Genomic DNA, 576,716 nt, shown 5'->3' with positions numbered 1-576,716 from the left:
ACCAACTACTGGACGAGGTATGAAGTATGCCCTTGTGGTAATAGATAGCTTTAGTAGATGGGTGGAGGTCTATCCCACTCGCAATAACACCGCTGTAACTACAGCTAAAAAGTTATTAAATGAGGCATTTTCACGATATGGTTTACCACAGCAAATCGATTCTGATCAGGGTCCCCATTTCATCGGGGAAACCATTAAACATCTTAGTGTAGCTCGGGGCATTAATTGGAGGTTGCATATTGCAGGCCATCCCCAGTCCTCTGGGTTGGTCGAAAGAACTAATAGAACCCTGAAAGCCTCTTTGAGGAAGGTGGTGTGTAACTCAGGTAAAAATTGGGACGTTCAATTACCCCTGATACTAATGGCTTTTCGATCAACGGTGGGAGCTCATGGGTTCACGCCCCATGAGGTTTTTACCAGATGGAAAATGCGAATCCCTGAGTTATGGTGGGTACAAGGAGGGGTACCATCCAATGAATTTCAGCCAAATATAAAAATGGGGGACTGGGTCCAAAAGGTGCTAAATAAAATCTACGAGGTGCAAATAAGAGTCGCGCACCAACTGGGTAAAAATATTCAGGTAATGGACCGTAGACTGGGCTCCAAATTGAAATGTATTGAATGGCAAGTTGGAGATAGAGTGGTGTATCGATGGTTTTCTGAACTGGGTCACGGATTAGCCCTAGGTGGGTTGGGCCTGTAAAAATCATCAACAAGGCCAGTCCCACGGTCTATCAGTTAAGAATCATAGACCATAAGGGAAGGCCATGGGACAAATGGTTCCATTCGAGTAAATTAAAAGAATGGAAAGGGGACAATAACCCTAAAAATAAAGGGGTGAATGAACAATGACTTTGGTGTATTTCAGGGTGATGTATAATTGGTTAAGTTTGTGTTAAAAGTTTAATTTTCCACAATTTGCAAGTAGTTACTCTACATAATCGGAAACAGAAATATACACATTATATGCGTTATTTATTTATTTTATATATTTCTGTTTCCAGGAGGGGATACATGACTAACGAAACCCTCAAACAAGGGCCCTTTGACTGGAATTTAATTGACAACTATTATAGTCTTGATACAATTCAGGGACAAACGGTGTTTCTTGTGGCAGTATGTCTTATCTTGCTGTTAATTGCAGTATGGCGGCCAAAATTGTAATGGCAATGGTAGCATGTATAAGTGTATATAAGGCAAATGGGTTCCAACTTGGGGTTGGAGAAGTGGCATCATGCTACAAAATAAGTAGGGACGAGAGCGCAAAGGCAATAGCGGCCAGAACAATTGAACTTTCAGTTAAATATATCAAAAATTGGGAATGCAAGCTATTTTGGACTTCTACAGAAGGGAATGCACCGGCAGGCAACACCTCTGGATTGGCACAGGTGTTGGGACAAAGGCTGGACTTAAGAAAAGATCAGCCATGTGTTTGGTACGCCCTCGAAATAATCAAATTCCATAATCACGTTGTGTGTAAACTAGTTAATCCACAACGAAACAAGCGTGGAAAAATAGGAGCCATTATCCCTGATGAAATCCCAGAAGGACCCTTTGAGATTCCTGTGTCAGTATCTCTGGTAGCTAGTAACAATCCCATATTGGTGACATTATATACTTACAAACAAACAATAAGGAAAGTTCTCCCATGCACACAGAGCCCTAATGCAGGCATGGGTGCAGGAATGAAAAACGGTTATTGTCAGGGAGAGGAGGAAGCATACCGGTGGAAGTGTGAAGGCGTTATACGTGTAAATGCAACTCCAGCAGAGACTGGTGTGTGGTCAGTATATGATTTATTGGGACTTCGGTGGTACCAAGATGTAGAAGTTATGGGAAAACCTCGCGTCCATGATGCAGGCCCAATAACTTTAGGGCGCCAACTAAGAAGGAAGTTATTAATTAAGCCCAGGTATTCTCTGGTACATTTGGACATGGATTTTCATATCGTTGTTCATCAAATGGTGCCAATATGTATACCCTATACGAAAACCCTTATTTTTGGATGGGGGGCTTGGATAAAATCAATTACAATGGGAGAAAAAAAGATCAAAAAGAAACGTTATTGAGGGGATACTAGGAGGGGTCAGTACGGGATTAGGAGTGCTTAACGCCATCGATCAAGAAATTATAGGAGGAAAGGTGGGACAGCTGGGAAGTGAATTGGGAAATCTCAACCATCCCTTAGGAGAATCCCTAAACAAGATGTCAACTTACAATATCGAGTGACTAATATGCTCCCCAAATGGTGGGATACGACACATAAGGATTTTCTGACCCTAATAAAAGCTGTGGGAACTCTCCAGGGCAATGTATCTATGGCCATGGCGTGCCAACAAGCCCAAATATGGTCTCAGACCACAGCTCAATCTATAATCCAACTGGGTTTTAGTGGAATAATAGCTCCAGAAATAAGAGACATTTTAATACAAAGAGGTATGAGTGCCTTTGAGAGAGCCCATCAGGAATAGTGGAAACTGGTCCATTTTAAGATACATCCCTTTGGAACCCAAATAGAAATGTTCATTTTGACCATTAAAGAAGCCACAGAAAGGTGGATCTATCCAGTTATTCCTATGGGACTTCTAATAAATAACTCACTTGTATGGCCTGTAGACCTACCACGTTGGGTAACGTTACACCAAGACCAATGGCAAGCTATCAATCTTCAAGCTTGCACTGGTGAAAAGGGATTAGGCTACACTTGTGAGGAAGAGTATAAAGATCCAGAATACCTGTGTTTTAATCCAAAAATGGGAAAATGTCATCACAAAGTTATGAAAGCGCCTAATGTATCCCTAATTGTTCCAGTAAATGTTTCATGTATATGCATTCGAACACATTGTAACACTCTGACTGTAAATAGTTTATCTTCTGTAAATGTAAAAAAAGGTCATAATTTATGTATTTTCAATGTACATATGGTAAAAGGATGTGATATTGATTACAGGGTACCACGTGTAGAACAGACACACATTCATGCACATTATCAGCTGTACTCGGAATTGAAACCGGTGCAGTTGGGGTTAAATGTTACATTACTAGAACAATTAGTATCCCATCCCGAATTAAGAGCCCATTTGGAGGTCTTAAGGAAGGAGGGGAAAGAAGTGGATGTAGCTGTACACCATCCTACGGCTCAAATCGAGCAAATTTTGGAAAGGGTAAAAACAATCACGTCACACTCCTGGTGGACTAAATTCATCGCCCCTAATCCAGACAATTCATCTGTTTGGCAAATGGTTTTCCATCCTGTTATCATTTTGTGTCTTGTGCAAATTATAGTTATGTTGTTTTTGTTTAACTTGTATGTTAAAGTAAGAAAGTTAAGAGGCCTTGTGTGGAATCAGGCCCCCCGTATACTGTATAGGAATAGGGATGATGGGGAAGTGTCCCTTTGGGCCTCTCCCCATCAAGGAGGGGAACAGTAGGCCTATAACCACCCTAGGCACATGTATGGTTATGTATATAGTTAGGTATAGTTAATAGAGATCCATTAACAAGATGGAGTCTCAGTAAGATCTCTGTCCCCTGCAGTGGCCACTGTCAGCAGCAGCCACTTGGCACAAAGCCAAGTCTCCTATTCTGCCTAGTGACAGCTAGAAAAGAGCGGGAAACCCCTTTCTTAGTAGGTCCCTGTCCATCAAGGGGACCTAGGTCAAAAGGTCAGCCTAGACAGTTGGTCTAGTCTGCCCAGTAACACCTATCTAACCAATCGGAGACCAAGGTTGGCTATGAAGTGCCGTGTGCACAAGCCTATAGTGCCGAGTGCAGAGGGTGGTGCCGTGTGCACACCCTCTCAGGCCGGGAAAATCCCAGCCATGGGATTGGATCCCTGACATTAATCTGAGCCTATATAAGATCATGGCACCAAGCAGCCAGTATAGTCCATTCTAGTGGCAGTGCGTGGGGTTACTCGTTGTGGCTGTTGTGGGTAGGACTCTTCGGACCTGGAATTGAAGCAGACGACATCGGACCTGGGACTGAAGCAGACAAGACCAGATCGTATAATCAACGCCAGGAGGGGCGAAGAGATACCATGAGCGTATAACATCAAGCCATAAGAGACTCTTGGGGCGGGGTTAAATTGCCTTTGGGTTGTGTTTAGGGTACTTGGGTCCGGGGTTCAACCCCTTTGTATAGACCCTCGTGCTTTTGTTAATTTGTCATCCAATAAATTACCCCATTCTGTTTTGAAAGGACTATCTGCGTCTGTCGTTTATACGTATGCCGTTGATAGATGCGTCCAGAACAAAGATCCCTCACCCTAGATTAACTGTTAAAGGGTTAACATTTGCAGTCGCTAACACCTGGGGCTATACACACCACAGGCCTCAAGGCGCCAGGCTTGACCTCAACCCCAGCGCCAGACCCAGCTGGCCCCCCAGCCGCCACCTAGGCCCTCACAACCCCAGAGGGGCCGTGACAGATATAGGGGCTTGAACCACCGCGACCGATCGGGGTCATCTGCGGCCTCCCAACAGGGTCCAGCCAACAATAACAAAAGACAATTTTGATCGTGCGCCTGAGAGTGGCACCCATAACTTTTGCCTGGTTCTGCCCCTGCCATTTTCAGAAAGGTTCAGGCCTTACTACACCGAGTGGCGAAAGATTTCTTCAGACCGTTGGGTCCTCGGTGTAGTTCTCAAGGGCTACGCCCTTCAGCTTACAGCCTTCCCCCCAGACTCCCCCTCCACCCCGTCCCTCTTCAGAGACCCCTCTCACGAGCAACACCAGCTGCAGGAGGTGAATTACCTCCTCCTCCTCGGGGCTGTGGAAACAGTCCCTCCACAGGAAATAGGGAGGGGATTCTACTCAAGGTATTTCCTCATCCCCAAGGCAAAGGGGGGCCTGAGACCTATATTAGATCTCCACCGTCTGAACAAGTTCATCAGATGTCTCAGGTTCCGTATGGTTCCCCTAGCCTCCATCATTCCCGCACTGGGATCCAGGGGACTGGTACACTGCCCTCGACCTAAAGGATGTGTATTTTCACATTTCCATCCTTCCCAGACACAGACGCTTCCTCCAATTTACGGTAGTTGGCTGCCACTACCAGTTTTCAGCCCTACCCTTTGGCCTCTCGTCTGCCCCCAGGTTTTTCACAAAGTGTATGGCAGTGGTGGCGGCCCATCTCCGCCACAGAGGGGTCCAGATCTTCCCCTACCTGGATGACTGGCTGATCCGGGGCAGGTCCAGGGCCCACGTGAGGAACAGCCTGGAACTCACCTGCGCAACATGCACCAGACTGGGGCTGCTCATCAACAAGCAGAAGTCCACTCTCACCCCGGTGCAGCGCTTAGACTTTATCGGGGCCACCCTGGATGCCACCCAGGCCAGAGCCTTCCTTCCACAGCCTCGCTTCGAGGTGATGGCCGCCATTATCGACTATCTCCACAGGTCCCCCACAATGATAGCCAGGCACTGCCTGCAGCTGTTGGGACACATGGCGGCCTGTACGTATGTGGTGAGGCTGGCTCGCCTCAAGCTCAGGCCTCTCTAGGCGTGGCTAGCCTCAGTATACGCTCCAGCAAGGCACTCCTTGAACAGGGTGGTCACGTTTCCCACACGGGTCCTGACCTCCCTGAACTGGTGGAAGATTCCCAGAGAAATTCTGAGGGGGGTCCCATTCCGAGACTTGGCCCCATTGGTCACCCTCATCACGGATGCCTCGGATGTGGGATGGGGGGCCCACATCAGCAGCGACCTGAGCACCCAGGGGCTCTGGTCAGCAGACAAAAGGAGTCTCCACATCAACGTCCGGGAGCTCAGAGCAGTCTGCCTGGCCTGCAAGGTGTTCCTCAGATTCCTGAGGGGCAGGATGGTGCAGGTCCTCACAGACAACACGGCGGCCATGTTCTACATGAACAGGCAACGGGGAGCGCGCTCCTCAGCCCTTTGCCAGGAGGCCATTTCACTTTGGGACTTTGCGGTGAGGCACGACTTCCATATATCTGCCTCTCACCTCCCGAGGGTCAGGAACGACGAGGCAGACCGCCTCAGAAGGTCGTTTTTACCCCAACACGACTGGTCGCTACACCAGGAGGTGATGTTTTATCTTCTGCAAGTGGGATGTTCCCCAAATGGACCTGTTCGTGTCATCCTGGAACAGGAAGTGCCCGAGGTTCTGCTCGCTCCGGGGTCGCGAGCCGGGCTCCATCTCCAACGCGTTCCTTATAGAATGGACAGGGAGTCTGATGTATGCATTTCCCCCCATTCTGCTGCTGCCCAAAGTCCTCTTGAAGATCGAGAGGGACAAAACGGAAGTCATTCTGATCGCCCCAGCATGGCCGAGACAGCACTGGTTCAGCATGTTGCTGGACCTGTCCATTGCCCCGCCAGTGCCACTCCTGAGGCATTATGACCTGCTCTCCCAGGACCAGGGTCGCCTGCTGCTCCCGCACCTGGACTCCCTCCACCTGATGGCATGGAGACTCTGTGGCTGACGGAGGGAGAGAGAGCCTGCTTGGCGCAGGTTCAAAAGGTTCTGCTGGGCAGCAAAAAACCTTCCATCAGGCCAAGTGGAAGCGGTTTACCTGTTGGGCGGAGTCCCGGGATATCCCACCAAGCTGCTCACCCATACAGGGGATTTTGGAGTACCTGCTCCACTTGACGCTCCAGGGTTTAGCGCTGGCCTCTCTAAAGATGCACCTGGCGGCCATCTTGGACTTCCACCAGCTGATGGAAGGGAGGTCATTATTCTCACACCCCATGTCAGTCAGGTTCCTTAAAGGGGTAGAGAGGCTATACCCACATGTCCGTGACCTGGTGCCTCCCTGGGACTTGAACCTGGTCCTTGCCACACCGATAGGACCCCCTCCCCCACTTTGAGCCCATGGCTACGTGTCTACTGCTCATCCTATCGTGGAAGATAGCCTTCCTGGTGGCAATTACATTGGCTAGGAGGGTCTCCGAGATAAGAGCTTTAATCTCGGAACCCGTCTACACCGTCTTTTATAAGGACAAGGTGCAGCTGAGACCCCACCCGGCTTTCCTACCTAAGGTAGTGTCCCAGTTTCATTATAACCAGGATATCTTCCTCCCCGTGTTTTTTCCTAAACCGCACGGTTCGGAGGAGGAGCGGAGATGGCACTCGCTGGACGTGAGACAAGCCTGGCCTACTACATCGAGCGGACATGGTAATTCCGGAAGTCGACGCAGCTGTTCGTGGCCATGGCGGACCGGATGAAGGTCTCACCTGTCTCCATCCAACGCATCTCCGCCTGGATCACCGCCTGCATCAGGACCTGCTACGAGCAGGCGAAGGTGCCGCTTCCAGGAGCTGTTTCAGTGCACTCAACCAGATCCCAGGCCTCGGCGGCGGCCTTCCTGGAGAGAATGCCCCTGCAGGACATCTGCAAGGCAGCGACCTGGTCGTCGGTCCACACCTTCAGGTCCCACTACGCCATCGTGCAGCAGGCGAGAGAGGATGTGGGCTTCGGCAGGGTCGTACTGATGAGAGCAGCTCGCTAATGACTCCTACCCACCTCCAAGGTATGGCTATTTAATCACCTATATTGGAATGGATATAAGCAATCACTCGAAGTAGAAAACAGGGTTACTTACCAGTAACTGTTGTTCTTTGAGATGTGTTGCTCATGTCCATTCCACAACCCACCCTCCGTCCCTACTGTCGGAGTCAGCAGAAAGAAGGGACTGAGGGCCCACAGGGCCGGCGACGCCTCATATACCGCGGCATGAGCGCGGCACTCCAGGGGGCGCCTAAGCCTGCCCTACAGGGCTTGCTAAGGGGAAAAAAGTTCCGGGAACCAGTGCATGGGGCGTGCACTCACCTATATTGGAATGGATATGAGCAACACAACTCGAAGAACAACAGTTACTGGTAAGTAACCCTATTTTTCTACAGATGTTACCAACAAGAGAAAGATTAGGGAAAGTGTGAGCCCCTCACAGAATGGGAGAGGCAACCTAGTGACAGAGGATGTGGAGAAAGCTGAGGTCCTCAATGCCTTTTTTGCCTCTGTCTTCACAGCCAAGGTCAGCTCCCAGACTACTGCGCAAGGCAGCACAGAATGGGGAGGAGGTGAACATCCCTCAGTGCTGAAGGAACAGGTTCAGGACTATTTAGAAAGACTGGACATACACAAGTCCATGGTGCCAGCTTTAATGCATCCGAGGGTGCTGAGGGAGTTGGCTGATGTGATTTCGGAGCCATTGGCTATTATCTTTGAAAGCTTATGGCAATTGGGGGAGGTCCCTGATGATTGGAAAGAGGCAAATATAGTGCCCATCTTCAAGAAAGGGAAGAAAGAGGATCCAGGGAACTACAGACCAGTCAGCCTCACCTCAATCCCTGGAAAAATCATGGAGCAGGTCCTCAAGGAATCCATTTTGAAGCACTTGGAAGAGAGGAAGGTGATCAGGAACAGTCAACATGGATTCACCAAGGGCAAGTCATGCTTGACCAACCTGATTGCCTTCTATGAAGAAGTGACTGGCTCTGTGGATGTGGGGAAAGCAGTGGGCGTGATATACCTTGACTTTAGCAAAGCTTTTGATACAGTCTCCCACAGTATTCTTATCAGCAAGTTAAAGAAGTACGGTTGGAGGAATGGACTATAAAATGGATAGAGAGCTGGCTAGATCTTCGGGCTCAATGGGTAGTGATCAATGGCTAGCTGGCAGCCAGTAACAAGCGGAGTGCCTCTGGTCCTGGGGCCGGGTTTGTTCAACATCTTCATTAATGATCTGGAGGATGGGGTAGATTGCACCCTCAGCAAGTTTGCAGATGACACTAAGCTAGGGGGAGTGGTAGATATCCTGGAAGGTAGGGATAGGATACAGAGTGACCTAGACAAATTGGAGGATTGGGCCAAAAGAAATCTGATGAGGTTCAACAAGGACAAGTGCAGAGTCCTGCACTTAGGATGGAAGCATCCCATGCACAGCTACAGACTGGGAACAGACGGGCTAGGCAGCAGTTCTACAGAAAAGGACCTGGGGGTTACAGTGGATGAGAAGCTGGATATGAGTCAGCAGTGTGCCCTGGTTGCCAAAAAGGCTTAATAGCACGTTGGGCTGCATTAGTAGGAGCATTGCCAACAGATCGAGGGAAGTGATTATTCCCCTCTATTCGGCATTGGTGAGGCTGCATTTGGAGTATTGTGTCCAGTTTTGGGTCCCCCACTATAAAAAGGATGTGGACAAGTTGGAGAGAGTCCAGTGGAGGGCAACAAAAAATAATTAGGGGGCTAGAGCATAAGACTCATGAGGAGAGGCTGAGGGAACGAGGGTTGTTTATTCTGCAAAAGAGAAGAATACGGGGGATTTGATAGCTGCCTTTAACTACCTGAAAGGGGGTTCCACGGAGGATGGAGCTAGGCTGTTCTCAATGGTAGAAGATGACAGAACAAGGAGCAATGGTCTCAAGTTGCAGTGGGGGAGGTCTAGGTTGGATATTAGGAAAAAGTTTTTCACTAGGAGAATGGTGAAGCACTGGAATGGGTTACCGAGGGAGATGGTGGAATCTCCATCCTTAGAGGTTTTTAAGCTGCGGCTTGACAAAGCTCTGGCTGGGATGATTCAGCTGAGGTTAGTCCTGTTTTGAGCAGGGGCTTGGACTCGATGACCTCCTGAGGTCCCTTTCAACTTTAATCTTCTATGATTCTGTGATTATTTATTAAATACTATCCATATTAATATATTAAATAACAAACTTATCTTAACATATAGTATTATTTGAACTCTCAAGATTTCATCCTTGTCTCTCTTGAACTGATTTTTAAGAAACTGGTAACCAGTGCATTTTAGTGATAGACATTCCGTGAATTCTGAGCATGCCCTGTGAACAATGAATAGAGCAAGGAGACTACACTTCAAGTCCAGCAAAAAGCCTCAGTTCTCAAACAGTGTGTGAAAATTTTAATCAGTAGTATTTCTTCTAGAAGGTTTCTTTAAATTGATAAACAATATGGCAACTGTCTGTTGAAACAATACCGTCCTTCATTGCCAAGAGGGAGAGGATTCTGGGTTTTTTTTAATGTCCTAAAATGAATCTCTATACAATTGTTGTGTCCTAAAATGAATCCTCCCAATAATTCACTTTTTAGGAGAGAGAGCCTCTATTTTTCTTAAAGCAAAATAGCTTTAATTTTTCCATTCTGTCCCAGTGAAAAGCTGTTTTATCTCAATCAACAGGGTTAAATGGTTTATCACTATTTATCTCCACAATGTTACTATTACTGATTTCATATGTGTATAACATAATAAAAGTTAGGAATGGAAAAGATGAATTACAGTCTGAACCATCTCATGACTGTTTCCTATTATACATTTCCTTGACTTTTTTATTTGGAAATCTCCCAACCTATAGTACTTCCGCACTCTTCTTGAAAAACAATTCAAGTAACAATTATTCTAGAAAATCTCAGTGTCAGGAAGTTTTTCTTCATTCTCAGCATAAATTTCTCATCATGCCCCATTATTACTAGTGGTTTCCCAATTGTAACCCTAAACAATCCCTCTCCTTCCTTAGTGTTCATGGCATTCAAATATTTATATACTGTTATGCATCACATTCCCTCTTCCTCTGCTTAGTCATTGCTCAACCAGCATATTTAGTATGTTTACTCTTTCGGTTTTTAGTGTCTCTTAACACTCTTTCACCTTTTAGTAATTCTGCTGGCATTGCTGTCAACAGGAGTGGGATCTGGCTGTCAAATTGGGGCAAGGCCTATTCTCATTTTAAGTATTGTACAGCCCAAGCATGTGATAAGATCATAATTATATAAACTGCAAATTAGGTGAATGATGGTAAAACTTCTAATGCAGGAACTGGTAACTGGACACCCCAGCAACCAGCAGATTAGCATGTCATAGAGAGATGTGGAAAGGGGCTGTGTCAACTCTCTCCTCCTGCCATCGACCATGGCAAGACCCAGCTAAGTTGGGGCAGAGTCACAGAGAGGGGCGGGGGCCTGTCTCTGCTGGGCGAGGGGGGGAAGCTTGTGGCATAAACAGACCCCGCCTGTGCTTCCAGACGTGCTGCTACCTAGGGCACCCATGTTTGGTAACAAGCCCTGACCACTTTTTGGCCCCTAGGTCTGTGCCCCAGCCGCCTGAGGCACGGGCTGACGATTCCCTCCCCCCCGCCGTCCTCCATTTTATTCTCCACCCCGTCCCCGGAGCGCGCCCCTTTCAGCTCCCGCCAGTAAGTCTCTGTCTCGGGGACACACCAGCCCCGGCCCGCCCCGCGCGCACTCTGTGCCCGCGCGCACGGTGTGTGTGTGTGTGTGTGTGTGTGTGTAAAAGCAGGTAACGCCCGGCAGAGAGACCCAGCGAGATAGCGAGCGCGCGCGCGCGCGAGGGCGGCGGTTGCGCCGGGAAAGAGAGAGCCCCGCCCGCACCTGCACGCGCGCGCGCGCGCCCGCGCCGCTCCGTGACCCATTTCAGTGAACAAAGGATTTTGCTGGAATCTCGCTCTACCTAAAATGGCGCCCAGCGCGCTCACCCCCGGGCACCATAGAGAGGAGGCGGGGCGCGGCGGCTAGAACGGCTCCGCTGGCGCTTTTCTCTCCTACTTTGCGGGCCCGGCTCGATCTCGCTGGTACCGTGTGTGGGGGAGGGGAGGGAGAGCGCGCTGGGAGTGGCGCCATGGCAGACGGGGACGAGCACGACCCTGGCTCGGGGAAGGTAAAGGGGGGGGCGAGGCAGAGCGGCGCCTTCTCCGTATGGGCCCGGGGCGGGTGAGACTGGTCCGCGTCCCGGCCGTGTCCGACAGGCGGCGGCGGGGGAGGGCCCGCCCGCACCGCCAGTGCCGGGGCTAATTTTAGGTCTGCTGCCAGGGGCTGCCTCAAGGTTACAAAGGCAGCGACGTGCCCAGAGCCCGGCTGGCCTCGGGCCGACCCGACCCGCCTCTCCGCGGCTGCAGCCATCGCCCGGTAACGCTGCGGGGGGCGGCCGGGCTTGGAGTTGGCTGCCTTGTAACCGGGACCGAGGAGGTCGCTGGGCGGTTTTCAGCATTGAAAGAAAAGAAAAGAAAGGTGTCTCTGGGAAGGTGCGCAGCGGCAGGAAGTTGCGGGCGGGCCGGATAGTAGCGGCTTAATCCGGCTCCGTGCCGAGGTTTGAGCAGCTGGAGCTGTGGAGCTGTTCGAGGAGAGCTGCTCCAGGCCGCGTGTCCCCGTGTGCAGAGGCGATGTCCTGAAATCCAGCGGCGGTTCTCGGGCAGCATCCTTCATACTCCGCCTGTCTGTCCGTGTTCCTATTGTCTGTCTGCCTGTCTGTCTGTCTGTGTGTGTGCACGGTGAATTCAGCGTTTACTGGCACACACCAATAAAGAGTTAATCCTTCCGTGTGTGCCTATAATGCATACATACAGCTCAGCTGTGACTGTTTTAAAATAACCAATACTACTAACCAGCTACAGCAGGCCCATGATGGTAAATGTACATGCCGTGTGCTCTCCTGGACCTGACCATCTGTTCCCCTAGGTCTGGGCATGGGTCTTTGGGTCCTAATAAACTAACCAGAAGAAAGGGTGGAGAGTGGGCCAGCCAGGAGGATGAGTGATTGAATGAGGCTACCTGCGAATAATTCCCCCGTCTGGTGCAGTAGAGATTTCATAGGGCATATTTAGAGATGGTGGTCTCCACTGTATTAATTATCTTTCTGATGAACATGCCCTGGGGACATTTCTTGTAAGGTAAGAGGTCTTGGTACCAAGGCTCCAATGGAGCTGCCCTACCTGGAAGATGTTGATGTGGTGGCAGAGAGCGTTCCAAAGAGCCCCTGGAATCTGCCAGGTCTGAGTCAAGCCCCATCTTGTCCTTTATTGGGAGTGGTAAGCTATCCAAAGGACAGTTGGGTAGGGGGGATATACTAATGAAGATGTCCAGATCCCCTTCCCTACAAGTTTTTCATCTCCTTTTCAGTGGATGGCACCATTTTGTGCACATATGCAGCATATTGTTTACCAAAAATATTTTTGTAATAAAATACATTAAATTTTAATTAAATGAAGCCTCTTGCATGATCTTAAAATTTTATTTCCAGTTAATTTTGACTGAATTTAAGTATTTTAGGACAGCGTTATCAAATCTGTAGTCTGCTGAAGTACTTCTTGGCCCTGCTGATCTACAGAGGGTTGTTAGGTCATATGGTGCTGGCTGTCATCCTTATTTCCAGCTGGTGAAGATACTAAAAATTGCATCTACTGTATTTTTAGCTTTCCTAATATCTCTTTTCCACATATCAAGTGATTTAGTTGTCACAGGAATGTTATGCAATCACAGTTGGGAAGAGACTGGGAGAGGCAGTCAATACAATTGAATGGGATGGGAGATGGTACATGAAACTTAATGTGTGGGCCATAACTATGGAAAAACTTGAGAATCCCTGTTCTCTGCTTTAGGACTAGTTTCAGACAATGGTTACTTTATCCTGAGTTGCAGACATCTTTTAAGTGTACAATTTATAGATGCAGTGGACTCTGAAAATTGGTGTTTTCAGCTAAGGCCCTGATCTTGCAAGCTGCTCTGAAGTCAGTGAGACTCTATGTAGTCACAGGCAGCAAGTTGTGCAGATCAGCTTGCAAAATTAAAGCCTAAGTGAGCATTCATTAAGAGGTGTCTACACTTAAGAATAATTGGTATGGGGACCTTTTAAGTACAAGTCTTTTGAAAGTTTGTTTTTGGTTTCTTTTTTTCCCCCTGCACTGTGGTAACTCTATATAAAGTTTGCTACCCAAGTCAGCTATTCACATATATCCAGATACACATATTTAACAAGATAAAATCACCTTCTCCTTTCTTAATTATTTTAATTTTGTTTTAACTAAAGAAATGGTAATCTTACCTTTTTCTCCCAGAATTTGAAGACCAGTATTTTTCATGTTGATATTTTGAGAATTCCATAGGTTTTCAATTCTGTAAGGCTTTACAAGGTATGTCTATGTTGATAGCAGTACTGTTAGCGCCACTGGATCGATTGAGCGGCAGTGGAGACCCACTCAATTGATCTGGAAGTCGATGCCTTTAATCCACCCGTGCAAAAAGAGTAATGCTGTATCAATGGGAGGGCATTTCCTGTCGATGCGATGTAGTGGGGATGCTGCGATAGGTAGAAGTTAGGAAGTTGACGGGCGATACGCAAGCTACTATACATAGCTTGCGTATCTCATGTCGACTGCCGCTAAATATCGCCAGCATTGTAGACCAGGCCACAGTCATGTACAGTGACAGGAAAAGTAACATGTTAAAAATGTGATTACTTTCTTCCTTTACTCTTTTTTGCCCTTTTCATCTGTGTCTAGTACTGCTAGACAGTCTATTTCAGACTGTGTTAAAAAATCTTGACACTAGAAAGTTAATCTATTAAATTAAAATGCTTTCTCTTTACCAACAGAAACATCTGCTAAAACAAATAAAGCCTCTTAGACTAATTCTTTACTTCTCTTACATACAGACCTATGTAAAGCAATAACTTTTATATAAGAAGTTTGTGTATTTGAAAAGTATTTACTTTGTTTCTGTAGCATGTCCCCATGACTGAAAATCTTAATGGAAATTGAATGTCTTGATCCTGTGACATGTGAAGTGCTGACCAGCTCCCTGTGACATCAGTGGAAATTCAGGATGCTCAGTACCTTACAGAATGAAGCCCTGTAGGGACAGTTCTGCTACCCTTACTGAAACTATTCTAGCAGGCCTACTGATTTTGAACTGCTTGGGGAATAAGGTTCTAAACATAACTAGGGATGACATGAATAATCACATGATAAAATGTTCTATGGAAAATCTTAAACATTATGTGTGGGCTTGTCTCTTTTCATATCTTTTTGGACAAATGGATCAACTTTCATAACATCCATACTTTCTAGTGTTATGTTTAGAGTTGTAAGCAAATTATTTCAGTATAATAGCAGTTGAAATACATCATGCAGTATATACAAAGTGTGGATGCCTTCTTTGTGAACAACAGCAACTCAAATGATTTTTTTTTCCACATATGAGCTGTTGAAATTATTTATGAGAATACAGGACTATGTGCCAAGTCCTTTTTATCGATGTTGTGCAAGTAGATTTGGTCCTAAATCAACTGACACTTATGTATTTAAATTTTCTGCAAAAGATTTTGATAGGGCTTCTATACTTGTGTACAAATTCTAATCTCAGATGTACACAGGCTCTAATACTACAGTCAAAAGCATTGCATAAGAACCTAAATTAAGTCTCACAAAAGTAATACAAGACAGACATTTCAGAATGGAGCCATTTTAAATCAATCTCAAAAAATACTTCTTCAATCTGAACATATTTTAGTTATCATGGAAGCAACACTGAAAATCTGAAAGATGCCGTGTGTGTGTTTGTGTGTGTACACATGCACACTTACATGCACGCACTAAAGGGAGACCAAGTCAGATGTATAATCAATGAATTAGTCCCAATCTGGTTTTAGACTGTATGGATGCTTGTAATGGATGAGTATTGCTAGTAAAATGGTCAGAGTTTTACTTCATTTCACTGAATTATACAGTGGACCAAATTCATCCCTGATGCAATTCAGTAGCAGTCAGTGCAATAATAGATTTGAGATGGATTTGGCCCAGTGTCTACTTTCACAATCTTATGTTTTATATGATAGTGCATTGTTTGCATAAAAACAAATATAGCTGAAAATAATTAGTCTTAGAGTATTAAAATAAAACCAACAAACTGGTTTGTACTAATGACTGAATCTGCTTTGTTTCTGTTTGAAAATCGGAAAGAGGGATGGAGAGTGCAACTCTAATGTATTGACTTTTTAAAAAAAAATTACCCGAATTAAAATATTATTATTAAACTTTTTTTTTTTATCTAGTCATTTAAGCTACCAGGAATCGCTGATATCCAAAATATCCCCTGTGCACGAGAGTCAATACTCTATGGGTCACTGGGTTCTCTAGTTGTGGGCCTTGGACATTTTTTAGCAACCAGTGAGTATTTTTTTCTTTTGTTGTCCTGTTTTTGGTTTTTGTTTTTTTACCGCGAGAGAATAATTTTATCTGCTTGATTTTCTTCTGCTAGTTGAGAGAAATAAAAGCAGTTTGCACAATTATGTTTTCATTATCTGTTTTGTTTTTTTCCTTTCAGGTAGAATTAAAAGATCTTTTGACGTTGGAATAGGAGGATTTGTTTTGACATGCTTAGGATGCTGGTAAGAAAGATGTTCCTTGAATTTTGAAAGATCAGTGCTGCAAGTTTGTACATATATTCCTGTGCCATCTTCTGTGACCTTTCATACTGTTCTTGCAAGTCTCTTCATTACTGCATTAGCAATGCCTCCTTTCTCTCCTTTAAATCCATTCCCAAAACTTATTTCTGGAGGGATGTTCATAAACCTTAATCTCTTAGACTTAATATCTTTTAATTACAATTAAATTTTAAAAAGCATTTTACAACATGTGGCTTAGTCTCCCTAGAGACCATGGAATCCTCGTTCTCTTCTTCCTTCGTGTCACCTTTTCCTCCCTCTATTGTTGAGTATTCCAATTAAAATTTTAACATAAGCCATGATCTTGTAAACACTTAAAAATGTGCTTATCTTTACATACATAAATAGTCCCATTGAAATCAATGAGGACTATTTACATGTTTAAAATTATGCATGTGTGTAAGTATTGGCAGGATCAGGACCAAATTCAGATCTTTTAAAAATAACAAAGGCTTATATGTTTAGGGACTAATTCTGCACATGGGAATTCCTTGTGCAAAGTGGTTGTAAAACCATGCCTTAAAGAATTAGCAGCTGTGCTACTATTTTACATAAATGCTTGTAAAATGTCCAGTTATGATGTGTATAATTTACAGCTGCTACATTTTAACTAGTTGAACAACTGTAACTTGATATCCTCAAATGTGCTTTGTTTTTTTCCACCTTAAGGATGTATTGCAGATACAATAATGCAAAACTAAGGATCCAGCAAAGAATTATTCAAGAAAGCATAAGAAACAAGATTTTATTTGAAGGCAGTGATCTTGATCCAGAAAAGAAAAAAAACAGCAATCAAGGAATTAGCAATTCCTAGCTTATCCAATGGTCAAATGCAGCCTGTGGGATCTTAAAATTGAAGTCCACAGACACTCTCTCCTGTAATTATAGGATGAGAACAAAATAGATAACCCACACATTATTTTTCCTACTAAACTCAAACAAACTACTCGCTCTATTTAAAGAAGGCCCTAACCAATGTTATGGTTGTATATAGATTTAAAAATCATGCTGATTTATATACAATCGGGTGGCCTTCCAGTTTCTGACCCATTGTCTTTGAAAAATGATTAATTTTGTTGCTGAGGATTAATAATGTTTCAGAATTGTTTAGAACAGTAGTGTTTAGCTCTGCTGAAATGATCAGAGTTTTGGCATTGTTGTTTTACAAGAAAAGAAAAATGGTATCTTTCCCATATCTGAACAAGACCTTTGTTGAGATTTATTTAAAAATAAATAATTTATATCTGTTTCATGTTCTTTAATGTGAAATTCTTAATTATTTTAATAAAAGGAATATTAATCTAGTTCACTGAAAGAAAATGAGTAATGTAAAGATATCTCTGAAACATGATATACAGCCTTAGAGTGCATATACAGACTTAATAGGCAATTTCTACTAGTGCTGTTGGCTAGTTAAGACAGTAGACACTCTGAAATTGAGGCTAGATAAAGATGGGATGTTCATTACTATTTGAAACTAAAAATGAAATTTACTAAAGTTTTCAAGAGGGCTCTTTTGTACCTTATGCTGGGATACTCATAAATCCTGGTCTTCTAATTAGAGCACTTCTTTGCACTAGCATGTACTAATTACATTTAATAATTGGTAGAGAGGTACCTGCTTGCCTTGTGTAGTCACATAATAAGATACATGAACCATTGCTGAGTCAGTATTTTATTTTGAAATATGCACAATATATTGTAAAATAGGCATTTTGAAACTATACCCTGAATTTATCGTTTCAATGTTTGCCATAAAAAAAATCTCAATAAAGTTACTTTTTTTAAAAACTTGTCACTCTGAATTGTTCTGTGTTACAGAACCCTGGATATGGTATTGTATTGCTTAGCCGTAGTATATTGTTGAAACCCTGGATCATAGCATAGTTTCCCTTTGTCTGTATGCTGCCTGTCTGTATTGGGCCATTGATGTCAGTGGTGAACATACTTAGTACCTCACAGAATCAAGTCCTTTATTGTTCTTTTTAAAGTGCATTACCCCATAGACTGCTTTTGGTCCAAAGTAGTTAATCCTGTCTAGTGAGTAAAATACTTTTTTTTTATTACCCTGAAAACTGAAAGGATTTTGGATTCACTTGCATTTCAGGGCTATAATAACTATATATATAAATATATAAATATATAAGTGGCTTGATCCTGAGGGAGGTTTATGCACAAACCTTCTGAATGTCAACCACTGCACCATTTTCTTTAACGCATTCTAATTTAGAAACACTTGTCTGTGCCAAAGAACTTTTTTCTTTAAAATTATTACCTGAGATCACTGACCGGCTTATAGCCTCTCTTACTAAATATTTTTTTTAATTTTAAGTGCACATGAATTAGGATTGTTTGGTCTATCAGGAAACTATTTTTCCTCTCCATTCTTCTCTTTTTTTCCCCCCCCTTCCTGTGTGGTTGAGTCCTCCTGTTCTGAACTTGTATAGGAAATGTAACAGTAAAATGGACTTTATTCAAGAAGAGAGCCTTTGAGTTTAATGATTTTTTGTATAAAGTACAAAATTAATCTCCGCAGGCCTCCAATAATCTTAGTAAATACTTGCCTTCCTTACTTAAATGTTCCATTGACCAAAGCATCTGTACAAACTTGTAGGTCAGCAGCCACATAAAACTAATCCCAGTTCAGAAGGGAAAGTATTTCCTCTCTTGTTTTATGGTTTTCTCCTAGGTTTCTGTCCCACCCAATTACCATATAAGGCAATAGGGAGTGACACTGGGGAACTGACAGTAGTGAACAATGCTTAGCAAACTCCTCTTTTGATACATGGCTGAGATCTTCCCCATCTGACATAAGAATTGTGATGGAATTATAGCCTAATTAAGGGTTTGAGCATTCCTGCTGTCTGAGACGTCATAAATGAGAGAAAGGAAGACAATTGTCCAACTTACAATTTACTCCTTCGCAAAGAAAGATGGAATACCACCCAGGACTAGTAGGGGAAAGAGTTAGCATACACATACATAATGGCAATCAGGAGTGAAGAGATTGTTCAACAAAAAAAATAGCATCTGGAAGAGGAAACTAGCAAAAACTTTTAACAGTAAACAAGTTAAGATTCAAATCAAGGAAACTCCAAGTTTAAATTGATGTGCTGTCTTGTCTTATGCTATGGCAGTTTAGGGATGTTAGACCCCCCATGCTACACTGTAGGGGAAAAGAGTATTTACACAAGACTGGAGCATCAGTTTATCTGCCTGTGTAATGCAGAATTGTATCATTTTCTAGACAGGTGTGTATTAGGTAATTGGTTCATATGCAGGTGAGCAGCCTTTCACCTGAGAAGTATATCAATAGCCTACAAACATTCATACTAAGGTGATGTATTGTTGCTGTTAGTAGTTAGTTCCTTTTTATATTGGGTTTTAAATCAAAATGATTTGTGGGGTTGGGTTTTGCAAACTACTCCACTAAACTGAAAATATGTTCTAGTACAGTGATTCTCTACCCCAGGGGTACATCAGCTCATCTAGATATTTGCCTAGTTTTATAACAGGCTACATAAAAAGCACTAGCAAAATCAGTACAAACTAAAATTTCATACAGTGACATGTTTATACCTACTGCTGTATATACTAGGAACTGAAATGTAAGTATATTTATATTACAATTGATTTATTTTGTAATTATATGGTAAAAATGAGAGAGTAAACTATTTTCAGTAACAGTGTATTGTGACACTTTTGTATTTTGTAAACAAGTAGTTTAAGAAACTTGGTATGCAAGACAGGTCAGACTCCTGAAAGGGGTACAGGTGTCTGGAAAAGTTGAGAACTACTGTTCTCGTAGATTAACAGAAAATAGTAGGGAAAAGATTGAAAACATCAATAGGGTTGGGGTTATTTTTTACTATATGTATTTATTTATATTGTTCAGATTGTGTGTGGAAGGTGGGTATTGCCCTGTCAGCAATGGTGTGAGTTTTAAACTGCTCATTCTTCTAACCCAAACCCCCCCCCCACGGGCCAAATTGCCAAGTAGCTTTTCAGCAGCTGTCTATAGTCCTCCAGCCATTTTTTTATTACTAGCTGTTGTAAAAACAAAATTGCAAACTGTTCAATGATCTAAAATGTTCATACCTGAATCATCCCATTGAACTCAGTGGGACAACGGAGCTGCAAAATCTTTGCAGGGTTGACACCTTAGTTTTTATGATGGTTTATTTGTATTACAGTAGTGCTTTGGAGCCTTATTGTGCTAATTGCCTTGAAGAGTTTACAACCTCCATGAGACAAAAAAACAGTGGGGGCAAAGGGGCTGTATATACCATACAGGCACAATGATGATCTGAGTGCTATTTAAAAAAAATCTCACAAGGAGGGGTTTTGCTGGCAGAGTGTTAGCTAAATGGAATCACAAAAGGGAGAGGGGACACGGTGAAGAGGGAATTAAGTGATAAAGGGGAAGAAAGATGAGGGAGGGAAGGAAGAAAAGGAGCATAGAGGCATCAAGAAGAGAGACTAGAACCTTAAACAAGTGTTATGCAGTCAAAATACATGATAAGAGTTCTTTGTAAGGTACCTATTATATCCTACAAGGAACTATTTTTCATAGTGGAAATTAACTTTATTTTAAAAAAATTTAAAATTAATAATCCATAGTCTTAATAGCTAGTACTAGTGATTTCAGAATACGCATGGGTGCATCAGCTGCTTTTCCCAACCCTATTCTGCCTATCTATTTAAAACTACATTTACAGATGGAACTAGGGAGTGTCTGTGATATCTTTATGCAAGCTGGGGAATCAAGACTCCTAGCTCTAAATGTAACCCTAGGGTTGTACTGTAGAACCTCAGAGTTACAACCTCCTTGGGAACGGAGGTTGTAACTCTGAAATGTTTAACTCTGGACAAACAGAGTGGTGGTTTCAAAATTTGCAACTGAACATTGACTTAATACAGCTTTGAAACTTCACTATGCAGAAGAAAAATACTGTTTTCCCTGTACTTTAGTATTTTAACATTTTTTTATTTGGTTTTTTTTGTTTGTTTGTTTGGTTTTTTTTTTTTTTTTTTTTTTTTTTTTTTAAGTGTCTGCTGCTGCCTAATTGCATACTTCTGGTTCCAAATGAGATGTGCCTGGTTGACCGGTCAGTTTGTAACTGAGGCTCTATTGTATTTGAGATGTGTTTGAAGTGTCAATTGTGGCAGTGTTAAAGCTATGACAATTGTCATGATTATCATTCTAGAAAATCATTTGCTTCAGGTTTCAGTGACATTTTGTACGACATTGGTGTCAAGTGTTGAGATTTTAGCCTAAGTGACTTCTACATCAAACATGAGAGCTTACTTAGTACTGTCAACGACAGCTTTGAATCAAGTGTGCCACTAGTTTGTGTATATTTGTAAATCATGGCTTTAAAAAAGTCACTATCTAGTTAGTATTTGGCTAATAATTGATAACTAACCATCTGTTTAATTGCCAGAGACCTAAACTGCTCTGACTATCTTCCTGTAACCCGCCTGTAACACTTCTGCTGTGTGAATGGGTGCCTCTAGCTATAACTCTGCAGCTCATTTCTTCAGTTTTCCTTCCTCACCGCTCTCTGGAACATCCTACTCTACAGAAAGCATTGCCCCATGTGACTGTGCATGTCCTTTGGGAATTCTAATCCCCGCGGAGGCTGCACAGGATAGCTGCCTGGATTTTTCCAGAACACACAGATACAAACACAGGCAGCATGATAGGCCTGGATGCACAAGTTCAGAGCAGACATGATTGTGAAAAAGCTGTTATGTGGACCTCAACTCAGTTTGTTGTAAACATGTCAGATGAATGACAAAAACTGCTTACAAAAATACACTTGGGTGTGTGCACCTTAAGCCTTTCCTGGTAATTTCTATAGATAATTTGCTTCACCCTGTTCCTTCATGCATTCCAGAGTTATGATCTTCATCATGAAATTATGACATTGTATTCTTCTGTATGACCCTGAAGTGGTTGAGTTTAAGACTAAACCCTTCAGGTCAGGAAACCTGTTTGACATAGCTCTACCACCATATAGTGCAGCATAGTGTTCTCCATTGCTTCCATCTCTGGTGGTCATAATCTGTCAGGGCTACTCCTGTTCAGCTTTGATAACAAGAAAAAGGGGATAATCCAGCCCAAATAGCATGTTTCTCACACAGTTCCCTCTGATTGTGATTGTTGGTTATAGAGATTTATGTAGGGTAAGTTTTACTTCAGTGCAGAACATTCCTCATCTTTAACTCTACTCCTCCTCCCTTTCCAATAAACTTTTCAGTCCTTCAATAAAACAACATATCTGGGTAACTTTGAAAACATTTGTTTTCCTGCTCTCCAATAAACTTTTTTTTTTAAATTAACAGTAGTTGAATGTGACACCTCACTTTAAAATCCAAGACATTAAAAACTTACTTAACTAGGTAGGGTGGCGCTCCTTACCATTCCTCAACAATAACCGATACTTTTATAATCCATGAATTCCTGTAATTAAAACCTCCCTTACATTTAAAGCAATCTAAAACACCACCAAATCCTGCTACTGCAGGAATCTACAGCAGCTGTCAAGAGCCTGCTACCTCTTTCTCTCCCCATTACCTCTCAGTATCAGGATTCTTTTAGAGGGCTGCACACAGGTCAATCCATCTTTAATTAAAGTATATTTATGGCTCCCTAGAGCAGTAGGGATATATAGGTGAAAATCATCTCCATGTAGAATCAATACAGAAAGGAGGGTCTTACTGTTAAAGCATTTGACTAAGATGCCAGAGATTTGAGTTTAATTCCTGGTTCTATGCCAGACTTCTTGTATGATTGTAGGCTTGCTCATTTGTAAAATGGAAATAATACTTCCCTACCAGGTTACATGCATCAGTAATTGTGAGATGCACAAATGCTATTGTGATGCAGGGCAAGAAGAACCTCATACCACAAACTCTACCATCATCAACCCCAGTTGACAATGGATGCCATCCTACCATCCAAGGCAACCCACATACTACATCAAGAGAAGACTGAGGTACAGCAGAGGACCCTAGCCTTTCTCCTCCATGGCAATGCACACCACTCCTACAACACAAGTGAATTTGTCAGAACTGTTGGGAGCCATATTAGATTCAGTCCAGAGAGAATGACTTTTGGAAGCTACTTTGTGCCATTCCAACAGATTGGTCTGCCATGACATCAGACAAATGGGGGCTAGAACTCATGACTACCCCATCCAATTTCACTCTTCCCACTAACCACCTCCCCTTCCCCATCCCTGATCAGGGATTCTTCTCACAAGAGCCTATTACAAACAGAAGTGGCCTTGTTGCTTCATTTAGGAGCCCTAGAGGAGGTTCCATCAGAGGTTAGGGGAAGAGGTTTCTACTCACAGTATTTCCTCCTTTCAAAGAAAAGGGTCTTCATCCTATCCTAAACCTGAACAGATTCAGCAAATACATACCTATCTAAGGTTCAGGATGATAACACGTCTGTTATTCCATCTCTCCAAGCTCAAGACTGGTTCATGGCTCTCAACTTACCAGATGTGTATTTCCATATAGCTATCCATTCCACAGGAAGTACCCAAGATTCACAGAGGATCCTAATTTTTATCAACATAGGGTTCTGCCCTTCGGACTCTCCACAACACAGAGTATTCACAGAATGCCCGGCAGTGCATTTAAGAAGACAGGGAATCCACGTCTCCATGTAACTGGACAACTGGCTTATCAGAGGCAGGTCCAAACAGAAGTCTGCAGCAGCCTTGGAATAAGTCTTTTCCCTCTTCTCTTAATTTGGAATCCCGGTGATTACAAGAAATTGTCCCTTGTACACACATCAGAGGCAATAAGAGTGCATAGGAGAGGAGCTGTGACCACCTCCTGCTTGACAAGAGCTTACTTCCCAGAGGACACTCTAGTTGATGGCAAACAACCAAAAATCAAATCCAACAACTGCGCATGCATGTGTATCTACGATTCTTAGGCCACACGTCAGCATATGTGTACACCACATCACTTGACAGACTTCACCTACAGCCTTTACAACTCTGGCTGAGGTCTATGGACTCCACCTCCAGACATCACATGATCAAGACAGTCACAGACCTATCAAGTCCTGCAAGAGCTCCTTGGTGGCTAGACCCAGTGAACATACAAAAAGGGGTACCATTCTCTACCCCCTCCCTGACAATGGCACTTATCACAGACGCTTCAGGAACAGCCTGGAATGTCCACCTGAATCATGGTGCATGGAACAGGGTCTCAGGACAACTTAAAACCATATATGAACATCCTGAAGCTAAGAGTCATCCAGTGACCTGCACAGCATTCATGCCTGTGCTGTGGAACACTACACTGCAAGGCCCAACGTCCACAAAGCACTGGCAAGGAGGTTGCTTGATCTTCCCCTCTCTGCCAAGAAGCCATCAGGCTCTGGCTGTGATGTCATCAACACAGAATAACCTCTTAGGGGTCAACAACGGCCCAGCAGGCTTTTTTGAGCAGAATGGATGGTTGTTGCGTAAGTCCATCATTATTCCATCAAAGGACTCCCGTATTAGACATGTTTACCAGAAGACAACACCAAATGCCTAATTTTTGCCCCAGATGGGGTGTGAACCTGGCCTCATTACCGGATGCCTTTCTCCTTTGGTGATCTCAAGGACTAACTTTCTTCCAATTTCCCTCATCCAAGATCAGATGGGACAAAGCTAGACCACCCCCTACCCCCCTCCTCTTACTGGCCAAGGCAGTTCTCACTATCACACCTACTGCTAATGTCCAGGAGGACTCCACTCACCTCCCAAGCTGCTTAGACAGAATATCTCTGAATTAAGGTCAGAGACTGCACCTAGACCTATAGTCATTGCACTTGACAACTTGAATAGCTGATTGAATGCTATTGACACAGACTGGTCCCCACAGATTCAGAGAGTTCTCATACAAAGCAGGAAACGTTCCACCAGGAAGACTTACTCCTTGAAGTGGAAAAGATTTTCCACATGGGCACCTCAAAACAATCAAGTACAAGTAGCAGCATCCATACTGAAGATACTCAACATTTAACTCTCTCAAAGTTCACTTTGCAGCAATATCAGTGTGTCATGTTCTGGTACAATCATATTCAGTCTTTGACCCAATAGTATCTAAATTTCTTAAGGGCCTTCTTCATACTTACCCTTGGGCTAGAGATCCAACTCCTACCTGGGATTTCAATTCATCTTCCTAAAACTCATGGAGTTGCTCTTTGAACCATTATTGGACTGCTCGATACACGACTTGACCATCAAGATGATTTTTCTGATGGCCATTGTCATAGTTCTTGAGTTAACTTCACCTTTGACTCTTGCATGGCCTCCTTGAGAGCACCCTAAACAGGCTTCATGTCTCTAGCCATCCCCTTTCTCAGAGCGAGAATTCACATTCCTCTCCTTCCAGATCAGGGATTTAGGCTGCAATTCCTCATGCCCTCCAATGTAATCACCTTAGCAAATCTGAATTTAGATCAGCACTTGCTGTCAATGTTCTCTCTCAGGGGAAATGACATGGTTAACCAGTGACTTGGCCAGCCTTCATAAAACACAACAAAAACCATTACAGAGAACACACATCTTGAAAACAATGAACAGCTTACACACATACCTGTCTTACCAGGTGCCACTCATCTTCCACATGAAAACTCTGGTTGGTTTCCAACTCTTTCTGCAAGGTCTATCCTTCTTGGTCACAGTATCATATCAGTTCTTGGATTATGTGAGAGTGTCTTCACTAAATCAGGCTGCCCATTTCATATTGTTCTAAGTTCTTTATTTGCTGGACCTCTTGAACCTGATCAAAACCAGTATATGCAATTTCCCCCCAGCCCATGGTACTTGTACAGACTTGTTTAACCGTCTAAGGATTTGCATTAAGCATCCCCCAATGATTTAGTTGCTGATAGTTCATTCATACTAGGTGACTTCTGTGCAGTCACTACATTGCTTGCCATGTCAAGAAAAGGTATTAATTAAGCTGCATACCTTGGACACTTCCAGAGCCTCCCCATCTCTTTGTAGCTGTATCTGGCCTATCAAAAGGCCAAAGCATTTCATCTGAGACTCTCTAAGTGGTCCTCACAGTGCATTTTCACCTGCTATCAGATGGCTAGCTAGCCTCTCCCTCTGAACGTAAAGGCACCCTCCGCCAGGACACAGGCAGCATCTTCTGCCTGCTGCAGGAACTTTCCAATCTCAGAGCTGCAGGGCTTGCAAAATGGAAAACTCCACTGACATTTGTTAAACATTATGCACTTGACATGGCAGCCAGATCAGATGCCAAGTTTGGGAGAGCAATACTTTAATCACTGCATGACTGGTACAGCTGAGATTCCTCACCATCCCAGGAGGTTATTGCTTGCGTCACCTACAGTGGGATCTACACTAGCATATATACAAAGAACCAGAGTTACTGAAGTTTAAGTAACTGTTTTTTCCTGATTGGAGTTTTTAAATTAGTTGCAGTACTGTGATTTTTGCTGTATTATAGGGGAAGCTGGTAGTGATCCCTGTATTATTTAGGTTTATTCTTGGGACCTTTTTCTGAGGCTTTGTTGACATCTAAAACTTAAGTCCACCCAACTACGTTGCTTAGGGCTTGAAAAATTTTACACCCTAAGAACTGTAGTTAGGTTGAGCTAACCCTAGTGTGGAGGTGGTTGAGTCAACAGAAGGATTCTTCCATTGATGTAGCTACTACTTCTTAGAGAGGTGAATTATCTATGATGGAAAAAACCCTTCCATTGAGGTAGGAAGTGTCTATACTATAGCGCTACAGCAGCACAGTTGCAGCACAGCAGCTGTACCACTGTTGCAGTACTAGTGTAAACATAGTGAGAAGCTCCAACATCTTCATTGTTTACAACAGGCCTTTAAAATTCACCAAGGCAAAATCCTCCAGAGCTAAAGTGGATTTTCTGTATCCCAAGATTTTGCTGAGATGTAAATTGCTGGAAATTGCCGTTTTCTTTTTCTCACTTTACATAGCTCAGATGTTAGCAAACTGCCAAAATAACAACGAAACATTAACATTACAAAGCTAGGCTTATGACACCACTAAAGCAGCAGAAGACACTACACTGAAAATGCCTGGGAGCTGCCAGAACAGTGGGGGAGGGAAGGGGGAGAACCACAGTGGCTTTCCTGCAGATGCAGCACGTGGCCCCAGCTGCCTTTCTTCCATTGTTGGAAGCACCACATGGGGCAAGATCTCCCTCAACTCTGATATTGGAGAAGAGAATCAGGCTGTGTCAGGCTCAAGCCAACCGCCCACTAGCCACAACTGATTTCCCCCACTTTACTCCCAGAATAACAGCCTTGTGACGCTGCCTGTTAATGTTATTAGCCCTGCAGCTCAGGTATGCTAAGTCTGTGGTGTAATGCTGACTGTTTAAGATTTAAACCCTGCTGAGGATGCACAATTTATTTTTTTTCCTTTAAAAAAGACATTGGAAATCTCATACAAGAAACTACATTAAAATGATATTTTAAAGTGGTAAAGTCAAGGCCTTAAAACTTAGGAAATGCCAGTATTACAGCCTCCTTGGGCATTATAATAGTCATTACATGATCACATGCAATTTTTCCTGTAGGACCCTTGCCTCATTCATTGCAAAGGACGAAGCTGCAAGTGGCAGAATTAAAGTCTGGCATTTCCTATCTTTCAAGTGCTTGACTTGGCAACCTAGATACTTCTAAAAATAGGGAGGGTTTTTTTTGTACATACAAGCACAGGAGGCTTGATGCTACACAGATTTGCACATGTGAAGCCAATGAGACTATTCACATAAGCATAATTCCATTCCTAATTTTTTTTTACAGGATCAGGTCCAACTTCTGGAAATAAAAGTTTGCCAGTTTAAGGAAGCTTCTACTTTTGCCTTAGAAAAATACTAAAAACAAATTCAGTAGTGCCTACATCCAGGAGTTTTTCTTGAGCAAAAGTTGACCACTAAAGAGCTACTGCTTCTGCATGTCTCCTGCCTCTTGTCATAAAAGAGAAGTCTTTAAGTGTAGGGTCTCATGTATTTTACCAACTTATCCAAGAAACAATCCTGTGAAGTTTAAGATGAACAACAAAGCCTTTTCTCTAAAAATAAAATGGTCTACAATCCCAAATCTTGAACAGAATATGTACAGACTTCTTATAAAGAAGTCCATTTGAAAATAATTTCTGTTTTAGGTCCTGATCTTGTGAAGACTTACACAGATGCTTAACTTTAAGCATGTGAGTAATCACAGTGAATCTCTCTGGGGTATTTTGACCAGGTTTACTTTAAATTATTCTCTCAGATGGACATGTCCTTTTCAGAATATTTAAAACAGGCCTCTCACTTCAGCTTTGGTCTCACACCTGTCCCTGCATGCATTTCCATAGGAACCTGTGAAAGTTTGTGTGAAAGGGCCCATGAAGAATTAATGTAGTTTAAAGCTACATAAATTCTAATGCCACTTTATACTACAAAAAAAAAAAAAAAAAAGTATTTTTACACCAGGGTAGCTAACATGTAAAGTCCTATTGTAGATGGGCCAAAGCATAGTTTTACCTTAATGTAATTGGGTGAGGTAACCCTAGACTCCCTGTTATGGTTCACCTTGACCAGCTACATCAAGGGAAAACTATAAATAGCCCCATCAACACTAGGATTTTACAATATATTAGGTGTCATTATAAACCTCACCCGTTTTTCCTGAACAGGACTTCATTTAGTGACACTCACCATGTGGAGACCCCCACCAAGCACATGGAAATAGCTCTAGGAGACCTGGGGTAAGGGGCATTGTGCCACTAAAGTGATAACCATATTCTCAATCCCCATTTACTGTCCAGACTATAAAGGCCCAGAGTAATTCTTTTTAATCTGCAATTGCTCATCTTTACCATCACCATGTAAAAAGTTGTTTTTAAAGGTATTCTTTTTAAGAGAAAGTTGACTGAGCTCTTTTATCTCACACAATTTTAATACTACTGCGTTTTTCAAATTGGTTCAACTGTTTTTCCCCTCTCCAAAAAAAAGAACAATTTTGATCCTAGTGCTGTTTGCTTAACCGGAAACAAATACAAAATGCTTTTTAAAATACTAATATTGTGACAAGGAGTGATAAGTAGTTTACTGGGACACACCTGTTGAAATGAAAAAGGGTTTGTTCCGTGTGTTTCACTTTCAAAAGGGAAACTAAAAGATGAAGAAAGAATTTGACTACAGTCATTTCATTAAATGGAATAGTGTTCAACCTGCTGCTTGGTGTTTATTCCAATGGCCTCCTGCCACTCCCAGTATTTGTGAAATGGAAGACTAAAGGCAGGAGCCAAATGAAGATTCATTACTGTCCACATCATTATTCCAGTTGGCTGATTTTATACGACTGTTACAGCCCTCAAAAAACCCAAAGTGCCACTGAATGGTCAGCTGGTGCCTCAATCTCTGAGTGAAGAGGGAGAAGATATATATATAACTGGGAAGCACCATGGCTTAACCTAGCTTGCAATAAAAACCACCTCCCCTCCTCCCAACCAACCACATGCAGCCACTTGTCTAGGATTAAGTGAACTTTGCATCACAAATAAAATGGGGAGTGCTGAAGAGCAAGCATGATTCTTTTAACTGTACCATGGCTAGTTTGATAATACCTATTATATTGCAAAGCAACCCTCTTGAATTTCTACTTTTTTTCAACAAACTTTTTCTGGCATCTTCTTATTACCCCTCTCCCCCCAACTACCATTAATGGTCTACATTACCTTTTGTCATTCTTAAAATGTACTCCATTGTCACTAACCCAAATTAGGTTATGAGTGCACATCTCAGGTGGTGGTGGGCACTCCAACTTCAGGCTGCTACACACACTATAGTAATATCAAACTAATGGGTCTCTCATGACTTAATTTGATTTTCCCTGACCATGTTTGAAGTTGTGCCATTAGAAAACATTAACCAAGAGATTCCTAAAGAGCTGTGATTTTTAGAAGTATGAAAGAGGACTCACATCCCTTTGAGAGTGATTGTTACAATAAGTATAGATTTAATTAAGATAGCAGAATTGGACACTCCCCCTCCCCCACCAGCCGTTGAAGCAAGTGGGAAACAACAGACTTACATAAAACATGCTGCTTGCTCAAAAGCAGTATCAGGAACTAACTTTTATACCAGAATAAAAACTAAGTACTACATGAATTCCCACAACAATCAGCTTAAGAGAAAAGAAAAAGGAGAAAGAAAGTATCTTCTGGCGTTAGCTATGCTAGCAAGCTTAGTCCTCATCTAAACAAGAAAACAGAACTATAACTGAACACTTAACCTGTAAGCATAGGCTAGGACAAACTCTGTTCAGTAAACCATGTGTGTTCAGCTCCAAGTCACCTCACTTGTTTGCTGACAACTCTGTATCAGTAATGGACAAATGGTTCTATTTTATAGTGCATACAAGGCCACAATATGATAGATGAGAGAAATCAGTCTGCGTTGGGAGCAACAGACTGGTCCCAAAATCTAGTTTCTATTTACCAGGCTTTTCAGAGCTCAGTTAAAAAGTGGAAAAAAAATCAAACAACAAAATACACACATACTCTCTCTCTCAATTCCAAGTCAGGATTTTAAACAGAATTCCAAAAAAGCTTCTTTCACACTAACGTCTAACAGACTTGTTATAAAATACATAATAGTACCTAGCATCTTCCCAGCACATTCGAGAGGTTGTAGTTTCTTACAGCCACCTATTCTGAAATCCCCAGGGCCCAGGGTGCCAAAAGCATTTTGGGAAGTCTCCTGCAGTTGCTTTCCCACTATGGCTGCATCAGATGATGCTGATGGCTATCCAAATCTTGTCTATATTAGAAATCCCAGTTTCTACCACAAATGGAACTCCACTGATGGTACGGAAGACAAGACCTCAGGGCAAACTGAAACCAGAAAAACAAATGCCCATATTACAGCGGAAGTTCTAGTGCAGAGAGGACTCAAGCAAATTTTACCAGACCAGTCATTAAAGCCTGAGTACTATGTACGGTACCAGCACTGCTAACTGGTGTACAAGGAAGTCTTGTCTACACTACACATTAAGTCTACCAGTTATATCATCACTGCAGTTCCAGTACTTTTCATGACATGGAGGTAAAACAGGGGCCCATTTTATTATGAGCACTCTCAGCATAGCTCACAGCAGTGCAACTGCTATAATATGGGCAGTTTTTTCTAGTGTATAACATGCAAGTGGTTACTTAATATGCCAGATGACCAAGCCATTTGGTGACAGCATGCAGCTGTGGTTTATACTCTACCAAAGCAGCAGCTATTAGTTTTTTCTGTCAACTCCATGAGAATTTTTTATTGCTTTTCTTTAGCACTGGGCAGGCTGCAAGTGCAGGTTTTTGGCAAAAGTCATTTTGGAAGTAAAAATAAATCACATTTTTGTAACGCAGAAGACCAATAATGGGGGGGGGCGGGGGGGAGAAGCCATGTACTTTATCCCTTTAATTTCTATACTCATACTAAAAATTTAAGCGCAGAAATAAGTTTGTTAATGGTCATATTCTCTGACTGGATAGGTTTAAACCCAATTTAGTTTACATTCGCCCTCCCTCTGCATTTAACATTCCAGCTTCGTACACTACCTTAACCAGCCCAATAAATTTACAAACTCATATTTTAAACTTCTTAACAAGATGCACTAAAATGATAGAAAAGGCCTCTTCTGTGTTAGCTAACAAAAAACACAAACACACCCCAAAACCCACATCTATTTAAGATTGGAACTTTGTAGTCAAAGTAAAGAATTAATTTCTAAGTTTTAACTAAACTTTGGTTTTTTTGATTGAGATTCCTAAAACCTAGATTTTAAACAGTGCAAATGACACAGCTGTAAGAATCAGAGTAGATGTCAAGAGTCAACTCCTTACACCTGTGCACAAGTCTTAAGATAGAGATGTTTGTTCTTACAGCTGTTTTGCAAGAGAATGTTTAAAGAAAGCAATTTTGCTGCATTTGTAAAGTCTTCAATACTACTGAAATTGCAGTGTGCTCAGTCATACCTTACATAATCAGACTTCAGTTTTCTAAATAAAAACAATCCATACATCCACTATAAAATAAATGCATGCTATGTTTGGTATTTAAAGACTAATGGAAGGAAAATCATGTATAGCAAAACATGGAGACAGAACGAAAAGCTAAACAGTACTAGAGAAAAAACAGTGGTTTCTCACACGGAGTACTCAGAATACTTGATTCCTATTCACAGAGCGGTACTATGGTTAGAGCTCTCACTTTGTTTCAGTGACTAGTGTCTTGGTGGGAGCCCCTGGAAAAGAAGATTGGTTAATGATTCATGTCTCCCACAGCACTCATGAATTTGTTTTCCCTCAAAGCAATTTTTGTATTACTACCTAACACCTCCCTCACAGAAGTGTATGGGGAGTTTAATATTAAGTACCTAATTACCAGCTGCTACTATAACTAGAAGTTCTTAACAGTAAGACAACTGAAGTATTTTTAAACACTACACAGGACTTTTACTAGCCAAATGACATTTTAAAGAAAAACAGTGTTTTGTTTAAGTGCACCACACTGCCTATACATCAGGGCCGAGGATATCAATTTCTCCTATTCTATAGTTGTTCTTAGTTTTAAAACCTAAACCTAGTGATCCAAGTCCCTATCTCGTTGTACTAGTGGTAAAGTGTATTCACACCTGTCAATTCTAGCTTTAGGTCAATAATATCCATTCAGCCTATGTATAATGTGACCCATGCAGGCCAAGAATTAGCTAGCAACGACATTACATCTCATGTATATTCTTATAGTTGAACAGAGTTTCTACAGATAAAGTGGTTTTTTAAGATGTTATAGGGTTATCCTTTGGTCCCTGATTATTTTCTATTTCATAGCAAGAACTGGATTTTTTAAACTGATTTACAGCGTTCAGTACAATTCACATGAAAGGCTGAATCTTTACATAGAAGTAGTGTAGTAGACTGTGGGATTATATATGGGATGCATATTCTCTGTATTAGGTCTCCTCAGCGTACAGAAGGTTCAAATATTTGATTAAAGACTAGTTAAGAGCTAATCTTTTTTTTAAAAAAAGACACTCTTCCTTCAAGATATGTGGAGGGTTTAAGGATCATATGCAGTGATAAGGTTAGCTTGAAACAATTTACTGTAATTTGGAAGTTTAATGAAAGATCTCTCTCTCTCAGCTAGGTTAACATTTGTCTCATGAGACTGATCAATGTAGTTCCTTTGCAAGCAAGTTTTCCACAGCAACAAAATCTCACTGATATTTTTACAACAGCCACCAGTTTTCACTTAATTGTTTTAGAGTGTAAGGAGTCTGAGCTGTCCAACAGAATATTGTTTGTTACATTCTCCTCTTCTTGTGAAGAGTTTTAAAAGGGATTTTAGACCTTGATGGCGAGAATCCCAAAACAAGAGTAAAATGAATTTATTTTATTGCAAACAAACGTCTAAAGTTAAATTTCTCCACCTACTTTTTTAAAGAGAAAAAGGAATCAGCAGGCTAAGGAGATACACCCATTTGAGAATTGACATGATTAAAAATTAGATATAAAATGGGTGACTCACAGTTTCATTAGCTTACAAAATGGTGGAGTAACTACTACAAGCACACTAGGTATACAGTATTTTAGGGGGAAAAGGGTTATACAGACACACAGCTAACTTCATATAGATCCCATTAGACAACTGGATTTACAACAAGTTTTGTTTAATAAGAAATGGGCAAAGCCAGCTTCTTTTCAGAATCAAAATGCAGAACAAATGGAAAATAATTCATGGTGTTGTACCTTCACAAGTTTGAGCCTTCACAATTAATGCAACCAAGTTTTACACTTTAAGAGCTCTTCTACATGCACTCCACCTTCACTATTTAGCTCCCGGTTTCCTCTTTGCCCCCCGTTTTGCTGAACTCCAATGTTCTAGAACCTTTCTAGTTATTGCCAGACACTCGTTCTCCCACTCCCCCCACCCAGAAACTGCATAGAGAGGATGGAGTGTAATATGAGCATTACATAGTCTCATAATATTCATGAGGGCCACTATGAGCCTCTACATGAATCTGGTTGCTAACATTTCTATTAAATTGTGACAATGACTCACGACTGTTTCCTAGAAATTGGGGGAGGAGAGAAAAAGGAGAAATTCTTTAATAAAAAGACACCAGGTACAAAGCAACGTTTTACTTTTGTTGTGGTTTAAAAAAAAAAAAAAAAAAAAAAATAATCACATTTTACAGATAAAATGTAGAACCCTGAAATACTGACACATTCTCTTATCGTGCACAATGCTGAGGTTCTCTTACGAATCACTTTAAAACTGCAATTAAAAATGTACAAAAAAAGAAAAGAAAAAAATCAACCCACAAAGCTTCTAAAAAAGGAACCCGCAGGCACTTCCTCTTGTGGAATGTTTAAAAAGTTAGCCTACTAAAGAAAAACAGTCGACTTCTTGTGAAGGTTTTGGAGAAATATGTATCAGTTCGTTTATTTGGGTATTCAATAATATCCTTGGTGATAATGCTGACTCCATGGCTTCTGACCCCAGAATTGCTGCAACAGATGGATAAATAATTAATTTTGAACTGTAACCAGACATTACTCACAGCTCACTTTCCTACATTAAATGTATTTACGTGGAAATTAGATGACAGCTAACTAACCAGAGATGGTTTAAAACAAATATTCAGCTGGCAGTAATATATGAAATGTAGGAGAAACAAGAGTCTTCATGTTCCCTCTTAAGTGAACCTGCCAGTATTGAGACTCAACTTTGGACAGCTTTTTCACACGGACTTCAAATAAAAGTCTCTGAGATTACTTACACCCTGCTGCCACTGGTTGTAGCCCTGAGATTGGTTTTTGTAGCCACGATTATTTCCCCTTCCTCTGAAATTCTGTAACAAGAAGGTATTTTAGAACACTACTGCATCTGTTGTAGGCCACATTACAGAAGGGTATGCATTAGAATCCAAGACCTACCAGTGCACCTGTCATGCTATAAACCATGCAGACACACTGAAAAGCTTTTAAATGCTTACGTTTCTCTCCATTGTTTCAGAGACTTTGGTGAGGCTTTTGGATTCACTTGATAGGTTTCATAAGCCAGTAGCTCTTCGGACCACCAGCAACAACAGCTTGAGAACTGGCTAATCCAGTTCTAACTCATTTCCAGCTGGCTAATACCTCTGAGACAACTATAAATACAAACACATTCCTATCCTTTCATGTAAGCAACTGTAGTAGTCGCCACAAGGATGTTACGTGATCAGACAAATATATGGTTAATTTAACTATGAATGAGAGAAAAGGTGATGCCCAAAGTTTGGGATGCAAACCACACTACAGAAATGTACTTGAGAATCTTCATACTGGAAGAAATGCAGCATTCTGGCTTAACATCAGTGTTTGGGAAGTTTGTCAACTATGTCTACTAGCTGGGGCTCCATCTGCCGGCTCTTCTGTAGTCCAAGATAATCAAACATAACTTTGGTATGTTTCCACTGAAGTCTGTCCATCAGGAAGAATAGCAATTAAGTCCCTGGTGTTGTTCAGACCACAAACAACTATTATGAGATCCTCACAAGTTTATGGAACATGACTATTTCTAGAAGAGGAAGTCACCTTAAACAGCTGCTCTTTTGCTTTCAAGTTAACACTTCATTAATACACTACAAGAACATCTGGACCACTTATTACAGTCACACAATGGATATGCTATTTGATATTTGGAATAGCAAGGAGCTAATACTTATTACTTATCCTCATTATCTTGCCTAAAATGAATGCACTGTGCTTAACTGGTGTATCATGCATTAAATCAGCCCCCAAATTGTGATGCCCATGTCCTCACACAACTGACATGGCTGGTCATAAGCAGCTTCCGTGGCTGCTCCTTAACCATAAGCAATGCACATTTTGGATTGCAGTGCCTGAAGCAGTTAAAATTCATATTTCCTGTTTGCACCCTTTTGTTACTAAACTTATTCCTTCAGTTACATTTTACCTTATTTGCAATGGAGAACCTTGTGCATCTGTACATCTTGGGAGGCAAGGTCTGTGTTCCATGTACACAGTCCCTATTGTTATTTTTCAAGTCTTGGGAGTCTGAATATGGTAGCTCCAAGACTTTTGAGTCTACATACACCTGCACATATTCCACAGAACAAGTACATTCATTTACTGGGTTACTGCTATTAAATTTGTGAAAATACTTTCTTAGTTATGCATTTTTCAGAAGCATTCTTCCAAGGTGCTGTCCCTTTCGCTCACCAACAAATCTAGTCAACATTTTTATTAAATCAGTTAACTGTTAAAGAGAAACTTGTGCTTCCTACATTCCTCCTCATGTGGCAGGGGCAGAAATGAACTACCTTAACTGCTCTTGGGCACCAAACAGCTAGTGGTGGAGGGTCTGATGGTGAGGTGCTTAGATCAGTGATCACAGCTTTCACAAACACATGAAAAATATTTTGTGGGAATGTACTGAGAAATTCTACCATAGTGTGCTTAGACAACAAAACAAGAGCTCTAAATTTCTTCTGATTTAACAGGAGAATGGCAAGATTTTATGCTTTTGCTATTATACAAGATTCACCAGCTCTAAGCAGGTCTAATAAAGGTTTGGTACTATTTGTGTAAGCAAGCATTCCAAATACTTGCACCAGTATTAAAAAGCCAGAATTATCTAAAGCAGACAGACCTTTTAACACAAACTCACCATAACACTACCTAGTATCACAGAATTGTTTTATAAGCTATGAATCAAGATGCTTCAACCTGCAAATCTGTAACTCATTACCACTGCAGTCTTTCATATAAGAAATTGCCTTAAATACCTGGTAGTTCAGCATTAGCACACATACAGAATGAATTACCTGGTTGTAGTTCCCCCTGTTGGGCATTCCACCTCTGTTATAGTTTCCTCTGTTTGAGTAACCACCTCTGCTTGGAAAGACAGGACCACGAGGGTATGGATAGCCAATTGCGCCACCGCCGCCACCACCGCCACCACCTCCTCCTCCTCTCTGAGGCATATTGCCACCTCTCCTGTTGTATCCACCACGGTTCCCAGGGACTGTGGGAAGGGGAGGGGGAAAGAAAAAAAAAAAAAAAGAGCATTTGTTTGACAACTCTTTCTTATATGAAAACTACTGTTTAATTTGAGATGTGGCAGCTATGTTTTACACCTACTACATTTTAGAGGAAGATGCCTTTTGCCTAATGGATTTGGATGCCAAGCCCACTGGCTTCAAATGAAACAAAGAGTTTAAGCAACTTCTGATACATATCTTACTGATTAAAATTTCCACACACACCAATGTAGTACAAAACCAAATACCAAACCTAAATGAGAAAATTCGGTGGCAGCACCCTAGACAAGCCATATGAATATGGTACAGGATCTCTAAATTCCATCTAAATTAGTGACTAATTTAAGTTAGTTAGCAAACTATTTTGACTTTCTATTCAAGTTTACTTGGAGTTGAAGTCAAGCTTTCCCCAGCATTAGGATAATGAAAACAGCTATAGTCAAAAGTTTAACACCAAAGCCATCTTACAGAAATGCCTATTAAGTTACAGGTCTGTTTCTAGGCTTACCTCCTCCTCTGAAGTTGCCACGCATGTTGAATCCTCCACGTCCTCTCTGGCCACCTCTGTTAAACTGATTTTTACCACTTTTTTTGTTACTCTTCTTTGAGCCAGTGTTCTGTTTCTTTTCCGGAGGAAGAGATTTTTTACTTTCTTCTTTATATTGTTCCAAGAGCTTCTGAGCCTCCTCTTTTTGTAATTCTACATAGGTTATTTCATCAAAACATTCTGCTACCTCCGGCAGCGTGAAGTTTCCTATAAAGGAGAAAACACTCGATGTTCAGAATATTCATTCAGATACAATTAAACCCATAAATCACTCCTCCTACAAGAGCAGGGACAAAATCCATAAACTGAATCACTCAATATGAAGAAAGACTTAGGAGTGGTAAGTGAAGCAAACAATTCACCAAGAAGTTGCTAATACTATTCAAAGCTAGAATATTGTCTACTAATTTTTGAAACCTGCACTCAGAGCAAATATCAGTGTCTGCCAAGCACATTTTTTTTTTTTTTTTTAAATATAGGGCACTTTATGCCAAGACAGCTTTGTGCATCTGCATGAAGCATATCAGCATGACTGAGTAGTGTTAAGGACTGCAGCAGAGGGAACACACAATGTAGTGTTGTCTTACAAAGCTATGATAGTCTTCCAGTTTCTAGGTTTTAGTGTAACTGTTTTAAGGTAAGCAAATTTGAAGTCTAAAAATTTACATTATCCCTTTAAACAGATACTCAACATCCTAAAACACAGTATAGGATTATATTCCATGCCTTTCATTTTGAGAACTGCATGCTCTGGAAGATCTTTTCCCTCCACCTCTGCCTTCTTTTGTGTTCTTTGCTTGTAGTCTTCATCTTTTGGGCAAACAACAACTGCTTTGCGCTGGAAGCCTGCAAACAGGCACATTTTTCTCCTCTGCGCAGCTGCAGACACATTTGTCTGAAAAAAATGCAGTTACTTACTACACGTAGCTGTCATTGTCAGAACTTAAGGAAGTTAAGCTTATGGTGTATAAATTTCACCTCTACAAGAACTTGCAATGAAGTTTACATGTAAGTGGAAGGAAAGATGTAGCATGGTGCAACTTTACAAAATCTTACACTCTTTGGATGTAAACACTATTTTCCTCAACACCCCACAATTTCAGAGACAACTTAAATATGACATATGAAGCAATTAAAAATGCTTTTTAGTACAGTCCAACTTTTTGCCTCCTCAATGAGGTAAGCAGGGAAAGTTGCAAAGTGCAACTAAGACCAGCTGCTAAATTCTAAACCTGAATCCCATTAAGTTATTTCATTCTAATTTAAAATCAATTTCATAGTAATTTCATACTGTAATTTATACCTGATCCAAAATGAAGTTCCGCTTCTTACGAGCGGCAATCTCAATGAACTTGCCAAGACACTGTGGAGCTCTCTGCAACAGTGTGTTAAGTTTTCCAGTGTCAGCCATCTGCCGCTTAAAACCTGCAACCTACAGAAATATATTTTCCAAAGTTATAGTAGCACTGATCCTGTTGCTGACCTATTTCTTTGTTAGATGCTTTTATCTGGCACTGAAAGCTTAAATTTTTTTAAGCAAACTCATCTGAATTGATGTTCTTAACAATACTTCACAAAAGAAACAGTAATTCTTTAAAATGTCTGCTATGGCAAGAGGGCAATCGCTCTTTATAACCACCACAGACACCATGCAAAAGCAATCACTACAACATTACAATCTCCATGTCAGAATTTAGAGGCATACCTCGTTCTCAAATAGCAATACAGGACTAAAATACTTAGACATCTAAGAACTAACAAGTCTACCAAAGAAATTTGATTTCTACTAAGAACATATACCACGTAAGATTCAGAAGCCCGCTGTAATTCATGCTATATTTACTTTGTTTAGCCAAAATTCCTCAAGTCATCCAATACCCCAAGGAACTATTCAATACTTTGTGATCTTAAGTATTAAAAAAAAGTATGGGGGGAGGAAAAAACCAAACCACACCCAAGTAAACTTTCAGAAGCTTTAAGTACCTTTATTAATCTACTGACAGACCTCCATCCTGCCACTACTTACCATCATTTTGTCCATAATAGTGTTTGTTCCAAGTATGTTGTATTTTCCAGGGTTTTCTGCTGCATGTTTGGTAACCCATGTAGTCTTCCCAGCTCCAGGCAAGCCAATCATCATTACCACCTATTATGACACAGTTTAGATGTTATAGTTTAAGTGGAATGCCAAATATAGAAGCTGTGCTAATTGGCAGCTTCTCAAAAAGTGTTGCCATAATTATGCCAATTATTGCTTTAACTGGTTCTTTTTTTTTTTTCCTTTAAATTAAGACAGTGGAGAAACACCGGGAACAGGTACAAACATAAGCTGGTAAACTTTATAAAATGGCTAATCTCAAAAATTTAACCACTTTAACATCATAAGATACCTGTTTCAAGAAGTAACATCCACACAGGATGCCAAAATGACTTGTGTAAGAAGGTTTTCAATAGAATTACTGCAGTTGGGTTTTTTTAAAAGCATATTAATCTAAAACATTGGTTCTTCAAAAAACCATCACACTTACTTCACAGTCTTTCTTCTGATCAGGTCCCGTTGGTCCTCTAACTCGATCTTCTAACGGAACCTTCTGGATGAAGCTATACTCTTCAGGTATGGCAAAGTAGGGTTCATCCTTTTGACCAAAGTTGAATTCAATTGCACAGTTATGGCAGAGAACATGTGGGAAGAGTGGTCGCCCATCAAGAACTTCCTTACTGATCTTGAATGCAACACCAAGATCCTGGCCGTTCTTGGAATATGAGAGTTCCACTTCATCGCCTTCAAAATTCTGTTAATACATGAAATTAAGTTTATTTTGCACTAGTATAAAGACCAAATTAGAAGGAATCCAATTATGCAGTATATAATCACTTCAAGTTTCTTTTTATAAAGATTTCATGATGGACTTTGTTGCCATTTTTTTGTTTGCAATACAAGTAATCCAACATAACCTATTTTAAAATTTGCTAGAAATAAGGAAAATGCAGACCTTACAATAAACATAGATAAAAGTTATAAAACTTTGTATATTTTAAATTTCTTCCAAACATAGAAAATGGCTTAAACTCAGTTAAACAGCATTAAGTAATGTACCAACACTAAGAAAATTAACCAGAATGTTTAAGATAAGTATCTTGGCTCCAGTTTTTTGGAATCGGGTTAGCCCTTCCCACATAACTGAGACAGAAAATTCAAAGTTTCAAAAATATGGAAATAGTGGAAAACTTACAGCAAAACACCCAATCACATCATTTTCATCAAACTTCTCACCGAAGTCTTCAGTCTCACAATTGCATGTCTTTATTCCTTTTAGAGAATATCCATAAGAAAATTCTTCTTCACCTGGTGAAAAAAAGGGACAATTTAAAGGAAAGCTACAGTGACTAGCTACAGTCTTGTGTTATAGATGTATTTTTTAGAATATTGACAAGTACTTTTAAAGATCGTTTATATTCATTCCATTGAACTGTGCAGTGCCTCATTTTGCAGACGCTTCAGCTTAGGTTGCTATCTATGAGGAGTTTCAAGATACAGAAAATGCAACTAGACATCAAAAAGAAATCAGATACCCCAAAATCCTCTACGGCAGCCTGTTTTTCAACATTTTGTTGTTTTAATCATTTCTAGTTTTAAAAGAATTCACACTATAGGTTTTGTTACATCCCTGAACTTCTCTACTCACTCCAGTGATGATCTACAATTCCAGAATTCTACCTTACAAACTGTCAAAATGACCACACTCTTACTTTTATAAAACATTTGACTTTTAATTAAACTAATTAGATGGCATCTAAGACCTGTTTTTAAAGGAGCCTATACCAGCACCAGATGCTGCCCCAGTTTACTATTTGTATAAATTTGTATAAATAGTAAACTTTTTAACAAGTACAATAGACAGGAATAAAACTGGATCTTAAATTCTGAAGAGTTGTTTGTGAAGCAGCACACCTCTAAAAATATTAGTTTACAACTACTGCAGCAGAAACAAATGGGAACCTCACATATCTTCAAAGATGGCAACTCACCAACAGTGGTGGGTGTTTATTCCTCCTAATATTCTGCAGTCTAAATACTTAATTTCCTTTCATCCAGTAGAGAACTCTTCCCTCCTGCCCACTTTCAAAAGTGAAGGAAGTGGGGATATTTTGATAGAAACATCACATCATTCTTTATTTTTCTATTAATAATTCTGAGAGTAACATCCTTGTTTCTTTCTCTGGACTTACGCCAACATACTTGTTTTCGCAACCTGCTCTTCAAGTCAGTCTTGTGCCGATGGCATATATTATATGCAGAGCAGAGATCATTATACAGAATTATTCTACATAGTTGATGCTTATCATCAAGAGGGAAGCACCATTCTTGCAAAGTCAACTAGCCCATACCCCTATAATATTTAAAAACAACTTGTTTTGGCCCAAGAAGTGTACCCTTCTTTCAAAGCCACTGTTTTCACAGAATCCTTTGATACAATGCCTATGTTAGTGTGTTTAAGGGGCATCACCAACAGTAAAAAAAAGCCTATACCAATTTAATTACTTTATAAGAAGTGAGGTGGTCATCAAAAACAGGCTGAATGACTTTTAGGTAATTTTAAGTAATACTGACAGACATTTTGAAATCTTACCAAGCAACATTCCACTTGTACTCAGTGACCAGCCAACCCGCACTTCATGTATGTCAATGTCTTTTGTATACAGATGTTTAACAGGAATCTTCTCTGTAACCTGTTTTTGAACAAAAAGGTATGTCTGCCTTCAAGAGTCTTGTTTATGGAGTGGTTGGGGCATCTGAAGTACAAGGAGCCCCTCTAACTTAAAAATTAGTATTATGTTGAACAAAAAATTCACTGTGGACTCTTCTGTATGGGGATATGTCAGTACTTTGAGCGTATATGAGAGTGAACATTATTCTAGTCAATAAGGTACAGATTAAAGTGCAGTATTACATGAAGAAAAGAAGACAGCAGTTTTGGCTGTAGTGACAGACGTTTAAAGCTTAACAATATCTCTTTTATAGCAAAGGATTGAAAGACTCCTAGCAAAACAGCTCTTTCGGCAAATGTTATCAACTTTCGCAGAACCTATGCTTTGTTTAAAGAAGTGTTACTCTATGGTTGCAAAGAACACGTGAACACCCTTATGTCCCCATAAGTATGCAGACAGCTAGCTGTCAAGTTTGTTGCTGCTCAGAGCTTTGCCAAGCTTTATCAAGTGAAAACTGACCAGAATCCTATATGCTCTTCAAAGTCATAAGCAGAATGAAACTGACTTGAAGCCAAGACAATTGGGGCAATCACTGGTGGGTTGCTTGAGTTGAGTAGTTATGATAATGGCAGAAGGCACCAAGAATTCATCAAGGAAGCCTGGGAAAAGGAGATACCCACCTACCAACCCTTACCGAAGGCAGAAAGCCTGAGGGCACTGGATGAAAGGGGAACAAAAAGCAACTACGTTTGCGCATGGGGTGCGTGAAAAGAAAAGGCTGAAAAATTTAAGATATAAGCTGGAGGCAGATAAAAAAAAAAAGTTAGCCAGGACAAGGACATGCTCCTGGTAGTAATTTCTGCACCCACCCCTTTCCCAACAGATGGGAGAAGGCATTAACTTCCTACATGGCTGTGGACCATCTACAGCACTGCTTCTTTCCCTGTCCCACCCTGATTAACGTTGAGCTTCAGCTAGGAGACAGAGTCCTGACTATTAGTTGTCTAGAAAAGTTACCAACTCCTATGTAGGAGCAGAGGATTGGGTATGGCCAGGAATAAGACTGCTGGGTTAAATTACAATTAAATACAATACCATTTTATTTCTTTAGAATGTAAGTGACATGAAGGGCAATCCTTTTGTCTTGACTAGTTGGTGTCAGCTATGTTTTTCAAGCCTTGTTTATAGCTACATGATTCAAATGCAAATCTCTGTGTTTTGTAGAGTCTTTGTATAAAACAAAGCAATTTTGCCAATAAAGTTGTCACTTTTCATGTTTTAAATAAAGTTGTTCCTCTGGTCCATGCAGAAAATTATGGTAAACCCCTATGATCTGTATTTATCCCATCTAATCTAGCTACAATTGAATGTAATTATATTTTTGTAAAATTCCAGGTATACCTAGATAAGCAATAATAATTAAAAGATGTCTTACACATGCTTGAGATTATTCCTCACCAAAACAGTAATAATCTGATTTACCTTCATCTCAAAGCAGACTTTGCCTTTAGAAACTCCATAGGAGGCTCTCCCTCCAGCCCAGAGAAAGGCAAAACTTTCCATGGTCAGCGACGAAGCACTAAAACGGTCTCTTGAGATTTTAAAATGTAAGTCGCAGTTATCTGTTAATATAATAAAAATCACGCTGTTTACTGCTTTTCATATTAATGTCTGAAATTTAAAAAAAGACTAGTTTATAACAAATATTGTTAGTATGGGTATTCAATTTTAGGCACTCAAATAGGTGGTTTGACTTTCAAAAGTCCCAAGCACCAAGAGGAGCTGTTGAAGTCAACATGTATTGCAAGTGGGCTCAGCACTCATGAAAGTAAGCCAATTATTCAGATGCCCATATATGGCTTTAGATGTAACCTTAGGCACTCACACTAAAAAGCCCAGAGGAAGCCTGATGAGTGTGTTCTCAATCAGTTCTACACATTTATTGACGTTTCCCCAGTTTCCTATAAAACCTGTAGCGAATGAGTCTTAAACAGTGACGTAAAATTTATTTCTAATTTCTACTTACCATGTGGTATAGAAGGTAAAACTGTTTACAGACAGATATAAAAAATAGCACTTATCAGTGTTTAAGATTAACAGTGTATACAACAGTTTCTAAAGAACAGTGTTAACAAGATATATATATATATATATACACACACATAGCTTTGATACTTGTTTGTGATAAGTCTATGTTGCTGACAAGCAACCATATTAAATTCAAGCCAACTAAAATAAAAGATACTGCAAATCAGATGTAGGTAGCTTATGCTGGAAGAGCATGGCAGGAGACAATCCTTCAAATGAGAAAGAAGTGCCACATGCTAGAAACTATCCTACCCCCCAAAAAACAAAGCAGCACTGGAGCACGGTTGGAACCTTAGTCCTGAAGAGCATGTAACACCATGGAAGCCTCTAGAGAGCAAAAATGGCAGATCTAAAGCTGTAACAAGCCAATGTAACAGAGGGACATGAGGTGTGGGATGCAAGTCCCAAAGAATATACTACAAGCCACAGCCAGGCTGAAATTTGGCAAATATATATATCCTGCCCGAGTATTAGACTTGCTTACCATTTGCATTTTGTATTTAGAACACATATAAGCTTTAAAAGTTAACAGTAACCAATCTATACACAAGGGAACTGTACTGTTTTATATGCTGCATCTTCTGATATTCTTAAACTAAAAAGTCTTAACAGGACATATACTGTAAATCTGGGATTTATGGAACCTGGTATTTCCATATAAACAAAATGAGAATTCTGGTATCATCCCTTTCTACTACCACAATGTTTGCATTTCCAAATGTATTTCCCACTAATAAAAAACTTTTCATCCATAGCTCTCAGAGCATTTTTGGTACCCTCCACACATTATTGTATACAAATCAGAAAGAGAAACTGATTAAAGATAAACAACCTACATAAAAGTGTTTTGCTTACCTGTTTTATAAAAACATTTTAAAATTAACACCTCTTTGTATGCAAGTGTCAGGAGTATATAATCTGGATCAATGTTGCCCAGAAGCTGACCTGAGTAGAAATATAATCTAAAAACTGTGGTGGACTGAAATACAGCACACCAATACACATGGAGTGTTTTCTCATGCCACTTCTCATACTAAGCTGGTATCTCTCTAAGAGTGACAGCACTTCAATGGCATAACTACTACTTTGTGATTTAAAAAACTAGATCACTAGTAGTGGTACAATAAAACCACAGCTACGATCCAGGCACTATGAAAGATCCATCATTAAAAGACAGTTGCTGCCAACAAGTAGTTTTCAAATAAGAATGAAATCTAGTCTGTCAAGAAACACTATCAAACTGAATGAATGGCTAGTCACTTTCCAAAAAAAAAATTGTACGTTTGAGAGACTACAGCTAATCTCACATTGTCCATTGATGTGACTGTGAATCCACATTTTCCCAGTTTTAAAGTTTCTCCACAAACAGTGGAAATAGATGCCAAAATATGTAAAGCAAACTAACTGGAATATGAAATATTTATATTTTTTCAGCTCTAGTAATCTTAGTGTTACTTGCAGCACTACTAATATGCATGTGACTTTTAAACAAGTGTGATCTAAACTGTTGTCTCTTTATTGAACATGAAGGATATAATTTGCAGCTGTCAGACTGGATAAGGTTTCTTTTTAAATTGACACGGTAACTGTCCATTTGTGTCAAGGCATTGCTTTATATGGAGACCATTCAACACTAGTGATGTCACATCTCCCAAAAAACTAGTTCTCCTGCCACTCCTGATTTATCCTTAATGGCAGCTCCAAGTGCTCACAAGGTGGTCAGTCTCTCCCCTTTATAAATTTACTATTCTGAAGAAATTAATCACATAATACATAGTTAGAATTAGTTCAGCACTCATATGTCAAGTTCAGAGACTAATGTACAGTTGACATTACAAGTGAACTATAGCTAAGATTTTACAGCTGTAAAAAGATTTATACACAAGTGGTTAGAATTCTCCATTCACACCAATACATCACTGCTTCACATTAATGACAGACAACAAATTAGATGTGAACTAATGGTTTTGTTCTAACTTATTAATTCCAATGGAAAGACTGCTTGTTGCAAAATAGGGCGTAAGTGAACTAAAAAGCAGGATTACTTCATTACAATAAGTACTTTATCTTATCACTATACTGTTTAATCTTTGAAATTGAAGTAAGCTGCCCCTTCCCTCCCAAGTTAGAAAAGTTACACTGTACAATAGAGCCTGTACATACCATTTCATAATTAAGTTCTCAATCTAAACCAGCCAGTTGAGTTTCTTCCCACTGTGGTTTATGGCCTTACTGTACCCCATCCTCCCCACTTTAAATCTCATTTGTTAACACCTGCTTCAGTAACTGTTTAATATTTTGGAAAGGTCTTCGTTATAGATCTGACATCCCTTTGCAATATACATCCTGAAACCTCTTCCCCACCCCTAGTTCTCCAACAAAACCAGGGCTGTTATTTTTTAATTTTAAACAACATACAGGGAATAAAACAAAGTAAAGTCTCTCAAGACTTTCTTCATACATCATAAAAAGCAGAAAAGGGGCACAAGCCCATTATGAAGTCCTTTACAAGACACTTTTAATGGTGAAAGTCAACCAACATGTTCCTACTACAGTTCAACAAGCTAGTTTTAAAAAAACCAGAAATATGCCCCTTGTCACCAGAACTAAAAAAACTGATTTACTTACAAGTATCAAGACAAACCACTGTGTCATCAAACTGTTCATCTTCTTCTTCAACAGGTGGTTGAGGAGATTTGGCCCTGAAAAGCAAAAGCATAAAATTTGTAAAAATTGTTATTAAAGAAAATGTATCAAAGTATAATTAATACCTAGTTTTTAGTGCTTTTCATCAGTAGACCTCTAATAATATTTAGTGCTTTAAAGTTTTTCTACCTGCTGTACTTGTTTTCTTCAATGTACTCAAAATATCCACGGCCATGGTCTTCACGTGGTCTCTTTACACCTCTCTTTTTATCACCAGCTTTTTGTTCTGTTTTAGCATCCCCTACAAAAGTGACAAAATGAAAAAATGTTTAAAGGTAGGTCGTATTGAGAAATGTGTTTTAATTTCTGAAAGTTAGTCTTTACCTAAATATTAAGTTTCAAATTAAAATGGAAGGAACACACAAGCTAACAGCCAGAAAATTATAACAGCTACCCTGCATAGAGATCTCTTAAAATTAGAGGAAAAACTATAAAAATGCAGTGTTGCCCAATCTGCAGCGCTAAAAGTCTGACAATGACTTAGTCTGAAAATTACTGAAACTTACTTCATAAATTGTCAGATCTGTGAGAAATGTGGCAAGAATAATATGAGCTCATTTATACTGTCCCTGCAGAGAAGACACCTGCTGTGCTCAGGGCACAGGAAGGTTAAGCAGAAGGGACTCCAGTAACTCACTGTATTAAATAGATCATTTACAGCCTCCTTCCCCTCCCCCCCGTAGGACACACTGGGGCTGCGCACACGAGAGCGCTACAGAACTGCAGCGCCTCCCTCTCCGCCTGGCCAGGCGCAGCTTGGTGGCGGGGGCAGCTCAGCACGGGGCCTGGCGGCAGGGAAGGGGATTCCGCCTCCATTGTAGCGAGCGTTCCAAACGCGATCCCGAGCGAGGGAGCAGCCAGGCCGGAAACGACGTCACGCCGCGAAGCGCTCGTTTGCACAATACAGCGCGCCCCAGCGGCCCCTCCGCAGCCGCCCCTCCCCCAAGGCGCAGCCGCCCCTTCCCCCCTCGACCTCCCGCCGGCCGCGCTCGGGGACTAGCGCAACGGTCCCGCCCTCCCTCGTCGGCCTCGCGCCGCAACCCCACCTGCCCGAGACCCCACCTCCCCTCCCCCCCCCACCCGCCGCGCTGCAAGGGGACATGCGGCGGGGGCGGCGGGGGCAGAGGGCGCGAATCCCGTCAGCCCCCTCCCCCCACAGGGCCGGGGGGGACGGGGGGGGGGGGGGGCTCCGAGATGGATCTCGTGCTAAAGTACAAACCCCTCCGCCGGGAAACCGGCCCCGGGGGCCCCTCAGCCCCGGGGAGGCCGCCGCGCCCAGACCCACGCACTCACCGCCGGCGGCCTGGGGCCCGGGGCGGCCGCCTCCGCCGCCGCCTTCCGCTTTCTTCTTGTCCTGCTGCTGCGCTTGGTGCTTGGCGGGGCCCGCCGCGGCGGGGGCGGGGGCCGCTGGCGGGGATCCGGAGGCGCCGCCAGCGCTTTTGCCGGGCACCTCCTTGGCGGGCCCCCGCTGCTGGGGCTGCAGGAGCGGCGGCGGCGGCTGCTGCTGCTGGGGCGGCTGTTGCGGGGGCTGCTGCTCCCTGTGCCCGTTGGCGTCGCCGGCCGCGGCCTCCTCCTCGTCGGCGAGCTCGTCCTCCCCCTCCTGGAAGCCCTGGTCATCTCCGTTCTCATCCTCCTCTTCCTCCTCCTCCTCTTCCTCCTCCGAGCCGCCCGCCTCCTCCTCCATCGGGCCGCCGCCGGCCCCCGCTCGCTCGCCGTTCTCCTCGCCCAGCTCCATGGCGTCGCCATCGGCGGCCTCCATCCCTTCCTCGTCGTCGTCGTCGTCGTCCTCGGCGGTGGAGGCCGCGGCCTGGTCGGGGCCTCCCCCCTGGCCGCTCTCGCCCCCCTCCCCCTCCACGCTGCCGTTGCCGGGCTCGGCGACGCTGCTGGCGGGGCCTCCCCCGCCGACCTCCTCCTGGTCCAGCGCGGTCTGGAGCCGCTCCATGAGCTCGGCCTTGAGGCCCTTGTCGGAGAGGCGCCGCTTTTTCAGCTCCTCCTTCAGCTCCGACACCTTCAGCTTCTTCACGTTGACGGGCGAGCAGCTCATGGCGGCGGCGCGGTGCCTGGCGGCGCTGGGCTCGGTCGGGCGGCGGCGGCGCTGGGTCGAGGCCCCGGTGGCACGCGGGTGGGTGGGTGGCGCGGCTGGTTCGTGCGGCTGCGGCAGCTGCAGAGCGGACCCCGCCTGGCGCCAAATCCTTTCACCGAGCTCGCGAGGGAGAGACGCGCCTCGCGGGGCCGAGCACGCAGCTCTGCCCGCCGCGCCCCACCCGCGCACGCAATATACTCCCCCCTCCCTTCTCCCCGTGTACCGTAAATAGCGCCACGCGCCACAATAATCCCACTACCGTAAATATGCTCCCCAGCGCATACAATCTTGCCTACCCTCAGCTTTCCAGCGCGACAAAGGGGCAGGAGGAACATGACTAGTGCTCTTAGCAAAGGGCTACTGATGCTAGTTTTGCTTGTGCCATTGGCTGGGTATCACTTTGGACAGGTCCCTTCCCTGCTCTGTGCCTTGGCCCCCCTCTGTAAAATAGGGATGCCGATATCTACCCATCTTGTAAAGCACCCAGGTCCTTGGCCCAGAGTGCTATATAAATAGTAGTTGTCAGCACTGATTGATAAGGATTACAGATAGGAGGAGTGGAAGTGGGGCTGACTAGCTAGTAAACTGCAGCCTACAATCCTGCACAGTGTCCATTTAAACCTGACATGTTGCCTCATGGGGACGAGAGGCTGTAGTCTCCCCTTCCAGAAGGATGAGTTGGAGTATTGTCTCCCTGCCCCATGTGGCTGGTTGGTCCATATCTGCATCATCCATTAGAGAAAAGAAGAACATTTAGAGTTAGTCTGTAGAACTGAAGGGCTCCAATCCTGTGAGCTGATCCATGTGCATGAACCTCTAGGCCTGCGTGGATGACAGTTAGGTTCCCTACAGAATCTGCTTGCACAGATTGGTTTACAGGATCAGAACCCAAGTGAGGAGGACTCCACAGACGACACCTATTCAGTCTGCAGAGTTCACAAGCATGCTAGGAGCCAAGCTCCTGGATCTAAGACCTGAACTACCCACAAAAGTTGTAGTGTGGGCAGTTATACCAATAAGAAGGTCTTAGACCAATATGGTTTAGGCCTTGTCTACATTTAAAAAGTTATACTGGTACAACTAAGTCAGTTATGGGTGTGACTGTTTACTGATCTAGTTATGATAGTATAACTCCTAATATGGACACAGTTATACTAGCATAAAAGTGCCTTATACTGGTATAGTGGATTTTTCTTCCTGAACTAGAATAAGCTATATTGGTATTTACACTTTTATACCAGTGTTAAGTACATACGCACTAAGGGTATTGTATCATTAGCTATATGCATATAGTTAAAGCAGTACAATTTGTGTGTTTATAAAAGCCCTCAGATTACGGCTCTGTGTGCAGATAGATTGAGTCTATCCTGGTGGAGAGAGGACTCTACCCAGCGACAGGAGGCCCTTGACCTCACCCCCGCCCGCCCGCCCGAGCCACGCTGAGGTGGCAGCAGCAAGGGCTGGCTTCTTCACACAGAGTTCGTAAAGATTTGCAAAGATCAGGGCTACCACAACCTTTTCCATAGTGTAGATGAAGGTTAATATCTTTCACATCAATTTAAGTCAACCCTAAAATGGGGAGCATCGTGTCAACCTGGACCAGCTAAAGAAAGGTAAAAGGTGTTAGCCTGCATCTATACTAGAGAAAAGGATATTGTTTGGTCAGGGTTAGCCAACAAAGCCAAAAAATTAACTTAAATCTTTTCATCTAGACAAACCCAGAGTACTTTGCTGGGGTAATATTAGTGTGACGCTGTTCTGGGCAAGGCGGAGGGGTGAGAGTTCAGTATTAACCTATTAAAATGAAAGGGCAGTTCAGACCTTACAGGCTATGTCTACACTACAAATTTGGTTTCATTTACATCACTCACAGGGTGTGAATAATCCACATCCCTGAGGGATGTAAATTAAACCAACCTAAGCACTGGTATAGACAATATTATGTCAGCGGAAGAGTAGTAGCTACATCTTCTCCCACCTCTCATGGAGGCAGGAGTTACTAAGCAGACAGGAGAACTTTCCCATCGATTTAAAGCATCTTCACCAGAAATGCTACAGTGGTGCAGCTGCATCAGTGCAGCTGTGTTGCTGTAAGTGATGTAATGAAGACACAGCCAAAGTTATTTCAAGATGCCTTCCTGAAGTTTGCAGACAACACTGCATCAGTTTACAAGCCATTTTCAGTGTTCTCTTTGTAACCAAGGGTAGAAACATTTAAAAATGAATTAGGTCTGATATCACAAGACTCCATTAGCCAGGGCCCTACACACTAAAGGCATGTCCTAATCTGGCTACCCATTGACCACACAAATCATAGCTTCCACAAGGGCTTTTACTTTATAGTCTGCCAATGCCCTCATTGATCCTAAGATCCAAGCTTTACAGACTGATGGGCTCCTTTTAGCCTAGGCCCTAGATGCTGCCTTAATCCACCCATCAGCACATACATCTATATTTAAAGGGTACCCGCATTTTGACTTTAGGGGTATAGTCTGACACTGAAGAGGACTACAAAAATGCACCTTCTTATTCAAGAGATCTGCTCCCTGTATGCATTCATTTGCATCTGCCAACTTTAGTAACACATTTTTATTGCTCTGCAGTCCTTTAACCCTGGAGAATCAAAATAGATAAGAGCTTTCATGCACATCAAAACATTTATTTACCTCCAAAACATTCAAACCTAGGTGTCTAAAGTTAGGATCCTAAAGTAATATTTAGGCACCTAAATAGAAGGTCTAATTTTACAAAGACACTTAACGCATGCAGCACCTATTGGATTTTAATCGGAGGTGGGTTGCTCAGCCCCTCTGATTGTTGACTACTTTCACTTTGACCTAAGTTTTAGGTGTAGACCAGGGCTATGTAGCTATAGGTTGATGTAGCTACATGGCTCAGGGTTGTGAAAAATTCTGACCTAAATCCTGGTATATCTCCACTATTTCCTGCCTCTTGGAGCGCTGGATTAACTATAGTGGTGGAAAAACCCCTTCTGACACTGTAGCAAGCATCCAAAATATGGCACTGTAGCAACACAGCTGCAGCACTGCAGTTACAGTGCAGACAAGACCTAAGTTTGGACCACAGTAATAAATGCAGAGACAAATTATTCCTTCAATTACAAATGCAAAACAATGTGCAATGGACTTTTACAGGTGTAGCTGAGGACAGGTTTTGGTCTACATCTTTATTACTGGTGATTATGTCAGAGGAGAGAACCCAGTTTAATTTTCAAATGCCAGGTGATTTTGTGGTGTTGGCAATTAGCAAAGCTTTTTGCCTGTAAAAACAGAGAAATTTGATATGGAAATGATTGAGAGACATAGAATCCCGTATAGCTTTTTTTTGTACGAACAGTCACTTTTCAGAGTAGAACCACACTGATGCTAGATACACTATTGCCATACAGTCACTTTATTAAAGCAAGACAATGGTTTTCCAAACCAAGAGACTCACTAGTCCTGAGTCCTATAAATGTTTCAGAACTTCAGCTTTTTTTGCTATAGTCTAAAAAACAAAAAGTGTAGTTAATGGGGAATATGCTTTCCTCATCCTTCTCCCCTCCTGTAGCTCAGGCAGCTAAAAGGACTTTACTCAAGTTTTCACCACCCCAAGTTTCTGACTGGCCAAGCATAGAGGTTTTCCTTATCCAAAACATTCACCTTTGGAAGATTATGAACCTCTGAAAATAGGGAGTTTAGTAGAAACTGTTTTGCAACCATAAAACTACTGTGCCTTCCTTATGTTTATTCATCCATCATACCCCAATTTCTTTTATCTATTTCCCCCTCTGCTTATTCTGTACTCATTTTTAAAGTTCTTTTTTTCTTCCCAGACACCCTCCAAAAGGTACTTTTCAAGTCTATATTTCTAAAGCTTATTTCACTCCCTCCTACAGGTTAATTGCTGTCTCCCATTTGATATTGCCATTTACACATTTATTCCTTTAGTCTGGTTTTCTTCATTATTTCATTTGTCAAACTTCACTTCTCATCTCCTTTCCACTAAACTTCTTCGGTCTCTTCAAATTCCTTTCCCTCATTGACCATGATCCTCAATTTCCATTGCTGTCTGCCCTCCACGTTCCTGGAAGGTCTCTTCCCCCCCACCCAACAGGAAACATGGAAATGGAAGGAGTAGCAGGATAGACCCAATGCCTCCCACACCCTCATGTACTATTTGTTAAGCAGTTCTTGCTCAGAGAGCCAAATCAATCATTCAATAGACTTTAATACATTTTAGACTAGTTTTAGAAGTGAGTGGAAGCTATGCTATCTGAAAGGTACCCCTGTTCCAAGCACAGCCTGGATCAGACAGATCCACATTTATTTATGTCACTCTGCCTGGCACATTGCAGGAGTCCCCTGGGTGGTAGCAATTCAAACCCTTCTTACATCTTCTATACAGCCAGACAACAGGGGCACTTATCTGTTTGGATGGCTACTGTTTCTTAGTTTGCTCATCTACCCCTCCCCTGACACTGATCTCACCCTTCACCTTGCTTCCCACTGAAGCATTCAGTGATCACTTAGCCATGGAGTCAGACACCAGTCCACTTCTTTCAGTGTCTGAGTTCTAACTGATCAGTATTGTTATAACATGTGCCTCTGCAGAACAGAACAATTGGTTCCAACTTGCTCTTGCCGGAACCTTTTAAGGGTATAGTTTCCCACACCTATTACCCTAGTTTCCTATTCTATCATTGTATACTTCAGGTCTCATCTCTGTACCCTTCCTTCTCTCCCTCCCCCATGTCCCAAATTGTCTAATTCCAAATTTTGATGGCAACATTCCATGCAGTGAAGAGGAAAAATAATATTGTCCACAAAACATCCCACTTACTTTTAGAGTAGCAGGACAGACAACATGGAAAGAATCTCCTCCCTTCCACATTATATGTTCCCCTTACTAGAATTGTGTGTTCTCGGTTATGGGTATAACCTTCTTTCCCTGTATTTAAATACAGGCCACATTTTTCCAGTCACTCAGAGCCTCTGACATGAGACAGGTCAAATTATGATCTAGAAATGTTTGTCAGTACCAAATTCAGATTACTTGAAGAAAAACTATCTGGAGAATGAAGTCCAAATCCACAAGTCAGGGTGACCCAAATTTCCCCTATTCCCTTGATGCAGGAGGGCTTTGCTCTTCCCAAATCTGTAGCTTTTCAGGACTTAAGTACTTCAAAGTCCTCAGTTGTCCGTGCTCCTGCCAGCCACCACACTGTGCTTTTAGCATTTCCTGTATGGGCAGCATCAGACAGCATTATGTAGCACTCCACCTCCAGGCAGCCACAAGAGGCACAGTAATGCTATATAGGAAAGCACTTTATTTCTTAAAAAAGGCATGTTCCTTCAGGAATGCTCCTGACAGTGGCCGGTGCAGGGTGCTGAACTAGCTGGAACCATCAGTAGGACTGCAGGACAGATGAATCCTGTTAGAAGCCAGGAAAATACAGAAGCCCCATGCAGCATTAGGGCCTATATATTTGTTCAGAGGACCTGGGGCCAGATTTTCACTGGTGCCAAGTAACAGCAACTCCCATTGATTTCAAGTGGAGCTGAGGTGGCTTAGTAACAGTGAAAATCAGGCCCCTGGCTTTAATTTGGTCTTCCTATTGCCATCGCCTCCCATTTTGTACTTCAACATAACCGTTTCCAGTAGGGTTCAAGACGCATCAATCCCTTCTAAGGGCCCAATGTCACTTTGCTTTTGCTACAGTAGACTAAACTGAGGCTCTGGATCTGATGGTTGATTTTTCAGCTATTCCACTTAACCCATTTTCGATAGATTCGTGTGTGAAAGGGATGCTATCAATATCTCTCTGCAGTCCTTCCACATATGCTGGATTACCCCAACTCCCAGAGCAAACAAAACAATCAATAAAAGTTAGCAAAGGCCAAAGACCAGAAGGAAGAGAAAAGGGGACAGAAGAGAGGAAAATGTGAGAACAAGGGGCATAGTTGGAACCAGTTTCAAGCACTACTAGTACCGGGGGAATGCTTCATGTTGGGAGAACCATCACTTATGACGTCCTTTCAGAAGGCCATCAGAGCACCACCACCACTATAGAGACAAGAATGCTTCCATTGTGAAATAATCAGTTTGGCTCAACAATCCTTCATGCTCTGAAAATAGGCAGAAGACTGACAGAGACTGTTTTGGGATTTAGAGCATTCTGCAAGGTTCAAGGACTCCAACAGCTTGCAAGGCCGGCCTTGGACAAACATATGCCCCCTCCAATTGTTTAACCATAATGGGTTTCTTGTGACTTTACTCAAAGCCATGGTACAGTAGCTTTAGCTGACAACTGCAAATTATCCTAAGAGGTATCACATAAGAATTAATGTGAAGGTACTCAACTCAGTGGAAACAGACACTAAGTTTCTTTAGGTCTTCCTGAAGTGATATTTCTACATGCTAACTGGGGTAGGGAGCAGGATTCAGAAGAATTATGTAGAATAACCTTGATGCTTCCTAACTGTAGGATCCCTTGGTAAAACCCTTGAATGGAATGGTGGTCTGGCGAGATAAGGCGGAGACAGAAGAATACACAGTGGGTCAGCTTCTAAAATATAGAAGTGCCTTCCTGAGATCACAGACAGCATGAAACAGTGGAGAAGTATTAATTATTTTATCCATTAGAAAGGGTGTTAAATAATCATAATTAGGCTTTAGAGTCAAGTGTCAGCTATGTTGTGTGTCACTACTCATGATTTAGAAGAAACATCGGACTGCTATGATTAACTAGTATGGCTGGATTTCCCAGAAGTTAAAGATGTAATGCAAGATCTATTAGGTCATCTAGTCTAGCCCCTTCCTAATACAGGAACAGAATTGTTCCCTGAAGTGTATTATGCAGTGCTTTTTCTTGTCTCTTAAAAAAAAAAAAGAAGCTGTAAAGTACTTAGCATGCTGTTAACACTACCACTAACTAATAAAATTGCCTTACCCCAAACCTAAACTGTGGGATGGTCTACACTGAGACAGTAAGAAGTGTTTTAAAAATGTGTGCAATAATACATGTTAGCCAATGGGTTTTAAAAGTGGCCATTTTCCTAGTTTACATGTGCTCACTAACTCAAGCAATAGGATTCTCACAGCTTCACATACTTCAACAGAAGAAAATTGATTTTTTTCTTGCTAAGTTTCTTTTCCTTAATTTCCCCAAGCTCCAAAGATGAATAGGGCTGATGTAGGCAGCTTTACATTACTCTCCTGCACAGTCACTGGTATAGGGGGAAACATTACAGTGAGAAGAAAAGTAGCTAGAGCACAAAAGTATTCTGAGTATTCTGGGCCGTGCAACTCATAGGCAACTGTGCAAGGTAGCTATAAAGTAGAGCAGCTCACAGGGGCTATAATGCCATGGGACAGCACAACCCAAAGCAGCCAAGAATTAGGGAGGAGTGAAGCCATTCCCTGCTTTCCTTGCCTGAGTCATCTGTGCTGCACTTTTTGATAACAGCAGCACATTAATCCTAGTTACACCCCACAACAGGTGTTAGAAGAAAGAGAGACCTGACAGGATAGAAGTGATTCACACACCTTCCCCGCCCCACTCCCCAATGCACACACACATACAGGTTTCTAGTGGTGATAAAAGCATGGATGAATCAATAGATAACACTACAATAATCTATTTGATACCATCATCTTTACATCAAGAAGTCATCTGTGTTAGTATAACTAAACAAAATGCTCAAAATCAGAATTTCCAGATTTTAGGCAACTACACTTTACATAGTGAAGTTTGTCCTTACTACAGGATATTACTATAAGAGGGAATAAATATTTTGCACCATATAGATTAACCAGCAAACTCCACTATACTTGATATAGCTTTTACAGCCCCTATTTATTTTGGAGGTGGAGAGAAGAGAAAGAGAAAGAGAAAACAACATAACCCCACACTACAGATTTATCGACAGAAATACTTCTGTCAACACATAACTACCAATGAGTAGGTACAATGGACTCATTAGAAAAAATAAGATCAGAAGACTACCAAAACAAACAAGAGAAAACCCCTACTAATTTTATTCTTTGTCAAAACAAAGAATGCTTTCACACAGAGCAGCAAATATCACAACAAAAGAACTTTCACTTAACCTTGCTGTTCCAACTCCATAGTCTAAGGATACTTCTGGGAGTGCAGTCTTAACAGAGGAAAGATAGCCTATTAGAGCAGGTTTTTAAAACCTGAGTCAGGTATCCCATCAGGTCATGCTACTTTAAAGAAACAGTAAAACAAACAAACCTCACAGCATCTCAGAAAAACTCAACTCATCATACATTTTTCTGATGTATTTCCCTGAAAAGTAGTACTAGTGTTTCTAAATCCATTAATTATCAATTGCCCAAGCCAATTAAAATATTTTCAGGCCCAAATTTATAGGAAATGACCCTTTCAAATAACATCAGGACAAAAGGTTTCCTCCAAAACCATCAGCTCCCATTATTTACTCTTTAAAGCTCCATTATTTACTGTCTCAAATCACAGTGCTTGTGCTGAGCTCATTGCAGGTTCAGCACCTAAAAGAGATTCCTGATTTTGTGAGTCCTCCTCCATACAAAATAACACTTTGGCAAGTTGTCCTTGCATGTGACAGACTAACTGAATGTTGCTTCCTGGAATCTTTTCCAACTTCGCAGGAAGGTAAGAGAGAGCCAGCTATGAAATAAATAAATAGAAAGCAAGACTAGAGCTTCATGTTACTCCCATAAGAGCAGTGAACTTACCTGTTCTGTTATCAAGTACAGTATAGCATGACAGAAATAAAATAAAAAACTGGTTAAGGTTGCTAAGTGACAACAATGCACATACACATCACAACAAACCCAAGTGCTTACTTGAAAGCAAGGAAGTTAAGAATTAAAGAAAACTTTACCCCAAAAAGGAAGAGAAGACAGAGATTTCATGAAGTCCACTATGGACCTTGCTGTTGCCAATATATTTTATGTAGAAGGTGATCAGATATTCTGTTGATGGGAAACACTTTGAAACCCTAAATACAGAGAGACAGATAACTAAGGACCCAACTAATCTCCAAATACAAATGAGACACAAAAGACTTCTGAAAAAGAAATATAATGTAAATGATTACACTGATCAGCCTCAAATGCAATGGTGAGTGCACACTCAGAGAGCAGTTCTTTAATATTCTGGAAAATAAATGATTCTCCTTAATCCTTTAGTACTTTTATATAGCTCTGAGGCAAGGATGGACCCTTCACAATGTCTAATGCTTTTTCATTCTGTAGGGCCAGCTCCCAAAGGTATTTAGGCACCTAGCTCTTGGAGTTAGGTGCCTAAATACCTTTGAGAATCTGGGCCATGGAAACTAGCTTGACAAAAGGAGAGTTTGTACTTAATGCCAGACCTTAGCAACTGCTGGTCAATCAGAAATCAGGGTTAGTGAATCTGGTCTATTGTTTATTTGAAGAACCCGTATTATGATTAGATGTTTTTGTTAGTTTCTCATTCATTTGTTTTTTCTCTTTTAGTATCCCCTTGTACTTCTTTCTTGTGTTTATAACTTTCCCTATAATATTCCTTCTTCCTAGTTTCTTTGCATTTTTTAAATTCCTTTATATTCCTTACGTCTCTAATTAGTTTAATTGGTTTGTTACCCTTATAGTTACTCCAACTATATCATAATTATACATAATTCCCCTTTTCCTTGCACAGTTAGGTGCTGGATTTAACTGAGGATCAGAATGACAGTGATCCTAAATTATTAGCATTTAATGGTTGTTTAGTGGCCTATATGAAATGAGTTGGAGGCCTCAGTCCATGTCCCAGTGAACAAGTATCCACTTCACAAGAAAACACCATCACAAATAACACCGGTGTTGGGAGTCTCAACAGAGAGATTTTAATAGGCCTGATCCTCCTTTTACTTACACTAGTGTAAATCAGGAGTAATTCCATTGAAGTCACTTGAGATACACAATGGTAAACGTGGTATAAAGTCAGAGAAGAATCAGGCCCCTGTCCTGCAATCTGTCCCATATGAGCAGCCCCTTTAGCCTGAAAGAAGCTGATTCCAGGATCAGGGCCTTAATTACCCCCTCACCTTCAGGTCAGTGTTGAAACACAATGATGTGATGGAGACAGCACGAGGCAGCTTGCATTTCAGATGTAGTGGATAAACAGTATTTCAGTTTCCAGGGCCATCAATCAAGACCTTTCACGAGCCCTAAAATCACTTAAAAATATGTTAAATAGATACTCCTCCACACCCACACTTTTCCACACTTGACTTGCCAGCATTACTGAATGTCTACCAGTTTTCTTGAACTCATTTTGCATTCCTTCAGTCTGCATTTTTAAACTAAAACCTTTATGTTTCTGCCTTTTTTCCAGGGCCTTCTCATTAAAGCTCGTTGTTTGTCACAACAAAAAGGGAAAAGTCTTAATTTTAGTTTAAAAAAGGAAAAGTCACGGCACATGATATTTTAATTTATATTGAGCTGCTTGTCATGGGAAATAATGAGAAAAGTCACATAAAGTCCTGTATGTATCATGATCAGCAGAACTGGGGTCAGAAAGCCCACATCCCCTGAAGGGAGTACTATTGAAGGGGCAGGAGTGGCAACAGGAAATGGAGTGAGTTAGGCTGCAAGCAACTCAGGCACATGGAACAGTTCACAGGGTTTAATAAAGTTGTACTTGTTCAACTTAACCTGCATTCAGTATCACTCTTTGTGAATGAGACACTGTATCTGTAACAAAATTGTTTTAAACCCTCTGATAATACTTTATGAATAGTTTAAAACAGTGGTTCCCAACCTTTCTTGCTTGAGGGCCACATATATAATTTTTATAACCCTGAAGGGCCACCAGTCTCCGCCAGCAGCCCCCCACAGCAGCCAAAGGGAAGGAGTTCCATGAGGAAGCTGCTTCCCTCCTCGCTGATCTCCCTTCCCCCTGGCTGCAGCAGGGAAACCGTATCTGTCCTATAGCCCCATGCGCTCCACCTGGGTCCCTAGGCAGTGGCTCCCTTCTGCAGCCAGGAGGATGGGAGATCAGTGCTCCCCTCCCCAGCACTTAGGGACCCAAGCGGAGCACTTTGCCATGCTCCTTGCTATAACCAGAGGGAGGGCAGTGCTGATCTCCCATCCCCTTGGCTGTAGCAAGGAGCCTGCACCAGTCTTGTAGCCCAGCGGCAACATGCTCCGCCTGGGTTCTTAGGCAATGACTCCCTGCAGCCAGCGGGAGGGGAGCAGCGGACCACTTTGAAAGCCCCCATGGGCCAAAAGTTGGGAACCACTGGTTTAAAACCATTAAAAAAACCTTCTATTCTGTTACTCTAGGAATATGAAGCTGAATTTGTAAAAAATCATGGTGAAGTCTTTCTCAATAAATAGGCTGGTCATGATGACAAAAACCCTGATTTTTTAATGAAAAGTTGAGTTTCTGTCATGGAAGTCGTGACTATGACTAACATGCAGCTTAAGGCCTTCTCCACTTGGGGATTTGACACTGATTTCAGCCACCAGTGTAGCTGCAGCAGTACAGATTGTTGGTGTAGGCAAGGAAAGCTCTGATTTGCACTGGTGGAGTTATCCCTTGAACTAAAATGGACTACTCACATGAGTAAAGTTAAGCACTTGGTTAACAGTTTGCAGGACTGGGACCTATCCATCAGCATTTCAGACCTGATATTATGATTGCTAGATCCTTCACTTTCTTCCTTATCACTTTTTCAAGGCTCAAAATAAGTTTTTCACATTATGATACTGACAGGATAAAAGTTGATCTTTTCTATCTTCTATCCCATATCCAGCTCTTCTCTCTTTTATCCAATTTATTTTCTCTAGTTTCTGTTCTTCTTTTCAAGTTTTCTCTCATTTTGTCCAACTTTCCTTCTCTGTTTTGATTTCATTCTGTTTTATTCTCTATTCTTATCTTAGGTTTTGCTTCCCTACCAGTGTGCAGTTATCTGATCTATCTCTTTCTTGCTAGACACTGAACTTGCTCTGTCTCTCCCAGTCCCAGAGATCACCTTTTGTACATTTGCTCTGGATTTCTGAAGCTCTAGATCATAGACATACGGATATGTAGATGGTTTTATTATTTATTGTTTAGTATTTATTTATACATATAATTGCAGCTCCTTCCAGAACCAGCTTTTGTATATTGGGCAAACTTTTGAACTGCTCACCTCCACTGGATAATCAATTCCTATCAGTTATGATTAGGATTGCAGGTTTGTCACAGTGGTAAAAAATACACAGATCCTGTGATTTTTCTGTTTGTCCAGGACTTTTCTTTGTGTCTGTGATTTTAATAAATTCACCCCACAGCGGTGGTTCTTTAGCTCCTGTCACCTGGGGCTGGGGCTGAGCCTGGCTCCCTGCTCTGGGAATTGCAACATAGCACACAGGGTTGCAGCACTGCTCATGTTTGGCCCAGCTGCCCTTCCGTCATGACAGGGGGATGGCAGGGTCAAATATGAGTGAGTGACATGGCTATCTGACCGATGGCCCTCTGCTCCCCACTTTAAATCCACTCCCATGACTTTACACACTATTTCTCCCTAAGCCTGTAACTTTTAATATATTTACTGTGGCTGCGTCTTCATTTTTGATTAAACAAATCTGTAACTCTAACTATGATCACACCACTATGCAAAGGCTAGATAGATTTTGGGGATGGTACTCTAAATGTAACAGAAGATACAGCTAGACAAAAAAATAAAAGGTGTTAGTAAACAGATTTACTTTACATAGGAAAATGCATGTACATGTGAGTAGGTCCATCCTAATTCCTGCTATGAAATGGAGCCCAGATGCATGCACCAGGGTCTGTCATAGCTGGTAACATTTTTAAAAGTTTTGTAATGGATAATTGTATAGTGGCTCCAATCACTGGAGGATTTTGTGTGTACTCTTATGAATTTAAGAATGTGTATAGTGCTTTATAAACAATTATTTATTTATCCCTTCTCCATGAGTCAGCTAAATACTGTCATCCTCATTGTACAGAGAGGGGAGATCAAAGTGACTTGACCAAGGCCACAGAAGGGAGAAAGAGTCAGAACAAGGATTAGAATGCAGGAGTCCCTTATCATCAGGCCTGCATCTAGTACACTATACTATGCTATCCGCCATGATGTTGAGCTGCCCTTTGTTATGGTCACAAGTTTCATTGGCTGCCCAGCAGGAGCTGGCTCAACTGCAGGTGAGAGGGAATCTGTGGCAACCGTAGTGTCATCAGTAGCAGTCTGGGTGGAATTACACCATATAGCCATAAATCGGAATGGCATCTTCCCCAAAATCAAGAGACACCCTGACTGCTTGCTGATAGCACTGGCGCAGTCACAAATATGGCCATAGTTTTCACACACCCAAAGGCCAATCTTGGGGGAGGGCTCTGAATAATCTGTGAATTTTAGAGGTCAATAACCAATTTTCACTCTACTGCTCTACTTTTCAAGACTGTCTTTATAAAGAAAAGAGATGGAAATTGACTTTTAAAAAATTAAATCTGAGGTTGTTCTTTGCATTTCTAGGTCTCTTAGGACAGTGCGGAGGCTAACAGCTACAGGCTGATAAATGTTCTCAGATACTATGGTAACGAGCATCAGTGAATAGATAGAAAGATAGACAGTTTTTTAAAAGTCAGCTCTGTTTCCTCTCTATATAGCAATCTGTTCCCCCCCTGAAATCATGTCAGGGTCTGGGTCAATTGGGCATAGTGACTCATCTTTGCTGGTGACGGCTCCAAACACTCTGCTAACTGGACCTCTGAAATTATTATGGGGATTGTGGCTGCCAGAATTATTCAGGAGAATATAGCTTCTGATGGTAAGAAAATGGGAGATAGTTCTCAGAACCACCGAAGATCAGGAAAGTCACATGTATTATCTCCATAGCTACCAGATCTATTCAACAGCAACTTGGCAGATCTGTGTTAGCCATTTTAAATCTTTTCCAGATATACTGCTCAGTGTAAAAACAATTAGCAATCATGCAGATTGCTCTCTGGGCACTTGAAACAGGAATATGTATTTGACCTTTATTCAAAAGGAAGAACATGTTATAGCAGTACTTTACTGCATTAGCAGGTTGCAGTATGTTGTAAAAGTTTTGAATGAGTGAGTGTCAGGACCAGGATGCGGCTGGTCTAACTTACTAGTCAGAGCCAGAATCAGGAACCAAGCCCGGGGACAGAGGCAGAATCAGGGTCCAGGAACCAAGTCAAGGGTCAGAGCCAGAATCAGGGTCAGAGAACCAGGCATCAAACAAGAGTCCAGCCCAATCAGAAAGTCTCTTGGTTGCTCAAATAACTTCCTCTGCTTCTTTCTGTCTTAAATAGTATGGTCAGCCAATCAGTGGGCTGGTCATTGTCCCCATTCAAGATTCCTGTGGTATCAGAGTGTTGCTAGCCCCTTGCTTCCAGTAGTTCTGGGTGAGCTGCTTGGTGGTGGCCAAGGTGTGTGAGAGCTGCCTAGGAAGCTGTAGGCCTGAGTTTGAGATCTGTGGGACCCTTACACCAGACTAGAAATTAGCTTATTAACCCACTGGTCTTTTCACATGATTTGGAGGGTGTAGAAGGTTTGTTCACATCTTTGTAGAGGCAACCCCTTCATAATGAAATTCAGAAGTCACTATTTCACCTGCTTTCAGGTCTCATCGTGAACTTGGGAAGGAGAGGGTTGCAGCCCCCCAAACATCTGTTTTAACAATAATCCTGCCAGAACAGGGTAGGATGGTTCCATGTGGTCAGCCACAATATGCTGGCAGATGAAAAGGACTAGTATGGTTCCCCAGCTAGAATGTGCTACAGATTGCATTCCATGCCTAGTTGATTATGTGGGGCACAGTCCCTGGTTAGTAAGCCATGTTTTTTAGGGCCATGCTGTATTGGTTGGCATGGTAGCAAGATTCCCTTGTGGTATCCTCCTGGGTGCTAGGTAGAGGTCTTGCTTTTCTGCTTGCATGATGGAAGAAGCCCTTTGTGCCTAGCATACCCTTGAAGCAGAAGTCAGGATCCACCCTGCGCTATAGGTTTACAGTACCTGAATGATGCCTGTTTTTAGAAGACTTCTCCCATTGAAATGTGCACACAGGTAACCATGGGAAAGCTGAACAAATATTAAGTTACACTTTCCAGCATGGCAATTTCCATAAAGATGTGTTAGTCATTGGTTAAGGAATAGTCTTTTGTATCACAACGATAAAAACATAGACCTACTTTGTTTTATGGATATGCAGGCCCAGTATCTGCAGCTGCTTCACCTTTGGATGGCTGCAGTAATATTAAAGAGATGTAAAGCAATGTCATATCCCATTTCAGTGGGCTCAATTCTCAGGTGTGCCATCTTTCTTAGCTGCCACATTGTTCTATCAATACTGACTCCCTGTGATGGGGTCTATCAGGCCTTTCTCCGCCCCTGCTGGAGGCATCTGTGCTCCAACACTCCCCACTCAAGGAAAATCCACCCAGACCAGGTGACCAACAAGACAGTCCTCCACAGGCCTAGAAGGGCCAAGAGGAAATAGTGACCAGTCAAGAACCAGCAGGCCAGTTAAGAAGGTTTGCCTGCATTTGCTTGGGGGCAGATTGCTGGCTGAGAATGGGAAGTATGCCTCAGAACAGGGCGCTGCCCTAAGTGCTTGCATTTTGAAGAGTTTTTTCCCCTGTCTTTGTTTAAAGGCACAGGCAGCTGAATCCTGAATAGCTGTTTTTGTTTAGACATTGATGCCAAGCTTACGGCACTGGCTACCCTACCCTAAGTGGATGGCCAAACTTTGCGATGTGAGGCCTGGTTTACACTACAAAGTTAGGTCGATACAAGGCATCTTATATTGACCTAAGTGTGTAAGCGTCTACACTACAGTGTTGCTCCTGCCGATATAACTCGCCCACTACACTGACTTAATAACTCCACCTCCAGAAGAGACATAATGCTTAGTTGGACATAGTTAGGTTGACACAGTGTCAGTGTATACACTGTGTTACTTATGTCGACTTTGGTGGCCTCTAGGGAGCTGTCCCATAATGCCCCACCATGACCGCTCTGGTCACTGTTTTGAAATCTGTTGCCTGACAGCCAGGTACACAGGAACACACCCCACCCCTTTAAAGCCCCGCAAGTTTTAAATTCCATTTCCTGCTTGTTTAGGATGGTGAGCTCACATAGCAGCTGACCATGCCAACTCCACGCTGCAAATGTGCTCCTCCCTGGGGTATACAGGAGGTGGAGGATCTCCTGAATCTGTGGGGAGAGAGGCTGTGGAGGCACAGCTCTGATCCAGCCGTAGAAATGTCGACATCTATGAGCAGATTGTTTGGGGCGTGGGAGAGAAGGACTACAACAGGGACAGGCAGCAGTCTTGCATGAAAATCAAGGAGCTGCGTCAGGCTTAACAGAAGGCAAGGGAGGCAAACAGTTGCTCTGGTGCGGAGCCGCAGACCATCCTTAGTGGCATCCCTCCACCCCCCTCAAGGGCCCTGTGGATACTTCAGGGGAGCTGAAGTCACAGGTCACCATAGTGAACCCTGAGTATGAGGTGTTGGACGAGGAGGAGAATGGGGAATAGGCTACCAGGGAATCCAATGGCATTGTGAGATGGGACCTCTTTTTGACTCCTGAGCAGTCGAGTCACTCCTAGCAGTCCTGCTTGGGCAAGCCTGATGCAAGGAAAGGAACCTCTGGTAAATATGCAGTTTGCTTTGAAATAGCAAGGCCGCATCTGTTCATTTACTCTTTTTAAATAATGCTGCAAGAGGTAATGAAATAATCAGTAGAGGTAGAGTTGATATCTGCTTCTCAACCGTTAGGCAGAGGGGGCCCTGCAGGACAGTTTGTTTATGTGCACCAGGATGGCCCATGAATCCTCCATAGAGATCTCGAGGAAGCTTTCCTGGAGGTAGTCTGCAGTTCTCTGCCAAAGGTTTCTGGGGAGGGCAGCTTTATTTCTTCAGCAGAATTAGGACACTTTCCCACACCACTCAGCAAATACTTCAGCAGTGTAGGAAGCCACTGTGGCCTCCCACGGAGCCTGGGGAAGGACCCAAGAGCTCTGATTGGCCCAACTCACACCCGGCCCCAGAGTCTGCCCGGCAACAGGAGACCCGGGCCGTGATAGGGCCACCCGGCCAGGCCAATTGGCAGCCGCGGGGCGGAGCCCCAACAGGAAGGGGAAGGATAAAAGCCTGGCCCCTGAGCTCAGTAGGGTCCAGAGTGCTGCTAGAGGCAGACGTGCTGCCCCGCCAGCAGAGGCCTAGGCCAGAGCCTAACCGCCGCCGCCGACAAACCCCGGCCCCACCTGGGCCCGGGGATTGGATAGGGCCCTCAAGGAGCTGGACTAGGCAACCCGGCCAGGACGACTGGGCTGAGTTACCCCGACCTTGAGCCCGGGGCCGTGCTCGGGAATTACCAGACTGGGCCGAGACCCCAGAGCCGCCCGAGTGGCGGGCACCCCCGGAGGCGGGACCGGATTTGGAGGAACTGCCGGCCGCCGAGCCCCTCCCCACAGCGGGGCAGGACTTGGAGGAGCTGCCCGAGGCCGAGCCGCTTGCTCCAACCTACAACGACCTGGAGGAGCTGCCCCCTGAAGAGGAGTTCCCTGCCTTACCCCCGGTCGACGAGGAAGGACTAGCAGTGCTAACAAAGGTGGACTATCCTTGGGACACGGAGGCAACAGGTACTAGGGTCAGTGGGGAGGAAGTAGCCCAGGGACAGCCACGACCTGTGGCTGAAGCCGCCATATTGCCGGTGTGTTGCGGCGGGAGCCCCGCCGGCACAGTGGCAGCCGCTTCTGCCACTGCTAGGGCCCTGGGCTGGGACGCAGTGGAGACGGGTGGGCCTGCGTCCCCCTCCCCTTCCCCCATTCCCTAGCCACCCCAGGAGAATTGCTCTCCTGACCCCGCCTGAAGCTGTTATCTGCCTCTGCTCACCCTGCCTAGGGGTTGGAGCAATAGACTCCTGGTTCGCTCGCCCTGCCTGAGGGCCTGAGCGATCTGCCTCTGCTCACCCTGCTAGGGGTTGGAGCAATAGACTCTTGCTCACTCGCCCGGCCTGAGGGTGAATTACCAAGACTGATCTCTCGCCAAGAGCGAGCTATTCCCCATGTAGGAAGCCACCGTGGCCTCCCACGGAACCCGAATCGCTTACAAGCAGGCATGATTGCAGCACACAGGCTAGCAGCATACGGACCCTTTTTGCAGGCGGACACATGCAGGAGTTGTTTCCTTTCAGCCTCTATTACCCTCAGGAGTGAGATATCAGCTAAAGTCAACACTGCCTGTCGAAAACGGTGCCAGTATTCAGTTCAATTTCCCTATCCTCGTATACTCATGTTCGTGAGTTCCACCCCCTTTATTGTCTCAGCTTCCCTCCCCACTCTGGGCCATACTCGCTATGGCTAAGAATGCCACTGTGCTCTATGAATCTCAAGCAGAAGTGAGAATGTAGAACTTGTAACTTATGTGGATCAAGGGAAGTGAATGCACTCACAATAGTACTTCTGTCCATTGTTTCTTTTGCATCTGCAAATGTGGCCTTGACGGTCACTCCATCCACACTGGCAGAGCAGCTCAGCCAGATAAGGAGGAGAAAAAAGGAGAGAAGGGAAGACATGTTCCAGGAGATCCTGTAAGCCTCTGGTGCTTTGTGGACCGAGCAGAGGGTTTGGAGGATGATGCTTAAGGACTGAATGGACAGGGATAATGAGGACAGGAGAAACAGCAGCAAGAAATGATAGTGCTTCTCAGGAAGCAAACAGACATGCTGTGGTCTCTGATTGACCTTCAAGCTCAAAAGATCCATGCTCGCCTCCCCTTGCAGCCCATAGAGAATTGCATTCCATCGCCTCTTTACATGCACCCCCCATACCACATGGCATCTGGGACCAGTGCAATACCCCTACCACTCCACCCCGGGGGAGAGTACAGATAATCACAGATGCACATACATTGACCTGTGATAGACATGGTTGGTGCATGTGTTTGTGAAATAGAAATGACTGTTCTTTCCCCTTCAAAGGTACTTCACCTGTTTTTATAAAGTTTTGTTCAGTTTTAAATATGTCTGTTTGCATGGGTTCGGAATAAAAGTCTATTTATGCAAACTTAATTCATCTTTATTAGTTCACAAGATATGGTGGCTGGGGCTGACATCATTCACAGATAATAGCAATAGGTTCATTTGCAATGTTATATTACCACACACACAGTACTCATTAAAGCTTCAAACCAGGTTGTGTGTTTAAAAAAAAAAAAAAAAAAAAAAAAAAAATGTCAGGCATAGCACACTACAGCAACACACATTACTGTGGCTCATTGTTAAAATGGTCCTTCAAAGCCTTCCTGAGCCGTATAGCCCTCTATTTAACTCTTTTTATAGCCTCTTTTTATAGCCCTGGTATCTGGCTACTCAAAATCAGCAGTCAGTCGTTCCACCTCCACCCTTGACCCCGGTGGAAACCTCTCTCCTTTTGTCTCACAGATATTATGAAGCACGCAGGAGTCAGCTATGACCATGGGGATGTTTTTTTCACTGAGGTCCAATCTCTTGAATAGACAGCGCCAGCAGCCTTTCAAATGGCCAAAGGCACATTCAACTGTCATTCTGCACCTGCTGAGCCTGTTGTCGAAGTGCCCCTTGCTGCTGTCAAAGTGGTCGGTGTACAGCTTCATGAGCCAAAGGAGTAACAGGTAGGCTGGACCTATTTGATACCCTATGTCTGAAAACAACACCCCAAAAGCCCGATCTTCACCAATATCATATAATTATGACATGTTCTGTACACAGTATGCCTTGTTTGGTATTATTTTAAAAGTCTTGATCTGCTAAACAATAATATCCTGTTGCATTGTATGTGAAGTTATGAAACGTTGAACATACTATTAGAACATGTTGCAAGGTGGGAAATTCTCACAAACAGCCTTTCAAGCACAACAATGGAGTGGCCATACAGTATTAATGGCCCTCTCGCACCCGTTTAAGAACAGATTCCACTACCAGGAATGGTTTACAGGGGAGGCTTCATTGTAAGATGCACATTCGGAATGGGGTTGCTTGACCAATGGGAAGCAGCCGTCATGTCACATGCATGGACTGTTCCAGCAAGTTGAAACAGACTATAAAAGGAGGAGCATGACATCATCATGGGGCTCAACTCCCATTCAACTGAACACTTGAAAGGTCATCTGGAAGACAAAAGGACTTTGATAGGGAGTCCCAGGCAGGGAAGGTTGTCCAGCCTGCATTTAAGAAACTGCTTGTATCAACTAACAAGGGTCAGATATTGCTAATTCAAGAGCTTGTTAGTGTGTTGAACTTAGATTGTGACTTTATGTTTATTTAATTTGGTAATTTCTTTTAATCTCTTTACATTTGCCACTTACAATGACTTAAAATCTATTTTTCTGTAGTTAATACATTTGTTTAATATTTTACCATAACCAGTGTGTCTTTGAGTGAAGTGTTTACAAGGGACATTTTCTTGTAGATCACCAGGATTCCAAATTAAGAGAACAGGGAAAGGATTTATTCCAAGGCTGCTGCAGACTCATAGAGTGATAGGATGGAGAAAACTGCATCATGGGACATTGAACTCATGTTCCTAGTCATCCCCGTGTGACTTGTTTGCCCCCATGAGGCATTGCAAACCCTTCCCAAAATACCCTGCACTAGATGGTAGCGAGTTGCACAGTGGGATAACTACACACGGTGCACTGCTCATTGCATTAATGCAAGCACAGTAGTGAGGATGTGCACTCCTCACAAGAGAGTAGTGTGGACATGCAAAAGCAATTTTATTACTGTGTCGACTGTACATTGACATACTTAGTCAACTTAATTTTGTTGTATAGACATGACCTAAGGCAGGGAGTGGTTGCAACACCTAGTGTGGCTCTGAAGAAGGCACTGTAGAGCAGCCCTGCTTACCACAACTTAGTACCAGAAGTGGAGTTGACTCCCCCTTTTTCTGCAAAGGGGAACCATGGAAGAGATCATATAACTCCTAGCTCAGCAGCAGCAGGCCCAGGCACAGTGGCTTTTCATGGAAGGGCAGCAGCAGCAGGAATCTCAGCAAGCCACTCAGCAGCAGCAAGCTGTGCTCCCTGAACTACTGCAGTAGCAGCAGCAGTTTCAGGAGACAATGCTGGAACAGATCTGTGGCTACCCTCACTCTGAAGTGATTTTATCAGCCCCAGATATTGCCCTTTCCAAATTGGGACCCTCTGATGACCCTGAGGTGTATCTTGTTATGTTCGTGCAGGTAACCCTATGCTACTCAAAGGGAGAAGACCATGTGGGCCACGTGAGTAGCCACTTTTATGACTGGGGAAGCCCAGATGGTCTACCGAGACTCACATGATGAAGTTGCAAATAACTATGGTACCCTGAAAGCCATTGTCCTTGATCGACTAATGGTATTGCCTGAGACACAGCAGCATCAATTTTGGACAGAACCAGGGGCACGAGCTCAGGCTGTGGCTCAATGCCTAAAGGACTGGGCCACCCACTGGGTCATGCCAGCATCCTATTCTCCAACTGAGATTCTGGAGTCAGTGTTACTCGAACAATATCTAGATATTTTGCCAACCACCATTCAAACCTGGGCATGTCAACAGAACCACAGCACAGTGATAGCTGCTGTCCAGCTCACTGAGGATTTTATGGCAGCAGGATGGTCCAGCCAGAATGAATATCCCAGATTTGGTGAAGCCCAGCCCCAGCCTCCTGAGGGATCAACCTGAAGTACCAGAAAAAGGCTAAGGGGTTCCCACAGAAGACCTGAAATGAAGAATACCCTTCCAATGGAACCCCAGAGGCACCACACAACTCTGCTGCAAGACCTATGAGATGGGAAGTGCATAAAGACTCACCCAGAAACAGGGCAAGGAACTGGCCACAGGCCTTTCCGATCATTTCCTTCCTCTGTGGGAAGCTGGGGTATGTCAGCCCCTCGTACTCTATCATGGAGTTCCACATAGTGTGATTTTGTAGATTGGTGGGATCTCTCTGGCCAAATAGATGAAAGCTGTTGCTGGGAATTTATAGCTCCAGTAGTACTTGGGGGGGCCAAAATGTGACAGGACTAATAGACTCTGGCGCTCTCAGACCTTGGTCAGAGAAACATTACTGGATCTGGAAGAGTTGTCAGAAGATGACCCAGTGCAAGTGACCATTGTCCACAGGGACACTCATAGATACCTCACAGCCTGGGTGCATTTGAATATAGGAAACAACGTCAGAACACTTTGTGCTGGTGTAACTCCCAACTTGCCATGGGAAGTGGTAATTGGAAGGGACTAGCAACATTTTTTTCTCACTTCTGCGGCATCACCCAGAGAATCCAGATGCTGCTCCAGCCTGATCATCTGACATCTTTCCATTTGTCATGTATAAACTTTGATGACCCTTCGCGACTAAAGAAGACTTGGAAAGAGTGACCATTAGCTGAGAAGGCCTGAAGGCTGATGAACCAGAGGGCAGTTCTAATGCAGTAGAACTCCTTTATCCGGGCCTCCATTATCCAGCTCTCCGTATTAACCGAACCACCAGTGCACACACAGGAATAAGGGAAATTGATGTCAACTCCATGGTAGTGTTGCCATGCCATGTTTTCAGCCTTGTAAAATGAGCGTGACTAAGCAAAAATGCATAGTACTGTCATTGAATACTAAAATAGAGGTTATTAATAAAATAGCCCAAAATTATAACATTGGAAAAAGCACAGTATTGGACATCAAACACAATGCTGAGCAAATTCTTAAATACAGTATGAATAACTCTGCATCCCAGAAGATCATGAAACAACCAAAGGACTCTGGCCTAGATGGAGCCCTTTATCGGTGGTTTATACAGGCAAAAGCAGAAGGCATTCCTATTGTATTCATTTACTATGCAAGATGGCTAAGAGCTTTAATCAAGCTTTAGGAGGGGGCACAAGTTTCCCTGCTAGTCGGGGATGGCTGAGTTGGTTAAAAAGCATCACAATGTCTGACAACTAACAGTCACTGGTTAAAGCTTTCTGCCAATTTGGGCAGAAACCTGACTATCCAAAAAAATTGCAAGCCCTCTTTGCTGAGTACAATTTGTCACTGGAACAAGTTTACAACTGTGAAAAGACTATTTTCTCTTGCTGTGGTTCTCCCAGTTTTCATAAACCCAGCTATATATGTCTAATATTTCATTTGGCTTGGTTAACAGAACCATCTCGCAGGAGACTCAGACTTTTCAATTTACCCACTTTGAACTACAAAATGATTTATTTTACCGTGTGGAGAAGAACTCAGACAGGTGAAATATGTCACTAGCTTCTGGTGCTCCAAAGCATGCAAAAAGAAGTATTACAACTAGCATGCTCCATCCTCTTTGCCAGTCAGTAGGGCAGAGAGAGAACCCTACAAAGGCGTTAGCCAGATTCTATTTGGCCAGGGGTCCAGAAGAAAGTGATGAACTTTTGTGCATCCTGCCTTGAGTGCCAACAAGTATCATCTAAGGGACACCTCCAGGCTCCCTTGGTCCCCTTACCACTCCTAAGTACTCCCTTTGAGCAGAAAGGAATGGACATAGGGGGATCATTAGAAAAAGGTGCTAATGGAATACTAATATATCTTGGTAGTGATGGATTATGCAGCCTGCTACCTGGAAGCAGTTTCATGCCACTGTGGAAGAAACAACTCAATAACAGCTAAAGCAATAGCCAAGGAGTTGGTACTGCTTTTTCACATACACAGGCTTATCTATCAAAATCTTCACAGATCAATGGAGCATCTTCACTTCCTGCCCAATACAAGGAATACAGCATCTTCTTAAGATTAGACTCTTCCAAACATCAGTATACCATCCCCAGGCACTGGCCTGGTGGAAAGGTTTAACCAGACTCTCAAGCAAATGTTGAAAAAATTTATGATGATGGATTCCAAGGACTGGGATCAGCTATTTCCCTATCTCCTTTTTGCCATATGAGAGGTGCCTCAGGCCTCAATAGGCTTCTCACACTTTTAATGGTTATATGACCAACAGCCTCCAGAGTTCCTGGACCTCATTAAGGAGGCCTGGGAAGAGCAGCAATCAATCATGCTCTCAATGTGTTACACACGTGCTATGGATGTACAAGTGGCTCAAATGAGTAGGACAATTTGTGATGGAGATTCTCCTTTGGGCCCAACAAACATGCACCCAACATTATAATAAAGGAGCATGGGAGAGAGCTTTTCAGCCAGAGGAGCATGTGCTTGCCACTCCTCCCCAGCTCAGAAAGCAAGCTCTTGGCCAAATGGCAAGGACCCTATTGTGAGGCAAACTCGCAGCCAAACCAGGGCTGCTTGCTCAACTGCACTAACTTACCCTTCCCACAGAGCCTGCAGTGACTCCGCCTGCAGGTATGTGGCAGCAGCCTATCCCTGAAGATAGCCTGGATCAGATGTCCTCCAGGCTCAGGTATTTCTACAACCTCACCAGAGCTGCAGACCAGCCAGTGTAACAGAACTACCTGGCCAGGAACCCTCCTGCTGTCTCACAGTGTATCAACTCACTCGACTCCCAGTCTGCTCCTGATCCAGTTCCTGGCCCAGCCCTTGTCTGAATCCCTGCTCCAGTCTTGTCCTTTGCCCTATTTTGATATTACTCCAGCCCTGCTACTGATCCGCTCCAGCCTTGCCTCTGCCTCCTGTCCCTCTTGGACTCTGACCACCCAGCTCTGACCTTTGGCCTGTATCCAGACTCCAGTTACTGTACTGACCTGGGTTGTTCATGGACTCTGACCATCCGGCATCAAACCCTGGCTTGCACCTGGATTCCAGCTCTGGTACTAATTCTGGCTTGTCTACAGACTCTGATCTCTGTTCTGACCCCAGCCTGTCCTCAGATCTTGATTCCAGTGCTACCTTTGACCCAGTCCCTACCCTATGTCTGGCTTCGACCTCCACTTCAGCCATTAGGCTTAACTACCAGGAGGCAGTGCCTGACAGCTATGAGGTTGTCCAGTGAGATGGAAATATTTATTATGAGATTCAGTGTCCAGACAAAAACAAGAAACACCAAATCTTCCATAAAAATATGTTAAAACTGTGGTGAGCTTAAGAAAGCTTATTAATAGATTCCCAGGAATCTCCCTGAGGATCTGGGCCTCCAAATACAAGAAAATGTGACAATAGCAGAAAGTCTTCCTCCTCTCTTATACTGGCAAGGAAGGAACTGACTGACTTACTATGACACTGTGTTCTCCACTCAGTCAGGTAAACATATCTTATAGAATATCAAATCCAAATCATCCTGGAAGAACAGCCAGAACATGAAACTTATCGTGTTCTTGAGTAGCTACACGAAACCATGGAACAGCAGGTACAGGCCATGTTAGACCTTGGCAACATTGTGGAGTCCAAGAGCCCCTGGTGTTGGCTTGTGGTTCTGGGTTCCAAACTTGGTGGGGCACTCGATTTTTATGGAGGTTTAACTCAGTATCACAATTTGATGCCTACCCAGTGCTATGTATTGATGAACTCCTCAACTACCTAGAGAAGGCACAAAAGGGCAAATACTTCTGGACTCAGATTCCAAAGGAAAGACAGCACTTGCCATGCATCTTGGGCTTTTACAATTTTCAACTGTGCCCTTTGTACTGCACAGGGCCCCAGCCACATTCCATATGCTTACGGACTAAGTCCTGAGCTGCCACAGCCAGTTTGCAGCAGCCTATTGGATGATATTTTTGTACAATTTGGCAGTTGTATCTGCTACACCTGGCCTCTGTGTTGCAATCACTGAGACTGCTAATCCAAAAAAGGTATGTTTGGGATGCAGGAAACCCAGTGTCTTGTAGAGAATGGCCAGGTTCAACCCCTGCAAGATTAGACAGGAAGGGAGACCCCAGTTCCCACCACCAGGAAATAGGTACAGGCTTTCCTGGGTCTAGCCAATTACCAAAGGGTCGTGTCCCACTTCATGACACTTGCAGCACCATTGACAGAACTATTAAAGGCCAATGTACACCAAGAAGTCCAGTGGACAACTGAGCATAACAAGGCCTTTACCTAATAAAGAATATCCTTGGTCAGTAAACTGTGCTACGGTGTCCAGACTTTACGCTCCTGTTTTATATTACAAATGGATGCCTCCACAGTTGGACTGAGAGCAGTGCTGTCACAAAACTTTCAGAGGTTGGAACAGTCAATACTGTCCCGAAGCTGGAAGCTGCATCCATGAGAGACCTGATATCACTGAGAGAGAGAGAGTGCTGGCCATCAGATAAGGTGTGGGGACAGGAGGCTACCTGTTAGGGGCTTCTTTGATCTGGTAATAGACCATGCACCCCTTAAATGGTTGCAGATGATGAAGGACATTAACCCTCATGTGGTTTTGCAACCCTATGCCTTTTGTGTACAACACCAGCTGGGTTCATGGCAGCAGAATATGGACTTCTTTTCCCGGGATGGTGGTGTTACTGTAGAGTGGGGAGATCAGGCCCCTGGGCCTATTCTATGGGGGAAGATGGGTCATGGGGTGCATCACCCTGACACTCCCTGCCCAAGGAATGCACACCCATATCTGGTGACAGCAAGACACTTCTCCAGAGGCCTAGAAAGGCCAGGAGGAAATAATGACCAATGGAGAAACCATCAGGCCACTTTAAGAAGGCTTGTCTGCTTTTGCTTGGGCAGAGTGGGGTAAGACTGGGACAGAAGAGGAACTTCTCAGGTCTAACCGAGACCCAGGGTAGGGCTTTGCCCTAAGCACTTCAACTAAGCGCCTGCATTTTGAAGGGTGTTTTTTTCCCCTTTCCTTTGTTTTAAAAATGCAGGTAGTTGAATCCTGAGTTGTTACTTTTGTTTAGAGACTGATACCAAGCTTATGGTACAGGCTACCCTGCTCTAATCAGGTACCTGAATTTTGCAAACTAAGAAAGGGAATGGCTGCAATACCATGTGTTGCCCTAAAGGGGGCACTGCAGAGCAGCCTTGCCTGCCACATGCCCCTCTTCTATTTTTGCTGTAAGTGCTTCCAAGGCCAGTTGATCCAAACTGTACACCTTAGCTACATGACCATCCTTCCTCTAAATTATGCTTTCAGTTTCTTTGGTTTATTTAGTGGAAACTACCAATAATTGTAAATGAGTCTTTAGAGACTGAGATGAAACAAACACCAATGCCAGCTGATACTTTGGAATTACTGGATCATTTATAAAGCAGTCAAAATAAAGTGTTGATTTCATTATATAGTTTAATAACCAGCCACACACAGTTAAACAAATGGCACACCCTGATCATTAAGAAAAAAATTAAAATGTCTATCACATTTTGTATACAATACCATTTTTAGGAATATTTATATAGACATCCTATCAGTGATAGTAAATCACAGTGCACTTAGACTAAAACTGGGAAAAGTGTTTAATCTTTGTGGATTGCCAACCTTTAATCTAAAATGGATTATTGGATTTGTATTTCAACATTGCAAAAGCTTAACTATGATTTTAAAATGTGAATGTACATTGTTTACTCGTCTGCCCGCTGCCTGTGTAATACACATGATCACAATATTCCTGTATATCTAGTTCTGTAAATATATGCAAACAGGAGTAATCTTGATCATTCACGTAGTCCCACTGAAGTCAATAGAACTGCTCATGTGTTTGCAGGCTTGAGCCCAATTTAATCACCAGAGACAGTAAAAGTCCGTGACAAAGTCCCTGACCCACTCCAATTTCATGGAATTGTTGTATAATTTCTCCAGAGATTTTGTTTTTATTTCCTATTCTGTTTGGCCATATTCACATATTTTACTAAGATACAATTATGAGACACAAAAGGTGACTAATTCATATAGCCTTTATTAGGATATTAAAGTGAACTATTTTAGTGAGGCCAATTTTTATAATATATCTGGAGTGTCCATTAGCAGCAGTGTTTGCTTCATCTCCGTCTCTAAGGCCACTCCTACACTATGGGTGCTACAGTGGCACAACTGTGGTGCAATAGCTATGCCACTGTAGTGCCATGTTGTCGATGATAGGGACGGAAGTGGTTTTTCCTTCACTGTAGGAACTCCACCTTCCTGAGTGATGGTAGCTAGGTTGATGGAAGTACTCTTTCATTGACCTAGCTGCATCTACACTGGAGGTTAGGATGGCATAGCTACAACACTCAGGGATGTGAATTTTTCATAACCCTGAGTAACATTGCTATGTTGACCTAACTTTTAAATGTAGACCAGGTTTAAGGCTTAGTCTACATTATAATAGCTATACTGGCAAACCTTTTCTCTAAAGTGATTGACTTTTAGTCCAGAATAGCATGTCAACACATGGAGCTATTCTGGAATAGCTACTGCAGAATAGTTTATTTTGCAATAGCTATTCTGGTCAATTTCCTCATGTAGGCAAGCCTTAAAATTATTTGACTATGTAAAAGAATATCAGATAGAACAGTCTACCCTTTGCATATTTAATTGTTATTCCTGCACACTGCTCTGCCAAATGAAAAAACTGTCAGGAAACTGGAAAAGCAAGTTAATTTATTAATTTTTAATAAGAGGATTCATCCTAAAACGGGTTACAGTTTTAACCTTTAAATGGAAGTGGTAAAAATAAGCCTTCTAAAAACCCCATTGAAATGAATGAGGAAGTTCACACTTCACTTAGGACTTAATCCTGCACCATTCAAGTCAGTGGGAGTTTTTCCACTGATTTTAATGGAAACAATAATGAGCCCTCGGAGCCTGTCCCAAATCCTATTGGAATACTTTCATTGATTTCAATAGGCATTGGATCAGACCCTCAAACCCAAATCCTGTACCATTAAAGTCAATAGGTTTTACAAATTCACTTCAGTGGAACCAGAAATTGTCTCTTTGTATTATTATTTCAGTCTGTCTGCAGAATCAAAAGGACATTGCTGCATAAAATTATATTCTGGAAAAATATCTTGTGAAAACAGATGGTCTAGCATTTTTTTTTTTAAATAAATGAAAACCTAACTTCTGGGGGAAACAATAAAATCCATGGGAAGAGCTTAAATCTATGGGTTTTTTCATGCCCAGATCCGTTGTGTTCCTAATGATCACCAATATAGTGAGTGCAGCAATATAGTCTAAGAACGTGTTAATAAAAGGCCTAATAAAGAACAAAATAATCCTCCTTCCATATGCCATGAGAATGATTCTTAAAAATTGTATGGTATGTTTTGAATTTCATTCATGTTATGTAAGTCTGACTCATTTTTTACTATTTGCCTTAAAATACCTACCTTCTAAAGTGAGATAAGAATTTTCACTGTCACTAACAAGAATTAGCTGCACCTCTGACCCCTTCATTGGTCTCTCTTTAACTGCACGCCTTTCCAGGCTTCAAGCTTTTATCTCCTTGGTATGGAAACTTGTATTTCTCCTATTTGCAGATTGGGTGTTGGGATGCAGCCCCTTGTATTCCAACTGTGATTGCTCAGCAGGCCTGACTGAGTTCAAGTCCTGCAAATCTTCCCTTTAGGAAGTGTGACCAGTGTGTGAATACAGTGACCTAAAAGAGTCTTTTCTGAATACAATATTGTTTAATCTTCACAGTAAGAAGAAAGCATAATAAGAACAAGGGGTTTAAAACAACAAACAGTTTTACACATGGATCTGACTTCCTAAAGCTGTCCTGGATAACCCCATCTCTGGGACTGGAGGACAGTCTGCACCCCTGCAGTCTCTGCCTCTCTCTCTCTCTCTCTCTCTCTCTCTCTCTCTCTCATTCTTTAACGGCTCTTGAACTTGGTGACATCAGTTTATGTGCTCCCCTCCGTCTCCCCCCAGGGGTGAAAGATAGATTTAAAAGCAGTTGGTTCTTTGCTTTATCCTTTAATTATCAGTAAGTGGGGCAGCTATCAGAAGGTTTTGTTCACTTACCTTTCTACGTGCAGCCTAACCTATGCCTGATTTAATCCCTTGTGATCATGTAGTAAATAACAGAATCAAACAAACAGATGAGCATGTAATATTAATGAAATATTACAAACATATTCCAAGTTCTTTATAGTCCCATCCCATTATGGTTGCTTATTTGACAATCTGAAGTCAATTAGTTTGGCTATCTATCTTTCTTTCTTTTTCTTTCTGTATCTAACTATTTGTATTCTTATATGGCTCCCATCATTGTAGTATCTGAGAGCCTCCCAAGTATTAAAAAACTCCACATTCAATAACAGTATATCTTTATCGGTCTCTGTCTCTTCCTTCCTTCCTTCCAAGTCTGTACGAATATTAGTTTGATTAGTTTATAAGATTTGTTTTCTTTTGTTTGTTTGCTTGTCTAAGTTGGATTATGTTGTGTGTCTGGTGTGAGTGTGAAGAACTTATTGAAGGAAAACTATGCTGAAGGAATGAGTTTTGCATTTAGTTATGAATCCCTTGTAAAAGTAAGCTCCATTGTTTAAGTCCAGCTCCTGTGAAAGTTCTGTCTGCGTCAGTCATGAGCTTCCTTCTATTGGCTGACAGTTTCATTGTTTTGGTAGAACAGAGATGTTCTAGGAGGTCAAAGTCCTAGAAGAAGAGGTAATCATTCAGATAGTTAGGCTTTGATTATTAGTACAGGAAACTTGAACTTGACTCTATATACAGTGGAGAGCCAATGCAGAGAGTGGAGCACTGGTGAAGTGCTCATAACAACCTATGTTGCTAAGCAGATGGGCTATTGCATTTTGTTCCAGTTGGAGTGTTCTCAAGGGCTCTGGCTTTGTTTCTAGATATAATGAACTATAATAATCAAGCCTGGTGGTTACCAACACATGGATCACTGTGTCTTAAAGGATGGGGCACAGTCATCTGGACAGTTGCAGGTGGAAGTAGATATTTTTGTTGGAATAGAGTCCAAAAGGATCCCAAGGCTCAGGAACCTCAGTAGTGGCCCTTAACAGTGATAGATGTTAGTGAGGGTGCAAGTTCTTCTAAATGCTTCCCTCTGCCTATTACTATGACCTCTGTTTGTCTAGCTTCAGCTTTAGTCAGCTGAGCTACTTTTATTCAGGTGCTGATTTTGATAGTTGTGGAGAAATCTGGGAGATAATGGTGTTTATGTTTGATGTAAAGGAGAGGTAATGGTGTCCTCTGCATACTGCTGACACTTCAGCCTATGTTGTCTCAACAACTCTCCCAATGTCTTCATGTAGATAACGAATAATATTGGGGAGAGGATTGAGTCTTGTGGAACTCACAGATGCCCTTTGAAGGTAGAGGAACACTTACTCATAATAACCCTCTGGGTTCAATCTGAAGTGAAGAATCTGAGCCACTTCTTTGTGGAAGTGGGAGAGAAGTATTTGGAAATCAAAAGGCTCAAGTGCTGCTGAAAGGTCCAGCAGGATTAGTATGGATATATATTTAATTTGTCAATGGGTGGGAGGAAGTTATCCGTAGGGGCTGTTTCTGTACCACACCCTCACCAGAAGCCCGACTAAGAGGGAACTGGGATCCTGACACCTTACAGGTGACACTGTAAATTTTTTTTCTAGCTTCTAGTTAACTTGCTTAGAAAAAGGAGATTAGCTATTGGTCAGTAGATTGGAAGGTTTCTAGTGTCAAATAATAATTTATTTAATATTGCTTGTATAAAGAATGAGGGAGGTATCTCTCTTTTTTTATGAATACAATATGCACCACAGTTTATCTGCTTGATATTATTCTGCAAGTATGCAAAAAGTTACATCAAAGTAGGCTATTGGGGGAAACAAACAGGAAACGAAACAATGACAGTAAGAATATCAAAGGTCGTTAAGGACATGATGGGGGATCTATTAATTGGGAAAAGTCCACCTGCCTGACTTTTGCCAGGCTAGCAGGTTTATTTTTCTCAGGTCTTTTCCTAGAATCAAATGGACACTAAACCATTAAAGACCCCTGCATCAAGAGGAACAAGGAGTGAGCGGACAGCAGTGGCTGGAGGTGAATCTTTGACAGAGAAACATTCATAGTATGATGCTGTTTGTCTCTCTCAGGCCGGGAGTAGGGATGTCTGGTCCGAGTGGAACTTACCCAAAACTTGTAAGGAAAAAAAACAAGTTTGGGTAAGACTCAGGCATATAGGCCATTTGTTGTTTTATCACTTTTCTCTGCTTTCTATGCACTTTTGGGTGAATAAATAATACATTATTTTGAAGAAGCTGTTTTAAGTCATTTTAATCAGTTGCTAATCAAAGGGTCATAGAGAAAAAGGTTTACAGATGCCAAACACAGTTGGGCCTTTTGTGTTATTAAAATTGGTAAAGAGAGGAGGTGCAACTCAGAGATCTAGTCCAAGTGTGTAGGGCTGTGTGGTTCCACCCAGAGCAGGTAAGGTTGGAGCACCTGTCATCGGAGTGGGGCATTTGAGAGGGACTAAAAAAGATCTAACACTCAGCTCACCCTACACCCGTGACAAATTGTTTGGGGGTAAATGGTAAATTCTCCATCAAAGGAGGTATTGACAGTCTGCTAGTAGAGGTCCCAGGTGTTCATTCTTTTACCATCCAGGAATTGCAGGGGTCAGTCAAAAGTGGTGGCCCTGATTGCTGTCATTGCTTCCATAACTATTTGTTTAAATGGGATAACTCCTTAAAAAGAGGGTATTCTTGGTGGCCTAAAAGGTGATCTCCATGAAATAAGATGCCGCTCATACTCTGCTGTGTCTTATTCTTCCCTGCATTTGTACATCGAGAATGAAAAAAACAAGCTTATCTAGATCTAGATTCTTCCATGTTGGGTTAAGACTAAATACTGAGCCAGTTGTGAATGCCTAAAGTAAAACAGCAATGAGCAACATGTGGTTCTGGAGCTATTAAGGGCTTGTTCTGAGAGTCCAGTGGAAAGCAAAGCTTCTCCCACATCCCAAGATCACTGTTATGATGCACAGATGGGGAAGGAGGGAATTTATTCCCATCCCAAATTTGACAATCAGTTCAGCCCTGAGCATGTAAGCAAAAATCCTATTGTTATAAAAGTCCCAACTCAGGAAAGCATCTGTGTGGCTCTCCTCAGGGCACCCAAAACTATAAGCCACTGTTCCTTTCTGCCTCGGCAAAAGTGAGCTTTGCTGGAGCTTAAACTATGTGTACTATTTTTGACCAGCATGTCACCAGTTCTTATACCTTATAAGACACTGTTTGACTAAATATTCTGACAACAGTGTGTTCAGTGTGCCCTTTGCCAGCTGGCATAAAGGGACTCTTAGGGTTACAGCATCCCAGGATAGGAAATAAATATGTGTTTAAGGCCTAATTGGGCGTAAGCATGTACTTAAAGTTAAGCACATGCTTAAGTATTTCCCAGTATGGAACTCAGAGTAGAGAAAGGCTGTTTGGTAAGTTTAGTGGCTCCTTTTTATGCTTTTCTAGAATTTGTATATTCATATAAAGGTAAGGTGTCTATGCTCATTGCAATATTCCTAGTGAGCATTCACCATGACTTTGTACAATTATATAATTTCCTTTGACTTGTTTATAATAATGATTTTGATGCAGGAACCCTATCATACTATCATTGGCCTTTGCTGCAACTGAACAATGTGTTCCCTCCTTTCATGTTACTGCTAATCAGAATCTGTAAATCCATTTAATAGTTAGTAGTTTCTAATATTTTACCCAGCAATGTATAGGTTGCCTTATTATTTTTAGATGCAGAATAAATACATTTGTTCATATTAAAATTAATCATCCATTTCATAGATCATCCTAAAGCTTTATGTCAACTAAGGTATAAATATATTTCCAATTTATATGCCGTTAACAACTTTCTCCATACTGTGGTCACAACATAATTAATGGAGAGGAGAAGTATAAGGACAATGGAAAGAGCATGATGAAGGGTGCCAGGAATTCAGTGACTGAACTAAGTCAGTGGTAGTTACACTTGCGTTCATTTCTGCTGCTGAGATATTCCCTGTTTGGGTGGGTTATTGTGCAGGGTAGCAATAAACCTCTCATCATAGTTTGAAAAAACATAGTCTTATTTTATAATCTCATTTTGTGCATTTTCATCTCACAAGGCCAGCCCTTCCCAATGGACCTCGATTCACAAGCTGATGCTCTCCTCTCCCTTCAAATATTTGAGACTCAGGTCGTTTCCCTGCCAAATTTCCTCTCCCATGGTTTGTTTTGTTTTTTAAGGGGTAGAGTGTAGGGGTAAATTATAACATTTAAATAAAACACACATCATTAAAAACACACATCAGCTTGCTTATATTAGCAGTGACAGCAAACAAATAGAGGGAGGTTCCATATTCAATGTCTTCTATGACAATTATTCAGCATGAAGTTTTTGTGCTTAAATACAGTAGCCATTCTATTTTGTGTTATAGAGGTTTTTATGCTATGCTTCTTCCCATTGCATCTGAGTGCCTTCCAGTAGGGCATTAAGCGATGTGAATAACATCTATCACATGTTGTTTGTTCTCTCATCCTCTTCCTAGGGGAAAGAAAGTGTGCAGTGGACTGTCTTATTTTAGTAGAGTGGCTTTTGTGTGTATGTGTGGTTTTTTTTAAATATACATGTTGTTATGTATTTATATTAGAGAAGGCAAGGTCAAAGAAATGTACTTTGCACTTGGGGTGGAAGGTGATGAAGTTTGTGATGGTCCTTAGTTCTTCAGGGAGATCATTCTACAGTCTTGGACAGGCCACCAAGAAAGTTCTGTCTTCCACACAGACAAGTTTTAACCTTATTGTGGAGCATTCCATTGTGCCAGAGGAGCAAAGCTGTCAACCATGATCTTCATCTCAGACCTTTTAGACAGTATTCTATATATCTCAGGCCCATGCCATGGAGCATTTTGAATATTAGGGCCAAGACCTTGAACTTGATAGTCTATGGGAAGTCAATGTAGAGAGCAGAAGACAAGGTTGATGTGCTTGTGGTAGCCTGTATTGCTGAGAAGGACCTCTGCAGCATTCTGTACTACGTGAAGTGCTGAGGGCTTCATGCCCAGACATATCAAATGGTGGAAGTTCATTTGACAGGTGATGAAGGCATGAATAACCCAGGGCAGGTCATTGGCCACTAGAATGAGACAGACTCTCTTAGTCAAACCAGAAATTATATAAAATGCTACTCATGGAAGCTGCTATGTGGAAGCTTAGCATCAGTGAGGAATCCACAAGGCCACAGAAGGTCTGTGTACACCGCAATAAAAGACATATGGCAAAGCTGCGGCTGGTCTGTGTCAGCTGGGTTGGGCTATAGGGCTATAAAATTACAGTGTAGATGTTCTGGCTTGGGCTGGAGCCCAGACTCTGGGACCCTCTCCCCTCACAGAGTCTCAGAGTCCAGGCTCCAGCCCTTAGCATGAACATCTCCACTGCAGTTTTATAGCTCCACAGCTGAAGGCCTGTGAGCTCAAGTCAGCAGACCTGGGCCAGCTGCAGGTCTTATATTGAAGTGTAAACCTATCCAGAAAGTCTGTACTTCAGAGAACAATACTGCATACTACTGGAAACATATTTGCTTGATATTCAAAATACAGTACTAGAGTCTTTATGGAAAGTACCATGCAGGGTATGTGTAACAGGACCTGGCATGTGGGAACCTCTCACAGAGGGTTGTTTATGATGCTATCTTTTGGGCACAAATGGATAGAGTTAAGGGTGTAACTAATACACTTTAGTGGATTCAGTTCTTATATCAATAATGTAAGCTTTTTCAAAAGCTTTCCCTTCCATCATTTCCCTAAGATAATTTCTGACACTGTATTTTTTCTTTTAAAAAAAAAAAGCTTAAAAGGGTACATTCTTTTCAGAACTCTTTTAAAGATCTTGTGTGTAGCAGCTGACATTCCAAGCTGTTCAATTAGTTGCTCTGGGTTTCCTTTTGTATTTGTCTGTGCCAAAACATGATTAGTAATTTCAACCCACTCATACTCTTGGTTGAGATATTTGTGCATTAAGTTAAAAAGGACATAGTCATATAGTTTAGGCCCAACACTTGATCATCACTATAATGGTTACAATTTTTTACATGGCATTTTTCAAGGCATATTGTCAGGAAACTACAAAAAGAAAAGTCACTGTTTTTAAGACACATCCAACATTGTGTTCTGCTTTTGCAGTTAGCCAAGAGATTGAAGCCTTGAACATTTGGGAGAAAAATAGGTACTGACATTGGGCCACAAGTTACTCATAAGGAGAAGGAAACTCTAGGTTGGAACAGGAAATACAGGCAAAAGAGATCTCAGTTTTACCATACCTTTCACCCAAGCGGTTGAGATTCCATTCACAGAATGGGACTAAAGACTGTTGCTAAGCTAAACAGAGCTGTAAGTGACAAAAGAATCTGCAGCCATATTAAAGGAAGCAGAGCCAATGCCTGTGAAAACAAAGGATTGAACAAAGGATCTTTTAGATCTTCAGTGTAATGCTCTCCTGAATGAGTTATTCTGGCTGTTAGTGAAGTCTTCTCTTGGGCATTATGCATTGGAACGCTGACATGTTTGGAACATGAAGGGGCGTCAGGAATTCCTTTGTTTGATTTACTTTTACATATCTTGCTTGCATCCCTTATGCTTGGGAGAAATGAAAACAGGCCTGGGAGAAAGAGCTAACCTCAAAGGCCTAGTCTGCTGAGGAGGCTAAGGAACAAGCCTCTGGGAAATCACTGACTTGCTGGGATATCAAGGCACAGGTCTGAGTGAAGTCATTGCCTCACCTCCTCATTCCTGCAAGGACTTATTCTAAGTTATAGGCTATTGTAAGAAATAGGAGATCCTTGATGGGGAGCATAATGTTTCTTCCCAGTTTCAAACAGGATTTCACACACTGTGGTGGTGGGTTGAGTATAAGAATCTAAATAAAAGAGAGTAGAATAGGATTTTAAAAAGGCATGTGTTAAGTGAATGTGATAAGCACTCAATAATAGATGCTGTGCTGAACTCAGAAGCTCCAGTGAGTCTTTTACTGAATTAGGCAACCAGAGGAAAATAAAACAAGAAAGCCAATGCCAGGGAAAGAAGAGTAATAGAAAACATGAAATTGCAGAGCTGGGATTGGGGAAAGGATGCAATGGGAAAGTCCCTGTGTTAGTTTTGAAACAATATATTTCTCACCATTCCTTAGTTTCAAGCATAATCTTTCCACTGCAGAAACCCACCTAGTCATTTCCCCAGTGAGAGTTCTATTTTGGTTGGGAGGAGGGACCACTAACAGTTAAGGTGGAGGCAAGCTTTGATTGATGTAAGAATGCAATGTTTGTTTGGGATTCTTCCTCCTTCTCCTGTCCCTCAGATCCCTTTTTTCCTCTCTCTGCCACCCTTCCCAAACCACCTGCCCCAAAACTTCCATCAACATCAGCTGGAATGAGGTCAAGTATTTCTTTTTATGTAATATTTAATATTTCTGTGCACAGGTAGCATAGATCAGACAGACCACAATCTCCTGCTGCATTATAAAGGCTGTGGATGAACTCCTAAGGAAACAGATCCTCAAGACAAAACCTTGGATCTCATTATGATGCTGGCAGACCAGGTGCCAGCTCATGCCAAGGTCCCAGGCCTCACTGAACACTGACAAATGCATACGTGGAAACCACTTCGGCTCACCTCTGTGTTTAGTATAGCTAAAATAGGCATTAGATTTGTAACAATGGGTTTAATGTTTAGACTTTATGAAATGCTTGTAAATTGCTGCAAGCATTAATCTCACTTATAATATCTGTAACCCATGCTATAAAATAATACTTAAGAGTCTGTTTTGTAACTGTAAAAATGTTTGCTCTGAAACTATAAATCCAGTCAGGAAAGAAACATCACCAAGTGTGAAATACTGATTTGCACCCATGAAAAGAGGTTACCTCCGGCCCATCAGGAAGGCCTATTGAATCCAAATTGGCCATCGTAAGCCATCAAAGAACAAGGGCTTTGTTGTTTGCTCCCAGCACACCCATGAAGAGGAATGTGCAGAAGTGTTCATCCCATCATCTTGGACTCTAGGGAGATGGGGATAAAAATCCCTGACCAGAAGAAATTAATGTCTTTTTATGCTGTTTGGACTCTACGGGCAAAGATTCCTAAACATAAGCAACAGAGGGGTAGCCATGTTAGTCTGTATACAGCAAAAACAACGAGAGTCCTGTAGCACCTTAAAGACTAACAAATTTCTGCGGGCATAAGCTTTTGCATCTGACGAAGAGGGTTGCAGCCCACAAAAGCTTATGCCTGCAGAAATTTGTTTGTCTTTAAGGTGCTACAGGGCTCTGGTTGTTTTTGTTTAAACATAAGCAAGAGATCCCCAGGATTAACTTGGGTTAGCCCTAACGGCTTTATAGAGCTGACTTATTTCAGCAACTCAGTGCCATCTGAAATCTAAGACTGCAGCTCATTTGTGTATATTTACCTGTTTTAACCTTGTAAATAACTCTCGTTTCTTTTTTTTAGTTAATAAATCCTTAGTTAGTTTACTATAAGATTGGCTACAAGCATTGTCTTTGGTGTGAGATCTAAGGTGCAAATTGACCAGGATCTGGTGACTGATCCTTTGGAATTGGAAGTAACCTGAATATTTTATGATCTTTGGTGTAAAGTCACCATCTATCATAGAGTTAAGCTTGCCTGGATGGCAAGATGGATCAGAATGCCCAAGGGGACTGTCTCTGACTACATGTTAAGGTTATATTGTGCCTTAGGAGTTTGCACTTGTTATTGGGTTGGTGAACTCTATGTATAGATCTCATAAGAAGCAGGGCACAAACCCCAAACTTAACAGTCTGCCCTGAGACATTCCAGACAGCGAGACACATTGAGAATATTATCAAGTTTTCTGATCAGTGAAGAAAGCTAAGAGAGAGCAAAGGAAGATGGATGAAACTGCAAGACAGTAACATTAGATATAGGTGCACTGATTAAAGTGGCAAAAGAAGATTGGCTTGAGCAATACTGAATTGATATCCTTTGCAGCACATGCCACTAGGAAAGCCTACCAAACCATCAAGACTCTTTTGAAAGGTTTCCTGGCAGGAAAAATACCATTTCACCTGACACTGTGGGTAAGCATTGCTGATAACTGTATGATATGAGCAAAATGAATCCTAAGTTGGAAATGAAAGAGGCAGTGGGATCTACCTGGGATCTACAAAGTTGAAGATGCAATGTGGACACTGAAAGCAATAAGGTCCTGAAGTGGATAACATGCAAGCAAAACCAATTAAAAGTGTTTGAAGAGGCACTCATCTGGGCATACCATAAGTTTCTCAATGTGATTTGGGAGTCTGGAAGATGGTCCAACTCTTGGACAAAATCCCTGATCGTTCCTATTCTTAAGAAGGGGGACCCAGCTAATTGTGAAAATTACCACACAATCTCATTGACACATCTGAGCAAAATATTGCTGCATATCATCCTGAAGAGAATTGTGCCCAAGATAAAGAGCTTTCTGGCTGAGGAACAAGCTGGGTTTAGATCCAAAAGAGGTACAGTAGAGCAATATTCAATCTGTATGTGCTATATGAGAAAGTGATGGTCCATGACTTTGTAGATTTTGCTAAGACATTTGACAGTATATGACACAAACCTCTTCAGGCAATCCTATGGCTGGTTGGAGTGGGTGAAAATGTAATAAGGCTGATATAATATCTCTATGGGAATGCAACAGCTTCGGTATTTATGGTAAAGTAATTGGTTTGACTTGAGGATAGGTGTCAGAAAGGATTGCATACTATTAATGACCCTCTTCAACTATTATCTTGAAGAAATTTTAATAAGATCCCCTGATAGAAACTACAGGAGGGTGTACCTGTTGGTGGATGAAAAATTAGTAATCTGTGCTTCACTGATGACATCTACCTGATTGGATCATCACAAGAAGAGGTGCAAAAATTGCTAAAAAGAGAAGTGGTGGAAGGAGAGAAGTTAGATCTAAAGATATCACACAAAAAGACAAAGACAATGGTGTCATCTAAGTCTGTCAAAAAGGCAAAGATATTCCTATCCAAGTTTGAGGAGGCCCTGAAGTGCATTGAGCACTTCAAACATGTAGGTAGTATGACTACAATGGATGCTAAACATCACTTAGAATTAGAGATGGATCTGACATAGATCTGGAATCAATCTGTTGCTCTAGCGACACTCAACCACATTTGGAGAAGCAAAAGAATTACCATGAAGGGTAAAATGAAATTTCTGCAGTCTCTTTTCTTCAGTATCTTGCTTTATATTTTTGAGATATGGATGCTTAGGAAACAGGACACTGAAGGCAAAAAACCTTTTAAATTGAAATGCTACAGCTAATGCTGCACATTAGCTATACCTTGTATCTGACTAACGACGAGGTAATTCCCCAAATTTACAACAGAACTGTTGTGATACCTGATACCATCAAGATGATCAGAGAAGGAAATTTGAGTTTGCAGGACATATAGGTGGGATGAGCAAAGAAAGATTGCTGAAGCAAGTTTGCAGGGACTGGTAGCAGGTGCCAGAGGCAGGAGGATGCTCATGGCGAACATGGTTTGACAATGTGGCTATCAGGATGGGATGTGGTATGGTGTACTTCTCAGGGCTGTGCAAAGACTATGAAATGTGGAGGAAGATTGCTGTCCAAAGAGTCTGTTGTGTTTACTGTTCATTTTGATATGGCTGTGGTGCTTTGCACTAAGAGAGACTGTATGTATGTAATATTTAGAGTAGCTTGCCCAAATGGTTCCAATCCACTCAAAACCATTCAAAAGGATCTACTTTGCTCAGAGAACATAATAAGATGTTGTCCCAGTAGGCTAATTGTATGTTCTCTTAGTGCTGTTATCATGCCCATTTTTTTATTCTACATTATGGTTGAGTAAAAGAAAAAGACAAAAATAACTGGTGCAAGGGGTATCATGGTGTGTTCCTTTCAGCAAGTAACACATTACAGTGTTACCAAAAAAAAAAAAAGTAATTTCTTTTATCAAGCAAAGAGGTCTGGCTTCTGTTCAATTTTATAGCTGAACTGGCTGTTGTAAATTTCTATTATTTTGCATGAACTCTGAACACACCATAACTGTGTGTTTGTTCAGGAAAAAATAATCACCCACCTCAGCTTTGCTACACTTCAACATTAGAAAAAAAAGCAGTTGGTTATGGTAAGGACAAGGGTCTAGTTCTAGAACTCTCAGAACAAATGTGTTTAATGTGAAATCCTGAATGAATAGTATGGTTGCATCTCAGTGAATCATTGACTTAAATATCAAAATTATTTAGGAATATTATTTTCTCAAGTAAAAAAAATAATACTTCCAAAAAAAAAAATGACATACCACTCTCAGTGCAGCTTAATTGTATTCTTTTATCTATATTTTATATTTTTCAACTTTCACAATTGCATTTGAGTTTGAAAAAACATGAACTGCATACATGTCCAAGTTCTCAGTCAAAATTCCATCCTGGATTTCCCTTCTATCTCAGTTTTTCTTTTTTTATGAATGTATTTTAATTGTTTGATTCATAGATGGAGATTTCTTTCACTGCTACTAAGTGCCATTTAAAAAAAAACAGATACTGTGAAAAGGCAAGATTGTACAATTCACAGCACAACATTATTCATTTGGGGGAGGCTACCTAAAAGCAAACATTTTAAGGGGGGGATGGGGCTCTTGATAGAAAACTAATGTATCAGGGATTGATACTGCAGACAGTGTGAAGGGGGATTGCTTACTATTGAAATCAGTGGGACTATGTGGCAATAGCTTCCTAGTGTTTGCATGACTGGGCCCATGGACTTTTCTTGTGATCATCAGTAGTTGGAGTTTTCGACCATAAAGTCTTGCCTAAAGGGGACCCGATGCAATATGCGGTCAGTATCGCTAATGGGACACCAAAAGTCTGGTTACCACAGTAACCGCAATCAGCCTCTGCCCCTGGGAAGGTGGGAAGAGCAGCTGCTGCTGGAGGAGCTCAGATGATGGAGAGAAGCTTAATCTGAAGAGCTGGTTCCTGGCTCTGGTGGAGAGGTAGGTACTGGCACTGCCCAGGGGAGGGATTCTGACAGCATGTGGTGTATGAGGAGCGGGGTCCATGGGCTGTGGCCTATCCCAGTGATCTTGCCTTAGCCTCCCAGGGCCCCAGCTCTCTCCAGCCTGTCACTCCAGGGACCAATCTCCCCTCCACCTCATTATGTCCCAAATGGCCCTGGCCCCTCGCTCCTGGAACCGCTTCCCTCTTCCCCCCACCCCGCACCATGCCCTGACTGGTCAGACAAAAAGACTCCATGTTAGCTCCTCTCACCTCTGCAGGCGGCAGGTAGTCCCATGGGAGGGGGAAATGAGCACCGGGGAGCACTGTAGTGTCCGGTTTTGAAAAATTGGAAAGTTCGCAATCCTATTGGCTGTGCTGCTTCTGCTTTAAATCAGCACAATTTCTATAGAGTGTACGAGGGTTAACATAAATTTACCAGAATGCTGATGGCAACAATAGCATAACACTAAACATAAAAAACTAAAATTCCACAAATAACCTTCAGTATTTGGCCTCTAATCTCTTAAAGAAGATAAAACATAGTGGCAGTCAGATTCCAAGAAGCCCTCATTTTAAAATATTTTATTCATAGAAAATTAGGGTTGGAAGGGATCTCAGGAAGTCATCTAGTCCAATCCGCTGTTCAAAGCAAACTAAATCATTTTTATATTGTGTGGCTGTAGTTGCAGTGGGTTGGTGCAGAGTTATAAGCACTGGGACTAGGGAGGAACAGGGGCAAGGGAGTTTATTTATTTATTGTTGTAGAAGTTAATGGCAGTGTGGTTTTCAGTGGTTACTGAATTAGACCCCAAAGATGGCTGCATGGACAGGGACCCATATGCACTGCAATGTAAACAAGGGTGACACGTTTTTGCTTTGCAGTGAATGTGGACCTTTAACCGTGCCCCAAAACTGTGCAGAAAGCTTGGATGATGAGTTAAGGCATGAGCTGGCCAACCAGGAGACCTGGGGTCCCTGCCACACAGCTGCTGTGTGACCTTGAAGAAGTCACTGGCTCTCTCTGGGCCTAGTCCCCCAGCTGTAAGTGGGGCTGACCTTTACTTTGCTCAGCAAAGCCCCTAGAGGGCTATGGCTACACATGAGGGCTGCCCTCAGGATGAGCACCAGGGGGTGGTTGGAGCAGGGGTTAGCGCAGAGGCAGAGCTCCAGTGACAGGACACAGCCTCTGGAAGGGGGTCGGGCGGGGGGCAGCTTGTCCCGCCTCTCTCCCCCCACACACACACACACACACGAGGCAGCAGGAGGCTGGAAGGTCTGGGCGCTCCCCCCAGGCTGGGGAGCCGGGCGCGGGGCGCGCGCTGTCACTCAGCAGCGGGCCCGGCCACCCGCCCCTGCACCCGCCCCTCAGGCCCAGAGACGGACGTGCTGCCCACGGGCCGGGCGGGGTCTGGCTGGGGCTGGGAGCGAGCGGGCCGGGCTGGCAGGCGCAATCACGCCCCACGTTGCCATGGCGACGGCTGGGGCCAGACATGGCGGAGGAGAAGGAAGGAGCCGCCGCGGGTAAGAAACCGCCGCGGCTCAGCCACTGCCCCGCCTGCAATAGAAACACCCTCCCCCCCGCCCCTCGAAACCCCCGGGACCCCGCCTGAGCCGGGACCGGGGGCGAGGGCGTGGGGGGGGGGAGAGGAGAGAGAGAGAGAGACTGCGTAGGGGGCACTGGGAGATGGTGCAGCACATAGACCAATTAAAAAAAAAAGTCAACGTGCAACTCTCGCTAAATGTTAAAAACGGTCAGGCATCGATTTGAACAGAACCGAGGATTCATTGTAATAAGAGCGAAAGCAAAACTTTGATTGTGGTCGATGCCTAAAATTAAAGATGCACACCCACCATGTCATAGCGAACGGATTAGCCTGCAGAAGGCAACGACTTTGTATAGGCTTGACAGAAATCCATCGAAATGCACAGCGCCATCTGGAATCAAATGCATAGCACCATGTGAGCACCTGCTGTGTCAGGAGGAATCAGCTTTGCTAGTTATGGCATGGGTAAAATGTGCATAGTAAGGTTTTCCCCCCCCTAAAATGTCTCATCCCCCCAATACATTCCATGCTCCCCAGGGAGATGCACCCCGCAGTTTGAGAACCTCTGGTCTAGAGGGCCCCCCAGCCCATTTTATCCCACCACTCTGCTTTTGTTTCCTGTCATGATGCATCCCATACAGTTATAATTAATAACTTCAGGGAGTTCACAGTCCAGAATTAAAAGCCAGTATCAGCTCAAGGATGAAACCTGCCATTTTAGTTTTAATTTTTGGATTTATGGTCTTCCTCAGTTCGTCATTGTAAAACTCTTGGTTTGCTAAATAAAACCAATCTTGTCCTTTCTAGGGTTTTGTTACCATAATAAATATTATGTATCACACCTTAGTTCACAAAGTGATTTAACAAACATACAGTACCATACATGATGAAAATAATGCATCCACCACTGAAGTGTATCTTTCTGAGGTGATGGGGATTACTTTTGGCCAAGTACTCTAGGGCAAACCTTACAAAAAGTGTCATGGGATTTTTAATGACCGTGGAGAGCAGACAGAGGTTTTGTTTTACCACAGCAGAAAGACACAGTAAACTCTATGCAACTCAATTTATCTACCTTGGACGAACAAACAACCAAGTTGATTCTCCTGGGATCTGATTTTGTGTTTCCAGGTGATCTAAGTAGTTGGAATCAGATGCTTCAACAAGTTAGCTGTTCACTCTGCCTATACAATTTATTGTACTTCATTTTCGAATATAGCTAGTCATCACTGCCAAGAAAAAGTCATCAGTGTGATATCATTAAGTGATAATGCTCATGGTATTTCAGTATAGGAAGCATTAGAGAGGTTATGTTTAATGGACCACTAGTATCATTTATTACAAGAATATTCAGACATCAAGAATGCTAACGTCATTATATCCCAAGATAAAAGAGCAATAATATTTGTTTGCTGCATGAGATAATACTCAATATTTTTATTTTAACCCTTATTCCTCCTTTACACACACACTTACACGCATGCACGTGCATACATGCACACTAATAGTTGTTAATCATAATTTGCAAACTCTAAATATTATATTTGAAATAATAAAATTTCAGTAGTGAGCCATGTAATATTTTTATTAATTATGAAAAACAGTATGATCAATAGAGCAGTACTGCAGAAATATTTGTTGTTAATAGCTGTGATAAGAAGTTAGAAATTATTGTTACATGGATTTCTAAGGCACCAATTCCTGTTGTATGTAGGCAACATACATAAATTAAGAAAAAACATCAAATGTCCTTCAGAATAAAAAACTGATTTTTTTTTCTTCTCCCTTCATTCAGTTTTATGGGACTAATAAATAAATAGTTAAATCTATGTAGTTCACTTGGCCCTGTAGCCAAGGCCACTTCACGGCATAAATCTTAGGGGAATACCTACCAAAAGGGAGAAGTCTTGCGTCATGACCTAAAAGTAGTAAGACTTGGTCTCATCCTGATTTCTGCTGGTAACAGATTCCACATCTGAGAGCCTTCTACTTGCTACTGAGCATTCACCAGCAAATTAGAATCTGAGTTGTATCAGCCAGTGTTCCTTTTGAAAGCAGTTACTACTGTGATTTGAAGACTGCCTTTGAAGTAGCTTGGCCCTTACTTAGACACATAGGACATTAAAGATAAGGACCAGGACCTTTAATAATAACCATAATTTGCCAATGTAGAGCACAGAGTATTGTGATGTACTTTCATTTGTCTGCTCAGCAGACTAGCTGCTGCATGTTGAAGCATCTGTAGTTTGTGGGTAGACCTCTGGCTCAGGTAATTTGGTAGAGTGAATTGCAGTAATCCAGTCTCAAAATAATTAGAGTGGCCAGTTCCACATCTTCTCATATAACAGTACCTAGCTGTTATGTAGTGATTTTCATCCATATTTAGTATTTTCTTAAAAAGCACTTTGAGCAGATAAGGAAAGTGAGGCACAGACAGGCTAAGCAATTTGCCCAAAATGACACAACAAGTCATTGCTAGAGCTGGGAACAGAACTCAGGACTAAAAGTCAGGAAGCCTAGCTAGGGGCCCATAATACCACTTGGAGAAAGTTGAGTGGAAAGGGTCTAGCTAGTGTCCTGGCCAACTAAAAGTGACAGGACATTTCTGGTTAAGTCTCTTTGGCCATCTTTGAATAGGATATTTGGTTTTCGCACCATTTTGGCACTCCAAGAGCAGATACCCTCAACAGAGGACAAGGTCATAATTCCTCATGGTTTGTGTGGGTAATGTTTTTTGCAAAGTTTTCACAGTGAGAATATTTTTTCTGAAGGTGAATCAATGTGATATTGAAAAAATCCTATGCCTTTTGTTCAGTTTTGTGTTTTCAAGTTTTGAACATCATCCAGAACATTATTTCTAATAGGACTAAGTTAATAATAATAATAATATCTCCTTTGGGAAGGATAGTCTAAGGGTTAAGAGCACTAACTCAGGACATGGAAGACGTAGGTGCAGTTCCCTGCATTTGTAAACTTCTGGTGAGATCTTGGACTTAGTCATTCTGTGCCTCAGTTCACCATCTGTAAAATGGAGATAATACTTTCCTACCTAACAGGTTGTGAGAATAAATACATTGAAGATTTTAAGTAGAGAGATTTATAGACATTCAATGGGATTTTCAAAAATATCTGGGCCCTGGTCTACACTTACCTGGAGATTCTGCGGCAGTCGACGGGAGTTACGCAAACTATGCAGAGTAGCTTGTGTAACTCACATCGACTGCTCTGCTTCCCTTCTGCGTGCTGTCTACACTGCGCTGTGCCTGTTCCTGTTGACGCAGCGCTATGCTACTTGAGGGGGTGGTTTACCAGCGTCGACTTCCCGCTCAATCGATCCAGAAAGATCGATCTGGCAGCGGCAGATTTGCCACTGTCAGTATAGACATGGCCTAAATGAGTTAGGTTCTTAATTCCATTGAAAATCAGTAGGAGATAGGAACCTAACTTGCTTTTTTAGCATTTGTGAAAATCCCAGTGTGATGGAGCGTAACTCCCATCACCTACAAGCCAAGGGAAAGAACTTAGTTCTGTTTTGCCCCTAGTGGGTGATTAACTAATTGCCTCCTGGCCAGAGGAGGTGGAGCTAGGCCTTATAAGTAGACTAAGAGCATACAGGTGTGTAGAAGAGAGTTGTTTTGGGTGGGGGAGGAGCTCTGAAGTAGGGTATAACAGTAAGTTAGGTCATGTGAGGGAAGCTTTTATATAGTGCTAACAAGGGAACTACAGTGGGGCCTGAGGGGATGGGTAGTTTGTTTGAAGATTTTTTTCTGCTACCCTGGAAAGGGTCTAGACATTTATATGGCTTGGCTGGAAGAGGAGTTGAGAGAAGATAGGCTGAGAAGGCCATTGCAGGTCCAAAGGAGAGCCCCAGTAAGATGTACTAGAGCTGAAGACCCCATGGAATGCTGTGACCACAGATGATGGGAAGCCCATGAAGGGAGAATGTGCTACTGTGCACATGCATTTGTTATTCCTCATAATCCTCAGTGAGGTAGTAAGTACTATTTCCTTTTTACCAATGGCTAACTGAAACAGTGTGGTGAAGTGACTTGCCTCATTAGGCTTCAAGATATTTCATGCTGAAATGAATGGGATAGTTCACTCCCTTTTCAGATAGTGTTTCTGCAGATTCTAGTTGAGTCAGTTGGGGCTCTCAGAATTGAAGTATCTAAAATCACTAGTTACCTGAGCTGGATGGAAATTTTACTGTGAAACTAAGGCTGTAGTGTAGCTATAGCGTATGTTGGCAAAATTTATGTTGCTTGGGGTGTATGACTTTTCCACCTGCTGAGTGACAGAAGTTACACTGACATAAGCACTCGCGTGCATAGCTTCTCCTGCTGGCATAACTTTTGCCACTTATGGAGGTGTGTTTTTTTGTTTAAATGCTGACAGGAAAGCTCTCTTCCTGTTGGCAATGACCATCTTCACCAGATATGCTGCAGTGGTGCAGTTGTATGGGTACAGCTGTGCTGCTGCAGTGTTGTACATATAGACATGGCTTTAGTTTTGTCAGAAATTGCTGACTTGCTGAAGTGAAACAGTCTGCTAAATCTATTACAGATTTGACAAAACTTTTTATGAAACAGTGGGAAGCCCAAAGATCCTAGGAGCCAGTCCTAAAATTTCCAGGCTCCATGATGAGTGAGAGTTCTGGCTCCCTATCAGGGAGCAGCTGAATGAAATTAACATTCTTGTCAGTTTCACAGCTGCTATTCATTCAGTAACTGCAGTAAAAATATATCAGTCACATTTTGTTCCAGGAATGCCATATCTTGGGGTCTTCAGAACAAAACTTCCAAATTGGTACAAAAGCAGATTTGTAAATACCAAAACTTCTCATTGAGCAAAATTTCTGAGTTTTGGCCAGCTATCCTAGTCACTTTTCAGAAACTTGGCCCTTGTTTTTAACCAATAAAAAGTGCTCTACAGTATGAAACAGAAACTGCAGTTTGTATAATGTGGTTCAGACAACACAGTACCATTAATTGTATTGCCAAATTAGCCTTTGGGGTATTTCTAGAAATTCTTCGCTGTAGGCTTCTACTAGCTTTTGTAGCTTCCCTTGGGTCCTATTATTTTAAACTTTTTTCTTTGATCTGAGATTAAGTTCCTGATTCTGTGTTACAGATATACACAGCAAGAGACAATATGTAACAAAATTCTGCATACTCTTGTGTGCATGCTAAACTTTATTTTTATGAGTAGTTCCATTAACTTAAATGACTATTCATGAGAATAGTCTCACTTAAGTTAATGGGACTACTAGTGAGTAAAGTTATGCATGTGCATAAATGTTTGCAGAATCAGGCCTGTAGTCTCCATGCCTATTCTCATTAGCTATTGTTTCGTTTCTTTATTGTACTGCTACTTTTTTCCTAACCCTATTTTGAAAATGTATTTTATACTCAGCTGATTTTACTCTGGTGCTCTTTTTTGCTGTCTTCTCTGTATGTATTTTCCTTTCTTTCATTCTGTTCTTTCCCTTTTTAGGGTGCTTAATTCAATCTGTTTTCTATTCTTTTTGCTGATGGCTTCTGTACACTTTGACATAACATGTCAGATACTCCCAAATGTTAACATCTCCTAGCTTGATGCTTCTATTGCAAGAACCTGAAAGCAAAACGTCAGATGGTGCCTTAGTAGAGCCTAATGTAGGACTAGTGAACAAGAGACCCATTTTCTTCCGGTTAGGATTTCAGTAATTACATAAAAGACAAGTGTTGAATATCCTTATCTTTATGGGAATGTCATGTAATTGATCAGTTTTTCTGATATAAGAAATATGGTTGGGAGGGAGGCGAGAGGAAGGAAGAAAAATGCAGTTAATAGATATTAAGGCTAGAAGGGACCATTAGATCATCTACCTGACCTTTTGCATAACAGAAGCCATAGACTTTTCACCCAGTAACAACTTATATTGAGCCCAGTAACTTGGGTTTGACTAAAGCATATCTTCCAAAAAGTCTGGATTTGAACTCTTCAGTAGATGGAGAATGTACCACTTCCCTTAGTAGCTGTCATGCGGGCTGGCTTGAGAGGGGGGGCAGCTAATATATTGTGTGACATCAGCATGGCAGAATCATAATAATCCATGTGGGATAGGCCATGTCAGGTACTGTTAGAAAGGTTATGATATGCTAAGTAAGAGAATATTACTTATGTTCATGTGTAATATGTGAAATGGAAGTTATAGATGTATTTGAGATATCTGTGTTTCAATTGGGCTGCCAGGGCAACACCCCAGATAGGAAGGCTGCAGAACAATGGCCAGCGTAATGGCCCATTAAGGCCTCCCCAGGTGCAAGGGGCCTAGAGAGAGAAGCCAGCATCACTAATGAGTCACCAGAACCTGCTTATGTGACTGGACCCCAGGCACACCTGAAGAGTCACCAGGATTGGCCCATGTGACTCTGGACTCCATTTTGGGTCTTGTGACTGTCCGCAGGCCGCATGGCCGGGGGAGGGGGTTTATAAGATCAAACCACAGGATCCATCTTGGTCTATGATCCTGTCCAGCTGCAGACACACACCTACCTCTGGACCAATTCATCTTGCAACTGAACTGAAAGACTTAGACCCATCCAGGTATTGGATGTGAACCAGAGGGAACTATACAAGCCTGCAACTCCACAGCTCTTCCAGAAACCTGAAGTATATGGACTTTTAATCATTTGCATATCTGTAATTTACTTTAACCCTTTAACATTTCTCTCGTGGTTTATTTCTTTCTTTTTACAATAAACCTTTAGTTTAGATACTAAAGGATTGCTGATAGCATGGTATTTTAGGTAAGATCCAAACTTATATTGATCTGGTGCTGTGGCTGACCCTTTGGGGTCAGAGGGAACCTTTTTAGCAAAGAGCAGAGAGTTTAAGTAACTGGTCTCTTTGCTGGACCTGGTGCTGATTTGGGAGCCTGGAGCTGAAATGCAGTGAAGGGGGCTGTGGGCATTTGTGGACTGGCTTCGTGATATCCAGTGTGGGGTAATCAGAAGCAGTTCATGGCTGGTTGGGAAGCCGAGCTTTAGTGTCACCCACCAGCGTGGGGAGAATCTGCTCTCCTTTTGCAGCCTGCCCTGACCTTGGCATTATCAGTTGGCTACCCTGGGCATGGGTCGTATCACAGTAGCTTGTTCCAATGGTTATCAATTGTGGGTTTTTTTGGTGCTTTGATTACTGTTTAAAATATGTAATCAATCTTGACAATTTCATTTCCCTACCTGTATTTTGCAACTTAACATTATAATTTTATATATAGTAGGACTGGATTACATTGCCAACCCAGACATTCAGAAACCATGAGTCAGACCCACTCTCCCAAAATCATGAGACCGGCTTAAACATCATGAGATTTAAAAAGAACAACTCTGGATTTTTTTTAATTTGCCTTCTGGATTTTGAGCCTGTAGGTTACTCTTACATCCATTTTCCAGCTTTTCTTTGTAACATGAAGGGCTACAAACGTAGTACTTTTTTCAATGAGAGAGACAAGGTAGGTGAAATCTTTTATTTGTCCCTCCCACCAACAGAAGGTAGTCAATCTTTCAAGTTTCACAGAGTTCTTCAGGGGAAGGTCACCAGAGTGTCTAAGATAAATACAAGTTGGGACAGACTGTCAAGCATAAAGGGTTCAGACATGCTGTAGGAGACTACTTAAAATGCAGTGGGCAATTAAGCATTTGCAGGCAGTGGGGTGTGTTACAAATTGTCATGAGCCACTAAACAAACCATTGTCCATTGTCTATTTTTAGTGTCTAGCAGAGTTATGAATTTAAGTTCCCAGGCTTGTCTTTTGAAGGTAGTAGTCAGGTTTCAATGACATTTTTTTAAACTTATCTTTGGACGGAGACCAAGCAAGGACTATTTCAACCCCAAAGGAAAACGTTGGAAATGTGAGTGTATAAAAACATGTTTGTAATGGAAACTAATGTATAAACTTAACAATAGTAGTTGCTACTGGCGATCACTATAACGTTTTCATTTTCTGTATGTGGTCTTCAGACACTGCTTTGTAAGCTGCTTGAAAGGAAAACCTCATAATTTTCAGTAGACTGTAGTGCTTTTTAACATATTCAGAATGAGACAGTGCAATTTGAGATCTCGTTATACTGATATTTGAGACTGAAGCAGACAACAAAATGCATTCATATTTATAGGTAAATACAGGCTGTCTTTTCTAATCTTCTAGATTTTAGTGCCACTATAGATCTAGTCATTTTCATTTGATGTGTTCTTAAGGCACTTGAGGATTCTCTGGAGGTGGGGAGAGAAGAGAGTTTCTTGTTTCCATGGTGCAGAAGTTTTTCAGATTAATTTTACTTCTAGCTGACTAATTCAGCAAGAAATTAATTGGTTTATAGAAACCAGTTTATAATATTTTGTCTTTTCAGCAATGCCAAGTATCAGATTCACAATGCTGACAATGATTTGCAGTGCTCATACAAATGATCTTTTCTCCAACAGTAGTTAATATGCTGTTCAGAAGAATTTGGGTTTTTATTCCATGTCTGTACACTAATGTTTTCACACCCGATTCACTGATTTCTCCAGTTTAGAAATATGTTTATGGGCACAGTTATATATTCAATGATATTTGCAATAAAATATGGCAAAACTGAAGCCCACATGAGGAGCCTGATCTACTAGTTAGCATAGCTCTGCAATGGACATGTGTATGCAGTCCCATAGGATCAAATTTTTCAAAGTGGCCTCTAATACTGGATACCCAACTTTAGAAACTTAAGGTCTGATATTTTTTTCTTCAGAAATTGTGAACACCCACAATTCAAAATGAAGCAAGTGGTAATGCTGAGTGCTCAGCACCTCTAAAAATCAGATCACTTGTATTTAGGTGCTTAAGTATGGATTTAGATGCCTTACTTAAACCAAACTTTCATACCTGGGTGCCTAAAGTATCTAAACTACAGCACCCAAAATTAGAGGCTACTTTTGAAATTGTTCCTTTTAGTGTCTCTGTCCCTCCACTTCCTCATTTGTAAAACAGGGATAAAACAACATTGGGCTTTTATGAGGATTAATTAACTGATAAATGTAAACCTCATTGAATTTGTCAGATGAAGGATGTTGTAAAAGTGCAGAGTATTTTTATTTGGTAGGCAAATAGAAAACTCAGATGCCATGTAGCTCAATGGGCTTCTAGTAGCCAGTCTTAATAAATGATGATACAAAGCTTATTATGTGTTATTGCTAATGTGTATTAGTCAATAAATGGACATTATCTGTGATGTGACCATTACATACTGTAGTGATGAAGGCCATAGCAGTACCTAAATAAAAGCTCAACATACCAAGAGTTGACGTTCGTTCACTGATATATGCACGTGCAGCAGAAGTACTATTGTATTTATAAATGATTATTTTAAGACCAATTATTAAAGTTCTTAATTCTTTTGCTGTTTTTCCCCCCACTTTACATAGATTTCCTCTGAAGGGCCAAAGCTAGTACTTCAGAGTGGTCAATCTGGGATCGTAGGTAGAACGTGTGTGTTACCATAGACCAAGTATTATCAGCAGAACTCTAGTGGTTGATACATATTTATACAAAAGTCATACTTCCAAAAATTGTTTCTTATGCAGTAATTGCATGAAATCCAATGTATTCTTCTGGATTTTAGGGATTAAATAGTAATATTTTTTGAATTTATATTGTGCATTTCATCACAAATAACTTTACAAACTACAGTATTAGAGCAGAATGGCAAATAAGAGTTGCTTATTGTTTAATGGATGACTATTCTAAAAGTGCCAACATTCATATGATTACTGAGATTATCTAACTTGCTGTGCCTCAGGGGCGTGTGGGGATAGGGCTTGTGTTCCAAATTTGGGATCATTTGAGCAAGGGATTCCTGAGATACTGTCGCCCTAAAATCACTTGGTTTTTCTAACTTCTTTTGCACACAGCTGGGGATCAAATTATGCCTAAAATCCTCCCCAAACTGATCTCAGCTGCTTGGTTCTCATGCTTTAGCTGAGAGAGAGCCCCTTACTCCTTTGGGGATGCAAAATTGAAAAAGTTAATGGTAAAGTTTACAATTCCAGGCTGGCGGGAGCAAAACAGGTGTGCTAAAACAAAGTGAATGTGAGAGTAGGGTTCTTGTAAAGCCAGAATGTTTGCAGGCAGTTTATCACAGGTTAAAACTTCATTGCGCATGCCAAAAAAAAAAAAAAAAAAAATGGGACTGAGTCTCAGAACCTGGGTTAATTGACTCGTGCTTATGGTACTTGAGCTGTGAGGCTAAAATTGCAGTGTAGACATCTGGGCTCGGGCTCCGAGGTCCACCTCCTTGCTGTGTATCAGGGTTAAAGGTTTACTGAGATCATAGTTGGGAGTGGTGAGAATAGGTATGTTTGTGCACTGAGTGCATGCACCAGTGCTCAGACCCAGTGTGAGGAGCTGAGAATGGCCACACTTTGTGTGTGGCGAAGTTCCACAAATATTAAAACCGTGGGAGTGGGGATAAGAACACCCATTGAGATTCACTGAGCAATTCGTACCACTCAGGGCTATATTCATCTCTATCTGAGAACTTTTCTGTGAGAGAAATGGGCCACTTCACATGTCTCTGAGGCTCCTGTGCTTCACTCTCCAGAGGTCTTCCAGGGGGGACACCAACTCCTCTAGATATTTGCCTAGTTTTACAACAGGCTATATAAAAAGCACTAACGAAATTAGTACAAACTAAAATTTCATACAGACAATGACTTGTTTACACTGCTCTATATGCTATACACTGAAATGTAAGTATATTTATATTTCAATTGATTTATTTTATAATTATATAGTAAAAATGAGGAAGTAAGCAATTTTTCAGTAACAGTGTGCTGTGACACATTTGTATTTTTATGTCTGATTTTTGTAAGCAAATAGTTTTTTAAGTGAGATGTAACTCGGGGATATGCAAGACCAATCAGATTCCTGATAGGGGTATAGTAGTCTGGAAAGGTTGAGAGCCACTGCTCTAGCTTACCAGGGACAGTGTGGTGAGGAGGAGGGGTGTGAGTAAGGGAAGGGGCTGGGAATGTTTTGGGTGTGGTCAGAGCAATGAGCATGATGGAGAGAATGTTGGAGCCGTGCGGGGGAGAATCTGAGTTGGGGTGGGGAATATGAGGGTTGCTGAAATGAGTAGGAGTGTGGCAGTGGTGTAAGTGTGCTTGGAAAGGACATGGTCAGAACTATGCAGTGGGGGCTGTGGGAGGGAGGTGCTTCAGCTCTGTCCCCTGTAGACCTGCACATCCATGTTCCCCTAAGTCTGCCCCCTCCCCTTCAAAAATGTTCCCATTTACTCTGTGGTAGCCTTTGCACTGTTCCTGAATTCTCTTCTCGGTTCCTCAACATGCTGGCACCCACCTCTCCATGGAGAGAAGAGCTGAGGGGAGAGAACTGGGTTGTGCTGGATAGGCTAGAGAGAAAGGAGATGATGCAGGGGCAGTGAAGGAACTAAAATGCAACCAGTGCTTTCTCTGGATGTGGTAATGATTTCCAAGGAGCCAAAGGCACTAGCATTCTACCCTTACAGATTCTATAGGACAGATCAGAAACAGTGCACATGAATGTTGTAGGACACAATCTAACACCTTCCTTTTACTAAGGTAAAACTTGAATTTTGCTCATGCAGAGCAAACAGGAGCTACCTACAGCTGGCCTACACTCCCAACACAGCTTGCTCCACACAAACCACCCCAGGCTTGCAAAATATTAACACCCTTTCACTCTTGCCCTGAGGATTCCTTCTGTGACATTGCCTTAACTTGCCCTCACAAAGCGTGGTGATGACTATTGTGTATGCCACTAGGCTGATGACTGTTTCCAGGACAAGACCAATTTGTACTGCTCAGACAACCGACACAATTCCTCACTGAAAGGAGTCATGCTTGATCCTTCAAAGTACACAACTAACTTGTTGCAATTGATTCCTCCACCTAACACTGAACGCAGTTAGTGGATGCAGATAAATGCTAAAAACGTATCTGTTGAACACAACACAAACAATGCACTTTCTTAGTCCTTTCTTATGGCTGCTTATCATGGCAACCTCATACTGAACCATTCCCAGTAGCTATTGCTGGCTCTAGGGAGAGAAGTTAAGGGTTTGTTGTGGGAATGGTGTGTACCTTCACTCTGTATTTCTGGGGTTTCAGAAGTTTAAGTTTTTATTGCCTTAACTCTTCAATTCCTGATTTTTCTGAGGTTTGAGTGTAGATGAACTCATCATGCTGGAAGCGCAAGGCACCACTAGTTAACTTTAACTCTGTGTTAACAAAGTGGGGGATAAAAGACCTCTAGGTAACAGGAGCACACAAAGTTTCTTTCATGTTGCTTTCACATACTCTGAATATTTCATAAACCAAATTGCCAGGACACAGAAATATGTTTACTTCTACATTTATCTCTAGTAAGCAGAATGTAAATATATTTATATTTTCTATGTCAAGAACTGGAAAAATAATTGAAAAAGGGAAAAACTTTTGGAAAATCTAATACTCGAGTATAACCATGAGAAGATGGAGTAACTCTCTACATATGGACAATGTGACAATAAGCTGTTGACTACATCTTCTAAATTGGTATTCATGTTGTTGCTGTCTAGAGCCTTGAAGCCCTCTTAATTCTTTGCAGGTTACCTAAACTGGAATTTGCAGGTGAGATATGGACATTGCTTTACAATTATGAACATGATTTATCATACTTGTGACATTATTAGGTTAATGTTAATACAGATACACATCTGTATAATTTTATCTTATTTTCCCAGTTCATGTATGTTAGTGACCGAAGTGTGTGTGTGAATACATACATATATAGAATTTTAAGCAAATAAAGCAACTTAATTATGTGAGTTTCAAGGGTGCTGGGTGCTAAGCAATCCACATCACCCCATAAAGTCAGTGAGAGCTGTGGATGCCCAGCATTTCTGAAAATCAGGCCATAATTGAACAATTTGTATTGGGGGAAGAACACTTCAGAATGTCACATTGTATAACAAATTTGTCAGTCTGCTTTAAGGCTAGACCTTTTCCTGTGAGCTTCTACTGCTACCTTGCATTTTAGGAGGTGGTTTCATCTCGGCCTAATCTGCCTATCTGCTGTTCTGATGCCATTTCTTCAAACAACTATGACTTCTCAGTTCAGTGAAAGAAATGGCAGGCTTTGAAATTGACTTGGATCCACTGCATAGACTGTTGGAGCAACTGGCCTTGACGAAAGGAAGAAAAAGCTCAGATGTTTAATGATTAAATCTAGCAAATTATTTGATTAAAAGCCACTTTTCAATGTTCTCATTATTCTGAGGGTGGCAGAACCACATCTATTTAATTGCTTCTATTCCCTGCACTGACTGCGGAATTGATTTTTTTTTTTTTTTTTTAAAGAAATAATGTCATGAACAGGACAAGTATGCTGCTGAGCGGTGGGCTTAAACTGCCTCATAGCGATAGAGAACATCATGAACCTTCTAAAGAGGAAAAATCCAGAATGAGAGCAGCTAAGAAAATTAATTTGGGAATCCCTACCCCTACCATTCTCAAAAGTGGGAGTGTCTGGAACTTTATGTAGCTCACATAGAAATGAGTTTAAAAATCCTAAAAGATTGGGAAATTAGCAAAGGATAATAAAGAATTTATGTTTAACATTTGATTAATTAATTTTAAGGCATCTTCTCTTAGTTGCTCACGTAGTTTAAAAATAATTAAATGTGAGAAAATGAACATAAATTGACAACTATATATTAAGCATTTTCGTGATAGAACTGAAAAAGACCATATTCTGTATATGTGAGTTTGCTGGGAATAAGTAGTTGCGTGCAAATGGAATCTTCCCTAGCCCAGCAGATCCTAGGTATCATTCCAATCATTTAAAAAAAAAAATCAGATATTTTGTACCATTACTACCCCGTGCTTTTACACATTGTGCCTTTTCCAGTTTGTACATTCACATTATAAATCTGAACACATATTGCACAAAATAAAGTCCTGTGTTATACTTGGGCACCTGCTATGTATACCCATCTTTTAAAAAAATATTTAAATACAGCCCCGTTCATAGCTCTCTTAATCTGCATCTGGTAAGGTTCCTCCATCTACCAAAAGATTTCAGCACATTAAAGGAGTAGTATACAGTTTAAAGGCCGGACCCTGAGAAGAGCTGAGCACCTACTGAGGCTCTTCCTACCCTTAAACCGCTACAGCAGCACAGCTTCAGTGTAGCCATTCACTACAATGAGGGAATGGATTCTGCCACTGCTGTAGTTAATCCAGCTCCCTGAGAGCCAGGAGCTAGGTTGACAAAGAATTCTTCCATTGACCTAGTGATGGTAGGCTTAACTATATTGCTCGGGGTTATGGATTTTACACATCCCTGTGTGACATAGCTGAGTTGATTTAACTTTTTAGTGTACACCTGCCCTTAGTTCAGTGGGAGTTGCAGGTGCTCAGTAGGGGCCTGATTCAAGACCCGTTGAAGTCAGTGGAAAGACTTCCATTAAGTTCAGGAGGCTAAGGATCAGACCTTAAGTGTTCAGCACCACTTAGGATCAGGTCCACTTAGGTTTTAACCACAGCTGAAAGCAATGATGAACACTGTTTAGCTTTAAGTGGATACAAGTATGAACCACATTCAGCACCTTTTCGAAAACGGGTTAAAAGCCTACATGGGGCGGACAAAATGTAAGACACCAAATGCAAAATAACCTCTTTGGAGCCTGATCCAAACCTTTCTGTGAATGGGAATCTTTCCATTACATTTAGTGTACTTTTGATCAAATCAGTAGGCTCTAACTGTAAACCAGCCTATACATGGATGGAGGAAGAACTGTAATATATTGACAGTGGAAGAAGCCAAGCTGGAAGTTGTAGTAGGAAGGTGATAAATGGATCACGTCAGGGTCATCAGTGTTGTAATCGGTGTGTTGGTCACCGATGTTTATCCATGTAGGCTGCGTGCATGAGTCCCTCTGTAGATGCTGTCCCAGCTCTGCGCAGGTAACCGAGACGGCTCTCACAATCGAATGAATCGACACGACCACAGATTAGCTGAGCAACGAAGGCACCCAGGCCAGGTTTACTGCATGCAGCACAATAAGAAGTGACCCACAGAGTATCTCTGGGTCAGTTTCGTTTAAGCAGCATTACAATGGCACGGCCCAACGGTGGGACTTTCCGTTATCCCCTAGAACGGACACCGGTATTCCTTCTGACACCTTCTTTTATAAATTGTTTCGTACAATTTCGCTTTGCCCCCTTAGACGTAGGTAGTTGCCACCCTCTTGACGTAGTCTAATACCACCTTTTTCCGTTAATTGGCTGATTTGGGCAAAACAACTCCATTTATCCTCTTTTGTCATTTCTATCCATCAAAGTGTCATTTTAGAGAGTTGGTTATCTCTTTGGTGTCAGGATGTCTTGGTGCCTTCTGCACCTGCTATATATTTTAGTAATATTTTGGCAATCTTGCAGTATCAGCACTTTCCTGTGCCAATTTCAGTTAACTTGAGTGACCCCTTATACTCCTGTTCACTCGGCTTTTTCCATTTAGGCCTTAGCTTGTTTTACAGGCCTTAAGCTCTCACTTCTTACTACAGAAGTAAATTAAAGTAAAGATAAGATGTTACAGACTGATCCTCCTAACAAGTGCAAATGGCTGTAAACGGTGCAAAGAAGTGTGTGTGTGTGTGTATATATATATATATATATATATATATATATATATATATATATATAAATGCTGTCAAATCAGAATTATGTGCTCTCTCACAGTTGTGTTAGCATTTCACAGGTAGAAATTATTACACAAGGAGCAAGACAGAGGAGAATCAGACTAGTAGGCTGTATCAAAAGTATTATTATATACAAGGAAATACAATATTTTGCCTATGTACAATACCAGGGTGAGGACTCACTAGGGTTATTACATCCAGTTGGGGGAATTGTACATCTGTGTGAACAGGCATATTTTGGAGAGGGTCCAGAGAAGAGCTACCAAATTGATCATAGTCTGGGGGAGGGGAGGGAGAAAAAAATAAAAAACCCTCATAAGTGGATGAGGAAGGAAAAAAAACTAGAGGGTGGGGGAGAGAGAGACAAAAATTAGAAGGGAAGGGAGAAGGAGACAGAGATGAGGTAGAGAAATAAACTGAATGGGGGGAGGAGGGAAAAGAAGACTGACAACAGGAGGAACAGCTGCTCTGCTAAGATCAACATAAAGCAGGCACTAGAGGGGGACACATCCATCCCTTAACAGATGAAGGTATTGTTCCTATGATGTCAGGGCCTTTGAACAGAGGAAGAAGGTAAAGGGGAAAGATGAGTCCTTTCATCTCTCCTTTCCCAAAAAGGAAAGATTCTCATAAAAAAGTGTAAGATTAAAGAGGCAAGGAGTAAGATGTTTAAAAAAATAAAGGAGCATAAAGAGAGGCTGACATAAGACATTGTGGCAGAATGGAAATGTGTGAAACCTAAAGTTAGGGTGAATAAGGGGAAATGCAGAGAAAAATGAATTTTCATTTTAAGGTGGAGACTGAATCTATTTCTTTCAGATGGTGATACTTAAATTAGAAATAAAATTCATTGGAATAACTTGGTGAAACGGTTTTTTTTTTTGTTTTTTTTTGCAGAAGCCGTAATAGCAGACATTCAGAAAAAGATTACAGATGCTTTTGAAGTGTTTGACCATGAATGCAATAAAACTGTGGATGTCAGGTTTGAAAATCTTTTCACACAGAAATATTACAGAATTTTTTGCAGAGCAAAACACTGCCCTAAATCCTGAATTGCTTTAAAAAGAAATAAAGTTGAAATAATGCCCTGTGATCTTGAGACTGTAAATATTTATGCACGTGCTTAATTTGACTAGTGTGAGTAGTTCCATTGATTGAAGACTAATATTGGATTAGGAGTGGAGGCAGTGGACTGGCTGGGCAAAAAGACTGGATAAAGAGCTGGGGGGAGGGGAGAAATGGGGGTTGGTTGGGCAAGGAGAGTGGGATGACCAGCCCAGGGAGAGGAAGACTGAGATTAGATGACAAGGTGGGTGGGGAGAAGGAGGGACAAGACTGGAACAACATCAGGCTTAGGTGGAAGGTGGGCAGAAGGGTTTATAGCCACTAAAGCACATTCCCCTTCAGAACCTGAAATGATACCCAAGAATGACATTCTGGCATGCAATCCAGACCAATGAGAGGCTGTGTCAGCCTTGTCCTGCAACATGGGGTGCCTCATAATGCTTTGCTGCTGTAGCTCCCAGCTGGACTGCTCACAGATAGGTCACACAGTGAGTGTCTGTATGTAGCCACAGCCCTGGTCAGCAACTCTGACCTCTGCAGCCCATCACAAACACCAGCCACACTCTGGCTTCCAGCAGCCTTGGTTACTATTTGCAGGGTGATTCTAACACACTCCCAATCTTGAATTTTCCTCCAAGATCATGTGTTTTGCACTGGCCAGCCCTTTCCTGGACAGTGCAGATATATTAGGTCTATTGTCCCTCTAAAGGGATCAATATATAATAGTTTGCTATCCCAAATGAATTATCCACACAGTTTGCGACACTGGATTAGTTTTGATTAAAGAATAAAATAAGTTTATTTATCTACAAAGAGGTTTTAAGTGAGTAGAAGTATAAGGCATTTAAAGCCAGAAATGGTTACAAGAGAGAGAAATGCTTCCTAGTCTAAAACTTAATAAACTAAACTTAGTTCAAGATAAAATTCTTACCACATGCTCCCAGCAACAAAGGTTGGCCAAACTTCAGGTAAGGATCTCTCCCAAAGTCAAATAGGCTGGTTTCTTTTGTCATATTAGGTGAAACAGCGATAGATGGATAGGGTGTTTTTGCCCCTCACTTTTATAGTTCAGTCACCCATAGAAATGCATTTTCTTGAGGGTTACCTCTAGATAAAATTCATTCTTACTGTGAGAATGGAGACAAGGATTCTGATGGTGAAAGAAGTTCCATGCTGTTGTTTACTAAAATGAAAATCCATCTGTTCGTACCCCCTTTGTTGCCAAGGAATGGCCATTTGACGGGTGATTGCCCATCAGCCTTGATGACAGCTGGCTAAAGGGGTCAGCTTCTCCTTTGTCTTTTGGAAACAGGTTTATCCGTTCCCCAGACTTGTCTGGTAAACACACATCACTCATGATTTCAGCTTATATTCATAACTTTGTATATATTGTTACTATGTACATCTCACCATGATATTGACCAGCAAGTTACTAGTTTTCAAATGATACCACACAAGTCATATTTGGTACAAAGGTTATTACACTGGTGTGTAGGGTGTGAATACAGGAGTGCATTTGGTCACACCAAGGTTGCCAAGTCTCCGCATTCTTCTTTGAGTGTTTGCTCATGTGCATTTCATGCTAGGTGTGTGTGCACTCACATGCATGGCTGTCGGAGATCTTTTGCTTTAGTGGTATCGGTAGGGCCAGCTCCGGTGCCCCCCGGAGTGCTGCACTCATGCTGTGGTATATGAGGCACTGTTGCCCATATGCCCTCTCCATTCCTTCTTTCTGACAGTGATGTTTGTTGGAACGGCTCTTCTCTTGCATCTGCAAATGTCTAGTGGTGGTCTTATATACTTGTAGTCAGTTGTGTATATAGTTAGTTATACTTAGAATGGTTTTCCCCCTTCGGGACATTTGCCCGGTGGCAGGGCATGCCTCAATCCCCAGGCTTTAAACTTTATCACGTGCCATAAGCCCTTCTCTCTCAATGACCCACATGATTGATGTCTGAAGTCTCTGGGATAGACACACGTGAGAGACAAGTGTAAGATCTGTAAGTCTTCAGGCCAAGGACACAAAAAGATGGATGTTCATTTGAAAGCCCTATTAATGGAGGCAGCACTGAAATTGGCCTCAGAACCCACCCACTTGGATTCGACACCGAACACCTCAACATTGGTGTGGAGCACGTCGTCAGCACTGAGCACTTCATGGCACCATTCGCCATCACCAATGCCAAAAAAGTGGCAGAAGAAACAGTAGGATCAATTCCCTGCATCGAAGAGAGATGAAAAGGTGGATCTGAGTAAAGGATCCACATTGGGCAAATCACTTGCCCAGGAGGGATTGGAGCTGATCTTTCCACCTACAGCCATGAGCCCTTTGAGGGAGCTATCCCTGACTCTTGGGAGCGGAAGGGGACACCTCCACTTAACGGTGCCATCGACACCTGGGGCCTTCCAAGTGGCCAGAGATTTAATGGCCCTCCCTGTGTCTCCTACTGCACCTTTGGCACTGGAACCTGTACGAGCTCCCATCTCCAGAGACAAGCCAGCCATGGGTCCTCCACAATGGGTTGCTGATCAATGCCTCTCTCCTTCCAGGCACTGATCTGTAACACCAAAGCCACAATCTGCAGCCCAGTGGTGCAGCTCCTCGCCGTCTCGGCTCCGGTGCCCGATAAAGGGGAGAGGCTCACTGGGGTCATGTCGGTGGTCACCGTTGCCTTGGCGCCAGTCACCACCACAGCATTGTTCACCAATACCATAATGGTCATCAGACATTAGGCACCGGTCCCTGGTACCGTGTAGCCTGCGTCGTGGCCAGACACTGCCATCCAGATGCCACTCACCTCCAACGCAGCACTGCTCAGGGGAATCTTACCGGAAGTCACCCTCTTCCCAGCACTGCTCCCCAGTGCCACATTGCAGCTACGAGGAGGAGCCTCGATCAGTGCCTCCATGGTCCCAGAGAGGAGAGAGGTTTCCTTCAGGACCCAAGTCAATGAGTGCGCTGGCACTAAGTGAAGGGTTGTTGATGGGAGCCTGGCCTCAAGGACAATGGCCGACCCAGTGGCCACCCTGGAACCTGTGGGGGATCCCGATGGACCCAGGACCTTATTCTTTCCAGTCCTCAGTTACCATGTTAGGGAAGTGGTCAATGGCACTGATCAACCAGGTGCGAGAACCAGCCTCAAGTTCTGATTCTGGCAGCGAGCATCAAGACCCGGAAAGGGAATTCCCCTTGGAGGAAGGGGAGTCCTTGTCCATCCCACTAATAGTACCATCATTATCCTCATCCCCGGATGAGGCTGTCACAAGTCCTGCCCTGCCGTTACCAACAGACAATTTTAGGGCTCACCAGCAGCTCATCAAAAGGATGGTGCCTAGCTTAGGACTGGAGATGGAGGAGCTGGCAGAGCCTCCAGATGGCCCGTTCGACATCCTGGCTGCAGTGGATTGCTCTGCCGGTCCATAAGGGAGTATTAAAGGTAGTCAAAGCCCTATGGCAGATGCCCTCCTCTTTGCCACCCATCTCCACGTGAGCGGACAAAAAATATTATGTCCCAGCCAAGGAATATGAGTACCTGTTCTCCCACCCCCCACCAGGATCTTTAGTAGTGGCTGCAGCCAATGAACAGGACAGACAGGGGCAGGCAAGTTCGACACCCAAGAATAAGGAGGCCAAGAAACTGGACTTATATGGGAGAAAGTTTACTTCATGGCTTGCATCCAATTAGGAAACCAGCTAGCATTGCTGGGGAGATATAATTATAATCTTTGAGACTCGGGGGCCAAATTTTAGGACTCCCTGTCACAGGATGTGAAGCAGGAGTTCACATCTATCCTGGAGGAGGGCAAGTCAGTGGCCAGAGCCTCCCTCCAGATGCACTTGATGTGGGTGATTCTGCGGCAAGGTCGATGGCTTCGGTGGTGTCCATATGTCGATGCATGTGGCTACAATCCTCTGGGCTCTTGCACGAGGTGCAGCAGTCTATTCAGGACCTGCCATTCTAGGGAAATGTGTGATTTTCGGAACAGACTGATAATAGCCTTCACAGCTTAAAAGACTCTAGGGCTACGCTGCGTTCCCTCGGCCTGTACACACCGCAGAGTTCCAGAAGACAATTTTGGCCACCTCAGTCTTTTTGATACTCAGGCCAACCACGTCAGGGATCCTATAGGAGGAGGGATAAGGACAAAGGGTTCAAAGGTCGTTGCCACTCCTTCTCCTCCCCAGCTGCCCAATTGGGCCCTGCGTGACATCAGAGGGGCTTGCAGCAAGCATTTTGAGGGTGTGCCTAAGGATGACATTCCAGGCTAGCCACAGAATCTGTACCCCCCACTTATGCAACCCCTCCCCATTTATTTCTGAAGCATTTATTCCCTTTCCTCCTGTCATCGGCCTGTATCACATCGGACTGCTGGGTCCTCAGTACCATCTCAGAGGGCTATACCCTTCAGTTCTCTTGAGTCCCCCCCCTTCCACCTTCCCTCCCTGTCCCTCTTCAGGGACCCCTCTGATGAGCAACTCCTCATGCAGGAGGTGAGAACCCTTCTGTGGGGAGGGATGATAGAGGAAGTTCCTCTAGATAGGAGAGGGAAAGGGTTTTACTCTCATTATTTTCTCATATTGAAAACCAAGGGGGGCCTCAGACTCATCCTGGATCTGCATTGCCTCAACAAATACCTCAAGAAGTTGAAGTTTCTCATGGTCTCACTAGCCGCTATCATTTCGTCTTTGGATCCAGGGGACTAGTACGCCGCCTTCGATTTGAAAGATGCATACTTTCACATTTCAATTTTAGAAGGACAAAGGAGATTCCTGCGCTTCATAGTAAGCGGTGGCCACTATCAATTTACGGCACTACCCTTTGGCTTTTTTCTGCTCTGAGAGTCTTCACAAAATGTATAGCAATAGTAGTCATGCACCTAAGGCACCATGGCATAAAAATTTACCCTCATCTAGACGACTGGCAGGTTGTGGGCTCAAGTCCAACACAGCCTCAATCTAGTAAGATCCATCTACCAGAGTCTAGGTCTACTAGTCAACAAAAGTTGACTCTGTCTCCAGTTCAATGCATAGAGTTAATCAGGGCCATTCTCGACTCTATGCAAGCCACGGCTTTCCTCCTGGAGTCCAGGTTCCAGCAATGTCAAGCCTGATAATGAGCATTCAATCCCACCTGGTCACGACTGCCTCAGACTGTTAGGCTACATGGCAGTGTGCATTTATGTAGTTCAGCTTGCTCATCTTTGGCTGCGTCCCCTGCAGGCTTGGTTAGCTTCAGTCTTCAGGCCCAATAGACAGAAGCTAGATCACGTGATCACAGTTCTGCAGTCAATCTGGTCATCCCTCACATGGTGGACGAACCCCCACTTCGTACTACAGCAACACTAGTTTCTAATGCCTTAGAGCTTGGATTGGGGGCACACTTCAACAACCTCAGCATGCAACCTTTATTCGTAGGAGGACTGTGCTCTCCGTATAAATGACAGGGAGCTCAGAGCGATCTGGCTCGCTTGTCAAGTATTCCTTCCCTCTCTGGAGGGCAGGATGTTTCAGATTCTGACAGACAATACCAACGCGATGTACTGCATAAACAGATAGGGTGGTGCCCAATCATTATCTTTGTCAGGAAGCCATCTGTTGCTGAAACTTCTGCATTCAGAATGTCAGCTATGTCGTAGCATCAAATCTCTCAAATCTCTCAAGAGCTGGCAGATAGCCTCAGCTGATCTTTCTCATCTCACCATGAGTGGTCTCTTCACCTGGAGGTAGCCAGCATGATCTCCCAGATTTGGGGGACTCCCCAAGAGGACCTATTCGTGTCCAGGCAGAACAGGAAATGCCACCTATTCTGCTCCATCCAAGGGCTCACCAGAGGCTCCCTGTCGGATGCCTTACTGCTCTCATGGGAAGGAGTGCTGATGTATGCCTTCCCTCCAATAGTACTGGTCCACAGAGTCTGACTGAAGATCAGTCAGCACAGGCTGAGGCAACACTGAGGCCGACCTGGCTGAGGCAACACTGGTTTGGCATGTTGCTGGAGCTCTCAACAACAACCCCTTTGGAACTACCTCTATGGCCAGACCTGCTGTCTCAGGACCTCGGATGCTTGGAAGAGGTTTTCCAGTTGCGTACTAGACCAGAATCTTGCCCCATTCCAGGCCTCAGTAGTCAGTCTTGGACTACCTGCTGCACTTCAAGCACCAAGGCCTAGCCCTCTTATTGATTAAAATGCCCTTGGCAGCTCCTTTGGCCTTCCATCCCCCAATCCAGAATAAATCAGTTTTTGCTCACGTCATCACTGGCAGATGCTTGAAGGGCCTGAAAAAAGCTATACTTACAAGTCAGGGATCCCACCTCCCAGTGGGACCTGAACCTAGTCCTCTCAAGGCTTACGGGGCTCCCCTTTGAACCAATGGCAATCTGCTCACTACTGCTACCCTCATGGAGACTTTCCTTCCTGGTTGCAATCACCTCAGCATGAAGGGTTTCCGAGATCAGGGTCCTAATCTTGGGGCCACCCTACACAGTGTTTTATAAAGATAAGGTGCACCTGCCACCCCAGCCTGCCTTCTTACCAAAAGTAGTGTAGCAATTTCACATCAACCAAGATACATTCTTACCAGTGTTTTTTCCCAAGCCATATAGATCCAACGAAGAACAAAGGATGAACATCCTAGATGTCAAATATGTCTTGGCCTTCTATATCGAAAGGACTAAACTCTTCTGTAGGTCAACACAGCTGTTCATAGGAGTGGCAGAAAGGATGAAAGGCCTTCCAGTCTCCTCACAGAGCATCTCCTTGTGGATATCCGCATGCATAAAATTCTGTTTTAAACAAGCAAATGTGCCTCTGCCAGCAACTGTAACAGCTCACTCGACTAGGGCACAGGCCTCATCAGCTGCCTTCCTGGCACAAGTGCTTATCCAAGATATCTGCAGGGCTATGACGTGGTCTACAGTACATGCTTTTACTTCCCATGATGCTATCACCCAGCAGGTCCGAGATAATGGCAGCTTCGTAAGGCAGTATTGCATACAGCACTTCCATAACTCTGAGGTCGCCTCAAGGGATACTGCTTGTGAGTCACCTAGCATGGAATTCACGAGCAAGCACTCGAAGAAGAAAAGACAATTATTAAACTTCTGTAACTCTTGTTCTTTGAGATGTGTTGCTTATGTCTATTCCATGACCTGCCCTCCATCCCCGCCGTTGGAGTTGATGGCAAGAAGGAAATCAGGCGTCATTGGGCCAGTGATGCCTTATATACCGTGGCATGAGCACGGCAGTTCCAGGTGTGCCACAGCCAGCCCTATGGATACCAGTAATTCAAAAAGATCTCTGACAGCCTTGCACATGGGCAGGCACGCACCTAGCATGAAATGGACATGAGCAACATATCTCAAAGAACAACAGTTACGGAAGGCTAGAAACTGTCTTCCTGCTGTCAGCAAATATCTGTGAAATCCACTGTCAAAGTGTGTGTTTCCTCCTCCCCTGGTGTTAGTCTGTGTAGAGGGTGTCAACTTATTACTGCAGTTAGTTTCTTCATTTGCTCAAGTGGCAAATGTCTGTGCTGTGCTGATCTAAAGGGTCCAACCTTGCTGATGATCCACGTGGGTGTCAATATGAAGTCACAGATGGAACTTCCAGTTTTTAAGTTGCGTTTTTAACACCCTAGAAAGTTACACATACAAAACTGTTAAAAGGCCACTAAGGTTGCAAATTAAACAGTTTAAAAGTTTAGAAAATATTTAACCCAAATTTGGCTCCCTTGTATGTGTGCATTATGCTACAGTCTTGAATTAGATGATCACACACTATTTTTCCCACAGGACCCATATCTCGTTCACTGTACAGGATGGACCTGGTTTGGGGGTGAACTAGGATTGTGTAATGAAGGAGTCTGTAGGACCCGTGCATCATTTGTTGCAGAAGTTGGAAAGTGTGTAGTGGTTGAGATGGGAGGTTCCAGGAAGAGAGAGAATAATCTGGTTTCTTGGTTAAGGCAGCTGATTGCCACCTTGGAGAGTTGGAGTTTATCCCTTCCTCTACCACAGAGTTCCTAAATGATGTTGAACAAGTCACTGAAGCCAAACTTTTTCACAGGTGGTCCCTAATTGTGTTCTTCATTTTCTTGGTGCCAAACATGAGATCCTGAGGTCTGATTTGCAGAAGTGCTGAGCACTCACTACTGCAACTGAAATTAATGGGGGGGAACTGTGCTTTGAATATATAAATATATAATGCTAAATATTATGAAAAATCAGGTGCTAGATTTCTCAAAATTAATAGACACTTTTGACCTTAATCTTTCTGTAAAATGGGGATAATGTCACCCGCTTCACTTCACCAGGGGTGTTTGTGAAAATTCATTAATATATGTGAAGCTCTCAGATACTACCGTGATGAGCTCCATTGAAAAGCTCATGAGGAAATAAATATATTTTCAGAGCAGGGTTTGAATAGTGTGGAGTGAATAAGGTATGGGGTTCATGCATGGAACAATGATGACAAAACAAAGTATTGAATAGCTCCTCTTTCAATGAGCATTGTCCATCCCGTGCCCTGAATGAGACAGGATAGTGGTGCTAAAAATGGAATGTGATCAGGTAATTAAAGAGTGTAGCATAATGCATACACACAAGGCAGTCAACTAAAGGGTATACAATTAACCTTAATTGTGCATTCCCTAACTTTTGAATGCTTGGCTTTGCAACCTTACATTCTTTTAACATATATATTGTTTTATATAATAAACACAGGATTGAGTTTCAGAGAAGAGACTTCAGAGATAGCTATAGGCCATTGTCGTTAACATTTATTTTGTTGTGTTTTCATTATTCTTTTCATGTTTTCACTAGTGTGGATGCACTGAATAGTTGTTTTCACTAGTGGAATCTCATCAGTTCAGTTACCAGAAGTTCAGTTCTCCAGTGTAAACACAGCCAAGGGTGACTGGAGAGCTAAAGAAATTGACATCACAAGAGACTGAAGACTGAAAGATTGAAATTGATAGTGGAAGAGATTTTTATTCAGATTGTTTAAAACCCCCTTTTTTCACCTCTGTTTAATGTCAGTGTCCAATAAACACTGGAGAAAAATGTTTTTTTGTTTTTTTTTTTGAAAGATTCAGCACCTCCACCTGTCCAGTTAAGGGATGAGGGGCTCACAGTATGCATCTCTAAAGAATCACCCCTCAAGCTTTACAGTAAAACTAAGGAGAAGACTTGATATTCCTGATATTTATAAAGCAAAACCAAATAAAGAAAAATCCTTATAAATGTTCTAACCTTTTATACAAACTAAAAAAAAGTGGGGGGAAGGTGAGGGGAGAGGGCATAAACCCAATTTAAAAAAAGAAATCTGTGCAGATCATTTGAAAATAATCTCTCATGAATCCAAAGGTGTCTATTTTAAGACTTTATTTTGAAAGAAACATGTCCTGATGCTGCAGAAACTCTCATCCATCCTTATCTGTAAGTGAATATTTTCCATTGCTTTCACATACTACATATTTTAAAAATATTTGTAGCGTCAGGGCAATAATGAGAGTGATTGTGGACTTTTTTTTTGGTCATGCATTTACCCAATGTTTATTGGATATAGCCATCTAAAAATGTTTTTAGTTTGTATTACTCTTTGATCTAGAGCTAGGGAATAAGTTACGGAACTAAGTAATCTATTTATGTTGTCTGCACAGTCTTTGTTGAATTTTTTAATATTCTGATGATCTAAATCAATAGTTTTTCAGCAATCCTCACTTACTAAGATCTCCAAGTTTAGGAAATTCTGGTTATTCCTCAGATATCAAATGAAATAACTTTTCATTTGATGTGCAGAATGATAGGATATGTCTCCATGCACAACTTAGTAGCTACTTATGCTTCTGTAGAAGTATTTGAGAAAAGTGTGCCCTTTCATTTTGAATTCCAATGGGGAAATGAGCTCACATCGTGATGTCTTTCCTAGCTTGGCTCTTAAATTAGTCGTCTTTTTTCTTTTGATATTTCTATCTACCAGGTGCTCATTTTAGCTATTTGCGTCTATCTTTTTTTTTTTTTTTTTTTTTTTGTATTACTGTAGTACCTAGGAAGCTGGATTACCGAGCAGGACCCCATTGCGATAGCCAGTGCACACGAAAAATACCAGTCTCTCTCCCAAGTTGCTTACAAGCTGAGTATAAGATGAAACAACAGATGGATACAGACAGATAAAGAAACGATGAGACAGTGCTGGCCAGTATGACCATTGGACAGTGGTCTCAGTGTGTATTGTATGTTGGATATGTATTTTGAGGGAAATGCTGTGAATAAAATTTTCTTTGACAGTTTCTTTCTTGAGATGATAAACCGTAAGTTGTGGAAGGGAAAGTTAGAAAGTCTATTAACTGCAACAAACTCACTACTTCAGGTCAAAATTGTTACCCTATAAAAATCGTTGAGTGTTTCTTGTCTCATCCTTTCCTGATTCATAAATGTTATTCTTCTTATCTCAGGATTTTATCACATTAATAATAATAGGTAATTATGTTGTGTCAGATGGTGGCAGTACAGCACAATTCTTAACCATGATCATAGGAGTATTATGAATATTATCTCTTGGAACATCAGCTACTCTTGAAGGGAAGGAGAGTTTTTAACCTCTTGCACAAAGCCGACACCAATATATTACCTGACCTTTAAGCATACATGTAAAAAGCTAGTAAGAAACTAGATTTACACTAGAAGATGTTCTGCTCTTCTTCTCACAATATAAATTACAGAGGTTTATTTGTGATTTTTTTCAAAGTTTGTCCTACAAAATATTATACTTTATTTGATAAATATTAAAGTAGGATTATATTTCAACTACAATATAAACTCAGATTAACAAGGTGAGCATTAAGATCAGATTCACTAACTCTCATTCATCAAGTAGATGAGCATCATGCTTAGATTCACTATCACTTCTTTGTACTAGAAACTACACTGGCAGAAGCCAAAGGTGGTGCACCAAGTGGGAGGGGGAGGCTGGCAGGGCAAGATAGTGTTTCAACTGGGGCCTTTAAAGCTTCTTTACCCTATGCCAACACTAGAATCTGGCATTTAGCTTCTTTTTATCCTGAACACCTAAAACAACATATGTGGCCTTATTTTTACAATCCTTGGCTACCCACTCTTCTATTTCCCATCTGCTGTTGTAGCTCTTTTCATCATGTGTGCAATTTGAATGTAAGCTATTCAGGTCAGGGACTGTCTCTCTCTATACCTATATGGTGCCTAGCACATATTGGGTGTTACTGTAATATCGTGATTGTTTTGTAAGTGTTGTTTGATTCTTACCTCTACAACTTAACTTAATTGTCTGTTAGATGCACTGGCAGTGATGGGTGAACCTCAAAAGTTTGATTTAGATAAACATCCATGCTGTAGGATGCTTATGCAAGGTGATCTGAACTTCTTTGCTTTAGAATTGGACTGGAAAAAGTGCAAGAAACACATAAAAGTTCCTGTATTTCCTGGTTTTGATGACACCAGAAATACCAAGACAAATCTCTTTTTTCAGCATTCCCTTTTGCTTCTGATCTCAGGCCAGGTCTGCACTACAAAGTTTTGTCAGCATAGCTATGTTGGTCAGGGTGTGAAAAAAATCACACACCCTAGTTGACATAGCTATGCCAGCAAAAACCTCCTGTGTAGGTGCAGCTATGCCAACAGAGACCTTATTCTGTTGGCATAGCTAATGTTGTTTGGGGAGGTAGTGTTAATATGCTGACTGAAAAACACCCTCCGTTTGCTTACGCTGGGGGGCTCTGCCAGTATAGCGATACCAGTATCACTATACTGGCAAAGCATTTTTAATATAGATAAGGCCTAAGATGCAACTGGGAAGTGCAAAGATATATGGATATATATATTTGTTTTTATTCACAAATTTTTCAAAATTGGAAGAAGTTTGTTGAAGGTGGTTCATGTCTCTTTTGTTTTGTTTTTTTTTTAAATCAATTCCTATGCTTGCTCTGGGTTGACAGTTGTTTCTGCCATAGGCACTTTTGTACTCTAGGTTTACTGACAAAAATGTTTTCTTTTTCAGAGAGATTGGTACAATCATCAGGTCATTAGGATGCTGCCCAAGTGAAGGAGAACTACATGATATGCTCGCAGAGGTAAGCTCGTTTGTAATTTTTTCCTCAATCTTAACACAAACAACACAAAAGTTATAATTTTTTCATTGCTCTGCGGGAGACCTGAGCATATTTTCCAGAGGCTGGAAATGTTATGGAGGCAGTTCACTCAACAAGGGTGTCCCTCAGATTGCCCTGAAGCAACCCCTGAGGCTGATATGGGAGTCTCTCCAGGTATGTCTACGCCGCATTTTGGAGTGCTTCCAGCCTGGGTTGACAGACTTGGGCTAGTGGGACTCTCACGAATGCTCTAAAAATAGCTGTGTAGATAGCGCTTTGAAGTTACAACTCAAGCTGAAGCTTGGAGTCTGAAGCCCCCTTACCCCCCAGGTTTCAAAGCCTGAGCTCCAACCAAACTGGACTTCAAAGTGCTGCCTATACAGCTATTTTTGGAGAACTAGTCTAAGGCTTACTAACCCAAGTCTGTCAAGCTGGGCTGAGAGGCTTGCTCCAAAATGCTGTGTGGACTTACCCTCTGTCTTCTGCCAAGGAAGGTTACTGTGACACAAGCCACGAGGAGGGGGAGTTCTTTGTCAAGAACCAAGGAAAAACATTCCTTTGCTGATGAAAAATAAAAAAAGTGAGTTCCAAACTGATTAGGTTACACAAACCCCAACTATGTTAGCTTCTTGACACAGTCAGGTAAATAGAATGAACAAGTAATACCAATTAGCTCATGAAATAGCATTAAAGGTGTGATTTTAATCTCAAAAAGCTTCTGAGAGAAGCCCAGCCATATAGTCTTCATTTGTCCCCTGTGATTCCTGCATATTGCAACACATCTGATGCATTATTTAGTCTACGTCAATGGGGCCTCCTTTGTTTCAGCAGTTCAACATAATGGGGGGAGCTAAGGATATGATTATACCCTTAATGGCAATTTCCCCTATTTTGTGGGTTTGTAATAACTTTAATGTTAGTTTTAATGGGCTTTTAAACATTGTATTACCTTTTCTGTAATGCTAGCTCACAATTATTTGAACAGCATGAAAATTAGATACATTAGGATTATTAAACCAGTTTACTGTATTAGGGTACAAACTTGATTATGTTGATCCTGATAATGCATCAGCACACTGAACTTCTGTACCGTTACCAATATTATATGGCTCAACCGCCTCATTCCTTCTATATTGTCCCTTTTTTTCCTGATTCAGTTTAGGTCTTAATTCTTTCCCCTGGGATTGTTTTCTCCTAAAGTTGCTATGCAGTCCTTATTCTTAAATATAACATTTAAAAGGGTTTGTTTTTTTCCTAAATTAATGGAGTTGTACTAGTGTAACTCAGCAGAATTTGGTCCAAATAGACTTTGAAACTAAAAATTGCATCCCACAAGTCTGAATTCCGGTTTAAAGGGGGTAATACCCCGCAGTTTAGCTACTTACAAAAGAGATTTTCAGTGTTCAGGCAGTAGTCTGAACCTGCAACTTAGTTTCTCTGCTGCAGACAAGAAAAAACTGAGATAGTTGGAAGCTGCACCTCTGTATATCACCTGAGTCCTGAATGTTCAGTGTCATGAGGTAATGCTTTTGCAGCCCCAATAGACATGGCTTTCTAGAAAGTTCCAGAAACTCCAGTCCTTCTGAGTGTGAATGTTCTAAGCTTTCTTTTGAAGGGGCACAGTAACTGATCAGTGATCTTTTCTTGCTCATTCCCTTCATCCTGTAAATCTGAATTCCCACTCCTCTAATTGTGTGAAGGGGGCAGGGAAGTTCTACTGGTAAATACCAACCCAATGGTTTTTAATTGCTTTTTATTTGAACACTTTGATTTTAGACTGTAACTTTTCTCCTCAGTCCCTACTCTACTTCCACTTCCTAGTAGGAGGTTGGAAGCACCACAGTGATGGTACATAGGGCAGGGTCAGAGTGTGGGACACAGCAGCAGAAATAAATATTTCCCACCACCTCTACCTCCTCTTCTCTTTGCAAGTGATACTAATTTGAAATGTTGCCTTGGGGGAATGAAAGATCCCTTGATTTGGGAGGTTTTCTCCTCTTGGACGTAGCCTGAGGTATATCACCCACACATGTTATGATGCTAGAGGTTGATTCCCCCAAAAAGGTTTTGCCATCCTTGCCTCTTATGCATATGCTAATTCCATCCCCTCTGCATTCTCAATTAGCAGTGGTTGCCCTCCCTGGCTCAGCTGAGTCAGCTCTTTAGATGAGGAGAAAGTCCGAGGAACCAGCAAAAAAGAAAGGCGACTTACTTGTTCCTCTCTGCATGCTGTGATTTTGCTCCCCTTTTCAGCAGAATGCACCAACTCCTATCTTCAACCAAGAAGTAGAAGAAGGTCTGAGAAAAGAGAAATTATACTCCAGAATATAAATAATACATTAAAAAAACCCAACATATGGATTATTGTTTACCATTAAAAGAAAATCTCCCCGCCTGGCCCAAGATTTGCAAAATGGAAATGGAAGGGGATGGGGAAAAGATGGTCCAGTGTCCCAATACACTAACCTGGGACCCTGGAGACCTTGGTTCCAAACCTTTTCCACCATAGACTTCCTATCTGACTTCGAGCAAATCACTTGGTTTTCCATCTGTAAAATGGGGAAAATACTACTGGCCTATCTCACAGTGGTAGTGTGAGTGTAATTACACTAAATACTGTGTAGTGTTCAGATACTGTGGTAATGGAGGTCATAGAAGTACCTAAAATAGATAGATGGGTATAAAAATGCTTTAAGTGTTTCATCCTGCAGTAGCTATTACTGTTACAGCCCCCATAAAGAGAGCAAAAAATACAGAGAAGATGACAAAATTTTAGTGGAAAAGGAATTTTAAGATAGGAGTGAACACAAAGACGGATAAGATGAAGATAAACATCTGCAAAACTTGAATGACCTAAAGCAAATGCATTTATTTGGCCTCTCAATACCACCTTTACAATGTTAAAGATAGAACCTATTTTCAGTCTTTCTGCATTTTAGAGTAGAGAAAAACCCAAGACACCTCAGGGCCTTCAGTGGAAATGAATTGGTGGGTGTTTCCCTCACTCTGAGGTCAGTGGGAGTGAGGTTGCTCATCACCTCACAGTAATGTGTCCATTATCAGTGATGAAACATTTCTTTTACGAGGAAATGCTTTATTGGGATACAATGCAAACAGTAAACCTACAAAGAGAGACAAATCCAGAAGTAATAGCTAATACTTTACTTTATAAGTCACATACGCATGCTTTCCTTATGTTGTGGGTTCTGAAGAGGCTATTTGCTATTAATGCCTTTTTCTTCCCAGTCTGAAAATTAGGACCACATTTAGCCCTATGATGAGTAGCTGCAAATCCCATTGAAGTAAGTGGGAACTGAGAATGCTCAGCACCTGACAGGATCAGGCCTAATGGTTTTTGCTCTTAAATGTGATTTATTTGCTGTATAATCTTTATGTGCCCTTTGGGACCTTACTTAATGTATAATATAAGATGTCTTTGTATGTTTGCTATAAATAGTTACCACATTTCTTCTTCTGTCTCTTTGGTTTCCTGACCTACAGCCCATTGGAACATAGGTGCTTCATTAAAACACCCTGCCTACAGACATTGTCTCAATATTTGTGAAGCATGAAATAGTTCAGTTTATTGACTGTTATTTCATGAGAGGGAAATTAATTTTTGCCATCCATTTTATTGCATCTTTGCAGTGGATTCATCATTAAAATACGCAATCCTGTAATGACAGTTTTATTCAGAGAGATGTATAGAACAGCTTCATTTTCTAGCAAAAGATTCTCTGCTATAATGCACAGTATACAGAGGCCAAAATTGTAGTGTCAAGACACTGTCTGGATTGAAGGGGTGGTGGATGTAGACCACTATGCCAGGAGTGGCCAAATATACTGATCCTCTGAGCTGTATACAATAATCTTCAGAAGTTTGAGAGCCTTCAGTTTACAACCTACTCCATGGGGCGGCATCTCCTGTGACACCCCACAGGGCTAAAGCCTTTAGCCACACCCCCCTCCCTGCAGGGCAGAAGCCTCTAGCCCCACCACTCCACTGCAGTGCAGAAACCCTGAGCTCTCCCCACCCCTCTCTGGTAGGCAGAGAAAGGGGAGGGGAGGCGTGAGGGACTCCATGAGCCGCTCTTTAAGTGTAAATGAGCCGCATGTGGCTCGTGAGCTGTGATTTGGCCACCTGGACTAAGCATTGGTGGCTGCTCCTGAAGACATTGTGCCTGACACAGAATGCCTCTTAGAGCACAGAGATAACACACAGCAGCAGCTGCTGCTATATCCTTTAATGGAGTGCTGCATGTGCTGTTTCCTCCTATGGCCCATCTTCACTGATCATGCAGAAAAGGGCAGCAGGAGCCTCCTTGCCCCAATCTTTCTTGTCTCATTGTGAGGAATTTAGATCCACTACCTGTGCTAGACTTCATCCATTCTTGCCTGCTCAGAGTGCAAGGACTGAGTGTGTGTCTTGCCCCCATTTGGGGAAGGTTTAAAGCCCATTGCTCTGTGCCCATACAGAGGCTGGCACAATGTAGCCCAGAATGCTCCTATCACAGACATGTTCCTGAACAATTAGGAACTCTTTTTGCTCATGCTGTTTGACTACTATGGAAGTGTAGGAATGCAGTGAGCTCCCTGCTAGAAGTCCCTGTAGTCTTTTCTACAATATGTAGAAAATTTTTCATTAATATACTTGTTTGGTAAGAAAAGCCTTTTCCTTGTTTATGTGGTATTTATGTGGCTTGTGGTATTTTGCCATTTTCCCCACCATTTTGTTTGTTTTAGACTGCCTTGAACTGAGAGTGTCTACCACTTTGGCCTCTCCCTTGACAGCACTGGCTGTAAAATATCTGGAAACAATCATTCAGTCTTTAGGGAGAGCGTATGCGGTATCCTTAAAAACACTTTGTCTGATAACTTAGTATCAGTCACTGAGTATTTTGCACCAATTAGCTCTAACCATTAGAGGGCAATATTGAGTCGTTCAAAGCTCCTACTGTAGCTGTCCTTTGTCTTGCCTGGGGATATAGTTTCTTCCTTTAATTTTTTTATTTGATCACAAGTATTTCACTCAGATGCTCTGGAGATAAGTGAGTTATAAAAAAAAACTTACATAAATTGCTTAGAAAAAGTTAAATTAAAAAGCAAAAAGTCTATTATTGCACACTCTTTGGAACACTCTCTTGGGCTATGTCTACATTATGAGCTGGGGGTACGATTCTCCTGCTCAGTGCTCATGCACACATACCCATGCTAGCTCTCATCAAGCTAGCGCTAGTATAAATAGTAGTGTAGTCGCAGTAGTACAGGCAATGACAGTGGAGGGTGTGGCTTAGCGGTGCTGAGTACAAACCCTCCTGACACCAGTGGGTATGTATTTGGCACAGCTAAGCTGTACCTCTGCTACCACTGCTCCATGCTACTGAAGTGGCACTGCTATTTATACTCTCACTAGCTCCATGAGAGCTAGCAAAATATGTGTACACGAGCAGGGGCATCCTATCCCCTAGTTTGTAGCGTAGTAGACATAGCCTTGGTTAGATACTAGATTTTCTGCCTTAAACTCTTGAGAACAAAACCCAGTTCTTATCTGTAATGTTCAGTAATTCTTTCTGAATAGTTTCAAATTCTCAGATGTTTACCATTTAATATTCACCTAGCATAATCAGTTAAGCCCACTGGTAGTCTGGCTTTTAATGTGGATTCTTGTAGTAAGTTAAATGGGAGCTAAAACAGTTCACAGTTTATTTGAAATTCAGAAGACACATTTATTACTCTTAATTGTTAAATGGATGTGTATATAAACTTTCTGGGCGAAGAATATTTAGAGGTCTGTGCAATTCAATATGGTAAGCACAAGATAAACACTTCTAAAATAGCTGTTGTTTGAATAAAAACAACTCCTATAAAAGAGTTACATATATGCTTAGCATTAAACATGTGAGTTGTCCTATTGAAATTAATGGGACTATTTATGTGCTTAACGTTAAGCACCTGCATTAGTCTTTGAGGGACTGGGGCCCTGGTTAGTAATGAGTCTATATGTTTTCAGTATATTGCTCAAATGAATCATTTTATGGACTTTTTCTTTCCTAATAGCAAACTCGGTCTTCCAACCTACCAATTTTCTCCTGGGATTTCAAAGAAGGGGCTTAGAAACTGTACAATTCCCGGTAAATAGCCTGATATGCATAAAAAGAGCCATACTGTGTTGGATTCTAAATCAGACTGGGTTTCTGTGGTTGTGTTCGCTGGTGTCAAATTCCATGGTGCATATTCCAACAAAATTCAAAAAGTTATTACTAAGAGCAATATGTAATTGTGATTTATAGAGTATATAAAACAAAGCTGTGGTTTTGAGTACAGGACTGGGAACCTGAGTTCTAAATCTAGTTCAGACACTAACTCATCCTGTGTCTTTTGGCAAATCATGTAAAGGTCTTGCCTACATTAGGGACTTGTCACGATTTCAGCAATCAATGGCCAGCCACCAATGTAATCTTCTAGTATAGATAAAATAAGCAGCGATTGCACTGGTAGAGCTTACGCTGGTTTCAAGTAGAGATAAATTCCACCAGTGCAAGTGATAGCTTTCCTTACCTACACTAGGGGTCTGATTGGGTGTAGGTACCTATGTCAGTGGCTGGCCACTGATAGCCCAAACTGGAACAAATCATCAGTATAGCCTTAATCTCTCTGCCTCCAGTCACGTCTGTATGGGAATGCTCAAGAAAAGAAAGACAAATCAATGTTGGTCACTAGCAAAGGAAGGCCACTTCTTTCCTGGGTGAGAGCATCCATTCAGGGGGTTAAACACACTTTAAGTTACATGCATTAATTTCACACCTTTAGTTCATCTGCCTTAATTTTCCTGAGTGTCCCTATGTAGCCAAACCCTCAGTTTCTTTGTCTACGATATGGATATAATAATACAAAGGAGTGTTGTGAGAGTTAATGTTTGTAAAGCATTTTGAAGATGAGAAGTACTATATATATAATGTATTGTTACTATTTATTTATTATAGGCTAGATTAAGCCTTTCTGCTCAGTCCTGCATATGGGGTGAGGTGTAACCGTGCCACCCAACAAGGAGCCATGGGAAGGAATTGTGACTCAGAGTCCCCTATTGCTCTACAATATGGGGTGACAGAAAGTGCAGCTTACTTCCATTCTTGATACATGGAGTGGAATGCAATTTACATCTTCTCTGTACTTGGCCAGTTCTGCCCCTACTCGCCCACTTTGCGTATTGCCACTTGGGGATGAGCGGGGTCTTATAGATCCAACCACTTCTCTCCTATATGGCAGCTTTAGGACTAGTCAAGATCTAACCGTACTATTTTAATGCAGGAGCCAACCGGTTCCCTATTTCTCTTTTTAGTTTTCTAATGTGTCATCCAAAATTTAAATGTACTATACTTCTATTTTAACATCAGGTAGAAGAAGAAGAACCTACTGGGTATATTCATTTGGAAAAATTTCTTCCAATGATGACAAAAGTATTAATGGAAAGAAGGTAATGGAAAAATAGATTTTTTTTTCTGTGTTGTAGCTTGGTTCAGATCAATGGGTAGTTGATTTTGAACAAAGATGTCAAATATACTTTTATTTAATTGAAAAAAGTAAAGATTTTTTATTTATTTTTAACTCTATCTTCCTAAGTTTGAGAGTGATGAGCATTTTAGTTCAAGCTGATTTAATCTAAAAAATATTGTTTTACAGTCACTAAAATCACATAAATAATATGACATAGTTTAGTCACTGTAAATTATGATAGTATGTTGCTTCTCTTGTCTTGTATAGTGTGAATCAGAATTAATTTCCCATTCATCTGATTTTGTGTGTCTCTAAAGAGATTTTTCAAAATAGAGGTCTTTAATCATCAGGTTTTTGCAAATATGAGTTTCATTTATGGGTAGACATAGCGTGTTTCTTACAACATAAATTAGCATCATATTAATGTATTAGCAACATAACTGCCATGTACGGTAAATATATATAATTAGCAGTCTAAAAAGTTAACTGGTCTGGAACTAGAAGGCTATACACTATTCAGAGACACAGAGTGGTCTTTGCATTTACAGATGGCCTTAATGTGTTTTAGTTTGTCCTTAATTGTAACAGTATTACTTGTAATTGACTTATTTTTATTCTTAAAAAAAACTACTTAAAAGTTTTGTGAACCCCATAGTTTTATGTCCAATGCTGCAAAGTTCTTTTGCATACAAAACTCCAACTGACTTCACTGGGAGTTAATTCTGGATGATTGGATTAAATTGTCTCCTTGCATATGTTTTCTTGCAGCACTCTTCTAAGCAGCAAATGTGTTTGTAAATAAATTTTCATTTTGGTGTTTTCCTTTTTCTTTAATGTTTATGATTTATTGTGTATTGTTTTGTTACTGTTGTGGGTCCTGTTTCCAAAACTGCATAATAGCCCTCCAAATCATGGCACTAATTGTTCTAATTCAATTATTTCAGATACCGGCCTATTCCAGAAGATGTACTTTTACGTGCATTTGAGGTCTGTAACGACAAATTTAAAGCATCTAATTAAGGGAAGAATAGTTATTGAATCTTGACTCAGTAAGATTAAAAACCAAAAGGTTTTATTTATTCCTTTTCTTTAGGTTTTAGATGTGAATAAATGTGGACATCTTACTAAAGAGGAGTTAGTCAAATATATGACTGAAGAAGGTAAAGATTTTTATTAATTAACTTATAAAACTTCTTTCTAAGAAAATAATACTCACTTGAGTAAATGCTACAGAACAAAACCTTTCAGTTGCAACTTCTGCAGGGAAAGGACATTACTATCTCTTTAACTATTTATACCATGCCATGCACACCTCCAGCACTTTAAACATAATACAAATTAATAATTACATTAATAATAGTCATGAACAGTTCTTTGAGATGGCATCCACATATTTCTACTTGTGACAGGCACCTGGATACCACTGAGCTTCAGGAATTTTCTAGAAAAGCAGCACCCATGTAAACACAATCTTGCACCCTCAGATATTTCAGTCAAGTTTACAAGAGGTTGTGCAGTTTCCAGCTCCTTCATTTCTTTTCTTTCCTTTGTAGATATAGGGACCTATGCTCTGTGTATGGATTTGTTTGTTTTTTAAACCAAAGATCTCCTGTTAACTTGTAGTTTGGAACTCTAGATAGTTTCGGTAGTTTCTGTGCCAATTCACATCATTCCTCCAGGACTATCTCCATTCTGGTTCAAGGGCATTATGTCCAACCCAAAAGACCCAGTTGAATGCATATACCTACTGCCTGAAGTGTCTCTCTTGTATGGTTGTTTCGCATACCAGCTCTTTTTGCCTTGAACTCAAAAAGACAAACATACTTTATTCCAGACTTTCCAAAGCCTTTCCTTGGGGATCAGGGCCCTACTCTCCTGGAGGGACACAGTAGGCCATCAGCTCTTAAGCCCCCTGCAGCAGGAAAACAGAAGACTTTGGTGCTGGTGTTTTGTCTTTTTTATGACACAAGGTCAGTGGAACACTATGCTCCATCATCTACGAGGCCTGCTCCATCTCTGTGTCTCTCAGTGACAAGACATCCTTACTGCTGTGGACTTGGACAGTGCCTCTTCCCAGACAAGAACAAGATGGTACATTCGGGACAATTTCCTCAGTGCTGGAGTCTCTCTTAGCACTGAAAGAGTCTCCAATGTACTGACCTCTCCTTGGAACAGGGTTTTCAGTTGAGTTTGACATTTGTGGAGGTCCTGATTCTGTTCTTTGCCCTCAACTGTGGGGCTCAGAGAGGGTGTCCGAGCAGAAGGACTTAGTACCATCACAGAGAAGAAAGAGGAAACATCACGATGGATTTAGGAATTTTCTGGGTGGATTGGAAGTGTTGGTTCTTCTTTCAGGCTTTCCCTCTCTTGGGAGACTGTGATGGTCCCTCTGTGCCAATGGGCCTCCAATTTTTCACAAGGTGTTCCCTCTTTATGGAAGGGAGCCAATAGACTGAGATCTACTTCAGATCTGGGGGATGTAATTGAGTCTTCTTCAGTGTCTCGGTTCTGGGACTGCTGGAGTTAGCCGTGATGCAAACTATGATGGATTTGAGGCGCACATGAACATTTCTTTGGGTAAGGGAGGAATGTCTTTCGATAATTCACTTTTTCCTTCATGCTCCACTAGGAGCTTCTCTCCTACAAGTGTGAATATGCAGAGGCAACACTGTTGAAGAATTACAGTTACTGACAACTCTTTCTGGTAGCATATGGAGTGACTGTAAACTCAAGCTCTTGCAACATGTCTGAAAACAGAAGATAGAGTCCTTAACAGGACAGTAGTAGAGAAAACATCCTTTCATCTACGACATAATTTGCCTCTGGTGTTAAGATGGATATATGACTGAATATGTGGGGAAGACAAACTATGGTAGTTTTGAATGGAAGAGTTTTAAACATCTTTAGTGTAGCCACTGTTGGAGGAAGGGGTTTAACTCATACAGTGCACTGCCCACCACAGGCGTGCTAGTCCTGTGCAGGGAGAAAGCGTAAAATATTCCACCAAAGTACCCGTAACTAGTTGGAAAACGTGGTATGCTAATATAGGAAAGATTTAAGGTTCCTTGGACAATCAGAAGCTAATGTTTTTCAGGAAATCTCTCCCCATTTCACTAATTTCAGTGCAGCTCTTCCACCAGTGGTAGCAACAGTGGGAGAACAAGTGTAGACAGGGTACAGCCATGGTGAAAATGACTGTTCTTTGTCTACATTAACAGTCCCACTATTACTATTTCAGTGTAGCTGCATTGATGCTAGTGAAATAGAGGAAGGTTTCCTGAAAAAAAGATAGTGCAGATACAGTCTAGAAGTGAATTCATCTTGATTGACTAGAGCTTTTGTTTTGAAATCACTCCCCATTCCAGAGAAGTTCTCGAAAAATGATCAACATAAAATAAGGTGGTTTTGTCTTTTATCATTTTTTTTTTTAAATCAACCATGGGCGAACACTTTTCACAAAGTGATCTTTTCCAGACCTCAAGAAGAGCACTGTGAAACTTGAAATCTTGTATCTTCCACCAACAGAAGTTGGTCTAATAAGAGATATTATATCACCTGCCTTATCTCTCATATTCTGGAAGCAACACAGCTAAAACAATACTGCAAATAACTGTTGTAAGTGAAAGAATCAGGTCCTGGGTCTGCCTGTCTTCTGTCTGAGTACCAAGAAGATTGCAAGGGAGAGTCCAAACACCAAGTCTATTGGATAAGGTTGAGTAAATATATAGTATCAGGACAAACTGTTGTCACTTCTGTCCTCTTGCAGGTGAACCTTTTACACAGGAAGAAATGGAGGAGATGCTGTCTGCTGCTGTAGATCCGGAAACAAATACTGTTCGTTACAAAGACTATATTACAATGATGGTAGTAGATGAAAATTAAGGTCACCCTGTAGACTTAATGGCCACTTGGTTACACCATTGTAAATTTGGAATAAGTCTGGATATACAGTGACATACAGAGATCAGAATTTGACACTTTGTTTCCAATAAAATATTTGTGAAAACATTTCCTTGGATTTTGTATCTTTGAACACAAGAAACATTTAAGATATCTGAAAAAGGGTTATTTGAAGAAATATTGTATAAGAGCTGGAAAAGGGGAGAGATGGAAAGCATGGAATTCAGATGTATAAGTAAGACAAACAGGACAAAACAAGAAATTATTTTAGAATTACATTTGAAAAAGTAAGGGGGAGAAATGAGATTGTTGCAGATCAAGAAAGCAAGCAGATCAGTGGGGAACTTTAATATGGCTTTTAAAAGGATACTATCAATATCAAATTTTATATTAAAAATCATTTTATATTTAAAAATAACACTTAGAATTGAAAGTATTTTACAACTCATTTTCAACATTTATGTTGTTATTTACTTTTTGCATTTTACTCACCTTAGACAATGAAACTAATCCGTTCTATTTCAGGTTCTCATTCACCAGTACAAGTATTTTGCTTCATTTTTAAACAGAGCAGGAAAATCCAATAATGCTACTAATTTACATGTAATGAAAGAAATCATTAAAACATTTCTGTTAATATGGGAATTGACCAAAAAAAAAACAACCCAAAAAGCCCACCCCTTTTTAACATAACCTAAATGTGAGGTCTCAGTTATTTAAGAGTGTGTCTTTTAAATAACGGTTATGCTGAGTTTTGAATGGAAAGATATCAGAAGATGATAAATACTTTATATAATAATAATAATTAATAATTTTAAAAATCAGAAATTTTTGTGTAACAGCGAAATTATGGAAGAACAGTTGAGGAGGCCATTATGAATAAAGGTTATGCTCTTACACTTATTTTACTTTTATCTCATTAGTTATTTGTTAAGCATCAACAGTCAGCTTGGTTCTGTATCTGATATATATAAAGAAAGAAAGAAACAAATGGTCTCTGCTCTGGGAAGCTTACAGAATAAGAATTTTTCACTCATATAACCTTTTATTTAAGGATCTCAAAGCTCTTAGCAATAATTGAGCAAAACTTAGAACATTCCTATATTACACATATTAAACCTTTTTACAGATGGGGAAACTGAGGCAGCAAGAAGTTAAATGACTTGCCCATGTCACACAGTGCCCGTGGCAGAGCTGAGAACAAAACATAGGATTCCTGAGTCTTAGGCCCTTGTTCTAACCATTAAACATACTCCTTTATGATATTATACATATAGTATTAATAATTTCACCTCCATGTGCTGTTTAATACACTACAGAGTGAGGCCTGCTGTCTGTCACAGACAACTGTTTAGCATGATTTGAACTTGCTGGTACAAATTGTATGATCCAGTTATCCAAATCTGTTCCTTAGATTGAAAGCTCTCTATGGCAGGGGTCATCTTTTTGTTGTGTTTGTACAGGGTCTAGCACAATGCGGTTTTGGTCTATGACTAGGGCCCCTTAGCTCTGCAATAATATAAATAATAAATAATATCTCTTCAACAACTTCACCCTATTTGCTCTTTCCATGGAATTTTATTCTTGATGACATTGTCCTAAGGGTCCTAAGGTTTTTTGCTGGTGTACTGCTATTGAATCATTTACTGTGTGGGACTGTTTGACTTCTGATACTAATGAAATACACACAGTATAAAAATAATAAAAAGTAATGATTATTTTTTGCAAGATAAAACAAAATCAACAAAGCCCTGTTTAAAAAGATACTTTTAGTTAGTCAGTCCCTTCTTTGGAAGCTGAAACTTTGATTTCTTTCCCTAGAAGGTTCATTCTCCATTTGATAAACATTGTATTGTGTGGGATTTCTATTGCAGCTGGCAAGAATTGGACTTTCATTTGTATTCTGCACCACTGCCAGCCTCATCTTTGATGCAGGAAGATGCTCACACTAGTCTAGGAAATTTTTAGCTAACAGGTACTGAAGGATTCCAGAGGATGCATTCTTTTGTATTTGGTGCTAATTCAAACACCTGTCTACACTATGATGCATCAAAGCAGAGTACCCAGTTAGAACACAGTGGCAATTTGTAGTACAGATGAGACCTTAACCATGTACTGTAACTGACCTAAACCCTTGATCGTGGAGGAGGCGAGGATGTTTCTTGCCATTCTGAAGTGCGGCTGGATCAGACTCTATGAAAGAACAAATCCCAACCTGTCCAATCTCTCACTTCCACTCCATATCTGCCCCTTGCTTTCCCTACCAATGTGATGTGCTTCACTTTTCTGCTGGTTTGACTCCTCCCTCAGGACCAATAACCAAGAGAAGAGAGTGGGTTGCACTGGGAAACCTGCAGCGAGGAACCAACTTAAAACCCAGAGTAATTTCATGGAGATAGGCAAAACCAAAGGCTGTAACGTGGACACCAGGATGGGCTGTTCCAACCCAGTGGAGGGTTGTAGGGAGTTGAAAGGATTCTTATTCTCTTTGAATGGTGGGGGAAGGAAGGGAGCGAAGGAAGCCCATCACGGAGATGTACAAAAAATCCTAGAAACAAGCCCTGAATAATAGTCACCATTTGGGAGTCCTTTACATCATAAATGCAAATGAGTCAGGAAACTTTACAACATGATTGCAAGTTGTAGGGCAGAAAGGACCGTAACTGTGTTCTATGAGTCATGTAAGGCCTTAGCTGTATTCAGCTGAGTCAGGGGACATCTGTTATGTGACTGGGTCCTCTGACTGAGTTTTATTTGTAGTGGACAACCTCTTCCAGCTGCTGAAGTTCCCCCCACCCCCACTGTTTGCAAGGGCAAGTTCTTGGTTCTAACCTCCTGCCAGCTGGCAAAAATGCTCACACTGCTTATTCCCCAATGAATGCCCACCTGACTTTACTCCCCCTTTCCACTGCTCCCCACAAACATTTGTTCATGGCTTCCTGCCAGCCAGCTGCAGAACATTAACATCTACTCTTGTTCCCAAAAACAAGCATCCTGATTTTTCCCTTCTTCTCCTGTAACTTTCATCTCAAGAAAAGTATCCTACTAAGACCTCCCACAATCCTCCCCAGCAAACAGAAACAGTGCTACTTTCCACCTGTGAAATACATGTCCCAGCATCCCAAGTATGGAGCTCTCACTCTAGAGGTATAGTTTAGAAAGCCACTTTTACCCCCATCCAATGTACATATACTGGCTACAGGCCACAGAGTACCCCATACACCCCAGGAAGAGAGCAATGGGAGCTGGTGGGGTTGTATGTGCTGCTTGGCAGCTTCCTCAGTCAAGCAAGCAGAAGTTAATTTTTACCTTCTTTCTCTTTTATCTTACTTCATTCACCAAGTTGCCTGATAACCTGAAAGAGTTGAAACAGCCACTGCACCATCTCTTCTTTCATGTTCAGTTTTAGTTCTGCACATTGTTGATGACCAGCTGCCTGCTGCTGGTGCAATTGCCTCTGTACCATCTGCTGTCCAACATGCGGGCCCTCATTGTTTATACCCTGAGGCCCAAATCCTGAAGTCCGGACATGGACAAAACTCCCATTGACTTTAAGGGGAGTTTGAGCGGCATATGGACTTCGGAAATAGACCCTAAGTGATGTACTGGATAATAAGACACTGAAGAAACCATTCATTCTCTTTAGATGTATTATAGCTTGACAGAAGACCAAAGTGAGACATGCATTCAACATTAAAGTTGACATTGCAATATTCAAAAACTTAAAGGCTTGTTACCAGACAGTTAAGCACTGTCAAAATTAATTAATAGGGGTGAGATTCAGCAGGAGGCTGCACCCAAAAGCTATGTGATATTCATTTACTCACAGGATGAAAATACCAGTTCTACCCTAACCCTAACCCTGTATGGGGGACTTAAGTAAGCCATTACCATAGTTGGCCTTGAAATGCTACATCCTTAAAACATACGGTGGTTTAATGGATCTGCATGCTAGAGCCATTCAGTTTATCCAATTTATATACAAGAGACTAATCCTGCCTTTTTAGAATGGATTTCCTGTCCAAAATGCCTGCCTCAAGTGCTAGGATAAAAGGAAACAAAGTTTGTAATGTGAAATTTTAATGTAGGAAAATATTAAAATGTTTCTTGCAGAGATATTAGCCCCTTTCCTACTGTGGGTAGTAGCAACTACCTGTGCAGTATAGGTCCTAGGTTCTGCTTTAGTGCGTGTGAAAATTTCCTCCTCCAGGGGCTTGCCTAAATTACTATAGGAGACTAATACTTTTCATAAAGATGTTCTCCCTCATCTCAAGTTACAGGGGACTGTATTTTTGGAGCTGATGTACAAAAGTTCAATCCCAGCTTGCGCCTGAAAGGTCTGTACGTATGCTGCCATGGTTTGTTACACTCCTGTAGGAATAATAGGATGTTATTTTCAGTAATTAAAATTGAGGATGGGCTCAGGATTAATTTGTAATTGTTAGCTGTTTCCTCTAGGTTACTTGGTCTGCATCAAAGTTTTGAGAGATCAACCAGTTCAGTGTATCTTTTATAAATGTATTAAAAGATTAATCAAACAGTTTAGAAAAATATGAGTATAAGTGAAATATATCATAGCTAATTTAACTCATAGTTTTCTTAACATAATTTAGAGTGGTACAAGGCAATAGTACAAGTAAGGTTATAATTAAAATATAATCAGTAAGACAATAGTTCAATTTATCTGGTTCTCCAATTACTACAATTAATAATTAAACCACATGAACAAGTTAAGGAAAACAATTCTCTTAAGGTTTTACAGCAAAATTGAGAGGAGAAGCCATTCCATCTGTTTTAAGCCAGTTAGCTAAGAGTCTGTTAAGGCAGAGGCTGTTACTTGCCTTGGTTTTAAGGAAGATGGAAATTTACAGAGGGGAAATATTAAGCAAGTATGTTAAGTAATACAGTCAAGGTGAAAACTACAGTAAAAGCTGAAATTCAGTTTCAAAATAACTTTCAGTAACAGAGCTGTGGAAAAACTTCACAGTTTCTAATACAGTTCAAAGGGAAACCTTTTTTAAAGTTTCAGTTTGCATGGGGAGAGTCATTGAAGTTTGAACCAAAAAGCATTAGAGAAATCTCAGCAAGAGTAGCTAAATTTCACCTGGTTGCAGACTGGTACTTTGAGAAACCACCCAATTCTTTGTAGTTTCCCCACAGACCCAGGTTTGCAGGAGAACTCAACCCATGTCTGTCAAATGGTTTGTGTACCTGTCTTAAGTTCTGGAACAGTAATAAAACCTGAAACTTGACAAGTTTCTTCAGGCTTCATTATGAAAGTTTTGTGAAGTTCAGTTTAGTAGTTAATAATAAACTATGTTTATTAACAATTGAGATAAGCAGGGAAGCTCTTACTGAAACAATTAGTACATCTATGAGCAGGAAGCAGAGTATTCTAAGTGGAGAGGGCCCTGGACCAGGAAATCTTTTTCCCCACGGTCTAACTGAACCAGAGTTTGTTGATCTCCAGGATATGTTGCAAGGCCTGTCTATTTACTCAGGCTATCTGTTTACTCACCCTAGGGGAGTTGGTTTGAGTCACAGGGTTTTCTTCTGTTGAATGAAGTTTGTTTTCATTGGCACTTTCTTCTGAGATCTCATAATTTATTATTGTTGTTATTTAATATTTATATTACAGTAGCCCAGGGGATGAGGGGCTCATTGGAATAAGTGCTCTACAAACACATATGAAGACATAGCCCTGATCCAAAGAGTTTACAATTTGAAAAAAAAAAAAAGAGACACATGAGGCGTGGGTGAGGAAAATCAAATACAATTTTTATATAAATATACACATTTTTTTATTTTGTAGTTTATATAAACAAGTATTGATTTCTCCCTCTTTCTCCTCAGCCAAGATGGATTTCTTGCAGATGTCATCTCACAATACAGATATTTTAATGTGTGTGGCTTTAAAAATTGTGTTTAAATACACCTTGAGCTGGTGACAGGTACTTAAAGAATTGTTGGATTCGGAATATGTAGCCATCACTTTTGCACTAACATGAAGAAAATACTCTGCCTCTTCATTTCATACTTGTGACATGCTGCCAATATTTCATCAAAAGGCTTCCACAAAAGTTTCCCTTCTAGCCTTTTACTAAACTTTGGACTCGGAGGTCCATGCACTTTCAGAAAAGAGGAGTGAGGAAGTTTGTTTCTTTGCTCATGGAATAAATAAATAAATGTAAAAAATAGCTTTTTCATAGCATAGCTTAGAAGGCAGACAACACATCTTAGCAACCAATTTATATGAAGTGTGCTTGCTGGAAAGGGCTGTATTTTGTTCTTGGGGAAAAAAATACAGATTTTCTAGTACAGCACAGTGGGAGGTAAGTAGAAGTGGAGTCTTCAGGGAGTATATGGGAGGTAATCTTCTCCAGGAACTATTAAAAAAAATTGGTGCAATATGGTACACTTCAGAAGCAAAAACCTTGCTCTTCCTAAGGACTTTTCTGAGCCCCAGGGATAAGTTCTTTCTAGCGGGGATGATTTAGCAGTTCCAGACAGATGGTGAAGTCCACCAGATGTATTGAAATCACCATAAATCTTTTTTCAGATGGATGGCAAAATTTTAAGAAGGGGCTCCCACAAGCACCCTTAAGTTCCCTCTATCACATCCCTGTTTTAGGCTTAATCATTTAGAAAATAAATGGTCACGTAAGTACATGTGTACAATACCCACTAATAATCAGAAAGCATGGCCATTTTGTAAACCATGCTACTGAGCCTATGATAGCTAGAAACCATTGCTCTAAGGGGGCAATGTCAGCTGGAAGAATAAAGCCAGACAAGAGGAACAGACTTTACAATGATATGTTCACAAGAGAAAACGACGAACGATAAACTCTTGACACTTGCAACAAACATAGAAATCATATGAAATGTTCTACAGATTAAGGTTTTGATTTTGCATTCCCTGCAAAATTAAAACTCCCACTGAAGTCAGGAAGTGTTTTGGGCATAGGGAAAGTAGGACCAGTCCCAAAACTGCTAGAGACAAAGAATGTATTCAGGAAAATTGTTTTCACTCTCAGACCAGTAAATATATAGAATAAATTATTACTGGGAATGAGACACTGTGCTCAAACACAAAAAATCAGTTTGATAGATACCTTAACAAATCTCCAAGCAAATTCAGGCTATGTCTACACTGGCGCACATACTTGGTTACAGGACTGTGCATATGCTCATGCATGCTCCCCATATGTGCACCAAGTATCCACATATAATTTGCTGGACACAAGTATAACACTATCTACCTGTGTCCATGCTGCTGCTACGCGATGTTAACGCTACCATTTCAGGGGCGGTATCCCAGGCAGGGAGACATTCTAGGCTCTCGAGGTGTTGGTACTTCCCCGGCCTTCACACATTTGCCAATGGCAGTTCCTGGTCATGTCTCCACCCTACCATACTAAGCAGAAGACATGGAGCAATGGGATGATGATCTGTTTTTGCTCCTGCTCCTTATTGCAGGACAAAAAGTTATGCAGTTGAGTAGGTGATCAGTGAAATGCTGGATGGAACTTGTACAGAATTTTCTTACATGTTGAAGACGGCTGACTTTGAGGGTCAGTGACAATTCATTTAGTTCCCATGGTACAGATATGGTGAGTGCCGGTATTGCCACAGTGTGTGCTCTTGGGTGGACTGTCACTTCTGGCGTAGGAGAACCAGCAAGGTGTGGTGGGCTCACATCGTTTTGGAAACCTGGGATGACCAACAATGCCTTCAGAATTTCATAATGAGGAAACAGACCTTCTTGGAGCTGTTTGAGGAGCTTGTACCAGCTTCAGAACATAAGATTCAGGGAAGCCATACCAGTGCAGAAGTGAGTGGCTATTGCCCTGTAGAAGCCCTGTAGAAGCTGCCCTGTAGAAGCTGGCAACAACCAGTTCGGAGTTGGAAAGTCCACTGTCAGGGTTGTGATTGTGCAAATTTGCAAGACAATTAACACTGTGATCTACCTGGGGGTGGTTGCTATAAGAAAAATTCCAGAAATAATAGCTGGATTTGAGAGGAGGGGGTATCCAAACCGTGTAGGAGTCATCGATGGCACCTGTATCCCAATACTTTGCTCACCACAAGGGGCAAATATGTGAACCAAGAAGGTTACTTTTCACTCATTCTGTAACTTGGCTTAGTGGACCACAAAGGCAGATTCATGAATGCAAATATGAGAAACACTAGAAAAGTTCATGATGTCAGGGTGGTGAGATCAGGATTGTACTGGAAGGATGAAGAAGGAGCTTTATTCCCCCAAAATGATATTGTCCTGTATTGTGTGTTTGTGCCAATCTTATTTTGGGGGACCCTGCATATCCGCTGCTAACTTGGCTCATGAATCTGTATTCTGACATTAAAACTCTGGAAAAAGAGAATTCAGTTACAAGCTCAGTAGCTGCAGAATGGTCGTGGAGTCTGCATTTGGTCACCTGAAATCTCAGTGTCGCTGCCTACACACCCATCTGGATGCCAGTGTGGCAAATTCTGTGGCAAATACAATCATTGTCTGCTGTGCACCCCATAACATTTGTGAGGGTCTAGGTAAGTACTTCTGTCCCAACTAGGCTCAGGACAAGACTGTTTTACAAACAGTGTACAGGCAACTGGATTCCACCCACATGCACCCTGGTCCTGATTTCCAGTGGGCAAGGGATTCAGGGATGCTCTATGTGCACACATAGCAGGGGGAGAGAGTGTGCCATCTGCCTGTGCCTAGGGACAACTTCACACCCTGTACAGCTGCTGGAAAAGCACATGAGGGAACATTGCCGCATATGTGTGGGGTACATAGCTTTGTGAGGGTCTTGTTCCCCTGGAGCAAACAGTCATCCACTGTTCATGCCTGTGATGATTCACACATTACAGACAATAAGAGGCCACCTCCACTGGGCTTGTGCTGGGGAGCCTGGTGGCTGAGTTGTAATGTGGTCATTATGCAATGCTTTTGTCTTCATTGTTCACACTTGTTTACAAACGTCTGTTATGGAGAGCACTCGTCCCCTCTTAACGGCCACATATCAACCTTTGCTTTGGGCAGGGGGGTGCACCCTTTTTCTTTTTAACTATTTCTTTGTCAGCGGTGCTAACTGTACTTAGTGACTGTTATGGAGCACTAATCCCTACTAAGGTTGAAACCAGTCAAGACTTTGCAGGGCAGGAGGGGCTGGTTCGTAACTGGGAAGTGGCAGATGCCTGTATTGTTACTTGAGTTGTGCTTCATTTTCCTGCATGTGAACCAAGATTTAAAGAGGTTTATCTACCTATTTTCCATGCTGTGAGTTCTGCTGTTTTGGAACTGACAGTGCTTTCTGTAAGCGCATGACACTAACTGCACTTTCACCATCTGTCCTGTGTATCCTTGGAACTTTGGATATTTCTGAACCAGAGGGTCTGGGACAGACAAAAAAGTGTTTGCAGAATGATGGTACAAGACAGTTACAAAATTCCAGTTCATATGCTGTGAATCGTGGGGCCCAATCCCAAACTGAAAACCTTTATATTCATTATACTTAGGCCATGTCTACACTACAAAGTTTAGCCGACACAAGTTACCTCAGCATACATCTGCTGCAGTTAGTACATTGCTTGTGAGTGTGCATACTTGGCTCCTTGCATCAACACTGCATGTAATCACCAGGAGCGCTTGTGTCGCTGCACAGTGTAGTGCACCATAGGTAGATATGTCAGTGTGCAACCCACCACCATTCAGGACATTGTCATTTGTGTAGTTTTGGCAATGCAAGGTGGGGCAGAAATGGGTTGTGCAGGGGTGACTGGGAGCAAGGGATCAACTGCTCATAATATAATTCTCTACTCCATAATTTTTGCACCTCTTTTCAATTTCCCATGAACATGCACAGGACTTGTCATTGTCCACCATCTCTGGCCCAAGCATGGAGCCTGCATAGATCTGCATTATTGTCATGAGCTTGCAAACACAGGATGCACAATCCTCCAGTATTTGCAGAGCTGCAAGAAGAGCTGTGGGGAACATGGCAATTTCCTGGCTGTTAGTTTGCTGTGGGACATACCAAGAACCAGTTTAAGATGGTTGATGGCTTTCACAGAATAGCTGCAGGTAGTGGAGTGCCACTTCTGGGCCCAAGACACGAGCACTGACTGGTGGGATCACACTATCAGGCAGGTTTGGGATAATGAGCAGTGGCTGCAGAACTTTTAGATGCACAAGCCAAATTCCTGGATCTGTGCTCTATGCTTGCTGCAGCCATCCAATGCAGGGACACCAAACTGAGAGCTGCACTGACAGTGGAGAAGCAAGTGATGATCACATGGTGGAAACTTGCAAGGCTGTATTGCTACCAGTCAGTAGGAAGTTATTTTGGAATGGGAAAAATGCACTGTGGGGGCTGTTGTCATGCAAGTATGCAGGGCCATTAATCATCTCCTGCTCTGCAGGGCTGTGACTCTCGGCAATGTGCAGGACATAGTGGATGGCTTTACACCTATCAGGTTCCTGAACTGCGGTGGAGCAATAGATAGATGGCATACATGTCCCTGTTTTGGCTCCGGTGTACCTTGCCACAGAGTATATCAACAGAAAGGGCTATTTTTCCATGATTATGCAAGTACTGGTGGATCACTGGACTAACATCAGCACTGGTCATGGAAGGTGCATGATGCTCATATCTTTAAGAATGCAAGACTGCTCAGAAAGCTACAAGCAAGGATCTTCTTTCCTGACTGCTGGATTACCATTGGCAATGTTGACATGCCAACAGTGATTTTGGGGGTCCAGCCTACCACATACTCTCTTGGCTCAGAACGCCATACACCAGCTACCTCAACAGCAACGAGAAGATTCAGCTACTGGCTCAGCAGGTGCAGAATAACTGTTGAATGTGCGTTTAGTAGATTGAAGGGTGCTGGTGTTGTTTACTCACCAGACTGGATCTCAGTGCAAAAAATATCCCAGTGGTTATAGCTACCTGTTGTGTCCTGCATTATATTTGTGAAGCAAAGGGGGAAAAGTTGCCATGGGGTGGATGGCAGTGGTGGAGCTGCGTTTGAACAGCCAGACCTAAAGGCTATCAGATTAACATAATTAGGAGTTATACGACTTAGGAAGGCTTTGAAAGAGCACTTTAACAGCAAGCCACATTACCATGTTGTGGTGTACTGTGCTCAACTTGGCGCTGCAGTTTGGAGACCTGTTAGGAACTATGTGGTACTTCCTGCACATCTGTGCATATATCACTGACAGTGCGCCTATGAATGTGCGGGGTTCTTGCTGTATATTTATGACTATGACACGATTTGGCATTGATCGTGAGTGTACAGGACCACTATTTCACTGCCAGCAGGCATTATACACCGGGTGTTGTAAATGAATAAGAATGAATAACTTTCAAAACAAAAGAGTTTTATTCAGTTATGAAAATAGCTCCAAACTAAAAATCTGAAGAATGTAAAAGTAAATACATTTTAACTGAAAAAAAAGTAGGAACCTTAATAATTAAACAAGAGGAAGGAACATTGATGTCCATTGTAGCTACACATACATCAACCATGGCTCTCACAGGTCAGTATATGTGAAGCTGTGGTTGTCCATGCTTTTGCCCAGTGTGGAGTAGCCTGGGATTGTTGAACCTGGAGGTCCACAAGAGTCTGCAGCAATTGCATTTGCTGACGGAGAAGCTCAATTATGTCCTGGTCCATCTTCCTCTCCTTTTCCTTGGCCTTTCTCCTGTCTGTCCTTTCCTTCTCCATTCAATCTGCAATGTTCACCCTTCAGGCCCTCTGTTCAAGGTCTGATGCAGCACGGGCTTGTTGGATATTGCAGAACATGTCCTCCCTTGTCCTTGTTTATCTGGGTTAATCGTTCTGCAGATGTGTAGAGAGGGGCCCCGGAAGGTCGCAACAGCTGCAACTACAGATAAAACACACAGAGGTACCATTGTGAGTATAGTAGGAACGGAAAGTGAAACTTAAGATTCAGAACTCCGCCCCCCTTCGCGTCCCTAAAGTGTTAAACAAAACATGCTTATTGGCACTTTTGCTTTGAAATGCTTGTTCACAGTGCCACTCACAGCACCAGCCATGGTGAGTATGACCCTCCAAGTGTGAGGGAAACGAGGAGAGAATTGCTTGGTTGCATGAACCTACGAGTATAGGGCAATGACACTAAATACTGGCATCATTTTCCACAGGCATTGGTGCTTTTAGCTGATATCTCACTCCTGAAGTAACAAGGGCAGAGAAAGTACAGCTGCTGCTGGCTTCCCGAAGTCATCTGGGCCTGTATGTCACTGATCTGTTTACGACAATAGTGCCTACTGAAGTTCCTGCCAAATGGTGTGGGAAGGTGTCCTACCATGAGAGGGAATTTCCCCCCAGATTGGCAGTGATCTTGGGGTGTTTTCACCTTCCTCTACAGCATGTTGGTGTGGGTCACTTGCCAGGTTTATCTGGCTACATCTCACAGAGGCCTCAGGCAATGCTGCACCTCAGTGTCTCTGATTCTCTCCCCGTGGCACATAACATAAGTCTAGTCTCCTGTGGGCTGTAATTTTCTGGTCTAATTTTGGTTGTTGGCTTTAGTGTGCAGGTGCTGGGTGGTGTTGGTGGCCTGTGAAATACAGGAGGTCAGACTGAATGATTGAGTGGTCGCATCTGGCCTTCAACTTTACAATTCTGAAAGCAAAGCATTCACCACTGGTAAAGTTTAACTTTGTAATTTACCTTTTGGCAATTAAAAGTAGTAGCAGAGACAATAAAAAGGGCAACATGGGGACACTCTTCCTGTTCTTTTTTTATCTGCAGAATTTTGTGTTTGTCTAGTGCATTGAGCTGAGACCACCGCGTGCATTTTGCTATGAACCAGATCTGAACCATAAGGAAAATGCTTGTGCACTAAGTTTTTGCTCTGCCGATAAATATCACAAGGGCTCAAAGATTTTGTTTAAACAAGGCAAGTTTATTACTCTCTTGGTAGGGAGTTTTTTAAAAAAGCAGATGGAGTAAAAATTATTTGTTTATAAATGGCTGTGTGTTATGCCACTGTTGGGCAATTAATCAGATTATCTGAATAGCAGGAATAATGATATCTGCTCACCATAACTGTGTGAATTTTAAAGAAGAAATACCATGCTGCTGTCCATCTTATAGCTACTGCTGCTGCAATGAGCCTGGTTCACTCAGGGCTGCCTATAACTTTCTGTACTGCCACAGCTACCTAAAGGAAAGTAGAGTGATTAACTGACAAACAAAAACTTCATTGAATGACACTTAAAATTGCAGCAGAACACACTCCACACACCCAATGCCTTGAAAGGACAGAAATAAGAAGTTAAGGGAAAAGTCTCCAGCATTCATTACTACCACTTTGTCTACAACACTGTCAATTACATACTGCAACCCTCCCTGAGGCATTTGCTTCCATCTCCAACACACTTCCATCTCTAGTATGCCACCCAACAAACTCATGCTCTAATGCAAAACCTTAACTGCAACTTCACACTGCCTTGTATCCAGAAATGGACACATCTGTGTCATATTATTCTACTTTAGTAGAGAAGAGGTCACCATTAAGTTTTTGTATTCAGTTTTTCCCCTCACCGTGCAAACGAAGCCACCATTGGCACATTTTAAAATGAAAAGCTGCATACCTCACGAAGAAGGCCCTTGTCCATTGATTCCTCCACTTCCCACACCAGCTTGACCACCATTTCTGGGTCCCAGGTCCAGCCCAAAGAAATCTGTCGGTCTAGGCAACATATCTGGTGTCTCCTGGTCTAGCTTCTCATCTTCCTAGCTCCTCTACTTCACAGAAATGGTGGTGTTCTCCTTTGCATATTCCTTGTCTCTCATTAATGCAGCATGGTTCCTTTAAGCTGCCAACAGGCACCTCAGAGTGGCTGTAGGGGTGAGTCCCAAAATTCAGCCTAGCTTTTTATAAAAGGAATACATTTTCCACACTGAGTTGGACTTACCCTCTCCCCCCTAACCCCGCAGCCCTTATTACAAAGAACCTTCAGTCCCTTTACTCCTTGCCACTCCTGACGATGCCCATTTCACCCAGCCAGTGAATGATCAAAAGTTTAGAGGCGAGAGCAACATGAGTGATATCATGGTGGGTGTCTGCTATAGATCACCAGAACAGGAAGATGAGATAGATGAGGCTTTCTTCAGACAACTAACGGAAATTTCCAGATCACAGGCCCTGGTTCTCAAGGGGAACTTCAATCACCCTGACATCTGCTGGGAGAGCAATACAACAGTTCACAGACAATCCAAGAAGTTTTTGGACAGTGTTGGAGATAACCTCCTGGTGCAAGTGCTGGAGGAACCAAGTAGGGGTCGTGCTCCTCTTGACTGGCTGCTCACAAACAGGGAAGAATTGGTAGGGGAAGTAGAAGTGGATGGCAACCTGGCCAGCAGTGACAATGAGATGGTCAAGTTCAGGATCCTGACAAAAACAAGAAAGGAGAGCAGCAGAATATGGACCCTGGACTTCAGAAAAGCAGATTTTGATTCCCTTAGGGAGCTGATGGGCAGGATCCCTTGGGAGGCTAATATGAGGGGGAAAGGAATCCAAGAAAGCTGGCTGTATTTTAAAGAAACTTTATTGAGGATGGAGGAAGAAACCATCCTGATGTGCAGAAAAATAGCAAATATGGCAGGTGACCAGCTTGGCTTAACAGAGAAATCTTCGGTGAGCTTAAACACAAAAAGGAAACTTACAAAAAGTGGAAGCTTGGACAGATGACTAGGGAGGAGTATAAAAATACTGCTCGAGCATGCAGAAGTGAAATCAGGAAAGCTAAAGCACAATTGGAGTTGCAACTAGCTAAAGACACGAAGTGTAACAAGAAGTGTTGCTACAGGTATATTGGCAACAAGAAGGTGGTCAGGGAAAGTGTGGGCCCCTTATCGAATGAGGGAGGCAACCTAGTGACAGATGATGTGGAAAAAGCTGAAGTACTCAATGCTTTTTTTGCCTCTGTCTTCACAGACAAGGTCAGCTCCCAGACTACTGTACTGGGCAGCATAGTATGGGGAGGAGGTGAGCAGCCCTCAGTGGTGAAAGAACAGATTCAGGGCTATTTAGAAAAGCTGGACATGCACAAGTCCATGGAGCTGGATGCAATGCATCCGAGGGTGCTGAAGAAGTTGGCTGATGTGATTGCAGAGCCATTGGCCATTATCTTTGAAAACTTGTGATGATCAGGGGAGGTCCTGGACGATTGGAAAAAGGCAAATATAATGCCTATCTATAAAAAAGAAAAGGAGGAGGATCCTGGGAACTACAGACCAGTCAGCCTCACCTCAATTCTCAGAAAAATCATGGAGCAGGTCCTCAAGGAATCCATTTTGAAGCACTTGGAAGAGAGGAAGGTGATCGGGAACAGTCAGCATGGATTCGTCAAGGGCAAGTCATGCCTGACCAACCTGATTGCCTTCTATGATGAGACGACTGGGTCTGTGGATATGGGGAAAGCGGAGGGCATGATATATCTTGACTTTAGCAAAGCTTTTGATACGATTTCCCACAGTATTCTTGCCAGCAAGTTACAAAAGTATGGTTGGATGAATGGACTATAAGGTGGATAGAAAACTGGCTAAATCATTGAGCACAACAGGCAGTGATCAACAGCTCGATATCTAGTTGGCAGGTGGTATCAAGCTGAGTGCCCTAGAGGTTGGTCCTGGGGACATTTTTGTTCAACATCTTCATTAATGATCTGGAGGATGGAGTGGATTGCACTCTCAGCAAGTGGAAGGAGTTTGGAGTTTTGAAGGACATCACATTCCTGGAGTTCTTCCCCATTCTGGTGGTGGTCGCCATCTGGGATGGGGAGTTCAGGGACAAAAGGGTCAGGTTTTGGTGTGACAATCAAGTGGTTGCCCAAGTGATGAACTCCCAATACACTAAATCTGCCAGGGCAATTAGGTTGGTGAGGGCTTTCATTCTCTGTTGCCTAAAATGCAATATTCATTTCACTGCCACACATGTACCTGGGCTTAACAATGGCATGGCCGATGCTTTTTCTCAACTGCACGTCAACAGATTCTGAGCACTAGCACTGGAGGCCATGGAGGTGCCTGACGAGATGCCAGTAGCCTTATGGAAGCTGGGTTAACAGAGATGGCATCCACAGTCAAGGGATCACTTGCACCACATACCCATTTGGCTTACACTGTGATGCTTGAGGAGTTTCAGGCATTCAGGGGAACTGCAGGTCTATCCAGGGCCAGGCTTGCACCACAGTCCCACATCTGGAAGTTCATGGTCTCACTACGTAGAAGAAGGCTGGCACCACCGACAATATCTGACTGGTTAGTTGGGGTGTCCTTTTACTACAGGTCAGGGGTACATCTGGACCCCTATTGGGGATTCATGGCCTGTAGGATGCGGAGGGTGGGGCTAGGGCTGCTGGGACATGGCATGATGCCAGGAAGCCAGTGACTTTTACAAGTCCTTAGGCAATTAGTCAAGGTTCTTCCTCAGGTCTGCTGTTTGGGAAGAGAGGCTGTACTCCTCAAGGCAGCCTGGTGGCTTTCTTTGAGGGCCTTTCGGATCGGTGAGCTAGGCCTGTCAGCCAAGAGAGAGTCTTCAAGGTGGGCTCTCAAACTGCAGGGCTGCCACGGGAAAGTGACTATGGTTCAAGGTGTGCAAGTCAAAAACCAATGAAAGAGGGATTGATGAGGCTGTTGCTTTGCACTGCTTTAGTGAGAGGTACCATATGGGGACTGCTGGCATATGTGTCTCAATGGCCACTCGATGAGGGTCCCCTGTTCCACTGATCACTCCTTCCTAACCAAATTCCAGTTCGTGTGAGTGTTTAGGAAAAGTTGTCATCCTTGGGCTTGTCACTGACAGCGTTTGGCTCCCACTTGTTCCATAAAGGGGCTGCAACAGGGGCTACCCAGTTGAATCTGGGTGCATCAGAGATCCAAGGTATAGGATGCTGGCAATCTAGGGCCTATAAGTCACATGTGTGGCTGCCTGATGGGAAGTCCACACAGAGGGTGGGCTGTAAGTACCACAGGTTTAACCATGTTTGCTTTCTTCCCCATGTCTATTATATAGAATGTATCGGAGCATGCCCACCGTTGAGCAGATGGATTTGCTAGCACAGCATTGTGCACTGGGCTTGCAGGAGAGTGTAATTAGGCAAGACTTGCAGCTGGGTCTCAGGTGGAATGCAGTTTTGTCTTGGCACTGGAGATGAAGCATGTGCTGGGACCAACGCATGCCCCTCTTTCGTGGGCTGGTGCCTCAGGAGGCAGACATCTTCATTATCCACCTACGGGAGAACAACCTGGAATGTGCTCTGGGCTCAAACTAATTTGGAAGACTAAACAGGATATTAGACTGTTGGTGGACATGTTTCCTGGTATGGGGATAGTATGGTCAGAGTTGCTGGCCTGCACAATTTTGTGGACTGCAGTTCACCTACAAAAGATGGAAAGAGCTTAGAGGAATGCCAATCGGAAAGTTTTATCAATGTGGCTGGAGACCTACGCTGGTTCTGTTATCAGACATGGCAGCATAGCCCAAAGTACAGCTGAGAATTATCAAGAGGATAGAGTGCACCTTTCAGATATAGGTGCCGATTTGTTCCTGGATGATCTTGGTATTGAGCTGGCCAAGCTCTTAAATAGCCTGCATGGGGTGAAGGCAGTCAAACTGATGCTAGTGTTTCCTTGTGGTAGGTGCCCAGAGCAGGAACTTGTTGATTTAGACTCCAGATAAAAAAGGTGACAGTGGGCATCCCAAGGGCATCTCCGTACAAGATGAGGACATTGTGTCTAACCCCCTTGGGGCAAATGAGAACCAGAGGGTGCTGGCAGTGTGTGGCGAGGTCCCTCTCACCTCATCCCCTGAAAGGGGGAGGGATGATAGCGGGTGAGTGGCAGTTTGTGATGATTGGCTTCCCCTAAAGTGGAAGCCCCTAAGAATTGGCAAGGGATCAGTGGGCTGCAAGCGATTGCAGTGGGCAGTCCCCCAACTGGAACCTTGGATGTAATTTGACTAATAAAGTTATGGCCTGGCAAAAAAACCCATACCACATGTCCTTGCCTTCTTCTGTGCGGTGAGCACACCAATAAATGTGTAAGCCTAAATAACCCCAAAATGATCATGTATATAGTTATATAAGGTATGGGTATCCCTATTTGTATATAGTTAAAGTCAGGTTGCCTGGACTCCAGGTTAAACAAAATGGAGTCTCTATCTCCAGCTGCGGTCACTGTCACCAGCAGATCCTTGGCACAGCACCAGGCCCCTTAATCTGCCTAACAACACCCGTAAAGGCGGGAAAAGCTACTCCTAAGTAGGTCATGGTGCCGGGTGCACCACTGAAGAGTGCCGTGTGCACCATGGTATGGTGCCGGGTGCAGAGGGTGGTGCCGTGTGCACACCCTCCAAGGACGGGAAAGTCCAGCCCTAGGATTGGATCTCTGACATTGATCCAAGGCTATATTAGATCAGAGCGCCCAGTGGTGGTTGCTGTCCATTATAGCGACAGAGTGTGGGTATATACGTTGTGATAGCTAAGGGTAGGCCTCGTCGGACCTGGAGCCGAAGCTGCCATACTACAGACCAGGAAGAGAAGCAGATGAGCACCCGATCAGATCGTAACATCAACGCCAGGAGGGGCGAAGACATACCGTGAGCCTATAACATCCAGTGCCTAGAGACTATTGGGGGTTGTCCCAGGGTTAAGTTTGTGGTACTTGGGTCCAGGGTTCATTCCCCTTTGTATAGACCCTCGTGCTTTTATTTGTCACCCAATAAATTGACCCTGTTCTATTTTGGAAAGACCATCTGTCCTTGTCGTTCATTGTATGCCGTTGATAGATGCATCCAGATAAAGACCCCTCACCCTAATTAATTGTTAGAGGGTTAAGAAATGATGGCTGTAAAGTCTATGCACTGTTAGAACACTTGTGTGTGGACTTAAGTTGTATTACAGGTGTGGTAGGGAGACAATTTATAGTGTAGGTAAATCCTTCCCCATGTCCCTGGATTAGGCTAAACCCTGGATTGATAATGGGAGTTCTGCCTGAGTAAGGGGTGCATTAGAATTCTTTGTTTGCATAAGCAAAAATACATCTTCTGTTTGAAATATGTAATTTACCCTCACTTGTGTGGGACATGGCCTCAAGGCACATGAATTTTGTAGTCCTTTAACCCATGTTCCATGAGGCAATGCCTCAAAAATCAAACTTGAATACATAGGCTGTTGCTCTTAGTTAAACTCTAACTTCATTTGCATGATCCATAAAAATATCATGCAGCACATTTGCACCAAAGAACACAAATTGGCCATTACTCAAGACTGATTTATAAACTCATTGTTAGCACTTCTAATTAAGAAATGTAAAATAACTTGACCTTTTGCCTACTGTAAATATCTGTAATGATTTCTTATTCAATTAAAATTTCACTTCTTATACTTTTAATACCTCCATAGCAAATACAAATATGAGAATGACACTAATGGTTTATTCACCTGAGTTTTGTTTCATTAGACTGCAATAAAGAAGAAATGCAACAGTTTATTAATATTTTTAATGAGAAGAGAAACAGTAAAGATTAGGAAAGCAGCATTGATATGCAAAGTGTTGCTTACAAATACAGGCCAAGGACCTGAAATCTAATGAAAAAATTATCCTGACTATATTTGAGTTTGCATAGGCTCTGCCTTTTAACACAAAGACATTACTGACAGTGCTGATGCATCTGGGTATGTGTTCATATTGTGCGGATGCTTTTATATCTAAAGCGTACATTATGCACTTCTAAATGCTATTGTTGCAGACCAACAATCAAGTGAACAAAGAACTCATTTAATTCGTTCACTGAATTTGAGATCCAGAAGAGTGGAAGATAAATCAAAACATGTTCATTTGGGTCTCAAGCAGATAGTTCCTACTGGAAGGGGGGATCTATATGATTTTTGGTCCAATACATGTCTACTCCCCACACAGTGATTCTCCCAAGCTTGGGGAGTGGATGCCATTTCATTCCCTTGGATGGGCTTAGAAGCATATCTTAGTCTTCATTTTTCTGTGCTATTCACGTTACCCATTGGTTATCAGTAATTCTGAATTTGCCACTGTAGCCCAGATGTCCATTGTTTCCCATTTTGCCTCAGTATTTAAAAGGCAGGCATTGATTCTTCCTAATTTGTTCAAACCTCCTTTATCAAGGTTCCCTTACTCACCTTGACCTCCACTGGCCACCCAGAACCTGAGCAGTCAAAAGTTTTCCCTAAGGGCTCATGGATTTCCTTTTAAAGTCCGAGAAGCCTTTGTTCCAGACAAACATATAAAGAGGTGGTGAATAACTTGATTAGTCTGCTGTACCCAAAAGAAAGTAAATCCTGTGTTTGCCCACTAAGAATGCTCTGCAGTGTTTGTGGAGTCTGATTTCCATAAAGGTCTGAGCACCAGGGCCAGATGCTCAAAAGTATTCAGACTCCTATCTTTCATTGAAATTCCCAGACCAGCTCTAGACTTCAACCCTGAAAAGAATACAGCCTTCTCTGTATCCAGGTCAATCTCATTGCCTTCCCCTCATTTTGTCTTAAGCCTGGACACTATATCAGAAAAATATCCATCTATGTTGGGTACCTCCATCCACCAGTACTGGTCTATACTTTATTTATTTCGATGTAAATGACCACAAAAGAACATCTATCCCAGCATCTAGGTGCCCTTACCATCCATTAAAAATGTAGCCCTTATACACCAAAATTAATATAAAATAAAATTGCAGCAAATACCAGTCTTCTCCTTACAAAACACCTACAGTCTGAAAGAACCTATTCAAATACAAAATCATTCCAGCCTCTGATTCTCAAAAGAGATCCATCCTTCAGACTTCCCCGAGAATCCAATCTTGCTCCTATTAAAGTCAATGACATTGTCCTCAGTGGTACAGGATTGGGTTCCAGATGCATGTACAAAAAGATGGCCTTTGCAGCTTCAAGGAGAGACAGCCAGGCTGCTGGAACTTAAAATAGTCTAGTTATTTTCAACCAAAGTCTGAGTCTGTCTAATCTGCTATATCTTTTACAATCTCATTAAAGAAGTTCTTACGAACTTACTGACACTCAAGCTTCTAATTAAACATAAGAAATAAAAAATGGATAATAATGCTTTGTACGTACATAGTGCTTTTTATTCAGAGGTCTTGTTAGTTCTTTAGGTATTTAATTACCTTGGGTATCATTAGGACACCAAGGACTGAATGAATGTCTGTCTGCAACATTTTGGTTAACAAAACTTCTTGATTGCAATACAATGGCATGACTTAAATACCCCTTAGAGGACAGGCATTTTCTAGACTAATATCCTGTCTACATTAGAAAAATTTGCACCAGTGTAACAGCTCTAAATCGATGTCATTACACAATTGGAGATTCCTAATGTAGACACACTACAGTGATTACATTAGTGAGGCTTACTCTGGCAAAGCACCCAATGCAATGAATTATACTGGTGCAAAGTTATTTAATGTAGACAGGACCAGACAGCCAAATAAAAACTTAGGAGGCCATAAATATCTTGAGGTCTGATCTACACACAAAGATGTACCACTTTAACTAATGGTATGATGATAAACCAGTGCAACTTTGTGTGTGGACATTCACATTCATTTAAACCTCGCTTATAACAGGCCATGTTGACACTAGGGGGGACTATAGCAACGTAACTGTAGCTTCGTAACTATGCCAGCATAACCCCCTAGTGTAAATACAGCCTACAGCGACAGAAGAGTATTTTTCCTATTGCTGTAGGACCATCACCTTCCCAAGCATTCTTCCATCGAGCTAGCTGCATTAGTCTGGGAGTTAGGTCAGCATAGCTATGGTGCTCAAAGGTATGGATTTTTCACACTCCTGAATGCTGAAGCTATGTTGACCTAAATTTTAAGTGAAGTCCAGGCCTCAGTTTAGCTTGCACCATATCAGTTTAATTTACGGGTGCAAGCTGAAATAACATAAACCAGCTTTAAACCGATGTAGCCACGTGCTTAGGGGCTTGCACTGATGTAACTAAATATGTTTTCAAATCAACTGAAACTGATGCAACTTGTGTGTGTAGACAAGTCCTCTCTAAAGCATTAAAGAACCTTGTTCCACCACACTTGGTAACATTGGGTGAATCATTCCACTCTGTTTTATGCAAAAGCTTTCCAATGTGTGGAAATAATAGCTTATTAATTGCTGCCTGACATCCACTGAAATTATGTTAGTATGGGTAATTGCCAATGTATCTGATTGTTTTCCCTCTGCCATAGAGTGTTTGAAAGGCTCGCTACATTCTGGAAAGAGGCTGTCACAAAATGGCAGTGGGTGGGATCATGTTGTAGAGTGCAGCTGCTCCCTGGTTTCGCTCCCCCCATGGGTGGAGCTAAACTTGATGGAACATGCCCAAACTTTCATAATCCTGCAAATGAGAGACTGCCATGAGGACCTTTGTAGACAATTAAGTGTCCCCATCTTCACTCTTCCATGCCCCTCTGATCAGCTCTTACAAGTTTAGCACTTCTCAACTTGTCAAAGCAAAAGCAAAAATATGGGCAGTAACTTGGGGCTCAATTGTGAATCCAGCTCTACTCCCCTGCTCAGGTTACTCAAATAGCCTGTGCCTGTGCAGGTGTGAGGGTGGATAGATAGGGAAGAATGAAGAGAGCAGCTGCCAGGTTTCTCCACCTTCTCCTCTGCTGATAGTTGGGGAGGTCCCCAACATGCCAGCCAGCACATCCAAGCTAAAGTGGAGGAGGAAGCAGGAAGAATATTGTGGCTCCGAGAGGAATCAGAAACTAAAAGCAAGCAATATAAAGATATGAAGGAAATGTGAGCTAGATAAGCCTGTCACTAGCCCACTGAATTTTCTCTGTAAATAATATAACTGGCATGCAATAGATGTATATCAAAAAAGAAAAATGGGGCATTAACATTTTCAGTAATCTGCTCACTGTAAGATTCACAGTCAGCTCAAACTTTAGTGATAAAAAATAGATATCTGATTCAGATGCTGACAAATGGTTTTAAATGAAACTGGTGCTCTCAGGTCTGCTACGCTCACAGAATATGCCTTGCAATTTTAAAAATCTTGGACATGTAGTGGAGAGAGATCTCTTAGCCTTAGTGCACCGTGAATGCATTTCTTTGTTGGATATTCAAGCATTGACTAGAATTAGGCCACTATAGATGTGTTGATGTGTACAGTAGTAATTTCTTTCCCTTTTCACATTGTATTTCATCCAATGCATTTACAGGATTATTATAGACTAATGCCTGATATGCAAGAACTCTCAGTATTTCTCATAATGTAACTTCAGATTAAATGCTAATGAGCTTCTTTAATTCTGGCAGCTCCATTGCAATACCACAAATGCAATATACTGGGATCCATTATGACGCCACAAAACCCAGAACAATAGAAAATAGATGGTTTCCCTACCCACCTCTAAAAGAAACTGGGATTTTTAGGATGATAAAAAAAGATATGTCTCATTCATTTTTAGAATGAGGCCATTTACTCACACAAAATATGGCACTCACACTTGCTACTTCAGCATTTCCTTGGTCCCTAGTTTCTGTGTGCAGGTCTGTTAGTATTAGATCTACCTTTGTGTGTCTTGGCACTTTGATAGTCACAGGCCCTCACAGGTTTTTTGGGTTTTTTTTTCATTCTTCTAATTCATCTTTAGTTCTAGAGTTACAATGAATGATTATTATATCTGGGATAAAGGAAAATGGGATTCTGTCAAATTTTAGTATTTGAATTTATGAACTAAACAGAAAGAGGGGGTAGAGTTGTCATTGTAATATATCCCATGGCATAAAATGACTGTAAACAACTCCATGCTGCCATAGTCTGTGTGTGTATGTATGTGCATAACACTAAATCCTTTACTCATGAAACACATATCAATATAATATTAATAACTAGGCATTGATTTTTACTGAGGAGAACACAAAGATTTATGAGAGTAGGTAGTGTTATGTGGCAAAAATTGAGAAAGAAGTTTCTATAAAAATCTATGAAATGCTTTATATTTGAGATGCAGGGAAATCTTCCATCCCAAACAAAATTAAACCAAAGAGACAGTCCCACTTGGAAAAAACAATTGACTTAGGTATGTGGAAAGCTCAACATTTAACAGGCCATCGTCTCTGGGAAGAACAAGTGGTTTGCAATATGAGAATCATTGACCAGGCTTGAAGACAAATGATTACCTTTGATAAGAATCAGGGAAGCTCTACGTGCAGCAGGGACAGAAGGTGTTAAGACACCTGCATAATTCCCCTCCAGCAAAATGACTGAGCTAAGAAGACAGGGCACCATATGTTCCTTTGGGCTAAAGACCCAGCTTTTTGTTGTTTACACTAGGAAAAATGTGCACGTGTTTAACTGTGCTGGTGCAGCTCTATTTGTACGATCAACAGTGGAAGCTGTAGTATAGTCAGTTTAGAGAGCCCATGGGTTAAAAACACCTGTGTCCTGTCTACACTACAACTTCCAGGACTGGTAGCACAAGCCCAGAGGTACTGGGGCTTAGGGAATGTTTAGAAATTTTCCCAGTGTAGCTGCATCTCTTTTGTGGAGGGAAGAATCTGTCAGAGAGATAAATATTGGGCTCTCTTCATGGAGAGACTTACCATCATTAGAACCATATAGGGTGAATATATTGAAGATTGGAATCCATTTATTATAGACCAGAGCAATTGCACTTGTATTCCCCTTTGTGGTCCCTTAAAGGCACCTACTGTAGGCTCCTGGCTCCTCAGCTCTCACCCCTCTTGGGTAGAAACCTGTGTCTGTCTCCCTCCTTCTTTTTCATCTTTTTCTTTATGATGCTTTTCCTGGTGAAGGTTGTGGCGACAGCATGGAAAGTAGGGAGTTCCAGACCTTCCTTTCTTCTGCAACAGGTTCCAGCTCCTCCTGGGGGATTCCCAGGCATTTCCAAGCCAGCTGGAAGGTATAATCCCTCCAGCATGTCCTGGGTTGGCCTCTCCTCCTAGTGAGACGTGCCCCGTATAGTTCCAAAGGAAGCCTATCAGGGTGGCATCCTTATCTGGTGCTCAAACCACCTAAACTGATTCCTTTCAATCCAGAGGAGTAACGACTTTACTCTGAGGCTCTCCCGAATAGCCAAGCCCCTCACCCTCTCCGAGGGTCAGCCCAGCCACCCAGCGGAGAAACTTCATTTCTGCCACTTGTACTCATGATCTCACCCTTTCGGTCATTAACCAAAGTTCATGACCACTGATGAGGCTGAGGATGTAGATTGACCTGTAAAGCGAGAGCTTCTCTGAAATCTTAGCACCCGCTTCACCACCACGGATCGATACAGTGCCAGAATCACTGCCACCACCACACTAATCCACTGGTCAATCTCATGCTCCCACTACTATCATTAGTGAACAAAACCCCTAGATACTTAAACTCTTCCACTAAGGGCAGCTTCTCCCCCTTCACCTGGAGAGAACACTCCACTTTCTTCTGGGAAAGAACCATGACTTCCTATTTGGAGTTTCTGATTTTCATCCCAGCTGCTTCACACTTGGCAGCAAAGTGTTGGAGTATGCTTCGGAGATCACAGTCTGAAGAAGCAAGAAGGACAACATCATCTGCAAACACAGAGATACCACCTCCAAGTCCCCATACCAGATACACTCAACAACTTGGCTGCATCTTGACATCCTGTCCATGAAGGTCACAACCAGGAGTAGGAACAGGACGCACGCTTGGCAGAGTCCAACGCCCACCTTGAACGAATTTGACTTAATGCCAAGAATGCGGACACAACTCTCACTCGGGGAATAGAGGAACCACATAGCACACAGCAGCGGCACTGGCATTTCATATTCCCACAGCACTTCCCACAGGACATCTTAGGAAACGTGGTCATAACCCTTCTCCAGGTCTATAAAACAAAGGTAGACTAGGTTAGCAAGCTCCCATGACCACCTGGGTATCTGTGAGAAAGCAAAGAGCTGGTCCGTGGTTCAATGTCCAGGACAGAAACCGCATTGTTTCCCCTGAATCTGAGGTTCAACTCATGGGCACAGTCTCTTCTCCAAAACCCTGGCATAGGCTTTGCCAGGGAGGCTGAGCGTGATCCTGCTGTCGTTGGAACACACCCTCTGGTCTCCTTTCTTAAAGATTGGGACCACTACCTCATTTGCCAATCCCGAGGTACTGCACCTGCCTTCCATACAACATTGAAGAGGCGCATTAACCACCATACCCCAACTTTGTCCAGTGATTTCAACATATCTGAGTGAATTGCGTCCACCCCTGTTGCCTTATCTCTGTGAAGGCACCTTACCACCGCAGCAACCTCATCAACAGATATAGATCCAATCCTATTGGGGGTTTCTGGCACTGCCTCCTGAAAGGAGGGCATGTCCACTTGGTTGAGGAGTTCCCCAAAGTGCTCCTTCCACCTCTCAACGATCTTCTCAGTTGTAGTCAGTGTTTTACCACCCTTGCTGAGAACCGCCTGGGCAACATCCCGTCAACCCCTCCTAAGGTGACAAATGGTTTGCAAGAACACCTTTGAGGCTGTCCAGTGGTCATTCTCCATGGTTTTTCCAAACCCCTCCCAGATCCAGGCTTTTGCATCAACGACCATCACAGCCACAGCCCTCCTAGCCAGCTGGTACCTCTCAATCATATCAGGAGTCCAATTCATGAGCATTTCTTAGAAAGCCTCCTTCGTAGCCTTGACAGCTCCCTCACCACTGGTGTCCACTAGGGGGTCCTAGGGTTGGCACCATGACAGGCAGCAACTGCCTTCAGGCTGCAGCTTTTTGTGGCTGTCTCAATGATTGAGGCCCTGAACATGCTCCACTTGGACTCAATGTCCACAGCCTCACCCAGAATGCAGAAGTTCTTCCGGAAGTGGGAATTGAAGTCTTTCCTCACAGGGTCCTCCACTAGACATTCCCAGGCACCTGCACTTATCGTTTGGGCTTCCTGTGTCTATCCAGCCGGTATCCCGTGTGTCAGATTCAACTCACCACCAAGTAGTGATCGGTTGATAGCTCTGCTCCTCTCTTCAGCCGGCTGTCCTTAGGTCTGATGAAATGACTATAAAGTCAATCATCAATGTGCAGCCCAAGGTGCTCTGGTACCAGGTACATTTATGAGCAACCTTGTGTTCAAACATGGTGTTCATTATGGACAATCCATGACTAGCGCAAAAGTTCATTAACAGCTCACCTTTCGGGTCCAGATCAGGGAGGCCATTCCTCCCAATCGCTCCCCTCCAGGTATCTCCATCGTTCCCCATGGGGACGTTGAAGTCCCTCAGTAGAATGACAGAATTGGTAGGTGGAATTTCTATTGAGCACCAATCCCACCATCTCCAAAAAGGCCAAGTACTCTGAACTGCTTTAGGCGAGTAAACACACACAACAGTCAGGATTTTCCTCTCTGAGACCCAAAGTCTCATCGAGGTGACCCTCTGATCTAACAGCACAAACTCCAACTACATAGCACCCAGCTGCGGACTTGGGAGTATTCCTACATCTGCCCAGGACCTCTCATGCAGGGCCACTCCAGAGTAGGAAGGAAACCACCTTTGGTTGTGAAGTTTGTTTCCAGAGCCCCTGCTATGTGTGGAGGTGAGGCCGACTATATCTAGCTGGTATCTTTCCACCTCTTCCACCAGTTCTAGCTCTTTCCCCACCAATGAAGTGATATTCCACATCCCTAGAGCCAGTTTCCATTGTGGAGGGCCAGTCCATCATTGTCCATTCCTCCTGCTGCCATTCTAGCATGGCACCTGGCCCTCACCCTTTGCCTCAAGAGTTGTGGGCCCACGAAGTGGGTCCATGTCATCTTTTTTTGGCTGAGCCCAGCTGGGTTACATGGGTGGTCTGGCTACCAGACACTTGCCTAATACCGCCCCCAGATCTAGCTCCAGGGGTGGGTCCTGATGTCTCCCTCTTGACTGGGATTTTTCCAGCATGCACAGTTTCTTGCCTACAGTGTGATATCCATAGCAAACCAGACTTCGCAAACAGGCCAATATCTGCACTTTGCTTTCTCTCTGAAGGCTATGAACAACGTAATTGCAGTACTTATGGGTTACTGCACAGCTCTTTATAAGCAAGTACATTTATTCCTAAGGTTACAGCATTGCAGAGAAAACATATAAAATAATAAAAGTTCTTATGTGCATGCTAAAAGCTTACCAGAGGTCACCCATCAGTCTTATGCAACCTCAGTAAGCCAAAGTCTCTCTAACCCTTCCCAGGAAGGATTGGGGCCTCCTCTTGAACAGAAGGTCATATCCATTTGTTGATTCAGAAGGAAGACCCTTAGTCAGTTTAAACTCATGCTATTTAGCCAAAAGTCCTTTTTTTGTCTGTTGGTCTCTAAAGAATCCAGTTTGAACTAGTATATATGAGCCATTTCAGGTGATGGTGCTTCTCTGGAGGGGTTACAATCTGAGTGAATTTGTCTAATCACACTCCACCGTTCTTAGTTCCTGGAGGAGCTGTGGTCACCATCCCCTTTGGAATTATATACAATACCTGGCCCACAATGATACATAAATTTAATACAGTAAGATTTCTCAAAGATATTGCAGAAAACTTCCATATCTGTCACAGAAATGGAAGATACAGAACACTGTGTGTAAGTCATTGAATATTCATGATTCTCTTTACCAGTGTAATTATAAACTGTTGTCTTTTTGTCCTTTTCCTTTTTATAGTACTCAAATTTTTTAAAGGCTTGGTTAAATACTAAATTACACCAATAGTATGTTGATGTAACTTCACTGAAGTCAATAACAAGGAAAAAACAAAACAAAAACAATCCCAGAACAGAACTCCTATAACCAAACATTATAAGAAAATATTAGCTAGGACACCTAAAGTACAAAGACAATCAATGTGATGGCAGCAAATGTCATGTTAGCTCCATGTTTTGTTTTGTTTTGTTTTGTTTGGGGGGGGGAGGGACGAGTTTACATAGGAAGATCATATAAATGGACAGAAAAGGGGAGTGAGGGGACAGGGCAGTGGGAGAAGAGGGCGGGTGTGGAGTGAAGTGACTGTGAGTTTGAGGGAAAAGGAAGTTTGGAGCAAGCAGCCAATCAGTTCAGGGCATTCCTGTGAAAATGGTAGAAAGTTCTGTGAATGGTTCAGCCCCTATTGGCTGGCTCCTCTCTGCAGTTTTCCCTCAAAAATACATGGGGAGATGAGTGACACCACCTCGGTCCTAGTGCCCCTGAAATGTGTGTTTGTGGGGGAGAGGGTGGGGTGATCTTCCCTGCACAGTTCTGGATCCAGAGGTTGGGGTAGAGGGGTGATTCTTTCTTGGCCTCATTTTACCTCCTGTCCCAATGCAGCAGCCCCCACGATGGCTGCTTCTGCTCCAACGGGCTGGTGTCTCTGGTGAATAACAGCCGTGTTTGTTTAAAGGTTTTATTTTACTTTAGTTACAAATAGCATTTCTTCTTCTTCACCACCTTTTTGGCAATCAGTGCACAGTAATACCATAGCCTTGTCGTGAAACATTTTAGAGCAGTTTTCCCCAACAGCACAAATGTTCGGTGAACACTTAAGTAAAACATACACAAGCAGACAAATGAGTTGAAGCAATGATTTTAAGGGCCTTATTCTCTTCTCATTTACACAAACATAAATCAGGAATTCCTACCGTTATGTGAAACCTGTAGAGAATCAGGACTAAATGGGATGCAAAAAAACATTTAGCAAGATTTGCATGCATGTGTGTTTCATTATTACAAGTAACATGGCCACAAAAGCAGAAAGATTCAGAAGCTATAAGTATAGTGGAAAGCAAGTGTGAGCAGCAGTCTCTTCTTTGCCTGTTATTCTCCAGTGCTGAAAAATTCAGAACTCATCAGGTGAAAGAGCAAATTATTGCAATCACAGGATTCTCAGCCAGTTGACTCCGGTTTTGGTAAGTTTAGCACAGACAGTAATGTTCCTGTAGAGTGCCTCAACATGTTCAGGTGCAATGTTGCAGGGTTTTTATTTTAAGTTTTGCACCCCCTTTAGGCGTTCTGATTCCACTGCAATCTGTCATTTTCTGTGTCACTACTCAGTCCATTCCTCTTCTAGGGTTAAAAATTTTTTTTAAAAAAGTCCCAAAATAGGAAACTTGAAATATAGTGGCCTTTAAGCCCATCTCCCAACATTTATCTGGAACTTCTTGTTTTTGGCCTCTTAACATTCATGCACCCCCTCTTTGTCTGGGGGAGAAGCAGGGGAACCTAGGCCTGCCCTTTCCTCTGGGTTCCAGCCTAGTGACCCTGTTTTAGGCAGACAAAGACTGTTTCCTTGACCTCTTTGCCACTTCCCTGAGCTGCTCCTACCTTCCACCCACTTCTTAATGCCTTCACCAGGTCTCTAGACTCTGCTATCCTTGCCTAGATCTGTGATTCATCAGCGCTTCTCCCTGGCCTGCTATGACAGTGACCCTTCTCTTCAGCAGCTGGGCTGCACTGTGAGCAGTCCCTCTGCTGCTTGCCTTTAGAGCAGTCGATATCTCCCTCTTCCAAACAGGAGCTCTTCTCTCCTCTTCCTGGAGCTGAGGTTTGTGACTCAGGCCTCTTGCTTTGCAATAGTCAGCTGCAAGGCTTTCACCAGCTCCCTTTAGCTTACCAATCTCTATAACTGGCCTTACCTACTGGAGGGCTCAGCAGACCAGCCATCTCCTCCTGTGAGGGAGGAGGCAGCCTTTATAATGGCCTCTTTCTCCCAGTTCATCCTCCAGCTGGTTGGGGAAGAGAGGAGCCTTGCCCTCTGCACTCTGCCTGGCTCCTATTCCCAGGCCTTTAAAGAAATAGTGCCTATCTTTCTCCCAACCACCACTTATTCTGGGTATTGCTTCTTCTCTAGCTCTAAGTCCTTGTATATTTTATTGGGCCTTTCAAAATCATTAAAGGGTCATGACAGGTAGTGGGATGGGCTGATCAGTAGACACTACTGCCCTTAAAAGCAGGCCACCCCTTCACAGTTTTCAAATAGGAAATATTACAACAATCTATACAGTGAGGATCAAAATACCACAGTCTACACAATACGAACAGCAGAGGGCACTCTCATCCCACTGAAAGCTTCTCTCTCTCTCTTTGGACTCCCCGGTTTTGGAATACAAATCATGGCTGTTCAACCTGACAAATTTGCCAGGGTTTTGTTATGTTTCGGGTTTTTTACTTGTTTGGTTTGGGGTTTTAGGTTTGGGTTTTTTGCATTACCACTTTGTCCATTTCATCTCCTGGGTGCAGTTGCACTGCATTTAACCTGATAAGCAAAGTGTTGCTAATGGCAATGAAATTTCACTTGCAGCTGTTCTGGTGAATACACATACAGCAAAGGAAGGTGGCTGAGGGCTCTCATCTTCACTGGCCCACAGTGCAGGACAACATCTACACTGATAAATTTAGGAGCCCTCACACAGCCCTGTTGCAGCTCCAGCAGTGGTAGCATCGCTGGAGGCTAATAATGTAGACAGGACTGAAGCATTTTTACCATTTTGTTGTCTAATCTCATTCTGATCAAGGTTAGATGGCAAAGTGGTAAGAACATCTGAATGCTGGATGCTCTAGATTTTGGGATTCCAGACCTCCTGTATAACACAGGCCATAGAACTCCTGTTTGATAGAGCACATCTTTTAAAAAACATCCAATATTGATTGAAAAATGGCCAGTGATGGAGAAGCTACCACAACCTTTGGTAAACTGTTGCAGTGGTCAATTAGCCCCACTGTTAAAAATATTCCTTATTTCCAGCTTCCACTATTGCTCCCACTGGTGGAGCTACAAAGGTGGCCAATTATGGGTCCTAATTTCCCTCATGTGGACAAAGCTAACGTCACCATGCTACATAGCTACAGATCATGCACTAGAAGCATTAGTGGGCTTGCTTTCTCTCTCTCTCTTTTACTTTTCTTTCTCTTTCCCTGCAGCATCTGGCTTCTCTAAATAACCAAGTATTTAAATGCACTTTTGTGTTTGCTGCTTCACCAATTAGCTGTACAATATTGCCTCATTGATCATGCTTGGACTGTTTTCATGTCCACACACATCCTCTAATACTACTGTTTCCTCCCTGTGAACTTTTCAAGGAGATGGATACTAAGATTTTATAGGTTCTCTGCTTCCCAATCCCCTACAGGGCAGGAGCCTGCAATTTGGAATCTGTAAGCATGTTAACTAATCTGTTGTCCCCTGCCCATAATTTCCCAAGGAAGGCATGCCATGACATACATTTTGATGATCACTAACACAGCAGATGTGGGTAGGTAGGCACATCCAGTAGTGTGGTAATGGAAGGTCTGAGGAAGAACAAAGCAAATCTGCCAGTTCACTGTAAGAAATGCTGAGCCCAAAAAATTAAAAGTTATACGCCATGGTGTACATGGCACTTGCTTCCCTCTTTGTGGTCTTTGTTCCTGTAGGATTGAGAACAGAGCACAGTAATTTCGTAATACAAGGAAGCTGGGACTTGCATTGCTTTTTCATCATACTTGTGGTCCTGATTGCTCCTATCAGAGGAATGAGTAACTTTATACCTCTATATCAAAAGTTTTCTGAAATGCATTTGTATGTGAAGGGACTCAGATAGCACCTTCTTTGTTTGCCCATTTGATCCTGTTTTAATGTATTTATAGAATATTCAGGGCCAGATCCACCAGCAGTGGGGTTGTTTTCTGCTGCACTACTGGTATAATCTGGCTGTAAAGTTGGTTTAACCAACACCAGAAGAATTGGTCAAGAATAAGGGTAGTAATAGGTCGTGCCAAACCAGTTGAGGGGTTCTCATGCTATACATCCTTCCTGCCAGCAGCACAGTTAAAAAAAGGGGGCATTACTGGATTATCCCTATAGCTCAGGAACCCAGGACTTCAATTTTGGCCCCTTGTGGCCATTACAGCCCAGCATACATTACAGCAGACCAAAGGCTGCTCTAACACACTGTAGAGGAAATACCATTCACAGAGCAGCTCCAGTACCAGAAGAATGCAAAGGTGAAGTTTAAGCCACCTTAATTTACACTCTGCATTTTGATCACATCAGAGGATCTGGCACTTAGACCCAGATCCTCAAAGGTATTTAGGCACCTCACTCCCTTTGATTTCAATGGGAGTGAGGCATCTAAATACCTACGAGAATCTGGGCCTTATTTTCTTAATTTCATTAGTTTCTGTGGGAACCAAGAAGTGAATTTTTGAAGAGATTTATTAGAAATATTTGTGCTGCCTTCAGGATTTGAAATAAATAAGGGCCAGAGGGGCAAGATAGTCTTCCTCTATGAAATGGGGAAAAGACACAGTAAAACTTTGGGATTTGATTGCTAACAAGTGATTTTAACATGCCCTTTATTGCAAGTTTAATTAATACACCCTAAAAAATAACACAGAAAAAGAGATTCCAGAGACTATCATAGATGTGGCAAACATTCCAGCCTGCTTTCCTTTCATGATTATTTATACAATATTTGGAACAGTTGCAAAATCATGTTCATTACAGCCCTGAATATTGGCAACTAACCAATAACTATAGGGAAGCAACAAGGTGGTTGGGTTCTGTTTGTTTTTAAGAAAAAAAAAGAAATCACAAATGTCAATCAAGAAATACTGCAAAATAAAATGGAACCTCCTCAGCAGCTAACGTATTGCACAGAACTGCAGTGACGCTTTGGCAGTGTTTTCAAAGCCTTCAGGGGCGTCTGTTACAAACGTTCTGCAGCTCCTCTGCTGACCAAGGAGTGTTATATAGCCATAGTCTTCTCTTCCCTAACAAAACTGTCAGGCACAACTGGGCAGAAGGATATTGGCTGCAAGGGACTCAGAAGCTCCTCCCAGAGACTGGATCCTGATATTTTTGGAGGATTTCTTTTAACTCAGTTACGAACCTTACTGAAGGAAACAAGTTACCACAGCACCAGTAGCAGAGGGAGAAATCTCGGCTTCTAGGGAGAACATAGCTTTCTGGCTTTCTCTCTCTCCTATACCTTCCTAAAGCTACCTTGGATGTGATTGTTCATTTCACTTGTGGAGGAAAACTGAACTGTCTGGCTGGGGAAAATGCTGATACTGTGGTTGTTGGTGCATCTGTGAAAACAAGGGGTGTAAATGAATGAGAGAGAAGATCATGAGGGGAAAAAAACGTTTTGAAGAAAAAAAATCCAAAACATTTGCCTGAAAACTGATGGTGCTTCTGGGCTCAGTGTTTTTTTCTCTGGAGGAAAAGGTTGAATTCAGTGCCGAGCTTACAATCTATCTATCCACCTGGTGACCCTTACCGGATTGAAAATTCTCTAGTGGATATAAGGTGGGAAATTTTTAGGACATTCTCCTCTTTTATCAAATCATCATGAATTCAGTGGCTGGAAATAAAGAGAGAATTGCAGTCACAACTAGAAGCAGGAAATACGGGGTAAGTTATCCATAAATGAAACGCAGGGATGCTTTAAATCCATCTGCGCTAAGGGCTTTAATTCCCGTCCCTCCCCCAGGACCCATGCTATAGCTCTCCTTGTAAACTGACCTGTAACAAACGATGCCAACATGCTAACCTTGTTAAGCTGCATGTTCCCATTCAGATCTTCCTCTTGCTGGGCATATTACTTGGTCTATGCAATCAGCTCCGCGTTGCATGAAGTCGACTGGGTTCCTTTCCTCTCCTGCGATAGCTGCAGACGCTCACCTTCCTCCTGCCTGCGCAACTTTTTTGCAGTCCGGGGTTACGTTTCAATGTGCGATTCAATCTGACCTCCCGGGAGGGGGGGGGGGGGGTCGGGATCGATTCTCTGTCGATCACACGTGCACTGTGTGTTGACCCCCTTGCCCGGGATGGAGCCCCGGACTTACTGCGGTGCGCTGGGCTGGATACAGGAGGCTCGCAAGCGGGCCCGTTACCGCTTTGCACCCTCCCTGCCCCAGCCGCAGCAGCTCCCCCCAGGTGTTGCGCGAGACAATGCAGGGCGCGCGGGGGCCGGGCAGCGGCAATCATCAGCCGCAGCTGGCGGGCCCCGCGGTGGCCGCGCGCCTCACTCCCTGCCTCCCCCTCTCCTCCTCCAGGTGACCGAGCCCTGCTCCCCCACCAAGACCGCCACCCCCTTCTCCCCCGAGAGCTGGTACCGAAAAGCTTACGAGGAATCCCGGGCTGGGAGCCGCCCAGCCCCAGAGGGAGCCGGCTCCGTCCTCGGCTCGTCCGGCACCCCGTCCCCCGGCTCGGGCACCTCCTCGCCGGGCTCCTTCAGCGGCTCGCCGGGCCCTGCCTCCCCGGGCATCGGCACCAGCTCCCCGGGCTCGCTGGGAGGCTCCCCGGGCTTCGGCACAGGCTCGCCGGGCTCCGGCAGCGGAGGCGGCTCCTCGCCGGGCTCCGACCGCGGGGTGTGGTGCGAGAATTGCAACGCCCGCCTGGTGGAGCTGAAGAGGCAGGCGCTGAAGCTGCTCATCCCCGGGCCCTTCGGCAGCAAGGTGAGCCGGGCTGGCGGGGCTGCCCTCCCGCCGGGGCACGCGGGGCTGCGGGGGCGGGCGCGCGGGGCCCGGCCCGGCCCAGCCCAGCGGGCTGAAGAGGCTCCTGCTCTCACGGCCGGTGAGCCAAAGGCAGGGGGCGTCACGGGCGCCGGCAGAACCACAGCTAGGGTGGGTTGGGGTCACCGTGGGGTGGCAAGACCCGAGCTGCTTTTCCTGGGGTCACCCCTACTTTTTTTGGGGGGGGGGTTGGGCTTTTTAAAACCCTGGTTTGATTCCCCAGCTCCCTCCATTTCCTCCTCTGGCTTTGTCCTAGGGCGAATCTCTCCTCTGCCCTTGCACACGTGGTGGCTTTTCTGGGGCTTCAGAGGCAGTCCCTCAAGCCCTCCTTTGCCTCCCCTCCTGACAGGGCTGTTGTTTTTCTCCTCTGACTTCCCCTGGGTCTGTTGTATTGTTAGGTAACAGAGGCTGAGCTACAGGCAAAGGTCTGAGCATCTGTGGTTCCTCTCCTACTTCATACCCCCTTCTCTCCTCCCCTTCCAAAGAAGGATCTGTCTAGGTACTTACTTGGCCCTTGTTACTGTTGTCTCTTCAATACCTTTTAATCCTCAATACCTTCTTCTCACTGCATCTCTGAATGATGGGTAACTACCGTTAGCCCCATTTTACAGATGGATCACTGAGGTAGAGAACGGGAAGGACCTAAACTTACACAAGGAGTCTGGCAGAGCAAGCACTTGCACCCAGGTCTTCAGAGTCCCCAGCTATAACCTCAACAACAGGGGCAACGATCTCCCTTAAAGTGATGAACCATCTGGTCACAGGTGTCCTATTGGGAGCTGCTGGGTGCAGAGCATTTTTGAAAATGTGGTTCATATTTAAGTGCCCAAAGGGGAGCTGTTTTTGGACTCCAAGTGTGGGTGGCCAGCACTGGAAAACATGGCCCTACTAAAGTCATCATCTATAGTCACTAGTTTTTCCACTTGTATTGCAGATAAAGATTAAGGTGAACAGCCTGAAAGAGTGATCAGCAGCTCTTGTGCTAACAGAACTGTAAGCACTGGACTCCTCCATAGCAACCTTGCAAGTGCTGTATTGTGGATAGGTCTAGAGCTCCCAGAATGTAACACAATGCAATTGTATTTGCACTGTTGGGCCCAAGTACTATCAAATGATAATATTTACTCTTCCACTTCAAAGAGTTTTCATTAGTGGTTACGATAAAGAAGTATCAGGAAAAGAGCTGATTGCTGTGGAAGGGTCTCTATTACTGTTGTTGTATTTACCATTATTTATTTAGGTGCCTTGTGAAAGGGAGACAGTGTGATTCTGTACAACAGAATAAAGGGCTAGTGGTAACCTCATCTCAGTAGCTGGTTTGTTTAAGCTGAATTATTCACAAGCAGAAAAAAAAAGTAGGTTGAAAGGGTTAAATTGACTTAAATATTCATAACTGTTGCTGAATCCAGAGGAAGCTGCGTTTGGAATTAATTTTTTAAAAATTTCAGGTTACCTGATATGCAACAGCTAAGACGTGCCAGCTTTGGAATTACTGCCCTTGTGATTGTCATTAATGTGAGTTTTGAGAGAAGAGGGGGACTCACATTTTACAGTGACAGGTGCTAATATAAGAACCAAGATAGGTGGATAAATCATGAACTGTAGGATTTTCTGCCTGTCATAAAACATCAGGTATTAAATGATAGATCTCATTGTCTGAGGTAAAAACTCTTCTGCACTCTTGTGTGGTTCTCTCTTATAACACTCTGAAGGCTGCAGTCGTTACCTTAATTCCCAATTGCATGAAATCCCCTGGAATGACTTAACTTAGCATTGTACATTGTCCACACACAAAATCCAGATGCCAGTGATGGTATTATAGGGGCCTGATCCTGCAAGCCTTATGTATTTCAGTAGTCCTTCCTCTGTCCTTTCCCCCTCACTTTCCTCCTTTAATATCCTTTCTCTCTCCCCTCTCCATTTAACACTCCCCCTCCCCGCCCCCCTCCGCAAATAAATAAACAAATTGTGGAACTAACCTACCATTTGCAAATGGTCATTCTGCTTGTATGTGTGCATGAGTATCCCATTCTTTTGTCTGCCTACAGTGCCGAGGACAATGGGGCCCCCATTCTTGGTTACTCTCTAGGCACTACCATAATAAAAATAATGTGAGTAGTCTCATTGACTTCATAAGGATTATTTATGTAAAGATTCCTCATGTAAGACTTCCAGGATCAGGCCCATAAAGAAGATCTAGTGTATTACTCTTAGAGTTCTGAAAGGTGCTGAACCACCAATTCTGCTCCCATTGATTTCAATGGGCATTCGACAATTGAATGCAATGGATACACGGGAGCAGGCCAAATGGATGGTTCTTAGTATCCCTCAGGAGCACCTTGCTCAGTACCTTGTAGGATCCAAAGTGTCCACCATGGTATGGTTAATTAGTAGCATCCATTTGTAACTATGAAATATTGGAAGGATCATCAAATAGGGGATCTAAAATGCATCAATCATCTTGTATAGATCAAGCTGATTTACACATATTTTTGCTTCTGTTTTCTTTTGTTTTGCTGCTGTTGCTGAAAGTAGCCTGGAAATTTCATTAGCATTATAACTATAGTCAGCAAAATATATTTTTCATTTTGCATTTATATAGTATTTAAAGTGCATATAACTTTGGGTAGTTGATATTGCAGTGGTGAATATAATAATCCATTAGCAGCTTTATTTTGGCATATATACAATGGAGAATAATAGAATTTACAATGATTTATCTGAACCTGTACCTACATAAATTCTTTCATACTGAGTAATCATATAATTTAAAATGTTTGCATATATCTATCTAGCATAATACCACACTTAATTGCTGTGTAAGCAGACTGAGTATGAAGCTATGCAGTGAAGCATTACATTGGTACAGAAAAAGCAATACTTAATGTGGAACAAGGCTGCCTCTGACTAGCTCATTGTTAGCACTGAGGTGTGGAGCTTTAACTTTAACTAGAAACATTCATTCTAAATATGTCAACAGGATGGAAATTTAGGGTTTTAGTTTTTGTTGTTTGGCAGAAAGATTAGCTCTAATTACAGAAATTCTACCTTAGTTTGACTATTTAAATGCTGCACTGTTGAAATCTGGAACAGACATCAAAAAGCTCAAATCCTTTTTCTCCTTGTGATACAGATATAAACTATGTACAACAACTAGCTATCTGCATTCAAGAGGTTAAGTACTATGAGAATGAGATGAGTTACTCTAACTGTACCCTGAAACATATCTGTGTTGAATCTGATTAACACACTGACCTTAGAAGGTTGTAGTTAATTATATGTTGTGCAGTATATTAAAATAATTTCAGTGTATTTTAGGGACAATTTTAATGAAGTAGGCCATTTGAACTGCAATAGGGATGGTCTCAGACATGAATAAGAATATTGGTAGGTTTTTATTCATTAATCATTTTCTCCTTTAATAGAGTTCATTAAGCTTTTTCTGAAACTGGCTCATTTGGTATGTATCTTCAGAAGGGCATCAGACATGTTTGATGTGATATTTTTACATTTACTATAGACTTGAATATATGGCTGCACAGAAGTCAATGGCAAAATTCCCATTGACTTTAAATGATGTAGGTGTGTATATAAATAACACAATAATATTCAGAAAAAGAGCGCAGCCTCAGGCTTTCCAATGTTATTTTGTTAGTTGTGGGGTTCAACAAAATCCAAAATGCGGCCTTTACTAAAGGAGGTAATTTAAATGTATCCTATTTGGAAATAATTTCTGTGCTTACTCTTCTTATCTTCCTGATACATATTAATTAAACATTAGAGCTGGCCAAAACTGAGGTTAGTTTTGTAAAACTCCTATCTGTTAAGTGGTTTGTGTCCTGATCCATTTAGCTGAATGCCTCAGAGTTCCAGGGGGAGGGAGTTGAATAAATAGTTCTGGTTTAGGCCCATTGCTGTGAAACGTCCTGTGCATTGTGGGGGGAAACATTTACATCTCACATTTTTCTGAAACTTTTGCTCACTTCTGCTTGCATATTGTTGTTTTAGCCTTTCCCATTTCAAAGTGTTCAATAGTCAAAGGCTTGACTAATAATATTAATAATGAAAAAAGCCCTGCAGTTGATATAATGAAAAATAGGTTCCTGATAGCTTGTAGCTACTTTAGAAACATTCCCAGTAGAGACAGGACAGTAATGAACCCTTCCTCGGAGCTTAGTAAGTGGCAGAATAATGGAATTTCATTTCTGTCTAGACCTTTAATTTGTGAACAAGCACGGCCAGCCTGTATGGTGACTTAATTCACTGTGCAAAAATCTCAGGCACCTAATCATTTCATCCCAACTCATTGTAATGCAGATAGGATTATGGCATTAGAAATGTGATTTTAAATGGCCTGGGGCAGCAATTTGTCAGCATTTGGAAAGATTAACTTCATTAAAGTTTAGACAACAACAGCCATTCTTTTGTATTACATCACAGGTCACAATACTAAACATTTAGTATAAGTCATCTGCCATGCATTTTGCAATTGTATGTCTCCTGGCACACAGGGATATCCCCACATTCCTCCTCCTGTGCCCTGGAATTACAGCTTTTTTAGAATGGCTCAGATTAGATATGTATACTGGAGAAAGTAGACCTAGGAATATATCTTCACCTTCACTATGAAAAATGCGTGCAAACTTTCCATTGAAAGCAGCTGGAGGTCATCTGGGCTACAGTTCACTCTGACACTCCTGCATGATGTGAGAGACTGGTAAGATTATTTTGTCCAAACTTCCATATGCAGTCTTGCTTTGGGGAAAGGGGGAAATACAGTATGTTAAGAAGATCCCTTCTTATAAAGTTGTCAAGATTCTTAGCTATGCAGTCATCTGTATGGGATCACAGAGGTTCTCTGTTACTGAGTGAAATAGAAATTAGAACCAGCCTCATCTCTATATTCAATTGGCTGGAGATTATGAGGTTTCCCTTTCTTAACAGAAAATACTGCTAGAGAGCCATGGCCTGACCTTTGGGGGCGAAATTGCAGAAGATAAATATTTCAGAAAATCTCTGTGAATGAGGAGGGGCAGTAAAATTTTGACCAAACTCTGCCCTTCCACAAACTGTGAAATGGGTTTGCAGAACCATTATTCGGAATCACATTGTCGATGCTAGGTATACACTAAGCCCTTAGGTAGGGCTACTTTTGAGTATTTTTGTCAATTCAAGGTGCCTTCTACAGGCCACAGAAAACACTCTAGGCTCCCAAGTAATTTTCTTAACTAAATGCATTATATTCCCTTTTAGAAAGATAATCCAATAATTTGTAGCAAGTTTTTGTGTGTGGTACAAGAACAGAGTCCCAGTGTATAATTTCGAAAAAATGGTCCATAATGGATTCCCCTGACAGTACTAGTGAAAGTGTCACCTGTTACAAATATGGGCTATCAGTATGTAATGGGATGCTTGCCTATGTCAGCAGATTATTAAAAAGATCAGTGTTGTGCATTTAGGGGTGAAAGAGGTTTGCACAGCTTTAGCCACATCAGCAGTGAGCCCTTTAAAATCAGGAATTGAATTACTTAATTAAACAGCCCATCGCTGCAATATACCTGTCAGGCTTTGTGTTGTTATGTAATAGGGGGTTGCAACTTTTTGTGGCACATGGTACGCATGTCAGAGAAGAGTGAGGCATGTCACACACGATTTTGACTGGTGTGTCAAACTGCTAATTTTTAATGTCACAATGTAGATGTTATGCTGGGACATAAAAAGCATGTGCATGGCATTTCTCACACTTCACTAATATATATGTTAGATGCTATAATGAACTGCAAGTACACTTCACATTTTGGATAGGAAGTTTCCAGTCCATATTTGTTGTTGAGGCATCTATTCAGGAAAGCATCCCTATTCCGGAAAGCAGTTGAGTGCATAAAGTTAAGCCACTGTGTGCATAAGGGCACTGAAATCAATGGACATCTGCCAGGGATGGATTGGGTGGAATTCTCACCCCACTAAAGTCAATAAGAGCTTTACGATTGACTTCAAAAACAAAGAACACACCAACTCACCCCTCTGAAAAGTAGCAGGTTCAAACATAGCCAATGACCATTTCATGACCCGTCCAACAGTCTGGCCTCCTGATTTTGACCTTCCGTGCCATCTGTGGGCAAAGCTTAATTGCTTCAGAAGTAAAGTAGTCAGATATGCTGCAAATGACTAGAAGTAGGGCCTTTTGTGACTCTCCCTTTGCTGCTGTGCCTGGTTAGGAGTGGTAGATCATATACTTGCAGAGGGCTGCTGGGCTCCCTCATGTATGCACACTGTGCTTTTCCCTCAGCTATTGAATGGCTACAATGTTTAGACTAACATGCTTGACTTGAACATCTATGTAGATGCAATCTCAAAAAGAAGAAAGCCAAATTCCACCTATTGTATTTCTTGACAAACAGGATAGCTAAATGTATCTAAGATGTAACTAATTTAGAACTTTTGGTACTATTTTTATTTAACTACTCGACTTGGCAGTGTTTGCCTTAAAATCCTATTATTAATAATATAAAGTTTTTGGACAGTATATCCAAGACTGTTTGATTTTCTGATTTCCCTCCCCACCCCGACACTTTGTCCAGGTATCATCATTTAATTTATGTTTTATAAAGATTACAAAATGTGGAAAGCATTATGTTAAAAAGCCATTTACCACTGCAGCAATGGTACTTTAACTTTTGTTTTGTTTGATCTTTTAAAATTGTATCCCTTTTTAGTGCGTCACTAAACCCTGTTGATTAGTTCAAAACTGTGGTTCAAATGAACAGTTGTTTGTAGTTCTAATAGCTTCCTCTGATTAATACTTCCATATCTTAATAATCACTGACAATCAGAGAAATGTAGGGCTGGCAGGGACCTCAAGAAGACATCTAGTCTAGCCCCCTGTACTGTGGCAGACCCAAGTATACCTAGACAAGTATTTGTCTAACCTGTTCTTAAAAACCTCCAGTGGCAGGGATTCCACAATCTCCCTTGGAAGCCTATTCCAGTGCTTAACTATCCTTATAAGGATTTCCTAATCTCTAACCTAAATCTCCCTTACTTCAGATTAAACCAATTACTACTTGCCCCACCCTCAGTGGACATGAATACTAGATCACTGTCCTCTTTATAACAGCCCTTAACACATTTGAAGACTGTAATCAGGTTCCTTCCCTCCATCCTCTTTTTTCAAGACTAAACATGTCCAGTTTTTTAACCTTTCCTTATAGTTCAGGTTTCTTAAAACTTTTATCATTTTTGTAGCTCTCTTCTGGACTCTTTTTTTGGTTTGTCCACATCCAGAATTGGGCACACTACTGCAGCTGAGGCCTCATCAGTGCCAAGAAGAGCGGGACAGTTACCTCCCAGGTCTTACAAATGACACTCCTGTTAACATGCCCTGAAATATTAGACCTTTTGCAACTGCATCAGACTGTTGATTCATATACAATTTTTCATCCACTATTGCCCCCAATTCCTCTTTAGCAGTACTACTGCCAAGCCAGCTGTTTCACATTATGTATTTGTGCATTTGATTTTTTTTTCCTTCCTAGGTGTAATGCTTTGCACTTGTCTCTCTTGAATTTCACCTTGTCTGACCAATTTCTTCAGTTTGCCAAGGTTGTTTTGAATTTTAATCCTGTCTTCCAAAGTGCTAGCAACCCCTCCCGATTTGATGTCATCTGCAAATTTTACAAGTATGTTCTCCACTTCATTATTCAACTCATTAATGAGAATATTGAACAGACCTGGACCCAGGACAGATCCCTGTGGGGAGACTCCCCTACATACATCCCCTCCCATTTGACAGTGAACCATTGATAACTACTTTTTGTGTATGGTATTTCAAGCAGCTGTGCACCCACCTTATAGTAATTCTACCTAATTTGCTTATGAGAATGTCATATACAACTGTCAAAACCTAACTAAAATCAAAATATATCACGTCTACTGCTTCCCCCTTATTCATTAGGCCAGCAACCCTGCCAAAGAAGGAAATTAGGTTGGCTTGGTGTGATTTGTTCTTGAAAAATCCATGTTGGCTATTATTTATTACCCTATTATCCTCGAAGTGCTTAAAATTGATTGATTGATAATTTTTCCAGTATCTTTGCAGGTATCAAAGTTAGTTGACTGGTCTCTCTTTTCCCAGCTCCTTTTGTTCCCATTTTTAAAGATAGATACTATGTTTGTCCTTCTCCATTTCCTTCAGCCCTCAGCCCTCCTCCATGAGTTCTTAAAAATAATTGCTAACAGTTCCAATATTTGTTTCAGATAGTTTCAGATGTTAGGTATCCTAGTATTTATTTAATCAGAACCTGCTCACTTGAATACATCTAACTTATCTAAATATTCTTTAAACTGTTCTTTCCCTATTTTGTCTTGTGTTTCTTCCCCCTTGTTGTTAATATTAATGGTGATAAATATCTTGTCGAAATTAATCTTTTTAGTGAAGACTGAAGTAATATAGGCACTAAACAGCTTAGCCATATTGATGTAATCCATTATTAGTTCTCCTTCCCCATTCATTAGTGGGCATGCTTTCCTTTGTCATTCTCTTGCTCCTATTGTATTTATAGAACCTCTTCTTATTGCCTTTTATGTCCCCTTGCTAGTAGGTGTAACTCATTTTGTGCCTTAACCTTATTGATTTTGTCCCTACATACTCATGCTATTCTTTTGTTCTCATCCTTAGTAATTTGTCCATGTCCACTTTTTGTAGTAGTCCTTTTTGATTTTCAGGTCATTAAAAGAGCTCCCGATAGAGCCAAAATGGCCTCTTACTGTAGAACACGGTACTTACAATAGTAGTATACTTCCTGGAAAAACACGTTTTCATCCTAAAAGGGCACTGCATAATTTTTCCCCTGCTGAGTGATGCAGAATACAACAGGGATTTACTAATTAAAAACTTAGCTATGACACATGAGTAGAATTCTACTCTTGATTCTTGTACAAACCTTTCATTGTTTATCAGTGGGAGTTCTCCTGAGGAGTTAGAAGGATGGTCCTAACTCTGTAGACTTAGCATAGCTAAGGGAAGTGTCACACTGGCACTAGCAGAGAGATCACAGGTGCGAGGGTTTGTGCACAGAAGTACAGGTAGGATGCTATATAAATGTAAGATTTTTATTTTATTTTTTTGTTCTCTTGACTAGAACTCAGTTCATTCTTGGCAGCGAACGATTTATTCAACTATTTTATTTATTTATTGGTTTACAAATTATCTTCAAATGGAATTTGCTTTTTACGTATTCGTTTGTTCAAAATTACACGGTAGTTTATGCAAACATATTTCAGCTGGTGGATTGCTCGTGAATTATTTATCATAAGTGAGTATTTGCTATTTATATTTCACCGTTCATAGAGTGAGATTGGTCACCTAAATCATGAGTATTTATGCATGGATATATTTGCCCATGGGTATTCATAACACTTTCCTACTCCATGAATGTTCATGGGGACAAAATTCCACTTGCATGTGTGGAAACGGAGAGAAAAGCTCTCTGATAGGTTCGGTTTGGGATACGGGGGGTTAAGCGAGACAGTGATGATTCTGGGGGGTTTGCTTAATCAATAAACACTTTATTTTACAATAAACAATCCTATCCTTATAATAAAACAGTTCTATTTCTATAATAAACAGTTTCACAGCAAGCAATTGCACAGCAAACAGTGATAGCAAAGGGCAGGAGAACTCCATGCACAAAAGGACAAAATGTGCCACCCAAGACTTTAGTGTTTTGTGATCTCTCCTGGATCAACGCATGGCTGCCAGCATGTGACACTAGGATGCCCGGTTTTGGAGTTCCCCAAAGAAGTTACAAGACAAACACAACAGAAAACAGTTAATCCATACTCACAAACATTATATACAGGTATACCATGCTGGCCAAATTCAGTTGCCGTTTGCTTTAGATACTGCAGACGGGAGAGAGCCACTGTGAGTGATCAGTTCACAGTGAAGCGGGCTGGGGAAGATGCGTCAGCCCACCACGCCGACACAACCAAGAGATACACAGGGTGCCAGGTAGATTCAATTCCTCTCTGCCCTCTGCTACCTGGGTTTGAACTTTTATAGTTTCCCACGGTCAGCAGAGGCTAAGCCCCATTGGTTGCTATTTGCTGCATGACCTTCTAATAAGGTCATGGCTCGGAGTTTAGCCAACCAGGTGCTCCTGATTTCCTGGGCAGGTATGAACCAGCCAACCAGGTGATTACAATTATCCTGGGCAGTTGCTGACCACGCACCAGCAGGTGGGGTCACTTCATTTCCTTATAAGGAGACAGGTACATGCGGCTCGTGCTGCTGAGTCAACCCTCCCTAGGCTGCCTCTTTATCCACGTGGGGGGAGGGGGAGCAGTGCATGTGGTGCTGCAGACGCCACTATGCAATTCAGTCTCCACAGCATGACTGTTTGAGTAAAAGAAATAAAAGGGGCTATGACTTCCATCATAGCAAATCTGTGCTTACAGTAACAAATGTCTGCAATTGCTTTTTGGGGCAGCTCTCTTCAAGGCCACCCCAGCATATGGCCCAGATCTACAAAGGTACTTAGGCATCTAAGTTCCAGTTTTAGGTTCCACTGTGAGCCACAAAATCCCAATCTGGCTGCTGCCTATCCCCTGTAAATGCCTGAACAATTCAGCACCTAAATCTTTCAGTAAAAATTCCCCAGGTACCCAGAGGCATAAACTTGGGCATGTGCACTGTTGCCTTGCTCTAGCTATCTGTACAGCTACCTCACACCTAAACCATAGTGCGATCAATGAACTGGGGGAAGACAGGCAGAGGAGTACCTGCCTCACCCCTGGGGCCTGATCTGGTAGGTGTGCTCCACGGCTGCCTACTGGATTGGATTCCATTCAAAAGCTGGCCAGAGAAGGAGGATGTGATGCTGCTGTTGCTGCTGCTACTACACTCCCCACTTTCCCCTTATAACTTGTAGCCCAGCTAGAGCATTCATCTGGGATGGGGGGAGACCTAGATTCAATGCATCTCTTTGCACAGTGGGGAGAAAAAGATGGGAGACCCTTGTTCAAATCCTGAGTCTCTAACCACTGAGCTCTGAGATATTCGGATGTGAGGCTCTCCATCTCTTCTGTTGAATCTGTTCTTCTGTGAATAAATACTTAAGCCATGGAGTTAGACAGAGGGAGAATGACTCTGTGACCTGGTGGATAGGGCACCCACCTAGGAGCTGGGATACCCTGGGTCCACTCCCCCTGCTCCAATAATTGTTTTCTTTGTATTTATCCAAAGTGGAACAACTTCAACAGGAGAGATGAAGGAGGGAGCACCCTCTCCCACACCAGAATATCCCAGAACTGAATGATTAGCACACTCCCCTGATGGGCTTGAAACCGCTGTTCAAATCCCTTCTCCCTGTCTGACAGAGTGGAGCATTCCTGGGTGAGCGCTCTAACCACTGAGATAAAAATTATAATGGGGGTTGGGGTGGCCAGCACCACCCTCTCCTCTGGCTGTTTTGGTGCTTAACTCCATCTCACAAGAAATAACTGAAGTGCTTAGGCTACTTGACTCCAGGAGAGTGGTTTGTCCGTGTGGGCTGCTAGCAGAGATGGTGCCTGACTTTGTGAAAGATGCAGGACTACGACGCGCTGCTCTTGTTGGCATCTCCCATTGTGTAGCTTAAGCAGATAGCTGCCTAGCATGCTGGCTTTTGTGCATCACATTCTGGGGTGCCTGTCTCTCACCATTCATTGTATAGGGAGCCTAGATACCTAACTTAAGTTTTGAGGATCGCATTATTGCTCCTGCGATGCTCTAGGTGCCTAAATCCCTTTGTGAATTTAGGCTTACTTGCCTATGCCGAGGAATGAAATGTTATTTGAGTTGGACTATCACTAGTCCAAAGTAAACAAGGATCATATTTCATGAAGGAAAATGTATGATAAAATCCTTCAATTGTGGCTTTTTGCTTGAAAATTCCTATTCATCTTATTTTGGCAAGGATTTGGTCTAATGTTCTGTGGGAAGTGTGAGGAAGAGTGAAAATGGGCCAGTGGTCATTCTGGTATATTATGTGTTGGAGAGGTGTAGATAGGCAAAATTCTGTTCAAAGTCACTTAAATCCTGTAAAACTCTATCAGAACCAAATGAACTTCTGTGGGATTTGAGTCAGGACAGAATTTGGCCCTTGTTTGTTTGTCAGGCTAAACTAATGGAATTTATAGCAGAGAGTACTTGTTCTGCCATCTTCCAACCAGTTCCCCAGTCTAGGTCTCAACATGTGCTGAAATGATTTCTTGGAGGGCTGGCCCTAGATCAAATGGCACCCCAGGTGAGGAACATCGTTGGCACCCTCCCGCCCCCCCATTTGTTAAACTTTTGAATACCTTATTTTTTTATTGCATTTGTAGCCCATTTCATGACTTTGTATGATTTGCATGCATGATTTATCCCTGTCATATAAGACGATATATTTGCATACTAGGATTTGTAAATCTGTGTTTATTCATGTCATATATAAGCAAATAAAAACAATTTTCCTTTAAGTTTATAGAAACTTTTAAATTTTAAGAATAACTGAAATGTGTATAAGAACATAAGAATGGCCGTATGGGTCAGACCAATGGTCCATCTAGCCCAGCATCCTGTTTTCTGACAGTGGCTGGTGCTAGATGCTTAAGAGGGAATGAACAGAACAGGTAATCATCAAATGGAGCCATTCCATCACCCATTCCCAGCTTCTGACAAACAGCAATCCCAATAATAGCCATTGATGGACCTATCCTCCATGAACTTATTTAGCTCTTTTTTGAACCCTGTTATAGTATTGGCCTTCACAACATTCTCTGGCAAGGAGTTCCACAGGTTGATTGTGTGTTGTGTGAAGAAATACTTCCTTTTGTTCATTTTAAACCTGCTGCCTATTAATTTCATTTGGTGACCCCTAGTTCTTGTGTTTATGAGAAGGAGTAAATAACACTTCCTTATTTATTTTTTCCACACCAGTCATTCGTTTATAGACCTCTATCATATATCCCCTGTGACCTGTCCATGCCTAGGGTAGCCCACCTGAAAATGCCAAGGTCAGGGCAGGCTCCAAAAGGAGAGCAGATTCTCCCAAACTTGTGGCTAACACTGCAGTTAGATTCACCAACCAGTCACAAATAGTGCTCCTGATCCCCCACACTGGTTATCAAGAAGCTAAAAACAAGAAGTTGCAAAGCCCCTTTTATTGCATTTCAGTCTTTGGCCCCCAGTTAGTAATTAGGTCCAGTAAAGAGAGACATATTAAAACTCTATTCCCTTTACCAGAAATGTTCTCTTGATCCCCAAAGGGTCAGCCACATTGCCAGATCAATATAAGTTTGGATCTTACCCAAAATACCACACAGTCAGCCTTTAGTAACTAAATTAAAGATGTATTATAAAGGAAAGAAATAAGAAGAGATATTAAATTATTAAAGCAATCAGCTACGTACAAATGACTTTCAAGTCCATATATATTAGATTCTCAGCAGAATTGTGGAGTTTGCAGGCTTGTACCGCTCTTCTGGTGTACATCCAGTACCTGGATGGGTCTCTGTCATTGTTTTACAGCTTCAGTTGTACATTAGTTGATTCAGAGGTAGGAAGCAGCAATGAAGACAAGATGGAGATAGTGCAGCTGCATTGTATAGTTCCTGCCATGAGACTTGTGCATTCTTTGTCTGAAACACAGCCACACAGCACACGGCATGGAAAAGCCTCAGAGTCCACCCTCTCCATAGGCATGTCCTTACGTGTCCTGGTGACTCATACGGTGTAGCCCCTAGGTTCTTTCATTGGATTCACTATACATGTGAGTTCCCTTGATGAGCCATTAAGCAGGCTTAGTGCTGCTGCCATCCTGTCTGGGGGTCTCACCCAGAAACACAGCACAAGTTTGAAATACAAATATACCATACATACTTAGAACTTATAATACAAAACTGATACATACATATAAACATGCTTATCAATTTTAGTGAATCATGATTTTTCCATAGTTACCTTGCATGGCATATCCTATTACAATGTTTATTGCAATTCTTTAATTTCATATTCCACACAGCATCACACCCCCTTAGTCATCTCTCTTCCAAGATGAAAAGTCCCAATCTTATTAATCTCTTCTTATATGGAAGCTTTTCCATACCCGTCGTCATTTTAATTGCCCTTTTCTGTACCTTTTCCAAGTCCGATATATCTTTTTTGAGATGGAGTGACCAATGGAGCATGCAGTATTCAAGATGTGGGCATACCATGAATTTATAAAGGGGCAATATGATATTTTCTGTCTTTTATTATCTGCCTCTTTCCTAATGATTTCCAACATTGTTTTTTGACTGTAACCGCACACTGAGTGGATGTTTTCAGAGAACTATCCACAATGACTCCAAGATCTTTTTCTTGAGTGATCACAACTAATTAAGATCCCATTGTTTTATATGTATAGTTGGGATTATGTTTTCAAATGTTCATTATTTTGTATTTATCAACATTGAATTTCATCTGCATTTTTGATGCCCAGTCACTAACATCAAGAAATTGAACTGTGCACCAGCATGACAGTAGGTAGGGGTTTGATAGATATCTTTGGCATCTCATTAAATATATCCTTTATTAGTTGCTACTTACATTCTTCAAGTCTTAAAACACAAGTACATTTCCACAATTACACAATAAAACAAGGTTCACAATATTGCAGCTGGGCTCTCACTTTATTCTTATATCTCACTGATTGACTGGCGATGCCCTGCCTCTCATACCCACGAGGGGATGGCTAACAACATTCTAGCAGGTTTGAGGAAAATGTAGTTCTCAGAAAGGCTGGAAGTTCCATGAGATTCTAAAAAGGTCCAGAACATTCTAGGAGGTTACTGAAAAATGAATCCACCTACAGAATAACTGAAACATTTTCCTTCAAACATTCTGTTTTCCGTTTTGTCACTAACAACAAAAACAGCACCCCAAGCTTGGTGCCCCCTAAGTTCGACACCCCAGGCAAACCTAAATCCTCTAAATCCAACCCTGATTTCCTGATGCTTATTTTAAATGTATATTTTCATTTTTCTTTGCTGCTTAGCTAAATGAACCTCTGACCTGCAAAGTGCCAAATGCTGAAAGAATTACTCATTTACTCCATCCACTTGATGGACTCCTGTAAAAATCCAAGTAGGCATTAAGGCACCAGAGCAACCTTAACTCTAAACAGGCACTGAACAGTAAGAATAGAAGCCATTACTCTTCATATCTCTATTAGTTTCTCTGCTCATTTAACAGTGCCAGCAGAAAGTAACATTAATGTCCTATTCAGCAGTCAAATGTACCCAACTGAAAGTTGTGACGCGTGTGTTTCCCCCTTTCCTAATGGGTATCATTAAAAGTTAACAAGTTATGTAAATCACATTAGTATTCCCAAAGTGAATATTGCAGGAATTGCTGGCAGCATTCCCATAGGAAGAGAGAGCACACTCTGAGATTGTGTGGCTGGTATTTGGGTCTCAGGGGGAGGTGCAGGGGCTGCCTGAACACTGGCACTATATATCCCTATATAAGCCAAAAAAAAAAAAGGTGGTGAATGGGGGCATTTCTAATAGCATGTTCTCCTTTCCCTCCTTTTTCACCCCCCTGTTCTTAAAGCTCTAGTGTTTCAGTTCACGTAAATATTTCTAATGGAAATTCTTCACAATAGGTATGCATCTTACTGAATGAAAACCCTGCAGGAAAACGTACAAGTGACTAACATGTTAGTTGGTATGATTTTTCAAATTTAAGGGATTGTTAGACCATAGATAGCAACTTTGACCTCCAATAAAAGCTAATAAACTGGAAGATGCAATGAAAAAGGACATTCAGCAGAAGAGAATAGCTAGCTGTCTAAGTGATGGAATTCCTGGCCGTCTGCAAGGCTGTTTGTGATGGTTTTATAAGTATTTTTGCAGCAAGGGTGGTAAATTAAATGTTTTTCAAATTGTTTTTATCACTAGTTCAAAATAAACAAGGATCATTTTTCATGAAGGAAAATGTATGACAAGGTGCACTTTTAATATGCCTAATATCTCCTGCTTCCTTTGCTGAAAGTCTACTAATGATGAAAAGTCACAGAAACTTTTTGGGTGGAATGAGGTGGGGATGGAAAAAATTGTCATTGAGGACATTTAAGAAAACAAAGGTGCTAAAGTCCAGGAGTTGGGTTAGTGAAGATTATTGCTGCCTCCTTCATTCTTACATTACCAAACATGTAAAATAGGGTTCTGGGATTCTTGAAGAGTTTATTTTATAAACTTTTCTGGTACGATGTTGCTGCAAAGAGGTTGCTTGCCTCTTATGGTTCAGTAGGATTATCTGATAATTGCCAGTTCTGATTTAGGTAGCTTTCTGCATCTACTGCTTCCCCTTTATATTTTAAAACTTGGGAATATGACTGAGGCAAAATGCTGGACTAATAAGGGGGTTGCAGTTCTATTATTTTTGTTGTTATGTTCATTCAGAGAAAGTGAAAGCAATTAAGACTTAGGGGAGATCTTCAAAGGAACAAATGGAAGTTAAGTGTCCAACTCCTATTGACTTTCAAGGAGGGAGTTAGGCACTTGACTGCCCTTTGTATCTTTGAAAATCTCCTGCTCAAAAGGCTAATAAAATTCTCTGTGAATAAGTTAGGTTTAAATTGATATTTTTGGGAGTATTTCTGTGTTTCCCCATCCATGTTGTCCACTTTTTGTTTCCAGTAGGGTGGATTGATTTAAATCACCAAGAGAAAGTCATTGATTTAAATCAAGTTTCCCACTGATACTTCTTCACATATTTCTTAAACAACGGTGCAAATCTGATCACTAAAACATGTTAATTTACAACTGAGTGCAGCATTTTACAGCTTCTAGGAGGGTATACTTTGTGTAATTTTTTAGATAACTTGATTTTTATTAATTTAGGAAATAGTATATAATACTCATTACCTGTGTCAAGCTGCAGATGCAGCAGCAGTAAATTAGGAATCGTAAGAACTAAATCACACAAACACAAGAGCACTTATATTTTATTAAACTAAATCTTAAATGTCACATAAATGTTTCACATTTGCAATTGCAACAGTCTCCTGAGTTGCTGGCTGACGGCTGTCCTTAAACTTTTTTTTTTATTTTCAAATTTTATTAACTCTAACAGACAAGTCATCACAACACTGAACGTACGCTGTCCTTAAAACTTCTTCAACTAGCTCTCATCTTCCCCACTCCCACTGTCATTTTTATTCATAGACTGAAACAGAAATACGAGTTTTCCTGCTTTTTCAACTCCCAGTTGATTTCTTAGTTTTGAGTGAATAATACCAAATGATGAAAATATTCTTTTTCTGCCTGCAGAGAAAGCTACTGCTGTGAAAAGTTGGCTTAGCAACTGAAGGAACACTGTTTCAAGGTGTCTGGCTAATGATTTCCACTGATTCAGGGGAGTGACTTAGTTCAAAACATCATCAGTAAACATGTATTGTTCAAATGTTTCTGCTCCAGCCCTGAAATATATTATAACTGAGGAGTGATTTTGAGATGCCCATGCCATGGCAGCAGCATCTTCTTCAGATGTTAGGCATCTACCTTTATATCTGGGGTCAAGAATATTCGCAAGAAAATGAGGTGGAGTTACTGCTTGATCCATTCGCTTCTTTATTGCCTGCAGTTTAACTTCTGGTGAGGTATTTCTTTCTTTCATGTCTCTTGAAGTGCCTTCCAAATTTCGACAGCATCAGCAATGCAGCAACAATTTATCTGAAGTTTGTTTAAGGCTTTGGATATAGGCTTCAGTATACTGAGCATATCCTCTACATTCCTCTTTAGTCCAATGTTAGATACTTTGGATGAGATACTTCCATCTATTTTATCATGGTTTTCTTCACAAAGTTTTATGAGAATAGGCCAGTTCTTAATAAATTGTTCAAAAGAATCAACTACAGAATTCCATTGAACATCTTGAGGGAGAATTAGTTTGCATCCTCCTGCTCTCTTCAGTGAAGCTGATGCAAAATGGTTGTTATGGAAATATTTTGCGACTTCAACAACATTTTCCTTTATTCCCGGAGAAGACGTACTTAAGTCTTTGGCTAAAAGATGCATTAAATGGGCACTACAGCCATATGTTATTAAGGAGCATCCTTCTGTTTCTTCTGTGACAAAACTGTGCATGTGACAGTTGAATTTTTGTTCACAGTTTATTACAGCTTTCACTACCACTTCTTTTAAATATTCTGTTGTGTGGGCATTTCCTGATGTGATTGCATATTTTTCAGAAACAATAGATGCATCTTCTGTTGTCACACAGGCGCATATTACTGAATCATTGTGTACATTGCTCGACCCATCAAGGCTTAAACTGGCAAATTTTCCCTCAGTATTCCTTGCACACTGTTCAAGTTCACTGTTCTTCTCATACGCTGTTTCTAGCAACCTTCCACCAATGTGTCCTCTACCAGGTGGAGTGTAGCCTGGTCGTAAGGACTCAACCATGTCCGTGAAGTGTTTATTGTTAACAATGCGAAAAGGAGAATTTGTGGCATAAATGAACCGAGCAATCTTTTCATCTATGGTGTCTTGTTGGTATTTGCTGATTCTTACTACAAACCCATCCCCGGTGATGGTTTTACTGGATGATTGAAATCTTTTGCTTGCTGCTGATACTTTGTCATCTGAAATACATCTAGTTGCAGCACTGCTGCTAAAAGTACCAACGGATGACTCTGAAGTTGTTGCAGATAGACAGCACAGTCAGTCTCTTATGCTTAAATGGGATCCTGAAACAAAATTCAAAAATGATTTTGAATAGTCGTTCTTCTCACTCTATTATTCAGTTAATCATTTACATTTTTTTCAGCAAGGATCTGATTCCAAATCAGCAGATCTGATTCCAAATTACCAAAAAAGCTAAGACTGACTGCACTTAAAGTGCACTTAATTTTGGAGTAAGCCCCATAGAACTCAGTGGCACTTCTGTTTTTTAGGAAAACAAGTATAGGATAGGGTTCCCTTGGGAAAGCTGAGTTATGCTGAAGTAAAATAGGGAACAGACTTATGGCATCGCCATTATGGTCTGTGCCCATGATGTTCCAAAATAAGGGGCATGTATTATGTAATATAAAATAAGAAAACGACACCCAGTGGCAACTGGCAACTCTAGATTTCTCTTACTGCAGCTTTTTGTACCATATACTGGGGTGATAGGTTCTAAACCTAGTTAACTAATTAAACAAGCCATAAGGATTAGCTAAACTAAACTTTTTTTTCTAAGAACATCCAACATAGCAAACAGCTTGGGAATTTACTTGTTAAATCACATTTATACTAAAAGGCATAGAGAGAGTTTTGAAGAATGATGCATTGCAAAGTGAATTATTTAAATTACTAACCAGTTGATCCACATTGTTCTTCAGACCTATCCACATCTTCATCCACATCATTTTCTCCCAATAAACAGTTTTCATTATGATGTTTTGTTCTTGTAACTAGGCCCTGCATCTCCTTCTTGCACTGCTTATACTTGACACATTTTCCATTTTTACCCAGGGAAGGAATTTCTTCAAAATACTCCCAGATAGGGTCTCTCTTATGCTCAGAAGCCAGGATAGTTTTTCTGTGACAAAAGTGCGGGGGAATATAGGAAGCTGTGTGTGTACTGAATAAGGTCTTTCCTTTTTCTTTCCAGTTCACTCCACTGTTCCTTTTTTACTCTGTCTTCATCCTTTGTGTCTCTGTCTTAAGACTCCTCTGCCTTGCTTGGCCCAGCTCCAACACCACATAAGCACAGAACAACAACAATTCTATCCAGCCTGTGTCTTTCTTTGCACATGTGACTTTAGTCTGCTGAGAAACAGAAACTGAAAGCCCAGAACTTTCAAGAAGCAAGAGCTGGTAGTTAGGCTGGACAGACTAGAGCCATTAATTCATTTTTATGAGACTGTAAGTGTACGTTTAGCATGTCTGTGATGAGATTTAATTATAATGGTTATTTTTTAAATGAGAGAGAAATTTAGTATTTTATTGATTTTAAAAAAAATCTGATTTAAATCAAAAATCCGATTTTTTTTTTAAACTTTTTTTAAAAATAAATCATTGATTTTTATCCACCCTGATTTCCAGTGACTTTTCCACAGCCTTGTCAAGAGAGCTCTGTGACAAGCAGTCAGAGGAAGATTCTGGTCTGAGAGCAAAATACAAAGTGCTTCTGCGGCTGAGTGCAAAATACATTATTTGTTTCTGTGACTGGTGGTGGTTTTATAGAAGCAGCTACTATCCCAGAGTAAACATATATCAGACTACATAATAAATCTTTGATTGTAACATATTTAATGGTCTCATCCATAACATAGTTTTTAAAATATTGTTTTTAATTATGTAACCAATTCTTATAATAGCAAAGCTGCGGAAATTATTTATTAGCTCTTGAGTATTTGACAATTCAGTGTTGAATAACAGTCTTCAATTTTATTTTTTGCAACATATTCAATATTAACTGAATGCATATATTTCTATGGCATGGCATTAAATATAGTTTCCCTTTAGCTCATGCTTTTTAAAGGTGAACAACACAGTAAAAACTTTACTGCAGGAAAAATAAAATGTGTTTTTGTTTCCCTTGCTGCTTGTTTTACATTAGAAATATTTGGTCTCAAGTTCCCTCTCTTGGTTGGAGAACCCCAGGATGTTCCGGGAAACTGAATAATGGTATAGCAAATGAGCTGCAGCTTTCCCTCTCCTCAGCTGAGAAGTGGGGATACAGATTCTTACAGTGTCTAGATTCAAATGCAAGACTCCATGTTATGTTCCTCTGAAATGAAGTTGTTTGTTTAGGCATTTATTAATCAGTTGAAGGGGTCTGCAAACATGTCTTGGATGCTCACTCACTTATCCGGTTCTTCTAGATCCTGAGGCCAAAACTTTCAAAAGAGCCCCCAGTCCATTACATTTTGGCTTAAGCATCTCCTCTGAGGTGCTGGGCACCCTACAACTCAATAGTTGAGGGTGTATAGAATCTTGTGGGATCAACACCTTGATTCCATTTTGTGGGAATATCCCACTTTGACCAATATGTTTTGATGTCTTGAAAGAATTTGCCTGTGTTTTGGGTTATTCTTACCAGGTGTATCTCAGTCAGTTGGGGCAGCTGGGAAACAAAAACATGTTTCAATTCTGGCTGATGGGAATGTGTGGCACATATGTACCACACAGAACAAAGAGCAGCAGGGGACATATATGGGTAAAAGGAACTGGCACACACCTGCCTTTCAAAACCTGTTAAACCTAGGTCAGACCTACTATCATAGGTCTGAGATAGTAGGAGGATGAAGTCTAGAGACAGAAGAGGTGTGAGGTAGGTCTTTCAGAATGGAGAAATAAGCACAAAGAAGTAGTGCTTGAGGGAGAGCCACATGAGTCTGGGAGAAAATAGTGAAAAATACAGGATTTCTATTCCATAGGCATCTATAGGCATCATCATTTGTATTTCACCACTTCTCCTGTCCTGATTTTAAAAAGCTCGGCTCATTGCCAGAGGAGCTCTTCTGGAGACTTTAAAGATTTATGGAAATACACGTTGTATAAAAGCCAGAAAAAAAATCTCCAGATCCTCTTTCTTCTCCTTTTCAGAGCACCACATAAAGAGACTTGTGCATATTTCATAAAAAAGGTGAACTATTCTAACAGTAGAAATGGTATTTGAGGGAATCTGTTGTATTTAAATTTAGGTTTAGTATTTTAATCCTGATTTACATTTCCCAAGAATGAGGCAGTGACTTGTTTCTGTTGTCCTGGGAGTGTTAACTGTGGATTTCTCTCCTTGCATCTAGTTAATTTCTTTATCCTCTTCTTCCAGTCCCTAAGATCTGTACATTCCATTGCACCCTCTGGATGTGTGGTAGACAGTCTCCATTCTGTTGCACTGCCTGTCTTGTCACACAGGCTGATTAGCAGCAGTGCATGACCCAGGCCCTAGAATCTGTGAATTGAAGCTAACTACTTCTTGCCCAGGTATTAGATCCTGGGGGACAGGATTAATTTATCAGTAATTATTTGTGTTGTAGAGGTACCTAGAAACTCCAACTGAAAGCAGAGCCCTAATGATCCAGGCTATGTACAAACACTTAGTTGAGAGACAGTCCTTGTCCCAAAGAGCTTCCAATATAAATAGACAAGAGAGGCAAAGGGTGGGAGAGGAAACTGAGCTGAAATGACTTGTGCAGGGTCACATACTATGTCAAAGCTGAGCTGACATTTGCACTCAAGTCTCCTGACTCCCAAGCAAGTGCCTTATCCACTAGACTATGCTGCCTCAGGTCTTGTCTACATGTGAACACTCAGGAAAGTGAGGAGGCATCGTAGAATTGTAGAACTGGAAGGGACCTCGAGAAGTCATCTAGCCTATCCCCTGCACTTATGGCAGGGCTAAGTATTATCTAGACCATCCCTGATAGGTGATTGTCTAGCCTGCACTTAAAAATCTCCATTGATGGAGATTTCACAACTTCCTAGGCAATTTATTCCAGTGCTTAACTACCCTGACAGTTAGGAAGTTTTTCCTAATGTCCAGCCTAAACCATCCTTGCTGCAATTTAAATCCTTTGCAGCTTGTCCTATCCTCAGAGATTAAGGAGAACAATTTTTCTCCCTCCTCCTTGTAACAACCTTTATGTTCTTGAAAACAGTTATGTCCCCTCTCAGTCTTCTCTTCTCCAGACTAAACAAAACCCAATTTTTTCAATCTTCCCTCATAGGTCATGTTTTCTAGACTTTTAATCATTTTTGTTGCTCTTCTCTGGATTTTCTCCAGTTTATCCACATCTTTCCTGAAATGTGGTGCCCAGAACTGGACACAATACTCCAGCTGAGGCCTAATCAGCGTGGAGTAAAGCGAAATAATTATTTCTTGTGTCTTGCTTACATTTCTGCTAATACATTCCAGAAATGATGTTGGCTTTTTTTTTTTTTCTGTGCAACAGTGTTACATTATTGACTCCTGTTTAGCTTGTGATGCACTACGACTCTCAGATCCCTTTCCGCAGTACTCTTTCCTAGGGAGTTGTTTCCCATTTTGTATGTGTGCAACTGATTATTCCTTCCTAAGTGGCGTGCTTGCATTTGTCTTCATTTAATTTCATCCTATTTACTTCAGACTGTTTCTCCAATTTGTCCAGATCATTTTGAATTTAATCCTATTCTCCAAAACACTTGCAACCCCTCCCAGCTTGGTATCGTCCACAAACTTTATAAGTGTACTCTCTGTGCCATTATCTAAATCATTGACTCAACTCAACTCAAGCTGTGAAGTTATGCACACAAGTTAAAACAGGATAAACCCCTGTGTGGATGCTCTCATTCAGAAATAAAATGGCCTTAGTTTAATCCTTTAGATAAGTGCACTCTCTGCCACTGCCCTAGTTAAGTCACAGATGGTGGGTGCCTCAATTCTTCCTGGTAGCTCGCTCTGTCTCTGTCTTGCCTGTTTAATATTCCACTTCAGTTTAACCAAAGATGAAGCATCCAGATGCCTGTATCTTCTAGGAGTCAGTTTTACCTAGAGTGAATACTTGTGGTGATTTTTTATAAGCAGTGAGCTATATATAAGTGCAAGAGAAAAGAGAACTGCTGACTCCTATGTTGCTATTTGCTTTATCATCAAGGAAATAAAACTCTTCCATTTTTTCTTCCCTCTGCCAGTCCAAAAGCGCACACTGTGTAACAGGAATCATTTCAATAAGCACATACTGGGCAATCTCAGATAAAGGTAATTTCGTGGCTGAAATATCAAGGATCAGTGTGTGTTATGTGGAAAGCTTGTTCAGAAGCACTGCTGTTGAGGAAGTAATGTATAGTAATGTGTATAGATGAGAGTGATAAATGGTCCTCTAAACAAGCATCTGCAGCAAATTGTCAAACTGAGAAGATTTCCCCGCATACCCTATTCCTCTGTGTGAATGAAATCTGAGCCATTATTTACTCACTTACATATGAAATGAGGTGATAGAATTCATTGCTTCAATGCGGCTTTTATTTGAGTTTTTTGCTTTATGTATATATCATTTCTTTTTTGCATTGGCTTGTGCAGTGATAGATAATGGAAGCAACAGCACTAGCCTAGTTCTGATTAGGCTACTAGTCTCATTTAAAAAGAGCTGAGTGGCTTTCTGGGTAAAATACTCACCTTTGACTTCTGGAATCCTGTTTTCATGAAATGAAATTAATTTAGTAGCCTCAGCTTTGCTCTCAGTAGTCAGACGTATGAACAATTAAGTTATAAACATGCTCCCAGGTCATTTCCTTCGGGCAAAGGCAGCAAGTGGGGGTTGGGAAAGGAAGAAAGGGGACTCTTGATTTTTCATTGTCTGGAAGATTCCTGCTTAACCTCTGCTAGGAAAGTGGGGTTGTATGCAACTATGTGTAAAGATTACATCATTCTGAGAGAAGTTTAAAGCCTTATTTTCCTTTTGCTTCCACCATTGTAAATTTGAAGTAAAACAATCAATGTCAGCAGTGTTACACTGGCATAAAACTAGTATGAGAGGAGAATCATGCCTTTAGAATCTAGTAGGAAGAGTCGGACATAGACCTGGGGAGAAGGATCTGGGAAAGTGTTACAATTAGAGGTCATTGAGGGAAGGGCAGCATGTCGAGGATCTGGCTCTTGTGGGTTGTTTTTCTTCTCTAATTGATTCTGAGAAGATGGTATATTTGTATGTAATCAACTAACTGTGCTAGAATGCCCTGTCTAAGGGTAGATCGTAACGCTCAAATGCTCAGAGATTGTAGAACTCCATTCTTGGTGGTAGCACAAACCATCTATTATATTTATATGGCCCCTGTTACCATAGAATCCGAGCACTTCTTAATCTTTTTAATGTATTTATCCTCACAACACTCTTGTGAGGTAGGGAAATACCATTTTCCCCTTTTGCAGATGGGGGACTGAGACACGCAGTGTGTGACTTGCCCACAAGTCACAAAGGAAGTCTGCAGTGGAGCAGTGACTTGAATGCAGGTCTGTATCGCAGGCTAGTGCCACCTATCCACTGGACAACCCTTTCTTTATCTCTAGCATCCTCAATCTCCCTTTGCAATGTCTGACCATACCACTACCAGCGCTAGTGATCACCTGCTCCTTACAAAGGGAAGTGGGGAGCTGCAGTTTGCATCTCAGCTCTTACAGGACTGGAGTATGGCAGTACAATACCTGGCTCCTAATTTCTCAATATGAGAGACACAAATATTTTAAGAAGAAAAAGGAAGACTCTGGCTTTTGGTTCTGCATGAGTGGCACTGTATAATCTTTACCAGAAGTGAACTGATGATAAATTAAACTGATTTAGCAGTTAGTGAGATTTGATTCTTTAGGCTTTAAAGAAAAGGTGTTTTGCCCCTTCCCACCACATCTCCCTCTAAGCATACTGTGAATAGGTCAGGGCAACATAGACAGCTCATTTATATGAATAATTTAATTGTCCTCTGTTTTCGCTGCTGTGAATGACACAGTATTAAGTATTCTGTACTTGTTAATACAATTTTGTATTCAGGCTGCCTCTCAATGTCTATCCAAAGAACAAATGGATGATGCAAGACTTGACAATATATACGTACTATGGAACTGTGTCAAAGCGGCAGGAAGGGGACCTTTCCAATTAGGTTCCCAACTTAGTGGATAGTTTTATTCAATTTTTTCCTATCAATAGACAAGTACAGTGTCTGTGAATGTATTTTTTCCTACTGTTTGATTAGCTTTATAGATAATTTATTTGTGGGGGGATTTGTTTTGGTAATTGTTGAATAATTCTTTTCATTAGTTGACCAGATCTTGTTTCAACTATGTTCCCTCCTGGGTTTCCAGTCTTCAGATTGCTGTTTGCCCAAGACTGGGAATGGCTGACGGGTCATGGATCACTTGATGTTGACCTATTCTGTTAATTCCCTTTGAAGCACCTGGCACTGGCAGCTGTTGGAAGACAGGATATTGGGCTGGATGGACCATTGGTCTGACCCAGTATGGCCGTTCTTATGTTCTTATTGTATCTGTAAGGCTTGGCTTGCAAACACATCCTTTGTTGAATATACCTCCCACCCCTAATAGTATTTCAGTGTCCTCTGGCTCTTCTCTGCATTGAGGGTTAGGCTTCTAACCCTCTCTTGGTTCATCTCTCCATTTTTATGGTGTCACAAATTTATTTCTGATTACATACCATCCAGTTACACCTTCTTTCAAACCAGAGCCTTAAACATCATTATTATCCCAAGCATTTAGTTGATTCCCATCAAAGTACTATCTGGAATTCTTACAAAGCTTAAGGTGAGATGCTGAAGAGATCAGTAAAAGAAACCAAATACCATGCTCCCCTGCATTCTGCAGCTTTACCAGTTGTCTGGGAAACCAGGATTTAGTCAGTTAGGAAAGCCTGGACAAAGAGGCATGTCTTGCAGCTGTATTAAAAAGTGGGATGTTAGTGCTTAATTTTGTTTCTACAGGGATGGAATCTCAGATACGTGGGTCATCTCCTGAAAAAGCTTCACCATTAGCTTCCATGGTAAACTTCATCCTGGGGATACCAAATTCTAGCATTTACCCAATTAGGTAAACCACATAAGGTCACCTTTTCCTACTGATTTGCGCTGCAACTGACCTTTTAGACCTTTAAGATACCTGTCATCAGTGGTGAATAGATATTTGATGAATGGAAGACTGGGTGAATGCTGTAGCTTTAACCTATTTTATTTGTTGAGACATTATTTCCATCCACCCTCCTTCCCTCTATATACTGCCTGTCAGGAACCTAATTTGGGTCAAGAAAAGAAAGGGCAGACAAGTTATTTTTTCTTTAAAACTAACACCACTGCAGTGAAATGCCTGGGCAGCAGGTGTGCTCTTGCTTCGCTTGGCCAATGATCAGGGATCTGGTCTTACCACCCTTACTCCTCTGGATAATGCTTGCAGCCTCAATCATGTGAATAAGGGTTGCCAGATTGGGCAGCAGCTTTGCAATGTGCTCTGGAATTTATCTTGAGGCAGCCTTGTTCTGAGCCCCTACGAGCAGTGCTGGATGTGCTGCCACTGTGCTTATGGAGTAGTTGATTAAGATCCCTTAATTTGAACCTTCTGGCGTAATGTGAATACTCTAATGTTATAATACTCATTTTATGTCTGTCTCCCAGAATCAGCTGGTGATCACCATGGGAATTTTAGCTGGAAAATCCATAGGCCACACAAAATAAACAGTTCCTAGGTGTACAGCACGTATAACATTAATTGACTTAATTCTAAATTGTACCCATCCTGAGTCAAATTGTGACCCCATTTACCTTCTCGCAACCACGGTGACTTCAGTGAAATTGTGGGGTGTAAATATTAATACCCTGTGTGGGCAGCTATTTGTAAAGGATTCCTCTCTTCTGGCTGAAGCAGTAAGGTAGCCTGTGCTCCCCTTTATCATAGCGTGTTGATGGATCCTGTCAGGCAGTCTGAGATTTGTTACGTCAGCCAGACCATAGGAGCCTTTAATTTGCTACAGTCTGTGCTTGCTTTACATACTGCAGTTTCTTTTCCTGTAACATGCACACACAAACTTTAAAACTCTTTCCTTTAAATCTTTTGTGCTGTTTAACCTCTCTACCCTGACCTTTTTCCCTCCCTCTGTGCTTTAATAATTTTTTCTAACTAATGACTCATCTGGATAGACTTGCCTCTGGCTCTGTGAGTGTAGCAATTAACTCTAACCCTAAGATGGCAGCTTGCTGGGTTGTCTGGCAGTCTGGGGTTTAGTGGAGCTGATAAAAACAGAATGGATCTGACTTTATTTTTGTTCCGTTTTAAGATGGTTATTGATTTAGTATGGACAGCTGCTCACTATGTAGAGTTTTATCAGTTCTCATGGTGGCTAAAATATTCCAAAGTTGAGGGGTTTGGTTTGATTTCCCCCCCCCCCTCCCCGCCAGAGTTGCCAATGAACGCTTACACAACTCAGTGTGAGCTGTGTGCTGAGCAATTCTGTAAACAAGGCCCTATGGTTTTAGCTAAAATGACTTTAGGCTAGAACAAGAACTACTACTATTGTACTGATTGCTTTTCTGTATTCTATAATTAATTACATTGGCGTTCAGCCCAGCCCTAATGTTTTTTTGCATAGTGGAGAAACATTAAATTCCAGTTTAAATGTAGGAAAGGCCTTGGGAATCTTATTAGTGTTATATTATGACCATTAGTAAGCTAGCCTATGTACTAATAATGAATAAATAAAAATTGACACGCAAGCAAGGGTTTGAAATCTTAAACAGAACATTTAGATTTGGAACCAGTGTCACATACGGGAACTCCTCAAAGTGAGACTTGCTCCAGAAATAAGGTGCTAACAAAAAAACCTTCAACTTCACAACTAGCATCAGAGGGGAGAGTGCGAACAAGTTCTCAGAAGCAGGGCTATCCAGCTCCATTCAATCTTTATAGCATTGATGGCACCCTGCCAAATAAGCTGTCAGAAGTGCACTAATGAAGTGCAAAATCTGCCTACAAATGACTGGGGGGGGGGGGGCAATAATGATTTGACAAGATATTTTGTATTTTTCTTAATGTTTTTTCCACAAAGGATGATGCGAGTGAGGGAAGAGGGAAGAGAAAGCAGTAAAAACAAGAACAAACTCCAAAGAAACCACCCTCTTGCCTGTAAATGAATTATATAGGATTAGAAAGGTACCTAGTGCACCAGTATAGCCCTGCTACAGTGCCACTAGCACACTGTTATGTTAATCAGGTGGCTTATGGCTGTGGTTTTCAATCTTTTTTTCATTTGCAGACACCTAAAATTTTTCAAATAGAGGTGCAAACCCCTTTGGAAATGTTATACATAGTGTGTGGGGCCCCCAGGAGTCCACAGACCACAGGTTGAAAACCTCTGGTATGTGACATGGACTACGTTCTCTTATTGCCTGCCGAGAGATTTTTCTAACCAAGTTCAGAATAGTGACCTTTGCCTTTGCAGCTATCTGGGCCAAATTCTGCTCTCCATCTTGCCAAGGTAATTATGTTAACGTGCACAGAGTTACTTAGGGGTTACCCTACTGTGACACAGATCAGAGTTTTCACCTTGAAGGGTGGAATGAATTTGGGGCCAGTGAGTAAGGGTACGCTGTCCTTTGGCTACCTCTCATGCCTTGTGACTTGCTCACTCAGCAAGTCAATCCTCATTTCACCTTTGTTCCCCCTCACTCTGGTGGAAATGCCTATGCCTAATGAACCAGTGTGAGTATCCCAATGGCCAAATACCCACTTGGCTTTGTTTAGATAAGACCTGAATTACTCGGCTGACCTCATCGTAATACTAAAAGTTCTCACCCTGTTGTCAGATGTAGTCATGGTATTTACACTGTTCTGATTGTATCATGCCAAAACTCACTCAGAACCCAAGCCCATCATACATCATGGAGTCTGATTACCTTAATTAAATCTTTTTACCAGCATTTTCCTGTACATAAGTTTAAATCTGATAAATATGATATAAATAGGTAGAAAGGGCAGGAATTTTGTGCTTTGACTTGTCCAATTATTGAGGCAATGGAAGAAAATGTAGACGGGCCCCGTACTGGCAAACGTAGTGATCTGTGTGGAGTGCTTCATGGAATACTGAAAAGAGTATTGCCATAATAAGTGACCATTGACAGTCACAGACCATGGGTTAAATGCTGCCTTATTGAAGGAAAGCCCATGAGAGGGGAGAAGGGCTTGAAACAGGCAGAAAAAAATCACCTTGCAGTGTTACTGCCACCTTTGTTCCTTCAGTGAGAGCTGACCTAGTGCCCTGCAAAACTGGAGGAAGTTGGATCTTAACTGAGGGTCCTGGGGTATCCTTTTGAAAGGCCAGATGCTCCATCCTGATTGCTCCCCCCTCTCATCAGTACAGCTCACGCAGAGTCCAGGCTGCCAAAAGCTTCTTTTCCGGGAGGTGTGTGCATGCTTGGAGGGAGTTAGAAAAAACAAATGAGGATTTAATACCGCAAAAGCCCTGCGGTGTGACGGGAGCATGCCGTGCAGAGTGGCTATTCTCTGAGCCAACATGCCTCGTACCCCAAACAGCCCCGAGTATATGGAGCTTGCATGTATTGGCTTCAATTGTTTCTGGGGAGAGCAAGAAAGTATGCTGCTGAGTTTGTGAGCATGCTGGGCCCTATGCATCCAATAACCTGCTCTTTTGCTCTCCTCAGTGTTGTGTACAGTAGCAAAGAGGAGCATCTGTCTAATGAAACAAACCTGGCAAAGAGATCCCCAAGTCTGGGCTTTTTCCATTACTGAAAAGTTAAGCATCTCTTATTAATTTGCAGTCATTGAAAGCTTCTCCACCCCCTTTTTACTTAGTGTTTTAAAGGGCTCAAACCTGTGGGTCTGGGATGGCTACTTGGAAATTGTCAGTGGCTCAGATTAGCCTCACAATATGGACGGATAAATATTGTGGGCATCCAGTTCTGTTGCCAAAGCCCCATGAGATTTAACTTTTATGTTTTTTAATGGAGCTGCTGTATTCTAACTGCAGGGGTTGTACTGAAAAAACAACACCCTATTAACCACAAAGTGAGGCCGGGCTCAGTAGTGTCAGCTACTCCCTGGGTGGGTCGTGGGAAACCTCTGCACTAGTCTAAATTGTGCCCTGGCCACTTTACAGTGCAGAATCAGGAATAAAGCCAGATAGTCTGGTGCCTGGTCCTGTGCTTTGGCTCAGATTCCTTTCTGTGGTTAGTGGACAGATTATTGGACTGGGATGCGGAAGACCTGAGTTCCATTCTTTGCTGTGGTACTGACTTGCTGTGTGACCTTGTCCAAGTCACATCCTTTGTTTCTCCTTCCACCATTCAGCCATCTGGTCTATTAAGATTGTAAATGCTCTGTTTTGAAATTCTCTTACTATTTTACGCAGTGCCTAGCACAATGGGACTCCAATCTTGGTTAGTGACTATAGATGCTACAATGCTAGAGAAACACTATTCTTAGATTTAAAAAAAATATATTTTACGTGCTTGTATCTTGCTTCTCTTGCTCTAGAAAATGTATATGGAGTTTTCTATTTTAATCCCATTTATCGCTGCACAAACAGATGCTTCACTCACCTTTTGTCAGTTACAAAGCAAACATGCAAACTGTAATTCAAAGTTGCCCCACAGTTCTCTCATCCCCTCCCCGTTATTGTTAAATCATAAAAGATCAGTGTTTGTTGGAGATTCTGTATTAATAGTTTGGGTTCCTTGTTTCTTTGTAACACAGTACATAAGTGCTACGTACCAAGAGCATCGGACCAAATTCATCTCTGCGGTAGCTCAATGACACTATTTCAGGGCTGACTTTTTCTCGCTTTCGTCTTAAAGTGTGTGCACATTAATGTCATGTACACAGCTTCTTCCCAAAGGCTTTGTAATTTAAAGTTAAACAGTCTGGTTGCCTGTGTAATGCTTGTTGACGCTCAGAACTCTGTCTTCCAAATGTAGTTGTGGAAAATATAACCCCTGTCAAAGTCACTGGAGGGTCAATAGAGAACAAAGGCAGTAATCAATCCAAAGCCTAATTAAAGGCAGCGGTATCAGGAAATGATAGGGAATTCAACTGTCTGACACTCACTTCCCTAATTAGACTAGTGCTCTTTATAACTGCTACACTCCTCTCTCCATACTGCCTCAGTTATGATAGCAATAGCCAACTGTGGTTTTTAGTGTTTCCCTTTGAGAAGTACAGGTGTGTGCCCTCTCATTGCTCCAAATTCCCTAGACTGCAAGGAGGATCTGGACAGGGAGAAGAACCCATTAGTAGTGATAGCTGTTCCTGTGTATCTCATACCCTTCCTTAAGGCTTTCATGAGGCTCACAAGAAGTTAGTTTTTAAGTAAAAATAGAACTGCCAAGATGTGCACGAGTCTAAACTGTGTAACAGCATGCTCCTGGTGCTGCATTCCTTGTCTTCACAGCCCCATCTTCTCCTGTTTATTTCCCAACACTTACTGCACCACCTAAATATTGGATTCAGGGCAGGGACCAAATGTCTTTCTGTTTGCTCAGTGAAGCACCTAGCATACTTTTGGGAGCTATATAATAACATTCAACAGTACAGACTAAGGAGACACAGAGTTGCTTTGTTTTTTCCCCACCTCATGAGGTGGAAGGAGGGTTTACAAACAATTTAACAAAATTCAGGAGAAAATCTGCTGGATCTGGAAGAGGAACTTAAAAGGCCAGGGGGTGAATATGTCAGAAGGAAAACAACTGGAAGATGATGTGATATAAACTGATGAATAAAGGATGTGTCCTGCAATACGCAACAGCATGTGGTAATCTTCATTGAAATCCAAGAAAATCTTTCCATAGAGAGAAGATCATAACTGTCCTAAATTTCTTATTCACTATATAATACTTGTGTTAATCTGAAATGGCTGTGCTGTACATGCCAATTAAATGTTGTGACCCAGTGCCTCTATGGCAAGCCAATAAACTTAACCCTGTCACTTAAGCAGAGGAGGATTCCCCAGAGCATTTGCATAGCACAGAAAAAGGACTTTGGGGGAGGTTTTCAAAGGCACAAAAGACAGGGAGGCACCTAACTCCCAACAAAAATCAATGGTAGTTGGACATCTAACTTTCATTTGTATCTTTTGGAAACTTCCCTTTTATATTTTCTTGTAAGGGATCATCACTGGACAATAGAGAAAAGTAAGCGTATACATTCTTGCTGAATTCCAAATCACTGGTTCTTGGAGGAAAAGGAGAAATTAGCTAGCACGAACTTAGTCCTTCCCAGTTGAAGGCAATGGGAGTTCTGCTGCTACCTTCAATAGGAGCAGGCTGGGCTCAAAATCCCATACAGACATGAAGGATTTCTTTGAATGTGTCTTACTATCTGCTAAATGACTGATGGTGAATTGAATGTTAACCATGGATAAATACAAAGTTGAGCCCAAATACATAGGATTAGTGTCTGATAGTGGAGTTTAAACTGCATGGGACTGAAGGGGAATTGACATCTGGAATAAGGCTGGCAGAATCTGGCCCTGTCTGTGAGATCAAGGTCTGAAATATGGTCTGTTCTAGTGAAACAAGAAAAATCTAGAAGGCAAACAGCAGCATTTTTAAAATACAAAACATACAGACTCCAGCATGGCATAGGATTCAATTGCTTGATTTCAAAGGGTTTTAATTTATTTTTCATCCCCTCTTGAGCTAGACAACAGGGGCTTGATTTTGCAACCAATGACTCATGCGAGTAGTCCAAACGTGAACAGCCGCACTCACTTTTATGGGTACTTGTGTGACTATGACTGACTTGCATCACTTAGGGTTGGGCTGGCAAGAGACTAGAACTGGACCTTTCCCTTGGGTCTCCATGTGGCACTGCACTCTGTATGACTGTGAAGAGTGCCTAGTGCACTCTTCTATCCAGACACAAGTTGGGAGAGAAGAAAGGGGCTCCTATAACTCTGTTCTTGGAGTCAGTTTTAAATGGCAATCTTGATGGTCCTGAATAAAATAACTCCGCTGCCACGTCTAAAATACGTTAATATTTCTCCATATTTTAAATGCTTTTGTTTTATAAACACTTTTCATCCACACATCTCAAAATGCTTCACAAAGCACTTATTGACATTTTACAGATTGGGGGGGGGGCGGGGGGGAGGGAAGGAGAAACTAAGGCAGAGTGGAAAAAGTGAATTGCTCCTGGTGTCACAGGGAGCTGGAAATGCAAGCCAGATCTTTGGTCTTCCAGTTCTTTGCGCTAATCACTTAGAGTGACAACTACAATGAAAAGGTACAGAAGGAAGTACAAAGTAGGAATTGTTTTTGTCGTTGTTAAAGCAGTGACCTTTAAATTTAAATTTTTGAATAGTAATCCTCTGCTTTTATCCCAAAGGTAATTTTTTTTAACAGACTTGTTCTCCAGTACCTATTCATAAAAGGTAGAACATTGAAACTACACACAGAATAACCAGCAAACAGCACTAATAAGAGCGTGTTTTCCATATACCCACAGCCATGCTTTAAACAGTGTTTCTTTGTGTATGTTGAAAAGATTAGAAATGTCTCCACTGGTTTATACAAGAGGTGTGGAAAACTCTCCACAGACCTGTCTATCTCCCGCCTCCTACAAATTGCGAACCTCACAGTAAAGCAATATTATTTCTAATGAACTGGTCTGTGGCATAGTCCAAACCTGTTGATAATCTTTCAACACTTTGCATTCCCAGCATCCATCAGCAAGAAAGATCAGAGGTAACTAGAAGAAGAGGGGATGGACCCACTTTTTAATATGATAAGCACTGTGAAGAGAACAGATGTTGCTGCTCCTTTATCTGCTCCTTCTCTGCTGCTTATTAACTCAACATAATGATGTATTTCTTTTCATTATGAAAAATGGTGAGCTAATAAATATCCCTATCCCAGAGGCCAGTCCTTAGGAGATGAGGATGGAGGTTTGGGGGACCTATAGAGCTCTATACTAGACCCTGGGTGGACCTTCCACTAATGTCAATGAATAAGGGCAGTATATGGCCACTTACCAACAAATCTCAGCAGGGGGGAGCACAAAGCTTCCACAGGGTCAATATATGTATTCTGGGCTATTTGCAGACTACTGGAGTTATGGCAATAGACTGCCACGTCCTTGGAGTTAATAGCACATTTATAGACCCAAGAAGATATTTAGATAAAGACCGTCCAGCCAAGTACCAACTTCCTTTGAGCATTAGGCCCAACTAAACTCGGACTTCTTACTACTGGCAGGTCATTACTATTGCTCTGATATCTGGCAAGGCAAACTTTTTCAGTCTCCTTCAGTTTCTTTCATTAGACAGCCACATGTGTCAAATATGTGCTACATGTTTTACTAATGCACAGTAGAATACTGGATGGCATTGTAAATATCGGTTTATTTCCCCCATTAAACCAGTACAGAGAATATACACTGACTTCAAGGAAAGGGTATGAATACAACTTCAGATCTTCTTAATCATGGATAACCACTCACAATTTTGTGGAAAATTCTCTAATGATAGCTCAGTCTCCACAGTCAGTCTATCTTAGGCCTCTCTGACAAGATGGTGAACAGGGATTATGATGGTTGGTGCCCATTGTGGGTTCTTTTAGACTCTGGGTTTTGGTTTTCACACACAAATGCCACCTGTGGTATGATTGTCTGTCTGCAAAGGTCTTTTCCTAGGGTTCACTTCTAAACATGCACCATTTTGGAGTGCTTGGGGTGCTTGTATAATGTAAGAAGAGGCCAACTAACTATTTCATTGTGGACACAAGTGGTCATCCCTAGCTCCCCTTCATTAGCACCTTGCTATTTACAAAAGGTTCTCAGTATCACCAAGAACATATCTTCTGGTCTAGTGGCCATCCACTCTGACCTCTTCAACGATTCAGTTCGTTGGTTAGGATAGAGGCTTCAGTGGTAGTATTTGATGGGTGAAACCCAGCTCAAGGCCTATGCTTCATGTAGCCACACGTAAGTGGTGGGACCTAATTGATGAACGAACGTTGTGCTGGCCTGGACACAGGAGTGAAGTTTACCCTGACAATTCTAAATTTGTGTATTTCCTTTGGAAGCTTCCTCCTTCCTTCTAGACTGGGACAGTTGATAGAATCAAAACCTTTCCTTTGTGTATATTCTGATTCTTACCCACCTTGACTAGATTGTAGCATTGGTGTTTCAGGTAATGTAATGTTTCATTGTTCTGATATCAAGGTAATGTAATTTTCATTGTTCATTTGTGTTGCTATTAAAAAGTCAATATTTGCCAAACAGTGGTAGCTCGTTTCCTCAGTATTGCCCTCTCCAGTGCATAGGAATACTCATGGTATCTGTGATATCACAGAGTTGTAATGCAGGGGAAATGACTTATTAATGGCAATCATTATGGGATATAATAGGTCATGTTCATAATTTGCGGGACTGTGGTCAGGGAAACAATATAACTCACATCAAACAATAACCACATAGAAATGTAGGGGTGGAAGGGACCTCAAGATGTCATCAAGCCCAGCTTCCTGTGCTGAGGCAGGACCAAGTAAACCTAGACCATCCCTGATGTTTGTCCAACGTATTCTTAAAAACCTCCAATGATGGGGATTCCACAACCTCCTTTGGAAGCCTATTCCAGTGCTTAACTATCCTTGTTGTTGAAAGCTTTTCCTAATATCTAATCTAAATCTCCCTTGCTGCGGATGATGATTACTTCTTGCTCTACCTTCAGTGAACATTGAGAACAGTTGATGACCATCCTCTTTGTAACAACCTTTAACATATCTGATGACTTATCAGGTCCCCTCTGTCTTATTTTTTTTCAAGAAATGTACAACAAATTTCAGTCAACTCTTTGTTCTTTCTAGTGTCACAAGCATTCATTGAGGTTTTTCTTGCTTCATTTGCATCTTTAAAAATTTCCCAAACAAACCTTCTAGAATGTTTTCTTTTATGTTTTATTATTTTTGAGTGTGGTGACACCCCCTTAAAGCCCAACGAGATCAGACTCCCATTGTTCTAGATACTACACACACATGGATACCACCAGTCTCAGCCCTAAAGAGATAAATTTGACTAAGACAGTGTAGAAGATGTAATCCTGGACATTTAAGCTCTTGCTAACAGTGGTATGGCACATTTGCTATTCAGTATTAGCATCATAGTGTGGGATCTACACACACACAGCTTTTTATGCATATGAATTATGGGATATCTTATTGTCCTAGGGTGGAGAAGCAAGGGGTTCAAAACACATTGTGATCCCATATTTAGTAGTTAGAGGACAGGAAGGAGGGTCAAGTGATGTGAGTTTCAAAGATTGTGTAAGTTTCTCAATGTACTGATGCCTCAGTTTATATAAGTTGCCTCACAGTGAAGTTTAATTCATTACTTTATTACCTGCATAGAGCTCCTCAGACGCAAGATGTTGTAGAACTTCAACATGTTTATTACTAATCATATCATAATTACCTAATTGTGATTGGTTAAATAGATTGTGACCATGAATAATTTATGTCTGAAATAAAATATAAAATATCCATTCTTCATCATAATACAAACACAGCTGCCTGACTTATTTTTAATCTAGGAGGGAATGAAAGGAAAGTTCCTCTATCAGTTTAACATTCCCTAAAACCCTGACTTTTCAGCAGCTTAAGACAAGACATTTTTACCATACACACACGTTTCCAACCGCCCCCTGCTGCCCCCCGAACAGCTGTTTTCCTGACCATTGGGGAAACTTTACCCTGCAAGGGTTATTCGCCACCTTGATAATTATAACTTTTAGGACAATTCTACCCAAAGGCAAAGAGAGATAACTATGGTAAATGACCTGTAATTCTAGGTCTTAGATCTTTCACCTTGGCATATATTCAGTATTTTCCAACCTCCTTTGTGGAGGAGAAGACATTACTCTGAGAAATGAAAGCAGCTAAATGTTTCCACAGGTTGTTATCCAGCTTTTAGATTGGCTTAAAAAGGAAACACAAAAAGCCCTTTTTCTGTTATTACTAACTTTTTTTCCAGTGGATTGCTTGTTTCCTTGAAAATTCTTATCTATGTGCTTTGTGCATATGTACATAATGTATAAACTATGGGGCCCTACCATGCAAACCTTATTCACGTTAGCAGTCTGATGTAAATTAATTGGTTTCCTGATGTGAGTAAGGCCTTTTCATGTGAGTAAATAACTTCAGGAACATGGCTGTGGGTCTGTTGTTCAGCTCTCATTAACTTTGGAAGAAACAGGACTGGATCCCTGATTTGGATGTCAGAAGTCTTTTTAATCAGCAAGGCAGCTTGGGCTTGATTCTTGGTGCAACCATTTGCACCAAAGCAAAGTAAAATGCTGCTGTTTTGATTTGATGGCATTTTACAAATATTTTGCCTTCCATTTACACTGGTGCAAATGACTGCACAAGGTACAGGGCAACAGACAATTGGGTGTTTGAGTCGAAGCAGAAGAATAAGGTATTTTGTCATTATTTCTTTTTATAATGATAGTTTGAATACTAGAAAACCAAAAACCACCCTGTGCAGTGCTAAACTCAACACCAGGCCAAATTCTACAGTCTTTACTTGAGCAAAACTTTGGTTGGCTTCCATGGGCATTTTGCTTGAGTAAAGAACTCAGAATTTGGTCTTGTGCTGGAGGCTGATTCTGCCCCTCATGACGTCACTGGTAGGTGTTTAGACTTGTAAAGGTTTTAGGGAAGAGAGCCAGGGTCAGAGTCTGTTGTCTGCACTATTTATTTTAAAAAAAAAAAAAAAAAAAAGGCAAAAACTGAGCTGAAGACTGAATGCTTTGTTAATGCAGTAGAAGTGAGCTGGTTTGGGAAGGACTGCACAGAAGAGTAGAAATCTGTGCATTGTCTGTAGCCACGCATACTGGACTTGACTTGCCATGAATTGCCGAATAGGTTTTCCGTTAGATTCAAATATTAATGCCTCAAGACCCATTACTGCACTTATGATTGGAGTCTGAGATATAGGCTGTTGGGTTGGGGTAGGAGAAGGTGATCTGCTCCTAGTATGGTTCAGCGGTGCTCTGAATGGTGCTGGGCTTGGAAATTTTTTATGGTGCCCTTTGCAGCTTAGCTACTAGTTCAAACCCAGTATTAGATCTGTAGCATTCAGGAGGCACTACATGCTGATGGATGGGCATAAATGAAAGGAGTTGGTAGTCTGTCGACTGCCCCTGGGCAGGTATGCAACTCACAAAACCCACCATCATACTTTCCTAGTTGGCACTCCGCAGTTAATAGGCTGAGCTCACTGTTTGGATGTAGGCTAATGAATTGCAATCTCACCTTTCTGTGCAGGTGATCCCTCTGTTTCAAAGTGGAGGTACATGTGTGGGGCCACATGGGGAAGCTAGCATTAGTGCTGCAGTTGCTGTACGTGTTCTACAAATAGATAGAAGACATAAGTATCCAAGATTGATCACTTTTCCAAGCACTGAAACTTTAAGAACTGCCCCCCCCCATTCCCTCCTTGCATGATTGCTGCATACACATATATATATATTTTAATGGGCTAGCCAAACAAAGAAGAAATTTTTGCCTTGTCCACTCAGTTCTGTTGCAAAAAGCTACAGGGAAATGGGGGAATGTAGGGGAATGAAAGTAAGTCTTTGTATGTTTTCTCTCTAGTATGTTTTGTTTGGGGCTGATTGAGGACCAATTACTTGCAGTATGAACAGGGTCTTTGCAAAGTTAGACTGTGCAATCTCGTCTTTAATCGATTTTTGGAGGCTGTACATAATAGATTTTTTTTCTCTCCTCCTGTTTTTTCTAAATAGCTTTTCTTTTATAGCTAATGCTTAGAGAAATGCTCCTTTCATTGGTTTATTAGCTTTCCTGAGAATAGGATCAGGCAGCTCACTTCACATTTCTAAGCCCTGTTATGGACTGACAACTTAAGAACTTGTTTGGGCCATCTAGTGGTATTCCCAGCCTTCCTCCAATATAATTTAGATCTTTGGGTTTTATTTTCTGTGTATTGCTCTTGCTGTGTGATCACTGAACTTCACTTTTTTGTGTTTTTGCCCAGGTCCTCACACCTGGTTACTTTCTTTATGAGGAAAGTCTCTAGTGATGTCTCTGCATTCCAAAAATCAGTCAACATTTAGAACTGAGGTGCAAATGTTGCCGCTGGGGAAATGGTTGAGCATATGGACACACTGGGAGAGTAAATAGCTCTGTCTTTTGGTTTTGGATATCATACTTCTGAGAGAGGCTCTGTGTTTTGAATCCAGTGGAGTGAGCATGAGACTAAGAGCTTCTACTTTCTATTCCTTGCTTTACCACATACTCGCTTTTGGGCCTTAAGGAAGTCTTAGTCTCATACAGCTCCAGTTTATATCCATGGGAATTTTGCCATTGGCTTCAGTGGGAACAGGACAGTCTCTGTTTTCCCCACTTGTAAAAAGGATAATACTTTAGAATAGTACTTTATATCTTCTACTGTTATAAACAATAAGAGTAAACTCTATTGGTACTTGAAGTTTTACATGGCTGGAACTTAAGTTTTTCAATTACTTTCTAATTAATTTTAACCTGTTTCTAGCTCTTTTTTTCTGTTCAGTCAGGTAAGTTTTATCAACATGTTATGAAATGTTTGGAAAACAAATTATAAGAAGCAGTTAACTTTTTAGAAGGAACCACAAACTCTGCTGTGCCATTTCTCTGGGGGATGGGAGAAGACAGAAGCAGGAGATATAATGCCAGACAGAATAATGCTTTACAAGGGAGATAATGACAGGTAGTTTGCACCTTATTAATTTTATAAACATTTCACACACACATTACAGAATGCTAATAAAGTAATGGGGCTGGAAGGAGGCTGGGACAGGAGAACATTTCTCCTTCATTCCTGATGCCATGTTGTCCATACACCACAGAAAAGTCTGCCTTTATGTTTCTGACAGCCTGCCACTCCATCACTTCTTAGAACACAAAACTTGCTGTAGGCAATTTGACCTCTTTCTTCCTGTCATAGAATCATAGAAGATTAGGGATGGAAGGGACCTCAGGAGGTCATCTAGTCCCAAGCCCCTGCTCAAAGCAGGACCAACCCCAACTAAATCATTCCAGCCAGGACTTTGTGAAGCCGGACCTTAAAAACCTCTAAGGATGGAGATTCCATCACCTCCTTAGGTAACCCATTCCAGTGCTTCAGCATCCTCCTAGTGAAAAAGTTTTTCCTAATATCCAACCTAGACCTCCCCCACTGCAACTTGAGACCATTGCTCCTTGTTTCATCATCTGCCACCACTGAGAACAACCTAGTTCCATCCTCAGGAGAAAGGTCTGTATATACAATCAGAAAACAGGCTTTGGCTGTATGCTGAACTTCCCTCAGGAGAAAGATAGGAGACTCCAGTGCCTCGGGCACTTGTCTGAGACCTAGGTTCGAGTCCTTGCTCCACAACAGATTTCTTATGTGACTTTGGGCAAATCACTTAGCCTCTCAATCTCAGTCGTCTTTTGTAAAATGGGGATAATAGTGCTACCCTACCTCCCAGGGGTGTTGTGAGGCTAAGTACATTAAAGATTGTGAGGTGTTCCAATATTATGGTAATGAGGACCATATAGCTGTAGTACCTTAGAATAGGCAGACCACTCATCCAGTATTAAACCAGATCATTCTGCTTTTCTAGGGTTTGTCCCCCATCCAGTATTCGGACAATAGAGTGTGGTTTTGTCTGGTATTGGATGAGGGATGCATTTTTAAGAGCATGCCACTCCGCTCCTGTGATCTCTCATGCAAGATCATAGTGGCAGGGGCAGAGTGGTACACTTTTTTTTTTTTTTTTAAATGGTGCTCCCTGCCCTTGTGGTGTGACTTTACATGCACTGTGTGTCCGAGGTCACAGTGAGCAGGGGTGGAGCTGTGTGTTCTTAAAACGGTGCCCCCTGTGCAGTGTGACTTCACACGCACCACGCATGCGAGGTCAGGCTACTGAGGGCAGGGTCACATCGGCGGGGCAGGCCCATGCCACTCCTGGAAGTACCACAATGTCCACTATTCCTGGCATGCATAAGTTGCCCCCCTACCTTAGGTAGAGAACATCAACCTGATTTTCTTCTTCCTGACAATGGAAAATTATTCCATTGATTTCAGTGGAATTATACTCTAATTGACATTGATGAAAGAGGAGACTCTTGCGCCACATTTCATTACAATCCTTAAGGTTGCTGTTACAAAATTACTTTTAAAGATTTTTTTTTATATCCTTTTTCATATACAGTACACATTCTTAAAAGAGAACTTGTGAAATTTATCTTTTTGGTTGCCCTGTACGTAAATACAGATGAACAGATCTGTTTTTGTTTGTTTTGCATTTGAGCTGAGGCTCTTTAAGGCAAACTTCAATCTCATGTAAATTTTAAAGGGCCAGACATTATCTATGGAAATTAGCAAGTGACAGTTAACAAAAAACACTTCATTCTTTCACCTGTCAGATTTTGGGTGATCAGGGCCCAAGCATAATTTTTTCAGGCCCAGTACAGACTTGTAACATGGGCCCCCTCCCACACACATACCCCTGGGGGTTGCAGCCTGGGCTGGGCCCCGGTAGAGTGTACCCCCCCCTCCCACCCCCATGTTGGGGCCCTGTGGGAGATGAAGGATCTGATGCCAAGAGTTTACTACTAATGAAAACACAGAGCTGAAAGAACGGTCTTTCACACAGTATTTGTGGTCTGTTTCAAGTCCTCAATTACAAAGTGGGGCTTCTTAGCTGTCAGCATTTAATTACAAGTTTATATAATCTTTTAGAGAGAATTTATCAGCAAATGAATGTTTTAGCTAAAAAATAAAAATGTTTGTGTGACTTTCTCCTGCAAGTGAGTTACATGTTACTGCATAATTCAGAGCCATCTGAAGCTTCACTCCTGGACTGCAGGGGTGGAGAATTGTTGTGTCTTTTTTACTTAACACATCAAAATAATATGAAGAAACGATAGGCACAGCTGGGTCCCAAACAGCCATGGTTACTAAATATAAACAAACCTAACCTAGCATAGATACATACATACTGCTGCTCTGACTGGTTTCAGACAGCTTCTACAACATAGAACACAGTGACTGCTACTAGAAGGCTCACAAACTGTTTATAAGAGTAGGATAATATCCTTGTATGCTGCATGGACCAAAGAGATAATATTTTGGAATGGTTACAGTAGGGCTGTCAATAGGGAAAAGCACCACCCACTCAAAGATTCGAGTAGAGTGCTGAGTTAAACTCTAGATGCTATGGCAATACAATTGACAGTAGCTTAAAACCTGTGTTATCACATAGGCTTTGATTCATAAAGGTGTGTGGGGGAGAGGGAATAGACAGTAACTTAAAAATTGGATGGTAACAAACCATGAATCACATTGTGCTGGTTGTTTTGTGTGCAGGGGTTGTGCTGGGTAATCGTGTTGATTTGTGCAGGTTGCAAATGAGGAGTGTGTACTGCCATGAGAGGCTATGTATATTTGGGATTACTGTATATGTTGGTTGTGTTGTTGCATTGTGCTGGGAAATTTGTATTGATTTGTGTGGGTGGCAGTTGGGTGTTGAGGATGGCAGTTGGGCCAAATAATCTACCATCTCTACAGTCTTCTTCATACTGCCAATGAAATTGTTGCATGAAAATTAGCTGTAGAATAAGGGTGCTGGTTGGTTGAGTTACTTCTGATATCACAATGATCTAGGACTCGCCACATGGCACAGATATGTGCTTGGCTGTAGTGTACACCACATGGGTATACATTTGTAATGGCTGAAAATTTAAAAATTGGTGGTAACAGACCACAAAACATAGCAATGGTTCAACCTAGTGATATTCTGAACAGAAAGCTCTCAGCCATGCTTGCAGCTGCTTCCATTGCTTCACAAAAGACATTTTAGACTTCAGAGTGATATTCCTGGAATTTTCTATGGATAATTAGTAGCAAGTGTTCCCTTCTACCCAGTGTAATCCCCTTTTTACAGAGTGGTAAAATACTGACCTACCATACAGGGATTTTGCAAGGATACATTTTTTAAGTTTATGAAGTATGCAGTACTATCATGCTGAGCCCCATGAAAATACTGCTATTTTTTCTATAAGAGAAGCTGTAATTCAAATAAACTAATTCAGACAAGTCCTACAGGTAAAAAATGATAAATAATGTTTAGATGCTCATCTGTTCCACTGTTAATTGATTACAAATAGAATGCAAAATTCACATGGAAGGATGCATGTGAGAATGAAAATGGGCTACAGTTAGATTGCATTTCTATTCCAAAGAGAGAACAAGGAATGGATTGGGAAATGGTAGGTATGCACATTGAAATGATTCTGTGAAAACACAAATTACTCAAGTATATATTTTTTTTTAAAAAAGTCATCTCCCTGATTTCTGAGCATCATTTACTTGTTTTCTTTCACAGCAAATTCCTTCCCAAAATAAACATTCTCTTTAGTTAGTGTGTGTTGCTTCTCTGTCAGTGCAATACAATTCCACGTCTCCTCTGCAGACAGGATGATTTTCTCGGCAATCTGTGGTATAATTATATGTTGAAGTATGCAGTGAGGGACTCTTTTTGGCCAGTGATAAAATGACAATGATTGTACATAATTGCTGAAAACAATTTTGAATTTTATTAATGAGATGCTCCAAACAACATCTTGTAAACTATTGTCTCCGTTAACAGCCAATTCAGAGGAGTTAAGTGTTCCATAATTTACATTTATTTTTCCCTATTTATGCTGAAATGGCACTTGTTGTCCATAATTGCCCATACTTCAGATATCTGTTGCTTTTTAGTGGGGGTTTCTCTGTAAGAAGAATTTAAAAATAAACATACATGACTTAGAGCTATATTGATTAGCCCCATCCAGAGTATGAGTGGCTGCTTTAACTAGGCAGTTTATTTCTCTGTGTTTTGTGTGTGGGGGGGGAAACAGCAGGCATCAAGAGAACTGTTGATGAAGATTGAACAGATACTGAAGCTGATCACAGGGAAGTGATTTCGAATATTGCAAATGAATTTTTTTTGGCTAGAGATGTTTTTACACCTTTAATGGCCTTGATTTGATACTGCAAAGTCTTGCATGCTTAACTTTATGAATTGTTGCTTCAGTGGGACTTCTCAGAGTGAGTAAAGTTAAGCACATGAGGCACTGCAAAGACTTTATCTACATTCCGAGCTAGGATTTTGATTTCCCCTGCTTGTGTACACGTATTTACTCTAGATCTCATTGAACTAGTGTGAGTATAAATAACAGTGTAGATGTGGTAGTATGGATAGTGGCAGCAGAGGTATGGGTGAGCTGTGCTCAGTACAAACCTCTCAGTGAGAGCTAGCGTGAGTTTGTGTACACGAGCAGGGAATCACACCCCCAGTTCAAAGTATAACCCTGTTACCTCTAGCAATTTATTTATCACTACTAGATGGGATTTGACTGCCACTGGAAACAGGCAGTAAAGAAACAAGCTGTTGTCCACCTCAAGCACATATGAGTATATATTGATTGATTGTTTGTTATGCATATTCTGAAAGTCATGAAAACTCTAAAATTAACAAGCCTGTCATGGAACAAAATCTATTTACCTGTCCTTAGCATGATGAATAGAAGTAATGAAAAAATATAAAGTTTACTTGCTTAAGATGAGTGGGGACATAGAATATTGCAGGTGTGTGTGTGTTTTTGGGCAGGCACATAAATATCATTAGTTTGAGCCCACATTTACACACTTCCCTTTCTGAACATTCACAGCTATATTGGAATAAAACTATGGACTCTTCTCTCAATTCTGGTATTGCCCAAGGGGGTACCCTGTACTTGCAGTCTCATTATTGTCATATCCTTCAGTTTTTTTCATGAAGTGTGGAGCCTAACCATGTTTATAGTTGAGAAATGTCAGAGTTCTTTTTAGTTCACCCTTTATGAGCTTTCTGGGTTTGTAACACTAGTTAAATATCCTTTCATACAGATACTCTTATCTTGGTTAGAAATTCACAACTTTCTCCCAAAATAGTCTCCCTAACTTTCTCTCAACAGTGGCGGGAAAGGATTAATTACTGCCATTTCTTTCCTTTCCCTGAAAACCGGCAGGCCTGTGATCTAGCTTGTTTTTAATGGGCCTAAATATAGTAAATAATCATGAAGGATATATTTCCCTATGAATTTCCCTTCTCCTTATCCTCCTTGCTTTGAAAGTTGGGATATAGTATACTCTGTGGATTGGAATGACTATTGCCTTCATTCAGTATAGCAAATACTAGTGGCTTGCGGTGGGAAAACTGAAATTTCAGCTTAGCTGGACAAACTTTGGTTAATATTGGCCTTAGTTCCAGGTCTTATTGACATGCTCTAGTGATGCTGAATCCAAATCTAAGAAACGGAGGTACTGGGCAGGGCTGTGTGCAATTCCCCCATTTCTGAATCATTTAAAAAAAAAGTTTATTTAGGTTGAAGGCAATCCTGGTAGCTACTAGGAGTCAGAATGCTATGGGCTACGACTCCACAATGGTAGCTACCCAGACAAAAGGACTTGACCAAACAGTAAGCTGAGGGCCTCCAAAATATCAAAGTAGCTGATGACCCACAGCCTCACAGAGAAAGATGGGAGGAAAATATACAACAAAACACTAAGTTTCTCAGGGTTGGGTCTTCTATAGTTTCCTCACAGTTTTCACCATAGTGAAAAATCTGATGTAAACTTACCACATTTTTCACTTTTTACAAATCTAGTGGAAACATGCAAGTGGAAGAGAAGATTTTCTCACAGCTCTTGTATTTATTGGGTATATGTTTGGGCAGATGTTGCTTCGAGCTTCCTGTAGGTGGAGTTACACCATATAAAATGATGATTTATCTGAATGCCAAATTTAGATCGGTGGAGGGCAACTCTAAGGAAAATACCAGAAATTATAGGAAAACAATTTCTTTTCCTCTTATGACATCCTAATATTAAAAGATTCTTCATACATAGGATAGATTGTTCTGTGAGAACTAGAAAAGGGTTGTAACAATAAAACTAGAAAATTAACTTTCCAAAAGTGCAGTGTGTTCAGATGAGGGTCTTGGTTTGACCTATTATAGGGATAGCAGCATGCTCCAAAGTTTGCTCCCAGATCTGTATCAGAGCTCTCTCAAACTCCAGAGGCTGTTCAGATCTGGATAGTAGTTCTGCCCATGTCTACTACTTAATTGTCACTGAAGTTATAAATGCTCTTTACACTTTTTTAAACAGGCAGCAGATTCTTGGGTAATCAGACCAATGTTTTGATTAAGCAAATAGCAAGATCCTAGAAGAGTGTGTTAGAAGGATAGCTGCTGTAATTTTCTGATTCATAAACTTGCTGGCAAGGGAGAAGATGGTGAAACCTTATTGGCTTTAAAATTCCTAAGGCAAGCAGTGTGGGTGTAGAAAATGAAATGTGCAATGTATCACTTTTTTGGGAGGTGCAAATAGGAAGTGTCTCTGTGCAGTTCTGGTGCATTAGCCATGCCGATAGATGAATTTCTTGCTTATGAATTGCAGGAATATTTCCACAGATGCTACCTAATGTAATTTATGGAAGGTACATCTCTCTCTTCCCTCCCCGCCCCCTCACCCTCCATTTGCTGCTGCAAGCATTGCCTTTGGGCTGGCTTGCTCACGATGTGAAAGAATTTGGAATTCAAGAAACTCCTCTCACAAAATTAAAGAGTTCAATGTAGCAGTTGCATCTTTGAAGCTGGATATAAAATGATTTGACATGATTTTTTTTTTTGCCTGTGAATGAATACATTTGCTAATGAATTTCTTGCCTCTGATGTCTTCTGTAGTGAGTTTAAAGGAGAGGGGAAGGGCCAAGACTGGAGCTATTAAACACAGGACTTTAAGAACAAGTGGGTCTTTAATGAACCCTTGCAGGCTATTATAGTCTTCCCATTAGTTCAAAATCCTGCAAATGGAACAGCAGTGGTTTGCAAGACTGCAGGGGAGGGTTTTCTGCTTTCTCCAGTACTTTACCAATCTTTGAACTCATCAGGCCATGTCTACTCTACCACTTTTGTCAGCATAACTTATGTTGCTCAGGGGTGTGAAAAAACACCCCCTTGAGCGACATAAGTTACATCAACAGGAGCACTGGTGTGGACAGCGCTACATCGGTGGGAGAACTTCTCCTGCTGACATAGCAACCACTGCTTGTGGAGGTGTTTTTATTATGCTGATGGGAGAGCTCTCTCCTGTCTGCATAGAGTGGCTACACATGCAATCTTATAGTGGCGCATTTCTATAGTCTTGGTTTCTTTCAACTTTTCTGGGCTACAGTAATCATACCACTGAATGAGTCCTTTCAATCTTTCATTTACAGTGACTCCCACCTCTTCATAATACCAGTAACAATTTAATTGGTGAGGTCAGCTTTGAAGAGACAATGTAATTAAATAGGTCTATAATCAAGCAGACCTATAAATAGCAATCATGGAGTCAGAGTCTGAATAGGATCTGTTTCTAGCAGCTTGGAATCTCAAATGCAGTCCTGAAGGTATGGGTGGGCTTGAATACACCTGCCCTACTGACTGGAAGATGAGATGGTTTTGTGCTTTGTGGAGGGAAGGGTAGTTATTCCTTAAAACCCTCAAAAAACAACATCTAAACATAACTTGTCCCTTTTCCTCTGCTCTGAGGCAGGGGACTCGTTCATCCCCCATTTCTTTTTGCTACATATTTTTATCTTCCACGAGGGAGCATTTTTTTGTAATTTGTTGTTGAAATTTTTGACTAACTTAAATTGAAATGCTTTAGCAAACTTCATGTACAGTTATCAAGCTTTTTAAGTGCATGACCCAGTCATTTTTATCTTCAGCATATCCATAATCATATAGCTAGTGCATATGGGCATTGTTGATACTGACGGGAAGACGGGACTAGCTCAAAAATCTCCTCTTTCTTCTGTGACCTTCACATGAAATTTGGGCTAGATTTATTGAGTCTTTGTCTGAACATTAGTTAAGTCATAAAATAATATTTTGTAAATAATCCTCACCATGAAAAAAAAATCTGAGCTCTTGTGGCCAGCAGGAAAAATGGAGGAAATTAAAATAGATATTTATAAAACATGAGGTTAGTAATTCTATTTATTATACTGCTCAGTATTTGAGGACAATGAGAGAAGATGCAGTTAAATGGAAGTATGCTCTTCCATTGAAAATTATAGTAGGGTCTTTCTACATCTCTTTTTGGTTTTGTTTTTTGTAGATACTGCAATGAAAAATAAGGAGAGGTTTGATTCTCTCCATGGCACTGCTCTTTATGCAGGGCAGATTGTAATTTTATAATCTGGTCTTTAGTAATTTGTGGGCTGCTCAAAATATATTGCCTAGGTTGCTTGGATTTGCCAGTCAAATCCTGCTGTTGGTGTTGATCTGAAAGCGCAGAGTGAAGTGAGGATGGGGTAGCAGGTTGAGAGTGGGGAGAAGGTATATCTTCGAAATCACCACATTTGAAGTACTCAGACAGTGTAGCCACAAAAACCCTTGAAATGTTACCTGTTCTTGACTCTCACCAGGCTGAAGTCACTGTTCTCCACTTTATTTCAAGAGAAATTGCAGCCAACAGCTCATCTGCAAATACATTATATGGCTCAACATTTTATTTATTTATTTATTTATTACCTGTTTATTTTGTTTTTCAGGAGACTAAAAAGTCAGCCACTGATAGTGGGGGGAATAGTGCCTTGGAGACAGGAACAGCAGTGGCTCAGAGCATGAGGGAGAAGCAGCCAGTAAGGGTCACATCTGAGTTGGCTTCTTCACAGAAATTGACTGGTCCTGAGGGGACCTAGGAAGCTATTGGACCATCAGGCAATGCCCAATGGCCTAGCCAAAACATGCTGCTGTTTTGGTTAGTGAGCAATGTAAGAGGGTGGTTATTCATGCTTTAAAATTCTTGGTCATATATTTGAGCTATATGTTTTACATTTTTCTTGTTCTGTAGCTTCTAAGTTATGATACCCTGTAGGATGGGCCAATGTTAACATTGTGGAGTAAAATGAATCCTTCCTCCCCACCCTAAATTGTAAAATCTTTCTAAAGATCCTAAATCTGTAAGGGAATATGCTTAGACTTGCAGGTCAGGTCTTCCTTTACTTATCTGTGTATAAAGTTCATTATTTGCCTTATGGCAGATGATATTATTGTATACAGCTGGATCCAACCATCTTCATACGCTTCCTGCTCTGACTTAGGTGCTGGTGGTGCCATTAACTGCTGTACAGGTGATCCAGAATATTGAATGGAGCTCTTAAACAGAGTAAAGTTACTTTCAATAACTTTGTATTAAAATATCCATGTGAACGTAACTCTTAAGTATACACATCTATTTAGTTTAAACTATATTCTACAAACATTGCTTTCCCAGGCATTCTCACTTCAACTGCAGTTTTGCCTGAATAAGGACTGGATTATTAGCTCTTCCTGATTTAGGATCTCTTTAATTAGTGACGCAGTGATCTGGTAGAATTGTAGGAAAGATCTTCACTGAACACGCATACAATCCAGTGTTACATGTTGAAAGGCCTGTGTTGTGTCCAGTAGCAGCTGGTCACCAGTTCACATTCCTGAGCTTCAAGTGTATCACCCGCCTATGTCCCTGCAGGAACCCATCCCTCTCTTTCCAATCCCACCCTTCAAACTATAGAATTAGAGTTCCTTCACTTACAAATGCTTGTCATCATCTTATCACTAATGGTTAAGAAGCAGGGCATTTCCTGGGAGATTAATGACTTGCTACAAAAAGGTGATGGCCTGAGACTCAGCTCTGTACATCAATCTCAGTTGGTCATTAATCTCTGCTAGATAATAGCCTTTGCCCAAGGTCAACCTTGTTTATATAAATTGAACATAAGAGATCTTCTTCAAAAAACATTTTTGGATGCTATTCTGAGATGGTTTTGTTGCCACCATCAGCACTTGATGACACTATCAGAATCAGTTGTGCACTGGGTGCTTCAATCTAGAGAATTAAATCCCTATCATCTGAAAAGTGTGACATGACTAGAGCTGAGTGTAATTAATAGTAATATCCACTAGTTGATAGCAATTGCCTCAAATTGATTCATTATTCAAATGTATGCAACTAAATTTTTTTATCTAAATGCATTTTTTTATGTTGTAAGGGCCGACTTAACAATGTTCTGTGACTTTCATATTTGATAACTGAGGTTTTTTTGGTTAGTTGTGATTGGTCACATGTTGTTTTTTTCAGATTGAATCGACATGACTCTTAAACTGAGGGCATGGGTTTGAGGAAGCCACCGGGCATTACATTTTTCAGGGAGAGGTATTAAGCAAAGAGGATTAGGGAATTTTAGAAGACACTAAACCTGTTCTTTCTGGGCCCCACCAGCCTTGTTCCTGGAAACATTATCCCGCTGCTGTATTTATTGGCTGGGCATAGAGTTTAAATTTATTTTTTTTATTTTCCCTCTACTTCTCCCCTGCCCACCTGTCCTTTATCTCCTTACTATTTCCCCTTCCCTTCCATACTAATTTCCATTCTCTTCTAACAGTAGCTCCTTTTCCATCACAGATGAAGCATATGAAGTCTTTCATGGAGACTTTACTTTTGTTCTGTCTTAATTTCTTGTTCTCTTACCCTGTCACTCAAATCATGTTATTGCTCTTTGTGTAGGGGAAAAACATAATGCATCCAACTCAAAGCTTCTCTGAAGATCTCTCATAAGGGGGAGGGGAGTTTATTGCCACCCTTTCCTCCATCATATTCTGATGAACTCAGGTTTCTCAACACAGGGGCCTAATTATGATTTCAGACCTGTGCAAACTGGGTGGAACTGTTGAAGTCAATGGAATTGTGCTCATGTGAATCAGTGTGAGAGCAGAACGGGTCACAGCATCTTTCCTTAAAATGCACATTGGAAACCATCCTTGCATTCTCACCTACCTTCCCCTGCATCTGGGGGTTAAGAGCATGAGCAGGTCATATTGTTATGTGTTGTCTGTCGTTAATGTGCAAACACCATAATATAATCACTACTTCGTTTAATTGGCAGAACTCCATGAATAACAAAGAACCCTTCAGATTCTGTGGGTGGAATGGAGCAGATGAAGTGGAATGCTACTTTAGACAGGAATAAATAGCCATTAGAAGGCATAGAAGCCCTCAGGCTAACTGGGGTTAGGTGAAAACTGTTCTTGGGCCTTTGGGGTCTTGGACCTTCCTATGAAGTATCTGGTACTGATCACTGTCAGAGATAGGATACCAAACTGACTGGACCATGAGTCTGATCAGGTATGGCTATTCCTGTGTTCTAAGCCACTGTTTTTAAAATTCCAGCTGTTCTGGTGACATTCTGAGCAATGGCGGACTGGCATATTTTGATGGATCAGAGAGGGGAGAAAACAATTACTCCTTCCAATAACTACTATACATTTAGGGCAAAGTACTACTTTTCTTATTCACATCAGTACTAACATTGAAGCGAATGAGAAATTCATTCACATGAATAAGGTGAGCAGAATATGGATACAGATGCTGATTTCTCTTCCAGTTATGTAAATTGGAAGTAACTCCTTTGAAGACAAGAGGATTCTAAATTTACACAAACATACCAGTTCAATATTTGGTCCTTGACTTGTAATAGGAAAATACGCAGAATGATTTGGAAAAGAAATTTGTGTTTTGTGTGTGGGTTTTTAAAGCACACACAGGAAGCTGAGATTCCAAATTGATGTTATGTCTGTGACCATCAGGCCATTTAAGGTAGATTAGCCTTACATCATGCTGAAGTTTATCATTGAAATCTATCTGATTCCTGCTATTTAAAAAATGTCCCCATACTGTAATATAACTCTGCTCTTTACTACTTGTTTTGACTATTAAATCATATTCCCATAATCCCCTGAATCTCAGTACTATATTGACATTGTCAGTCATTTGTTATGTAGGGCAGAGCAAGTCTTTGTAAAATAAGAATTCCCTTCTGGTAAGAGAAGTGCTTCATTCTTCTGTCTTATTTCCTTAGCAGATGAACAAAATGGCTTCCTATAAAAACACACTTCATTGTAGTGGGGACATTAGATTTATCAAATGTGAGAGATTTCTCTGTAGAAGAGACAGATCTTCCCTCTCCTCTTCCCCCCCCCCCCCCCCCCCGAATCTACAAGATGTTCCAGAGAACAAAAGACAACATGTATTAGGAGAATATGCGTTTTGTCGTTGTAACACAACTATTAAATATAAAACTGTCCCTCAAGGCAAAACATTTCATTTATTTTACTTCAAATGAGTAACTTGTTTTGTTAAGATGAACTAAGTGGCTAAATGTAGATCTTACTGGAGGCGAGAAATGGATTTATTTCTGCCCTTTGGTATTTGTGTTTTATAGTCAGTGGAATTATAATTTTGGTTTTAAATTAAGAAGAATCCATTTATTTAGATAGGAGCTGTTTCACTTGGTGGTAACTGTAATGTTACTTTGGAATGTATAATGCAATAATGTAACCTTTTGTACTGGTGGACAATTAATGTGCAAGTCGGGTTCTGTCAGGTTTTGACATCTGATACTTGCCTGAGAGAGATGGCTGCATAGGGAGCCCACACAACTGTCCTAATTGCAGTTCTTACTTGTTTAAATTGAATGTGAATATAATGGTGCTAATAAACAGATACTAGAGCATTTTCTAGCTTCTTCATGAGACTATTGTGAGCTCTTTGGGGCCGGGACCATGTCTTTCTCTGTGTTTGAACAGAACCCTGCACAATGTGACCCCAACTCAGATCCACACATAGAAATACGCTGCACAACAGAGGGTTTTAAACTATTTAAAAAGCAAGATGCTTCAGGGAATTGGGATAGGTTACATATACATTGCTATGTGTTTAATGTTGTCCATGCTGTTAAACTAAGAAGTGCCCATCTCTCAGCAGGTAGGTGATTCTGATTACTAGTCAATATGGGCTATCAGCGGAAGACATGTCTGATTTCTGTTTGTCCCAGCTGCTTTACTGAGGGAACAGAGTACATGGGGAAAACAGAATAGAACACTGAAAGAAACTTGTATAGAGTGCAGAAATATTTGCAAAATGATGTACTTGTGTGAGAGTGTGTGTGAGGGGCAGGATGTTCTGCCTTGTCAGTGTTATGTCTGTGCGATCTTGATATGGAAAATGAGGGGAATGAAGCTGTGGGAGACAATGGGCACACAAGAATTAGCAGTAGCAATGAAAATAAAGCCCAGCACCATATGGTCTAACTTTATGCAGTGCGAGTCAGTCATCTTGTGCTGATTAAGCTTAAAACTGCAAATCTACATTAGCTGGCTGGTGGGAAAACTTTTTTTTATAATCTAGGCTTTGCAAGTTTTTGTTAGATCATCTAAAAAAAGTCATTGGAGTCTGAATCTCGTGTTAAACCATTTGGGAGTGGGGCTTAAAGAAAGAGTTGCAAATAGTAGTAGTGACAGGTTTTTGGGTTTTTTTAAGTCTCCCTCTTTCTGCTCTGTTATACTAATTCTTACTGGTGTAACTCTATTTATCTCATTGGAACTATTCCTGGTTTTTCCATTGCCTTCAATGTTTTTAGGATCAGGTCTCTACAGCAGTGTAAATGAGCTCAGAATCCTACATTGTTTGGAGAGGAAGGGATGATTATGTGGCTAAGACACTGGGCTGGGACTCAAATCTCCTGCCACAGACTTCCTGTGTGACCTTGGGCAGGTCATTTAGTCTCCTTGGGTGGGATCCACAAAGGGATGTAGGTGTTGCAACGTTGAGCATTACGGTGCCTAGAAAAACCATGGGAACACACTGCGATCCACAAAGCCGAGTTAGGTGCCTAGACTCCTTATGCTATGAATGTGGAGAGAGAGAGGTGTCTAACAATATGATCCACAATAACTAGCAACCTAGGTGACTCTCCAGCTATGCTAGCCAATGGGAGATGTCAAGAAAAGGAGTGTTTGTTTCACTTTTTCACTTTGGCCCAATGTCCACTGTAGATAAATACATAAATAGATGTTGGGCTAGAGAGAGAGCAGCGAGTGCGGTAATGACTCTGTAGTCCAGTGGTTAGGGCACCCTACTCCAATTACTAGAGTGCAGCAGTTCAACAGGAGAGACTGAAGATGCCCCCTGCATCGGAATAGCCCCTAGGGCAGTGGTTAGAGCAGTTTTCTGAGAGGTGGGACACACCTGTTCATATCCTTTCTCCCTTTTTGGCAAAGATGGGGGAATTGAACCTGGGTGTCCCACATCCCAAGTGAGTGCTCTGCCCACTGGGGTAAAAGTTAAAAGGTGGGCACCACTGCCACCTGCACCTCTTCCTCCAGCTGGATTTTGAATGGGACCTAATCTGATATGTGGACTTTGCGCATACATGCTGGATTGGGCCCTGCACCTGTCTTCCCTTGGTTTGTGAATCACTCTGGGGCGTAGGTGTGAGATAGGCGTCCAGACGCCGATAGGGAGGCAGCAGTGTGCGTGCCCAAGAGGCAGGAACAAGGCACCTAGGGAACCTTTACTTGAAAAGCATAGACATCTACAGAGTTTGGCAGGGAGGTTTGTTGATTGCCATGGAGTGAAAATTGGGACTGAGGTGCCTAAACTCAAGAATGAGGCAGTCAAGTACCTTTGTGGCTCCCACCCTCTGTGCCTAAGATCCTCATCTGTAAAATAGTGATGAGAATACTTATTTTTTCTTATCCTTTATCTCTCTTGTCCACTGGGATGGCAAGCTCTTCAGAGTGGATATCGTTTTTACTGTGTATTTGTACAGTCCCTAATACAATATGACCTGGTTTCACTTGCTGCCTTTAGAAGTGACAATAAAAGTTTATGGAAATACACATCCTTGCTCCTCTGAGTGGCTTCTAGTCCAGCAACAAGCATTGCCCAGAAGGGTATAATTAAATTCCCTGTCTCTCTGTGAGACAGCTGCTTAGTGGAGCAACTTCTTAAAAAGTTGACTTACATGGTCAGCCATTGGCAATACTAAAATGCCCAGAGGCCCCAAACAAGACGAGGGCCCCATTGTGCTGGATGCTATATAAATGGATTTTGAAAAATATGTTAATCCTAGCCCTTGATCTAATGGAGATTTGGTCATACAGTGAGCCTCAGATTCCTAAACAAGTGGAGATAATTTTCATAATGAATAACCAGTTAACTTGGCTTACATGGTAAGTCTCTAATGTCACCTCTGTAGAGTCAACATGACACTTCTTTACTGAGGGATGGCCATAGATAAACTAGTATTGCCATAGCAAATAGGCTTTAGTTGAATTCTATTCAGCACATTTGCCTGTAGCACACACATGGTTCTCTGTCGTCATCTCTTTGTCCTTTCTGCCCAACTACAGATTCGATTCCCTTAAAGAATTTAATCTCACTACAATTTTCCTGCTAAGTCTTTCTGACCAACAGGTTTGGGTTAGGGTGGAGAGTACCCAGTAATGTAGTCTAAACAGTTGAAGGTGTACAGACTGCAGTCAATGCTCCTGGGGGAATTCTGTGCCAAAAAAGTTAAAAATTCTGCACATAATATTTTAAAATTGTGCATATTTTATTTGTCAAAATCATACCAGTTGCAATTATTTTGGAAATTTATTTCAAAATTCATGTCAGCAAGAATATCTTTAATAATACAGAACAAATAAGATTCAGGAAATGTTTTTGACAAATAGATTTCTTACTAGGCATACAGAACTTTGAGTAATAATTAATACAGAACTTTGAGTAATAATAATTCATTTAAACTACAATACCAAAACATCCCCTCAAAGAATCCCCTCAGAATGATATTGTACAATGTGCTACATTATAGGAATTTTACAACTTCCTTGGAAGCATTAGCCACTGTCAGAAACAGCATATAAGACTAGATGGCCCATTGCTTTGTTCTGGTATAGCATTTCCTGTTTTTTACAGCATTATTGAATTATTTAAAACTATATTTTAATTTGTTCCTAAAACACACATGCAGTAATGGATATAACTATTGGAACACTGATATTTTAACACCCCCCCCCCCCCCCCCGCCAATAATTCTGCTGGTGCACAAGATATGAAAAGGCAATAATTCTGCTGGTGCACAAGATATGAAAAGGTTTTTGTCTGGAAAGGGGTCAATAAGATGTGTAAATAATGTGCTGTGTTCTTAGAAATATACATATCTAGGGATTTAGCACCTAGATCTGTATACAAAGGGGACAGACACTTCCACATGGATCTCCTAACTCTTGCATGGTTGGCCATTGCACCATTCCACAGATGGCCATCACAGATGACTTTCTGTGGTTAGGGCTATGTGCATAAGGAAGGGATGAGACAGGGAGAGTCCTAGGAGTGATCTGATAGCAAGTGTGAAAAACCGGGACAGGATATTGGGGGGCGGGGGTGTGTGTGTGTAATAGGCACCTATATAAGAAAAAGCCCTGAATATCAAGACTGTCCTGATAAAATCAGGACATTTGGTCATCCTAGAGAGCCCCTTGGTTGCAGAAAGAGGAGTCTTGGTAGTAGCCACTGGCTGAGGAGCCGCATGGTCATAGAGCTGGGACTAAAACCTGTTGGGCTTGGGGTACTGCCTATTGTTTCTTCCCTGGTAGGGGAGATCCTTGTTCCCATCAGAAGAAAATTATGGGAAACTGGAAACACTTTAAGGGAACTGGCTGTTTTCTTCCCCCTGGATTTCTCCCCCAGGTTTTACCACGAGAAAGCATGATTTGGCACTTTTTTTACCCAGGCCTTATTTAGGCAAAATTACCCTGAAGTGAAAAAGGAAGGAAGGACTGAGGAAAAATCTGAGTGGGAACTTCAGAATTTAGCCCATCACTAGAAATCTTAGACTCCAGTCCTGAAAACCATGTACCTTTATGCACTGTGACTAGTCCGAATGAAGGCAATGGAACTACTCGCTCAAAGTGTGCCAGGGCTTCATTAATGTTATATAGCTGGAAACTGTAGCACAGTTCAGCTCTATTAAATGGCACCTACTTTGCAGAAAGGTTCCCCACATTCTCATATCACATGTAATTCTGATCCAGCTGGATTTTAACTGAAATTCAAGCATGGTGAAGGTTTTTTGTTTTTTTTTTTATTGAGAGGTCGCAGTGAGGAGTTTCTACCCACTGCTGGCTTTCACAGCACTCTTACGCTTAGGCCTTGTCTACACTTGAAAAATAAGTTGGCCCAGCATAGGTCGACTTACAGCCACTGCTGTAATTAGGTGGGTGGAAGTGCTCTTGGTGAGGACGTACTCCACCGACTCAAGGAGGGCAGTGTGGATATGCGCTGCACTGGGGTGGTTGATCTCCACACTGCCCTCTTTGGGTGGGTGGGGTGCGTCCTCACCAGAAGCACTTCCACTGACCTGAGAGGGGCAGTGTGGGGAGCTGAAAGCTTGGTTCCTGCCGGGCGGCTATGACTCCCTGCAAGAGGGGATGGAGAAGCGCCTGGGCTTCTCGTCCCGCTTCCAGCCCGGAGATGGGATCTGGCTGCTTAGCTCTCCAGGGGGCTTTCTTTTCAATTTTATCACTCTAGCAGAGCAGTGAAATTGACAAATGACAGCCCCACAGCCTATGTAAGGGGACGCAGTGTCTACATTGATACTGGGTCACCCTAACTAAGCCAACACAAGCCCTATGCTGCTTGTTGAGGTGGTTTGTTTTTGAGGAAAAAACAGGGCGGTTGCATCAGCAGGGGGTTGATTGCAGTGTGTACTCCACTTCTGTTTTGTTGAACAAAGCTGACTTTGGTCGACAAAACTCTCTAGTGTAGACCAGGCCTTAGTGCTTTTCAGTGCAAAGGGTTCTTTTTTCCCTTAATTGAGGAAGCAGAGCTATACATTTATTGGAGGGGGAGGGAAGGAGTTAATTAAATAACTTGTTTAAAAGTCAAAAGTGGAGAGAGAGAGCTTCTGGGGCCATTGCCTCACAAGTTCTGGCTTGGATTAGTGCCAGCCAGTGGGGGGTCTGATGCTGTGGGAGGAGAAAAGAAGTAGGTGTACTGATTTATTTAGCAATTGAATTAACTGATTTGTTGCAAGCTTTTGAATGGTAAGCAGTCAGCCCAGCAGGGGAGCTTCTCCACTGTGTCTTGCAATGCCTGGCCTGTTTATAACAGTGTTTATAACAGAATAAAAGCATGTTGTGTTAAAACACTGTGTATTTAACAAGCAGCATGCTTCTTAGCCAATCTAATAGACCTCCTGTGCTTGGATGGAGACTATAAGAGATCAATATAGCCTTTCTTTCCTTCTTATTAATGCAGTGACTGTTAGTCTTGTTGACCTCTACAAGTCTTAGGAAATAACTGAAGAGCTAGACTTGTGCATTTGCTAACTTTTCTTAAAATGTAGATAAGTGATGCATTGGCAGAGCGGTTGTGAAAGTGTACACCATACTTGTCCTCGCTGTGACTAACTCTAGTTGGCTTTATTGGTCTGTCACTTACATGAGGCACCAAATATACATATCCAAAAAGTAAAACTTGTATTTTACAAGTTGCCTGCCAGGGATTTTCAAAAATATGAAGCTTTTTGTTGCTGTGATGTACAAATATTTCTTTAAAAACTTGTTTGTTTGTTCCTTTCCCTCCTTCCCCACCACCTCTGCTTGCTTTTTGTTTTTTACCTTTGAGAGATCAGAAATGTCACATCTGGTTTTGCTGGGAAATCTTTGTGGGTGTGTCTCAGTTGGACAGTTAACCCAGTGATTGGCACCTGGGTCTGAGAACCTGGGTTAGCCTAGCCCAGCTGTGAGCATTTCCACAGCAAAGCCATACCCATGTTACTGTGTGCTCTGTATTTCTGCACTTGGTTGTGTGTGCCTGGAGGCATATCCCAGGGGTTTCTTACGTTGAGGTGCTCTAGGATTCTTTCCTGGTGAATTGTGGAAGAATGTGTCGGTCATTCAGGGAGGTTCTCGGAAGGGCTTTGGAGGACTGTCCGCACTCAAGTGACTTGGCCTCAAGGCAAAGTGAAGGGGTTCTAGCCTGAGTGAAAGTGGAGATCAAGTTTTAACACCTCCACCCCCTGCCATGCCGGCTAGTCTGGGCTTAAAGCACCTCCAAACCTGGGTCAGAGGGTTTTCTTTGAAGGTGGTGGAAGAGAGGCAGGTTGAGCTAAAACCTTGGTAAAAGTCTGGGCTAACTGTTCAGTGAAGACCTTCCCTGGGAGGATTTAGGGACATATATTCTGAACTCTGACACCTTAATTAAAGGCTCTAGGGGCTGAGTCTTTAAAAAGGCTTCATTTATCCAAAATATTTGTTGGTCATTCAGGCTAAAGTGCTGTTAACAAAAGCAAACAAACCACAACTATTTTAAACAGTCTGACAAAAATTGTCTTCCTTCCTCTGCTGCTCCAACTTTCACTCTCTTGGGTCTTGTGATTCTGCCATTTCCTTGCTCATCCCTCCTGTTTCTCCTCATTCTTCAATATAGCCTCTCACCCCTTTCTTTTGCGTGGATTTGGGGAGAGGTGTTCTGGTAAGACGGAGTGGCCCGTTTGTAGTCTGGTACCACCTCCATTCAGTGAACTGGGACTTCTTTATGTTTTGTGTATTATTTAAAAAAAGCAAAACAACAAAGCTACACTAAGAGAGCATCTGACTCCCACTGGGGAACTGACTTTCAAGGCTCTGCAGTTTGCCCCGGCTTGGCAAAGGGATCACATTATCTTCTGGGGCACTCATGCTGGGGTAGTCCTTGAGGTTTATGTTCTCAGCTAGCCAGCTGCACATGTTTCTAGAGAAGGACAGACTGACTCCCAAAATATTCTGTTTTGGTTCTATTTAGATTCTTTATATCACCCTCATCATCATCATCTGAGTGCCTTCCAAAAGTGCATTAAGTGATGTGACCATCAAGGAAGGCCAGGACGAGGGGAAGGGGGAAGAATGAACCATATCTCCAGGCGGAGAATTGTGTGTGCTGTGTGGTATAATGTTTTGGTAAGGTTTTGTGGATTTTCTTTGCTATTAGAGTAGGCAGGTTGAAGAAGTTCACATTGCACATGGGGTAGAGGTGGTGATGTTTGTGATGGTCCTTCTTGGGGGAGTTTATTCCACAATTTCAGACCAGTCTCCGAGAGAGGTCTGTCTCCCATCCAGATGAGCTTTATTCTTATGGTAGGGAGTTACATTTTGCCAGAAGAGTAGAGTTGATGTCCAGGGTCCTCATACCAGAGCTTAAGCAGCCTTTAAGGTGTCTTGGATTCAGACCATTTATTGCCTTGAAGAAAAGGGCAAAGACCTTGAATTTGACTTGTTATTCCATTGGAAATACTGGAGAATACAGTACAGGTGTGCTTTGGTTTGATTAGGATTTAGCATTTCTGGATAGAAGAGAAGCCAAAAGCAATTTTTTCCCTTTAGTCATATTTAACACTTTATAGTCAGTATAATTCATGGCACAATCCACAGTGCTTTACATGAAGTCAGCAATGCATGTTGGCAAACTTTGAGAAATACTGTAACCTTATAGATGACGTTTCTTCTCTCTGCTGTACATAAAGATTGGCAGCTCTACCTTTGACCACACATTTTTAACTCTACTCGTTCGTCTCTTTTCCTTCTGGTGCACAGTTCAGGTTAGCTTTTTGACATAATATTCTCTAACTCTCAAATCTTTCCTAACAAAAGAATCTTTGTAAAATTTTCTCCTGAAATAACCAGTTAGGAATCTATTACTAATCATGACTAGTGCTGCTACTTCTGGTAGCTTGAGCTTGATTCTCTTCTCATACCAGTTTACTATCATTCACTTCAGTGGAGTTCCTCCTGACTTGTGCTTGTGTGAGAGGAGAATCAGCCTTTAGCCTCTGAAAAGTCATTTTTGCTCACTGATTAGAGCTGCGTGAAACCCATTTAGATTGATATCAGAAACATGGGGATCTTGGAGTTTCCTCTTAAAACTCTTCCCCAGCTCCCTGGTTGAAAACGCATCTTCACCACATCAATGCATTTTTTACCCCGGCCAATTATTTCACATTATGGTATTTAATGTATGCGTTTACATGGTGGTCTCAAACAAATGCACAGCACCAAACAGTAACTCCACTAAGCTCTTTTATAAGAAGCAATTGCCTTTCCCTACAGACCCTCATGTTTCTGTAAAGGCTAAGTGAACATTTCATATAATTAAGGAAAAAATGCTGTTTCAATATAGCTTTACAAACAGCAGGCAATGAGCCTGCTTTTCTCTTTATCTGTAGCATTGGAAATACCTTTACAAGTCACTGGTGCCAATCATCTCCCTGCACTTCTTAACCTCTGGAGAGGCTATTACTAAAATGTCTGAAAAGAAAGGGAATGAATGTTTACCTGCAAGAAAAAGAAAATCACGCATTTCTGAGCCAGAAGAGACTCAGGTATAAACTGCAAGAATAGTGAAGTATGAAGCTAATGTCTGAAATATTTCCAGATCAAGGCTTAACCTAGTGAACACTGCTGTACTGTATGTAAACAATAGTATTTGTGTTGGAGCAGGATCAAAGCTCTTTTCCTTTAAAATGACTAAAGAATGAACTGGTCAACTCTTGGAGACTATAAAATGAATTTTTGTTTCAGTGTGACTAGCGGCAGGCCTCTTTCCAAACTCCACCTGCAGAGCATAGAGCTACGTTACTCCAGTACCTATAGATTGTGGAACAGAGTCTGTGTTCAGCAAACATAACTCTAGGGCTGGGTTTTCATGAAAAATATGTTTAAAAATAAACAGGGGGCCTAGAATAAAAAACAGTTAATCTTTTGTCAGACTGTGAATTGACCACTCGTTCCTTCTCTTTGTTTTCTGTCTCTTAGCCTATATTTAACCCTTGATCATATTTTACTTCTTATATCAGGATGACTTTGTTTCCTTAATAGCTTCTTGCGAGAGACTTTGTCAATGGCTTTTTGACAGACCAAGTAAATTATGACCACCATTTTTCATTTCTTCACTCCTATGCTAAAGAATTCTAATTGATTACAAAGGCATGATTTTCCTTTACATGATGATTTACCCTTGACATGTTATGTTAGCAGATTACCATGTCCCATACCATGTGCTGTATAATAGGTTTCTTGCTGTGTTGTAGGAATCTTCTTCTATGGCTATGTCTTCACTGATGGCGGCAAATTCGCCGCTGTCAGATCGACTTATCTGGATCGACTGAGCGGTCAGTGAAGACCCACTCAGTCAATCCAGAAATTGATGTATTAAAACCCACCTCCTCAAGTGGCGCAGTGCAGTGAAGATGGCGCGCAGAACAGAAGCACAGAAGTCGACGGAAGTTACGCAAGATTTTTCCATAGTTTGCGTAACTCTGGTTGACTGCTGCCGAATCTCTGAGGTAAGTGTAGACAAGTCCTATGTCAGTTGACAGTTCTAAGTTTGCTGTTGCTAATGAAGGTACTCATACAACTGCTGCCTTTAATTTGTGGGATTACGTGGTCATGCAGAAAACCACAGCCTCTCAAACTTGATTCAGGTTCTGAGCTTCAGCCAGGATAGACTACTGGAATAATGAAGATTGTGTTTGCTGCACAAGACCTGTAGGTGGTCACACATCAAGTAAGTGTCAGGACCAGGAGTAGTGCCTAAGGGCTTGTCTTCACTTACCTCGGAGATTCAGCGGCAGTTGACTGGAGTTACGCAAACTACGTAAAAAACTTGCGTAACTCCCGTTGACTTCTGTGCTTCTGTTCTGCGCGCCCTCTTCACTGCATTGCGCCGACGCAGTGCTACACCACTTGACAAGGTGGTCTTAATACGTCGATTTCTGGATCGACTGAGCGGGTTTTCACTGACCGCTCAATCTGACGGCGGCAAATTTGCCGCCAGTGAAAACATAGCCTAAAGCACTAAACTACAGTGCTCCCCCTAGCAAGTCACTTAACTTCTTCTCCCTGTCTCTGTTCTGCCATCTGTAAAATGGGAATGATGGTAATATCACCAAATGTGGTAAGTCAAACCACACAAAGGGCCTCATTTGGAGTCCTTTCCAAAAACAAAAATGCTTGCTTTACCAGGGCTTTTCTCTTCACAAGACATTTTTGAGGTAGCATGTTCTGCTCCAGAAAGACTGTTTCAGATTAACGCAGGTCAAAATCCAAAGTTATCCTGGTACCTCCCCAGGGGTCTGCTTCAGACTTTGATGTGGGGGGGTATGAAAACTGCGCTAATCGAACTGCAAAATGTGTTACTGCTCCTTTCTTCTAGGAGAGACCGTGTCAGTCCCTCTGGCTTGTGCCAGGTCTCTCGCTAATCTAGGAGAACGCAAGGTTTCTAGATCTCATTTTCCCAGCAATGCTTGTCTCAATTCAGTGTCAGAAATTTCCTGGCCAGGAACTACATTTCCCAGCAACCATTCAGTACTCGGGAGAGTGGGGAGTGCTAGCCTGCCCTACGCTTGGTGTTGAGCATTATCTCCCCACAGAAACTATCACTCTGAGAATGCTTCTGTACCCTTCAGTGGCTACCTCCCCCATCAAAAGAAAGAATCCAGAACATAGTCATGCTGTCTGGTAGTGCCACACCATCCCTAGAGGGACAGTACATGCCATTACAATAATACTTTGCTTTCATATAATACACTTACTTTGGGAGATCTCAAAGCACTTTGCTAATAATGCTTAACCATCTTAGGAGATGTATGGAGAGGACATAACAGAAGTGTCCAAGAGGCAGGTTTCAGTAGCCTAGACATTCCTTTGCACAGTTGGGTTTTTGTTGTTTAAGTTAGCCATCTTGTATTTACTTGTTTTGGTTTTTTATTTGATAGAAGGGAAGGGAGGGGGTGAGTGTTTTTAAAAGACAGCTGTAGCTGGTACATTTGCTGGCTTGTGATTCAGTGGGAAATGCCAATGGTAAAACAATTTCCTGACTGGAGCCCTTGGAGCTTGGAACAAGTCCTGAAGATAAGACTTCCTGAATGGACGTGCACGTGTAGGTATTGGAGGGCCAGTTTACAGGGCAGGCCATGACATATCTGGACCTGTTTTTCTTTTTTTTTTTTTTAAGTTTACTCACATTTGTTCACAGACATCTGCCTGACACTTCCATGTAAAATTTGCCAAAGAGTTAGCCAATTAGAAACTTGACTAGCGATAAACCATGAAACATTTGCACGTGTGTAACAGAATTAGAGCGTGTATTGTTCTTAGGTGGAGGTCACTCGGGGGTGACATGAGAACATCTTGGAGGAGGTCTGACATTCCATCCAACAGAGTAGTGTAAGTGACCCCTGCAGGAGGACAGATACACAAATGGAGTGTATGTAAAAGATGGTCTGTGCAGGGAATGATTAAACATTGTGCGGTCTAGGTCAGCATGACAACAAAACTGTCTCAGGTTGGAGGAGGGTGGATATCTATCTGAATACTAAAAAGTCTCTGTCAAAGCATTTTGAATACATTTAAAAAAATATATTTTCCTCAGTGCTGTGAGAAATGGATGGGGGAGGTAATTGCTGAAGGACAGAAAGCGGCTTTGGGGTGGCAGCTCACTTTGGGAGAGAAGCTCTGGCCACTAACTCTGTTAATGGCCTGAGAGCAGAGTTCCAAGCACAGTGTGGGGAGCAGACAACAAAAAATTACTTATGTGGAATTAGCCAATAGGTCTAAAGAAAGAGAGGTCAGAGTTTGAGCCTGTCGACATTGACTCTCCCCATTTTAACCATAAGAGGTGACAAGCATGGAAATGAAAACAACTCACAAAAGTCACAGGCTTAGACCCACAAAGGGGCGTTGGTGTTATGATGGTGAGCGTCACAGCCCCTAACTTTTAGGTGCCTGGAAAACCATAGGAACAACACTGAGATACCCAAAGCCTGAGTTCGTCACCTTAGTGACTTATACTAGGGAGATGCTTAAATGAGCCAATGGAAAGGCCAACGAAAGAGGTGTGGGCTAAGCCCCACTCCTCTCATGCAGATAGGCACCTCCCTGCAGCCCAGACTTAAGTGCTTATCTGCTTCTGATCTGTGAACGGGAACCCCTGTCTCGGAGTCAGATGTCCTAGGTGCCTAGGCTGTTCCTTGCGAGAATGAGTTAGGTGCCTGCCTCACTCTACACAAAATGGGTGTGTGAGGGGAGTGCCCCCCCCTTATTACTTGTAGCCTAGCAGATAGAGCACTCATCTGGGATCTGAAGACCCAAGTTCAATTCTCACCTCTGCTTAATGGGATAAAGAGTTTGAACAGGGGTCTCCCATCCCTGAGCAGAGTGCTCTAACCACTGAGCTATGGGGTATTCTGATGTGGGGCTCCCTCACTGTGCCCTGTTGAAGCTGTTCCACTTTGGATAAATTAGACATTGGGAGGGGGAAGAGAGAGACTCTAGTCTGGTGGTTAGGGCACCCACTTGGGAGGTGGGAGATCCAGGGTCCAGTTCCTCCGCTCCAGTGACTTGGATTTTGAATGGGGCCCAATTCAGTAGGCAGAGTCTGAGCACCCAGCAGGGAAGATAGGTGTTCACCCATCTATCTTTCCTTGTTCATGGACTGCAATGAGGCTTAGATTTATGCTGAAACCATAGGTGTCTACAGAGCTAAGTGGCAGCTGAGTGGGGGTTTTGTGGATCACAGTGGAGCCTATATGTGGAGGTTGAATACCTAAATACTTTTGTGGATATGGGCCGAAGTTATCCAGCCACCTACACTGTCTCTGCTGTGATTCAAGCATCTGGGGTATCTATAACATGGGTTGAGTGCAGCTGGGATACACACCATAGTGACGTCTCATAAAAATACTGTAAGTCGTAAGCCGGAGAAAAAATATTAGGGCAATGTGGAAAATATAATTTAATTCAAATATTGAAGCAAATTCTATAAGAAACTTTGGCCACCATGTAGTAAAAGAATGAATTTTTCCATAGGACGTTCTTCCTAGGATGGTGTTAATTTACAGCGTGCATAGTGAAATTCAACCTTGTTCAGAGGACCAGAACATGGGTACCACCCTCAATGTGGAAATCAAGAGGGATGTAAGTTGAGCATGAATTCTCTGCCTAGGGGTGAATTTAGCTCTTAATGAAGTGTGTGTGTGTGTGTGTGTGTGTGTGTGTGTGTGTGTGTGTGTGTGTGGAGGGGGAGGGGGAGGGGGAGGGATGTCTCCTTGGAGATTGAGCACCACCCAGATAGATCTCTGTCTAGGTCCTTAACCTCAATATTCTGCCAGACCCCCTGATGTTGATGACTAGCAATCATATGCCATGGAAACTTTTGGCACTCATGTGATTGACAGTCGTATACCAGCATTCATTCGTACACATGCTCCAGAATTCATTGGTCTTCCAGTCTAATGTGCCCATACCAAGAAAGCCAGCAAACCAAACCAGTGTTGATGAAGGCAGTTGCTGGGTTCAGCTTCAAATAGCCTCATTTCTTATCTTGTTCTGCCACTTGATGTGGAGCTGCTGATGAAGACAACAAGAATCAAAACATCAATCTGGTGTTCTTCAGTACCCGCATTTCACTTCCCTACAAGAGAGTTGGTATAATCATAGTTCTATAGATGCACAGCTTTCTAGCAAGCTTGATGTCATGATGTCCCTGCAGAGGCCACTGAGGGGCCCAAAACATGGCAGCAACTGCTGCTTTACAAACATGCACATCTTTCAAGCATCCTCCAGCACTGTCTGACATTGCCCAATATTTGGGAGTTTTCACCTCTTCCTTGTCCTGTTTGGATAGGTTAAAACAGAGCTGGTTTTAATCTGGAGCTGGAGGCTGCTTGATGGTAATGTCAAGGACTTTGTGTTATCTGAATTAATAACCAGACCAATGCACACTGCTTCTTGCCTGAGTAGATCAACCATCATTTGCAGAGATTCAGCAAACTGAGCCAACAAGACAAAGTCATCGGCGTATTCGAGATCTCAGAGCGTAATGGTGTTCAGTACAATGCCACCAACAGCTGCCTTCTCAAGCTTATCCAGCAGCCAATCAATGCTGACATTGAACAGTGATGATGACAGAATGCAGCCTTGCCAAACTCCCATGAGATAGAAAATCATGCCGTGTATCTGCCAGAGATTCGAACACAGCTTTGTGTGTTCAAAAAGCTAAGTGTCTATACTGCCTGATCTAATGGAGATCGTTTATTAGCACACTAAGCAGAGGCTGTGGTTTTGAAGCCAATACTGGTGAGTTGTACTTTCTACTCTCTATGTTGCATGTACCAGGTCACAGCTATGGGTGTACAGCGGCAAGCCTCCAAGCGTGAGATGACAGACTTGGGTTCTTTCTGCCACGCTAAAAATAGCTGTGTAGACGTTGAAGCTCTGGTTCTGAAGCCCACCCCCTTCCCAGGACTTCAGAGCCCGAGCTCCAGCCTCTGCTGCAACTTAGAAGCTTTGTCTACCCAGCTGGACTTCAACATGGGACAAGGCACTCCATTCCCTGTCACATCTACTACATTTAAGGTGGAATTTTCAAAAATATCGAAGTGGCTTAGGAGCACACGTCCCTACCTCACTTAAGTCCTTTTACAAATTCCACCCTTAGTAACTGGGCTGGGTGGGGAGGTGGTCTGAAAAAGAAACACAAGCAAACAAAAGTTATCAAATTCTGTATATTCAATGTATATATCTGAAAAATAAAGATATCCACTTTTATTTACTAAAACTTGAGCAAAGTAAGGAAAAGGGTGATGCAGAGTTTTTTGTAATGGTTTGAGTAGACTTAACCTTGAAATGTGTACAGGAGAATATAGGGCTAATTTGTAGGCTTGAGGGAGACTTCAATGACCCCTATCTTAACTCAGCTGTCAAAAAGACAAATTTACTCCTTTCCAAAATCTCTTATCATTTATCACTTCTGGTTTATTCTGAGAGCTCAACAACTCACTTTCAGTTACCTACAAACACAGCTATGTATGATAAGGGTGCATTTGCTAAATTATTATGGGAAATGAAAGGTAGAGAGATTAACTTCATGCTGGCAGCTTTCTGTTACCTTCCAAACAAAATGTTATTCCCTCCACACACAAATATTTATAAGAAGTCAGTTACTGTAATTGCCAAACCTACTTAAAATTTCCAGCAGTTCTTAAATTGAAAGGAATATCTGTCAAAAAGAAATATTTCTAATTTAGCCTTTTGGATACTGCAAGCCCTTACGTATTACCATTCTTTTAAGCATTCACTAAATCATAGGGTTTGGAGATGGAAAAAGTTTTGTTAGATGATATAGTTCATGCTTTACCAGACAAAGATTTTTCACTGCAGAATATTTTCTTGTGTTGTCTAGTCTAGTCAAGTTTGAGTGTTTAAAGTTGTGCAATATCCACCTCTTCCCTTGGGATATTACTCCACTATGTAATATCTTACTGTCAGGATGTTTTTCCAAATGTTCTTTTTTCCGAATCTTTTTCTTTCTTGCTTTCATTCTATGTCTCTAAAATTATAGCTCCTTGTGCTACCTTAATCTGATCCTCTCCCTCCTTTGAGTGAAAGTCAGTGACTGAACTCACACTCTGGGGTGTGGAACGGAGAGGACTACAGCCTATTTTAGGGTACGGCTACACAGCAAATTAAGGTGTGAGGTAGGAACATCCGCGGCATCTTTAATTTAGCTAGCATGGGTAACAGTCTTGTGGACGTGACTGCATGAGCTTCTGCATAGGCTAGCTGCCCTGGTAGAAGCCCATTGAGGATCCTGGGTATGTACTTGCACTGCTGATCTATGTTGAGGTCTGTGCCATCACTTCTCCACTGCTACCAGTATTACAATTACGTCTTCCCTTGCAGTGTAGACGTACCCTTAGACACCCCTGGAGACTTGTAGTTATGTCAGCCTCTTTAGCCTTCAATGAAGGGCTTTAAGCACTGCCTAGAATCTCCCCAGTACTGCCGCCTCATCACCTGAACAGTCCTGCTCCTGACGTGTTCATCATGATGGAGCTTGAGAAGGGCTCCTTAGAATGCAGTTTTATGTATGTGCCTGCACCAGAGGAATCCTTACTGGATGAATATGGACCTCTTAGGGCTTCTTTACATCACCAGTTAAAAAAACATTGGACCTTAAAATAAGCAGAGTGCGGGTGAAGATCTCACCCTTGGCATTTACAATCTTCAGAAATGAGGATGTTAATCTTATTTTATCTTGGCGGTAAGCCTGGAAAATACCACTTTTCTAAGGGTTAAAGATTAGAACAGAGGCTTGTAGAACTTTGTCTTCTGTTAAGAAACCTGGTAGCATAGCCTCCCTTACCCTCTCATCTTGGTAAGAACTGCTTTCAGTGCAATATGCTGTGTAATGGCCTCTCACTGTTTTGGTTTGATTTTTTTTGCTGGATAGTTCAAAAGCAAATACTAATAGTACAGTAGGGAAGGCAAACTCGTAGCAAAGGTGGCTTTAATAATCTAAAGGCCATCCCTGAATTAAACCTATGTAGGGGCCAGTTCCACTGTCTCTCCACAGCACAAACTCCCAGCTAGAGCAACAGGAGATTTGCCTAAATAAGGACTGCAGTATCAGAATCTATGCATCTACTTCATGTTAGGCTCCATCATATCCATAGATGTACATTATCATCTTGCTGCGTAAGGTTTTCCTTGCTCTCATGGTGACTCCTATTGTATAAAAATGAGACTAGATCTCAGAGAATAGCAATTTTTTCCCCCCAGTAGGAAGCATTATTTGATGCATTAATTGGCTTTACATTGGAGATTTATTTTAAACAAACTGCTGGATGTTAGTATTTAGTAGGATTTCAGTATTAATATGAACAGTTGCCTTGCCCTTATTGACAGCATATGTCAAGGATATCACTGCTTACTTTCCTCAATTGTCCAATTAAGGGTGACAAACTTGTGTTGCTTTTACCCCTGCCTTATGTTCCTTGGCTAGTACTCTGTGCTTAAACTGGTGTAAATAGGTAGCAACTCCACTGAAATCAATCGTTACACCAGTGTAAGTGAGAGGAAAATCAAGCTCATATGTACAGTACTACAAATATGGGAATATTTAGAACTTTATTGGAAACTGTGTAGTCTTGTCAGGCTGCCTGTCGTGCACACGGTGTTCTTTTGATGCATCAGAACAGAAGCTCAGAAAGTCATCTTGGAAGAAAGAAAAAGAGGTTAGATTAATAAAATGTGAAAAAGAAAGGTGGGGAGCAAGAAGAATGATTATAAAAGGGTTGCAAAAAAAGAAAAACAAAGGAAGAAACATGTCTGAATTAAAGTGCTGTAATTTTCCAACCTATTGCCATAAAGATTGCATTTCAATCTCTGCCATGCATAAATCTGAGTGGAACAATTTACCTGTATTGTTCACTTCATGTCATCAGTCAGCCAGGCTCACTTCATTTACTACCATCTGATACCATTCTGTATTCATTTCCCTGCATTCCCATTTGCTATCAAGTATTCCCTTTTTAAAACTCCATTAAATTGTGTGTGGTCTTCATATAATGGTAGATCATGCAGCCACTTCTCATGTTGCAGAAGCTCCGACCGTGCGCCTACCTGCATGAATAAATGCTCAGCAATGTACGAGCTGCACTACTGAGCCCAAAGCATTCAGAATTCCAGACCCAAGTTAAGTTTTCAAAGACCTCGGCTTTGATCCTACTATCCTTACTCAGGCAAAATTCCCACTATTGTTTTGAAGCTGAAGGAGGTTTTGCTGGATTAAAGACTGCTGTCTTGTGTGCATAATCCATCCTGCTTTAACACTTGAAATGGGTAGTTTCTTTCCAAAGTAGGTTAGTCTATTCCAGAGTGTGTGTTGTGGTATGATTCAGATCCCCAGAAATTAAGAAGTTGTTGCAAAAAGGAAAAAAAAGAAAAAAAAAGAAATTACATTGTGTGGCTTTTGGTCAGTCTTTTGATTATTTTTTTTATATTCTCCCTGCCCATGCCGGGTGTGTGGGTGACAGTAAGTGTTTCCAGCTCTGTCCAATATATAGAGTAAGGCGATTCTCTACTACAGGCGCTCTCACTGACTGCCTGATAGCGCAGAACTTCTATCCCCAACCTCCCCTTGAGTCTAATGACTTAATGGTATCTTCCCCTCCCCCCCCCCATCTCTGTTCCTCCTGCAGCTCCAGGGGCTCTTCACCCTCCTCTCCCAGCCCTGCGAGGGGAGTGGAAGGAGATTGCACCAGAGTCCTCTTCTCTCTCTTCCCAAGCCTGGGAGGCAGCTCCAGGAGTTATTCCTCCTTCCCAGGCTTGGTGTTGCCAGAATGGAGGAGGGGGGAGCAGAACCTCCCAGAGCTGCTGGATTCTTTCTGCTCCCTTCTCCTCCTCCTCCTCCTGTGGGAATGGTGTCAGCTGCTCCATCTCCCCTTCCCCGTCTCAAAAATTCCTCTAGACTCATGAAGGAAGGGAGAGAGCGCTGCCTGCCTCAGGCATCAGCCCCGATTCGTTACTCTTCCCCGGAAGGGGGGGATGCTGCCAGTCAGAGTGGGCTTCAGTAGACTCAAAGACTTTCCACTCAGATTTTTAAAATGGAGTAATTTAAGATGTCAGGGAATTGGTATTAAATATTTTAAAAATGATTGTATTAGTAATTCATTTTTAAAATATCCTTGCTTGGCCAGGTCCTCCTCTCTGATTGCGGCATTGCAAACGAGAGCGAATGTTTTTCCCACCAGGGAAGCTCTAGCAAGAGGACGGAAGATGGAGGAAGGGTTATGTAGATGGTGTGGTAAGGTCAAAGAGACAATTCCTCATATCTCTGGTCAGTGCATAAAAATGAAAGAAGCAAGGATTAAAAGACATAATAGAATAGTTAAAGCACTAATTGATAAAGTAGGAAATAAAGGATGTAAAATTTGGATTGAACCTTACCTTCATAATAAAGAAGGGAAGTTGAGAAAACCCGACCTCATTATTGAAAAGAAAGGAGTGGTAGCCGTTGTGGATGTCACAGTTAGATGGGAAGACAATGCTGACAGTGTGGAGGCAGCCCACAGTGAAAAGGAGGCATACTACTCTGAATTGGAGGAGGAGGTGCTGCAGCTCACTGGTGGGAAGATCATCCACTTCCTTGGATTTGTGGTTGGGGCGAGAGGTAAATGGAGTGAAAGAAATGATGAAATTTTTAAAATTTTAGGTATTGATAAATTTAAAAGTTTTAAAGAAAGTGTGTGCAGACTTGCTATGTATGCTACGACGGATATGTTGGCTCTTTTTAGCGATAAACAGTGAACCCGAACATTCATTTCGTGTATCCTGTGGATTTTAGATATATTTTAGATATAGATATATTTATTCTCCATATTTTAAATTTTATCAATGGGCTTTAGTTTTTATACTATTGACCTGTTGGCTATGTTTAACTGTTCTTTCATGTAATTTAATTTAATTAATTGAATAATAAATATTACTTATAGGTTAGATCTTGATTTTAGATTATTTTAGCTACTGAATACTAGATTGGACGGCGGACTGGCCGCATAGTAGCCAGGAAAGGGCAGGTATTTACGCCTGTACAATAAATCAGAAGGGACCAATGTGATCATCTAGTCTGACCTCCTGCACAACACAGGCCATAGAACCTCACCCACCCACTCGTGTAATAGGCCCCTGACCTATGAGTGAGTTACTGAAGCCCTCAGATCATGGTTTAAAGACTTCAAAGTACAGAGATTTGAGGTATTTTTCCCCGAGGTAGGGATGAAATTGGCAAGAGGGATAGAGTGTCTCCCTTTGCAAGACTGGCTCCGGCCAGGGTCAGAGTCATGTTTCATGTCATAGCGAGAGTTGTCAATGCCATGATTGTGTCATTGCATGGTGGGCTATCCTGGGTCTTTAAGGCACAGCTCCTTATTGTGGGCAGCATAAGAAGTAGATCACTGAAGGAGCCACTGTGGGAAGCATGCTGTGATGCTCTGGCACTATCTCTTCCAAAGCTCTGGGGAGCCCAGGGAGCATGTTGCTGTTGCACCAGCCTTCCAGAAGGTGTAGCGTCCACTCCTCTCCGTGCCCTGCTAGCTCTGTTATGGTCTGTCCCCCGCCCCACCATCTCTGCAGGGTCCAATGCTAGTCTTGCCCACTTCCCATGTACTTTCTGAGGTCAAGGACTCCACAGGACCTTCCCAAAGCTTTTTGTGCCCTTCTACCCCCTCAGTGCATTCATGCAGGTGACAAGAGCAGTCTTACCTTAAACTGTAATACAAGTGTGACGATGTCACGTGCCCTGGAAGTGACTTACCTTGTGAAAATTGGGATGGTGCTGCGAATACTAGGACCGATGGCACCCCTAGAAGACATGCTATGTGAAACTCTGATCACTGAAGTCTCTGTCTCTCTCCTGAGTTTGTCTATGTTTTTATGTAACTACGTAGCTATGCTGGTGTAAATCCAGAGTGTAGAGGTGCTGTGTTAGTGTAAGGCCTGCCTTGCACCAATGTGATTTAGCTTTGTAAAAATTAATGGGATAAATTACACCAGTGCAGTGTGTGTACACTATGGGGCTGCTGTGTTGTAATTTGCATTGATGTAAATACATCAGTGTAATTTCCCAAGTCTAGACACACCGTTGTGTTTCAATGCATTGACGTTTCTCTGTGCAAAATCTGCCCTCACTGTCAAAGATTCCCCTGTACATGGGAAGTGAGATCTGAAAAATATAATTTTATCCCTGGAACCATCACATCACAAAACTATTACACCAGCCAGATATGCCGACAGTATTTTGCTTTAGAGTTTTAGAGCTTGCTGGAGGCTGTTTCTTTTGAATAGTTTGCTCTGGCTTCATGAAGGGATGGTTACTAGCTGTATTTTATAGGGACCATTGTGGATTATTCGCTGTCTGTCTGGTCAAACTTGCATTTAAAGAAAAAATATTGTTTTTCTTCCCAATATAAATCAGTCTGCTGCTCTCTAATGAACCATTTCTTCATTTAAATGTTTCCGTTTTAAAAGGTTTTACTGCCTTTTTTATTTCCCTAGTTTAAAAGCAACATAATGAGTGTAGCTTAAATAGGCAGGCTTGCTGTGCAATCACATGATTCATTAACAGGTAGTTGTGATGTAGGATCATCTGGCTCCCAGAGCTCAGAGCCTAAGAATTATAAGGGCTCATTTGGGGAGCGGAGGCAGATACAATACCAATTCCCAGTTTATTAGTAACAAGAAAATGAGACAAATCAGGCAGGATTACCTCACAAGGTTCTAGGCTTCTTGTTGCAGTACCAGCAGGCTCTTTCCAATAGTCTATCCCAGACTGCAGTGCTTTCCTTCTGGTAACTCTTACCTCATTTCTTGAAGAGGGAACCCAAACTACACTACTCTTAAGAGGACAGCATTCATCACAGCTAGGAAAGAATTGTTTTCCTCAAAAAGAACATTCAAAATATTAATATTTATTTCATTTTTGTGGATTTGTCTTAAAATCTCAGGTGAACATAAAGAAGTAACCACAGAACCTACATTGCCCAGGATAGCTATTGATTTCCATCGAGTACAATTTGTGTGGGATTTAAGGGTAAAGTATTTTCAAGTGAGTTTCTTTGGCTCATATTTCTTTTGCTTCCAACTTCTCTTGCACATATACTACCTGCACGCAATGTGCAACTATCTATATATGTATATACAAGAGCTAGTCAGGAATTTTCCATCAAAGATTTTTGATGAAAAATGAGTTTTCCACAAAATTGACATTGTTCACTGGGAACATTTCAATGGTGCTGAAATTTTTCCATTTTTCTTCATTATCATCATGGCAACTCCAAAAGGCAGCACATAGCCTCCTTGCAGATCGATCTCCAGCGAAGTCGTTAAGACAGTCTGACTGGATGGTCAATCTATGTCATTCTTGGTAATCTTATCACACCGCCGAAACTTTTGGTACTCACTTGATCACTGGCTATGTAGTGGAATTCCTTAATAAACATGCGTTGTAAATCATTGGTCTGCCATCCTAATAATATGTCTGTAGCAAGAAAGCTGCTGAAACCAAACCTGTGGGGAAATCTAAATGAAATATATCACCTTGGTTCATGTCCTCATAAATTTGACACATTTTGGTTTGTTGAACTGCACTGAAACATTTGTTTTGGGTCAGTCTGACGTTAATCTGCCTACCTGAGCTTCCATGGTGCCTCTGAGAGTTGTAGCTGGAGTACCTCATGTTCCCCATTTGCTTGTATGACTAGCAGGACTACATGTCTCATGTTGCACTGCGGTATCCCCTCTGGCTGAACTGTCATGGTACATCGTGGGAGATGTAGCCTGGTTTGGGGAGCCCAGCTCATGGAAGAGAACTTAGGGAGAAAAACAACTGTCAGAATAAGAAAGAGGGAGCACGAGTGAGTTATAAAAATAAAATTTTATAAAAAAAGAAAAATACAGAAAATAATTAATTTAGTTGCAACATGAACAGAATTAGCTATAAAGAGAGGATCTGGAAAGCTTTGTCCATGAGCCATCAGTGAGTGTTGGAAGAAATATTGTACATTCTTGTGAAACATTTGCAGTCAATGTATTTAATGCATGAAAATAATCCACCAAGGTTCCCCCTGCTCCAACTCTATACTTTCTTCCCCATTTATGAAATTCAAAGTGTTCTCTAAAGCACAGATAGGGGTTATCAATCACATTCAATATTAGGTTACTTGCAGAGGAGAGTCATTATCTTTAATGTGTAATAACTGTGCCATGAAGATAATACAATAAAATCCAAGAAATGTAATTTAGAAAGGCTTCCTGCTCAATCCTTGTGTTTTTAAAAAAATCTTTCATAATCCTATCCCCAGAGTCACAGAAAACCTTGTTCACGGTATTCCTTTCTCTTTGTCCCTTTTGGGGATTTTTTTGGTGTAATGCATCATTGGTCTTGGATGGCCTGTCACTGTGGGTCTGCTACACTGAGACATTCTTTAGAAACACACAGGCGTGTGTTCTGTTTTAGCGTAGCTTCTGAGTAGGTGGCTATTATAGTATGATGGCTGACTGTACTGTAATTATAATCTGATTGTAATAGTCCCTTAAAACCACGTGATTTGATCAAAGTGCACAAAATAGGACCCTTCTGAACTCCTTGACTTGGACATGAACCTAAACTGACTCTATATCAGTGACTATATCCCAATGGAAATAGTGAAAACTTGAAAAATAGCAGGGCCTTATGTGCTTGCTGCTGTTCCCACTGAGGTTAATTGGAGTTCTGACCTTGACTGCAATGGGAGTAGGATCAGTCTCTAGGACTGTGCCTTTTGGTAGCTTCAGTTTTTGCTTTGCTTTCCTGGATCTGACATGACGACACAAGTAGTATTATGTTAAGGAGTGGAAGGACATGTTGGCTGTAGAAGACCTAAGAGCAGCATGAGGGGCAGGGGGAGAATTCCAGTAAAGATTTCTTCCTTTGGAAGAGTGGAACCCACATGTTCCTCTATTCTCCTATGAAGAGATCTAGTCTGAGGAGTTGGGACCCTCAAGGTTCTCTCAAAACCACTCCATTCAGGGAAGTGTATCTGACTCCTCAAACAAGTGTAGGATCCTCTCAGTGATCACTGAGGTTTCTTGCCTCTGCTGTACTGAAAACATGGCAAGCGCATGAAGAATTTTACGAGGAGCCAGGACAGTAGCAAAGTGGGAGAATCTGCTTCCTGATAAAAAGGAGGAGGAATCTATCTCAAATTTCTGTAGTAGCCTCTCATGTTTCTGCCCCATATTCTGACAATCCTGTGAGAAATCATGAAAGTCCATAGTGAAACAACTAAAGGCAATAGAGATGCTGCACTTAAATGAACCGGGGATCATGAAAAATAACAAATCAGTTCTGGAGTAAGGATGTTGCTGGGCCTCAGAAGTAGATTGCCAAGAGCTGAGAAATCTGCCCTTGGCACACAGATGACCTTTTCCTGGCCCTCGGCACAACTGCATCTCAAAGGAGAATGGAATACAACATTCTAGAAACCTGGGTGCTTCCTTCCACAGTTCAAGATCATCAGCGTTGTCCTCAAAGAAATGCAAATGTGTACTGGAAGGGTGCCTTTGTTTCATCTGAATCAGAAAACCAGTTTGCATTTAATATGATTGTCACAAACAGTGATTTTGGAATAATTAGTAAATTCTTGGTGTATCCCAACTGACTGCCTTTGAACCTTAACCTTTGCTGTGGTGTGTGTGTTTTTTTTTTTTTTTTTTTGGTATTCAAATATTAGTTATTTGTATTTACTTTTTATGAATATCAATTATGCTGAAATAATAGATTGACATAGCTGAGTGCAATTTCCCCCTCTTCTTCTTTCTTTAAACAGATTAAACTACTTGAAAATATTTGGTTAAATCTACTAATTTTAATTTGTCACTTCCCCCCCACTAAGATAAATGCATTTGTTTACTTTCATCCAAATCCAAGCAGTCTCTCAGACTTTTGTGTTCTGTCACTCTGCTATTTAATTCATTTTCCAGTGTAGAGGCTTTCAATATATTGATGTTATTCCCTTAGCTATTTTGTATCTCTCCCTCTAGAATTAGAGATTGAAGTCCCTAGTTCCCAAACTGACATTGCTTTGGGTTATTACAGTGATATATCTCGATGCTGAGCTCTACCAGGGCTCATTCTGTTTCCTGTTAGAATCTATTTTCTGTCCAACTTTCATTTCCTACTGTATGTTCCTTGGGGGACAAAGCAGCTTTGTTAGACTAACTGGACTCTTTCTTTGGAGTTATTTCTTCATTTTCATCAGCTGTGTGCATAGAAATGAACAGCAGGGTAATGCAATAAAATGATAAAATTCAGCCATGGTAAGCCCCTTTGGATCTAAAATTGTAACAAAACCGTAACTACGGTTTTGCCACAGCAGCTCTCCGTATTACCAGTACAGGCTGTGATGGAGACAAGGAGGAAACAGAGAACGCAAAAGAAGAGGCAAGGTACTGGAATAAGCCTCCTGTTGTTTTTGAGTCACAACGGTAAAACTCAATTGAGGAGGGTGACTTACCTGACCTCCTGTATGTTTCAATTGAAACTGAAGGCTAGCTAAGCCTCTCTGACCCTTTCAGTGCTAGTATGCATATGATTAAAAATTAAGGCTTTTGCTTGGTTTTTGGCCTGGGGCATTCCTGGCTAGAATTACACAATAATGCGTCATATTGAAGGGGTGTGAAGCAGTGAAATCACTAAACCAAAAGGGGGCTGCACAGCAAGGTGAGCTTGATGTTTCAGCAGGTAATGTCATTGTTAGAAAATCCTTTCATTCCTCATCCTGCCCTACTTTAAATGACAGAGTCAGGAATTTGTAGTCTCACTGCAGATTTCTTTTAAATACATTAATTGAAAGAAAATAGAAAGGTCTTTGGATCATCTCTCCTGCGGAAGAGACATTGCCATGTCTTTGAAAAAAAATGGATCAAATTTGAAAACAGAGCTGGGCAAATGCTGCAAAAAATTATTTCACAAATAAGCACAAAATATAAACATTTTAAATGAATTTGCTCTGACTCTTTTTCATGCCCTCTTTGTTTTGTTTTCGATAAACACAAATGATCCAGCTTACAGATATAAATGGTAGCAGAAAGCAAATTTCAAAGTCATGTGCATGAGAATTCACAGAATCCTAACTGGAAGTTCTTGGGCATGAGTGTTCATTCTTGAAGTGCTTAGGAATCTGTCCATTCAGACAGCAGAAACTATATCAAGTGACTTTTTTAACCAATACAACTCAGATTTTGAAAACTGACTCTCAAATTCTCCAAGTGAACTATTTGTGATTATTTCATAGAGTAAAAAAAAATTGATACAATTTTATAGAATGTATTCAAAGAACGAATAAATCCTATTAGGAAATCATGGTAAGTTTGCAGATTTTCTGTGACGGGAGAAAAATAGGTGCTATATTTATCAAATTGTATTGATTGTGAATTATTCTCCTGACTCAAGTTAACAACAACAAAAAGTTCTCTAGGCTGAAAATAATTTTAGGGCCAAATCTTACCTATTGTATTTTTATACCATCCTCATCATCATAGTATCTGAGACATTCAGAAATCTTTATTCATTTCTTACTGATTTTGAAGTCATTGGACTAAACTTTCCTCTACATTAGATTAGTGCATTAGAAGTCGTTCCATTGTACATTGTGTAGTACTGGATTCACAATAGAGCTGTGGTGCCGGGCACACACTTGGACAGTCCACCTTCCCAGGGCTGAGCCATCTGGGACTGTTGCAGAGGCCGGGCCAGTCTCGGATAGTGGGGGTTAGGGGGTAGCATTGGGGGCTTGGCCAGGCCTGCCAGTCAAGTGGGTCCTGACAGGAAGCTCAAATAGAGTAGGCAATGGCAAGACGAAAAGCCTTTCAGTGAAGTTTTACAGTGCGTTGGTGGGAGGTGATGTAAAGAAACTCTAGACTAAAAGCTCCACTCACCCTATGCAGCCCTTGACTGCCAAAGTACTCATGTGACTTCCTTGTGCATCTTGAGCTTTTGGCTTCCAGCACCTTTGTGTAAAGCTAGTCATTCTGAGACATGGATTCTCAGGGAGAAACTTTAAAGAGCTTAATCATAGAGAGCAAATGCTTATCATTAGTAGTGCAATTAGGAAACTAATTAGAAAATAACTATTCATTTCAATACTACAGTTTCAGTAGGCTGAAGTTCTGAATTGGGCTTCATTCCAAAACTGCCTTTAAATGATCTGTTGCAGTATCTGACGAATTTGCTATACCTACAGCCACCTAATGCTGGCTTTAATTCAGGATGGGCAAAAGATGGATGTAGCTGGTTAAGCTCTTACATTGTTAATAGAAAGCAATGGGATAAATTCTGCTCTGCTACACCAATGTAAATTTGGAGAAACTCCATTTCAGTGGAGGTCTTGGTGCAACTGAGAGCAGATATTTCCCCAATATATATGGAAGTTTAGGGAGATATACGCTAAGATAGTTATTTAGAATCTGTTTTTTAAAAGCAATTTTATAGAAAAAACAAACCATTTAATGTGACATTCATGTATCTCTGATTCTGTTCTCTACAAGCTGCCTGCATGTCATTTAAAGCTCCATGAAACTAACCAGTTTGCTTCATGTGGATTTTATCAAACTGTCTTGACAGTTCTGGCTCGTGTGCTTTTGTATTCATTGTGTACAAACATGCATGATGAAGCCAAGACTCTAATGAAATTGGTCAGCCCTATTGCATTGCTTTTGCCTCTGAGCTTTGTGTGATTTTGGTGGTTTCATATGAAATAGAATCTGGAAGTGGGAATTTCTTTGTTTGTAGCAGGAAGTCAGGCAGGAGAGGAGCCAGTGAAGCTTTTAATCAGAAGCTCTGCAGTGAAGCTGAGAGTCAGAAAAGCTTTCAGTATACTACTCTTTTCGTTAGTGTAATGTTCCTTGTTTGAAGAAACTGACTTACATGATTAAGTTGCCATTGTTACACGACAGGGACTTCATGTGATGGAAATTCAGCCAGCCAGGGACTCAGTAGACCTTCCCTGAGATCAACATTCAGAAAAGACTTGTTAGAAAACTAAAAAACCAGACACCTCCGGCTCAAATACATTTACTCAGGAAGAGAATGATTTGGGCTTTGGGATATCAGTGGGCTTAGAAAGGCTTGGATAAAACTTGCCTAGTTTCATTACTTGGCCTGGAACCCACATCTGGCCGTTGCTTATGGTTTCAGGTTTTGTTTTGAAACCGTCATACAAGCACCAGTTAACAATTGCACTGCAGAAGGCTCAGATGGAGGCACCTGTGCGTGCGTGCGCACAAACCTCTAAGTTCGTCACATAAACGGACAAACCCAAGGAAGCATACAACTGAATTGGCCACTCTGATCTGATGTGGTGTTAGATTTTTCTGTTAGATATGTAGACATGCTGGACCCTGCGATCGGCGCTCTCAGATCTGTGTGCTAAGACACTAGCTGAATTTAGAGGATCTATGATGATGCACACCTGTGTGGTGTGTCCTATCACTCATTGTTCTGGGGCCATGCCAGAGCCTAGCATAGAGGACTAAACTAAGTTTGGCAGGGCAGCCTTAACTGTGGATTTTTCTGGCTTTTTGTTAGGCTTAAGTCACTACAGTGGTTCCCAAACTGGGGTCCGCAGAACATTGGCTAGCGCATAAAAAGATAGCTAAAACCCAGTAAGTATTTCCATAATAATAATTTGCTGGGTACCAGTTGCTAACCTCATCACTGGGATGGTATGTTAGGCTCTCTGAAGCAGTGAGTGGGAGGGGTGGCTTTCACAAGCTATCGCCTGTTAAATTGTGATGTATGAAAATACTATGAAAATGCTGGGGAAGCCTTGAGTTACTACATTTATGTTATATTAAAAGACTATGCAGCTTTTTGCATTTATGTTTGTGGGCTTGCTCTGAAGATTTATTCCTGCTGTTAGCTGCTGTAATGACTTTGTCAAGATTGTATATTGGATCTGTTACAAGGAGATGATATATTATTTCAACCGATCAGGTTTGTCTTGGATTTTTGTTCTCCTTTAATAGAAATTCTCTGTCACACAGTCATTTACCTGACCATTCAACAAGAAGAAATACATTGGAAACCAGTTCAATGCATAGACTAGTGCACAACTCATATATACATTGAAAGCTTAAATGTGTGTAATTTCTAACTGTATAGGCTTTCATATAAAATATCCTTGGCGAGCATTCACAGAGGGATTATTGATAGGAAATGTATTTGTTTTCATATATCTTATGTGAATTTTAGTAGAGCTTTGCTGTGCCTATGAGTTGATTGACCTGTTTCTCCCAATGGCTAGGAAATAGCATGGAACCAAAGCTGTTTGCTTTGGCCACTGTTGAGAAAAAACAGAGATGGATCATCTTGTACTTCTCATCAGATGGAGCTGAGAAGAAAAAACTGGGCATTGCTTAGTTTCTTTTAGGTGATTATAAACTGTAAAAAAGCAAACAAAAAGTTTAGGCTGTGCTAGTGTGTAAAGGGCAATTGTAAATAACATTTTGAGTTTGGAATCTGATGTGTTAACATTAACACTTCTGGATTATTACACAAATTAAGCCTTTAGCAGAGGGAAATAATGCTGACTTTAATGGACACTGGATCAAGCCTTTAGGCCTGGGTCATGGTTGCTTGTGGTAGAATCTACAGGACAGGATTCCAGGAGAGGAACTATCCCCTACAAGGATTCCCACGTAGAGATGCCTCCTGCCATCGTCCTGTCATTCCAAACCAGCGAGATCCATTGGAGGCCATAGTTTTGGACCCTGGTTCACTCCCACTATCTCTCTGGCAGCATGGCTCCATTAGAGCTGATCCACTAGGATATCCCCCTATGCAATGACCCTTAGGATCGATCTCTGGGCTCTATTTTTCTTGGGCAGGAGAGGTGGAAATCTATGTATACTCTCATTTGGGCTACCCACTCCTCATCTCTGTCCTCTACACCTGCACAGGCCCCAGACCATAAGGAGAGGCCTCCATAGGGTGAAAAGTGCTATGACGATGGCTGACCCTCCTTCTGTGCACAGATCTAGGAGTGCAGTATAGCCACTTGTTTTCATTCAGTCCTTGTTCCATCAAACAGGAGTGAGTATGGGTTTGCCTGAGTAAAAACGTCAGGATTTGGCCCATACTTAACATCTTACTGTGGCGCTTGGAATATCAGAAACAGTTGAAAGATGTTCTATCCTTAACAAACCCTTGTGTTTTTCACTCAGGCTGGTAGTGACTCAAATCTCAGCTTCCAGTCCTGCTCCCATTGGCATTCCTGGAAGTTCTGTTGTTGTCTTTACTGGGAACAGAATCGGGTCATATAACACAAGAAGAATCCTATCCTTATACTAGATACAGGACTCAATTTGCTGCAGAGTTAAGAATACTGGGACTTTAGTCCTTTTGGACAAAAGCCTGTTTACTTTACTCACACAAGTAGTCCCAGTGAAGGATTACTTCTATGAGTAAAGCAAGCAATATTTGTCCCTTTGTGGGCAGACCTAACCAATCTATTGTTGTGTACACAAAAATAATTTTCACACGTGACCCGTTTATGGGAAAATGTATTGCTAACATGTAGGAATATAATTCACATTTTCTCTTGATGGAGCAAAACCAAGGGAAACTGATTTTGATTTCCTTGACATTTTGCATCACAAAGCTCTTGGTATGAACCAAAATCTGGTTTGTGCTTTTTACCCTTTCTATTTTATTATTATTTTATTTTAATTATCAGTATGTTTCTGTTGCATTCAGGGAACAATATGGAGCTCCTTCCTGTACTTAATTTATCACCTGTAGTTTTCCATAATTGTTTCTGGAAGTCTTCTGGAGCTACTGTTTTTTTCACATATCAAAGGAAGTGAGAGCAAATCCTGTTATGGTTTTATGTTTGTATTAAAATTGTTTTTGCTCTTTTCTATCAAGGCAGCATTAGATTAACTAATTCTTCTAAAGTAAAAGAACAGCGAAGGGAAAAGAAAACGAGGAGGGAAGGAAATATCTGATCACAAATATTTTGCATGTTAAAATATATATCCAAAATAAAATTCAGTCACACTAAGATGCCCCAGTAAAAGGGGTGGCTATTTTAGATTCCCTCCCCCAATTAAGTGCTTGGCTGAATTGTAGTCTTAGGGGCTGATCCTGCAAACATTTACACACACAAGTAACTTTCTCCATGTAAATATTTATATCAACTTCAGTGGAGTTGGTCTTATGAACAAAGTTGCTCATCTACATAACTGTTTGCTGGATTGGGTCCTTAACTGGACTGGTACAGAAGGAGCCTTATGGTCTCTCTCTAAGGTGTAGCCAACCACCAGAGGGCAAACTGCTCGTGCACACTCTATCTGCATTCCAAGTAGATGCAATTGATTGCTAATAACTTAATTACAGTGTGTTTTTTTCTGACTATAACCCTATGCATACATTTTCAAGGCAATTCAACAGTATGAAAAGTCTGAAGGGTTGGAAAAAGATGTCTTTGAGTGCTAGAGGGAGACAAAGAAACGGACACAAATCAAAATTTTTTACTGCGGTAACTTTTTCATGATCTGTCACTTAAACAGTTTGAGCAACTCTCTTCAAACTTTAAAAAAAAAAAAAAATTGTCCTTATTTTTCAGAGTATAAGCCTATCAGTTCTTCAGACCAAACCAATTTTTGCTAACCAAGATTATAGGGGACTCAAATGGGGCTTATAATGGAATCCGTTTGCAACCTTAATTATGGAGAAATCGCTCCTTATTTCTCCTTCTGGTGCATGGCCTTCACTGAGTAGGGTTAGGCATATTCTTCTAATAGGTAATTCAGAGAGATTAGGAGCCATAGGCCAGCAGAGTTCTTAGGAGGAGTCTGCAGAGCAGGGAGATTTGCAGAGAGTGGATTCTATATTTCGAGACGTTGGCCTAACTCTGCTCCCGTTGAAATCAGTGGAAGTTTTAACAGTGTCTACAAGGAGAGTTGAGTTAGCTAGTGCTGAGTGCTTCGGAAAATCCCATCCTTGATGCAGATTCTGTTTTAATTCTAAAGCTGTTCAGGGCAGGGACTGTCTTTTTGTTCTGTATTTGTACAGCACTTAGCACAATGGGGTTCTAGTCCATGACTAGGACTCAGAGCTGTAACTAAGCCTTTTGGTGTCTAGGGTGAGCAAGCAGATTTGTGCCCCCTACAGTTTTTTCATCACTTTTCTGCCCCCACGGCTTTGTGCCATGCGCGGCTGCCCTGCTTGTCCCACCCAGGTTAAGGCCCTGCTAGAACTCCTCAGTATTACAGGAATATAAATAATAATGTAAGGATAATAGGCCAGATTTACCAGTGTGCTCTGGCTGCTTTGCTAGTGCTCTATAGCAACCATGAACGTAGTTTAACCAGCCAGTTCAGTTGAGCTTATGGCTGCTTTGGATTGTCTGAGTGGAACTTGGTCTAAAACCCCAGCGTGAGTAATTCAGACTCTCTCTCCCTCACAACTTGGTTAGAAATTGTCAAATGTTTTTGAAACAACATTGCCAGTGGAAGGCATATGATAAGGCAGCCTTATGCCTGACCTCTCAGTTCCTCCTCATTTTAGTATATGTTTTACTGCTTTGTCTCTGCTAGATGCATCAATTCCTTCTGATCCTTATTGTCTCCTTGCTCAGTTACCAAGGTGTTCTCTTTACATTAGCATTTGCTTGGCGTGTGCAACCCAGTGGGAGCCAGCATGATATCTGATTGACTCCTGGCATGCAGATTACAGGCTGGTGTTATAATTATCCTACATCTGCTCGTCCATGATTTCCAGATGTTTACAGTTTCAGAGAGATGTATTCTACAGGGAAGTTTTTTTCAGATAGGTCAAAAGGGCTGGATCAGAACATGCAAAGTGCAAATTCAAGCACTGTTTAAAGGAGCAATGTCTGAATAGTGAGACGCAGGAGATGAAATTGGTGGTTTAGCAAACTGTGGGAAACTTGTTGACTTTTCCACTCAGTCAGCCAGCCCCTGTAATCCCTGAGGTAGAGTGTGACCCTCTGCTTTCTAAGGTCAAGAGAGACATCCACAGGCTCGTGAACTGAGATCTGAATATATTGGAGACCAAGAGTTTTCATGGGATTGAATAATGTTCTTAATGGGATAATATCTTAATCAATTCCAACCTCATAATACATCCATTGTCATTTTAGAAAGGAGACAGTACTTGTCAGTGAAATTTACAAGAAGGAAAAGGTGAAGTGGACAGTGTCAGTTGCATCCCCCACTGGAATATTTTTCAGCTGATTCTGAGGGTATGTTTCTGTACCCTTTCTTTTCCCCAGTTAATGAGTATCTGCGGATGTCTCTATACACTCCTAAAGCACAGAGTCTGCAGCCTAGGAGGAAATTCAGTTAATGAGGGGGAGGAAGGCAGAAAGAAAGTGTGAGTGTATGTGAGAAAGAGTTTGAAATTTTGGTTGAAATTGGATGGTTAATGGCACATATAATTGTTATATAGATTATTTACATATAATTAGATAAAAGACTTAAATGACGACTTAGACTTTTTAGGAAAAAATGCGTAGAGAGAAGTGATGCAAAGTGCGAGTATGGAGCCAGTCTTGAAATTGTAATTTGCAGATAGAGAACTAAAGCCCTTAAAGGGATGTCTTCTACTATAGACATTGAAGTTTGTGGGCATCATAATAAACGTTGGGTTTTGTCTTTGCCTTTGGTATCTGAACCTTTTGAGTACACTAGGATCATGTATTCAAGCTTTTCTTTTCAACGATGAAGGTTAGAAAATTACTTTAAAAAAAAAAAAAAGAAAGCTGTATGTAATTCTCATGTAGTCTATTGTCTCCAGAAGCTTGGGCTTTCCATAAACTATTAGCTATTGCCAGACTTGGATTAAAAATAACAAAAATTGGCAATGCTGAATAGCTCTACTCTGCTATACAGTGCTGCCTTTCTAAGGCAGTAATAATATTATCTGTCTGAGACAGGGATCTTTTTGATCTGGCACAGGTGGTTTCATGGTGGGGAGGATGGGATGAACTGAAATTGCTAAGGAAACCATTTCAGCTCTTCAGTTTGAATATAGAAGAGAGCAAAATTAAAAGGACAAAACCACCCTAATAGCAGTCTTTGGGTTGGGTTAGAATACTGAACTCTGCATTCTGTCTATCCATGTATAATTCGGTAGGTCGGTCGGTCTCTCTCTCTCTCTCTCGATCTGAAATCTCCTCCTTCAGTGTAAATAGTAGCCTATTTAACTGCAGAAGATAATGTGTCACTTTGCTGTGCCATTCTTGCTTAGCTTTCCTAGTGAAATCTCCTGCCTCTGGCTACAGGCCAGACTTGACAACTAGCCATGAAAGCAATTTGGCAAAAATAGTGATTTCCTCCCCCCTTATTTGAGTGAGGTGTTTTTTGCTTTTGTGCTTGGCAAGATAATTACTATGCTAACTTTGTTCTAAGGAGGGAAAAGAAAGGAAAATTGACACAGTGACTTCCGTAACAGGATTACAAGGAACAAAAACATCTTCCAGCTTTTTCTTTTTTGTGCATGTCTGTGAGCTTTTCAGACTGCTTCTCTGCTCCTCAAAAAACAAATGAAAGAGCATCTCGCAGCCTTTATGCTTCCTTATTATAGTTTAATCTCTCATTTCTAAGACCTCTCTCTTGAATAAGGTGTGTATGAAGGGACTCCCAACTGATGGTGGATCTGATTGCTATATAAAAATAGTGCCTTGACATCAGTGGTATGAAGAACACCCTTGAAAGTGCTGTTGTAGGGGAGGAATGGGGAAGAGAGAAAGTATGTGCAAATTAACTAGTTTATAGAGTTGGATTCTATTGACCAGGCTGGTGGGTTTTTTCCCATTAGAAAATGAGAAGCAGGACAGTTGGTAGTTGACGTACTCAACCCTCATCAGTAGGTATCACTGAAGCCAATGATTCATGAACATGCCAGTAACTGTAGGGGTGATTTGGCTTGTATGCACAGCCCTGCTTTTTCTTTTGTAAACATTCTCTCATGCTCCCTGTCTCTTCTCTAGCTTTTTTGCATTTTCCAGTAGTAATGCTTGCTGCTTACAAAGCTCATTGTCTTTAAATCCATGTGCTAACATTAGCTAGTGACTGTTGGGCCATTATGTTCCAGCTCTCATTCATCAAAAATGTCCTGATGGTTCTCTCTCTCCAATTTTGCAGCTAGACTGCCTTCATTTCCCTTCAGGGTAAGAGGAGTCCGGATTGAGAGATCCTAAATCATATGTGTCCTTCTATTCCCACTGGCAGCTGTTATAGGCTCCCACTCGCCTCCCCTGTCTACTTCTGGGGCCACTAAAATATTTAGCAAAAATGAAGGCATCTTCACTCAAGGTTTGCTGCTTTGGAGCCCTCTAGTGGAATGTGCAGTAGTAATCCAATATCCTGTCACTTTTCATCTCTTTGGAGATCATGGTAAACCTGTTCCCTCGTGCCACTTTCTCCTGCTCTCATGTCTGACCTGATTCTCCAGAAATGAAAAAAGGGTGCAGGGGGGGAGAGAATTTTGGAATATATACACACGACACACCATTTGCAGTGCAAATTACATGGGATCAAGCTAATTCCTGCTGTATCTCCATTTGACTTTAGTTGAGTTACTTTAGGGCTGAATTTAAAGTTAATGGACTATTTTTTTTAAATCTCTCTTTCCCCTTTCCTCCTGCCTCTCCCACACCATAACTTATGTCTTCACCTACTGTCTTAGGTCTCATGTCTTATTTATATTGCTGTATAAATAATAGTACATTATCATTAATAATCAGGGGCAATTAAGCACTTGCTCCTACATGGTTCCTTGATCTGGGCATCCTTCTCCACGGCCTTACACTTGTGCAAAGTGAAAGTCAAACATTACCATTCTGATTTAGAAGCATTTTACCTCCCACTGGGCAAACGTTTTACACAGGTGCAAGTGAGTACACATGGTGAAAAGCATTGGGAATCAAGCCCAGTGTTCTCTGATAGGAGTGAACAAAACACTCTGGCCCAGATCTTCAGCTAGCACAGCTCCAGCAAAGTCAGCTGAATATGCACCAGCTGGAGATCTGACCCAAGAAACATGTAATAACCAAGATCAGGTCTGCTATCTGAAAAACATCCCCTTTTCCATCTCATCAAAGCAATTCTGAAAAATCTTCATCCGCTTTCCTAACAGAGAATTAAAAAAAAAAAAAAGCAAAGAAAAAAAAAAGCAAAGTAGGCTTCTTAAAACTAGCACTTAAAACTCTCCGATCGCACTAGTATGACTGGCGCACTCTGGTGAATTGTGGGCATTACTGTGGCAACACCATCATTCCAGGAGTTTATCACGAATGGGCAAGAATAGCCGTATGTTCTTTATGTAGCAGCATAATATCCTGCCATTAAATGTGCGCTTTGCAATTGCGGTAAAGCCTATATTTCTTGTATATTTTCTTTGTATAAATAGGGGGCTTTCCAAAAACTTGACCACCCATAATCAGCACTTGCTCAATTATGGGTAACTTTTCAGACCTTATGCAGAACTTAAATGTAGAAATGGGAGGCTGGATTATATGTGACTGTTTTAGAGCACTGTATTTCCCAAGGTCTATATGTAGTATTGACTGCTACTTTTTTTACAGCAGCGAGAACTAGAGCACACTATGCAAACAGAAGGAATTCTGCCACATGAACAAAAGCCTCTAAGGGTTAATCTGTGCTAGAAAATTGGATCAACACAACTATGTCGCTCAGAGGTGTGAAATATCCACACCCCTGAGCAATGTAGTTAAGCTAAATCCCCTTGTAGACTGTGCTAGGTTGACCTAGCTATGCCTCTTGGGGAGTTGGATTGACTACAGCAATGGGAGAACCCCTCTTATCTCTGCAATAAGGGCAGGTCTACACTACAGAATTACTTTGGTATAACTACATTGCTATGTTACATTTCCCCTCTGTCCTCTTTACCAAGAGGTTTGGGTAAGGACTTTACCTTTACCTTTACCAAGGTAAGGTTTGGGTAAGGACTAACAGAGCCTAAGCTCTGATGTAGATAGCTATGTTGGCAGACGAGTTTCTCCTGTCGACATAGCGCTATCTCCTATCGTGGAGGTGGATTAACTACACGGACAGGAGAGCTCTCTCCCACTGGTGTAGAGAGTCTTCATTAAAGCACTACAGCAGAGCTGCAGTGGTGCAACTGTGCTGATGCAGTGTTTTAAGTGTAGACCTGCCCTAAGTATCTACATTGAAGCGCTGTAGTGTTTTAAGTGTAGACATAGCTTAAACATGATGTCAGAAATGTCACTTTTCAAAAATATGTTGGCTGCCATATGGAGGCTTAGAAATGCCACCCTGAATTAGAAACTGTCTCTAATCTGTTGATGGTACATATCTAAGTGCCAGACAAAAATACTGAAGAAGTAAGCTTCCGGAGCTACAGTTCTTTCTCTTTCCAGTCCCTGCAAGTTAATAAATTGGATGTCTTCTGGCAGGCAGTTCTATAACTGTCATTAAAACAGATCCAATCCGCCTGGTAGGCTGAACTTGCCTGTTATCTACATCATCTCTGTGGAGCTCAACAGTCTTGATGGATCCACTGAGGTAGTCAGGAATCCATCTCTTTGAGAACGTTTTAGATTAGGACCAGGGCCTTTAACTCTGTTCTGAAATGCATCAGTAGCCAGGAGTGCTTCTAAAGAACAGGTGTGAGAGAGCTTTTGTTGACTTTTGCTGCTTATGAGACACACTGCTCCAAGCTGTGCCAAATTCAGTATTCTTGTGGCAGTTATATGACTGCTCCAAAAGCAGTTAGTGACATGCACACATGTGGAGAAAAAACATACTACTGCAACTCTAGCTTTTTTCATCTGAGAACTGTGAATGTGATTAACAGTTGCGAGTGAGGTGTGTGTGTGTGTGTGTGTGTGTGTGTGTGTGTGTGTTTAAATTGGTACTTAAGGCTAAACTTAGAGGTGATGAAACAATACTTTAAGCTGGTCAGAAAACAAGGGTGAGTAGGTATGTTACAAAACAAAGCTGTATAAATTGTCCTCTAGCATTTCACACAAGTATTTATTTTTTTAATAAAATGACACTAATCCTAGGCAGTAACTAAAGTTGTGTTTGCATGCTTGATAAGAGCAAGCAGGTAATAAGATGTCAGGACACATTTCTAGTCTCTCTTCTCTGGAATGAGGTAGTCTTCATTTCATTTGGAAGATCCAATTCTACTGTTATAAGAGATGTCTCTTGAATGACACTATGGCTGAGTCTCCACTTTGTCTGGAAGGACTACTGTGATGGGTTCTTTAATCCATCTGTTTTCACAGGGAAGTACAAAAGTGAGTGTGCAGTTTTCGTGATGCTCATTCAAGAAGCCTTATTGCTTTTTTGGATAAGCCTTGGGAAATTCAATCCATAACTCCTGGACAATGGAGTCATTCTCACTTGCTTTCTAGCCAATGCATATTTAATTATTTATACACAGTAGAACAGCTTTGACAAGAAAGACTGGGATATTTGGATATTCTGCATTTCTCTTAGTCCAGTGGTTAGGGAGAGGTAGGATTTGAACTTGGGTTTCCTTTCTCATCAGGTAAAGGAGGAAATGGAACTCAGTGAGTTACCTAACCACTGGACTACAGGTTGTAAGAGAGGTCACCTCTGCTTTGTTTTGTGTGGAGTTATGCATGCTTTGAGAACCTCTATCAGATCAGAGCCCACAGTCAAGATAAGTGTGAGAAGATCTAGTTTCATCTGGTGTAAAAGATCCCAGTGGGTCTTAGGTGCCTAGACGTGAGGCAGTATGCACGTGACCAGTGGCAGAAACATAGGTATGTAAGGAGTTTTATAATGAAAATGTAGGCATCGAGGGATTTTAGGTGCCTATGGGGTTAAGGTGGTAGCTGACCAATGTTCTGAGGAGCTTAGTGGCACCTAAATTTTGGACTTAGGTGCCTAAAGGGCGTTAATCTTTTTGTGCCCCAGTTCCCCAACTGTAAAAATGGGATAATTCTACTTCCTTTCCCCCACCCTTTATAAACCAAATAGACAACACAAATAAACTGTTCATAGCAGGTACTCTCTCTTATAATGTGTTTCGTACAGTGCTCCCTAATCTTGCTTCTGGGCTCTAACTGATTTGTTTATTTTTATTACCATAGTTCCTAAGCAGTGGCATACCAAGGAGGGTGGGGTGGAAGGGGGCCATGCCCCTGGGCGCTGGCCTTGGGGGGCGGGGGTGCCAGCTGGGCCCTCCTCCTCAGAGCTACCCCCTGCTGATATCCCCAGTGGCCATTTTGACCCAGCCCTTCCACCTCCTGTCCACCCTGCCCCTACGCTGGGCTCAATGAGGGAGCCGCAGGGACCACGGCCACGCAGGAGCCAGATGCCCCCTCCCGCTGGGTGGCCTGGGGGCATCTGCCCCTGTCACTCCTGCTCCACTCCACACCTGCCGCCCCACAGCGGCGGGGGAAGGGGAGGAGAGTGGGAAATGGGCCTGCGCAGACCCCCGCTGCCGCTACCACTGACGGGGGAGGGTGGCGGTGGTGGCACAAATAAAAGTTTTGGCCCCTGGGAGCTGGAGACCCACGGTACACTCCTGTTCCTACAAGCCCCAGTTGTGGATCATGGCCCCATTTTACTAGATGCTATATAAATACTGAACAAAAAGATAGTCCCTGCCCCACAGAGTTTACAATCTAAGTGTAAGACAGGATGATAGATGTGGGAGTACAAAGAGACAGCATTGATCAGCATGATGTTACTTTAATAATGCTTTCCCACTGAAGTCTATTAGGTGGAAATAGTCCAGTGGCTGTGGTGTCTCTTCTACCCTACTTTCATAGATTCCAAGGCCAGAAGGGACCACTGTGATCATCTAGTCTAATATCCTGTATAACCCAGACTGCAGAATTTTCCTAAAATAATTACTTAAAAAAACATCCAATCTTGATTTAAAAATTTCCAGTGATGATGGAGAATCCACCACGACCCATGGTAAATTGTTCCAAAGGTTAATTACCTTCACTGTTTAAAAATGTACACTTCATTTCCAGTCTGAATTTGTCTAGTTTCAACTTTCAGCCATTGGATCACGTTATACCTTTCTCTGCTTGATTGAAGAGCCCATAGTCAAATATTTTGTTTACCATGAAGATACCTATAAACTAATCCAGTCACCCCTTAACCTTCTCTTTGTTAAGCTAAATAGATTGCTAATTGTTGCTAATTCGTTTTGAGAATCGAGGACATCTAGTCACACTACATACCTTCCATGGCCTTTCCAGCTTTGGAAAGGCCTTGAACTTCCTGTGCTTACGGGCTGATACAGAGGGAAAGTCCAGGGTTGTAATTTTTTATCTGTACTTTTTGTCCTGCCCCTCCCCCTCCCAAAGATCTGTCTCTGCTATCCCAAGCATCCCACATTGCTTTTGTGGCGTTAGTGTCACTTGGACTGTTCAGAACATTTGTTAGGTGTAGTTTTTGAAATTAAAACACACTCTCAAGTACTTTGGAAGTGTGTAGCTGAACAGGATCAGCTAGCCAAATCCCTTTTTTGGGAGTGGTGATATTACCAGATCTTTAATTTCCTCTGGTCTCCCTCTTACAGTGATAGGGTTTATACCCTCTGTCTAACCTGGGATAGAGGGATTTAGATAATTTCTTACCTGGCAGTTCAGTTTATCATTCCGCTCATATCTTGGCTGATAGATGAAGAGGCAGACAATTTGCTATCCTATCTCTCAGCAACTATAACACTCTTTACAATGTTTACATGTGCTTGGGGGCCTTGACCCAAGGTGGTCTGTTACCTTGGGAATGTTACTTTCAGTGAGCAAAGGGTCTTTGAATCTTGGGGCCAGATCCTCAGTTGCTGTAAACTGGCATAGTCCATTTACTTCAATGAAGCTAAGCTGATTTATACCTGCTGAGGATATGACATATAGATGTTAGAGGAGAAAAAGGCTTGTTTTCATAGATTCATAGTCTATATGGCCACGAGAGGCCATTTTGATCATGTAATCCGACCTCTTGCATAACACAGGCCGTAGAACTTCTCTGAATTAACTACTCTTCCAACTAGGGCTTATATCTGTTAGAAAAACATCCAGTCTTGATTCAAAAAATGTCCAATGATGGAGAGTCCACCAAATTGTTCCAATGGTTAAATAACCTCACTGTTTAAAAAAATGACAAGTAAAAAAGAGATTGAGTTAGCTTGACAAGATCTATCTCCTATAAAATAATGCTGATTGGCATTAATTATATTAGCCTCCTCTAATTCTTTATTAATTAATCTTTATTAATCTTACTATGCTGTTCTCTCCGATTAGTGTACAGCTCAGCTGCTAGATCTCCTATACCATTTTCCTTCCCAAAATATATTTTCTAGTGCTTTAACCAGTCTCATTTAAAAATTCCTCAAGGCCAGGATGGGGCTTCTGCAGTCTTCACCACACTTTTATTTAAAAAAAAAACAACCCTTTGTCTATTACCTCTACTCAGGTTTCATGGAAATTACATACGTGCATTATGAGGTCTTCCGGATGGGGTTGACTCTGATTGTGTGCAGGGCCCAAGCATAATTTTTTCAGGCCAAGTACAAACTTGTACCACAGGCCCCCTCCCACACACATACCACAATCCCTCATCCCATACATACAGTCTCATGAGCCATGAAATTTTTTTTCCTCATGGTTATGGGGGTTGCAACCTGAAGTGTACCCTTCCCCCCCCCCATGTGGGTGCCCTGGTTGTGTGTAATGGTCCCCCTATTGGGGCCATATCAGGACAGACCCTTGTACTATATCTGTCTTCACTGCAAAGATTAAACCAGGAAACCTGAATGATAAATGTAGAGGTTTCATCCTGGGAACACATGCAGTCAAACTAGAGGAAAATATTTCCTGAACTTCTCTGGGCAGAAATGACAAGGGAATTAACCCTGATGTTTCAGCCGTGCTGCTTTGTATAACTTGTTTTATATATATAAATGATCATTTTGATAGTTTGTGTCATTTATTATCACTTTGTGTCACTTTATGGTGCTGTGTAAAATCTATAAAGATATGCATTTGAATGAGTGTTTTGGTTTAGACTGATATTTAACTGGAAAACACCTGCCAGTTTAATTATTGATCTCTAACTGGAGGTGACAACTGGACCTCATAAGGGGAGTCTTTTCAACACCTCTTAGCTCTTTAATGCATTATCCCCCAGTCTTTTTAACTGTAACCTCCCCATTTCCAGTAGCATATTATTTAGGAACACCGAAGAGCAAACCTTATTCTGCTGATTATCTAGTGTTCCATAATTTAATTTCTTTGGCTATAACTTCAAGTCTTCCATCCAACAGACTAGAGTTCTATTGACTTCTGCCCAGAATCCCTTATATCTTTTACTAAAAAGGCCATTTTACTAAACTTCTATAGTCTTACAATATTTATGAAAATTAGAGGCTGAATGCTTGGTATTATCTGATTCCGGGACAAAAGGTCATTTTTCTCTTTTATATTTTTGTATACACTGTAGTATGTCACTTTAATGAAAATGTGCTGCTCTTTTCTTCTGTTATAAAATGTTTTTTTCTGATATGTTTCAGAGATTGTAGCATTTGAAAGAGAAGCTGCAGAAACAGATGTCTGTGATGAGTGAACTTTAGTTTACTATGACTTTTGCAACACAAACTTTATCTGTGTGTGTAGGTGAAAAAGGGTTTTTAGTGCTTATGGGAATTACAGTAATTCTAGCAGAGCTGAGGTAGAGATCTGGGCCTGATTCTGATGTCATATAGATATAACTTAGTTGACTTGAATGGGGTTATTCCTGAGTTACACCAGTGTAAATAATGTCAGAATTATGTCCCTTAACTGCAGTGATATGTCACTAAGGAACCTTGAGTGTTGCTTGCTGTTTAAATATAATAGTGAGGATGGGTGCTGGTGGGAGCTGGTGGCAAAGAACGATGAAAAGTCACTAAGTTATTAGACCCTTGGTTTGAATTTGAACCTGCCGCAGATCATGTGTCCTATAGTTTAATACAGGTCTCTTAAAGTGGCAATGCCATACGACTTTCGGCGGTGGCACGACTCACTTAAACTGGCTGAACGCGGGCCGGATCAAAAAGGTTCGCGGGCCGTATGTTTGACACTCCTGGTCTAATAAATAGACCAAGTGGGCATAATGCTCAAATATATGACTTTGTTTTGGTGGATCCATTGCTAGTCCTGCCTATATCAATGGCAAATCAATATCCTGCCTATATCAATGGCAAAAGTCTGACAGGCTTCAACAGAAGTTGGTGCAAGATATGTCTCTGAATTATCCACTTTAATGATGCTAATAAAACCTTTTCCAAATTACCAGTGTTGACAGATTATGGCAATTTCCTGCCATATTCTTGGGAGACCTTATTGAATTACATTTTAAGTATCTTTAGGATTCATTGTATTAAATGAATGGTTTATGTAGTATTATGCGCCAGGATTGCATGTAACCTCTCTGGAGGGAAGATGTGATAGATGTGAGACTAGGGGGTTCAAATGACTACATGAAACAGCATGCAATAGAAGAATGGACTTTTTGGAGCAAAAAGTGTCAAGTGGTTTTCCTGGGGAATATCAAGGGGAAGGTGAATGCACATTCCCCACCTCCGGTTATGCAAAATCCCAGCCTTTTGCAGCTAAACTTTGAGGAGTGGGCCGATGTTTGTTGATCCTCTGTTACATGAGGACAAGATCAGAGGCCCAAGCTATATAAAGGAAAGACTGAACTATTTGTGGTTGTTCTGGTTCTGAATATGAGATCACTATGAACTTGTCACCATGGGGAAAACCCAATTGTAGGTTTTGAAGGACTGATACCTACCACAGCCCAAGTTGGAGTTGGGGTGACCTTTGATCAGCTTTTTTTGTGTGCAGGTAGATTGGTTTGTTGTTTTTAATGTTTTCTCTGGTATGACTTTCCTGTCCATCTATTTCAACTTCCTCCATTGATTACGTTCACACTCATTCTTGGTTTTTTGTTTTGTTTGTCCCTCCCTGCCCCACTTTCCCTTGTTGCTGATATTAGTAGAGGGCTTCTCAGTAAGTTTCATGCTGGGTGAAATGAGGATATCACAACAGGCCTTGAAGCAACTCTTGTAAGGGGGGGGACATGCTAGACAGAAAGGAGTCTGGATTGATTTGCTAGCTATGTGCATGTGATGAGTTTTGGCGTCAGGTTACATATAGTTTCCCAGTACTTTGGGCTGAATGTTTCTAGTTTTGACTATGTCCATGGTATCTATAGTTTCATAGTTTGGTGGCTTGTGAAAAGCAAAAATGACTGGCATGGTTTAGAACTGGGACAGGAAATGCATCCTTCCTAGCATGCAGATTTGTAATGCATTTCAGATAACATGAGGGCAAAGCAAAAGTGCTAAAACCCTTAGAAATAAGGTAGAAAAGGGACCGAGTGCTTGGGAGTAGGGGAAATAATAGAACTCCGAGGCCATCTGTTTGTTGGCCTGTAAAGTACAGCAAATCACCTGGCAAGCATGGCTCTGTATCCTGCAATTCTTATAAGCACTTCAAAGATTTGAGGTGGAGTGGTAACCTTTGTGATTAAGGTATATGCTTTCCCAAAGCCTGTACTAACGCTTTCAACTCTATTTGGCTGTGCATGCACAATTTAATTTGCAGTTAGGCTATTGCTTATATCAGGCCCCTATTTAATAATGGGTTATTTCTCTTCCACTTGTTTCCTTTGGAAAATACTCCCAAGAATCTTTATTGTCCTTACAGCAGATAGAAGTTAAGTAGATGCTCCTTTGCAAAAAATAAAATCTTCAGCAGCAGAGCACCTCTAACGGCAGGAAGATTTTCAAAATATATTTCTAAACTACTGGATTAATATAGAATGCCATAAGTCTGCTATGAGAGCTCTTTTGAGGAAGCAGGTTGTGAAAGGAAGAAGGTGAAGTATAGACTGAACTAGGTGTTTTTTGTTTGCTGCAGCATAGCTGGATGAAGGGGTGCCTCCTGAAAAAGGGACTTGATGAAAGAGGACATCTGATTCATTGCTTTTCTGCTTCAGAGAAGGGGAAAATATAAAAAGTTGTGTGTGTAGGAGCATGGGGGAGGGGAAGTAATTGCATTTTTCTTATTTACATTTCTGTCTGTAGCTTCAGTCAGATAAATTATTTTTCACTTTCCCACCAAGGAAAAATCCTCCTCTTCAGCGTGAAGTGTGGCTACCAGGTTCTGCAATAGTGGTTAATGCATTTTAATGCTATGTGAAGTGATCTCTATATGTGAACAGCCTGTAAAGTGCTGTGGGATCAGTTTGCATGCAAGGTGCTATATACCAATTAGTGTAAATTATTATCTTTGTGCCTTTTTGAAGTCTGCATTAAGGTGGAAATCAGTAAATTTGTTGCATCTTCACATAATCTGTATGAAAGAGTAAAGGAAAATCTTAAGGAGAGTTTGAGAGAATAATAAAGGGAAATAGGGGTCTAGTCTTGCTCCCATTCGAGTCAATGTAAGTGGGATCAGGCTGTAAGAGTATAAAATAGTGCAGAAAATTTTAAAGGCTTCTAGACTTACTCCAGTTATCCAACTTTAAGACAAATTGTTTATGGGTGGAGGTTCAAAATTGGATCCTTTTGATGTTTTTGGAAGACTAGTTAGTTTGGAGCTAGTATTTTATAGAAGATAGCTAATGTGTTTTAGATTAGGACAACTTGAGGTTTTGGACTGGAGCTTGCTAATAAATATAATGAACAAGAGCTGTTACTTGAGAGTAAGTTACAGACAATCTGGATTTGCTATTGTGATGTTTTTTCCCCACCAACCATATAGTCTTCATTTATTTTTAGTTGGGCTCTGGTCAGACTAGAGCCCTCTGAGGGCGGGAGGAGACTGCCTCACATGAGTAAGGGCTTTTGGAGTTACTACTACAGGTGGAATTTTCAAAAGCACTTAACGTTGACCTGACTCTACTCCCAATGAAGTGAATGAGCATTTCTCCACTGACTTCAGGGGGAGCAGTGTTAGGCCACTGCTGTGTGAACGCCTTTGAAAATCCTACCCTACATCTGTGCAGGGATTTGATCTTATCCTCAGCTAGTGCAGATCAGTGTAGCTGCACTGAAATCAATGGAACTATGCCGATTTATACCAGCTTGAGGATCTGGTTCATTGTTTTGAGTGGTGCACTTTGAAGAAGCATTTGCCATGGCTGTACTACAGGTGTAGCCTGCCTTCTTTTTTGAAATGCTTTCTATGCACAACGCAACTATGTACTTTCTCTTAAAACAATCTTTCTTTTACACTAAGAAAGCAGAACAAGAAAGAACATAAGTAAAGTGTCTACAGAGAGTACACACTGAGCATTCTACTCTCTAGGATAAAATGCTAGGGAGGGCGACTTCTCTCCATTTACAGGCACAGTACATTGAACAAGTCATAACAATAAAAGCTACTTAAACCACCATGGAAATGCTTTGCACCCGTGGGCTGGTGCACAGGGGAGCAAGACTATGGACATGCCTCCCCTGTACCTCAACGTGTCCTTCCTGGCCTAGATAGTGCAGCCAGAAGCACTGCTCAACCTGTCCCCTACAGCTCTGAGTTCAAGCAACTAAATTATGGCTACCTCCTGTGCAGGCTCCCTTTACGGAGGAAAGGGACTTCTTGTTCTTTCTCCCCCGTCTAGTGCTTCTGCGGAGAATACTGATACTTTGGTTCATAGTATGCATTATGGTGCATACTGTGGGCCTAATTCACCAGCACTTTTGGCCACTGTGCCCTGCTCCTGTAGTGCAGAGATGCTCTAAAGCTGGCTTAATTGGCCACTGTAAGATTCCTTTTTGCTTCAGGGGATCCCCTAGTGATGTAGAGTCACTGTAGCCGTTCTCACACCAGCCTCCTGGCCACCAACACAGGAAACATCAGCAGAGGAAAGGGCAGGGTGTCCCCTATGATCAGTTGATCCTTGGCTATGTTTCACAGCTGGTGCAAATCAGAGCTGCCTTCAGGCTACTCTGATATAAACTGTGGACCAGACCTGGGCCCAGACTGCCCCAGGATCGGTTGGAGCAAAGCTTATTTAAAGCCCATTGGCTCCTTTCCCCATTCCCCTGGACTTGCTCCTTTGGCTGAATCAGAATCTCAGCCTATTGTATTTCTTTTCTGGGGGGAAAGAGGAGGAGAATGTGAAAAATTCTCTTAAGTATTTAATTTTTTATTCCATTCTTCAGATAAAAACAATAATAAAACTATTTTAAAAAAGGAATAGCTTCCATTTTGCTTTTAATTCTTGCAGCAAATCTTCAAGAAGGTTTATTTTTGTCTTAGTATCTTTTGTAAATTGATCTTCTGTAATATGAGGAAATAAGAGTAAGTCTGTTGCATGCAAGAATCTAATGTATCAATGTGTGTGTTTGTTTTTTAAACAAAGTGCTAATTTGAACTTTGGCAAACAGGTCAACAGTATATAGAACAGAGAGACTTTGGGAAGATGGCACCTGCATGGTGTTTTGTGTGTAGGGTGACGATAGCAAGTGTGAAAAATCAGGACGGGGTGGGAGATAATAGGCGCCCATATAATATTTAGTCCCAAATATCAGGTCTGTCTCTATAAAATCGGGACATCTGGTCACCCTATTTGTGTGTTAGGTGAGCAAGATGTTCCTAATGCTCAGCTTCTGCTGAAGTCATAGCTGCTAAGAATAAATGTGAAAACAGTTACGTATCAAAGCTGGAAAGGAAGATAAGAAAATTCACAAAGGCTCAACTCTACCCTAAGAGATGATGTAAAATGTCGTAGTGGTGCAAATATAAGTCTCAACTGAAATACAACAATATCAGCATGCAACATATTGTCTCCAATATGTAACTTTTAAAAATAGCTATACAACTATGTAAGTATCTATTCACACATCAAATGTTATCTTATATTTGTACTAGACGTCAAACAATGGCTGCGTAATCCTTTTCTTTCCCTACCCATGGAAGCTCTAGATGTTAGTAAATTCACAAAATGTAACGGGAATGGATGTCAAAAAAGCTCCTGGTAGAGTTTTGTTAATATGCCAAGAAGTTCTCTGCGGATAGTAATAAATGCAAGTATCTTAAATTATAGCACCAATAGAGTATGGTTAAATGAAGGAGCAAAAGCATTTAAAGGGGAAAACTTCCCAGTAACGTCATCCTTCCAGTCCCTATGATAAGTCATCAATGCTGACTCTTTAAACACAAATAAATCAAAAAGATCCCAGTGTAACCGGGCTCACTCCTGGCAATGTCTTGAAGGTTTTAAAAGTAGCTTGGGTAATGCTGGTAAAATCTATGTAGAATCAGTTCAGATTCTAATAAATAACAGCCCTCTAAGCTTAAGCCACAGTTGTATATTTTAGGTTACCAATAACAAGTTAGGGGGAAAAATGAAAAATTCTTTCACTTAATTAAAAAATGTAGTAAAAGACCAAGTAATACAATACAATTGTTTCCTATTTTAATTTTTAGGTATGAGTTACATTGAAATTCCTTTTGTTCAAACATACAGGGCTGGAATATTAAAGGTTGGGCAACACTTACGCCAACAAAGTGGTCATTGGCATGTGCAAATCGGATCATTGTATGGCTAGCACTCGCCTACAGTTCCCAATCTGAATGTGCAAATGGTCATTACTGTAGGAGCTAGTTTGTATTTTTGCAAATGCAATTGTTTGGCCAACAAAACATATTGCCCTTACATTATCCTGTGTTACAAAAATGTGATGGATGGATTATTGTACGGCAGTGTCTCCAATACTTTCCCCAGACCCAGGCAGGTGGACTGGTGACTTTCTTCCCCATCTTCTGATATTTTGATGAGTTGCTTTCAATCTTTTATTGTAGTAAAAACAGAAAACTCGTCATGAACCTTCATCTTCAGTCGTATGGGTGACACGTACCCCACGCTGAAAGTGGTTGCCGCTATTAGGCCAATTTTACTAGTGCTAGGGCAGGGCAGGGCAGTATAAATTACACTTTCCAGTGCCAACAAGTCCTCCTGTGTCAAGGAGGAGATTCATCCTGAGGGCAGCGATAACACCTAACATGCCCCCTTAAGGTTTCTGTTGTAGAAGGAAGGACACAGTGGGGAAGCCACAGACACTCCAGTGATGGCGGCTGCTGAGGGGCAGCTCTGAATCAACAATTTCTGGTCAAGCATCCTTTCTGGACAGTGCTACCCCCTGCTACCCCCTGCTAGTTTTTTGGGCAGCACTGTTCCCCACTGAGCAGTGAAAGAAGACACTGTAGTCTCTCTCTGCTTCTGCCATCTCCCACCAGTAGATTTCCATCCCGGAGCCCTCTCTGCCATAGCTTATACCATCATAAACATGGGCTGGATCGAGGCAGTTAGATGTTCGTAGGCATACGGTACAGTACCGGGAAAATCTCTCAACCCACAAAATACAATCAGAGTTGACTTTAATTTGAGGCATGTGACCATCCTTACCCTGTGCTTTGTTAGAGCAGAGTCCTGCCAGAGCAATTCCTATAACTCAGAGACTTTAATTTGTTTGTGTGGAAGGAGGGAGGGAGACCCTGGTCCAAAACCCATTGACTTCAGTGGGATTGGATCAAGCCCCTATAGCTTATATAACTCTTCACTTTCATTGATTGTTATGTTAGGCCTTGTCCAGTTCCATCTGGCAGGAATAAATTGAAATCAGACTAACAATTCTGAAAGGTCTCTTCCCTCCTCTTCCCCCCATCAATGTGGCCTTTTGCTCTAGAAATACTGAGGTTCAATTTTAAATGTGCTACCTTGATCAGCGTGTCCCTGTTTATTTTCAGTGGAGAACAAAGCAGCTTGCTGGGGGAAAAAAATCCTAATGAGGCAATAGCATGGTGTGTTTGAGCCAGAGGGATTTGAGATGTGTAAGGGAAGTGTAAACAGAGAATAATCTTTAACACAAACACGTGTGACCCAGACTCTGGGAATGGAACCATAGGGAAGATGAGATGATGATGTGGTAGCTGTTTTGTCTGTTTTACAAAATAATCTGACCATGTTTCTGGGCTCCTATTTATTTATAAACATTCAGCTAAAAGGAAATAGATTAGGGAAGTACATGTAAAGCACATGTACTCCCTCCCTATATACTATTCCTTGTAGGTCAGAGGTCCCCAAACTCTGGGGCAGGCCCCTGGGGGGGAGGGCACAGAGGAGCACTGGGGTGTGTGTGGCAGGGCCTGCTCCAGACCCCACCGAGGGGGGGGGGTGGAGGGCGGAAGGCGCTCCGCCCAGCCTTGCTCTGCCCCTGGCTGCGGTGCCTGGCCCTGCTTCCCAGACGCAGCTCCAGCTCCCAGACCCTGGCTTGTGGCCTGAGCCTCAGCTCTGGCCACAGCTCCTGGGAGGCATGGACAGGAGCAAGGCAGGGGGGCACAATGTAAAAGGTTTGGGGGCCACTGTTATAGGGGGTGATAAAGTTTAAAAGACTCTTTCACAGATAGGCTGTCTGTAGATGGCATCAGCTTTGATACTTGAAAGGAAATGTCATTCAATCCATCAATATATGTATGCATAATGAGAAGTGATATTTCAGGTTGGATTTGTTCTGCAACAGGAGCACCTGTGTTCACTGATCAACTGATCACTGGAATTCTTATAAAATGTTTCATGAGGCCACTGGGTATTTTTGTTGACCACAAAATCCATCTTAATTTCAAGTGGGATGTTTTAACTTTTTCCTAAAAGGACTGTTGTGGGACAAGTTTTGATTTTTGGTACCTATAGAACTGAGTCAGTGGAGGATAACCGGGAGCCACTTGAGTTTAGAGGGTTGCTGTTTCAAAATGCTAGAATAATTGCAAGAGATGCTCCTGGGGGAGGGAAGAGTGGGTAGCTCCCATCAGGGGATTTCAAGAGTGTTGCAGCAGTGCCTAAGGCTAGCTTGAGAACTAAAAGCTCCTTCCTTTCAGATGACATTCCCATTGATTACTGTGTGGCAGTGGATACACGGGGAGCATGGTATTAGTCTGATTCATTATCAGTGACTTTAGTCTTTTTTCAAAGGATTGGAAGCCCATTCTCCTCCCCATTGATTAGAGAGCTTTTCAGCTGACACTGTAACCCGAGTAAGAGTGTATTTTGATGTGAGGATTGGGTAAAGTTACCAGGCTATACTGGAGTCTTTACCTTTTCTTTTCCTTTTCTTCTTTTGGATGGGTCACTAGAGTACTTGGGAAAAGATTTGTAATCTTAGCCTTCATCAGACCACACAAGTCAAGAGGCTGATCCCACTCTTGGGCTTGTCAGCAGTTGGCTTATTCAGGACAGAACGTGAGCTGTGGTGAGGCTAGGGGGAGGTAATGTTTTCAGCCCACACTTGTAGATCACTGACATAGGGCCAGCAGCACCGTGCTGCTGGGTACTGAGAGCTCATTACATGGCTTTTCCTTATGCTCAGTATCAAAGACTTGCTTGTGTGGGCGGGGGTGGGGAGGGGGAGAGGGGGTTGGGGGATGGGAAGCGTCTGGCCTTGCTCAGCTCTGAATGCGCTCTCATTGAATACCCGCTGAGAAGATGTTTCAACGGGGACCATTCATGTCCTGCATTCGTCACAGGTTGGAGGCCTTGGGGTTTTACGAGGGTCCAGACAGAGGAATGGGATCTTGTGACAAGGAGTAGTTACAAGTTTTGTGTACAATGGAATAGAGAAATGTGTAATGAATTGCTGAACTGTTTAAACACCAAAAAGCAACAGAGAGCCCTGCTGTGTTGCAGAGCACTCCTAATGTTGGCAGTGACAAGAAGCGGTGCAGGTGGCCAGTGCGGCACCAAGTGCCCCACAGACAGCCTTCTCCTCACCCACTGTCCTCCAGCCAATTTTCTAGCCAGACACCTCCCCAGCCACAGTCCACATGTTCCCACCAACTTACATTGAGCACTCGAGATACCTGTCAGCAATTCCAGACTCCTTCCTGGACCTGCCTGTAGAGCCATAGTCCAGAAGGGAGCACAAGATCATCTACCCAGTGACCCAAACACCTTCCAGTACCCACCTCTCTCTAGACATCCTCCAGCACTCGCCCACCCATCTACCGAAGCAGCCACCCTTCCTCGTACCCCTACCATAGCTGCCAAGTTCTGCGCAGCCCCATATCCTGCCCCAACCACTGCTCAGGGCAGGATCTGTTGACCATAAGCCAAAGGTTATGATCATATGCAAATGTTCTGCAAGTATGCAGTTTAGCTCATTATATAATTTTCATAGAACATCACACATGAAGCTTAACAAAACTTGGCAGGTATGTTCGCAACAGACATCAGTGAAAACGGGATCATTCCCTAAGGCATGCAAATAACTCTGCTCCTGGGAGTATTCCCACTGGAATCCATGCAGCTACTCCTGTGCATCTTTGTGGAACTGTTACTAAAACAGAATCTAATCTTTTCATTACTATTTCAGAGCCCTAGACTCTCAGGCACTGAGTGCCTTCAACTTATTGACTTCAGTGGAAGTTGAGGGCACTCAGTACCTGGCAGGATAGGGCCTTGATTTCTGTAGAATAGCACAACAGTTTTTCTTCATTTTAGTTTTTATTGATCTTTCATATGTTTATATTAAATATTAAAGGGCTTATTTTGGTTGAGGAGGAGGAGTGATTTGTGTGGGGAATGGGCATTTCTCTGATCTCACTACAGGCATCTGCAAGCTGATAGCTGTTTAAGGAGAGAGGAAGAGTGATGTATTTACATGTTAAAATTTCACCAAGAAAGCCCCTTTGATATGCCACATCTCATTTTTAGGGGTTCCAGGGATGACAGGCAAATAATTACACATTATTTATGCGCACACAATAAATTAAGAAAAAATAACTATAATTAGGCAATTTCATAATTAGATCATTAACAAACTCTTAATATAATTATGTTAATAGAACCTGCTCTAAATACAAACTATATCTAATACCACATCAAAGATTAAAAACTTTCACATGCAAGTGTAATCTCCTCCAAGATAATTTAAAAATGTTAGAATAAAATTTCATTGTTGCACAGGGTTTTGCTTGCTCAATTCCTATTAATGATGATGACAATAAATAATAATGCATGATATAGAAATAGGATTTGAGTAGCAAAATGCAAGTGACACACACAAAATGCTGAGATTTAAAACATGAGTTTGGGATGGGCTCATGTTTTGATGTACTGAACTGCATCCCATCTGGTTTAGTAACAGTAGCTACGTTACAAGTCTTATCCTTGTGTAAAACCATTCTGTTTAGATACACCTGTGGATCTCAAAGTTATTCATGTTGTGGGTTGCTTAAAGGAGATCAGATTCCCTAACCTCCCGTTCCCAATTTCAAATGTCTTCTTCCTGTAGCTACATAACCATGTAGGACTGGAAGCAAGCCATGGGCCCTTCATGTCTGCAGCTGTGATGCTTTATATATATAATATTAAACTTGTGTTTGTTTACACAGCAAAAGTAATATTAGTACAGTGCTAAGGAGACTACATGGAAGTAAAATGGCTTTAACAAGATGGAAGGTGCTGCAGTTTACATCCCTCCCCTTTTTGATGATTCCCTGCCCTTGTGTTTAGGGGGTTGATATAGTTCAGTGATTCTCCCCTGGGGGACGCAAGGTCTTCCAGGGGGGTACATCAACTCGTCTAGATATTTCCCTAATTTTACAATAGGACACATAAAAAACAATAGCGGAGTCAGTACAAAGTAAAATTTCATACAGATAATTATTTGTTTATACTGCTCTATAACATACACTGAAATGTAAGTACAATATTTAGATTTCAATCAATTTATAATTATACAGTAAACATGAGACAAGTAATTTCTGAGTAGCAGTGTGCTATGACACTTTTGTATTTTTATGTCTGATTTTGTAAGCAAGTACTTCTTAAGTGAGGTGAAACTTGGGGGTATGCAAGATCAATCAGACTCCTGATGGGGTACAGTAGTCCAGAAAGGTTGAGAGCCACTCTTATAGTTAGTACAAAATCTCCCCTCATTGCCCACAGCCCCAACTGCATTAATCTCTACAGGTTGCTTTATGCTTTGGTTTTGTCCTCCTGTGTATCCACCAACCCCCTAACTTTGGAATTGTCCACTAAAGCCATGTCTACACTAGTACTTATGGCAACAAAACTTTTGCTGTGCAGGGATGTGAAAAAAACCACACACAACCTGAGCAACGTAAGCACAGCGCTGTGTCTGTGGCAGACGCTCTCCCGCTGACATAGCTACTGCTGCTTGTTGAGCTGGTTTTATTGTGTTGACAGGAGAGTTCTCTCTCGTTGCCCTAACGCAGCTTACATGAGTGCTTATGCCAGCAAAACTTATGTTGCTTGTAGATCTTTTTTTTCATTTCACCGGCATAAGTGCCAGTGTAGACAAGGCTCAATTTGATCCCGAGTGAAGTCGCTGCACAGGATGCTGAGAAGTGCTTGGTTTTTTTGCGTTTGGTTGTACAAAAAGCTGTTGGAAATCCTAAAACAGTCCCGGTTTGGGCAACACCTGCTTGCAGACTGACTGACAGTGGTTTCGCCATAGTGATGAAAGCAGCTCTGTAGGCCATCTGGAATGCACCACAGACCACAGTTTGGGACCCACTATGATACAGACTAACACGGCTACCCCTCTGGAACTATGATATACAGAGGCATTCCTAATTCCATACTAAACTTTATTTTTAACAATGTCATCTCTGTGCTTATTATCATTCACACCAGAAAGGAGACAACATACGTTTTAATTTTTCACACACTTGGTGGTGTGCATTGTGTGAGAGAAAGATCGTTATTCCTGTGAAGTATTCATCTCTCCAACCCACTGCCTCATGGTCAGGAACAAAGTTTATTCTCAGTCTCCTTGATGAAGAATATAGAACATCAATTCAACTTGGGCAAGAAGGGCAGCTCGCTACCTGTGGAGTTGCTGTTATGTTGCTCTTCCCTGATGACATCTCCAATAGAATATCACTCTCTGAAGCACAGCATAGTGTTCACTAGTTTCTGCCTACTGAAAATAGTTATGTAGGCAAGAGGCATTCCCTTCTGATCTTAAACAGAGTCAAACACAGGTCTGTGCAGGTTTAAAGCTCAGTCCCTTTCTGTGGTTTGGATTTATTAAGAAATTACTATCAAACAACAAACTTCAGCCCCAGCTTTCTCCCTAGTCGTGCCTGTTCTTAGGGTTCCTTCTTTAGGACTGCTCAGCCTCAGGGTTTGTCTACATGGGGACATGTAAGTAAATTAATCTGAATTAAATATGGCCAAATCTACACTAAAAAGTTAGGTCAACCCAGCTGCATCACTCGGGTGTGTGGAAAAATCCACAGCCTTGAGCAACATAGTTAAGCCAACCCAATTTCAGTTGAGACAGCATAGACCAATGGAAGTTAGGTTGACAGAAGAATTCTGCCAACTCACAGGGACGTGCAGTAACTATTGTGATGGCAGAACCCTTCCTATCACTATAGTGAGTGTCTACACTGAAGGGCTATAGTGAAGTGATTTTCTGGCAGGGCCTGTGATTGACTCGGGTGGGCCTGGGCCACTTCCTGCTTCCAGTCAGAAGCAACAGATTAGGTGGGCCCGCTTTCAAAGTGGGGAGGCCATGGCCCACCTAGGTCCACCTGTAGCTACGCCCCTGGCTACAGCTGTGCAGCTAGTGAAGACTAGTCTACCCGTGTGAATTTGAAGTGGATTAGTTAAACTGCATTAACCCTTGTGTGGACACTCTCAAATCTCACCACCTTCTGCTCCAACTGCAAAGTGCATTTCTTTGACCTGCCTTCTCTAAGGGCTTGTCTATATGGAGACTTACTGCATGGCAAGATGAGGTGTAAATGTACAGCACTCAAGGTTGTTGTGCATTAAGTGGTTGTGTGGACCCTGCTGCCATGCACAAGAAGGTCCCTAGTACGTTTTGATCTATTGCTGTGGAGTGGCCAGCAAGCTGGTGTGCAGTGCATGTACATCAGTTTGCTGGGCAATAAGTCTCCATAAACATGAGCCCTAACATAAATACATAGCATGTATATACATATATATTTAAACAATAACAAACCCTACCAAAACAAGACACTCCCCTGCACACGCTACTCCCTTTGGGAAGAGGATGAGAGAACAAACAACGTGTGACAGATACTATTCACATTGCTTAAAGCATTATTGGAAGATGCTCAGATATTACAGACCTGAACACGGTATAAGAAAGTCTCCTCTCTAATCTGCTGTGCATATGCCATTCATCCCCATGGGTTTGGGAAGTGCAATATCTAACCACCTGTGTCTTCAGGTATAGCTGCACTGGAGGAGGTATTCATCCCTCTCCTGGCAGTTCAGTCAGGAGAGAACAGCTTTATTTTATATGTAGGAGCCAAAAGTTCTCCATCAGCACATCTCCAGAACGTGCTGGCCCCTTCCCCAGCTAGCACCAGCTTCTTCAGTAATAGGCAGCTTGCATCATGGTGCCCCACTTCTGGCAAACTTCTTGGCACTGAAGACTCATTAGGTAGCGCTGGATTCTGTGGGTGCAGCCCTTGGAATGAATCAAGTCCCAGATGTTTACAGTGTAGTGGGGCATACGCACAGGAATATGTTCAGTATAGATCTGTACACTGAATATAAAAGAGAATTTTGCCCTAAGTGTTGTACCAATGCACATATACTAATTCTACCCTGATTTTCCCATCTACTCTCCTGTCAAGTCCTGATAGTGACTTGGTGTCGGGAAAGAAAAATGGGAGAAAGGCCTGAGTCTGAGGGCTAGCCTACACTTAAAATTTACAGTGGCACAGCTATATTGGTACACACTAGTGCTTGTACGTTTTGCCGGCATAAGCACTAGAGTAGACAAGGCTTGAGAGTTGATAGAGGCAAGAGTAGCAGATACTAATGAAAGAGAGGCAGATACGGTGAATGAGATCAGTTCTGAAACTCAGAGTGAGATGAGACAATTATCCACACACACTGTTTATTTCCATAAGAAAAGCCAGTTAAAGAAAATGAAAGAGAAGAAAGATGAAAGAAAAGGTGTAAACCAGTCTATTCATCCCTATTGGTGACAGCACAAATCAGTTTAGCTGGATTGCTGTGTTTTCTGTCTTTTTTTTTTTTTTTTAGTTTTTAAAACGCTGCCAATCATTCATATGCAAACTTCTGATGCAAGTGTTGCTCAGCGTGGGAAGAGAAACATAAGGGCAAAAGCTAGGAATGTAGAGAAAAGGTCATTACAATCCATATCCTGGATGGGTGAGGAGGAGACTGCCTAATTGAAAGGGAGAGTAGCATTTCTGACTCCCAGATCGCCTTAGGGTTTTTCCCAATTGTTAACACTTGGTTGTAGATCAGGGGTTCTCAAACTGGGTGTTAGGAACCCTCAAGGGGTCACGAGGTTATTACAGGGGGGTCTTGAGCTGTCAGCCTGCACATGCTGTGGCAGCAGCTGTCAGCCCCATGCAGACTGACAGCCACAGCCCTTCAGAGCTGGGTGGCTAGAGAGTAGTGGCTGCCAGCCGGGTGCTCTGAAGGCAGCACCTTCCTCAGCAGCAGCACAGAAGTAAGGGTGGAATGGTATGGGGGGGGGGGGGGTCTCCTTTTTTGGGGGGGGGGGGGTTGGGTCATCACAGCCTGAAATATTTTCAAAGGGGGTTCCCAGAAGAAAAAGTTTGAGAACCCCTGGGTGTACTGGAAGTTGAAACCAGATTAGATACAAACATTCTCTGCTTGGGAACTCTCTTGAGAGTGAGAAAGTCATGAAATAAACAGACGCAATAATAGTCTCCTGCAGCATCACGAGTGTGCTTTAAAAGACAACTAACGCTGTTGCTTGAACAAAACAACTTGCTCAAACATCAGTTACAGGAGGTTCCATATTTTTAGAAATGTTCTGTGAGGCTACTGGAACAATACAAATGTGCACAGACTTATGTTGGGGAGTACTAGGAAAGATCAGTATTGTTCTGACCTTCACCCTCTGGAGTTTCATGATCTGTTTGGCTGCCATCCTGCAAGCATATGACACAGTTGTTTGGGAAGTCGCTGGGGGTAACTTCCAGCATAGGTAGATGTACACACACTAGCTTTGGTCAAGCTGATGCACTGAAAACAGCAGTGTAGTCACAGTGGCAAAGGCAGTGGCTCAGGCTAGCTGCCAGAGTATAATTCCATCCGAGATCCTAGGGATATGCTTGGGCAGATGCACTTCTGTATATAGTGCGCTAGCGCAATCAAAGCTAGTGCATAAATACTTCTACCCAGCCTGGGAATTACACCTTGAGCCACCATGTAGACATACCCTGGTTATGAGGTAAGTAGTAGCCTGGTGCTGACTCTTATCAGGAGACTGTAGGATCTCTCTCAGGAGAAAAGCAAACTCAATGTAAAGAAAGGAGATTCCCTGGTACGAAAATGTAACCACCCTGTAGCATTAGCTAAACAGCCTCTGTTGAGCCACTGATATTGATATTTAACACATCTTAGAATTAGAGGAAAGTCCCAGGGGACTAGAAAGAGCTCATGTTCTAATATTTTAAAAGTGACGACCAAGGTAACTATAGGCAGTTAGCTTGACATTGAGACCAGATAAAATCATGGAAAGGCTGATACAGGCTGCAGACAGTAAACGATGCTAACCATCGTTATTTAATACCAATCAACATGTTTTTAGGGAAAATAAGTCTTGTCAGACAAACTTGATGTATACGGTTTTGATGAGATTACAAGTTTGGTTGATAAAGTATCTGTGTTGACGTAATATAATATACTTAGACACCTGCATTTAATTTACAAAAAAAAAATTAGCACCGTGCAAAGTCAATGCAGCAAATAGATTAAAATTGGCTAACTGATAGATCTTAAAAAGTAAGTGTAAGTGGGGAATCCTTGTCTAACGGTTTGTAGTGGTATCCCACAGGGATTTGTTCTTGGCTCAATGCTATTCAGTGTCTTTATCAATGATATAAATGAAAACAAAATCAGATGATGCAACCATCGGTGCAGTGGTAGTGAGAAGGACAGGTGATCTGGATTGCATGGTAAACCAGGCTCACTTGAACAACATGCATTTTAATACAGCTAAATGCAAGGTCATACATCTAGGAACCAAGAATGTAGGTCGTGCTTGTAGGATGAGGGACTGTATTTTGGAAAACAGCAATTCAGAAAAGGACTTAGGGGCGATGGTGGATAATCAGCTGAACATGAGCTCGTCATGTATTCTGGTGGTTAAGAGAGCAAAGGCAGTCCTTAGATGTGAAAGCATGGAAACATTTAACCGAAGGTGGAATATGTAGCATTAGTGAAACCACTCCTGGAAAACAATCTGGTTCTGGTGCCCCCACTGTAAAAAAGCTATTGACAAATTCCAGCCTCTCAACAAGGGCTTGGGTCTGACTGCCATTTAGCCAAGAAAAGTCTACTCTCTGGGTACCGCACAAACTCTGTGGCCAGAGTCAGGCTGGGCTACAGAGCTTCTGTCAACTGCAGGGCACAGATGAGTGGACAGGATTTGGACTTACCCTATTGATTGTACATGTAGATTTCCCTGCTGGTATTGCCATCTTTTCTTCCCACCCCAATTAAAAACCTGGTTGCTCCCTAGCTATCAAATAATAATGCAAACACCTGTGTGCCAGATGTGAACAGCTGTAAGCCTGTTACTGATGATCCATCCTGAGAGCCTTGAGCCACAAGCCAGTCCACAGGACAGTTATCCTCCTCCCCCTTCTTTTTTTCTCCTTCCTGTTCTCCTTTTATAGCCTTGCTTATATATGGATTTCTCCTCCTTCCTGCTTTTATTCTGGTACTGAAAGCTGTTGAAATGGGACTTGGTTAGCCATTTTCAGGTAATACGCCTGAGTATCCAAATCGATGGAGAAGCACTTCTTGGGATGCAAAGCAGGCTTGTTTGCTGACAAACCTATGAAGGATATCCATGAGTAAGCCATGGGTTAGACCAGTGGTTTTCAGCCTGTGGCCCGTGGGCCACTTGTGGCCCAGTCAGCGCACAGCTCCATGTGACATCCTCAGGGCCATACAGATAGTATATATGTTGTGTGGAGGCAGCCCAGGTAACACAAAGAGAGCTGTATATATGCGGCCCACAATGGTAAATAGGTTGAGAACCACTGGGTTAGACTATCTGTATTAAAAAATGTATGTAGTTCAGATTTTACTAGTATATCCCAGCTTAGAAAAATGAGTGTGGAAACGACTAAGATGTGCATTGTGTCTTTGTTGGAAATGTACATATTGCAGCACAGGCGTTGTTAGGATTTTATAGTTTCCTCTGAGAAGAATGAGTTTGAGGCCCCCATATAATTTCTATTTCCAGTTCGTGTTTCTGGGGCCTAATTCTCCCCCACGTACAAATAACTGCTATTTACCTCGTGCAAAGGGAGAATAGAACCCCCAGTGCCAAGTAGAGTTAGGAGTTCTGTCAAACCAGGGGAGGGCAGAGGGACAGGAATAGAGTTGGTGGAGAGTTTGAAGAGGATGATGTGGTGAGACCAGAGGAACCGAGAACAAGGGTTGTGCTGCAGGATGGGGGTCAGTGAGACACCAGCCCTTTAAGGAGGCAATGTGGAGTCTCACTGAAATTATCATATTGTGAAAGCCCCTTTTTCTCTTCTCTGAGTCCCCTACTTCTGGTTCCCCTACTGGGGACCCCTTACTTTCTCTCTCCTCCTCCTCCTCCTCAATCTCTCTTCCCACTTTATGGTGGAGACTCAGGCAAGGGTTGGTGGCAGGGAAAATCTTAGTGGGGAAAGAGGGAATTCCTCAGCTGGGGAAAAGGATGATGGGGATTCCTAAGGGAGAGGGCAGTTCCTTTGCAGGGGATGAGAGAAAGGGGGAAAGAGGGAAATTTCTTTTATACAGAAGAGAGGAGAAGGAAGTGGGCTGGTCATTTGTGTGGACGAAGGAGACAGCCTGTTGTGAATGGGAGCAGCAGGAAAGCGGAGGTCCATCTGTGTGCCATACCATCCTCATCCCTGTAAACTTTATTTTTTATTTGCCCATCTCCCTCATGACTGGAAGGTGTGGATAGATCCATCTCCTCCCAAGTGTTCAAATAAGCCAGCCCCTGGTTTAGCAAAAACAGCTGACTTATACACAGCAGCACCTTGCTCAGCACGATAGTGGAATGCTACTAATTTTCAGTCACTGGCTTAAAGTCTTTATTCACGCAAACCTCCCATTGCCTTCATTTTATTTTTGGACACCCTGTTGTTTCAGCAGAAGTAGTGCCATTCCAACAGTCAGGCAATAGACTGCTGAAAGCAGCAAATCTGAGACCATTTAGTTTTAGGAGACAATGTGTGTTTAGGTTGTGGTGCAGAGTCATCTGGAAAGTATCCCCGATGTGTAGGGAAGGTGAATTTGTAGGTACTTTTTAGTCGAAGGAAAAATACACTACGTTTACCTTCACACAAGAAAAGAGAGCAGAGGGGTTTGCTTCTTAAACAGAAACCAACCACTGGACTAGGGCTTGGAGTGTATTTATATAGTGGTGAAAACCATGTGTTTTTTATCAGGGAAAAAGTCTCTCTTCCCACCAGTGTCTCTTAATTAGTTCTCTTCCCCCCTGCTGGGAGGAGAGAGTCTGGAAACCACACTTCTTCCAGGGCAGAGTTGTGTATCCCTTGATCTTTGTTCTCCTCCCCCTCGTCCATCACCTTGTATGATTGATCACATACCAGCAGTCATTGCTGCCTGTACCTTTTTAGAAATAGAAGCACTACATGGGACTCTTTGAGTAACTCCAAGCAGGAGATACCTCCAAAACCTCACTGTCTCCCAATTCCTCTTAATTGATCTGACAGGCTCATAGCATGTTCTGTAAATTAGTGTCAAAGAACGCAACTCGATAAAAGAGACACTAGGGCCATTGGAGAAGGGAGTCTTCTTCTGCATAGACAAAGACAAGGTTAAAACCTGAGACTGTCAGTCCATAATTATTACAATTAGGGACAGCATTTCCAAGTTAGACGTGCACAATTGTGCGCATATTTTTTGTGTGCGCCCAATGTATGTGTGCAAAAATCCAATATGCATATCAGGTACTTTCACATACATATGGTCTAAGAGGTACCTAATTGGCCCTATGCATGTGCAAATACCTGATTTGTGCACATCTTTCTTTCCTTATTTGCATGACCCCCATCACCGTAGCATCTGCGCTCCATGCAGATATACAGTTGTGCATACTCAGTGTTGAAATCTAGCCCTTAACTTCCTTCTTATAAGATCAGGGAGATGAGCCCCAACTTGTATAGGAGGAAGCAGGGACATTTTTTTCTGGCTTTGAGCTGCCAACTTAATGATGAGACAGAGTGGTGTAGCTGTGTGTGTACTATATTTTATCCCAATCAGCATGTTACTGGATGCTTTTTAGAAGTAAGCATTATGCTTTGCTATTGGGGAATGATCCCAGCTATCTCTCTCTCTTTCTGTGGTGAGAGAGCTATAGTCATGTCAGCTAGAAAACAGGAATGATCTCATGTGGATTTAGCCCAGGAGTCAAAGCTTCAGGTATTGCTCAACTGCTCACAGTAAAGGGGGGGGGGGGGGAAGGAAGACCCTTAAGAGAGAGTCTGAAACATAAAAGGAAAGTACTTTCCTGATCTCAGAATTGAAAGTGAACGAGAAAGTCTTCCTGAAACCAGGGCAGACATACTACATTGCACTGCATGAGTGTTACTATCTCCAATGCAGTGTGTTCAAGGAAAGCCACTGCAGTTGTGTGCCCTAATGAGGTGTTCGTAGGGAGGCAAGTACACATAAATAAGGAGTATTGAGTGTGTGGCCGATAGGTTAGCACAGTGTATACAGAAATGTTAGTGCCTAGTGGTGTTGATCAGAGATCCGGGCCCTGTTGTGCTAGATGCTTTACAAATGTGGTAAACAGAGTTTACAATTCACTGGACAGGGACTTGGAGTACATGGGTTTGATTCCTGGCTCTGCGATCTCTTTGGACAAGTTTTAGTTTCTCTGCCTCAGTTTCCCATGTGTAAAATGAGGATAATAATTCCGACTTTACCCCACCCTGTTTTGTCTTGTCCATTGGACAATGGGCTGTAGGCTCAGTTGAGGCCTCTGGGCATCAATATAATACAAATAATAGTAGTAATGCAACAGATGACACAAACAAACAGGATGGGAAATGGAGGAGAAGGTAACCATAATAAGAGCATGTTGTCCATAGACTATATGTGCACAGTTTAGCTCACAGCTGGCTTGCTTAGCCACTATCAATTTACGCATTTGAGTTGCAGTTTTTATTGTGACTGATCTCCTGAAGCCTTCAGATTCCTTAAGCTCCTTCACCTCTTTAATGTCAACTATGTCCCATACTGTAATGCTGTTTATACTGTGAATGGATGAACCAATTCTGCTGCAGAAAAAGCCATCATGAACTTTTGCCTTGAACCCAAACTAAGTCCCCTTTTTGTGATTCAAAAAAATTTGGTGAATCTTTTGTTATGTTTCAGTTTTGAACCTCTGCACTCCTGTGTTCCAGCCAGGACTGGAAGCAAGTGCCAGAACATCCTGGTATTTCCATCCCAATGTGAAAGCTCTCAAGCAAACCAGCTCTCCTAAGATTTAGTGCTGAGTTTTGCAGACTTCAGCAGTTCTGATAATATGTATAACCTTTCAGGAGCCTGGCACTTACATAAACATCTTATTTTTTGAAGTTCATCCATCCCTAGTAAATACACACTTATGGGAACCCAGTTACTTGCTGCTTATTAAACTAATCAGCATTCTCTTGCAGATTGCTTGGTGGTGGAATGCTGAAGCCACAGTTGTCATGCAGCTGTTTCCCTACAATTCTAACAGTGTTTGCGTGGGTATCTCCCTGTACAGACTGGAGATTTAACCTCCTACATGCCAGAGACAGTGTAGGGTTGACTCTCCTTTCCTAGCACAACATTGCAACACATCTGCCAATGCAGAAGAACAAAATTAGTCAAGACTAATCTTTTAAGCCAGTATCCACTTAGAGATTGCGTTATGAGAACAGACTTCAGTCCACCCAAATCTGATTAATGTGTGGAGTATTAGTTCTCTTAGTGATGCGTGTTTCTGACATCTGTTTTTTTTTTTTTTCTATATTATGGTTTTTATGTTGTGCATCCTGGAACCAATGCAGAGCTATTCAGTGGACTCTGTCAGATCAGCAAGGCCATACATAAAGGTCAAAAATCCAAAGTTGAGCCCATTTTCCTAGTTTCTTCTCAGGAAGAGAAGAGATCTTCCTTCCTCACTCTGTTTGTTATATGAGGGAATGATCTGATGTTCATTTTAACACCAAGATGAGGCTGAAGTCACTGATGTTCAGTATCCTTTAAAGCCGCTGTGCTACTTGAATATTTATGTCTTGCTGACACTTGCTTACTTTAGAAACAACTTTATTTCCTTGGAATACTTATTAGAGTGTCCAGAAATTTCCATGCAGTAAATTCAGCTTCTGGATCTGAGCCTTGTATGTAATTACTCTGGGTTCAAGTCCAGTTGCCTAACTTTCAAAGAACAATAACCAGTACTGTGACACTAGTTAGATGAAGGTAGAGCTGTCGGGGTGTTTCCCTGATACATATAAAGCATATTAGAAATAAGGCAGAGATCTTAGTCTTGCTGCATAGACAGCTTTTCTCAAGCACTGTGGTAAAAGTATAGATTCCCTCGCTGCATTACCTGGATGTAAATGAATGAGGTGAAAACCTCCTGTATTTGCTGTTGAAATACATAAGCTCGTTTATTTGATCTGCGGACATAGTTATGGTCTTTCTGAAGACATTCTGTGGGGTGGACAATAAAATTTGACAGCTGTGCTTCCCCATTTTTTTTTATTCTTCACGGCAGTGTGAAGAGTGGGGAGCTGCTGTACAACACAGCTCTTGTCTTCTGATACACTTTGATGCTCTGACCCCCTTGTGCACCAAATAGAAGTGACCAGCCTGAGGCTTGATCAGATTCAGCCCCCTGCTGTTTCCCCATCAGTTTATATGACTCTCTCAGGCTTCTGCTGCTAGAACTGCTCTTTTGCTGCTGTGCATAAAAAGGCGCCATGATTTATGAATCAATTAATCACTGCATGCTGCAGAGCTGTTCACGGTAGTTAAACAGAGAAAATAAAATGCTTGAGTATATAATAAAGACAGATTGTAATTAATATGACCATCCCACCTATGAACTCCTCCCTCCATGCCTTATACTCTCCACTTTTCCTTTTTCAGTATGTGGATACTAGTCTGTCTTGGTTTGCATCCCTTGAGTTTTGCTGGGGCGGGAGGGGGATTGTGAAACTGTTTTTTCCTGGTTTTCACCCAGCTCTTTTAGCTATCAAAGGCCAAATACTGACCTCTAGATAACAAGGTTCATAATCTATCAGCCATTTGACTCTAGTGGAGTTACTCTTGATGTCACCTGTGTAACTGAGAGCAGATTTCATTCAAGCCAGCAGTAGACTGCCATGGGGTAGAGCAGGTTAATTCATTTTCTCTGCCATGCACTGAGGCCTGCGATGGAATTAGAATATTTAAATACACTTGCCATTTCTCTGTATTTGAAGTAAAAGAGAAGGTTTCTTCTGAACACATCCCAGCTTCTAATTTGCATTTAACTCTGCTGCTGGCATATGTTCACCACATCGAATGGCCTTTTGTTTGCTTTTTTAAGCTTATCTCATAAATTGCCTTTTGAAATGCACAATCAGCAGGAGAAACGTTTCACTGCAGTTATCCTAGCTAAACGTTTCCCCCTCCCCCCTTTTCCCCTCTGCTTGGTTTTCAGGACCCAGCTTTCTCTTCAGTCATTCACGACAAACTCCAGGTTCCTAACACCATTCGGAAGGCATGGAATGAGAGGGACAACAGATGTGATGTTTGTGCCACCCACTTGAACCAGCTGAAGCAGGAGGCCATTCAGATGGTGCTGACGCTTGAACAGACCGCCAACACTGAGCAGCATGATGCTTCACCAGGCTCCCCCCCACCCCTCTCCAATATTCCCACCGTGGTGGGTTCCCGACATCTGGGAAGCCTGCAGCCCAGAGATTGGGCATACATGCCCACTTCCTACACTACTGCTAATTACACAGGCTTTGTGGCCAACAAGCACAGTGGCAAACCCAACAGTCTGGGGATCATCAGTGGGGTGGAGAAGAAAAATGGTTCCCCCGGGCACCAGGCCAAGGTCAGCCTACAAATGGCTACCAGCCCCAGCAATGGCAACATCCTGAACTCTGTGGCTATCCAGGCTCATCAGTACCTGGACGGCACCTGGTCCTTGTCGAGGACAAATGGGGTCACCCTGTATCCGTACCAGGTAAGTGGTTTAAAAATGTTTCTTTAAATACTTTAATAATCTTAATCATATGAATGTCTCCCTTCCAGCCTCACACTGTGGGACCAATCCTGCAAAAATCAACTTCTGCTTAAAAATGTGGGTACTTCCATTGAGTATGCATGGTATTAAGTACTATGAGCTAGATTTTCAAAGGCGACTCAACATGCGAATAGGCACCTAACCTGCTTGGGTGCCTATGAAAATCCCATGAAGTGCCTAACTCCCCACTTTTGAAAATTCTTCTGGGTGGCTATCTCTGTGTGTAGGCACCTAAATACCTCTGAAAATCTGTACTCAGTAATGAACATTTGCAGGGTAAATCCTTATGTTGCTATTTAATTCTTATCAGCTATGAGAGTAACTGCTATTATGGTAAGAAAAATTAAGCAAATGATGAGCGTGGCAACATCAATATTATGCACCCATAGAAAAGAGTTTGGATAAAAAAGAGTGCATTATAATTTATTTTAACTGGAAAATATATGTGACTTTTTACAGTTTCCTAGTCACAACTGGAGAGGTCAGTCTGTGACATGGACTATGTATCTGCTGCTCTTTGATCTGAGGAGAAACGAGATCTCAGCAAAGAAATGGATTTAAAAAATGAATTATTGTTTGAATTTGAGAAGTAATTTCAATGGGACTGAGTTCACAACTTGTTGCCTTTATTTTCTATGAGCATTTGGGTGGTTGAGTTTTAGTAGCACGAACAACACAGTACAGTTATAGACCACTGCGGTCTAGAACCAGGTGTCCATGACCACACTGTCTGGTTTTATTCCAGGCGTCTAAGAGCTCCATAAGGTTATGACGGATCTGGTGCAACCAGGTTAATCACAGGCGACCATGTGGCTGGCACCGGTCCATCACATTTTAAGCTTGAAAGCTCAAATGTTTGATTTTATTTCTTCAAATGTTTAAAATCAATGGCAAGGCTAATAAGGTATGTGTGGCACCTTTTCAAGCATATTGTGTAATTGTCAAAAAGAGATGTATGCCATGAATTGTCATACTGGGCTGGAGAGTGAACCTGCCCTGCACTCACCTGGCATCAGTGCCTCCCATCTCCTGGGGCTGGGCCCAGTTCCCTACTCTGGGCATTCCAACATTGTGCACACTACTCAATGAATTTGACCTGGCCTCCCATCTGTTCAGAGGGGTGGCTGCGCTTAACCTGAGTGGCACTGCAACCCCATGCATTACGTTGCAACGCTAATCACTCAAATATGGTGCAGCTGCTCCTCCATCATCATGACGACACGGTGGCTGGGGCAACCTGAATGGAACTGTGACCCCATGAACCAGGTTGCAATGGGAGCCAGGCCTAGCCCCATAGGACAGAAGCCACCTTGCCAGGTGAGCGTGGGCTGAGCTCACTTTCCAGTCCATCACGTTTGGCCTATCACGCTCTGGTTGCAAAACTTGGCTTTGCCATTGTCTAAAATGTAAGTACAGGTGCTGATCCTGTGACCTAGACAGCTATCTAATAAGTTGAAATCACAACATAATGCAAAAGGAGTGCACGATAATCTATCCACCTCAGCCCAGCCCCTTCTCAGCAGACTTGCAAAAGGGAATAAAGATGGGCTTTGCTGTGCACCCAGGAGACTAACACATCTGGGCTCTGGTGGACCTTTCATTGATAACCATGAATTTTAAATTCTGTATTCAGCTGTCATATTCATAAATTAAAATTTTCACGGTATTGGTTAGTTATGTTAATCAGGGGATAGAAAAGGTCACCTGTCATTTAATTATCAAAGAGCATGGATTTCAAAGTTTGAATATCCAGTATTTGCTTCTGTTTGTTTGTGAGTTATTTGCTTCAGTGGAATAATTTTGGGAGGAAATTCATGAATGATTCTGAATGGTGAATAAATGTGAGAATGGGGTGTTATGCCTGTTATATTCTATGAACAGAAAACAGGTAAAGTCTGTTGATTACGCTGTGTTCCACATTATCTCAGATTATCAGAACAGCTTTAGATGTCTCTCTTCAATCTTTCTTTTTTTAATACTCATCGGTAAGAAGACAGCTAAAATATCCTGCTGGGAGAAGTGCTAGGAGACTACCAGTTTTCCCTGCTCAGTTAGAATCCTCGCAATGAACCTAATTTTCCTGGTTTGAAGGTAAAATGAAAAAAATTGCTCGAGCCAGTTGCCTGAGACTATTTCCTTGTATTAAATATTTCTCCTTCACCTAATAATGAAATACCCTCACTGTGCAATAGCTAACAGAACCAGAAAATCTCCTTGGGATAAAGAGCATTATGTTTCCAGCAGTGGTTCAGTGCCTTTCTATGTCATAATTTTGTCAAACTGATGCCCAGGGACAAGAGATGTGGGACTGGCTAGACTTAATGGCTCCTGGTGTGGGCATCTCCTCACTGTAAATTAGCTTTAGTCAGATAGTCTAGACAACCTGCCAGAAACAGTTGAGTGCTTTGAAAATTGACCTTATTTTTTCTACTAATATACCACCTCTCCAAAAAGGGGAAACCCTGGCTCAGAAGCCATGTCGTTCTGTGCCCTCAAGGCAGTTTCACACACTAGTTACCGTACTTCCAAGAGCATTATTCAACCTCCCTGGAAACCTTTTCCCACCAGTCTCTGCCTAAACCCAGAGCCCTGTGCAGGATACAGGGAATGAATGACAGACTGCTTTGCTCATGTTGAGAACAATGGGAATGAAATGACCTGTGATTTGTTTCCCAGGGCTGTGCTTCTGAAGCAGTGTGGGGTGGGTCTAAAGCAGAGAGAGAGAGAGAGAGAGAGTTCCCACTATTTTCACAGAATGAGTCAAGCATCACCACCGGAAAGCCTGCAGAATAAGCATGAATTCAAAAGCTCCCGGGTTAAATAACTTACTATACACTCGCAGGCTAAAAATCAGCAGCCTTGAGTAGAGATGGGCCAGAACCAGAAACCCAGATATAAAAACCTTGGAACTTTTCTAGCTCTGGATCTCAAATTAAAAGCCGACCCAGAATTCTGTAGTAGGCTGAATCCAAACCCCAGGTCAAAATTTGGTGACTCAGTACAATTTCCAGTCTTCAGATGGGAGATTTGTCTACAAAACAAATACTTTAAAAAAATTAAAAAAAAAAAAAAAAAAAAAAAGAGAATGTTCACTTTGTTAAAGTCCCAGTGTTTTTATAAAAATGAGGCAGAGCAACAATTTTATCAAGAAAGTGTCACTATAAGATTGTCAGTGACTGTATGGAAATTTTAAATGAATTATCTGTGTAAAACTGTTACTTAATATACCGTAAAAATGAAAAAAAAAAACAGTTCTTGCCCTTTAGGGCATACTCCCACATAACTCCTTCTGATAGTTTTGGGTGGAAGGATCGTTCTTCCCCAAACAGTTCAAACTTCTGTCCGGAAGAGGTGAGGGTGAATCTAAATATATTTTTCTATCAAAAACTGGATGGGCTTAATCCTTGGAAAAGTTTGTGTGAAAGGCATTGTGTGGATTAGCATTGTATAAACTTGTTCTCAGATTAGTAACTCTGACAGCGTTCCTGGGTTCTAATCTGCAACAACCCTTGCTATTCTAAACCTGAGTCTCTTGAGCAGATCATGCCTAACATGCTCAATTGTGTGTGACACAAATTCACCCTCAAACCAAACCACTTAAAAGCTAGGCCAAACCCCGAACTAAAGTCTCAATAATAGAAAAGCTACTTTACTGACCAACTGTTTCAAATACCCCACCACCAAGTATTTCTCCAATCTAAACCTTGGGAGTAATTGCCACTGGTGTATTTATTATTAGTGTTTTGTTATTATATTGTTATGACTTCGCAGCTGCAATAACTTTACAGGCAGATACAAGACAAAGTCTCTTCTCCAAAGACTTTACAGTCCAAGCCAAATGTACAGAAAAAGGAATGGGGGAAAGGCATACAATCAGGTTGTATTCCCCTTTCTTCTAACAAAATGAGTAGGGGCCAAACAAACCCCTTCTCTGGGTTTCCTTCAGAGTTAACTTCAACAGCAACAAATATAAGTGGCCTGCCAGAACTTACTCTTAAACTTGACTGTTTCTAATGCTACTCTCTGCTTTGAAGAGAGTTCTCAAAGCTTTTATATCCTGAGTTGGATCTAGTAGGACCCCCCTCTCGTCTGGTTGCCAGTTTGAGACAGCAGAATAACTCTCCATCTTTATGCAGAGTCTTCGAACCTAGATTACATTATTTAGGTTGGCCACATGTATTGTACTGTTCTAGATTTTAAAAAAAATTGGTATTTGAGTGAGCAGGGAATGTCAGAGAGAGGCAGGTTAGTGAGGAAGACAAGCCAAAAGAACTTGAGAAGTTTAAAGGAGAATGAAGTGTCATATCGTACAGGAGAGGGGAAGCTGCTCCAGGCATAGCGCAGGCAGAGAACAGAGAGGCACAGACACGAGCACAGGGTTGTAGAGGGAGATGAGGACAGGTGAAGGCAGGGTGAGCAGTGTGTCTTCAGTACCTTGAGGTTGAGTGTGGACTTGATGTGGAAAGACAGAAAGCCAGTGGAGAGATTTGAACTGTGAAAACATGATCCTAGCAGCAGATGAGGGAGGAAAAAGTGTGTCCCTTTCTCTTAGTCCACTAAAAAGCACCACTTAGAAACCAAGAACCCAGACTGCAGAAAGCCTGCTAGCTCTGGGCATAATGATATAGTGTGTATTCAGAGAGCTATCAAAGGCTTTGTTTGTGTACAATTCATGAGAGCTTACAGTACATACTCTGTGTTTCCTCTTTATCTGTGATGTGTGTTCATAACAGCACTGTTCTCCATGAAAGTACAAGTTAGTTCTGGAGCTTTGCAATGATGAATGATTTGTTTGGGGTTGATTTTGGTCACGGCTGGCTTGTAATACACTAACTCTTTCAGGCATAGCCTTCTTGCAAGAAATTGGTAATGATTATAGTTTGGCAAAAGATATAAAGTTCAAACCTGGATCAAAACACAGTGTGTGGGGTATTCAGATTTGGGGTTTTGATTTCAGCTCTTTCAAGTCTCTGTTCGCTAATTTCTTTCCATTTCAGTGCTGCTGATGACTTCCTGGTTGAAAACCGGGCACCTGGCACCCCTAGCTTTGACAAGGCGGAACTACCTCTGTAAGAGCATGTGTAAGATAATATTTACACTAAACACCTGTTAATCTGCAAACTGAATCAAAAGTATGATTTCGGTACCTCCTGTTATAGGCTTTAGAAGCAATTAAATTACCCTGGCTCTGTCATTGTCTTACACATGCTCTTACAGGAAGCAAAGGGAGCCCAGCTGGGGGTTGGAGGGAGAGGGAGGTGGAGATGATTTGGTGAGCAACTGGGGGAGGAGAGGAGAGGAAAGGAGTGAGCAATGAAGGTGGGACCTTGGGGGGAGGAGGGACAGGGCCTCAAGGGAAGAGGTAGAGCAGGGGTGGGGCCTCGGGCGGGGGGGAGGGGGAGGAGGAGTGGGACAGGAGGCAAGGCCTTGGGGGTCTGGTTAGGAGCAATTAGAAAGGTGACAGCCTTAGTCAAAGCATGAACACAGCAAACAAAGGAAAAGAGAGACGTGCATACCACTCTCTGTGACAAAGCACTTCTCAAGGTATTATCCCTCTTCTTTACAAAAGGATTAACAAAGTACTACAGTGGAGATAGAATGGTGTCCTTGGCATATGGCCTCTACATCAGCAGTAAGGAAGGTGGTAGCCTAGAAACCTGTTACCCCAGCTTTGTGCACTTCAACTGAGGACTCCAATGCATTGGCTGTATAGCCAAATCAACCGATAATACACCACCAGATGATCTGGCCCTTTATTATTATTTGTATTACAGTAACATCTGGAGGCTCTGTTGTGCTAGAGGCTGTACAAACTCAGAGTAAGAGTTTGTCCCAAAGAGCTTACTGTCTGAATAGATGAGAGACAAAAGGTGGGAGGGGAAACAGGCATAGAGAAGTGAAGCGACTTGTCTGTAGTTACAAACCATGTTAGTTGCAGAGCTGGGAATGGAATCCAGATCTCTTGAATCCAGCTGCATGCATGGATCAATAATGCACAGAGAAAGAGTGGCTCCTTTGGAGGCTGTTCTCGCTCATGAGTTATGACTCGGATCTATCAGGCAGGGAACCTTGTTTGGGGCACATATGACAGTAGACAGTCATGCCCTTACACAGTCAGCTTTTGGTCTAGACATTTTGTATGGCTCATGTTTAAACCAATACAGTTCCTATGTTATGTGAAAGGCCTCACTTCTGCACTTGGGTGGTATGGCTCTCTTGGAAGAATTAAAGATGTTCGTTAGCCTCCAATACTGCATGGCTGATGATGAATATGCTGGACAAATATCGTGTGTGTCGGGGGATGGGGGGCGTTGTTTCAGTTTGTGATCTGGGTGCTAACAAACAAAAGTGAATCTATACTGGGATCATGGTCTAAAGAACACACAAACCAGGGATTTGATTTCACAACGTGGCCGACTGTCCCTTGGTCGACCCAGAAGAAAAAGCTGATTAGCATTGAAATAAAATTTCCTAGCTTCTGCCACCCACACCCTCCACATTTATTTATATGTTTGAAATGTCTTTCCTCTGAATAGATCAATGGCCTTTTTACATCAAATCAGTGATAATTAGATATAGTGACTTTAGTGGGGTCAGAAGTTATCAGCTGACCTTCTTTCCATGAAATGATCAGTCAAGCTTGTGTATTACAGTAACTGGCTAATTGTATCTGATTTTTTTCAAACTAATACTCTCATTGTACCCTGCCTCCCTAATATCAGGATGGGAAAGTTAGAATTCCATGCTAATTGTAATTTTTTTTACAGTTACTCTGGTGTGATTTGATGTCACATGGCATTTTTATGCATGGCTTAATGACCCTAGAATCATTACTCTTTCCTTCATGATGATACGCTGACCAAGGGAAGTCAGAGGTAAAGGATATCCCATGGATTGAAAAGAGCTAAGGAGGCTTATCCGATGAGTATGAGAGCCCCATGACTCAGCTGTGATGTGAAAAAGAAATCTATGTGCTCTTAGAGGAGTGAGGTAATCCTGTAATTTAGTGAAAGCCATGAAACCACAATTAGTGAGGATTTGGAGTCTTGATTTCCTCCCCTGCTCCCTAGTTTAAGAAATTTGTCCAAATGTAAGTCTCTGTCATCTGCCTTTGGAATAACAGAGACAATGTTGCTGCACTGATATCCTGTTATAGCTGGGCAAAAGTATCAGTTGGGGAAAGCTAAGTGGGAGTAAAAGCAAGGAAAAATTAGCTAGAGTTATGGTAGGGAGTGAGACCCAATATGCCTGACTTGCCTGTAAGTACCTCACAAATAACTGACCCACTGTATCTGATGCCAGTGTGTTGGTTATCAGCACCTGATGTTGCTGAAAACATTCCTTATCAGCCACTGTTGTCAGAGGCTTCATCATCATATAGTACATGATTTAGCCCCAATTCAGCAAAACATTTATGCACATGCTTAACTTTAAGCATTTGCTTAAATCCATTTCTATACAATACATTATGCTTAAATGCTTTGCTGAATTGAGGCCTTAAAGTTTAAAGGGTGTGTTGGGCAGTCAAATAATAGAGATGAGTCGCAACCAAAGCTACAACCAAAGAACACTCCTAAACTTGGGAGGTGTTTGGGATCTGCATTTTGCAGCTTGCCGCTATCCCCCTCAATATCTAATTTACCCATAGACCCACGAGAAATCTTTGTTTTTCTCCAAGTAACATCCCTATGGGCACTGCACTTCAGGCGTGCGTGTGTCCCATGCACCTTTGATTAGATTTTCATTAGCAGTGTCCGTTCGGTCGGTCCGTGCACTGCTGATGTCCTCGTGCCCTGCACCAAGGCTCTATGAGGTTGCGTGGATGAACTGCTCTCAGTTCCTTCTCAACCACCTTGGCCTGAGACAGTTTAGTATGTCCACTTTGTGTGTACCTCAGCTGTTGCTGAGCTTGTTTTTTTTCCTTATGTTAGTTAGCTTAGTTAGCTGTAGTAGTTAGTAGTTCTGGTTTTAAAGAAAAAAATCAACTATTGATGATGGAACACTCCCTTTACCTCGTTTTGGAGGCATCCATTAATTCCTTGCCATCCAGGGTCTTCCTTCCCATGGACAGATTTGTGACATTATCAAACTTTGTCAAAACTATTCCAGAAAGCCAGCAGACTTCAGTCAGAAACCATCTTCAACTTCTCAGTCACATGGCAGCTTGTACCTTTGTGACAGAGCGTGTTTCCAGGGGTGGCTCAGATCAGTTTACTCACCAAACGGACACAGTCTAGACAAGCCAGTGTCTGTTCCTCAGCAGGTGAAGCTGTCCCTGGAATGGTGAAAGCTTCATTACAATGTACAGATGGCGGGTTCCCTTCTTTCAATTGATGCCAACGGTAACTGTAACCACAGCTGTATCTCTGTTAGGATGAGGGGGCACACATTGATGATCTCACGGTACAGGGCAGTTGGTCACTCTGAGAAACTACCATTCATATCAACCTGTTGGAGCTCAGAGTAGTCAGAAATGCCTGCCTTCATTTTCTTCCTCTCATCAGGCACAGGTTTATCAGAGTCATGATGGACAATGTGGCCTGCATGTTCTGTATCAATCAGCAGAGAGAAGTGAGTATCCCCTTCCCTCTACACCAAAGCAATAAGTTTATGGGACTGGTATGTAAAAGATGGCATAGGAATTTCAGCAATGGTATTTTCCAGGCAGATGAAATGTCATTGCCAATGCTCTCAGTAGCTGTTTTCCCCAAGACTATGAATGGAAATTGGATTCCCAGGTTCTGTTTGGCATTTTTCAGACTGGGATTTCCAGAAGTGGACCTCTTTGCCATAGCTATAATCAAAAACTGCTATCTATTCTATTCAAGGGGTGGGAGTGGGGGGTGTTAGGTTGCAATTCCTTGGGAGATGCCTTCCTCCTCACTTGGATGAAGAAGCTATTTGATGTGTTTCTTCTTACGCCTCTGATTTTCAAAGTGGTGGACAAAATGAAACAGGACAAGACCAGAGTTATCCTAATTGCTCCAATGTGGTCGAGGCAGGCATGGTTTCCTTACCTGTTCCATCTACCTCTTTGTCCAGCGATAAATCTTCCCATCACTCCTCAGCTCCTCTCCCAAGATGCCACTCGACTGCTGCATCCCAATCTGAGCATTCTCCATCTCAAGGAGTGGCTCCTCAGTGGTTTGCAGTGTTAGTCAGTCTGTTCTACAGAGGTATCATTCTACCAGAAATACTTACCTTCAAAAGTGGAGAAGATTAAATTACTGGTCTGAACTCCAGAATGCTGTTCCTGAATTTGCCTCTCTTCTGCTTGTACTGGAATATCTGCTGCAACTAAAGAAAACAACACTGTCACATACTTCCCTCAAGGTTCCTCTGACTGCCGTAACAGCTTTTCATACCACAGTTGAGGTGTTCTCCTTGTTTGCTCACCTTGGAACCACAAGGTTCATGAAAGTCTGTGAAATCTCTTCCCCTGGGTGAAAGTCCCTACCCAGTTTGGAACCATAATCTGGTTCTTAAGTCTCATGAAATATCTTTTTGAACCAATGATGACCTGCTACTTATTGAGTCTTCTTAGTAGTGACTATTCCCTAAACCTGCAGATTTGGAGAGATTAGGGCCTTTATAGCAGACCCTCCTTTTACAATATTCTACAAGGATACCGGTTCCTTCCTAAAGTGCCTTCTGAGTTTCATCTGAATCAGATCACTTACCCACCAGTTTTCTTTCTGAAACCACACAATTCCAACCTGCAGACTGTTCTCCATACTCTTGTTAGGAGGATGTTATCCCTCTACCAAGATAGGACTTAATTTATTTCATAAATCCCCTAGGCTGTTTCATTTGCAGACAGATCAAAAGGTTCTGCCATTTCTACCCAAAGGCTATCACACCCCCAAATCCATTTTATTATAGCTTATTGCAGTGCTGCCAATGTATCATCCCCTGCTGACGTGTCAGCTCACTCAACAAGGTAACAATCCACATCTATGGCTCTATTTAAAAATGTCACAATTCCTGAGATCTGCGGAGCTGCTACATGCTGTTTGGTGCATACCTTCTCCAGACACCATGTCTCAGTCAATACCTCCACATATGATGTGGCAGTTGGCAATGCAGTTCCTTCCTCTGACATGGACTTGACTCGGAAGCTCCTTCCTCCTTGTGGCGATACCGCTCGGAAGACACCTGACGTGAGCATCCACAGGGTTGTTACTTGAAGAAGAAAGAGAGATTACTCACCCTGTGTAGTAATTGTAGTTCTTTAAGATCTGTGTCCCTCCATGGGTGCTCCACTACCTGCCTTCTTTCCCCTCTGCTTCGGAGTTTCCTTCTGAGATTTGGCGGTGGAGAAGGAACTGAGGGCAATTCTCCCAGGTAGCCTGATGTAGCCTCGGTGCAGGGTATGAGGATATCAATGGCACGTGCATGGGCCAGATACTGCTATCAAAGGCGTGTGGGGTGCACACATGCTTGAAATGGAAGACATACATCGAAGAACTACAAACACTGCACAGGGTTCATAACCTCTCTTTGAGCTATGTGGATATTGCTGAACTGAGTAGACCAGTTTCTGAATATAGCAAAGATGTATTCTATTATCCTAAATGTATAGATAGGCAAGGAAGCCAGCTTGGTTGCTTGGTTATAGCTGTACATTCAAGGTAGCCTTGAATTCTTTTACGTTCTGTATTGGAAGAGTTCCAGTGTATCAAAAGTCTGACACAGGACAAGCTGGGATTTTGGCTGTTCAGCAAAGCCCCTCAGCTGGAAGTCAGATGCTACATTTCAGACCTGGAGCAGAGAGAATGGGTGAGCTCCTGCTTACACTTTTTCATAATGCTAAAACAAAGGGACTCAATGAAAATGAAAGTTAACAAATTTAAAACTCAGGAAAGGTGAAACTGTTTTACACAATGTACAATTACTCCTTTGGACTCATTGCCCCAAGGCATTATTGAGGCCAAGAGTATGGGAAAATTCAAAAGAGGGGATAATCTTATGGGGATAATCAAAACCCCTAATTTTTTAATCCTATCTAATGTAATAGAAACCCTTCTTTTGCATTCGATAGGATAAAAAAATTAGAAGGGATAAAGCCCCATATAGATGGCATAAGCCAACCACTAAATAGAGTGAGGGGGAAGAAACTTCTTCTAGGGTAGCTAGTTCTATAATTATTCTCCAGAGTTCCTGAAATTTCCACTAAAGCATCTGGTATGGCAGAAAAGATACTGAACAAGAAAACAGAGGTCTGAACTAGTATGGCAAGTTCTATACTCCTGTCAGTCCAGTGGAATAAAAAGTGGCCCCAGAATGAGAGATGGTGGAAAAGCAAAGGATTGAGTTTGAGCCTAACTAAGGATAGAGAGTGGATAACCAGGGAGCCCATGCTGGATTTTGAATGGGGGCCTGTTAAAAAAAACAAAATAAAAAAAAATCCCCAAACAACCCTCTCCCCCCAAAAAAAACAAACAAAAAACCCAACAAATCAATGGAGAAGGAATCTGGAAGCTTGATGTATTTCAGTTCCGTTCTGAACAGCATTCCCACAGCTCAACATATATGACTCAATTTCTGCATTTTTAATCTTTGATTGCTCACCTAGTTGAGGAAGCTCCACTATCTGTTACACTCTCTTGGATGGAACTGAATTGTATTACCCATGTGAGCATTATTTTTTACCCTAAAGCTGAACGAAGATCAGCTTCAGTTGCTGCTGCTGCCCTCATTGCATCCTTCAGCTCCCTGTTGAGCTCCCTATCTCCTGTTCTGTGCCAGTTTTGAGACGAAAGAAAAAGAATAGAAATATGAATGTGCAGAATCAAAGGGAGCTCATTGTTACTGATGTCTGAAAAGGTAAAAGAAAAGAATGGCGAGAGAGTAAGACATGAAATCCCTGGAAAGTCCCAAAGGTACTTCTCTAACAGGACACAAACCAATGCCCTGTTTCTGTGGTTCTGTTATCCACTGCTGTATAACAGTGAACCCTGAGGTTAGGATTCGGGGGTCAGGAGATCCTAATAAACCTATTCAATTTTGTTAGATGGACCTCATGTGAGCTGTGATTTTGTTTAAGAGCAGATTGTCACATTCTGGTGTGCAACCCAAACCAGTGAGGGCCTGTCCTGTAACTCTGGGTGTGTCTCAATGCTTCGCTGCTCTAGCTCCCAACCTGGGCCACTCATAAACATACTGCCAGCATGCAGGTCACACTTTGCGTGTCTGTGTAGAGCTGCGACCCTGGTCCTGCAGCTCGGACCCCAGCAGCTTGCCAGCAACCCACCAGTCATGCTCTGGCTTCCACCAGCCTTGGTTACTACTTACAAGGATGTCCAGCCCTCTCCTGGACAGTTCAGATATTAAGGTTCAATGCCACTGTAGAGAGTCAATATTCAACCATTTGTTACTTTAACTGGAGTTACCAAACAGTTCAGTTTAAACACACAGCACTGGTGGATTGGTTCAGAATAAAAATAAAACAAGTTTTTTAACAAAATAAGATAGGATTTGTGACAGGGTTAGACCTGATGGCTACAGGAGGGTAGTAGAGGGGGTCCATATTAGCCCCAGAATGAGCAAATCCCTATTCCCTGTGTGATCCAGCTGGGGCTACTCTGGGGCAATTAGGCCAATTAAGCCAGCTGAGACCAATCAAGGAGCTTGCCCCCAGTAGTTAAAAGCCTCCCTGTCAGGCAGACAGGGGCAGCTGGAAGGGAGTTAGGAGAGGGAGCGGAGCGGAGCTGAGCTGAGCTGCTACAGGACTTGGAGCAACCACTGCCACATAGTACGGCCCCAAAGGTACCAGAGACGATCGGGGGGATACCTGTCTGGCTGCGGCCGGGGACCCAAGACACAGGCCTGAGGGAGAACCCCTCCCCACCCAGTTCCGGGAAGCAGACAGCGAGCAGTGGGGCCAAGGAGAGGCGACCCAGGGAAGGAGTAAGTCACGGACGTTTGAAGACTACTCCACACAGGGTCCCTAGGTCGGGGCCCGGGGCAGAGGGCGGGACCGGGCCCCCTGCATTTCCCCCCCACCGATCGGTGCACCGTGGTCGTGGCCGAAGAGGGCACCGTACCCACGAGAGGGCTAAACGAGCCGCCCGCGCCACAGTGGTGTCAGGAGTGGGATTTTGGGTGCCCAGCGGCTGAGACAGAGACACACACACACCAAAAAAAACAAACAAACCCAAGCCAAAAGACACGAGGGGGGAGGGGAAATTTCTTTTCCTCTGTTTACCACAATGGAAGACGTTGTAAAGGCCCTCGTACAGGCCACGGCAGCCCAGCAAGAGGCCACCAGGGCCCAGATGGCCACCCTACAGGAATCGGCGCAGCTTCAGCAGGAGACCAACCAGTTGCTGATCAACCAGGCCAACCAGGATCGGGCTCTCTTGCGAGAGGTGGTGGCCCACCTGAAGACCCTGAACCCCCAGGCCCCAGTACCTGAGGGAACATGCACACTATGGGCCACCAGGTATTTACAGAAGATGACAGCTGAGGATGATATTGAGGCCTACCTCCTTACCTTTGAAAGGATAGCTGCGCGTGAGGCTTGGCCCCTGGCCCAGTGGGCTGGTATTCTTGCCCCCTTTCTATGTGGAGAAGCCCAAAAGGCCTACTATGACCTACCTGCAGCAGCGGCAGCTGACTATCACCAACTGAAAATGGAGATCCTGACTCAATCAGGAGTGACTGCAGCGGTGCGGGCCCAGAGGTACCACAGCTGGAGGTATCAGGAAGGCAAGGCCCCGCGCTCGCAGCTGTTTGATCTCGCCCACCTTGCCCAGAAGTGGCTGCAGCCAGAGGTTCACCAACCAGAGAAAATCCTAGAAATTCTCGTGATCAACTGATACACGAGGGCGCTGCCATCAGACCTCCGCGCTTGGGTAGGGCAGAATGACCCCTCATCCTACGATGAGTTAGTTGCCCTAGTGGAGCGATGGGTAATGGCCAGAGGCTTTTCTCGGGCAGCCAGAGAGGACTTGCCCCGGGGCAAACGACCAATCCCAGTTCCTGGAGCCCAGACTCCCAAGAGCCTGGGGAAGACCAGGTGGAGGACGAGGGAGACGGAGGGCCCACTGGGGGCTACTAAGGAAGCGGACCACCTGGGCAGGGGAAATGGGGGACAACCCCCTAGCCCTAAGGACAAAGTGGTACCCCGAGCCCCCTACCGGTGGTATGCCTGTGGGGAGTGGGGGCACATAGCAGCCCAGTGTCCCAATGCAGAGGAGCCCATGCAGTGTAACCTGGGGCACTGGGCAGACTCCTGCAGCCTGATTCACCTTGTGGGGGTGGCCTTAACCCCACATAGGTATACAAGGCTCGTAAAAGTAAACGGAGTCGAGACTCTGGCATTGGTGGACTCCGGGAGCGCCATCACCCTCATTTCAGGGAAATTTGTGAAGCGTAGTCAACTATTGCAGGCCAAGCGCATGGGAGTAACGTGCGTCCATGGGGCAGTTAGCTATTACCCAACTGTCCCAGTGAATATTGAGGCTCAGAAAGGGGTCACATGGGTGATGGCGGGAGTAGTTCCCCGGCTCCCGTATCCCATCCTCATAGGAAGAGACTTTCCGGGGTTTGGAACTTTACTTCCCCCGGAGGGCTCGGAAGAAGGGGAGGGTCCTGGGACTACTGGACTAGCTCCTCCTGATAGCAAATCCCTGATATTCTCCGAGTTCGCCCAGGATCTATTTCTGGCCCCTGGGAAGGGCCGAAAGACCAGGGCGGAGAGGAGGGCCGCTAAGGCTCTGGGTACCAGGATCTTGTCCCAGGGCATAAAACCTGCCTTGGTAGGTAGGCGGACCCAGGCCGCAGTTAGAGAAGCTGACCCAAGAGAGGAAGGGCCCGAAGCAGGCCCCGAGCTAGATCTCCCCACCCCGGAGGAAAGGGCGGAGTCGGGCCTACCAGAGCTGGGACAACTCAACCCAGTACGAGGGAATTTCGGCCGTCACCAGGCCGAGGACCCCAGATATAGCAATGCCCGAGCGGAAGTGGCAGAGATAGAGGGGATGCCCGTAGAGGGAAAAACAAGGGGCCAGGGCCGTACTTCATGTTGAGAGGGGACTTGCTGTATCGGGTCACAGAGGTGAATGGAGAGAAGATACCACAGCTCCTGGTGCCCCAGAAGCACAAACGGGCCGTGCTGAACTTGGCCCACAGCCACCTCTTTGGAGGACATTTAGACGTGGAGAAAACCCTGGCTCGGATCCTGAGGCGGTTCTTTTGGCCTGGGGTGCATGAAGAAATTCAGCGCTATTGTGCAAGCTGCCCCGAGTGCCAGCTACATAGCCCCCAACCCCACTTCAGGGCCCCTTTGGTGCCCCTTCCCATCATCGAAGTCCCGTTCGAGCGGATCGCCATGGATCTGGTGGGTCCCTTGGAAAAGACGACCCGGGGGCACCAATACATCCTCGTTGTCCTCGACTATGCCACCAGATATCCGGAAGCCGTTCCCCTGCGGAATACTACCTCTAAGGTGATCGCGACAGAGTTAGTGAGGATTTTTGCCCGGGTGGGGCTACCCAAAGAAATATTGACGGACCAGGGGACCCCATTTATGTCCAGACTGATGAAGGACTTATGCACTCTGCTTCAGGTACAGACCCTGCGAACTTCCGTTTACCACCCACAGACCGACGGCCTTGTGGAAAGATTCAATAGGACTCTCAAGGCCATGATAAGGAAGGTGGTGAGTCAAGATGGCAAAGACTGGGATGCCTTGCTACCATATCTCATGTTTGCCATCTGGGAGGTTCCCCAGGCCTCCACAGGGTTCTCCCCCTTTGAACTCCTGTATGGACGCCACCCCCGGGGTATCCTGGACATCACCAGGGAAATTTGGGAAGGGGAGACCACCCCAGGGCGGAATATCATTGACCACGTGCTCCAGATGAGGGACCGAATAGCCCAAGTCACCCCCATTGTACGGGAACATTTGGAGAAAGCCCAGCGGGTCCACTATAACCGCCACGCCGTGGTTCGGCGATTTCAGCCAGGAGACCAGGTGATGATACTGGTACCCACTGCGGAAAGTAAGCTCCTGGCCCAATGGCAGGGGCCCTATGAAGTGATCGAGCCCGTGGGGGAAACCAACTACAAGATACGACAACCAGGGCGCCGCAAGGAGGAGCAAATCTACCATGTTAACTTATTGAAACCCTGGAAGGCCAGAAAAGCATATATGACCCTACCCCAGGCAGTAGAACTACCCGAGCAAGTGAGGATATCCCCTGACCTAACGCCGAATCAAAAGGCCGAGGCGTCAGGGATGGTAGAATGGAACCAAGACGTCTTTTCGACTAAGCCGGGTCGGACAACAGCGGTTTTCCACCAGATCATCACAGCCCCCGGGGTCAGGGTCACGATGAGGCCCTACAGAGTTCCAGAGGCTAAAAGGAAGGAAATTAAGGCAGAGGTAGAAAAAATGTTGGAGCTGGGGGTCATAGAGGAATCTCATAGCCAGTGGGCTAGCCCTATCGTGTTAGTGCCTAAGCCTGATGGCACTACGCGGTTCTGCAATGACTTTCGCCGACTGAACGAGGTTTCACAGTTCGATGCATACCCCATGCCCCGCATAGATGAACTTGTGGACCGATTGGGCAAGGCCCGGTTCCTGACCACCCTCGATCTGACCAAGGGGTATTGGCAAATCCCTCTAGCCGAGGAGGCAAAGGCAAAAACCGCTTTCTCCACGCCAGACGGGCTGTTCCAATACACTGTCCTCCCCTTCGGACTACATGGAGCCCCCGCCACCTTCCAGCGCCTAATGGACAAGTTGCTACGGCCCCATGCTGAGTACGCCGCGGCATACCTGGACGATGTGGTCATCCACACCCCAGACTGGGAAACCCACCTAAGGAAGGTGGAAGGAGTCTTGAACACCCTGAGACAGGCTGGTCTTACGGCAAATCCTGCCAACTGTGCCATAGGACTTGCCGAGGCTAGATATCTCGGATACGTCGTAGGGCGGGGTGTGGTACGGCCTCAACTAAGCAAGCTGGAAGCAATCCAGAGCTGGCCCCGGCCTAATCGAAAGAAACAGGTCCGGGCCTTCTTAGGGGTGGTGGGGTACTACCGGCGGTTTATCCCCCACTTCGCCTCCCAAGCCAGTCCGCTGACTGACCTGATAAAGGCCCGAGGCCCAAACATAGTGCGATGGACCCCCGAGGCAGAGGAAGCCTTCAGGGATTTGCGGACTGCGCTCTGCAGTGACCCCATCCTTCTCGCCCTAGACTTTACAAAGGAATTTATTTTGCAAACAGATGCCTCCGAAGTGGGCCTGGGGGCAGTCTTGTCACAGATGGTGGGGGATGAGGAGTACCCGATAATGTACCTCAGCCGAAAACTGCTCCCGAGAGAACAGAAATATGCGGTCGTAGAAAGGGAATGCCTTACCGTCAAGTGGGCTATGGAAGCCCTCCATTATTACCTGTTGGGGCGCCACTTTACCCTCGTGACCGACCACGCACCCCTGCAGTGGATGCAGCGGAACAGAGAGAAGAATGCCTGCGTGACCCAGTGGTTTCTGTCCCTCCAGCCCTTCCGGTTCACGATACAACATAGGGCTGGTAGTCGCCATGGAAATGCGGATGGCTTGTCCCGGGTTCACTGCATGTCGTCCCATGTTGCCCAACCCGGTGGGATTGAGCAGGGGGGAGGATGTGTGACAGGGTTAGACCTGATGGCTACAGGAGGGTAGTAGAGGGGGTCTATATTAGCCCCAGAATGAGCAAATCCCTATTCCCTGAGTGATCCAGCTGGGGCTACTCTGGGGCAATTAGGCCAATTAAGCCAGCTGAGGCCAATCAAGGAGCTTGCCCCCAGTAGTTAAAAGCCTCCCTGTCAGGCAGACAGGGGCAGCTGGAAGGGAGTTAGGAGAGGGAGCGGAGCGGAGCGGAGCTGAGCTGAGCTGCTACAGGACTTGGAGCAACCACTGCCACATAGTACGGCCCCAAAGGTACCAGAGACGATCGGGGGGATACCTGTCTGGCTGCGGCCGGGGACCCAAGACACAGACCTGAGGGAGAACCCCTCCCCACCCAGTTCCGGGAAGCAGACGGCGAGCAGTGGGGCCAAGGAGAGGCGACCCAGGGAAGGAGTAAGTCACGGACGTTTGAAGACTACTCCACACAGGGTCCCTGGGTCGGGGCCCGGGGCAGAGGGCGGGACCGGGCCCCCCCCGTTCCCCTCCCCCCTGATCGGTGCACCGTGGTCGTGGCCGAAGAGGGCACCGTACCCACGAGAGGGCTAAACTAGCCGCCCGCGCCACAGATTTTAAGTGAATTCATTCAAGTATAAGAAATAAAGTTAGAAATGGTTACAAACAAATAAAAGTGGAAACACACACTTAAAAGCTTAATCTAACCAGTTTTGGTTCAAGGCTTTAAGATGGCCTTTCTTACCCACTCAGTTTTCCAGCAAGATGCTGCCTGATGGAAGGTCAGGATCTCTTCCAGAGGCCCCAAGGCGCTGGTGCTTTTGTTGTCTTAGGTGAAAGAGAGAACCTGGGGTTTTCTGCCGCTTTCTTTTATGGTTCAGTGAACCTTTGAAGGTGGATTCTTCTGAAGGTTACCCCTCAAAGCAAAGTTTATCCAAACAATGAGGAAGGCAACATGGAATCTGGTGGTGAAATAGGTTCCATACTCTTTCTTCCCCATTTGTGTTTGCTAAAATATAAATTGTTCTGTTTCCTGCCATCTCCTCTCCCTGCTGTCTTGCTGGCCCTGTTTACTACTTGTATTTAAATTGAGGTAAACATGTATTCCTTTGTGTAGGATAGACCTGTTTAACAACTTTCGCCTTGGCAGGGCTGTCTGGTTTTGAACATATACTAATAGCATCATACAGGGGGAATTTGTAACTTTACATATAATCTTGCTACATAGATTTGACCATGATATTTTTGATCAGTGAGTTATTAGTGTGAGCATATCAGCTTATTACAGTGGTTTGTAGGGTGTGAATACAGGGGAGTGTTTGGTCCCAAAGATGTAAGATTTTATAGGTGAAGACTTAGATTACAATGCAAAGCAAAATAAAATAGTAGTTATGAAGCTGATTGCTTGGATGATATGCTTTTGGGATGTGAGGAGGAAGCTACTAATGGTTGATATAGTTTTGAAATGTGATTCCACAGACCTAGCATAAAAAATATTATTTTCTTCTTTTATAAAGAGTTCTTGAAATGGCTTTTAGAAATGTGCTATCAAATTCCCTGCTGGGTAACTCCCTTGCAAATTAATGGATTTAAGTGAAGAGAATTTGGCCCATTGTTCCCTTGTAGTAGGTAGCACTATATTTCCTATTAAAACAAAAGTGAAAAGGCTGACAGGGACATCATGTTCTGTATGTTGAAAAACGTTTTGTTTCTTCTTTGTCCATTCCAATGTAGGTGTGCACGCACTGCGTGCACCATCACCGGAAGCTTTTTCCTAGTAGTATCTGCCGGGTCGGCTCTAGTGCCCCCTGGAGTGGCGCCCTCATAGCGCAGTATATAGGTAGCTGCCGCCCCCTCAGTGGTTGTTTCCTGTAAATAGTTGTAAATAGTCAGTTAATAGAGTGTAGTTAATTAGACTGAGCACTTAGTTACAGTATTTAGAATTCCTGCCCTGCGGGGATAGCCCACCTGGGACTCTGGGGCATGCCTTGATCCCAGGGCTTCAAACAGTGTGCGATTTGTCCAAAGAACATACCAGTAAGTGACCCAAACGACAGCTGCCTGAAGTGCCTGGGAGAGGAGCATGTCCAGGCAAAGTGCTGGATTTGAAAGACCTTCAGGCCCAGGACCTAAAAAGCCAGGGACAGAAGTCTAAAATTCCTCCTAATGGAGTGTGCACTTCACCCCACCTCGGAGTGACAACCGAATCCAGCACCAAGCATCTCCACATTTAGGAGTGCCCCAGCTTCAGTCAGAGACCCTCAATGGAGCCGGGCATTTTCGGCATCGATGGCCACCTGGCACCATAACACTTCCCCAGTGCGCAGAAAATTGGCACCCGTGCCAAAGAAGATGATGAAGAAATCTGACCAGGGACGTTCCCCAATGAGGAAGAACATGGAGAGCGTGAGAGCCATGCTGACCCACTCTTGGATGGCCATCAGCCAGCCAGCACCATTGACTCCAGCCCTGGAGGGGGAATTATTGCGCATGGACTCTCTGCTGAGGGTGAGCCATGAAGGATATTTGACCCTGGCAGCACAATCGACACCAGAGTCCTATGAGGCAGCAAGGAGTCTTTTGACCCTCCCGGCACCTCCATCTTCTTCAGGCCACGGTCCACCAGGGACAGCTCTGGCGCTGCAAGAGGCCACCTCACGGAGACTGGTCCCAGTCTTGGGCAAGCTAGTGATAATGGCGAGGCATCGACCCCCGTCTCACCAAACTTTGTGAACCTTGATGCTGCGGCAGCAAACACTGGTATGGTGCAGGTCATATTCCCAGCACCGGTCAGGGTCTTGACTCCACTGCGGGGTCTCAGCACCGCTCTCCATCTTGGCACCACTCAGCATTGCTCTGATTCCCAATCCCAGGTGGAATAGTATGGATCACAGAGGACCACGTACCAAACAGGCCATAAATATGTGGCAACAACCCAGAGAACTGTCCCGCCAGCATGGCCTCCACCCATTAGCAGATGCTATGTAAGTGGCCAATGTAGGCACCTCAGGCCTTCCAAGGTTCCTACAAAGGCTGCTCGCACTCGGCACCCTCTGAGGCGAGATCACTCCCTTCTTCCCCATCAGAGAGGTGGATGTGTTAGGAAGGAAAGTGTATTCATTCGGAGGCCTCCAATTGAGGATCTCAAACCATCAGGCTCTCTTAAGTGGCTATGACTTTAATTCCTGGACAGCTATATCAAAATATAAGGAACTTCTACCATCGGTGTCCAGAGTGGAGTTTGCAACATTAGTGGAGGAAGGCAGGGCCATAGCCAAGGTATCCCTCCAGGATGCCTTGGATACTGTGGATGCGGCAGTCTGCGCCATGGCCACAGCAGTGGTGATGAGATGCAGCTCTTGGCTCCCATCATCAGGGCTCCACATGAAGTACAGCAAACAGTGAAGGACTTGCCGTTCGAGGGTAAATACCTCTTCTCCAATGAAACGGATGTGAGGCTTCATAGTTTGAAGGAGTCTTGCGTCACTCTAAAGTCTCTGGGCCTCCACACTCTGGCCCCAACCCAAAAGCACTTAAAGCCCCAGCCTTTGGGCTGTTTGTGCCAACCACAGAAGCAGCAAGGACAGGACTTTGGGCGGTGGCGAAACAAGGGCTTTATAAGGAGGCACTCCCACCATTCTTCATCAGCTATCATGGCTGCGGCCTTTGGGCCCTAAGCAGAACTTCTGAAGGTGTACTCGGGGATGACACAACAGACCAAAACCTGAATCTCACCCTTGTTTTTGGAAAGCATTTATCCTACATCACCTCAGACCATTGGTTGCTCTGCATGCTAGAAGTGGGATACACTGTTCAGTTTCTCTCTTTCCCCCCTTCCCTTCCATCCTTTTCAGGGACTCTTCTTATGAGAGACTTCTAACCCAGGAAGTGCAGTCACTGCTAAGGGTGGGGAGCGGTGGAGGAGGTTCCCATGGAATTAAGAAACACGGGGTTCTACTCAAACTACTTTCTGAACCCAAAGTCCAATGGGGATCTCAGGCCTATACTAGACCTGCAAAACCTCAACATGTTCATGAAGAAAGTGACATTTCACATGGTCTCCCTATCCTCATTCATGCCTTCCCTAGATCCACGCAACTGGTAGGCCACCCTCGATTTGAAGGATGTATATTTTCACATGGCAAGTATTCTGGGGCCACAGGAAGTACCTCCGATTCATTGTAGATCACAACTATTATCAGTGTACAATGCTACCCTTCAGCCTGTCAGCAGCTCTAAGAGAATTTATAAAGTGCATAGCAGTGGTGGTAGCAGCTTCCCTCAGGAAAGCAGGAGTGCAGGTGTACCCATGCCTGAATGATTGGCTCATCAAGGACTGCTCCAGGGATCTGGTGGAAAGGCATGTAAGATTTGTTCAGTCCACGTTCTCGAATCTGGGATGCCTAATAAACCAGCAGAAATCAATGTTCTAGCCAATGCAGAGAATAGAATTTATAGGGACGATCCTCAGCCCAGGTCAGAGCCTCCCTCCCAGAAAGTTGTTTCAGAGCCATCGAGACCCTCATAAATGGTCTAAGAACCTTTCCCATCAGCACAGCAAGAAACTGCCTGAAGCTCTTGCACCTATGCAGTGCAGCATTCTTCACTCAAACTGAGACCCCTCCAATCCTGTCTGGCATATAAGGCCATCATCTATTAGACAGGGTCACTACAATCCCACTGGCGGTGATCCTTGCCCTGCTGTACCAGAACACGATGTGTGGGGGTGTTCCCTTTATGAGGCCAGTTCCTTCAATGTCACTAGTCATTGATGCCTCAGACATGGGATGGAAAGCCCACTTGGGGCCTCTCAGGACTCAGGGACTATAGTCACCAGATGAACTGACTCCTTCACATCAACGTCCGAGATTTGAGAGCTGTATGTTTAGCGTGCCAGGCATTTCAATCCCACCTGTGGGGCAAGTGCATCTCCAGACTCATGGACAATACTATGGCAATGTTGTATATAAACAAACAAGATGGCGCTTGCTCCTCCCCCTTATGCTGGGTGGCGTTGCGTCTCTGGGATTACTGCATATCCCAGTCCATTCACCTGGATGCGTTTTACCTTCCAGCCTTGCAGAACAAGCTGGCAGACACTTGAGCAGATCCTTTATCAGCCATCACGAGTGGTTCATTTGCCCGGACATCTTGAATGTTGTTTTCCAGAAGTGGGGGTTTCCCCAAGTAGACTTGTTTGCAACCAGGCTCAACAGAAAATATCCCCAGTTCTGCTTATACCTGGGGCACAGCCCGGGCTCCCTCTCAAATGCTTTTCTCTTTTCCCTGGGGAGGAATCTACTTTATATTTTCCCTCCCACAGCCCTGATCCACAGGATGTTGCTTAAGGTCAGGAGGGACGAAAGCGAGGATGATCCTTTACAGATCTAGCATGGTTCTTGACCTTCCTGCACCTGTCAGTGGACATACCTATCAGCCTCCCGATGCTCCTAGACCTGATCTTGCAGGAGCTTGGCCGCCTGCTGCCCCTGAACCTCAGGTCACTACATCTGATGGTGTGGAAGGCTCATGGTTGAGTGAGGCAGAGCGGGGCTGCTCAGCACTTGAGCAGATCATCCTCATGAATAGCAGGAAGCCATCAATCAGATCAGCATATCTGGCAAAATGGAAGAGGTTCTATCTGTGGACATTGTGGAAAGGGGTCCTGCCAAATGAAATGCCCCTGCCTCTTAGCCTGGACAATTTGCTCCACATGAAGAAGGAAGGCCTTGCGGTATCGACCATACGAGTTCACTTGGCCACAATCTCTGCTTTCCATCCACTGGTAAATGGCTGGTCAGTGTTTTCAAACCCGATTTTGCTCTCAGTTCTTTAAGGAGCTGGTGTGTTTATGTCCCCAGATGCATCAACCCCTGCCTCCCTGGGACCTCAACCTGGTGCTGTCAAGGCTCATGGGGCCCCCATTTGAGCTTATGGTGACACGTTCTTTGCTCCATCTTTCTTGGAAAGTAGTATTCTTAGTTGTCATTATTTTGGCTAGGAGGGTTTCAGAGATCAGGGCTTTTACCTCTGAACTGCCATATACCGTCGTCTTTGAGGACAAGATGCGACTTCGCCCACATCTGTCCTGCCTCCTTAAGGTGGTCTCGCATTTTCACAGTAGCGAGGACATTTTTCTCCTGGTATTTTGCCTTAAGCCACACACTACCAGGGAAGAGCAGAGGCTCCATTCTTTAGATGTCAGGCGTACCCAGGCTTTCTACATAGAGAGGACCAAGCCATTTAGAAAGACCATTCAACTCTTTGTAGCAATTGCAGATACAATGAAAGGGGACCCAGTCTCTGCTCAGAGAATCTCCTCATGGATAACATCATGCATATGCACTTGCTATGATCCGGTAAAGATACCGCCTCCTCACCTAACAGCACCTCCCTGAAGTCGCAAGCTTTGTCAACAGCTTTTGTGGCACAGGTCCAGGTTCTGGACATCTACAAAACGGCAACCTGGTCATCTCTCCAGTTGTTCACTGCACACTATGCCATCACACAACAGACTAGGATCAATGTAGCCTTTGGACAAGCAGTCCTCCAGTCCGTATCAAATTAAAACTTTAATCCCACCTCCTAACTCATGGCTTGGGAATCACTTACTTTGGAATGGACATGAGCAAGCACTTGAAGAAGAAAAAACATTTATTAACCTTTACGTAACTGTTGTTCTTCAAGATCTGTTACTTATGTCCCTTCCAAAACCCTCCCACCTGCCCCTCTGTTGGAGTTACTGGCAAGAAGGAACTGAGAGGGGTGGAGGGCAGCCGTTGCCTCTATACCACACCATGAGGGCACCACTTTCGAAGGCTCCAGAGCAAATCCAGCAGATACCACTAGGAGAGAGCTTCCACTGACGGTGCCTGCAGCACGTGCACGCCTACATTGGACTGGACATGAGCAACACATCTTGAAGAGCTACAGGTATGGAAAGGTTAGTAACAGTTTTTTCTTTCAGATAAAATATATTCAGGGCCAGATTCTCCTCTCAGTGACGCCAGTGTAAATCCAGAGTAACTGTACAGCAGTCAGAGGGATTACACCAATGTAAACCAGATGCAAAATAGGTCAAGATCAGGCCCTTAGCATCTTGTCAGCCCAAATGTGAGCACAGCTGAGGTAATAAGGAATGGATCTGGTGTGTTCTCACGGTAAATGGAATTTCTCTTTAGTATGGAGTGAGTGGAACATACTTCCTTCCACACACCCCTACACTGACCCTTAACCTGAATAGGTCTAGTTCAGTATATCTGTTATAGCTGCTTCTACAATATGAAAGGCATGAATGAAGAAGGCCAATTGTCCAGCTGCTTCTGAACTTTGGACCTGCCCCGGGTGTGTTTCCTGAAAAGCAGTGAGGGGTTACATGTGGCCAGGGGTGAAGAGGCAGCACTCCCCAGCTAATGGAACCATTTTAAATGTAGCAATCTGCTCTGAGGGGGGAATGAGACCCCCTTCATCTTTCACAATCACCTCATGTAATTGGTTGTACTCAGGAGAGCTCCAAGGATTCAAGAAGAATAGAGGGTAATGACCTGTCACCTTTGAGAGGGCTGGTCTCTGCCGGTCATGCTTAAGGTCACTAGGAAATCTCAGCATGAACATCTGTAACTGTGCCTCATAAAGAGAGAGGACTCAAGTCTTTTAATGTAGTCAAGACTTCATTTTCATAAGCATAAAAAAAGTCTCCAGTCTAACTTGTAGTCTTAAAAATGTCCCTTGAATGCTCTGCAGGAAGTGCAGGAAATAGTGTGACTTGTGTAGGTGGGCTTGCCAACCAAAGGCTAAATCATGTTTAAATCAAATGATGGTTTTTCTTTAAAATTAGAATGGCTCCATTTATGAATGTGTGATTTAAAAATGAAAGTTTTATTTTTATATAAGAATTCGCTAAATTTGCTTTCAAAGTTTGTGGCTAGTAAGGGAGACAATAAAGAAAAAAAAAATAGAGGGTTAGATACTGCCTTTTCATTATACCCCTGCAGCCCCATTGACTTCAGTAGGGTTGCACTCGTGTAAATGAAGGCAGAATTTGGCTTGAGGTGTAATTATAACTACTGACAAACTGAAGCAAAATATAAAGGGCTGAATTCTGCACCATTGTACACGCTTTGCTGTTCCACTGATTTCAATAAGTTACACAGGATTCTGTGCAGAATTTGGCCCAAGCTATGCAAGTGCAATCCTTTTTAAAAGGATTTAGGGTGATATTCTGCTCCTAGTTAAACTTGTTTAATCCCACTGAAAGCATGTAATTGAGGGACTCCTTAGTTGTAATATTTAATTTTAGTCAGTTTTAGGTATCGATGTTTTCTCACAGTTGTTAGCTTGTTAAGGACAAAGAAATGAAAGCCTTCTGGCAATAGCCCATTTTGATAGTACCATTGTTAACCTATTCATCTGTGGATGTTTATCCTTTCAGGTCCCCCCAAATGTGCCATATCATGTTTGTAAACCAGTGATTCTCAACCCCTGGGGTCGCTTGTGGCCCAATCAGCACCCAACTGCCACCCATGTGGCAGTCTCAGGGCTGTAACTACCGTGTGGCAGGAGGGTACTCTCTCTGTTTAATAGCAACCTGGCTGCGGCATAGGAGTGGGGGTGGCAATACACCATGCCATGCCCCCTTACAGGAAATTATTAATTTTAACCATTCGTGTTTTGACTTATTTTGCTGATATAAAATGCTCCTGGTAGACATTTGCCAGTGTTGAAATGAAAGGCACTAGAATCGTATTGCTGTCATATAAGCAGGGGCATGTGCAGGAATTTAACTTTGACCCCTTTTGGAGGGGCAAGTTCTGTGCCTCCCCCGCCAGCCCCAGGAGGAGCTTGCTCTTCCCTGCCTCACCTGGGGCTGGAGGAGTTCTGTGCTCCACCTCCAACGATTACCGGGGGGGGGGCCTGTTTGCCTCCCCTTCTGCACGCCCCTGCATATAAGCTATACTAAGCCTTTTTTTTTTTTTTTTTTTTTAAGATGAACAGGTAGTATATCTATTGTGTGGCTGTGGCCCACACAACACGCAGAGAGCTGAATATGCAGCCCACAATGGTAAATAGGTTGAGAAGCACTACTGTAAAGTCACTGGTTGGTACAGCGATGGTCTGGAAGTGCATCACCTCAGCAGACACTCCCATTAGCACTGTACCTTAGGTACAATGCCTTTGGGAATGTAGGGGGAGACTGACAGCTGCTCCACTGATCAATTTAAAGATGAGCAAGCTCAGGGCCCCACTATTGCCCTGCTTCTCCCTTTGCCTACTTCTTAATAGCACCGCCAGTTTTTCCAGTCGGGGCGATTCTTTGTGCTTCTCAGCCTACTTATGCACACAGGCAAGGTACAATCTGGCCCTGTATGTTTTATTCATATGCATTTCCTCAGTCATCACAATGCAGTTTTGCAGAGGAAAAAGGACATGCATTGATCAGAGATTGCAGGAAAGGGTACACTGTCCATGCTGGAAGAAACTACATAGGAGAGCGATACCATTAACCACTCATTCCAGTGTAACTATATTGGCTTCAATGGAGATAGACTGGCATTACGCCAGTGGAACAGGGTGGAAGTTCAGTCCCCATGGGTTTGTGTCAAAATAGAAACGCATCATGGGCATGAAATAAGACTAAGCAGGCATTTATATAAAGACAGTTCTGTCTTCATAACAACCCAGGCCCCCTCTGTATCTCTGATATAGTGAAACTTTTACTTGATCTAGTGTGGGTCTGATTGTATACCTTAAATAATCAATTTTTTAAATATTCTGTGGACTTCACATGATCTTTTTGAAGTTGGGGCGGGGGGGAGAATGTACCATCATTTACAAAAAGGGCATATTATATTCTCTACGCAGGCACATCACTGCAGAGATATTAATAGGCATTACATACATGAATAAAGAGGAGTGTGTACTCCTTAGCTGTGACTATTTTAGATCCTGATCAAGCTCTCAGTGAAGTCAACAAGAAGAATTTCATTAACTTTGGCGAAGCTGAATCTGGCTCAAGGACTGTCGTATTTTTAGCTCTGAAGGATTTAAAACAAACCCCTCTTTTTGTCCTGTTGGCCAAACGATGTAGCCAGCTGAAATTAATCAGGTTTATGGAGAACTTTTATCATGAGGACTCTTTACTTCCAAATTGTCCCTTAGGAGTTTTGAAAGCATCATGCACAGTAATGTGCTAAATCTGGTAATTATTTTTTGTAGGTTTAGGTGCTAAATCAGCAGATTAGATTGTTTCAGGATAAATGAGGGTTCTGGGGGAAAAAAGAAGGAAAAATGCCTTTAAACGACCTCTTTTGTTACCCATTTCATTACTATGTGACCTAGTCAATCATCACAGGTGCCTTCACCCCCATAATCCTAAATGCCTTGAAGCAATGTTAGAGCCACTGATTGTCTCCTGAGTGCTGAATTGCACTTTAGAGCCTGTGTAAGGATTGCTTTAGACCAGTTCATCAGTTTCATTGCATGCTGAAATAAAAGTAGGAGAGACAGGCCCCTGATGACTGAGATTAAACCAGGATTTCTGTGAAAGAAATCATGAGGAAGGCTGAGAGTCTGTCACAGAGGTCACGGATTCCATGATTTTACAACACTTCTGCAGCTTCCTGAAAATTTCAATAATTCACCCCCAGGTGGCTGGGCCTGGGGCTCTGAGCTTCAATGCCAGGCAGCCCGGACTCAGGCGCCGGGCTTGCATGATTTATTGTCTATTGCCCACATCCTGTTCGTGACTTTTAATAAAAAATACCAGTGCCAAATCTTAGCCTTATGCGGCAGGAGTTTGTAGACGGCATGGGCTGAGAGACAGATTCCTGGGATGTATCCCCAGCTCTGACACTTACCTGTTATGTGCCCTTGGGGGGATCACTTCAAGTCTGTTTCTGTTTCCCTTCCTACCCTTAGTCTGCCTTGTCTACTTAGTTCCTGCCCCAAAGAATTTATATCTCTGTGTGTGTGTGTGTATATAGTGCCTAGCATAATGAGGCGCTTATCTCTGGGGCCTCTAGGCATACTGTACTATAAATAATAATCTGTCATCCTAGCACTGTTACGTATTAGACTGGTAAAAGAGGGTGAAAAGCATATGGTGACTTGGTTTGGCTAAATCATCACTTATGTCTGTGTTATGAGAAACCGCAAATATTAAGATACTGCTAATTTATTGCAGGACAATTTTTGTTATCACTCCCCATGTTCCTATTTCTTCTTGAATCTTTTATAGCACTCATGAGGAAAGAGATTTTGTGTAGTGTATCTGTTAATGCTTGTCATCATTTTGTCTATGATATGAACACGGTTATTTGCAGTGCCACTTTGTGTGCAGTAATTTCTTCTATTCCATTGAATACCCTTTAGATGGTACCAAGAAAAGCCAAAGGCCCTATTCACCACTAGTACAAGGAAACACAACTTCAGTGACAGCAGTGAAATTACATGTGCTTATACGAGTATGGCCACAAGACGTTTTCTTGACATGCTAGACTATCTAACATTAGAATGGAAAAAATAAACACAAACACCCCTGGAAAGCATTAAAATAATCTCCTACCACAACTGTCATAGTATAGCAGTACTCTTTCACTTCTGTAGCACCTTCCTGCCAAAAAGCTTCAAGAGTGTTTACAAACACAACATGCCTGTGAAATAGGTGGATATTATTATCCCCACATCACACATGCTGGAAACCTGCATGGAGAAGGGAACTGATTTATCCACAGTCACATACACACAATTTGTGGAAGAACTTGGAAAATAACCTTTGTTACTTTAGCTGTAGGCAACAGGAACAGTTTGCCATTGGATATGTGGCATTGTTTAGATTTTCTGTGACACTGGAAGAATGTTTATTATGAAAACAGAAGACTCTGTCCAACAAATAATTAACACTATATCAGATTAATCAGACTGTGGCCCATTTTTTTTTCTCTTTCCTGTTTCCTGAAAAACAGCCTGATTTACAGATTTTTTTTTTTCAATTAAACTGAGTTTATACATAATACTGCTTACTGCATGCTGCCGTTGTACTTTCTGAAACAAGGAGATCAGAAATAGGGGGTTTTGTTTCAAGGGTGAGCACTTGAAAAGGTGCCCTTGGGAAAAGACAAGACTATGGAAGTTTTAAGGCTGTGATCTATGAAGTCTGTGAATTTAGTCTCCTTGAATCTTATTCTTTTAACAAGCTTCCTAGTCCAGGGTACATCTCCTTTGCTATTTGCCCTGCTTTAGCTCTTAACACAAAAATAGTTCCTGCAGATGCTAAATTCCTTTCATCCAGTGTAAATTGCTGTGTTTGCGCCTAGGGAATATCCCGTGATTTACTGCTGAGAAATCACCCTTCTCCATTACAAACTATTTCTTTCTTTATCTCTCTCTTCATCTGTTTTTATAGGGGAGAAGGCCACAGGATCCATGTAGATAGAAACCCTATTGCCTTCCAGTGCCTTGCCTCCCAATCTGCTCTCTCTTAGGTGATGGCTTCTTTTGAAGCTGGCACAAACCCTTTCTACATGGTGTCTAGAGTCTCCCTGGTGCGGCTGATATACCCATGACCTCCAGGGCCTCAGTGGTAGGGAGGGCTTGAAACACCTTTCAGCACCTGATTAAATTTCACCCATAGTGCATAAAAGTATGGTCCTGAGTCTGATTTCACTTACACCAATGTAAATCCACTGGCATCAGTGGAGTTACTCCAGATTTACACTCCTGTAACTGTGATCAGAATCCAGTATGTTTAATCAACAAAAATGCACCTTTAATTATCTGCATATATTAACTGCACTCCTCTACTCCAGTTTTTCTCCAAGAACGTCTCCTCCAGAGGAAAGTGTAGCTATTAGTAGTATACGCTTTGGGATAGATTCTGATCTTCATTGCACTAGTGTAATCCAGAGTAACCCTACTGAAGGCAGTGGAGCTACTCTGGATTCACACTGGAGTAACTTAGATCAGCATCATGTCCTTTGCCTTTATTCAGTGAACTGCCGTCATCCTATCAGTAAGATACTTAGAAACTGACTCATTGAGGTGTGCTAGATAGTATTGACGGACAGTAGCATGAAAACCTTAACCTCTCCGTTAGGAACACTTCCTTCCTAGGAGTGTTTCTAGGATCATGACTTGGTCTGATTCTGTATTATCCTGCATCCTGTGTAGACATTTACACCAGTGCAGGGTGAGTTTAAAATGCTGCCATTTGGATCTGATAGCATTTTACGCCCAATTTGCTTTCAATTTGCCATGGTGTAAGTGACTACACAGGATACAGAGTAAAAGCCAACAAGATATATTGAGGGGGCAAGGGAAATCTCTGCATTCCTACACAGCCTGCAACAGCAAGCCTCTCAGCATAGGTTGACGGACTCAATCTAGCAGGGCTTGTGCTAGTGCTGTTGTGGCTTGGGCTTGCAACAGCTATTTTTAGAGCACTCACATGAGCCCTGCTAGGCCAAGCTGTCAGCCCAGGATCGGAGGCTCACTGCCATGGGCTGCATAGACAAATCCTATGACACCTGGTTTTACTATCACTTGTGCTGGCTTTACACTTTTGCAACTCCACTGGCCTCAGCCTAGTTACTCCTGATTTACACCTTTGTGAGAGGAAAACCTGATCCACAGTGTTTAATTTAAAAAAAAAAGAAAAGAAAGAAAGCAGAGACCTTTCAAAATTTGTTCTTTAAGAGCTCTGAAATATCTTCTTTTACAAAACTTTGCTAATCAGTTGAGAAATAAACAATTTATGGGCATTTAGAACACTCTTTAGGATGCTCTAAGGGGTAATGAAAATTGAAGATAACGACCATGCAACACGTAGTATGATTTAGATGGATTACTAGAGTTTAGGCACCATCTCAGATGATGAGCCTGTTTGCTGTTAGATTTGGATTTCATTAAAGCGTTTGTAATTAAATCCATTGTAAATCTGCTCACTATTCCCACTTGGCCAATTAATTTAATCTTGCTGTTTGCTTATATAAATATCAACCAAAATCTCTTGAATGGATTTTAATAGTTTGATTTTAGAGCTTCATGGAGATGGTTTTTGTTGAATTATTCTAAAGTGTAAGCTCCTTGGGGCAGTAACTGTCCTTATCTTTGTATCGTACAGAGAGCACACAGTCAACGTCTGACAAATTTAAATAACATAAAGTAGAGACGTGGCCCAGTGAATGTTATTTACTTTGCATTCTTACGAAAGAAACAAATGTAATCCTGTTACTTAATTTTTATGACTTTGGAAGATAAGAATTTCTAAAAATGTGTTAAACTTTTCACTACATTTTTTCTTTCTTTCCCGCACATGCCACACAAATCTCTTTTAATTTCTATAGGTAAAATGACCAGGGTATGTAAGAGAATGAGAAAAATTTTAAAATGATGCTGGTAACTTCTATTCTGAATCATAAGTATATGAAATAATAATTCTACATGAGGCACAAAGGAACAAATCCACATAGATCTTGCATAGTTCATATGGTAGACAGGCCTACCTGGGATCATTTTTCAGACAAGACCAAAAATCAGAATTTCTAGCAAGAAATCAAGAACATGTTCCATACAAATGTGTGTGTATGAATTTTGAAGCCAGATTAGTGCAGTGTGGCATATCAATGAAAAAGCAAATGATTTACATCATTTAATGACCACACTGCATTACAAAATTAATCATAGCAGCCAGGAGGATCCTGCACAGATTGCAAAAGATCTTGCATATGCTTATATTTTAAATCTCTGTTCTGGCCAACAAAGTGTTTGAGACTGAGATCATTAAAATTCAGTGGATTCTATCCTTAGGTTTCTATTTTACAAGGGACAAGTCTTAATGGATTAAGTGGTCTTTACTTGTCAGCTCAAAATTTTGAGAATTTTCATGCTCAATAGATCACTTTGACTGAGAGTAAAGGAGTTTTAAAGAATATCTCTTTAGAGAAGCATTCACAATTTGATAGCACTGCATTTGTGAATGACCAGCTAATCCCTTCCTGCCTTTTTCAGAGACAGTTATAGGACCAGATCAGTCTTGGATCCTTGAGAGTCAGTGCATCTTTCCATTCTTCTACTTAGTTTACAAAACAAAACAGATTTAAAAAAAAAAAAAAGAGAGAGAGAGAGTATCAGCACTGTTCATGGTCAAAATCTTCCAAAGTGGCTATTGATTTTGGATGCCCAATGAGAGACACCTTCTGGTGTCTCAAGATAGGTATGCAAAAATTGTCACTGAAAATCAATGAAACTTTGGGAAATTTTGGTTTATATCTCCTCTGCATTGTCCACTCAAGAGAGATGGGTTGTTATCATTCATTCAGCCTTTTAATGAACATTCTAGTGGAGAGCCTACTATCAGTCTCCTTAAATTTCTCCACAGACCCATAGCCCTAAAGGAAAGAGTGGGAATATGACATACTCAGTGTAAGGATGGCTTAGTGAAGATGCATGATGATGGTCTATGCAGACAAAAACCCCAGATTATATGTAGTGGAAAAGGCCATGATCTGTATCTGAATTAAATGCTAGATCAGCTTTAGCTAATCTAATGTTCAACTAGCTGATTTTATTAAGTTTTCCTGGACTGTTCAACAAATTAACGAGTGAGTATTTGCTAGAATTAAAAAGGCCTGATTCTTATTTATATTAAAGCCTCTTTACACTGCTAAATGTGTAAAAGGGATATTTATGCAAATGAGAATCCGGCTCCAAAGACTTCAGATTATGTGGGTAACAAAGTCTCTTTTATTAATAGGATTATTCTGTTTTCTGTGGAGCAGGTCTAGGGTGGGTGAGTTCTTAAAGCAGGATTTAAATGTTGTAGCTATGCACCATCTTCTCTGTAAACTGTGTACTGAGAAAATGTAATGAAAACATTTATCCAGTTCTAATATGAAAAGGTACATGGAGTTTACTCAGTGTTCAGTATATTTTAGTCACATTATGACATCGAACCAAAGGAACTAAAAGGGGCTGGATAGCTCAGGATGTTGGTACTAAATTACAGTGTATTTCGTAGTTCAGTCACTGGTTCAAATCCATTCCAGGTTATCAATGACCAAAAGTTGTTGTAACTATCTGTGAGGAAAATTTTGGAATCAGTATGGACAGTCCAGGGAAGATGTCTGTGTTATGCACAGCAGCAGTTTGCAAGTGAATATTCTGCATGGGCTCCTTAGAAAGAGGAAGGTCCTCCAGCCTTATCTGGAATCAAGTGCTCCATTTTGATCACTTTGCTGTCAGAAAGATATAGCTGAGATTTGAAAAAGTCCAACTAAAAGAAACAAATAGGTTAAAAAGCATGAAAAGGCTTGCATGAAATGAGAGATTGCAAACATATGATGATTTAACCTGGAAAGAAAATGAGATGATGAATTTATGTAAGTGCTGAAAACGTGCTTGGCACTGTATGAGACACAGACAGCCCCATTTAGCAAGGCACTTAAGCACGTGGCTTACTTTAAACACACAAATCGTCTCATTGGCCTCAAATTAGATTGCTGAGTTGAGGCCAGCATGGAGAAAATACCTGTCCCAGAATATTTACAATATATAGAGGGGGCTTAATTGAGTTGTTCAAAATAATGAATGACCACTTCCCTTTTTTACATTGCCCCATAGTATAAAAACAAGGGAAATCTAAAGGGTAGTAAATGTAGTACAAATAGAAGGGAATATATCTTTACACAGCATCTAGTCAGTCTGTGGAATTCACAGCCAGAAGAGGTCATCAAGTCAAATACTGTAGCTGGATGATTTTATGACCACTAATAATGTCTGTAGCTATGCAAACTAAGATAATGATAAGGGCAATTAAATCTTATGCCTCAGGGCATTCACCTTCAGGACCAGGAAGGAATTGTTTCTGTCCTGATAGTAGTCCTAGTTGGCACCTTCTGAATTCTTTCCATGTATTACTTGTTAAAACGCATAGTTGCTGCTGTCATCAAAATAATTAAAAAACCCCAGCAGGACACTTTTTATTATTAACATCAAAGTAAGACAGGTGTGCATGTATAATGACAGAGGTTAATATTAGGAGAACCAGCCTTGTTAAATTTACACAGAGGTCACTCCAAATTGATTACATAGCTTCTGCAGAACAGAGACTTTTTTTTTGTAGCAACTACATGGTGACTCCACTGGAAACGAGATAATTATATGGCAACTCCCATTAGCCCTGATAACTGTGAAATTAACTGTTGTTCCAACTGTGTATTGGTGACCTATTGGAAGGAACCTGCCTCAAGGTAGTATTTAAAAAAGGAATGGGAAAGGGGAGCCAGTTAGCACAAAGCCAAAGGCCAATATAATTCAGCCTGACTGTTGCACAATAGGATTGGTGTGGGTCTACAAATGGCTTATGTTATACATACCCAATAAAGTATGGCAATGAGGTTAAGACTAAAAATAACATTAGGTCTATACTGCATCTTAACATTTTATATAGTTTGGAACACCATTCAGGAAAGGGGTCTAATAATAATATTGTTACTCCTTTTAGCTTGAGTGGTTAACCAGTATTTGGTGTTCTGCAGGTTGTTTCATTTGTGGGGAAAAATCGATGATGACTCGGGTCTGATGCAACCTTGTTTGTTTATAAAGAATAGAAACAGTTTCTCTAAACGCGGTAGGAATCAAATAGAAGGCAGTTTCTTCTGTCATGGTTCCAATTCTCTTTCCAGCCAGCATGTGCACAGGCGCGCGCACAAACACACACACACACCCTCCACCAAACAATGCTCAGCCCCCTGTTTTTGCATTCAGCACCCAGCAAAACTCCTTTGCCCACATACCTCAGCAGTGGCTCCTATTGTTTCAGCTATTTTACTACCAAAAGGGATTTAAGTGCTTCTTACATTTGTCCTGAATGAAGGGCATCAGCTTCAGTAAGATTTCACCCAACTCTCATCATAACATTATTATTATTAGGTATCTCCTTTTAGTTCGGATTGAAATGCTAAAATCTTTGACATAGCATCTAGTCATTAGTAGTCAGAAAAGCAAACCAAATTATAGGAAGTGCATACAAACACTGGGGGGAAACTGGTCACTAGCATAAGTGAGTGCTATTTCAATTATATCAGTTGAGTTGTGTGCACGTAGGTGGATGGTGAATTTTACTCACTAAATATTATTTACAGGAAAGAACTGGCTATTCTGTAGCTTTAGACTCTTGCTATAAAAGATCATATAGAAATACAGACGGTATACAACAGGGGAAGCAGAAGGAACAAGGAGAGAAGTTGCTTAGTTATTCAGAAATGATAGAAAAATGAGGTCTGTCTTAATTAGAAAGTGCACATAATGCTGAGGGAAGTGTTGGAGGAAGAAATGCTGCAGTGTTCTTCAAGCTAGACTCAAACATAAGAGAAAGGGGACATCAATTTAACAACTGGACAATAAGAACTCCATCCTGTACCTAGGTGATACTTGCTGCCTGCAACTCTCACGGAAGCCAATGGAGTTGAGGGCACACAGCACCTCTCAGGATGGGTCCCTGAGGCCCTGAGTTAGCAAAGCACTGAAGTATATGCCTAACTGCCTTCCTAAAAAGTGATGCTTTCCTGAATCAGGACATAAAATAATTTCTACAGAATACCTTCAGATGGCAAGTAGTATTTCAAAGAGGCAGCAAAGAGAGAAAGTAGTATAAAGGAAATTAATAATTGTAGGTGACAGAGAATCTCTTATTTCATCAGCTTTAAGTGCATGATTAGATATTAAAAAGAGCTAGAAAAGCATTTAGAAGAAAAAAAAATAAGATGGTGTAAAACTGCCACCTTAAAAAAAGATATCACCCAAGATGAGTTTCCCAGACACTTTCCCCATATTTAAAAGTGCCACCCTTCTTATATCCTTTGGGCCAGATTGTGCCTGTTCCCTGTGTGGCTGCAAAAAGTGTCTGTGGGTGGGGAAGAGTGCTAGGTGGGCACAATCACAGTCCCCCTGTGCACCAGCCTGAGGAGCTGATCAAATACATGGATCAGAGCCTGCTGTAGCCCCTTTAGGTGTGAAGCAACAGGCTAATTTCTTCTGCAGGCCTGGGAGAACAATTCTTTCTGGAACTCTCCCTGGAATGGCTCAACTCCTCATCCCTTCTTACCTAGGTGTGAGCCTATCTAGGCATAGCTGAGCTCTTTAGGATGCTTGGTGTACTCATGTAGTAGATCCACTGAAACCAATGGGACTATTTGGTTGAGTAAGATGAGTGGGATTTGAATCAATTGGTAAAATTTTCAAAAACACCTGAGTGACTTAGGAGCCTAAGTCACATTTTTCCAAAAGTGATTCAGGAGCCTAAGTTTCATATAGAGACTTTGGAATTTTACTCCACTCCTGAGCCATTTAGTTGCTTTTGAAATTTTTACCCAACATGGCAAAATCAGACTAGACCAATTAGCAGAGAGAATAGCCACCTGCTTTTGTGAGACAAAGTAGATTATTCAAAAACATGTGCCTCAGATGCAGGACCCATTTCTTGGCCTAATCTTTACTTTTATAAAGTACTGTATTGATAGTCATCGGAGGAAAAATGACATATTTGGGGAGAGAACAATTTATGGCATCTGCCAACACTATTATAGTTAAACTTGCAGCAGCAATTTCAAAAATACAGTATACATAAAAAGCTTTGAAAAATATCATCTCAGCCCATCACTACTTTGTAGGGAAGGGGAAATGGATGAAATGACATTAAATACTCAATAGGTTTAAGATATTTGCTGGATCCCTTGGGGATGGGAAATGCCATTGGAGACAAATCTGACTAAGCTTGCAAAGAACAGCTGGATAAAAGACAATGGTGAGGTATGTACTGATCAGAACCAAGAAGAGAACTGAAGTCTTGAGGTGACACACACTGATAATTTCTAGTGCTGTTCCTGTCAGAAGAGAAGTGAAAAGTCAATGGTTTACAGATTGCTGCTGGTGATGTGGTCACAGCTACAGTAAGATTTGAACTTCTTATAATGTTTTGACATGACTGGTAGGATAGTAACTCATCAGAAAAATGAAAATTTGCCTAAAGTTGTAACAAATATCTTGTCCTCATTCACCATCAATGTAAAAAATTGTGCTTCAACTGCAGAACAGACCTGCCCCCACTTTTAGACCTGCCCACATGTGCATGCATACATACATACAAACACAGACGTACACATTCTCTCACTCTCACCCGCACACCTTTTACATTGCTACAACAGTTATTAATTTAGAGCATTTAGCACAGCTACTCTGACTGTATCTGTTAATGTCTGAAAAGTAACTGACATAACAAAGGTATTAAATGTAATCCCTGAATCTGGAAGTATGAAATACATGTTTAAACTGAACCATACAAAAGAAAGTCTTGTTACAACTTTTTTTTGCTACCAGATTTGTATTTTTTAAAAAAATCTGATTTCCAGCTGTATAATTTACGACGTAGCAGCAGGAAATACGGGTAATTAAGAGAATTAACATCTTTCATAAATTAGCCATATTAAAATAAGTATTTTATGAAGGCTGGAGGCAAACTCCAGGGATGGGGTGCCGTGTTATTACACTGCCATGCTGTTGGCAGGTGCTGCTAGTATTAATACCCTTCCTCCTCCCCATGGAGTAATTTGGGAAAAACTACATGTGGGGAACCTCATGCACTTTCCCTCCCACAGAGTCTTCTGTAGTGGCATTTTCTGAGGGTGGGGATGATTGAGCTTAAGCTGTTTAAACAGGTCCAGCTGTCTTACTCCTAAGTGGCCTGATCACGTCCCACCGCTGGAGCTATATAGGGTGTGAGAGAGAGTAAGATCTCCCCCCACCCTGTGGCCCCTGTGCAGCCTTTTTGCAGTTACTGCTGCAGCATGGGGCCGGGGTGAGTTGAGGGAGGCAAAAAATCAGCTAATTCTACACCCCTCCCTCCCCACTCTGCACAGGAATGGTCAGAGGCTTAACTCCACCCCATAATATGCCAGGCCCAGCCGGAGAGCAGTAGAGGGTTATCCCCAGGGAGCCATTTCTGCTTCACAGAAGAAAGATTCCTTCCTCCCCTGAGTTATCCCTGTGATGGCACAGCTATGCATTTCTCCTCACCCTGGGCTAAGAGCAAATGCTTAAACTAACCCTAAATTCTCTTTTTCTTGACTCACCACAATTTAAACATCTCAGTTCTCCAGTAGATGGTCTTGCTATTATAGTTTGCTTAATGGTAGAGCCCCACAAATGGGGGATTTCTCTAGCCTGCTGAACAACTTGCACATCTTATGAGGCATTCAGGATTCCTTCTGATCCAAGGGGAATTTGCCTGTCTGAAGATTCCCCTGGCATTCAGAAAGGGTAAGCTTACCAGCACGGGGATATGTTATCCTGTGAACTGCTTCCTCAGGGAGAAATGGGAGAACTCATCATGATCCCTGGTAGACAGCAGGAGAAATGTGAGAGTGCTAAGAGAGGTTAGGTGCAGAGGCCTTTTATGTTTCTTGTAACACTATATAAGCCTCACTTTTATGAAAAGTGGGTCAGTAATAAAATGAGGGCAGCCACGCTTTAAGGATATATCAGCAGTTCTATTAGAAGCCCCATTTTTTCCTGGCCACTCTGATTAAAACGCATACTTGGACCTGCAGTTTCCACATGAGCACAGGTGCAGCCCCTGAGGGGGACACATTTCCTCTCCCTGAATGTTTGACTATCCTGTGAATGTTCCCCTTAGAAATGCTGCAGGGCTTGTAGTTTCCCCATATCCTTTACCTTTTTTAATGTAATTGCTCGTCTGCTCAAGAGGCACCTTTATAGGAAACAGGACTCAGCTATAGACCATGTAATAGGACCTTGTGAAGCAGATTTGATCTGCACTTTGTCTGCCTTGGAATACTGCTTCTCTGTATACTTAGAGTACTGTTTCTTCAATGGACTCTGTAGTTCAGGATGGCACTGGAAATTTGAAAGAACAGAAGACCTTACACATATTTTGATTTGGCCTTGTATCTCCCAAAAATCTAAGTGACTGAAGAAGCCTGGAGATACATTATTAGTTTCTGATACCTCCACCTTCATTTATTAAATTGTTTTTTGTGGGGAAATTTACTGCTCAAGTGAAGAAGCCATTGGCAGAAGCTTGACAGGGCAGATTTCCTGTTTGTAATAAAGCTGTCATTGTTGCCAGGAAAAAAAATGCAATTCTTATTGAATATTTCTTTTGAGGAGAGGAAGGTTAGAAAGTAGCCTACAAATGTTCAGTCACAGGCACTGCAAATGAAGTTCAAAAGGTAGGGAAAGAATAAGTGCTATTGAGTGAATGGGTGAAAGTAGGAGCGGAGGGAGGCCAGTTGGCTGAGTAAGTGGTGCAGTTGTTTGCCTTTCGCTAGGAAATTATGGAAAGCCTGTAAAAATACTGTACCCTAATTCATGAGATACCATTCTTAGGAGCAGGAGTCAGAGGAAAGCTGTTTGGAACTGTGGTGAATTCAAGGTTACTGGGATGTAGAGGTAGGTAGTAGTACCCCACAGGGACCCTCCCTCCTCAACCTCCCAGGGATCCCCTCCTCCATGGATAGCGTCCACCAACCCACATATCCCCCCGTACGCCACGGTACTCCCCAGACCTCCACCCCCACGCATGGACTCACTCGCCTTCCCTGGCAATGCCTCCCAGAGACGCTCCCTCCACGCTGGATAGCGTTCCTCCCCGCCCCCATACCCTCCTGCAACCCTCAAGCCCCACACCCCCAGCCCCTCCCACGGGCCACAGCTCATCCTCGATTAGCCCACATTCCCCCCCACTGCGTGTCATCCCCGGATGCTGTATTGCTGTGCTTTTTGAACCTTGACTATCGCTTTATTGTTTTGTGCTTAAACATTTGCTAATAAAACGTTTTATTAGTTTCACTGCTGCTGTCACTCATACCTCTTGTACCTCCCTGCACTCCAGGAGGATTCACCTTCCTGGGAGGGATGGTTACGCTGGGAGAGGGTGGCCTTAATTTGGAGTTGTGGCTTCACAGAGGCTGAGGGGGTGCCCTGAATCTGTGTGGAGTAGCTGCCCTTGTTGTATAAGGATGTGGGGTGTGACTACAGAGACCAAGGGCCATTCTCCATTTTGGAAAACAGGGTTCTGGATTGCACGTGACAGATTACAGTCAACACTGGACTCGGGTTGCTGTTGTGTTAATTATATAATGTTTAAATAAACACTTTGTGCTAAATACAAGCTCTCTGCCCTTTAATAAGGAGAAAAACGCATGATCACGATCCTTGTCACCTTCTTGATGCCCCATTTTGGCCAGGATCACCCACAACGTTCTGAGCTGCAGACTCCTTTTGGCTATTTGACAATAGAGTAAGCTGCAGTATCCCTCATGGAGGGTTTTCCACTCCTATGGACCCAGTGTTCTGGATGATGCTGGCTGAAGTTGGAGTAAACCAGGGATAAATCTAGCCCAATGACCATCACCAAAATGGTACTCCTGTTGGATTTCTGCAACTGTATGTGGAGTCCTAGTACTGTTGCAGAATTCCAACAGGAGTGCTGTTTATTTCCTTAGGGTGTTGTAAGGAAACCACTGAATCACTGTTTTCTTCACCAGGCAGCACACGGTATATCTATATAAAACATGCCAGAAAAGGAGCAGAATCCAGCTGATAGTGTATAATGTGTGTTTTCAGTTCAACAGCACATGGCCCTTACCTATCAAATGAATGTATTCTGAGGGGAACTCTTGTCTAGCAGCTACTGACTTTACACTTGGCTTCTGCATCAATAGTGGATTGTTGTAGCTAAGGACCTCAAATTGTCATTGTTTAATATGCCATTGTGGGAGGAAAAAATTACCGCCTAGTGACCCTTGGTAAAGCGATGGTACCGTAGGCTACAACAATCCCTTCAGCTGCGGCTGCTTGTTATTTAGTCCCAAATTCTTTCCTCTGTGAGTTATTATTGCCTAAGTCCAAATAAAAGCCTGAGCTGTCACCTGGCTGTGTTAAGTGGTTTGAGAAAGATACATGATGCATACTGCGTTCCTGGTGCTCTGTAATCTGTTTGCGGGGTTGAAGGGTCACTTCTACCCCAGCACTCTGAAGTTATGACACCCATTTTACTTTGATAAATGATGGTCTTTCTGGGAAAGATGGTTGCTCCTCCATTTCACCCTGTGATTGAGGTATAAACTTCCTTTTAATAGTTGTGCGAATAGCAGAATATGGCCCTGTCCTAGGCTCTCCTGAACCAGTGACTCACGAAGCAAGTTCATCTGATTTTACCACATTAAATCAAAATGGCCACCTGGGCTTTAAAATTGCCAAACATATCCTGGCTCAACAACAGGTACTGTCAGAATTAGGACCCTGACCAGGCCAGGGTCAGGCTTCTTGGGTTACAGCAGGGGACATCCTTCCTCCTTGTCCCAATTTCACCCAGAACTAGCCACTGTAAGAAGCTTTTTGTCTTGCTTGCTGGGTTCTGATTGGCTTCTGCCTGCCCCAGCCCTTCTAGCTGCTGGAGGACCAGTCCTTGTGGGTTCTGCCTGATGCTGATCCTGAGTGGCCTTTCTTAGCAGTTCTTGGAGGACTGCTCTTGGTGCTTTTCTTCCTAAAATAACATCATCTTTGTGCAGGGTGTGCCAAGTTAGCAGGGCTTTTGCATTCAGTCTCAAAAAGCTCAGGTAGTAGCTTGCACCTGGGGAAAATTGCCTAGATCAAATTTGAGAGGAGGTCCAATAGTCTGTATATCCCTTAGGAAGGAAGTTTTCCCTCTTCTCTTTATTTTGCTTCTCTCTTTGAAGTGGAGTATCAGCATTTCTGGTGTAAAGCTGAAAAGCAGACATTCTGTTACCTAGCAGGTGAGTAATTGAGGTAACTGAAAGTGTATTATAAGCCCTGGTCCTGCCACAGTAGAAGTTATTTGCTTTACCTATGTTGCTAGGCTTGATTTGTCCAAGGCTGCTATTAAATTATTATTGAGCTAAATCATTAATAAAACTTAAAGATTACTGATTTTATTATTTTTAATCGTGAAAAAATTAAATAAGGCAAAGAGATTTTTTTTTTTAAATGAAAAATAAAATGTTTCAGGTTGAATCAGTGATGAAAGAATGGAATTGATTTTTGCAGCTAGATTTATTGCATCATGAGTTGTATCTTCAGTGAATGTTCCATTATGTTGTTTCATTCATGGGTCTGGGCAGGATGGAGACAGGAGAAGAACAAATATTCCACATTTATACTCCTTTTTGGAGCAGCTAAAAAGGGGAAATGGCTTCATTTCTGAAGATTTGAGGGTCAGTTTGGAAGTGTCAATAAAGATTTAAAAAGAGACCAAGTTTCACCCCAAGAGATTTGAGGGAATCCAAAAGTCTGATTTTATTGTGTTCACATAAAAATACTACCTTGGTTTTATGGTAGATAATACATGCTGTGATTGCTTTTCATTAGTTTTATGATGGACATAACAAAACACAAGTAAGGCTACCAAACTTCCTTCCAAAATATTTACGAGGCTCTTGCTGTATTGGGAGTTTGGGTAAGGTATCCTTTAAATATAACCTCGTTATCTAGTCATCTTTTAGAAAGGGATCTCTCTTAGAATATTTTCTTTCTTTCTAAAATGCTGCTAAGCCAGACAGGCATTTCTTTAGGGTTTAATATTGGATGGAAACCTCTATGCTGTTTTGAAAGCAAGAACAGATTGCCTGGGGAGCGCGGGGGAAGTGTGTGTGTGTGTGTGTGTGTGTGTGTGTGTGTGTGTGTGTGTGTGTGTGTGTGTGTGTGTGAGAGAGAGAGAAATCTCTCTCTATTATCTTCCTATGGCTAGCAAGCTTATCTCTTCAACGATTAGAAGGATCTAACTCTGAATACTGCAGATTGTGTCGAACAACCTTCAGTAACAGGTTTTTAGCTTAAATTCAGCATCTCAGATACTGTTAGGTTTCCTTAGTCTGTGCAACTAATCTGTTAACTAGTTGCTGGATTTAACTAGATTTAATGAGGGGCCCCAAATGTTCTGCTTCCTCCAAAGCAAGGCAAACTTCAGCCATGACGTAAGTAATAGTATTTTGCATTTCTACAGCACCTTCCAGTTGAAGATCTCAATTGAATGCTCTACAAACGTTAATTAATTGCACTCTACTATATAAATACTATTAACCTCAATCTACAAATGGAGAAACTTAGTTGCACTGAGGTTTAGTTAACGGGGATAGGGATAGAACCCAGGCTGGCTAACATCGCATTCTGTTATTAAACTATAAGACCATATTTTTTTCTCCTAAAGTAGACCATTTAAATCATGACCTGTCAACCAGCCCTTGCTGTACGCTGTCAGGATGCAGCAAAAGAGGAGGTGGAGGAGATGTCTCATTTTTGTAATAGGACAACATGGGGCCTGAAGAGGGACATGTGTCTTGTCCCATCCTCACTCAAAAGCTTTTGTTAAAGCATGAAAGCCTGCATTGTTCCATGCTTTGTCTTTTGCTGCTGATTGCCACAGTGATGTGCTGCCAATATCTTAACAAAGACTTTCTCAAAATGTGTCCCGTTAACTTGTGTGAAGCCTTGGGTACAAGGAATGCCTGTATTCACAGAGAATGGGGACTCTATTCATGTCTTTTCCCTTGTAATCCAGAATGCACTCTGCTAACCAGTCTACAGCTGGGGATGGGATGGCAGCACCACTGAACAGTCTAATACAGATGAGCTGCACTTGCTGGGCAAACTTAGATACTTTGTTCCTGAAAAATATACTTAGTGTGTTGTTGCTAGATCACAGGATTTGACTTGGCGGGGAGGAGAGGAAATGCTGGAAGGGTTACTGCAGGTGTTTGCCCTGTGAATTTTTGTTTTTTAAATATCTGACACCTCATGTGTTCCCAAAGGCAAAGTATTTTCTTCTCAAATATATATATTTTTAAATCCCACGTATGAATGTCAGGTGGGCAGGGATAATTTAGCACCACCTGAAGAGGAGGATGACATGCACCAGTGGGCAGGAAATCCCCAGCTTGTTCTCCGTGTAGTACAATAATTTTGACAGGAGAGTCATGTGGGATTCCTCCAGTTCACCACTGTAGCCAGGACCAATACAAAGGCAAATGCAGTAACATTAGCTTTAAATCAGTTGTTTATAGATTCCTAGATCTGAATTACCTGTGTCCTTTACTCTCATGAACAGGCAGCTTGACATCAGTAAGTGTGAGTGAGGGTTCGCAAGACTGGTCTCCTAGTCCAGACACAGTGGTCCGAATTCTCAGCTGTGCTGTAGCCCCTTTTCACCACTCCTGTGGTATAAAGGGGCCTGATTCCCCCGCTCAGCTAGCAGCTTCCTGGGTACAAAGTGATCCTGTGAGTAGCTAGGCAGTCATACTTGGGAGTGTCGGGGGTGGGGTGCTGATCATGGAATGGCCCATAGTCAGCTATGGGATGGCACTATAAATTCAAGAAGTGCTTGGACTTACACTGGGGGACAGCCACCCAAGTCCCCAGCCAGATCCAAAATTGGTGGGTGGGGGGCTCAAAAGTGTCATGAGACCCCCTTTGCCCTTCATCTCCTTGTGCTGTATACTGGCCTGGGGTTCTAGAGTTTCTGGTGGGTAGGTGGATGAGGCTGGAATTAACAAACTTATACCCTAGAAATAGATGACCTATAAATATCACCAGCAGTTTGTTTTGTGCAACAATTGATGAAAGGGGTGTGTGCAGGTAAGGTAGGAGAGCAGTTAACTGCTGCCTATCCTACAGAATCTGGTGCTAATCACTGTACAGATGTTTCACAGTTGCACTTTTGAACAGCATTACCACCCTTTTAGCATGGCTAGAGCACTGGACTGGGACTCAGGAGATCTGTGTTTTGTTCCTGCCTCTGCCAGTGGCCTCCTGGGTGAACCTGGGCAAATCACTTCCCTTCCTGTGCCTCGGTTTCCCCCATCTGTAAACTGGGCATAGTAATACAAGAAATGAGGTAAGAGCTATGTATAAGTAGTAGTAGTAGTACTGATGTAGTGTTACCAAAAGCTTTACTGAAAATCCTGAAAAATGGTGTTCATGTACACGTGTATAAACAAAACACCTTTGTAGTTCACAAAAGGATATGTAGCTCCTCAGCTCAATGGTATTTGTCTCCTCTATCCCATCCCCTGCATAATATGGTATCACAGAAACTCAGAATTTAAAATATTTCTGTTATTTCCAGCTTTTTATTAAATCCCTTTGATATATATTTTAGTATAAGAAAAAGTGACTTGGTAAGTAGTGGTTGTTTAAGACCTTTGTTTTTATGTATTAAAAGGAACCAACATTCCACTTGCTGATTCAGTGTGTATATGGGGGGGGGGGGCATTCTCTTTTCAAAGTCATCCCATGTTTCCCGTGAGCATTTTAAAGTCTTGGTGTGAGGAACTTGGGCACACTTTCCTGTTTTTTTAAAAATGATGCATTGAAGCCAGTATACAAAATGTCCAATCAGATTTTGAAGAAATATGAGGGCAGACCTCGCAGGAAGCATCCAGAATCGGTTTGATACTCTTTATTTCTAACATTTTCTTTGTGCTGTTAGCAGTCACAGCTCTGCATTCATGTACATCCAGGACCTCCCTACTCTTAGTGTTTCCATAATGGTAGAGACTGTTTAGCTATAGTTTATCTACCGATGAGTTGAAGGATATTTTCTGTCTGTCACAATTTTTGAGACAGTAAAATCGATATTTGTGGCACAGTTGGCTACAAGTGCCTCTTGTCAGCCACACCATCCTGCTCTTTGGGAGATCTGTTAAAGCTAAAATAAATTTATTGCACAGACTGTGGAAATCCTTATCTGGATCATGGAAGTATATGGAGAAACTACAATTTCAAATTGCGACTGAGATTTTAGGTGTATGGGGTGGAAGATGCAAGGTGAGGTTAGGGTTAGGTGTGCTCTCCCATCCTCAGCAGATGACCACTCCAGGAGATGACAACTTATTTCTGTTGAGTAATTGGGAGAGGTAGGGCACAGTTATGGGGAACTCACTCATTGCATAGCTTGGCTTGTGAAGGTCCCGAGAAGCACAAGGTGACTTGACTATTGTGTGGAAGAGTATTAGATGTCACAAGGAAGGTGGACACTTTGTAGCTTTGTATACTGTTAGAGAATAATGTTTGATAGTAGTGCATGGTAGAAATGCAGGAGACATCTAATAGAAAACTATTAAGTGTTGTTAATAGTAGTATAAAAATTTAAATCTAATGCCCTAGCAATAGTCTTTGAAGAGTGCTACTCATTCCATACACTAGATCAGCAAGACGGGGTCCAATATGTGGATGCGAAGATTGTGCAGAGCATCCTCTGCTCTTTACACTGACTCCCCTTAGACTATAAAATCAAATTCAAGATCCTTATCTTCAAGGCGTACAATTGGCTGGGCCCAGAATGTCCAAAAAGAGGCCTAAAGTTGAGGGATGAGGTCTGTCTCCTTGGACATAATGGAATTAACCACCCCAAGGATAAAGCTTGTTTGTGCAAGAAACAGTTTTCTGATGGGTCAGTCTAAAACTGTGGAACGAGCTTCTGCAGGATCTAAGAACTACCACAGATCTTATGATTTTCCATTCCAAGTGCAAGGCACACTTCTTCAGCCTTGCCTTCAGTAATTAAAACACATGGCACCACAGACATAAAATACATATTTAAAAATCCCTCATATAATTCCCCTCCTTCCTCTCCCTTCTCCACCCAGGGAGAAAGATAGGACTGAACTGGATAGATTCTAGTTGCATTGTGCACTTAGTGCACTTCTAGAAGATACTATGGTGATGATGGTAGTAGCATAGGAACCAGAGTAGAACAGAACAGAATAGAATCGACATTGGACACTAGAAAACCTTTTGTGGAAGGAAGATGCTCTACCATAGAGGAAACCAATTGCTAGCAATAGCCATAGCAAATGGGGAAACTATGCTTTGGGAGGGACCTAGCAGTGCAGAGGTGCACCTCAGGTAGGCATGCAAAAACTCTCTGTGATTGTGGGTGCTAGGAGGAAAGAAAAGAAGGAAATTTGTTAGGCTGTGTATGAGGTACCATAGGGGATTATGAGGTACTGACATAAGTCCAAGCAAAAGCAGAATTTCAGACTTAAAATGAAAAATAGTCAAGCTTCTTGTGCTGGGCTGCTCAGTAAGGGCCTGATTCAGCTTCCACTGAAGTCCAAGGGAGTCTTTCAATTGACTTTAGTAGGAGCTGAGTCAGGTCCTAGTGAAAAAGCATCCGTTCTTCTTGGCACCTAGCAAAAAACATTTCCTTCTTGTCCTCTGCACAGTTAAAATCATCAACATTCATTGAACCCAGAGAGACTTCAATGGGATTGAGATTCTACTGGACAAAATTGCCTTGTTTGCCTTGATAGACTTTTCATTTACACAGGACAGCAGATCATGCTAACAGGAGAAAACAATTACTATATTGGGACATCAGGAGAGAGAGAAATCCAATGGTATTAAAAACCCTCTCGGAAAACCAATGAAAATTAGGCTGAGTAGCTATAACATTGGTTTCCAAGAGACTTAATAAATACCCACTTGGACCCCGAATGACACTTTCCTTCATTTCTCAAATTGTTTGGGCTGTTATAAAACGAAATGTCACCGGAAATATCTTGTTACATTTTGAATATTAGTGATAATCCAATTCACATTTGCCCTGAATAAAATGTGGGTTCTCAGTACCAGTACAGTACTTGCTGATCTTTGTGGTTGTTTTCACTCGTAAATAAACGTAGGCTAATGTCGTTGTGCCCTGCTGTGCTGAAACCGAGCAAGGATAATGGTTTACACTTTCCCCTCCAAATGGAAGAAAGACCACAGACGTAATTGAAACTTACAATGTCAGGGGGTAATTTTATCCCATTACTTTTAATGAAAATGAGGTGAGGGCTGAGCAAGAATGCTGCAAAACAGCACCATGGAAGCAATAAGCTCGTTCACTGAGCTGCAAAAGTGTGCCAAATGTACCACTCCTCTTCCCCCCCTCCCCAAAAAAAGTTAGCTCACATTGCGGAGGAGCTACATCCAATGAGCCTTATCTCTTTCTGTCCTCAGATCTCCCAGCTGATGACAGAGACTGGCCGAGAGGGGCTGACTGAAGCAGCGCTGAACCGCTACAATGCAGATAAGCCCTCCTTGTATAGCTTCCCTGGTTCCCAGAGTAGTGCCTATGTTGCCAGTGACACATCAACGGGCACCTCAGTGGCAGCCTCTTTTTTTGCCAGGTAAGAGAGACTTTCCAGCTGTTCTCTTCCCCGGTGGTTTGGAATGCATGGATCCAGCTTCAGTTTGTTGAAAGCACTGGTGTAAATGCAGTAGAAAAGGGTTGATTTGGGCATCCTCCTGCACTGGAGTGCCGAGCTGGATAATTGGGATCCAGGATACAGTAGGTTTTTGAATGTGCGTGTTCCATTGCTGTATGAACTTTTATTTGTAAAAGATGAAATAGAATTAATACATTTCTTCCTGTTTGTATTGGGCTGTATAATCTGCGTGACCAAAATGGCTTGTGTGAATGTGGGTGTCATGAGGTAATAGAAGGGTCTCCGCAGCATGCCTCAGCTTATTGAGTTGCCAACTCTAAACATCCTCCTTTTTTCAACAGAGAGAATCTCCTTAACAGGCAGTATGGTGAGCATACTTCTAGGGTCAGGAGACCTGGAGTTTAGTCCTATGTCTGCCCCAGACTTGCTGTGTAACTTTGAGCAAGTCACTTAACCTGTCCGTCCTTCAGTTTCTTCTTCTATAAAATGGGGATAATAATGCTTGTTCACTTTTGTAAAGTGCTTTGAGATCTCAGGTCTTTTAAAACACTACAGAACTCCAAAGTAGTAGTATTACTTTTGATTTTTTTTTTAAATTTTCAGTAGGCTCCTGAACAGGGAAAACAGCATATCCAAGCAATTTTCTGAAATGAATTGTACAGCTGGCTGAAGAACAGCAATTCTGTTTCATGGCAGCTTTTTAGGTTTTGAAATTTGTTTTTGTTCCACATTGGAATGAAAACAAAGCCTTTTGAAAGTTTTTATGGGAAGTAGAATTGTTTCAAAACGTTCATTTTCAGATCAGAAGGGTCAGGTTTCTGATTCAGATCATTGTTTCTGTCTATGTCTTTCTCTCTGGAATTGACCACAGAGTCCATGCTAGACCTCAGAAATCTTCCCATTGAAAATTTAGTTGAAATGGATATATTTCCGGAAAACATTTTGGTTCTGACAAAAAAAAAAAATTAATAAAAAATCTTATAATCAGCTCTATTGAATTGTTAACAAGAATTGCTTATTAAATAGGCAAACAAGCTTGTAAATGAAAAGGATCCTGGCCCACCATCAGAATTGGCAAGATTTTTGAAAACTAAAAGCTCCTACTGATAGAACAATAAATTTGTGTGGCCAAATGAACCCCTGAAGTTATTACATTGAAGTATTAAGAGTTGTATCATAAGGATTTTGTCCCTTAGTTCTGAAGTGTGTTTCATCCAGGGATGGTTGAATTGGTTTGGCTAAAGTAAGAGCTCACTTGCATCTTCACTCATAATTCAAACGAAAAAAAAAAACAACAAATTGCTGTGGAGAGGCAAAAAAGTTCTGATTTTTGTTTTGTTTTGTTCTATTTAATGCACTTCTGTAACAAGTGGATTTATTTGGGAATAGACACAGAAATAGTTAAATACTATGAGGTCGGATGTTCTCACAGTATTTCCAACATAACTATGGTCACTTCTTGTGCGACATCTGAATCTCCAATGTTTGAGTGAACTCCAAATGAGTAACCAAACTGAACTTCTGAACCCTTTGAACCCCTGGAGGTCCAGCTGTTGTTAATGCAATATGATTCTCTTTCTTTTTAAGGAAAAAAATATTTCAGGTTTCTGAACTTTGAAAACACTACGAGTGGGGGGAAAAAAAGAAATTCCTTTTACTTTGTGTTCCTTCTCATAGTGAAGGTTATACATATTGAGCCAATGTCACTCAATACATTTCATTTATGACAAAAGTTGGATTAAAAGCAGCATTTAATAGGAACCATTGTACACTGCATTTACCTCAGAACTGGGAAAGCTCTGCCACTTTCCCATTATAAGTGTGGTGTTGCAAAGTTGAGCATGGCAGGATGACAGTGATCCTGATTTGCTGTCATTTTCTACTTAATCACAAGCAGTTTCAATGAGATTTGCTGAGCCTGCTTACATGGTAATATCCAACTGGAGTGCAGATTTGGATCAGTTCTTATTTCAGTGGGACTGACTTAAGTAGATTTATGAAGATGGATTTGCCCCATTTACTAAGCATTCACTAACTGTTCACGTTGAGAGGATTTATTTTCTCCGAGTAAATTTCACTGAAATGCAGGAAATTAATGAAACTTATTCAAAACCCATAGTGCAAATCACAACATTTAAAGTGGAGCCAGTGGAAAGTTCTTGTTAGTCTCCAGTTCATGGTATGAACTTTTGGATAGGATATGCTTGTCAGCCAGAAATCACAAAAAGATCCCACATCTTTATGTTGGCTCTCTTTTTTTTAAAGCACACTTTGCATGACAAAAGTGAATGCTATATAAAGACATAATATCTTCACACACAAAGCAGTTCTGTTCTGCACTTCCAGTTGTCTCGTATGGAATGATGGCTAAGACAAAAGTAAAGTAATTGTTTTACTTGAACTAAGAGGATCCACAACTCGTGCTTCCAGAGTGTAGGGGCCTGATTTTCCCCTGCCTTGCACATGGTGTGGATAAAATGGGTATATGAGGGTACCATTAAAATAATAGCATTTTACATCTTCCCTGCACTTTGCACAGGTGTAAATTATTACAAGGTGCCAGGCAGTGAAAAATCAGACCCTCTTTTGTACTGCAGTGTGATGACATGAAGTAGCCAGAATTCCAAGCCTTCTGTTTCCTGTTTAAAGGTGATGCTTGGATAGAGCAATAATTGTCCATTCTGTTCAGTTGATTTGACATATGTTACTGTACAGACAACAGTAAATTCAAAAACTGCCTGGGCAATTTACTAATTTAAGTCTGGAGAAGAAAGGAGCTCTGTAGAAGCTGCTTTTTCCAGTCTAAGTAGTGACCTATGGTATTTACCCTGAATAAGCAGGATGATTCTGTGGCTAAATGCACTCCTGAATTCACATGCCACACACTATTGTAATAATCTTTGAACCCCTTGTGCCTTGTGAGGTATCATTTGAAAACCAATAGCTCACTGGTCAATAACATCATGGTAAAATGTACTTAGCAACATTATATATAAAGTTAAGAAGGTAAGCTGAAATCATGGCTGAAATGCATTTACCAGGCAAGTCAGGGGAGGAGGTAAACCTGTTCTTCAAATACAAAGGAGAAGCTGATGTCTCTAGCCAGGTGTAATCAAAGGTGATGGGCAATCACCTGCCAAGTGGTCATTCTTTGGCAATGAAGAGGGGCAGGAACATATAATCAATCTGCATTTTATAGAACAACAACATGGAACCTCTTTCACCAGGAGCCTCCATGTCTCTGCCCTCACAGTGGGAAAGAACTTTATCTAGGGCTAACACTCAGAAAAATGCATTTCAAAGGGTAACTGGACTATAAAACAGAGGGATGAAAACTCTCCAGGGATTCTCTTCCTTTCTCTCACTTTCTCTTTTACCCAAGAAGACAAAGGAACCAGCGCTTTGACTTTGGAGTGTGTGTGTGTGGTGGGGAGGGGGGGGGGGATTCTGGCTGCAGAATTTGGTCAGCCCTGTTGCTGGGAATATGTGGTAAGGATTTTTCCTTGAACCAAATCTAATTTAAGTTTTAGCTACTAGAAAGTGTTTTATCTTTATTTCTCCCATAACCATTTCTGACTTTAATAATGAGTTGTACTCACTTAAATATGTTTCTTTGTAGTTAAATAAACTTGTTTTATTCTTTATTCAAAACTAATCCAATGTTGTGTTTAAACTGACCAGTTTGGTAACTCCAGTTAAAGTAGCAAGTTATTGAATATTGACCCCTTACAAGGGCAGCAGACCTATAATATCTGACCTGTCCAGGAGAGGGCTGGGCAGTTGCAGAACACACGTTTTGGGGAAATTCAGAACTGGGACTGCATTTGGCCCCTGTAAGTATTAACCAAGACTTGTGGAAACCAGAGTGTGGCTGGTGTGTTGCTGACAGGCTGCTGGAGCCATTGTTTCTGGATCAGGTCTGCAATTATCCACGACTATTCACAGGCACTCAGGATGTGACCTGCAACCTGTTTGACTGTGAGCAACCCAGGTTGGGAGCTGTAACAGCAAAGCTTTGTGAGGCATCAAGGTGACAGGGCTGGTGGTGACACAACCCCTCACTAGTCTGGACTGCACCCTGGAATGTGACAACATCTCAAATGATACTGGCATGTACAACTGATCCCTTTGGAGGTGACACAAATGACTTGAAATGCTTTAGGATGAAAGACGACACAGGTTAAGAATTTTTGACTGAAGTTTCTTGAAATTCAGATAGAAACAAACTGTAGCAGGATCAGAGTAGGCTGAGAACCTCTGAGCCCTTATCTTTTCTGATCTTCTTAAGCAGCACTATTATTACAGTGATCTTCACTAACTTTAGTGTAAGGCCAACTGCCAACTTTGGGACTCTTCTGAAGACTGCAATGACTCTTGGCTTTCTGACAAGCCTGGAGACTTGTCAGTCATCTCAATATGTGACTGTCATGTTTAATGTATATATGATTGACAGGTTTCCAAGCCAGGTAAAAGGCCCAAAACTTACATCTGCCATGAATCGTCATTTGCCAAGGTACTGCAGCAACAGCCATTCCAGTGCTCATGTTAGATCCAAAATGGCCATGGGAAACGTAGTGACTGTTTTACAGGAACTAAAATGGAAAATTGCCAAAAGTACTGTGCTGGCAAAGTCAGGACATACCAGATGATGCAGATATAAATAATGCATTCCAGACACCAAACAATGGTCTTGGTCTAAGGGCTGAATTCAACTAGAGGTACTATTCAGCTGCTTGTGCCAAACCTACCAGATCTCCTTCATTTTAAGGGACATCACTAGTTTTAATCTCAAAGATACCTTGTGTTTCATGCAAATTAGGTGTCTCCTCACTACGTGCTGTTACAGTAGACCCTCAAAGATACGACCACCTCGGGAATGAAAGTTGTTCGTAACTCTGAAATGTTCGTAACTCTGAACAAAACATTATGGTACAGGACCCTGCAGTCAGTGTCTTCCAGCTGGGAGAGATCTCTGCAAAGGTGGTACCTGGCAGCAGTGCCTGGTTTGTAAGCAGCTCCCTGCCCTATTCCTATTTCTTGCCTTTGGGCTGAACTGGGAAGGGAGGGGGGGACCCGTCCTGCACCCTTGGCACTACAAGCCCCAGCCCTCAGTCGCCTCTTCCCAGGGCTCGCTCTGCTCTGCGCTGCTCGCCAGGCTCCAGAGGCAGCATGTGGCAGGGAGTTGGTGCCAGCTGGCTGCCAGCGCCCCTGCCCCTTGCATTCCCAGAGTGCAGGAGTGCAGCCACAGGCAAAGCTTAGGCTGCATCTGTGCACAGGCTGTGGCTCTTTAAAACATTTCCAGAGCGCAGTGTGCAGGCAGCAGCTCTGAGCCTCAGACTCAGGCTCCCACTCTAGCTCCAGGCCAGATTTTGGCTACAACTGTAGCAGCTCAGTAGATCCCTGTGGCAGGCTGCAGCTTCTTTCCCTTGGCTGCTTGTCCCTCTCTTAACAGAGAGTAGTGGTGAAAACAGCTTCCTCCTCCCAATGGGGTTCAGTGGAAGGTGGGGGGAACACAGCACCCTTGGCTTACAGGAAACACCACAGACCCCAGGCTGCTTCAGTTCTGCATGCTGACCTTTTAAGTATAGTACTGTATTTGCTTTCTTTTTTTATTTTTTATTCCACTCCACTGCTGCCTGATTGCTTATTTCCGGTTCCACATGGTGTTCGGTTGACCGTTCAGTTCGTAACTCTGGTGTTCGTATCTTTGAGGTTCTACTGCACTTCACCTGTGATGTAAATAACTTGTCATGAAACTGAGGTTCTAGGAAGAATTGCTGATGCTAAAAGAATCAATCCCACCGCATTTTAGATTTCTTGCACGAATACTTTTTTTGGTCACTCGTTTTGGGTCTTTGTCACATGCCACCTCTCACATGTGGGCCATGCATGGTGGTTGAGAGGTGGGGTTAGCACAGGCCTCCTACTGGGCCAGGATTCAGGAGAAAGTCAGCACCGTCTATGGCCGAGGAATATGCCAGTGCTGCCTCCTACAAAATAATCAGGAGGAAAACCACCTCCTGGTTGGCCCCTTGGTTCTCTTCATGGAGCTCCCAGGAAGCCAAAGGAGCATGACAGTGCTAAGCATTAATAAGATTCAAGCAAGAACAATCTTTCAGGGCCAGCCTCCCTAGCCCTTCTGTCACCCATTGACTTCTGTGGGAATTGAGCTCGGCCTATAATGAGGGTATGGGGGAAACTTCTGGGACTTATCTCTGTTCCCCTTCAGACAGAAGGCTTTATATGCTCATCTGGCCTTCCCTGCTTTGCATTATATAGCCAAGCATCACATGGTGAGCTATAGGCAACCTTGCTAGTCATTTAAAATATTAGGAGAACAGCAAGGATGAGGGATGGTACCAAAATTTTCCAGTGGTTCTCCCAGCATTGGTCTGTCACCAAGGTCCTGATCTAGCCCCTCATTTGCCATATTGCACTGGGTGGGTTACTCTTGTGTGAGGGATCGACCCGCCTTTTCAGGAAGAGAGTGAAAGCATGAACCCTGATTTCTCTTGAGACTTGAAAAATGGTAACAATTTAACTGTTTTTGTGATTGTGAAGGTTGTTTTCTGTCACTGGCCAGGAAATATAATCAAATGTCTTTAGCAATAACAAGCTCAATCTGAAAGCTGATATTACTGTATTCCGATTATTTGAGCCTGCCGGGAGAGCAGAGACGCCTGAAAATGTGTCTTGGGGAACATTTTCTATGCTTTTCCAATATTTGAGTAGCAAGCAGAGGCCACACACCACTGTACTCATAGATGCACCAGGAAATGTTTTTCAGTTTAAAATACAGAAATGTCCAGATTTTTGAAATATTTATTATTTTGGGAGGAAACGATAATAAAAATCCTAGCTTCAGACGTAACAGACGTGCAGCTACTCAGCATGGGATGTGCTCCAGTTACAGTTGCCTCCTCTCTTGGAAAAACTGTTAGTAACCCTGTCTCTCTCATGCACTCCCCATGGCTCTCTGGTGTGACAGTTTGGGGAGGGGAGGATCTGATGCAGTGATGGGACGGAAGGGGCTACTGAGGAATGCCTTCTTAACATTCTGCCACCACATTGAAGGGAAGTTGGAACGATTTCCTTTCTACTGTTGGAATCCATTCCCTTTCTGACCTGCTACATTTTATATAGGGTCTGGAGCTTAAAGGAAGAAATATTTGATGGAGCATCTTCTTAAAGTATCCATTGAGCTGGTATTCAAAAAGCATTAGAGGCCACTGGGTTCTTGAGGTGGTTAAAGCTCAGAAGATCTACTTCATTTTGAGCACTAGTGCTTAGTGTATTTATTATGCACATAAATGATTATTTTACTCATGCTCTGCTTTTAGCATTATCAACTCTTTTGGTGTTATGACAGGTTTCATGATATTTGGTGTTTTTCTTAAAGCTACAGTGTGCTTATGTGAGAACCGTAGTTTTCACCGAAGAAAGAAACAAAGTATGGTTCTAGCCCTCCTGCTTGTGGAGAAAAGCTGAAAATATGAACACTGAAGCCTCAAAAACCAGAAGGCAAATAAAAAGAATCCAATGTTTATTAATTTAATTTCATATCCTGCAAGAAGGTGTTTACCACTAACAAATGCAGCAAAGGTGAAACTGAAACAGAAGAGGTAGTTGCCTTGGCAGCAGTAGAAAGGAAGGGGGAGAAAGAATGGGCCAGAGTATGTTTGGTCATATTCCTTTTGGGGCAGCGTTCTCTCCCTTGTTGGGAAAAGACAGGGTATAAACTTCATAAGGTCAGCAGAAACTCCTTGTTCAATTCTGTATGTGCTGTTTGAAGGGTGTGCTCTTAGCAGCTTGAATTTTTTTTAAATTGGCTAATTGCGGATCATTCAGGTTGACCATACCTCTTTAAACTGTTTTGAGGCTTGGTTAAAATGGACCCGTTGCTGAAAGCTATTTCAAGCAATGTTTCAGTTTCCTGGTATAGACAAGGTTTTAAAAGTATCAAATGCCAAAAGAAAGTGCCAATCTCAACAGTTTTGAGGGGAATTATTTTTGAGGCTTAAGTGAATACATGTTTTGGTTTCTTGCTGTCCAAACTATGCAGTTCCTAACAGAATTTCCTTTCATTCGTTGACCAAGCTATACCTAACGGTTAAATTGTGGGTTGTGTTTTGGACATCTGAAGGAATATGTGTTAACAAATGCTGCCAGTGTTTGCACTCTTCTCTCCTTAGCACATCGCACAAGACATGTATAAAATGGGGATTATTAGGATTAAAAAACCATAAACTGTCTGTCTGTGGGAGTGTTGGCAGCAAGTTAAAAACTTCTGTAAATCATTTCCACAGATATTTATACTTTAAAGCCCAAGCAGGGAGACCTGCAATCACAATGATCTCAGTCAGCCTGAAAAGTTATGGGCTACATTTTAAAAAGTGGCCTCTAATTTTGGGTGCCTCAGGTTTTGGATTTAGGGGCTGATTTTTCCAAGGTGATAAGCAACCTTTGACCTGTCAGGAAGTCAGTTCTGTGTTCTCTGCATGTCAGTCTGTCAGTGGGTAAACTGAGGCACAACACATTAGAGGCCACTTTTGAAAATGAGTGCTTATGGGCCAGCTTCTCTCCTGTGCTGAGATCCACTTGACACAGGAGTGGGGGTATTTGTGGCCATCAGAGAGCCAGTTACAATTTCTTGATTCTTGACAAGAGGCTGCTGCAACTTAAAGGTGATCATGGACCTTAGGTGACCATACACCAGCTGTGAACTGATCTACTGGATGTGCACTCCTCCTACCTCCTTTCCCATCATGTGCTCAGCCTCTCTCTCTTTGCATGCCCTGTATTCTAGAGTGCCTGGTGACTGATGCAAGAACTAGTTCCCCTGGCTGTATGCCATTGCAGACTCTCTTTAACCCTCCTCCTCCAGGAGAATTCTCAAGGCCAGATTCCAGACCTTGTGCACGGTAATTAGAAAAGAATGAACCTTAAGAGAGCTGAAATGACAGAAGAACTTCCTGACAAATGGGAAAAAGGGTTTCTTTGGGAAGGTAGGATTATTCTATGAAAACAAAATAACTGATCTTCCCATTAGAGGGACTGGTAAGCAGAACTGTGTGTGAAGCTTGGGAAAAAATAAATGAAAATTCACTCAACATTTTTTCACTGTTTCATTTTGTGTGATTTCACACTGCCATCATTTTGTGAACTTTTGAGTGATTGAAATGCTTTGTGTTGATGTATACAAGAAAAAAACACAACCAAGAAGCTAGAGCTGGTTGGAAAAATGCCCGTTTGACAGGATCGAAATGTTACATGGGAACATATTAATTCCAGCAAAACTGCCGGCCTGCCTGGTTTCCTGCTGATTTGCCCAGTGCCTGGCTCCCAAGCACCCTGGTCTTCCCAGGTGCTGTCCTGGTGGGTTGCTGGGCTGGCTGGCCGCTGTGATTCCTGACTTCCCAGGCTCTCCAAGATACTCTGCTCCCTGGGTTTCATAGAGTTGAAGGACAGAAGGAACCATTAGATCTTCTAGTCTGACCTCCTGTATCACACAGGCCATTATATTTCACACTGTTACCCCTGCATTGAGCCCAATAACTTGTTTGGATGCCTTTCTGGAGGATATGCTTTAGTCAGTCTTGGTCTGAGAACTTAGAGATGGAGAATCCACCGCTTCCTTTGTTAGGGTATGTCTATACTGATGGCGGCAAAGTTGCCACTGTCAGATCAACCTATCTGGATCGATTGAGCAGTCAGTGAAGACCCGCTCAGTCAATCCAGAAGTCGATGCTGGTAATCCACCCCCTCAAGTGGTGTGTAGCGCAGCATCAATGGGAACATGGTTCCCGTTGACACAGTGCAGTGAAGACGGTGCACAGAAGGGAAGCATAGAAATCGACAGGAGTTACACAAGCTACGTAGAGTAGCTTGGGTAACTCCTGTCAACTGCCGCCGAATCGCCAGGTAAGTGTAGACCCAGCGCTTAGTTTCTACCAGTGGTTTGTCACGCTCACTGTTAAACATGTGTGCCCAGTTTCCACTTTGAATTTGTCTAGCTTCAGCTCCTGGCCATTGGTTCTCGGCTAGATTAGAGAGCCCTTTAGTATCAAGTATTTCCTCCCTGTGAAGATATTTATACGTCATAATCTAGTCACCTCTCAATCTTCTTTTCTATAAATTAAACAAAATTGAGGACTATAGCTACACTACAGACTTCTGTCAGCAGAATTATTACAGTCAGGGGTGTGAAGAGCCGTGATCCCTTGTTGACACAGCTGTGCCAGCAGAAGACACTAATATAAATGCAGTTATACTGGCAAAGCCATACTGTTACCTTATAGCTTGTTTCTCTCGTGAGGGTAATTTGACTAGATCAATATGGAGTCCTGCTTTGCTGATATATCTGCATCCACACCCAGCAGTATCTGGCCAGTATAGTATACCAATATTCCTGTACTTGTTAGGTGTTCTGAGTGTAGATACAGCCTAAGTCTCTCACTATAAGGCAGTGTCTCCAGCCCTCAAATAATTTTTTGTGGCTCTTCTCTGCACCCTTTCAAATTTTTCAATATCCTTTTTAAATTGTGGACACCAGAACTATATGCAATATTCCTGTATCGATTTCACTAATGCCATATACGCAGGTAAAACCACTTCCCTACTCCTATTCACCGCTCCCCTGTTTATACACCTAAGGATTGCATAAGCCCATTTTGCCACAGCATTGCATTGGGAGCTTATGTTGAGGTGTTCATGCACGGCCTCCATTCCTTGTTCCTAGATGTATAACTTTGTTTTAATATAGACAAATGCACAGTTTGGTTTGAATGGACTCAGCTCACTACGTCACCCTGTATGACTGCCCTATCCTCCTCATTATTTACCGCCTCACCAAAGTGTCATCCACAAATTTAATCAGTGATTTTATATTTACTTCCCTATCATTGGAGAAAATGTTGAATAATCAGGCCTAGTACTGATCCCTGTGGCACCCCCTTACTAACACTCCCATTCAACAATGAATCCCAGTTGACAACTACTTTGAGGTCTGTCAGTTAACCAGTTCTTAATCTATTTAATATGTGTTTTATTGTTATTGTATAGTGCTAATCTTTTAATCAGAATGTACTGAGTCAAACACCTTACAAAAAGTATATACCACTTATGCAGTTACCTTCATCAACCAAACATGTAATCTCATTAAAGAATGAAATCAAGTTTGTTTAACAAGACCTGTTTTCTACAAAACTGTGTTGACAGATATTAATTACATTCCTATTATTTATCAGTTGAATCCTGTATCAGCTTTTCCATTATTTGACATTTGCTGTGCAGTGCCAAACCGACCTAAAGTTCCCAGGTGATCCTGCTTACCCTTTTTGAATATTGGTGCAATATTGGCAGTCTTCTGAAATTTCCCTGGTATTCCAAGATTTATTAAAGATTAACATTAGTGGGCCAGAGATTTCCTCAGCCAACTACTTTAGGACTCTTGGGTGCAAGTTATCTGGGTCTGTTGATTTAAAATATTTACCCCACTAGATGTGGTATAACATCCTCCTCAGCTACTAATGGACTGGAAAGTATTTCATCATTCCAATATGCTATGAAATCATCCTGCTTCTTTCCAAATACAGAACGGAAATATTTATTGAACATTTCTTCCTTTTCTTCATCATTATAAATAATTTTACCATCTCTATCCAGTAATGGGTGTGTGTCATTGATAGGATATCTTTTGTTTTTAATATAATTTTAAAAAATCCAAACAAACCAAAAAAAAACAACCCTTATTATTATTATTGTCCTTAGCCCTGACAGCCATGGATTTTTCCCTGATGTTTTAACTCCCCTTACCAACTTTCTGCACTTCCTAAACTCTAATGTGTGTCAGTTCCCCTTCTACCTCTTTTCCATGTGTTATATATTACTTTTTTTATTTCTAATGGCTGCCTTCACTATGCCAGTGAACCAGGTTGGGCTTTTAGCCACAGTTTTTTCTCTTTCTTGATTGTGGAATTGTGGCTTTTTGGCATCTAATAGACACTTCTTAAAGTCTCACTTTTCATTCACATTTTTCTGTCTGATTTTTCTTCCCAATCACCTTCACTCATAATTTTCCTCTGCTTTGAGTAAGTAGCGCTTATGAAGTACCAGGTATATGTATTACTGGTTGGGCCTATCCTCTCTGTGCCCATGCTGTATGTAATCGGGTCATGGTCACTGGTCTGTAGGCAACTGCCAACTTCCAGTCCAGTGATTTAATTAATCTTTATTCATCATAGTGATGTCCAAAATAAAGTAACCTTGTTGGGTGCTCACCAGTTGTGTTAGAAGATTATCTAATGACATCTTACAATTGGCTGCATGAGTTCTCCTGCATATATCCCCAAACTGAAGTCCCCCATAACACAATTTTTTTTTTTGCACACATTACGGATAGGTGCTTAAGGAGTACTCCTGTTCTCTGGTTGGATTTGGTGGTGTAATGAGGCCAGCACTCCCTCTCATGAGTGCTGACCTCCTTGTGCTAATGCGTGTCTGTGATCTCAGTGTTTAGAATCGGGCACCTCCTTGATCGATGGTTTCACTAGCAGGTCTTCAGTGACTCAGCTCTCTGACCGAGTCTCACACTGTAGGTGGACCAAACAAAACAAACTCCTTATGGGGTAGACAGTCTTTAACTTCCACCAAGGCTTCCTGCCGTGAGACAGTGCCTTCCATAACAGTCCAACAGGGCCTATCGCAGTACCCTCACTTGGTCTGGCTAGGTTCTGGGCCCAGTCCTTGGTCAGTTCTCGCAGCCAGCCAGGAGCAACTTCTTAGCTCCCCCGATCTTCAGCAGCCCTCTGTGTGCTCAGCCCTGCCCATGCTAAGCTGTCTGTGGTCCTGCTGCTCTTCCAGCCAGCCAGGAAACTGGTCCTCTCTCTTCCGCTCCAGGCAGCAACTGATTGCTCTGTCTTTTGCTCCTTTTTATATGCTCCTCCTGGCTTCTGATTGTCTGCTTCCCTGTAGCCACTCTAGGCCACCTGGAGGACTTTTTCTCTGCTCTTTTCTGGGGCAGGATGAGGAAGGGCCTCAAGACCTTCAGCAGGGGGCCTCCAGACCTAGCCCACCTTGTCAGAGGCAGTTTCTAACAGACCCCCACCAGTTCCTCTCCTGGGCATTGTTAGTTGCACATTGATCCATGTGCACTCAAGATCCTGCACTTCTTAGTAACCTCCCCCCAACTTCTTTTACTCTGTTCTCTGTTCTTCCTAAACAAGATATGGCCTGTGTTTTTAAAATTCCAATCATGGAAATCATCCCACCAGGTTACAATAATACCAGCTATATCAGATTCTCTCTCATCGGGAGAAGTGGGCTGTCTAGCTCTGTGGGAAGCCTACCTGGTGAGTTTTCTGGCTGCCCAGCTCCCTGGGCTGCATATCTAGCAGGCACATGGGCTACCCATTTCTCCAGGCTTCTTGGCTCCCACCACAGGCAATCGGGTACCTGGGGAGCTAATCAGGAGCCAACCAGAAATTTTCAAAAAAAATCCATTTCAGTTTCTCCAAAATGTAACTTTCATTTCATTTCAATTTCCATTCCATGAAAAATTTTGCATTTCCAACTTTTCATTCCAGTTTGGATCAGACTACCTAACAAGTAAATAAAAAAACTGAGAAATGCCAAATTTTCCACAGGATGGAAAATCTGGTTTCAGCATGATTCCACAACAAGTCTTCTTGCTCTATTTCTAGTACAGGTTTGCAGATTCAGCAGATGAATTTTCAAAATCCATAAAAGCCTTGGACCAGCTCTGCTCCCATTAAAGTCAATGGGAGTTTTATCATTGACTTCAGTAGGAGCAGAGCTAGGCTGACATCTTTCAAATTTAGCACAAAGTTCTGATAAGCAGACAAAATTTTGTGTGTGTATCTGAATGAACCACCAAATCTTTTGAAGTTCACCAACCATTACTAAACAATAACTCAAGAAAAGGAATACAAATTTAAGTGCTGGTCAGAAATCTAGTTGTGGTACTTAATTTGGCTTCATACTAGAAATATAAACAAATAGTGTGATATTCCATGATAAATTAGGACATTGTATATTGGCAGCAGATGATTAGAATTTGCTTATAAATTAAAATAATAGATTATGGTCCTTGCCTTCCAGACAGGATTTTGGAAGTGGGGCTGGACAAGGCACAAAATGAAATAAATAAAAATAGGAGTAGTTTCTTTTATCCCAATAATATAATAATGCTGTACTCAAAGAAACATGCAGTCTGTTTAGACCCCAAATTATTCATTCCTTAAAGGAAGGTAACTCCCCTGCATGTTCCAAAGATCAAAATAATCCCTTTAGGGATGCATGAAATTTTACCTTAATATAAGGAATATATATTTCTGGGCCTGAACATAGTCCCAGGGTCCCTTTAACAGTAATTTATTTAGAAAATGATTCATAATACAGCGTAACAGACATTTATCCAGGAACGATTTATTGACCATTGAGCAGCAAAATTAAAGTTCCAGTCCATGACAGGTATGTTAGAGATGAGTGGGATTGAAACATGTTGTGCCTGCTTTTGGGAAATGCCTGAAGGGACTGAGATTCCTGATTTTTGCACCTGCCACGGTATCAGACCTGCGTTTATTAACAATGAAAGGAATAATATGTCTAAATGTATGAGTGAAATGGTCAAAATGCAAGCTAGTCTGATTTTGATTTTTCCCCATGTAACTATGTCCATAGTCCTGCTGAGTGTTGACACTGATGTTCCCATTAGAAAAACTGTTTCCCTCCATTTTCTTTTGACAGCTGTGAGACTCTCTATTGTTGCCCAGTGGCATAATCTGCCAATTCCTCATATGAGCAAGTGCTTCAATAGATCATGGGACATTCTTAATAAGGAGAAAACACCACCCTAAAGATTTTTTGAAAAAAATCTTTAACTGGCTACCTGGGCCATTTATCACATTTACTGCCTCTAATATACATGCCTCAAAGCCAGAAAGTTTACTTTCCTCTCACCCCTGTTGAGAATTCATGTTGTTTAGTTACAGCCTTTGTTTTTGTCTATATGAAGAGTTATTGTTCACAGTTTATTTGTTTTTTCAAATTTGTATATTTTAATTTCTCATATAAATGAAGTCAATGGAGTTGCATCTGGAATGCATTTGTCCCACTAATTTTAATATGCTGGGTTGTTGTTTGTTTTTAGTTGAACAAAATGCTCTTGAGGATGGAATGTTTTCTTACATGCTTTTTCTTATGTACATATCCATGAAAAGGTTTAGTTCTTAGTGTCGGGGGACTCTGCCAGATAGTGAGCAAATATTGGCTGTCTCCCCAAGACCTCAGTAAATAACTAAAATGTTTTCTTACCTGATTATACTACAGTGCAAAAGGTAACTCAAATATCTGTTTAACCTATTTAACGTCTTTGTGCACTGAATGGTAGAAACTCTGGGTCTTGTGTACCTCCTATCAGTAAGAAAAAGTAACTTAAAGATATTCTGGCCCTGTGCTTAGCAATGAGCTTTACTCCACATTTCTGAAATGTAAGGTCCATAGTTTAAATTTTATTCTATATATTAGTCCCTCACATTTGCTGTTATTACAGTTAAAAAGCCTCAGAGGCATATGCATAGTGACCAAATTAATCCCTGCTGTAACTCCTGTGCCAGAGTTAAAACAAGTGTAGTTTGTGTTTAAAAAAAAAAAAAAGCAACATTCGATTGCAAGAGACCTTCCGAGATCATGAATCTTTCAGCAAAAACCCTGTCATTTTGATTTGCTTAAACAAGGGGGGATTTTTTCAGTGACTTGTGCTCCTAAATCCCTTATGCGTTTTTTGAACATTCCATCCTAGAGCATCTGATGAGTGCAATCTCCATGCTCCCCATCCCTGTTACCCTCCACTCACCATTCTGAGGCACTAGTAGGTCAAGTTATAACTTCACTTGCACCTCGTACAACCCCACTGATTTCAATGGGTTTGGGGGCAGTGAGGGGGATTAAGGACAGATTTGGCCCTCTGATTTCTAGTGATGCTTTTTTATTGGTACCACAATATTTGCTGTATCAATACTCCACATCTGCTCATTTGAAAAAAAGGGGAAACGAAGTAAGGCTATTCCCTCTCCCTGCAAGCCAACTGTCCCCTGAAATGGATACATGCATTGAGAAAAATTGCTAGCAACAGATTCAATAATCCCTCAGCACCTGTTACATAAGGCTCCAAGTGTTTAATCTTAGCTTTTACTCTAAGGGCAGAGAAAATAAAAGTGGACATCATTAATCTTCTGACTTCTAGTATAGTCATGACTGCCAAGCACTGTGTAGATGACCTCAGAATGATTTACTGTTTTGCATGTTTCTTACTTCCCTTAAAGCTCGACACAAGAGAAGATCCTGATTTATAGAATCTATATCTTGGCTAACGGAGGGAGGGAGGGGGGAAACTGATGTGGCGGCACTATCTGCAGCAGTAATTTCAAACCACACTCCTTGGCTTTTTTGTCTTTCACCTTCCCTTTTTAAAACAAACAAAACAAAACAAAAACAAACCATCAGACTATCTTAGGCTCAGGAGTTTATAAATCCAAAGTAACAAGACCATTTCCTACACACCTAGAACTACAGAACTGTGATCCTTTAATTCTGATCACCGACTTCCCTTATGAGATGAATTGAGGGTAACAACCATTATAGCCCTGTCCTAGTAGCCTTTAAGTTCCAGTTGTGATTCACCATGTCTGCTGAGTTCCCTTAGTCCTGCACTAAGAATTAGGGCTGGTCTACATTGAAAACTTACATTGGTATAGCTATGTTTTTCAGGAGCATGCAAAATCCATACCCCTGACACTATGTCGACACTTGCTGCGAAATTTGGCGGCAGTCAGCGGGAGATATGCAAGCTATGTAGAGTAGCTTGTGTATCTCCCGTTGACTTCCTAACTTCTACTTACCACGGCGTCTTCATTTTGCTGCACCAAATGGGAAGTGCCCTCCTGTTGACACAGCGTTACTGTTCTTGGTGGGGGTGGATTAGCCGTGTCAATTTTCGGGTCGATTGAGTGGGTCTCCACTTCCGCTAAATCGATCCCGGTGAATTGATTGGGTGGCACTGATTGTGCCGCTAATCTATGAATATAGACAGCCTGAGAGACATGCCACCCTAACCCCTGGTGTAGATAGCACTAGGTCAATGGAAGAATTCTTGTGGGGAGGTGGATTAACTACAGTGGTGGGAGAATCCCTCCCATTGCTGTAGTGAGTGTCTACTTTGAAGCACTACAATGGCGTAGCTGTGCCACTGTAGCATTTTAAGCATAGACAAGCTCATAGCCTTAATGCTTTCTTAAGAGAGCAATCCATTCAACAGCTAGATGGCTTTCCACTGCAATTGCTGGGAGAGAATCTGGTGGCTCCTGGAAATTGTGGAGTCCATGGATTATTTAAAAAGAAGTGTACATTAGCCAGACTATTGCCAGCTTGGCTTGTATCTCTCTCCAACATGGTTTTAAAACATCACAGGACAACAGTATAGTAAGACAATTTTTTTAAACAACCATCTGTTTAATTGCTTATCTGGCTTGCAGCAAATTAGGGTTTGCAACAAAATTAGGCCTTGTTCCCTGGGCAGCTGTAATGTATACATGATGACCATTGTAGTGCCACTATCCATAGGCAGATTCCAGACACACTGTTGTCTTGATGGCATCTGAGTGAAAGTTCAATAGTACAGACAGCAACCTGCAGAACCCTTTGCTCAGTGTGTGTGTGTGGTTTCAACAGAGGAAAGAGGACAAGAATTAAAAAAGGAGTGAATTTTTTTTGGGACAAAGGGCAGATGACACCTAATGAGGAATTCCTGGCTTGACATCGTACTCAGAGAACTTGCTTTGGAGAAAAGGTGTCTTGCCATCTGCTTCCCTGAAAGCAGTAGAGAATTTTCTTGCAAGATAAGAAAAACTTACTTCATAAATGGCAGGGATTTCATATTTTATGTGAAAATATAGAGATGGGCCAAAGTGATGGCCAGTGAGCATTAGAAAGGACCCTGGTATGTATTTGAGTTTATTCTCTGAACACGTCTTTATTGAATTTTAAATGAAAATATGGGAAAAGGCTAAAGAGATGTAATCATTAAATGCATGAAGTAAATGCACAGAAGAAAAGGTGCATGTTGAAAATGTATCTACATCTGTTGCTCAGGGTATCTGTAAGTTTCATAGAGCAAATTGGTATAAAAAAACCATATAAAGCCCCAATGTACGTACCCCATTTCTGGGGTTTTGCTTTATTGGTAAGTCAAATAACATTAATAGATCATCAGCCTCAGCCTAAGCTTTCACTCCAACTTGGCTGTTCATAAGTTTTTCCTGCAGAATCTCCCTACTTCTCCCTCTTCATTCACTCTGTTTCTGAGAGAGAGGCATCAACCCTTAATTAGAACTAATTAGACACACCTGAGCTAAACATTGAGGTTCAGATCCACAAAGATCCTTAGGGGCCTCAGTTTTGGCTCCACTAAGATTTACAAAACTCCCACCAAACTCTGTAGGTACCTAGACTCACTAAGTGCCTATGTTTTCACAGTAAAAATTCCCTCTGCGCCTATGTTGCTGGGGGTATGCGCTCTTTTGCCTCCCTGTAGGAGTCCAGCTGCCTATCTCCCAGATAAGCCCAAGAGTAACTCACAAGATAAGCATTTAGTTACCAAAGTCATGAGCAGGGCTTGATCTGTTGGGCGGCCTCTGAGCATGCCCACCAGATTGGGTCCCATTCAAAATCTGTCAGGAGGAGGTGGAGTTGATGGTGATAGTGGGTGTTGCCCACCTTATAGCTTTTAGCCCAGTGGTTAGTGCGCCCAGTGATTGTTCCTTTGCGGATTAAATACTTAACTAATCTCTGGGCCAGAGGGAGTGAGAGTGACTGTGGAGTCTAGTGGTTAGAATAGCCACTTGGAGGTGAGACACCCCAGTCCCAGTCTCCCTGCTCCAGTTACTCTTCCATTATTTATTCAGAGTGCAACAGCTTCAACAGAAGAGGTTGAGGGAGCTGCATATCAGAATTCCCATAGCTCAGTGATTAGAAAACTTTCCTGAGAGGTAGGAGACCTCTCTTCAAATCCTTTCTCCCCCTCTAACAGAGAGGGGGGGAATTGAGCCTGGGTCTCCCATATCCTAGGTGAGTGCTCTAACCTCTGGGCTAAATGAAAGGTGAGTGGAGGCACCACCTCCACCTGCTGCTGCTGTTTTGTGTAGAGTCAGGCAGGTGCTAACATATTTCCTCAAGAAACAGCTAAGCCACCTGCACTCAGGTAGCTGGTTCCAGTTCATGGATTGGTAAGCAGAAAGAGGTGCTTCCCTGGAGTCCAGATTTAGGGGCCTATATCCATGAGAGAGGTAGGGTTAGGACACACCTCTCTGGTTGGCAACTTCCATTGGCTAGCTTGGACAGTTCCCCTCTTATCAGGCTGGCTTGTGTGGATCACATTCTAGGTGGCTATCTCTGTCTCTCCTTTCATTGCACAGGGAGCCTAGGCACCTAACTTGGCTTTGTGAATCGCAATGTTGTCCTGTGATGATTTTTCCCCCCTAGGTGCCTGAAAGGTGCCATGTGATGCTCCGCATTGCAATGCCTATGTGCCTTCATGGGTCCCACCTACAGTAATTTGGGAAAAATATCTCTGAATCTATGCAGGATTCAAGAATCTGGTAACAGGATGACTCAACAGAAGAGTGAGAGTCTAGGGTCTGGAATTCCATCACTGTATCAGACAGTTAAGCAATCAAAAACAGGCATTTGTGTAGATATCCGTATGGATACTCCAAGTGTTCAAAAATTGTGAATCAGACTGCAAAATCGTGAGATCAATATTTTGTCAAATCTCATTATTTTAAGTCAATTTTCAGATCTTTGCATTTGCCCCCCAAGTTTTAGAACCTTGAGGATTCACATTTAAAAGCTTTTCTCTGCATTCATGAGGGTTAGAAACTTACTTTAAAAGGGAAATCTGAGAACCTCAGGTAATCACAGGACTCCAGAAGCTTTAAAATAAACACTATGTATCGCGAAACTTGTGATGAATTGCTGGGAGTTGATGACAGTGAGTCATAAATAGTAAATGAACACTTTTGAATAGTGTTGTTCATTAGAAAGTCAAGAGAAGAAAGAATAGGAAGAGGAGAAATAAAGCAGAAAGATGCAAGACTCACCTAAGGTTCAAAGATACAATGATGAAGAACAGTGGCTCTGCTGACCCATCTGCTGGGCCAAAAAAGCTGTACACAGCTGTGAGATGATACTGTTTTGAAATAAAGAAAGAATTGTTCATTTTCTTAATCAGCATGATTAGGAATCAGTGTCATGTAAACCATTTAATTATTGCAAAGTGCAGTAATGAACTTTAGTTTCTCTCACAAATCATTGTCCGGAACTTCCATTTTTGTCTTTTAATGGGAGGGTAGGTCTTTGGCTGGGGAAGCCTATCAAAGCCCATTTTCATCTCTGCAAGACTGCTGTGACAGGAATCTACTTCAAGACTTGCACCCTTTTGCTCTTCTCTGATAAATCATCAATTTCTTGTCTGTTTCTGAAAGTACACCAGTCTTTATCATCAAATAAGCTGTTGAGGTCACAAGCTCCTCAATTTGTTCATCTCTTTCTCGAGAGTTAGAGATACCAATCTGCTTGGATGATTGGTGCCTGCTGCAAACATCAGCAGGTCAGGGAGAATCCTAAGAACTGGGTGAGAAAGGGGCATCCTGAACTTTTGTCATATGAAATAATAGAGAAAGTTAACTGCCTAAGTTGAAACCGAATAACAGGTTGTAGTGGAGGAAAAAGGCAAATTTGGGACTAATGCCTAGAGCTGGACCAGAAAATATTCAAGGTTTTGAAAAATGTTCCCATCTCAAATAGAGATGAAACTTTGAAATCTCTAATATTTTAGTGAATTGACAAATTGAAAAAAAATGGTTTGGGTCCATTAAAACATTTTCTTTTGATAATTTTGAAACTTGCTGCTTCTTTTCGTTTCAGCTTCATTTTTATTTAAAAATGTTTTTTATGCTGTAATTAGCTCAAATTTAGAAACAAAGTAATTTTAACCTGGGAAAACTGACTTTTTTTCAAAATGTCAGAACTGAATGTATCAATAATTTCAAAACCTGTTTTTCAATATTAATATCTTGACTTAAAAAAATTGAAACCGACCCTTTCCCACAAAGAGTTTGAGTTTTGATTAATTGACATTTTTTGATTGGAGAATAGCTGCTGAAAAGTCTCAACCAGCTCTACTCATGCTTGCTGCTTTGAAATTATTGGTAAGGCAAAAACTACACAGCTGTTTCACTTGATGGTTCATAAAATCTGAATGAAGTCCTTCAAGAGCCTTTTTTATAGCAAAAGACCATTTTTTGTGCAGTTAAGATAGCATCTGGTTCCTGTCCCTGGGAAATCCAGAGAATCCACAGGAACCAACCAGCAGGCTGTCTGCTGCAGGGCAACCCTACAGCAGTCTAATGCCTCAGACAAGCACCGGGTACCTCATTTAAGTGGCTGCAGTGTAAGAAGTGTGCATGCGTGTGCTGGAAAGGGGTGAAATCAGAATCAGTGACGTTCAGTTAACACAAGTGATCAGCATTCTGGTGAAAAGCCCTTGAATAAGATTCCCTTTGTTCAGCTGTGTGAAGAGAGGGCTGATAAGATTGCAACACCTGAGTCAATAGGATTAATCAGTGTCTCACATTGTCTAAGAGATTATATACCAGGCATAATTAAGGCAAGAGGAGTTGGCAGCTTTCCATAAAAGCTTGAGAACATGGTTGCATCTTTCCCAGGTGAGTTCAAACAAGGGGTTGATGAATTAACTTTAAACAAAATATATTTTGAGGCATAAAGGCCAAATGTTACTCACCATACTTACATGAGCAATCCCACTGATTCCAGTTGCTATTGAATAACTGAAGAAGGCAGGATTTGCTTAAATCATTTCCGGTTTGAACACATGTTGTCATTCTAATGCTACAATTTATCTTTTTTTCATTTGGCAAGAGTTGATATTTAGCCAGAAAATTGTGAAGTTCTATTTCCCTCCAAGATGACATTACCTGGGTCAAGATTTGCTACTTGAAATATTCACATCCAAAACAATACAAAGCAAAATCTTTTAGAGAGTAAGCTCTCTGGGGAGGGGACCACCTTCATTTTGTGCCTTGTATGCAGAACACTTTGTTTCTTAACAATAATAGTAAGGGGAGAGGACCCTGTGAATCTTTTCTTTTTCTATGATTGGAGAGGGGCTCAAGTCACCAAGTTCCAGTGTGGATCTAAACCCCAAATTTCCCCACGTTTGGATGTGTTCAAATTAAAGGTTGTAATTCAAGACCATTGCAAATGCCAGGTCACAAAGTTCTAGGGTAAAATTTTTAAAAGTGCCCAAGGACAAGATTTTTTAAAGTATTCGGGCGCCTAAAAATACAGATGGGTGCCTAAGTGGGATTTTCAAAAGTGCCTAAACAAGTTAGGTGCCTAACCTATCTGCATCTGTAGAGGCCTGACTACCTTTGAAAATCTCACCCTAAGTGATTTAGGAACTTAAGTTCCATTTTTCGAAAGTGCCTTTGGCTCTGATTTTCAAAGATATTTAAGCATTGCTGTGCTCAGCACTGAAACACCTAATTGACTTAGGAGCCTAACTGTCATTTGCAAAAGTGACTTAGACTCTTAGGAGAATCACTGTCTTTAAAAGTAAATGGGACTTAGGCTACTAAGGACCAGATTTTTAAAGGTATTTAGGCACCTAATTCTCACTGATTGAAAATGAGACTTAGGCGCCTAGGTCAGATAGCATTGCAACATACATACATAATTACTTATACACAGTGGAACAGCTTCAATAGGAGATACTGAGAGAAATCTATGTGCTTCATGGGGCCGGGGGGGAACTCACCTGCCCTTAGCAAGAGGAAGCCTTGTTTGTGCCTGCCAGAGGTCAGCTACCCTACTCCAACCATGAGGAACACAAGCGCTCCCCTTTAGGCTTCGCAGGCCCTGCTGTCACTCTGCAGGTCAGCAATAGGCACACAACCCTTGAGCCTTCAGAGCGTCTACCTGGAGTTTCCAGCCCCTGGACCACTGGACACTCATAGTGTTCACGGATCGCCTGTTTTCACAGAAACAGCACACCCCAGTTTACCAGTTCTGGCTCAGATAATCCTTCCACTTAACATCCAGCACTTGGGTATGTTCAGTGAACTCAAATATAATTTTATTTATCAAAGAGCCAGGGACTCACGTGATAGCAAGGGGAAGGGCTGGCAACAAATGGTTACATATAAAATAAAATCATAACACGCATTCTAGAGCCTGGATTTAATTAACAAAATAATCTCATGGCTAGTAGAGTACTGCTCACCCAACTGGCCAGAGGCGAAATGGGTGTCTTACCTCCTACCTGAAAGGAACATCTCTGAGGTATGTCTTAACTACACAGACCTCAAAACCATAATTTTCAGTATAGATACATAACTCCTTAAATATTATCCGTACATACTTTTCACAATGATTATGACCAGGGATCCTAGTTTTCCAAAATTCTCCAATTAAAAAACCCATAAAAATCTGTATTTTTCTGCAATTAAAATGAAACCTGACAGCCCGAGGCCTGCTACAGTCTCTGGAAAAAATGCAAATTCTGTGTTTTTCCTTGGCAAATGGATTTCTAGGATGCCTGATTATAATGACCAATGGGCTACTTGTTCTTGGTGGAGAACTTACATGCCACCCGTCGGTGAACTATTATGCATATATCTGATCCAGGGGATCTCTGAATAACTCTGAGCATGCCCGGTGCCCTCTGCCAGTTGGTACCAAGGGCATCCCTTGGTCACAGGCGCCTCTCTCCAGGCTGGACATAGGCATTTCCTACAGGCTAGTTAAAGCAGCTCAACAGGCTCTCTTTTGTGGATCCCATTCTTAGCTGCCCATCTCGCCCCATGCATTGTATATGTAGCACAGGTGCATATCTTAGGATTGTGAATTCCATTTGGCAGAAGAGCACTTGTGAGTTAGGTGCTGCAGAACCTAAGTCCCCTTAGTGAATCTGGCCATGATGTGTTTGTCATGTTGACTTTCATTGAAACTTGGGCTCCTGCATGGCGAGATCACTTTTGAAAATGGACCTTAGGCACTTTTGAACATTTTCCCTGTGATCTGGATCCAAATTTTCCTGTAGTTCAGGGACCCAGATTTCATATCTGGGTTCTCGTTCAGGCTCATCTCTAGTTCTAACATAAAGTGCAATTCTCAGTTCCCAAATTCCCCCCCCCCCCCCCACAACCAACCACCAAATACCTACACTTAAATCCCAAACACATTATACAATACGTTAGCTCCAAGGGACAATAGTCTAAATGAAAACAGATCTCATCCTTTTTCTTTATGCCAGCTCTTTGTTTAGCAGTACAGCGGTTACTCACATACATGCCAGATGTTCATGGGAAACAAAATTCCTTTTTAATTTATAGCAAAATCTGGTTTTATCCCTTGCTGGCTTTGTATCTGTCAAACACACAAACATTTAAAGCTCTGTAGACAAATGTGCTGCAGTATATGTCTCCTTGAAAGTGCATGTTTGGATGGCCAATCATAGCTGAAACATGCAGAGTGTTTTCACTATATTAGTGCTCTTAATTTTATGTAGCATGTTTTATTAAACAACACATTATACTAGAACTTAGTCTTGTTTTGGGTCTAGTCTTACAGCACACATGCAGGCTGAACTTTAAGTGTCAAATTCTGTCCTCTGAAGCATGTATGCTTCCCATTTCCTTCACTTTGGCCATGCACATGCATCTGAGGAATGAACTAACTGTCTGAATGGGGCTGCTAAGAAGATGCAGGATTTCAGATTTTATGTTTAATTTCTACAATTAACATATTCTATGGTTGGGTCAGAGCAAATCTGGATGCTACTCTGGGTGAAGTGTTTCTTAACATGAAATGCAGCAAGAAACCCTCACAAAGGTGCAGGGTCTTGCAAAGTCTTTGGCTGGGATGCAGCCAGAGTGGACAAGTCATGCTTCTCTTTTAGTTATTAAGAGCCAGTTAAACATCCTTATTTCAGAGAGGGAGCTCTATCTATAGGTTTCTTACAGCGTTGTGATGATTAGAAATGCAGAGGACCTCTACAAGTCTGAATCATATGAGAATGTAAAAGCTTTAGTTATAGTGGGTTTCATGGCTGACACAAGGCCACTGCTAGCTTTAACATCTTTACTTGAAGAACTGGTCTCATTCATAGAACACTGTGATAATGTGCAGGCAGCCCCTTTTATCTCTTTAGTCTTTGGATTACAACAGCATAGCATCATGTTGATCCCTAACCTCAATGAATGTAACAGTAAAACTGACAGACTGCCAAAACAATATCAACAAGCTGTCCACTGAGACTTAACAGTTGCCTTGGACAGCTAGGACATTGTTGTCGCTGCATCCCATTTCAGAAGAGCAACAGCTGTGTATGCAATGAAATAATGGTCATATGGAACCACTTTATGAAGCCTAAAAATGGTGGGATTAGAACAATCAGGTTTAACAAGAGAATATGAATGAGGTATATTGGCAGTTCTGCAACCAAAAAGAAACCATCCTAAGTAGAAAGTTGAAATGAAGTAGAAAGTCTAAAACTCTAGGCTTAAACACCCCTAAAGCTTTAGCAATGTTTAGATCCAGATCTAATCTTTACTTCTCAGACCTATCTCTAGTGTAAATGTAAAATATTAACTGTGCAGAGTAGAGTGTCACTATGCAACATCCCTTAAGATGGTAAAGTGTGCTTTTTGCTGTTCACCAGGCCTGCTTCTCATGTCTTCCCCACTATTCACTAGGGTGATCAGATTTTATAGGGACAGTCCTGGTATTTGGGGCTTTGTTCTATATAGGCTCCTATTATTGCCCACGCCCGTCCCGATTTTTCACCCTTGCTCTCTGGTCACCCTACTGTGCACACTTGTAACAGCCAGGCACAATCTAACCCAACGAATATTGCAAGGAATGGAATGGCTTGCATGATTGCTGGCTTAGTGATCTCTCCCAGAAGAAGCACATTATGCTTGTGTTCCTGAGTGTGCCTAGCTTTTAGTTCGTTTCTGGATGCTGGTTTTGACCTATCAATCCCTAGGCCAACTTTTTTTTTTTTTTTTAAAAGCTCCAGTGTTTGGGTGCCCAGCTTGAGGGGAAGGGGGTTTGATTTTCACAGTGTTGCATGCCCCCCTGCATCTTACTGCCATCCGTCACTGTACATCTGAACACCTCTGAAAATCAGAACACTTTAAGGTGGGCATCCAAAATTGTTTAGTGACTTTTGAAAATGTGGGGCCTAAATTGTTTGGGACCTGGCTAACGGAAAGACTGCCTGTCTCCTTTTGCAGTGTCATGGCAACTGAGTACAGCTTATGCACTTGAACTAACAGCTGCCCTGGTTTAAATGGCAAAAGGCTGCTGGCATGGCATTCTCAGGGAGGGGCCTTTGGTTCTGGAATTTGCCTCCCCTGTTGGTCCTACACAGCCAGCAAAATCTACCTTACCTCTTTTGCCACGTTCTCAAGAAGGGGATGGGTTAAAAAATAAATAAGGTGCAGAAGCTGGATGACTTCTGTTAAATCTGAGTGGATGAGTGGGTGAGGAGTTAATGGTTTATTTTGTAAGATTTATATATGTTTTTGTTATCCGTCCACCTGAAGAAGGAAAAGTGCATTTTCTAATAACCACAACATAAACAAATAAAAAAAAATTGCCTGTCCTCTGCCCAATTCCATGAGATCTTGAGGCTCACCACAGGTTTCTCTTAGCCAGCATTCTGCTATCAGGAGATATAAATATGAGGCTAGGTTCTCAAAGAAACGTAGGCACAGTGATGCTGAGCATCACCATACCTAACTTTTAGGCCTCTAAAAAAATCCCTGAGATTCACAAAGCCTGAGTTCAGAACCTAGGCTCCGTATACAATGACTGGGAAGAGAGAGGTGCCCTAGAATGGAATTAATAAAACCAGCACAGTCAGCAGCTCCTAAGATAAGCTAATGAGAGATGCCAAGCCAAGGAGTGTGTGCTGAGCCCTGCCTCTCTCATAGATAAGCAATTAAATCAAGGCTGCAGGAGACACGGCCTTCTGCTTGGAATTCTCAGCTGCAAACCCTCTCTTGGTATTTGGTGCCTATGCTGTTATAGGAAGAAGAAGAAGAGCAGCTCCCTCAGAACTTCTAGCCCAGTGGTTAGGGTACTCACCTGGGCTATGGAGACTCCTGGTTCAAGTTCTGCCTGTTCCTGAGGAAGAGAAGGGATTTGAGCAAGGCTGTGCTATCTCTTAGGAAAGTGCCTTAGTCACTGGGCTAATCTAATGCAGGGCTCCCTCACTCTCTCCTGTTGAAGCTGTTCCACTATGGAGAAATAATTTTTAAAAGTCACTGGATGAACAGCCTGGATCCTGGGTCTCCCACATCCCAGGTGAGGACTCTCACCACCATGCTACAGAGTCCTTTTCAAGTGTATCTCCTCCCCCTCTCTCTTCCCTCTCTCTTCCCCTTCCTTCCTCCCCCTGCTCCCTGTGATTTTTCATCATTTATCCACAGTGGAACAGTTTCAAAAAGAGAGATGGAAGGAACCCCACATCAGAATGTGCCAATGGTTAAAGCACTCACCTGAGTGGTGGGAGACTCCTGTTCAAATCGCTTCTACCCCTCAGGTGGAGATGGGGCTTGAACCAGGGGTCTCTCTCAACCCAAGTGAGTACCCTAACCACGGGGCTAAAAATTATGAGGGCAGTCCTCTTCCTCCCTCCTCCCTCTGGGCCATTTTGTGAGCTCATCTACAGGGGCCCAATCTGGTAGGTGAGCTTTGAGCATGTTGGCTGGATTGAGCCCCCCAGGCAAGTTAGGCAGAGGAACACTTGTCTGTTCTCAGTTTGTGCGTTGCTCTGGGGCTTAGGCGTCCGGACACCTGGCATGGGACTGCAGCGTGTATGTCCAGAGGCAGAAACAGCGGTAGCCTTTTTAACACAAAAATATAGACATTTAGCAAGTTTAGGTGCCCATAAGATTGGGGGACACTGGAGCAGGGGCTTGGTGAATCCCAGTGGGGCCTGATTCTGGGATTTAGGTGCCTAAAGAGGCAGTTAGGCAGTTTAGCCCTTTGTGAATCTAGCCAGTTGTTCCTAGTTTGTGAAAATGTTTCTCATTTCTCACCTCACAGGGCTTTCCTCATGTAACGCACAACAGAGAGATGTGTATTGTAATATTTGATAGGCTGTTCATATGGGAATGTTTCTCATACTGAACTATGCTTATAATATAGAGGCCCAAATCAGATTTTTAGCAGACTAGAAATGGATCCAGTAATGTATGTGCAAACTTTAGCCATACTCCTATAATCAAGTAACTATTGCCAAATGTCTAAGGGTAAATCAGCTGATGTCATTGTGCTCACCTCTGTAACTAATTTTATGACCAAGGGGCTTAAATTACTAATGAGCAATCCATCCGGATTTCAAATGCTAGGGGCCCAATGATGAGATCCTTACTCAGTTTTTTATTCTGTCCTTAACCCAGGCAAACTCTCATTGACTTCAAGTGGAATTTGTCTGAGTCAGGACTGAGTAAAAGATTAGGGAGGATTTCAATATCTACCCCTATGCCAACTGCAAAATTAAGTGTAAATGTATATCAAACTATTAGACCAAGCCAGTAGCTATAATATTGGAGTAGCAAGGCCACGAAATTAGATGTCTGAACTGTAATTTTCACAGGGTTATTAATTTCTGCTGCATTTTTAAAAAATATTGCAATCTGTGATGAAAACTTTCATACACTTTCTCTCAGTCTTGGCAGAGACAAGCATGGTGGTGCCTGCTGTCTCTATTTTTCTCAGGTTGCTGTGAAACAACTAATACAGCTGCCATTTCCATATTACTTTAGCCACTGGGAGTGGGGGGGGGGACAGATGGCAGAACATGGGGCAAGTACTTCAGCACAGGCACAATTCACTTTACAAACAAATTACAGCAAAAAAACAAAAAAACAAAACAAAAAAAAAGACAGCATCAAATGCTTTAAGTTTAGGATTCCCTTCTTGTCTTTGTTTGCAAACAGCCAACTATTTGCACACTCCATTATTGGAGAAACACAAAGATTATACTGGAGTGTGCAAATCATTACTTGTTGCCAAATTATCTTAGCTTCTTTTTTGCCAATCAGATCTGGAACCCATCCAGCTTGCTTACCAGATGTTTTCTTGACCTGCTCGATCTGTCCAGTACAGCTCATCTCTAGTCCTTGCTGACTTGGCATCCATTGGAAAGTGACCACAGGGATGATCAAGCATTGGAAAATGTTTATGGTTTGCAATTTCCTACTGTTATTCCCTATATCCTTTCCCTTTGGACACCTGCTATAACACTTTTATGGAAACACAAATCTTTAGACCAAGCTCCATCCTGAGCTGGCTGGTGTTTTTTAGAGTGTTTCCCTTCAGGACAGCTTCATCCTTCCCTCTTGCTTTCTGTTGTCTCAGAGACTCTCCCTTCTTTTGTATCCCTAGAGAGAGCCAACTGTGCTAGCTGTTGGGGTCTAGAATAGGTCTGCCCCAACCATACACTCCTACAGCTTGGTATCCTATAATATATTCATTCCCCAGAGCAACATGCAATTAGCATACTCTGATTTTTTATTTTTCCTGTGTGGATCTCAGCTCCAGAACTCCCACCTTACTGCCAGAAGGCCCAGGCTCATTGCTACCCCTGATATTTTCCGTACCTTATGGAAAAGCCTTGTAGGATAATAGGCATGAAATCAAAAGGGTTCTATAAAAATGATTCTAAAGCCCAATGGAGAGTTCAGGGTGTGACTGTGTAGTTCAGAAAGCAGAGTTCTGAGAGTGAGCTCAGCCGAAGAGGAAGCTGAGCTGAGGGCTTCAGAGAGGGGGTGCCCCTTACAGAGAGAACAGTGAGAGTTTCCTATTGGGTACTGGGTCCAGATCAGGCTTTTGAAAGCACAAGGCAGTTGGGTGTGTGTGTGTGTGTGTGTGTGTGAGACTTACAAACTTCCCCAGATTAGAAAGTCATGGCCAAAAGGGGGTGAAGGATGACCACAACAGAGAGGGGTGCTTGCTGGTTCTCTGAGTACAAGAGCTGAAGGCTGGAGAACGGTGGAGGGGGTGAGCCTGCTGATGTCTGTGGGCAAGAACTGGAGCCATACCTGGGAAGGAAACAAGGTGGAGAAGCACCCTAGCTAAAGGGGCTGGAGTGAGGCATGATAAGAAACACTAGAGCTGTACTTGGGGTGTTGATTGAATGTACCATTTAGACTGTGCTGGGGAAGTCTGGATTGTGGCTGTGGGACTTCTTGTAAGAAATTAACCCTTCACAGGGCTATTTATAATCTGAGAATTTGTGTGGAATACTGTGGGCTCTGTTAAAAAGGAGAAACTGAGGCAGATGCACTGCTTGAGGGTTAGTCTCCACTATATAGGCTCTGCCAATGCGGATCTACCGATATAGCTAGATGAGCAAAGACTCTTAGTGGAGTTGCAGCTTATGGCAAAAGGAGTTCTTTAGCTGGTATAGTTAAACCACCTCCCAGAACATGCTATTCCAGCAAAAGTACTCTTTGCCCGTATAAGCTGATTTTCACAGGAGTGTCTGCCAGTACAGCTATGTTGGTGAGTTGTGTGAATTCCTCCCCCCAGTCCTAACCCACAAAGTTTTTATATTGTAGACCTGGCCAAAGACTACCCTCTCTGTAGGACCAAGGTCTATAAAAAGGTCTGTCTTCGTGTACCAAAAATAATTTGGAAGATAAACTGCAACATTTAAAATGAATATATATAGACTTCCTTTTCTTTTTGTTCAATGAGATTTCCTCCTATTAAAAAGTTAAGTACCTCAGAGAAAAAGGCTTTGCACAGTCCTTGCCAGGCACTTATCATTTCAGCACTTCAGCACTGTATAAGTAAGTATTTTTGCAGTGAAAATTAAAATATTTTTCCTCATCAGTAACTGGAGCAATCTTATTAAAAGGAACAGAGGGAGAAAATTGACCCAACTGTGGGCGTGTAAGACAGTTTTCATTAAGTTGGGTTTGGATCTGTATTTTTCTCCAATCTGTAATTGACACTAAATCCCTCTCCACAACTTCTGTTGAAATAAGTCTGCTAGAATGAAGCACATGCACTTAAGGACACTTATAAGTGAGGCTTAACCCCTGCCCTGAACTCCACCAATGTGCAGCACATATGGTAACTCATTCCTTTATGTTGGACCACACCTGGCATGCGGCATTATTACCCAATGGGCCAAACTGTGCCTTCTTCCACAAGGAGTCCAATAGAATTCAGTGGAACCACTCATGGAATAAGGTGATACTTACCAAGACAAGAGGATTAAGGATTAAGTGGTCATACATGCTAGACCTTGAATGAATAGCTTCTGTCAACTTCAAACTGGAGGAACAATTGCACATCCACAATAAATTTGCACAGTAGTTCCTGTAGAGTATAAGCTGTGTGTACCTGCATTAGTCTGTATTAAGAAGAAACAGGCAGAAATGTTCCATTCAGTCTTTGCAATGTGTATTCAAAAGTTTCCATACAAAATTATATTAGACTATGATCTCAAAAATAAATAATAAAATATCATAGAGGCCTTCTAAACCTATTTTATTTAATATTTCTATAGCACACACTCAGGTTTCCTGGAGCTTGTTCGGCTTCAATTTAAAAAAGGAAATCCTAAAGTTTAAAAAATGCACATTATTAGTTTCTATGGAAACTATGGTTTTCCATGGTTTATCAAGGAAACACCAGTCTGGAAATGTGTTACCTGTATGTTGAAAAATGGACTTAATGTTTTTATGTTTTGGTTTTGGTGGTTGTTAGTTTTATTGGTTTCTTTGTATCATCTCTAAGAATGTGACTCCTAAACTTTGATATCATGATACATAACTAGGACAAGAACTGAACTCTTGACTCCTTGAATAGATTGGTAATAGTGGGGTGGTTGTATTTCTCCCAGCCCCTGCCCTTATTATTAATTTCAACTATTTTGTACTCCTTTCTATCTATATATAAAACTAAGTAATATAAACACAAGCACACATTATTAGACCAAAATGGTTGTTTTGATGTCGGTACAGAACAGGTGACTCTTCTCGTCTCATGGTATGTAATCACCATGACATCTTATTAACAGATTAGAGCACATTTTAAGTTTGCAATACATTAACATATATACATGCACACCTGGGTATTGTGTGTTCACTGACTGGATGACTCCCAATCCCAGAAACAGCTTGCAAGGTGACCATGTGAACTCTTTTGGTATAAACATATGGAGGATCAATTTGTTCCCATGAGTATTCTCCACACTTTCTCTGTTTGAATATTTTGTGTCTCCTTTGTGACAAGTTTTGTTTATGTGGAAAGTGAATACAAAGGGTTGCAGCTGCTGTTGAAGTAGATCCATGGTTTTATTTGAATGAATATGAATTAATTAATTTTGGCAGTATTTGCCAGCTCTAGTCATTATGGTCCCAGTCCAATTCCCATTGAAGCCATGGGAGTCTTTCAATTGATTTTGAAAGAGGGTATATCAAGCTGTTTGTTACCATCCGAGGGCTGTTTGGTGACAACAGGACAGTAGAAGAAAGACTGATTTTGGAGTACATTGGGAAAATACTGCAAAAGATATTAAGAAATATTGTTTTGAACAAAAAATACAAATTTGCTTCTATAATGTTCCCAACTACTTTATTTGCTGCTGTAAATATTTGTACAAGCAAAATTGTTTATGAAAATGTTCACAGAAAGAGAAACTGTACATACATACATACAGGCATATATTTGCTTAAGTGTTTGCTGTTGAAGTACTCATGTGGCCATCCTGGAAGTCTTTGTAAGTCTGGGAGTCAGGAAGCAGAACCTATTATATGTGATTTAGCTGACCAATCGATGTGCATAGCCAATTATGAATAGGAATAATTGGAGGAGTAAATGCAGTGAATTAGTTCACACACAATCTAGAGGCTGAAGTGATTGGAGAAACGCATCTTTTGAATAGTTTTGAATAATGAAAAAACTTGTAAAAATCTTTGTCTAATGATTCATGAATAACAAAAGGAGCTTAATAGATAACATTTTTGTTGCAAATAGTTCATTGAGCAATAGTAATAACTTGAGCTCACTACTGAAATAGATCAGATTTGAGCCAGCATCTAAGATGTGAAGGGATTTCTATCTCATTATACCATGTTTCCTGAGATATGTAGTTCCCACTGTATAGACTGTTCTGTTGCAGGAGAAATGGAGACCAGAGTAATGTATTCAGAGAATGGACAAAAGAAACCATATTCTTTGTCAAGACAACAATTAATTGATACAAGTATTACAGATGTTGAGTATTGGCCCATCCCTTCATGAATCACTTTTAGTTGTTCGGATGTGTGGTGGTGTTTGGAGGAGGAGCCTTTCCAAGCTGACACTTCAGTTCTGCTCAGGATTAATTTCAGTAGGAAAATGGGATTCGTTGTCCAGAGGGATGCCTCTTATAATTGTGAAGGCACATAAGATTTTGTAGTACTACATAACACAAGTGCATATGGCTTTTGGTAGTCCTGAGCCATTAAAGGCTGCAAATTCATAAGCTTAATTGTGAACCGTTCACACACAAGTTTTGGACAGCAGCATGATGGATGTTTTGGCCACTTTTTCCCATGTGTTGTAGTGTGTCCACTTCGTGCTGCACTGCTGGAGTGATCTAGCTGTAAAGTGATTTAGCCAGGAAGGATCTCTCCTCTGCAAAAGGAATCCTCTGGTGGCATAGAAAGCTCTTATGCCACTTTCCATCTCTGTTGCTGGTATAGAAGGGAAAAGGAGGGCTAGTTGAATGGAAGAGGATTTTGCTTGGTCTCCCTTATGTGCCTCAATCCCTGGCTTTGTTGGGCTTCTCTAACATGGCATAGAGGGGCCGGACCTGTACATGATGACATCAGGATTAGGGTGATGTACAACTAGTGAGCTTTATCCTCTCTTTGCAACCCTCCATCCAGCTTGCTTACTGTGTGGATCTTACTGTTGATCTGGACCTTCATCTTCTATAGATAACCTTTTGAGCTCAGTTGTTTCACCTGCTCTTTGTATTTTAATCTACTTGGCCTAAAGATCTTGAGGGGTTTCCCTCACCCGAAAAGGGTTTAACTTTGCAGAAACTTTCAACAAGAATTCTCTCTGTTTAGACTACAAACAGCTGATAATTAACTGAATGCAAGACTTAGTGGTTTAGATATTGTGTTGGAAGAACTCATGTGAAATAACTGTATATTCCCATTAAAATGAAATTCATTCTTTCTTTCTTTTTTTCTTTCTTTCCTTGCATTTGGATTATAAAGTATACACCGGGTCATGGGCCATTGAATAGCTATTTGAGTCCAGGTTGTTCTGAATAAATAATGCTGAACAATGTTAGGCTAACCCTGTTCCTTTATGGAGATAATTTTAATTAAATGACAGTTGATCTAACAGAAAAGGAAGGAAACTAATTAAAATTATTAAGAAGTATTTCAACTGAAGTAGTCTGTCAGGAGTGCAGAGAGAAAATCAATCTGCCACACACTTTCTTGACCTAGTTTGTGCACAAGACCTTTGCAGTATGATCGTTATATACAATGGGCAAGGGTGGGAAGGAAGGAGTTACCCGAAACTTTCAAATGTCAGTGTGTTGAAGGCATAGATGTTAGTATTAAATCAATGGCTTTGCACACAAAGCAGCTTTGGATAGCTGTTAGTAGGGTGCCTTTCTGTATTAAAGTAATGTGAGCTTGGTATATTCTTTGTTGTTGCATGGCTCTCTTCTTTACTGTCCCTCTGCTTCCTCCTTCTAAATTTCCCTGAACCAGTGGCCATGGTAACCCTCACTCAGAGTAAGCTAGGTTATCTCCAATATCACCTTGCTGGGGCTGGCTGTTAAATGAGCATCGTTTGCTGATTCACTTGTACAAGGTCATTCTTAATTTCCTCCTGGTTTGAGCATCAGTTCAGCTTTCAAGAATCTCAGTCCCATGATCTCTAGGTTTTTTTGTCTCTGGGGTTTTGTGGTTTTTAAAAAAAATAATTAACATTTTTTATGATGTGGCTTCATCAGTTCTCTTGTTATTTTTTCATCTTTTATTGCTGAAATAGAAAATTGTGCTGGTGCATTGTTTCACATTACGTACCTGGGGCTTCTCTGCACACATTCTAGGTATGCAAAGACTATCTGAAAAACGCAGTGAATTTACTGCCTTGTGTCTGCATGCGAGCCAGTGTGCTGTAAACGGAGTGCTGTCTGCATATTATTATACAGTTGTACCCATGTAATTAATACATGTAATGGTACATCACTGCTCTGCTAACTGGCACATCCCCACGTGCCATTTATAGTGCTTTCTGCTGCCTGAGTTACACAGTGACATATGTGGTTAGTGTGTGTTCATGTCAGCTCTTTTGGTTGGGAAGCGAGTTATTGACCAGCATGAAGCAAGAGAAGGGTTTGAATGAGAAATTGTATGTTTGGTTTTTTAAATGCAACTTCTTGAAATTAAGAATAAAATAATACTTAATCAGTGCTTAATTTGTAATGAAGGATGTGTTAGGTGCTGGGGCTCAAGCAACTTTTTTTACATTCACAACTGATGCAGCAAGGCAGAGGTGCCAGAGCTATGAATTGCCAAGCCTAGAGGGGCCAGAGCTCAGCTCAGCAGGCCCTGGCACAAATTAAGCATTGATCCCAATAGCTTATTAGCAGACTCTTACTGTGTTGGAAATGCAAGTTCAGTCTCCTGGATTGGTCTCTCACTCCATTGGTCAGCAAGTAATGGAATTAAGCATAAAGCATAGAGAGTCAGGCTGAAATCTTTGCATTTTAAAGGCCACTTTCACACACGGAATTGATAGGTGAGGAAAGGAATAAATGCAAGACCACTGTAGCAAAGAACTGTTGACATGGTGTTAATGTGCAATAATCTTCTGTAATCATGGAGAATGCACTGCATAACATTCTGAAATGATCATAGCTCCCGCTAGACAGTGAAGATCACCTTTGCACAGCAGCTGTGATAGATGGGTTGGAGAGAGCGTTAAGATATCACGTTGTTTGTTGTTGTGACTGTTAGTCAGATAAGGCAATTCTCATATGTGGTGATTCCTCATATTGTTACTTACCTTAAAAAAACTTGATGTTCATTTCTCTTGTGAGATAAAAGATAGGTTCCCCCTCCATAAAAAGCAGTGCGTGTTCATACGTGGTCCTTCCCTTCCCATTTCTTGTTTATCATTTGCTGTGTTTGTCCAATTTAGATTGGGACTTTGAGAAAGCTTCATTTCTGTAAACTGTCATGCAAGCTTATGACACTATATTATGGGAAGCAGTGACTCTGAAAGAAGATTTGGGAGTTGTGGTGGTTAATTAGCTGAATAGCAGCTCCCAGCATGAAGCTGTTGCAAAAAGAGCTGGGGAGTATAAACAGGGAAATCTTGAGTAGGAGCAGAAAGGTTGTTTTACCTCCGTATATTCCACTGGTGGGACCACTGCAGGAATACTGTCCCCTGTTTCGGTGACCACAGTTCAAGAAGGATGTTGAAAAATTGGAGAGGGTTCAGAGAAGAGCCACAAGAAATATTAAGGCATGTTTTCTAATCCTCTAAAGTGGTAGACTCAAAGAGCTCAATCTACTTAGACTAACAAAGAGAAAGTTAAGGAGTGACTTGATTATATCTTATAAGTATCTCCACAGGAAACAAATATTTAATAATGGGCTTTTCAATCTTGCAGAGAAAGCTATAACAGGATTCAATGGCTAGAAGTTGAACCTAGAGACTTGCAGACTGGAACTAAGGCATACATTTTTAGCAGTGAGAGTAATTAACCATTGGAACAGTTTCCCAAGGCTCGTGGTGGATTCTCCATCACTGACAATTTTTAAATGAAGATGGGACATGTTTCTAAAATATGCTCTGGGACTTATTCTGGGGAAGTTCTATGGCCTGTGTTATGCAGGAGGTCAGACTAGATAATCACAATGTTCCCTTCTGGTCTTGGAAATTATGAATCGATAATAATATTTATGAATCTATAATAATATTTATTACAGTAGTGTGTAAAGGCCAGGACCCTGTTGCGCCAGGTGCTGTAATAAATAATCATTTGTATTATGGGCGAAGAATCCTGTGGACCATATTCTCAACTGATGTAAGTGGGCATAGCTCCAATAGAATTGGAACCTCTACACCAGTTCTCTAAAATACCATCTTCTTCTGTCCCTCTCTTTTGCTGTTGGTCTTATGTGCCACAGGTCATCAGAAAAAGTGACTCTGTATCCAGTATTTCAAACAGCTACCTATGTGGATGGGACAGATACGTTAGAGTACATTTGGCAGTCATGTTCTGACCCTCAGTCAGCTGAGCTGAATTAATTACTTTTCCAATCAAGTTAACCCAGACCATAAGAACCAGATTTCACTCCTTAATTAGCACCTCCTAAGTTTGGCAAAAAGAGCTTCTGCAGCTGTGTTACTTGTCTGTTCCTTCTTCAGCTTCTTTCCAGTTTTCTTTGGATGTTTTGGTAGATGGACAAAGAGATCACAAAAGTGAAGGATAAGCAGCACACAAATAGTATGGACAAGTACTGTCCAATCTTTCTCGTAGAGTTCTTTCACTACACTATATTACTGAATTGCAAGGGAGAATGGGAAGCAGAGTGACATGATTTACACGGAGAGGGAGAAGCATGGTGTCCTGGCTCTATTTGTAGTTAATTTAATTTATTCTGTATCACCTAGTTGAAATTATTTCCTTTGGATCATCAGGAGGCTTGACTTAAAATGCAGTTGTGGTCAGAAAAGTGACTATGGAAAAATAGCACCTTCTTACTCATTCCACCGATCTGCTCTTTGTATATATTCCAAGTCAGAGTTGCTAGCTGAAATGACATAAATACATTTAACTACGTTTATTCCTGTTAGTATTATAAAGTCCATAAAGTCACGAGAGACAGAGCTGGATTCTTCTTAGTCTTAGACATTATTAACAGATTCGCTAATTTAATTCCAGCAACAGAATCTCTTCAAGGGTTGCAAGGGTTTACATCTGAATTGCATAATAATAGCACATATACCTCACCTCAGATCGATCAGAGTTGTTATGTATTGTGAATGTGTGTGCCAGAAAGACAATAGCTTTATTTTAGGTTGAATTTTCTGGGTTTGCAGCTGGAGGGGGGAAAAAAATCTCTTTAATTTAAAAGCAGACTTAATTTGCTCTAGATCCAGTAGTTCCAGTGGCTCCACAGATATCATTTTCACAACCCTGAAGAGCCACCAGTCTCCGCCAGTAGCCTCCCCCACAACTGCAGCCAGACGGAAGGGGTTCTCGCTGATCTCCTGTCTCCATGACTGCAGCAGGGAAACCGCACGCGTCCTGTAGCCCCGTGCACTCCACCTGGGTACCTAGGCAGTGGCTCCCTTCTGCAGCCAGGGGGATGAGAGATCAGTGCTCCCCTCCCTCTGGCTCTACCAGGGACCCCAGCACATAGGGACCCAGGCAGAGTGCTTTGCTCTCTGCTGGAGCTGGGGGAGGGAAGCACTGATATCCCATCTCCTTGGCTGCAGCAAGGAGCCCGCACCGGTTTTTTAGCCCCTGGGAAACGTGCTCCGCCTGGGTCCTTAGGCAGCGGCTCTCTTCTGCAGCCAAGAGGAGGGGAGCTGTGGGCCATTTTGAAAGCCCCGGCGGGCCACAGGTTGGGAACCACTGCTCTAGATCTTTAAGAAACAGTAAAAAAAAAAAAAAGAAAAAAAAAAAGAACCCCACACTGCCATTTTTTTTACTGTCTTTTGATGGTTGAAACACCGAGGGTTATGGATTTATCATTTTGAGTGACCAGCAAAGGAGATTAAACAATGTGGATGGTCTTGCCCTTCTGCTAGTCAGTCTGTGTTTATTCTGTGGAAATATAGAGGGCTTCCTTCTCCAAGCACTAAAAAAAAAAAAAATCACTAACACATTTTGAAACAAAAGGAATAAGAAAAAAGTTTCCTGGAAACTAAAGACCTTAACAGTTTTGCAAAATGTTGGGAGAGAATGACTGAATCCATTCATTTTTGCTGTGTTGTGGAGCTGCTGCTTATTAACAATTCTATTGCAAACTCAGCTCTTTTCTCCTGTTGAGCTGATGGGAACTTGGTTACAAGGTAATTGTTTCTTATCCCTAGACATCAGGACAAACCTGCAGTAACATGAATTTTAGCAGGTCTGAATGCAATGTCAATTTCTTTGTGGGAAACTCTAAAATGCGATTTCTGGAAGCAGGGGGAAAAAATGCCAAAGACCGTATTGTTTAGACCTGTCTTTATTGCAGCTGAAAAGAAGGCTGCAATTATACTTTTAAAAAGTTGGTAATTTCAGTTTAATTCAGAAAGAGGTTTAATTTACCTGTTCTCTTCATCCCCTCTGAAGAACCTGGCATTGGCCACTGTTGAAAGACAGGATACTGGGCTAGATGGACTATTGGTCTGACCCAGTATGGCCATTCTTATGTTCTTATGTAAGGAAGTCTGATTCATAATCCTGTGCACGTTATTTGTTGTGGAGGTTTTTTTTGTGCCACATGCAGTTGTCATAGCTGGTATCCAGCTTTGATCTTTAAAACTAGAAAGGCTTAATCCAAAAGATGCTCTCTGAGGTTCTTTTGGTATGGTGTGGGGTCACTCTAAAATAAAGCACCTAAGATAACTCTCTTGGCAAAGAAGAACCATATGTTAATGCATGAACTCCCACTGCTCAAAAAACAAGACTTTGTGAAAACATCGCTATTTACATATTTATACTGACAAGCAATCAAATTAAGAATTTGGCCCAACATCAATTGATGGTTTGGAAGAAATTCATAGATTCCAAGGCCAGAAGGGTTCATTGTCATCCTCTAGTCTGACCTCCTTCTAACACAGGCCACAGAACTACCTCAAAATAAATCTTAGAGCTTATCTTTGTTTAGAAAAAAGTCTAATCTTGATTTTAAAAAGCTCAGTGATGAAGAATCCATTACAACCCTTCGTAAATTGTTCCAATGGTTAATTACGCTCACTGTCAAAAATTTATGCCTTATTTCCAATCTGAATTTGTCTAGCTTCACCTGCCATTCACTGGATCATGTTATACCTTTCTCTGCTAGACCAAAGAGCCCATTATGAAATGTTTGTTCCCCATATAGATATTTACGGACTTCAATCAAGTCACCCCATAACTTTCTCTTTGTCAAGATAAATAGATTGAGCTCTTTGAGTCTATCACTATAAGCATGTTTTCTAATCCTTTTAATCATTCTCGTGGCTCTTCTCTGAACCCTCTCCAATTTTTCAACATCTTTCCTGAATTGTGGTCACCAGAACAGGGGACAGTATTCTAGCAGCAGACACACCAGTGCCAAATACAAAGATAAAATAACTTCTCTACACATACTCAAAATTCCCCTCTTAATGCGTCCCAGGATTGCACTAGCCCTTTTGGCCACAGAGTCACCTTGGGAGCTCATGTTCAGATGATTATCTACCAGTCCCCCAAACCTTTTGCAGAGTGTCTGCTTCCCAGACTAGTCCCCCGTCCTGTAAGCATGGCCTACATTCTTTGTATACATTTGCATTAGCAATATTTAAATGCTCATACTTCTGCACACAAAAGGTTCCCGAAGTCTTGTAGATATTTGTATACGCACATAATACTAAAACCACAAAGAGTCAGGCCGCAAATAATAAACCATGTTAGTGTATGGGTGATGAAAGTTTAAAATGAAGAAGAACAATCTACCATAATCACTTCCCCCGTGTACAATTGCAGCTTTCTAGATCCTATCATACATGGAGCTCCTCTTGTGTGCCTTGCTGAGCTGCACAGTTCTTAGGATTCATGAGAGCTATACCCTTTCTGTGGATCTCATAAGATGCACAAGACAGGCATTCATGTGGTGTCTAGTCAAACAGTTCCAAACCATGACATTTCTTTTTTATTCAGATGAAGGCAAACCAAAAACCCACAGCAAACTACATTAAAAAACTAGAAGAAGAGAGCATTGAGATCATACAGTTGAGCATTCAAGTGTCAGGAAATAACAAAATTTAAGGTTGCATATGCAACCTTAACACTCTCTCTTGTGTGTTTGCTTATGATACTGTCTTGAATTACGCAATCACATACTATTTATCAAACAGTACAAAAGAACTTTTGTTCACAACTTTGCATACATACATGATAACTCCCACCCCAGCCCACCCGTATTTTTTACCTATACAATTTTTGTTACAATAGTCCAGGATATTTTCATTAATTTAATCTTTTTATGGGTTCTCTTCTGTGAGGTTGATATTTAAATTAGTCTAGTCAGCAGTTGTATACCATATACCCCTTAGGATGTAATCCAAGGGATGAGACAGCAGTAAAATGTGGGGTGCCTGTATATGACAGCAAATTGACATTTTTACTGTATGTAGTGTTATACTTAATTTGTAGTCTGTTGTATGAATGGTTTTGCTGGTTCTCTTCATTGCAGTGACTTTCATGTACTCTGCCTGGCATACACAGAGCACTTATGCATTAGTTGAAGATACTACACATCTGTGTATGAGTCAATTACAGAGTGAGCTGCGTTTTAGACCTGTTTTCATACACCCCTCAGGCAACAGACTTGGCTTCCTTCACCTCTCTTAAGGATAGAATCCTGCGGTTCAGCCATTCTTAGAATGGTTTTATGGGTTTCAGCCCCCCTTCATTCAAACCAAAATAACACAACAGGCTCACCTGTATTTAGCACCTGCAAAGACCCTTCTCTTTAGGTACATGTGACACGCAATTGATTAAAGTGACCCCAAAATAGCATCTTCAACAGTACCTCTTCCAGTGCACTAAATGCCCCAATAACTGTGGGTGAAACCAGACAATCACTATGCTCTCAAATGAAATCACACAGACAAATAAGGAAAAAATACCGTATCATCTGAGGGTGAATACTTTTCACAAAGTGATCACTCCTTATCTGATCTCTGTCCTCATCATCAAAGGAAACCGTCACAGACACCCTCAAAAATGAGCCTGGGAGCTTAAATGCATAACTTTGTTAGATGCTAAGGCTTTATCCACACTAGCACTTACGTCGGCAAAACTTTTGTCGCTCAGGAGTGTAAAAACACCCCCCTCCCCCCGAGCAATATAAGTTTTGCCAGCATAAGCGCTCATATAGCTGCGTCGTGCCCACAGGAGAGAACTCTCCCATCGACATCATGAAACCAGCTCAACAAGCGGCAGAGTGCTGTCCACACAAGTGCTTATGCCGGCAAAACTTCTTGTTTTTTTTTCCACATCCTTGAGTGACAAAAGTTTTGCCGATATAAGTGCTAGTGTAGACAAGGCCTTAAATATCATGGACACAGTAAAGACACTAGATTTATGGCTCACTCAAACAATCTATAAACCACTAACGCTCCTTTGTCCTATGACAGCAGAGATATTAACTACCCATTTCACTTTGAATATCTCTCATAGTATGTGTTAACTCCTCATGCTAAACAACCTGTTTCACCTTGTGTTTAGCTGTGACACTTTGAGTACCTTTCCCAAACCTGAAGAAGAGCTTGGTGAAGGAGACAAGCTTTCACAAGCAGAAACTGGTCCAATAAAAGTTGTTACCTCACCCACCTTGTTTCTTCACAATATATGTATTGTCTATTCACCACCGTTACAGCAGAGAAAAGTGATACAACAACAAAAATCTATGTGCATTTGGTCTCATCTAAACCTATCTCTCCTTTGCAGGTTTTGGTAAACCTAGAGGCATTGCTAGCTCATTTGGGGGGGGGGGTCCCCCCCGTACTCCATAACACACATTAAAAAAGTGAAAGGGGCCCCCTTTGAGCTATTTGAGGCCCTAAGCAATTGCTTAGTCTGCTTATGCCTAGCGTCAGCTATAGGTAAGCCCCACTTAACCCAGCTACCTCCACCTCTGGGCTGGGGGAAACAGACTGACATAGCAGCATTCTGTTAGACTTCCCTCAAGCTACTGCAGCCTACTTCCTCTCGGTAGGGTTCTTTAATGGGCTAGAGACCCTTTGGTCCTAGGCTCTTGTCTTAGAAATAAATTAGCCTGGGGAGCCAGACAGGTGGGTATTTTCTGATTAATAGCTCTCCCCATTGTTCTCTTAAAGACCCTGGTATTCTCACTGGAGGTATCTTATCTCCATCACTTTTCATTTCCTGCTTCTCCTTCCTAACAGCCCCTTTGAATTAACTCTGTGCATTTGGACAGAATAATATCCAGCACATAAATGGAGGTACGTATGATATCCAGAAAAATACATACATCTCCCTTGTTCTCCAAAATAAGGCTGTAGAAGAATGTTTGCTATCATATTGTGTTATTTGAGAAATAGTAGGTGATCTCGTAACTAAAGACTGTACCAAGGGAGGAGATGTAGGGTTGCTTCAGCATCCTTTTTGTTCCTTGACTTTTGCATATTTTAGTCATGTGACCTTTACTTTCTCTATACGTAGGCTTTATTTAAGTGCTGTATGCCTGGCACATCTCTTGATGACAAGTATCAATAGGATTCCGTAAGTAACTGAACAGAGACAATGAATCATACTTTCTCAGTGAGCTGCATTACAGTGCCTTCAGGTCTGCATTATATTGGTGGAATTATATCTGAACAACAGAGCTTGTATTCTCTTCTGTGTGAGCTCATCATATTAGTTCCTGTTTAACAAATCAAGCCACGGCTGTCTAAATACCGCATTTGCAATTGTTTGACGGTGTGATGTGTTAATAGTTTCATACAGTGATAATGCTGTTTCATCATGCAGTATTGATATCAGTCATATACTCATTCTTTATTTAGTATAGTCCATATATGGAAGGAAGACAAATTAAATGCATTGAATCTCTGCATAGTTCAGTAGAATACTATACACACTTTTCATCACTAAGGCCCTGATTCAGGAAAGCATCCCTATTTAGAAAGGGTGCTAAAGCATATGCTTAATGTTAAGCACTTTTTTGTTTTAGTGATGTAAATGGGACTTGAGCATGTTCTTGAAGTTAAGTATGCGTTCAAGTGCTTTCTTGAATTAGGGTTTCTACCCTCTGCAAGTAGTGCCATTGAGGTCAAAAGTCAACTACATGCATGATATGTGTCTGCAGGATTAGAGCCTGAATATCTGTGCTCAGATAGATTATGTAGATCCCAAATGAAATGGACTTCATGGTTTCTCCCATGTGAGTCTCTAGGTGGATATTGCTGACATCACACAACTGTGGTCTCTGCTTGATGTGAGCTGAGATATGTTGCTGTAAGAGAGCGTATTACAGGTCAGAACAAAGGAAGGGTGTGTGTGTGAGAGCGTGAGAGTGCTGCAGTGCTAATTTGATAAGATGCAGTGGGCTAATATCAATATATTGAGATATACTTTAGGTAAAAACATAGTGTGGACACTTCTATTTTCTCTTTGAGAAACAATCAATGTATTAGTACCGAGAAACTCAATTTTGTAATTACTTGCATTTTACTTGTAGGATTTTGGAGAATGTCCGCTTGTGACTACAAAGGTTTCAAAATAATCACACTATTTTGGCAAATGCAGTGCCAGAGCAACTAGTAATCTGGTCTGAATTGCAAAACTATTATGTTGTTAGCAGTGTAGTATAATTTGGTGGTGGTTGCATTAATTTCTTTGTAATAGCTTGTTCATTGGATTTTGGAAAATGCAGTGATTTGCTTTGAAATGGCTAACACAATCCTTTTTTCATGACTACACAAACCTTCATTGTGGGAGCAAGAGGTAATGAAGTATTTTAGCAGGAATTACACTGAAGTGGATAAAGGTATCAAATATATTTCAGAGACTTTTCTAGAGGAAAGGAGATGAGAAAATCACACTTCAGGGATTCATACTGCCATCAGAAACTTCTCTACTTATGAGAGATCACAATGGATGTTTGGCTCAGCAAAAATGCCATTCCTGATGCAACTCCAACGAAGTGAAGTCATTGCAGCTCCACTGTCTAAACTGATGTAGGTCCAAACCCCAATGTATTACCAGGTAGAATTTTCCTTTTTGGAATTTGTCAATATTGGTAGAAGGCCAGTGTATACCTTCTGAGCAAAACTCGCAGTGTGATGTCATAGAAGCAGAGAAGCGACCAGAGAAACTACCTGCATTGGTAGCTCTAAATCACAGAACCTGATTTACTAGGTGATTGGTTTGGTTTTGTTTGGTTTGTTACTGCAGTACATGATAGTAATTTTATTCAGAGTTTATTTAAAACATAATTTAAAGAATGCGGTTTGATCTTTAAATCCTGAGAGCAAAATGAGAATGTTTGATCATTTTGTCAAATTGCAGCAGCATGTCAATTATTAATAAACATGGGATATTGAAGTAGATATCATTGAAAAATATATTTGTATACTGAATGAAGTCTCCCTTCTGAGATCCTTTTTGGCAATTATGCAATATATAATGAAGTCAGAGAGTGGAAATCAAAGAAATGTCACTCTGTATGACTGGGTGTAATGGCACCAAGGGAGTCTGAAAGTATTGTCTCAATATATCATGTTCAGAGACAGGCGCCTTACATTTAAAATGTAGCAAGGGAGCCTTCAAAAACGATTGTTTGAATAGCTCCTCTTTCCCATTTGTTGTTTTTTCAACATCTGGGCTTTTAAAAAAATTATCCTGGTTGAGTTGTGACCCACTAATGGTCCAACAAAAACCTCATTGACTTCAGTGAGAGTTTTCCTGAGTAAGAACTATAGAATTGTGGGCAGATTGGAGATTTGTCTGTGCTTTGTCATCATTTCTATATTTATTTATGCTAATTTATTGTATAGCTCATGCTTTCCTCCTCTTCACTAATAATTTTCTGCCCTGTGATCTATGTTTAATTTTTGGAGTTCTTCTGTAGCAGCATCCACTACTGTGCCATGCCAAGGGGTTGAAAGGGCACTTTCATAATTTTAAGTCATTTTCCTCATACTGATGTTTGTAATAATCCACTGAAAATGTGAAAATAAAATCAGTTCCTTTGTTAAAAACTACCCCTCCTTTTGCAGGCCTGCTGCTCTGTTTTGTTAGTGCTGCTGAAGAGATCTGGGATGCTGGCATTGTTTGTTTGTTTGTTTCTCTGATAGAAAAAATGTATAGAATTTGGTAGCACAATATACCCTTTCTATAGAATTTTAAATCACCTTATACTATTTAACAGAAAATCATATTCCTGCTATACAAGTCTATTAGTTAGTTTAAAAATTCAATAGAAAGACTCTTGATTTTATTAAATTAGGCCATGTCTATACTGATGGCGGCAAATTCGCCGCCGCCAGATTGATCTTTCTGGATCGATTGAGCGGTCAGTGTAGACCCGCTCAATCGATCAGGAAGTCGACTCTGGTAAACCAGCCCCTCAAGTAGCGTAGTGCTGCGTTGATGGGAACGCTGTTCGCGTTGGCACAACGCAGTGTAGACAGTGTGCAGAAGGGAAGCAGAGCAGTCAACGTGAGTTACGCAAGTTACTCTGCGTAGTTTGTGTAACTCCCATTGACTGCCGCCGAATCTCCAGGTAAGTGTAGACAAGCTCTAAGTCTAATAGAGTAACTTCGATAATACTATTGGCTTAATCCTTACATTTGAAAGGAATTTCCCATAAGAAAAAGAGAAAAGAAGGATCATTGAAGTATGACTGTAAAAAAAATGGCCTTGGGTTGTGTAACTTTTATTACATTCTTTGGAGAAGAATGATGTTCTTAATAGATAAATTTGATGTATCTCTGTCATCCTCATTTGGTTTATGTTGTATTTGAAAAAGTGTGAAAATAAAAGTTTGGAAAAAAATTGCAGAAACATTATGAAAGCTACAGGGGCGCCATCTTCTAAAATAAACCCTTTCTATACCAAAACATTGACTCTGATGAGGTATGCTGCAGCATTTCCTATGCTTAGAATTGCCGGTCATGGTGTTGTACACGTGCCACAGAACAGAAAATGTTTATTTTTAAAAGCAGCTCCCTGTCTCAGATTAAGGAAAAGATAGGACAAATTTTGATAGTATCAACAGACGATGTCTGTTGATACTATTACCAGGTTTATCTCCTACATTTTCAGTTCAAAGGGGAAAATGTATCATTTCTTCTATAAAAGGGGTGAACTTTTTGTCTGCTCTTCCCTCTGACAATGCTAGAAGCAAAACGTGTTTTCTTGTCTTCTTTATGGAAATTGTTGAATTTTTTAGATGTAGTATGAGTTTTGGATTACACGTGGTAGCATGAAGGGAAAGTATTCCCTTTTGCTGCTCCTCAGTCCCCTAATGATGATTTGTTTACATCTAACCTAAACTGAAAGAGCTAATGAATGACACTGACCTGTGAACCCCAGAATTGTCATGGGACTTGTAGCGGCACCTTGTGCAAGATGAATCCTTCCTTACAAGATGAGACCAAATGAAGATGACATCAAATGAAAGCTCCTGAGCTGCAAGTACAGTGTTTATCATTAAAATAATCCATATGTATGTGAATGTGCCAAACAGTGGTATCGGTTGCCCACACTATGAGGCCCACATTATGAGGACTATAATGATATAGCTATGGAGCCATAGCTCAGCCAACGTAACCCTGTGAGGTATATTCAACCTGCAGCAACAGAAGAGGTTTTACGTGTAGACCAGGCCTAAGATATGACAGTTATTTCTTCTTATGAGTATAGAAGGAGAATGCAGTATCTTAAATATCACCAGGGTAACCATGGGCAAATGCGTGCATGCTTGCTTGATTGTTTTAATGTAGATCACTCTACAGAAAATATATGTTTCTCTACATCTTGGGCGCGATGCAAAACTGACAGAGGTGGACTGTGCACATTTATGAATGTATACACAAACCTCGGCTTAAACTATAGATTTAACAGATTTGTGTCTCAAGAAACTCAATACATCTGAATAGAAAACCCAGTAATCTCAAGATCTCTTGGTGTGGGCAATGTGTTCCAACAGCACACTTGTGATGCCTCCTCGGAATGTGTGAGAGGGAGGAAATTACAGTGTTGTATATTTCAACAAAACAAACTATAGTGGGACTGAATGCTTAAAACATGTGGAACTGATTTTGACATGTCGAATGACTTGTCCTACAGGATCACGCAAAACGTAGGTGTCCAAAGGAAGCTTTGGAGATTGCATTTATAGCTAACCAGTGTATGGACTCTGTGAAGATGCTTTGTAGAATAATAATTCTGATATATTCCTTCACGAATCATGCGGATAGTATGAATGATGTAGATTTATTATGCTACAATATTATAGTATCTATAGACATGGGAGGTCTGCAAAAAGCCAGGTGCATTCAAAAATTATAAGTATAAATGTAATGGCCAATGCTATTTAAATGAAGACCAGGGAAAGAAGTGTCATCTCAGCCAACATTCTTTCAATGATGGCGTGTAAGGTATAAGAACAGGGAGAAATGCAATTATATAAGTTTTACTAATGCATTTAATATGATTGAAATAAGAGACTAAAATGAAAATGTTGTAACACGAGTGGTTAAAGCTTCTTTCTTCATACTTCCTCCTTTGGCAGCCACCTCATTTCTGCCACCTATGGATGATACTCAGGACTGCAACATAAAGAATGTCTTCTATTCTGTGGTACTTAAATCTATAATCTAATTGCTCTTGTGTGATCAGAGGAGCTGGAAATTGAATTGGAAACCTGAAGGGCCTCAAAAGTGATAAGTCAGCCAGGGATGTGAAGGCTATCACTATCTGCTGCATATGCTTAATTAGAAGTTGAGTAGCTGATTATCATTTACTCCACCAGAGTGTCAAAAACCGTCATTGGAAATGAAACTGTGATCAAGACGAACATGTGGCAAACAGAGTTTGGTGAACCATAACTAAAGCTTGTTTATCTGGGGCAACCACTGGAAAGAGGGGAACGGGGGGAGGAAGAATGCTGCACCTGGCAAGCTAACAAATTTCCAGTGTGTGCAATGAAATAATTAGTTCTAAGTTGCTATCTTGTGTGGAGCTCTGCAATCTGGGCTTTATTACAGAAAAAATGGTTTTTGAGCTATTTTGCTTTTTAGTTGTTGCTGTTTGCCTTATCCTTAATATGATGGCTTGAGCACTAGCCAACACCTGTGCTCCCTGAGGAACTTGTCCTAAGGGAATTTGAACAGTGGGGTCTAATATCAAGTGATGTATGGACAGAAATAAAGCCCTATATCTATGCATTACCCTTAGTTTGGAGAAGCTTTTCGCACTATACGTGCATAATCCTACGAGGGTTTTAAGGTCACTTCAGATGCCTTGTTTAAAAACCAGACTTAAAACTCCAAAGCATTTACAAATTGTATGTTAGCTACAAGTAACAAGTGAGACACAGTCCCATTTCTCTTGTTTAAATATGACAACATCATGTAGAGAAACTTTCTGAGATTTGACTGCACTCTTCAGTGTTGAGGGGGAGAAAAAAAATATCGTTGTTGTTTCCTAAAGATGGGAGCCTTCCCAATCCTCCAGTAAGTAAGTCATTCCAATGTGTACACAAAAATTAGCAGACAATTCTGGTTCTGTTAGTTTTGATAACGATAGCATTTGCATTTTCACCCACAGCTGTTGACTTATTGACTATTTAAATGGGGCTAATAGACAGGTGAGGAGCAGTCAGTAAGAAATCTGTACTTGTTCAGGAGGGGAGGGGGAAGAGTTGTGGGAAGAGAGTTCTAAGAAAAACACATTTAATTAAAATCATTAACCAGTGGGATGCAAAAGAGCATATTGCCAAAGAATTTTTATTGCATTTTAGTGCCCTTTTATCTATGGTAGATCTCTGTGTGTCAGCATCAGCAGGAGATTCACATTTTCCTTCAGCAGAGACCGATATTGTTGCAAAGCAATTTTGAATCCAGGGGAAATGCCTCCCCAAAATCATCCATGGCAAAAGTTGGATCTTTCTTTGACTTGGGATCCAGTTCAGTTCCTAAAGTTAAAACTGCCATTGACTTTAATGGCAACAGGATTGGGTGCTTGTGCCAATGCTGAGAAGAGAAGATGTACTTTATTCTGAGAACTGAAGTAAGGTGGATTAAAATCCTGTAGCACTGATCTTGAAAACAGAGGCTGGATGTTTCCATTGGTTTGGATAGCATAAGAAATAATGCCCCTTTTATTCTCTTTGTTCTGTATATTCTCAAGGATCAGTCCTGTGACCTTTAACCCTTGTGAGTAATCCCAAGATTATTATTCAGGTGAGTCTGGGTTTCAGGCGCAAGCCTTCAGTTTTTTATAGACCCAGAACCACTGAGCTTGCATGTGTTTGATAGTCGACTGTTGTCTATTCAAAATGAGCCAGCACATGTTATCAGTTCCCAGTGTCTTCAGAAAAGTTCTGTGATTTGTGGACTGCCTTTCTCCATCCCCAAGTAGAAAAATTTGAGTCATCCTTGGAAGTTTGGAATTCTGAATGTAGGGTAGTTTGATTCCCAAGAAGTGCTTTTAAGAAAGTGGTTATACAGTCCTATGGAAGAAGCACACTGTGAAGGTGTTCACTCAATGCAAGTGGTGCCTCCTTGTGGCTGCTCTGGGGATCAGCTCTCGCCTGGTCTAGTGCCCTCCTTCATTCGTTTCTCAAGCTGTGACCACCCCTTCCCCCGGCCCTTCATGACTTGGGGTGTTTCCTCTTTGTAACTTCAGCCCTCCAGCCAGGTCACTATATATAATCCTCCACTTCTGGGTTAACAAAGTCTCTCTAAACCAAGTATCTGGCTGGCATCTTCAGTGCTCCTGCGCCACTTCCCAGTGGCGGATAGGGGAATCTAGGCCCTACCTCTACACTGGTTTCCAGTCCAGGGAGCCTATAACAAACAGCCAAGGTCTCCATGGTCCTACGCCTTGCCGCTGTATCCCTGGGCTTCTTCCTACCTAGCCCTCACAGGTGTTCTTCCCCCACAACTTCTCTGGGGTTGACCCTTCTTGCAGAACTAGAACCCTAGGGCTTATTCTCCCTCCTGGGTTTTCTCCTTCCCTCCTCTCTGCTCCAAGAGAGTAACTGCAGACTCTCTCCCTGCCACCTTTTTCTGCTGAAAACTTCCTGGCTTCATTCCTATTCCTGCCCAGCTGGGCTTCTTGTTCAGTTAGGCTTGACTTCCCCTCCAGGTGCAGACAGCTACCTGAATTGGCCCCTCAGGCCCACATTTACCGCTTCAGGGCCTGTGTGGGCAACATACTCCATCACACATACCTATAAGTGTTTTTGTTCCGAAAGCTAGCTTTGATTACAAACTTCTTAACAATAGTGTCCTGCAAATCTGTTAGCGTTTCAAAGAGGGAAAGTGGAAAGTTTTATCTGCTAAGCAGTCAAAAGCACAATGTCATGATTTTCATATATCATATTTATATATAATGTATAACTCTGACAGTGATTCCTTTCAGTTCTTAAGCTTTCTCAGTTGGTAGCCCTGGTGTTCTGAGGACTAGAGGAATACTTTTTTCACTAAACTTATAATGCTGCATAGAACATACAAGAGGATGAAAACTAAGTTTTACACAAGTAACATGAATGGCATCTGGTATAATACCTGTTAACGTATTGAATGCCTTGAGGATGTTGGCAGTGCGTTCTGTTATTTTTGCCAACAACTTGTCATAACTGACTTTGTTTTCCTTCAGAACTCTCAGAAGAGTCTCCAAGACTATGTTGTGGTTGATGTTGTCCTAAAACTCCATCCTTGTAAAGACTGGCTGCTGTCCAACTTTGGGATAAAGTAGAATTAGTAAAGCTAAGACGTTATACTTCCAACTAGCCATGAACTCATAAAGAAGCATAAGGACATGCTGGTCCTAAGTGACAGAGTTAGTTGCTTTGCGCTCTGTCTAAGATTCAGTCCATTGGGTGTTGTGGACTTAAGTGACGCTGGCGTGTTCTGTTTTTTTTTTTAATATTTTTTTATTGCATATAGCACAGTATGTGCAGAGCTGAGACTTCCTGACAATTTTTCTCATAGGATTAACTGTGAAAGTGAGTTTCCAGAATGAGGCTTTGAATTAATTTTTTCTCCCCTTCCATAGGCAATTGTATTGATTTTTCACTTAATGATGAGTCCATTTGGAGAGGAGAAAAATTTCCCCCCATAAATTCATTATATTTTATTTGCAAAGTATATGGCACATATATTTTTATTTTGAAAGATCAGTTTTAAAAATATTAAATTGGCCAATTTTTCATGGTATATAAATTGCAAATGATTATTATGCAAATGATTAAACTTGTTTAAATGGACATGTGGGGCATTTTATGGGTCACACATGGTAAAACACATAGAAATTAGATTACTTTTTCCATATGGGAGAAATCAAAAAGGCAAAATGGGGCTGTACAGTCACCTTTTCTGATATCCCTCATGCTTCCTTCTAGTGTCATATTCCTACTGAGTTGGCTTATATACATAGTAATTAGTAAAGTAGAAGGAAAGGCACCCCATAAATGTTCAGAGTAGTCATCCTTTAAAACCCAGGGAGGGTGGGTTCTCAGCATTAGTGGACAGGAATAGATCCCCAGTTGGTGCAGTTTCTCTTTTCTTCCTGAGTTTAAAAGAGATGCTGTAGCTCATCATAACTGTAGAAGTTATGGGCTTGATGCAAAAATTACTGGGTGAGGTTCTGTAGTCTGTGCTCTGATTAGATGTTTATAACGGTCTCACCTGGCCTGGAAAACTCTGACAGAATATGACTTCTTCATAGACATCCCCAGCTCTTCCCTGGTCCTTCACAATTAAGAACAAAGAATGTAAGCCATACTTACAGAATGGGTCGGGGAAGGGGGGGAATCTCCTGGGAAGCAGTGACTCGGAAAAAGATTTGGGGGTCATGGTGGATAATCAGCTGAATATTCGCTCCCAGTATGATGCTGAGGCCAAAAGAGATAATGAACTGGGGAATCTCGAGTAAGAGCAGAGAGGTTATTTTACCTCTGTGTTTGGCACTGGTGAAACTGCTACCGGAATACTGTGTCCAGTTCTGGTGTCCACAATTCAAGAAGGATGTTGAAAAAGTGGAGAGGGTTTGGAGAAGAGCTACGAAAATGATTAGAGGATTAGTGAACATGGTTCAGTGGTAGACTCAAAGAGCTCTAATTAGCTTAACAAAGATGGTTATGGGGTGATTTGATTACAGTCTGTAAGTATCTAGATGGGGAACAAATATTTCATAATGGGCTCTTCAGTGTCACAGAGAAAGGTATAATAAGATTCAATGGCTGAAAGGTGAAGCTAGACAAATTCAGACTGGAAATAAAGCTTAATTTTTTTTACAGTGAGGGTAATTAACCATTGGAACAATTTATGAAGGGTTGTGGTGGATTCTCCATCACTGACAATTTCGAAATCAAGATTGGGTGTTTTTCTAAAAACTGAGAGCTAGGGATTATTTTTGTGAAGTTTTATGGCCTGTGTTATACAGGAGGTCAGACTGATGATCGTGATGGAATCTAGGAATTTGATGTGCTTAGGATAGTAATACAGCCTTCCTCTGGCTTCATACAGATATCTGACTAGACTCACTCAGGCTTAGTCAAGAACAGTTTTTAGAATTTCAGGTCTGTCTGTGCACTGCATATACTTGGAAGAGGGCATTTGTGGGTCTGGATAGTGTCATGGTCAGGTATTGTCTTGGTGCAGCTCTGCTCATAATAAAACAGGCTCTTTTTGAGAGAAGAAAGTTCCTTTGCCCCCCTAAAACACATATCTGGCATTCCCATCCTGAACTTCCAAACTTAACAGTGACTACTATCACCTTCTTTGTTATTTTATGAGTAACTATTTTCTGAGGAATAATGTCAGGTTACTATATTTGCCACTTGGAAACTCTACTCTGCCTGCTTCCATAGATCTTGTCCAGTTCATTTATGCTTTCTATGGGTATTTGTGCAACAAACTATATCCATATCCATGTATTTACAGACAGCATGGTCATCAGTGGAGGTCAAACCCAACACCTTCAGAACCAAAAAGCACAATGCCCTGCTACCTGAGCTAACAGAGTTACTCTGCTAACTGTTTGTAAGTAGTAGGCTTTTGTACTTTTAGGACCAACCACTAGAGGAGCTATTGATCCCATGCATTAAGCTAGTACATTACACAAAAGATTACATTTTGGCTTGTCCCTCTTCGGTGTGCTTTGGGAAGGAGGGCACAGGGAGCCTTCTTTCTTCCTAGGGCACCTAGCTGGTCTGAAATAAAAAACTGTAGAGATGTACTTTTTGTTTTTGTTTAAATTTTCAATGGGAAATTTTTAATTTTCATGAAAACTCAAAACGGAAAGATTCCAGCTGAAAACCAAAGATTTTTTGGCTGAAAATGGGAATTGTGGTACCTAATGGGACTTGAAGTTTGTTCCTCGCTTTTCTCTATGGGCTGAGATTCCCAGCTGGACTTCATTTCCCATAAAGCACCACAGTCTCCCTTACTGGTGAGGGGAAACTGCGCAACATGGAGTCCCTAGCTGCATTGTGAAAAGTTTTTGGTTGGTTGGTTGCTTGGTTTTTTTGGGGAGAGAAGGGGGCGTCTAAAAAGCGTCTAAAATTGAAAAACAATTTTGATGGAAAATTTTCAACCAGCTTTGCTTATGGAAGACCTAGGAAGAAAAGACACTATATCTTTTGACAAGCAGGCATAGTGAGTATTTTACAGTGAGCTCCCTAAGACAGTTTGCCTTGCACAAAGCACCTTCACCCGTCTGCATCTGGTCCGCATCACATTAGTACTCCTCACAGGACCAGAACCACAATTTGGCCTGAAAGGAGGAAAATTCACATTTGTATGTATTTTATGGATCATTCCTCTGTACAGGTTAATTATGGCCCTGGTGATATAACTGGCTTTCAGGAAATAGCCTCCCCCCCCCACCAAAAAACCCCCCCCAAAAAAACAAAAACAAAAAAACCCAGAGAAATGTGACATTTATTTCTTATTCCATTTAAGACATAATGTAATTTAACATACTGGTAGGATTATAGTATAGACGAGAATTGATATGGTAGATGGAATAAGTGGCTAGAATGGCTGCTTGATGATAATTAATCTTGATGCAGACTTGTTTTGGTGTGGCGCTGTGTATAGTTATTTATTTCTTACTGCATTTCAGTCTAGGGAAGAAAAGAACAGTTCTTACCCCTGTCATTGAATTCCCCCAAAAGCTAAACCCATCTGTCTCCAAATAACTTAATAATTTTTTAATAGATTTTATAAATAAACTTTGAAAATTTAAAAAGGAAAAAAGAAATTGTTGAACAAAAGTATTATTTTCTATTCCATTTATTATTGTTACTGCATGATGCTTCTATTCCAATAGCTCCCAGAGTTCCTGATGAAGTGCACGCTTATGTTGTGCTAGGTGCAACAAACAAAGATACTCCAAAAGAGCTTAGACAAAAAGGGGGGAAGGATTTAAAAAAAACATACAGATCAGGGTAGTGGTATGCCTACCTCTGGTTAGCTCCATTTCTTCATTTCATTTGTTCTTTTTTATCTATCATGGAACATGTGTGTTTAATGTTTTCTTGGAATGTGTTTTATAGCAACTGGAGTTCTACTTTAGGTCACTATTGAGCCAGTGACATTCATATTCCATGATCCTCCTGCTCACTCTCATCTTAAATTGATTTCTACAGTTACAAATCCAAGAGGAAAAGTAAAGGTAGTAATTGAATTTAAAGGTTCTCTGACTTGGCTCAGAACTCAAGCAAGAGCTGCAAAGTGCAACTTTGGCTGTAAGAAGGAGTAGCTTTTGTTATTTACAAACTCAGGTGGTTGGCTTGTATAGCATGTTCTTTCCACAAAGAAAGAAATGAAACCATAATGCCCCTGGTTTGGAACATAAAATGGCTTGAGTAGAGCTGTGTGAATAACGGATTTTTTGATTTGATGGCGGTTCTGAAAAACTTTTTAAAAATGGTTTCAGGTTGAACTACCACCAACACTTTTCAGTGTTCTCATAAAATTGAAAAATGTCACTTATTCAATTTTGGGCTTTTTAAAACCATTTTTAAAATAAAATCAAAGGAAATTGAGGGCTAGGTTCACAAAAGCAGAGGAGAAGATGGTGGTGTACTCAATAACCTAATGGTCAGGGTACTCACTTGGAAGGGGAAAGATGTGGGTTCAGGTCCATGTTTTCCCACTTCTCCCATGAGTAACTTGTTCATTGACTATTGGCAATTCCAAGATGGCGTGCTCTGAAGATCTCCTGTTGAAACTGTTCCTCTTTGTATAAAATAGTCATTGAGCCAAAGAGAAAATGACTCTATAGCCTGGTGGTTAGGCCACTCACCTGGGAGGGGGATGCCTGGACTTCAGTCCCTGTTCCAATGATGATAGCCATTTCAATACTTGATTTTTTTTTTATTTGGACCAAAACATCTCACTGAAATGAACACAAATTCATAAAACATTGTGATTCACCCACTTTTTTAGAGAAGAGTTTTGGCCAAATTTTTTTGCTGAACTCTGAGCTGTGAATGAAAAGTACAGATTTCACAGGCTACAGTCAATCACACAGCAGTTGTAACTCCCACAGAGTTTCTTTCACAGATAATCATATCAAGGAACATAATGTCTGATTCTATTTTATCGTACATGCAGCAGAAAAAGATGCAGAATTGCTATTAAACCTAATAGCGGCTGACAGGAATGTAACTCCTAGATGCAAAGTATAAAGCTCTAGATGATGCAGATACCATTTGCAGTGTTGGAACGGATGGTTTGAATGAATAAAGTAAAATCTTAGAAAAAGAAATGATAATTGAACCCTCAAGCTGTTTTCACTTGAAAAAACCCCAAGCTTTTAAAGTAGCTACTTAGGGTTTTAAAAAAATATATTTTGGTATAATTTGGCACTTGCTCAGTTCCATCATTCCCTGAGGTGGAATGTATTAATACATACTACAAAAAAATTACCACAGTGTATGACTGACTCAGAATTTAGATTATTTGTTACAGAAAATTCTCATGCACTGCACCTGCTTATAATCATACTCTCTCTGTTTCTCACCTCTTCCATACATAAAGTGCCACTATCTGTTAAGCCCATTATTGATATTCAAAACTACTTAATCATGGACCTGTTATTTACAATTACCTGGTTAAAGGTTTAATAAGCTCTATAGTGAAACTGAAGGGTGTAGCTTGGACCCCTTTCTAAAAGAGGGTCCCCTTGGTTTGGGGCTTATCAGGTGCAATTTTCAAAAGTGCTCAGCATTAACATAATTCTTCTCCCATTGAAATCAGTGGCAGAACTACCTTTGACTTCAGTGAAAGCAGAGTTAGGTCAAGGCTGACAGCTTTTGAAAAAACCACATGCCATATTTATTTTCATGTTAGAGAATTTTTTTTTTTTTTAAGTTTGAAGGAAATTAGTCAAAGTGTTCTTGAGTTTACTGCTGAGGGGAAAAATAAGTGTTTCAAAATTATTGGCAAATAGAGAGAATGTCCTGGATAAGGCAGGTTCTGCACAGAAAGAGTTTTCTGTGAGTGGCCTGACTGTGAATGCACTATACATCAGAATTTCAGCAGATAAATCATTCTGTAGCAGGAAAGTGATTGCAGCTCCAATATACAGAAGAGTGATCAACTGTGAATTGAATTCTGACATTCCTTTAGTTCTTCTTCCTGGTTTCTCCTTCACCAAGTTGCCCACAGTTGCTTCCAACAAGATTTATAACCTAGTTAGGTCCTCTCTTGCCCCGGTTCTCCTTATGTAATAGTTGTTACCCTGCTCATTCTTCCCAATCCTTCTGATTCCCATCTCTTTTTAAAGGTGCCTCAAGGAGTCAGGTCCCTTCATTTCTGGGTTTTCCAGCTATCTTAATGTTCCCACTAGCCACAACCCCTCCGTCTTCCCAGTCTTCAAGGGGGGAATCTGGCTGTAGGAGGATTCTGGGAAGAATTGTGTTGTTGGAAATGTACTAAACCAAGGACATCTTGAATCAGTTTGGTCTGATATTTAAAATGACCAGAAGTTGTCTTGGTAACTGATTGAGTAATCATCAGTGGCAGAGACTGAAATACTTGATACCAGGTAATTTAATGATTAAATATATCTCTGTAGGGTGCATAGATGAGTAAATATTTAGATGTCTAACCATGACAACTAATATTTTACTACTGGAGACATGGACATATATTTGAACTGATTAATGAGGCAATGTGGAGGAAAAATCTAGAAAAAAAAGCCAGAAAAAGGAAATGATCTCCTGGCCAGCTGGGCTTCTTGAATGGGGAATTTACAGGAGAGCAGATGCCTATAGAGGTCCCTGGGGAAGCTTGTACAAGCCACTAGGGAGATAGTACATATCTAAATGAAAAACCTCCCAGAGAGCACTGAGGCTTAGTGTATTCCGCCATGGGAAGCCTGTGTCTTTCACATATATACAGTTAAACAAAAACATGATGGACACATTTCCTGTGCATTTCATCTCACTACAGATGAACTAAGAAGTCTGTGAAGAGGAGAACGATGTAAAAAATGCATAGGCCCAGAAAAGAAAAGTTACTGTATTCAGCATTTGCAATTGAAAATCAGATTAGTTATTAATATTAATACTCCTCTTTACTAAGGGCCAAATGTATGCAGTGTAATAAATGCACTCCATCTGGTAGGGAGGTGCAGCTTGTGCTCCTTCTCCACTGGCAGATGCAGACAGGGAGGAAGGGTATACAGAGCACAGGGTTTGCAAAGAGAGAGAGAAGCTATTTGTGCTCTATCTAATTTACCTAGATACAAAGACTTCTTTGCCATAGTGCCTTTCATCTTATGCACTCAGATACTATGAGGGATCATAGGCATAGTTTGATTTCTATATTGGGAGGGAGGGGCAGCTCCAGCTAGGCCAAAAGAGCCACTCATGGAGGGCAAATTCCACACCTGCCTGAGACTTGCAGGGGTGGGAGGGGGGGTAGGCAATGTCCCTCATACCTCTCAAACTATGCCCATGGGGGAGAAGTCATATAAGTACCTAGAAAAATAGGCAGACCACTCAGGCAAGTGCCAGGCACAGTCTGGCCGTCCGTTGTTAATTTAAAGCTAGAAAATTCCTCAACCAAAACTTTATCAACTGTAAATTAAGAGTCTGATAAAACCAACTCTCAAACAATATTATCCAAAGATATTGGTTATAATAGGTGCCTCTAAACATCAGCTCCATTGATTGCTGTGGCATTAGTCATAGTTTCACTGACTTTTTTTTCAGCTGATTGATTTTTATTTTCCTAAGTTCTTTTCACGATTTAAATGAATTTAAATTAATGTAACCATCTGCTTCAGATTCTGTCAGTTAAAACAAAAACAGAAAGGGGAAACAGGAATCATGTGCTGTGTGAAATAACTGGATGCTTTGCTCAGCCTTAGTTTGCTTTTCTGTTTGTTTTTCTAATTTCCTTTGAATGTGGCTTCACATTTCCTGTTTCTCCCCCTCACCCCTTTATCTTTCAGGAGGATTGTCAGCAGAAAATTCTGATTGTCAATGGATCAAGTTCTCTCTGTGGAACTTGTGTCTCCCCACAGAGCCCTATGATAGGATAGGTTCCCTGTGGTGTCTCTGGCTGACATCTTCCTGGGCCAGGAGCTCTCTGACCCAGATCCTGGTCATATTACAACTCAGAATATATATGACACAACCTTCTGCCTTTGCTAGAAGAACAAGATCCCTGACATTTTCGCCTCAGTGTGGCCTGATTGCCTGTGTATGAAATGTTGTCTATTATCGAAGCAGTGCACCAACAAAACATGGCTCCTGTATGAACAATGACTTAGAGCACAGGTTGTAGTAACCCCCTTGTGTTGTTGCAGCAGGAATTGCATCATTTTGACTCAATACAACAGGTGCCATGTTGCACTGGTGCACCAGATTGGCTGCACTGCATCTGTACCCCAGGTCAGAACTGTGTCATTTAACCAAGCAGGAATTGCATCAACTCACTAAGCAAAGGCTGCATCAGTGCAGCCAGCAGAACCAAGTCTATGTCTATATTGCTACAGTACAGGAACCATGTTGGCACATCACTAACTAGAAATTAGTTGGTGCATTGAGCAGCAAGAGCTGCTCCAATATAGGAACTGCAACAGTGCATCCTAGAAACACAAGAGTTGCCATGCTGGAACAGGCCCAGAGTCCATCCAGTCCGCTATCCTGTGTCTCAAAGCAGCCAGCACTAGAAACTTTTGGCTTCTGAGGGAGGAGCAAGAAACCTTATAGTAGGCAGATATGGGAAAATCTTCCTTTCAAGGAAGTCTGCTCCTAATCCCTAAAGACTGGCTTAAATCTGAAGCCTGAAATCTTATATCCCTTCCAAATGACTTTTAAAAAGAATTAAATATTATATATTCTTGTTTTCATACTGCATTTTCAATAAGCAAAACATTTCAATAATGTTGATAAAAATTTTGAAAAGTGTCATACATACTGTTGAGAGAAATTATGGAAAAAATCAGCAGTTTTTCTGGTGGCATGTTTTTTGTTTTGGAGAAAGTTCATTTTTGGACCAAAAACCCTTTTTATTTGAAAAATTTCTACCAGAGGAACCAGTACCAAAGAAACAATGTTCATATACTTCAGTGTTTGTGCCTATAAAGTTAAGTGCCACATTCTGCCCCCGGGCATATGTGGGCAGCGCCAATTGATTTGGGGAAGAGTTTTATAGGGTTGCAGGATAGGTTTTAACAAAACCATACAGAGCTTTTTACAGAAATAGAGAGTGGGGGTTAGACCACCCATGAAAGGAGATAAAACATGGAATGTAGCACAAGATAAATCAGGTGTTACTGCTAGCTAGAATATATTGCCAACATTTGGACTTTGTGACCTAATGACCAGAACAATTGAGGTTTCTGCTAGAAAGGGTTGGGAAGTGTTATTTCAGTCAGAACAAAAAAATTTGTCCAATTTTTCAACCTGCTATTGAGCACTGATTAAAACATTAAGAATGTCAATTTCTGTTGCCCTATAATGTAAATAGATAACACAATCACTCTGTGACTTGCTGATCAAGGCTCCCACATAGTGTACTCTGTCTCTTGAATATTCTAAAACAGCAGCATATGAAAAAGGATCTGTGGAGCTGGTAGTTAAATTTGGGTCTGATGAAGAGCTCTATTTTATCCTTAGGCATTGCTTCATCATCTTGCCTTTTGTGGCCCGTTGTTGTTATAGTAGCGGCTGACACCTGTGAGTGAGCTATATCATAGGTACTCAGAGTCAACACCACTTGGAGGGTGAGGGAGTTGTTCATCTGATATATAGTTTCCATTAAGCACTAGAACCACGCAATAGATAAATATTTTTGGCAACTCTTTAAAACTGAGTGTCTTAAATGTATCTTGTTACTCACTTAGGGCAGGATTCTGCTTGGCCTCTTTGTGGGAATGTAGTGGGGGTGGGTGAGACAGATGAAAGGTGCATTCTCTCCCTCTCCATGCGCTCCATGGAAAGGCCTGGCACAGTTGCAGTCTTCACTGAGAGGAGAGCAAAGACTGTACTTTCCCTGCTTCCTCTACTCCTCCCAAAAGGTGCCGGGGAGAAAGTAGAGCGATGTCTCTGAGTGCCCTTCCCACCACCCCCCTCAGGCCCCACACATAGTGGGACGGGCTGGCACCCTGGGTAGTAATCGGTACCCCATAAATATGCGAAGCAGTGTATGTGCTTCCCTCGTCATGTGCTGGGATGGCACATAGTCATCTCCTGAATATTTTAAGAGCATGATCCAAAGCCCATTGCTGAGAGATGTATGCTCGTATTGCCTTCAGTGGGTTGTTGCTCAAGTGCTTTAAACAGACTCTAACCCTGTAACCATGTGGGTGATGGATGTTTTTTGTTAGATTAAAGACGCTGCCATTTGCAGTTGCTCTTTTTAAAATGTCATTACTTTCCATTCAGCGTTTTCACGGGAAGGACGAGCTGTGATGTAATACTGACATTTCTAAAGTTAAACTTGGACAGCAATAAAGAGGGCAGCAATAAACACCCTCTGTCTTACAACTGTCTTAGAAGCTGATGTACATGACACATACTGCAAATGAAGTACACAAGAACAGTGTTAAGCTCTCAACTATAGGCCGACATGTTACTGCAAACACATTTACTTTGATTAGTCTGGAAGAAATCTAAGCTAATAAATGCTTAGCTACTAGGGTCATTATACAAAACCCTGATGGGTAATAAACGCAGGAGAAAATTATCTGCAACACACAAGCTCAGAGGGAGGGAAAAACCTAGCCCTTAATCCTACTTCTGGGGCTTTACTTCAGCGGCACTATCCATGTGCGTGATGCAAGCAGGTTTGGGCACCTGGAAGGCAATAATGCCAAGTGAGACACAGTGAAAGAGTTAGATATGATATATGCCTGTCGCACAAAATAGGCCAGTCTCCTGTGGACTGTAATACTTCGGTTTAATTTCAGTTTTAAGATTAGTGTATGGGTGGCAGGTAGTGTCAGTGGCCTGTGATGTGCAGGTGGACAGACGAGATCAGTGGTGGTTAGTCTTTCCAGACTCCTGTACCTTTCAGGTGTCAGATTTCTCTTGCGTACCCTAAGTTTCACCTCACCTAAAAAATGACTTGCTTAACAATCAGACATGAAAATACAGAAGTGTCACAGCACATTGCTTACTTTCTCATTTTTACCATATAATTATAAAATAGATCGACTGGAATATAAATATTGTACTTACATTTCAGTGTGATACTTGAGCCTGTTTTTTGGTTGTGAGCATGGTCTGAAACCTGACTCCTGCCGCCTGGGGCTGAAGCATGTAACTTAGTTTCGCGGGGCCCCCAGCAGTTGCCCTGCTTGCCATCCCCTAATACAGGCCCTGCAAGTGCAACCCCCCCATAATCCACCCCGCGACTCCCCTGGGGGGCCACAACCCCCCCGGTTTGAGAAACATGGATCTAAATGAAATGAGTACTCCCTGTCAGGGCCCCACATGGGGGGGAAGAATGGTTCACTTTACCGGGGCCCGGAGGCCCTGGAGGGCCCAGCCCAGGCTGCAACTTCCATTACTATGAGGAAAAAATGGAGACTAAATTGTAGATCACGCCTGAGGATATTTATAGAAACTTATTTTCCCGAATCTATATATCTATTGTCCAGATCTTGTGAGATTTGCAAATCGTGGAGATTTGTAACATGGAAGGGGGCCCATGTTACCAGTTTGTACTGGGCCCGAAAAAATTATGCTTGGGCCCTGCTCCCTGGAAAGACCACTGTGTACCCCCAGGGGTATGCGTACCCCTGGATGAGAATCACTAGATGAAGTGGTGGTCCTTTTTGTTCGAAAACTCTAACTTTAAGACAGAGGAGGGAAAACAAAACAAAACAAAACAAAAACCCAGCCAACGTAGTAACCTGCTGCTCCAGGAAGAGTCACTCTTTATATAGTTGTGATGCAATTGTATGTGCACCACTGGGTTTCACTATAGTCATCTTCTTACCAAAACAATATTTACAAACTAAACGGACTTCAGAGGATAGGAACAAAAATGGTTAGGCCTGATTTGCAAGGGCAGGTGAAAGGAGCCAAATATGTGTAACTAAGTGCTGACCGTGGGGTACTTGATAACAGCCTACAAATATTGAAGAATGTAACCCCAAAGGATGGAGAGGAATTATGTAGCATAATAAAGGGATGTAGCTAGGAGTAATTGGATGAAACTAAATACAGGAAAATTTAATCTGAATATGAGGAAAAACTTCCCGAGAGCAAGATCTGTTATTAGCTTGTGGAATAATCCCCCAAAGGAAGCATAGGAAACCTTACTGCTTGGCATATTGAAAACTAGACTGGAGAAAACACTAGTCAGGCAAAATGGGGAACAATCTCACCCTTACAGAGAGATCATTGGGTAGATGACCTTGTTGTCAACCTTTTCTGTCTCTAGATTCTATAATAGAGGGTGTTGAGCAGGGGACAGCTTTTGCATCCTGCAGCTGATTCCACCCCTCCCTCAAAACTATGGAGTTCACATCTTACATGATTCAAAGCCCATTGAAGTCAGTGGAAAGACTCCCAGGATCCCCAGAGGGGTTCGGATCAGGTCCTACAGGCAGCATGGCAGAAGGGATGTTCCAGCTCAAGTCCTGACGTTTAGGGTGTGGCCAGCGTGATATCTCCTGTGTTGCTCATGTTACCCCTTCTCCGCTCTCTGTTTTTGTAGCATTAAACTTATATGGTTTTTCTATCCCAAAAGAAAAGAATCTGAATTGGGCCCATATTATTTTTAAAATAGGTGAGTTTTCTTAATGTTCTTCTTACATCAGCCTGTAGGACAATCAATACACAGCACATGCATGTGTCCACCGATTCACTCCCAGCTGTATTCACCACTGTTCTGACCTCTCAAATTCAAGCCTTTATGCTTTTTTCTGTCTTCAAGGTTTTCTCCATTTCATTTTGAAATATTGAGAATGAAAAATACTGATTCAGATTAACAGCCAAGTAAAACAAAACTTCTAATGCTGATATGACTGGACTCTACCACGTGTACTTCAGTGTCCAGTTGCATCTCAGACTTCTCAAGCAACAGGTGCATATGAATTTCCAACCCTATGGAAATCATAGGGCTACACCACATAATACTGTATTTTTAAAATTTTGCCTTAATAGCAGCTCTTAAGCATAAAGAATTATGCTAGTAAAAACACTGCAGTTATTAATAGATAATCCACCGTCCCCTTTAAAACAACTAGTATAATAGCAGTGCTTGATTAATAATCAATATTCTTTTCAGAGAAAAATAAACTGAAGTATAAACCCTCCAATGTGAACTACACATTCTGAAATATACATATAATACTCTCATACATATCTGATACATTACCATAGAAGTGTATGTAGGGCCCAGCCCTGCTAGGGGCTAAGAACTTCCTTTGAATTATTGAGCGTCCTTGACTCCGATTGAGTAAGCTCAGATGCTCCTGAGAGGTGCTCAGCGCCTTGCAGGACCGGGCCCCTGGAGAACTGCATGTAAATACAGCTTGAAATTCATTGCAGTGCAAAGTGTCTGTAAAAGGGCCTATGCATGCCATTTATTTCCTCAATGTAGGGCTATCCAAGGGCTTTAAATAGTGCATAGTGCCTTGTGCTGGTCCTCGGCTCTGAATACAATTCTTATGCTTCCTTCACTTGTGCAGAAGCAGATCTATAGGATTGTGTGCACATGCCCATTGCAGTATATTGTATAGTGCAATGGCACTTACTAAGGACCCAGCAGTGGAAGCCCTCCAGGTACACAACTCACATTTGACTCTAGCACATGGGGTGTGTATCATAGAATCATAAAAGATTAGGGTTGGAAGGCTACCTCAGGAGGTCATCTAGTCCAACCCCCTGTTCAAAGCAGGACCAATCCCAACTAAATCATCCCAGCCAGGGCTTTGTGGGGCCGCACCTTAAAAACCTCTAAAGATGCATGAAATATGCTTGTCCACAGAAACCACCTCACATATTGGCATTGTGGTTAATAATAACTTGATAATGCTAGCTGTTCTTGCTGCACTGTACAATAATTAACAAAATTCTTTACAGTCTACCAAAAATGTATGAAAGTTTTGAACATGAATAGACGTGAAGGAAACTTTTAAAAAAAATATTAATATGAAAGGAAACTTCTGTATGAATGGGAAGGCTTTTAGTACTGCTGCACAGTGATACAACATCTGACCTTCAGCACTACCTTTTCAGAATTTTATTTACGTTTGCCTTGCAGTTGGGCCAGGTTGCTGCCTTAGGCCACAGCTTATTTTCTTGGGTAGGGTGAAGCATTGGAGAGGTTTTGTGGCTAGCAGGAATTCCCTGAAATAATTCTGCCTGATTCAGCCACAGTTACTCCTGGGGACCCGGGAGAGCACATGTTCCATAGCCCTTTGGAAGTGTGTGTCTTCCCCACCACCATGCTGGCTCAGTCAGCTGGCATAGGGAAGGCAGGTATCTGGCCTCACCTTCACTTCACCCTACTCTCTTTAGGGAGGCGAGTGCTGTTGATGACTCCAGTCTGGCAGAGTGCCTCTATTCCAACTGGACTGTACCCAGACTTTGTTTGGGGTGCAAGGCTCCTGCACCCTTCTCCCCACAGCTGTGCACTCATGAAATTAAAAATCCTGACCACAGAATTTAGAAACAAAGTATTATATAAGCAGGGCTACTTCCTTTGCGTGTGTGTGTGTGTACACTGTGCACGCTATATGTAATGTTACAACTATATTGAACTTATTAGAATGAGAAAAGTATAGAGAGGGCTTTGTCACCTACATTTGGGCAATGAGAGATACCACACACACACACACACACCCTCCCCCCACCCTAAATAAACAAATAGATAAAAAAATGCTTCAAAATCAGAATTTTACACCCATTTTGCCGAGGTGCAAACGATTGCACAGGGTGCGAGAAAGTGAAGAATCAGGCCTCACGTCTTCATCTCTGTACTGTACAGGGCCCAGCACAGAGCTGATACAGTAACTCCCTTTAAGAAGAGGACAGACGTTGGGTAAATTCCAAAATCTCAATATAATTATTGTATATTCTGTTTCATTCCATCTCTCATATTGCCCTTCGATTTTAAGATGTAATAAATGGGAAAAGGAGGGGGGGGGGAAGAAAATTGAAAGAGGGAACCAGTATGGCCAAGCAAAAGGTATGAGAAAGGAGAGGGAGTATGTATCTGACTTACATATTTTCTGATTACAGCATTCTAAGTGCTGTAAGCCATGTTTGCTGTGAGGATAGGTCTCACCCAATCCCTGCACTATCAGAGTCAGCGGGAGCAGGATGAGGCCCCCAGGTATCTTCAACTGGTCCTCACAGCAGTTCAGTATCTGCATATGTTTGTGTGTGTGTACATGTACAAAATGAGCACATGTATATCTGTTTCTGTATACATGTATAGTATTACGTAAATAATAGATAGCTAGTATGTATGCAGATTTATTATACAGACGTGAATCACATAATGTATATCATTATAAGGTTTAAAGGCTTAAAACCACTTCAGTTTGATAGTCTGTTCCACTGCAGCTGCTCCATAAGGGAATTCCTGAGCTACAGTAGGTTAATGGGAGTTCCAGCAAGTGTTTCCCTGTCTCTCTCTCTGTCACACACACACGTTCTCTCTGTCTGTCTCACACACGCTCCCAGATTACAGAGAAGAAAGAAACTGATGCAGTTTCTTCCAGAAAGCTGCAACATGCTATTCCAAAACTGGAATAGGTGGGAAGTGTATTGCTGAAGCAGGTGCTGAATTGGATCTGAAGTTACAACGGAGTTCAATACAGCCAGTATCTTGGGGGCAAAGTCAGCTTGGGAGCAGTAGAATACCTCAAGAGCCTTGATTCCTTGGTTCATTCTGGGAATGCACAGCCCCTGTGGATTTCAGGATATTCCTGTGCTTCTTTCTTCACCTTCACACTGTTGTACTTCCTTGTGAGATACCCTATTAATGGACTTGAAGAAGTTATCTTGCGTTTCATTATTTGGCCATAATGTAGCAATGATGGATTGGAAAGAAGTGTAAGTAATATGCTTATGATTATTTGGATAGTAAATCAGAGGAGTTTTGTTTCCTTCTTTGATAGCTTTCAATATGCACATTTTAAAAATATCAAGACAATATGTTTCCCTAGTTTGTACACCTGTTACCATGAGAAGTTTCTAATGCTGAGATTATGCAGACTTTTTCATAAATGGATGGCTGAATAATACATGTGAATGACAGACTTGCATCTGGATCTTTCAGGTGCAGGATCAATCAAGAGGCTGGATGGATCAAAAACCAATAAAGCATTATGTGAGGGTTGAATAATTAATATTAGTTAGCATTATTTTTATGTGTCAGAATTATTTTTATGACTGGGCCTAATTGTGCCTTTCATCAGTTTAGAAAAGACAATATTTTGCAATTTGGGAGAAGCTCCTACTTTGAGATCTAAACAGGTAATTTCATATAAGCTAAAAGACTGAGGCAAGCTTCTGGTTTCCATATACACTGGACCAGATCCTCAGCTGGTGTAAATCGACATTGAGCAACTCTGATTTACACTTGATGAGAATTTGTCCCATTATTTCCACGGCTGCAGAGCTTGGTTCAATGAACACAATTATTTGCTAACGCTTAAAATATATTCTTCATCCTGCTGTTTGCCAAGTTTCTAGTGCTATGGCATCTCTATGCATAACAGGACGTGCTGTGTATATAGCTGGGCAGCCCTGTGTGGAACAGCAGTTTGTTGTGACAAAAACTCATTTAGCTGCTGCTGGTAAATGTCCACAGAAGTTTCCTTCTGTTCTTGTTTGTTTTCTAATCAGGCTCATAAATGCATGGCCCTCAGGAATTTTGAACTCCAAGTTATTGGCTGATCATTAAAAATTAATCAGTATAGTAAGTGGCAGAAAAAGAAAATCTAGAAACGTAAAAAGCGTAGGGGCAAATCCTGTTTTCTGCTGTTTGTATATATTGGTGGGGGAAGAGGGCATATAGATCCTATTATCTCTATGCAGGAGTAGGTCATCATCCCAGCCTATCACCCAAGATAGTGGTAGTCTGGAGTGCTGGCTAATGAACTGTCTGGCATACCATGACCTTAAGGAGCATGGCTAGGCCTCCAACCACCTTGCACATGAGCTGCTGTTTGCAGCACTTTCTAGCCAGCTGTGTATTCTGGCTGGCCTGAAGAATGGTGACCAGATGTCACAATATTATCAGGATCATCCTGATATTTGGGGCTTTGTCTTATGTAGGCAACTATTGTCTCCTCCCTCCCCCAAATTCCAAGATTTCACACTTGCTATCTGGTCACCGTATCCCAGTGTTATAGATGACTCTTGTAACTAATATGCACCTAACACCTTCCCCATCTCCAGTGTGGCTTCTATAAGTAGGGGCAGATTTTTGCCTTTAGCTTTGGAATGATTTAGACATGCTGCAGTTTTAATCTCATTGGCTCCTTTTTTCCTGCTAATTCAACCTGAAAAGGCTTTATATAACTAAAATTTATTGCAGACTAATTAAAAACAGTAATCTCCAAATAGCCACACATACCTATTTAAACTCCCTGTTCTCATGGCAATGTTCAAGCATTCAGATTAACTCTGCTTGCTGCCTATTGTACGAGATGACTATTTAACATAGGTTTAAAATATCTCTTCATTAACAACAAAAAACACTTCAACATATCTCTGCATTAACAACATCTGATGCAATCTGACTGGCTTGCAGTATGTGCTCAAATAATGATGAAATAACATGAAAACTAACTTTGCTCTTCTAACTGCGTTTCCTCAGGCATCAGGAATAGGGGCATGGGAGAGCTTCACATGCTATGTCCAGTGCTCCTCTCATGTATAAGATTCTGAACTCCATGGTAGATCATTATAAAGATCCTACCTATAGCACACACAGTCACTGAGTCTGAAATGCAGGCTTTTATGGCCTATCCTATGAGGTCTTGAGTGTTTTCTGGGGGGTGCTTAGCACTCGTGCTTTCCACTTATTTCAGTAGCAATTGAGGGCTGTCAGCCCTGTGCAGGATCAGGTTCACAGAGAGGAACCACTGAAGCAAGGCATGCAGAGCCTGATCCTGCAAGACCCTTGGCACCTTTAAATTCCATTAACTTGAATGAGGAGCTGAAGTCACTCAGCATTTCACAGGAAGTACTCAGCACCTTGCAGGAGTGGGCTCACACTGCAAGTTTCTTGGGCAAGCTCAGAAATAAATAAAGCTGAGATCAGCCTTGGTCAGCTTGTGAGTGAGATCATATCATGTGAGATTGACTGAAACTGCACCTACCATTATTGATTTGCATTTAACGTGATGAAAGTGTGTCTCCACACAGTGTCAAAGGTGTGAAATATAACCATACAGAGAAGCCGAGCTGATGTTTCACTCTGTCTGATATAAAATGCTGGCTACTCCTGCATGACATGGACCATAGCTATTTTTAAACTTTATTTTGTGAGGTGGATATTGGGAACACAAAACAATTCTGTAAGACCACAGTGGTATGCTTTAGCCTAAGGGCTTGACCTGGGAAACGTTACTTATACAAGTAGCCTTATTCAGTACAGTGAGTAAGTGGGAGTAAGGATTGTGTTATCACACCTTAATGGTATAACTTAACTACAACATGAATTGTTAAACCAGTAGGTGAAGGCAGTTATATTATTTCGGTTGTACTGGTATAACGACCTTACACCTGTGGAGCCTATTCTTTTTTCCATATGGGAAAAAGCTATCCCAATATAAGCACCTTTATACTGGCATAACTGCCTCCCCAGTAGGGGAGGAGTGTACCATTTCAACCATACAGACATAGTAAAGCGGTACAACTTTTGTGTGTAGACCAGACCAAAGAAATATACGGTTTTACTGCATAATATAAGGCTATTGGTATCAATTTATGGCATTTCTATTACACTTATTGTAGGATCTTAAGTGCCATACAAGGATTAAAAATATTGTTAAGGCATATTATTTTAAGAAGGACTGGAAAGAAGGAAAAAACTCATACCTAGAAATCCAGTCAGAGAAAACTTGGGGAGAAATGGGATGCATTATCAGCAAGTTCAGGTTAAACTATTCTCTTCCTAAAACTCATAGCCTGCTAAATTGCGATATTCATTCTTGGAGGAGTGTTTGAATGAGGGTTCTTCATGGGACATATAAAGTATGTCCACAGCTTATAGTGGTGATGTGAGTGGGCAAAGTGAAAGATAGATTGACCAAAAATAAATGCAATTCCTTGAAGCACGGGTGGCTATCTATGTGGCTCTTCGTAAGGCTGTCTATAAAAGTCCCCTAATGCTGCCTATTAAATCGCCTATGAAATCTAATGTGCATCCTATTAAAGTAAAATGATTAGCTGCCAAGATCAGTTTTCTGAGAGAGGGTACAGAGTGTTTTTTAGTAGTGAACAAGGAAAAGGTCTAGATATGCTGATATCTACAAGCAGTTGTTTAGAAAGGAGCTGACTGAAATCTGTGAAACTGCTGAGCAGTACAATGCAGGAATCAAGGTGAGAGGATGAAGAAAGAGGCTGTAGTAGTCTCTGAGGAGTTTCAGATATAGTTCTGCTCAGAGCCCAGAAGGCCTACACTGATAAAGCCAGCGAGCTAAGATAAGTCCCAAAATGATCAATACTTTACAGATGGAATGAAGCTTTCATTGTGATCTAATGTTCAACAGGAGAGTGTTTTGCTCTAGATAAATTGGAGAGTTATTTAATTTCAGTAGGCAGCTCCTTATTTGTCAGATCTGTTGGTTTCATTCTCCTTAACTATCTCACATACTCTCAATGGTGTTTCAGTTCTTTCTCATCTTGTTTAAACCAAATAAAATTGTGAGGGTGTTTGGACAGGTCACAGAGTCTAGTAATATGGGAAACTAAATCCCAAGGTTTATTTACTGGCCAGGTATAGTAGAATGTAAGGCTGATGTGGTTTTAAATCACCAATTTGCCACCTACCTCAGATGACCAGATTTTCAAAGTAAAAAAAAACAAGGACTCCTCATGCAGACAAAGAGTAGGGGAGAAGGGGATGGGTTTTGTGCAGGGACTGCTCCCTTTATGTGCCTCCAGTTGCACGTCACTTTAATGAGGGTGAGGAGTAGAAGAAAAGAGATGGTACCGTATCCCCCTCCCAGCTTCTATGCTAACTGTCAAAGCTAATCGGGCTCACCAGGGAGACCAGGCTGCACCATCCAAAGGATTTCAGACTGCACACCCTATGCACCAGAGAATTTAGAGTGGGATTGTGCCACTTTGAGGCACAGTCTGTCCCCCAACTTTCCCCAAGCAGCGCAGTTCCTCAGTGTCCGTTGCTTAGGGCGGGGCTTCATAAGTCCTTAATATTACATATTCCCTAACACTTCCCAAAATCTTGAAGAGCATCTCAGAAAACTAAATCCTGCTTCAATACTGATAGGAATTCATGGCGAAGGAGGATCACTTAGAAGTCCTGTATGTGCAACAATGACGCAGTTCAGAGCCACAGAGAAGAGTGCAAAGTGTAGGCTCCTTTTGGAAGAAGACTACAACCTTCCACTTTCTGTAAATGGCAAGACAGGGAATGTCTCTTTGTTAAAGATCAACAGTAGCATAAACTTTACAAAATCAGATTGACTTTTAAAGATAACCTTATAAAGTATCAGGAAATACTTGAATCATCACATCCTAAATCCTTTGATGCGATGCAGAGAAAGTTCTTGTTTGATAAACAACCCCCTCACTCGACTCTAGAGTACCCCTCTTTAGTGTAGGGAAGTACAATGAATGAAAATGAATCCATTCAACGAATCCATTCAACACCACCCCATGTCATGGAGCCAGGTACTTCACTAGGCATAAGAAACTGAGGCTGTGCATAAGGAATTCGCTAACATTCTAGCTTATGTCCTGTGGATAAGGTGTTCCATGTTGCATTAGCCACTATTTTATGACATGATTGTTTTTGTTACAATTATTTTCAATTTGTATTGTAGCAACACACAGAGGCCCCAATCAGAATTGGCTTTTTAACTGCTTTTACTATATGACACTTGGCAGCAGCATTTAACAGTAATTCAGCCCTTTGGCCAGGGACCTATAATAGGGTGCCTACCCTTGACCAAGTTTTGTGCTGATTGACAGCTTTCTAGGAGCCCACAACTCACCTCCAATTTGCAGAAATTTAGCTGGGGTGTTTCTAGCTGTGAAATGATATGACATGTTGTGTCTCTGTTGTGAGGCAGCTGTTGTTTTTGCTTTCCATTTCAGGGACAGAATGATAGGGTGAGTGTTCTCTTGCATATGGAGGGTCTGATTTACCCCACTGTATTACTCCAGTTTTTTGCCATTGTAATTCCATTGAAATTAGTGGAGTTTACCTAGCATAAAACTAGAGTAACAGTGGTGAATTAGTCCCAGAGAGAATGTCTTTCTTTTTTCCCCTTAATCTGATATAAAAGTCATTTGTATTGAGGAATGCATGTTGTGCTCTCTATATATGGAAAAGCAGGGCAGAAGCAAATTGTAGGTATCTTCATCTTTAAAACAGAGAGGAGAGACAACAGAACCTGACGTGCAATCCTGCCTCTTAATTCAAGTGCCCTGGAAGCTTAATCTCTATATCAAACAGAAGAACGCATCTGCAAGGTGTATCGAACAACTACATGAGGTCACAAATTGCACTTTGGCTATGCTGACCTATTCCATCTGTCTATGGATTTCTAAACCTAGGTACCCGATACAAGAACTGGTAGGAACACTATTTCAGTTCAACTAAAAGCACTGCCCACCAGCCCTCAACTGGATGTTTCTTTTTTGGGTGCGGAATATCAGTTATGGAGGAAATGTCCCCAAGCTGCTTAGTAGCCTTCCTTAGTGAGAGAAGACCTGCACAAACAGGTGATTATACTCAGACTGTGCCAAGACGACAAATGTGAGCCTGATATCTGATGGTAGGTTACTCCACAACTGAAGGCCTTCCAGCAAGAGCACCCTACCCATAGCCCCTGATAGCTTTGCCCTAGCTGCTGTCATTTGCATCACTGGTATTGAATATAGCATTCTGGAAAGAGAGTGGAGGGTGAGAAGGTCCCCAGCCTAACTGGCTCCTAGCCTATTTAGTGCTTTGAAAATGAGGAGCAAGATTTTTAACAGGGTACCAAATTGTATGGTGAGTGAAGGTGGGTCTCAGAAGATGGGTATGACAGGCTTTAGCTGATTTGGAAATGAGCTGTCACATGCTGTACCAGATGAACTTTCCACATATAGCATTCTCAGTTAGCTCTAGTTAGAGGACATTGCAGTAGCCCAGCCTGGAGATGATAAAGCCATGGATTACTGATGTTAAATCTGCATCTAAAAAGAAAGAAGAGGCCTATGGCTCACATAAATGGGAAAAAGGGATTTCTGGCTTCTGTAGGTTGTGTAGGAGCTATGAAGAGTCCAGAAGGACTTCTGAGACTGCACTCACCTTGAGGCTCTGAGAGAACAGTGAGTGTAGTCAAGGTTTCTGCTAATTCCTCAAAAAGTTTTTGTCTTTCTTCAAGGATCATCTTTGTTTTACCAAAGTTGAACAAGAGCCAACTGTTCTGCATTCAGGAATCAGGAACTTTTTTCTTTCAGGCATTGGCGCATCGGTCAGTGGGGTGGTAGCACTGTCTTCTCCTGATGGATGAGAGAGATAAAAAGGGATGTCATCTACTAATTGGAGGGTGGAAGCAGTTGGTTGAGCATGCTGATGGCCTGCATGTGAGAGTTATTGAGGAGGAGGGTCCCCGGTCAATCACTACTCTGGAATGTATGCAAAATGAAAGAGCAAAGCCATCTGAGTACGTACGTGGTGGGGTTTGCCTCTCTTTCTTAAAACAGGAAAGTGCCTTATTTAGAGGAGCCACTGTGTTCTGTAGTTTGTGACCTATTGTAAATATCTTTTAAAAGAAAAATGGATTCTTTTTTAAATTGCTTTTCTTGGAAAGCAACAGTAAATGTCAAATTTCTGCTTAATTAATCAGCAGGCCCAAATCCATAAGAAATGTCCCCAGAATTGAAAATTAATTGGATTTCAGTGAAAGACCCACAGGTAATGAGCGAGAAGCTGCAGATTAAAGGCTTTGCATCCTTTGCAAATTCTGCCTCTTGGTATCTAATCACACCTCTATACAGTTTACTGCTTTCAGGCAATGAATTACTGCTTCGCGTGATGTGTTTAATTTCATGTCATTTTTCATTTCACTTGATTGAAAATAGAAAAGTAAGAACAAAAGGTTTATTTAATGACAACACTGCATGCTAACGATGCTAATGCTTTCCAGCCTCATTTTTTCCTAAATAATTTAGTTTGCAGAACAATTAAAGCATGTAAAATATTAAAGGCAACTGCCCAAGGAATTGGGACCTGATCCTGCAAAATGCTGAGTGCTTGTAATTCCAGCTGAAATCAGTGGGAGATAAGAGGATTTAGCAGCTTGTAGAATTGCTTCCCAAGAGGGAGAATGGTCTTGTGTTTGTTTAAAGCACTGGATTGGGTCTCAGGAAATCTGGGTTGAACTCCTATCTCTGCCATACATTTAAGAATGACCATACTGGGTCAGACCAATGGTCCATCTAGCCCAGTATCCTGTTTTTTGACAGTGGCCAGTGCCAGCTGCTTCAGAGGGAATGAACAGAACAGGGCAATTTATCAAGTGATCCGTTTCCTGTTCCAAGTCCCAGCTTCTGGCAGTCAGAGGTTTAGGGAAATCTAGAGCATAAGGTTCCGTCCCTGACCATCTTAGCTAATAGCCACTGATGGACCTATCCTACATGGACTTACTAATTCTTTTTTGAACCTTGTTATACTTTTGTCCTTCATAACATTACCTGGCAATGAGTTCCACAGGTTGACTGTACGTTGTGTGAAGAAGCACTTCCTTATGTTAGTTTTAAAACAGCCGCCTATTAATTTAATTGGGTAACCACCGGTTCTTGTGTTGTTTGAAGAGAGAAATAAAAATTCCCTATTCCCTTTCTCCATATCATTCAGGATTTAATAGACCTCTGTCATATTCCCCCTTTGTCATCTCTTTTCTAAGATTAACAGTTCCAGAATCTTTTTAATCCTTCTTCATATGGAAGCTGTTCCATAATCCTAATAATTTTTGTTGCCCTTCTCTGTACCTTTTCCAATTCTAATATATATTTTTGAGATGGGACAACCAGAACTGCATGCAGTATTCAAAATGCAGGTGTACCATAACTTTATATAGTAGCATTATGATATTTTTTTATCCCTTTCCTAATGGTTCCTAACATTAACTTTTTTTGATTGCCACTGCACATTGAGCAGATGTTTTCAGAGAACTATCCACGATGACTCCAAGGTCTCTTTCTTGAGCTAATTTAGATCATATCATTTGATATATGAAGTTGGGATAATTTTTTCCAATGTGTATTGCTTTGCACTTAACAACCTTGAATTTCTTCTTCCATTTTGTTGCCCAACCATCCAGCTTTGTGAGAACCCTTAGTAACTTTTTGCAGTCAGCTATGAATGTAACAATCATGAGTAATTTTGTAGCATCTGCAAACTTTTCCATCTCACTGTTTACCCTCTTTTCTAGATCATTTATGAATATGTTGAACAGCACAGGTCTCAAGACAGAACATTGGAGGGAGTGTGCTATTTATTTTTCTTAATTGAGAAAACTGACCATTTATTCCTATTCTTTCTCCTATTTTTTAACCAGTTACTGATCCATAAAAGGACCTTCCCTCTTATTCGATGGCTGCCCACTTTGCTTAAGAGCCTTTGGTGTGGGACCATATCAAAGGCTTTCAAAGAAAAGTCCAGGTACATTATATCCACTGGATCACTCTTGTCCACATGCTTGTTGACACCCTCAAAAATTCTAATAGATTCATGAGGCATGATTTCCCTTTACAAAAGATACGTTGACTCTTCCCCAACATATTGTGTTCATCTATGTCTAATAATTCTGTTCTTTACTAGAGTTTCAACCATGTTGCCTGGTACTGAAATTAGGCTTATTAGGCTGTGGGGCTTCCTGTGTGACCTTATGCAAGTCATTTAATCTCTCTGTGCCTCAATTCTCTAGCTATAAAACTGGGATGATAATGCTTCTTTTGTCTGTCTTGACCATTTAGTTTGTAAGCTTTTGGGGATGGGGACTGACTTATGTGTTTGTACACTATCTGCCATAATGGAACCTCAATTTAGTCAGCTTTGTCATAACATAAATAAAAATTGCAAGCAATTTAAGAACTAATTTGTTCCATGAAAAAAATGGAAAAATTGGTTTTTTCTTCAACAAACTAGAGTTTATTTTTAGTATGAATCACTAGTAAAAAATGAAACATTTCAAAAACTGCAGTATGCTTTTGTGCCCTGAGATGTCTTTTGTCTTGGACTCCCCAGTGTCATTTCAATGTATTTCCATTGTAGTCAGTAGAAGCAGCTGACCAAGTTCATCATCTTTAGAAGTAGGCTCAAGGACTACAAGGAATCAGAGTACTGAGGGCAAATGCAGGTCATATGGAGTCTTGGTTCCATGTCAGAAAAATTACCCAACAATTGGAACAGGGTGAGGCTTTTAATATCCCTATGCAGTTGAGCCTGTTTCAAGCAATCACCCAAAAAACTGTCACAAATTAATACTGTCACCTCATAGTGGTAGGTGTTTGAAAAAGATCAGGCAAAGATGTAGAGAAAATCTTGGAGATACGTTAAAGTTGTAACTTAAAATAGGAGGTTGCCTATCAGATGTGGTCCTTACTGCATTGTTTTCACTGTACATACTTCAGTGAAATATCCTACAGTTTGATTTTATTTGCTGGCTTTCAAAATATTGACAAGAGAATGAAAAATATAAAGCTTAGTGTCTCTTTTAGTTCTTCTGTGAGCCAGAATGTTAAACAGCAATAAAATGGGTTGTGGTTCTGTGTGTTGATTGCTTTTGCTCTTGATGTTATAAGAGTGTTGCAGTGACTTGGGCAAGATGAAGCAAAATTAGCTTTCTGTACTGTGTGGTAGACTTTAGCATCCGAGGTATCCTATAAACTCCATGAAACTTTCAATTAAATAATTTTTTTTTGAGTCTAAAGACTATTTTTAAATGGGTAGTAATTTGTGGTCCTTTCATTGTAAGGCTTGAAGTGGTAACTTCCTTGAATTTCCTGCCATAATTGTAACTTCTGACTCTTTATTAAGGTCAGCTATTGGCTAGCTAAACCAAGAGCATGGTTACACTTCTCTTATCTATTTTATTATTCCATTGATCTGAGGTTTGCCAAATCCCTGTGTGTCAACTTTTAGAAAAATCTACTTGGTGATCCTACAAAAGACTACATCATAAATGCGACCTGCTATTCACATTAACCCTTAATGCTTTCTAGCAAAAACATCAAGCCTTGTCATTTTGCACAGCTTTATTGTTTTATATAATAACAGTGTAAACAGAGCACTCTTCCTTTCAGTTACTTTAAAGGCAGTACTAGCTCGGGAAGGATCCGGCAATAGTCTAACACTAGGTAGAAACAGGAAGACTTTCTCTTGACGTTCATCTATCCTCCCATCTGCCTGGGCCTTTTCAAATCACCAGGCCCCTGTGCACTTGCTCCTTTTGCACCCCAGTCCCGTCCGTGGCCCTGAAAGTGACAATTTAGCCCCTTGTTCCAAGATATTATTTATTTATTTTTGTTAATTACCAACACTGTCCACCAGAGTTTTAGAAGACATAAAGGAAAACATGGCCTATCCACTGAAGCACTTACAATCAAAATAGAAGGACTGAAGGCAGACACAAAAACACACTATGAACCTCCAGAGGATGATGTTAACTTAGTGTGTCTCTTTCTTAGTAAAATGTGGAGCCAGCATGTAACCAATATAGATTAGTGCCTGAGGACCTTGCAAAAGAGAAGCAAGTTCTAAGGGTATGTCTACACTGCAGAGTGAAGTCGATTTCATTTAAAACAACCTTCACCCTCCAAGCTGCAGAATTCAGAGGCACGTGATCACACCACGCTCATTGCATTGGGGGATTGCTTCCCCACCATCCACACTTATGTGGGCAATCAAAGCAGTGCGCCATGAATAGCTATTCCACAGTGGAACTACCTGGAAGGGCGTTTGGGAAGGTTTTCATCCTCCCATGATGCAATGTCCTCCCTCCCCTTCTCCCTTTTTGTCCCAGTCCAAACAGATGATCGCCTTTTCACTCCATTTTTTCAAACCCTTCACTCTCTCCTGCATGCCATTGACTGAGAGGAATGGAGCCCGCTCAGCTTTGCACTATTATTGTGAGTATCACAAACACCTCACAACTTATTCTGCAGTATTTTCAGGGGCAAGACAGGAGTCTCAGCACTGAAAATTATGATGTTACTGAGGCCGCCTTGCTAAAAGCCAGAGAACAAAGCAATTCCTGTTTGCTGCAGGCTGTCACACACCATCTACAGTCAGTGGAGCGCTGCTTCTGGTCCTGGGAAACAAGCAGTGATTGGTGGGATCACATAGTTATGAAGGTGAGGGATGTTGAGCAGTGGCTGCAGAATTTTTGTATGTGAAAGGCCACTTTCTTGGACCTTTGCAGAGAGCTCTACCCAGCCCTGAAACACATGAATACTAACTTGAGACCTGCTCTGACAGTGGAGAAGAGAGAGGCCATCACTCTTTGGAAGCTAGCAACACCAAACTTCTACTGGTCAATGGGGAATCAATTTGGAGTTGGTAAATCCACCATGGGAGCAGCTGTGATACAAGTTTGCCGAGCCATTAATAGACTTCTGCTAAGAAGGGTATTGACTTTGGGAAACGTGGCGGACATAGTGGAAGGCTTTTCCTCGTGGGGTTCCCTAACTGTGTGTGTGGGGTGGGGTGGGGTGGGTGATAGATGGCACGCACATCCTTATCTTAGCACCGGACCACCTTGCCACAGAGTACATAAATTGAAAAGGATACTTCTCAATGGTGTTGCATGTCCTTCTGGATCACAGGGGATGCTTCACCAACATCAGTGTGGGATAGTCTGGAAAAGGGGATGATGCATGCCTCTTTAGGAACCCAGGTCTGGTCAAAAAGATGCAGGTGAGCACTTTCTTCCCTGATCAAAAAATAAATATTGGCAATGTTGAAATGCCAATAGTGATCCTGGGGGATCCTGCCTACCCCTTGCTCCCCTGACTAATGACACTGTACACTGAGCACCTGGACAGCAAGAAGTAGTGTTTAAATAATAGGTTCAGCAAGTGCAGAATGGTGGTTGAATGTGCATTTGGATGTTTAAAGGCACACTGGCACAGTTTGCTCACTAGGTTAGACCTCAGTGAAAGAAACATCCCAATAGTTATCTCTGCCTGCTGTGTGCTCCATCATGTATGTGAGACAAAGGGAGAGAAGTTCCCATTGGGTGGGTTGTGGAGGCAGATAGGCTGGCCACAAATTTTGAGCAGCCAGACGCCACTGCAATGCTGAGAGCCAATCGTGGAGCGCTGTACCTCAGGGAAGAATTGAAAAACTGCTTTTGCAATGAGACACAACAGTAATGTACGTCGCTTATCTGTGCTGTGCTTTCACTTCACATCCCCTACCCATCCCCCACCAATCCAGTTCCCCCCTTCTCCCTCACCCACAGTTCCAGTCTCCTTCACCTTCCCCCTCCCTTTATTCCATCCCAAGAAACCTTCTGCAAAGGATTGCAGAATACCTACATGAAAGCTTCCTGGAGAATATCCATGGAGGATTTTCAGAGCATCCCCGGGCACATAAATAATCTTCTCCGGGGTGAACCCAGTGCTTAAGCACACCAGCTATGAGGAAGCAGAGCTCCACCACCACACACACCACATTTTTCTGCTGGTACAAGATTCTGGACTGAGGATATAATGAAATAAACGCAATTTGCAGTACATACTCACCAGATGTGCCTTCCCCGGCATCCCGGTCGGTCACGGTTTCCTGCATCAAGCTGGGCTGCTCCTTTGTAGCAAACTGCTCTTGGTTTTCAGGAAGAAGGGATACCTCACTCGTCTTCACCTGTTCTCCTCATCCTCCTCGTCAACAGATTAGTCCTCATTCATCCTGGCCTCGGATTCCCCGAGACATTAGAATGTGTGGTGGCATAGTGGTTGGGTCTCCGCTGAGAATTGCATGTGGCTTCTTGTAAAAGCAACATGTTTTTGGTGAAAAACCAGAATGACTGTTAGCTTCCCTAATTTTCTGATACACCTGCCTCAGCTCTTTGATCTTAACGCGGCACTGCTACATGTCCCTATTGTGCCCCTTCTCCAACATGCCGCGAGATATATTCTTGTAGATATCCAAATTTCTTTTGCTGGTTTGGAGCTAAGCTGGAACAGTCTTTGCCCCACAGATCGATGAGATCTAAGACCTCAGATCAGCTCCAGGCTGGAGCGCATTTGGGGTTTGCAGTTGCCATGATCAGTTGTGCTGTCAAGCTCTCTCCATGCTGACCTAACAGGAAATGGGAATTCAAAATTTCCCAGGCCTTGAGGGGAGGAGCTGTTCCCTGTTTACGATTGTCCAGAGCCATCACAACAGAGCATTATGGGATACCTCCCGGAGGCAATGACGTCGATTTACATTGCGCTCTGCCTATACTGACGCTCATTCGACCCATAGAATTCAACTTCAGCACTATGCCACTTGTGAAGGTGGTTTTAAGTTGAATTCTACCGTGATTTAGGTCGGCGGAACTGATCTCCAGTGGAGACGCATACTTTATGTGACCGACGGAAGCCGCATTCCGTCGACCTATGTTATCAGTGTAGATCGGGCCTAAGTAGAGTGACCTTGTGTTCCTGAAAACCAAGGATGTCCTGCTTTCATGGCTTATCCCAGTGTTCCTGCTGGTGTTACCAAAATCAATATTTTGTTCTAACTTTTATAAACCACTGAAAATTGGCCACTTGAAGGAGCCTTCAGAGCTGTTGAAACTGATAGCAGACTGGCTGAGCACCTGAGTTCAAGGAGCACCTCCCACAATGTCTGCCACAATGGGAGCCCAATCCCGATTGAAGCTTCTGAGTTGTGACAGCAATAATAAATAGTGATAGTGCCAGAAGAATGATACCACCCTAAGGCAGAGCTTTGGAAATAATGTGAAGCATAATGTGTTCATGACTGTCATCTTACTATACGCCAGGGATTCTCAAACTTTTTCTTCTGGGATCCCGTTTGAAAATATTTCAGGCTGTGACGACCCCCCCCAATCCCTCCCAAAAAAAGATGACCCCCCCCCCATGCCATGCCATGCCTATGCCTATGTATAGGCACTATATGCCTGTGCACCCCTATGCCATAGTACCCTTATTTCTCCACTGCTGCTGGGGGCAGCACTGCCTTCAGAGCACCTGGCCAGCAGCCGCCTCTCTCCAGCCACCCATATCTGAAGGGCTCTGGCTGTCAGCCAGGCATGGGGCTGACAGCTGCAGCCACAGCATGTGTGGGGCCTGACAGCTCGCAACCCTCCTCCCCATAATAATCTTGCAATCCCTTGAGAATCCCAACCCCCAGTTTGAGAACCCCTGCTGTACACTATGTTGGCTCTTACCTTTATTGGTTTCATTCAAGCCGCTTCTTTTTCTGGTCCTGCATGCTGCGATGACTCATTTTAAAATGAGTGTATGTATCCCCAAAAAACACACAACACACATCTCATATTTGCCAACACTTCAAATGGAAATAATCAAAACTAACTGCAGGCTTCCAGTATACCTTTATCTGGGCATTATATCAATTAGCAAGACTCATTTGTAGACAATATATCTGTCAATAGATGGCTGGCCAGAGCCGTTTCTGGTTTTGCTGCAGCAAAAATTATGACTCAGATTTTCAAAAGTGTGGCTGTTGATTTTAGGTACCCAAATTGACATTGTGGAACTGCCATGTCTCACGCTGGATACCCATCAGAAACTAATACAATCCCACAGTTAGTGGCCACATGTGAAAACGTTGTTTGGGCACAAACATTGGCAGCAATAGATGGGGCTAGCAATTTCCTTATTTGTTGAAATATTAATTTTTAAAACTTCACTGAGTAAATATTTAGGGTGTTTGTGAAAGGAGCTGCTTTCTAAATGTGACTTTTATCCATTTTCTAATGAAGATGTAAGATACAGAAGGCAACGCATTTCTGGATGAATGCAGCATAGCAGTTTAACTACTAGGGAAGTGTACTTATCTCCTTGGGCCTGTGAACATCATACTTCCCCTGGAGAGCAGTTACTCATACACCTTGGAGTACAGTATTGCTATTTTGAAATGGAATTTGTACATAGAAATAAAGAAAATAATTAGACCTGTGCTTTTAATGTGCATTGCTAACACTGGAATCCCTGTCATTGGAGGTTTTTTAGAACAGGTTAGACGAGCATCTGTCAGAGATGGTGTAGGTATAGTTCATCCTGCCTCACTGAAGGGGGCTGGACGAGATGACCTCTTTAAGTCCCTTCCAGCCCTATATTTCTATGATTCTGTGCCATCAATATGTATACAATGGCATCTTCTGTATTATTCTCTATCCCTATGTCACAACATAGTCTAACATATCAGTTGCTTTTTCAACTGTTGCAATATAGTGAGGAGTTGTTTTTATTGAGTTGTCCACAATGATACTAAGATGTTTTTGGTGAGCAGCTGCACTTAATTTAGAAGTTATCAATGTGTCTAAGTAGTTCAAATTGATCCTTCCACTGTGCATTAACTTGTACTTGTCAGTGTTGAATTTTAACCATTGCCCGATTACCTAGCTTTGTTAGGTTCTCCTGAAGTCTTCCATAAATATCTCTAGTCTGGAGTCACCTAAATAATTTTGTCATCTGCAAATGTCACCACCAGCTGTTCTCCCACATTCTGATTATTAATAAATATGAAGAATGAGTTTCATAGTACAGGCTTTCGAGTCAGTCCACTGTTCAGTTCCTTCTTTGTTAAAAATTGAGCATTTAATTCTGTCTTTTTATTTCTGTCTCTTAACAAGTTTGAGCAATGCATTTTATCCTTCCAACCTCTAAGAAATTACCTCTAAGAAATTTCTTATTGGTTTCTTTAATAAACCCCAATGAAGTTTTTTGGTTTTTCTCAAAATCCATATCAATAATGCAGCTAGCTGACCACTGAGCCCCTTTGAAAATCCCACTGCACATACACAGTTATAATGAGGGAGGAGATGTCACAGCTTTTGAGTATTTGGGAGAGGAAAAGTCACTCCTGACTATCACAGGAACAGGGTCTTCTCTGTTCTCAGCCAAGTAGTGAGTCTGTCTAGTGGCAAATCTCTTCAGTACAGCATAAAACCACTAGATAAGCTAGATCTTCAAAGCGTTTCCCCTTCCCTACCAGCGGTCCCTCTATCTTATTTGGATTGAACTTTGAGTAGTCCTTGATCATGGAGCCTCAAGCTTGCACAAAGCATCTAATCCCACACAAGGGTGTAATGGTTCACCTTATTCTGTATCCCATTTCGGGAGTAGGCTCTTGGTCAGGCAATGGAACAGCTGAAAGTTGGAATCACTAGGATCAGATGGGATGGTAATATAGACCTGGATATTGTCGGCTTACTGGTGATCTACAGGGCCACACTGCCATTATTACCACTTTTTATTACAGTAGTACTTGGAGGCTCCAAGTGAGATCAGATAGATACTGAACAAACACAGTAAGAGAAATCACTAAAGTACTTACAGTCTAAACAGACAAGACAGATAATTGGTGGAAGGGAAAACAAAGGCACAGAAAGGTGAAGTAACTTCTCCAAGATCACACAGCAGGTCAGGGGCAGAGCTGGAACAGAACCCAGGTTCCCTGATTCCCAGTCTAGTGTCCTAGCCACCAGGCATAAAATGTGAATAAATATAATGAATCTCCAGGGGATGCCAGGTCATCAGAGCTGATGATGCAACATCATGAACTATAATTTCCTGAAAAGAATGAATGAAACCACTCTGATGCAACTCTAGCCACCCTCACTAGACCACACAGCCAATGCAGCATTGCCTTAGGACTAGCTATTTCAAAAGCAACTATAGTTGTCCAGACTGATCATTTTAAGTCCATCATGCAAACGTCATTCAAGTAAATTAATCTGTCATACAAACTGTATCATCATGCAGCCAAAAGCCAGTTTAAATATGTTTAAAATATCTTTTTATTCAGAAACCTCAGGAGTTTCCCAGGTACCGTCGTTTTGATCAGCTTTCAAAACCTGGAAGATTTGAAACTGTCATAGATGCTTTTCCACCACAACACTCCTCCCCTTGGTTTTCATGTCTGGAAAAAAAACAAAACATAAAGGAGACAGATGTAGCATGGTGTTCTTAAATACATTTTGCCAGTTGCAGGCCAAAAAAAGAATCCAGGGTTTTTCTTGAATGCCATCCCAAAGGTTATGACTGTCAAACCAGGATATAGTTCTGAAGTTTGAAAAAGGCGAGTTATTCTCCAGATTTTTTTTCCTTTAAAGAAAAATGTCAGCTATGGACTTCATTGGCTCTATACTAATACTATAGGTATAGAAAACTGGAACAACATAATCTTGGAGAAGAGTATAAAGTGGCATGAGAGAAAGAATGACAACCAACGTGGAACACATTTCTGAGGAAATATGCTCACTAACAGTTTGACTTCTACCCTAGGCATGAGTTAATGGGGTTGCATGGGTGCAATTGAGGATGTAATTTGGCCTGAGGTATACAGCGCAGTTGCCTATCTTTACAAGTAGACTGACAAGCCTGAAGACATACACAAAGGAGTGGATTTTTCAGGGTGTGTAGCTGAGATTTCTATCCAGCCTTACAATTATGTGCAGTAAAATTTTTTGCTTGAAATAAAGATATTAATGTAGTTAGGCCCAGGACCCCTTGAAAACTATGATTCAGAATGAACAGTTTTACAAACACTGAAATTCAAGCCCAAGACTATGTTGTAGCAAAAGAAAAAAACATGATGCATTTCTTTTGGCAACCTTTTTTAAGGTTTGTTTGTTCTGCCTTCTCTCTGAGGAAGAGGAAGGAGATGATCATAAAAGGGAAAGTTAAGTGATAAATCACAGTCAGAAACTGGAGGAAAGGGATGGAAAAGGAACTGGAACGAGAAAGTTTTTGTGGTTAAGGCACAGAAGCCGGGTGACCTAGGTATCCCTTCCCCCAATTCTGCAACATACTTCTTGAGTGTCTCTGGCTGTCACCTAGGCCAGGATTTTCAAATATGGCTTCTGATTATGTCATCTTAGATGAGGCACCAAAGTTAGTGACAACACTGGCCTTAAGAGCTCTTTCTGCCTCAAGTTCCCTATCTGTAAAATGGGGCTAATAATAATTGCTTGATGCAGACACAAATAGTTAAAGCTGAGATGAATGTATATATAAACATATTGTTTTACTCTCTGTATTCTTTGGAGTAAATGGATTTAATCCGTTTCTGGAGTTTAGACTTGACTGGTATGTATGGATTTCACTGTTTTGTGCCCAAAGGTTCATAAAAGCCAGACAGGATTTAGATTTATTGATCCTGATTCTCATTTACACTCTGGCAAGCTAAAGGGGAGTTTAAGTGGGCATAAATTACATTCATACCTACTTTAAGGCCCTTTTCTGTTGCCAGAACAGGCAGCATCAAGGGGCCTCGGTGTAATAGAGAATCAGGCCCTTAGAATTCAGAATGATATATGCCTCTCAGCTTGGAATATTTGGGAACACATTGTGTGGAGCTATGCTAGTTTACATCAGCTAAGGGTCTGCCCCATAATTATTATGTCCATTTTACAACTAGGGAAACTGAGGCGCGGAGCAAATATTATTATTATTATTTGTTGTTATAATATACTTACTATATTTGGTTGCCTAACTAGGGACACCAATATGGAGGGTGTGTGTGTGTGAGTGAGAGAGAGAGAGAGAGAGAGTGCAAAACAACAACAATCCGGTTTAATTGCTTAATCTTTTCTCAAAATTAGAAATCTGTGCAAATAAGAGAATGTGACCAACTATTTTTTTAATTGCAATAGAGTAAGAATCTATCACTCTAATGCAGGAAAGCTTAGCTTTTTTATTAAAAGACTGGACAAACAAGCATCATTCTTGTCCAAAGTTATGTTGCTAAAACAAAGTTGAATTTATTTAAACTCCTAAATTGTTAGTACAACTGTAGCTTGTGTGATTCTCTTCACCTAACCTTGCAAACAGCATAACTTTGATTGATCACCACATGTTCAGATGCTAGACTGGTTATTTTTTATGAGGTGGTAGAATTTTAAAATAGCTTGTGTAAGTCTTCTTACACTTGAGTTAATTCACCTGAGCATTTAATAATAACTAACATAATAGTGGCTGCTTACATTCAACTATTCCACAACTATTCATTCTCTAATTGAAGGCTTATGGGTGACAAACAAATCTTTGTGAACAGAAATAGCAGAATGTTCCACTGATTGAACTTAATTTTATAACATAAATGGCTGCATAGCTCATTAACTTAATTATAGATTCAGGAGATCTCCTGCGGACTAAATCCGAGGCTAGTATAGAGAAAGGGGCCTGATTTTGATACTATTTACTGCACATTGGTGGAAATTAAGGGTAACTTCACTGAAATTGGTGAAGTTATACCAGTGAAAAATTGGTGTAAATGAGATCAGAATCACTTTTGGAATCAATGAGGTCAAAATTGGGGGTCCTCTGTAAATGAGAAGCTATGAATACATTAGTTATACCATATTGTTTTCTGTAGTGTTTTTATTTTACTCTTGACATTTTTTCTCACAGAGCCGCTCAAAAGTTGAACCTATCTTCCAAAAAGAAGAAACATAGACCATCTACATCATCTACATCTGAATCTCCTCTCTTCTCTACCAACTTCAGCAGTATCCTTCAGTCTTCCTCACCCCCTGCACCACCATGTTTGTTGAGGGCAGTCAACAAAGTGAAAGACACTCCTGGGTTGGGCAAGGTATGCCTCAGACTGTCTCTAAAATAATTGTTTTCTTTGAGAGGAGAAAAACTTTCTATGTAAAACATTAATAGAATACTAGGTCTATTGTGTTTTTCCTTTGTTTGCCGAAACTTGTCTTCAGTATCCACTCAAAGGTCTGACAAAATTGGTTGCTTAATGCAGGTGACCTAATAAAGCTGGAGCAGACTTGTGCTCAATGAACCAAACTCTGAAACCTGTGTTATGCCAGCAGGACTAACTCCCTGCTGTGGTAAATGGAATGGAGATGAAATGACACAGCTGTGTGCAACCCCAACTCCACCAGGGGCCCTGCCATGGGTTGGTCTCTATGTTGACATCTATAACTCAGTCTTGTTTTCTCCTGTCCATTGATTCCCATCCCCATCAAAACCCCTTTAATGTACTGATTGGCTGCAGATACTTAAGTACATGATGTCAGCACCAAGCCAGCTTGAAGATACATTGATATATCTGCCCTCCCCCAATCAGCCTCCATTGTTGGGTTATCTATGGTACCCTTCCATGGTTGAAGCCCTGGGGGAAGGTAGCTGCTTGCCTTACCCTGAGGGATTATCCCTCCTCTAACCCCCCCAATACAAATACCCATGTGTGTGCAGATTGCACCCTCTGCAATCATAGGGTTGAGTCTGGGAATACTTTGGAACATTGGCTCAAGACAGTAATAAAAGTCTCTTATACAGATGTTTAGTGAATTACGCTTTTCTGTATTCATTGAACACTAAGTGAAGACACTGAATGTGTTGAAAGCCTCATTTCTTTTTAGCAGAGAAATGGCAATGTGCACACTGTATATAGAACATAGAATGTGTGTCACTATTTCCTTTGCTGCCCTTGGGCACTCAGGGGAAGGGTCAGGAAATAACATGATTTCAGCTTTTTTCACAGAACCATGTCCATTGTTTTCATGCATGGCTTATGTCCATTTCCAAGGACTCACAGGACTTTTTCCCCCTGGTTTGGGATGAGAAGTACTGTGTGGGCCTCATCCTGGTACCAGTACTTCAATGGGGGCAGAAGGATTGGGACCTAACTACTTAGTTGTTCCAAGCATTTAGTATGACAAACAGGTGCAATATTGGAACAGTCCTGTTTTGAGTAATGCAATCCTTAAACGATTGCCACTGCAATGTTTTCACTGTCCTTGCAGGGCTCTTATGTTTCCAGAATAAAGATGAATTTAAGAATAAAGTTGCATTTATGAATAAAATGAGGGATATGCTCATGAAAGCAGCATTGGGCCTAATTGTGCAAGTCCTTATTCAGACAAATCTCATGTTGACTAAAATGGGAACTTTTTCCTGAGTAAGGGCTGAAGGTTTCTGCCAGTCATATGGAAAGAGTCTATGCAAACAATTCACATACAGCACTGCCGATATGCTTCATTTCTGACCTACAACACCCCTGCTAGTCTAGCTTTGGCCCTTCACTGAGCAGGGAGGTCCAGCTGTATGGTAGCTCTTTGATATCCACAAATGGAGCCAAGATTATCCTGTTCACCAAAGTCATTTACATTAGGAACCCAAGTAAGGAACTGAGTCTGTGGGAGTAAAAGGGCATTACATTAATCCATTCTACTACCCAACCTAACTCTTACCTCCAGCCAAATTCTCTCCTAGTGTAACTGTACTCTCTACACTGTAATAAATGGAATAACACCCAGAATAATTTGGATTCTAATCATTTTATGACACTATGATGGGCTGGGCCTTTTCAGATTCTCTTTCCCTTCCAAAATCCTGTCCCCTTTGGGAACCTTACTCTAGTCTTTGAGGATTCAAAGGTATGGGAACCCTCCAATTAAGGGAATGTTCAGTCTCAGTTTTCTTTTTAGAGAATATATAGAGGTCTGGCTTATTTATGTTGGTTAGGTATGGCTAAATCCCAGGTGAGGGTCCATCTTCTATCCCTACCTTCAGTGATCTGTTTGTGCCCGGTCCTCTTTTGGAAGGCAGAGGTTTACATGTTGTCTTCCTTCCAGCAACCCTATTGTCAGAGTCAGCTAACTCTGAGGCATAGCAGCTTTTCTCCTGGTTTCCACCTGTTCCTGTAACAAGTTCTCCCTTTTAAATTTGCTTCTTCCAAGTAGAGGAGGCTCTGCAGTTGTGTCTATTCAGTACCAGTTGAGCCCAGAGGAGCTCGTTAGCCTTCTCCTGATTGGGATGTGGCTGTGCCCCATCAGAGATACTAAGAGAATATTTCTTTCTCAATGAGATTTTTTCATCTAGTATTTAACTGATATGTTGAGGAAAGAATCTATACAAAGTTATAACTGAGGGCTTTTAAATGATTTAATTTATGCTGCTTCAAAGAAAGTAGTTTTCACAAATTAGATTTAATTCATATAATCAAAACAAGTGAAAATAGTTAATTCTGAAATATTTCCATTACCAAAAAATTTCTAGCCTGACATTTCAGGCATACAATTCCATTTCAGTCCTCTTCTATTTCTCCTTTGAGTCACCTTACAACAATGACCTAAAGCTCATATACATTCATCAAATTGTTCTCATCAATTTTCCTCTGTAGCATAATTTGCATTTTAATATATCAGGGATAGGTGTGAGGCATAATAAATGGATAATTGCAGATGAAGAATGTAGTTTACCAGTCAGACTGTGAACACCGTGGATCTAGTGATGGAAATTTTCAACCTATTGGATTACTGAGAAATTAATTATTATTTACATACTTATTGTTTGGCAGTGCCCTGCTTCAAAATAGACATTTCCTATATGGCTGTTCAAGAAGCTCTGTTAATTTTCCCCATATTTTCCTTTCACACATTTGCATTTATATGCAAAGTTAAAGTGTCGATCAATGTGAAGGATGTGGTGGAGTGAGGTTTAGGAAAGTTAAGACTTTACTTTTTTTGGTTGGGATTTTGTCTGATGTGTTGTGCAATAATAGGAGGCTACCAAAAGATTACCAGGATAGCAAAGCTCTGATTAATTGTGGGTGAGGACTGAAATATCTGACTATTTGATTTTTAGTTGTGATTCAAGCCATGTTTTGGCCATCAGCAAAATATTCAGAGGTATTAAGGTTATTTACCAGCTCAATTACTAAGGTGGGTATAGTATAAGAATATAGACTGACTGATATATTAGATTTAAAAAGTGAAGTTGGGATCAGGTGCTTAACATCTTCCCCCACCCATAAAACACATTGGAACTGACTAAAATTTGTAACAGGCATTGTCTTCTTGTTAACATTTAACCCCAGAGGAGGAGGAGCATAAAATACAGGGCCTCTTTCAGTGCTGATTTACTCCAGTTTTAAATAGGTGTACTTCTATTGATTTCAATAGAATTACACCAGTGTGAAACTGGAGCAAAGCAGTGAAGAATCAGACCCATAATCAGGAAGCTGTTAGAAGAAAAAATAGATGTCTTAACTGTTATGTGGCCCTCCTCTGTTGGAATCATTCTCAACAAACTCTAATTAAAGTAAGAAGTATGTGTCGTGCTGCAAATAGATTAGCAATGGCACACACACATCCATCCATATCTAGACCACAGGTGCTTCAGCTTGCATTTACTAGTGACAGTAGCTGGCTAGTAACCAGTTTGTGTGGAATCCCCACAATGGTTTTACAAAAATAGAATGAGTTGTCTTTGGGCATGAATGATAATCCTCTTCCATAGGATACAACAGCTGGAGACATTATACTTGCTTCTCCTCTGTCCCCATCTCTGAGTTGTTGTCCTATTCTGTACTCTTCTTCACATTTGGGTGGCAGATTGTTTTCCTGGATTTAGACGTATACATGGAGGATAGTTATTCTTGTTTGCACATTACATCTCTAAATTCCTTTGGACTTATCTCTGTATTATATACAGTGTGTTAGTCTTTTTTAGTCTGAGAATTGAGCAGAGGCACAGAAAGGTGCTCGCTGTATGACTAAGAACCAATACCAGGGTTTCATTTACGTCAGAATATTGTGGTAAATGTTAGAGCTGGTTGGGAAAAAAATCTCCTCCTCCCCACGAAAATGTCAATGTTTTGTTTAAATACCAAAAATGGAATGTTTTTTGGCCAAAACCTGAAAACTCTCAGCTTCCAATTTTCAATGCAAACCTGAAACTTTCTGCAGAGCAGACACTTTTTGTGAAGAAATTTCATTTTGTCAAAAATCCACATTTCCACTGAAAAACAGTTGAAATGGAATATTTTCAACCAGCCCAAGCACATGTACTGCTTGCATGTGGCACTTGGCTTTTCATGGCCTGCTGTGTTTTCTGTGGGCTTACTATTTTTCTGCAAGTAGCCTTTTAAAATTCTGCCATTGAAGGGTGACCTTTGTGTCACGGTCATAGACTAAATGGTTGTTTGCTCATATACTGTATTGTGATAAAAGATTTTTTATTTATTTTTTTTTTTAAATAAAAGCTGAAAATAAAATGGTAATGTCCTGTGAGTGAAATTCACCCCTGAACAGATGGTTCCCATAGGGGTTAAGTGGGACTTAAGTGATGCATGAATGGCCCTCTGCATAGGGGTGAATTTCAGCACATTGGCGGAAGCTGAATACACTTTGCAGTACATAAGCCTAACCACATTCAGACTGACAGACACTGATAGCCAGATTAGTAGCTGGAGTGGTGATTGCTCCTGATTCTGTCAATTTTTTATTGTCTGTGGCATGCATTAGGGATACATTTATTAATTACTTTTGATTTCTTCAGTGCCTGTCCCAGTCTCTAAGACCTAGCACAGCATTTAAAAACACAATTATTTGATTTAAAAAAAATCTAAAATTTACCATACAATTCATGCCATTCATGGAATATCCCATAACAACAGCAGAAACTGGCCTCACAAACAAACAACCCTCAAACCAGAAATCTGTATCAAGAATTCACCAGATCCTAAGGCACCTCCCTTCCAACACCCTTGAAAAGATATAGGCTGGATTAAGAGTAAGACATCCAACACCCATTGAAAGTCAGTGGGAGTTTGGCACCCAACTCCTTCCAGCCCCTGTGATAGTCCTAGTCATTTCCCAGATATAGAGCATGGTTGCAGAATAACCAATATATATTGCACAATACATGTGTTGTAATAACAAGCAAATATGTATTAGCCATAGTTTGTATAGATCATAGATTATTTGAATAGTCCTTGTCAGATGATGTTTCCGACAGTTGTTTCACTACCTCTTTTAACTCCCTAACTCCTCTTTAGCACTTTACTGGAAAGCAAAGACAGATTCTTAGAATTTACTAGTTAGTAAAGCTGGATTGAAAGGAACAAAACCACTGTATATCTTGATTAAACCCACAAAACATAGGCAAAAAAATCTTATAGTAGAAGTGTTTGTATTTTGACTAGCAGATTTGTGGATGTGAGGAATTTGTTGGCAACATCCCCATGTGCATTGAGTGGGTGTTTATGAAAATCCCGTGTTAAGGTCAGCAGAAAACCAGATGCAACTTCTGAAATATATATAGTAGCTCCTTTCATTGACATCCATTTTGAAGTATTTTGGAGTGAAGCAGGGAAAGGCTTTTTGTGTCTCCTTTGGAAACCTTCATCTTTGGGAGTATAGAGAGAAGAAAGTTAACTGTTACAGGACAAATGAGATTTAAACCCATTACCACTTGAACACAATTTATGAGGGGGAAGAACGAAAACTGTTTCTTTTCAAAGTTGCCATGGTTACTGAAATGGAAAAAAAGAAGAAATACCCCACGAGGCATTTAAAGGACACGTGTGTTCATCATTGTTGTCAACATGATTGTTCTATAAATTAAATAGTTAGTTCCACTTGGAATGAAATCCAGGTGGCCTTTTGCCCTCCAGTTAGTTGCTCATAACTAAGATTTTCTTTAGGAAGCATGTTGGATGGATCTGGCTGAAGCTTTCATACATTTTGGCCAGATTCCTTCTAAGTGTGAACTAGCACAAGGATTTTTAAATACTTTCTTCACTTCAAGCTGCCTTTAAAAAACAAAAGATGAAATGAATAGAATTTGGAAGAATTGATATAAACTAAATTAATCTCTGGCCTTCCCAATCATATTTTTCAGGTACAGTTAATTTGCACTAAATTAAAGCCTAACATGACAATACCAGTGCTCCTTCCCCCCATGCTGGAGCACTGGGCCAGAATGTGTTTGGCTCATGCCTGGGTATACAAGAGAGGGAGTGTGTGTGTAAGAAACTCCACTCATTTCTGCTGTCTCCTAAGTGCAGGAACTACTCTCTGCTGGATTCCCTGCAGTGCAAGGCCCCCCTAAAAGAGGTGAGGAGGGGTTATTTCCTTAACCCATGCCACACCAGCTACCATTGCTGTCTGAGTGGTCCTGTGTTGTTGCACCCCTGGAAGTGGTGTAGTAGTTAGTGTATGATTGGGCGCTCTGGGACAAAAATCTGCTTTAGAATCTGCTCAGAATTTTAGGGTGAAATTTTACTTTCAAATCTGCATGGCAGATCTTAGTTCTTCTTCGAGTAGTGTCCTTATGTGTGCTCCACTGTAGGGGTATCTGCGCCACTGCACCACTAATTAGAGATTTTAGGTAGCAGTGCCTGGTCAGCATGCACATGCACACTCTCCCTCCCTCATGGTCTGCTACAAGGCTATCTAGCACTGCACAGGTGAACCCCCCTTGGTTCCTTCTCAACCACCTTTGGCCTTGAACAGAGAAAGCAGTTCTCTTCATTCTCTGTGTCATCAGCATAAGTAGTCATTGTTTTTGTTTCCTTTGTTTTCCTTAATAGATAGTATTTCCTTTTACCCTGTTGGGATTAAAAAAAGAAAAAGAAAAAGAACCTTAGTTTACGTTTTTTCGCCCTGTCTGTGTGGATCCCCCACTCTGCCTCTCAGGGATGTTTAGGAGACTCTCTCAGGCCTGATTTTGCAACAAAATAAAACCACCTTGGTAAGAGGCGTAGAGCTTTTTGCTCCAAACTTTTAGCGACAAAGTGTCAGTGTAGACACCACTCTTGGATATGTCGTGGTACATGGCATCCATGAGGGTGTGTCTCAATGCCCATTCTCACCGCTCTGGCCATCAGTTTGAACTCCACTGCCCTGCAGCCATTTGCTCCTCCCCATTTAAAGTCCCAGGAATTTTTGAAATTCCACTTCCTGCTTGATCAGTGTGGAGAGATCACATCTCATCTTCCCAGCTGACCATGGCGGCTCCACGCACCAAAGACACTCCTGCTTGGAGCACACCAGAGCTTCTGTACCTGATCAACATCTGGGGAGAGGAGGCTGTGCAGTCCCAGCTCTGCTCCAGCTGAAGGAACTTCAATATGTACGGTCAAATTTCTTGTTCAATATTGGAAAAGGGCTATGAATGGGACACGCCGCAATGCAGTGCAGATATCAAGGAGCTATAGCCGGGGTACCAAAAGGCTAGGGAGTCAAACCATCGCCCTGGTGCAGAGCCAAAGACGTGCCACTTCTATAAGGAGCTGGAAGTGATCCTCGGTGGTGACCTCACCTCCACCACCAAAAGACCTGTGGATACCTCCGTGGGCCCAGAAGCAGTGGACACGAGACTGAGCACCTGGTTGATCATCAAGCTGTGCGCTTGCCAGGCGGCAGTGAGAAAGGTGTATTTTACAGTAATGAATCATAGCTTTTATTGCACTCACAATCATGCTTCTGTTCATTGTTTATTGTGCCTCTATAGATGTACCCTTGAGGGAAAATCCCTCCACACCTGCCGAGCGCTTGTGGCTGATAAAAAAATGACCACAGAGAAGCAAAGAGGATATGTTCCAAGAACTCTTCCAGTCTTCTGAGGCAGAGAAAAAAGAAAAAAGGGCATGGAGACACACTGTGTCTGAAAATCAAAAAATTGATAGGCAGGAGAGGAAGGAAAACAATCAGCAAGTGACAGCAGGTGACGATCACATGATAAAAGCCATGGAGGAGCAAACAGAGCTGCTAAAGTCACTCATAACTCTGCAGATTGAATTCATGCGTGATCGCTGCCTCTTGCAGCCAATACAGAACTGCCCTCCCCAAACTCCACCCACACATGCCTATCAAACTCCCAGCCTATCTCAGTACCCAGTTCACTCCACCCCTTCAGACAGCTTTCAGAATGATAGCTGGACTTACACCCAGCTGTCATAGCTCACACTGTCCCTCACTGCTTTCTCCCCTCCAGCCGAGTGTTTTTGTGTGTGTTGTGAATAATTATGTAACAAAGACATACTCTGTGAAGGGTAAACAATCTTTATTAGCAGTCATAGCATGGCACAGTGCTATTTAAAAAGACACCTTATTGGTGCTCATTGTCAAAATGGCTTCTCAAGGCCCCCCTGATTCGAATGGCCATCTTTTGAGCCCATCTAATAGCCCTGACATCTGGTTGTTCATAGTCAGTGGCAAGGCGATCCACCTCTGCCCTCCACCAGGAGGAAACTTTTCACCCTTAGCTTCATAAATATTATGGAGCACACAGCAGGCTGCTATAACCATGGGAATATTTTCCTCATTTAGGTCTAACCTGCCATAAAGGCGTCACCAGTGAGCTTTTAATCTATCAAACACACATTCAATGGTCATTCGGCACCTACTCAATGTTATTGAAGTGCTGCTTGCTACTATCCAGGTTGCCTGTATAAGGCTTCATGAGCCATGGCAGTAAGGGGCTAGGTCTCCCAGGATCAGATGGGCATTTCAACATCTCCTACTGGAATCTTTTGGTCTGGAAAGAAAGTCCCTGCTTGCAGCTTTCTGTATAACCCAGTTATCCTGAAGATGCGTGCATCATGCACCTTCCTTGACCAAGCCAGGTTGATGTCGGTGCACTACCATAGAGAATTCCCCTTTCTATTGATGTACTCTGTCACAAGACGGTCTGGGGCCAAAATTGGGATATGCATGCCATCTGTTGCCCCAGCACCATTAGGGAATCCCATCGCTGCGAAGCCATGCCCTATTTCATGCACATTTCCAGGACTCACAGTTCTTTGTAGCAGAATGCAATTAATGGCCCTGCACGCTTGCGATAACATAGCATCAACGGTGGACTTCCCGACTCCAAACCGATTAGCGACCGATGGTAGCAGTCTGGAGTTGCCAGCTTCCACACAGCAATCACCATGCACTTCTCCACTGAAAGGGCAGCTTTTATTCTGGTGTCCTTGCACCACAGGGCAGGGGCGAGCCCCGCACAGAATTCCATGAAGGTGGCTTTGCGCATTTGAAAGTTCTGCAGCCACTGCTCATCATCCCAGACCTGCATAACGGTACAATTCCACCATTAAGTGCTTGTTTCACGTGCCCCGAAGCGGTGGTGCACTGTGTGCAAATGCTCCGTGAATGCAAACAGTAATTCTGCGTTGTTTGTTTGCATGGCACACAGCAGGTCAGGCACCTCAGATTCCTGTTCCAATTGGGAGCTCATGATATACTGCCTGAGCAGCTGTGATGTGTTCAGAACACTGCCAATAACAGTGGAGAGCAGTGCAGGGTCCATCCTTTCAGATCGAGATGGCGGGTGCTCAGGAAACAGGGGCTGTTGAAAAATGCGATGAAACTCAGTCGGAAATCCATGGAATGATGGGACAGAAATCACTGCATCATGGGATGTTGAGCCCACACCCTTGATGCACTGTGATCCTCTCTGACTTCCTGCAACTCCTAGCAGCACAAGGTGGCAAGTTGCACAATGCGATAGCAGCCCACAGTGCACTGCTCTCACTGTCGATGCTAACGCACCAGCTGTGGATACGCTTTGGTGACACAATGAGTGCTGTGTCGACAGACACAAGCATAATTATAGAGCTTCTTGATCATTGCTGTAACTTGCATCAACACCACTTTCTAGTGTAGACAAGGCCTAAGTTCTTTCAGTTTAAAAAAAAAAAAAGAAAACTTTCTTTTGCATTCCTCACTGCTAGAGGGAAGGGAATGCCTGGCTCCAAGAGGTACATCTCCTGCAAGGAGTCGATTCCTTTAACAGACAGACGATCTCACTGTGTCCGGTGCCTGGGAGAGTCCCATATCCCTCAGAAGTGCTCCCTCTGCCACCAGCTAAAGCCGAGGTCTCGCAAGAACTGGGAGCTGAAGTTAAAATTCCTCCTCATGGAGAGAGCACTTTAGTCAACAGCTGACTCTGGTGCCAGCCATTTTACAGGGCATAAATCATCCCAGAGCCTTCGGCTTCCAAGGGCTAGAGTTGTGGAGAAAACCAGCAGACTCCCCCCATAAAGGCTCAAGGAAGAGGGATCCAAGCTCCCAATCCGAATCATTGGTCAGCCAGAGGGGTTCCCCAGCACAATCAGCCACTTCGGTAGCAGCGGCTCCAAAGTGCAGTACCCAGAAGCATCAAGGTGGCTCCACTATGATTTCAGCCACACCACCTAAAGATACCAGGGGCTCATGCTCCAAGGCATTGGTACCACCGTCTAATGAGAAGGACAAGCACCACACTGCTTCCAAGGGAATGGCACCAAGTAAAGTATCAGTACTGGGGGTGGCAAAGCTCCCATCTAGGAAACATTTCACACATGCACAATGTTCAGTATTGACAACATACCACAGACACTCCTCCATGGTACTGGGTGAGTCCACGGTATCATAAGAGTTCCGGTGCCCTAGAGACTTGATGGTCAGGGAAGAACTACAATCCCCAGTACTCGGAACATTCACCAGAAACACAAAAGGAGCAGTCCCAGTCATTGTGGGAGAGGGACAGTTCATAGCCAGAATGGCATTCCTTCTAACTCAAATTAGCTGTATCTGTCTTGTATTTTTTAATGGCTAAATGGAAAGCCTACCAGTACGGAACAGAGCTATCTCATTTGAATGGCAACTCTGCTAAAAAAAAAAAATATATGGACAATGGGTTGCTGTTTAGTAAATTGTGAGTTTTCCTTTGGTACATTAAAATCTACAGGAAATGGTGTTTCTTTTCCCACTGAAATGATCTGATGAACTCAGATACCATGGTGATGGGTGTCCTTATAGAAACATAGATGGACAGAGGGAGGTTCTAGACAGATGCTCTACAATGACAGAGAGAGAGAGAGAGAGAGAGAATGGGGTTAGGTTTAGAAATAACTATGTATCTTATTCTGCCAAAGGTCCTGGTTCCGTGGTAGAAAAAAGCAGCTTCTTCTGGGATTCTTTAACATGGTTATATAACATACTTTCCACCATGATACTTGATTGTTTCACATGGTTTAACTTCATATTTTTATCCGTATTTCACTTTAAGTTTTGGAGTACAATTAAAAAAAAAAAAAGGTTTACACAAAACTCTGGAAACTGATACAATTGAGTTTTGCACACTTCTAATTGGCTTATCCACACAGTGTCCTGGACCTCGTGCTGGACTTAAATTTTCACGCTCATTAGTATAGGGTACTTCGTTGTGGTAGTGTATTTATGTGAGGTCACTTAAGAACACAAGGAACTATAACTGCTTTGTAGACCACTAGCCAATCACCTGCTGTGATCCATGGGATTCAATTCAACACAGCTTAGCTGATATGGTTGCTGAAGCCTAATGAAATCTAGTGAAGTCTAATGAATCTAATGAAAGAAGCTCCAGAAATGCTTAACATCTAGTCAATATGCTAAGTGATCTCTTAGGATTCAAGAACACGAGATATTATTTTGCTTAAATAGTAACAAAAGTATAGTAACCATATTTTTATAAATCTCTTAAATACAAATATAAATTAGAATATTTTTAGGTTATAAAATTCATCTTTCTTAACAGTTTGATTTCTTTGGACTTTTTAAAAAACATTTTATTTTTACTACTTTTGATTCTTAGAACAAAATGGCACTCTTTATATATAATAAAATTTGGTGGCATTATAGTAGACCTAGTTAATCACTTCCACTTCACTTCTAGAGCTTTCAAAACTGCAGGTAAAACTTTCTTTTCTCTTTTTGCTCATGTTTAAATCCCTGTAGAGGAGGTTAATACAAATTAGGAAAGTCAAGATCAAAGAATCTGAAAATTACAGTGGTGATTCTAGTTCAATGCTGAGGAAGGAATTTAGATGCTGAATTCTTTCCCAAATCTAGAAACATAGGTTTTATTGTTTGGTTTTTGTTGTTGTTTTTTTGTGATCTCCTTGGTATTGTGGGGAATGTATAGTTGTTCATCCTTTGAGTCAAAGATGACCATGACATCATTGATTGGGTTGGTTTATGTGAACACGTGGGTGGCTGATCAGGCCAATTTGAGCTTTGAACTGTCTGTGACACACTGAACAAGAGATGGCACTATGCGTTACTGGATGAACAGTTGATGTGCTGCTGTTGCGAGATTTATGCTGCTGGCACTTCTGCTCTGCCTCAGCAGTTCGCCTCTGCTCATAGACTGTAGCTCCAATATGGGTGAGGCTTCACCTGGAATAGGATGGTCATGAGTGAAATCTTCCCAAAACTTTGGGTCAGTGTTGAAAGTTATCCTTGGGAGAGTCCTTGAAATGTTTTTTCTGGCCTCCCTGAGTGTGCTTTCTCTCCTTTAGCTCTCTATAAAAGATCTTTTTTGGCAGTCGCTCAGCTGACATTCTGGTGACATGGCCTGCCCATCTCATCTGCAATTTCATCAACAGAACATGGATCTTTGGAATATCTGCCCATATGAGAACCTCAGTATCTGGAACCTTGTCTTGCCATCTTAACTTCGTCAGTTTCCCCAGACTCAGAGCAAAGTATAGTAAGTGCTTAAGTACAGTCTTTATGCATATTTTTTTCTTAAACTTCCATAAGACCCTCTCCTCCTCCCACCCCTAGCCCTTTCCCTGTGAATTTGACTCCTCTCTGCATGTGTCCATGAGCAGTGATCATGGAACTGACAAGATGGTAAAGCTGCTGGAGGCTTCAGTACAGCACTGTTGTAACAACACTGACTAATGATCCAACTGAGCGTATTGATTCAGCCTGAAGGTCACTATGCTTTTTTTTATTCTTTAAAGACTTGGACTTTATCTTGTGCCAATAACACAGCATTGATTAAATAGTCAGTCTGGGGGGGAAGATCTTAGCCTGGACCACATTTTAATACTATGAGTGTCTTGTAGACACCATCTCTCCTATTTACTATCATGCTAACTCATTTCCTCTCTCATTTGTGATCTCCACGGAGCACAGTTTGGCAAGTTCTGTGTTAGGGCATTCACCCATTCCCTTGCAATTCCTCCGAGACATCCTTTCTCTCCATGCTCCATAATTTCATCTACTTCTTTCTTTTCCCACTCCCTAGTGCTTCAGGAACAGCCACCACAACTACAGTTACTCAGTGGCTAAGAGAACAGGCTTTCTTCTACTCTGGATCTGTAACATTTTTTTCAGGAGGTTCCTTGCAGAACCCTCCCTTCAGATTCTCAGTGTGTCAGGACCCATCCCCAGCTTTCCTGGCTAATGAACACCATGAGTTTATCCCCCAATCCTTGGTCCAGGTCAGTACTAACCTGTAAACCAGTGGGGCCTTCACCATCTAGTGAAGAGACACCCTGACTTGCAAGTACCAGCTCTCTGAGACTTGGTAAAAATGACTTTGCTGGTTCTGTATTGTCTGACTGAGTATTTGGTCATATGTGAACAGAGAGAAGGTGTGTGAATGCACATTTTTTATCTGATCTCAGGTGTGGGAGAGGTCCAATCAGTGTCCCTTGCCATGCATGGCTGACCATTCTGGGAATTAGTCAAGATGCCACAGTACTCCCCTCCACAAAAATAAGAGCATATGGGCATGTAAAGCCTTCTGTGGATCTTAGGTGGCCATATTGTACAATATTCTCCAAACCTGAAGAAGAGCACTATGTAAGCTCGAAAGCTTGTCTCTCTCACCAGTAGAAATTGGTCCAATAAAAGATATTACCTCACCCACCTTGTATCTCCAATATCCTGGAACCAACACATCTACAACAACACTACATATATATGCTACCATTGTTGTTTACGCAGAACTATGAATTGATTTCAACAGGGACTTCTGCTTAGAAAACTGATGGTGGGATATAATGCAGGATTTGGGACAATAAAATGAAAGAGGATTTGGATCATTCCTAAATGATGTTTCATTTTATATATTCAAATAGGCCTTTCTATATTGTTGTTAACACAGTCTCAGTTAAAATACACTTTATTAGACTAAAATACAAAATGTTAGCTACAGTAAGCATCCTTTCAAAGTTCACATTCCTGCTGTCTAATAATATAATTTATGAAAGAGTATTTTCCCCATTGTGTATGTTGTAAAGGTGAAAACAAAGTTTGCAATCATCAGCATAATCAGTCATGCAATTAATTCTTTATATAAAAGCAGATGGCAAGTTAAACCATTTTAAAGAATCTGTGACCCACAAAACTTCTCCTCTAGGTAAGTGTGGAATGGAGTGTGATAGTTATACAGCACAGAGCTGTCCAGTGGTACACTGGTTGAGTATGTTGGTTGATAAAATAAAATTTTTAAGGAATAGTATTTGTTTCATAGTTTATATACATTCTATACAGATCCTGTTACAAAGTAATTGCTGGTGTGTATAACTAGTATATACATGATATATTTTGTAACAGGAAGACAACATCTGCCAGTAATATACTAATAGAAAACTACTATGAAATTTAATAGAGAATTATGTCCTTTCTGTAGTTTGATTTAACCATTCTATATGTAACAGGAAATTCTTTTCCCTTTGTAGGGTGATTCAAAACACTGACACATGATAGAAAATACTATTCAATTCCATAGGTTTTTAGATTAATTTATATAGAACCCTATTGCATTTCTATAAAACATATGGCTTCATCTGTGTTAAATTTTGCATGACCTTTCTATAAATTTCCTCAATTTATAAAAGCCACTTTTTCATTTTATTTAGAGAAAGCTATTGTCTGAAAGTGCTGTGTATCAGAATGCTAGCAAGAAATGGATTCTGCGTACCTCTGTGCTGTAAATTAGCCTTCATTATTGCAGATATTTCCATGATAGATACAGAGAGGTGGGAAATTTATCTGTCAATCCTTTTCCTCCTCCCCTCTTCTCACACAGAAAATACGACGTGTATTTTAAATTGTTATATACAGTGTAGGATTAGCTATCTTTCCTTGAAGTCTTTTCTTTTTCCCACCGTTCTGTATCCTTGGAGGTTTATCTGAATATAGTCAATTAGCAATAGAAATATGCTCTTGACTAGATTGGCCCTAGCACCTTAATCTAGATTCCAGTGGCTGCCTGACTCAAAAAGCCTTCACCATCCAGGAAAATAACTTAAACCACTGGACTTTGCCTTTTAAATTGCTGTCAGCTATCGGGAGCAGTGCTAAGGTATGTGCTGGCAAGAGATCTGACAGAGGTGCTAGAGATGTGTGTGTTGTCTGGCCACACAGAAGGTGGAGGCATGCACACTGATTGATAACAGCATGTGCAGATGTGATAAAACATAAGGAGGCCCATGCTTCTTTTGGGAAACTGAATAGCAACACAAACGAGGAAACGGAACTCCCCAGGAGACTCATATTCTGTGTGCAGTGGGATTCATGAATCTTTTCAGATTGGAGGGAGCTATTTATCATGAAGATCATTATGCCGTGCAAGGCACTGCTGCAACAGAATGCTACCAAGCTATTTCCTACCTTATCAGGTTATATTAATAATGCAGCAGTAATAATAGAAGTACAAATTAAAAATAACTGGATGGGCTGATAAGCAGAATTCTTGAGATTGAGGTGACCAGAAACTGCTTTAAACGATTCATTGCAGTGCAACAAAGATAAGGGGAAAGAAGTCTTTGCTTATATTATTTTCTTATTATTCACCTTATCTCTGTGAGTATGACTACTAGGGCTTTACATGGAGCTTAATAGTCAGATTTGTTTATGATTTGGGGCCAATTTTTAGCTTCATAGAAATGAAGTATTTGCCATGCTGTGTTAGATGGCTGGTCTATCTAATTCCATAGGAGCCAATACTATTGAATATGAATAACACTCTGAACATTATCCCTCCCCCCCCCCACCCTACACTTTATCCTCTCCTTCAACTCCCAGCCTGCAGTTAAAAGCTATAGAAGGCACATTGTAGGTCTCGCATGTCCAGGCCCCACGTTAAATTTTTAAATACAAATATTATTCCAGTGGGGTGGCTAAGCACCACTCTCAGGAAAGACAAGAGCTTCCCACTCTGAATATCCCTTGGTCCCTGGTGAGCCAATGGCTGGGTCTTAGAAATGGGACTTCCTACAATACCCCTCTCCTAATTTCTGGTTACCATTCTTTTCCCTGATTCTGACCTGCAACCATCCATACCTCCTCATCCATGAACTGATCTGTGAAGACCTGGGAGGGAGTTAACTAAATTCTGGGCACCCACAGGGGAGACTTGAACAGCAGTAAAAGAATGAATAATAACGTCAAAACAGAGCTGAGCCATTCTTTTTGCCACCGCTGCAAGATACCAAGAGTGTATTTACTTTAATGTGTGGGCTGAGCTCTCCTTGATCTGGATCTCCTTGATCTTTATTTACTAAGTAATTTTGAGGGCACTCTAAAACTCAGCTCTTCGTGAAATAGGTAACTGAGTTAGGTATGCAGCAATTTCTCACAGCTCTGTCCAAGAAACACTGGCCCATTCAGAGTTAAGCCTATCAAGTGAAGCCTGATACAGAAATGAAGCTAAAGCCTAAAAAAGAGCTGTAGTGCACCCATTACTCCTACCATCTTGCTGGAAAGTGACAGCATTTGTGAAAGTGGCAAGAGGGGAGCCCTGTGTAACAGGTTGTAAACCATTTGCCATCCTGCTTTAATGCGGGTTAGCAGTCAAGAGTTTCTCTGTGTATTATGGAAGTACTTAATTTTCTGTACAAAATAGTCCATTGCCACAGAAGTATCCTATGATGCTATCAAGAGTAGATCTGTATCAATGATTCAGCAGGTTAAATGGGTGGAGAAAACTGTTGCTTAAATATTAATTTCTTCAGTTAGGATAGTGGGAGGTTGAATGCAGGGAATGACAAAGCACACAATAACGTGAGCAGCCAAGTTACGTACTGGAAATTCTCTGTGGCCGGGGGCTGGGAATCTTCCCATACCAGGCCACAGAGGAACTGCAGAGCCACTCCATCTCCTGCTATGCCAGCCTTAAAGCCAAGTCAGCCTTAGGGCTGAAGAAGCCTCTATGCTATGTGGTTCCCCTGATGCAGGGGATTGGGGGAGGACAGCTGGTGGATCCGCCAGCCTCCCCTCTGCTTCTTTCCTATTCCCTGATTCCCCAGAGGCCCTGCTCTTCCCACCTCTCTGCCTCACTTGGCAGCTGGCATGCAGCTGCATCTCCTCCTCTAAGCCAACTGTCACAGCTGAAGTTGCTAAACATACGCCAGCTAGAGCTGGTCAAACTCTTCACTTTACAATTAATAATCATTACTAGTTAAGCCCCTCTTTTCAGTTGGCAAATCATTTGTCAGCTGATTCTAATTTTTTGTGTGTGCACTTTTGTTGTTTGTAAATATTCACCAAATGTTCAAACTGTGAGTGGTTCAAAAAGCGTTCACTCAAGCTAGTGCCTATTCGCCATTCCTGCCATGCACCTGGTCCCCCTAGAGTCATGTAGCATTGTGTCTGCTCCCCTGACTTGGTGATCTATCCATCCCCCTGCTCAGAATGGTTCAATCTGTGAAACTTTGAGGATTCACAGGCATTTTCATCCATCCCTGCTAACTGTGCAAATACTCATGAAAAATGGGTATGACCTCACAAATCCTATCAAATTAAACACGGTGCCTTTATTCACAACAACATTTGCAATTTTTTTTCACTTATCCACCAGTTTGAATGTTACCCATCTTGCTGTGTGTCAGTACCCCTCACGTGCCTGCTTCACCTGGCTGCTGCTCCTCGAATGGCTTGTCTGCCAGTCTGTTCATAACTGCACCCACAAATGACCACATTCTCTAGGCATAAATGTGGCAAATATGTTGGTTAATACAGCATTGTTTGTTCCCACCTGAGCATTGTGCCTTTAGGGACAGTGTTCTGATTGTAAAGGCCCTTTTTTTTCTGTTTAGTTTCCAGTGGAATTCACCTGCATGACAGTGACTGGCTTTCTTTCTCCTCACATCTAAGGGGGAAAAAGATGCAGCTGTTAAAATTAGAATCAAAATGCATATGTTAATCTGCACTTTTAAAACACAAATAGTAAGAATAATAACCACAAACCAATGATTAATCAGACAGTTGTCTCTGTTTTAAGGTACAGTAAGTATCCATTGTCTCACAGGGCTGGACTGCGGGGATTAAGTTAGGGAAATATGCAGATCTGTAAAGAGTGTTCCAAAGGCAGGTAATTAATATTTCCTCAGAGCTTTCCCAGATCCTGTCTAGGAGGACTACCCTGCTGAAGTGAATAAGGAGGATGACCTTCCCACATGACTAATTCTTGCTTTTTTTTTTTTAAATCATAAAACCTGACTCCTTCTGGAATACAGCAGCTTTCATAGCAAGTGTTTCTGCCTCAGCTGAGTTTTGGTTATGTTACGTAGTCGAGTAGTCACTCGTATTGAACTAGCTCATTTGTAGGGTAATCATATTACATACAGAAGTGTGGGTAGATGAGACTTGGTTTTGCTGGTGAATGGGCCCTAAGTATTTGAGCTTGGATAAAGATCACCTTTTCTTTTGTTTCAAGTTGCATTTTTGTCTTTTTTTTTTTTTTTTTTTAATTCAGCGTCTCCCAAGCAAACTGTTTTTTGTTTCTTTGGGGTTTTTTAAATTGCTAGATTTGTATTAATGTTTGATAGGGGAGCACCCATCCAGAATTCACTGGCTCCCTTGACAATCTTCAATACACTAATACGTCAACAGATCCATCAATTGCTCCAAGATCAAGTAGCCTGACAACAGCATATATATAGCAAAACTCCAGTAATCCAGTTATCCAAATCCAAATTTGTAATAGTTGTTGAAAGTCCCTCTTATCAGAAAATCAAACTGGGGATAGTTAAGGATCTGTAATGGCTCTTGATATCTCCTTCAGAATAGTCCTTCACACCTGATGATAAGCATTGTTTTAATACACTAGGAAATGTACTAAACAATGTAGGTCTCTCTGAGGTTGAATAGGATATTTGTTCATTATTCTTTAAGAGTAGATTTCAAAGCAAACATTTAAAAGGGATAAGTGCCTATAAAATGATTAATTAGGCATCTTGAGTTCTGCTGATGTGCACAAAAATGTAAATTGTCCTGAGCAGAAGAAAATTCTAAAATAAAACTTAGTTTCACCCTCAAAATCTGCTTCTACTAGTTGGAATTTTAAAATGGAGGGAAACATTTTGCCCAGCACTTGTATGGCTCGTTAAAGAGGGATGGTGTCAGGAACCCCTATGGTGCCCCTTTATAAGGAGCTGCCAGGCACTAAAGCAGTGCTTGCACTAACTGGAGAGCAAGGACTGCATGAGGTTAGTAATGTTAATCACCCCAAAATGGACAGGAGGAGGTGGGGCTGTGACCCATCCTCCACTCTATATCAACTAGTGGAACCGCCTGTTGATCAGAGGAGCTCACATTCTATCCTCTGAAGGGATGGTGCAGCAGTTGCGTTCCTTGGGAATTCAAGGAGGCATTATGCTGAGGTGTAACAGCTGTCCTACAGAGGCCTTGGAGTACATTTTATTTTAAATAGGCTATACCCTGTTTGACAGTGAAAGCCAGAAACAAAAGGGAAAGGCACTTTCCTGGGAAATTCAGGGGAGAGCTGTAAGGGCTACATGATGTCTTAAAGAGCCATAACATCTCAGATGACCCAAGAGTTAGGCTAGTCGAGAGGGAAAGCTGTTGGTGGTCTCCTGGTGAATTGGCGTCTATCTCAGAGAAAACAGCACTTCACTGGCTGTCTCAGCAGACAACTCCAGATTTAAACAGTCATGGATTTTGGTCTTAGAAATGGTTCTTGCCAAATAGTGTTGAGAGACGTTGGTGGGGAAGCTGAGATGGCTATTGCTTGGTTGTACCTAGTCTGTTTATAAAGAGAGATTTTGGCCTTCGAGACATGGCATCTTTCCTAAGTATTAAATTCACTTTATAAAATAAACATAGGTACCTCTTAGTTCCTCTGTATTGGGTCTGCTGTCCTGAAGCACTCATGCCTTCAACCAAAATACCAGCCTTCACGTGAAAAAAGTAAAACAAAACCATCCCTGTCATGCAGTAGTGTCTTTGAGTTTACACAAACCAAGCAGCTTGCAGAGATCACAGCAAGTCCAACAATACAAGGGAGATAAAGAAGGTAGGATGAAGAGGATTACAATTGAGCAGGTACATGTTCAGGTTAGCTGAGATGTTATTTTGCTAATGTTTAGATGAGCTTTCAGGTAAAGTATCAGTATGAACGTACAGGCTGCTGTAACTGCATAATAGAAAAATGTTTTAGAGCTTTGTTTTTTGGTGCTAAGTTACCTAACTTATTCACACACATTTTAGAGAGAGATGACAGATGTGGCAGGGAGAGGGAATGAATCACCTCTTCAATTTGGATATTTAAAAAAAAATAAATCTTAATCCTAGCTCTGGCTGGCCAATGCTTTGTCCTCAAAATCCATACCTGATCCCTTTAAACTTTGAGTTTAGTCTGAAGAAATCTAAAAAGTTATAAGTAAAGGTAACTTTTCTAGGGGAAGGAAGGGAGGTGAGCAGTGATAAACTGAAAAATCCCAAACTTTGCTTGGTTGAGGAGCTTGCCTTAACACAAACTGTCCAAGATGGTAAGAGAGCCATTATCACTGAATGTAATTCTCAAACTGCTGAGTAAATTGCTTTGTTTCCATTATTGTTCATCAGACCTTTGAATACGTAAGCACATTATCTGTAAACCATTAATAGAAATGTTTTTTCCTTTGCCTGAGTTTTTTGAGAAAATACCCAAACAGATGTATATTCAAAAAGCTTTTTTGATAGTAATATAACTCAAATATATAAAATGGATAATTTGGGGCTAAAGAATGTGTCATGGCCATTAGGGGTTCCTCCTGAAGAAAGATTCATTTTATTTTGACTTTGTGCTTTTTGTCTTTTAAAAATAATTTTAACTGGTAGAGCTGATGAGATGCAGAGAGCAAGATGGGTAAGCAGAGGAGACTGACAACAGTAGTGTCGGAGATATTAATGAAGATTCACTAATTAATTGGCTATGCTTGTTGGGTGTGGGGGGCGTGTTGTTTTTTGGTCAACTGATCTATATTTCAAAGACCCAAGCTTTTCATTCGGTCACAGAAAGGTTAGAAGGATATTCCAAGTGTATTTATGTTGATTCTGCTGTCACCCCCTGGATACTCCTTTTGTAGGACGTTCATCCCTATATGCCTTTGACAAACAAAGAAAAATTATTTCCATGTGAGAAATTAGGTGCTCCTAAGAACCAGCTTTTCTGAATAGTGTCTTCAGTCAAAAAGGCTAATCGTCCAAACAATAGCCATGCATGGTTGGCTTCCTTTATGTTGCCTTCATTGAGAAAAGATGAGCGTGCTGCTGGTCTTTGCAGTGGATAGTTTTGTTAGAAGAGTTTCTGCCAGGAGAGCTTTTATACACGAAGGATGACAAGTGTGGCAAATTGCTTACAAAGCCCAGACTAGAGGCCTCTCTTTCTAAAGCTGCCCGCCCACAGTATTGAATGCAATCGCTGTGCCACTGCTGTAAACAATGTCCCACGTTTCTACATCCTCAGCTTGTTGTCTCATAGGACTTGTTTACATGTGACTATTAGGTCTCAGATACATTTAAACGAAGCAAAACCCTAAATTCACAGTGAGGGTTGTCTGTAATAATAAAAGCAGTAATCATACACATAATGTGGTGTGTAAAGGCTTCACCCAAACCCTTCCTTTCCTTTCCATTCCCAGCACAGAACTCTGCCTGTGCATCATTATTGCAGCCTCCTCTTGTCTAGTCTTCCTGCTTTTTAGCGTGTCTCTTTCCAATCTATACAAAAAGAAGCGGCCAAAATCATCATCTTCTCTTACTCGTCTGAAGTAATTAATATTGTGGGAGCCTCAAAATGTCTCCAGTCCAGAATGGGACTACATTGTGCTTGGTGCTGTACAGACACACCACAGGCAGAAATGATCCTACCCCGAAGGGTTTGGAATCTAATGGGCAGCAGGATTCAGCAAATTACTGTAGCATTTCCCTCCATCCTTCAGATCCCTCCATTGGCTTTCTCTAGCCTTCTGGATCAAGTTAACATTTCTCATTCTCATTCGCAAGCCTCTGCACAGCCCTGTCTCTATCTACACCTCCCCTCTCAGATTGTCTTCCTTCTCCCTCGGAGAAAAGCCACTTTTGTATCCTCACATTGTCATCTTCTCTGCCTTCTGCTTTGCTCCCTCTTTCTTTTTGAACTCCTTTTCTCTCCTAGTATACCGAATTATCGACTTCGTGCACATCTAACTTTCCCCATGAATTCTACCAACCTTACTCCACTCTAACGGGGAGAGGGGAAAATTTGTGTCAGTAAAGTTACATATATTTTTGCAAACTGTAATAAAAGAGAATGATCAAATGGAGTAGGCCACATTCTCATCTGGTGTAAATCAGCATAGCTCCATTGTGGTGAACAGATCTGTGCTCATTTACTCTAGCTGAGGATCGGGTCCTTGAAATCTGAAACTTTCAAATAATTCAGCATGTATATCTGATATAGATGAGGGAAAAAAAGATGCAAGCATTTGGATTCAGAGCTACCATATAGAAGCAGAAAAACAGATGAGCCCTATTTGTCTGAACCCTTTTTATCCGAGTGCCCATATTATCCATTAGTTTCCTGTCAACTGCCTGAAACAGCATTTTTACAGCTTTAACTGAGGCAGCAGCTTCAAACTAGCTACATCGCAGATAACTCAGTGCTGCTGCTCAGTCCATAGCCTGGAGTCGTGCTCGCCTCCTCTCAGTTGCCCAGTCTTCTCTGCTGCCCACTGATGCAGTGATCTGTTGCCCTTTCTCCTACTGCTGTATTGCTCTCTTGCCTGCCAGTGCTATGATCCTTAATTTATTCTTAGGGCATAATCCAATATTATAATTTTTTTTATCATAGCAGCGGTATCTCTTTTCATAAATGAGGCTTACAAATCTCTCTGCTTGCTGTTACATATCAGTATGATCCTTTTATTTTTTTTAACAGCGTGTATAAGTTAAATGATGGATTGCATTAATAAAAAAGCAGTGTATTGCAGTATGTAAACTATTCCCTTATGGTATTCTATGCCTCTCTCAGCCTTATATCAACAAAGTGTTCAACAAGGCATTCATTTAGAGACGGAGGGGAAATATCACCTGGCCTGAAAGTTCAGGCTTTGACTTAGTAGAACATGATGGTTAGTAAAACATACAAACTCTTCTTTGTCCAAACCACATGCCAAACCGAAAAAGACCAGGAGCAACACAACTGGAATGTGGGGACTTTCGGATGCAGAATGAAAAAGCTCATTTCATGGTAATGAAGAGTTAGATGGGATAGCTGTACATTCACAGACACACAGCAAATCAAAACCTGGGTAGATTGTTTAGATTTGTAAACACGGGGGAAAGGGCAGATCTCTGGCTGGAGTAAAATGGTATAGTCCCATTGCTGTCCTTGTTGAATACGATTATGGATATTGTTGGAACTGTTTGATAGCAACATACAGTAATCCCGTAGAACTGTGCATGTCTAGTCCACTGTCATCTTACCATTCAATCAAGAACACTGTTTTCACCATATTTAAAGTATTCCTGAAATGACTTAATCCTTCTATCACATTGTGTTCATGTTTGCAAGCCACTGTAGATTATCTTTACAATTAATTCACATGCCATGGATTTTGTTGAAGTTAACATGGCAAGCTGTAGTCTATTTATGTTAGAGTAGAAGCCAGGTATTCAGAAAATGAGTTTTTTGTTCTTTTTTTTTTTTTTAAAGAAAAACTAATAATTCAGCCAAAAAGTAATGCTGGATTTGCTGTCACTGAACTGACAGGATGTTATAGCTGCCATAAATAAAACTGACTGCTAAAATCTTTTGGCCTCCCAGATGTACAAATGAACCAAGCATGGATTAACTAGTTTCCTCTGATGTGGTTTGTACTAATCCAAAATTGCCTGATAACAGAAGAAATTCTTTAATTAGAACATCTTGGTTTCTAGTCTTTGTACACTGAGGGGCTTTGCAAAAATCACTTTTTAGATTAATAGTATCCAAAGGTAAGTGAAGTGTTAGATCTTTATAGCTGAATGCTGCACTTGAATGGGTATGCAGTGTGTTTACTGGAATCAATTAAAGCTGGATCACTCCTCCAAGGACAGAATTTGGGTATAAGTAGTTTAAAGAGATGCAAAAATGAGGCTATCACAATAGCCCCTTCCATTTCTCAATGGAATAAGTCCAGAGATAAGAGTACTGGGCCAGATTCTCCTTCTGTAGGAACAAAGTGGGGGCTAAAGGTGACTTGAAATCATTTTTATACCTTCTTATATTTTTCATCATCCTTTGTTCAGCTCCTGATGCAATTTAGTATAGGCTTAGTATTGCTCTAATTTGCATTTTTAATTACCCCCTAAGAGCCATTATATTGGCTGAGAATAGCTAGAGTGCAGCACGTTCTGCCAATGTCCCTTTCCTCCCTGATGTGCCCTCGGCACAGCCTTTATATCAGGGGCTGTGAATGGGAAAATGTAGAGTCTTTCCAACTATGCACCAACCAATGAGCTCCCTTACACCAGAGATATTTCCTGGAGACCGGATCCACTAGCTCTGTGGCCTTGTAGTGCTGCTGGAATGGCATGAAACAGCTGCAGTGGAATACAGAGTCTGGAGCACTCTGAGAGAATGACAGACAGGCAATCAGAAAACAACCCTCTGCATCAAATCATCTCATTTTCATGGTTTAACAAAAGCCAAACTGAGGAAAAGTCATTCAAAGGTGAGACTAATAGGGAGAAGGCAATTTGTCAATCTGTGAATATACTCCCAGAAAATGTCATTAAATGCTCCCGCTGGTAACTGCTAGACTTTCTGCTGATTTCACCTTTGTTCTCTTCTGTCCCTTTTTGGTCAGCAAATTTAGAGCAGAATGATTTGTGGGGGAGGACGTGAGCTGAGAGAGAGAGCAGAAGGAATAATACTGAAGCCAGGTCTACACCTCAGACCTATATTGGTGTAACTATGTGTAACTATGGTGTAACTCGGGCATGAAAAATCCACACCCCTGAGCAACATAATTATACCGACTTTAACCCCCCACCCATGTAGATGATTGGGGAGGTGGAGTACCAGCGCCGATGCAAGTAGCTCTGCCATTTGAGTAGTAGCATCTTCACTAAAGGGCTACAGCAGCGCAACTGTGCCGTTGTGAAACTGTGCCGTACATGAAAACAAGCCTTCAGTCACCCCAATAGAAGTCAACCTGAGTAGTTACTATGCTGCTACACTCCAGTTTCCGTTCTAATGAACTAAAACCCAACCAGTGGATGTCTGAAGGAGATCTCAGTTCTAACTAGAGATGGGTGAACTGCTTCTGTTAAAATAGCAAATACAATCTCAAGAATCTCAGTGGATGGACCTCAAGTGGCTTGTAGTCTGGATTTGTTTAGGATAATTACCCAAAAGTTTATCAGTTTGTGATTAACCAAACATTTGAGACCCGCCACAGTGCCCCTTCCCTCAGTCACTGCCTTGTTCCCCACTAGCCACCCAGCTATGCCACTTCAAGGGTGGTTGATTTGTGCAGCTCCAGCAATCAAATCTTAATAGGGTCCAGGGCCTGGTCTTGTGAGTTTGTCTACTAGGAGTCTAAAGTGGCATAATTGATGCCTTCCTTTGGCTCCTTCCACATGCATGTTACATCAACTTTGATTCTCTCCAGATTCCTTTAGACATGCTCAGACTCTCATCTCTTTGTACATCACTTCTGAATTTGGCTGTGTCAGAACTATAAGAGCGATCTGAGCAATAGAGTATCAAAAGAAAAAAAAAAACAAGGAAGAAAATAGTTGAGAAAGGGAAGGGAGCTGCATTTTGATAGAAATGTCCTAATGATCATAGGCATTCATGCTTCATCTGACATTGTCATTTTTTTAGTGCTTTAATGGGCAAAATGTATAATAAGGATAAAATAAGTCTTCAGTACAAACAGTAAGTGAACTGATATTGGAAAAATAACCTCTCCTTTAAATCTCCTCTCTGTCTCTCACTTTGTAACTCTAATGTTTACAATGGTTGAATCTGCTCAATTCCAGAATAAAAATTAAAAATGATATAAATATGTATCTGCTTATATAAAAGTATTGACAATTCACCACAGGGAAGAATGAGCATCTATTTATTCATGAGTAAGGTCCTATTTGAATTGCGGGATTGTTAAATAATTGTAGCTGAATTATGGAGAAGCCATGAAAAATTGCAGAAAGTAATATTGGACCTGATTATTTGCAGTAATAAAGTCTATTATTACACTGGTGCGATTTTTTTGCTGTTGTACATCCACGGTTAAGAGCAGGGGTTCCCGCTGTCGGCCTCCCAAAACTGAGACTAGGGGGTTCCACTGTCAAAATTATGGTGGAAACCTAATATTGTAGAATCAGCCATTTCCGCAATATCACAAGTTAAGTAGGGCCTTAATCATGAGTCTAGTTGTATATATTCTTCCCACTCCCCCATCTCAAACACACACAGACACATACACACATGCTTACAGAGACCAACTGATTCCATTACACTATAACAAACAAATCTGATCCATAAAGTCTGCATAGTTAGATTAGCCTTTTGCCTGGTGAAGACTTCATAAAGTTCTGTTAATAAAATAAAAAAGAGCTAATGAAAGAGAGAGAAATTTAGCATGTCATGAATTTGAAAATAAAAATGTCTGTTGTTTTCAAGGTCATGGAAATGGAATTCACTGGATACATTTAGTTGTCATCTGGCGGTCACACTGACGTTGCACCAGAAATGTCAAATAAACAATCTGTCTTCATATTTCTTTAAAACAGTGTATTAAAAATCTCTGTACAGTGCTCAGACTGGAGAGATTTCCCCTTTTTCCAAACATAGAAGAGTTGATCCTTACTGACAAGTATTATTAATATTTTATTGTTTATAAATGCCATCAGTTTTCTTGGTGCTGCCTCGAGGATCTTCTCTTCTAAATCAGGTGGGCAATACAGATTACATAGATAATATACCAAATTACCAAAGGATGGTGTAATCTTGGTTATGACATGTAATAGACAGATGCGTGTGAGTGGAATTTTCAAAAGCTCACAACATTGGCCTTCTTCGGCTCCAAATGGAGTCAATGGACATTTGCTGCCACTGAAATCAGTGATAAGAGATACTCCATAGTGCTGTTGAAAGTCCCACTTTTATATAGTTTTGCAGTACCCTGTACATTTTAGTGTCAATGGCATAAACTTTGTATTATTTGTCAGTGACAAATCTGAAAGAAAAAAATATCATACAGCATCATCTGAATCCTTTGTGGTGGTGTTCATTAGATCTAGGTAACTTGCAGTAATTCCCACATTACTGTGTCGGATTAACGGATGTGCATCTTTGTCCACAAATATAGCATGTTTGCTACTATGGGCAAATGGCACAATGGGCTAACACAGTGTTTCACCTATAGACATCTGGGCTCACATCCTGACTCAAACCTTGTGTAGAAATAAGTTTGTAGTCCCCGAGGAGATTTTCAGCATGCCTCATTCACAGTACTGCTACATAGTTTGGCATGTTTCCGTCTCTGCTCAGGAGAGGTGTAGGATTGGGATAGAAGTAGCTCCTGGAGGTCAGGAATGAGAAGCATTGACAGAGATTGTGAAGACGTTTTTCAGTACCTACCCAGACTATGCCTGTAGTGGATGAATAAAAGTACCATAACTAGTGTAGCATTTTGTACCTGGTTTGAAAACATCAAGATGCCATTCTTCTGAGGTGACAGTTATAGTTCCACCCAGTTCTCCTCCACTGGTGTATCTGAATGACATCGTCACAAAGGTGATTGCATCGGTCCCGTGAATACTTACGGGCCTCTGTGAATAATTTGAGGCCTACGGCTGACACTTATGCTCATGTTGAGCAGTCCCTTATTCACCCAAGTAGTCTCATGAAATCATCAGGGTAGAGTACTATTCGACGTGATAAAATATGGCAGTGTTGGCCATGAGATTGTAAACTCTTTAGGGCAGGGAACATCTATTTCTTTCTGTTTGTACAGGACCATACAAGATAATAAAACAAATAGGAATAATAATTCACTGTAGCGGAGGCAGAAAAGACTGAGCTGTATAAAAAGATGCTAGGGCAAAGGAAGCACTGCATCTAGTATGGGAAGGAATTTAACGCAGAATGGGATGTGTTAGCTTCTGATCATTCCTGGCTAAATCATAGGCATGTTTGGTAAGATAAAAACACAATATCTGGCATAGCTCGTACCAATGGCCCATATAGTCCAGTTTCCTGTCTCTCTTCCATCAGTGGTCACTTCCTGATGGTTCAGAGGAGGTGGAAATCAAAGCATTATGTGTGCAACATGGGTCCTGGGGGAAAAGAATTGCTTCCTGACGCCCATGGACAATCAGTTGACACAGTGAAGTGGCAGGTTTGATTACCCATGTTGTTCCCTTAGTACCTACAAAATAACTACAAAATAAGTGTTATTAATGGCTACACAATTATCCAGACTGTCACATGGTAGCTGCTTCCTGTGATTAGACCAGGCCCAGCTCCCCCTTTGTCAGAGCAGGTGGATCTAAGTGAGCCAGTTAAAGGGGGAAAGGCAACACTTGGGGCTAATAAAGCCTCAGAAGACAGGAAGAGGAGGAGTGATTGGGGCAGGCTGTGCCTGAGGAGAGGCACCACAGAGGACTGGAGCTAACTCTGATGGTGCTTCCCTGAAACAAGGGACCAGGTGCTCAGGGAGTTAGCCTGGGGGCCAATGTTCCAGAAGGAGAGCAGAGCTGGCTAGGACTGGGTAGCTGCAAGAAGCAGGATTACTAGAAGCCACTGTGAGCGGGGAAGCTGTGAAACCCTAGGACAAAGAATGAGCCGAGGAACTGTTTTTGTCTATGTACTTATGTTTGGACAAATAAACCTATTTAAAGGAGACGGGGTATGGCAGTGAGTGCTTGTTGAGCTGGGAGAAGCACTGCCATGTCACGTACAGTGAAGAATGTGGGGACTTCAATCATCCCCTGCTGTAAGGGAAGATTGAGTTGGATCTTTGGTGCCCAGTAAGGATGGTGCGGAGAGGGGGGGGGAACAGAACCAGAATGCCACAGTGTGATCTGTGGCCATGAGGGGGTGCTCAGGTGTCAGCCACCATATTACAGGCACTAAAAAATCCAGCTGCTATTTTGCCTGGATGGCGTCATGCAGCAGTGAGTGTCAGAAGCTAACTACAGGATTCTCGAAGAAGTGTCTCTTTTTATTGTTTCAAAATTTATTTTTCTTGCTTAAAGATTCTAAATACGTTTTAATTTCAAATGTCACAAGATTGTAGAGATTAGCAATAGAAAACCCTTCTTAAAACACCCACTCCCTTTCCCTGCTACTGTAAGGCTGTTCCAGATAGCATGTTATCTAGTAGTGTTTCACCTGTGTAGTTTCTAATGTCCTAAGGAATTGAACTTGGGCCCTTATTCTGGTAAGAATTTCCCCAGTCTAATAGGATTCATTGTTTGTCTGACATTTAGCATGTTTTCCCCCCCTTCATAACTTCATCCATTGCTTTCAGTTATATTTCCTTCTTCCAATCTAACTAAATTCTTATCTACCTTTAAATATCTCATTTAGGGTTGGACTGATCTGAGCTGATTGAGATCCCAAAGGTATCCCACCCTGCCCAATAAATAGGCTCTGGGTGAAAATGGGGAATTTTTTTTTTATTTCAAAGGGGCCATGGTTTCACATTGTATATTTTGGCCTGGTTGACTTGATATGAAATTTTTGGAAAAAAATTCTTTTCACTAGAAATCTTGAATTTTTTTGGTTTTGTTTTGTTTTCATTCCAATTTTGAACTAAAACAAATTTTGAAATGTTAGAATTTCCCATGGAACCAAAATACTCAGTTTTGACTAGTTCAAATTACCTTTTAAAATGTAGCTATTGTTATTGTAAGTGAAATATCTGTTTTTCTTTCATATTTGTCATTTGGGAAAAGGCTTCAACTGCACATTTTGAAGCAGGACTAAAATTTCAAATACCCTGAAATTTAGAGGTCCACAGTTTCAGGTTTGGTTCAACTCATTATAAAAGAGAGGGACTACTTGCAAAATTCAGTTCCAGATCTAAGTCTAGAATGTGAACACTCAGACACACTGTTCAGGAATGTTCAGATTTTTTGTTTTCCTCCAGGTACATCTCCTAGCTGCCAGACCTAGTTTCTATTCACTTTGGAAGTGCTCAGGATTTTATGCTGCTGCAAGGCATTGAGCAGCTCCAGGAATTTCTCAGCACTTTGCAGGACTGAGCCCATAGATAGTATAGTGTAACGTGTGCAACATAAAACTTGAGAGACAGACCATTCTTATGAATTAACCTGATTAATAAGGCCAAAATCCTGCAAGAAAAGCTGCCCAGGCAGACCCCTGTGCTGTACAGAGTCCCACTGAAATCTATGGGGTTATGCAGGGTTACTTGTAGATTAGGGCCTAAATATGTTCAAAGGATAGCTGGTAGAGGAAGAACAAAACGTAAGTTTGAATTTTGAAGAGAAACCTTGTAATAAGGTAGAATGATATAGCAAAAGAATCAATGACACTGAGAAGATTTCAGAGAAATAGATACTGCTCTGCAAAGTAAAGAGCACTCAAAGTAGGCTTGGATTTGTGGCTCCGAGCTCTGGGGCCTAAGTATCTCTGACTGAGTATCACTCTGAGGCATCTCAGGTACGTAACTGTGGCTAAATGCTGCCCTTTTGCCAGCAACCACAGTTCATCCGATATAGCTGAATCTTACAGCGGAACAGATATGGTCTGCAGGCATTGCATCTGCCAGGTAAATGAAAAAGAAACCTAACTCCCAGATGAGCTAGCAGAGAGTTGTTGAGTTATTTGCAGCTGGACATCGCTATTACATAATTCTCATTTTCCTCCCGTTGGCTAAGTCCATCTGGTCACTTGCAATATTAATGTTCATGCTCCGAGAGGACTAGTAAATTAGCCTCACTGTGCATGTCAGTGAGCTGTACAGAAAGGATTTGAACCATAGACCAAAACAGTTCTGAAGAAGTTATTGCAATCTGTCAAGTCAATAATTCACATTTTAGAAAAACCCTAAGTACAAATTTACAACTTAGATTCATTTTACAATCTATCAGGCCATTAATCAGAGCTTTAAAAAGTCCCTTAATGCAGTTTTACATAGTCTCTGTTCCTATGTTTTGACATGATAGACTGTAGCAGCTCAATTAAAATAATATTAGAGGCCTACTGAGGCTATGTCTACATTGCCTCTCAGTTCGGACTAGGTGATTTGAACAGCAGTGAGCACCCAAGTGCTGTGCTATAACTCTCCTGTGTGGATGCTGCAGGCACAAACTAAAAGGTTCATAGTTTGCATGAATGTAAAGGAGTTACAGCACAGCACTTTAGTGCACACTGCTATTCATAGCTCTGTAGTCCAGTCTGCGAGGCAGTGTAAGACACTCACTAGCAAGGACTTTCAGAGTTAGGACTGCCATTCCATTCAATAGGTACTCTGTTGTATCTTGCTATTCAGTGCATGAGGTATGCACATGATTATTGTGTGTTCTGAAGTATTGGACAGAGGCCATACTCCTTGTGCTACCTGGGCATACTGGAGGGAATTAAGGATGGTGAAAATTCCTTTTACTTTGGGAATCTGAAGTACAGCATTAACTTTATTTCAACTTGTTTTGAATGTTAATAAATGAATTTGCACACATGGGAGCAAGTGTGGTGATCAGGATTTGACACAAGCACTATACACAGAAACAGTACAGTCGTAGCACAGTGCTCTCTGTGAACTCTTGCAGACTAACATTGGCCCTCACCCTGTGAATGGGTTGAATCAAAACCCCAGATCCAACTCTGCCAAAATTTTGAGATGCTCACAATCCAAACCTAGTTCTGGATCTTAATGTGGCATGTTGAAGTAAAGATCCTTTGTAAGAAGTAACTATGTCAACTTCACAAGTTTTAATTGGCTGTTTTAAAAAAGCCACAAATGGTTGCCCAGCCTGCCTGAGAAATGAGTGCAGCTGTGATGACTTTCTTAAATGAAGTAGGGGAATAAAGTGTCAGAAGTAATCTCAGGGTTAAATAACAGTTATTGAACTGGAAGAAAAATCATGATGGCACTTATTAAAGTACACTAAAAGACTACACTATTGATTTTTGAACCTTAATATTGGTCTTGAGTCTTTGTGAGATTTACCTGTGGCTTCTTCCATCTGGACAAATCCATTATTTATATTAAACAAATTCAGTGCCATAAATTCCAAGATCTGCTTGAAAAGATTGGACACATTGACTAAGGTCAGAAAAAAGCAAATTGATCCAAATTTTGGTCTCAGTTATATCAGTGAAAATATGGAATAGCTTTATTGACATGCTTGGAGTCACTCCAGCTCGGACCCAACGGCCTGATTCTCTTCTCTGTTACACACAATTTACACTTCGATTTTATTCTCACGCGCACACGAATAGTTCTACTCCAGGGAATAATCCCATTTGCTTCAAGATACCATAGCAACATATGTGACATAAACACATCATTCAGTAGACAAGCAGACTGAAGGCTAAGCCATTTCTTTGTTATAACACTGCTATTTAGGAATACCAATAGAAGATCAGTTTGAAGATTTCATTCAACTTCATTCTATATTACACATGAAAGGCACTATAGGCGTGCTAAATATTGCTATTTATTATTCTCTTCCCCCCCATGTATTTTATCTTGATTACTTGTGCCTCCTGTGCTATCATCTGCTGGGAGAAGACACTGCTCCGCTTCTGAAAAAAATAACTTTCTTCCTTTAATCTCTTTCTCTTTTTGTCCTGAGTGACAGAATGTTACTGAGCATCCGAAATCTCCTCTGCCCCAATGCTAATCTGTGGTGGTGGCAGGCATGGAGGATGAATGACCCTAAAAGGAAAGATCCCTTTACTGCGTCGGAGAGCCAGTTGCTTCCACCATTCGTTGGGCTTGTTCACTGACTGCTACTGTCCTATCCACTGTCTGGGATGCTGGGCCACCCTTGACTAGCAGTCATTAATATTACCATGGAAATTATCATGGCAGGTGAAAAGGTGCTTCTTCAAAGGACTTATGGGACAGGTTCACCAAAGGTTTAGCTAGCATAATTCCAGTAATGTCAGCAGAGTTGCACCCAGGGCTGGAATAAATAATATGCATTGTAGGTCTTTGTCTAGGACCCTGAGCTCTGGAAACCCTTAATTAGTTGATGTGCATGCTGACATCACAGTGACATCAGCATACTCAAATTGGTGATCTTGAGGGGCAATTTGCAGCCGGAGGGAGAGGAGGTCTGTGCTTAGAGAAGGGATGAAGCAGCCACGCTTGTGACCTAAACCCATGGGAGAAGAGAATGTTACGTCCACCCTCTTTCCATTGGAAGGGAATTGTGGAAGAAGAGGGTGTAATGTGCTTTTTTCATAGGGCTGGTGCTTGAAAAGAGTTTTGTATAGCACAGTCAAACCTACTTAATCCTCCTAAACTTGGTTTCTATATTATCAGGCAGAGGTAAAGTGGTTACCATTCACTTGGCTTGTACTGGTTGTCCAATTGACTTCTTAATCTGAGGTTTTAAAGCCAAATATAAATGCATTTTACAAACTGATTTAGATTAAGCAGCTCAGTGTGTATAGCGTTACACAGAGAATTGTTTTACAGTGCACCTGGAAACCAAGATAAAATAACCCCATGTAAGATGTAGCTGGAGAACAAAGTACCATTATGACAAAGCTTTGCTCTAATAAAGCTCTGGTAATGACCACTACCTGCATACTCAATAAGACCTTATTTTGGGTTTTGGTCATGGAAAAAACTAATTCTGTCTGATACAAAAACAGATTTGCAGAACTCAGCAAAGCTAGGTTTTATAGACCTTGCGGACAGCAGCTGCAGGCTATCAATCTGGCCCCATGATAAATGGTTCTGACATTTTCCACAGACACAACTTGCAAAGAAGGCCTTTTATTTATTCTCAAATGTTGAATTCTGCATTATTGATCAGGTGCCATTTGTTAAAGGTTGCTACTTGCTAGAAAGAATTACACAGCCCCTGAGCTACACATAACATAATGAATTATTCCATTAAAGAATAGCTACGTTAAGAGAACATTAAGGTTGCATGGTTGAGCACTCAAGTCAGAAAACGATAGCTAAGGTTGAAGTTGATGGGAATTTTGCCTGAGTAAGGATTGCAGAATACTGCCAAGGGTATATACAATGAATGCTAGGAAGCAGTATATGTTCATTCTATGGCATTTATTTAGTTACCTGTTTTATTCATAGACCCCAATGTTATTTATTATAGCATTTAACAAGACAACAAGCAAGTGGCTGAGATTGTGTTAAGACTGACTAGGCCAATTGTTTGGCTGTTTCAAATTGTTACACTGTTGCATTTATCAGGGTTGAGGGTCAATAGTGGTGTTATGCTGTAAACTACATCTGAGAACACAGATGAGGTTCACAGCTCAGTGCAATGTTAGACAAGATCAGTTTTTCAAGTTAGCAGCTCTGTTTAGTTCCCCTCTGGGCACTCAGGTTTAGTCTTCTATCTTATCCTTTTATCTGCCTTTCTAGCCCAATATCATCTTGCTTCTGTTAGTCACAGGGCCAGATAGTGCCCTCAGATTCACTAGGGTATATCCCCGGTGACAACATGATGTTACTCTAGATTTACACCAGTGTAACTGAGAGCACAGTTTGGTCCAAAATCTGTACCATTGGAGGCAATGCTTGCTGAGCACCAGTGAGTTAGGACCAAATTCTGCCCAGACTTGCATCCCCTTGAATTCCATTGACTTCAATAGGGCTGCAGGGGTTGTAAGTGAGGGCAGCATTCAATCCTCACTCAAGGCCAGATTCTGACATCTCTCTTCAGGATTTGCAGTGCCTTATGCTCTGAGTGGTCCCTTTGATTTCAGAATGGTGGCAGAATCAGGGCCAAATACTGATCTATTGCGTATATTGCAAAAGAGTTTCAGAAATAAGTTTTTAATAATTGATTGTTTGGATTAGAGATTGAAGGTCAAAGCAAACAAGTAATCCTAAACACAGTAAAACATATTGAAGGAAAATATCAGTAAAAAGGATTCCGCACCTGAGAGGGATAGCCTCATGCTTATGGGACAGGTTTGAGAGACAGAAGGTCTAGATTTTGTTCCCAGAGCTGCCACAGGCATCCTATGTGATCTTGGACAACTCACTCAACCCCTTTAAGATTCAGTTTCCCTGTCTGTAAAATGAGGATGAGGAGCTTTATCTCAAGAGCATGCTATGAGGCTTAATACATCAATGTTTGTAAAACATGCTAAGATTTTCAGGTGGAAAGTGTGGTAACAATGAAAAATATTATTGTTTGGGGTGGGAACTCTGTATTTATTGTTTTCACTTTATGAGCTCCCTTTACCTGTTTTTTTTTTATTGTTGTTGCTAATTTCTAGATTTTGAGCCTGATTCTGATTTCATTTGCCCAATGTAAATCAGGAGTAATTTCACTGAAGTTAAGGAAGTTACATTGATATAAAACTGAAGTGAAATCAGGATTTAGTCCTTAGGTTTTTTTTCGGCGTGAAAACCTCAGATGACAAAGCCTAACTGCAGAATCACACCTCTTGCCTATGAAAGCAAATCATTAAATTTCCTGCTATTTTCCCATAGACTTGATCCCAGAAGCCTCTTCCCAAGCTTCCGGCTGCACACTACACACCCTTTTAAAGTTGTTATACCCCTTTCAGAGGTAGGATTCCTGTACTGTGTACATAATAATACACTAGCTATGTCACCTTATATGATAATGTCACCTCCTTGGATTTATATTGACTCTATCCAGCAATGCTATTCCTCATGCTTGCTTTCTTCGTGACAAATGCATGTCGGTCTAGGGTCTTGGAATTCTTTTCTTTTTTTTTTCCGCCACTGAACTCCCAAATCTTTTCCCCACTCATTACCCTGACTCACCCCCTTTATTGAGTGGATATTATCATCAGCTTTCATTCCCTGGCTCTGCACATGCTTTTCCACACTTATCTACATTAAACTGCAATTTGTCACCTCTTGCAGCTCAGCTTTAAATAATGTAAATCCTTCTTATCTGATTGCGCTGCTGCTCATTATTTACAATGCCACACCGTACAATGTCATGTACAGACTTGGAAATCTTCCTTCACGCATAATCACGGAGACCATTTGTATAAATAATAAAAAAGCTTAGGCTGCTTTGTCTTTTGTGCAATACCTAAATCTGCTTTGTCTTGCTAACACTTATAATAGAAGTCATCTCAAAGGCGTGCTTAGCAGCGACTTTAGAAATGTTTTTCTTTTTTCTCATTCTTCCCATTAAAATTTTCATTTGATTAGACAAGAAGCAGAGTGCCTTATTAAATAGGAGCTCCTGGTGTCTGCCCATGTGCTTGAGCATGTGTAATGAGAAACCCTGAATGCCCCTCTGTCTAGTTAGTTAAGGTACCTCGCTAGTGAATATACGAGGCCAGTTATAATGCACCTGTGTAATACTTGTTTGCTTCACAAAGAGGACACTGGAATTGTTAGTGGTATTACCGAGTACATAGCAATATATCCTCTTAAATGCACAGCGAGGAAGTTTGAGATGTTGATACTGTCAGAAATCCACCTTCTTCCTGCTGCCTTTCACCATATAGACACATTCCCACCAGGGATGGAGAGCCCTGATGGCTGTGGAATCAGTGTAGTTCTATTTTGCAGGAGAAGCAGGTTTCTAGGAAGGAACCCTGAATGCAGTAGCGCAGAGTTCCCTTAAGGCAGATTCAGTGTGTCTGTGGGTGGTGTATCCATGCACTAGACAAAAGGACCAGTGGATTCCTCACTACATGGATCCTCCAGTCATTACCCTTCCCATGATGGAACACACTGTGCCCACAGGGGCTTCTGTGGTCTTGAGGTTATGTGGTAAAGGCAGAGGAGCAGCTCTGCTGCCACTCCTTATCTTTGGGGAAGAATACCTCCCTTCCCTCTGCAGATTTCCTTGGTGCACAGAATGCCCTATCTGGGGTGTGCATGGAGGCAACACTTGGCCTATGGTATGCATGGCAGGCTGGTACTTTTCTGAGCTTTGTGTGTTTGACAGAAAGTGTGAACGCTGTCAGTCAACCTGATCACCTCTATGTCTAAAGACACTTTAGCGACTTGTTCCTAAAGGGCTGAACTCTGATCAGACTGTGAGTATCCCTGTGTGATATTGGGGAGAGGATTAAGGGGAACTGGGTTAGAGCTGTGACTGTCTTGGGTTTGGGGTCATTAAAAGTGAAGCTGTGCATAAAGCCAATCAGTTTAGAAAGGGGAGGAAACCTGACCACAGGGAAAGCAGAGCCCTGGTTAGCATTCTTGAAATTCATGGCAGTCAAACATATTTGTTGTTACATTTTTAACCAGAGCTGGAGAATACCTTGTGTACTAAAGGAGAGAAGTGGAGGAGAAATTTTCATCTTTCTATTAGTATTGGTAGTCCTGAAGTCCTTTGTATGCAAAGCTTCCATTGACTTGACTGGTAGGTGTCCTCTAAAAGATCCACATAATAGTTTTAGAGATGAGTTTGACAGCTTGTTCAGGGATGTTCAGATTGGGCTGTTCTGATATGAATTCCTCTCTTATGGAAATGTTATGAAAGGTCTGATTTAAAGAAATTGCCAGGAGAGGTTAGAATTCCATCTTCGACATACAATCTGGGTTAGAACATTGCTGGATTTTTTGCAAGTAAGCAGGTGCGTGTTTTGTGGGATGCATGAGGACGGGAGGCACAAGGAGTCAAAGTCAATCTCCATCCCTGTGCTTGGGGAAGCACAGAGACTGCTTTCTCCATGCTCCTTCAGAGGGCAGAATTGCCCCTTAAGGGGTGGGGAAGAAGAGTGCAGAGTACATGAGCCCCTGTGTGATGGGGAACTCAGGGAAGGATTATGCCTCCTTGTGATATAATCCAAATTCCTCTGTCCCTAGGAAAAGAACGATAAGGTTGTACTGTTTTTCATTAAATTAATGAATGACCAAATGGCAAAGCAACATCCCATGTGACTTGGCTTGAGGGCACATGTAAGTTGGTTTTGGGCAGGATGTGGTACTTAGCTCTGTCGCTGTATCATACCAAATCATTATAGAATTTAAGGCTGCTCCTCCTTATAGGAACAAGATCAAACTGGCTTAGGCTTGGTCTTGTGACCTAAAAGAGTTTGCACCATTGACCTCTTATGTTCCCTCTCATACTTCTCTTATGTCCTGTCAGTTATACTAGTTGCTTAGAGAAACAATAATGTGAAGATGGATAGGTATCTTCAGGGAGTAAAATTGTTGCTGTACAACCCAAGTTAGGTTATAATGTCTGAAATCTGCTGATAAAATTCATTTGAATAACAGGGAGGAACTGGTTGCTAATCTGAAGGTGAAGGCAATTTGGATGAAAGTGATCATAAAATGATTGCTTTCATGATTCTAACGAAAGGAAGGAGTGAGAGCAGCAAAATAAGGACAATAGACTTCAAAAGCAGATTTTAACAAACTTGGAGAACTGGTAATTAAGATCCCATGGGAAGAAATTCTCAGGGAAAAAGAAGTTCAAGAAAGGTATTGCTTTCTCAGAGACAATATTAAAGGTACAACAGCAAACTATCCCAATGAAGGGAAAGACCAAAAGAATAGTAAGAGGTCAATATGGCTCCATCAGGATGTCCTGAAAATCAAAAAGGAATCCTACAAAGAGTAGAAACATGGACAAATTGCTGAGGATGAGTACAAAAGAATAGTGAAGGCATGTAGGGACAAAACCAGAAAAGGCTAACACATAATATAAGTTACACCTAGCAAGGGATATAAAAATAATGAGGTTCTATAAATGCATTAGAAGCAAAAGAAAGACAAAGTGTAGTTCCCCTACTTAGCGGGGAAGTAGAGCTATCTTCACTAAAAAGGTAAATTGTGACCAGATCATTAGCACAATTAATGTTATCAACAAGGGGGAAGGAAAGGAACACAAATCAAAATAGGGAAGGAACAGGTTAAAGACTATTTTGGTAAGTTAGATGTAATCAAGTCATCAGGGCCAGATGAAATTCACCTTATGGTACTTAAAGAACTAGCCAAAAAATCTTGGAACTGTAAGCAATGATCTTTAAGAACTCATAGAGGATAGGTGAAGTTGCAGCAGACTGGAGAAGGGCAAACATAGTATCTATCTTTAAAAAGGGGAATAAAGAGGACCTAGGGAATTATAGGTAAGTCATCCTAAGCACCTAGATGATAATAGGGTAAGTAATAGCCAACATTAATTGTCAAAAACAAATTATGCCAGACTAACCTAATTTCATTCTTGTCACGGTTACTGGCCTAGTGGCTAGTGGAGAAGAAGAAGATGTGATATATCTTGATTTTTAGTAACACCTTTTTGACACATGACATTCTCATAAGCAAACTAGGAAAATGTGATCTAGATGAAATTACTATAATTTGGGTGCAGAACTGGTTGAAAGATCGTATTCAAAGAGTAGTTATCAATGTTTCATTGTCAAACTGGGGGGATAGATCTAATGGAGTCCTGCAGGGGTCTATCCTGGATCCAGTACTATTTTCATTAATGGCTTAGATAGTGGAGTGGAGAGTATGCTTATAAGATCTGTGAATAATACCAAAGTGGGAGTGGTTTTTAGCACTTTGAAGGACAGGATTGAATTCAAAAGGACCTTGATAAATTGGAGAACTGATCTGATATCAACAAGATACATTTCAATAAAGACAAGTGCAGGTTACAACACTTAGGAAGTAAAAAGCAAATGTACAACTACAAAATGGGGAATAACTGGCTAGGTGGTAGTATTACTGAAAAAGGTCTGGAAGTTATAGTGGATAACAAATTGAATATGAATCAACAATGTGATGCATTTGCAAAAAAAGGCTACTATCATTCCAGGCATGTCATATATAAAACAGGGGAGGTAATTTCCCACTCTACTCAGCACTGGTGAGGCCTTAGCTGGAGTACTGTGTCCAGATCTGGGCACCACACTCTAAGAAAGATGTGGACAAATTGGAGAGTCCAGAGGAGAGCAACAAAAATGATAGAAGGTTTAGAAAACCTGACCTATGAGGAAAGGTTAAACAGGGCATATTTAATCTTGAGAAAAGAAGACTGAGATTGGACCTGATAACAGTCTTCAAATATGTTATGTCCTGTTATAAAGGGTACAAGAATCAATTGTTTTCCATGTTCACGGAAGGTGTAGGACAAGAAATAATCCGCTTAATCTGCAGTAAGAGGGAAATTTAGATTAGAACTTTCTAATGATAAGGATAGTTTAGCACTGGAATAGGCTTCCAATGGAGGTAGTGAAATCCCTGTCATTGGATATTTTTAAGAACAGGTTAGATAAATACCTGTCAGGGATAGTCTAGGTATATGTGTGTGATGGTCTGTATCCCTATGTTCACCCTTTTTACAAGACTATGACGCATTTTGTACAAGGTATGCCTTGAGGTATCATTTAAAATCTCATAATTTGCTAATCATTATTTTCCTGGTAAAATGTGTTGCAACATTGTATGTAAAGTTATAAAATTCTGCTGTAGGACATTTCTGAGACATGTTTAGAAAAGCCAGCACAAACCAGTTTTTAAGTGATAAGTAATGAGGCATAAATGTCAGAATTGGTTACAAAGAAATAAAAGGTCAAATGCAACTAACACCTAATTTAGCAAGCTCAGCGAATTCAAAGCAAAAGTCTCTTTCACCACATGTTCTAGCAATCTTATTGGCTGAATTCCTTTCTGCCAGGATCCCTCCGTAGTCCAGTGATGCTTCCTATGTCCTTCAATTGTTGTCGATGCCATGAGTAGAGATTAAGGGAGAGATCTTTTGGGGGCATCTGTTCCCCTTTCTTATGGTTCCCTTTTTCTTTGAAACTCATCTCCAGCTGAGGTTCAGGAGACAGCAAGTCTGTGGGGATGGGAACCTCCAGCTGTTTCTTGGCCAAAATGGGGATTTCTCATTCTCACCCCTTTTTCTGCCAAAGAATAGCCACTTAAATGGGTGATGGTTCATTTGATTTTGTTGACACCTGGCTGAGGCATCAGTTTGCCTTTTGTCTCTGAGGAACTATCTTTCTGTAGTTAATAAGCTTGTTTTGTTTTATCTAAATCAGTGTGTTTGGATTGAAGTGTTTGAGAAACTCCATTTGAGATAACCAGATTTTGTGCATTTCATTTTCTGTTAATAAAATGACACACTTTATATGAGCTTGTATTGCCCAAGAGAGGGCAGGGTAGTACAAGACACACATTTCTGGGGAAAAGTCTGGGACTGGAAATTTTGATAGCATTGTTCTGCAGTGTAATTCAATAATGGCTGGCCATAGCACTCATACAGTATAGCTGGGAGTAATTTACATGTAGGAGGCTGTGTGAGAGCAAACCAGGAGTGGGTGCTCTCACAGCGAAGCAATGTAAATGGCACTCCAGGTTGGAGAATTGAGAGGACACAGCTGTTCAACAGTCCAGATTGTACCCTGGGTAATGTCACAATGTGGTTCTGCCTCAGCCTGGGGGGATGGACTTGATGATCCCTCAATGTCACCTTCAGGTCTATAGTTGTATGATTCTGTGATTATTGCTGGAAGCGTAAATCATCTTTATTACTCTGCAGATTGGTGATGATGAGTCAACAGAGGAGATAAGTCTCCTTGTTAGTTTTACCAGTTGTTCAACACAAGAAACAGAAGGGGTACTGAGAAGAGAAGGAAGCATAGAACAATAATGGAATAATATTTGATAGAGCCATCTGTTTTTTTGGTGACACTTCTGCTCATGCATCCATGAGTGGCTCTGGATTCAGATCTATATTTTCTGGAGAACACCATTGCTTTTATCTTCCAGCTTTCAGCTTTTTTACTATATTCTTTTCTGGATCTTTCTTCCTTCATAACTTTTCCTTTCCTGATGTCTGTTTGCTGACATTAGACTCTATGGGACTGATTCTGATCTCACATACACTGGTGTAAATCAGGAGTTACTCTAATCAAGCCAATGGAGGCATGCTGGTGTAAAATGGGTGAGATCAGAATGAGGCTTTGTCTAGAGTTTTTTCAAAGCAGGGGCATTGGCCCTAGTTCTCTTCTCATTTTTACTGGTTTTATTCTGGTGTGACTCCAGTCATTTAACATCTGTATTACAAGTATGAAAGAAAGGAGAATCGGGCCTCTTTTTTGCAACACGTGTAGGATCAGATTGGCTCTATACAATAAAATAATAAGGAACAGTATATGTTAGTTTGCTGCTGAGTTGCCATAACATTTTTTATCTGTAAGTGCTTGTGCTGTTTGATGGACGGTGTAAATGGTGGTATATTTTACAACTCCAGTGTGAATAGATAAGAAAATTGGATCAGTCTTCTGCTGCACAGCAGAAGTGGGGAAACCACAAAGGAACCATTTGTGTGTCCCTGATCTTGGGCACAGCCAGGGACCAATTTGTCTCCCAAATAGTTTAGAACAGCTTCAGGACAGGTCCTCAACCCTGGGGCCAACTGCTACCTGGGAATCACAGGATAACAGGGGCTTTGGTCTTGCCCTTTGCCACACACATACTTCTGGCCTGGCCTAGTGCTAGATGCTGGGCTATTTCAGCTTTATGCCACTGAACAGTTCTCCTTGTGTTGGGGGAATCCCCAGAGCCTGCTATATAGCTCCCTGGTGCCGGCTCTAGTGGAGCACAGGATTTAGCCGAATGTATATAAATGGCAAAGTAGTGTAACTTGCACAGATCTGACAATTAGTGGGTATGCAAAATTCAGCGTGGGCATAAGTGGAAGCCACTCCATTCAGGTACTACTGGAGGCTGCACTCATGTCCAGTGCAAAATTTCTCCCTAGCAGAGTTGTGGAGAGTGAAGGTATGAATTAAACTTGATGTGGGGCTTTTATCTTATCCTGCTACATCATCTCTCACTGTCTCTCGGAGTATACATTACAAACCCACTGAATCCCAAATCAGTGTCAATAACAGAGCACTACTTTGCCACTTACACACAATGGTCTGATTCTCTTCTCACTCACACTACCGTAAATCAGCAGTAGCTCCACTGAAGCCAGCAGTATTATACCACTGATGAAAAATGGCATGAAGGCCCAATTACATTTTCTGACCAATTTACACCTGATGTAACTCACCCCTTGGTTTTTGTCACTGCTGAATTTGACTGAGAGATTTCCACTGAAGCTGCTTCCACTTACTCCAGGCCGCACCTGGTTGGATTTGGCCAGATCTCTTTATCTTGACCATCTAGATTTCATTTTAACATAAACAGTTATGTCTTCTGAGCTGGAAGAAAAGGATGAGGCTCCTTTAAATAGTGAAACTTACCAAAATGCTTCCAGATCATCTGGAAAGCATAGAAAAGCTTCTGGTTTTACATCCATCATGTGAAAAAGTATATGTGCATAAGCAATGAGAAGTTATAGATTTTATTGTGCTGTAATGTTTTGTGGCTGGCTACAACAAATATGTCTGCTGCCATTATTTACAGCAGTAACAGTGAGAAATTACAAAACCCACTCTTCATTAACCTCCAATAAGGCTGTCCCTGCAGCCAGTGATTGCCATTACGTTGATGGAGTGCTAATATAGCTCAATAGCCCTGCTCTGCCTGTCTCTCCATTGAATGTATCACAGTCCCTGCCTCCCCTCACTCTACAATGTACGTCCAACAGAAGGTGCTGAAATGATTGATGAGCAAAGCAGCTCATAAAGACAGGCACACTGCCCAAAGCAACAGCTGTCTAGCCATATCCACTGAATAACTAGATAAATGAGCCCCAAACTAAATCTTACAGTGCGGGGTAGGAGGAAGCGATAACATCCCCAATGTTGAAGCAGGTCTCTGAAGGCTTGTGTTCCCTTATTCCAACCTCCATTTCTGGTTATTAGTATTTTATGCAGTTTACCTTCCCCAGGTTCCTTCACTCCCAGGAATCCAGAAGTCCCCTTCAGGCATTTGAGAGAGGGACGTGTCACTGGCTGAGTTTAGATTTTTTCTTCCCCTGTGGCACTGACTGTTGTCATTTCCAGCACCCCATGAAAGCTTTGTCTTTCTGTGCAGACTGAGAACATAATGAAAGGTCTGATGGGTCACCAAAGGAGCTTACCAGAATAAAAACTTGCAGTTAACCAATTCTCTCCTCGTTGTTCGAGATCGACATGTTTCTGGGGATGCAGTGTAAAAGCTGGGAAGTGAGGCAACATGGTTCTGTCAGCCTAAATGACAGCAGTGACCATTAACAAATCTGCATTTACTTACATCTACTGTACAGTAGTATAGAAATACCAACTTTATTTTCCTATGCATAAAATAACTATGCTATCTATGACTGGTACTACTGAGTGGAAACTATGGATAAATGGTGACTTTTTTATGCCGGTGACCAGTGTATATAAATACGTATGTAAAAGTGTAGTTACAGTTTAAAACAAGCCCTGTTAATGAAAGCCTAAGCAGTATGGACTTGATTCTGCTTTCACTTACACTGATGTATATCAGGAGTAACACCATTGAAGCCAATGACATTGAGTGCAAAACTGATATAAGAACACAATAAGGGCCTATAGGTTGTACCCAAAGCCCTTTGAAATTATAGAAAGGATTTCCACTAAATTCAGTGGGATTGGGTCAAGCCTTGTATGCTCAAGTCTGCAAGCACTGCTGCCACTGCCCCGGAGTGTGAAAAATTAGGAGGCAAAGCTTATGATTAAGAAAAGAAAATACAACAATGTAGAACAAGTGGGCCACATTCTGACCTCATTCAAACCCATGTAAATCCAGAGTAAGCAGACTGAGTTAATCTGGATTGATGGTAGGTATGAGACCAAAATTTGACCCAAAAAGTTTTTTATCGATAACGTGTATTCTTGTGTCTTGTATTTTTTCTGTTATATGGAAACAATCAGAGGTGTGTCTGAGGCTTGACACTGCCGAGGACTTGAACAATTATTGTGACTCAAATAAGAACTTCAGCAAATAGTCTGAGTGGTCTTGTAAATCATGAGTGGTATATCCTAAACCCTTTAATTACAGGGGATTAGTGGGGAAGCGTAGCAATGGACTAAGGGAATAACAACACACAGGAAGTAAAGCATAAAAACCCAATTTCCTGCCTTTAAGGAGAAAAATCTCAATTTATAGTTTATTTAAGTTGCAAGGAAAAGCACAAAGTATTAAAGTTCTTAAACCCACTATTCACCTGACTTCAAATGAACTGCACTATATTCTCTCTTACCCAGAGCAGCAGCTGTGATCTTCAACCTGAAATTGAACTGAAGTCTTTTAAGACCATTAGGTTCCTGGAGCTATCCCCATAGCTGAATGAATTACTGTTCTACCTTCTTTCATATTGGCTCTCTGGTGTAGTATATTGCATGGTCCTGCACTGGGCTTTAAACCCATCACTCCTACCTGTTCATAAATTTCATGTGAAATGGGAAAGAAATGCGCCATGTGGCTTCATAAATTCTGCCTGATGAAGTAGATTTGATTTACTATTGTCATAACCAGAATTGGGGAATTTTCTTGTGTGACATCTTCACAATTAAGTTACATAGATAATAATTATAATATGTAGTAATAATTTGCACTTCAGTTGCACCTTCCATCTGAGAATCCTTAAAGCACTCTACCAATATGATTGAATGTAGCCATACAACTTGTCTGTAAGGTAGGTAATAATTTTACCCATTTTACAGATAGGGAAAATGAAGCAGAGAGAGATCCAGGGGCGCTTGTCCACGGTCACACTGCATATCTTTGGAAAATCCAGAGATGGAGCCCATATCTCCTGGCTCTCATTCATTTAGGTCTTAATCACAAACCATTTGTTTTGAATATGACTATCCGTCTGATCTGGATATGATGAAATATGTTTACTGTGCTTAGCATATAGTACCAGGAGTATAGGTGTGGTTCTAAATAACAATATCCCATTTTGCTGGCCACTTCTGTCATATCTTATACCTTTTCTGTTTGTTCCTTCTTCTACTATATCCAATGGCAGCTCTCTTAGACTGTAAATTGTATTTATTTTGCACACGTAGGGCTTGATTCTCCTTCCAATTCACTTGGTGTAAAGCAGGAGGAACTCAGTTGAAGTCAAGGGAGTTACACTGGAATGAAACTGGTGTAATTGAGAGGAGAATCAGGCTCCTTCAAAATGCTAAATCAGTGGTAACCCTTTGTTACTACTCACACTCGCTTTTCACCTCAATTATACACTCAGTGTGTAATTTGCAGCACTGTTTTTGTTCACACTCATTTTGTCCCATGACAGAGATTTCCAAGAGAGTTGCATCTCTGTTTCCAGGTCTAGATTTGCCTCATAATGCATTAGTGTCTAGTAAAAACCTGCCTATGTTCTTCTATTCTTATTTCAGAGAAGACTGTGTTTTAAAAGAAGTTGGTAAAATAGAGTCATTCCAACTTGGTGACTGAGACTGCAGTGTCCCCTTAAAATATCTGCTAAAAGCCACACGTTCTAAGTGACAACATTGTAGATTAATGATCGAAGGGACAGCTTCCATGTTTAATAATTAAAGGAATATTTGTTTTTAGACACTAGTATAAATGTTACCTATCCATACTGTGATTAATATTTGGAAAAAAACTGTTTAAATTCATATGGAAAATAATGACGTGAAGTTGATCCACGTATTCATAATCTTAGAAAAAATTTTAACAGCTCCCTTTTGCCATTTCATCGTACAAGAAAAGTCAGCTAATACATTTGGGGTCTAATTAGCTCTTATAGCAGTTTCACCCTGGAGTAAGTCTAGTTGACATTAGTGGAGTTGTTCCTGATCTTCAGTCATGTAAATGAGATCAGATCAGGAAGTCCTTGCATCTGGTTTATAGTGGGCATCTACTAAGTTGACTATGGCACAAGGCAGTACAGTGATTTGCATAAGGTCATTATACTGTCATGAGTATCTCTCTTAACTGAGGTTACAATCCAGAATGCTTTGGTCAACATAATAATTCTTCATTTTGACCAATAGAAGATTCTCAGTCTCTTCTTCAAAGCAAGTGAAAGTCCAACGCTCTGGAGATATAATGTCATCCTCTCACCTCACAGGTACAAAGAAAAGCCCACATATACCAGAAGACAAGGAAGACAAGTAGGCAAATAATTTATATTGTTTATTAGACATCTCTTCTCTGGGGATCTCCCTGATGAACTCATGATGGGGTTTATTCAGCATATTTGCCACTAATGATAGCAAATTTTATAATTTCAGCTACATGGGCCTTTCTCTTTAGCGAGAGAGCAACCTGACTCCTGAAACCTCTGCCATCCTAAAAGCAGAAACCTCTGTTGGAGGTTAGAACAGTCAGTTGTGTTAATTCAGCAATGAAAAGAAATGAGCCCAATTCTGATTTCACTTATACAGGTGTAAATCAGGAGTAACTCAACTACAACTAAGGAAATTACACTGATGTAAAACCAATGTAACTGAGATTAGAATCTGTTCTGGGTTGTATTCAGTCAGTTCTGCTCCATTCATGCAGTGATCAGGAGTTTGCAGGATAATGGTTCATAGCATTCAAATACACCACATGTGCACAGAGAAAAAATAATTTTAAAAGCATATCAGGCAGTTTGTTTTTATTTAAAGTGTTATATTTAGTTTGATTTCCAGCAGATCAGTCTAAAGCTCTACATGTTGGCGTCTGTTAAAAATGCAGGACCCTGTAGAGAAAGCAAACAGAGAGCAAGACGAAAGCAGGAAAACAGTTAAAGGTTTATGTTTGCTCTTTGTTTTCTTGTCCTGCTAGGGTCTCGTTGCACTCCCTCCCTTCCCCATTGACTTGGCTAGTGATCTTTCCTGAAGTGCCTGGAGAATTACACCTGCAATAAATTAATGATATTAAGCCAAATTCAGCCTTAGCTCTAGTGAGTGTAACCCTCACTTTCTTCAATGGTAGCTGCACCCACATTCAGCAGAGCTGAAGAAAATGCCTTTAACATACTATGGAAAGTGGGGAGGTGTAACAACCCCCCCCCCCCACCACCACCATAAATTAGGGATTGGGGAGAAAGGTTACACAAATAGTGAGGTTGAATAAATATGAACAGAACCTTCCACACTCCAGCATAGTTTCTCTGCTTTACCTTAATTGGTAGTGCAAGACAGACCGAACAGAGAGCTTGTGTACAGAGTCTTAACCAGACTCCCTGTCTAATGATAAAATTGTTTTCTTAGGATAAAAGATTTAGGGCCAAATCGTCTTTTTTTTAAGGCATGGATGCCCACAAAATACTGAATGGACCACATTGATGCCTCGTGTAATTCCGTTCAGTGGGGTTATAGCAAGGATGAATTTGTCCCAGTGAGTTTGAACTCACCAAGCTTCTGATTTACTCTCATCTCAGTTTGGAGGGCTAGTGCCACCATGAAGGGGGATCCCAACCCACAAGGACTGCCATCCCAAAGGGGGAGAGGAGCATTGGCATTGGGTCCATTCCCCATTTGGGCACACAGGCTACATTCAGGTGGTATGTGCACGAGTTTGCTCCGTTTTCATTGCAGATAGAAAGAAACCATATTTGCTTCAAACTTTGAGAAGTAGTCTTCTTGATGCACACATGCCACTTCCATAGTTTTAATGGTTGTTATGCTTTCACACTGTGATGGGGACACTGTTTAATGCACTGCCACTTGCCCAAACTTGTGTGTTTGATACAATTGACGTATTTAAGAAGCTGTTAACCATAAGTTCTGTCTGGTTGTCGTCTAGAAGTCAGTGTGCTTCCGGACAAAACAATGCAGCTGTGACTTGAAAGGAAATACACGAGAGTTGACAAAGATGGGGAATGTATCCTACAAAGTTCGAAAAGTCACGTGCCAAATAGTAGTAAAATTACAGAAGGGACCAAAGCTGTATTGAATTTTGCTTATATCTAAATTGGTTTTGCTTATATCTAAATTGCTTACAAGTTTGGTTAAGGATATTGTATAACCTCATTACATCCCACAGAGATGTATCTTAGTCCTAGAAATAACACCTTATTATGTACTCATCTAATGGGTTGTGAGCTAACGTGTTTTAACACATCCTTTAATGCTTATTACATTCCAGTCCCTGGGAGATCATTTCAAAAGCTGACCATTAAAACTAGGCTCTTTCACAACTCTTTGATGACACTACGAACTGGGCATTTCATCTCTTCATTTGGATTAGAAATTAAAAGGTGTGAATTACAGATGTAGCTATTATGTGCTTGCTTTATTGATCAGTCTCCCTCACGGAAACAGCATCAGCCTTGATGGTTTGGCAGCCTAGATTACCTTTTGGTTTGCTTAATTGAACTACTAGGACACAGTAAATTTTCTATTTATGTTAATCTCAAAATGAAGGTGATGTAATACCTTTTTACTAGAGTAAAACAGACATTAAAATACATTGATGTACCTGTTAATTATTAAATACACAAGTTGGCCATTAAGGAGAGAGAATGGGCTCTTGGCCTTATTCACTGTGCACTTTAGGCCAAATCCAGATTCCCCTTACACACTTTTGTATCTCCATTGACCTCAGGGGATCCACTGTCTTGAGTAAAGCAAAGATTTTTTGGTTAAACCTCATTTGAAAGTCCATTTTAAAAATTCCTAAATTCTAGTAATTAAATGTGGTTTCCTTTCTGTGTGTGTGTTCACAGGTGAAAGTCATGGTGCGCATTTGTTCCACCCTTGCCAGGGACACCTCTGAGTCCAGTTCCTTCTTAAAGGTTGATCCCCGTAAGAAGCAAATCACTCTGTATGATCCCTTGTCCTGTGGAGGCCAGAACGTCTTCCAGAAAAGGGGCAATCAGGTTCCCCCCAAGATGTTTGCTTTTGATGCAGTTTTCCCCCAAGATGCATCTCAGGTAGGCAACAAATGACTTGGACTAACAAGGATCTAGCTTCTTTCCAGGTAGCATTAGTGTGCCCAAGAGGCAAATTCATCCCTGTTGTAGTTCCAGAGATTTCACTGGAGTTAGACCAGGGATTATCCATAGATGCCAGCAATATTGTGACAATCAAATCTCTATTATGTGAGGATCAACTTCATTTTAATCTTTGCATTACATGTGTGATAAATCATACTAGTGATATAAAATGCTGTCCAGCCTGCGAACAAACACCAGATAGAAGTTTTTGATGGTACCCTTCCAACTATTTTTGGTTAGTGCTTATGTGGATCATATCAGTGTTACAATTCAACAATGTGAAGATAGATAATCCTACATTCTATCCTCCATTCATTAAGAAGCTGAGGAATATTTATGTGTGGGGGTTTGCCATATAGTTCACTATAAGATGACACAGGCTGTAGCCCAAGTCTATAAATAATTAGTGGTAATATTTACTTATTAGAAAACAACCGAGTAACAAATGTTTGTAAACTGGACCAATGGAGAAGCAAACACCGAGGTCTTATCTACAGTAGGAAATTTTCCCTAACATTTCTAAAGGTTACTATTACTGGCTCAGCTACACCTGATGGGCAAAGTATGTGAAATGGAATAGAATAGCTTAGACAGGGGTTGGGGTGTCTGCCTGTGTTGTCTAAGCCTGCTCAGAGTGAATCTATATGATAAGGTGCTTAAAACGCTGCTGGCTAACAGCATCTTTAGGGTTGCTACCATTGCTAACATACAGCTGTGGAGATTCGAGGCAAAGGTGGGAAATTTTAGGAAATATTTCTTAGTGAAGACAAAAGGGTGTTACACCCCCTTCATAGACTCCCCACACCACCCCATCCCCCTCGCACAAACTCTCCAGCCCACCTGGCAGCAGAATTGTAGCATTTTCACTGCATCCAAGATTCTAGCCATAATTTGCTAAACAGAGCTGCTTGGGAAATAATATTTTTTAACATGAAAAGGTTAAAAAAAAATTGCCAAAAATTAATCCTATTTTGCATCCAGCTTTACCAAATAATGAGCTTCTCCTCTTCCATTTTGAGCATTTTACTCACCTCTGCTTAGCAGATGCAAAGCCTGTTTAGAATAAAAGAGCCATCTGCCATTTCTCAACACACAGAACTTTTACAAAGGATAATGAAGTTTCTGCACCTCATGCTGAAGCAAATGGACTAGGACTTCTACAAAGGGAATTTAATTGACTCGGAGCCAAGTCCTAATCACCTTACTCATGTGAGTAGTCTCATTAATTTCACTGAGGCAACTCACATGAGTAAGGCGTGCAAGATTGGGCCGTTAGAGACAACGCCATACTACTGGAGATCAGCAATGATATTTTGATGCTGTCACAACCGTTAATATTGGCAGTGTTCTGTTAATTTTTTGTATTATTAAATATCTTTGTTAATCCCATTCTACCTATGACAGGCTGAAGTGTGTGCTGGGACTGTAGCTGAGGTGATCCAGTCAGTGGTGAATGGGGCAGATGGCTGCGTGTTCTGCTTTGGCCATGCCAAGCTGGGTTGGTATTGTTACATTTCCTTACTCAAACAGCAAAGGGTCTACTTTAAGTCTAAAATTACTTTTATTTTAGGTTAAGGAAATGAACAGCTTCCAAACCTCCTGCATTCAGTGCACTATTATGTATATGAAATTGGAACACCCTATTCATGCACTTGTCTTTTCCATATCTTGTCCTCCTTTCTCATTTATCCATTTATTCAGTTGTTGCATGTTGTCTAAGTCCTAGATTGTGAGATCTCAGTAGCAAGGGTTGCCTTTATGTATGTTTGTTAATTACTTTGTACATTGGAGTTCTGAGTCCTGCTTGTTGTCCTTAAGCTCAGTGGAAGTTGAAGTACAGCAGTGCAAGTAACAATAATAATAATTGGCGATTAATGAATTATCCCATAGTAATCTACAACTTCTATGAATATGTTCAGCATTAGAAATTATGTAGTGTAGGTTTGTGCAAATATTTCAATTCATATGGGCTGCTTACAAACTGTCCATATTCCATCAAGTATTCAATATTTATGATTTAATATTTAAGCATTGTAAGAGGGTGCCTAAGTCGCATGATATTTTTTTCCGTTCCTTGATGGATGAACTACCCATTTTCAACCACTTCCTCTTCTGCCTGAAACAAATTTTATTTCATTGTTAATTGAATCTCCATGACTGGCCAAAAATTTGCTTCTGCAAACATTTGTGCAATCGAAACTTTGAACGCTGGCAAAAAAGTAACAAAATAGGGAGTTAGTGTAATCAAAACAAGATTCTTTTAGAAGACGCTAAAATTCTAACATCATTTTATGTACTGTTCATCCATATCTAGAGGTATTTGTTGGGAAATGCTGACTCTTTAATGGCAACATCTGTACCACCTTTATTACTGCCTGAAAAATGATCCCATGTAGTTCTACCACACAAAAAATAAAAGAAAACTTCAAGGAAACTTCCATTCTTCAGGCAATGAAGATGTGCAGTACGCTCTCAGGCCTTAGTTGTCCCAGGTTGCATCCAAAATGGAGGCACCCAGAATTGATGAAAACTTGAAGTGTCAGGCCTTCATGACTTGCTTAAGGCCAGTGCGTCAGTGGCAAAGCTAGGTGTAAATTCCATGCTCCCCTGCAGATGCACAAAGACAGTTTCACAAAGAGTTGTAAAGTCTAAAATTATCTTGCTGCAATAATCTTCTTACCATTTGATTCCACTTATGTCCATAATTCATTAAATGAAATAAGGTAAAAAAAAATCCATGAGAAATTGTCTAAAATGTATGCATATTGATATAGTTTGTTTGACAGCTATGTAAAGAGCTATAAATGAGGAAGATTATGAAAACTTGCCTATGTGCCATATATGAAGTAATACCTAAAACAGAGTAAGATAATACTATGTGCATGCTTTTAATTAATAGATGTTTTAAACAGAGACTGGCCTGCATGAAAATCCTGGCTCCAAACACCAAGCTTTGGGAAAGTTTTGATCTGGATCAGAACTGCATATCATGGGCCCACCTCTGCACCAGATTATCCAATATGCCTAGCTCCTGCTGGGTGTAGCTAGGAGGGGGATCCAAAAAGGAGCCAGCTGCAGCTCTCTGATCCGGAGGCCAGTTCTATGTCATTTCCAACCTCAGCGTCCTATAGAACAATCTAGGGGCTGCTCTAAAGTATGCTGGCTAGTAACACCTTCCCAAGAGACCATCTCCAAAACAGGGATTGCTGGAGCATATGGCACCCAGCCGCCCTCCATCCCATCCGACATGTCCTCTACACTTGTGGTTGCAGAGTGGTGGAGTAGGAGCCAGCTATACCGCAGCTAAGGATTCCTTGAATGTTAGGGGAGTCTTCATCTAGGGAGATCTGGCTGCTTTTCAGCCCCTTTATGGTGGTAGAGTGCTGCAGAGAAATGGATCACAGCTCCAGATCTAACCTACGAGTTTTAAATACTTTCTGTCTGTCTTTCTGTCTTTAGTAAAGAAAATGGTTTTCCTGAGCCTGTGCGGGATAATGTCATTTGACAGAAGGCTCTGGATCCACTGAGTATAATTTAATTTAATTTTCTTTTCTTCCCTCCCTCCTGACTGACAGGAAAGTCATACACCATGATTGGAAAAGATGATTCCATGCAGGACCTTGGCATAATCCCCTGTGCCATCTCCTGGCTCTTCAAACTGATTAATGAACGGAAAGAGAAGACGGGGGCCCGCTTCTCAGTCCGGATCTCCGCAGTGGAAGTGTGGGGGAAAGAAGAAAATCTGAGGGATTTACTGTCAGAAGTAGCTACAGGCAGCCTGCAGGATGGCCAGTCCCCAGGTGTCTACCTTTGTGAGGACCCAATCTGTGGCATGCAGGTATGTTTAAGGTTTATTTTAAATGGAAGCTAATCTCTAGCGATGTTATATTTAGGCTTGCACAGATTAGATTTTCATCGGTAAATGCTGGTAAACATTGATTGCTCCATACACACACAAAGCAATAAAAAATATTTCCATCAATGATAACTGAAATTTCCAAATAGGCCAAGTAAGAAAAAGGCTTTTTTGAGAACTTATTCCAGTTTGGTTTAAGGATATTTACTTGTATCTTTTGACATGTGATGTTGACAGTGCTTGTTATAAAGCTTTAACTTTTTTATTCTCAACACCTACTGTCATTAAAAGTTCTTGTCTGATCCTCTTCCATCATTTCCTGCAACTGTGAACATTTAAGTTGATAAAAATTTAAAATGTTTAATAATAAACCTTAATATTATTCATCAAAATTATATTAAAAAATTAAAAAACCCAATTCTGCCACGCCTTGTGATATTTTTCTGAACTACTGAGATGGTTCAAATTCAAGAACTACTTGAATCATAAACTTTGCAGACTTGAATGTGTTTACTTTGAAACACACAAGAACTTTACGACCTGCAGCTGCGGGACCATCTGCTTTCCTGGCCTCAATATTTGTACCTCCAATATAACTGATGCTGAACAGTGGTTGGTGTTTACAGTAAAATTTAAAAATATTCAAAGCAAACAAAATTCACCTCCTTACCTTACCCCCTAAAACAAAAACAAAAAAGAGAAGAACTGTGATATCTCTTTTGTAAAATAAAAGCTAAAATATTTACAGTATTGCACAAATAGCTGGAGGCCATTTATATGGCTGTTTATCTCTCTGTAAACTACATCATTTATAGCACTAGCATTAGCAATGTTCTAGGAAGTATTAATAGATACTTATTAATTGTTGCCAAGAAATAAATGCTGGATTTGGGCAAGCCAAGAATAACTCCAACTCTGTTCAGGCTTGGAGAGTCAGAACCTAACTAGCTCATATAACTTCCTGGGCAACCACTAGAAAGTCTCAGCAATCTTATGGCTTTTTTATTTTTACTTAGTTGCTACAAAAAATGTGCACTCTTTCTTTTATTATATACAGAACAACAGGCCTTGTCCCTGTGTGAGCGCACAAATTGGGGGGAAATCCTCAGAGACAGCACAATTACAGTCCCTGAGTCCTACGCACCATAGCAGCTACTTTCTCCTAGCAGCCTCAGCACCCCAGTCACTCTAGAGAGTGGGATGGTGGAAGCAGGGCCACAGGACAATATACAGTATAACCCCCACTATCAAAGTGCAGTATGTAGAAAACAAGGGCATCGCAGTTTTATAGCTGCTTACCACACAACTGAATTAAGGCTTGATATACTCAGATGAAAAGTGCTGTCAAGGATAAAGTGTTATATTAATGTATGTACAAAAACAGCAACATTATCCCTGTATGTCTCATTATTCTTGATCAGACTTTTTCATGTGTATGGTTTTGAGCATTTTCTTGTTGCTTAAAAGGTGAGGTTATTTTAGTATATATCTATCACAAACTGTCCTCCGCATCAGCTTAAAAAATATGCTTTAGTACAGCGGTTCTCACCCGGTGGTCCGCGCACCACCGGTGGTACTTCGAAGAAGGCTGGGTGGTACGCGAGCTGTACCACGCCGCCAAATCCGCCGCCGAAAGTCCCCCCCCCACCGCCGCCACCACGAAACCCCAGCGCCGCTGAAAGTCTCCCCCACCCCCGCGAAACCCTGCCGCTGAAAAGGGGCAAACAGCGGCAGGGTTTCGGCGGAGGGCATTGTTCCCCCCATGTAACCCCACCACCGCCGCAAGTCCCCCCCCCTTTTTTTCCCGAGTGGGACTTAGTTAGATCACCCTTTTTTGGGTTCTCTCTCTTTTAGAAGGAGAACTTGCTCCTGGGCTGCACTCATAGTAAAGGCTACAAAAGGAAACTTATCAGTGTATTTCAAACTCTCAGATAAACAAGCCTCCCCTGTAGTATGTGGACCAGCTCTGTGTATTATCGATGCCATTATCAATGTATGTACAATTATTAAAAAGTTAACATAGCATGGAATAAAAACTGGTTACCTGATAGGTCTCAAAATGTAACTGTAAACAGGGAATCATCAACTAGTGGGTGTGTTTCCAGTGGGGTCCTGTAGGGATTGGTTCTTGGCCCAATGAAAAGAAAACATAAGAAGAAAACATAAAATCATCACTGATAAAGTCTTTAGATGACACAAAAATTGGGGGAGTGGTAAATAATGAGGAAGAGGAGGTCACTGATACAGAGCAATCTGGATCATTTGATAAGCTGGGCGCAAGCAAACACTATGTGTTTTAATATGGCTAAATGTAAATGTATACATCTAGAAACATGGGGGACTCTATCCTAGGAAGCAGTGACTCTGAAAAAGATTTTTTGGGTCATGGTGGATAATCAGTTGAACATGAACTCCCAATGCGACACTGTTAGGAAAAGCACTAATGCAATTCTTGGATGGATATGCAGGGAATCACGAGTAGGAGTAGAGTGATTATTTTAACTCTATATTTGGCACTGGTGTGACCGCTACTGGAATACTGTGTCCAATTCTGTGGCCCACCATTCAAGAAGGATGTCAATTAATTGGTGACAAGAGCCACGAAAATGATTAAAGGATGAGAAAACATGTCTTATAGTGATAGACTCAAAGAGCTCAATCTATTTAGTTTAGCAAAGAGACGATTAAGGGGTGACTTGATTACAGTCTATAAATACCTATATGAGCAGTAGATATTTAATAATGGACTCTTCAACCTAGCAGAGAAAGGTATAATATGATCCAATGGCTGGAAATTCAGACTGGAAATAAGGTGTACATTTTTGATAGTGAGGGTAATTAACCATTAACAAGGGTCATGGTTGATTCTCCATCACTGACTATTTTAAAATCAAGATTCAATGTATTTCAAAAAGATATGCTCAAGGAATTATTTTGGGGAAGTTCTATGGTCTGTTGTACAGAAGGTCAGACTAGATGGTCACAATGGGCCCTTCTGGCCTTTGAATCTATGAAGCTATGAATGTCATATTTCATAATCATGTCACGTCTCCAAACTAATGTTAGATGACATTAAGCACACGCACATTTCTCACATTATCAAGGGTTAACAATATCTGACTTCATGCTGGCTATCATTTTGGAGTGGTAAAAGCAGTTTATGTTCCCAACACTGGAGACTGTGACTGAGGTCCAGCAAATGCGATTGTACATTGACATGAGGTTAGTCCTTCTTTGAGCAGGGGGTTGGTCTAGATGACCTCCTGAGGTCCCTTCCAACTCTAATCTTCTGTGATTCTATGTGCTGCTTCATCTAATGGATTGTCTTTGACCAAGCTTGGGGGGAAGACACAGGGTGCTTCCTCTCCTTTATACTCTTCCTTTACCCGCCCAAAAAGGGCTGAGTACAATCTACAGACGTTTGCTTCCCAGGTTGCAGGGACTGCTCCCTCCTCACAGTCCCTGGGACACAAACCATAGCCCTATCCCCAACCATCTGCCCCAGTCTGCAGAGCTGGCCAGGTGCAAATAAAGGAGAATTCTGGTGAGCTCAGAGAGATACTGTGCCTCTCTAAAGGGCAGTGCCTCCCAGAATTCCCCCTGACATATTGAGAGCCTGAGCCAGTTGTTCCCTACTGTTGCAAAGCCTTTAGGTGCTATTGCAGTGGGAAGCACAAGTCAGGGCAACCCTGGCAGACCCTGCATAGGGATGGCCCAGCCCTCCTTCGCTTGGTCCCTTCATCAGGTGTAACATGAGTACATGGATGAATCCACTCATTAGTTCTAACTTCTCCCCACTGTGATTCCATCACTGATAATAGCAAGCCTAATTGCCATATCTATGGAGATGCAAAAATAGCACTGCCACAAACTGAAAAAGAAACTGAATACATAGAAGAGCCTTATGCCCATTAATGATCCCTGCTTCCATCTATGTGACAAAGGGTTTTGGGTTGTTTTTTTTTTTTTACACTGACTACAGCCAATGCAAAGCCTCCTCGTGTACATTTTTGGGGCCTGAGTGCAGAGAGTGAGAAAAGCAAGAATGAGGACTTGCACATGTATAATGTGTGTAAAAAAGACACATGAATTTATATCTCTGCTACAGTGGTTTATTTCTCTGTTAAATCTCAAAAGAGGATAACGTGGTAATCCCACTTTAGCAGAGCAAACACTGCAGTAATGCCTGTTAACTGACATAGCTGAAACTGAATGGCAGTGAACTGCAAATGCTGATGGTTAAAAACCAACTGCAAGTCCAAGGTAATGTGATCTAATGTATGGTTTATGGTGTAGGAAAGTATTGCAACGCATCAACTTTTACACGTATCCTTCCAACCCCTAAGGAGTATTTTTATTTCTTAGATTTTCATGCAGCCAAAGTTACAGCAAGTAGGCACAGCCACATCTTCTCAGACAGAAGCCATGGTATGGCAGTTTATCTTCTGAAGCATCTGGTACTGGCCCCACTCAGTGACAGAACCACGGGTCTGATCCAGTATCACATCCTGTGTCCCTAGTATCTTGCCAGTCTGTTTTGGCTGTGCTTAGATTTCAGGACACCAAGAATGATACCTGCTGATGCTGAAACCCCACAGGGCTGTTTGATTTGCTTTCCCCTGGGTTGCCTTGCAGCTTCAAAACCAGAGTGAGCTCCGTGCCCCCACTGCGGAGAAGGCTGCCTTCTTCCTCGACGCAGCTATTGCCTCCCGCCGAAGCAGCCAGCGAGACTGTGATGAGGAGGATCATAGGAACTCTCACATGCTCTTCACTCTGCACATCTACCAATACCGAATGGAAAAGAGCGGCAAAGGTGGAAGTAAGTCATTCCCGTTCCTTCTATTTCCTCGCACCATGCATTGAAAACAACTGGTATCCTTAAAAAGACTATGGGCCAAATTGTCTACTGGTATAAATCAGCATTGCTCCATGGAAAGTGAAGCTGTGCCAATTTATGCCAGCAGAGTGTTTGGCCTTATACACACAGCCCAAGTCATAAGTTATGAGGAGTTGTTGCTATCTGTTGGCTGTTCACTTGCCGTTGTGGTGTGACTTAGTGGACAGGTCTATACATCTAATCGAAAAACACCATCAAACTTGGCCTTAATTATCACTAAGGTTAAGATTCTGTCACAGGTATTGTTAGTAAAAGGCAGGGACAGATCACAGGCACTAAACAAAAATTCACGGAAGCCTGTGACCCATCCCTAACTTTAACTAACAGTACCCTAGGGGAGGGGGAATGACAGAGCACTGCCAGGGCTTGCAGCTGACCCCACCCCAGCTGCTGCTCCAGTGGCCCCGGGGAAGGCTGCCGGTCAGCTGTTCCAGCAGCCGCTGTGCTGGCAGCCCCAGGGCTGACAACTGCTCCAGCCCTGCCCTGGAAGAAGTCCTGGAAAGTCACATAACCTGTGACCTCCGTGACAGAATCTTATCTTTAATTATCACCCTGGCTGAACGCCTCAGCACAGAGGATAAGGATCAAAAGACTGGAGACTGAAGGTTCTTCTCATCGTTAGGGGATAGCCCTTCTGATTCATGGCTGAAGGAGGGGAGAGTGCGTGGAAGGTAGAATTGTCAATTCTGTTCTGTACCGGGTCTGCAGGTAAATTCATTCAGTCTGGGGGCACTAAGGTCATTCAGTCTGGGGGCTGGCAACCTACACACACTTTCCTTTTTCAATTTCACTGAACTGGGACACTGAATATTTAGATTTGATTCCTGGCTTTGCCATAGACTGCTGTGACCTTGGGAACTTAACGTAGGCCCACATCCTCAAAGGTATTTAGGCACCAGGATTGCAGTGGAAATTAGGCATCTTTAGGGATCTGGGCCTTAGTCTCTTTTTTTGCCTCAGTTTCCTATTTATAAATTGGGGATAATAATACTTCTTTGTCTGTCGTGTCCATTTAGACTGATAAACTCTGTAGGGCAAGGACTGTTTCTTCCTATATGTTTCTACAGTGCCTAGCACAATGGGTCAGAAATCTCAGAGCTTCTAGGCGCTACTGTAAAACAAATAATATTTAGATTGTGAATTCTTTGTCGCAAGGACTGTCTCTTACTATGTGTTTCTATAGTGCCTTGCACCATGAGGGACATTCTCTTGTTTGGTGGCACTAGTCTAATGATAAATAAAAGCAATAATTCCCATTCAGTACTTGGGCAAAATTCCCATTGAATTCAGTGGAACTAAGGACTTCTGAACCCAGACTTGCTTTTTTTTCCTTTATAAATTGCAAAACCGTTCTCCTTTCACTCCAGGATTTAGCACTTAAGTGGGGTTCTAAGAGCTTTTACAAAGGCATTCCTGTCTGTTGAGCATAGGGAAAGCCAAGTACCAAGATGACAAAGATGCTTCAAAACTGTTGTGGGAGAGTCTGTTGCACACGTTGTAACAGTCCCCAGAGCAGGGAGTCGCTGTGAATGCTGTGACACACCAGCATGGCAGTGTGCTGGCCATACCATATGCTCGGAGGCAAGCATTTAGCTATTCCCAGCACTAGGCCCTCTGGGTTCCCATAAACACTTGCCATACGATGAATACAGGCTTGCTATACTTGGGCTGCCAGAAATAAACATTGCAGTTACTCTTGGCGTAGTGGCCTTGAGTTACAAACAAAAGATGATAAACACAACACCCAGCAGCTCCCAATCCAGCCCCTGGAGGCAGAAAAGTACAGGAAATGATGGTGGGGCTGCTCAGGGCCAGTGTGAGGCATACTCGCTCCACGCCACCCATCTCCTAGAGCCAACAGCTTGCTGGCCAGAGTCCAGTCCTTTTCGTCTGACCCCTGTTGTCTTGTTCTGACCCATCCACCCAACCCATCCTCACCTTTGCAGCCCGTTGCTTGGTATCCATCAGCCACCACTAACACAGCTTTTACCGGCAACAGGCTGCTCCCAGTCTGGCTTTCTGCCCTTCAGTCCCAGCTCCCAAACTGCCCATACTTCTCTCTTCAGCCAGCTCCCAGGCTGCTGCCTCAGCCTACTGCCTTTGCTCATATCTAGCTTCCAACTCAGGTCCTCTTTAACCTCTGGCAGTATTCCATCCAGCACAGGAAAGCGATTATGAAGCCCTCTGCTGGCTGGATGTTGCACTGGGCACTAACACAATGTCCAGTAAGGAGCCAGCAGCTTCATTACAAAACGTTTAGTGGAGCAGAGTGGGAAAATTTTTTCCTGTGCTGCAAAAAATTCCAAGATATCAAAAAAAGGTCTCCCTGCCAAATTAGGATGAAAAGTCAATCTCAAATTATCAGCCACCAAAAATTTGGAAAAAAATAAAAAAAAAATTCAATTCTGGTCAATTGAAATGTTTTGTTTCAATAACTTTGAAATATTTTGTTTCAGTTTTGACTGTTTTTATTTAATTCATTTATTACTATAATTAGCTTAAATTTTGAAGTGAGACATTTCAAACTAGAAAAATAATTTTTTGTTTGAAACAAAATGTTTTGACAATTTCAAAACATTTTCAGAATATTGTAGGTTTGAAAAAATGATCAGACTGGACCCTTTCCTATGCAAAGTTTTGGTTTTGTTAAATCGGCATTTTCTGATGACAAAATTTTGTCTAAAAGTTCCCGACCAGCTCTAGTGTATAGTTCTTGTGGGCCTAAACAGAACTGCATAGACAATGAATATTTCAGCTTGTGTATCTCTACAGACTGTTTGTGATGGGAAGTAGATTACAATCTAAGATGTCCAAAGAGTGGACATCATTGCCATTGTTATGCCTGAAGTTTGAATGCAGTGTATTTCAATATATTGTTCTGTATTTAAAATGTAAGAGCTAGAGTCATAGAGTTGCTTCAAATGGAAGTGGAGATTGCACATGTTTAAGTAATAACCCTGTGGAATTAGCAGCCAATACTCAATTAAGTAAAGGTTTATTAATTAACCACCCGGTGGTGGAAAGGAAGTTTGAGCACTCACAGTCTGTATGATTTTTAGGAATGAAGATGACTGGTTTGGAGTTCATGATCATTAGGGTCATTTAATACTCAGTGCTTTTATATACACATACACAGAGACATGATCCATAGATTTATATTGCGAGATGCATTTTCTTTAGCCGTAGGTATGTTTTGCTTACAAGCCATACCACCCTGACTGAATAACCTAATAAGCCAAACAGGTCAGATCTAGGAAAGACAACGAGAGTTCTGTGGCACTTTAAAGACTAACAAATTTAATATTTGTAGACATAAGCTTTCGAGAGACTTAGCTTTCTTCTTCAGATGCAGTAAGGTCAGATCTAGTTGATGACTGGAGGATGTCGGGGAGGGTTGGGGGTTTCCAAATGCTGAGGAAAGGGTTCCTAGTGATTTATCAGAGCCTGCTTTGCCATAATGAAGCAGTTTTTAGAAAACAATGACAAGATAGTAGAGACGTTGATTCAACCAACAGGGTAAAAAAAAAGGCAGCTTCTAATGAGTCAAAGAATTGAAGTATAGTTGTTTCAGAAGAATGACACTTTGATACTATACTTTCAACAGCCCAGATTCACGATGGGCCAGAAGATATTAATGTCACAAGCAGATGAAGTGCCATTGAAGTCCATGGAATTATGCCAGCGATGTTACAGATTTTTTTTTTAAAGTGTCAATACTGCAGAGTCAGTTTGGCCATGGACAGTCAAATTTTATGGTATTTATCTTATATCATTGACAGCAAAAACTGCCACCTAACTTTGGATTCCAGAATTTTTGGTGGTAAAAAGCACGGAGAATGGAAAACTTCCTTTTCAGATACCAAACTGAGTGAGTGGTGCAGTCAGCCTCAAAACAAATTTTGTTTTGACTTGCTAATTAAATAAACATGATAGTTTCAGCACTCTTTTCTGTTCGGGATTTTCTTAGTTTGTGTGATATAAATACCTGAGTGAAAGTGACATGAATAAAATTTGAAAGGTAGTAAATTCTTCTTTTGTTTTCTTTATTATTTTGTTAATTATTGCAGCATTGTTTTCTAGGAGAAGGACAAAAATGTATACTCTTATTTAAAAGCCAATGTTGACTGTTTTCAGCATCTAATGACTGGAAGAGCCAGATGAGCCTAGACACAGGTGGAATAGTTTAACAAATGGGACCTTAATGCCTAGGAAATAGGATAAAAAGTAGAAATTGTAGACAAAAGGGAGGGAAGCTCTGGTGTTGAGTTGTCTAGTGAGCCTAATGTGATTTTGGGCTAAGATCCTTATGCAGCCATCAAAGGTAACTTTTGATGTTTGGCATTACTTGGTTTGTCTGATTCCTTTCCTCATGATAAAGAGGATTAATAAATTATGTTTTCATTTACCCTGGCTCTTTTCTGTATAAACTGCCCAAGCTACTTGGCCTCTTGAGTAATGGAGGTAATCCTTTGTAGTGGAGCTGCTCTAGTTTCCGTGTACATGTGGTCATGGAGGAGGGAGCAGGATTTTGCCCTAGAATTTCTCTTCTAGTTACAAAGGTAGCCTTGTGATATGTCTTCCAAAAATCCAATCAGCCAGCTGTGCCACATTTCCAGTTGTTTCATCATTAGACCAATGAAAAGGAACATTTTCCTTGGTCAGTTTTAATTTCTTCTCTGTTTTCTGAGCCTTTATCTTAACTGATCAATATTTCTTCATTATTTCTCCATTTACCTCAACAGGGTATGTCCCAATTCTGTAATTCCAGTGCCATTTTGCAATGTCATTGTTCCCCTGTAATAGCAAAGTAATATCCTGTATTCTAGATGTACAAAACTGCAAAACTTAAGTTGTGGGTCTCTAACTCTGAGCTGTTTTTCAGCTAGTTCTTTAACTAAATTTGGTCTAATCAAAACACATTTAGTTCTTTGATATTTAGGAAATCTCTATGCTACAGTTTTCTGTGTCATGTTGTGTATTTTTTTACCCAGATGATAAGATTTTGCAATAAAATGTTGCAGGGATCTACCCATGGTTCTCTCTCCTTCTCTTAAATTTCAGCACAGAATGTTCTGCTAGTCCACTTGCTACTGAATGATGAGCAGCTGATCTTTATGTTTATCTGAATTTCTCTTGATTTCTATTGATTCTGGACACCAGGAACTCTAAAGGGGATGGTGAAGTAAGGGAAAGATTGAAACTGCATCAGAACTTTTGTCTATCAAGCAACCTCTCTTGTTCAGTGGCCAGATCTCCCTTTCTGACAAAGGCGATCAAAGAGCCAATAGTATAGAGGATGACGCAGGGACGGATTAATGGAATCACACTAAAAAAAAAAAAAAATGGCAAAAGGGTGATTCCTACAGAGGGATGCCTGCAGGAGTTGTGAGTAACTGCTAATGCTGGCAGGTTTTAAACAGGTCAGCAATGAACAGCAGTATACAGCTGAGAGTGGTGGAAATGAGTTAACGGGACTCCTACCGTTTGTTACTGCTCACATTACTTAGATGGGGTTTCTAATTGTTTTCCCCTCTGTAGGTCGTAATAAGCAATGCCTTTTGCTTTCTGTGGAAGCTCACTTTCCAGGAACTGAATTTAGAGCAACTCATCAGAGGCACAATGCTAACTGCTCTCCTTCTCTCCTGTCTCCGTTTATGGTAGTGTCCGGTGGCCGAAGTCGCTTACATCTCATTGACCTGGGTAGCTGTGTGAAAGTGCTCAGCAAAAATCGAGAAGGAGGCTCTGGACTCTGTCTTTCACTCTCAGCACTGGGCAATGTCATCCTGGCACTCGTCAATGGCAGCAAACATATCCCATACAAGTAAGTGATATTCTATATTAGACATAGTGGACGGCGGTGCCTTTCTGTGTGGTAAGCTGCTTCTTTTGGCTGTGGGGTTGAATGTTAGTGCTCAGGAATGAGGGAGAAATTAATGATCGAAAACTAGGGGCCTGATCCAGAATCCTTTGAAGTAAATGGCAAAATGTGGATTGGGTATGTATAGTGTTCAGTGGCTCTGTGATATCTGCCAGCTAGACTGAGCAGAGAAATTTCAGTTCTGAATCTTATGCCTCCAATGATGAAGGCAGAGTGTCTCCATCTCCTCCACACATAGTGCTTGCACAAGTTTGGATTCCCTACTCATAAGACAATTCTGACTTTGTTTCCATTATATTTTTCCTGGAGTGGATCCCTCTGAGTGAATCTTCCCTCTGCCTAAAGAAGGTTTCAAAGATAACAACCAGTAGGGACAGAACCATGTTGACATGGAGACCCAGTAGACTGAAAATTAGTGCAGTGGTTGTAGTCTCCATAGATGTTCAAAGATTTGTGGCATCTCAATGCATCTGAGAATACCAAATGCCATTTGTTCCACAAGGACAAATTTTGCTCCCCTTATAGAATCATTTGGAAGATACTGCAAGCTGAAACTCATGTTTGCCTGTTTCCAAAGTGGATTTTAACCTCTCTTAGGAAGTAACACATACATCACACTGAAAATTCAGCAATTTTGCAAGGTTTAGTTACTGCATTTCAAAAGTTTCTTGATATTTTTTTAGTCTCATGTGAATCTGAGTGTCACCTTATCAGCTTGCAAAAAAGATACATTCCATTTGTTATGCCAGACAACCAGCTTGTGCTGTTGCAACCTTCTGGGAAAGGAGAGAAAATGTGCAAAAAGAGGATATGTTTTGTCCTCATTTCCCATCATCATTGTATCAGACCATTTGTCATTTGTGCAAGTCTGAGAGCAAGTTTGGATTCATTAGTTTGCAGTCACATAGACTCCCTATCCATATCCTAAATGATTCTGACTTTGTGCATCATACAGCTTTACTACTAGAGAGCATAAAGCATAGGAGCAGCATCTAGAGCTTCCAGGTCTTAGCATCATGAGCAAAGACTAATCGTCTAATCAACATCATATACTATGAAGTCCAGATGCATGTCGCCATTCATGAAGAAGGCATTGAAGTGGGGGGAGAAGGTATCCAGGAAAGTTGTCTGAGCTATTCATAACAAATAATTTATTCCATGAATTTCACCTTTCTTACAGTCCAGAGTCCACAAGCAGATAATTCTTTTTGTAAATGTATTCATGAATTATAGTTATTCTCGTTTTATTTATTTTTTTGTCTTGGTATTGGAAATTCAAAATTCAAGCTTAATTGTGACTGGTCACATATGTCAAATGTCTTTGTTTCTTTTCCCGGATTGGATGATCATGACTCTGGTAATCAGATTTCCGGCTGTGAAAGCTAATTTAACATTTGTTTTCCATGATTATTTGGCTGTGTGAACTTAAAATCTGCTTTTCACAAATATTCATGCTAACAGAACTCAGTCAAACTCCATAGGGCCAAATGAATTCATATAAAAATATCTATGAATATTCATAGAACATCTTGTGGAGCATTTGCCTAGCTCTGGTGTGAAAATGGCCTGTACGTCATACTTGACAGTGCAGCTTAAAATATGTTTATGAAAAGTCTATCACCTTTCTTGTCGATGTTTGTGGGTTGAAAGGATGGCAGACTGAAGAACTGGGAAAGGGTGTTTGTTAATGATGATCCCTAGGCTAACACTAAACATACATAAAATAGTTACCAAATACAACAGCTGTCTTTCTTGGCAATGCATAACTAGGAGAAAGGCAATAACAAAAATGTCTTCCACTTGCTGCACTGGCAATCTCTCGCTGCAGTGATTCCCAGCTGTTATACTGTACTTCTTTAGGGTTTACGTAGACACAGAGGTGCCAGCGCATTGCTCATGTTTGTACTTATCTAGTGAAAAGCAGCTAAAGCTCCTTGTTCAGCATCTCCTCCAGAATCTGTTGATAAAAGAAAAGCACAAGCCGTACAAATGGTTTGCCGGCTATCAATCAGACACAGCACCCTTAAAATACTTTCCAAGGAGCCTTTTAAATTTCATATTAGAAAACATGCTAACATATTTTGGGCCATGTTGCCTGTAGCTCTGCCAGAGGAGGTGGGAGAGTGTAAGAACCCTTCCTCCCCTTGCACACCCCGTTGAACAGAGAGGGAAGTTGGAATCCCTGTGCCTGGGGAGTGCAGACGCTGCTGATTCCATGCACTTCCAAGAGTGCAATTGCCCCAGAGTGGAAAGGTGAGGAGAGAAGGCAGGTCCATGGTGCACCATGGGGACAAGATTGCAGTGTTTTAAAAGGTGATGTAACTTGTGCACTCACTCCCCCCGTTCAAATAGTGTGTCTCAACAGCACCCCTTATCTAGAGCTGTGTCTGTCTCTGCATGCTCCAGTCTAGCCTGTTTTCCTTAGATGCTTTACCTTTCTTTTAGGATGTCACATTATTTCACTGTTAAGGTGAAGCTGTGAGCCTAAATATTTGAGAACTAACTATTTGCAAATGGTACTTTAAAATTAACACACATTTTCTTATGTGACAATGCGATGCTGTATGTGGACTCAGCAAATTTCCATAAAACAGCAGACAACAAAGCATCCTCTGAGTATTTGTGTTATTAAACAGCAATTGGTATGTATCTGGTAGTCTAACAATATACCCCATGTGGCTTCTTGGAAACCCCAACATACTGTAAAATCTCATAGCATGCTTATGCCGCATCTCACCACACAACTTATATCAGATAATGAAAAATGATTTTCATTTCTGTCAGTGAAGCAAGTCAGTTATCCACCCTGTAAAGTGCTGAGAGCCCTCACCTTCCATTCAATGCTGCATCAAGCCCCGTATCTGCAAAATGAAGTGTGAAAAACAATGGTTATAGCTCATATAAGCAAATTCAACTACATTGACTTCAGTGGAGCGTGCATGTTTATGCGAGGGACAAACATGGCCTTGTGTCTGCAATCTTCATGAAAAATATTTCCTAGTGCCTAAATACGTTTCTTCATATCCATAAGGCTATGGAATTTTGGAAGCCAATTCTCTTGCCAAAGAAATACAGATTGGAAACAATAACACAGACAGTTATTAACCACAGCATAAACTAAGGGAGATTAATATACCAAGATAGGAATTCTCCGATCAGATCAGATACCTGATATTCTGCCTCCAATTCTGGATACTTCAGAGGAAGATGCGAGAATCCATAATAGACAACCATATGTAGTTAATGATCAATGTGTGCTCTGAAGTCTGACTTTTATATCCCATAGTATCCAATTTAATGTAACTCTGGGTTTTCTCATTATCCATACAAATATCTAGTCCTTTCAAAAATCTTACTAAGCTCTTGGCCCCCATGATATCTTTGGCAATGAGTTCCAGCTAATTATGAATGGGGTGAAAGATAATATTTCCCTTTCTCAGCTTTAAATGTGTTGCCTTTCAGTGTCCCATTGTTCTTACATTATAAATATCTCCCTCAGAAGAGTGGGAGAGAATTGTTTCCTTTCCTTGAATGTAAAATAGTTGCATAAAAGATTTACACACACACACACACACACACACACATCCCAAAAAACGGAAGGAACTAAACTCCAGCACTGATCATGTTTTATAGGCCTTAAATGTGCTATGGGAAGGAGGTTTTACTAAGATGTGTGCTGTAATTGTTACTGTTTTAAAGCGTCCACATTTACAATAGTGCTGTGTTATCTGCTTCTGATTTCAAGATGTATGTGTTTAAATCCTCAAATGAATACCCATTTGCACAAACTCCAGATACTGGTTTATAGAGCTCCCTGTTAAAAAATGACTCTGGTTGCTAAGCAACCAGTAGTGGTGATAATTCATGGTAATGCCTTGTTGGAAATAATCATTTGTATACATTTTAATGATTTGAGAATACAAGAAAACTGTGTTTAGAAAAGTGCAGGGACAAATGAATTCCTTTCTCAGAAATCTCAGCTGATTTGATTTTATTTAATAAATCTTGTGTCGTAAATATGCTTTTTACATTTGTTTGTGTTACTGGAAGCATCCTGTATTTTGAGCTACTGATGCTTATCCAGTAAGGCAGCATGGTCCAGTAGGTAGGTGGATGTGAGTCAAGAAACCTGGGAATTCCTTGCATTGCCACAGACTTGTATATTTATCAATCTGCGTATGTGGCCCACATCGCAGCAGTATGTGAGTGCCTCTCAAAGTCTGGATGATGGAATATTATTATTATGGGCAGGAAACTGAGAAACAGAAAGATTAAGTGCTTTGCCCAAGGATACACAGGACATCTGTGGCACAGCCAAGAATGGAACCCAGATCTCTTGAGTCTGTCACCATAAGACCCTCCTTTCTTTCTTACTGTGTGACTTGGGCAAGTCACTTCACCCTATTCATTCCTCATAGTTTCCCATAAAATAAGGATATTGATACTCAATCCTACTTGGTACAGGGCATTCAGATCTGTTGGTGAAAAGCACTGTAAAAAAGCTAAGTATACAAATATTGGCTGGGTTGGTTCTTCGCTGTTATGTCATTTTTACATTGGTGTGCCAAAACAGTGCAGTGGGGAAGCTGGCCTGTTGTTTAGCCAAAGATAGTCTATGACTACAGAAGGAAAGAGGGAAAACTGTTTTGAGCTAATTAATCATGGTTTAAGAGTTTCCCCTACACCAGTGTTTCTCAACCTTTTAAGTAGCGAGTACCCCCTAACTTCTGAAAATTTTAATAAGTACCCCAACACTCAATTTTCCATTCTGGGAGCTGGGACTGGGTGGGAAGCAGGCAGCTGCCACCTGCCTCCTGCCTCCCACTGGATTTTTCACCGTGTACCCCCTTCCTGTGTCTCATGTACCCCAGGGGTACGTGTGCTACAGGTTGAGAAACTATGCCCTACACTATATGTGGTTTGAATTTATCATTTGAAATTGTTCCTTTCTAGTCATGGGGGAAAAAGGAAAAATGATTATTTGATATAGTAAGAGTATAGAGAAAGTGATTATTCCCCTCTATTCGGCACTGGTGAGGCCTCATTTGGAGTACTGTGTCCAGGTTTGGTCCCCCCAGCACAAAAAGGATGTGGACAAATTGGAAAGAATCCAGCGGAGGGCAACATAAATTATTAGAGGGCTGGAGCACATGACTTATGAGGAGAGGCTGAGGAAACTAGGTTTGTTTAGCCTGTAGAAGAGAAGAATGAGGGGGGATTTGATAGCAGCCTTTAACTACCTGAAAGGGGGTTCCAGGGAGGATGGAGCTAGGCTGTTCTCAGTGGTAGTAGATGACAGAACTAGGAGCAATGGTCTCAAGTTGCAGTGGGGGAGATCTAGGTCGGATATTAGGAAAAAGTTTTTCACCAGGAGGGAGGTGAAGCACTGGCATGGGTTACCTAGCGAGGTGGTGGAATCTTTATCCTTAGAGGTTTTTATGATGTGGCTTGACAAAGCCCTGGCTGGGATGGTTTAGTTGGGGTTAATCCTGCTTTGAGCAGGGGGTTAGACTAGTTCAACCCTAATCTTCTATGATTCTGTGTCCTGATTTGCTCTGTTGAAGCCAGTGGAGACACATCTGTGTAAAAACTGCCATGAGAGGAGAATCAGGGATGAAATGTGTTGTATTACATGCATTATCGTGGCATTTGTTGTATGAGTTACATTTCTGTAGAGCAGAGAGAGGAATAAATCTATCAGTGAAACCTGTTCCCTAGGGAGATGGAGACAGCGAGAAAATGGCTAACCATAAACTAAACAATGCAAGACCCTACCCAGCATAATCTGACCAGTAGCACAGAGGCCTCATTCACAGTCTTTCTACACTTGGAGCTGGATGTGTAAATTCCAGCTCAAGGAGCCATACCCTCCCTAGCTCTCAGTGAGCTAACGCACTAAAAATAAACGGTCTTAGCAGCAGGAGGAGCTAGCCACCCTGAATACGTACTTAGCATCTTGGACTTGGTCTACACTTACCCTGGCATTTAGGCAGCAGTCGACGGGAGTTACACAAACTACACGGAAAACTTGCGTAACTCCCGTTGACTGCTGTGCTTCTCTTCTGCGTGCCATCTTCACTGTGCTGTGCCACTTGCAGGGGTGGATTAATAGCGTCGACTTCTGGATCGACTGAGCAGGTCTTCATTGACCGCTCAGTCGATCCAGGTAAGTCGATCTGACGGCGGCGACTTTGCCACCATCAGTGTGGACGTAGCCTTGGAAGGTACATATTCAGAACAGCTAGCGACACTCACTGCTGTGACTACACTCTATTTTTAGCGCATAGCTCTCAGCGAGCTAGCACGGACATGACTCCTTCAGTTGGAAGCTACACATCCAGCTAGAAGTATAGACATACCCTGAGTTCTGCTTCACTCTTCAGATTATAATTATGCCTCTTGCAATGCTCCTCATGTGCTATCCTCTAGAAGGTAAAGATGAGGAACATTCACTGGATTTCTCACGTTGGTGTAAATCAGGAGTAATTCAACTGAAGACAACATAGTTACACTGGTGTAAAACCACTGAGTGAGAGAAGAGCCAGGCCTTAACATAAGGCAAATTCAGACACTATTGATGGCCTTAATGGACCTGATCATCTTCTCCCGTACACCAGGGGAAATCAGGAGTAACTCCATTGAAATCAGTGGAGTTACGCCACTGTAAAAATGGTGTTGGTATAGAATCAGTTGTCCAACACTGGAAATCTCTGGAAGGGTCTCCTACAAAACTCCAGCTGTGCACACAACAGTATTGTTTGCCTGTATCATGGATTATCTTCATCATTAATCTCCCTCCTCATTCTGTCAGTAATGGGGTGCAGTGATAAGTTCCCTCAATGCCACCCAGACAGGTTTTCTACACATTGTAGGGAGCAGCTGTTGAGGGAAAAACTGACAATAACAGCTAATAAATAGCAGATCATTCCAGTTAAGTGGAACAATATTTTAATGACAGAGATTGCTGCTTGATGGAACTCCTGTCATCATTAAGATCCTTGTTAACTAGAATTGGCACATGTGAGCTCTGTTTTTAACTATGATGTTCCATCGAATCTTAGCTTAGTAAAACTCTTACTATCTCCTTTTGCATTCTGGGTCCCAGTCTGTTGCCACTGAAGTGAATGACAAAACTGACATTCACTTCAGTGGGGGCAGAATCAGGCTCTCTCTGTGTGATTTATTGATAATTGAGCCTATGGGTGCAATTCAATAGTATTTATATTGGCTTTACACCAGTGTAAGTCTATTTACTTCAGTTATTTTTTTATTTACACTGATGTAAGTGAGATCAGAATGTGTCTATATCACTTCCTTTATCTTTCCCTGGATAAGGTCATGTTCCACAGCTCACTGAAGTAACTGGAAAAATTCACATTGACTTCAGTGGGTTTTGGATTAGCACCATAGTCTGATGTGATTAGATGAATGTAAATAACTGTTAGTGCATTAGAAATAGGTGAATTAATTTAGTAGTTCAAAATTTATTCATGGAAATCTGTGTACAGATAAATAGAAATAGAAAGAGAGAGATGATGAGGTCGTGCTGACAGAGAATCAGGGCATTAGGAAAGGAGAAATGTTCCTGAAAGGAGACAAGGCGAAAGAGATCTCTTAAAGAAAGTGGGCTATGGGGCCTCAAGGATGCAGCAGTTCACAGGGTGGAATTAGGAAGAGAAGGAGAAAGAGGGATGAGCCCTTGCAGGAAGAGGACTAAGGCTGGAGAACATCACTGTGAGATCCAGCTTTGGGAGATCCATCAATAAAGATTTTGGTAAATATGAGACAACTATTTTAGAAAAAGTTAGAAAAAAAGCTAGAAAATTTGGTATTCTCCAATCCCTAGTGCAGGGATAGTCAGTTATTTTTGTCCAGGTTCAAATTGCTTGGTCATGGTATAGTCAAGGTCAAACTCCAGAGAAAATAATAGTAAAAATAAACAATAATGATAATAAGTAAATAAGTGTTCAGGGTCCGTTCAAAAGCATCTGGAGGTCTGGATTTGTCCCACAGTCTGCCTCTTGACTACCTCTGCCCTGCCCTAATAAATAATTTCCACCGTTAGCCATTCAAAGCAAAAGGCTTTTGCGAGATGTTGGCAGGTAGTCAGTAAGGTCCAAAGCCTCAGTTGATCTAAGCTGAAGTCAATAGAATGATGTCATTTAACATCACTTGAGGATCTGGCCTAGGTGCCTACTCACTGAGGAGCTACTCACTGAAACTGACTCTGGAAGTTTTGCAAAGTGGAAGAAGAGCAAATGCAATTTTAACTGAATGGTGAAAACCACAAAACTGTCAGGCTGGGGATAATGAGTTTCCTGGAGTCCATGGCTATTAAAGACTTTTCTAGGGATTTTTCACTGTTGATAGATATAATTGAAAATTCCACCAGCTCAAATTTCTGGCAGATTTTCTTCTTTAAGCCAAGGATCCTCATGAAATAGATTTTGGGATTCACAGTTTATGAGTGCAGGAAAACTCTTTCCTGCACCTCATTAGAGGAAATCAAACTATAGATCAAGAGCAGGAGGATAACAAAATACTGACTTTACCAGCCACCAACATTTTAGTGTTGGTGAGCAATGTGTTCTTGCTCTAAGGCATTTTGTATAATGTAGATGGTTTGATGGCTCAGGTCCAACCTACATCCTCACAAGAGCCTGCTTCATCGTTGTATTAACAAAAGATAGAGGTCCAGATCTCAGTTGGTGTAAATTATCTTAGCTCCACTGATGTCAGTGTCAACTTACACCGATTGAGGATCTGGCTCAAAGTCTCAGTAGTGGTATTACAAGTCACAGCAGTTGGGCTGCATGGCTTTTCCTGGCTTGGGGGGGTCACAGTGGTGAACCAGACATCATAAAGCAAATACAATGGATATAAGCTGTCGTATTCACTGGGCCTGATTCCCTAATCCACCAATTTTACTGCATAACTCAGTTGGCATTGATATTGTAACTCCTACTTTACACCAAAGCAGACATGAGAGAAGAATCAGGCCCACAGTCTAGCTCTTTCAATTTTTTTAGAACCACTCAATTATTTATTTTATATAGATACAGTATTATGCAAATAATGATAGACTACTAAGGAAAATTCAAAGCTAAGTGTTCATGGTTTACAGTCATACTTAATGAGAATTAATTATTATATTTAAATACTCATTCCCAGCAGAAGTATGCAGCTGTATCAGGGAAAGATTCTAGGCTGGTCCAGGGCCAACGCACACATAGCCGCCATTGCACAAGTGAGCCAACAATGTGCAATTATTGCTCAAATATAACTTGATTGAGGCTCAATTAGGCATTAACAGTGATTTTGCATACAAATGAATTTGCACTTAATTCATTAAAATGCTATCTTGAACATTAATAGCACTTCAATCAGGGTATCCACCCATACATTCTCACCTGTTTCACAACTGGTTCAGGCTCAATTGAGCATTAATAGATTTTCTCCCATGCAAATGAGGCAATAATTCATTTTGTGTATAATTGAACCATTTTTAAATAGTCATGTTCCTGGAATAGATAGTTGTCATTAGTTGCAGCAAACTATCCAAAATGTGCAGTCATTTTTATGAGGCTTAGTTCAATTTGTTTTTTAGCACCAATACCTTAAATGTTTGCATTTAAATGAAAAAGGATCAGATGTCATTACCGAAACTGAGTTTCATTCCCCTGCAACAAAAAAGTTCAATGTGATTTTTGGCAGATAATTCAGAGGCATCACATTGCAGACAAAAGTGATAAGACTTCTTCTTTATGTAGTATAACTGCATACTCCCTAAAATATTGTGTTCAGTTCTGGGCATCACCAGAAAGAGGTTGGCAAACTGGAGGGAATTCAGAGGAGAGCAGCCAGTATTGTTAAAGATCTGGAGGGACTGATTTATTTATTAGGACAGAGTCAAAGAAATAAAGCTTTGTTCTAAATACATAGGGAAGAGAGGAATTCATTTACGGTAACACAAGGGAATATAGTCAGGTTGGAGTAATGGAATGAAAATAAACAAAGGGAAAATCACACTGAAAAATTTGTTGAAGGAAAAGCCTATTAGACACTGGAATAATTTCCCAAGGGGTGTGGTGAAACCCCCATCAGAAGAATAATTTATAAGTAAGCTGGACATACCACTGGTAATTATACTGTAGGAAACAATGCTGAACTGGTGGGGGGATAGACTTAATTGTCGATTTTGGGGACTGTGACTGTGGACCAGATCTTCAGCTGGTGTCAGTCGAAGTATCTCCATTCTGATCCTTTTATCTTCTGACTTGTCTGTAAAGCATTTACAATATCACACTTCTGGCACTTGACAAATATATAGGCCCTAGAAAGTCTTTGAAATCTCTAATTTCTGAGAGTCTGAAAACTGGCTGTCTCTTGGTATGTTAAGATTCAATATACTAAAGAAAGTCTTCTGGTTTCACTGTATCAGTTGGCCCCTTCCTCAAAAAACCCATCCTTGCAATTATTGTGAATGTCTAGTACTCTTCTCTGGTGGTTTGCTTAACTTTTTGTTATCCAGTTTACCTCCTTAATCAGTTACATTTTTTAAAGGTCCTTTTCTCTTTGAAATGTATGATAAAGTTCTCAAAGGGCTTGATCGGAGTCCCATTGAAGTCAACAGGAGTCTTTCTATTGACTCCAATGGGTTTTGGCTCAAGCCCACCAATCATAAAACATGCTTACATAGAGTTAGCTGAGATAAGCTTTAAAATAATTGCTGAGGGATGCCGTGTGCCGTAGTGTGTATAAAGTATTTGAAGATTGACTGCTTACTTGTGAATGGTGTAATATTTAGTTTAAAATGGCAGATAATAATGGAATTGCTGTATACTGTAATATTGTTGCTATAAATGTGATGGGCCACACTGGAAAGTTAGAAATGTCGAGCATCTGAAAGCAGAGCTGTATGCATTTACACCAACAAAGGTCCTACTGGAAAAAAGGCAATGTGATCTTGGGCTCAAGATTACATCAGTGCAACCAGTCGTGAGTACGGACTGAAGTATCAGCCTTCAATTTTCTTCTTAGATTAGTTTATTGAAGTGGCTTAAGAACAACTATTTGATTTTTCCTCTTCAAAGTCAGAGATGTATGTGATGAGTATTTCTAACCATATTTTTTTTTAAAAAACCGCTTCAGTTTTGTTGGCAGTAAGATTTTCTGGATGAGAAAATTAGGTATCAGTGTTATTTCACAGGAAAGCTGTTTTATAAGAAATGCTGTGGACCCGAGTCTCCTCTTGTACCAGTTTTATGTATAGTTTTATAATATGAATATAACTCTATTGACTTCAACAGAATTACTCCCCGGGTTATTTCAGTATGAGTGAGAGTAGAATTAAGCCTTTCTGCCAAATTCTGCTCTCCATTATGCCAGTGTAAATCTATATCAGCCCCATTGCATTTGGTGGAATTACTCTGGATTTATACTACTGTAATTTATGGTGGGATTTTTTCCCTTTTTCTTTAATGTCAACATTAGCACTGTTTTTTACACTGGTGTAAACCATGATTAAAACTGATGAAGTCAAGAGATGTACACATGTGCAGATGAGAGAATTAGGCCCATTATATCTAGTTATCTTAAGAGCATTTGAACTGCAATGCAAGTGCAAGATACCATCTCCTTCTAAACTTTAATAAAACTCCTTCATATTTTTGTAATATATTTGAAAGGAAGGTAACAAAACAACCCACACTAACTGGTTGCTGCTAAATTATCAAAGCTTTCTGCATGTTTGTTGTCTGAAGGCCTAAACACAACCGAACAGATGGGCAGTGGTTTTTTTTTAAATGCACATGGACTTTTTAGAGGTATGCAGGCTGGTAAAAATCAACCAACTAGTAAAATACTAAACAAAATCAGGCTTCTTTTACGCCACAGAACTAAACTTTTTTAGAAGATTATTTATCATTTTTTAAAGTATTCTGCCACTGGGTCAGCGGGGCTTCAGCCGAAACGCACCAACGTGGTATCAGGCCACTGAATGACCAAACTGTTGTCTGGTTCCTCTGGGCTACTTCCTGTCTCCCTGGAGTACCTGGGACTCAGGGTCATTGTTCATCTCTCCAAGGTAAACAGCAAGGGGTAACCACAGCAGCTCCTTGGCATCCCAGGTGGCTGGCGGCTCCTCTGGGTCCCCGGCAGCGGGCAGCTCTGGTAGTGCCTCTGGGTCTTTGGTGCTTCCGTAGTTGGGCATGGACAGCAATGGTGGGGAAGAGATGTCTTTCTCTGACAGCCCCTCCCACTGAAATAGAGGGCCTACCCTTTATACTTCCTGTTTCTGTCCCGCTCTTCTGCTTCCGCTGTGGTGGGCGTGGATGGTGGTTCCTCCTTGTCAGTCTCAGAGGGTGGCCCTGCCCCCTCACTACAGTCACGTAAACCAAAGATCATAAAATATTCAGGTTACTTCCACACCCTGAGACGAGCTCCCTTGCACCTAGCATTTCCAAGGTGTGATAGGGCCATTCACCAATCCTTTATATTGTAATGTTCCTTAATGGTCCATTTAATCTTAATAGGCCTCCTTAATGGTCTTGGGGGACAATTCCTGTGCCTCAGCTCACAAGTTCAGGGTTATAAAGCAAAACTTACATATTTCCTTATAGACTGGAATACAGACATTAAAATTCAGATTAATGCAAGCAGCTTACAAGCATTCCATAGAGACTAAATATGTTCTTATAAGATTAATCCTATTTTGAACAAAAATAAACATACAAATGAGCTGGTTTGGTTTCCAGCCTACAGCCTTGGTCAGAACTGGCACTTTGTTTACCAGCATTACAGCTTCTATAAAATGGTTGTCCCACTAGTATAGACAGGGTCAATAGAGTTCAACATTGCTGGTAGGTGATATCCACTATCTAGGACGTGACCAGGAATTGAACTAGAGATCTGTAGAACCATACCCATGAGCTGCTCTATCTTGTGCCAGAGGACAAAGTCCTGTAGTCGGGAGGTGTAACAGACTCATATCATTTATGAATTGGGCTCAGTGAAGGAAACACATACTGAACAATAGGTTACACTACAGCACTTTGCTATGATAGGTGTTGAACTTGACTGACTCTGTCTACACTCGGGGACAAGTGTTTTCAACACTGATTGAGGGAAGATGGGTGAGGGGAGACATTTTTGAAACCCACATTGTACTGATCTTGGCACAAAAAGTGGGAGTGTGCTAATAAAGTTTGCAGATGACACAAAGTTGGGAGGTATTACTAATACAGAGAAAGACTGGGATATCATACAAGAAGATCTGGATGACCTTGTAAACTGGAGTAATAGAAATAGGATGAAATTTAATAGTGGAAAGTGCAGGGTCATGCACCTAGGGACTAATAACAAAAACTTTTGCTGTAAGCTGGGGCCACATCAGTTGGAAGTGACAGAGGACGAGAAGGACGTGGGCATATTGGTTAGTCACAGGATGAGTAGGAGCCGCCAATGTGATGTGGCCTTGAAAAAAGCTAATGCGGTTCTAGGATGAATCAGGTGAGGTATTTCCAGTAGAGATAGAGAGGTGTTAGTACCGTTATACAAGGCATTGGTCAGACTTCATTTGGAATACTGTGTGCAGTTCTGGTCTCCCATGTTTAAGAAAGATGAATTCAAACTGGAACAGGTGCAGAGAAGAGCTACTAGGATGTTCCGAGGAATGGAAAACCTGCCTTTATGAGGGGAGACTCAAAGAGCTTGGCTTGTTTAACCTATAACCAAAAGAAGGCTGAAGGGAGATATGATTGCTCTCTATAAATACATCAGAGGGATAAATATGAGGGAGGGAGAGGAGTTAGTTAAGTTCAGCACAATTGTGGACACAAGAACAAATGGATATAAACTGGCCATCAGGAATTTTAGACTTGAAATTAGACAATGGTTTCTAACCATCAGAGTGAAAGTTTTGGAACAACCTTCCAAGCGGAGCAGTTGGGGCAAGAAACCTAGCTGGCTTCAAGACTGAGCTTGATAAGTTTATGGAGGGGGTGGCATGATGGGATAGCCTAATTTGGCAATTGACTGATCTTTGACTACTAGCAATAGATATGCTCAATGGTCTGTGAAGGGAGATTGGGTGGGTTCTGAGTTTCTACAGAGAATTCTTTCCAGGTGTCTGGCTGGTGAGTCTTGCCCAGATGCTCAGGATTTAACTGATCACCATATTTGGGGTCGGGAAGGAATTTTCCCCCAGGGCAGATTGGCATAGGCCCTGGGGGGTTTTCACCTTCCTCTGTAGCATTGGGCATGGGTCATTTGCTGGTGGATTCTCTGTACCTTGAAGTCTTTAAATCATTATTTAAGGACTTCAGTAACTCAGTCTTAGGTTGGGGGTTTATTACAGGACTTGGGTGGGTGAAGTTCTGTGGCCTGCGTTGTGCAGAAGGTCAGACTAGATTATCATAATGGTCCCTTCTGACCTTATAGTCTATGATTCAATAACACAATGTCTTTATTATGCAGACAGGGCCTGAGTTCTTTGAAATCACCTTTTGTATACTGTATGTACATTTTCATATCAACCCACTGACATTAGCAGTGTAGCAGAATCTGCTGTGTTTATAGATCTTTGGCACTGGAAATATACTGCTAGTCTGTTGTAACAGTGATCTTTAATTCGGTAGCTGCAATGTGCTTTCTAGCTGCAAGCCTGTGCAGAAAAACCCAGATACAGAATCCTCATCCACTACCCAGTTAGCAAACAGTGGATGGAAAAAGAGAGCACGAGTGCTGTTAGGTGAGAAATAGCTGGAGTTTATGCAGAGAAAGAGAGAGGCTGAGACTGCTAGGCGCTCTGAGAATTCATTCAGTCAGAAGCCTTCCAGGTGGATCTAGACACAGGGCTGAATACTGTTTGCCTTATTCATGTAAGGAGATCCATTGGACACAACAGTCCTCTCACTTATACCAGTGTAACTTGGGAGTAATGCCACTGCAGTTAATAGTTAAGCTTGTGTAAAACGGGGGCAACTTAGAGGAGAATCAGCACCACTGATTTTAGTGCAACTGCATATATGAACAAGATTTGACTGAGAAAGCATGTCTGTAAAATAAAATATGTTAGTGACTACAGAATATTAGAGGAGTAGGTCCTATTTGATCCAGAGAGATTCTGAATGCCCCAGTATTCGTATTCCTGACCTAGGGTTTAGGCTTCTTGCCCTGGGTTGTTGGTTTGCAGTAAGGCTGTTCTCTTGGTAGCACTTTGGGATTTTTGTGTTCTATAGAATCCAAAATAAGCCTGTTGAACTGGCAACAGCTCCTCCCCTCTCTTCTCAGCGTTTGAATACTTGCACTTTAGATGTTTAATGATGCTATAATTCAGAGGCTTTATTTTAGACTCTGCAGAACTGCCTCTGCAATGGCTTGTGTTAGTCCTGTGCTATTCTTTATTGAAATTCTATTTAGTTCTTCACCTGGAAACACTTACTAAGGTCATTTATATCCCCTTGCAGGTACAACATCCTTTAAATAATGTTTCTATTCAACTCAGTATGGCAGGCACTCACCACTGTAAGTCAACAGAGACATGTTCACTGAAATGCTCCATCTGCTTTGTACTGCTGTCTGTATTTGAATGAGACATTTGTAGTCTCCCTGATGCAAAATGTCCCAGCAGCTGCCATTCATGTCCTCACTAGGGTCCTCGTTCGGCCAGGTAGAGAATACATATCGTCATTCTCAGAGTCCTCTGTGTGATGTCATGAAATGGATAGAACTTCATTAAGACCTGGGTCCACTGAGCATGCTCTTAATATTCAAATGGATCTGAAAGGATTTTCTTTGCTTTCCAAAAAAGGTCATCATTGAGATTAATCATGGAAAGTTTCAGCCCCAAAATTTTTTTGCAAAGTTGTGAGTCAATGAAAACAAAAAATGATCATGGAAATGGGAATGTAATCTTTGGCTTCTGCAAACAATATGATGCAATACAATTTTTTCAAGCCTGCTCATCTTAGTGAAATATTTACATTGGTGAATAAACAAGATTTTGAAATTTCTGTATTCACATGATTCTGTCACATATATGCAAAACAAAGAATAACCTTTGAAACCAGCCAGCAAATTCCATTGGCCTTATTTCTATCAAATATAAATGATACTGTATAATATGTAGGTTTATATATAATGTTGCCCTTACTTCTGCTATAGGTGTCTGGGCACCAGTGTTGTTTCTCTGCTGAGCAGTAGCAGATACTTTCAGGAATCCCAGCTGAATACTAATACCTAGTTCCCAAAAAGCAACTCTGCATCAAGTCACTGACTATAATCACTGACCAAAGGCAGAGAGCAAATTCATCCGTTGTTCAGTGTTCCCTGTTCAATAATTGCTAAGTCCACCCAGAATGTTGCATAACCAAAAACTAACAACATGTCTTTCGAAGACTGAACATTAGTTTGCACACTAAGAACTTGGAAGACTGTGTACCAACCCCACCCAGTGAGGTCAGCCATAACAATAATAATTTGGATATGTGAGACTCATTCAGACTTGGAATTACACATCTATTTCATCCATATACATTGAAACATATTTATTCCCATACAGGAGACACATGACTTTATTAATAATTGTATGAATTAACAGAACAAATATAAGTATATTCTGTACAGTAAATATTACTGGGAAGTGCTTTATTAGTTTATCTTTACTCTTCTCCCAGAAATATAAAAATCCCATCTTTCCCATTAAAATCTTATTCTATGGCCCATTTTTAATCAAATAAGTGAATTCTGTGCTCTCTTCTACATATCTCCCTATTACTCTTGACTTTTGTACCAATAACTGAAGCTATTCTTCACATAAATTCCCTTTTAAAGCTATACATTTAAGCAGTACTACTCTTTGTGTCAAAAGCTAACTTGTATCCATTTACTTGACAATTACTGTCTTAACTAAAAATGGATTGGGTTTCTTCAAATCAAAGTATACTCTGCTGACATTCTGTGTGACATGCCACCTACATCACTTTACCCAGCATTTGCAACACCTGACTGCAAAAGCGTTATATCCTTGGTTCATCTCATCATATGCAGTAGGAATCAAACTGCCACTGCTTTGTCATGGCTCCCTTTTTCATAGTGATGGACCAATAGGCCATTAGCTCAGATCATGTTCGTACTCAGGCATTTCTTATATTTAAATGGCCAAAGATCTTGAAGTTCCTTCTGTACCTGGGCAAATGGTAATATAATTTTACTCTCCTTCCCACATATAGCTCCCGGTAGGGGAGTATTGAGGGATCTTTGCTCTGCTCCTCCAATGGGGGTTTAGCCTATGTTCATTCTACAAAGTAGGGCCCTTAAAAACAATCTCAGGCTTTTTGTCACATTATCTTCTTGACAGTAGTATTTTCCCATTAAACCTCAGAGCACCTTTCCCTATTGTCTACATGCTCTGTCTTTCAGCCTGTTTTATTAATTATTAAATATAGAACAGATACAGTAGCACTGTTAATTTACACACAGCTTTACGGAACATGGATCGGACACATTCCCTACGCAGATCTTACCATCTTTAATCATTTGCACTCATTAGTGAAAGACAACTATATGAAAGCACCTACACATTCTTTCCCTTTAGCTCTAATTTACTTCTCTGTTTTTTCTTGATTACTTAACTTCAAAAATGAGATATGAGGAAGTCAGTGTCAGAGCTCCAGGATCTTCAGAACCTTGTTTCCACTGTTCCAAATTCCTTGTGGGATTCCTCAAATGTTTTGATGATCTTTTCCAGACAGAGTGGTTTCACACAGAATCATAGAAATGTAGGGCTGGAAGGGAACTCGAGAAGCCATCAAGTCCAGCCCCCTTCACTGAGGCAGGACCAAGTAAACCTAGAACATCCTTTACAGCTGGTTTCCTAACCTGTTCTTACAAACATTTTGGAATATTATCTAAATCCCAGTTATTCCACACTACCTAGCTATTTCTCATCTTAACTCCAGAATTCAACCTAACAGGGGCATCCCCAGGAAAACATGCTGAGAGTGTGTGTGGTACTACTAACAGACACAGCACACAACTCCTAGCCATGGGGGGAGAAGGGGTGCAAGGTAGATGTAAACCATCTTTGCACTCTCCTCATCCTGGGCTGCTCCAGGGCACCAGGCCCTGGTATAACTTGGACAGCCCTGGGGACCTGCCTTAGAACAGCCTCTCCAGGCTGCTCTATGGGCCATAGAGCCGCCTGGAAACTCCACACCCACCCCAGCATGTCACCTACGGCAACACTTGTGAGGGGGTCCTCAGGAAGCAGTCGTACAGTTGTCTCTTCAGTGCCTGCCTTGGAGGAATCCTCCTTGAGCCTGATACGGAGCTTAAAAGTCCACTTTATGCCACCTCCATCCTTTGCACATGGTGTAAAGTGGCTGCAGGGGGAGTGTAGGGTCTTCTCACCTTATATATTTTCTTCCATGTCTGCCAGGTGTGATATGAAATGACATTAGCTACTGTGATGACTGATTTAATGCCACCTATCACAATATTAAGAGATCAAAACTGAGCAGTTTTTTCTCCTGTTACAATGTTAAGCCTTAGCCTATGATCAGCTCATTAATGTGTGGTGTTCAAACAGATTAGCCAAAATGTCACCACATAAAAATTAGTAGAACCTGTTATTTAGAAGGAATCAGGATTGGTAGCGGGCTATGGAGCTTTCTATTTTTAGGTTGGTGGTCCTATTTCTAGGTTTGATGGCTAATTGGTAGTTCCTAAAGTTACATTTACGACAGAAATACTAGCATTAAAATAAAGGTCTTCTTTATTTATGACAAATAAAGGATTAATTAAAAGTATTTGGTCCAAATTCTCCTCTAAGTTACACCACATGTAGCTCCACACCTTCAAAGCAGATGCATGCACTGTAAACCAAGACAAAATTTGGGCCTTTGTTACTCCATTACTTCATTGATGCTGTTACACTGGAGGTTTTCAAAAGAAAACAGGAATATTAAGCCACTTACTGTACACTGTAATAAAAATCATACCTCAAATGGAACAAATAACTAAACATGAACTGCTGGAAATTAGTAACAATGCTCTAATGGCTTGAACTCTACTACAAGTCTATTAGCTATGGATTTATTTACTCCATGCTCATCTGAGAGCTTGATATCCCACAGAATTAATTGGACAAAAAACCAGAGCAAGTAGCTGAAATTATTTAAAAAAACAAAACAATGGCCAATACAATGGGACATGAAGGACTTAGCAAATCTATGTAACTTGACTTCTGTGTGCTAAGCTTTGTCATTGCAGAAATGAAATTACCTGGCTTTAATCACTCCCAAATTCCCCTAACACTAGTATGGGAAGCGTCTCTGAACAAGTTCCATTTGATATGCCTCTATAGAAGTCCGTGATGGGGCTGACTGGTGTACTCAGTGCTGTGCTCCAAAACCAGGATGCCTGACTTGGTTTATAGAACAGGATTAGCGCTGTAATATATGATCCAAATGATTTTTAATTTCTTCAAATCATTCTCCATTTGTAATCCAATTAAGCTGCTATCTTTTTCTGATGAGTAAAATCTGTCCAGTCAACAGATAAACTATCTTCTAAAAGATGTGCTCATCAGTGTTGGTTGTTTTTGTTTCTGTTTTACACATTCACTGCTCAATTGCCTGAATTAAGATGTCCATTTAGCTCACTTAGTGCTATTGCATAATGGAAACAGTTATGTAAATTGACAGCTACACATGTAGAACATCAAGCTGGAGTTAGGAACTCGGCTCAGATTCAGAAGCTATTGGGACAAACCCTGAAAGCTTTACTCAGTTAAAACAACCATTGGGGCACATGCCAATATAGGTGCTCTGCTCATGGAGGGGGACCCTGCAGTGATGTGACTATGGATACTAGGCTGCATGGAAAAAGGTTTGGTATGACTGCTCATGCATATGAGTTCCCCACATCTCCACTAAAGCTATTTCGATCCTAACTACTTTTTCTCCTGTATGTGGGGACCTGGGAAGCTATTACAGTCCACTATAGGGTCAAGGGAATCACTGTGAATTCCCAAAGAAAACTATTTGTGGGGCAGAGGGAGTCTTTGGGGAGATCTGCTTCCTCCTCTTTTCTGCTGCCTTGTACCTCAGATGGGGGAATTTCTTCATCTCAGTAGGGTTCCTGCCTGGCTGATAGCTACATTTCAAAACTGCCAGCCGGGAAAGCTCTGATTCAGCAGAACACCAGCAGCCATTCATCTCTGGAGACTCAGAAATAATGACCTGCCTCTGGCATTACACCCCAGTGACCCCACATCTGTATATGATGTGGGGATAAGTCACAGTCTCCACCTGCTGGAGAGAAGATGAGATTTAGTTCCACCAGAATATGCTTACCATGCTGTGGGCCCAGAGCCTGGCCAGGCTCCATAGCTGAGGGAGGGTTGTGATCAGGACTTCAGTCAGAATTTTGGCTGAGTAAGGACATCATGATCTGGACAATTGTCTCCTCTGTAGCTGTCTAATCTCCATCATCACCAACAAAAACTAGAAAAGGAACCAACAAATCCAAGTGAGGATAGAATGAGATAGCAACTGAACTGGAGCGGAGAGAGAATAGCCTATAGCTGTGTCCTTAAAGAGTCACCTAAAGACAAATTAAAGTACTACTCCTGGGTTTATGGGTCTGATTCTGATCTCTTTTGTTTTTTACTTATGTCATTCAGTTGCCTTCAGTGATGCAGAATTAGGCCCTGTGTCTGCCTTTTGTCTGTTTATTTTGGCAGAGATAAAGCACAGAAATGGCAAAACAAAACTCTAGAGCTAGGCAATGGTCCTAATTATAATTCAGTGAAGTCACAAGGTCTGACCTTAAGGGAAAGTTCTTTGAACGTTGCAAAACCAACTCTTCAGCACAGATTTTACAATGGGCTGGAAAAATTTAGTGATCTGATTGTTTAGTATTTTGAATAGAAAAATGAATGCACTGTACTAAATTAATCCATTACCAGCATAAGTCTCTATCATATCAATATACTTGTAAGAGAGCAGACAAATATAGCAGATAAGAAACTTTTCAAATTGTCTTTTTGCTAGTTTTCTAAAGGCCCAATTAATCTATCCTTATATTGTGTATCACCTTCCTTTGCAAGTAGTGCTATTGATTTTAGCAGAATTTGGATGAGGCCCTTTAGTTCTAATGCCTCCAATGGGGCTAATTGCAAAGTTACTCCTCCGTTTTAATAAGGGTTGCAGTCTTCTAGCCCTAAGCACTAAAGTCTATTGATGTCATATAGCATCTTCCAGGATGTCAAGACCTTATGCTCTTGTCTCTGACAGTAAATCTTTTGGAGCTGCTGTAACTGGGGGAATAAATGGTTCCAGTCCCTGAAAAATGTCTTTTCAAGCAAACAGCACATTCAGCTGACCTTACCTGAGCCAGATTTTGAGGATATTAAAACTTACCTCTGTCTTCCATTTTTCAGACTGCAAGTCTGTGACAACTTGAGAGATATTGATAACTAAGGCTATGTCTACACTGCAGAGTGAAGTCAACTTAGTTTGTCAGCTTTCAGCAGCCGATTTTTAGAAGTCGCAGCAGCGTGTATACACTACACTATTTGCACAGGTCTCCTGTGTTTACACTGACCACTCTTAATTTGAATTGCAAAGCAGTGCAATGTCGGTAGCTATCCCACAGTGCAACTAGCGCGGTGGCTGTTGGGACGAGTGTCATCGTCCCATGATGCAGTGCTGCTCCCCCCCCCCACTCCCCAACAAACAGGAAAAGTATTTTAAAGCCGTTTTTTTACAGCGATGCTACCGAGGCTGCCCTGCTACAAGCCATCGAGCAGAAAACTTCCCGATTGCTTCAGGCTGTAACGAATCATCTGCAGTCCGTGATTCAAGTATGCAGAGCCATCAATAGAGTTCTGCTATGAAGGATAGTGACTTTAGGAAATGTGCAGGACATAGTGGAGGGGTTTGCCATGATGGGGTTCCCAAACTGCAGAGGGGCCATTGATGGGATGCACATCCCTATCTTACTTCCTGCCCACCTAGCAACTGAGTACATAAATCGCAAGGGGTACTTTTCCATGGTCCTGCAGGGGCTTGTGTATAACAGGGGTCGTTTCACCGACATCTATGTGGGGTGGTCTGGGAAGGTGCATGACGCGTGTATATTTCATAATTCGGGGCTGTTCTCTAATATGCAGGTGGGCACTTTTTTCCCAGACCAAAAAATTCAACTTGGGGGTGTGGAAATACCCGTAGTGATCCTGGGGGGTCTTGTTTACCCCTTGCTCCCTTGGTTAATGAAGCCGTATTCTGGGCACCTTGACAGTGACAAGGAGTGTTTTAATAAGAGGTTAAGCGGTTGTAGAATGATTGTAGAATATGCCTTTGGTCGTTTAAAGGGTAGATGGAGGAGTTTCCTCACTAGGCTGTACATGACTGAGAAGAACCTCCCTTCTGAGATATCTGGGTGCTGTCTTCTTCATAATGTGTGTGAAGCGAAGGGGGAAAGGTTCCCCCAGGGTTGGGCTGTGGAGGCAGAAAGACTGGCAGCCAATTATGAGCAGCCAGATGCCAGCATTACGTGGAGAGCTAACCGCGGAGTGCTTTGCATTAGGGAGGCTTTGAAAACCAGGTTCTGCAATGAGATGCAGGAGTGATTTCTGTTCCTGTATGTTGTTTGCCCCCCCCCTCCCCCAATCGATATCTGTACCCACCAAATCCCTCCAGAACAAGATATGATTTAATAAAGAAACGTGTTGAAATGATGCAAAAGTTTATTTATGAACATTTAAGTCATGGGGGAAGAGCGGGTGTTCGTACCCCTTGAGACAGTGAATGATGGTAGCTGGGGGCAGCGAAGGAGGGGGCGGGCATCAAAGCCCTCGGTTGAGGAGCATTATGGAGGGGCTGCAGCGTGATTTTTTCCTGCCTCCGCTCCTCCTGAAGCTCCACAAGCCTCCGCAGCATGTCTGCCTGGTCCCGCATGATTCGCAGCATCTCCTGTGTGGTAATGCGATCATGCTCCAGCATTTCTCTGTGAGTCTCCCTGTCCATTTCCAAATTCTGGGACAAGTTGAGCTGCCACGCTCTTTGTTCCGCCTCTGCGGCTGCTGAGGCATTCATGAGCTCGATGAACATCTCTTTTTTTTCTTTTTTTCCCCCTCTTTGTAATCTGAGATAGTCTTTCCGCAGCATTTCTTGATGGTGTGGCCAAGGCAGAGATGTCTACAGAATGAAACAAAAAAAATAACAAGGTTGCCACTATTAGCATATTGAAGAAAATGATGCAAGTGCTACAATGTAGCAAAATGCTCCCCTGTCTGCATCAATGTAGGAAAAAACTATCCTGTCTGCAAGAATGTAGCAAAAGATGAAACAATTTAGCCAGTAATGTAGCCAATAATCCCCATGCAGTGCACAGGGCAAACACAGAGCCTCATTCCATTCCTGACGTCCCAAAAGGGTCTGCTCGCTGTGCCCTTACCGAGGCAGTCAGGAGAGGCGGGGGAGGGTGGAATCCCTGCTTGTGTTTGAAACCAGCACACGGACGAACTGCGGAGAGCGGGGCGGAGCGGTGAGGGGGAGTCTCTGCTTAAAACACAGATTTTAGCATGCAGCGGGGTACCAGCAGTGTTCTGCCGTGATGCAGGCTCCCTTGATTGCACCAAAGTATCCTATCGTGGAGGGAGGAACCAGGCAGCCCTCGCCTGAAAACTTTGGCAAATGATAAGAGATTACATACATGAAAGTTTCTGTGTGATATCACCTGATGATAAACGTAGCATTTCTCATCACAGAAATAAACTGTTCCCTGAAAAACACCCCAGAACAGTCACCAAAACGGCTGAAATCCCCTTCCTGACCCCCCACCCCACCCAATGTAAAAGGACAGAACTGCTAAGAAGAAAAAAAAAAAACTCACCAGATGTGCCTTCCACAGGATCATTAGTGCTGTCCTGTGTGCTGCTGGACTGCTCTGGGGTCAGGAATATGTCCTGACTTTCAGGGAGAATGGACACCACGCTCTCCTGCACCCTGCTTTCCTTAGCCTTCTCCTCCTGCTCCTTGTCCATGGAGTCCCTTCTCCAGCATGCCCTCTCCAGATTCCTTTTGCTAGCTCTGAGCTGAGCCAGAATGGACTCCTCTCCCCACAGACTGATTAGATCTAAGACCTCTGGTCGACTCCATGCTGGAGTGCGTTTGGGCTTTGCAGTATCTATGCAGAGTTCAGTGACAACTCTCCACACTAGCAGCACAGGAAATGAAAATTCAAATCTTCCTGGGGCTTGAGGGGAGGGGACATTTCCTGGTAGTGTGACCAAAGAGCAGCATGCTGCAACTGTCCAGAGCGGTCAAAACAGGGCATTGTGGGATAGATACCGGAGGCCAATAAAGTCAAAATAAGAAAATTTGCATCTACACTGACACTAAATCAAATTAACAAATTCGATCACTTTCCTGCACACTCAAATCTGTTCTGAATGCCAGCATGGTGGAGATGTAGCCACTGACGTTGAGAGATTAACACATGCTGCAGACTTTGAGAATGATATCTGGGTATGGCAGATGTCTATCAGGCTTTATAGCATGCTATGGTTAGCTCAGGTAAAATAGCAAGCTATGTAACAATTATTATACCCAAATTTGAGGTTTTCTTCTCCCTACTGTCACAAGCTATTACGAGATCTCTGGCACTTCAGAGATGCAATCCTATTGAAGGGATTGTCTAATTAATGGTATTGTAATGGGCAAAACAGATACAAGAATCCATTTATGGGGGAATGAAACTTCAGATAACATGAAAACTTCATGTGCAACATTAATATGCTAAATTGCTGTAAAGATGAAGATAAGTGTAATTAATACAGCTTAATCTAATTCTCCAAGTGGTTAAAATGGCAAATATATAGCCATTACAAATCAGCATTATACACTTAGGGCCTGTTTCTGCCACTCTTACGCATAATACCTTCCTCTGGAAGCAATCCGATGGATTTCAGTGGGACTTCTCTATGAGTAACGTACTACTCAATGTGAATTAAAATAGTAGAATTGGTCATTTACTCATCCTTCTTCCACTGACACCAATGGCAAAAGTCCCCCTGACTTCAGTGGGTGCAGTAGTGCCATTGAAAAAAAACCTGTCTCATACGCCTCTCTTCCCCCACATGATTCCATAGTTAATTTCACTACCATATATAATTGCAGGGCACCTATTCATTCTCAAAAGAAATGTATTGATTCATTATCTCATGTATCCAGTTACTAAGTTTGTATAAACCTCCCACTGAAGTCAATGGTAGCCTTTCTGTAGATTTCAGTGGGAGCTGGATCATGGTGCCTTAGATATAAGTGTGGGAAATATAAACAATTTGGGAGTCAGTTGCAAACATCACTCAAATGGATTTGATATTTTTGTCTGGAGAACTTCAATTGTAATACTAGAAAACTTCAGTTAATGCTGTCCACTCTGAGTGCAACTCAGACCACTTGTGAGTGAAGATTATTGCCATCTGATGGCTGTTCTCCATCTGTCTGAAATGAATTTATGCTCTCCATCCAGTCCCTGCAAAGTTCACATCCCAAAAGCTCTCCACCCCAATTGACTCTGTTGTTGGCAGTATCAATAAGGAGCCCAAGGTTTGTGTAGTCAGAGGTGTGTGACAACAGTGGGGTTACCCCAGGAATGAGTTTTAGCTCTAAGACTATATATTGCAGATTTATCAATATTCGGGTTCTGTGACGTGAGATCTGCAGCTGCAATGTCTGATTTGTGGAGAACATAAATATGAAGGAGAATCTCAGCTTTTGTATTTTAAAAAAAGCTTATGGCCAATATTGTCAAACGTGGGTGCCTGAAGTTAGGCAACTGAATCCATATTTAGGCATCTTGGTACATGCCCTGATTTTCAAGAGGAAATGAGAACCTACAATTTCCACTGACTTCAGTCAGACCTTAGATGCTCCGGGAACTGTACTAGTTAACTCTGAACTTCAAAGTGGTGTTCAAAGTCATGTTTTTAATCCATGAAGTCCCAAAGGACTGGACAATCTGCAAGACTGGGGCTGTCAGCGTGTACTGTACCTACATGGTGATGCTGGAACCTTTTCAACTCACTACAGAGACCCTAACTTTGGAACTTGCTTTATCCATTTGTCCACCACATCCCAGATTTGTTAGACTTTGAAATGAAGCCAAGTCCAGCTCCTCTGTGGCATTTAGGGAGGAGGTGGGTTGAACATTTTTAGTAGGATCTTTGAGGTTGTGTGAGGAAGGTTTGGAATGGAGTGGTGGATTGGGGACTTAAAAGGGAATATTAGTGATGGCAGTAAATGGCCTATGACAGTTTATTTTGCCTTATTTTTGTAGTTTACTATTGTCGCTATTATATGTTGTCTTTTTGAAATTTTGTGACAAATACCCAGATTTACTTTATCTATTGATATGAATGAATAATAGTTGATTCCTATCCGATTTATAGCACATTTATTGAAGTCAGTCTTTAATTTGCTGCATATAAATGCTTATAATTTCCCCAGTCTTGTCACTCCAATGCTGTAGATTGAACACACTAGAGCAGTGGCTCTCAACCTTGCCAGACTACTGTACCCCTTTCAGGAGTCTGATTTGTCTTGCACACCCCCAAGTTTCACTTCACTTAAAAACTTCTTGATTACACAATCAGACATAAAAATACAAACGTGTCAGAGCACACCATTATTGAAAAATTGTTTACTTTCTCGTTTTTAACCATATAATAAATCAATTGGAATATAAATACTGTACTTACATTTCAGTGTATAGTATATAGAGCAGTATAAACAAGTCATTGTCTATATGAAATTTTAGTTTGTACTGACTTCGCTAGTGCTTTTTATATAGCCTGTTGTAAAACTAGGTAAATATCTAGATCAGTTGATGTACCCCCTGGAAGACCTTTGCATACTCCCGGTGTACATGTGCCCCTGACTGGGAACAACTGCGCTAGGGGGCTAGAGTGCAAAATCTCTCTCATCAAAATACCAAGTATTTTACTGAGTGACTTTCTCAGTTTCCTAGAGGGTTGACCTATTTGTGCTAGTTGCAAATCCAAATAGAGTGGTTTCTGAAATTGAACAGCAATCAATTTATTTTCAGGTACTGCTCAGTTTGGAATTGCAATTAGGATAACTAGAGCTGCTCTCCAGTGCAGGAAATTGGGAAGACCTTGTTGCAAAATTATTGGCATCTTGATGGGAGAAAGTAAACTACTTTTGGCTGTTACTGTAGATCAAATGAGTCTGACCAGAATGAAGTAATGAAGAAAGGTCATGAATATTCATTAAACAATCATGAACATTTGATGTTAATTTCACTTGAGGAAATAATCCTAGCATTCCACTTTGTGTACATGTGAACGGTATTGTTCTCCACGGGGGAGGGCAAAACACTGTTGCTTGCTACCCTTATTGAACAGTGTCTATGTAAGGATCCTTTTCTTTCCCACTGAAAACTTGTAGTGTAGTCACACTAGAGCTGGGTGAAATTTTTCATGTGAATTATTCTTTTGCTGAAAAATGCAAATTCAAATCACTCAAAACAATTTGTGAATTCAGATCAATGTCAACTAATTGTGTGGGTCAAAAAAAAAACCTCTTAAATGTCAAAATGGTTTATTTTGGCATTTTTATACTAAATATTTTGACTATTAATTTCAGAAGGACATTTTGTTTCAGAATTTCACTGTTTTATTTCATTTAAAAAGAAAAGGTTTAAAAACCTCAAAAATTGAAAGAAACATTAGGTTCAAGCTGAAACACACGTTAAAAAACTTCATTTTGCCAGAAAAATAAAAATAAAATTCATTTTGGGTCAATCCCAACCAAAACGGGGTTTTTTAGTTGCTCGGTTCAGCCACTGAACTGAAAAGTTGGCTATTCGCACAGCTCTAATTCACTTAGGGTGCAGGTATAATACTGACCTCGCCTTTCCAGAGCACTGAGACTTTCAGGGTCTTCAGAGGCCCCGCTGGTTATGATCAGCCAGGTGGGCAAGCACCTCCGCTCACCAATTTACTGAGCGGCATTGAGACTGGGCTCAGAAGCAGCTGCTGCCCTGCCCTGCCGTCTAAAGGATGTTCACAGGGTTGGCAGCGCTTCAGGGAATAGTGAGTCTAAATGAGGAGGCTGGAGATCAGTTATAGTCAGACTTGTGGAGGGGGGAGAAGGAGGGGGCAATTGCCCAGGGGCCTGGCAATTTAAAAGGGCCCAGGCAGATGGGAGGATAGATATGTATCCTCCACACCCCTCCCTTCCCCCGAGGCCCCTGCCACTAGTACTTTCTGCCTCTCCCCTGAGCCAAGCTTATTTATTATGCTCCATGCAGGTTCCTGGGCGGCTGAGGTGGTATACTCTGCCATGCGGGATCCTGCATGGCATATAATAAATATGTAAAAACTTTCGGCGGAAGCCCACTCAGACCTCAGCCATCCCTTTCTAGGGAGGCCATTGACTATTCTGCCTTGGGGCCCAGAATTGCTTTGGTGGGTCTGGTTATAGCTATTAGCTGGTGGGAACTGGGCTGTTCAGAACCTGGGAAAAGTAGGTTTATTGATGTTCTTAAGTCTGGGTTTCGGTGCTTCACTTTAGGCACCCAAGTTTGAAAATACACCCATTCTGCAAACAACTGAGCAACCTCTGTGAAGTGAGTGGGAGTTGAGGGAGCTCAGCATCCATATGGGCTGAGGCTCTTCGGAGTGGGACAGAAATCCCTTTTCAAAGCTGGCTGTGGTCTCTTGGACCTTCTCCAATCTGGCTTCCCACTCACTGAACTCCACTGAAAGACAATGGACTTTCCTCCTCCCCAACGTCTCTCTGGTCATCTCTTTGCTATTCTCCAGTCACTGCTCTCCTGTGTTAGTCACTTCAGGAACTGACATAAATATATCTTGGATGAAAGGTGTAGAGAAGGATGGTTTTTAAATAACTGCAGAGTTGACTGTTAGAGAAGGTTTCTTCCTGCCTCTTTCTCACTAGTTGGGTTTTTTTTAACGCCAGTCTCTTTACAGGCCACATGTGTGTTGCACAGAGCTTCTCCTACCACTCTGTACCTGGCATTCCTGCTTCTCTCCTACTAAGCCGCCCAAAGGAACAGAATTGCTTTGAGGCAGTGGTGGTTGGAATGCAAACTCTTAAACTACTTCTACTGCCTTCCAGCAGTAGATGCAACTGGTCTAACCATGTGAGCTAGCCAAATGGCTGGAAAAAAGACAGCAGAAGATTGGGCCTCTCTGCCAGTTACCATAATGCTTCCAAGTGGGGGTGAAGTTATCCAAGAGGGAAAGGAACTGCTGGGGTGGTCTTTACTTGTCTTTTGAGAAAGAGATGTGGTATTTGATAGTGCAAAGTCAGGTCACTTGTAAGATTCCTATGTGATTTAAAATCTGGAGCTGGATTAATTGATATATATATATATATAAAAAAAATCTTATAAGAAAGCATTTACTGATTAAGTGTTTTATCCACAATCACCGTTTTTGCTGCCTACGGAGTTTTCTCCAACATATGGTTCAGAAACCTAATTAGCTCACTGGATTAACTGAGCTTCCTTTTTTCAATACAGATTTTATTGGGAACTGATGTCTATAAAGAGGCACAATCTCATTTAGCATCAGAGTTCTGCTGCTTTGTGTTTATCTCAAAGGGTTTCTGGGTTTTGTTTTTTAATGATGATTCAGCTATAAACGGCAGGCGTGAGGATATGGAGGGAAAGAGATCCTTTCATATACTGTAGTCAGGTTTCAACACATGGTTTCCCCCTCTCCGACCACCACCTGGTCTCTTTTAGCATCGTCCATCAACCCTGGCACCCCCACATCCTATAAATCTCAGCCTTTCCATGACTTCTAATTCACCAGCATTGATGACTTCTTGTCAGCTCTCCTCCTCCTTCATTGCTATGGTTGTTGATTCTGCACATGCTTCACTCTCCTCCACCCTTGACGCTTTTGCCCTCCTCTCCTATCACAAGGTCTGCACTGCCAACCCCCAACATCTGCTTTGTCAGAAATCCTATGACCAGGCTGACTTCCTTCATCCTACAACTTCATTCTCCCCTTTAGTTCTGCCATCTTCCTAGCTAAACAGCTCTATTTCTCCAGTTTAATTGAACCCTATGTCCTCAGTCCCAATGCCTTTTTGCCACCTTTGACTTATTCTTCAAACCCTTCCCTCCTCCTGCCATCACTTCTCTCTCCACACACAATTTTGTCAATTTCTTCCAAGAGAAAGCTGACAAAATAGGTTTTCCCCACAATAAAAGCATGCTTTAGTCTTTCCCATCTTAAAAAACCCCACCATTCACCCAGTTTGCCTCTCCAACTACTGCTACACCTCCATTACATCTCTAAGCCCATTGAACTTGCTGTTAACATTTGCTGTCTGGAGTTCCTCTCCTCCAGTTCTATCCTAGACCCTTTCCAAACTGGCTTCCACCCCTTGCACTCTATTGAAACTACTCTCACCAAAGTCATTAATGATGTCCTAGAGAAAGCTCAGAATCGGTACTCCATCTTCATCCTCCTTGATCTGTCAGCCACCTTCAGCAGGTCTTGAAATCTTGGGCTCCCTGGCTTCCTTGACTCTGCCCTCTTCTGGTTCTCTTCCTAATCACTTCTTCAGTCTGTCCTTTGGTGTACTCTCTTCATCTGCCCTCCAACTTCTGTGGGGATTCCACAAAATTCTGCCTGAAGTCCCCGTCTCTTCTCCCTCTACACCTTATCTCCAGGTAGTCTCATCTGTAAATACAAATTCAAATACCATCTCTTTCCTGAGGACTCACAGATCTAACTTTCTATTCTAGACCTGACTCTTGTCCAAACTAAATTCTCAGCCTGTCTCTGTGACATCTCCTCATGGATGTCTAGCCATTGGCTCTCACACTACATGATTAAAACAGAACTTTTAATCCCCGCCCCAACCCTAACCCTACCTGCTAACTCCTTTCACTGTGGAACACCACCATCCTATCTGTCACAGGGGCCTATAATTTGGGCATCATTTTTCATTCAGACTACTCTCTGTGTCCTCACATCCAAGCTATGTCTAAATCTTACTGGTTCTTTCTGCATAACATCTTTAAGATACAGCTTTTCTGATCCATCCTCACAGCTAAAAATCTTGTTCAGGCTCTCATCATCTCACACCTTGATTACTGCAACATCATTCTCTCTGGCCTTAATAAATAGTCTTGCCCTGCTCATGTCCATTCAGAATGCTGCTGCAAAGATCATTTCCCTAGCCATAGCTTTGACTATATCACCCCTCTCTTCACATCCTTCCACTACAGCCCCCTTCTCTATCGCAACAAACACATGCTACTTGTCCTCACTTTTCAGGCCCTTCATGACCTATCCCCACCCTACCTATCATTCACTATCAAGATGTCAACTCTTGCCTCCAACTGGTCATGATGCCAGCCTTCATCAGTCACTTGTTAAATTTTTAAACACACACCTTTGTGCTTTTTCCCAGGCTGCTCCTCACTGACTATCATGCTGATCGATATTGTCTGATTGTTTCCATGTACTGCCCATCTGTATCCATCAGTTCATTGTCTCTTATACTAAGGGCCTGTCTACACTGCGGGCTCTATGGTGATTGACGCAGTGGGATCAATTGAGGAGTCTTGTAGACCCACTCGATCGGTGGGGGAGAGGCTCTCCAGTTGACGTCATTAGTCCACCTCCCTGAAAGGAGGAAGGCTGAGTCGACAGTAGGGCATTTCCCGTTGACGCAGCTCTGTGAAGGCGCCGTGGTATGTCAATGTAAGTATATCAATGGGAGATAGGCAAGCTACATTACATAGCTTGTGTATCTCCCGTTGACCACTGCTGCCAGTCTAGACCAGCCCTTAGATTGTAAGCTCTTTAGAGCGGGGATCATGTTTTTGTTCTGTGTTTGTACAGTGCCTTGCACAATGGGGTCCTGGCTCATGACTAGGGCTTCTCTGCTCTGTGGTAATACAAATAATAAATAAGAAGAATGGTAGCTAGGGTCCATAATCTGTTTATACAGATGAAAAAGTAGGCAATTTTCTCTCACTAGTAGTGTTTTTTTTCTTCTGTGAAATGGTCTTGCCAATACATGTTTATTTCAGCACTGATGTGTCCCTGCCCAAAGAGCACCTGCAACAAAGTAAACATATTTCCACTTGTTTAAACCAAGTAGTTAGGCTTAATGCATAGGTGGAGAGAAGGGCACTGTAGTTTTCTTCTTGTTACATGTTAACTATCTGTGTCCTAACAACAACATTAGTTAACTCTGCTCATAGGCATGGGGGAGGTCTGCATTTTATAGCATTTAGGAACAGATAGGGCCTGTCCTTTACATGGCTGCCTAAATGGGGTAGAGAATGCAAGGAATCTTCTCAGTCCCTTCCCCCACTATACAGGAGCCATGGACAATTGTAATCCTTGCAATTTCCCCAGTTCAGATGCTGTTTCTTGCCAGCACCACTGTGAATGTGGTATCCACTCCAGAGATTTTGGGCTCCATGGCCCTATTTTTCACATCTCCTTTACACTAACCAGCAGGGCAGTCCAGTCACAGTGTACATTGCAAAAGAAAATTAAGCCTACCCAAGCTGGTTTTCCCCCTTTTTCCTATAGGGGGAACAGAGGGCTGCTTCTTTTCAATTTAAGCCTTCTAGTTCTGGGGTTTACATGCCTCATTAATAACATGCATAAGAATTTAAGTAAGTGTGCTCCTGACTGTATCCTCACTCAGTGGGAGTTTTGTCTGAGTGTAAACTGAGTAAGAGTCTCAGGATTTGGCCCTCTGTTCCAGGTACAGGTAGGCGAGAGAGAATGCTTGGGTTGCCATTTGGTCAAGAACCTACATTATAAACCTGTGCAAGGACAGCCACATTTGACAGTAGGTGGAATCATGCCATGTCAGACGAATCTGAGTATTTACTGATACAAAGGGTTTAGGAAAGATGACACCACAGATATTCAGATGAACGTTTCGACCTCTGTTGTTAGATCCAGCAGGAGCAATAATTTCTTAGCCTGATCGCTGTCTGCAATATCAATCTGCCTATATTAAAAATATATATAATAAAAATCTTAAAGAAAAGAATCTCACCTTAAAGATATTTGGGTGGTAAGATACATTGGACCTCTCTGTAAGTCCAGCCTGTCTTCCATTATCACATGCTATGGCTACAGAAGCTGCCTGACCATAGCTATATTCTGTAGCTACATTGGACCTTGCTGCCAGCCCACAGAGTGGATGGTTCACTCCAAATTCAAAATGACCATTGCATTAGGCCCAGCATGATTCACTGGCCCACAATCCATCAGGGAATGGCCACATTGTCACATTGATATGCAGGAAATTTTAACTATGACTGACCCTTGAGAGTTTATGCAAGGAAGAGGCTGCAATGAGTCTTCATCTCTCCCTCTTTGAGCCATTTGCATAGGGGCTAGTCACAATTATAGGTCCAACTGCAATTGCTTCCTGGGAGGCACGACGCACCACAAAGGGTCAAGAAAGAGAGCAGTGGAGGAGGGACACTTCCTCCTGGAGCTTCTCCAGGGCTGGCACAACAGTGTGCTGCTCAGAATTGGGCCGTGAATATCAGGAAAAATTAAGCCTTTAATGTGTAACTTACAGAAGAACTGTTCTACGATAATAATGGCTTCATTGTGAGAGGGTTCCACTCTACGTAGGTTTAAATTAATTTGATTATACAACAGAAACCCAAAAGAGCCTAAAGCCCGTAATAGCTTGTGTGTTACTGTCAGTTTACGTCCAACCCTTCTGGCTCTTTCCATAGCCTTTTGAAGTCTTTTCAGCTTGAGAAGAGTCAAACCATTACACAAAAGTTATAGCTCTTGAATAAGCACTTTTATGATCAGAGGTTAGTTAAGTTTAATGGGGAAATAAGCAGCTTTTCTTTGTACTTTTGGGGCTCTGTCCTTCTGTCATTATCTATTTTGTCTTTAATGGTGAAAGAGAAATTATTTATATCATTGTTACGTACACACAATATGTGTATGTGTATGTGTGTACGCGCACACACAAGCATAAAAATGTTACAATATTAAAGTTGCACAAGCTCGTAAATAGCAGGAATTGTGAAAGACAATGATAACACTATCATTCTTGTTCAAGCTATTGTCATTTCATTATTTGATTACTGCAGCCTCCCCCTTTCTGCCCATGACTACTGCAATCTTGCTTCTCTCAAATCCATTCCAAATGCTTCTCAGATTATTTTCCTAGCTAGTCACTTTGTCCACTTCAGCGCTCTCTCTTTGAGTCCCTCCACTGGATCTCCATTCTCCTGAGAATCAAACACAAGCTTCTTATCTTCACAACTTAGCCCCACTCTACCTAAAATGGCTACTTTCACTTTGCCGAAGGCTACTTTCCCTTTGCCAAAGTTCCCCCTCAAAGGCCCACCAATCAGTTTCTCCCTGAAACCCACTTTCTCCTACATTGCCCTTAATCATGGGAAGAATTCCCTGATACAAACAATAAAGCTACTACCTTATCTTACTTCAAATCCCTTCTTATCTCTGCTTTGGTGCCTAAAAAGCCCAGACTACTGATCATGGCTAAAAAAGCACTTTGTCCCTCTTCCCCTGCCTTACTTTTTCTAGTTTTACTAGCTTGCCCATTCCCATCACTCCCCACTCTGCTTCTATTCTAATTTAATAAAAATGAACAGAAAACCAAACATGGAGTTAACAAAGCTGTACCAATTTTTCACCATATTTGCTGGCTTAAAAGGTACATGACGATCCTCTGCCTTCATCTGTTTTAGGTCTTTTAGACTGTAAGCTTGCAAGACAGGGGTTCTCTCTTCCCTATGTAATGACGCAAAACCAACTGGGGCCTTTGGGCATTACCATAATATAAATGTTTACTATTACTAGTGAAGCCGTGCATATTCACAAGGGAGCAGGATTAAAGCTTCATGTGTAAACATAGCTTTGATATTTACTGACTTTTTGAATGTTATAACCCTATCTAAATAATTACATTACAAACTACTTGAAGGTATATATTTGCTTATCATATAACAATAACACACCTAGATGGTTGACAACATTCTCCGTTTGGCTTAGTGCCTAGCAAGACACCAAGGTGTGTGATTAATAGAAAGTAGTTCCACACGCTCTGACATGTCCTGTTGCTTAATTAAAATGTAATGTTCTCTGTGGAGCTTTACTTTTTCTATCACTGATGCTAACATTCTTTTCACTGGTCAGAATCCTCAAAAAAGTAGGGTGGTATAAGCGGGAGAAGGAGAAAGAAAATGTTTATTTTGATAACCCAGGAACAAGCACATAATAGGATTGGCTAAATAGTCCCCCAGAAAAAAACAATGACTTTAACTGGATCCCTTTCTTATAATATTTCCCTTACGTTTGGAGGACAGTAGTTTCCTTTCTACACCAAGTGAATGAAATATGGTCATGAAAATTCTTCTGAAATTTCCATGCATGTTATATGTAATACCCAGCCCTGATTACTTCACGTTCTATTTATGGATTCAACCTTACTTTCCTAAACAAAAGCAATCCTCACTTCCCTTTCTTCTTCATATCAAATTTTGAATACCTTGGCTAACACGGTTCTTATAAAATTGAAGTATTTACATCACTAGCTAGAGCAAGACAAGTACTGGCATTATACAAGCTATGCCCACTCAGGTCTGCCAGTGTCTCTCATTCCTGACCTGCCATCACCTTTCTAGTTTATCTGTGGCAGCTCTGTGCAGAAGCACCCAATCATCCCAGACTTTGGGCAGGGGAGGGTTCCATGGGGATAAGAGACCCTGTTTCCCTTACAGTATCAGCTGCTGTGGTGTTTATAAAATTAACTACTAGAATTTTTTATACTTTCATCAGCATTACGGTACAAAAATACATTGGCAAAGGGCCAGATCCAAGGCCTATTGGAAAGCTGTGGGCCACTGTGGCACTGGACACTTGAAACTTAAAGCAGGGAAACTCTTCTGTGCTCTCAATGCTGCCGGTTGGGACCCGGCCGTGAGGAGGAGGAAGCAGCCTGATTCAAATGCAGAGGGGACAAGAGCTGGAGGTGGGGGCTAGTGGAGGGGGAGATTGGAACAAGGGTCCTGGTGAAGGAAACTGGGACTGGAACTAGGCAAGAGATTGTGACTGCCTGGGCAGGGAGACTGGGAAACTGGGGAGGAGGGGAAGACTGAGATAGGATGAGGAACCAGGTGTGGGGAGTGAGACTGGGACTGGTCAGGTAAGGAGACTGGAACAAGGAGCCTGGAAGAGAGTCTGGTTGAGGAGCTCAGAGAGAAAGAGACTGAGACAGGGAGCTGGGATGGAGAAAAGATTACAACTCAGATGGGGAACCCCAAAGGGGTGACTGACTGGCTAGAAGAGGAGATTGTGAAGAGGGGAAAGAGGCAGGACTGGACCAAGGACACATTGGAAGGAACAGGGGCAGAAGAGTCAGACTGGAGGGGAAAAACATCCTCCAAAGGGTGTGTGCCCACTAGAAACACTCCTCTTCAGAGCGTGGAATGGAACCTGAAATTCCTGAGTGTCTCAGGTCCTCCGTTGTCAGTAAATATCTGTGAAACCCACTGGTTGGCAACATGTTGGTCCACACAAAGGATGAAAACCTACTACTGCTATCAGTCACTCCATTAGCTCAAGTAACAGAGGCTTTTTTGTGGATATAAAAGTTCTAATCCTGCTGATGACCGAAAGGGGTGTAAATGTGATGCCACGTGATGGAATTTTCAGTTTTCTCTTTTCAAACCATAAAAAAGTACACACAAAAATACATGTAAATGAACGTTACGGTTGCAAATTGAAGCAAACAAAAGTTAGGAAATGACAGAATTAAGGTTCCCTCAACAACCTTCATTTGGCTCCCTTTGTGCGTATGCTTTGAGACAGTCTTTAATTACATGATCCCTGTAATCAGGGGCATTCACCTCTTGAGTGCCTCCTGCTGCCATGTGCAGTACTGCAGTCCTTTTCCTGCTCCGGGTGGCCCCTGTGGCTCATTGAGACCTTGTTTGGGGGATCGTCAGTGCCAAGGCCTTCCATCCATGTCTCACAATCAAAACGAGCCCCTTCCTGGGTAACAAAAGTCCAACAAAACTGTCTGCCCTCACCAGGGTCTTCAGCCCCAGCTCGGGGGCCTTTAAAATCAGCTTTTTGCTCAGGCTTTACATCACTTTGCTGGTGGCTGGTGGGGGAACCCGGGCCCATTCACCACTCCAGGTTCAACCCAGGGATCCTATAAAGAGCCAGCTCATACTGCTTCCTTTAATTGGTTGCCACTATTTCCCTCTTGGCCCCTTTAGTCTTCATCCCTGTAATCCTCAGGGTTACAGTTCTCAGGTCATCTCTCTCCCCAATTTAAGCAAATGCAGCCAGAACCAAATTCTGGTTGTCCTTGAAGCTTCTGTGGCCAGAAAGGAAGCATCCTTCCTTGCCCCTCTGGCCCCATCCGGGAACTGACATGCTCAGGCTCTGCAGCTCCTTTTATCTGAGCCTGCTGGGCTCTGTTTGGCTGCTTCCATGAGGCTTCTCTAGGCAGGCTTGCAGGATCCACCTTCGCTACTCCTGTTCTAGGGTGGGGTGTAGCAGGACTGTGCAGCCTCCTGTAGGAAATGGCAAAGGCCAGGTACACCCCATCACAATTACATACTATTTTTTCCACAGGACCCAAGCCTCATTCAGTGCATAGGATGAATGGTGATCCGGGGTTGAGTCAGGGTTGTGCAATGAGGGAGGCTGTTGTCTGTAGGACCCTTGCCTCATTTATTGCATAATTTGGAAGGTGTGTGGTGAATGAGGCAGGGGATTGTAGGAAAAGGAAGGAAGATTTTTATGGTTAAGGCATTTAAAATCCCCCTTGGGAGTATTTGATTCTGTCCCTGCTTCTGCCACGGAGTTCCTGTGTGTAATGCTCAACAAGTCACTTAAACCAAACTTTTCACAGATGGTCTCACCAGTAGGGTGTTCCTCTGTGGGCACCAAACTTAAGACTCTGTGGTCTGATTTGAAGAAGTGTTGAGCACTCATAGCTGCAACTGAAATCAATGGGAGCTGAGATGTGAACAGTCATATAGCAGCAGCCTCTGCAGGGACGTTGTGACATCAGGCTTGCTAAAAAGCTGTGCATCTATAGAACCATGGTTATACCAACTCTCTTGTATGGAAGTGAAACATGGGCGCGGGAGGAAGGCTGAAGAAAATCGAAAACATCAATCCGGTGTTCATCTTCATCAGCTGCTTCATACCCAGTGGCAGGACAAGGTCAGATGTGAGGATATTCAAAGCCGAACCTAGCAACTGCTTCCATCAGCACTGGTGTGGTTTTGGCGGCTTTCTTGGTAAACATGTTATTAGAAAGGAAAACCAGCACATTCAGAAGTGTACATACCCAGGAATGCTGCTACCTGTCCAGCAATCACATGGACATCAAAAGCTTTGGTGGCCTGACAAGGCTGCCAGCAATGGATGTAAACTGAATATACCATGTTAAGTATCTTGCCAGAGATTGATCTGGGTGGTGCTTGAATTGCAAGGAGGCCATATCCCTTTGGGATTTGACATGATCATGTTTTGACACTACAGGCTTTAATCTCTGTGCCTCAGTTCCCAGCAACCTTAATCATGGCAACCTTAATCATGGTATTTCCTAACTTTTGAGTGCTTCACTATGCAACCCTGACATTCTTTTAATGTAGCATTTTGAGTGTAATAATTCATACATTGTGAGGAAAAAAACAAAAAGATGTATAAGGGAAAGGGAGTGCATACATGTTTACATTTGAGCTGGTTGGAAAATTTCCAATGGAAGGCTTTTCCATTGGAAAATGCCAATTCATTGAAAATAAATGTTCGGTTGGGAGTGCATTGATTTCATTGAATCTTCCAAGGGAAACCTGTCTGGTTTCCTGCCAACTCGCCCACCTTACAGGCTGCCACAGAGCGGGGACCGTGGAAGCCCCAGCTCAAGCAGGGGCTCTCAGGGCTTCCAGCCTATCAGCTTCTCAGCAGCCCACCAGGTGGGCAGCCAGCACTCCTGGCAGCTCTGGCCTGGGTTTTCACAGCAACTGCTACTAACAGCCGCATGGGATCCAGAACATGGCAGTATGGTTCCTGCAAGAAGTACTGTGCTACGAGAGGGGAAATGAATTAATTCTGGGGGGGTGCTCCTACACAGATCCTGGAGATGCATGGGTTTTAGGATTTCTCCCCTTCTCACTGTGGTTCCCTCATATCCCAACCCGTGGAGGAGTGATTTACCGGAAATTCCAAGAGGGGAACTTCACAGGGTTTTTCCTGCCCCTGTTGCCCCCTTTCCTGGCTTTCTCCATAATGGTGGTGATCTGTTTTTGTGTTTAACTGTGCAGGATGTATCAATCATATTTGTGATGATATTACTGCTCTGAGGTCCGAAAGAGGGAGGTCTGTTTCCCATCCTTTGTTCTCTGCAATAGTGTATGCATTGTGATGCAGTGTTTGCTGCAAAGTGGCTTATGGTAAATTTCTTAAAACATAAAATGTTAATAGATATGACAGAAATAAATTTAAAAAATGAAGACAGCAGTTAAAAAAAATGTAGTTGCGAGAACAGGGGAATCACATCCATCCATGTCATTTTGTTCCTCTGGGAAGAGAATAAAAAGGAACTCTCTCTGCATGCCTTGAAATCTTCCAAGGAAGGCTGAACTTCACCCCATCTAATGAGAAGGGCTCTGAACATTTTCAGATCAGTCTCCGCTCAATAAAAGCAACAATGCAAGCAAGGTCCCTTGAGGTTGCTTCATTTAATATTTCCCACGTGTTACTTTAGTTTATGTTGTCAGGGGACAACATGATAATCTTCTCATCTTCACAAACGGCACTTTTAGTCCAGACCTCCTTTTTTGTAAAACCCACTGCCCCACAAGAAAGGGGATTTAGCTTTTGCAGATATCAGCTCATCTACCCTAATGAAACAATTCACAGCCTTTCTTTATCCTGACAGAAATGCCACGTCAGCATTGAGAAGAACAAAGCATTTACTCCATGTCTTGGACAATCTGTCAGGCATATTTTAGAATATACTGAGGCCCAAATAAAAATCTGTTACCAGTAATTTTACTGCCTGAGGAAAAGGAGAGTCATATATATATATATATATGATTTGCTACTAAGCAACACCTATGTGATGGCAACTTCCCCTGGATTTTTTTTTCTTCAGATCTGAGCATGTCTTCTTGTAGGAGATTAGCAAACTGTGAATGGGGAGTGTGTCTCATGACAATGTGCAAAATGTTTGCAAAAATATGATTCGCAAATATTTTCATTCTCTTGTTCAGAGCCATTTTGCAACATACAATATTGGCAGGAGGCTGCTTATTGTATCTCAGAGCAAAGTGGAGCTGATAGCCAAGATAGAGCCAGTTAATACTGAATGAGTGAGCTTTATAGCTAGAACTCAGGCATTGGCTGGGTTTTTGCTGCTGCTGCTATTTCACAGTACTCTTAATGAAATTCCCCTTTTAGTTTCTATTTGATTTATATCAAGGGACCAGCTGAATTATATCACAGAAATTTGCTCTATGCCTTCATTCTCTCTGCTGCAAGCATTTATTTTGGTGTGATGCAGGGTATCCTATATTCATAACGTATAAATCTCTAAGGGAGCCATAGCACAGTTTGCTGATGATGGCGCCGTGGATTATGTATTCTCAGGAGACCTAAATGGTTAGAATGTATTCCATTGCTCTTTCCCCTGTCATTGCATGTTTTGCTTTGATGGAAGCATGAGCAAATGAAAGGCTTGTTATTGATTTCTGTGCAGATGTTAATAATTTCCATGTAACTCTGCTTTGGCATGGCAGTTACTGATGTACAGAATTTGACATCTTAATTATTCCTTGATGGGAAGAGGGTGAACTAAACTGATAAAGCAGCCTTTTATCTCTGGATCTGTGGGTTCAAAGCAGGCTTAGGTCAAAGTGAAATGAGTGAGGTTGTCTGTGTCTAATCCTTATGGACATCTGTTTACATCTCAAAGCCACCACATAGTCTTGAGTGTGTCAGGAAGCAGAAGAAACAAGAGAGATTGTTCTTTTGGTATCTCTGATCCAGCTGAAACCAAAAAGAAATGGAAATCTCATGAGAGGCATAACTTAATGAGCTTTCCAGCCTTATTTCAAGAACAAAGATAGTCAGGTATTCATCCCAACTTTTGGATGTTTAACCAGTCCAAAAGAGACCCACAAGGCTTTTGAAGTTTGTCCAGCCATCAACTTAACCCTCAAAGTTTGAATCTGCATGCAAAATTCCCCAGCCTTCAACACTAAGGATCTGATCCAAAGCCTATTGAAGTCAATGAAGAAAAACAGAAAGTACAAGCTCCTACCACTAAAGCTAAAGAAACAACTCCTTTTGTAGTGAGTAAAGAGCAGACTCTTATAGTCTCCACTTTCAGCCTATAGAACCAGCTAGTTTGCTTCCTCACAGGTGATAAAAAGTGTTTGGTAGGAATCCCGCCATCCCTTGCATAATTCAAATAGAGAAGTCACCTATGCTTGTTTCCCTGCTTGTTTATCATGACACATCATGGCCATATTTATTCCAAAAGGAAAGGTACTGTAAGTCCTTTTATGGGCTTGATGAAGGCATCTGGATTGTTCTGAAGGCAGGAGTTGAAAGTTGTGGAGGCAAACTGGGATTCAGTAAAAACCTGGGCCAAGAGACGCTGAGAGTCCTAAAGAGATGGCCTGCTTTCTCTTAGTGTTGGTACAGCAAAGAGGGGTATAATCACTGATGAGCTGGGTTTCTCTCAAGGTCTAATCCGAGCCTCCTCTTAACAGAGCTGGTCGTTGAGTCCCATGAAGGAGACTCAAAGCTTTCTTTTAAACAAAGAATTGTGAGTGTCTGGCCCTTTTGCTTGTGAGGCTAGCCAGGAACAAGTGAACTGATGCAAACTGAAAGCGAAGTCTGAAAGGCATAGAGCAAGGCTCCAGTTCTGCATTGTGTAGGTTTGGTTTGCATCTCAATCATATCACCAACCCTCCCCAACATCCTTAAACCAGACTTGTGCATGATGGTGTGATCACGTTACATTTGGGTGGTTACATTTGTAAGGGAAGCAGCAAAGAATTCTTCCTCAGCCCTCCAGAAAGTGCTAAGACTGACTCTGCTTGGGATCAGGTTTTGATCCCCTTGTGCGCGCCCACTACGTTGTGACCACAGCAGCTTGTTTTCCCCAATGGTGCCTCTATAGCATGAATGAGGGTCACACTGCAAAGTCCCTACAGCTCATCCCCCATCCCACACCCTGCCAGCTGCTCCAGCAGTGCACAAGGAAAAGAGGGACAGGGTCAAGCTACTGCTGCACTACACTCTACCCCTTCCCCAGCCATGGGAGACTTGCTAGCCCAGCTGACTCCCCACCCCCAGCTTAGGAAGCTGACTTCACAAACCAGCTGGGGGAGATGCCTAACATTTGGGAGAGACCTGCCCACATGAATACCAAAAGGGAATCCATTTCCAGCTGATCACCCAGCCCACTTCCATGGGGGACCTGCTTCCCACAGCCGTAGGCAGCAGGGCAACTCACCTGCCAGCAGCGGAGCCTGGAGGACAATCTGTCTACCTACACATTTGCTGCTGTGAGGTACAGATAGGGCAGTCACACAGAGGAAACTCAGTGAGCTACTGGGGAGAGGCAAGCCTAGTAGGTTGAGAGGTGTTGGGCTGAAGAGTGGGTATATGGAAGGATGAAAGGTTTTAGGAGGAGGAGATGATGGAATTGTTCTCATAAAATTGTTATTTTATTCAAGAAAGGTCACATTAATTGTTGACTGAGACAGAATGTATTTGAGGCAACGCCTTTTATACTGGTAGCCCCTCACTTCCCACAATATTAAACCAGTAACACCGAGGGGGTTATATTTGTAATATTGTCTTGTGGTTAAAGTAATGGTCATGTATGCCATTTCCTATTCCCTTTATAATCACAGGCCTGAGGGATAAAGTGTCAGGATTTCAAAACCTGGCCTATTCAGAGAGAGGGAGTGAATGGCAAGAACAGAAGATGGTACAACCTGATTCCAGCCTCTATCAAGGCAACGATCTAACATAAATGAAGAGTGACTCAAACTCTTAAGGCCTCATCTTTCTCTGACTTTCACCAGTTTTACCCTATTGTAATTCCTGGAGTTCTCCGGTGTTACATTTAAATCAAATTAGATGTTTTTCTAAAAGATAATGCTCTATGAATTATTTTGGGGATGTTTTATGGCCTGTGCTATACAGGAGGTCAGACTAGATGATAACAATAGTTCTTTCTGGTCTTGGAATCTGAGTTATCCTCATGGATGAAAGGAGAATTGGGGCCTCTGTCTGTCATCCTTTGACATCACAGTTTGTTTTCATGTTGTATACATTGCCTTTTACTACAATGCTTCCGGAGAGCTAGTCTTGAACTAGTATTATGGACGTAGGTCCTCTATTCTTCCCTCTGACTTAACTGTGGCAACAGTGCGTGGGGGAGTCGGACAGCAAAGAAGACAGAGAGGAGGAATCAGAAAAAAGTTCTAATTTTAGCCTAAGGGTTTTCCAGCTTGCTGAGCAGCGGACGCAATACAGTACAAACCTGGAGAACAATACAACTTAGTATTCCATTAAAAAGAGTAGAAAAAGGCTTGCTGAGACCTGAAGTCAAATCACAACATTCAAAAGTGAAACACAGCTCACTGATGTAGCCTTAATTCATTTTATTTTACAGAGACAGCAAGCTCACCATGTTGCTCCGGGAGTCTCTGGGGAATATGAACTGCCGTACCACTATGATAGCTCACGTTTCGGCAGCGGCAGGGAATTATGCTGAAACACTGTCCACCATCCAGATTGCATCCCGGGTCCTCAGGATGAAGAAAAAGAAAACTAAGGTAAGGAGATGTGTAATTCCTTGTCTTCTTGCAGTGGAAAACAAGGACCTTACAGAGCCCTTAGTGAGATGGGGAGGACTTAAGGAGCAGCATATAACAAAATCAATATTCATAATTCCTGAGTGTATGGGTTGCATGTATTTTATATTAGCTGTATGGTTTAGAGTTTATAACAGAGAGTAAGGGAGTGAAAGCTTCAACCTAAGATGCAGAGGGGAGTTCAAGGACATCTATTATAATAGCTTTCTAAGCCTAACTCCAAGTCTGTCATTTAGTAGTGCAAATATAACTCATAATGTGCTTTCTCAATTAAAGTTACAAGTGTAATTAAAACAATAATGTATGTCACTTTCTTAGAGTTAAAGGAAATTAAGATTAATGAAGAAAAAGGTTCCCTATTTTTCCCATAAGACAGCAAGAGCAATATAATGCAAGGCAAATTTTCCATCCCAGCATAAATTTTGGTAGATTTTCCAAGCAATCAACTAATAGAGAGTGGAGTATCTCCATTTTCATGCTTGTAGAATCTTAGTTCCTTTTCTAGCCTAGACTCTTTACTTGTTATAGCAAATGAGTTTTGTGATCATAGTTTAAATTGATTACGTGCATTAATGTTAAATATGAACTGAGACCAACAAATGGACTCCATCTGTACCATATCACAGTAAGCTATTCATTTAAAGAGATGCACACCACACAATGTATACTCGTCTGTATTGCGATCAAAATTGGATTTTACTTGTTTGTGCATTATTTGACAGCTATCTAGTTCCTTTAGCAGGACTGGATCCATTGAAGGGTCTTAAAGTATTCATTCAGTGCATTCATTGGAAGGCAGCCTGATCTAGTGGTTAGAGTTGGGTCTATTTCCTTTGTTCACTATAAGACTATGGGCAAGACCCTTACGCTTTGTGTGCCTCGCTTTCCACATTTCTAAAATGGAGCTAATAATACTTCTTCATCTTTAAGTAATTTGAGATAATTAAATGAAAGGTACAATATAACTAAATTCTTCTTGTTATTGGATTTAACTCACTTCCTCCAAAAGTTCATAACAGTGCTTTACCAAGCACATTAGTGTTTTATTTATGCAACACCACGCAAGTTATTTGAAGATTCAGCTGCATCTGTAGTTGGGATTCTGCTGTATGGGTGGGTGCTTTATGGAAGCTGTTTGTGGTTCTGATGTTTCGTTTACTCTCTCCAATCGCAGTACACATCGAGTTCTTCAGGAGGTGAAAGCTCCTGTGAAGAAGGAAGAATGCGGCGGCCAACCCAGTTGAGACCATTCCATTCTAGAAATGTAGTTGATGCAGACTTCCCTATTCTGCACTTATCAAGTGACCCTGATTATTCTTCCAGCAGTGAACAGTCCTGTGACACGGTGATTTATGTTGGCCCGAATGGCACAGCCCTCTCTGATAAGGACCTGACAGATAATGAAGGCCCCCCTGATTTTGTCCCTATAGTTCCTGCTCTACAGAAAACCAAAACTGAGGGCAAGCTGGAGGAAGTGAGTGAGACAGACTCCAGCACATCTGAGAGAGACTGCCTGAAGTGCAACACCTTTGCTGAGCTTCAGGAGAGGTTGGATTGTATTGATGGCAGTGAGGAGACCAACACATTTCCATTTGAAGAGCTGCCTGTTCAATTTAGCACAGACCAGATGTCTAAGTGCCCTATGCCAAGCCAAGTGGCAGGTCTCAGTCATTTATCAGTATCGGATAAGGAAGATGCCACAGCTGACTGTCAGCAACCTGAGAAGGAAGTCAGGGAAAATATAAATGCAACAACCAACAAAATTCAGAGAAATCACTCCCCTGTTCCTTCTTCATTTCTCACTAACGTTTCAACTCCTCCTTCTCCTAGGAGTGTCACTGGCAGCTCTAGTAATCAGCTTAGCTCTTCCCAGTTAACCCATTGCACAAGCCTGCAGAGCAGCAGAGAAAGCCTCAACACCTGTGGCTTTGTAGAAGGCAAACCTAGGCCAATGGGTTCACCGCGTCTCGGTATTGCAAGCCTCTCCAAGACATCAGAGTACAAGCCACCAACTTCTCCTTCCCAGAGATGCAAGGTTTACACCCAGAAAGGGGTATTGCCCAGCCCTGCACCATCACCCTTGAGCAAGGACTCGGGAATGGTGTCTAGCGAAACTTTGCTGCAGCCAGAGATCCGGACCCCTCCGGTGGGAATGAGTCCTCAGATCTTGAAAAAGTCAGTCTCCTCCAGCAGTGGGGATTTTGAAGAGACTATTCTTGATGACAAGCAGGAACCAAATATTTCACCAGAATCAAAGAAGGAGATTCTGAGCACCACTATGGTCACAGTGCAGCAACCATTAGAGCTGAATGGAGAGGATGAGCTGGTGTTCACCCTGGTTGAAGAACTAACCATTAGTGGGGTTCTTGAGAATGGACGCCCGACCAGCATCATCAGCTTTAACAGTGACTGTTCTGTGCAAGCTTTGGCCTCTGGCTCTAGGCCAGTTAGTATTATCAGTAGCATTAGTGAAGACCTTGAGTGTTACTCCAATGCAGCTCCTGTTTCTGAGGTCAGCATAACACAGTTCGTGCCGCTTCCAAAATTGGGACTGGATGACAAAGCCCGTGATGCCGGCAGTAGACGCTCCTCCATTAGCTCGTGGCTGAGTGAAATGAGCACAGGGAGTGATGGTGAACAATCATGCCACAGTTTCATAGCCCAGGCGTGCTATGGGCATGGTGAAGCTATGGCAGAGCCCCCTATTTCTGAGTTTGTGGGTGCCGTACAGAATACTAGCATGGTTTGTGTGCATGATAAGCCAAATCCAGTGACTGACAATTTGCTCATACTGTCAGAAATGGGGGAGGAAACTTTCGGTAAAGTGTCACCCCTCAAGGGTTGCAAAATATCAGCTCTGGGGAAAACTACTGTCACAGTCTCAAACACAGCAAGCCTAAATGGTTGTGAAAGCTACATCCCAATGAAAGCCAACATTACTGTTTATCCGTGTATTGCTGTTAGCCCCTTTAAGGCACAAGAGACTGATGAGGCCACATCAGCAGTAACTTCAGCTGCTAAAGTTGCTCAACCCCAGGAGGAGAAAGAGTCTAGTGTTAGGAAGGATAGCAAATTTGAAGATCCTTGGCTAAAGAGGGAAGATGATGTGAAAAAAGACAGCTCTGGCACCAGTGATGGGCCAAGACTGGAAACTGCAGTTGGTCCAGCCAACCCTGAGCAGAACAAGAAACAGAACTCGGCTGATAGGTTTAGCAGCAGCAGTGGGGAGACCTCTAGCTCCCCAGGAACTGATCATCTAAAAAGGATTGTGGATGGGTGTGAGATGGCACTTCCAAGTTCTGCAACCCAGAGCCCTGTTCATTCTGTGGATACTTTGAAGAATGGCAGTCTTCCTAGGGCATTCCAGAAGGTCAGCAAGCAGGAGGAAATGGATGGCGTCCTCTATCACTGTGCTGCTGAGAACAATGGAATTAGCTCTCCTACTCTTTCCCAGTCCTGTAAGGCTACCCTAGAAAGAAGAATCGCTTCTCCCAAGCACTGCGTTCTCACTCGCCCCAAAGGAACTCCTCCACTGCCTCCTGTGAGAAAATCAAGCCTGGATCAGAAGAACAGGGCCAGCCCTCAGCACAGTGCTTGTAGCAGCAGCACTAGCAGTCCATCCAACCAACCAGTGTCTTTTCCAGCCACCTTTCCTGACGAGCTGAATGGGAAACAGAAGGGCTCCAGCGCTGACACCAATAGCAACAGCAGCAGCAAGTTATTTAGTGCCAAACTTGAACAGCTAGCCAGCAGGACTAATTCCCTGGGCAGGTCCACCGTGAGCCACTATGAGTGTTTGTCGTTGGAAAGGGCAGAAAGCCTAGCTTCAGTGAGCTCCAAAATGAGCCCTGGAAAAGATACCACCATGCCCAGGGCTGGGAGGAGCCTCAGCCGCAGCGCAGTGTCCTCGCCAACAAACTCAGGCATATCCCAGTCTGCCGGTGCCTCACCGAAGGCCAGCCAATCTAAGATATCTGCAGTTAGCAAACTCCTTTTGGCAAGTCCCAAGGCCCGAAGCTTGTCTGCCTCCACCACCAAAACACTAAGCTTTTCTACCAAGTCTCTACCTCAGTCTGTGGGGCAGAGCTCAAGTTTGCCTCCCAATGGGAAGAACATGTCCTGGTCAACTCAGTCCCTCAGCAGAAACAGAGGTTCTGGTCTTGTGTCAAAACTGCCCCTAAGAGCTGTCAATGGACGGATTTCAGAACTACTCCAAGGGAGCACGAGTGCCAGAGGTTTACAGTTGCGTGGAAACTCGGACACAGATGAGCGAGGGGGCCTTCATGGAGATGAGAAACCAGCTGTGCACATGCTGCCTTCACCCTACAGCAAAATCACTCCTCCTCGGAAGCCTCACCGCTGTAGCAGTGGTCATGGAAGTGACAACAGCAGTGTCCTGAGTGGGGAGCTGCCACCAGCCATGGGGAAAACAGCCCTTTTCTACCACAGTGGGGGAAGCAGTGGTTACGAGAGCATGATGAGAGACAGCGAAGCAACAGGGAGTGCTTCTTCAGCGCAAGACTCTATGAGTGAGAACAGCAGCTCTGTCAGCGGGAGGTGCCGAAGTCTCAAAAATCAGAAGAAACGCTCAAACACAGGTATGTTTGCAGATGTGTCCACACAGAACATTGACCACCAGGGTTAGCTAGTTCTTGGGAGGCCAGGCTTGCACCGAGAGTTGTCTAGGTCAGTGGCAGAACACATGTTGTGTTTAATATGGATGTTTGGAACCAGAAACACCTGAGCTGGGAACTACTTAGATTTATTTACTTACCAAACCCTGCTCAGGTATTCATTTCCTTTCTGAAGAAAACTCCCCTGCAACAGTTTAGCTTAAATTATTTGTTTCAAGCTTCCATTATTGCATCCTTTCCCTTAAAGCAGGGCAACTTTTATAACAGGGACTATTTTCAAATATTTAGTGATGTATTCTTTTTTAGCAATTAAAGTCATAAAAAGATGCCTATGCAAGGCTTTGCATGTTATATATTACAATATAGCCCCAACAGAACTGAAACAATCATGCAGACAAGAACTCTGCCTGAAAAAGCTCCTTTCCAACACTTCACCAATCCGGGAAACTAACCCTCCACCCTCTCTATAAACCCTGTCAAATAGCTGTAAAATAGATAAACTCCAATAATAAACTAGGGGAGAGGGGTTATTATGGTGAAGAGCTGGGAGAGGAAGACTGATGTATGTCATGAGGCAAGAACTGAGGGTTTCAGAGATGCGTGGTATTAATTTGATGGTGTGTGTTGCTGGGAGGTTGTGTGGGTGATATGGGATATTTTCCTGGGGACATCTGCTTTTTTTTGGCTTCCATTTTTGAGGTTTGGCTTTCTACTCACCTTAGTAGTGACAAGGCTAATGGTACCCAGCAACTTCTTACCTGGACAGGTGTAGGAGTCTGCGTGGCTGGTACTGGGAGCTAGGTAGCAGAAGGGTGACTCTGCAAGGGGTAGATCTTTCTTCATTCTTTCATTTCACTTCCCCTTTCGTCAATATAATCTCAGTGGCAGGGTGACAAGGCGGTACAGCTTCCCAATAACCGTGCTGGGAGATGTGTGTGAGGAGGGCCTTCTGTTTGGATTATTACTGCAGAAGAGTTTGGGGGCACTACTACCCCATTTTATTCAGTAGCAGTTTTGTTTCTTCATAGCCAAGGATGGCGGGTGATGGCTATGTTGTCCTTGGAGTTAACCTTCATGCCTAGTCTTTGCTTGGGTCCTCGACTGCAGCAGCTCTGCCTCCTAGATGATTGCTATAAGGTGGTTGAAAATGATGCCATTGACTGGAGATCTGAGGGAAGCATCATGTGTGGGGCTCAGGTTGTCTAGTTGCTCTGGTATCAGGTATAGAAGACAAAGTGGGAGGAAGACCTTTTTTGCTGACAGAGGCAGGTGTGCAGCCCTTGTTATCAATTCTATAGATTTTTATCTAGGACTTCTTCTGGAGAGCATAAAGCATTATCTGACAGGGTTCCAACTGTTTAGGTGACATTGCAACATATATATGCAAGGTTAGTGGCTAACAAAATCAACACCAGGGCTTGTAGGCAGCTTTCCTGAGCAAGGCTGTCGACTTCTGCAGAGTCTTAAGTATCATGGCCTTTCCATGTCTGCAGAGACAGAGGGTGGTGCCTCTGCTGCTGCTAAGAGCTACCCAGTGCTGAAGCATAGTGAAAACTGACTTGAGTCTTATCGGTTTTTAACCAAACATGGAATTTGTCCTGGCTTTTGTCTGCCATCCAAATTACTGATATTGATCTTTAATTTCCTATGTGGTTTAGGTCCTTTCTCCCCAGGCACCATTGTCACAAGCTTTCTCAGAGGAGTACAGCTGCTAATGGTTCCAAGATTTGAATATCCCGGGCAGGGAGTTTTCAGCGGAGGGCCTTTATCTCTGACGCTTGCCAACCCTATTAATCCAACAAAGCCTGAGCATGTTGACTCCTTCAGAGCCCTTTTGTAAAGCTCATCTGTTTACTCAGACTTTAGCCTGGTGGCTGTGTGGAGAGGGTATGTGTGCTATTTTTAACAGCTTACTATTGAGGTTGACTCACTGCTTAATTTGTGCCAGGACTTGCCAGGGCTAAGCCCCGGCACCTCTAGGCTTGGCAGTTCATAGCCCCGGCACCTCTGGGCTTACCACGTCATTTGTGAAAGTAAAAATATTGCTTGAGCCCCGGCACCTCTTTCATTACAAATTAAGCACTGGGTTGACTCTTTGTATATTCGGGCCACCAATTCTCATATTCTTTTGAATGAGTTAGACATGGGTCCAGTCATTTTTACACATTTTCAAAATAAAATTAAAAAAATCAATTCAGTGTCTACACATTCCTCATTATTGGCCATTTGCTTGGCAACTAGCAAAGCTGTAGCTTTCTTATAACTCACGTCCTCCTTGCATTTGGCCCTGCAGCAGTGAAGCCATAATTCTGTGTTTGGTGGTAGCACAATCTTTCACATGTCAACAGTTTTATGATGTCATAAAAATAGGATTATGACTTCAGTGCAGTATCAAGATGAAGGAAAAGCTGGAATGTAAAGGCAAAGGATGTGATGATGAACATGCATGTATTTTTATACTAGGACAAGAACCACACTGGTTTGACACATTTCTTTTTACACAGATATCCTCTTCCTACAGATTTGTACTAGTCTGAAACATCTCTGCTAAGGAATACTTTTTTATGAAAAAAAAATACAAAGCTGTGCAGCTCTTGAAGCAGGGATATTATTTTAACACATGGTGTCATGAGCATTGTACCCTTTCTGATTTGCTGTCAAAGATCCACCGTGCTATAATGGATACTGCACTATAGATATGCTCATTTCAGGTCAGGTGACCTTGTCCATTTTATTTATGATTATTATTAACAGAAAGGCTAGCTGTCAGACATAATCAACATGAATCTAACAAAAGCCCCTGTAAGAGAAGCCATAAAGAGCCTGTAAGGGAATCACCAGTAGTGTTGTCAGATTTCACAATTACTTCTGAAGTTTTGACACACTGAAGAGACAGAAATTTTTTTCTGTGATTAAGATCTTGTTTTTTAATGTTCTTAAGTGCATTACTTGGACTTGTAGATGCTTATGCATTGGTTGCTATAGCTTAGGTATCAGAGATACAATGAAAGCTTTTGAAAGCCAATTCATAATCTTCAGTTTTAGCCTTGGTTTAAATTTCGGGAATCAAGTAGGCGTATGTTTCATAGGCAGCCTAATGTTGTATATGCAGTATAAACACACACACCAACTATCTTCCATGATATTCTTCCATTCACTCTTCAGACTGAAATATTACATGATTACATCATCAAGCCAATGAGCCTTCTTCCCTGAAGTTAACAGACCAGTTTAATAAATTGTCCAACCTTTCCAGCATTTAACACTGGTACTATAATATTAGTAGGTCAGTATATTGTTGCTCTGAAATGATTGCTTACAGTGGAGGGGAGTCTTAATTATAATTACATTTAGCACTAATCTGGGCTTGTACATTTACAAAGCACTGTACAAATGCTATTTAATCCTCCCTGTGATGTAAATATTATTATAATCCCCATTTTGCAGATGGGGAAAATAAGGCAGAGAGGTTAACTGGCCCAAGGCCACAGAATCACACCTTCCCACTTGCTGACTAGCTAGACCCAGGATTAGATCTCAGGCAGCCTTGGCGCCTAGTCTTGAGCTCAGTCCATTTGACCACACACCCTCTAATGCCATTGCCCTTTTAGAACAGCAAAGCGGAAGGTTTGATTTGTAATTTGTCTTTTTGTGACAGACTGTCCCACCCTCCCCACCTCCTAGCAGCTGTGCATTCTCTGGCTTCCTCCCTCACCCATTAACCTCTCCCCGCTAAGAGTGAATAGGTACCTCAGTCACTTTCCTCCAACTGGGAGGATGTGATTATGAAGCAGTGAAGGCTGGTGACACCTGAAAGTAGGGAGGAAAAATTGACACACACACACAAACTGAGAGGCAGTTTAGAGGAGGAGGGAAAGGTCATATATTATCTGACACCAGTCTCTGCTTACCCAGGGGACCTTCCCCATGGACAGCGCCTAGCACAATGGAGTCCTGGTCCATAACTAGGCTCCTTTGCACTCTGGTAATACAAATAAATAATAGCAATACACTAGTCAGCAACTCTTGATCCATTCACATGGAGTTAGGCCACAACATAGCTACTTCCAGAGTGTTAAGGTTGTTTCTGAATACAAGCCTCTTGTATGTCCATGGTGTAATGCTCCCTCTTTTTAGCAGAGCAACCAATGTGCTAGGAAGAAATGCAAACTATGAGCTAATAGTGATTTGTTTAAAAATTGGGGGGTAGAATTTGAAAAGCACACAGCACTGGTCTACCTCTGCTCCCCTTGAAATCAGTGGTAAAGCCTGAGTGCTTTTGAAATTCCACCCAGGGCTCCTTTGTGTTACCAGGAAAAACACTTCAAGCATACTCCCTTTTTGCAAAGTCATAACAGCATTTCAGGAATGCTGTCTTTAAGGGGCAGGCAGGGTGGGGCAATGGACCAGGCACCAGATTGAGAGTTATAAAACCTATATTCTATTTTCTGTTCTGCCAATGACTCACTGTGTCACCCATGGCAACTCATTTAATTTCTCTGTTCCTCAGTTTCCCCCATCATAAAACGGGATAATTCTTGTCCATAAACCATTGAGGTTCTAGGATGAAAAAGATTACACACATGTTCATCAATCACTATTACTTTAGCACCTGAAACCCAGTGGACCAAATTCAGTCTGAGGGTAAGCAGGCACAGCTCCCATTGAAGTCACTCTCAAAGCTGAATTTGGCCCACTGAGTGTAGAGATCCAGCTTTTTAGGCATGTGAAAAACCTTACTTCTAACTCCAGGTGCATGGCTCCTGGCAACAATGAGGTAAGAATAAAACAGTATCCAGACCTGTAATTAGATTTACACTGTACAGCAAGGCATAATTTGAACTCCCATACAATGTACATGAATGCCTTGGTTTTTTTCCTGCATCTATTATTTACTAGATCCTGATACCTGTCTCCTATAATGTTTCCAGACTGGCAGAGTCTGTAATGAGCCCTCTCATGGAGCTGATAGCACAGAGGAGCATTGGATACAATTTGTAACAGGAGGAAACTATGGGATTCTTCCTTAGGCTCACCTCCACCCCCTTTCTGGAATTGGTTTGGGTGCATAAAAGAGTCCCATGTCCATGTTTTATATGGATAGATCAAAGGCCTTTGGTATGTCTGTGACTAATTATTGCTTGCAATGCAAAAACCAGGGCTGGACGGTTTCCTTTCCTGAGGAGTGTGTGTGTGTGTGTGTGTGTGTGTGTGTGTAGATTGCTGGCAATTTGCAAAAGCATGTGTAGCAGGGCTTGTTTCAGCAGGGGAAGACGCTTGTATCTTTAGGATCTGGGCTTCATGGTCAGAAAGAGGGGTCTTTAGACAGAGCAGTGAGTCAGAGGCAAGCAGTATAGTGCACAGATGACTGCTGCTGTCTGCCTGCCTGCTGGCCTTTCTCACTTGGAGGGATGATCAGGACTCAGACATGAGAGGAAGACAAGAGTCCATCTGGGGTAGAGGGAGATTCTGTCATGGTGGCTTGGCTGGGAAGAAGAAGAAGCTGTTTATGGGATCTTCAAGTTTGGTCAGTCTGGGCCTATTTAGCCTTAATTAATATTGTATGTCAGTGGTCATTAAAAAACAAGAAGCTAAAGAATGCCGACTAAAAGTATTACTCAGTTTTCTGCATGAGGCTCATATAGAGAGGGGGTGGGCCCAAGCTGCAAAATGTTCAGACTTTCCTAAAGTTTAAAGTTTGGATTCACAGCTGAACTGTCCCAGCATTTAAAGTGGTTTGGATGCAGGGATCTGCTTTAGGCCTCTGTCTCCTACCAGAGTTTGTCTGACCAATCCAGGATATGATTTTTTAAATTTTGTTTCACATCAGGAACCTTTCTGGACTGTAGATAATTAAAGCTTCTTGCTGAAACATTTTATGGGCTGTGCAGTAAAAGTTTCATGACTGCTGGCAGCTCTTCCCTGGTGTGCTAAGTTTCAGCACCAAGAGTAGAGGAAACTATTACACGATTCTAAACATCATCATAAAAAAGACAGACTGTTAAGACGTGACAATAATTATATATAATTGTAGTCTCTTTACATCACATCCTGCTATTGTAACTATAGGTTTCTCTGGTGTCAGAAATGTTTTTAAGGATGGGGATTGAGAGCTTCCCATAAACTCCAGATCCGAACATTCGTAAACTTCAAGAACTTTCAGATCTAGCTCTGTTAATGAAAATATTAGAAAATACCAGGCATGGGTTGAATCTGTGGGCAGCAAATAACTTGAATCTAGCTTAGACTTGCTACTGATATCAGACAGCACAACATTTTGAAACGGGACCTTCACAATAATGATGAAACACAGAAGGAGATTTTTTCTTGTTTCCTCCAAGTGAAAAGGAATTCAGTTCACATTGAGCCTGCATAAGCCATAGTTTTTGGAACTGCAAAATATCCCTGGCACCATAAAACCAAAGGGCATCTCCAACCTTTGCATCTTAACTTGTCCACATCCACAACTGATGATGATAAGGATAATGATGATAATTCACATGCCGCATTATCCCCTACCATTACCAGTGACGTAAAGAATTATAAAAGGAGATGAATCTTTGTGCAATGGTCAACCCATTGAACGTGTGACTGCTGATTAGATAACAGAGAGGGGTGAGTGGGCCTCAGCCGCAATTATTTTTTGTTGTTGTTGTTCATTAAAACAAGAACATTGATTTTCCCAGGTCAAAGTCAGGCCATTTCATGCTGCAAGTCTGTGTTGAAAGAGATCAGAGTAATCATTTTTTACACGCTTGACTACCACGTGCCGGTGCTGAGTTTTCGGCTGCACGAACATAGGAATGATTTAATAGAGGAAATGGCATCAGTCTATTGTGAACTGTGAAGGCTCCATGTAACATGCATGATTGAGTTGGACACCATTAGGCGGGTGTAAATAAAACCTGCTCGCTGTGTTGGCACAGAATTAGCACAGTGGAATCCCTCTGCCACTGTCCTGTCTGGAGCTGGTGCTGTCCTAGCAGAGTCCCCTGTCCTTGGCTTGACTGGCAGAGTGACTGGTAAATCTATTTACTGCCGTGCTATAACACCTATGACAATAAAAAGCTCGGAGTCACATCCATATAAATAGTGTCATGAAACTGACAAATACTGAGCCAAAAGACAGCCCTAAGATAAAGCTTTAGGAAAACTTCTATATAATGGTCATTTTTTGCTAGCAATGTGTGGGTGCTGAACACTGTATCTGTGAGACCTACATCTTTCCTTGGACTTTTCCCGAAGTACATGTCAACCTGCCATGCTAAATGAAGCGTTGCATCCCGATTTGGTTTCAGCAAGGCTCATTCACTGACTCTAAACACTGCCTCAGACATGCTCCCAAAAGGAGACAGTAGTTTGGGAAGTGTGGTCAGGAAAGAGAGAGGAGTAGTGGGAAATTGATGGAAGCAGACAATTGCCTGGTACCCAGAATGTTTGGAGTCCCTGAATCTATGCCGGTTTCACGTACATGCAGTGTGTCTATGCAGGGGCACAAGTATGTGAGGGTACTTGTATTTCTACATATGAGAGAAGGGTAAAGTCTAGGCTGATTTACACCTGGTGCATTCCTATGGACTTCAGTACAGCTGTATCGAATGTAAGTCAGGGCAGAATATGGCTCTAATATTTTACACTATTAGGTGTTAAGGTCAAAGTGGAAAAATATAATAAGGTAATCTTTTGAAATAGGAAATCTACCTTTCTTGGAATCAAATATTAGTTTGTAACTTTTTGTTCTGAATTGTTCTAGCTCAACTTGTTTGCCTTTATGTAACCCAAGCCACAGGGATGGGTGAGCACAAGATAGGATGGAAAGCAATGTGGTGACTCGGCAATAAATGTGGCCTGTTTTGTGCTTCAGAATGTCTCTCTCTGAAGATTTTCCCCTAAACATTTGAGGTGAATTCTCCATTCTTTTATACATGTGCCCCCCCCCCCCCCCCCCCCGAAGTCTTTGAGGTTGCATCAGTGTCACTGAGAGGCGGGCCACGAGCTGTGTAAGTTGAAGTACAAATGCTACAGCCCCGCAAAGGGGAGAAAGAAACTGTAGAACTCACACAGGGGAAAGGATGCAATAAAATACATTTTGAAGAAGAAGGTCAAAGGAAAAGGGAGGAGGCAATCCAGTCACGGGCAATTGACTGCAAAGGGACATCCCACAGGAAGTAAGAGTGAAAGGAGAAATCAGTCTTGCTTCTTCAAATAGAAAAAGCAGAAGCCTGGTTGCTAGAAAGTGGAGAACAGCAGGGGGAACTCTGCATGCTGTTTTCACAAATAAACAAAACACCTGAAGCTACATTAAATGCCAGTGCTATTTCTAATGGGAGGAAAGTGTTCTCTGAAAACAATGCAGCAGAAAAAATTGTGTGTGTGTGTGGGGGGGGGGAGGGGAGGTTTTGCCATTCTACTTAGTGTGGGGATGTTTAATCTCTTTCAGTTACATGATAAATTGGCTAGGAGAATTCTGAACAAGAAGATCTGTACACCAAAGCAGTAGTACTTCTAACAACACCTAGTGTAGTAATAAATGGCTCCTGCTCCATACCTTACCTTCCCCCTTTGAACTTCCAGTTTAAACTGTGGAGTCGTGGTGTATGAAGTCATTTTTTGTATTGCACCTTGAAATGTTTAGGGGGCAGCTACTGCTTTGTGTTGAGTTCAGATGCAGCTTGCTACAAATGAGATACACACTGGATTCCTTATGGAGACTTTACTTTTGTTCTTTTTTTGTTTTACCTTTATCTAAAATAATACAAAATTCAAAGAGGAATTAGCCCAGGGAAAGCAATCTAAGGGGGGTGATATCCTGCGGCCTTGTCTACACTAAAAAAATAAGTCGGCACATTTATGTTGACTTTCAGCCACTGCCACTGCTTTCCTTGGGTTGGTGGGGTGCGTCCTCACCAGGAGCATTTCTACCGACCTAAGGGGTGGCGTGGTGGGAGCTCAGAGACCCTGTGGGCTGCCCCCTCCTCCTCCACACACACTGCCTTGTCCTGCTTGGTCCCAGCACACCTGCCGGTCCCAGCTTCCCGCGCCCTATTTCAAAACCGGGTGGCAACTGCTCGCGGCTTGCCTGCGTCTCAGGTTCACAGCCCGGCGGCAGCTGCCAGCAACTTGGTTGAGTCCTGGGCTCGGCTCAGAGCCCCTGCACCCCAGGCTCGCAATTAGCAGTAGCCTCCCGTGCCCTGCAAGCTGGCGGCAGCCTCCTGTGACCCAGTTCACAGGCGGGAGCTCATCCTTATCTCGAGCCCAGCGGATTGCCTGGTTCCGGCTTGCACTTGGGAGCTGGGCTCCAGCCACTCACTTGTCAATTTCACGGTTCTAGCAAAGCGATGAAAACTGACAAGCATGACAGCCGCTCCACCGCTCTAAGGGGACGCAGTGTCTACACTGACACTCTGTCGACCTAGCTCTGCTGACAAAAGCCCTATGCCTCTCATCGAGGTGGTTTTATTTTGTCGAAAAAACAGGGCAGTTTTGTCGATGGGGTGGTGACTGTAGTGTGTACACCAGCACTGTTATTTCAACAAAAGCCTCTAATGTAGGCCAGGCCTGAGACATCCAACACCTAAGCAAATCCCATTACCTTTCAGGGTTTCAGGCTTCTGTTCAGCAAGGAACATTTGACTAGTTCCACTTACTTCAGTTGGACTCTTTATACACTTCAAGTTATGCTCAAATACCTAGTTGAATGGGGTTCTTTGTCTGTAGATGACATCTCAACACTTGTCTTCACTGTAGAGTTAATTTAACTTATAACTTGAGTGTTGCTCCTAAATTGAGTCCCAGCCACATGCAAAATGCCTTAACTTGTGTGTGGTGGGGCTTTCAAGTTGGCTGGTCCATTGGGGGAATAGGCTTCAGTTTGTTAGCACAACTCATCAACTGCCAACCTAATCCGTCTGTGCACTAATCCAATCAGTCTGTGCAGCTCAAATTGTTAATTCACAGTGTGTCTGCTCTCACTCGAGTTAGACTAAGGCCTGGTCTACACTGACAGGCAAATTCAGCGGCAGTCGATGGGAGTTACGCAAGCTACGTAGGTCGACTTCCTAAATTCCTTTCTGCGCACCGTCTCCATTATGTTGCACTGACGGGAAATGCATATTTGTTGATGCAGCGCTACGCTTTTTGAGGAGGGGGTTTTATTAAATCGACTTCTGGATTGATTGAGTGGGTCTTCAGTTCCGATCCGGATAAATCGATCTGACAGCAGTAAATTTACCACCATCAGCGTAGACAGAAATTAGTGTGGGTGTAGCTAACTTGAGTTAACTTTAGTTCTTGTCTTCATGCTAAAAAAAGTGTATTTTTTATGTTGCAGTAACTAAGGCTATGTCTACTCTATACACCTGTGCTGCTGTAAGGTCTCCTGTGAAGCTGCTTTATGCCGATGGGAGAGACCACTCCAGCTGGCATAATTAAATCACCCCCAGTGGGTGGGGTATGGTACCCCAATGGGCAATGGTAGCTATGTCAACAGGAGGGTAGTGCTGTCTATACCAGTGCTTTTGTTGGTGAAACTCATGGTGGTCAGGGTTGTTTTTTTCACACCACCAACCAACAAAAGTTTTACCAACAAAAGTGCTAGTGTAGCCATAGACTAACACGCATGAGCTACCCTGAGGTAAACTAGCTGAGGTTAGCACTCTCCGAAACCTGGGGTTGACTTTGTTTTGTTTATGTTGTGGTAAAAATAAAGTGTCTGGTCTTCACTGACCAGATGGGATAGATCACACGCGTTAGTTACCCTGAGGTAAAAAATGAACCTATTTTAGCTGTGAAGACAAGGTCTTAGGACTGTAGTGCTTTAGTGAAGACACTCCTACACCAATAGGAAAGCTGCGCCCATTGGCCTAGTTAATCTACCTCCCAGAAAGGCAGTAGATCTGTTGACAGAAGAAGCCCTCCTGTCGATGTAGTGCTGACTACGCGGGAGGGTTAGGTCAATATAACTATGTTGCTCAAGGAGTATGGATTTTTTCACACCCTTGAGCAATGTAGTTATAAAGAAATAGGTCTGTAATGTAGACCTGGCCTTAAGAGTCAGATGCAGGAGAGGAGGATATTTAGTAAACAGTATGCTGTAACATAACTTAGCTTGGAACTGAGACCGCTATCACTGGTTTGGCAGTGGATTCAGTGCATTGGATTTCTTTTGCTCTAAGATGACGTATTGATATCTATTTATCTCTTTTGAATGGAAAACGAATAAATCCCTTTTATATTGTTAGAGGGCCAGCTGGCCTGAACAGATTGCTGGTGCACAGTGTGTGTTTGTGTGTACCCACTACCTGTGGGTGGGCGGGAAGGGCATGGACGGATGTGTGCCTATCCTGTCAAGCTTCCAGGTTGAACAGTTGCCTTTGTAAGCAACATGCCGGAGAGTAGAGGAATGGTGCATTGTAGTCTGCTACAAAGCACTTAATTAATTATATAGTAAAGATTTATGAGCTCCCAGCCCCAGAGAGCCCATTAATAAACATGTGTCTTCAAACGGGTATTTTCAAAGGAAAAAATATTTGTTTGAACAATTCAATCTTTGTCTCTGTGTGTTATCATGGATGAGCAAGCTGTCACCTGCTCTGTGGCTTCCATCCTAAAATGTTGCTTTGGATATATCTCCTTACCTAGCCCATTTAATGTGAAATCAGATAAACCCTAGAGACTAAATGGAGGGACTAGAGGCAGCAGAAATTCCTGTCAAGATACCTTCTGTACCCAGGCTAATAAGCAGCCCATTAATCGGTGCATATTTAAAATAGATTAGGTTCCATTCAGCTTCACTACAAACATGCAGGAGTTTTTTCATTTTATTTCTCCCCAACACAGGCCAAAAAGCAAAGATGTATCATCCCGAGACAGTAAAAATGCAGAGCATTGACCCAGATAAAAAGTGGGACCCTCCCTCCCCACACACACACACACACACCTTGATCCTGCAATCAAATCTGCACAGACAGTTCCCTGTGTTTATGCCAAGCTGCATTTACTTCAGGAGGACTCCATACAGGCATAAGGGTCCACCCATCTGGATCAGGTCTCTCTGCCTGAATGTCTTGATGGAACAAAGATCAGAAAGCCAGATTATTGTGATAACCCATTGTCAGCCCAGGAATCCTGATGAGGAAAACATAATGAGCTCATATCAGCTTTACTCTGCTTCTGCCACTGTTGTCCACTCTGCCTATCCACCTAGGGATGGTCATCACTAGCCACGGTCTAACCTAGGAGCCCTTGTAAAGCACCTGGTGGACCATCTGATTCCTCTTTTGCATTGGGTCAAATGGGGATGCGTGGGTACTAAAAACAAAACCCACCCTTCTTATACACACCCCAGTGACATCTTCCCCTTCCCTCCACATAAGGTCCTGATTCTGACCTCTCAGCAATGTGAATCATGAGTAACTCCATTAAATTCAGTGGAGTTACACGACTGCAAGTGCTATCAGGCCCTGAATCTCCATAGGGGGCCTGTCCCACCGCCCATGAGATAAACCCAAATCTGCCCCAATTACAAAAAAGATTGGTGTTAACAAACACAGTTACACTGGAAAAAACAAAACTAAATGTTTTATACAAGCATTATACAAGTTATACAAAGGCAACATTAAAGAAGTCACCAGCACTAGTAGTTCACAGCAGATGAGTGTTCAACTGCACCCTTGTAGCACTAAATATAACATGTAAGCACCGTTAATACATTTTCCCCTCTGACAAAATTGGATGTGTGTGTATTAGTTAACACATGGGCTTAATGCAAAACTCATTGGCGGAGGTTCCTTGGTTTGTGCTATGCAGAAGGTCAGATTAGAGCAGTGATCCCCAAATTTATTGCATCGCGCCCTGCCAATCCCCCGCAACCGCAATTGGGAGCACATTTGGGAGCCAGGACCGCAGTTAAGGCCAGAGCGGCGCCAGGATCCAAGAGCCAAGGCCAGGGCCGCGACCAGAGCCTGAGCTGGGGCTGGGGGCAGGACCAGAGTGCAGCTGGGGGCAGAGTGGGGCTGGATAGCGCTCCCTCCCTGCCCCCCATGGGGGCTGGCCTGGGCCCAGCCGTGCCCCCTGAATGTTCTTCCGCAACCCCCAGTTTGGGGACCATTGGACTAGAGGATCATAATAGTCCCTTCAGGCTTTAAAGTCTATGATTCCATGAATATATAAAATTGTAAATGTACTAAGTAGCACCTTTGCTCTCGGATTAAAATATTCTGATGCCTGATCCTTCAATAGGCTGAGTCTTCTGGGAGTTACCTAACATCCTCTACTCCTAATGGAAGCAGAAGGTGCCAAGTGTCTCCCAGGAGATGCTGCATGCCTTGCAAGTTCAATCTCCTAATTACTACATTTTAGTTTTAAAAACAATTTCATCACTGTGGATTGGTTTGAGTCAGGAGAAAAATTTGTACCACTTGTCACCGAATGAGGGTGTTCTCTCTTCGAGTGATTGCTCATGTGCATTCCAATTTAGGTGTGTGCGCGCCCCGTGCACCGATTCCTGGAACTTTTTTTTCCTTAGCACACCCGCAGGGCCGGGCGGCGCCCCCTGGAGTGCAGCGCTCATGTCGCGGTATATAGGGCGCTCCGGCCCCGCAGGTCCCCAGTTCCTTCTTTCCGCCTCTGACGGTTGCTGGAACTTCTGCCCCTTGCTATTGCAAGCAGCAGTCCTTAGCTTCTTCGCTCTCGTTAGAGCTCTAGATTTGTTAGATAGTTAGTTTTGTTATTCAAAAACAGTTAAACTGTAGATAGTTGTACTGTCAGGTGCCCTTAGGGGCTTCTGCAGGAGCCATGCCGGGCTCCGCCGGTTTCAAAAGCTGCTCCGTGTGCTCCAAGCAGTTTGCGGTGAGTGATCCTCATGACCACTGCCTCCGTTGTCTCGGAGAGCAGCACCGCAAAGAAAAATGCAGGATCTGCAAATCCTTCAAGCCCCGTACCCAAAAAGAAAGGGATGCAAGACTGAAGGTCCTGCTCCTGGAGTCTGCGCTCCGCCCGGCATCCGAGCCGTCGAGATCCCCGCCATCGAGATCACCGCCTCCATGGACTCCTCCCTGCAACCAGCAAAGCAGGGAGAAGGTCAGGAGACATCCCAGCCACGTGCTGTGGAGGTCCCTCTGGCACCGATGTCTCCTCGTAGGGAGCCTCCCCCGACTCCTGGGGGTGGGGGAGTACCTCTGCAGGGGCCGTCGACACCGGAGGTGTTCGTCACGGCAAGGGCCCACATGGCCTTGCCCACGCCTCCGTCCCCCCCTCGGCCAAGGGGTGCGGGACTCGCGTCTCAGGGCAAACCCACGCTGGGTAGCCCCAGTGGGTGGAGGAAGCAACGCTCCCAATCCTCACCCAGACGGCCACGGAGGGTGGAGAGTGCATCCCCTCCGAGCTCCGACTCACGGTCGTCGAATGCCTCGGCACCGCGGCACCGGGGGCGGTCAAGAGGCACGAAGAGCCAGTGCAGGAGTGTCAGTGCCAACTCTGACACCATCCGCAGCTCGGGCTCGAGCTCTCTGGTGCGGGGGGACTTCGCGGCACCGCTCCCCAGTTGACACCCCGGTGGCACCGAGCAGCGACATCCTGGAGGCCCCCCTTGCCTCAGCATCGACAGCAGCAGCACCGTCAATTCCGGCACCGACTGCAGTACAGACGATGCCGGGACCAATAACGACGCCGGCTCCTACAGCGACATCACACGTCTCCCTGGCGTGGTCCACACCTTTGATGGAGACCCAGACACTGATGGGCCAGACCTTGGCACCTCCAGGGTTACCGGCACCGACGTATTCGGCACTGCGGGCACTGACGTATTCGGCACCAAGGCTACTGGCACCGACGACTACGGCACCGACCGCCTAGGCACCGGGCTTCGCGGCACTGGGAAAACCAGCACGTTCCCGTTCCGCCTCAAGGGCACGCAGCCGAAGGAGCCGTCACTCCCGATCCCGTAGTGGGAAGCACCGCTACAAACGGTTGGGACGCAGACGCAGGAGGTCCACCAGTTCCTCCAGTCGGTCCTCCTCTAGAAGGCACCGCAGGCGTCGGCACCGGTCCTCCTCTTCTTCCCAGAGCCGCTCCCCGCCGAAGGGTCGCAAGAGACGGTCTGCGGGCTCAAGCCACAAAGGCCACTATGTGGACACCCAGCAGCTACCTATGCCAGTGTGGCCGCAAGGGCCATGGCAGTGGCCGTACTGGGGACCTTGGACCGCTCAGCTGGGACAGGTTGCTGAGTCGCTCCACTCTGGGGTGGTGCAGCCTCCACCTCCCCCAGCACAGCTGCCTCCACAAATCCCCTCTGATAGGGAGTCAGACCTGGAGGAAGGTCCCTCCACAGGGCCCGTCCCCCTGTCCTCCTCTTCATCCCCGGATGAGGGGACCTCCAGGGACCATAAGGCGCCCCTTTTTGATTTTCAGGTGCACCAAGGCCTCCTTAAGCGGGTAGCTACCAACTTGGGGTTACCGCTTAAGGAGATGTCGGAGGAGGATGATCCCCTCTTTGGCCCTTCGGGGTCCTCAGGCCCTTCTCGAGTGGCCCTCCCCATCCACGGGAGGGTAATGAAGATTGTTAAGGCCCTTTGGCAAACACCTTCCTCTGTTCCCCCAACATCGAAGGGAACAGAAAGGAAGTATTATGTGCCGAAGGAAAACTTTGACTTCCTGTATAATCATCCCCTCCCAGGGACTCTAGTTGTGGATGTGGCGAACCAGAGAGATCGCCAGGGGGGTCAGGGGAGTACCCCCAAAGATAAGGAGGGGAAGAAATTAGATCGCTTCGGCCGCAAAGTTTATTCCACAGCCGCTTTACAATTAAGGGTGGCAAATCATCAGGCCCTCCTGGGGAAATACAATCAAAACCTGTGGGTCTCGATGCAGCGTCTGATCTCAGCGCTTCCCCCTGATCAAGCTGCAGACCTGGCCACGTTGGCACAGGAGGGGGAGAGAGTGGCCCAAGCAGCTCTGCAGTCTGCCAGTGATGCGGCGGATACCGCAGGCAGGGCGATGGTGTCCGCCATTGTCATGCGCCGCTGTTCCTGGCTGCAAGCATCGGGGTTGTCGGTAGAGGTCCAGCAAGCCATCCAGGACCTCCCCTTTGAAGGTTCCAGCCTCTTTTCGGAGAGGACGGATGATAAATTGCATGCCCTCAAAGACTCGAGGGCTACCCTGAGGCCCTTAGGGCTATACACCCCTCAAGCGTCAAGACGCCAGTCTCACCCCCAGCCACAAAGGCAGCCACCTCCTCCGCCAAGACAAGCCCCTCGGGCCGCTCAGCAAAAGAGGGGGCGGGAGTGCTTTAGAGGGCCTAACCGCTGTGAACGGCAGGGCTCTTCAGCGCGGGCGCAGCATGGTGGCAAAACCGGAAGTGGCAACGGTAATAAATGCTTTTGACAGCGACTATGAGGGTGGCGCTCTTCCTTTTCCCTGGGAGCCTGACCGACCCTTTGAAAACAGACTTCGGCCTTACTATCATGCTTGGGAAACAATCACTATGGACCATTGGGTCCTGGGGGTGGTTCTCAGGGGCTATGCCCTCCAACTCACTTATTTTCCCCCGGACGCCCCTCCCCACCTGTCCCCTGTCAGGGACCCTGCGCATAAGCAACTCCTCATAAAGGAGGTCCACTCACTCCTGAACCTCGATGCGATTGAGGAGGTCCTGGGGATGGAAAGAGGAAGTGGATTTTACTCTAGATACTTCCTGATCCCCAAGGCCAAAGGCGGCCTGAGACCGATCCTGGACCTCCGCCGTCTGAACAGATATATCAGACGTATCAAGTTCCGTATGGTTTCCCTAGCCTCCATAATTCCGGCCCTAGATTCAGGGGACTGGTACGCTGCCTTCGATTTAAAGGATGCCTACTTTCACATCTCCATTTTACCAGGGCATAGGAGATTCCTGAGATTCATGATAGAGGGAGGCCACTACCAATTTGCGGCCCTCCCATTTGGCCTGTCCTCAGCCCCGAGGGTCTTCACCAAGTGTATGGCCGTAGTGACGGCCTACTTGCGCCGCAAGGGGGTTCAGATCTTCCCCTACCTGGATGACTGGCTCATCAAGGGCAGATCCAGGAATCACGTGAAAAACAGCCTGGGGCTGGCTTGCGCCACATGCACCAGACTGGGGCTGCTCATCAATGAGCAAAAGTCCACACTCGCCCCGGTGCAGCGCATTGACTTTACAGGGGCTACCCTGGACGCCATACAGGCCAAAGCCTTCCTGCCACGATCGCATTTCGAGGCAATGGGATCCGTTATCTCGGAGCTGCACAGGTCCCCCATGACGACAGCCAGGCACTGCCTACAGCTGTTGGGACATATGGCAGCCTCTACCTACGTGGTGAGGCTGGCTCGGCTCAAGCTAAGGCCCTTACAGGCGTGGTTAGCTTCGGTCTACGTACCTTCCAGACATTTACTGACCAAGGTGGTCACGATTCCCCCACAGGTGCTGTCCTCCCTCCGTTGGTCGACGAACCCGAGGGAGGTGCTCAAGGGAGTCCTGTTCAGAGATCTGGCTCCATCCGTGACCCTTATCACGGACGCCTCGGATGTGGGATGGGGAGCCCACATCAGCAGCAACCTGGGCACCCAAGGGTTATGGTCACCGATGGAGTGAGCTGTACACATCAACGTTCGCGAGTTCAGGGCGGTCCGTTTGGCCTGCAAAACCTTCCTCAGATTCCTGAGGGGCAGGGGGGTACGAGTCCTCACAGACAATACCGCAGCCATGTTCTACATGAACAGGCAGGGGGGAGCGCATTCCTCGGCCTTGTGCTAGGAGGCTACACGTCTATGGGAATTTGCAGTGAGGCACGACTTTCATTTATTTGCCTATCACCTCCTGGGGAACAGGAACAAGGAGGCGGACCGCCTCAGCCGGTCATTCTCACCCAGACACGAGTGGTCGCTACACCAGGAGGTAGCAGCTTCAATCTTCCGAGAGTGGGGTGTTCCCCAACTGGACCTGTTCGCGTCGTCTTGGAACAGGAAGTGCCTGAAATACTGCTCGCTCCAAAGTCGCGAGCCGGGTTCCCTGTCCAACACGTTCCTAGTAGAATGGGTGGGAGGCCTGATGTATGCATTTCCCCCCATTCTGCTCCTCCCTCAAGTCCTTCTCAAGATCAAGAGAGACAGGGCGAATATCATCCTGATTGCTCCAGCGTGGCCGAGACAGCACTGGTACAGTATGCTGCTCAACCTATCCATCGCCACACCAATCACGCTCCCCAGGCGATACGACCTGCTCTCCCAGAACCAGGGGCGCCTGCTGCAGCCGGACCTGGATTCCCTCCATCTGACAGCATGGAGACTCTCTGGCTGACAGAGGGAGAAAGAGCCTGCTCTTTGCAGGTTCAGCAGATTCTGTTGGGTAGCAGAAAACCTTCCACACAGGTTACATACCGGGCTAAGTGGAGGCGCTTACGGGTTGGGCGGAGGCCAAGGGTATCACGCCAACCTGCTCGCCAATACAGGCGATTCTGGAATACCTCCTGCATCTTAAACTGCAAGGCCTAGCTTTGGCCTCCCTGAAGGTACACCTGGCGGCCATCTCGGCTTTTCACCAGCCGATGGAAGGGTGGTCACTGTTTTCCCACCCCATGTCGGTCAGATTCCTGAAAGGGGTGGAGAGGGTGTTTCCACAGGTTCAGGACCCAATCCCCCCCTGGGATTTAAACCTGGTCCTCACCATGTTGACAGGACCCCCTCTTTGAGCCCATGGCTACATGCTCCCTGCTACTCCTCTCTTGGAAGATAGCATTCCCGGTGGCCATTACTTCGGCCAGGAGGGTCTCTGAGATAAGGGCATTAACTTCGGAGCCCCCCTATACTGTCTTTTACAAGGACAAAGTCAGGATGAGGCCCCACCCGGCCTTCCTTCCCAAGGTAGTGTCCCAATTCCACTGTAACCAAGACATTTTCCTCCCTGTGTTTTTCCCAAAACCGCATGGTTCAGAAGAGGGACGGAGATGGCATTCGCAGGATGTCAGGCGGGCCCTGGCACACTACGTGGAGAGAACCAGACCCTTCCATAAATCAACACAGTTGTTCGTAGCAGTGGCTGACCGGATGAAGGGCTCTCCCGTCTCCACCCAGCGAATCTCTCCTTGGATCACATCATGTATTAAAGCATGTTATGAGCAAGCGAAAGTGCCACTGCCAGGAACGGTAACGGCACATTCGACCAGGGCTCAGGCCTCATCGGCGGCCTTCCTAGAGAACGTGCCACTGCAGGACATCTGCAGGGCAGCCACCTGGTCGTCAGTTCACACTTTCACGACCCACTACGCCATTGTTCAACAGGCGAGAGACGACGCAGCGGTTGGCAGAGCCGTGCTGAGTAGAGCTGCTCGTCAGTGACTCCTACCCGCCTCCAAGGGTATGGCTACTCAATCACCTAAATTGGAATGCATGTGAGCAATCACTCGAAGAGAGAAAACAGGGTTACTTACCAGTAACTGTTGTTCTTCGAGATATGTTGCTCATATCCATTCCAAACCCACCCCCTGTCCCCGCTGTCGGAGTCGGCAGAAAGAAGGGACTGGGGACCCATGGGGCTGGAGCGCCCTATACACCGAGACATGAGCGCGGCACTCCAGGGGGTGCCGCCCGGCCCTGCGGGTGCGCTAAGGGAAAAAAGTTCCGGAAATTTGTGCACGGGGCGCGCACACACCTAAATTGGAAAGGATATAAGCAACACATCTCGAAGAACAACAGTTACTGGTAAGTAACCCTGTTTTTCTCCTTTAAGCTGAAAGACTAGTGTTTTATTATTTTATAACTGATTTCTTATAACCTGAAGGTGCCAAGGTGCTTGGCAGTAGATATCATGGTACATTTGCAAATTCATAAATAAACCCCTCACTGTTTTAGCAGTATTGGTTACCCCTTTTACTTTTGTGGGAATTCTGCACCACTGCACACATGCAGAATTCATGTCCCGCAGAGATTTCTTTGCTTCCCCGCAGAAAATGATGCAGAAGCGAAGGGAAGCTGCAAGAGCAGTCACATGCCCTTCCCCAGCAGTGTAGGCGCGTCGGTTCTGGCCTAGAGTAGCCGGCGGAGAGGTAAATCACCATGCAGGGCGAGGCTGGGGATGCCCATGGGCATAGTCTGAGGGCAGCAGGGGGGCACTGTCTCCCTAAACAGAGGCAAGCTTTTGGGAGGAAACATGTGGGGTCATGTGCCACTGCCCTCCCCCCCATTTCTGTGAGCACAGAGCTACCTGGGTGAGGGAGGGTGCCCATTAACTAGCTGACTCTGCAGCTGGATGCCGCTTCCTGGGTCCTAGTGTCAGTCGAGCTCCCCTTCTATGTGTTCTGGGAACCATCCTGTTTTCTGTACAAGGGCGAGTGCCCACGGTGGGGCAGGGCACCGGGGGTGGAGGAAGAGGCTTTGGGAGTGAGGGGAAGGGGAGGGGGCAGTGGGGAGAGGAAGGACAATGCGGGGAGTGGGAGCCCAGCATGTGACACCCCTCGGTGGCAACAGCAGCAACTGGGGCTCCCCCATTTAGCTGGCCCATTGAACCCCCACCCTGATGAGCCCCAGCCTCTGCACCTGGATCAGAATTCCCTCAGGAGTGCCATTTTATACTCTTATGCAAGAATCCTACCACGCTCTGGCATGTGCTGTCTAACCTTCCCTCTGATTCACATCTGGTCTCTCACTTTGGGTGCCTCTGTTTTGCAATTTAGTCATGTCACTTGTCCTTGTTGAACCTCATCAGATTTCTTTTGGCCCAATCCTCCAGTTTGTTTAGGTCCTTCTGTATCCTATCCCTACCTTCCAGGGTATCTACCACTCCGCCCAGCTTAGTGTCATCTGCAAACTTGCTGAGGGTGCAATCTACCCCATCTTCCAGATCATTAATGAAGATGTTGAACAAAACCGGCCCCAGGACCGACCCCTGGGGCACTCCGCTTGTGACCGGCTGCCAGCTAGACATGGAGCCATTGATCACTACTCGTTGAGCCCTATGCTCTAGCCAGTTCTCTATCCATTTTATAGTCCATTCATCTAACCCATACTTCCTTAACTTGCTGATAAGAATACTGTGAGAGACTGTATCAAAAGCTTTGCTAAAGTCAAGGTATATCACGTCCACCACTTTCCCCATATCCACAGAGCCAGTCACCTCATCATAGAAAGCAATCAGGTTGGTCAGGCATGACTTTTCCTTGGTGAATCCATGTTGACTGTTCCTGATCACCTTCCTCTCTTCCAAGTGCCTTAAAATGGATTTCTTGAGGACCTGCTCCATGATTTTTCCAGGGATTGAGGTAAGGCTGACCGGTCTGTAGTTCCCCGGCTCCTCTTTCCTCCCTTTCCTCATCCATCACATGTCGATGTTACTCTTGACGCTGCAGCTTCATCTAGGGCCTGATCCAAAGCCTTTTGAAGTTAATGGAAAGATGGCCATTGACTTCACTGGCCTTTGGTTCAAGTCTAGGATCACTGTCACTCCCTGATGTCTTTTAGGATTCATTGGTTCCTGTATGCTGGATTGTCAGGCATGAGCTCATTTGCTGGCCCTGAGTTTAGGAATCATGGCATCGTCAGTTTGAAATCTCACATAATTTGGCAAAAAGTTAACCTAGCATAGGGGACTCGGAGACAAACAGTCTGTCTCTCCCTGACTTGGCTTCTCTCTTGCTTTCTCTCTTCTGTTTCATGATATGATAAGGGCTACCGGTGTTGCCAGAATTAATGCAGGAAGTATGGCGGGGCAGTTTTGACAAAGGTGATAGCAGATTTCTCCAGGGTCTCCATTTTACATTGCTGTCTGTTTCTGATCTGGTGCTTCAATCTGCCATTTGCTTTTAAGGTCTCCCTTTACAGAGAAGTCCGATAGAATTTAATAGAAAGTGATACATTTTCTTGTTTGGCTTTTAAAATTTTCCCTAAGGGTCTTTTCTGTAGTCTCCCCCTTCTGTCTGTAGCTTTGTCATGTATGGTAGCAGTACTCACTGGTCTCTAGGTTAACAGAGTGGTTCATGACCAGACCTCTTCCTCACAGAACTGCCTCACTGTAATTTATTTTCAAGTACTTCAGTCCAAAGCTTCTGTGAGTGCTTATCTTGCCCCTTCCATTATGCCGCTGGCAGCACCTCATTGCCTAGAAAGCAAATAACAAGTGTGCTAGGGACCAAATAAAAACACCTTTAAAATATTTGTGTGTCTTTGCAAGCAGCAGGCTGGGGACAACCATTGTGTCCCTTCATTTCCAGTCCTAGGAAGCCATAGAAAACTGCTTGAGGCCTGGACAGCCAGCAAACTGTTAGCCTCACTTGTCTCACACCTCTTACCACTGCCTGTCAGGAAATCAGCCCCTTTTCTCAGTGAGGACATGATGATGTTTCTTTACCATACTGTGATGCTAACAGGGTCTGACAAATACAGAGGAAACTGCCCCATGCTGCAGAGGAAGCCAAAAAAACACCAGGGCCTCTGCCAATCTGCCTGGCAGGAAAATTCCTTCCCGACCCCAAATATGGAGATCAGCTAAATCCTGAGCATGTGGACAAGACTCACCAGCCAGACACCCAGAAAGAATTCTCTGTAGTAACTCAGAACCCACCTAATCTAACATCCCTTCACAGGCCATTGAGCATATTTACTGCTAGTAGTCAAAGATCAGTCAATTGCCAAAATAGACTGTCCCATTATTCCATAAATTTATCAAGCTCAGTCTTGAAGCCAGCTAGGGTTTTTGCCCCCATTCTTTCCTTGGAAGGGTGTTCCAGAACTTCACTCCCCCTGATGGTTAGAAACCGTTGTCTAATTTCAAGTCTAAACTTCCTGATGGCCAGTTTAAATCCATTAGTTCTTGTGTCCACATTGGTGCTAAACTTAAATAATTCTCCCCCTCCCTGGTATTTATCCCTCTGATATATTTATAGACAGCAATCATATCTCCCCTCAGCCTCCTTTTGGTTAGGCTAAACAAGCCAAGCTCTGTGAGTCTCCTCTCATAAGGCAGGTTTTCTATTCCGTGGATCATCCTAGAAGCCCGTCTCTGCACCTGTTCCAGTTTGAATTCATCTTCTTAAATATGGAACTTCACACAGTATTCCAGATGAGGTGTCACCAGCGCCTTGTATAACAGTAATAACATCTCCTTATCTGTACTGAAAATATCTCACCTGATGCATCCTAGGACTGCATTAGCTTTTTTCATGGCCACATCACATTGGCGGCCCATAGTCATCCTGTGATAAAACAATACGCCCAGGTCCTTCTCCTCTGTCACTTCCTACTGATGCTTATGGCAAAAATTCTTGTTTAGTCCCTAAATGCATGACCTTGCACTTTCCACTATTAAATTTCATCTTATTTCTGTTACTCCAGTTTACTAGGTCATCCAGATCTTGTATGATATCCTGGTCCTTCTCTGTTGGCAATACCTCTCAACTTTCTGTCATCCGCAAACTTTATTAGCACACTTCCATTTTTTGTGCCAAGGTCAGTAATAGAAAGGTTAAATAAGATTGGTCCCAAGACCCCAATCCCTGAGGAGCTCCACTAGTAACCTCCCTCCAGCCTGACAGTTCAACCTCCTCACTCGGTCCTTGTGACTTTTTCAGCCCCTATTTAAACTACAAAAATGACCATGTTTACACAAGATGAGGTCAAGTCATATTAGTACATAGTTTATTCTTGCCTATGTAGGCTGAAATAACATGTAATAAGTAACATGTAATAACTCCTCCAGCAGCAAGAATTCTGGGGAACACTAGAGAGATTCACTTTAACCACCATTTGTCTTTAACTCTACATCGAGCAAGCCTGGATGACACGGTGATTAAAAAAGCATCAGCCTGTCTAAACTAGTGCTTTCATTGTCCTTGTCACTAGTGGCGCTATACTAAGATAAATGGTAACATAGACAAAGACTTATAGCATGGTCCAGAGCTCACTGAAATCATTGGCATAGGCATAACCTCCACTGATTTTGATGATACGTGGTCAGGCCCCTTGAGGTTTGGCTTTCTCTTTTGTACTATGTGAATAATAAACCCCTACTAATGAGCAGGTCAAAAATGCTAATTATTTTTCATGAGAAAAAAATATTCATGGGAAAATATTTGGGGAGCGCCCCCCTCTCCCCCCCAGGGAAAAAAATGAAAATTTTTGAATAGTGGAAAAAAAAGTGGATTTTGCTAAAAATATCTGGGTTTTGAAAACTGAAGGAAAAATCAAACTTTCTTACTGAAATCTGAAAATTTGGACAGAAAAGTTTTTGGTTTTTGGCAAAAAACTGGAAAACGTTGATAAAAATAAAAATTTTCCTACAAACCTTTTCATTGCTGTTTTTCACTGAAAAAATGTTTAGCTAAATTTCAACCAGCCCTAATAATTATCCACTTTTGTTCCCTACTTCAATAGTTCCATAGGAAAGGCACTTGTAAATATTAATAATGACATATCAGTAATATATGTTGCACATACTCACTGTTTTTGTGTTACAAATTGCTTAGAATCAGCCAGTGTTCCACTGACACTGCATATGAACAAGTAAGCTAAATTGAATTTCACTTTTAACACATAGGTGCATGTGAAATGTAATCTGTAAGAGGGTATATGGAATGAGGCAATGATCTGAAGGCTCCCTGCATGCTTGCATTATGTATGAAAAGGTGATTACAAGTCTGCCTCATTCACTGTTCAAGATTGTGCATCACAGGAGCCCTTGCCTCATTGAGTGGAGTCTTTCTATTGACTTCAATAGGGTTTGGATCAGGCCATGATGTGCAGAGCAGAAGGTTCATCTACTGTCTAGCAAACAGTTCCATGTTATGGAATCACTGGATGTTATCCTTTTCCTTTTAAAAACACAGAAAATTCCATACAAAAATTATATGAAAAAAGCACTAGAGTTGCAAAGTGAAGCTCTTTATTACTAGAAATACCAAAGTTAAGTTTGCACACACAAGCTTCCCTCTGCCCCCTTTTGTATCTGCATTATGATACATTTCTTTAATTACAAGATAACACACTGTTTTTCCTGCAGGACACCTGTACCAGAGTTTGCTGCTATATCTATCTACTGGCAAAATCCTCTGCTGTGGATTCAGCAAACAAAAGAATGTTTTTGCTGATATAGCTTATACCAGTTCCTCAAACAAAATAGGCATGCTAGCAAGCCTGGACAGTTTGTCAGTTAATTGTGTGTGTGATTTTTTTTCATATTCCTAACAAACACAGCTATGCCAGCTAAAATGTTAAGTGGGGACCAGGCCTGAGTGTCTGGATTGGATAGTGAATGAAGAAAGGATGTGTAGTGATTGAGGCAGGCAACTGGAAAGGATTGGTTACGGTGAAATGAATTAGACAGGGGGTTCACAAATGGAACAATAAAGGGGGAAAACCCACAACACATTTGGAACAAAGGAACTGCCATGCTGGATCAGATATGGTCCATCTAGTCCACTATCTTGTCTCTGACAATGGCCAGCGCCAGTTGCTACAGAGCAAGGTACAGGAAACCCTGAAGTGGGCAGTTATGGAATAATCTGCCCATAGAGAGTTTCTTTCTACCCCTTTGTTTAGAAGTTTGCTCATGCCCAGAAGTCTGAGGGTTTATATTTACAGCAATTGCCTCGTTCTCCAAGGCATCTGAGGAGAACATATTAAGTGATCATGTAATTAAAAACTACATTGAAATACAGGGGGGAGAAATAAGGTTCCACAGGCAACCTTAGTTTGGGAATTTCTAGTCATCTGAGTGCTTCACTTTAAAATTTCCTTGACATAGTTTTTTGTATGGAAAAGTATTTTAAACTGGGGCTATCTGGGTTCCAGGATGGTTGTTTCAGATTTAGAAGCTCTGCAGACAAGCCACCGGTTTTTCCACAGGGAGGGTGAATGGTGGGAGAGATTATCTCATCAGTTTTAAAAAATATTATTTTCAAACCTGCAGCCCCCTAAATCAGTGGGACAAGACATGCCTGTTTGCACAGCGGGCAGAAGAACAGGCAAATACTAGTGGAAAGTAGGACGTGATTCTGTTATTTGCAAATGCTGCCGGGGATGGGGGGTGTCAATAGATTTTAGCTTTTATCCAAACACTACGTTGGCAGTAGTTTAGTAGATGTTTACATTGAAGTTAAAATGAACGCAGGTCTTGAGATTCACTAAATGATTTTATCTTGGTTTTAAAATAAAACCTATGCATGATTATGCTGTATCCCTCCCCTGCTGGCACCAGTTTGAGTCCTTGCAGCCAAGAGAGCCGGTGTATGGTTTCATTCAGGCTGGCTGGCTCTGTCCCTTCCCTCCCTCAACCTCGCTTAGAGAACATTGCAGTAGCTGTCAGCCAGTAAATAAACCAACCATATTTCCCCTCACCCCATCTGTCTCTTTTACTGCACTAAGCCAGGAAGAAAAATATAACTGATTTGTTTTCTCTGCCTGTTTGTGTGGGTCTGTTTCCCATTACCCTATACACACCTTTCTTGCTTTCTTTCCCCATTAGGTTAAGGCCACGTTTACAGTAGTTAGCTTTCCACACTGCATCAGCTTTGTCTAGACTGGCCTTTCTCTCAAACTCTTCAACCTTTATACTGACCCCATCAGTGGTAGTGGTACTACCACAGACCGTATGCAGGGAACTGCTGGTATTTTAATCACTGTGCCCTCTAACCATGCATTACTAATTATTACTTTGTAATTGCTATCACTGCTGCAGCTGCAATGGTGGTAGTGTCCCAGTGAGAGAGGTTTATGGAAAAATTCTAGTGTAGACAAGATTAATGAAACTACGGTGATGATAACCAAGTTGGAGCACAAAGTGCTGCAGCCATAGTTCTACGCTTCTTTCCTCAACCAGTGCGTACAGAAATGTTTTATCCCCCTAACCATCATACAATGGTATAATAGCGAAGGGGGAGTTTTTCAAAGGCACAGATGACAGTTGGGCACCTAACTCCCATTGACTTTTAATGGAAGTTGGGTGTCAACCTGCCCTTTGTACCATTTGAAAATGTTTCCCAACATGATTTAGATTACCTAATGGGAGCTGGCTGTGGCACGGGCTGGCTAGCATTGTGCCCAGAAGAAAATATCAATCCACACTAGTCAAGGGAACCAAGGGTAAAACCATAGTGTAACATGTTAGTTCAGTTTCACCATTAGGCCCTGACCCTGATGCAAACATTTCTGCAATCAGTAAATGTATGCACATGAGTAGAGCATGCGCAGAGGTGTTTGCAACATTGGGGCCATCTCATGTGCACAGTCTTAGGGTATGTCTACCATGCCACAGCTGCAGGGATTGATGCAGCGGCATCGATTGAACAGGTCTGTGTAGACCCGCTCAGTTTATCAGAGAGCACTCTCTGGTCGGCTTAATTAGTTCACCTCCCCGAAAGGAGTAAGGCTGCGTCAACAGGAGGATGTATCCCATCAACGCAGCACCGTGAAGACGCTGCAGTGTGTCAATGTAAGTACGTTACGTACCTTGCATATCTCCTGTTGACTGCCGCCGCCAGTATGGACTGGTCCTTAATGACTCAGTGCTCTTTGTTCAGAATTAAGCAAACCCAAGCCTTCATGGCTTCAGGTTCTCTCTCTTTTACAGCTTTCTATGTAAGAGGATTGAATATATTATGTGTGTGTAGAGATCTCCTTGGGAGAAGGAGCAGAAATGAGAGGAATTAAGTATGCTAACATAACTTAATTCACGCATTCTTTAGGTTCTCAGAGACGAAGACTCATCCCAGCTTTGTCACTTGACACAACTTCCCCAGTCAGGAAACCTGCCAACAGCCCAGGGGTCCGCTGGGTAGATGGCCCACTACGAAGTGCACAGAGGGGGATGGGTGAACCCTTTGAGATCAAAGTCTATGAGATAGATGATGTGGAGAGACTCCAACGGCGACGAGGAGGGGACAGCAAGGTGAGTGCACCCCAACTGATTGATTCCCATTTCTATCCTAAAGGCCTGATTCTGAAATGTGATGAGCAACTTCTGGGATATGCTCAGCATCTGACAGGATCTGGTCCAAAATCAACAAAACTTCAAGCTCATAGATGATCAGCTGCAAACCAAGCTGGCTTTCTTTATCAGAAACTCCCAAACCCCACTCCATGTATGCCTGCCACATGCTCCATGATCCTTGTCTTGATGGACCTCTGTACTCTGACATGCTCTCCCCTGCCATCATCTCTCCTTGGGGGAGAGAGGTTGATTGTGCTTTTGCTCATTGTGAATTTTGTGGCTCTTCCAGTGTGGAATTTGTTCTCACCAGACATCCTCCCAAGCTCATCCCTCCCAATTTTTAAAAAAGCATCGGGAAACTCAAAGAGCCAGATCCTCAACTGGTGTAAATTGGTGAAGCACCTTTGAAATCGATGGAGCTACACTTAAACCAGCTGTGGAGTTTTCTGTGATAATCTCCCTTGGCCTTTGTCTACGACCCTCCCCATCCTTTTTAATCATGTCACATTATTTGGCTTTTCTCGATTTGTTTTATTGTTGTTTCATAATGATTTAGATTGTACTTAATTTTAAATTGTTGTGCAGCACCCTAAATACTTGGCCACTTTAAAAATACAAGTATTCATTATAATTTATTAGAGTTGGTTAAAAATGCAGATATTTTCACAAAACTGTTTCCTTCCACAAGAGGAGAGGCAATTCTTGATTTATTCCTAAGTGGAGGACAGGATCTGGTCCTAAAGGTGAATACAGCTGAACCTCTTGGTAATAGTGACCATAACATAATAAACTTTAATATCCCTGTGGGAGGGGGCGGACACCAAATTTAAAAAAGGGGAACTACTCAAAAATGAGGAAGTTAGTTAAACAGAAAGTAAAAAATACCGTACCAAAAGTGAAATCCCTGCAAGCTACATGGAAACTTTTTAAAGACATCATACTAGAGGCTCAATTTGAACGTATACCCCAAATTAAAAAACAGTAAAAGGACCCAAAAAAGTGCCACCATGGCTAAACAACAAAGAAAAAAAGGAGAAGCTAGAGGCAAAAGGGCATCCTTTTAAAATTGAGGAAAATAGAACTCTGGTAAGTAAAGTGTAAAAATATAATTAGGAAGGCCAAAAAAGAATTTGAAGAACAGCTAGCCAGAGACTCAAAAAATAACAGTAAAAAAAAAAAAAAAAAAAGTTTAAGTACATCAGACTCAGGAAGCCTGCTAAACAACTAGTCAGGCTACTGAACGATTGAGAGGCTAAAGGAGCGCTCAAGGAAAACAAAGCTATTGCAGAGAAACTAAATGGTCTTCCTGGTAGAGGAAGTGAGGGAGATTCCCAAACCCGAGCCATTCTTTTTAGGTGACAAATCTGAGGAAGTGTCCCAGATTGAGGTGACATTAGAGGGCGTTTTGGAAAAACTGATAAATTAAACAGTAATAACTCACCAGGACCAGATGGTATTCACCCAAGAGTTCTGAAAGAACTCAAATGTGAAATTGAAGAACTACTAACTGTGGAGTGTAACTTATCATTTAAATCAGCTTCGGTACCAGATGACTGGAGGATAGATAATGTGATGCCAATTTTTAAAAACAGCTCCAGAGGCGAATCCCAGCAATTACAGGCCAGTAAACCTAACTAAACAGTACCAGGCAAATTGGTTGAAATTATAGTAAAGAACAGAATTATCAGACACATAGATTAACTTGATTTGTTGGGGAAGAGTCAACATGGTTTCTGTAAAGGTATTCCTCACAAATCTACTAGAATTTTTTGAGGCGGGCCAATAAACATGTGGACATGGGTGATTCAATGGATATAGGCTTTTTGACAAGGTCCCTCACCACAGGCTCTTAAGCGAAGTAAGTGGTCATAGGATAAGAGGGAAGGTCCTCTCCTGGATTAGTAACTGGTTAAAGATAGGAAATGAAGGGTAGGAATAAATGGTCAGTTTTCAGAGTGAAGAGAGGTAAATAGTGGTGTCCCCTAGGGATTTGTACTGGGACCAGTACTGTTCAACATATTAATAAATGATCAGTAAAACGGAGTAAACTGTGAAGTGGCAAAATCTGCAGATGATACGAAACTACTCAAGATAGTTAAATCCAAAGCAGGCTTTGAAGAATTACAAAGGGATCTTACAAACTGGGTGACTGGGCAATAAAATGGCAGATGAAATTCTATGCTGATAATTGCAAAGTAATGCACATTGGAAAACTTAATCACAATTATACATATAAAATGATGGGGTCCAAATTAGCTGTCACCACTCAAGAAAGAGATCTTGGAGTCATTGTAGATAGTTCTCTGAAAATATCCATTCAATATGCAGCAGCAGTCACAAAACCTAACAGGATGTTAGGAATCATTAGGAAAGGGATAGATAATAAGACAGAAAATATCATATTGCCTCTTTATAAATCCATGGTACGCCCACATCTTGAATACTTCATGCAGATTTGGTTGCCCCATCTCAGAAAAGATGTATCAGAATTGGAAAAGGTACAGAAAAGGGCATCAAAAATGATTAGTGGTATGGAAAAGATTATTAGGGGTATGAGGAGAGACTAATAAAACTGGGATTTTTCTGCTTGGAAAAGAGATGACTAAGGGGGGAATAAGGTAGAAGTCTATAAAATCATGAATGGCGTGGAGAAAGTAAATAAGGAAGTCTTATTTACTCCTTCTCATAACACAAGATATTCATCTCTATAAATTCATGGAGGATAGGTCCATCAATGGCTTTTAACTGGATGGGCAGAGATCACTGTTTGCCAGAAGCTGGGAATGGTGATGGGATGGATCCCTTGATGATTACCTGTTTTGTTCATTCCCTCTGAAACCACTGGAATTGGCTACTGTCGGAAGACAGAATACTGGGATAGATGGACCATTGGTCTGACCACGAATGGCCGTTCTTATGTTCTTTTTTATGAAACATTTTTTAAATTTCTTTTTCTTACCATCACTCTTATTTACCATGTAATTGTAATGCTGTATTTATTATTTACAGAGCACATAGATATTCATGGTGCTTTAATATAGTTAGAGATGGATTTCCTACTCTGAGGAGCTTAATTGTTGGGTCAAATTCTGATGTCCTAACTCAACCAAAACTTCTAGTGAAATGAATTATAGCCATGTATTTCAAGATGTTGCCCGTTCCCTTATTAATAAATTATTATAGCTATTACTAGCTTTTGCTGCTTTGTCTGTATATCCTAATCTTGCTAGTAAAGAACAAAAACTAAACCAAACAAACAAAAAATAAAACCACTTATTATTTCTGGCCAGAGTTTTTACCTGCTTCCATGTTAACTGGTTTGTGATTATCATTGACTGGAGAATAATCCGTCTGACTGAATCCAGCATGGATTTTGCTTTTCATTTTCACCCATTCCTTCCCTTCTTCTCCTTTTTCTTGGTTGGCAGGAGCTGATATGCTTCAATGCCAAGCTGAAAATCCTGGAGCATCGCCAGCAGAGGATTGCTGAGGTCAGGGCCAAGTACGAGTGGCTAATGAGGGAACTGGAGGTGACCAAACAGTACCTGATGCTGGACCCTAATAAATGGCTTAGCGAATGTAAGGACTTTGTTTTATCGCCTGTATCATAAGTGCCCTCGGTTTATTTCATTGAGGGGAAGCAGAGAGATTTACTGATGCAGAGGCTGTGATGTGAGCTAGTATGTTTGTAAACTAAATTGAACTGACATGACCTAGGGGCCAGAGTTAGATTGACTGGCTGTTTTTCTAGCACTGTTCCCGCATAATTCCTATTAAATGTTGACAGTAAAGCGGTGAACATTCTATTCACCCAGGAGCTGAATACTGGAATGGTACAGCACTGTAGTGGTAAATATTACCATGGCCAGATTAACACTTATGTGTCTCAGTCCACATCTCCAGAAAATGAGATTTTTTAATTTATTTTTTTTTAATTTTTGGCCTCCGATCTCTGACATATATCTGGGTGTATAATATGTATGTATAATAAATCTGCCATTCTTCTGCAAAGTAACACCCTGAAGCAAATTTCTCTTGATGTAATGAAATTGCATCCAGGATTAATTTGGCCCATTATTTCTAGTCAGTAATGGATAAGTTCACAGAACTCAGTCTTAAAGGGAATTCACCATCCTAGCCTCAAAACAAGAAGGACTTAAATCTTTTTCTTCTTGGTGTTTGTTTATTTAAAAGAATTGCAATGAACATGCACAAATCCACCCTTGCATGCAGATGAGTGACAGTCAGGCATGGCCTACACTTAAAACTTGCACCAGCGTAGCTATGTCAGTCACATGTGTGGAAAAACCAGACCCCCTAGCGACATAGCTATGTGTCTGTCGAAGTGCAGATGCAGCTGTTGAAGTATCTGACATCATTGGGGAGGTGGTGTTCCTGCACCAGCAGAAAAATTCCTTGTTTTGGCATAGGCTGCTGCATTGGCATCTATACTAGGGAGCTAGGCTGACAAAGATATGCCAACCTAGGCTTTGTAGTATAGACATAGCTTCAGACACAGAGGGGGATCTGTGTGTGTCTATATATATTTTAAAAAATTGAATACAGTTTTGTTTGGGGTAGTTGCTACTTGTAATTGTTACAAGCCAATGGGACTTTTATTACAGCAGTTGCTTTTGAAAAGTTCTAATTTTCCCTTTGATAACTGCAGCAGTTAACATTTCCACAAAGTTTGCTATATTTGGTACACTCGACAGAGGGAGTCTTGGAAAGTTGCAGAAATGTCATCTAGTTATCAAGAGCATAAGACCAGTTTTAAAGATGACACAGATTAACATTGATTTATTCATTTGCTCCATTGCTTCCATTTCCCATTTGAGAAACAAGGCAATCCTCAAGCATCACATAAACTCCAGACCTTAGGAGTGATGTTTAGGGTAGAATTAGCCAGGTTCCCTTAGATCTGCTTACACCCATGCTATTGCTATGTAAGGGAATTCAAGTTCTCTTAAGGTATGTGCTTAGGAGCCATAAAAAGTTGCAAGTTAAGTTAGCCCACATCCTATTCTAACATACGTTTTCCAACATGTTAGACTCATCGATGGGGTAAACAGGTCTAGGGGATTCTGAGCATAAGGGAGTCTAGGGCCCCAATTTCAGTGAAGCACTTACGCACATGCGTAAGTCTAAATGCTTAAATCCATCCCTATTCAGCAAAACTGACTTAAGAAAGTCAGTGGGACATGAGCACATGCTCTGAATGGGGATGGACTTAAGCATGTGCTGAGACTTAAGCATTTGTCTAAGCACTTCACTGAAGCAGGGCCTGATTATAAGAGGGTCTGAAAAAATCAATGTACACAGGTCCAACTTACCCTACCTTACACATCACTTCTGAATTTGGTCCCATTGAGTTCCACCTACATATTCCATATAGGACCAAAAGTTAGAGAGGAAAGTGAAACACACATATTCATGTCTCTTACCAATCAATTGAAGGTACTTACAGTGAGCACTGGGGTTGTTATAGAGTATTAGTTGACGGTTTTCTGGAGGAGTGCATAAGGCTCTGTGAAGATATGGTATAATGACAGTAATCAGTGATTCTGGAGCAGATGGGAGACCATGACACTAGACAAAGGAACTGATGTTAATATTATTTAATATGCTACTGTACTATTTTAGTGCTTATTGAACACAAAATGCAGCTTTAAATGCAAATGCAAATCTAGAGCTGATGTGTTGTGTACAACAGGGGTGAGTTCAAAAGCTTGGGTCAGGACACTCTATCCCAGTAATCTGTGCTGGGTTTTGTCTGCTGTCCCCACTAATTTATTTTCTTTCTCACAGTTGACCTGGAGCAGGTATTCGAGTTGGATTCCCTGGAGTATTTGGAGGCCCTGGAGTGTGTGACTGAGCGTCTGGAAAACCGCGTCAACTTTTGCAAGGCCCACCTCATGATGATCACCTGCTTTGACATCACTTCTAGACGTCGATAAAGGACCAACCTCAAGAAAATTTCAAACTACCGCCTCTCCCATCCCCCTTCCTGCTCCTTTTGGACAGCACCCCAAAGACAACAGAATGAGGATGAAGGTTGGTGTCAAGTTTCAACTGTGTGTGAGAAAAGAGATTTTCTTTATAGCACCGAATAGTGTTTAAAAAAAAAAAAAAAAAAAGTGTGATGAATGCAACAACACTGAGACGTAAGGATGTCGATTTTCCTAGCCTGAAAGAGCACTTTGCTGAACTTTTAAGGACATGTTTGTAAATAAGAACTGCTGGCAGAAGTGACTTCTTCCCCTATGTTAGCCGAGGGAGGGGGAATGGGCGGTTGTAGGATGGAGTGCTGCTGAGAGATTCATAAAAAAAATATTACACAGAAAGACTATTTAAGTGCCTTGCAAATCTTTATTATCCAAACATTTATGTTCATACTTTCTTGTGTACATATGGTGCTAGTCAAGAAAAGGAAAAAAAATCAAACACATTTTTTGAAATGTATTTACAGCTTGTTTTTTCTCTTGATGTTTTCTCCTATTTCAGACTTGCTGTTTCTAAGTAACTTGTGTTTGTAGAGATATTTCCTAATCAGTACAGCATATGAATAAATGTTAACTGTCTTTTATCGTTACCGGGGTAAGGCCACTCAAAGAGAACATTACCTCTCCCTGATGGTTCGAAAACTGTTTCTGGCAGTGAGTGAGGTTAGATTGCACCCTTTTGCTCTTCAAGTGTTTTATCTGTTAAAGAACATTGTGAATATTACTGTCCGTAGAGTCTTACTTACACGGTACCATGGAAGAGGAGAAAGAAAACTATTGCAATATGTGTTTCGTTTGATGTAACTCTATCATATGTTCTCCTTTTCTGATATACTCTTTACCTTGTACTGGTGATGCCAGAGTTATGGTTGAAGAGACACTTTCCTCTTAACCCCCTATTTCCAGGTACAAATAACTTTTTGAAAAATTACCTTTAGACTGACGTTCTCATGCTTATCAGTCCAAAATTGAATGTGGTTTTTTTTTTAGGAGGGATATCTGGTGACATTTAATTTGATCATTTCTCAAGTTATCCCACTGTTAAAACATTTTTCATCGGCTTTTTATTGTGCAGAGATCATTCCAGTCATGGTTATAACTGAGGGGCACATATTCTGCTCAGTTGTAATTGCTCAAGAAATTAACACACGTTATAAATGAATGGATGCAGTACTTCGGGTATGTGGAGCAGGTAACTTTCCATAACAAATTAAGGACCAAATCTTATTCCATTAATGTCAATGGGACTAGGATTTTGGTTTTAAGTGTACATCAGGGGTGGTTATCCAGCTCTGCATGTGAGCATATATACATAGATAACTACAAGCGCGAAGAAATGCTGTTGTATTTATTTCAGTACATATATGAGCACTTCCATTTTTTTTATAGCACATTGAATTATTTGGCATGCAGTGCTTTTTGTTTATTGAAATAAGCACACAGGCACAAATTCTGCTCTCTGTTACAACTGGGCAATCCTGCTGTAGTCAGTGGCGTTATCTGGGTGAAAATAAGGGCAGAATTTAACCTGTATATTCCAATCTGCCTCTAATCACTGTTTTAGAAACTCAGCCACATTTGATGTATAATATTTCCTATATAACATATACTAAGGCAGAAACATTAATGTATTACCTATGGTCTTGCTCCTCCCATTTATGTCAGTGATGAAATTCCTATTGATGTCAGTGGTGCAGGTTTGGATGCTGATTCTGCAGTGAACTCCATGCAAGGGGATCTTTGCACAGAGCCCCACTGAAGGACCTTCCCATGGGCACAGGGACCGCCTATGCAGAGATCAGGGCCTTAGGCTGACAGCTTCTTGGGACTCAGGATGTCTCTAATTTTGTGTGCTTGATGCTGTCTGGACACACACAGGACATGTACAAGATCAAGCCCTTTGTTTGTAATGCATCAGGCGAACTGATGGCACTAGGCAAAGGATTAATAAATAACAGAAAAGTCTACACATGCACATGACAGCCAAGATACAATTCCTGTGGATTGCATAAACTGGAGATGTGTGTGCGTATGAGATCCCAACTATGCGCTTGTATTACTATAGCTTTATGCTTCTGTGTAAACTCTGTTTTTTAGACACGGAGCAGGGAGGCAGCATAATTATTCGTCACTTGCAAACAAGTTGCATGATGTAGGTGTGTTGTGTGTGTACGCAATAGGGTTAGGGAGCTACAGACAGATTATAAATGGCAAGCAGTGTATTAAAAGCACGCAAATACTGGATGCAAACAAGGCGATAGGCTGGTAAATAATAAACACAGAGAACATGTTAATAGCTTACATCTGACTTGGTGAGTGGATTGTACTGTCTTCCTGGCCCGCAAACTTTCACACATCATCACATTTTACAGACCATTTCTATGGATTTAATCATGCTTCTGTAAATCACCTGGGTGGGCACAATGTCAGATATATAGTACAGTACCTGTTAGCTGCACTACTTAGGCTCAGTGATCATGAAGATTACTGTCTTGAATGCTATGACCAGATGTGCAGCAGTGTTACAGCTGTAGATTCTAAGACATTACAAAGAAGCCTTCCATTTATCTAACACATTTGCAGTATTGTTGTAGCCATGTTGGTCCCAGGATACGAGAGACACAAGGTGGGTGAGGTAATAGCGTTTATTGAACCAACTCCTGTTGGCGAACAAATTGGGCTCCCCAGAGCTCTTTTTCAGATCTGAGTTCCCACCCCTGAAGAAGAACTCTATGGAAAGCTTGATGGTATCTCTAGTAATCCTTCTAAATGATATAGTAGCTTTGTTAGTCACAGTGGGCCAAATTCAGCCTTCGTGTAGCTTCAGTGAAGTCACTGTAGTTACAGCAAGGATGAAGTTGGCCTATTGTAGTATTTATTTGCTGAGAGTAATCACAGTGCTTACAAATATTTTACTTCTAGTATGAAGACTTAGTTAATGAGAATTAACAATTCCACCACACATCAATACTACGTTTTAAAATATATAGTAATTTCTTTGGAGCATATAGAGGCATGCTTTAAGATCTACTGCTATACTTCTGAGACATGCAATGGCTTCATGTATAAATGGGAATGAAAATCTCCACGATTTTACAGCTGAAGCTGTGGAATTTTTGCCTGGGTGAAAATAGCTTATTTACGTGCCTCTATTTTATATTTCAGATATTGTAAGACACAAAATGGATAGTTCAGAAATATTTATTTACCTTATTCCTGAATTGCCTTCTCTCTTGGCAGACCATGTTTTATGGAAGACCCTGGAAATCCCACACTTTTAGCAGATGGAAACATAAATGCTACTTTTCCCTGATTTTAAAAGAATGGCCATAAGAAGCATCTTACTTAGCCACGTGCAACGTAATAGAATGCCAGTATTCACGTTTTCAAAATTGCAATCCTATTTCTGAGAAACGTGTTTTCAAATGAATGGACCTGAGAGGGTGTGAGAAGCACATGCCCCTGGCCTGGGTATGTGCATTAGCTGGATGTTTCAGGCACAGCAACTACCAGTGAAAGGGCTAACAACAGTGGCTGTAATTAGGTTTCAAAGTGAACATGCTGTTAACATGAATTGGGAGGTGGACACAGTTCACTTAGGAACCTGAAATTAGAGAAGAGACACATCAGGGTACTGGCTTGCCATGGCTGTCTCCGGGACTAGAAGGACAAGACATTTTGGGTCTAATTCTGAAATCACTTACACTCTCATTACCTCCACTGCCTCCTTATTTATGCTTGTGTGCATAAGAGCTGATTGGGGCTTTTCTTTCTAAAAATTAATTCAAATCAAAACCAGATCTGAAAACCCCTGACTTGGGGCTAGTTTGGATCTGCTCTGAATATAGATGCCTCAGCTGGCCCCCTCTGTGATATAAAAATGGGCCAAATTAAAAACCTAGCTCCAAATAGGAGAGGACTTTGTGGAAGGCTAGAGCCATCACTTTAAAGAGTGAGACAGCAAAGGTGATGGAAAACCCAGTATTTGTTAATAATATATTCAGCTGTAAGCAGCCAAGAGGGAGAAAATGTAAAGTGCTGGGCCTGTCTTTTTCTAAAGCAGCATTGTACAGCCTGACTTAGCTCTAAAGGCACTGGACTTACAGCGGTATAAAAACTGGTTAAGGGAAAGGAGAATTAGTCTCCTTGTAATTTCTCCACGTGCCCACAGACTTACCACTGCAAATTGTAGAAATGGAGAGGATTCTTTCCCTTCCTCCTGTGATACAACCTGATCCTGCAAGGACTTTATGGCATAGAACAACATTGGAAGTCTTGCCTGTAATCTCTGAACATCATTCCTCTAACCTTCACCTAGAAAAATGCTAGCTGATCAAGAAGTGCAAGTGTGGTATTATTTGCCTATGGCCACGCTAAATGCAAGGTGCCTAAAAGACTCATAAGGGTCTTTTCTTTCAATCCTCTGCATGGGAAATATAGCAGTGACACCGGGAAGTCGTGCATGTCAAGCACCCAACCGTTCCTGGGACAAAAGACTATCACTGTGTCTGTGTTTAGTATTTATTCCACACCAAGGTTCAGTCAAAAATAGCCACTATAATCCTAAACCTGCTGTCTGAACTATGTGACAGCTGAAAGCCAGGGACCACTTTACATATGGTTCTGATTTTGCTTTCTCCCCACCGGACTAAAAGCAATAACGGAGTAAAGAAATTTGTGCTCACACAGGCAGACCAATGCACAGAGACATGATGTGATGGGCCATGCTAGCATTAAGGTTTTATTGCCTGATTGTTCACAAATGGCAGACACAAGTTATGCGGCTCACTGCAACGAGTATGCCACTCACCAACCTGCAATGGATTTATGCCACATATTATAGAAAACTTAGATCTGAAACATTTTAATTGGTCCTATTTTTTTCCACCTATTCATCAGTGCATAAAGCCATGCTGCCTTAATTCCAATGCAGAGGCCCCTCCATGATAGAAATTTTAAAACCTACTAAAATGATCCAAAATAGCTTTTCTAT

General features: G+C 42.0%; 4 protein-coding genes across 8 annotated transcripts; 3 read left to right on the top strand and 1 right to left on the bottom strand.

The window, feature by feature from the left end:
• The first annotated feature begins 11,510 nt into the window (after positions 1–11,510).
• COX20 (cytochrome c oxidase assembly factor COX20) lies at positions 11,511–18,020 on the top strand. Its single transcript, XM_067555245.1, has 4 exons — positions 11,511–11,652; positions 15,820–15,934; positions 16,092–16,155; positions 16,882–18,020. The coding sequence occupies exons 1-4, from the start codon at positions 11,614–11,616 to the stop codon at positions 17,024–17,026; spliced, it is 363 nt and encodes a 120-aa protein (XP_067411346.1). The 5' UTR covers positions 11,511–11,613; the 3' UTR covers positions 17,027–18,020.
• A 15,626-nt stretch (positions 18,021–33,646) lies between these two features.
• On the bottom strand, positions 33,647–49,590 carry HNRNPU (heterogeneous nuclear ribonucleoprotein U). The gene is made up of 14 exons (XM_067555244.1): positions 48,664–49,590; positions 47,500–47,611; positions 47,293–47,366; positions 44,059–44,198; positions 42,498–42,597; positions 41,100–41,212; positions 40,395–40,658; positions 39,893–40,012; positions 39,170–39,298; positions 38,593–38,761; positions 37,828–38,073; positions 37,104–37,303; positions 35,052–35,123; positions 33,647–34,779 (listed from the first exon to the last, which is right to left on the bottom strand). Exons 1-14 carry the CDS (start codon positions 49,412–49,414, stop codon positions 34,726–34,728), a joined length of 2,544 nt encoding a protein of 847 aa, XP_067411345.1. The 5' UTR covers positions 49,415–49,590; the 3' UTR covers positions 33,647–34,725.
• A 43,026-nt stretch (positions 49,591–92,616) lies between these two features.
• On the top strand, positions 92,617–133,313 carry EFCAB2 (EF-hand calcium binding domain 2). 5 transcript variants are annotated; one of them, XM_067555280.1, is made up of 8 exons: positions 92,814–92,863; positions 109,521–109,605; positions 119,732–119,912; positions 121,721–121,793; positions 129,206–129,285; positions 130,250–130,292; positions 130,399–130,465; positions 133,072–133,313. In XM_067555280.1, exons 3-8 carry the CDS (start codon positions 119,890–119,892, stop codon positions 133,185–133,187), a joined length of 402 nt encoding a protein of 133 aa, XP_067411381.1. In that variant the 5' UTR covers positions 92,814–92,863; positions 109,521–109,605; positions 119,732–119,889; the 3' UTR covers positions 133,188–133,313. The 5 variants fall into 5 exon arrangements, with proteins under 5 accessions (XP_067411377.1, XP_067411378.1, XP_067411381.1 ...); XM_067555278.1 differs by having other exon boundaries at positions 119,732–119,921; XM_067555279.1 differs by lacking the exon at positions 92,814–92,863 and adding an exon at positions 96,751–96,880 and having other exon boundaries at positions 119,732–119,921.
• Positions 133,314–167,444: 34,131 nt separating this feature from the next.
• On the top strand, positions 167,445–572,722 carry KIF26B (kinesin family member 26B). Its single transcript, XM_067555243.1, has 15 exons — positions 167,445–167,629; positions 168,274–168,675; positions 287,357–287,890; positions 336,615–336,784; positions 424,204–424,387; positions 474,297–474,503; positions 475,971–476,064; positions 478,142–478,404; positions 483,058–483,241; positions 488,981–489,140; positions 532,961–533,123; positions 534,337–537,760; positions 565,477–565,679; positions 569,150–569,300; positions 571,530–572,722. Exons 1-15 carry the CDS (start codon positions 167,567–167,569, stop codon positions 571,676–571,678), a joined length of 6,351 nt encoding a protein of 2,116 aa, XP_067411344.1. The 5' UTR covers positions 167,445–167,566; the 3' UTR covers positions 571,679–572,722.
• The last annotated feature ends 3,994 nt before the right edge of the window (positions 572,723–576,716 follow it).

This window comes from Emydura macquarii, unplaced genomic scaffold, assembly GCF_026122565.2.
Source record: "Emydura macquarii macquarii isolate MOO-44397 ecotype Brisbane River unplaced genomic scaffold, CSIRO-AGI_Emac_v2 contig_1597, whole genome shotgun sequence".
Lineage (NCBI taxonomy): Eukaryota > Metazoa > Chordata > Testudines > Chelidae > Emydura > Emydura macquarii.
This window is presented reverse-complemented; position numbering and strand designations above follow the sequence as displayed.

Bases quoted from the DNA above. Each gene is read 5' to 3' on its own strand.
- COX20 (XM_067555245.1), top strand. From the start codon at position 11,614: ATGGCAGACGGGGACGAGCACGACCCTGGCTCGGGGAAG. The intron at 15,935-16,091 runs GTGAGTATTTTT...TTTTCCTTTCAG, and splicing joins TGGACATTTTTTAGCAACCA to GTAGAATTAAAAGATCTTTT. The intron at 16,156-16,881 runs GTAAGAAAGATG...TTCCACCTTAAG, and splicing joins TTGACATGCTTAGGATGCTG to GATGTATTGCAGATACAATA.
- HNRNPU (XM_067555244.1), bottom strand. From the start codon at position 49,414: ATGAGCTGCTCGCCCGTCAACGTGAAGAAGCTGAAGGTGTCGGAGCTG. The intron at 39,299-39,892 runs GTAAGTAGTGGC...ATATTTCTGTAG, and splicing joins CTATTATGGACAAAATGATG to GTTGCAGGTTTTAAGCGGCA. The intron at 35,124-37,103 runs GTAATTCATTCT...TTCTTGTTACAG, and splicing joins ACAGGGGGAACTACAACCAG to AATTTCAGAGGAAGGGGAAA.
- EFCAB2 (XM_067555276.1), top strand. From the start codon at position 92,833: ATGGCGGAGGAGAAGGAAGGAGCCGCCGCGG. The intron at 109,606-121,720 runs GTTTGAAAATCT...TTTCTTTTTCAG, and splicing joins AATAAAACTGTGGATGTCAG to AGAGATTGGTACAATCATCA. The intron at 129,286-130,249 runs GTAATGGAAAAA...CAATTATTTCAG, and splicing joins AAAGTATTAATGGAAAGAAG to ATACCGGCCTATTCCAGAAG.
- KIF26B (XM_067555243.1), top strand. From the start codon at position 167,567: ATGAATTCAGTGGCTGGAAATAAAGAGAGAATTGCAGTCACAACTAGA. The intron at 287,891-336,614 runs GTAAGTGGTTTA...TTCTGTCCTCAG, and splicing joins TCACCCTGTATCCGTACCAG to ATCTCCCAGCTGATGACAGA. The intron at 424,388-474,296 runs GTATGCCTCAGA...GTGTGTTCACAG, and splicing joins ACACTCCTGGGTTGGGCAAG to GTGAAAGTCATGGTGCGCAT.